The sequence below is a fragment of the Sus scrofa genome, chromosome 15 (assembly GCF_054392235.1).
Source record: "Sus scrofa isolate SSC_HxYL_T2T_F1_AM1 chromosome 15, Sscrofa_HxYL_maternal_Yorkshire_Landrace_v2.0, whole genome shotgun sequence".
Classification (NCBI taxonomy): domain Eukaryota; kingdom Metazoa; phylum Chordata; class Mammalia; order Artiodactyla; family Suidae; genus Sus; species Sus scrofa.
The window spans coordinates 84936939-85377091 of NC_139397.1; the positions used below are offsets into that span (position 1 = coordinate 84936939).

The window sequence follows — 440153 nt, forward strand, 5'->3', positions numbered from 1 at the left end:
TTCGTTAACCACTGCGCCACGACGGGAACTCCAAAACACTTTCTGATGAACAAAATATAATTGCAAACTTTTTTTTCTATTTCCTAAATTGACCTCTTTGTCAAAAAATGTTGCTCATCACTTCATCACTATTCTAGAGTTTCTGAAATTTTCTTAGGAATTCTTTATGTTATTAACACAGCAGAGTTCAGGACAGTATAGCTGGGTCATTCCTGGAATAAGTGAAATCATTAGGTAATTTGTTTGATAAATCAAACAAATACTGTATGGAAGTTATGGACATGGTGCTAAAGGAATAAAATGGGTGAGATGAACTTACAGTGTGATTATGATTATGTTCTGTAAATAATGCACACATCACCAAATAAATATCAATGAAATGCACTCAAAGTGCTTCAGCAATTTGAATGATTCAGAAATCCGTCAGAGTTTCTGGTCAGAGATGTGAGCACATTGAATTAATTTAATTACCACAGCTGATTTTTTTGTTTGTTTCAATTATTAAGCAAATCTACTTTTATAACTGCACTCTAAACCTGAATTAGACAATAAAACTGAAAAACAGACTTCCTATACATGGACAACTGACAAAAGGGGATAGACTTGGAGAGACCAGTCTTCATGACTCTCGGCTCAGAAGCAGCATTATGAAAACCCGAGAGAGACCCCGTGAAAACAGAGTCTGCTTTCAGCAGTATCCCTAGGTGGCTTTGTAAAAATACTCTGGCTCTGAGTTAGTGATCATAGAAAATTGAGATTGTTTTGTGGGATCTGAAGCTGCAATATGAAATGACAGCACATGAAACTTACTTTTAAACTATTTCCAGGCAAGGTTTTCATGTGAGCTTCATGTGTAATATAAACATTTTAAAAGGGCAGTTTAGTAAAACAGGAAATAACCCAAGTTAGGGTGCCTTCAATAGCCAATGAGAATAACCTGCATTCAAAAGCCTCAGGAATTTAGGCTAAGAGAATGCTGCTTGTCACACATTTAAAATGCACAAAACAGTAAAGGAAGTAGAAGGAAATTTAAGAGCTACGGTTTGAAACAACGAAGGTTGTGTTTTATCACAACGAAGGCATAGAATATGAACTGGACTTCTTCAGCCATTGAAATATTAGACAAGACGAGGTCTGGTATCTTTAAATCTGTGAAAGTAGATTTGTTTCAAGAAATGCTGTATTTCAAGACAAATTTAATCAGATGTATTTAACTAGCAGAAATATTTTTACTTCTATTAATGTATTTAGAGATAATAAAATTCAAATTCGAGTTGCATTCTTTTTTTGCTTGGATATTTGCTCTTAATTAAAATACTATGTATCCTTTAATCCCCTATATCCTTTAGTTTTTTGCTGTATATGAAAGTCTAAATCATGCAGAATTAGTGAGACTATAAATTCTTTCATAATGGCTTTATTTTCATATTATTAAAATCTTATTAAAATGTAGAAATATTGTCTGTAAAATGTGATACTACTATTAATTTTGGAGGATTTAATTTTGAAATGGATATTAATTGCTCTAAAGATTAAAGTGTTATTCTTTGGAATGTATTCGTCTCTTGAGAGAATGAATACAGAACACTTTCTTTCCCAGAAATTTTGCAGTTAGAGACAGGAGACATTAATTTACATAGTTGACTTTTTTTTCCATTCTTTTTTTTTAACTCTTAAATTTAAATTTAACATGCTCTGCTACTCCCATGAAATTTCTATGTTTTCATAGAAATATTAAAAATGCTTATTTAGAGAACAAAATTCAAAACATATCTATAATGTACCCACGATATGCTCAACCATGCCTGGAGAATAATTTAGAAAATAAGTTAAGTAAAATGTTCTGCCTCTCGCAGAAAAACAATATCAGCAATCAGAAAATACTCATGAAATAATTGCCAAACTGAGGGATATAGATTAAAAAGTAGGCATACAATGAAGAGAAACTGGAATGTTTGGCAAATTGTGAAGTGAAACTTGAACGAAGGGGAGAACTTAGATATTCCAAAACAGAAGATTCAGCAAAAGTTTTATGAAGAGAGTTTATTTCTAGGATAGTGAGAAGAGGGTCACCTTGTTGGATTGGTAATTTAGAGTCAAATTCTGGAGGACCATAATGGAAACCAAGAGAGGAAAGAAGGAGAAGCTGATTAAAAGGAAAAAAAGTGCCATGTAAAAGTCAAGGAAAATTTGGGCTGAGATGGGGCCACTGAATCAGGCGAACTTCAGAGTGAAGTTTCAAGAGAGCATTAAGAACCGAAGTCACATTATAGAAGTCGAAGAAGAAAAACAGTTATGATAAATGGTGGTAGCAGGAATAGCCCACTCATCTGAGGAAAAGGAAAATTAGGGTCAAGGAAAGTTGTAGAGTTAAGTGTCTCTGTGTGTGTTCAGGATAGATAACACAGTCTATAAGATGTGATCAAATGAAAATCAAACATCTGGCATGAATATATGGAATATGGTATTTCTCAAATATAGTGGAGTAGAATTATATCATTAACAGCATTAGGTAAATTTAATTTTCAATATACTGTGAATCCCTGTCCAGCAGCCTTGTTCAAGGGATTCATTTCTGATAAATGGTAAAATTTAGTCTTTTTTGTTGTTGTTGTTGTTGTTGTTGTTATTGTTGCTATTTCTTGGGCCGCTCCCGCGGCATATGGAAGTTCCCAGGCTAGGGGTTGAATCGGAGCTGTAGCCACCGGCCTACGCCAGAGCCACAGCAACACGGGATCCGAGCCGCGTCTGCAACCTACACCACAGCTCACGGCAACGCCGGATTGTTAACCCACTGAGCAAGGGCAGGGACCGAACCCCAACCTCATGGTTCCTAGTCGGATTCGTTAACCACTGCGCCACGACGGGAACGCCCATAAATGGTAAAATTTGGATTCCTGTTTTCCTACAAGAGATAATTGCCAAAAAAGACAACATGCCACTTATATTATTAGTGCTGGGACAAGTTGGTGTAATTACTACCCTGCTAACCAAAGAGGTCTGTGATAACATCTTTCTGCTCAGGTTCTGTAAGACCAAGGTGTTTGAAAACTCACTTTTCCTATTCCGAGAATGTAGAGTATCTAGTTTGTAATGGATAGTTGTTATTTTCTGTCTGTTTAGAATCTTTTCCTTAGCAGTGGTTATTCAGTAGCCTTTCATATCTGTAAACTCCGCCCACCACCCCCACCGAATATATAAGTTATTATCTGATTCAGGCTTGCCAATCAGATTCCCCAGACACCTGGTCATAGTGAAAGGTAATCTGTCCAGTATAGAGGCATGTTATCAAGTCTGGGTGATCAGTGTATCCCCAAAGCTTTCACTAGAGTCAGCTATAGAAATGAGGCTTTTTTTTTTTTCTTTTTATAGCCACACCTGTGGCATATGGAAATTCTTGGGCCAGGGGTCGAATCAGAGCTGCAGCTGCAACCTGTGCCACAGTTTGTGGCAACATCAGATCCTTAACCCACAGAACAAGGCCAGGGATAGGACCCGCACCCTTACAGAGACTACACTGGGTCCTTATGCTGAGCCACAATGGGAACTTCTGGAGGTATACTTTTTTTTTCTCTGAGGTTGCTAGGCTAAAAGGACAAATACATCTAGAGCTGCCCATTATTTTTGCAATCACATCACAGAAACATTCTTGAGAAGCTCAGAAAAAGCAGACCTGAGAGATAGATGGAACCCTGATGAAATTGGTTTAGGTTCCTGGATCCAGCTGTGGTCATTCTTCTCAGTTACTTGAGCCTGTATAGTCCTTTCTTATCCACAATTGACTGTCATTTGTTATTAGGAAAAAAAAAAAAAAAAAAAAGAGCCTTGCTTAATGCAACTAATTAGAACTGGTCATAATGTAAGAAAAAAAAAAACAAACAGTGTGAGCAAAAAGAGTTGTAACTGTTCCCTCCTCTGAATTCCTAGAACATTCTAATCTTCATTTCTGTAAGAAATGCACAGCTCAATCCCTACCATGTGTTCCAATCATTTATGCACTTATTTTTACTTCCGGTTCTAGAATGTAAGCTTCTTGAGAGCAGGGATGGCTTCTGGGGGTTTTATTGTTGTTGCTGTTGTTCTGACATTCTACTGAGTGGCAGACATTGTAACTGGCTAACCTTCAGTCATCCCAAGCTCTTTTCCCTTATCCATTCTACCTCTGCAGAGACTGGCAAAGGTCGATACTCACTTTCACGGTCTCTCTGCAGGTAGAATTGTTCATGTGATCCAGCTTTCAGTGGAAATATATAAGAGAAATATTTTATTTTCTAATAAAAGAAAATGTGTGTTTCTGATATTATGCTTCTTTCTTTGTGCTTGGAACATGGAAATGCAAAGATGATGTCTTGAGCTACAGCAGCCACACTGTGATAAGGAGGCATGAGCATGAGAGAAACCAAAAGTCAACTTGTTAAAAATGGCAGCTGCACCATGCCTGGAAGTTCCAATTTTATTTTTTTCTGAGTTACATTTATTAAATTTAGAATACATTTGTCCATGTTTATTTGGATCTTACTTACCAAGTAAGTGATTATGTTCCAAAGGTAGAATCTACATGAAATTCAATCTAGATATTAATGTCCACAAATCAGTAATTTTGAGGGTGGGAAAATTTTCTGTTGAAAAATATGTAAGCATTGTAATCAGAGGACTTGGTTTGATTTCTGTTCTGTTCAGATTACTAATTGCATGATATGACCTTATGAAAGTCAATGATTATGGATTTCTGTTTTCTTTTATTATATGTGGGGGCAAATTACACTCCCTAAGTACTTCACAGTTGTAGGATAAATATTAAGTTGGAAAATGTATGTGGATATATTTCATAAAATGTAAGATGCTAAATGCTAATTATTTTGTTCTTTTTTAACTGACTTTTAACTTCTCCATGCAGAATGGAGCTATGTCTTATTCTTACAATGGTAAACAGAGATCTTCTTAGAGAATATTATTACCTATTTTTCATAAATAAACTTGATTTTAAAATAACTACATTTAAGCAAAAATACATTTCACTATAAGAAAATAATGCACTATTTTGTTTGCAAATTATATACTATTGCAATGCCCTGCTATGTTCATCTTCTGTAATGACAAAAAAGCAGAGATCAATGGAAATTATTTGTAAAATCATAAAACTCCAGATTCCATGTGGTTATTCCAACAGAGCATAGTGCTGACATTTTAAACTTATGCACTGAATGATTATAAACCTCACACACTATTTTGATACTGTTACTTAGAAAGGAATATGGGGAGTTCCCATTGTGGCTCAGTGGTTAACAAACTCGACTAGTAACCTTGAGGTTGTGGGTTCAATCCCTGGCCTCACTCAGTGGGCTAAGGATCTGGTGTTGCTCTGAGCTGTGGTGTAGGTCACAGCTGTAGCTCCGATCCTGCGCTGCTGTGGCTGTGGTGTAGGCCAGGAACCTCCATATGCTGAGGGTGTGGCCCTAAAAGAGACAAAAGACAAAAAAAAAAAAAAAAAGTAAAATGGGAGAGTCTTTGACTATGTCTAGAATGATACCAGAAAAATCCAATATTTGTGTAAAATTTTATAGGATCAGCTGTAAACAACAGCTTGATTAAATATCAATACATGTTTTGTAATCATTATAAATTTTACCCTATTATTATCTCATAACAATTTCCAACTGTAAACATATTTTCCTAAAAGCAAAAATTATAGTATAATGTATCCTTGTCCCAAAACATAGGTGTTCTACAAAACATTCCAGGGAAAATAGCAAGCCCCCATCTACCTTGCCCTATGTATCAGACATAAGAAAGTTCGTCTGGCTAGTTTTTAAATAGCTTCATTCCATCAGGCAAGAGAATATGTGTTTTCTTAGTCTCATTCTTTACAACATTAAGCTCTTTTCATTATGCCTTACCTTAAACGAATAACATTACTGTAACAAAATACGAATTCCAAAAGAACATCTTATGATAAATGGTTTTATTCCATTTTAATATTTATACTGTTTTTATATTTCCTTCCTCTATTTTAAACTTTCTTGATTTCTTTAAATGTTGCTATAAATAAAAATCATTTTAATTTTTTGCTTTTTAAAAAACTTTGACTATTTGAATCATAATTATCTACTGCTAGTTACTTAAAGAGGAACAGATGATCAAAATATAGCTGTTTTAGGTTTAGGACATAGTATGGTGGTTTATTTATTTTTATAGCTGTTATTTTTATTTATTTATTTATTTATTTATTTTTGCTTTTTAGGGCCACACCCATGGCATATGGATGTTCCCAGGCAAGGGGGTAGAATCAGAGCTATAGCTGTCAGCCTACACCACAGCTCATGGCAATGCAGGATCCCCTACCCACTGAGTGAGGCTGGGGAATTGCACTTGCATCCCCATGGACACAAGTTGGATTCGTTTCTGCTGCACTGCAACCAGAACTCTGGTAGTTTACTTCTTTATTTAATTTGACTAAGAATAAAAAGACAACTTACAGAATGGGAGAAAATAGTTTCAAATGACAAGGGCCTAATCCCTAAAATATACAAACAACTTATACAACTCAACAGTAAAAAAGCCAACAACCCAACTGAAAAATGGACAAAGGACCTCAATAGACATTTCTCCAAGGAAGACATACAGATGGCCAACAAACACATGAAAAAAATGTTCCACATCCCTAATTATTAGAGAAATGCAAATCAAAACTACCATGAGATACCACCTCACAGCAGTCAGAATGGCCATCATTAATAAGTCCACAAATAACAAATGCTGGAGCGGGTGTGGAGAAAAGGGAACCCTCCTGCACTGTTGGTGGGAATGTAAGCTGGTACAACCACTATGGAGAACAGTATGGAGGTATCTTAGAAAATTATACATAGAACTACCATATGACCCAGCAATCCCACTCTTGGGCATATATCTGGATAAAACTTTCCTTGAAAAATACACATGCACCCGCATGTTCATTGCAGCACTAAACACAATAGCCAAGACATGGAATCAACCCAAATGTCCACTAATAGATGATTGGATTAGGAAGATGTGGTATATATGCACAATGGAATACTACTCAGCCATAAAAAAGAACAAAATAATGCCATTTGCAGCAACATGGATGGAACTAGAGACTCTCATACTGAGTGAAGTAAGTCAGAAAGAGAAAGACAAATGCCATATGATATCACTTATATCTGGAACCTAATATACGGCACAAAGGAACCTTTCCAATGAAAAGAAAATCATGGACTTGCAGAATAGGCTTGTGGTTGCTGAGGGGAAAGGGGAAGGAGTGGGATGGACTAGGAGTTTGGAGTAAATAGATGCAGAATGTAGCCTTCGGGGTGGATTAGCAAGGGGATCCTGCTGTGTAGCACTGGGAACTCTGTCTAGTCACTTATGACGGAACACTTAATGTGAGAAAAAAGAATGTATACATATATGTGTAACTGGGTCACCATGCTGTACAGTAGGAAAAAACAAACAAAAAAAAAGAATAAAAAGATAGCAATTCGAATATATTTAAGATGGTAAGCTTTTCCAAGGTAAAGATTGTGCCTTCTACCCTTTTTTGTAACTTTCTTATAATACTAAAATACTAGTCTGACAATTAGTACTGGGTTAGTACTTGTTTGATTTATCTATATAGCAAAAACACTCAGAAATTGTTAGTACACCTCAAATGAAAATGACTATTAAAAAAGTAAAAATTTACAACAGAAATATTTGTTATTTTTGGTAATTTTTCTCTTTTTTCTTTTCTTACCACGAGAGTGATATCATTTTATAAATATCTATTAGTAATATAAACTCTGAGATTTTATTGTTCAACCCTAATTTAAATAAATAAGTAAATGTGTAAATAGACTTTTTAGGCAGTGGTGAAGGGCTGAGGATGAATTTTGCTCATTATTGATACTAAAATGAAAATCAAGTTTTTTTGCCCACAAAGAAACAAAATTAAATAAATCAATTTAAACACTAAATTGGTGTTTGCCTGCTTTTTTCAGTTCTGAAGAACTGATTTTATTTTATTCATAAGAGAAATTTCTCTTCATAAATTAAACTGTCTTTAAACCCACCCCCACCAACTTCAATCATCCTAATAATAAAAGATATAAAATATAAACCAAACATTTCTATACAAGTTAGTTTTGAGCTACATACACTGTTAAATTCTAGGAGAGAATATGAATGTGCATATTTTAATGTAACATATAAATACATTTTATAAAGTATATATTTTAAAAGTTGATTTAGTGTTTCTGTACCTTTCAGATGCTATTCTGCAACAGATAGCAAAGAAAAAAAAAAAAAAAAGCAGGGAAAAAAAATGAGTGTACTTACCAGACTGCCAAGAATTCTCCTTATGGATCTATGAAATGCCTCTAATTTCTAATGGGTTGCTTTTATAGCTTTTGGAATATTGCCATTGAATTTTCCCTTAATTTATTGTCAGACTGTTTCCAATGGATTTCTCTCAGTGGTTTGCTGAACTCTTCCCTAGCAAGCTACTCTGAAGTCATTTGAGCCTTGCCCAGCAGAGGACTTTTATGACCCACATCCATAGGCTGTTGAGCTCAGCTCAGGGAACTGCTCCATCCTGACACCAAAGCTCTTCCAGGTAAGACCATTCTATATCCAAAGAGTTGCTGGACCTCTTCCAGCACATTGGCAAACTCCGACTGCTGGACTGGTCCCAATGAAACTGGCAGATTATAATCAGTTGGCGGCTGCCAGTGGAAATGCAGCCCACACCACTCAAAGTTGACACATTCTTTCATGAGGCAATTTGGTGATGCAGGGAAAAAAATGTAGTCATGATTATAACAAACTAATGTTTAGTGTCGGGAAAGCAATTGCTCATTATAAACCAAATACAACCACCAAACATTTTCAACTGAGAGCTGAGTTACACATATTCTCACACATATTTCTTCTTCTATCCAGTTTTTTTTTTTTCTCCAGAACATTTATCTCAAATTTTACTCTACTATTCAATCACCAAATTGTATTTTAATCATTTAAGGGATTTTTTTTCCAAATACAGCTCTGTAACAAACAAAGACCTTTACCATCATTCTTTCTACATTTCTATAGATCTATTCATTATGATAATGGAATCTCCACAATTTTATTTTAGTTTGATAAAATAATTTTAACAAGCTTTTAATAAGCATTAGTTGGGCATTTTCTAAAAATCCTGGCGCCAAAATAATTCACTGTTCCCTGGAATTACTACATAAGTTCCCTGAACAAAGCCTAGAACAATTTAATTAAGGAGAATATTTAATAGACATGGCAAGCACATAGATCCCTTATATGTCTATTTTTAGAAGCAAGATTTCAGATACTCCTCAACAACTGCACACTCTCTCTGTTGCTCTTGTGTTTTTACTTGAGAATTAGGAATAAACACTGAGAAGTTCAGAAGAAATTTGAGAGCCTATTACTATTAGCCATAATTAAAAAATTCATCTTTGAATTCAATGCATATATCTCTGTTTCAACCCATAAATATGCTCGATTAAATATACTACTGGTATAAAAATTAAGTTCTTTTTAAAAAACTTTTGATTTTTACATAATTTCAGACTTAGGCAAAAGTTCCAAGAGTAGTTTAAAGAATTTCTTTGACCCTTTACTTAGATTCTCCAAATGATAACTTCTCATTTTTAAAAATAATTTCTTTCTATATCTCTAAAATATATGCCTAGCATTTTTTTTTAACATTTGAGGGTAAGTTGCAGATTTAATGTCTCTTTACCCATAAATCCTTCAGTTTGTTTTCTTTAAAAACAAGGACTCCATCTTCTGGCAAACATCACCGTAGTAATTACTGTAGACCAGAATCATAAGTGGATACTAAATTAGGGAGCGAAAGTCTGATGAGAAACAGGATATTCATGAGACTACACAACCTCATAATAGTTCCCTATAAGATACTTACTAATCAAAAGAAAATTGAGTAATAAAGAATTTTGCCTCAAACCAAAGAAAGGTCTGGTTCCTGGCAGGTAATCGCTAAACTTTTAGAACTTCTTGAACAATAAGAATGTCCTTTTTATTCAAGCTGGGCCCGTGGGTAGTGGGGACTGGCCATAACAAAAAGATGGTTCAGGGTGGGGGCTGATGTTCAGAATAATCAATCATGTGATTAAAAGAGGGAGGAAGGGGACTGAAGATTGAGTTCAACCATGTGGGCAATGATTCAATCAATTGTGCCTCCTGAGTAAAACCCCAGTAAAACTCTAGACCATGAAGCTCCAAAAATCTCTTCTGGTTGGCAGTACTCGGTGTGTTGTCACACTTCAGTCCTGGAAGAGTAACATTTCCCTGCTTTGTGTTTAGACCTTTGCAGACTTTGCCCTCTGCCTCTCTACCTTTGCTGGTTCTATTTTTTTTTTCCTTTGCCTGGAATAAACTATGTGTATTATAGCTTTCAGTGAGTTCAAGGAGTCTTTCTGTTGAACCTCAGGGTGTTCTTGGGAACTCCTAAATCTGTAGGCTTAATGTCAAGACAGTTTTGTGCGGACAGTTCTCTCAGACTTTGCAGTTTGATAAACTCATTGCAGTTGGTGTCAGAAGTCTTGGGCAGACTTGATAGACTGGACAACCAGGACCTTAACCTTGAGTTTGTCTTAACTCCAGGTAAAAACAAAGACTTTTCATTGGAGAAACCTGGCAGACATCACCTTAGCCAAGTGATCAGTGTTAGTATCTCCTACAATGACTAATATTAATATCATGCACTTTTCAATGTGGTACACATCAGGAAGGGCACAATATCACTTGTGTGCTATTCTCAGAAAAAATGCATTAACTTCAATATAATTATGAGAAAACATCTGAGGAGCCCAAAGGAAGGGATAGACTTCAAATTAACTAGCCAGGACTCTTCATATCGAGTTACTGGAGAAGAGACTACAGATACAGAGACATGACTGTTCAATGTAGGTGAGACCTCCGATTGTAATCTGGACTAGAAAAAGCACCTGATAAATTTCGACTGATGTTTATGGATTAATTAGCAGTATTAAATCTATGTTAATTTTCTTGTTTGCAAAATTGTGCTATATTTATGAGGACTTGGGTTTGATCCCTGGCCTTGATCATTGGGTTAAGGATCTAGCATTGCCGTGGGCTGTGATGTAGATCCTGAGTTGCTATGGCTGCGGTGTATGCTGGTAGCTCTGATTCGACGTCTAGCCTGGGAACTTCCATATAGCATGGGAGCAGCCCTAAACAGACAGAAAAAAAAAAAAAAAAAAGAATCCGAAAATGAACATTGACACAATATTTAGTGAATTTATAGACCTTACTCAAAATTTGTCAATTGCCCCACATGTCTTTTAGACTTAAGTCCATTTTGGAAATAGGAAATAGAACTATATAAAGGGTGCTTTTCTTACAATTATGAAACATGAGAAGAGATAAACATTGAAAATTCTGACGCTCAATGATCTTACATTGTGAGGTATAATAAACAATATTTGAGCTAAATATAAATGATGTAGCTCAATACATTGCTTTTGTTAGTGGCATCAAAAGACTTTCTCTGGGGAAAGCTGTCCCCTGCTTCTGCTCCAACTCACCTCCAAAGTTGAGCAATTTTACCTTGAACCTTGAATATAATCATGATGATCTCTAGGATTCAAATAGTTAATCATACCTTACCAATTTGTTTTCTGGCTTCTAATTCTCCATGCTGTGTAACCTTGAGTATGTTTCTTGATAGCTCTGAGTCTCTCTTTTTTTTTTTTTAATCTGGAAAACTGGAAATTTCATACAGATTTTATAAAATTTTATTATGATTAAATAGGATAATGTATTTGAAGCACCTGGTAGTGTCCTAGTCACATCAGGGACTCAACAAATGGATTTTTCTTCTCCCCCCCTCCTTTTTTTTTCTTTTTACAGTTGCAGCTGTAGTATATGGAAGTCCTGAGCTAGGGATTGAATCACAGCTGTGGCTGCCAGCCTACACCACAGCCACAGCAACACCGGATCTGAAACGCATCTGCCATCTACACCACAGCTTATGGCAATGCAAGATCCTTAATCCACTGAGCCAGGCCAGGTATCAAACCTGCATCCTCACAGACACTGTGTTAGGTTCTTAAGCCGCCGAGTCACAATGGGAATTCCTTTTAATTGCCAAAGTGAAAGCCTTGACAGATGATGGACAGTTCCTCTCATGAGCAGAACAGATGATAACAAATGGCAATAAATTGCGACTACTCAAAAGCATTAGCCTTCAAAATGCCTGGATTTCACTGTAATACTCCTCCCATTGTGTGTATGCATTCTATATTTAAAACACTTCTATTAAGACACATGTGTTATCTGAGTGGAGGACTAACATTAACTCATTATCATCTTTTGATTCATGTGATGATCCATCATCTGAGAATGGGGTACAGAAGAAAATCTAAAGAAGGCAGGTCCATGGAGTTCCCGTCGTGGCACAGTGGTTAACGAATCCCACCAGGAACTATGAGGTTGCGGGTTGGGTCCCTGCCCTTGCTCAGTGGGTTAATGATCCGGCATTGCCGTGAGCTGTGGTGTAGGTTGCAGACGCGGCTCGGATCCCGCGTTGCTGTGACTCTTACATAGGCCGGGGGCTACAGCTCTGATTCGACCCCTAGCCTGGGAACCTCCATATGCTGCGGGAGCAGCCCAAGAAATAGCAAAAAGACAAAAAAAAAAAAAAAAAAAAAAAAAAAAGAAGACAGGTCCAGAGGGGACCTCTGGTAATCATCTGAGCAGACAGGTGATCCTCTCAGGTCCTGAGGATCTGCAAGAGAGAATGGTCTCTAAAACCAAGGTAGAGTTGCCAGAAAGGATAAAAAGGAACAAAGATTAGATTTTTAAGAGTTTTTACATCTGTCTAGAAAGACTTGAGCAGGACCCAAGTTATCATCTGCCACCTTTTTATTCTTTTTCTTAAAAAACAAAATTCACCATGCTCCTCAGTGGACCTTGATGCCTCTCTGTAAGTGCTCTAAGCTAGATACTAGGGTGAGGCATAGGGTAGGATGAGATGAGGAAAAAATATGTTAGGGAACTCAGAAAGCACCATCTACTTTTGTCCAAACATTAGGTTATAGGGTATGTCACATGTTGATTTTTATAGCATTTACTGTTCTCATCTACAATTTACCATTGACTTTTCTATTTTTCCAACTAGATTGTAATCCTTTTGAACATAATTATTTGTCTCTATTTTCAGGGCCTAGAATAATATCTGACACTAAAGTGAGGTGTTTGTGATGCTTAATTTTATACACCAACTTGACTGGGCCATGGGGTGCCCAGACATTTGGTCAAACATCATTCTGGATATTTCTATAAGGGTGTTTCAGGATGAAATTAATACTCAGTAAAGCAGATTGACTCCCTAATGTGGATGGGCCTCAGGCAATCAGTTGAAGGCCTAAATAGCACAAAAATGCTGATTGTCAGAGTTCCCTTGTGGTGTAATGGGTTAAGGATCCACTGCTGTCACTGCGGCTGCTCAGGTCATTGCTATTGCTGTGGCATGGGTTCAATCCCAGGCCTGGGTACTTCCACATGTAAAATTTGGGAGTGGAAAAAACAAAAAAAAAACAAAAAAGGCTGACTATTCTCCTTCCACTTGCCTCATTGCCTTGCAACTGGAACATCAGGTTTTTCCTGCCTTTGGACTTGAACTGAAACACCATCTCTTCTTGGGTCTGTAGATTGGAGCTACAGCATTGGTTCTTGAATCTCCATTCAGATGACTCACCCTGCAGATCTTGGAACCTGTCAGCCTCTATCATCACATAAGCCAAATCCTTATAATAAAACTCTCTGTATATCTATCTATCTAGTTATCTATTATCTATCTACAGTCTGTTGGTTCTGTCACTCTGGAGAACATTGCCTAATACAGCAATCATTGATTGTTGTTATTTTTGAATAAATGAATGATTGAAAAAGTAAACTGTTAGGCAAAGTCAGTTCACCTCATGCATACAATGTGGGGTTTGGGCTAACTATGCTCCCTTTCAGTTATAGTATTTTAAGATTCTAAAGCTGTTAGCTTTTTTGCTTATCACAATAATTTTGAAATGACAAGAGGAAAAAACTAGGTAATTTTCCAAATTGGTTGAAGAAAAGAAACAAAAATAAAAACTTGACATCTATAGCAATGTCTATTTGCCACCCACAGGGTAAGCAGATAAGAGTTGCATTTTCTTCTCAGAAGACTGTAAGAAGATACCTATTCTCTTATCTGACACACTTTCTTTAGTTTTATGATATGTGTCTCATTCCAGGTGTTGCATTTCTTAAAAAGTAAAATTTTTGCCATTTATTTTAAAAGAATCCTGGCACTAGGATTTTTATAATCTATACATATATAGTATGTATAACCTAATTTTATAATCGAATCATATACAGCATGCCAGACTGCTTAAAAAAGAGAGCAAACATATAATGGCTCTCTGCCAGATTTGTTTTAAGTACTTTAACATGTATTAATCCATTTAATCCTCATAGCAACTCTAACTATTATCATCATTTTTTAGACAAGGAAACTGAGACACAAAAAGGTGAAATCAATATGCCCGCAGCTATTAAATGACAGAGTTGGGATTTAAATGCAGATAATCAAGGCCCAGAGGCCAAGTGCTTAACCACCGCGAAATGCTACCACTTGGCATGCTTGTTTTGATTCTTACCATATCCTTTGAGGTCTACACTTTACAGATTCGGAAACTGAGTATCAGATTTTTTTGTGTCTCATCAAGATACCTGCAACAGGATGGAGCCGAGGTATAAACATGGATTTTCCTGATTTAAGAATCCATATGCCTCTATACCTCATCCTATGTGTTCTATGATTCTTCTGCTTCCTTCACTAGTATACTTTTTATTTCATGTCTCTCGGTTGCATAACATACCTGGCAGCTTTCCATAGGATTTTCTGTCTTGGGGAATGCTTATATTTTCAATAGAGATTTTCTAGAGATTCAATGAGCTGTCTCAGGAACTGCCAGCCTCTAGTAGTTGTGCTTTGACAGTAAGTATCTTCAATTCAATCACTCATTCATCCCGCCTAATGTTATTAAACACCTGTGATGTGCTCATCTATGTGAAACTGCTCTTGGGACTATGCTAGGCATTGTAGTTACAAGGATAGCTAAAGTTAACTCTAGGTTTTAAGGAGTTCATAGCATAGCAGAGGATCTTTCTGATTTGAGGAAGCCTCTTGCTTAGCTTCTATTTGGGTACAGCAGGTAGAACTGACTCTGTTGTACAACCTTCATCCCCCTACCTTCTTCTTAACTAACCCCAAAACATGATCTATGAATAGCATTTTGCTATTCTCACAGCTACAAGAGAACAAAATCAGAGGAATCCACTAGTGCCCCAAAGTGGCCTTTTGTCACTTAGTACACTCAATATTCTCACTCTTAGTATTTCATTTCTTTCTTTTTTTTTTTTTTTTTTTTTGCCATGCTTGTGGCATGAGGAAGTTCCCTGGGCCAGGGATCAAACCTGCATCACAACATCACAGCATTAACTAGAGCCACAGCAGTAACAATGCCAGACCCCCCACCCCCACCCCCAGCTTTTTGCTGAGCCACCAGGGAATTCCTGTCACTCAGTATTTCTACATCATACTCTAGGAAAGGCAAGCGAGTAAATAACAATAATAATAACAGCAGGAACAATTAATACTTCTTTTTGTTAAGTGCTTTGCACTTCTCTTTTAAGCCGGCTAGGATCTTGTGAAGTAGGCAAATTTATTCTCATTTTCTGAAAAGAGAATCAAAAGCACAGAGAGGTTCAGCAAGTTGCTCAAGGTCAAATGGCCAATGGTGGCACAAGAGGCATTTTAAGCAAGAAAGTCTGAGGCCAGAGCTTAACGTCTTAACCACTAAAGTAAAAGATTTAATATGTAAAGTGCAACCTGTGGTCTCATCTTGCCAGGATCTTAAAATACAGGACCATAGAAATATTAAAAATCCATTTGAGAAACATCATAAAAGGAAGTAAAAATACAGTGCCAACTAATTAAGAGTATCCCTCTGGACCAGGAAGAACCTTTATTGATTACCTGTTAGGGTGCCGGTGCTTTACATTTTTCCCCTAATCCTGCCCCTGCGCCAGCACCTCTGAGAGCTCAGGGGCTATTCTCCCTGAGCCCCCTTCACACTTTCTTATAGTGATCACCTTCAGATTCACAGTCTGTATCCAGTAGGTTGAAACCCCTTGAGGGCAGGCAACATTCAGGTTTCTATCTCTAGTGCCTAGAAGAGAAGTGCAGAATGAATTTGCAGAATGAATACCTGAGTACATTAATTAGATCCTATATCCATTTTGATAGTCGAGGAAATAGTCACAGAAAGCCCCTCTGTGTAACCCCATGTTACATGGCAGGTACCTGAGAGAACAAACCACATCTCACTCACATCTGTTTGCTTCTACATCGTGTGATATTCAGGTAAGTTTAAGGAGATGAAAAAAATGTGAAGGTGGTAGCATGGAAATCTGTGTCAGGGTCAAAAGGAGTGGGTGCTTTAAAAATCATGAAAATTCCTTATTCTAACTGGAAAAAAAGAAAGATTTTTTTGTTTCTAACCCCAGGGACATAAAAAATAAGAAATGGAAATGAGCAGTTTCATGGCAGTAGAGAACAGAGTTTGAATTTACATGCTTGGAGATAAGAGCATCACCACTGCTTGTGTCTTGGCACACATTGCGTTGAAGACTCTGCTGACTTTCCCTGTCATAGGCTTTGTTTAAGGAAAGGAAACAAATACAAAGACTCCCTTCTCCCCACCATGGCTAAGTGAAATTTGTGCCCCACCCTAGGTTCACAAATAACAAAAGGAAATGGGGTTACTTTAATATTTTAATTTGTCCTTGGTGATTGGTTTGGTGTCTGCTTTTCCGTGTTGGATTAATCTAAGGCCCATCAGGTGGGTCCAGTCCTGCACTCTTTTCCATGGCCTCCCAGGCAGCTCTGCCACCCAGTCCAGCATCTCAGGGTGCAAAGTCTCACTCAGCTGACTTGATCTCACTTTCTTCCTCTGAGCAGCTCTGTGGCAATTAAAGAGACAGATAATTGGACAATGGAATTGGGTCCTGTGTGGTGCAAAGTTAAAAAAGAAATTCCTTCAGCATGAACTTGGAAGTGAAATGAAAACCCAACAAACAAAACCCTGTATGTACAACAAACGAAGCCAAAAGGAGGTCTGCTGGACTGCCAGGCTCTGCATGGACTCAACAAGGCCACTGGCCAGGAAGCTCAGAGACAGTACTTTTTTTTTTTTTTTTTTTTTTTTTTTTCGCCTTTTTTAGGGCCACACCTGCAACATAGGGAAGTTCCCAGGCTAGGGGTGGAATTGGAGACACAGAACACAGGATGTGACCTATACCACAGCTCACAGCAAGGCTGGGTCCTTAGCCCACTGAAAGAGGCCAGGGATCAACCATGCATCCTCCTGGATACTAGTCATGCTTGTAATCTGCTGGGCCACAACAGGAACTCCCTCAGAGACAGTACTTCTGATGCAACATTGCTATCAAGGAGTGGTTCAGTTTGAAAATGCAATCTATTGTTTTCCCCACACACTTACTTAGCTGCCTATACATGCTACAAAGTCACATATGAAAAGTGACTGGAGCAAAAAATTCTTTATTAGTTTTTTTAGTGCAATTTTTCCTAATTTTTACAGAAAATAAATCCGGGGAAATCAAAACATTTCTTAAATTTGCTGGAATGACCAGATATATTGCTTAAATTACCAGACAAATTCTTGACCTTCTACCTACTTCTTCCAGGCTACATCACAAACAATACTTAATGCATCTTAAGTCAGCCAAATACAAACAGAAGTCTGGCACACTGAATAGCCATTTATTGTGAATGGATGGATAATGGGATGGGACACTCAATTTTTTAAACTGTATTTACAGAATTTTCCACTCAAATCGAAAAATAATTATTGATTGTACCATGAACAAAGCATTGTGCTAGCCACTGTGGAATATGGAAGATAGAATAGACACAATTTCAGAATATCTAACTCAATAATTCTGAAGATATTTATGTATCGAATTTCTTCTGTTGCTTAAGAAATCCAGTTATTTAAAGGCAAACTAGATCGCAAATTACAAAAAGAGATCAAAACTGTACCTCGATCAGTGATAAAAACTACCAAGTATTTCAGTATGAATTTTATTAGTGAGATATGAACATGCAATTTAACACAGTCATTTTAGTATGTCAATTTAACCACAAATATAAACATTTTAATAGTAAATTTCTTTTGGCGGAAATTATTACCGCATTTTATATATACATTTTCAATATTGACTTCCTTGGTGGCAATACAATGCTTGAAAATACCCTGATATACCCATAATCTGTGGTATGTCCAGACAACACAAAATAGATGTATCTGCCTTAACGTATTACTGTAAGCTTTGTAATTTAAAACAACACCTATTTCTTATCTGTAGGTCAGAAGTCTGACATGGCCTGCATGAACCTAAAAGGAAGTGTTGGCAAGACTGCATTCCTTTCTGGAGGTTCTGGGGGAGAATCCATTTTTTCTTGCTTTTTCCTTCTAGAGGGCTTATAGTCTTGGTTTGTGGCCTCTTTTCTCCATCTTCAAAGCTACAGTGTCATCTCTCTCTCAGGCTCTGTATTGTCACATAGCTCTCTGATCACAGTGTAAAAACCTTCTTAACTTTTAAGGACTCATGCAATTGAGTTGGGCCCACCCAGACAATCCAAGATAAGCTCCTCATTTTAAGATCCCTACCTTTAATCACACTTGCAAAATTAGGATACAGATATTTTTGAAAGAAGTAGTGTTCTACCTATCACAATAGAGATTTTTAATGATAGTACTGTAAATTTTAACTCTTACTCAAGATCCTTAATGGCTTTAACAATTTTTACTCATTCGTTCACTCATATACTGAAGAAACATTTTTAAAAAACAGGTATTTTAATAAAAACCCAATCCAAGCATCAGCCTAGTTAGTCACTATTGCCTCTTCTGACCTTTGAATTCTGACCTTTGATTTCCAACCTCCAGGACTCTCTCTCTTCCTGAGATACCACTTTTGTCTAAGAGAAGTTAAGTTCCTGAGTAAGTTCATCCAGACTCATCTCAAATACTACCTCCTCCATAAAGCTTTCTGACAATTCCAGCTGGAAGCAATTTCATCTCAAATTTTATACCCTGTTTTTACAACTTATTGACATTTTAGCTTGTTTGTTGTTATATGTATATATTCCTTTCCCTTCTTAGAAACCAAAAGTTCTTTTAGATCATGGAGCATTCATATTTGAATGCAGGAGAAACCAATCATGACTTCCAGTATATATTGACTATATATATATGTGTGTATGTGTTATATACATACACACACACACACATTTGTGGACACTTTCTTTGTAATTATGTATTTGCTCATAACTTAAAACAGGAGAAGACATCAAAAAGTTTAGTTTTGTTTTGGTTTTACCATATTTCTCCAGGAAGAAAAATTGTGAGAAAAAGTGCAAAGTAAATTAATTGCAGGTTAAGGCCCTCATAGCAAGAAAATCATGTGATTTGCCAATTTATGAAGCCAAAATGGAGAATTATGGAGAAATTTCCCCGCAGATCTCTTGTTGCTGCCAGAGTCGACAGCCAAAATGAGGTTTATAGTCACTCATATTTTTCAACAATGTGTCTCACATTGCCAATATAGAAATGCCTCCTCTGTGACCTTGAAAACGGCCTCCATCTCTTTATCAGTTTTCCATCTAGTCAAATTAGATTCTTTTCTTTTACAGTAAGTTCTCACCCAAATCTGTAAAATACAATTTTCACTGATGGAAAAAAAAAGTGCATTTTTTTCATTTTCTAAATCAGGAAACTGAAGCAGTAAAGAGTTGGAGGCTATATTTGAGATATGTGCTTATAAACAAATTGTATTTTAAGGATCTCTATGAACATCATCCACATTCATATTTATTCTAACAGTTGCCTCTGTTTTACTTATCTGTTGAAGACTGGTTATGCCACGTGCTCTGTTTTTTTCAACATCATTTTGGGTAGATTATACACTTTTATCCACTTAGGAACACTTGTGTGGGTGTTGATTACAAATTTTTTTGAAATGTATCTCTACATAACAAGTAGATTTAAAAAATTCTGCCTTTAATTTAAAAAAGAAGCCAGTTAATTGTCTGATTTTGACTTATGTTCTCATTCTTGCTTAACTTAAAATTCCTCTTGTTAAATTTTTGCCAAGGCAACATAATTTCCTTTTTATAACAAAAGTAAGAATCTAGAAAAGTATCAGGATGCTGAGCTGTCATGACTGTTTAGAACCATATTTTAAGATCAGTTTTAGAGGCTCAAATCAAAGAGAAATTAACATGGGGACTTTGGTGTCAGACCTACTCTGGACTCAAATGACTCAAATCCTGGCTCTGCCACTAACACTAGATGTGGATCCCTTAGCTCTTTATTCCTCAGTTTCCAGAGCCTGGAAAATGGGTGTATTAATTCTACCTCATAGAGATATGATAAGAAAATTAAATAATATAGGGAAAGTGCACAGATGGTTCCTGACATACAAGGACTAATTAATTCTTAGGTACCACCTCATCCTGATGATAAAATAATTCCTTTGTAAAAACATTTTTGAATGGCAGCGAATTAAAGTGAAAACAGAATCTTTACCAAACTTGAACTATTTTGCTTTTATTACATTTATGGATAAGTTTATTGCAAAACTTTATTTGGATTACTTTTTATTTCAGCCTGGGAGATAATTTTATTTAATACAAAGATATTTTATTTATATAGTAAATAAAAACATTAACCTGGATTCAGAAAAAAATTAATATATAAGCATCTTGATTTTTCATTATAGAAAAAAATACTGGTAAAGAAACTCCCTAGACCTTCGCAAATATTTTAATATTATGATCAGCAATAAATTTAAGAAGGAAAACCAACTTGTTTTATATCACTATGAAGTTGATAAAGTGTCTGGTATTTTGGATAGCTCTCCTATGACTTTTTTTTAAAGTTAATGCAAGGTATTCCTTTTAAAAAGGAAAAAAAAATCTTTTTTGATTTAAAAAAAAAAAGTAAAAAAAGAAAGGAAAACCCAACACCACCAGTTTTTATGTTGTGCCCTATCCAGCTGACACTGTCCTTTTGGAAAGCCAATGACTTGTTAGTACCCCTAGCAGCAGTGTGAACAGATGCGTCCCTGACAGGCGATGGATGGTCAGGGTCCATCTGGCCAGTGCAGCTCGGACAGAAATGATGTATACAGCTTCATCAGCGAATGACTGTCATCAATCGTGGGCCATGGGTAGCGTAAATGACAGCTACACTGCAGCTGAGACCCCAGGTGTGAGGCTGAGCGGGGCTGATTTAAGAATGCTGGGTAATCAGGAATGTATAGGCTCCCGGACTTTAATTTGTATCTTTAACCTCCTATAAATATCCTGCTATACTGTATCAGGTACGTGTTTTTTAGCATCTCATCATGAAATTAGCTTCAAGATGACTGCTGTTCTTTGCTCCCTTTTAACTACTGATGACTTCAGTTCCCTGTCTCCATTACCAAATGCTTGAAGGCTGCTGGATGGTGTGTCCCACAATTTAATTATTACCTCATTGATTTTTCATGTATTTCAATTTTCTCTTCTTTTTAAGTCACGCTGGCTGTCCTGTTGGGAGTGATGTTTGTTTTTCTTTCCAGGATTACCTTATGGAATCATTTGGAGTCAAAGATGTTTTTGTTTGCCTCTTCTCCTCCCCCATCCTGTCTCCACCCCTCCTCTGGAATGTCTAACTACACCAGTCTGGAGGTGGGCCTGTACATGCAGACAATCCAGAAAGGAACCTTCCTGGTTTGTACAAGATCTTAAAAAGGAAACAATATTCCACTGCTTACTTGCCAACAAAAGGTACCTGATTTTTAAATGGTCTCTCTTTAGTATGCATTAAAGATCACGCATAATTTGCATCTATTAGCATTTATTATACCACTGGCACTGGGGAAAGGAAAATGAAAACAATTATAGTATCCTCAGAGGACATTTCTTTACTTATAACTATTTTACAGTAAATCATTTTGCTTTATCAGTTTACTGGATATAGTAAATGTAGAAACACTGGAGACAGAGAGGGTTCTAAAAGCCTGGGAATTTATAAAGCGGCTCCACATGTTTTCACTGTAAGCTCTTCAAATACTTCTAACTCATTAAAATGAATTATGTCAATTACCACCAGTAGATCTGGAAAACATTTGAATCTGAAATAAGAGCACTTTTTTTTTTATCCCCTCCAGTACCACAGAAATTCAGCTCTGCCTGATAGAAACAAGTTAATGCAGCTTAAACAATATCTGTATAAAAAAGGGTGGCCACCCTACAAGAATCCCCTGCTCAAAATGGGAATAAAGTTGGATCTCTAATATTCTGACCATGAATTAGAGAGTCAGAGGTTTAGAGGAGAACTCCAGAGACCATCTGGTCCATTCCACTGCCTATAGGAGAGAGATACTGAAAAAATTCCAGCCCCAAGAAAGGCTATTTTGTTTTTAATATTCTTTGAAGGAGAAGTAGTACAAGAAGTAATGATGCAAACTCTCCAGGCATCCCCTTAACCCCACCATAGGTTTTTAAAAAGCATGGTATTTCTAAAATTCACATTCTTAAAATTTGTCTCCAAAAACATTGCTGCCTAATTCTCACATTTTCTCTGCTTCTGATTCTACATAGCTATATATTTTTGTTTACAGTTCTTAGAATAGGATGTAGTGAGTTCTGCACTGGTAAATAAAATAATACTTAACACATCTTTATAAGAAATGAAATTTAAAAATTGATGGATTCTTTTTTTTTTTTTTTTTCCTGGGCTGTAGGCCTTGGACATTGCTAAGACCATTGGAGAATGTTAGAAATCCATTACATTAGGTTACAAATAGTCATACAAGCATTTCATTGTCCATAAATGTCTATTAAATTATGTTCTCTAAAATCTACATTCATCATCCTGAAATTATACAGGCTGTCTAAATAGCAAGTAAAATCTTAAGCCAAATCAAACAGTTAGAAAATTCATGAAGTCAGGACCTTAAGAGCTTTTGCACAGCAAAGGAAACCATTAAAAAAAATAACAACAAAAAGAAAACCCACAGAATGGGAGAAAAATCTTTGCAAATGAAGCAACCGACAAGGGATTCGTCTCATGCAACTTTATGTATAAAAAACCAAACAAACCACCCAATCAAAAATGGTCAGAAGATCTAGACAGGCATTTCTCCAAAAAAGACAGACATATGGCCAAAAAGCACATGAAAAGATGTTCGATATCACTAATTATGGAGAAATACCAATAAAAACTTCAATGAGGTGTCACCTTACAACCTCATCAAAAAGTCCACAAACAATAAATATTGGAGAGGGTGTGGAGAAAAGGGAACCCTCCTACCTTGTTAATGGGAATGTACAGCCACTATGGAGACCAATATGGAGGTTCCTTAAAAAACTAAACATAGAACTACCAAATGATCCAGCAATCCCATTCCTGGGCTTATATCTGGAGAAAACCATAATTCAAAAAGATACATGCATCCCATTGTTCACTGCAGCACTATTTCCAGCAGCCAAGACATGGAAGCTACCTAAATGTCCATAACAGAGGAATGGATGAATAGAATGCAGTTCATATATATAATGTAATATTGCTCAACTACAAAAAAGAATGAAATAATGCCATTTGTAGCAACATGGATGGACCTTCAAATTATCATACTAAGTGAAATAAGTCAGACAGAGAAAGACAAGTATCATATCACATACGTGGAATCTAATAAAAATGAAACAGAAGAACTAATTTATGAAACGGAAACAGAACCAAACATTTTTAAACAAAACTATGGTTATCAAAGGGGAAATGTTTAAGGGATGGATAAATTAGGAAGTTGGGATTAACATAGACATGCTACTATATATAAAATAGATAAGTAACAAGGGCCTACTGTATACAGCACAGGGAAAGCTACCCAGTACTCTGTAATAACCTATCTAGGAAAAGAATCAAAAGGAATGTAAAGCAAATTCACTTTGCTGTACCTGGAAACTAACACAATATTGTAAATCAATTATACTCTAATAATTTTTTTTAAAAAAAGAACAAATAATAGAATCTTCTAGAAACACAATTTAAACATTTTGCTTTCTCAATAAGTGTTCTATTCTGTGATATTTTCCTCTTTGAATTTTCTTTTTCTTCTGGAATTTCATGAAATTGTTGCTGTCTCAGATGTGATTTTTAAAATCCCTTTTGGAATGGCTTTCCTAATACACATAGTCCTAGTAGCTCTTAGTAGAATCAGCAAGGGTTCAGGGAAAAGGAGACATGAAGGTCATATGAGCCTGTTTCCAGTTCAGGCAGAGGGAATCTTAGTGACACCATGGTCTACTGTAAGTTAAAAAAAAAAACAAAAAACTATCTATCTATATAGATATATCTACACACACACACACACACACACACACACACACACACACACACGGAACAATATAAGGATTTGGGACTAAAACATCACCTAGTAACTTGCCTAGTGTCTCATTTGGGAGCAGGAGGTGGCACGGGATTCCTGTCAGTACTGATGTTTTTATCTTTCTATTTGAAAACAAAGGAGAAACATTCATTTTTCAGAAGGTTTTCAGGATCAAAGAAGAGACTCAAACCCTCCATTGCAGTGGTACCAAGTAGGTTCTTGGTTTGACGTAGCATAAGGACCAGTGAGGACTTTTCCATCTATGTTTAGCTGTATATCTTTCATTTATTTATCTTTAAATTATTACTTGAAATAATTTATGTAAGTACATTTTTGCTCTTAAGGAGCAAAGATGGAAAAAGTCTACAGATCCATTCAAATTAGCGGAGACTTACATGTCAAGTACATGAAAAAAAATAGTGAAAATTAGAAAGTAATACTACAATATGATCTATTTGATCACTTCCTTTAAAGGAAAATTCTGGATAGATTGTGAGGAGAGACACTTTTCTCATTCAGACAGGGACATAGAAATCAGAAGCAGAAACACCTGAGTTGATTATTGGGAATGCAGTTTGAATCAATTTCCAATAAAGAGGTGTACACATTTGAAATTCCTTTAATTCTGTGTTTATAAAAAAATATCATAAAGTAGCCATGTGTAGATCATATACAGATCATAAACAGATGGTTTTTCTTTTCCCTTATTCTCAAATTCAGGGTGCTTATCACAGAATCAAGCACAATATAGGAGCATGATTAATATTAGTTAACAATATGATCAGGTATTTTAAAAAAATCAAGTTACTGACTTTATTACATTAAAAGCTATACAAATTTTATATCATGTAGTTTTGATTCTCTCTGTAAATAGAAAATCTAAGTCTGATATTAAGGGCTCACCCCAGAGTGAGGTGTCTTACTCACCAGTTCACAATCGTTTACTTTGAGTCCTATTCCAAATGGTAGCCAACCTTAAGAAATGAGCAGAGCTGGCGATTAGGTGGCACTGAGCCCCGTTCCCCCCCAAATGGCTGCTATAATGCAAGAAAGATGAGGACTGAGATCTTTACATTGTTTGGGATTTAATGATTTTTAAATAACCTCAAAATGTCTTAATATTATCCAATATCAGAAGAGTTTTGTTTTGTTTTGTTTTAGTGTTGGACTTCAGTGTTTTCTATTGAGCTATTGGATTCATGTCATCCTCTAGTTTCAGAAACTTAAGCAATGGACCAAGAGAATTGGACACATTTAGCAGTTCTTTTTCAAGTCCAGCACCCTTTAGCCAAGCACCAGTGGAGCCCAACATCATGGCACATTTCCCCACAATATACTCACACTCAACCAGCACCTAGGAGGGAAAAGAGTGCGAGGGCTATTGAGCACCGAGAATTTTTCCAATGAATCACAATTATATGAACACCTGTGCTAACTAAGTTTGTGCTGATCTACTGTGAAAATTTGCAAAGTGCTCAACAGCCCTGAGACTTTCTCATTTATTATCTCAGATGGGGTGGTCTGCAACTGCACATTAGGTTGCAGTGTGAAGCATGTAAGGACACGCATTCAAGACCTCATCCAGGACCTTTTCATTCTACCTGCAGGGTGCAGCTGTGCTGCTTAACAGGCCAGAGTTCTACTTCTGAAATTCTGCCCGGAAAAGTTAAGGACAAACATAAGAACCCTTCATCTGCAAGTGAAATGATCATAGAACATGCAATACATTTTAAGGTGAATTTACCATAGGATTGATCTTGGGAAGAACCAAATGATCAATGATATTTTTATGAATCTATAGGCGCATCATGCATTAACAAACTGAAGAAGTGTCAAAATGCTAAAGGATGAGAGAGGACTTTACTTATAAATGTGAATTCTGAAGTACCATTAATTTCTCTTCTTAAGAGAGAAAGATACAATGAAATTGGTCCAGATTCCAAAGAATCTATAGGTTACTTTATTTTTGGAGTCAGTGATTGATGAGAATAGGAAAATAATTTGTGAAGTCATCAAACTAGCTTGTTAAAGGCTAGATGTAAGCAGTGAAATTAAAATCAGTGAATACCCTGGATACTGTTGATTCCACAATAAAGGCTCTACATATACCAGGGACAGGGGCTTTCTTTGAAAAGTATTCTCTCTCAAGTACTATAAACTACATTGTGCTTTCTGAATGTTAATGTGATGTCAAAAATAGACTTTTCTTTGAATTCTGTAAAGAAATCTATATTCTTGTCAAAGATTCTTTAGTGAAAGAGGTATTTGTTACTTTGAAAAATTAAGTATAATAGAAGATGGTAAATTTGAGAATATAAATATAAAGTCTAGGGACTATCCTGGCAGTATCAAGGATGGTTTTTTAAGTGATACACTAGACTTTGGAACTTATATCTAAACAGTACCATGTTCCTAGCAACAAGATAAATACCCATAGTATTCAGTGGCTAGTGCAGTTGTTATTGAAGATGACATTTATGTGTAGGACAATGGAGGAAATTAAGAAAAGGGAAGTGTTGAAGCTATTGAACAGTCCTAGGATAAAAATATCAGTGTGAGATTCTGGGAGAAGCATTGCTGTTTGGTATATCGGCTTAGTGCCAAAGATTCTCCTCATGAAAATTAACTATTTTCCTATATTTGGATTCATGAAACTCATTAGGAATGTGTGAGGTTAGCAAGAGTATGAGCAAGGGAGAAAAGCATCAGCAGGTTCCAACAGGTCCATATATTACATACTTTTGCCTAGAGGTCAGACTTATTGGGTTTTATGAGCACCAGCTAAGCTAAGCACTTGACTCACATTATCTCATTTAATCTTCAGAATAGCATGAAATAGAAATGGGTCTTATCCCATTGCAAGATAAGGAAAGTGAAGCTTAGTGAGGTTAATTCATCCACAGTTACGTAGAATCAAATTCGAACCCTTGACTAGCTGATACCAAAACTCAAGATTTTAACTACTGCACAATACTGCCTCCCAGTGGTTGGAATTTGGTAAGCTTGCAACTAAGATCAGCTGTTGAAGTCATGTGCATTTTAGAGGAAACTGGTCTTAATCCCTCATGTTTAGCTCAATATCTCAAAGCCATGTAGAAAGTAGCCTCACTTATCAGAATTATTGAGATGTTGGTTATCACTTTTTATATAAAAGTGGTTGGTTTGAGCCAAGCCCCAAGTGTGATTGCAAGCAAACAAATAGGTGAGTGTGTTGTTTATGAAGCAAATACTTTTAGTTCATTCCCACACAAATATCAAAGTGCTTGGTGTTTGCCTGAAGCATAATCTGTGCAAACAAAATTCCTCCAAGACAAAAGATTCTGTAGTATCAGCATTTTAAGCTTGTATGAATATTTCCTTCAGTTGCCAAAAAGCATAATATAAAATGTTTAAAAAAAAAAAACTAAACTAAAGGAAAAAAAATACATTTTCGTACAAGGTTTTCAGTTATGTATTACCTCACAGAGTATGTCTTAGAGTGTTAAGGACTTTTTTTTAATTTAAAAGACAAAATAATATGTTTATAAGGAGGGACAAGATTTTGTTGTACACAAAAGGCTCAGGCAAGGGCAAAATCCTAGAGTAGGTATTTTTCAGGTACATGTCTCCAACACACACACACACACACACACACACACACACACACACACACACACACGCAGATGCTCTTTTCTCATTTTCCTTAACTCTTAGTATCCACTCTCCTCAACATCCAAAACACTCACTATTTGACTATTTGGTCCTCCCTCTGATCCACTATTCTTTACGTCAAAATCTCACGGGGCAGCTTCTTGAAATATGGACTTTTCTTCTCATCACCCATAGTAATGTGGCATTGAAGTATTCCATTTTTCCCTTCAAAATATTATTAGGTTACAAGTTAACAACTCATATGAATATATCCCTTCTCAGGTCTTAATGAATAATAAAAGCTTAATGCATTATTTTTCTTAATCATATTTATCTTATATTATGAACTCTTCTAGATTAATTGTCTCAAGTCAAAGGAATTAATTCCAAATGATGGGAATTTCAGATCTTGTGGCAGGTTAGTGGGAAAGAATTTTTGTAAGGCTGTCTTTGCTGTATGTTCCTTGAAATATGCTCCAAATTTGGAAGTTTACTTTACCTGTGTATGGAGGTGACCATAGTGAACAGGTGTATAGAAAGATTATAATCCCTAAAATGAGAGGTCACACTGATAATAGCATTAATGCTGCTGGTTCATACTTCCTATTAAATGATGCCTCAGTATGCAACATGCCACACTTGATGTCTGGCAAATGGATATTAGTGACCTTGAGTCAACAATCTTTGCCTTTTTTAGACATCTGATAGCACTGCAACATTTAAAATGTATGCTTGTGTTTACTTTTAAAATGGAGTTTAAAAGTCTTTAAACTGGATAGGAAGATTGAAATGGAGACACAAGAGAGCCTGTAAATGCTTGGATTGACACCACCTATCACACCAGTTATAACACAGCAGTTAATGCACTGAGATGGCAGAACCATTAGGATATATCACATTAATGCATAATTTGGGGTCTTAAGAATCTATGAGTCATTGACACAATACATGCCCATGTCCTTTACCATCCACCATATCAATGCATTATCTTTATAATATTAATTGAACCTGGAATATAAGCTTTAAAAGTTTCTGGACCAGCTTTTTCTTTTATTATGAAGAAGACATTTTCTGGTAGCTCTAGCCTTTATTTTGTGGGATATGACAGAAGTTCCCTTCCTTTACCTCAACTTCTCATCCCAACCATGGCCAGCATCATCATGGTCTCTCCACATTTACACTGGTCGGAACTGCCAAAGGATGCATTCTTCCATAGGGGTTTGTGAATTACTACAAAGGCTTGCTGTGTTTTTACTGTCTACAGAATTTTAAAATGTGTTTTTAAACCACAATGAAAAATTTTAGTATCAAAATTAACACATCACAAACCAGAAAGGAAAGGATTTTTCTCCTTCATCCACTAAAGGAATGATACAGTGTAGGTGGCCTTGTTCTCTGTTGGACAATGCATCTGTGAACTATGTTATATTCATATTCACAATGGAAGCCTACATAGCAAATGAAATAAATGAACCAATTCACTGTCCATGGATCAACATAATAAATCTTGAAAACATAATGATAAGTGGAAAAGCAAGTATCAGAGTAAAATTTACATTTATGTAAATTTAAAATTATAGAATAATATATTATTTATGGATACACACATATGTAGTAGACATACAAAAACATGGATGTGAAAGTCACAAATCAGTCTTAAGATAGTGGCCTTTATACCGCTGGAAAGGAAGGGAAAATGAGAGTGAAAGGGCTTTATGACAGGAAAGGGTACCAAAGGGGGTTTTCAACTCTCTCTGAAACATTTTATTATGAAAGCAATACTTGATGCAAATAAACTTTTTATAATGCATTGACATTTGTTAAATCTTAGTGAAGGATGAGTGTTTATAATTCCTTATACTTTTTTGTGTGAAATACTTAATAATAATAATGATGATGATGATGAAACTGATAAAGGAAACTGATAAAGGAAAATGATTTTGAAAGCAGTTCAAAGTGGAACTGGCTAGTAATTCTCAATACTGTCTCTTCCAACTTTTCACTAAAATTTCCAACAAAGAAGAGAAAAGATGAAAAGCCACAATTCAAACTAGGGCAAGCCAACAAGCTAACTTTAGAATCTGGGAAGAATTGATTCATGTTAATTATCTAATGGGGCTGGATGAAGAAGAATTTGCCAAGTTTTTAGGTAACAACATGGTCTTCATTGCCTCCTGGGGGAAAAAAGTTATGTAAGTAGAGGTGGGTGTGGATGAAGATCCTCAAAATTAAACTTTAAAAAAATAAAATAAAGCATGCTTCTTGGAATATTTTGGAAAATATAGAAAAGGAAAAAGTAGGAAAGAAGAAGCTGTAATTCTACTGTGTAAAACCAGCCAGTCCTGTTTTTAACCTTAGAGCTACTATGGCTTCTGACAGTGGAGAAGGGAAAGGAGTCATTCAATGACACTGCTTTAATTGATTGTACTATGAGGAAGTAAAGTACATATATATTTGAGATAGCACATTTTCTTTTTCCACATGAAATGTTTTTTCTAAATCTCTTTATTGCCTATTCCTTTCTTAACTTTAGGTCTCTATAGAAACATTCAGTGTCTGGAGAATAAAAAGGAAAGAAAAAAAAGAAGCTTTTTTAAATTAAAAAAAAAAAAAAAAAAAACCAAAAAACTAAAGCATGCCATAGCAGTGTTGGCAAGAATTAAAATTACATTTTGGGCCTCTAACTTTAAATCAAATAACTTTATTTGCATAAAGGAACATGTATGAAGATAAATAGAATAAAAAACTGAATTTCTGGATTTAGAACTTCTTCTCATACTTTTATATTAAGGATTTTTTTATGATCAGATCATATATTCCTAAAAAAAATGGTTTTAAAGGAAACTCTGGTCCACCTTTATCTCTAATGGCCCGGTTGGGAGTTGCTATAATAATCCTTTTGCTTTTATGTGGCCATCTGGAGGCCTATTAAAAGGAGTATCTAAAACAGACTCCCCCAGTGTGCTGAGTTTGTACGTTTTCACCAAGTCACCAAAACAGGAGCATTTTTCCTACTGCAGTAAGAAGTGACCCTTTACAGAGAGGGGTGGGGTTGTAGGGGGGCATGTGGAGAGAGAGAAGAGATACCGAACCAGCAAGAGGCACAACTTGACCTTTCACCCTTGCTATTGTGCAAAAGTAGTAAGAATAGTGGATGATTCTGGTGCATGCGTTTTAAGGGTACAAAGATCTACAACAAGGTTTCTTTACACCTCTGGGGCTCTGTGATGAGATGGAAGAGGTTAGGGAATGTGGGAATGGGAAACATTGAGAATTTAATGAAGCATCATGTTTCAACTGGATAATATTCCGTTTTGATTTGTGTGGAAAGCAAATATGAAATATTGAAATAATATTTCAAGTTCCCAGTTTTGTGGCTCAAACAGATATACAGAATATTCTTGCCTTTCTAAAAACTATACCTTTCATCAAAAGCATAATCCAACAGAGTTTAGGATATGAGGGTAGGTTGTGAAATGGAATTAGATAAAAGTTGGCATTTGTCTTCAGTAGATTATTAAAATCGCCGCCATAAGAAATCTGCTCATAAAGACAGAACAAGTTAGCAGGGGCTGGATATCATTTGTCCAAAATAGAGCCTTATCTCTACACTCATTAACTATCTTGCCTGGTAATGTGGTTGTATCCTATTAAACCTGATACATCAAAAATTTTAAAAAAACTTAGATGCTATCTCAAACTGCACTACAACTCAGATCTAAGACCAAATAAGATGCATTAATTGCTTTGCTGCTTCACCGCAAAGCCACTCTTAAAACATAATTCCTTAATGAAGTCCGTTAATTTGTTCATGGCAGTACACAAGCTGTTCAAAATGACACAGAATTGCACTCTGTTTTCTAACCCCTGCAGTTTCTTCTGTTAGTCACTCTGTCTTGTGTTGTTATCCCATGGATAGTAATTATTTTATAGTGGCTGTAATTAGGAGAGAATTAGGCTTGGTAAACAAAACCTGCCTTCTCCTGTTAATAGCTAAGGATAATAAATTTGGCTCTGACATTCACTATATTTGGACAAGGCTTGGCCTACTTCCAGTTTTCCCAATAAGAACTTTATTATATAATTATGCCTTGGAGGGGCTCATATTACAAGGTAATTTTTTTTTTTTGTAAAGACACATATTGCATGGCTTCCAGCCAGTAAATGATATAGTGTAATATATGCCTCCAATAAATGTTTTAAACAAAATCTCTCTAAGCAATATCCTGCTGGAGCTACACACTGCTCTTCAACATACATTATTTACAGGATTTGTTTGTGGAGTATTTCACAATGTAAATTATTTTCTTTTGCTCACATTGTCCAATATTATGACAAGTTGTGAAAAAAAGCCTACATTATTTCTATCAGCAAATGACATATTTGGATCTTCAACTTCCTGTACTCTGATTCCTGAGGGTAGTATCTATTAGAGGGTACAAAAGAGGGGGTATTTAAGCAACGTTCTATCCTCTTGTAAAGATTGGCTGTAATGTTATCTTTACTCAAAACAATCGATTTTCTTTTCTGTTTTTAACATAAATGAAATAAAATTACTGTGTCCCACTGCAAGCCAGAGCTCTGATGATTCATTTGCCTTTAGTTGAACTCTTACTGAAAGGGTCACTCAAACTTGTATAGATCAACAATAATACATGACATCACAAAATGCTAAAGTGAAGAGAACAACATTGAAAACAGGTTTGAAAACAAAATCATAAAAATAAAACATCTACTTGGAAAAAACATGAGATTAATTTCAGAGCAAGTAAAAAAGTATTAGGTTTTAAGTAAATGTAAAAAAAAGTCCCTAAGATACTGTTTTCTTAGAACTTAAATTCAAAATTAGAGCAATTTTTATTTTTTTTTAATATTTGTCATAGAGAAGTGACAAAGGAGGACAGTAATATTTTAAAAGGTGCTTTGGGATTTTTCCCTAGATTCTCAGGTTATATTAAAACCTACATAAAGTGGAAAATTAAAACAATCCACACATGAAAAAAATCCCACCAAAATGAATCTTAATCACCTGCAAACTAAAGGCAATAATTTTTCACAGGTATTAGCTGGATATCTCAGTTACTCCAGTTCACCTGGCTTGTGTATCAGGGCTTACAAGTCACCCTAAAAGAAGGAGTCACCTGACTTCTGAGATGGTTATTAACCTTGACTAGGGATCCCCTAGTTTAGTCAGTAAGATTTCCAAAGGGCCATGCTGTGGAAGTTCATATGAGTTATGCATAAGCAAAATGTCTTCCTTCAAGTGACATTGGATTCCCATCCCAGCCCTCTCTGTTCCTATTTCTGAAGAAGACAGTAAGTGGCTACATTTATTCTTCTGCTGCAGTATAGCCTTCATTTTCAGCTTCTGGTGGCCTCCTGGAATGAGCAGTTCTACTTGCCCCTTTCTACCCTGGCATTGACCAAGCATGGAGCCCAGAGCTCTCAGTAATTGTTCTCTACTCATTTACACAAAACCCTCCACCTAAAAAGAAATGAATGAGTATTTAATACATTTCTGTTGGCTAAATATCACAGAGTTTTGGCACCCAAAATGCAATGCTTACTTTAGGAAAAATAATTCTAATTATTGTTCTGTTCCAAGAACACCATTCTGTGTGAGGTTGAACTATCAAAAACTATTCTAAACTGACATGACTGCTGGGGAAATTATTAGTAATTCAATTTAATTTAGCTTTTATTGAGTGTCTACTACATCCACTGAAGTACCATGAAAACCGTGAAAATTTTAGGGCAGGGATGATTTTTTTTTTAATTAGTTTAAGTACTTAATGAAAAGATCTTGTTTATCCTCAGGAAGTCCCAGAAGGAGGCACAGGTAGGTCCTGTCTCCCAGACCGGGAGGGGCCATTACTGCAGGTTCTTCCTATTGTCTTTGCTTTTCAGAAGAAACAGAGGCACGGTGAGATTAAGTTGCATACTTTAAAAAAATGCAGTAAAACAGTGGTGAAAGATTGTCCAAGACCACTGATTCACAAGCCATTCCTCTCTTTGTAGCTCCTGTCCTGTTTTGCTCTTTCCCTGTCATACTGGAATTAAGCTGATATAGGCTTTAATTAGAAAAAGTGTTAATTTTACTATTGCTGATCAGTTGGTAGTAAATCTTTTTTCCTTAAAATAACAGTAATCACAAAAACAGGGCAAGAGAATGGGGACGTATTGCAGATCTGCATGTGCCATAATATTTCTTTCCCTGGGATAAAATAACCTGAATGAAACTAACATTATTAAGTGACAGGTTTCAAGTTTTAGCAAGAAAGGAAGTTATGTTTCAGGTTTTGGTATCTTTTAAATAATGAGAACAGCTTTATTAGGATGCAAAAAATTACCATTACCATAGCTCCTAAGTGGCTGAAATAATCATTTTGAGGAGTCTGTAAATAGACTGTCAGAGAGAGATGCTTTGGATTTTGAAGGCACATGTTGGCACTAAAATTAAAGACCTTTTGTCTCCAGAATGAATTTGAAAAGCAAAACACAAAACTAATGAGTCAAAAAAGGTGACAGAATCATAGACACTAGAGTTGAGTAAGACCGATTAAGATATCTCATTTATCCCCCTCTCACATGATTCTCTAGAGGACACCTGGAATTTAACATCATTCTAGAATCTGCCTTTCACTTCTGGGGAGACACTTTCACTGTATCACTTGGAGGAGAGCAAGCTTCAATCTTGATTTGCTACCCTGCCCCAGCTTAGCCTTCTACACAACATACCAGCTAGGTGAAGATCTTTTCTTTTCTTCCATCCGTGACCTATTGTGTCCTTCAAATTTCCTACTCAAAAAAGTCCCTTCTAGCTTCAAAGCGTGTGACAGTCCTATGGAGTTGGGTCATGATTTGGCCACTCTATTAAGTTGTTTTAATCCATTCTCATAAATCAATCCCTCTCGCTCCTTCATCATGGTGGTGGCTGTTTTGTGATATCCTCTCCTTTTTTGACATGACTCTCTTACCAGAATCCCTCAGCAAGCAGCAGGTAATCATAATGTCCCACAAAACTGCAGGAATTAGCATACTGAGGAGTAGCAGGCAAGGGCTCCTGCACCGAAAGAAGTAAACACCTCATCCGTAGTCTTTTGCTGATCCTTTATCCTATATAGTGCGTCACTACAGAAAGCAGCCCCATCCTGCATTACCGACAATAATATACGGTTTGGCTGGGAAAGACCAAAAAAAGTCAGTTTGTATCAGAGCAGTTAACTTGGCTTCCACAATTCCTCCCCTGCTGCTCTCCCAGTCCCAATTCAGCTGTATTTCACTCCATTAACTACAGCAATGGGTATTTGCTCTCAATAAATGTGTGTGGGTGTGCATGTATGTTTGTATTTGAAAAGAGTTTTATGCAGACAACTCCAAATAGCTCCAAAAGTGATTGTACAATTAAAGAAACTATTTCCCTGCTGTTGATGGTTATTTCTTAAAACATCATCTGTCAGCCTAGGCTACTGAGATTGATGTTCTGAATATATTTTTCTTTTTAAACCCTAAGGAAATATCTTCTTCGTGTCTCTGCCCTAACTTCATCACTCTTATCCTCAATCTTTCTTGTAGTCTGATTGAGAGATTAATTCCCAGAGGGCTATCAACATCCACTGTGGATGTTAAAGAAACGGGTTCAGGTTCAGGTCTTGTAAGGTTCTGAACTCTCTGCAGACTCTTCCAAGCACTTTGAACTGAAGTTTTGAATTTTTCTATTAGCTAGTGGAAATGGTAAAATAAGCTCAAACACAGTGACTTCCAACTGTGGTTGAGTTTAGCACAAATCTGATCTGCTTAGATGGGGCAAAGGACAATTTGGGGTTTACCTGGCAAGGTTACTATAATCACAGCATGTTTAGTTTTTGCTGGAAAAAGTGGTATTTTGGACACAGTCTTAATGTTAATAAACTGACACATAAGTTGGATTGAGTCTCTTTTATTCTGACAAATATATGCTGTATCATGGAGGTTCAAAAATTTGCTTGAGAATATCCATGTTCATTACTCAGTAGTTTATCAAATAGAGAAAGATCAATATCTTTGTCAGTTGAAATTTTGGGTAAATATTGAGAAATCCAGCATACTTTCTTAAGCTGGCATTCATATAGAGGGCCAGGGATAGGTTTTATAAAATGTTCCTTAAATAGTATCCTGAAGTGCTCAACTGGAAAAGATGAGCTGTGTATTGAGGCCCAAGCTTAAAAATATGGGGAGACATCTCTTTGACCCACAAATCCATCTTCTTTGTTCAGCAGTTCCCAGAGTGTATTTTATAGGGAATAGGGCTTTGTATATCTACCTTAATGAGGTTTATATTACAAATATATTCAGCAATATTATAGTTTACGCTAAGCTTTGACTGGCTGATTATAATGTACAGGTTTTAATGAGAAAGTACAAAGACCCATAAGAAGTGTGACTAAGGTGGAAAGGAGAGATCTGACATTCTGAGAACAAATGATGTTTTTCCTAATTGCTACTTCTTCAGATCAAGAATTAGGTGACCTTGGGGAAAAAAAATCATTTCCACTCCTTGAACCTCAGTTTCTTTACTGGCAAAATGTAAGGTTAGAAATGACCTGTGCAGTAGCCTTTTATTTTTTTCTTCAATATGAAAAATATGCCTTGTCTATCAGGTTGCTGCCTCTATACCTTTAGATTACAGGATAGAATCTATCCTCACAGGCCCAATCTGGGTCTCTTTCTGGAGAAGCTCAACTCAATCAGAAAAATACAGAAGTAGGAGATAATCAGCTGAGTCTCCAGATGGGGAAACCCAAGGCCCACAGGTCCACAGCTGAAGTCTCCACCCCATTTCTGTCTTTCTGGAAGTTTGTAGCTCAGCAACTCTTCCAGTGTTGTGAACTGTTTCAGTAGTATTCCAAGAGGCTCCCTTGCTGCTCTTTTAACTTAAATCCAATGAGAGTCTATTGCTGATGCCTCCAACCAAAGAACATTAATTGATGCAATCATCTGCTGCAAAATCTCCTGTCTGAATGCAATGAGAGTGACCTTTCCCCTATCCCAGTGGTTCTTTGGCTGCATCAGATTCCTACATGGGGAAAGAAGTGGCAGAAGTCAACAATCTTGGGTTCAAATTCCAGCTATTACCCTTAGTCAAGTCACTTCTGTCTGAACTTTAGTTTTTTTCGTCCATTAAATAGGCACTCTGATATGTACCTTGAAGAGTCAACAGGATTCTTTGCTGAGGAAAGCAGCTCTGTATTAGGCACCTTCTAACTCAGAGCCTGAGAGTAGGCTAGTCCAAAAGAATGCGGTTGGTAAAGAGTCAGACCTGAGTTTCAATTTCAAGTGTAGTTTTTCTATCTCTGTGACCCTCAGCAAGTTTAAAAAACAAACAAACAAAAAAAAACCCAGCCTTCCAATCTGCAGTTTCCACATCTTTTAAAGTGGTAGTAACAGCCTCTCCCTTTTAGTGTTGCTATGAATATTAAACGATATGTAAACATGTAGAGGTTGTTTTTTTTTTTTTTTTTTTTTTTTTTTTTTTTTTTTAAGGGCTGTACCTGCAGCATATGGAGGTTCCCAGGCTAGGGGTCGAATTGGAGCTGTAGCTGCTGCCCTGTGCCACGGCCACAGCAACATGGGATCTGAGCTGTGTCTGTGACTGACAACCACAGCTCACGGCAACGCTGGGTCCTTAACCCAATGAGTGGAGGCAGTGACTGAATCTGTGTCCTCATGGGTATAGTCTGGTTCATAACCCGCTGAGCCACAATGAGAATTCCCTAGAAGCTGATATTCTTACTATTCATACTTACAAATGTTTGTTGAAACAACTAGAAGCTGGACTTTCAATTGAGCATATACTTATTTCAATGTGTCAGAACTGTTCAAAATACAATTTATTTCCATTTCATTGGAAAGACTGTCTCCATTGATATCCCCCTATCCTCCATAAAGTATTGATTGTAAACTTCAAAAGGGCATATGCACACTCCACATGTAGTCCCAAACACCTCCCATACTGGGTTTCTGTCCTTAGGCAACTTAAATTCAATCCTCCTGCTGGGCTTCAGTGCATGCTGATCCCTCTGCCATAAGCTCTTCCTCCAGCTTGTCAAATAACCAACTTCTTTTCTTTATTCAGATTCAGCTTAAATGGCATCTTCAGGATGATCAGCCTTTCCCTGCCACACTCACTTAACCCTAATCATATCTTTGATTATATGTCTCTCTAAAAATATATATATAAAAATATCTATCTCTCTCTCTCTATATATATATATATATAAAATCAGACTGCCTCCACCAAATTATCATATCCATAGACAGTGATTATATTTTCTTCGCCTTAAACAGGCCCTATTGTATAATAGTTCAATAAGATTTTTAATGAATTAATGACTAATGAATTTTTTTATGGCCTCAGATCCACATAGGGAAGTTCCCATGCCAGGGGCTGAATCCAAGCCACATCTGTGACCTACACCACAGCTGCAGCAATGCTGGACCCTTAACCCACTGTGCCAGGCTGAGGATCAAACCCGCACCTCCACAGCAACCCAAGCTGCTACAGTAGGATTCTTAATCCATTATGCCACAGTGGGAACTCCTAATGAATGTATTTTTTGAGATGCTTAGTACTTGGAGACATAATAATAGCCTGGTGCTATGAAATATAGGCTTTTAAATCATAGTCTTTAAATTTCTCTCAGAGAAGAAACAGCATAGATGCCTTTTTTTAACTTGATGTTATCTGAGCAGAACCCAGCAGAAGACACAAGGAGCAAACTGACCCTTGAAGAAAACAAATATAAAGAGTGTGCTAATTAGTTACATCTGCCCTGGTGCCGGCAGGCTCAGCAGAAGGTGAGTCTGCTGATGATCTGAGAAAAAAATGTGGGGTCCCTGGCTTGACAAAAAGCAATCTTAGTTCTCTCTACAATCCCCGTGGGGTTCATTCACTTGGAAGAGTGACATCAGTGCATTCAATTGAAGCTACCAGATTCGGTGAAACGAGCACTAGGCACAAGTGGCAACCACATGTTTCTCCTTAGTGATAGTCTTGGCTGGTGACCAATTCCAGAAAAGTATTATGCAGGCTGGGAATTTGAAAGGCCAGAGCAGCAGCTATCTTTTTCTATGTTTTTCATAACAAATAATAGAACACTGTGAAGAAGCACAAGGGAGAAGGATGCCAAGCAGGGCCCCTGCAAATAAAAGCAAGAATTCCCAAAGATACTGAGGTTAACAAAGGAAAAATGCAGCCGTTGTGAATGCGGTTTGTGTCCGAATCCTCCACCCGGTACATAAGGGGATGCCTTCACTTAGCTATTGCTGTCCCTGAGCTGAGGTGAGAGGGATGCTGGTAATAACAAAGACAGTCCCCGATGATGGCAAGTCTAATTACAGGAGGAAAAAAAAGTGCAGGGAAAGAAAGAGTTTGGTTTTCCCAAGACGTCACTTTATTACCAGCCTGACACGGCAACTTTAAGGGTCATTTCTTTACGGTCACTAAAATACCAAAACAGTCGGAAAAACAGCACAGAGGCCACAGCCAAAGCCCCTGATGCTTCATTTCTGAAAACATTTTCCCACAATGGCAGCTTTTAAAAATTGTTTTTCCCGTTTTAATTAAAGAACCAATTTTGTTCCTCTGGATATCTGTAAATAGTAAACAGGATAAAGAGAAGAGGTAGAGCTGGAGGAGAAAGGTGAAGAAATGAACACACACAGAGACACACTCGAAAGGAGAGCGAGAGAGTGAGAGAATGAGAATGAATAATCCAGGGGTTTAAAGCATTAAGAAAAGAAAAATAATAGAATTTCTTTGGAGAAATTTTTCTGGAAATCAGTAAAATGACTTACCATATACAAATTAGATTTTTCTTGAAGGAGTAATAATCTTTTTAAGTGTCTAGTCTTAATCATTAAATATGCTAAAAATGGAAAGATAATGAATGTTACAAATCTAGAGAAAGTTCTTTTGAAATACTACTATTTTTTCCACAGCATATTCTAGTAAAGGCTATCAATTATAGCTAAACAGTTATAAATGAACATGATGTCACTCTTCTGAATATGAGCCATAGTTATAACTTCTTATTAATTCAGACAGGACTTAACTTCAAGTGGTCTGAACTCATAAGGATTTATCAGGTACAGAGTAAAATGTTTAGAAAGAGGAGAGAAACTATAGGTTAAGCACATGTATTTGGAACTACAAATATCTTCAGAGGGTAAGTATCCACTACAGAGTTGCTTGGACAACAAATTCTGCATATGAAACCCTGCAATTTCATTCCTTGCTTTACAAAATCTGATGTGCTTATACTGAGGAAACGTGGAATCACAGAGCTTTAAAATCATATTTAATGGTAATGCAAACCTTTATTAGTTGCACATAGGATAGCAAAGTGATATTTTTTCTCATGTAATAATAATTATCAACACTAAATTACATAACACAATATGTATTTTAACTTTAAATTCCCGAACCCATGGGTTTGTTTGTTTGGTTTTTTCATTTTTCCTCCATATCTAAATGGTACTAAAAAACGTGGGCATAAAAGTGAAAATTACTAGACCCTTTGCCGTAACAAGCATATCATTTCACTACCTCAGGCAATTGTGGAGAATGGAGCCACTATCAGGAAGTTTTTCTTTTTCCAAGTATCTCAATGAAGTAAGTTCTTCGATTTGCTTTTTTCTCTCTCAGACGTGGATATTTCATTTTACTCCTATAAAATTAGACAATTCATTCCTGCTCTCAAGGTCCCATATGTAAAGAGCACATTATTTCCGTTTGCAGATCTTCTGGAATGACTTTTTACCACCTTTTCCTTTGAGTTTCACTTCAAATCATACCTCCTCAAAGAGACTTTCCCTGGTTAAAATTTTAAAGGGCTTTCTTCAGTTACTGTATCCTCCCCTAATTATTGCCCCCAACTCACTCTTCACAGTCAGTAATTTTCTTGGTTAGTAATGTGTTTGCTTCATATTTTCTGCCTCTTTCAGCCCACCGCTAGAATAAAGCTCCAGGAGAGGAAAAAATCTTGTCTGTTCTGTTGATTTCTGTATCTTCAGAACCAAGCATACGCTTAATATACCATAGATGCTTGATAAGTAAATGAATGAATTTATTGATGATGAGACCTCTTTACAAAATAATTGAACTTCCAAAGATGCAGAGTGATTCCTGATCAGACCCTATAGATAGAGAGATCCGAAAGGGAATTTTTTTTTAATTCATTTTTTTCAAGTATTTATTTATTTAATTAATGGCTGCTCCAGGGCATATGGAGTTCACTGTGGCAGCAGCTGTGGCAATGCCAGATCCCTTAGTCCACTGTGCCAGGGTCAGGGATTGAACTTGAGTCCCAGTGCTCCAGAGATGCCACTGATCCTATTTTGCCACAGGAGGAACTCTGGCATTTTTAAATTTTTACTAAAATGATTTAAAATTCTTTGCCTAACTTATCAAAGCTTTTTGTTTGCCGTGCTTAAATTCTTCGTAACAGAGCTATGTATATCTGTGGTTTTTTTAAATGGTCATATTCTCGACTCCAAAAGCTCAGGGAACTCAGAGAACTGGTGACAGAGCTAATTTTATACTTATCATAATCATTAATGTTATTGCACTATGGATTGATGCTTATCGGATTAGGAAACCAACCCTTTGTGGAGAGTATCACTATGATGTTAAAAAATAACAATTCCAATGTTATTCAGGTATTTCTGGCATCGGCTTTTTATTGAGTGAGAATTTAGAGATAAAATAGAACCAATAATAAATAAATTGAAATTTAAAAATAATGAATGTTTTCACTGCATATATTAAGGTTTTGATGAATTTATTTATACCTTATGGGAATGTTTAAGTGATAGGAGTGCACGTTAACCTAATGAGGTGATTCATACTGAGCCCCCAGATAGCTTCAGAATGGGGACTGGCTATCTGAAAGATTTAACTACCATTTTGTCCTATGTGATTCTTTTTTCAGCTCGTCCTTCGGTTCTATATCCTTTATGATAAAACTGTAATCATAACTACAACACTTTCTTAAATCTTGTGAGCTGTTCTAGTGAATTATTAAACCTGACAGGGTTGAGAAAATCCCCAATTTTTAAGCCACTCAGTCAGAAGTACAGGTGGCCTGGGTTGTCTGGGACCTCCCCCCACAAAGTGAAGCTTGTCTGAAGCTGAGGTAGTCCTGTGGAGAACTGAGCCATAACTTGTGAAGGTTGATGCTAACTCTAGGTGGTCAATGTCAGGGTTGTACTGCAGCACACCTAAATGAGGGTGTACAGAACAGTTAACTATTTCCTTAATATTCTAAAACTAATTTAAATTTCCCTATCTCTTCATTCTTTGTAACTGCAAGAAGGTCAGTGCCCTCTCTAATGTTTCTGATGGCTTGTGCAGAGGTACTTAGGGTTGCTTGACTTTTATCAATTTGAACTTGTCTTCCTTGATCAATTTTTATTCCTTTGTCCGCTCAACAAATTCAACTGCAGACTTAGGACTAGGCACTGTGCTGGACCTTGGGTATTAGGGTATGTCAGTGCATAAGACAGAAATAGTTCCTGTTTTATTGGAGTTCACAGCCTATTGGCACAGACAAAGACACTCCAACGAACAGACACATGTGAGTGATTGTAAATTATGTCTCTTTATTCTTACTTATGCTTTTACCCTTTCCTTAACAATTAGCTCCAAACATAGTTACAACTCTTTCTCTTTTATTTTCTAAGTTACCACTAAAAGAGTGTGTCCACGTCTTACAGATTTTTTCTATTGATTTGGGGATAATGTATGGAAAATATTATATAGAGTTAGAAACAATTTAACCTATCAGACATCATTTTTTCTAAATTCCTAATCCGTCTTACTACAGGAATTCCATTTCTCAAATCCCTACTATGCCACCAAGTTGCTGTGCCTGCTTTCTTCTTTCAGGGAGCCCTCTTTTCTCTCTCCTCCTCAAAAATCCATGCTCATTTATTTTGAAGAGCTCCCTTTGGCTCAGTCTCTCCAATGACCCTAAAATGTGGCTACCTATGCATGATCAACAGAGTATTATGAAATTTTATCGTTAAAATAGCAGTCGCCTTTTTATTGTATTCCAGCCGCCCCCCCCAATCACCAAATGCAAAAAATGTCTTCAGGGTAAAAAAATAACATCATAGTACCAGAAATTTAGTGCAAATGTTAATGCTAAAGTTTTTCTTTTCTTTTTCTTTTGTCTTTTTGTCTTTCTAGGGCCACTCCTGCAGCATATGGAGATTCCCAGGCTAGGGGTCCAATTGGCGCTGTAGCCGCAGGCCTACACCAGAGCCACAGCAACACAAGATCTGAGCCGTGTCTGCAAACTACACTGCAGCTCATGGCAATGCCAGATCCTTAACACACTGAACGAGGCCAGGGATCAAACCCACATCCTCATGGATGCTAGATAGATAGCGGTTAGTGATAGGTTCATTAACTGCTGAGCCATGATGGGAACTCCTTAAAGGATTTCTTAAATATTTTTCCTTTTCTATTGCATTGTTCTCTTTTCTTTTGTTCAGTTTGAGTATCTAAGATTGCTCGGAATATGTTTAGATTAATGTTTAGTATACATATTCACTACTAGAATTGTAATTAATCATATGGGCAAAGATCATGGACTTTATCCTATTTTTCCTTTTATTAATGTAGCCTATTAGGTTATTTAAATACATATATCTATTTATATCTATCTATCTGTCTATTTACATTAGGAGAATATAGGCATCCGTGTTTGTGTATGTGTACATATATGCACATGTACATGTAAATTTATGGATATATACACATACATAACTATATTATGCTATGAAGTCTTGATTTTAGAAAAATAACATTATGCTATAGAAAGCTTAATACTAAACAAAGCAAAAATACAAGGTCTTTAAGCATAGCTTCGTTTCATTTTTTTCTTCAGTTAAGCATTTGTTATTTCTGTATACAAAATCATTTAAAGCATGTTTTCTTAAAATCATCAATCAAATAAATGATTAGAATATTTTTATTTGCAGAAATAAACTGTTACTTCCCTTATTTGACTAATTAATTTTGTGTAATGTAGACAAAGGTATTGCCTTACTATTCCTTCTATCAAGTATACTTCCTATTGAGATGACGTCAAAGGACTTTGTAGTGTGGACAGACCCATAAATCCACCTAGATTCATACTGAGATGAAGATCTCCAAACTCAAATTTGGTATAGGTCATAAGCAGTGCAATGAATCATATTCTCCAAAGGCATTTGATCTGACTGCAAATTATTTCCATGTTTTGCAGAAGCAACAGACTGTATAAGGAAAGCTTTGGCCCTTTTGCCTATAATCCCTGGGAGAACTTGAGCACACATAGCATGTACGTAATACTGGACCCTAACTTCGGTACAATTTCTGGCATTACAGTGAATCCACTTTTATCTGACTACATTTAGCTTTTAAGTATTTTTGAGTGTCTACCATATACCAGACACCTCAATAGGAGAGCTGAGAGGAGAAAACATCATTGGCTCTTTGGTAGCCAGTTGAAAACAACAACAAATACAGAGAAAAAACTCACATTTGGAGATTCTCTTCTCTCTTGTTGGAAATGGCTCATTGCAGTTCCTCCTCAGTGTAATATTCTAACACAGTTGGTTGCCAGACATGGCGTAACTACTATCACACAAAGAAAATGTTCTTTAGAGCTATTAATTTCATATTTTTTAAAGAAACACGGAACATATAGGAGGAGGAGAAAAGATTTGTCATTAGTTAAGGCTTTAATGCCAAAAAAAAAAAAAAGAAATACTAAAGAGGAACAAAATAAACAACTATAAAATCTGCCTGCCGTAATAGAAATTATGTCTGTGGTCTGTAGACATGGAATTAGCCTTTGAATATTTTCTCCTTCATAGACCTCCCCCAAAGCTGCAAACAGCTGTGGAGAAAGCACAGAATGAATCTGATGTTGGGGTCAGATCATCAAATCTTTCCAAAAGAGTTTTGATTTATTAAGGTTAAATTACAGTTATATCTGATTTTCTTGATAATGTACAAATGGGGACAAGATGTCATTTTCCCACTACTCTCTTTCCATTTACATACATTAAATGCACTTTTGGACAGACAATCTCTAAGTGAGAGAGCAAACTTTACTTTGATATGTAATTGTTTACAACCAGTTAAAAGAAAGTACAAAATGGTGGTGAAAAAAATTAGCCCACTATTCCATTTCTATAAAATCAGTTTTTATTTATTTCCAAATCAACCAATTAATGGAAGATAGGTGAATTAGGAAAGGAAATTGTTGATTTGGAGAGCTTTTCTGAAGGCATCCAAAGATGAAGGGGAAATCCCAGCCTGCTTTGGTTTCACACTCTGAGGTGAATATCCCCTGACATTTTGGAACTTAAACGCAATGTACAAAACTAAGGACAATAGGGTTCTAATTCTGTTTGAGCCATTAGCTAGGGGGTCCCCTTCATTAGGTCCTTTTTTTTCACTGTTCATATTTTGATTTTTTTTATTTTATCATTTTGACTTTATTTTTTTAATGAAGTATAACACATACAATATTATATTGGTTTCAGGTTACAACACAGTTGTTCAACATTTATATATTATAAGATGGTCATCATGGTAAGTCTAGTTACCATCTGACAGCATTTAAGGTTATATGATTGACTATATACCCTATTTTGTATGTTACTTTACAATGACATTTATTTTATAACTGAAAGTTTGTGTCTCTTAATCCCCCTCATCTATTTCATCCATTACTCTCACCCTTATCCTCTCCGACAACCACTCATTTGTTCTCTGTATCTATGGATCTATTTCTGTTTTATTTGTTCATTTGTTTTTTACATTCCACATGTAAGTGATAACTAGTATTTATCGTTTTTGTTTTTTTTTTTGTCTGACATTTTCTTTAGCATTATACTTTCTAAGTCCATTCATGCTGTCACAAATGGCAACTTTGTTCTTTTTAATGGCTGAGTAATATTCTATTATATATGAGTGCTACATCTTTATTCATTCATCTACTGACAGCACTTAGATTGCTTCCATATCTTATCATAAATAATGCTGAAATAAACAGATGGGTGCATATATCTTTTTAAATGAGTGTTTTTGTTTTCTTTGTGTAAATACCCAGAAGTGAAAATGCATCATACATTAGTTCTATTTTTAATTTTTTGAGAAATCTCCATGTTGTTTTCCATAGTGGCTGTACCAATTTCAATTTACATTCCCACTAACAGTGAATGAGGGTTGCTTTTTCTCCACATTCTTGCCAACATTTGCTTTTTTTTTTTTTTTTTTTTGTATTTTGATAACAGCTATTCTAACAGGTGTTAAGGTGATATCTGATTATGTGGATCAGATATGCATTTGATGTGCATTTTCCTGATGACTAATGATGTTGAGCACCTTTTCATGTACCTGTTAGTCAAAATGTTTATTTGGGTCTTCCCCCCATTTTTTAAATCAGATTGTTTATTTATTTATTTTTTGAGTAAGTTCTTACACATGTCTGGTTTCAGATTTTATTTGAAAATAAAGGGGATCAGTAAATTGTTTTAAGTTGTGATCTGGGTGATCCAAGGAGCATTTTCATGACGGTTATAGAGCATGCGCTAGCAAGCAGGATCCCCCAGTCCTACCTCAACCAAAGCAGCCCTGCTTCTCTCAGATTCATTTATCTTGTTTTCCAAATAAGATTTTGTTTGGCAAGAACTTTGACACGAAGATCAATTAGAATATCTTTCTCCTCTTAAAATTTATGGCTCTTTCTTTATAATCTCTAGCTCTTTTATCCACTTTGAGCTACCAGTTCCCAAGCAGTTCATCTTTTTCCTTTATGGTAAAGGACTACAGCAGGGTAAAATTAAACTGAGTAGGTGGGTTTCCCTGAAGATACGATCCAGATTTCACTTGTGCAGGAAGTCATGAAAGCTGTCCAACTCTTAGAAAAGAATTGTTAAATGCAATAAGATAGCTTTAGAGATTTTATAGTGGCTTATTTTAGCCTACATTAGTAATTCATTTTTGGCATATCAGCTCCCACTAATGTCAAGTTGTGCTCTGGGACTTTTGCAAAATAGATCACACTTACGCATATTTTCCAGCACTCATAGCAATACAGAACATTTGTGCAGGCTTTTGTCCAGTTCTATACACAGCTGAAAAGATATTTTTTGCTGTCTTAAGTACTATTAACTATCTCTTCATTGCCAAATCCAGGGCTTATTTTTAGCTCCATCTTCTTCCAGTTTTCTAAGACATATGTCAATGATGGCTTTCGTTCATTGGTATAACTCATCTCATGTCATTGTTGGTTCCTGATCTCCTTCATTTCTCATGACTGTTTCTTTTGCTTTCACTATAAATATTAATTGATGCTTTGAATTACTTCCTCTTGCTATGTAAGTCTCTAATTCCTTGCTGGATTTGTCTGTGTACGCGATGCCCACATCTATGCCCTAGCCCTGTCTTTTTTTTTTTGGTCTTTTGCCTTTTTAGGGCCACACCCACCACATAGGGAAGTTCCCAGGCTAGGGGACGAACTAGAGCCTCAGCTGCAGGCCTATACCACAGCCCACAGCAACACCAGATCCAAGCCATGTCTGTGACCAACGCAACAGCTCATGACAATGCCGATCCTTAACCCACTGAGCAAGGCCAGGGATTGAACCCACATCCGCATGGATACTAGTCGGGTTTGTTTACCACTGAGCCACCACAGGAACTCCAGAAGTGCACTCTCTCTGTCCGGGAATCAAACTTGGGCTGCGGCAGTAAAAGCACTGAATCCTAACCACTAGATCAAGGAGGGTACCTGGGCTTCTTACTTTGGGTATGTATGCCTATTACCTTTTGGCTCCATGATATCTTCAATACATGTTACACCAACACCTCAAATTCATCTGCTCTAGCTAAATTCAACTTTCCCTAATCCACAGCCCCATATTGGTTCTTTCCCTCTCACCTCATCTATTAAAATCTATCAGTGACACCATAGGTGTCACCATAGGTTTCCTACATCCTTTATTCCTAGAAAAGCAATTCTTAGATGTTTCTCCCCTAAAGCTATGACATATTTTCTTCACTGCTAGAAGAAACTAATAGAGATGTCAGAGCAATAGCTACAACTGAAGCAATTGTTGGAGGCTCCTTATCTTCTTTTTCCCTTCTTCACTTTTCTCTATATCCTAGGTATTAGAGAAAAGTTTAGAACCTACTGCCTTAAAATTTATAATTGTCTGTTGTTTTCCTTTACTTTTTCGACTCTGTCACTAAGCTTCATTTTTTTTTTTTTTTCCATTACACCCTCTGGAGGTTTCTTTTTAAATCACATTCTCCATTCTTAGCCTGCTAGCTCTCACTTACAGCTCTATTCTCCAGATTCCGCTGCACTTCATTTATGCTATGGGGTTATCATTTACTTGTTTTCAAATTAGATTCTGAATTACTTTTGTCTCCAAGACAATAAGGATTTTAAGGGGTTATCTTTCCATGTACCTATCATCCATCCACCCATCCATCCATCCATCTCTTTGTCTAGAGTATTTAGTAAGTCTATTATATGCCTACTATTGTGTTAAGCACTGCACAGAACTACACAGAAGTACAGTTGATCCTTGAACAATGCAGGGAGTTAGGAACATGGACCCTCTGTGCAGTCAAAAATTCATGTATAATTTAAAGTCTGCCCCCTGTTTCTGCTGTTCCTCCACACGCAGGTTCTGCAGCTGTATGTTCAACCAGTCTTTAGTCAACCATGGATGGCGTAGTACTGTGTTATTACTATTTTAAAAAAAATCTGCCTTTTACTGGACTTGTGCTGTTCAAACCCATGTTATTCAACAATTAATGGTGTAACTGTATTTAAGGCAAATAAGGTTTCTGTCTCAGTGGTGATATTTTGGGTTCCCTAACTGTAAAAAACCTTGTATTTGGAACATAGAAAATGTGTGGTTTAATACTTGCTAGTGAACTGAATAGAAACTGATTAAATATCTGTCTTTCTGATTTTCTAAAATGAGGACTTGTAATTTTCTTTCTGTACATCTATTACGGTTTGTCAAATGGAAGGCAGTGGTTCTTGACAATAGTGGTTTTGCTCTCTCCCTCTTCCCCTTTTCCCTGGGACATTTGGCAATATCTGGGACATCTTTGCTACAACTGAAGCAGGGTAGTGGGTGCTGCTGGCATCTAGTGGGTAGAAGCCAGGGACACTGCTTAACATCCCACAAAGCACAGGACAGCCCCTCACGATAAAGTATTATCCAGCTGAAAATATCAATAGTGCTAAGACTGAGAAACTCCAGTCAAGATATTGAGTTCACATGCATTCACTTTCTTAAGCAAACAGTAAGCTATTTGTTTCATTTATTGGGTGTTAATTTTTAATGAAAAATTATGGAAAAGTTTCTCTTTTAATGCCACACTTGGACATATTTGCTTTGCCATCTAAGCACTGCTCAAATTACCATTCATCAAACAAAAGAAACATGACTTATTAGATACTTTTGGATATAGGGTACTCTGGTTGAAAGTAACACAAAACCTTGACAAAACTGGTCTAAGTAATAAGAAAGTGTATTTTTTCCTTACTTTAAGCCCTAGAATAAAGTGGCTCCACTATTGGAAGGGTTAGTAGTATAATACTGAAATCAAAGGCTTAGGATTCTCCTTGTACTCTTTTACATCCGTCATGATGGCTACGTCCTCAGATGTCCCTCCTCTTGACCAAAATATATGTGCTATGGTCCCAAGCATCCCATGAAGATACAAAAAATATCCAGTGGAAGAAGTGAGACTGTTTCTTTTTCTGCATATGCATTTAAGAGCAAAAACTTTTTCCAAAAGATCTCTTCTCTTGTCACATTGTGTCAAAATGGGTCACATATCCATATCTAACTAATCTTAGGTAAAGGGAATGAAAAAGTTGATTAGCTCAGACTAATCAGAATTTATCCATGAGTCATACGGGAGATGGGTGGACACCACAAAGTTGAGACTCTGCCAACAAAGAAGGAGGGACAAGGCTGTTGGGAAGGAACTTACAAATGTGCATCCATGTGTAGTTGAGGCCCTTACAATTCATTGCCATTGCAAGTTCCATTGTACTTTGCAGAAGAACAAAAATATTAATATTGGAAGTTTGGCTCTATTCCAAACTGCATAAGTGCTTTCTATTTTTAAAGTTTAAGGTATAGAAACTATATCTTTTTTTCCTTCTTAAAATGTGTGGGAACACATTTTTACTTTAGAAGAGCTATCAGAACTGGGTCAAAGGGCAAGGTGAGCAACCAGTTAGGGTGCAAAATTTAAGGAGGTACTTGCTTATGCTTTTGGAGTGTCCCTCTTCGAAATTATCACAACCTTGTAAATCAACTACACTTCAATAAAACTTAACATAAATAAATAAATGTTGTGTCCTAGGTACCTCACTTGTCTCATTCTAGCATATGCCCTGGTGACTATATTATAATGTGGACCATCAAATGCAATAAACAGAGATTTTAAATATTTGAGAGAAGCCTTGAGACAACTGTTGTTCAGCCCAGAATACAGCCTTATTTTTTTTTCCCCTGTAAGACATCTTGAAAAATAATTCTCTGCTCATGGAAAGATAATCTTGGCCATTGGGTCTATACCATAATATGACAATGGTTTTTTTTTTGAGACAATAAAACTTGGTTATAAAATGATTTTAAAAATAGTCTTCTCTTGAAGTCTTGACATGATCAGCACTGGGCGTGACCCAAAGATAGAATGAAGAACACGAACATGGACTGTTTCCTTAGCAACAAGAACCATACTTCCTTTGAAACAAGAAACCAAAAGAAACTGTTCCCCTATTTTTTCTTTCCTCCAGTTTAGTGGTTTAAGCAGTAGTAGCATAAAATTTTAATATTTATTCAATCAATATTTACCAAAGACCTATCATGTGAAATATAATTACATTTTAAAAATTTAAATAGGACTTCTTTTATGTATTATCCATTCAGCTACATTATCAGATGTATAGGCAACATGTAATGCAAACAACCTACTGGAATCTCAGTTCTGGCTGCACATAAGAACTGTCTAAGCAGCTTTTAAAAAGCAAAGGTGTTTGGGCTCCAATAGTACATGATTCAGTTGTGCTCATCCAGCATCAGTATTTTTTATAAGTGTTCCCCAGGTGATTCAAATGTGCAGCTAGGATTGAGAACCACAGCCCTGAGAAAATTTATGACATTGATAAATCAGCTAAACAATTTGAATTACATCAGTTGAAGATTAGAGTTTATAGAAAACTTCAGAGGGTGTAGTTCAAATTCTTCCCTGATTTACTGTTTTTCAGGACAAGGTTTCAACAAGCTAATAAATCATGGTTCCCCAATTAGTCAATCTCTAAGCTTCCCTTGGGTTTTGGGGAAAGAGTTGCTGGGAGGGCTATAGTTGCCGCTGAACCCACCCCAATCTGCTTCCCTCAGCCTCTAGGAACTATGTCTAGGAGAACAATAACCCAAGGCATTTCTGCCTTAGCTGTGTCCAACTGGACATGCAGCCCCAGAGGTCTCTGAGCCTCTACGGCCTGCCTGGAGCCTTCTTGCCAAGGGTGAGGCTCAGGTAACCTGTGGGACCTGCCTGCAATCATATTCCAGGAAGTTTGGGAACGACTTGGTATTCTAGTCCTAATCTAGACTTGGGGCAACATCTTGGATGGACAAGACTCTAATTTGCAAACCTGTTTGTTTTTTGAAAATACCTGTCAGTAATAAAAGGCCCCCCCCCAATCCATTATCTCTTTCAGTTAAGATGCTCAAAAAACTGTTCTTTTTTTTTTTAAGCTGGGGGGCTCTTTAAAATTATTTATCCATCTGTTGTCCAATTCCACAGAGATTCATAGAGTATCTAAGTGTCAGGGCTGTGGTAAATGATGGGGCTGGGAATATGAAGAGTGTATATAGCTTTTACTTGTAAGTACCACAAAATCTAGATAGGGATGCAGACAGGTGCATAGTTTGATATATGTGTGATAGAGGTCAGTCTAGGGGCTATGAGAATTTTTAGAAATAACACATCAACTGAAATTGGAGGCTGGAATTGGAAAATAACTCAGCTAAAGCTACCAAAAAAGTAGTAGGGGAAATAACATCCTAATTTAACCTACTATTAGTAGGTAAGCTACCAAAAAAATAAATAGTTAAGTGAAAAAAAGATGAGTGTTACAAGCCAATGGAGAGCACTTTATATTTAATTGGTCCAGCAAGTATTTATTAAGCTTAAATACTGAGAACCAAGTGGACAAGGGGATGAAACAGCTGACATGGGGGTTTAGTCCCTGTCTTTTAACTTGTGATAGGGTTTAGTAGGAAGGGAAGAAATTAATAATATGATAGTAAAATAATATTGATAAAAATAATTTTTAGGTGATCTAGACACTTCCTACCAAATTGTGGTTCACTGAATAGCAATATTGGCCTCACCAGGGAACTTGTTAGAAATACAAGCTCCATTCCAGACCTACTAAATTCCAATCTTCATTTTAATGGGATCCCCAGAAATGTGTGTCCACTCAATTTTGAAAGGCAGTGATCTATAGCATGCTAAATGCTTTCATAGACTACCCCCTTAAAATCGCACAACCTTATGAAAAGAGGTAGCAATTTGCACCTCCCCTTGATATCTGAAGAACCTGAAGCTTAGGTAGGTAATTTGTCTAAAGTAATACATATAGTAAAATGGCAGAGCTATTTGAATCACAGTAGGTTGACTTTCAAGCCTGTGCGGTATGTTTCATACTTAAAAAAGTAACAAGAGCTAACTCAACAGGTAGCTCAACATCTTGGAAGCTGGTTTGGATGCACTCTGCAACAAATCAGAGGCAAGTCATCTTTTTATTCAACAACCATAACAATTTATCTGCATGATCTCATGAGGAGCTGTATTTAGCATTAAAGGCAGTGGAGACCCATGAACATCACAATGAGCATTGTTAGAGTTAATGGGTCCAGCTGCTTCTACACTAGAGCTTCACCAGGGGTTTTAAGAAGCTGAAGCTCTGCTAAATTATCCCTAGTAATGCAAACCCTATGCAGCACTTTATGGACTACAGGGGTTCTTGGGCACTGGCAGGCCTCTGGGTATCAGATTAATACCCGAAATATACTTTATCTTCTTTCCACAACTTGTTGAGTTAGTCCCAGACAGCAGCATTTGAAATGGCCATTCAAAATTCTATCATCTGCCAGGATAGAGGTGGAGAAAGGAAGAAAGAAACAACCACGTGACAAAAGAAAAAATTTGATTTCTCTTCTAGTTTCATATGCTAAGGAATAAATTCTCCTAGCTAAAAAGCAAAACAAGATAGTTTTCAAAAATGTCTTTTTAGTTAATGGTAGAGTCTTAAAATTTAGTTTTCCTAAGGTCTTTTCAAATTCAAGAGGTGAGATACAGGGAAAATATGTCAAATTCACTTGTTTGCTTTTAAAAAGACAAGGCATCCCTCACCTAGCCTGGATGACAGTTTTCAAGTTCATTTCTAGAAACAACTTAAAGGAAAGATGACTGTAATCAAAAAAGAGATGAGTTGAAATTCTATAATGAAAGAACATGTTTTACCTGTCCTGGGCTTTGAGGAAGTGAAACTGGACAAACTATTGCTTTTGAGGCTGTGCTGTCCAGTTCTACATATGAAATGTATAGAGGAGCTTTTTCCATTATAATCACAATCACCTATTAATGTCTTTCTTTTCTATCTGGGTTTGCTGGTACCATTGACAAGGTTGTAGCTAAAGATTTCCCTTAACAGAGATTCATAAAGATCTGATTTGCAGAAGTATTTCAGTGGTTCCTGATCACATTAAATCATTTTACTTTTTCAGGGGTAAAAGGGACCACTTGAGTTTTTTTTTTTAATACGCTACAATGGGGCAGTCTTGTAGGTGGTTGATGATACAATTACAGGAATCCTTTCTGTGCTTTTAAAGATGCAATTAACATAAAAATGGCAATGGGAGATATCAAGTTTTCAGCAAGTGGTCTGCTGGGAAAATTATGAAAAAGTGCAGAGCTTTAAAATTTGTATTTCTCTCTTGTACAGTAAAATAGAATACGGCAGATATGAAAAAGGACATATTATGGTATATAGCAAGTATGGTAAGCTTGTACCAACCTAAGTAGATTTTATTCAACATATCCAATATATTGGTGATTTCAAGCTATTTCAGAACAATGAGGATAGACAGTATTAGAGCTCAGGGATTATTTAGTGAGCTCTTCTATAGGCAATTGTGATTTGAGGGTGGGGGTAGGGGTGGTTACACACATGCCACATGACTTGTCATCTCTGGCTTGGTGTCTTCTCATAGCACCACTGAATACTTTACATACTTCCCCTTTTCCAAAAAGCTTTTGTGTCATTATCTGTATTATGCGTTTCCCTCTCCCTAAACAAATAAGTCAGGGAGTTTTCATGGCTTAGCAAGAAACGAGCTGATACATCTGAGGAGTGAATGATGATTTAATTCCTTTACTGGGTTTATGCTTAGGAAAGTTTGAAAACACTTGCATATACTATCATTATATATTTATTATAAACCCTAAACTCTGTAATTTTTGGTGGGAAGAAATACAACTAAGTCATTTGGATGATATGATTGAAATAAAATACATATCCCTCATTGCCAGCATCACAGACAATTGTAGCAGAAATTTATTGACCAGGGGTAGAAATTCTCAGCTGATGTGTGGTGGGCACCTTGGTGGCACTGGCAAGAGATTTTAGCTGGTGCATCTGAAGAGTCAAGTCTATATAAATGACCCAAAGGAGAAGAATCAAGGTAAGAGTGCTGGAGGATAGACACAGGGGATGAGGTGAGGTGGGGTGGGGAGGGTGTTGGTGGATAAATCAGAATTCAGGAGTAGGGACACCTTTTCCAAATCCTATGATTCTTCAAAATTTGGATGTCTACCTTTAAGGCATCTAACATCAGTTTCCTTGCCATTTGCTGCCCAACCACCCAGGTAATTCCAAATATTTTCAGTTTTTGTTAGCATCACATGCATTTCAAGATACACCTATCTATAATAACTGTAGTGCTAACTGATGTAACAAATAAACCAGAAAATCTCAGTGAGTTAATTGAAGATTTTTTTTTTCACATAAAGTTCAATTTGGCAATGGAGAGAAGTTACTAATCCCTCTGTCCTCCTTCCACTGTCCTGAATTCAGATACATGGCTACACCTTGTCATAAAGAAGGCTGAAAAACAGTCTAGCTGTGTATTTAGAAGGAAAGGAAATGGGTCTGTGCCTCAAAGGTGTAGCTAGCTCTTCTAACCGGCTGACCAAATACATTAATCCTTGTATGTGTGTTATGTAAATACATTGCATCTTGTCCCAAAAGTTTTATTAATTTAGTTTGTCAGTTTCTTGCTTCATGCTGAACCTTCAGGACTTTATGAGAAACATAGCTATTTTTGTGTAGTTTGTTTTATAAAGCACTCAGTATGATATCATGACAAAAGAGATGGCATGTAATGTAACTTTCATGATGCTGATAATGATTATTTGTTCAATGAGTAGCAATTGTCCAATTCTGCAAATATTTCACAGTATTTTATTTTGTATTTTCATCACTCCTAAAATTGAAGAATCTTATTTTTTTTGTATCGATATTGTGCCCAAAAATTTTACATGTGATGCCTGAGTATCCAAAAAACACCTTCACCACAGTGTGCTTGAGGGACATCAGATCTAGTTAAGAGCAACATAAAGGGCAAGAGGTAGAATCTAATTGAAATCTATTTTGATCTAATTCTTCTTTTCCTTCCCATTTATTCCTTTTTGTCCTTCTATTTCTTCCTCCTCCTATGCCTCCTCCTCCTCCATCATTTTATACCAGAAGTGGATGTTGAGGAAAGCCCAGTTTATTGCCAGCTAGCATAACTTTGGAACATCCTGAGAATGAAATGTAGCAAATCACTGACACTGTGATGAAGATAATTCTTATTTTGATTGAACCACATACATGATGTGACCTGGAATAGTTTGACACATACCAAGCCAAATAGTTTCTTAATTATGCATTCAAATCAGATCTATCCCTCCAGCATATTACGTATGTGCCATGTCCTGGTGGAAGCAAATAGATGGTTTGAGGCATCCCAGGATGGAATTTGTCATGCTCCCCAGGACTCGGAAGACTAAAATATGCTTAAATGATGTAGTAAGTAAAGAACTAGTTAATTACCCTTCTGACTCTTCATCAGTTACAGGAAAAATCAGTTTTGAATTGGTACTACATGGTCAATAGGAATGAGTTCATAAAAATATGTAAATATAACATTTAAAATTTTTGTGAACATATCATTACTTTAGAACATTTATAAAACATTCATTTCCTACCAATTTATTTTGTCATTCCTTGCAATATTTATTCATTGAAAAATAAAAAGTGAATTCTTTTTCAGTTGACGTCTGGCCTATATTCAGTCCCTAGTGTTACTTTAAAAATGACCCTGAACTTTCTAATCTGTAGCCAAAATTTCAGTGAATGTACACTAGAGATTAATAAGATACACTCAGAGACTTGCCTTTTAAAAAATAAAACCATTTTAGTGGTTTTATTCTGAAAAGTAAAACTTAAAACATCTTGTCAAGTACTTCTATGATGGTTATTAAAAGTACATTTGTATTTCAGGATAGATTTAAACCATATGTTCTTATTTGTTCCCATTTAGAGCATTAAACCACTATTTTGCAAGAGACAATCAAAATCCAAAAAGCCACAAGAGCACTTACTTAAAAATAGTTTCATATGTTTCTTCTTTTAGTATGAAATGACACTTTTTTCCCCACCTGCCAGTGCTAAGCACACCTGGAAGGGTTTATATTTAGCTAAAACTTAGACCTCATAGAACCAGAATCATATTAAGACTCGGCAAGTTTTTATTTGTTTGAATGAGGACTGAAAAGTTAGAATGCTGCCTTAAATTTCTTTTGGGCATTTTTGTTTTTTGTTTTTCCATCCATTTAAACAATCAGAAGATTGGATATCAAGCAGCATTTATCTAAGTATTTTAAAACTGTGCCAAAATAAAAGCTAATCATTTTGTAATCATTTTGTAATCAGTATGCATAGAAGAGAAGAAGCAGCAGTAAAGCAGTTGCTGCATGTTTGCTGACAAAATATTTAATCCAAACATTTAATATCAATCTGCCACTGTTCTCAGTCAGTATAATTACTTTAAGCAAATACTATGTGGAAAAAAATGGTCTAAGCCACTGAAATGTAAATAACACAATATAATCATCACCATACTTACTTCATATACTATAATTTATTTGGATCAATTTCATAAACATGGGTGTAATAAATGCTTAAATTATTATAAACATGTGGATCTGGGCTACACTTATAGGAGCTGATTTACTCTTCCTTGTTGGCTACATATACCTAAAGTAAAGTGTTGCTGACGAGACATAAGGGAGGCTAGAAAACTGGTATTTGAGATTTTCAGACTGTACAATTAAGAGAGGGATTGTGAAGCAGATAACACTGGTAAAGAGATGTGCAAAGAGCTCTCATACACACAACCAACAATGGTTTCCAATGGGTCTCAGTAAATGGCACTAACATGGCATCTGTATCAGTTACATTTACACCACAATAATGCTGGGTTAACAAAGAAGCACACAACCTCAGTGGTGTAAAATATACCTTTTTTAGCACAGTAGTGTGGAGTTCAGTTGATCTGAGCTGGGACTTAAATGATGTCCTCTAGTCGCCTTCCTGAGTCTAAGCCTAGGATAGGTTGGCAAGTTGTCTTGGCTGGTCTTGGCTTATGTTGGCTGGGTTGTTAATATGGCTGATAGATTAACTAGGATGGTCTTGGTTGGGATGACTAAGGAGATGGCTCTGTTATTTATCCTATTTCAGCAGGTTAGCATAGACACATTCTTATGACCATACCAAAAAGACAAAAGCAGAAGCAAGGTCATACTAGAATTGTTTTCAGGTCTATGCATATCATATCTGTTAGCTTCTCAATGGTCAGAGCACTACCTAAGTATAAAGATGTCAGGAAAAATTCTATTTTTTTTTTCTGAGAGGAACTACAAAGAAACATGGCAAAGGTTTAATAAATTAAGAAAGATAAGGGGCTTTAAATGCAACTAATCTACCAAACAAAGTCCTGGAAAACTAGATATTCATGGCCAACATGGGCACTTCATTCATCCTTAACTCACTTCCAGAACAAGCAAGATCTGTCAATATTTATTCCTCAATGTCTGTCAAATCTTTCCTCTACTCTCCATTTTCTCAACAGTAATCTAATTCAAGCTCTTAATGAGGAGTCTGTAATAACACCATTTTTTGGGGGGGGCCTTTTAGGGCCACACCCACAGCATAGGGAGGTTCCCAGGCTAAGGGCTGAACCGGAGCTGTAGCTGCTGGCCTATGCCACAGCCACAGCAACTTGGGATCCGAGCCACGTCTGTGACCTACACCACGGCTCACGGCAACGCTGGATCCTTAAACCTCTGAGCAAGGTCAGAGATCGAAACTGCATCCTCATGGATGCTAGTCAGATTCGTTTCCACTGAGCCATGGTGGGAACTCCAGGATTCTGTAATAACATCTTCATTGGGGCCCTTATGCAGTGCCACACAATACCTAGAATGATCTTTCAGAAATGTACATTTGCATGTGTGATATTTCATGACTCAATATTGTTTTCCAAAATAAAAATAGAACTCCCTAATATGGCCTAAAACTTCCAGAAGGTTTTGAACCCTAACACTTAGCTCTTCCATTTTATCTTGGACCACACTCCCCATGTATTAATTCCTGTGTCTTCAGTCCCTTGTACTTTCTCTCTTTCTTCTGTCATAGTTTCTTTGCACATGTTGTTTCTTCTTCCAGGAATATGCTTCCCTCTGCTCTTTGCTTAATTTTTACTCATTCCTTGGATCTCTATTTAAGTGTCACTTTTCAACTAAGTCTTTATTATAACCAATCATACTCATACTGGTTCTCATCCTACTGAAAATGTTTCCTCTGATGAATTGTTAAAATTAAAATTTTATATTAATTTGTGTTTTTTATTCCTTTTTATGGCTGCACCTGAAGCATATGGAATTTTCTGGGCCAGGGGTCATATCTGAGCTGCATCTGAGGCCTATGCCACAGCCACGGCCACACTGAATCTGAGCCACATCTGCAAACTTAGCTGTAGCTTGCAGCAATGCCAGATCTTTAATCCACTGAGCGAGGCTAGTAATCAAACCAGCATCCTCACAGGGATTGTGTAGGTTCTTATCTTGCTGAGCCACAACAGGGACTCCAGTTTCTGTGATTTTTAAATGAACTTTATATTTTGAAATAATCTGAGTGATACAAGGGAGTTGTAAAGATAGCACATGGAGTTCCCATATACTTTTTACCTAGCTTCCTCTAAGACTACCAACTTACATAACCATAGTATGTTAATGAAAACTAAGAAATTAATATTGGTAAGATGCTGATAGCTAAATTATAGACTTTGGGTTCAATTAGTTTTTCCATTTCTTTATTCATTTATGTTTTTAGGACAGGACATCATGTTGTATTTAATTGTTGTATCTCCTTAGTCTCCTCTAATCTATGACATTTTCTCACTCTTTCCTTGTTTTTCAAGGTCTTGTCAATTTTCAAGATTTCTCATCAGGCATATTTTAGCATGTCCCACAATTTAAATTTCCTGTATGTTTCCTCATTATTAGAAATGATTATGGATTTGGGGGAAGTACATCAGAGAGATGAAGTACAGTTTTCATTATGTGATGTCAGAGGGTACATGCTACCAGTGTGATTTACCACTAAGTCCAGCCACACCCAAGTGGAAAGGAGTTAAGATTCATCCCTTGAAGAGAGGATTATCCATAAATTTATAAATACATGTTAAAACAACCACAGTAATTAGCGAATAATTGTGGGAAATGTTCTGTAGTTATGTAAAGATTCTCCCTAAAGTTTTGCCTACTTATTTTATATTTTACTTTATTTTAGTTTATTTTTGGTGCACCAAAAATGTTATTCCCGGGCCAGGGATCAAACCTACACCATGGCAATGACCTGAGCCACAGAAGTGACAACACTGGATTCTTAACCCACTGGGCCACCAAAGAACTTCCTTGCCTACTAATTTTAGCATTCTTTCACAGATACTGTCTGCAGAAATTATTACTGAGAAAATATAATGGTGATTTATAAATTTTCCCTCATTTCTTCTACATTTATTATCTGGTGCTATTCCATCTTGTATAGAAACTTGTTTCTTCTCCTCCATTTATTTATTTATCATATAAATGTAACATGAATATATATGTAATATATATGAATGTGTAGTATATACTCTGAACATATTCATATCATATATATTTATCATATGTACTGTAAATATATAGCAGACCCCTGAACAAAATAGGTTTGAGCTGCATGGGTCTGTGAATACACAGTTTTTTAAAAATAAATATAGTACCTATATTTTTGTTTTACAGAACTTTAAGTAAGCGTGGGGAAAAGTTAGTGTTTTATTAGAGGTTACAATATATTTCAAGTGTCTTCTCTGACTACAATGACATGAAAGTAGAAATCAACCACACGAAAAGAAATGAGAAAAGACTAACTACATGAAGACTAAACAACATGCTACTAAAAAAAAATGTGTTAATGAGGAAATCAAGAAGGAGATTAAAAAATACCTTGAGACAAATGATAATGAAGACACAACTACTCAAAATCTATGGGATGTGACAAAAGCAGTGCTCAGAGGAAAGTTCATAACAACACAGTCCTTCCTCAAAAAAGAAGAATCTCAAATAGACAACTTAACCCACCACCTAAATGAATTAGAAAACAAAGAACAAACAAAACCTAAAGTCAGCAGAACTAAAGAAATTATACAGATCAGAGAGGAAATCAATAAAATATAGATTCAAAAAACAATAGAAAAGACTAATAAAACCAAGAGCTGGTTCTTTGAAAAGGTAAACAAAATTGACAAACCTCTGGCCAGACTTACCAAGAAGAGAAAAAACCCAAATAAACAAAATAAGAAATTAAAAAGGAGAAATTATGATGGGTACTGCAGAAATTCAAAAAACCATAAGTGAATACTATGAACAACTGCATGCCAAAAAATGTGACAACCTGGAAGAAATGGACAACTTTCTAGGGACTTAAAGCCTGCCAAAACTGAATCAAGAAGAAATAGATCACAATCATCAAAACCGTATGGTACTAGCACAAAGACAGAAATATAGATCAGTGGAACAGAATAGAAAGCCCAGAATTAAACCCACGTACCTACAGCCAACTAATCTATGACAAAGGAGGCAAGAATATACAATGGAGAAAGGACAGCTTGTTCAATAAGTGGTGCTGGGAAAACTGGACAGCCACATGGAAAAGAATGAAATTAGAACACTTCTAACACCATCACAAAAATAAACTCCAAATGGATTAAAGACCTAGATATAAGACCAGACACTAAAAAACTCTTAGAGGAAAACATCGGCCAAACACTCTCCCACATAAATGACAGCAACATCTTCTCAGATCCACCTCTTAGAGTAATGACAGTAAAAACAAAAATAAACAAATGGGACCTAATTAAACTTAAAAGTTTCTGCACAGCAAAGAAAACCCTAAAAAACACAAAAAGACAACCCACAGAATGGGAGAAAATCTTTGCAAGTGAATCGATTGACAAGGGATTCATCTCCAAAATTTTTAAACACCTTCTGCAGTTCCATACCAAAAAACAAACAACCCAAGCAAAAAATGGGCAGAAGTCTAAACAGACAATTCTCCAATGAAGACATACAGATAGCCAAAAAAAAAACATGAGGAGTTCCCGTCGTGGTGCAGTGGTTAACGAATCCGACTAGGAACCATGAGGTTGTGGGTTCAGTCCCTGCCCATGCTCAGTGGGTTAACGATCCGGCGTTGCCGTGAGCTGTGGTGTAGGTTGCAGATGCGGCTCAGATCCCGCGTTGCTGTGGCTCTGGCGTAGGCCGGTGGCTACAGCTCCGATTTGGCCCCTAGCCTGGGAACCTCCATATGCCATGGGAGTGACCCAAGAAATAGCAACAATAACAACAACAAAAGACAAAAGACAAAAAAACAAACAAACAAAAACAAACAAACAAAAAACATGAAAAGATGTTCAACATCACTCATTATTAGAGAGATGCAAATCAAAACCACTATGAGGTACCACCTTACACTACCCAGAATGGCCATCATCAAAAAGTCTACAAACAATAAGTGCTGGAGAGGGTGTGGAGAAAAAGGAACCCTAGTACACTGTTTATGGGATTGTAAATTGCTGCAACCACTGTGGAAAACAGGATGGAGATGCCTCAGAAAACTAAAAATAGAACTACCATTTGGCAATCCCACTCCTGGGCATTTATCCAGAGAAAACCATGACTCGCAGAGACACATGTACTCTGATGTTCATTGCAGCACTTTTAGTCAAGACATGGAAACAACCTAAATGTCCATTGACAGAGGAGTGGATCAAGAAGATGTGGTAAATATACACAATGGAATATTACTCAGTCATTAAAAGGAATGAAATACTGGCATTTTTAGCAACATGGATGGATGCAGAAATTATCATGCTAACTGAAGTCAGCCATACAATGAGACACCAACATCAAATGCTTTCACTGACATGTGGAACCTGAAAAAAGGACACAATGAACTTATGTGCAGAACAGATACTGACTCACAGACTTTAAAAACTTATGGTTTCCAAAGGAGACAGTTTGGGGGGTGGTGGATGCACTGGGGTAGTGGGACGGAAATCCTATAAAATTGGATTGTGATGATCATTGTAGAACTACAAATGTAATAAATTCATTGAGTAATAAAAAAAAGAAGAAATAGATCAACTGAACAGACTGATCACTAGAAAGGAAATTGAATACATCATAAAAACACTCCTTACAAATAAAAGTCCAGGACCAGATGGGTTTCCAGGCAAATTCTACCAAACATACAAAGAGGAACTTATGCCCATCCTCCTTAAACTTTTCCAAAAGGTTGAAGAAGAAGGAATACTCCCAAAGACATTCTATGATGCCACCATCACCTTAATACCAAAACGAGACAAAGATACCACCAAAAAAGAAAACTATAGGCCAATATCTTTGATGAATATAGACACAAAAATTCTCAACAAAATTTTAGACAACCAAATCCAAAAACATATAAAAAAGATCATACACCAGGACCATGAGGGATTCATCCCAGGTTCACAAGGATGGTTCAACATATACAAATCAATCAACGTCATACACCACATGAATAAAAGAAAAGTCAAAAACCACATGATCATCTCAATAGATGCAGAAAAAGCATTTGAGAGAGTCCGACATCCATTCATGATAAAAACTCTTACCAAAGTGGGTATAGAGGGAACATACCTTAACATAATCAAAGCCATTTATAACAAACCCACAGCAAATATAATACTCAATGGAGAAAAGCTGAGAGCCTTCCCACTCAAATCTGGAACAAGACAAAGATGCCCACTCTCACCACTGTTATTCAACATAGTACTGGAAGTCCTAGCCACAGCAGTCAGACAAACAAAAGAAATAAAAGGTATCCAAATAGGAAGAGAAGAGGTAAAATTGTCACTGTATGCAGATGACATGAAACCACATATAGAAAACCCTAAGGACTCAACCCAAAAACTACTTGAACTGATCAACAAATTCAGTAAAATAGCAGGATAGAAGATTAACATTCAGAAATTAGTCACGTTTCTTTATACTAAAAATGAAATATTAGAAAAGGAATACAAAAATACAATACCTTTTAAAATTGCTCCCCCCAAAAATCAAATACCTGGGGTTACACTTGATCAAGGAGGTAAAGGACTTATATGCCAAGAAGTATAAAACATTAATCAAGGAAATTAAAGAAGATGTAAAGAAATGGAAAGATATTCCATGCTCCTGGGTTGGAAAAATTAACTTTCTAAAAATGGCCATACTATCCAAAGCAATCTACAGATTCAATGCAATCCCTATCAAATGACCCATGCATGACATTTTTCACAGAACTAGAACAAACAATCCAAAAAGTTATGTGGAACCACAAAAGACCCAGAATTGCCAAAGCAATCCTGAGGAACAAAAACCAAGCAGCAGGCATAACACTCCCAGACGTCAGGCACTATTACAAAGCCACAGTCATCAAGACAGTGTGGTACTAGTACCAAAACAGACACACAGACCAATGGAACAGAATAGAGAACCCAGAAAAAAACCCTGACACCTATGGTCAGTTAATCTTTGACAAAGGAGGCAAGAACATAAAATGGGAAAAAGACAGTCTTTCCAGCAAGCATTGCTGGGAAACCTGGACAGCTGCATGCAAAGCAATGAAACTAGAACACACTCTCACACCATGCACCAAAATAAACTCAACATGGCTTAAAGACTTAAATATAAGACAAGACACCATCAAACTCCCAGAAGAGAACACAGGCAAAACATTCTCTGACATCAACCTTATGAATATTTACTCATGTCAGTCTCCCAAAGCAACAGAAATAAGAGCAAAAATAAACCAATGGGACCTAATCAAACTGACAAGCTTTTGCACAGCAAAGGAAACCATAAAAAAAAAACACAAAACTTACAGAATGGGAGAAAATAGTTTCAAACAATGCAACAGACAAGGGCTTAATCTCTAAAATGTACAAACAACTTATACGACTCAACAGCAAAAAAGCCAACAACCCAAGTGAAAAATGGGCAAAAGACCTGAATAGACATTTCTCCAAAGAAGATATACAGATAGCCAACAAGCACATGAAAACATGCTCAATATCACTGATTATTAGAGAATTGCAAATCAAAATTATTATAAGGTACCACCTCACACAAGCAGAATGGCCATCGTTAGGAAATCTACAAATAACAAATGCTGGAGAGGGTGTGCAGAAAAGGGAATCCTCCGGCACTGTTGCTGCGAAGGTAAGTTGGTGCAACCACTATGGAAAACGGTATGGAGGTACCTTAGAAAACTATACATAGAACTACCATATGACCCAGGAATCCCTCTCCTGGGCATATATCCGGACAAAACTTTCCTTAAAAAAGACACATGCACCCACATCTTCACTGTGGCTCTATTCACAACAGCCGAGACATGAAAACAACCCAAATGTGACTAGACATAGTTGTCAGTGCTAAACAGCAGGATCTCATTACTAATCCATTCCAAAAGTAATAGTTTGCATCCATTAACCCCAAGCTCCCAATCCATCCCACTCCCTCCCCCTCCCCCAGGCAACCACAAGTCTACTCTCCAAGGCCATGATTTTCTTTTCTTTGGAAAGGTTCATTTGTGCTGTATATTAGAATCCAGATATAAGTGATATCAAAACTATACGTAGAACTACCATATGACCCAGCAATCCCATTCTTGGGCATATATCCGGACAAAACTTCCCTTGAAAAAGATATATACACCCGCATGTTCACTGAAGCACTATTCACAACAGCCAAGACATGGAAACAACCTAAATGTCCATTGACAGATGAATGAATTAGGAAGATGTGGTATATATACACAATGGAATACTACTCAGCCATAAAAAAGAACGAAGTAATGCCATTTGCAGCAACATGGATGGAACTAGAGACTCTTTTCCTGAGTGAAGTAAGTTGGAAAGAGAAAGACAAATGCCATATGATATCACTTATATCTGGAACCTAATATATGGCACAAATGAACCTTTCCACAGAAAAGAAAATCATGGACTTGGAGAACAGACTTTAGGTTTCCAAGGGGGAGGGGGAAGGGGAGGGTGGGATGGATTGGTAATTTAGGGTTAATAGATGCAAACTCTTGCCTTTGGAATGGATTAGCAATGAGATCTGCTGTGTAGCACTGGGAACTATGTCTAATCACTTATGATGGAGCATGATAGTGTGAGAAAAAAGAATGTATGCATGTATATGTACCTGGGTCACGTTGCTGCACAGTACAAAATTGACAGAACACTGTAAACCAGCTATAATGGAAAAATAAAAATCATTATAAAATAGAAAAAAAACAATATGTGGAATCAAAAGAACTAGAGTTTGAATAATGATTCTTTTTAAACTGCTTCAGCTTTCTGCCTTGGGTAAGTCATTTATCAGTTCCTTTTGTGTGTGTGTGTCTATTTTATTTTATTATTATTATTACTATTATTTTATTTTATTTTGCTTTTTCTAGGGCTGCTTCCCATGGCATATGGAGGTTCCCAGGCTAGGAGTCGAATCGGAGCTGTAGCCACCAGCCTACACCAGAGCCATAACAATGCGTTATCTGAGCTGCGTCTGCAACCTACACCACAGCTCACAGCAACGCCAGATCCTTAACCCCCTGAGCAATGCCAGAGATTGAACCCGCAACCTCATGGTTCCTAGTTGGATTCGTTAACCACTTTGCCACTACGGGAACTCCTGTGTGTGTGTGTCTATTTTAGGGCAGCACCTATGGCATATGGAAGTTCCCAGGCTGGGGTTGAATTGGAGCTGTAGCGCTGGCCTACATCACAACCAGAGCCATGCCAGATCTGAGCCATGTCTGTGAGCTACACTACAGTTCATGGCAACACCAGATGCTTGACCCATTGAGTGAGGCCAGGGATTTAACCTACGTCTTCTTGGATACTAATCAGATTCATTTCAGCTGAGCCATGACGGGAACTCCCCAATTCCTTTGTTTTTGAGGCAGAGATAGCATTTCATGGATTTGCACCTGCTCAGGGGTTGGAGAGGTGTGGGAGGTTGGGAGGTGTTGGTTGATGTTCAAGAGTCGACTGTGTCAATATTAATATGTAATACGCACATCTATATAAATATATGATATGCAACATGTATCTAGGAATATTTCTTTTATTCCTTTGGTTGCAATCTAATATTTATCTTTTGCTCAAATTGTTCTAGCTCTGGCCTTTGGGAATTCTCCTAGCTAAGCTCCATTGTCCTTTACATATGTCTTCATCACTTTCTCTTTTTACTGTTTCGTATATGTTTTATGTTATATTTTTTATTTTGTCTTTTGAATGGGATACACGATTACATGACATAAAAATTAAAACCATATAACTATAATGTATATGAGGAATATAATACAAATATAATTATATAATACAATAATATATAATATTTTATTATATTATGATAATTTTATTAGAACTTGTGTTCTCTGAAATTAAGATTATGACCTTCGCTATTTTTTTTATGGCATTTGCCTGACATGACTTTATCCATAAGCTTATTTCAACCTTGCTTAATTTCTCTGTTTTAGCGATTGTCTTTGTACACAGTTTCATTTACTTTGCATGCCAATTTGAAAATCTTCTAATGAATGAATGTGGCAGCCATGGAGATATTTACACTCATCAGATCTCTTGTCAAGAAAGAACGTGTTGTCAAATAACAAGTGCTGGAGGGGCTGTGGAGAAAAGGGAACCCTCCTGCACTGTTGGTGGGAATGTAAACTGGTACAGCCACTATGGAGAACAGTTTGGAGATACCTTAGAAATCTATACATAGAACTTCCATATGACCCTGCAATCCCACTCTTGGGCATCTATCCGGACAAAGCTCTACTTAAAAGAGACACATGCACCCGCATGTTCATTGCAGCACTATTCACAATAGCCAGGACATGGAAACAATCCAAATGTCCATCGACAGAGGATTGGATTCGGAAGATGTGGTATATATACACGATGGAATACTACTCAGCCATAAAAAAGGATGACATCATGCCATTTGCAGCAACATGGATGGAACTAGAGAATCTCATACTGAGTGAAATGAGCCAGAAAGACAAAGACAAATACCATATGACATCACTTATAACTGGAATCTAATATCCAGCACAAATGAACATCTCCTAGAAAAGAAAATCATGGACTTGGAGAAGAGACTTGTGGTTGCCTGATGGGAGGGGGAGGGAGTGGGAGGGATCGGGAGCTTGGGCTTATCAGTCACAACGTAGAATAGATTTACAAGGAGATCCCGCTGAATAGCATTGAGAACTATGTCTAGATACTCATGTTGCAACAGAAGAAATGGTGGGGGAAAAACTGTAATTGTAATGTATACATGTAAGGATAACCTGACCCCCTTGCTGTACAGTGGGAAAATAAAATTAAAAAAAAAAAAAAAAAAAAGAAAGAACGTGTTGTGAGGGGTGCAGTTAGCTAAATGGCTCCAGCTGCCCCAGTTTTGAAATACTGCAGCATATATTCCTACATCGCGCTCTGTCCATGCTGCTCCCAGCCAATGGCTAAAACAGACAGAACAATTCTCCTCAATGGGAGACTCTTCTAATGAACAATCTTTGCTGGAATTTTGAATAAACATGGCTAAAACTTTCTCAGAGACTTCAGTCTGAGTCTGAGATGTTTCCTTCCCCGTCCTATTTCCTTGCATAGGCATCCTACCTGGATAATGGACTTTCCTCTTATTCTTGCTTTCTTTTCCCTTTGACTTTCACAAGCATTCCCTCCAGTAAATCTCTTACACTTTTTTTTTTTTTTTTTTTTTTTTTGTCTTTTTGCTATTTCTTTGGGCCGCTCCCGCGGCATATGGAGGTTCCCAGGCTAGGGGTCTAATCGGAGCTGTAGCCACCAGCCTACACCAGAGCCACAGCAACGCAGGATCCGAGCCGCGTCTGCAACCTACACCACAGCTCACGGCAACGCCGGATCGTTAACCCACTGAGCAAGGGCAGGGACCGAACGCGCAACCTCATGGTTCCTAGTCGGATTCGTTAACCACTGCGCCACGACGGGAACTCCCAAATCTCTTACACTTCTAATTCCATCTTGGTATCTGTTTCCTTGAGGATCTCAGCTGACAATACATTTCTTCTTTTTTTTTTGTTTTGGTCTCTTTTTTTTTTTTTCAGGGCTGCACCCATGGCATATGGAGGTTTCCATGTTCCCAGGGATCGAGTAGGAACTGTAGCTGCCAGCCTCTGCCACAGCCACAGCCACAGCCACAGCAGATCCGAGCTGAGTCTGTGACCTACACCCCAGCTCACAGCAATACCGGATCTTTAACCCACTAGCAAGGCGAGGGATCGAACCCATGTCCTCATGGATACTAGTCAGGTTCATTAACTACTGAGCCATGACGGGAACTCCAAAAATACATTTCTTTTTACATTTACCAATATAACAGATATTTTGTTCTATCCTGATATTTTGTTCTTAATTCTCCCTCAGGTATTTCTAGGATTCAACCAGTTTATGCTTTATTTCTTCCTCTTGTCTTAACATCTGTTGCCTGAATTCTTACACTTCTATTTTATGGTTTTCCTTCACAAATCCATTCATTTTAATAAATAACAGAATTTTTGGTCACAAATTTCAACTGCTCCATTCAGTGCTCTTTATCTGCTACGATGCTTTGTTTTTTTATACTTTTTTTTTCTTTTATTTTTTCTTTTGTCCTTTTAGGGCTGCACCTGTGGCATATGGAGGTTCCCAGACTAGGGGTCTAATCAGAGCTGTTGCTGCCAGCCTATGCCAGAGCCACAGCAACACCAGATCCAAACTGTGTCTGCAGCCTACACCACAGCTCACGGCAACGCTGGATCATTGGCCCACCGAGAAAGGCCAGGGATTGAACCCGCAATCTCATGGTTTGGATTCATTTCTGCTGCGCCACAACGGGAACCCCCCATACTTTTTTTTTCCTTATGATATCATTCTATTGCTGCTCTGCTGCTTCATCTTTCATTATTCATTCTCAAATGGGTTTTATTTTTTCCAAGATGAATTCTAGGCAGAAATTGTTTGCATACATGTGAGTCTTCCTGAAGTGCTATTAATACTTATTTTAAAACTGGTTCTAGGAAGGCTCCTGCTAACTCTGCTCTCTCAGTTCTTATAACAGTGTTTCAACCAAAGTACTTCAGAGTACACTCTTTACCCTGAGAAAGCGTAATTTTACTTTATGATTTTGCTTTCTAATATTAACTGCCGTAATACTCTCTGATTCTCTTCTTTTCCCCACTTCTTGTTTCTCTTCTGCCTAATCTCAGTTGCTTTTAAAAACCTTTATACACATTTTGAACCTGCAGATAGCTGTCCTTATCATTACTCTGAAGATGGAATTTGTTAAGTCATTTTGAATTCTCCTTGTTTCTTTTTGTATGTTTTCTAGGAGAAGAATTTGAAAGATGCTGACACAGACAGTCATGTTCACACTGGAAGCCTTTACATGGATGTCAGTCTTTTCCACTAGCAGAGATTCTCAACTGTGGCAGTATTGACAAGTTGAATCAAATGCTTCTTTGTTGTGGGGGCTTGTCTGTGCATTGTAGAATGTTTAGCAGCACTTCTGATCTCTACCCACTAGATGCAAGTAGTAATAATCAAAATTATTTCCATATATTGCCAAATATCCTCTCAGGGGCAAAGTTGCTCCCAGTAGAGAACACCACCACTAGACCAAAAACCCAGTGAGAACTGGGGTGTCTTCTTTATTAAACTTTCTGTTCCCATTACCTAGCATAGCTTAACCCATAGGAAGAATTTGATAGCAATATTTAGGTAGTGTAAATGAGCAAGTAGAAAGAGAATCATTGGGTTTCATTGCCCTTCTTGGGATCCTCATATATTAAAACACAGTACTTTATGATGCAATCATATTTGACCAGCTGTATGCCTTTCCCTAGTGAAAAAATTACATGGAATAGTAATTATGAAAGGACCTTTGAAATGACTCAGTACAAAGCTTTTATTTAACAGATGAACTTGACACCCAGAGAGTTTGTGATTTATTTCTTATTACACAGAGATTTTGTGGTGGAGCTGGGACTAACTCTCCATACATTTGGGTTTTTTTCAAAAATGATGCATTATTTAATCCAACACATGTTTAGTAAATACACATTCCATAGACTGAAAAACAGAACAAAATGAAATAAAACTAATATCTGGATTTAGAATTAGGAGAATGTAAAATAATATCATAGAGAAATGTTCTGATTGATTTATTTAAAAATGCTTCTCTAAACAGGCAAAGTAATAAAGGAGGTATATGCTTCAATAGCAAAAACACAGTAAAAAGTCTGAACTCTTTTGAAGGATCTTGATTATTTGGAAAAAGCATGAGTTTCCTTTTTAATAAAGCATCTAAATTTGGTGTCACCAAAGAAATAAAAAAAATTGGGAAGAAAATATATAGTAGTATATTTTAAATGGTAATGAATTATATCATTAGAAAATGTGTTAAATTAAGAAACTCTGTTTAAGAATGTTTTTAAAACATCAACACCAAAATAGCCTATGGCACTTTCAGAAGTGTTGCTCTCTGTTAGTGATGTGAAATGGGATAAGATTATGCCCAGTTAGGCAGGCTGATTGGCATAGCTATGAACAGGTAATATATAAAGTCCACATAGTTTATGTAATGTATCATTCACACTTTCCTACACTGAATATTTGGGGATGAGGAAAAGAGAGAATCTTCTCAGCAAATATTATCTTCTTTTTCGATCTTTAATTCATGAAGAATGCTTTTCTGTCAACATCTTTTATGGGAACCACTATTTAAACTTAAACCACTGAGTGTAGTTGCTTATTTTCCATTGATTCAGTTGGTTGAAATAGGTAGTTTGAGAAACTTATGAAATCAGTTTTCTACTTAAAGCACTATATAGTAGACATAGAACAATTATTTCCTAACTGATAGACCTAAAAAGTGGCTTATAAGTGATGCAATGCTAAAGAACAGAAGCTGCAATATTTTGTTGAATTTTAATCATAACAAAGTCATTGAAGCCTTATCAAGATATAGAAATTTCTAGGATAAGGGAAAATGTTAATTATATTAAAGATGAAATGAGTAGAAGTAGTGTATACTGTAAAAATATAGAAACAAAACTATGAAATGTTTAAGACGAAAATTATATTCAAAATAAAGATAGCTCTTGCAAAAATAATATAAATTGTTGAAGGGAGGAACTGTATTTAGGGTGCTTTTGTGTATTTGATGATGAATAGATAAATTGCACCTAACAGGTATTGAATTAGTGTTAGTAGAAAGAATTAATGAATATGCAATTAGGTTGTTATAGATTTCCAGTACTACATTGTCAAAGAGAAATACATTCTATAAGCAACCTCATCCTGGAGTTCTTTGACACAAATAATCTACTTTCAGTGTAGAAAAATTAGAGAGTGTGAAAAATGAAATAAAAATTACCCATACCTTTATACATAACTACTACTAACATTAAGAAATACACTTTTCTAGATGTTTTTCTTGTTCAGCAGGCTCTATGAGTTAGAGGAGAAATAAGTTGTCTTGAACACCTACTGTCATTCATTCTCTTGGCGACGGCTGTTTGGTGGGGCTAGTGGTGAAGATTTATTCCAAAGAGAAAACGAAAGTTAAAAGAGAAACCATGCACTTTGCCCCCTCCTGGTTGACTTCTTCAGTGTCCACTGTCAGGACGTAATTTTTTATTGGGGGCAGAATTTAGCCTTACTTGAAACTAATACAAGAAGAAGAGATAAAGATGACAGAGAGATAGAGACAGACATAGCGATAGAGATGGAAGACAAGGACCAAGCATAAGGACTACTACAATATAAATTTCTGATTAAATGTAATATTTTACTGAGAAATAAAATGGCATTCACTTGCATTCAGTGAATATTATTTTATTTCTCAGTAAATCAAACAGAAAATCTTTTAAAACTTACTGACCTCATTAGTTAAATTAAAATTAAACAGATTTTAACAAATTTCTTTGTTTTCTCCTTTCAGCAAAACCATATCTGAAGAAAGCTTGGAATTCACGTCTCACAATGCCAGATATTACAGAGTCAAAAATATGTGAATTAGCACAACCAGAAAATATCAGGCATATGGCATGAAACACATTTTCATTCATTTTCCAAAGGGAGAGAGATACATTTCAACTGAATGCAAAATATTGTGTTCTGGTTTACTTGCCAAATAGAGCAAAGTATGAATTTCATCGAGGAAATCAATGGCTAGTTTAAATTGGGAGAGTTTAGAGTAATTGCTCTATAAGAAAATAATTTGGACAAGTTAGGTGTTTGGGTATGGGAATTTAAGAAAGGACTTCTTAAAGCCTGCCTGATTTTTGTTTTTATGTCTCTGACTGAAAGCTTTTGTCCTGATGAATTTCACTTCTGCAGCAATCCCGGTTTCTGGAGACTAGAAAGCAAGGGAGTCAGTGCTCCATTCATATACCCTGATACTCCTATAGTATCAGAAGACTTATGGACTCTTGTGTGTTCATTGCTTTATAAAGAACCACAGATAAAAGAGATATTAACCTCTTTGTTCATCAGCCTGTTTCCTTTTAAACAGGATCGTGAGCATCCCCAATGTAACTGGCCAAGACTGGCAGACATAAAGTATGAAACAACTCAGCCTGCACAAATCCTCAGAAATAACCAGTTTTAATTAGTTAACTGGAAACCCATCATCCAACAGTAAACAGACCAACTGAATCAAACCTATTTCAAAAGGCTGCTTTGAAGTGAGATTACTTTCAGAATAATTATAACCATAATTCTTATAAGTGAAAGGTGTGATTTGTTTACTTTTTAACCAGACCTGCCAATATGGGTCAAGCACATGTGTCAAAAATGACTACGGCAATGACTACTCTTACTTATCAGATCTGTTTACATGAGTAAACAGAGCTCATCTCTCCTAAAACCCAGCACAGAAGAAAAGACTGCAACTCCAGTAGTGAGCAGGAATAGGAACAAAACCGACTACAGCAGGCATAGTTCTTTATTTATTGCTCCCAGCAGGTGTCAGATGCCATAGTTTCTTTGCAACCATCAACACCCTGGGGCTTTTTAGTTCCACCAAGACGAAGAAGACAGAGGATGGCGACTAACCCCAAGGGATTAGGTACCTGAATCCTATCCCAACTACTAGCAGACTCCAGCTGTGTTTAAATGTCTTTTTTTTGAAGAAGAAGAATTTCTGATGCTCAGAGGTTGCTGATTACTTCCAGATTTTAGTTCTACCCCAGTGGAGATTTGCTACAAAGAGTTTATCTGTTGTTGTTAAAATTGCAATTGCTATGGGAAATGTTTTTTCTTAAGCCAGTTCCCCAAATAGGAACTGTTACAACAGTTAAACAAACAAACAAACAAAGCAAATCCTACCTACTATTCAAAAATGCATCCATCGCATTGCTGGGAGAGTTAATGAGAATGTGTGGGTAAGAGTAGTAGCATTGGTTTGTAATTCTCATCAAACACTCTCAGCACCAAGATGTGATAAAGCTACTACATTAATGCCTGTCAAGGGCTCAAGTATGTGTTCTTTATTCAATTACATCTAAACTGACAGAGCTGATTATTTTTTGAAATCAGAATAATAGCCCAACTATTAAAGGGCATAACTATTCAAACTATATCCTCTGAGTTTATTTAGCATTTTTCCCTCAGTAGCAAAAAAATACTCAAACACTCAGTAGTTAGTTCATAATATTTCATTGAAAATTGAATCATTTAAGGACCGAAACCATTTTCTAAGACAGTGTGTGTGTATAGATGTGCATTTGTGTATAACTTAGAGTGTGTGTGTGTAGATACATGTCTTAGGTACTTAACTAACATTTTTAGATGGTCATGAGATATTAAAACACTCAAATGCAGTAAGTACACTCTTCCATGGTTCAAACTTGTTCTAAATATTGCAATTTACAAATGCTGCTTCTGTTGTTGCTGCTGCTGCTATTTTTAGAATCCTAGGTTACTGCTTCTTGGAAGCTATTCTAACTGAACGTTTTTCTCTAGAAACATTTCCCTATCCTGAAACAGGACTAGCAATTGCCCTTCTGCTGCTGTCCATTTTCTTCTCAACTCCACTGAATAAAGACAACTAAACATGTCCCTCTTTTAAACAATTGGTGAGAAATTTTTTGAGTGGATACAGACTAAACACCAATGACAAAAGTCAATATTTTTCAAATATAAAACCACCTAATTTCCAGAGATGCACACTTTATGTCCTTCCAAAGGCAAGAAAAAAATTCCTCAACTTATCAATGGATATTAAAACTTAAATCACCCCTTTTGTTGGCTTAAACCACTTTTTCTTAGCTATGAAAGAACAGACAGCTTACTAGATCTTGTCTAGCACCTTGCAACATAACTATATCATCTTAGTTACAAAAATACATGGAGATTATGTCCACATCTACAATGTAAAGATGAAAATTGAGGTAATTAAGCTAATGATGGTCACTTTTGCTTTACCCATGCTATGGGACAATCAAGATAACTTAGAGGAAAGTAAGGTCTCCTTTTCTAGATCATTGCCTAGATCAGTGTTCATATGTAGATAAGAATGGAGTTAGTAACAACGTCTTTTCAGATCTTCACTCTACCTTTCTATATATACCCTTAAAGTACATCACAATGTCTACATCTAGATGAGTGTGCTGGACTGTGCCTTCCCTCAGATATCCTGATAGTAATTCTGTCCCTCCCAATCATAGAACCAAGAGGGGACAATGTCCTGTCAGCGCCCCCTGCCCCTGAGTAATAAATTCCTGCACAGTTCAGCCTATGGTTTTCCATGTTACAAGGCTCAAATTGTCCAGAAAAGGATTGAATTTCACAAAAAAAGTATCACAATCTTCTGTACTAGGAAGTACAAATATAGTCTTGCCGTTGCAAGTTGTCACACTTTTCTGTAGTTTATAGTTCACTGAAGTCAATTCTTCTCAGAACATGGGCCTTGTAGTAAATACAACTTGCTAAAAAAATTAGCAAGAGCGGAAATGAGGATGCAGTAGCCATAAGTTGTATAGGATAATCATCACATTAATATGAGAATAATTATGTCCATTATTATATATAGTTCACACCGTATTATACATTGTCTCTAAACATTAAAAGGCAGTGGAATTAATGAACACTTAAGTACACAAACATTTTAATGCTAATTATACTCAAACTGGGTACTTAAATATAACATTAATGATTAGGAGTTAGGCCCTGATTTATAAGGCTCATAGACTGGTGAAGAAGGCAGATAAAGATGGAACTAATTATTATATAAGGCACACTGTAAGGACTTCCAGGTTCAACCTAGCACCAGACTCACAGGGGCATAGATGAGGGGCCAGTCATCCACATAGGAAATTGTAGCTGGTAGCACAGAAGAGGAGCCACTGGAATTGGTTTGCACAGTATGAACATGAAACTGCTAATTGTATGAGCCATCATCTTTGGTAACTAGTGGCATAAATCAAAATCAAACTGACTTTGGTAAGAAAATACTAAAGTGTCACTTCACAATTGAGAACTCTAAGGGTGAATGTGGAGATTAATGCAAAAACATGGTGGATCTCTCTCTCTGCATCTTATATAGCTTTTATTGTATATCAGTTTCATTCTAATGAAACAGCTTCTCTCTGGAGTTGCAACCATGGCCACAAAGCTTGAGCTCACAGTTACCACTTTATGATCAGGAAGAAAGTGGCTTCTCTATCCTTATTTCATTTTGAAAAATCCAAGTTAAAGCTTTTACTAGCTCAACTGGCATCACATACCTAACTTTTAGACCAATTACCAACACAAGGGAGGAAAGGTTTCTGGGGAAGAAAAAAGTAATTGTTTTCTACCACAAAGAATTTGAAGAAAATTGCAAACAATTAGTTTAAAATGCTTGTGTAGCTGAAAAGGAAGAAAAATGGAAAGAATTTGTACAAATAACACAGCAAAGATATTGGGAAGGCAGAAAATGTGGCATATTGAGTATGACTTATAGTGATTAAATATTTTCCTATAGGCCATCAAGAAACATAAAATGTTTGAGGACATGATTAACTCTGTCATAGACTATAGATTTGGGGAGTCACATGGAGAGGAGAGGAGAGCAAAGAGAGGGAGGTCAAGGAGAATATTAGATTAAGGTCAATAAAAATAGTTTCTTGTCTTGATCTGCCATTATTTAGCTAACAGACTTTTGGCAAATTACCTCTCTTGGCATCAGGCTCCACATTTAAAGAATGGAAATCATAATCTTTCTTCCTCTCTCTCTCTCTTTCTTTCTTTCCTTCCTGTCTGTCTGTCTATCTATTTATCACATAATGTTACTAAGAAAGAATGAGCATGATTGCTCTTGAATAAGTTAGAAGTACTAAATAAACACGAGGTGTTGTTAGTTGAAATATCAGTGCCACTCAAAATTTCATTTGATTAAGGAATATAAACCTGGTTTTAAATCTGTCACCATGAATCTTTTCTAAACTGCAAAGTTCTCCAGACAGTACATCAAATGAAATGGAAAAAAAATACAAAGTTTCATTGCAAATTAACACAAACAAATCATGGCAGATCTCAATATTTCATTCTAATTTCTCAAGAAAACAAGCTGTGAAGAAGAAAAAAAAGTCAGTATGATGTAATGAAAAGATCTTGGGCTTTGGCAATAGACTTGTTTGGCGTTTAGTACCTACCCTACACAACACTTTTGTTTCCTTGAAAAACAACTTAATCTCTCTGAGCCATAAACAAATAGGAAATAAATTTATTTCCATGGGTTGTATATTAATGTCTCTGCCACAATATCTCCCAAGAATTAAAATTAGCAAAGAGTCCTAAGAAATTATCTGTTATTAAATAAACATCAGTCCCTCTGTGCCTTAAGTTCATTACATTGACCTAAACTTTCCCGTTGCAGACCCTCACTACAAATATTAACCAAATATGGTGAAATAAAATTGCACATAAAATAAATCCAGAGTTCCTGTGGTAGCTCAGTGGTTAAGGAACCCATCTAGTATCCATGAGGATGCGGGTTCGATCCTCAGTGGGTTAAGGATCCAGCGTTGCCGTGAGCTGTGGTGTAGGTTGCAGATGTGGCTCAGATCTGGTGTTGCTGTGGCTGTGGCATAGTCCAGCAGCTATAACTCTGATTCAACCCCTAGTTTGGGAACCTCCATATGCCATGGGTGCGTCCTTAAAAAGACAAAAGAAGAAAAGAAAAAAAAAATCCATCAAGTTGAGAGCTCTTCAAAGATCTCTCTATAACTTTTCAATCAAATATTATACATATAAAGAGCACTGTTCTCATTGATCTGGATATACTTATTAATAGGAAGTAAAGAATTAATAGCCATTGCAGAAAATAAGATAAATATAACAACCCCCCCAAAAATGTAGGGAGAAATCAGCTTTTCTTGCTTTCCTTTGGAAATTAAAAAAAAATATAATGATGTATTTGAGAAAATAGCTATAAATTTGAAACTGCAAGTTAAGGTTGGGGTTTGACTTATGTATGTATTTTTCTTTCAAAGGAAAATTGCTATTAGAAGTCATTAAAGTATGATCACTTTGTTTTTAGGCATACAAAAAGTCTAGGCATACTATTTATTAGATGGTTTTAGATTGCAGTGATAGGAATGCTAAGAGCTGAGTAAGAAAGTTTGACCTTTTTCTTCTGACCTTTTAACTTTTTGATTCTGGTTTAACCTTACATAGAAAATGACTGTAAAATCTAGTATTTTCCATTGTGTAGGGCACACTTAAATGCTTGTATAGATAGTGCTTATCACAAACTCTGTTGAACTTTTGAACTGTTTTTGTTGTCTGATAAAACTTTGGTGATACTACAGTTTTCTACTTTTGAAAATACTCTTAGAGTTTTAATTGTAACTTGACAGTTTTATGATGCTGAACTCTGGTTGATAAATATTTGCGGTCTCATCATTTTTTAACAAATAGATGAGGGTGGTTTTTACAAACCCTTAGTAACAGACTGTCCATCTTCAAAATATAATCCTCCTAGAATAGCTATATTGACTTCTTTTATGGTATACTATAGCATATCTATATTCACTTCTGTAACACAGCTATTTCTATTAGGTATGTAACTTAAAAAGAAAGAAGGAGAAAAGTATAAGAATAATTATTCCAGATTAACTTTCAATATACTTAACATTGATGATGTTCTTTTATCATTCCATCTGATGTGGTAAGCTAGTACTATGGGCAAGGAAAAGAAAATAAAGAAAAATAGAAAAGAAAAAATCCCAACGAATAGAAATTGTTACACTTCCAGAACCATATCAGCTGGTCTTCAGTAATCAAGTTGAAACTACTGGAAAAGAAAAGGGATTCTTGCCTCTCTTCCTCTCTAATCTCCCAATCTTAAATTTTGGTCACCCTTTAAATAATGAAATTTAGAAAGGGTTAATTTGGGAAGAGAGGAGAGGAGAGATTTTTAATATCTTCTCTTTGTCATCGAATCAATAAGAAAAAAAATAAAATATTCACAGTATGCCAGAATATCATGAAGTTATTTGAATTCATTGTCGAGTAAATTGGGACTCAAAAGGCATATGAACTACTATAGTTTCTAGAGGAGCTATAAGGCAGTTGTAATGAGATGGTTCATGAGTAAATGCTGTTCTACTAGGTCTAGGATTTGAATTTTCTCACTGGGATGAACCTCTTTGATAGTCCCATAATGGGAAAGCAAATTTGAGGAGACAGGTAGGCATGTATTCCAATCTGTCACCAGCAATTTCTGTTCATTTAACATCTCACAAGTTATTAAAATTATTTTGGCTTGCTTCTTTATTTGCTAAATTGGGGGAAAAAGTACTTAACTTACAATATCTTTGTGAGTATTAAGATAAAGTTTATGAAATAACAGTCATGTGATGGGTTTTCAAAAATTGTTTATTACATTCACAGAATTATTCTACCCATACCCACTATGCTGCACTGGACTCAGGTGCACCTACCCAGAGCCAAGTTAAGGCAAGCTCTACAGACAGTTTATCTCTGTTCAGATCCTGGCTCTGCTTACTATACTCATCTTTAAAATAGGGACAGTGAAAGTACCTTCTTCATAGGGACATCCTGAGGAATAAATGAGCCAAGATATACATGTAATGTCTTTGAGGAATTAATTCACATGATTGTGGGGCTAACAAGTTCAAAGGCAGCAGGCTGGAGACTTGGGAAGGAGTTAATGCTGTAGTCTTGAGGCAGAATTTTTTTCTTCTCCAGGAGATCTCAATATTTGCTCTTAAGACCTTCAACTGAATGGAGGAGGCCACCCACATTATCAAGGCTAATCTCCTTTAAGTCAATTGATTGTAAATATGAACATCTACAAAACATGTTCACAGCAACACCTATATTAGTGTTTTATTATAAAATTGAGTACTCTAGCCTAGCAAGGTGATACATAAAACTATCACATAACTCTTAATGGACTCTTTGGCTAGAAAAATATTTTATTCATATTCTGAATGATATGATGGGGCTAGAGTTGATCGAACTCTCTAATATTTTCAGTAGTGATTGAGAAAATGGAGTGAAGTAAGCCCAGTTTACCTAAGGTTAAGTGGATTGTATGATTTAAATAATTTGAGAAAAATGTCTTCAGTGAATAAGCAGTCATCATCCCAACTTTATTACTATTTCATAAACATTATGGGAAAGAACATTGGACCAAATCATCACTGCTTTTCAAAAAAAGTTTTCTCATTTTTTTGAGATAACTTGATATAAAATTTAACTTGATATTTGCAATTTTATGTTGCAGAGAAACAAAAATTAGCCAATGCAGTAAAGTAACACAGAGCAGGAAAATGCCATAGATAAAACTGAAACATAATTTTGGTTATCTCTAAAAGACCTAAGAAAAGAACTTTGATAATGATGACAAAATATTTACCAAATTAAAATTATATATCTTAATTTAAAAAATATAATTAAAGTAGCCTAATACCATTTTGTATATTTGTAGAAGTATAAAAGTACTTGAAATAAATTTATATTTATATAAGTTCAAAAACTGAATTCTCTAGATCAGAAACACAATTTATGAATGAAGAGGCAGAGGGAAAAAAATCTGGAAACTTAAGAAAAAATAGTATCTAATAGAATTAATAAATATTGAAAAGATAATTTTCCTTTAAAAATTTAACAAACCAAATAACCTTCGTGTTCCTTTTACTGCTATTATATATTCAAAAAAGCTTAAAATATTCTGTTTTACAGAATATAAAAATTTTATAGGAAGAGGAAATGTATGGAAATAAAGCAAAATGTAATAGCAGTGATAATTAAGAGAATTAAACCTTTATATTTATTTAAATGCTTTGTGAAGAGTCTAACTACCCCCTATAATAACAGTAAGAATATGGAGAAGAAGGCTGGCATCCAGGGTGGTTTCTTAACCTATCTGTCATCATATTTATTCATTCAGATATTTGTTGATTGTTTACTTTTGTCAAGGTACTAAAAAGTGATTTGAGGGTAACAAAGAATTCCATCTTTGCCTTTTGGAGGGGTGGAAAACTTACTCATGTTAAAAACAACAAGGGAAAGTGATACATGGCATTATACAGGTAAAACAAATTCTAGGAAGTTCTGAGGAATAGGCTGAGAAAATCAGAGAAGGCTTCAGGGAGGAAGAATATGTTACCTAGGCTTTGAAGGATGAGTCCAATTTGGACCTTTGGGAAGGGCCTTTCAGGCACAAAACTAAGGAAACAAGACAATAAATACGTGAAGTTTCTGGAACTTAGTAGGGCTAGAATATGGCCTTTATATTAGAAGCTTAATGCCTCTAAAAGTAAAACTTTAGCCTTTTGTTTCTTACTTTAGTACTTGTTTAATTTACCTAGAAGGACTAGGAAGGCCCCGGCTGGGATACTTCCCATCTCTGCTCCACGTGACTTTCATCTTCCAGTGGGCTAACTCAAGCTGTTCACATGGTAGCTGGGCGGGTTTCAACAGAGCCAGTAGAAGCCAAGGGTCCACACTGGCAGACTAGCACTTCCATCCCATGCTATTGGCCAAAGTAACTCTCAAGGCTAGCCCAGATTCAAGGGGTGAGAAAACAGAATCAGCCATTTGATGGGAGGAGCAGCAAAGTCACATCACAAAAGTTGTGGATACTAGAAAGGATGAAGAATTGGGCGACTTTGTAATCAAGGTACCACACAAGCAGTGAAAAAGAAAAGATAGTCGAAAACATTTTGAAACAGTTTATTTTTCTAAGCTAAATACTAGATTTTAATCTCCATGTTCTCATAAACATATAAACACAAATACAACCAGACCACACTATTATTCTTAGAAAACTGGGTACTGTTTCTGTCTGCTTTATTTTATAGCTAAATTTTTCCCAGTCACTGGCAAAAGCTGTAAAGGCCTGGTCAAAGCATTTTATTTTCCTTGCTCAATTCAGTGTCTTTTAACTTATCAACTGCCATTACAATGAAGGAACATCAATTAATGCTAAATTACAAAGGGATTCTTGTGGGATTGCCTATTACAGCTGCCCTGATGCCAAAACCATTCAAAGTGATAGATGTTTTACACTGAATACCAAATACGCTCATAATTATTTTGCCATTTACTGAAAGTGTTGCCAATCTACCTTTGATGCTAAAGAAACTGCACATCTTTACCCACTCAAAAATAAAATCTTGTGCTCGTGATATCTACACAAAGGCCCTTTTATGTAGGTCAAAAGGATCCTTCCCCCATGCCCATTTAATATGTTTTCTCTGAAGTTCTCTGTGCTGCCCTTAGGGCTGTCCACATCCTGGTGATAAGCATGTAACTTGCATAGCAAACTCTCTCCTTCCCAAACTCACATCACAATATCCAGAGTTCAGTATGTTCCATAATAAAATGATATATTTCTGTATGCTCTACACATACCGCTAAGGTATTGCTTTGTGAATACAGCCCTACAATATAGATACAGTTTACCAGGAACTTAGCATTTAAACGACTTTCATCTTGACAATGACTGACATGTCTCGCTGAGAATATTATATATTTAGAAGAGTTTTTTTGAAGGCTCCATACTTAAGAATCATGTCTCATCATATTCAGTGAACTTCTGAACTAAGTCTTAAATGTTTAAAGAAGGGTCACAAAGCCACTCTGCTACAAAAGTCTGCAACTTGTGCCCAACTCGTATCACAGAAGAAATTCATGCATAGAATAATTTTTCCTAAGTTTTCTTTCCATTTAAAGAAAAAAAAAAAAAAAAGGAAAGCTCTCCTACTTTTAGCTTTGAATATTTATCACTGAGATGAGAACTTGTGCTGGAGTCCAACAAAGTAAAAGACAAACTCTAGGGGATGAAAGTACATCACATTCTTCATAAACTTTGTAGGAATTTCTTCAACACATGCTTCTCCATTTATACAACAGATCAAGGAAGGCTAGAATCCAATTTCAAATCAAATAACCCCCATATCGATGTGCAGGATAGTTGACAGTGCACTCTCATCAACTCTGTGCTTTCTGGTGGGTAATGTGCACAGTGTAACCTAGAGTAGCCATTTGGCAGAAAACCGCTCTAGTCAAATTGAAACAGCCTTAGAGCCTTGGTTAGAATGGAGACCATAATGTATGCTTGTCATTTGATGAAAAATAGTGTGTTTAAATTAAGGAGAAAAAATCCTGTCATCCAGATCCTAGCCTGCACAATGACACAAGTGTCAAGATCTTATTTAAGAGTGTTAAGGTACAGTACTGCTCGGCAGCACAATTTGTAAGGAAACATGGGATCATGTGCCTGGGAAGGAAGATTTGATGCCTGAGATCAGCCACAGGGAGTGATAAAATATGTTTCTTCCAGATAATTACTTGCTGCTCAAGGAAAGTGGCATTTCTAAATTGATATTTCAATGTAGCATAAACAGATTATGCTGCACAGGTAGACAGAGGGCTAGTTTTTGTCAACTAGCGACAGGACTTGGAATCACTCAATGCCATATATGACTAATTTTATTTTATGCTTACAAAGAAATACAACTTCTCCAGAGTTAAGAAAATGTCCACTTATGGGGATATAATGAAAGATTTAAACCTCAGATGGCAAAAGATAAGTTTTTTTTAAAAAATCTGATTGTTTAAAAAAATTCTAAAAATATGCTAGAAAAAGCTCTATAAACATCTTGAAGTGAAGCAATTCCATGGTATATAGAATGTCTCAGTTTGATGAAGGAATAATTTATCTGCAAGGTATCATGCTAAAAGATTTATATATGCATCTAATTTACTTCTTAAAGCAACCCTGTGGATTTGGTAGTATCATTATTCTCATTTTATAGACAATATAACTAAGGTAAAAGAATTTAGGTTACTCATCTATGTTCTCACAGTTGTGAGGCTAGACACCAAACTCAGGCACCTGACTTGAAAACCTGTGTTAATGTAATATGACACACTCAATGCTCACAATTAGAATTATTAAGAAATACATTATAAGCAAAATACATATAACATAAAGCAAAGAATACTAGAAAAGATAACGATTTTTTCCCATTCTCAACCTAGTAAATTATTAAAGTAAAAACTCACTATACATCTATGCTAAGTACGATAAAATCGGGTTTAAAATTTAGTCTTGGGGAGTTCCCGTCGTGGCGCAGTGGTTAACGAATCCGACTAGGAACCATGAGGTTGAGGGTTCGATCTCTGCCCTTGCTCAGTGGGTTAAGGATCCAGCGTTGCCGTGAGCTGTGGTGTAGGTCGCAGACGCGGCTCGGATCCTGCGTTGCTGTGGCTCTGGCGTAGGCCGGTGGCTACAGCTCCGATTCGACTCCTAGCCTGGGAACCTCCATATGCCGCGGGAGCGGCCCAAGAAATAGCAAAACGACAAAAAAAAAAAAAAAAAAAAAAAAAAAAAGAATTTAGTCTTGGCCTTCAGATTCATGGACAACTGCATTGATTTTTTTTTTTTTAATAAATCAGTAAAATTTTTTTACAAAAGACCAAGTAAAACATGTAAGTTCAGCTTTACCAACATGGAGTATAAAGTATGATATTATCTCATTCAGAATTCAGAGGAACACGATTTTGAGCCCCCCTACCATTCCTTTTTCAGTAAGAGTATCTATTCTGAAGTTTCCATGAATGTAAGTTCTTCAGGGTGCAACTTGAGGAGATGTTGAAGCAGCTGCTATAGACTGGGCCCAGAATCACCTCCATTCTTCCAGTTCACTCCAGGCCCTCATGTCACCACTGCCCATCCCCCCAAATATATATATCAGACTCCACTATCCAGGCAACACCATAGCCCATAGTACTTAGTTATAAAAGGCAATCTACACTTCCATTCTAAGAGCTTCCTCTTAAAGTCTGCATTAGTTTGCTCAAACTGCCATAACAAAATACCACAAACTAGGTGGCTTAAAAAACAGATTTTTTTTTTCCTTACATTTCTAAAGGCAAGAAGTCCAAGATCAAAGTCTAACTTTTTTTTTTGAGTCCTCTCTCCCTGGCTTATAGATCTAGTTTTTTTTTTTTCTTTCTTTCTTTCTTTCTATGGCTGTGCCTGCAGCATATGGAGGTTCCTGGGCCAGAGGCTTGCTGCAATGCTGGATCAGATCCTTAACTCGCTGACTGAAGGTAGGGCTCATACCCACATCATCACAGGGACAATGTTGGGTCTTTAATCCACTAAGCCACAACGGGAACTCTGATCTAGTTGTTTGTTTTGTTTTGTTTGAGTTCTCTCTACTTGGCTTGTAGATGGTCACCTTCTCCCCATGTCCTCACATCATCTTTCCTCTCTGTGTCCTAATTTCTCTTCTTGTAAGGACATAGACCAGATTGGATTAGGGTCCACTCTAAGAGCCTCATTTCAACATAACCATATCTTTAAAGGCCCTCTCTCCAAATACAACCTCATTGTGAAGTACTGGGGGCTTCAAGATAAATTCTGTAGGGGGAAACAATTCAGCCCATAACAAAATCTATTCCGACCTTCTTTTAAAAGTTCAGTTTGACTAAAAATAATCCCATTTTAATTACCACACTTATCTAAATGTAACATCTAAACATCTAAAGTAATCTCATTTTAAATGGGTATCTGACTTGTATGTGTGAAAATAAACTGTCTTGATGTGCTTCTTGAAACAAAGAGCATGCCCTGCCCAAATATAAAGATTTATTATCTTTAGATAGCCCCAGCAGCCAGCAACTTGTGATTGTCATTCTCTTGGGGGAAAATAAGGTCTGTGTTCACACCTTCATACCCAATAAAGGAACAAAATTTAGTTATATGATTTCTCTCTCAAGTTTTCCTTGACTTCAATAACCAAACCTATACTGAAACATCTGCTAACATATTTTGAATTCCCAAATTCTCATTTTGTTGGAACTTTCCTGATCATCAGTATCTGTGGATCTTTTATTCTAGGTGACAAATATTTTGATCTCTAACATTGAGTGAAGTGGGTACAAGGTTGGAGTATGCTCAAAATTGCCAATGTTCTTAGATCCAGGTAGAGTTAGGGGTTAATGGTCTCAACATTCAATATGTAGACTGTCAAGTCTCCCCCCTTTTTGGTGCGTTTTCTTGATTTCACTTGCACTGAGTCTTGAAAATCCAATTTTAGGATGATTTGGGAGGTAGAATTAGTCAAAGAGATTGAAAGCTTAAGTTTCCTATAGATGTCTCAAAATCCTATTTTCTTTAATTCCTATCTTATCAGGCCCCTAGTATCTTTAATTTCTAATCATATTCAAGATTCTGCTTTGCAAATTTGCCAGCTTTTTAGCTTCTTGCTTTTCAAGTAGTTAATTTTAGTTTTTCCAAACTGCCAAGTCAGTTATGAGTCATTCACCACTACTCTACTTTCCAAAGCTGTGCGGATGTCTATTACAGACAACAGAACATTCTACTATTTTATTTATCATTTCTTTATCTTTTGTACTAATTTTTAAAAATCAAATCAAACAACCAAACTTTCCCTGAATTTTAGCAAGGTTTTTGGAGGAAACTGAGGTAAACATATATTTAATAAGTGACACTTAATATTAAGTATGCATTTTTCTAAGGGGTTTCTGGAAATGATGTCAAAGATAGCCCGTCACAGACAAAAATATAATAATCAGAAAAAAATTTATGCCTTTAACTTGAATCCATCCCTTTGGCTTTTACTGTCTTATTTAATGAATGATGTATCAAATTGTTAACAAAACAATTTTTATTGACTTTTTCTAAATATTTAAAAATATATTTTCCTCCCTCTTACCTTACTTTTATCCCATTTCTTCAAAAGGTAGTTGACACTCGGTGACTAACTCATTCTTTCAGCTATTAAAACCAGAAGTCAATTTCATGTCATTTTTCTAGTACTCACCAGTTAAAACTGCTCAAACCTCAGGCCTATTTGAGCCATTATTTTATGCCTCCTCTGAACATCAGACACATTTCTGCTGTGACTCTTTAGAAGTCTCTTCTTTTTTTGTTTTCTGTCACATTTCCTAGTTCTCCTGACTGCCTTTCTGTTCTTATTCTGTTCCGCTGTTGACTTTTCCTCTGAGAAAATTAAATGAAGGTCTTTGTTAAGGTTCTGCTCTATGTCTTCTAGTTTCATTTTTATGCTCTTACAATCTAAGTTAGAAACTCTGAATAGGTACCTTCCAAACCCTTTTCCTTATGCCTTGGCTAACCATTCACTTAAGCTCTAGATCATCTTATCTGCTATGCAGTTCCTTACATATGTTTTACCAGAAGCTCAAATTCAATGCAATAAGAACTAAATCCAACCTTGCAAATTTAGCCTGTCTCACTATCTATCATGAAGCTGGTTGTGTAAAGATGATCTCAATATCATGCCTGGTCCTTGGTGCCAACTTTCAGGTGAGCACACTGAGATGACTGGCCATATGTCGCCAGCAGTGTTGCCCAGGCTTGTTCACATAGTGATGCTCATAGGACTCCCAGGAGCTGTAAGAAGGTTTATACTTCAACACATAAACACTGCCTTTCAAAAGCAAGTCTCATGGCCAAACTTAGATTTGATGTCAGGGGAAACTATTCAAGGGTATGCCTACAGGAAGGCACAAGCAAACTGAGGATGATTCTTGCCAATAATCTGTACCACTCTAAGGTGTTTCTTCTTATGCTTAATATCTTTATCATCTTCCTATTCAACCAAATGTGAAACTTCTATATTTCACCATCTTGTAAGCACATTGTAAACTTTCCTACCCTCAGTCTTAATTCATGACATTGGACCCACAGTGGTTCTTTTTAAACATACAGCTTCATGATCCTCACTCAAATTTTTCCATTCATAATTTCCATGGGTAGATCTCAGAATATCCAGTTTTGATTCTATCCATAGAATATTTTTATGCACAGTGAAGTTTGAGTATCTCTGTTCCAGTCTATCCAGAAAAACTTAAAATATAACCCAAGCGTGGGAATTTCAACTAACTCAAGATTCATAGCCTTTTAGAAGGTCTGTAGATGTTCATCAGGAAATATATAAATCTCCTAAGATTGTAAACAATGTAAATGTGGGTTCATGTGAATTTTTCAGTGTCTATAATTTTTATTTGTCCTAGCCTGCTTCATCTGTGATCTCATTCTTTGATTGGCTTCTCATGCTTAATCATCCACCACATCTGATCTTTGTACAAATTTAGAACAGTGCTGTGGAGAACCAATAGTTTTCTTTCACTTAAATTCCCTTCCTCATGTCTTTTCTACTACCCTCCCCCTCTAGTTCTTAATAACAAAACAGTCTTATATTTGTAAAGGAACTGAAGCTGCAAAGTGCTTTCATGCGAATTAACTCATTTGATCCTCACAAACCTCCCTGTAATGAATTAAAGCATTTAAGAACACAGGAAATTGAATTCATCAAGCTTTTATTAATTGTGAAATAGAACTCAGGCCTCCTGACTTTGTTAACACTTGACTGCTGAACCATGGGTTTTACCCGAGTCTCCACAAATTTGGACTTATTACAAAGTTTTCTATTTTTCAAATATGGGGAAACATTGGGGGGAAACTAGAATTATAACACTATCAGATAGCTCTTTGCCCTAAATCTGAAATAGTTCACCTTGAGTAACATACACTGTAATTCATCATTTGCTATAAAGGATAGTTGATAACAGAGGTTTCAAAGCAAAACAACTGCTACACAGGAAAAATGCATCAAAACTTTTGGCATTAGTCCATAAAGTATAGAAAGGGCTGGACGTTTCTGTGGTTTGAAAGTGTTTCTCTTCTTACAGTACTAGTGTTATGTTTATAAAAGGAAGAAAAAATATTCTCCTACAGGTGGAACGTTGCTACACTGCATCTAAGACTATATGGAACATGCTAAGAATTTAAATCAAATATGCAAAAAATTCAAAAGGATAATGTCATACCCAAAGGGCTATCTATACATTGGGCTACAAGTAAAGCTTGTTGCAGCAAGTGGGTTGTTGGTCCCCTCTTAGTACAAGAATACTCATTTTCTTGTCTGGGGGAACCCAGATACATAATCCCATTGGAAATCATATTTCTATAGGTTTTTTTTCAAACTAGACAGACCGACATTTCTTGGGCTTATGACAGCTGGACATTACATACATGATAACTCAAAGATAGGCAATAAGTCATGTAGGAGGATAGCACCTGGTAGCCCTACTCAAACACTCTAGTATCACCTAAAAAGGAAAAAATACACATCGGTGCTAGTTAACAGCTGTTTCAACACTTGCAAATTTGTCTACTGTCCTGAGATTTTAAAATTGTCAAGCTAGAAATACCACTTTTGTCTTACAACAAATATTGTATATTTTTTTGAGAACTCAACAGATGAAGTAGAAATAAGACATGTCTTGCAAGAATTAGGAACAAGGAAATGCTAATATCTTAGACTCTGTTGCAGGGCAGACCACTGTAATAACTACTATAGGCAGAAGATCCTGGCACATAGGCCAGGTCTGAGCTGAAAAGGTGTTTTTACAGTGTTCAGGAGGTTTCCTTTTAAAAATAATGATATATGGCAAGATAGGGTTTATATCTCATTGATGGTGAAGCACAAGTGCCTCACTGCCAGAATTCCCTCCAAACCTGCCTTTCACTTAAGTATGCCAGGTCTCTGTGGCCTATTCAAATTTTATTATTCTCAGTTTAAGATAAACAGAGATCTAAGACCTCTTAGTGATTTCTCTCTCCTCACTCACCTAGTTGGTAAATGACTGCTGCAGAGATCTCTTTGAGAATAAGAGTGTGCATAATGATGCATTATGAAATAATCACTATATTGTTAATTAAAAACAAAAATAAGGCAAAAACTAACAGAAATTGGTTAAATGCATTAGGACCTATCAATAAAATGGAATACTACACAGGCTTACATTGACTTCTCAGAGAAACATTTGTTGACAAGAAAAGGTATTTGTTAAATGCAATTGAGTAAAAGGCTACCATCAGTGTGTGGAGTTTAGTGGTAGGCTGGAGTGACTCATGTTCACCCATAAGACCAACCGTGCATATCTCTTCCCATCTTCTCCTTCAGTGACTTTCCATTGGAAGCATGAAGTCAGCCATAGTGAAAGTAATTTCACTACAGAAATTGGCAAATGCTACTAATCAGGGCTATATTTAATTTTCTGCAGTGTTAGGTGTCAAACATTTAGCATCACCCCACTATTATATAGTTTTAAAATAAAAAGTTGGGAAGATATGTATGAACACAAGAAAATGGGCAGGAGGGAGCTTTTCACCAAGGTATTAGCATCAGGTATATCTTTTTTTTTTTTTTCCCCTCTTTGCTTGACTTTTCCAGATTTTCTCCAACAAATATGTCACTTTTTTAATTTCTTAAAGTAATGCAATTAGGTTTAAATAAAGAGTACTCCCTATATAAAGAACTTACTAAAAGGCAACTTTTTATCCAGCTGCTATTTCTACATTTTATGAAGCTCTCAAATCCCAGTATTTCCTTGAAAACGCCTAGGATTTGGCTAGGAGTTAAAAAAAAATCTCAGATGAATTCACTCTTGCCCATAACCCCCTAAATTTTTCAATAATGCCTAAAGTAGGTTAGATCAGCCATAAGGAGGAGAAGGCTATGGAAGATAAAGAAGAAAGCACTCATCTCTCAACAGTGCTCTGGGATCTCAGAGAGTCTGGTTTTGAAAGAGTCCTGACTTGAATACCTAGAAAAGTTCTGGATATTCAAGAAGCGCTGGGGTTGTCTGACTTAAAGGTTTGTGGCATGTGGGCAGACCAGCAACACTAGGCAGGAAAAGGTATTCAAGACAGGGCCAGCATGGACCACAGAGGTCATTTTTGCTCTAGTTAAGGCCACTCTGCATTTGCTTACTCCTAACATCAGCGTAGAGGTGAAGTCGAGTTTGTCATCCACTAGACAGAGCCTCGACTGACACAGAGCATGTTGAGTATATGCCCAATGGCCCGGAACTAAATATAAATTTGTTTTCTTTACATAATTCCTAAATATAAATATACCCCGTTAAGGAACAGTGATCACAGATGTCCTGAGAGGTATTTACAAATGCTTTTAAGTAATAGACTCTGTGAATAATTTTCAAAAATTTGGGAAGCCAAATTGTGTGTGTGTCCAGTGCTAGAAGTATGTAAAAGTAGAGGGAAATTGGTAGTATTTTAACCAGGGAGAAAAATGACACATCTTTATTTTAAAACAACACTTTAAGACTTTTTTTTCTGGCTGTATAAGAAGTCTTTTTTTTTTTTTTTTTTTTTTTTTTTTTTTTAGATATTGCTTTCACTAATCTAAATTCCACCTTCAGAGAATTACCCTTAAATTTGTTATCCCTGAAATGCTCTCTAGTGGCTGGCATGGGAGTTCACAGTCCTGTGCACTGGTGCTTATTAAATAACCTCAGGGAATTTTTGTTTGTTTGCTTGATTCTTACCTTTTGGCTAAGATTTCTTTTGGAAATTATTTTATATTTCTATATTCCCTATTCAGTTTTCATTGACTGTTACTTTTCGCCTCTTGTCATAATTATCTGTAATGTTGAGTCAATTTTGCAAGTAAGCCCAGATTTGCCCTAGAGGTGGCAGAATTTCTGTGGTGGGTAAGTGAAATGATTGCTCCATATAACTTTATAAAGTGTAAAGACCTCTGAGATGAAAGGAGCTATATAAATGTAAGGCTGTCATTTTAAATTGCCATTACCGTTTGAAATTCTCAGGAGAAGCATTACTGAAATCCGGCGTATGCACCATATTAGATTGCTTAATATCATTAAAGCGTGTGCAGCAAATGAAAATACCAATTTCCTCTTATATGTAGCTCGTGTTTAAGGCTGCGTATCCAAAGCTAGCACGTTTCACAGCTCATTCCGGAATATTAAGACTCACTGAAGGAAGGAGAAGCTAACAAAGTATGCAGACAATGGTGTTTCTCTAGCCTGTTGACTACTTGTTTATACTTGTGAAGACAGAAACCAATCTGAAGAACTAAATGAAATGAGACATATACCAGAGAAGGTTTGATATGACCAAGAGAAGCCTGGACAGAAACATTCATGGTACATTGCTATGTGATGTATGTTTAGCTTCGGTAATAAGTAACCAAGAAATAATGGGTATTTACAATAGCAGAAAAGAATTGCAGGAACAGAAAAACTATCAAAACAGTGAAAATGGCCTGCCCTCCCACATGAGACCACAGCTGTTCTTGTCGCCACTGCTTGCAAGTTTGTTTTGGCAAAAGAGAACGCTTGGTATTATTGGAGCCATGCACAACCCAGCAAAATGGAAATGGCAAGAAATAAGCAAGTGAGAGCGAGGCATCAGTGGCAAATTGGAATCTAAGGCCTTTTGTGCTTGTTAAATGGTGGAATGATTATAATTGGAAAAAGTGATGTGCATTAGTTCTGAGTGAATGTACAAGAAATGACAAGCGTGTAACTTAATGATTACTTCACAACACTCAGGACTGCCTTCTGGTCTCGTACTGAGGAGTTCAGGCCTACAGCGGAGAAAGCCACATGCCTTCCCCTCCTATTCATGAGTATTCTCCACAGGTCACATGGAAATAACCCTGAAGTGATAAGTCTTGGTTTAGGAAGTCCGCTGCTTAAGCTGGTATAAGTCATTGTGACAATGAATGGTGGGGTGTAGTTTTTTCTTTTTCTGGCAAATCACCACAATCATTGGCAAGCAAATGGACAGGATTTTGTTTTAAAGGAAATAGCATATGTTTATTCTCCTGGGGAAAGGGAGGATATGAGAAAGTTTCCTAAAAATAAAATCTAATATTCAAATAAGTGAGAGTGTATGTCACATTTCTCTTCACTGTAAAAATAGACGTCTATAGAGTATGTTGATTTTATAATAGCTTCAAAAATATGCTTAATTTTTCCGAATACCAAGTTTACTGTACATGATTTTACTGTACAAAAAAGTTAAAATTTAAAAAGTGAAAACAAAAGTAACTTTGAAAATATTTCCATATTGAGGAATTTGTAATACATTATATATTTTAAAGGTTGAAGTATAATTAATAATATAATAATATAGTCAATAAATTAACTTATTAACTAGAGTCAATAAACACACATGTAAGTGTCAGGATGCAGCTTCTATTTTGTTTTATCTTAGGAACTGCTTCTAGAATTGCTGTTTAAACCCAGAGCAAGATGCAATAAGGCTTGTCTAGATGACACTCTTAAAAGCCAAGCAAAGTTATAATAAGTTTATAACATGTAGTTACAAACACAGTGTAAAGACTGGCACTAAGGTGAGAAAAATATATTTAAGAGAGGAAGACATCCTATAAGTGAGAGAAATTTATAAAATTACTGCATATCCTGTAAGGTAAAATGTGACAGTTAACCCAGAGATTGTATTTACCAGTACCTCACAAATACTTACACTAAAGTTCCACCAGTTGTCACTAGGTGGTGTGTGTTGCAACATGGCAAATAAGGAATGCTTTATTGAGGACTATTTTGTGATAACAGATGTAGTCTAGTGAGGAATACTAAACAAGAGAGCCACAGAACTACTCCACTCTCCATAATTAAAATTACATTTTTTTCAATGCATATCCTCAACAACATAGGATCCCTAAATGCTTTGCCAATATTTTGAAAGGATGTTTTCCCTTTTATTACTTTAAAAGGCTCAATGATATTTAGTGTAGCAAAATTTTACAAGAAAGTTTTCTCGGCATAAAGGAATGAAAATCCTTTATTATCTCTTTTTCTTAAAAAAAGTAATCTTCCTTTAGATACATGATTTACTGTGGAAGGGTTTAATAAGAGAGCCTTTTTTCTCTTTTAACATCTATTAGTAAGATGAAGTGAAGATAGTTACAATGGAGAATATATTATCAAGACCACCGTGCAGGTAATATCCTGCATATTGAGTCTAATCACCCATTTAAGTTAAAGTAAGAGTTGTTAAGAATATGGAGAATCGCACACTAATGATTAGTGATGAGAATCACCTAGATAATGAAATTAGTATTGAGAAACATATTTTTAGGCAGAATGATTATCCTGGGAGATTGATTAAAAGGATAATTGAAGAACAATGTAACCTTTTTCATAGTTATCAAGTTGAACTTGTTTGAGGCAATTTATCATAATAGTGTAGCTATGCCAAGTCATAAAAAGGACTGGTCACTGCTTAAAAAGATGTTTATTATATATTAATCCAGACATGTTGTCATATCAATGAAATATCCCCAATAAAAACGTGGAGGATGATAAGTATAGTGCAACAATATCTTAAGCTATCTCAATAACTCTTGAGAAGCAGCTTAAAGGAGTTTGCAATGTATAGAAAGAAGGTTGCTGAAAGGAATCAGTTTTTTAAAGGCTTTGTCAGTAACAACAGAGGAAACTATTGCTTCAGTCTACCTGAAATATTAACAAGGATTGAATCTTAATTTCCTTATTTGAAATTAAAACAAAAATCTAATTCTTACTTCCAATCAGTCATGAAAATAGATTGAGAAAGAAATTCATTAGCTAACTGAAACTAGAATATAAAAATGGCAAGATGTCCATTGCAAAAGTCTGCATATTCCTTGTGTCTCTCCTACTGGGACTTCTAACTACTTCCATTTTTAGATAATTGAATTGTTATCCTTTCCATGTCTCTTTATTTTTAAAATTAATATATAGTAACTTAACTTTTATCTTTTAATTAATAGATTTTATATTTTAAAATAGTTTTAGGTTTACAGCAAAATTGAGCAGAAAGTATAGAGAGTTCTCATACACTCTTCATATTCTGCCCCCTCATGGTTTCTTCTCTTATTCCTCGACTATTAATATCCTGCATTAGTATGGTACATTTTTTACAGTTAATGAATTAATATACATTATTATTAACTATTAGGGTTCACTCTCTGTGTTGTACATTTCTATAGGTTTTGCCTGGGATGTCCAGGGGAATGCTAGGTTGAAGTGGTGAGAATGAATATCCTTGCCTTATTCCTAATTTTAGGTGAAAATCTTTAAGTCACCATTAACTATGATGTTAGCTTCTTTGTGGGGGGGCATAGATGCTTATGCTTTTTATTGAGTTGAAGAAATTCTCTTCTATTCCTAGCTTCCTGAGAGGTCGTTTTTTTTTTTTTTTTTGTGATTGATGTTGAATTCTGTCATGCTTTTTCCACATCAAATGATAGGACCATAGGCTTTTCATTTTTAGACTGCTAATATGGGTCATTACATAGATTGATTTTTGAATAATGAACTATCCTTATAATCCTGGGGAAAATTCTACTAGGTCATGATATATCATTCCTCTCATATATTTCTGGATTTTATTTGCTGGTATTTTATTAAGAATTTTTGCATCTATGTTCTAAGTACTGTTAATTGTACACTGTCTTTGCCTAGTGTTTTTTTTTTTTTTTTTTTTTTTTAGTCTTTTTGCCATTTCTTGGGCCGCTCCCGTGGCGTATGGAGGTTCCCAGGCTAGGGGTCGAATCGGAGCTGTAGCCACCGGCCTACACCAGAGCCACAGCAACGCGGGATCCGAGCCGCATCTGCAACCTACACCACAGCTCACGGCAATGCTGGATCCTTAACCCACTGAGCAAGGGCAGGGATGGAACCCACAACCTCATGGTTCCTAGTCAGAATCGTTAACCACTGAGCCACGATGAAAACTCCTGCCTAGTGTTTTAATATCAGGATAATGTTAGCCTAGTTGTGAAGTGTATTATCCTCTTGAAATTTTCTAGAAAAGGTTGTGTAGAATTGATGCTATTTTTTCCTTTAAATATTTGCCAGTGAAATCACCTGGCCATGGGGATTTCTTCTTTTGAAAGGTTTTAAAATATGAATATAATTTATTTAATCATTGTAATTGCTCAAGTTATCAATTACATCTAGAGTGAGTTTTGGTTGGTTGTTGGCTTTGAAGAATGATTTTGTGTTATCCATGTTGTTGAATTTATGGATGAAGAATTATTCATATTCTTGCCTTATTATTTTAAAAGCCTACAAAGTCTGTAGTACTATCTCATCTTTCCTTTTTGATATTTATAATGTCTTTTCTCCTTTTCCTTTATTAAACTGGCTAGAATATTATCAATTGTAACAAGCTTTTTAAAATGTCAGTTTTTTATTTCATGTACTTTCCCTATGGTTCTGCTGTTTTAGATTTCGTTGATTTCTTTTCTTTATACAAACTTCCTTCAGCTTGCTTTGGGGCCAATTTTGCTTCTCATTCTCTAGTTTCTTCTTTATGACAATCTCTTAGAATCTAGATACACAAATAGAGCCATGGATTCAAAGAACGCAAGAGTGAGAAGGAAACTTGAAAACCACCTGGCCTGGTATTTGTCCATGAGGGTGTTCATCAGAATTCCCTGTGGAACCTTATTAAAAGATGCAGCTGAGCTCTACTCTGCAAGACTGATTCAGAGAACTTAGTCGTGGAGTCTAGCAGTATACCTGGGAATATATGGTAGGAAAGCCTCTAGTACATTTTTACACGTATCGCCAACTGAGAGACTCATTCTTCAGTAGTGTAGAGAACCAACAAGAGTTAGGACCAGAAACTTAACCTCCTGATTTTGAAGTTTTTGCCACTCTCCAATCAATGCCACACCCTATTCTTACTTCGATACCTTATGTTAAATATGTACAAAAACGAATTTATGGTCCAAAGACTCCTATTTTAAAATTTTCTTTAGAATCTTTCAATCAGTCAAATTATAGAATTAAAAATCTTTGCAAAACCAGTTACCAGAGCAAGCAGCCAAAGGAAAAAAGAAGGGAACTTGAGAAGCCCAAGCAGAGAATACAAGCTCCTGGCATTAAGATCATGTAGGTGTCTCTTAAGCCCTAGGCTTCTGATCACTTTAAAAGTGGACTTTTTCTTTAGATCCACTTTGGAAACCAATGCCTTGAAATAAAACCTAATTGTAATCATCCTTATTAGTTAACACTCACAATGCCATTCTTATTTTAAGCAGGGAAGGACTAAATATTCATTCTTCCTAAGTGGGTAATTATCCCCTGTGCCTGAGAATGTAAAATGTCTTAAAATATAAAGGACTTTCCATGTTGGACCACATTCCCTTGTCTCTTTTTGGCTTTCAGTTATTCCTTCCTCTGAGAAATACAATACAAAGCAGCTAAGAACTGCTCAGTTCTCTGAAGCCAGAGGTAGAAGCCGTTTGGAAGACATTTTGTTTCATCTCTTTTTAAACTTCTTTAAAAATATTTCTAGAGAGAGTGGCTAATAATAAGATAGGTAGGTGGATGGCAGGGAGTTAACTAAAATGTTCAGAATAGCTCTGAGTACAATCACATTTAAAAATAGAGAACGGGCCAGGAACAAAACCCCACTAACTCAGTCAATCTAGTTCAGATGGAGCTGACGTCCCTATTTAGCATCTTCAAGTTGCTCACACTTTGCTCACCAACCTAAGAACCCTCCACTAGCACTGGAGAGCCTGCCAAGTCCAAGGACATGGGAATGTGAATTTTCAAGCAAGCTGAGGATGAAAGGTGCTGAAATCATCTTTTTAGAATATTGCCAAAAAACAGCTTGAGTTTCTAGGGTGCTAATTGCTGAAATATGTTTTAGCTTCCGAATTTATTCTGAGCTTATGACCCACTAACCAAAAGGTAGGAAAAATGCTGTAAAAGAAAGAGAAGGATGGCAGTGAGAAGGAGCAGGGTAAGGAATTGTTTAGCCCAAGGCCTCCTGGAAAACCACATGATATTAAAGGAAGTGTATTTTATATGTGCCATTTGCTAATACAATTAGACTTGACCACCAAAGTAATTCAGTCCTTTACTGTCTTTTCTGAACTCTAACGGGGGTAGGTTAGCTATAGCCTCGAAAGTAAGTCGATACAGATAGTTACTTTGAATTCACTGTCCTTCTTTTTACTGTATTTCTTATTTAACTTTTCTAAAAAATTATTTGTCTGTTACCACATTTCAGCCTCACAATGATTTGTTAGAGCAAATAAAGTTCTCTGTGTTTTTCCATATGTGAAACTGAGGCACAAAGAGTCAGAATAAGTGAAGTTCAAGTACAGTACCTTGTATGTGAGAACTGCCATAAAATCTAATCTTTTATTGGGGCAGAATCAGGGCTGGATTGGGATCTCTTGCCCACACTGCAGAATATTCTGTTCTGTTCCACTGCCACTAGCCATAAGAGTCCCAGGAATATGTTATAAAAGTAAGTTGCAGGAGCCTGTTTCGATGTTTTTGAGAGAAAGCTTTAGCTAAACAATTTTTTTTTTCTGTAGTAGTTTATTATAAAGCCCTGTAAGAAAGCAGTTGTACCAGGTAAGAGTCCCTTTCAGAATTATGAATTTAATACCATGGATGGGTTTGCAGACTGAATTGTCTAGACTCATTGTAGACACACATAGGCAGTCACTAAATATATGAATTAATGTTCAGTTGTGGGTTTAGCAGATGTGTATTTAAATGCCTCTATTTAAATACACCTAAGTGCCTTTTTTGTTTAAGTTATTGGAGAAGTTACATTTTTATATGTGATATTTCTTCACAACACCTTTTTTTTTTTTTTTTACAACTTTGGAGCATTTCTCACATGTAAGGTATGGTACTTGAACTTCACTTCAAAAAACACTCTTTTCTAAAACAAAACTTTTAGATCTAATTAGTTAAAATTACATACAAAAGGATGGAACCAACTTATTATTACTGATAATTATTGACTTCTATTTTTTAAAGATGTGTAGATAAATTTCATTCCAAAAATGAAAACTCTGATCCAGCTAAAATATGTAGGAAAATATACCTGGCTGAAGTGTCTTTATATATTCACATGTTGATCCACTCTATGTTCCAAATACATAATGGTAACAGGTAAAATACACAAAGATAGAACTAAAATATATATCTGTTCTTAAAAATAAGACAAACATTCTAAGGAGGCAATGGAATAGAAATGCAATTTGGTGAGTGGAATTGAAGCCCAGAGACCTTAGTGAACCAGGAGTTTGACTACCGGAGAATAAAGTGGATTAAAGGTGTTTTGTGTAAGACAGTAAGATAGGAAATGAAATCTGATCTCACCGCTTGAAGTCAGGGGCTTGGGCAGGAAGTCCATTGTTCCACTCATGAAATATCGCTGGGAAAAAAAGGACTGTTGCTACTCACCTTCTGGGGAGCTGGGGAGGTAGGAGGGCACAGATACAGCCCAAGACCAGGAATAAGCAATACTGTGCACTGCCTCCTTGAACTTGTCTGATGCATCTTCAGTATCTCCACATATCAGGAGTATGTAAGCATCATTAAAAGACTTGATTCTGGAGCAGTAACTCAGGGAGCTGCGTGGGGTCAGTTGTAAAACCACTAGAATGGGGTGTTTGTGTGTGTAGGGGGCGGAGTACAAGTTGCTTGAGGGAGAAAACAATCAAAGTTAAAATAGTTTCCAAGCAAAATGAGTCTGAAAACAAACATCCCAAACAGATGAAGGTACCTAAGGCTAATAAAGACAATAAAAATATCAAACAATATATCACAAACTGTAGGACCTTGACCCTCAGACCAGAAGTATCAGCATCACCTAGGAGTTTTTCAGAAATGCAGAATCTCAGCCCTCTTAAATCAAAATTTGTGTCTTACCATAACCATCACCAACTACTATGCTTTAATGTTGGGAAAGTACTGCTTGAAAAGATAATATATTTATACAATTGTCTGACAAGTACTTTAACGTAAATATGAAAAATTGCTCGGAAGAAAAGAACAAAAGAAATTTAATTTTTAAAGAGCAAGAAATAAAGAATTATAAAGAGGCAGACATGATATAGTATATGGTGGATGAGAAAAGAAACCAATTCAAAACCTCAAAAGTAGCCACTGAGGGTGGAGGGGTCAAGTAGGGGAATATCAATAACTAGTATATACTGTGGACACAGATGAATAGAAAATGAGCACATTAAAATATTTTCCTAAGGTATTCATGCAGAACATAGCTTGAGTGAAAGAAAAAGGAGTCATTGAAATATGAGGAATAAACTGAAAAAGCTTCAACTTATAGCCAATTATATCAATGGAGTTCGGAATGAGACTGAAAGAAATGATAAAGTCATATTTTTGAAGCCGTATTTATAGATAACCTTTTAGACTTGAAAAATAAATGTTATTTTCATTTAAATGCCCTTTGAGTACCAAGGAGGATAGATAAAATGAATCCACATTTAGAAATATTGCAGTTAACCTGCAGAACATCAATGATAAAGAGAAAATCTTAAAAACCATCAAGAAGCAAAGAGAGAAAACCCAAATAACAATAAATATAACATGTGTGTCATTAGCAAAAACAGATGATAGAAGACAAAGGAATGTTTCATATGTTAAAGTGAAAAACCTGATACCAGCTGGATAGGATTGTATTATTTTACCAATTATTCATGTTTACCTGTAGCCATGTCCTATGCCATGTAACTTTACAGTTTGCCTCAGTAAACAGAGGGTCATAAAATATTGGTCATTTTAACACTTGTATCTTCTTAAAGGTAAAATTACATTTTGAAATATTAGAATAAGATTGGACTGTTAAGTGTTCATTTGATTAAAAAGGATAAACTTTCTGCTGCATACAGAAGGAAAAGAGACACACAGAATAAATTTTTACTTCTTGAGGAAGGTTAAAGTTAATATGTATTTTAAAATTTAAGGAAAAAAAAAAGACATTCTGTATAATGTTTCCAAGTAGATAGATGAATAAAATAGAGGATTATGAAAATCTATTAATTTGATCAAAGATGTGAAAGAAGAAAAAGAGAATCAGACCAAGAGAATAGTAAATAAAAAACAAAATTACATGATATAAATATGTCCAGAAAACATAAAAACATTAAATTATCATATTAAAAACTCAGATCATTGAATTGTCCACTAACATGTTCAATCTCTTTAGTTAACAGGGTAATGAACATAAATCCACAGAAAAAAATAAACACAGTAAAGCCCCAATAACTACATTGAAAAACACATCTATCATAGGCAAAAATGTTGTATATTTTAATAAAGATAATGAAAATAATACTTACATTTAGTAAGTACTCACTACTTAGAATCACTGTTTAAATTCTAACACCTCTAAAAGGAAAATATTATTATTATTCCCATTCTTTCAATCCTCAACTAATCTGTATTTCTGGTAGCCAGCTTTGTGTGTCTAGAGTGGTCTGAAGTGCCTATCCTAATAAAGTGTTGGGGAGAAAAACCTTCAACTTCTTCATACACACTCTGCCTTTCTCTCTTTTGTCCTCCTATTCTAACATATTTTTTCTTCTTTTACTGAGCAACAGGACCAAAGGAGCTCGGAAAATACTCAGTGAAGCATACATTTTCCCTACAGTATACCAGAGGCCATGATGCTTTAGATGACTTCAGTTACACCCTTAAGCCAAGGGTAGTGCATAGTACAACACAGTATCTTCAGAAAAAGTAGAACCAATTTTGTGTGTGTATATGTGTATGTGGCTGGAGTTTTCTTATTTCAAAGTATAGCTAAAGAATCCTCGTAGGAATTTGACTTTTGACTGAGGCCCAAGAATAGTTGGCACCCACGCCTACATTTCAAAAGGAAGTGCTAGATTCCCAAGGAAAGCTTCCAAAGGTGGTGGTTTTCAGCAAGCATTGCCATTTTTAACTGAACCCCCACATCCGGCTTTTAAATAACATTGGGCCAGTTGGAAGAATTAAACTGGAAACTGGAGAGATGCTTCTTTGAAAAAAGTTGTGGTGCATTTCTTCTAGTTTCCCCAACATGGTGGAAGAGAGGGGACCTCCCATTCACCTTAGCTGTGTTAGAAGGGTTTAAATTCATTCTTCAAGATGCTTAACTAGTGTTTCAGGACCTGCCTGCAAGAAACTTTCCTAAAGCTGAGTGATGGTGGCTGGCTGGATTCATATGCAAGAGCAAAAGAGAAGCAGTTCTTTAGGGAATATCTGAACTATATGGATGATGAGTGTTTCCTGTTGGTTCATCAAGGATGGGCCTGGACTCAACTGAAATGGACATTTCCCAAGTGTGGCACTTGGTGAGAGAGACATTCCATGTAGACTGCACCACAGGAAAATAGGAGCTGGTTGGAGAATACTAAGCTAGATGAATCCACTGCCTAAATTAAAAGAGTGATAGAGCCCTCCAGAATGAAAGGATCCTCCAAAAGTTCATGAATACAGAACAAAGGAATTATAATAAATGATGCACCTTTAACACATCTGCCATTCTAAATGAAACTAACGCCAAATTATTTGGGTTCCAATCGAGGCCAATTTTTCCTCCTCTTCTCCTCCCTCCTTCTACTTTTTACACTGAAGGGGCCAGAGCTGTTCACTGTGGAGGAGAAAGACAAGGGTGGTGTGGTGTGGAGCCAAGCAGAGGTGATGCTCCAGACTTTCTGCTCTCCTTGGACCCCCCAACTGGGCCTGGGGGAAGCTTTAATTTAAAAAGAGCTTCAAAGTATTGACTGGTAAGAGCACAGGGCAATTTAATTTCTGAACTAAGTCTCTTTTGTGATTTGAAGGATGTTTATGCTAGGAAGGGATCATAGCTCTTATAGAATCTTTACTAGATTTTACCCATGGGACAGGGAAGAACAAGTCCATAGAGAAGGTTTGGGGAGCAGAGGGAGTTGGGGGACAGGCATTGGCAATGAGAAGAGTAAAAGGTTTGTTTCCTCATTGCTTCTTGAGTCTTGCCTGTTTAATCAACTGACAGTTGAATCTGGCAGGGTTGTTTAAAAGGAGACATGAGCAAGCTTTTAGGAGCAGTGTAAGTATCTGGGATTGTCTGTGGAGAGGAAGCAGTTGGTTGCAGGAAAGTCTGAGGAATTTTTAAGAGCCGGCATCTAAGATTAGGTGCTATTCATTTCTGGTATTGTACCGTGATGTAACCCCCCTCTAATATACTCAGACATTGAGGAAAACCCTTGCCCTACTGCAGTCTTATTTTCTTTTTTTCTCTCTTTTTTTTTTCCCTTCCTTCCTTCTTTCTTTCCTTCCATCCCCCCTTTTCTTTTTCTTTTTATGGCCACACCCCCCAGGATATGGAAGTTCCTGGGCTAGAGGTCAAATTGGAGCTGCAGCTGCAGACCTACAGTCATGGCCACAGCAACACTGGATCCGAGCTACATCTGTGACTTACACTGCAGCTTATAGCAATGCTGTGTCTTTAATCCACTGAGCGAGGCCAGGGATCAAACTTGCATCCTCACAGAGACAACATCAGGTCCTTAATCCACTGATCCACAATGGGAACTCCATCATTTTCCTAACTGATTTAGGGAATTGCAAAGAGTCCGTGATGCAATTTTGGATGAGCACCAGATAAGGAGAAGAGAACAGCTATGGGAGGTGAGATCCAAGCAACATCTACAGTACAGTAGAAGCAAGAAATTAGAGCAAGAGGTAATTCAAAAATTAAGACTAAGAAAATTTCTGCTTTTTGAATAATGGGGAATAACTACTAGATTACATGCATAGGATGAGAACTTAAGTATTTGTATGATGAACCCAAGAAAAGATTGAACTAAAAAAACTGGACTTAGCATACCCAAGTGACAGCCACCTCTGTTAGATATACGGAAAAATATCTTAGAACAATTACTAGTAGATTAATAGCAGCATGTTTTAATAAATCACTTTCTAAACAAAATGTAGGTTAATTAAAGCTGGCACATATGCCCAACTGACACTTTATGCTATTTAACATTTAATCTACCAGTCAGAAGAAAATGGAAGTGAAATCGTTGAATAATAAGTTGCTTATTTATTTCTTCTTATGCCTTCTATAGTGTTTGACTGCTGTGCAATCTTCCTGAGACTCAGAGATGCTAAGTGAAGCTAGTTTTCAAGTGTCACTCTTGGCAAGTGAGATATTCTTTTTATAAAAATATCTGCTGAGCTTTGACACTTAGACTGAAGTGTGTGTCCACATATCTGCTATAATGTGAATATGTCTTTGTTCATTCTGATTCACAGATCCTTCAGTCAACAAAAGTGCTTTACAGACGAGCAATTCAAGACCGCAAAATCAAAAATGGGATGTAAAGCTGCCTTTCTCCAAGGACCAGCCATCATCTTACCTTGAGAAACTAGTAACCCAGATGCTGCTATTTTGTTTCCAGATCTCTGGCAGAATGTTTATGCCTTGTCATTATCACTCTTATCCTCTGAAGTTTCCTGAAATCCAAAGATAGCACCAAATTAGCCTCACATTTGCTCTACTAGCCACTGATTCATAGGAGAACATCTTTTTCTATCTAATAGAAGTGTCTGTAGAATATTAGGAAACTTTATTTCTTTGGGGGGATTTTATGAAAATCCACATTGTGAGCTGACCGGGACTACTTTGTTATTCATAATGATGTCTGACAGTATATATATATTTTAAACAATAACACCTCCATTTAGGTTCTCATATGATAATGTTTTTCATTTTTAAAAATAAAAGTAATTTCAAATCAGATGTCTATAAAACAGCTCAATAATTTGATATTTATAGTTATGGCCAAGTGGTCACATGTTCGCATATCTGAATTTTTTTTTAATATTTGATAAGACCAAAATAGTATTTGTGAGTATATAAGCTTTTACATTTTTCTCCAATGGCACTTTTCTGGCAGGTCCTAAATCTCAGAAAAATCCAGAAGGTCTGCAAATTGTTAAAACAGGAATGACTCTGGCTGGCAGGCATCTTCCTGAAATATTTTTGTAAATACCACAAAGTCTCCTGAATGAGTTTGAGCTCAGAATTTTGGCTTGGATGTCTAGTCCCCAAGCAACATAGGCCATCAAGGAAACAACCTGCATTTTCAGACATAATAGTAAGGAAGAACTTATACCTGTCGCTGAGTACTCAGTGTCTTGTATTGCATGTCGAAAACTACCTCTCTTCAATTTACAGGAGCCCTAGCCTAATTTAACATGTCAAAGGTCCTAATTTCTAATTTGCTAAGCAATTTATCACATATCACCTACACCCTCTCAAGTCAGATCAAATGCTACCACCAAATCATGGCAATGAATCCAGATGTGAGGAACTTTGTGATTAATTCGCTGGGAGAATTTGTCATTGAATATTAGAAATATTCCTTCAATATGAAACATAAGGTTTGTTTTAACATAGGATTCTATCATGTAATTATTTAAATAATATTTGTGTAAAAATATGAAAAAGGAGCAGAGCAAAATCTAATACATCTTTCCTGAGTTGATTAAAATTAAATTAAAAGTTATTTAGGATTCAGCTTCACATTAGAAACCTCTCAGGTTATGCATACTTTTAGGTTTAAAAGTACTCAGAAATTTTGTACAAATCTTTCCAATGGAAAGATGCTCTGAAATAACAGACCATATGCCTATACTTAAGAGACAGAGATTTCCTCTTTATTTGAACTGAATAAGGGCACAAAAGCAGACAGGAGGAATTATGTTCCAGTTGTTTGCTTAGTGAGAACCACTGACACCTAAAAATCTCAGCCTCTGGGGTCAGACAGCTGGATTCATATCCCTGATATGCCATTTATTAATTACTTAATTTTATAAGCCTCAGAGTCCTTATCAGTACAAGCGGGATAGTACAGAACAGTCACTACCTTATAAATGTGGAGATAGAATGATTACCACAGTAATGATTGTTATTTTTATTATTAAGCCACAACAAGATTCATGGTAAAAAGGATGATGCTCCATAGCTCTACAACAAAGTAATGATAGTCATCAAGTAGAAATGGTGAAAAATCATGAGAAGTTGGCAGCAGAGTATAATAATGTGTGAGTAAGCAAAGAAGGTAAAGTATTAATTAAGACTTCTAACAGTTAAAAATATTTCTATATCTAAGGCTATCTGTTACATAGTATAAAGCCCATAGTGCAGGAGAGAAAAGAGTATTTTAAAAAAAATATTCACTTATTTATCTAGCTAATTTTCTCTCATGTAATTATCTGCCTCATAATTTAAAATTAAAGTAGTAATGATAGAAACTAATTGACTGCTGGAAGTACAAGTTACTCCCTGGATCTCTCTGTGTAATACATTTAGTATAAGTGACACGAGGACAATCTTTGAAAATTGATCTGGATTCAAATTCTGACTTTTCCTATTGTTACTTTGCATAAATTACTTCTGAGTTTTAGTTTTCCATCTATGAAATGGGAAATATAATAACCACTTTCTTGAGCTATTATAAGGATTGGATGAAATATCATATTAAAGCTCAATAGCTCAATATAGTGCCAACTCATGGTAGAAACTCAACAAAAATAGTAGTAGTTATTATTATCCCTATCATTAATATCATAATTATCAATACAAATTACACAAAATAATCTCTCCATCATCAAATATAAAATTCTAAGAATTAAAACTATTTTCACAGGAGTTCCCATTGCAGCTCAGTGAGTGAATAACCTAATGCTGTCTCGGTAAGGATGGATGCAGGTTTGATCCCTGTCTGACTCAGTGAGTTAAGGATCCATCATTGTCGCAAGCTACAGTTTAGGTCACAGATGCAGCTCAAATCTAATGTTGCTGTGGCTTTGGTGTAGGTCTACAATTGCAGCTCCTAACCTGGGAACTTCCATTCCCTACAGATGCTGCAGTAAAAAGAAAAAAAAAACTATTTTCACAAGTTAAGCTTATTTCAGTGGCTGTAGACATCTGTGCATCCATTAAACAAATTTTCTCGAACACATATTATGTGCCAAGCATGTGATAGTAAAAAAAAAAAAAAAAAAAAAAAAAATGGACTTGGTCCATATATTCATGGTGCTTTGAATCTTGTGTAAAGATTAAAATATGCAAAAAAAAACCCCTACAATAAATGGTATTTGGTGTTACCCCTGAAGGAGTAGACATGAATGAAGAATATCTAACCCAGACTTGCAAGGAAAGCTGAGTTTAGATATTGCACTAAGAATTAAAAAAAGAAAGAGAAAGATATAATTTTTCCAGGAACAACACTAAGAAGGCTGAGAAACCACAGAATATTACACATTCAAGTAACAGAGAAAAAGACAAGTGTGTTCAGATTTGAAGAATGTGGAAAAATGAGAGGTAGTAAACTGAGCTAAAGAGATCATTTTAAGCTCAATATTCCAGGGACTTGTAAAACTTCAGGAAGGAGGACTCCTCCTTAAGAGTAATATACAAAGGACAAATTAGAAATAGAACTACCATATTATCCAGTCATCCATATCTGTATATTTGTCCAAAGGAGCTAAAATCAGGATCTCTAAGGGATATTTGCACTTCCATGTTCATTGAAGCACTATTCAGAATAGCCAAGATGTAGAAACAACCTAAATGTCCATCTAACAGATGAATGGATAAAGAAAAGGTTTTGAGTGTGTGTGTGTGTGTGTGTGTGTGTGTACACACACATATACATATAACATATATATGTGATGGAATATTATTCTGTCTTAAAGAAGAAAATGCTGTAACATGCAAAACATGAATGAACTTTGAAGACATTATGCTAAAGGAAATAAGTTAAGTCATAGAAAGGTAAAGACTGTGTGATTGAACCTGTCTGAAGTATATAAAATAGTAAAATCCATAGAACCAGAGTGGAATTGAAGTTGCCAGGGACTTGGGAGAGGAGGAAATGGGGAGTTGCTAATCAATGGGCATAAAGTTTCAGTTAAGCAAGATGAATAAGCTTAAAAGATCTGATGTACAACACTGTACCCACAGTCAACAATACTGCATTGCGCATTTAAAATTTTGTTAATAGGTTAGATCTCATGTCAAGTGTTCTTACCAAAATAACTTTTTTTTAAAGGCAACAAACAGTTTGTTTATTTATTTTGCTTTTTTTAGGGCCACACCCATGGCATATGGAAATTCCTAGTCTAGGGATCAAATCAGAACTACAGCTGTCAGCCTACACCACAGCCATAGCAATGAGGGATCCAAGCCACATGTGCCACCTACACCACAATTCTAGGCAATGTCAGACTCCCAGCCCACTGAATGAGACCAGGGACTGAACCCACATCCTCATGGATACTTGGATTCGTTTTTGCTGCGCCACAACAGGAACTCCAAACAGTTTAATGTTAAATTATATATTTGACAGAGCTTTATCAGAAGCACATTTCATAAATCTAGAAATGCTTATACAGGTTTGAAGTGCTTATATAGGCAGGTTTCAAATTTGCAGCAACGTACAGGCCACCAGAACTTCCAAGCCTTTCAGCTCTTCAGAGTATGATGGTGTTTACTTTGAAAAAAACTTTTTTCATACCGGGGTATGCCATTGGCCTTTCTAATGGGTTAATGGTACCTTTTGTCTCCTCGGATGGAATGTTATCAGAAATAAGATATTTTCTTTTGTGAGCTGGACTACCAGCCGAGCAAGGATAGAACTGTTCAGTTGGAAGCCACTCAAATGGTGACACTAAGCTTGAGCACAAACAAATGCTGACCTCTGTCTTGCTTTTAAAATGCTACTTCTTTCTCCACAGCCAATAAGACCATATTTGTATTTCCTTTAGTAACACACATGATAGACTTCAGTGAGGAAAAAGTAATTCTGCAGCAAATTCTTCAAGCAAGGAATTGAAGAAAATGGGAGGTCCTGTCCATTAGCTCATTTTAAGTCTAGGATAAAAGAAAACTGAAGGTTTAAGAAGAAATAGAAAAACTGGACCAAGCTCATTCGGATTTTAACTTTTAAAAGTTTCACTTTCTGCTGATTCAGTTGAATAAAGCATTTTGCCCTTTGCCTTTCACTCTTTTCAGTTCTTAAAAAAAATTTTGTTTTTTTTACTGTTGTTCTGTTCTGCACACACTGACCACTTATATTCCTTATTTTGAAATCACTGATTGTTACAGGGGAAAAAACTATCAGACACATCATTATTATCTTGAATAACTGTTAAATTAAGAGACTTGAAATTTTACTTTCTGAGATTTTATCTATTTACTGGCCTTAGAGAACTTGTAAACATGAAAGATTCCAAGGAATACAATTCAAGTCTTATCACCTTTGCTAATGCTTGGTATTCATACTAGTTGGCTCATCTAATTATTTTAACTGAAATTTTCTTTTACATCTGTTAGCCCTTTCAGTCTCTTAAAGATTTCCCATAAATTGTTAATACTTCCCTTTAGGTTTTAGGTTCCATTCCAGCCATCATAGATTTGAATTAAATCATGAAAGGCTTTGTTAATTCAGTAAGGGGTATTTCAGTAGAAAATAATGAGAGATCCCTAAAGTACCATAAAAATGTTACATTTAGATTTAACATCAATACCTGTACTGGCCAAACTCTAACTCCACAGATGAATCTTCCCAAAGATATGTTCCCTTGTGTGTTAGGATGATGCCTAGGGAAGAAGGGGGATATGCTGGGGAACAGCATAGGGTCAGCACACCAGAGATTCCTTCTCTCTTAGTAGCTCCTGCTTTGGAGCAGGGTTGACTTAGATTTATGCTAGTGGTCCTCAGACTCCTCAAGGTTCATGGTCCTTAGTAACTTTTATTATCCAGCCAATTATAACACTAAATGCTTCCACTTCTTTTGTGAGTTTCTTTTTGGCTCTACTCTTCAAAAAAAAAAAATGTTTATTGAACTTAATAAATACAACAAATAATTACTGCATCGTTCCTCAAAAATTCATGTGTTGACATAGGTCAACTAAGAAAAGACAAGGATAAAAGTTAAACAATAAACCACAATTCAAACAGATTAGCCTAACAAAACTGTAATGTTGACAAAACTGTAATGCTTAGATCATTAACTTATAGTAGTTGATGGAATTAAGAATTGCTCATAAAGAAACATTTCCAGTAATGTTACAAAACCAAAATAACATCTTAAAATTTTTTCAATGTTTCTTTAAGAACATTTTTCTCCTTCCTTCCCCTACCTGCTGTTGTTCCTTGTGAAATACTGAAAATACGGAGTGGCTTTCTCTCTTTGAATTGATTAGTTATAGGCATTTTTCACTTAAGTTAAATAGCCTTGATGATATTAAGTTCTCAAGACATGTATTGACTTAGGCACACACAAAATAAATAAAAGAAGAGAGGAAAAGAATTAAAGCACCAGGTGTTCCCTTGCTATGGCAGGGAGAAAGAGCTCTGAAAGCAGAATATGAGACAGACACAGATGTGAGAATGCACGGTTGCCACCAGCAACTGCCGTTCAGTAATGTTCATGGAGATAAAGTTTATTATGTACTACACTTCTAAATTATATTCTGACATAACGCTATATAAATGACAGAAGTTTTTAAAATTAGGTTGTAATTTCTTCCTTTTTTAATAAGTGAAGGCTCCATTGTTAGCAAAAAGTGAACAGTTCGTAGCTGCATGAGCATGTTTGTGGTGTTTGGGTTCTTGTGTTCATTTGGTGTGACTTCGCATATATTTGCTAGTTTCTGCTGTCATATTCACACTGTCAGAGATAAATTGAAATTGTCTGTCCCAAAGAAGCTCAAGCAAAACAAAAGGAAAAAAAGGAAAAGGAAGAAAAAGAGCTAGAAATGCTTGCATATGTTTTACTCAGAGTGCTCTAAGTTAGCAGTAATGAAATTATGCTATGCAACACTAGCTTATATTTAAGAAGGGGCTGGATGAAGGTGCTCAAAAGGTATAAACTTCCAGTTATAAGATCAGTAAGTACTAGGTATGTAATGTACAACACAATTGATATAACCAACACTGCCGTACGTTGTATGTGAAGAGAGTAAATCCTCAGAGTTCTCATCAAAAGGAAACATATTTTTTCTTTTTCTTTTATTTTGTATCTATATGAGGTGAATGTTCACTACACCCACTGTGGAAATCTTTTCATGATGTATGTAAGTAGTTATGCAGTACACCTTAAACTTACTCACTGTATGTCAATTATATCTCAATAAAACTGGAAAAAAATAAAGAACTGCTATTTCAAAAATATTAGTATTTTCATTTAGAAAGAGATATCTGTGACATATCACACTTAGAGAATTACTGATCTCTTCATAGTCTGGAACATGAAATAATTATACGAAGATGCTGCCCAAGGTCAGAAGCAAACAAGAAGCCAGATTGAGGGTATGAGGCATGATGATAGCTATAATCCACCAAGAACCTGATCATGTGCTTTCTTTCTACTTTAGGAAGCTATGTTGTCAGATAAATTAATAAGTGTAAAACATTTGTCCCCCTTTGGGGTCTCTAAACTGACTTCAGTTTCTCTAAAATTTTTAGATAAAATATTTCCGAACTTTTCTCCCCAGGTTACTTACAATAAGGCCATCTGCTATAACCTCTATATGTGAAGTGTTAATGCCATCCTCATGTTATCTCAGCACCAGTAATAAGATGCATAACTACCTGACTTTGCATTGCCTATTATTATTATTAACCAGACAGGGTAGAGGAAAGGTTAGGAAGTACACAACAAAATACATAAAAATTAGTGGGACCAGGAAAATAGCTTTGAGTAATATTACTGAGAACACTCCATTTCACCTTTCCAAACCTAATCCACAACCCCTAATCCAAAACCTTTGGATACACTGTATTTCAGAATAAGACTTTCTTTTTTCAATTTTGGAAAGTCACATGGTGCCTTTACTACATATTCCTACTATATTCCTACATATTCCATACTACAGATGCCTACTCGCAGTAGGTCCTAGGACAACATTCTATAATCAAGAACATATTAAAATTGCAACAAAACAGTTGAATAATCTATTCTACAAAGTAGAATAAAGACTACACATAACCACATGGCTGCTCCAGTCAGGTTTTTCTGTCAAATGAGTGAATTTTTTAACTTTCTATGATTTTGTACACCAGGTTGGGGATAATGAATTGTCAACAGTAATTTTTTTTTCTTCTAGATATTTTGAAGTAATTCTTTCATTATAGCTGCAAATGTAAATACATTACTAAAACCACCAAAACTTGTTGGCCTGTGTCCTCAACATTTATTTACTGAAATCATATATCCGAATTGAGTTTTTTTACTCGGAAAGGATAACATTTTTTAAAAATGTTTTTGAGTGTTTTAAAGATTACAATACAGGTGCCAGAATAGCTGTTTTCTACTTCTCCTGAAAACAGGTCCAGTTAAAGTGACATAAGTCTTCAAGAAATTGGACTGAAAGAACATTTGCAAACACACTATGTCTTTTGGAATTGTAAGACATTAAAGGAAAATAGTTATAGATGATTAGAAAATAGTACTTTCCATACATAGAGAAAAAAAATACACACAATTGCCTATTTGGAGCAGTTATATATTCAGCATACCCTTAAGGGGATGAGCCCACTATATTTTTGACGCGATGATAACACTCACCATGTGTTCTGGAGTTCCCATTGTGGCTCAGTGGGTTAAGAACCTGATATAGTCTCCGTGAGGATGCAGGTTTGATCCCTGGCCTTGCTCAGTGGGTTAAGGATCCAGAGTTGCTGAAAGCTGCAGCATAAGTCACAGACATGGCTTAGATCCGGTGTTGCTGCAGCTGTGGCAGAGGCTGGCAGCTGCAGCTCTGATTCGACCCCTGGCCTGGGAACTTCCATATGCCACAGGTCCATCCATATAAAAAGAAAAAGAAAACCATGTATCCTGATGTTGAGAGACCCATCATCGTTATATCATTAATACCATTACTTTGTCTGCTTCCTTACACTAGTCATGCCCACCCTCTAGAACGGATCCATACCATACCATCAGTACAAAATGGTGACTGTGTGTGGCTAGTCTACTATTTTCACTTACAAGTTTCTATATTTATTGGCTTTACATGTGGTTAAAGTGTCTTATTTAAGAAAAATATATTGTTGACAATAACAGAGTAATTACACAGTCATTGCTTCAATCTGGCTATATAAATCATTGTGATTTAACCTACAGTAGTAATAAAAATAAATGATATTGTTTTTGGTTCATTACTGCTGATCTAATAAAATGTAATGAATTAAGAAATTTCCTGAGTGAAACAGACTCATAAAAATAACAATTTACTAATGGTGCTGTAATACTCAATGTGAATGAATAAAGAAAAATAAGTATTTTAATAAAATATATCTTTAAGAAAATGTCTTCCCCATTTCTTTCATCCCCTGACTTCTAGTGAAAATGCCGCCATAGGGATCATTACCAGGAACTAGGATTTCAAAATGATAGCTTGTTTACATGAAAATTTTAATAAAAATTCCAGGAACTTATGAGTTTCTGGGTAGCCTACATGAATTTAAGGAGAACAACATATTCCATCTTCTGGGAATGCTTATGTGCCAAGAACTAACCCTTATTGATAAGCCAGCATTCAGAAAGGGAAAAACTACCCCTTCTCCCTTTGTGGTGTACTATAGAAGGGTCACTCCAAGTTTCTTATTGGGTAGCTGATTGCTGGACTAGGGTCTCCCTCTCTCCCTACTTCCCTTCTCCTTAACTTCCATTCCTGCCCCTTTTGCACATGTACCCACAAATTGTCATAGCAGGCAAACGTGGTCTGCTCCTTCTCTTGCCAAAGGTAAATAACCTATTTGAAATTTATATTTCTATATGTCTTTTACTTCAAAACATAATTACATGAATTTCAGTCAGTGCAGTTTAAGTTCTTGATTGAATTATTACATTCCTTGATAATACATTGCACATTTTATAAAAGTGATGCATGTTAACTGTGGAAGGAGCAACCAGACCTGACTCAAAAGCCCCTGACTTGTAGTAATCACTCTTAATATCTGGCATATTTACACTCTTCATGTAACATATTCAGATGTCCAAAAATCTACTGCTCTTTCTTTTTCTTTTGTCTGTAACTATTCTTTCTTTCTAACTTTGAGTCCCAATTTCACCAGACTGGCAGACAAACAGCTTTTATTCTTCTTCAAATCCCCAATCTCCAAGGTTCCTGGGTCAGACACAGCATTAAGATAACAGAGGTCTACTGCAGTTTTTATTTTTTTAATTTTAATATTTATTTATTTATTTAATGGCCACACCTGTGGCATATGGACGTTCTCAGACTAGGGGTCAAATTGGAGCTGCAGCTGCAGGCCTACACCATAGCCATGGTAACACCAGACCCAAGATGCACTGGAAACCTATGCTGCGGCTTGCAGCAATGCCAGATCTTTAACCCGCTGACTGAGGCCAGGGATCAAGCCTACATCTTCACAGATGCTATGAGAGGTCCTTAACCCACTGAGCCACAGTTGGAACCTCTACTGGAGTTTTTATTAATTTTCTTATTGATTTGTATATACTCTGTTCTATATGGAAGGTATAACTTTTGTCTATAACATTTTTAGAAACATTTTTTCAGATATTTTGATTTTCATTTAATTTTATCTAGTGCTATCATCAATGTTCACAAATATTTTATTATATACATAGCTAAATCCATAAATCTTTCTCTTGGTATGTTTTTTTAAAAAAATCTTAATGTATGTTCCCCCTTTTGAAATAAAAGACACCCATATTTTCTTATAAAGTATTAAATTATTACATATTTAATTTACTAAAATAGCAAGCTAAATATGTTAAATATTGTTTGTTAGTTATTTAATTCTTCAGGATTTTATTTTGCTTTGTTCTAATTATGTCTCCTAATTTTTAAACTACAATTTTTTAAACAATGAATCATGATTCCATTACCATAACAATATACATATACTAACATATGTATATACATGTACATATATACACACACACATATATAGAAATCAGTGCTTGCTAGTACATGCCTTCTATACTGAGTATTTTAAAATCTGCCCCCCTTTTACAATCACTGATAACTTAATCTTTTTATGCCTATATATCTTATTTCTGTTTAATATCTTATAATACAGATAAATATTTCAGAGACAAAGTTGAATAATTAGAACAAAAAGTCTCCAATATAGTTCTAATTATATACTTTTTGTATTGATTAATACAATCATATGATTTTCTTTAAGCTATCTGATGGACTATCTTAAATTTTGAAATTTGAATCAGCCTTATATCTTTGAACTAAATTCTAACTGGTTATGGTGTACAATTCTTTTAACATCTTGCTCAATTCCTTTGCTAGTGTTTCAATAAGAAATTTTGTATCTCTGTTTATGAATAATACTGGACTGTGGATTCTTTTCACCTTTTTTTTGTATTATTTTTGTTTGCTTTTGGTATGAGGATAATAATAATAGCTTCATAAAAGTAAAAGGGAATTTCTCTCCTTTTCTATTTGATGATAGAAATGTTTAGAATTGGTGTTTATTGTTGTTTTAGCATTTGGCAGAATTTTCTAGTGAAACCATCTGGGTCTTTTAGGGGGGAGGTTTTAATTACAAATAAAATCTCCTCAATGGTTACAGGGCTATTCTCAGTATTTCATATTGTGTAAGCTTTGATAGTCGTGTTTTTCAATTGGTACATTTAAATTTTCAAACTTATGTGTGTGTATTTGTTAGTAGTATTATCTTTTTCTTTGGGCTTCAACACCTGTTATGATACCTACAATTTCATTCCTGATATTAATAATTTATATCTCTTCTTAGTTTTTCTTTGTCAACCTTGCTAGATGTTTGTCAATTTTACTGATCTTTTCAAAGAATCAGCTCATTTCCCACCGATTTACTCTTTGGTTTTCCTATTTTCAAATTCATCAAATTTGCTCTTCACATGCTTAACTTGGATTTATTTTTTTCGTCTTTTTCTAGGTTCTTAAGTGGTAGCTTAAATTATTAATTTCATTTTATCTATTCTAATATAAACACTTATTATTATAAATTTTCCTCTCAACAGTTTTATTTGCATCCTACAAATTTTGATACCTTGTGCTTTCAATTTAATTCAATTCTTTTATTTTACCTTCTTTGAGACTTTCTTTGACCCAAAGAGTATTTAGAATTGTTTGGTTTACTTTCCAAATGTTTGGATATTTTCATGTTATCTTTCTATTTTTGAGTTCTTCTATATTCTTAATGTTTTATGTTGAGTTTCTCTTTAATATCTAGAGAGGGATGTTGATGTCTCCAACTAAAATTGTGGATTTATCTAGTTTTTATTCAGTTTTTGCTTCACATACATTGTAACTACTGTTTGATGCATATTTGTGACTGCTATGTATTCTAGTAGACATTTTACAATATCTTTCTTTGTCTCTGGCAGTAACGTATCCCAAAGTCTACTTTATCTGATAATAATATATCCAGCTTTTCTTTGATTTCTATTTGCATGGTACATCTTTTTTCATTCTAGGTAGCTGATCTTTATCCTTTCAGAGTCTTGTTACATTTTTAAAATGTATTATGTAAAGGAATTTTAGTCGTACTTAGTGGGGAACAGAGAGAAAAGTATCTCTATGTCTTCATGGAAGCAGAAATCAAATTCAAGCAGAAAACGAATTTTTCAGTCATAAACTTTCCATTCTTAAAAGCAGCTTTGTTGAAATATAATTTACATCCCACACAATTCCCTAATTTAAAGTGTTCAACATGTCATTTTTAGTATATTCAAAGAGTTGTAGAAAGTCTCCACAATCTAATTATACAATTTTTACATATCACAATCATTACCAGTCAGTTCATTACCACATTAACCACTGCTCCCTTAGCTCTAGACAACTACTAATGTGCTTTTTTTCTATAAATGTTTCTGTTCTGGCTATTTCACAAAAATACATTAATAATATATGCAGTCTATTGAAATTTGCTTTTTCCACATGACAAAATGTTTTCAATGATTATCCATGTTATATAATATGTATCAGTACTTCATTTCTTTTTATTGCCAAATTATATTTCATTGTATAGCCATACCACACTCTATTTATCCATTCACTATTTATTTATCCATTCATCAGATATTTGGGTTGTTTTCTTATTTCGGCTTTTATGAATAATACTGCTATTTCATAAGAAATTTGGTCTCTGGTTTTCCTTTTTTTTTCCTTTCTTTTTTTTAGTTTTGGCTTCAGAGTAATATTAGCTTCATAAAATGAGTTGAGAAGTGTCTCCTCCTCTTCTAGAAGTTTCTTGTTTTGTGGCTGTGCCCCCAACATGCGGAAGTTACCAGGCCAGGGATGGAACCTGTGCCATAGCAGCGACCCGAGCCTCTGCAGTGACAATACTTGATCCTTAATCTGCTGCACCACAAAGTAATTTTTCTTTTGGAAGTTGTCAAGTATTTTTGTCTGATATTAGTATAGCCAATCTAGCTCATTTATAATTGTTTGCATAGTATAACTTTTCCATCCCTTTACTTTAAAACTACTTCTATATTTGAATCTAAAATGTGTCTCATATAGGCAGAATATAGTTAGATCTATTTTTAAATCTAATCTCTCCAAATTGCTTAAACAATACATTCCAATGTCATATTATTTATACAGTTGGATTTAAAGCTGCAATGTCACTTTTGGTTCTCTGTGTCCCATGATTTTTTTTCCTTACTCTTATCTCAGTGTATAGATTTTAATGTGACATTTTAGTTTCTGCAATGATTTTTTAAAATTATACTTTGAGTTATTTTCTTAGTGAGTCCTCTGCAGTTTACACTATACATCCTAAAATATCCTAATGTACTTAAGTTTACACTGACATTCCCAGTGAAATATAGAAATTTTACTACTATATAGCTCCACTTCCTCTCAATTTTTTTTGTGCTGTTACTGTTATTCCTATTATGTCTCTATGTAACAAACTCAGCAGTATATACCCTTTTAAGGAAGCTGAGAGGAAATGAGAGCAAATCTATATTCATAGTTTCTATATTAAGCTTCTTATTTACCCTGATTCTATTTTGCCTGTGAATTCAAGTTACTACGTTTTATTTCTTTACTGGATTACAGCTTTGCTCCCACCCACCTGTTTGTGCTGTTATTGTCAAATATATTATATTTCTGAAATGTTAAATAATACAATTATATTCCTAATGTTATATGCAACTACTTTCTAAATCGGTCAAGTGAAGAAAATATTTTTAAAAATTATACAATTACATCATCATTGTATATTACCTACCTAATTACCTTTGTGCTGCTCTTTCTTTTTTTCTTTTATGTGGCTTCAAATTACTGTCAGGTAACACTTCCTTCATGTTTGAACAACTTTCTTTAATACTTCTTGTCAGGTAGTTCTGCTAATATACAATTCTCTGTACTTGACTTTCTAGGAATGCTGTTATTTCTCCTTAATTTTTGGAAAATAGCTTTGCTGGCAGTGAAACTCTTGGTTGACAGTTTTTTACTTCTAGCACTTTGACTATGTCACCCTAGTCCTATGGCCTACACTGTTTCTGCTAAGAATTCCACTTTTAATCTTATTGATGTTCTCTTATACACTATGAGTCATCTTCTCTTGATACTTTCAAGATTTTTCACTTTGAGTGTGGTTTCAACATTTTGGCTATTGTGTATGTGTGTGTGTTCATCCTACTTGCAGTTTTTTAGTGTCTTGGTACATGGACTAATGTTTTTCACCAAATTTGGGAATTTTTAGCCATCGTGTATTCAACTATTTTTTTTGTTCCTTTGTCTTCTCCTTCTGACACTCACATTGCATGCATATATGTTGGTACACTTAATGAAGTCTCACATTCATTTTAGGCCCTGTTTTATTCTACTTATTTTTCATTCTCCTGTGTTCTTCTGGCACTTGATCTCTCTTTTTCTATCCTCAAAGTTTTTGATTTTTTTTTTTTTTTTGACAACACAAATCTATTGCTGGGAACTTTATTTTTCATTTTTGTTATTTTTCCACTATTGAATTTACATTTAGTTCTTTTTAATAATTTCCATATCTTTACTGACATTTTTAAGTTGAAGAAACTGTCATCATACTTTTTTTCTTTTCTTTTTGGCTGCACTTCCCTGGAAGTTCCTTAGCCAGGGAGTCAAACCTGCACCACAGCAGCAACCAGAGCCACAGCAGTGACAACACCAGATGCTTAACCCACTGCCCCAGAAGAGAACTCCCTTTTTAAAATATGTTATTTTATTTTTAGAGCATGGCATGTGGAAGAAGTTCCCATACTTGTCATCATACTTTTCTTCAGTATTTTTTTTAGTTTTGTGTTTTTATTGTTATTTCCCCAATACAAAATTTTTTTTTCTACTGAATAGCATAGTGACCCAGTTACACATTCTATAGTACTTTAAGCATGGCTGCTTTTAGGTTCTTTGACTATATTTATAGTTGCTACTTTAATGTCTTGCTAAGTCCAATACCTGGGCCTCTCTAAAGGAATTTATATTGCCTGCTTTTCCCCCTATATAGGTCATGCTTTTCTATTTATTTTCGTATTCATATTTGTTTTTTGAAAACTGAACATTTTAGACAATATATTGTAGTGACTGGGTACTGATCCTCTCAGGAATTGTTTTTCTTGTTTGTTTGCTTATTTGTTTGTGACTTGGTGAACTAATTTTACAAAGTTTATTTCCTTTGCAGTGTGTGACTCACAACATCCCCAATCAGAATTTTTTCCTTTAGGTTGATTACCTAGGGGCTGCCTATGGGCCAACATAAGCCACTTAATTGGTCAAAGGTTATACTTAAATCCCCTTAGGCAGTTATATTTTTACCTTTCAGTATTGGACCTGAAAGCTGATATCATAGAGAGTCTACTTTTCTACTCTCCCTCACCCACTGGGTCCTTTCTCAGCCTGAAGCTAGTAGCTTGGAGGCTCTCTGTCTGATCTCTCTTGGAAGGGCACCATCTTGGGTATACACACACTCTTCCAGACTTCTAGGGATAAGTAATTTCATTTTTAAATCTGGATTTCTATGAGTTGCCTCCGGGTCAATACTTTATTACTAATCATATGTGATCAGAGGTTGTATTTAATGCCAGTGCGGCTTCAGCCCTATACTGATGGTTCCATGTGTCCATTGGGGCATGCTATCTCATCTTCCCTGTGTCAGACTGTGGTTATTCCTGAATGGATACAGCTGAGCAAATGAGCACAGACTTTTTACCTACCAGAGTTGTCTATGATCAGAGAAGGGCTCTTTTTGGTTGTCTCTACTGAACTTCTGGTTGTATTTATGCTTCCCTTATATCAGAGTTATCAGCCTTCTATTAATTCTCCACCAGGATACCCATTTTGGTTTCTTTGGAGAATACCCTTAAGTAGGAAGTTCTCCACTCACCAGTGCATATAAATTCAGTGCCTTCAATAAGCGCTGTGAAGATCTTTGTCCTTATGATCTTCCTCTCTCTCCTGCAGCACTCTACCTGAGCTGAGGGCTGTGACCTGCTTCCCTGAGGTTACATGAGTGGCACTGGGGTGTGAGTAGTAACTCCTAGTCTTGTCTTTTTGCTCCTTCTGACATGTAACTACTACCCTATGAGTGAGCTGGGCAGAAGCTCACTAAGTGGTAGAAGAGAGCTCTGTTCTTAGCTGCAGTTGCCTGGATAGAACTTATCCCAGAAAGGGCTTCTGCCAGAAAGGGCTGTAAAGATATGTGGTGGGATGAGAAACCCCAGCAACTTGCCTCTCCATCTGGGAGGTGGTGGAGAAGAAAGACCCATTTCTTTAACTGCACATGGCCAGGGTGGACTTTCTGTAATACAGGGCTGATGGTGTGTAATTAGGATGTCACAGCTCACATGCCACAGACACTTGCTATTCCTACTGAGATTTAGTAGATATTCTCAATGTGTGTTTTTTCACTTGCTGTATGCCCTTAGGGAAATTTCCAAATGCTTTGGGAAATTGTTTGTTAATTTCATTTGTTAATTTATTGTTTTGCTGGGGAGGGTCCCTGTACTCTCACTTCCTCATTCTGGTTACCAGATACCATTTGGTTTTGTGTTATTTCTGCTGAGACTTTTCATTCTTTTCCTGAGATTTTCAGACATTGAAAAGTTTTGTTTTACCTGTTTGAGAATATTTATAATAGGAACTTTAAAATCATTGTTTATTATTTGCAATATCTGTTCCATCTTGGAGTCAGACAATTGCTTTTCTCACTTGAAAAGGTTCCATTTTCTTGGTTCTTCAGGTATAGATTTGGAATTGTATCCTGGACATTTATGTATGCTATGTAGGTTCTGGGTTCTATTAGTTCAATCCAATGAGTATTAGTTCCATATTTTTGGAAGATAACTTTCTGGGTTGAACTTGAACTGCAAACTCTGTTTTCTGTGCAGAGATCCAGTCTGTGTTCAGATCTTCTGTTTTCCTGGGCTGCTTAGTGTTCATTTCTCTAATGCAAAGGTTAGGTATCAGAAGGAGATGTGGGTTAAACAGAGTTTGGGATCCTTTCTCTAGCTCTTTCTCCTTTGGGCATTCATAATTTCTTGGCTTCATCTGTCTATTTTCACAGGCCAGAAATACCATAGTCTTTTCCATGTGTGACCCTGTCTTTGCAAGTTGTTTCCTATACTGTACTTTTAGCCCAGAACAGAAGGGTCGCAGAGTCAGAAACTTGTATAGCAGCTGCCTGTTTTGCCTCTGCCAAGCAAGTGTGAACTCCCTACCTGAATACTTCTGCTTCTGTTTCATCTCAAATACTTTCTAGTTACTTTTTACAATCTGTCCAAGTTTTATAGAGTAGATATTTTCTGCAGTCAGGCTTATCCAGTAGTGTCTTATTCTGTCATACCCAGATATGTAAAATTTAGGAAAAGATTTTTAACCAAAATTCAATCTCTTTGTGGACATAATGGCTTCACAGATGCAATGTTTGATAGTGCCTGCCTTTTTAAAAATTAATCTTAGGATATTATATATTTGTCATACTTTTACTTTTATGCTTTATATTAAAAGTTTATCTAAATTTGTAGACATTATATAATTGACCCTTGTTTTTATCCAGTATAATTGCCTTTGTAGTGTTTAATACAATTATCAATAGAGTTCAATTAAAATCTTGCTATTTGTTTTCAGTTTTTCTAATAAGATGCTTGTTCCTTTTGTTTCTTGCCTTCATTTGCATTAATTTCTTTTATGATTTCATTTTATCTTCATTTTATTACTTATGTTTATTTATACTGAAAGAGTATAAACCTTAAAACTCAACAATTCCATTTCTCTACTTCCAGCCCATACTAGTGTTTTTATACCTTATGCTCTTTCATATTTACAAAGCCCATAATACATTTTTATTATTTTGCTTTGAATAGCTAATTTTCTCTAAAAGTTTTCTTTAATAGGAAAAAATGTCTTATTTGGATATTTTCCCACATTTTTATTTTTCACACATATTTACCATTACTGGCATTATTCCTACATTTGCGTTGAGCCATATTTCCATCTGGCATAATTTTAAATAATTACTTCCTTTAAAGTTCCTTGTGGTGATGGCCTGCTGGTAATAATTATCTCAGGTTTTGCATATCTAAAATTTTGTCCTTACTTTTTAAAAATTATTTTTAAAAAAAATAATTTTTTTTTTTTTTGGCTGTACCCATGGTACTTGGAAGTTCCTGGGACAGGGATTGAATCCGAACTGCTGCTGTGACCTACACCACAGTTGTGGCAATGCCAGATCCTTAATCTACTGTGCCAGGCTAAGGAGTGAACTTGCACCTCTGCAGCAACCTGAGCCACTGCAGTCGGAACCTTAACCTACTGTGCCATGGCAGGAACTCCTACAATGATAATTTTTCTGGGTTCAGTATTTTAGTTGTTCTCCTCCTTCTCCTCCTCCCTCTCCTCCTTCCTCTCCTTCTACCTATGGTTTAATGATATTTCTCCACTGTCTTCTGAAATTTATTTTCTTTGTCACACAAGATAGATTATATTTATTCTTCTAAACCAACATACTCTTTTTTTTTTTTTTTCTGGCTGCCTTTAAGATTTTCCTTTTTATCATTGCTTTTCAGCACTTTGCTTATGGTGTAATTTGGTGTAGTTTTTTTCATGTGTCTTCTTGGGATTTGTTTAGCTCTTTGAATTTGTGGACATGTAACTTTCTTTTTTTTTTTTTTATTTTCCCACTGTACAGCAAGGGGGTCAGGTTATCCTTACATGTATACATTACAATTACATTTTTTCCCCCACCCTTTGTTCTGTTGCAACATGAGTATCTAGACATAGTTCTCAATGCTATTCAGCAGGATATCCTTGTAAATCTATTCTAGGTTGTGTCTGATAAGCCCAAGCTCCCGATCCCTCCCACTCCCTCCCCCTCCCATCAGGCAGCCACAAGTCTCTTCTCCAAGTCCATGATTTTCTTTTCTGAGGAGATGTTCATTTGTGCTGGATATTAGATTCCAGTTATAAGTGATATCATATGGTATTTGTCTTTGTCTTTCTGGCTCATTTCACTCAGGATGAGATTCTCTAGTTCCATCCATGTTGCTACAAATGGCATTATGTCATTCTTTTTTATGGCTGAGTAGTATTCCATTGTGTATATATACACCACATCTTCCGAATCCAATCATCTGTCGATGGACATTTAGGTTGTTTCCATAACTTTCAATGAATGTAAAAGAATTCTGGACATCATTTCCTCAAATATTTTTCCTCTATCCTCCCTCATCTCCATCTGGGACTCTATTTACATATATGTTTAATCTCTTAATGTTGCCAGGAGCTCATTAACATTGTTGATTTTTTTGGTCTTTTTTCTTTTTACATTTATTTTGAACAGTTTCTATTGCCATGTCTTTCTTTCAGTTAACTTTTCTTTCTTCAGTATTAAATCTATTGCTAATCTGGTAATTTTTTCCCCAAAACTGTGCTTCTTATATCCAAAAATTAGAGTTTTGTCTTTTGTATATCTCTACTTTTCTCAATATCACACTTATGTTTTCTTATATCTTCTTGTTTTAACGTCCTTGTCTACTACTTCTATTATCTTCACCATTTCTGAGCCTGTTTCTATTGACTCTTTCATCTTTTGCTACAAGTCCTATTTTTCCTCAGCTCTGGGATTTTGCAGCACAGGTTCCAGACAACTTTGCCTCCCAGCATTTTGAACTTTTTAACTAACCAAGACTGCCCATCTGTTCCATTCCCCCTTCCTGTGCTGTAATAAGGAAACCATCTATGTTTGGTGAATTGGGGTAGTTATAAGGCCCACTTGATTTGTTTCCTTTTTTCTTTTTCTTTTTTTTCCAGAGATTACCTTCCTGTTTTGCTCACTGTCTAATGTCTGAAAATTGTTGTTTTATTTATTTTGTCTAGTTTAGTATTTGTTTAAGGTGTAAGAATATATCAAATTTCTGTTTTACTTCACGGACAGAAGTTAAAGTTTGAGTTTTGTCAGTTTTAATATGATTTTGGTTCTTTGTTTTACTTGCCATGTTTTTGTTGTTTATCTTTGTTTTAGAAAAACTAGATCTTGGACTTGAAAAGTTCCAACTTTTCACTCTTTTTCATTACTCAGTTTCTTTTTTTCACACTCTGTTTTACTTTACTTTAGCGCTAGTTGCCTGAAGGTTTCTCCTAATGGCTTCTTATGTTGCATAATTTATTTGTTCTTAAATAAAAATTTAACTTTTGGAATTTCTCTGTGTGCAAAGTTTTAGCTTAATTTCACAACTTTATACAAATATAGTTTTTTAGAAATTGTTTTATTATTGTTAGTAATTTTTTGTTTGACTAACTTGTTATGTGGTACTGATACTATTTTAAAATTAATTTGGCTACTTTATAATTTTTCCTTTCCAATTTCTAAATTTAATAATGTTTTTAAGTATACTTCGTGAGTTTTTCTTAGTTGACAGGTTACATTAAATATATGTTCTATTTGCATATATATGTGCGAATTTTTGTCTGAATTCCTTACTGGAATATAATACTTGAGATTAGATTAATCTTAAAATTAATTTTAAGATTAGAGACCTAAATTCTGTTTATTGCTCTGTCTTGTTCACTGCTTGCACTGTGTCTGGCAGAGTAAACATTCAATAAACATTTGCTTAACGAAGAATAAATTCCTGCCTGAAACTTAATCATCTATAAATTACAAAATATTGCCATGGCTTAAAAAGAATTCTTTAAGGGTATTTTCCAGTATTACTATCATTTCTTATGATATCCAACTCCCTTTTCATTTCATTTCACTGTGTTTTCATCTTATCCTCTCCTCTCCACTCCTTGGGGATTTTGGCTCCTGTTTTGTAAGGAGTTTTATGATCATTGTTTGGTTAGTTAGTCCTGCCAATGGAGAGCTTTAATACTGATGGAAAGGGGTTTGTCTTTGATCCTGAGGGCAGTAGATGCCATCTCTGACCTTAATTAAAGATGCCAAACAGTTTTGTAAAACTATCTTCTGGGTCTGGCTAAAAAAAAAAAATTAGGAAATTTTCAGGATATTTTTAGGATCAGCTCTGGATCTGCATGGGATGGGACCCTTCCAAGTCCTTTCTTCTTTTCCCTTTTAAACTGTTATTTTCTGTTTATTCATCCTCAATTGAGCAGGGATCTACCTAAATCCAGTGTTTATCATAAGACATTGTGTTGACATATTACCCTTTTCCCCAGGTCTAACAATCTTCAAGTGCTCTCCCATCCTCAGATCTAGACATGGTCAGTACTTTGAAGTGCATGACTTCCATCACAACTTCTACTGTCTGCAATATATTCAGTCAGTGGAGGTTATAGTGACCTGACATGAACCCTTACACTCTTGTTGCCCAACATTCTGTACAGATGGAACACATATTAAATTACAACCCTTAGTATGTATTATGTTTTCAAGGCCCTCTAGCTCTACATTTATTTTTTTTCCCCTTCCTAGTATTTTATTGCAGACTCTATAGCTGCCAGAATACAGTCTACCAGAATTCTAGCTGCTTTAAAAAAATAGCACCTTTATAGTTGTTTTGGTTGGCATTGACCTTGTGTTTCTGAACCAGGAAATAGAGTCTGAGGAGAGAGATGAAAGGTGCTCCTGACAACTTTCAAGAAAGCGGGGATTGCTTCTTTTCTAAAGTATACCAAGAAAGGGCTATCAATTGTTTGTTTTAGTACAGTTTCATCAGCCTTAATGTTATTGGACATTTCATCCAGATTCTGGCAATAACATGACAATCAGCTAGTTTTCAGGATTTTAATGCATTGTTACCTTTTGTTATATCTTCTTAGATACTTTGGTGGGCTAAGTTTAGGCTGTCAGCCAGAAGATCCTATTTAAAATTAAAACTTGCATTTGTCACCTTTTAATCACTCACAGAGTTTATTTTTTCTATATTTGTTTTCATTCTATTTTTCCAAGTTTACTACCTTTCTCAGCAATATTCAAAAGATTAAATGTGTGGTGACACATGCAGAAACTAGAAAGAGATGGGAGAGAGTCACAAAACTTTCAATTTTTGAGAGCATATTATGTGCCAGGAATAGTATGTATGATTTATTTTGTCTTGTTCTCATTCAACCATGGAGTTAGGTGAAATTATCTCTTTATCGTATTGAAGAAATCAAGGCTAAAGGAGATTAGTTAATTTGCTCAAGGCTACATAACTACACACTTGTTCAAGTTTTATCTGGAAATACTATAACAAAGTGGAATAACAAATTATTAAACATCTGTTCATTCCTAGCCCATAGCTCTCACTTTCGGATTTTAAATTAATTGTTTAACAGAAAAAAAATAATTCCCTCTTTCTAATCCATTTACTTTAATTTAGAGAGATTTCTTTATTTTGTGATAGGGACCCATACATAGTATATAATTAGATATGTAAATACAATTCAACAATCCAGACTGAAAAAGGATGTTCACAAAATCTGTGCAACTACATAAGAACACTGCTGTATCCCCAGACTGTAAAATTTGGTCCTCTCATTTCTTACCCTATCAACAAGCTTCCTGGCTATGGATTACATATCTAAATTGTCAATTAATAAAAGGACCTCAGTACTCAAGAAACATACAAATCTAATCACTGCCCCAACCTCATTATAAAGAAAAATACATTAAAAGACTGAAAAAAGGATGCTTTGGAGGAGGCAAGTCTTGTGCTTCATGTGAAAGGAGGGAATCCAATGAAATTGAAAGGTAGGAGGCAGGGGTGTGTATATGGTAAGTCTCAGGAGAAGGACTGGAGGCAGTAGTGAACGTGGGTCTACTCTAGAGAGAATGTCACTGATGGGCTTGAGATTAGAACAGATAAGTAGAGTGAGTCCTGCTAATGGAGAGCTTTGAAGGCAACAGTTAGAAGTTTATCTTTGATCCAGAGGGCAATGGATGCCATCCCTGAACTTAATGAATAGGCTCTTTCCCAGGCAATGCAGTGGCCATGCAGGGCTGTTCTATGACATGTTTACTCCTGGAATGCTGCAGCCAGCAAAGGAGAGAAGAGACAAACAGGCAGCTACTAAATTCAATGAAGAGGGGAAAGTGGTCCATTCTCATCTCATTGATTTCTATAGTTTGTTCACCTGTTTGTTGAGGGTCGTTTCATTTACTTGCTATTCCTTTTTTCCCACTGCTCAGCACTTCTCCCAAGTATTGCTTGCTTATTGACTGAATGTGACACTTTCCGTATAAGTTAGGTGATAGGGGGAGGAGGAGTGCGTAATGAAGGACAGTAGGCACTGTTTAGTCAGTTATTCTACTCGTGCATAAAAAATTCATTGACCAGAAAGGGTTAATGCCCCTCCAAATGGCTTAACTTAATCCCCAAGTGCAATTGGCTCATTTGAAGGATTTGGCCCATTGAGTGCATGTTAGCAGAGAAGCTGAAACAACCTCTTCACTAAGTCTGGTGCAGTGAGGTTAAACCCAAGGGCATATAACAGGTCAGTAGCAGAGTCAAGAATAAAATCTCAGCCTTCTGAACCCCCGAAAGGGCTCTCTTCACTTGACTAAGTTCCTTTCTCTTACAAGGTGAGAAGAAAAATTAAGAAAAGAGAAAAATTAAGGCATCGAATACAAAAGTATTTAGAGTGGTCTTTTTCAGACTCACAGAAAGAAGAGATTTGGAAACAGATGAAACAGAATTCTAGTACAAGTTAAGTGAAAATTTTATAAATGCTTAGAATGCAGCAGAGTGACCACCTCTGTTTGGGGATTGTGCATGGAATGCATTTATGCCCTGCAGCGTGAAAGCAGCCATCTCTTGATTGATCTGCTAACTGGATATTAAGATTAACACTGTTTCTGAATTACATACAGAGCTATGTATTGGAACGGCACATGGAAACAGATGGAAATTTTTAAAAATAAAAATAATGGCTATTCAAAAGAGAACCAAATAAAGAACTGTGCATATGAGTAGTAGAGTGAAGATGCCAAAAAAACTCTTTTCATTGAGAGTCAAAGGCTGGAGTTTGCATTTGTGCTCTGTTCCTTTTAGTAGTGGTAATCAAAGTCATTTATAACCTTTTGGGCCTTAGCTTCCTTATTTGAGAGACTGGAATCAATGATGAAAATCAGCACTTTGTAGTATTCTTTGAGAATTAAATGAAATAGTTATTATAAAGTACTTAGGATAGTGCCTGACATACAGCAGACAATGTGTTAGCTTTTATGTTAGCTTATCTAAGGGCTAAGTTGAGATTGTGGTAGATGAACAAGTGTAGGTTTGGGGAGGTAATTTATAGTTTTCATATATGTTCTCTGTTGCTACCACCAAAGGTGGAGGTAATGTAATGATGAGCATGTTATATCCAGAACAAGGGAAATCTGAATAGGATTTTTTTTTAAAAAAATAGAAAACCAAAGTAGAATATCCAAAGAAACACACCAAAAACTGAGGAAATAAACATAGACAGCACAACATATTCCAAGAACACAGATATCTGTGTTAAAATAGTTTAAGGCACATATTAATTTAATGTTTGTCCTAGTTTTGTTCTCTCTTCTATGCCAAATTTTAAAATTTTATAATTAAAGGGTCAGTTATGTGGTATAAACTAGAAAAAGAGATTTTTAGGATATGTATTTATTTAGACCAGGGCTCTGTCCACAGGCACTATGAGTTGAAGATTCATGAATTTTTTCAAAGACTCATGAATTTTATCAATAAAATATTTAATCAAAAGATAATAGAGGCCAAACATACCCTTTTCTTGAAAAAGATTCCTGAATCCAAATTATCTATACAACTGCCCACAATATCTATTTTGCTGTTACTGCTGCTTTTAGGGCATTATCTCATGTAGTAATTGCAAAGGAGAATTCTTTTGTTCAGTTAGTTACCCTGGCGATCCAGAGTTAGACCGAATAACTTTTGCTTTATCCTGGATCAATGATATGTGAAGACCTACTAAAACTCTAGAAAAGTTTTGTGCATGTATGCATTTCTTTGGGAACAGTTATGTAGCATTCATCACATCTCTGAAGGAGTATATGGCATCAAAAATTTGGAAACCATTAACTATTTGGGTCTTTTTCATTTTTACCAAGCATTTTCTGACCCAAGATTACATTTTGTCTTTAAATGACTTCTGATTCTGGTCACATGACCATGCCTATCCCACAACCTCATCACAGCACACACTTGGTTCTCTTATTCCTAGTTTCTTGTATTATCCCATAACCTTAGCTAGCCAAGCCAGGTGCTGACAGCTCTTTTTTCTTTTCTGTTAGTTTACTGCACAGTGTCTGCAGCTACATGTAAAACTGATATATTTGAATATATGTAATTTACCTAGTCCAGATGAAAAAACCTCTTTTGGAGGAGGACATCAGACTTACAGACTGAGAACAGAAACAAAGCCAGGGTTTCCTTCACCCCAGGGACCAAAAAGATAGATTCCAAAAGGCAAAAGAAGAGTGCTGAATTGCATTGACTCACACCCTATGTGATACTGATATTGAACTTTTTATGGGTGTGTGTCATAATGCCCATATTTTTCACAACAGGGAAGACACAGCTGAGATGATATACTATAGGTACAGTATATAATCCCCCACAATATCAAGAAGAATGCTCTGTACTACACAGGGAACGAGTAAATGTTGGGCAGATTAATCTGGTCATATTCTTCCCTTCCACTTTTATAATTTTCATTTTTTTGCCTTTATCCTCATATGCTAATTATTATTAATAACATTTATATTTCTGTTTTCGATCAGTAGAAATAATGACTTTCCTCTTCTTAGCAAACCTTGACTTTTCTTATAACAATGTCTGAGTTACCATTAGTTAGAATTTATTTTGCACTGTTGCCAGTTTGAAAGGTGCTTTCCTAAGGTTTACTTTTCAAAATAGTCAGGGTATTTAAAACCTAGTGGCCAAATTCACTGAATTGCTAGTTTTCAGTAATGAGGAACACTGACTGCTTTCCCCTCATATTTCTAGGTAAAAGAAGTCCCTGGGCAGGGATTCTTAAGAGCAATTTTTACACTCCCACTACCATCCTGGATATTAGGTAATACCTGGGTGCATTTTGGGTTGTCACAGAAAAGTTGTGCTACTGGTATGTAGTGAGTAGATCCTACAATGCATAGGACACCCCCCAACAACAGAGAATTATCCATTCCAAAATGTCAGCAGTGCTGAAGTTGAGAAACTTTGCCCAAAGGTCTCATTCACTATGACTTATGCTCTCCTTCCCCAGAGAAGGGAGGCAATTTATTTGGTTTCAAGTATGAAGTGGACATGCCTGTCACAGTCTGTCCCTTTGCTTTTCTCTCTAGAATCTCACAGCCTACAGAGAGGGTGGATTTACACCTGCTGTCAGTCATGTGATGAAGTTGGTTGAGCAGGCTACACTCCTACCTCTGAGGACGGCAGGGGTTTTGTTTGTTGTCTGTTTGGTGGAAATGGGAATAGGGGTGACTTCAGTTCAGAGGAACCTTAGCAGGACTATTAGGACTTATCTAAGCTATGTTCTTCAGTATTGCTTTTATCAGTAATAAAGCTGACATTTTGATCTCTAACTGTTTGACTCCTGTATCATTCTCTGTAAATTGGTTCTGATCTCAGGTTGGGAACAGTGGTGTTATTTTTTGACCCCCTAGAACCCAAAATCTGTTACTGTCTGGTGGTTCAGGATCTTAATGGCTTACCTCCAGGATTCCTGAACTTCCTATTAGAGAATCTCACTCAGTAAAGACTGCTGAAATGTAAGGCTAACTAATTAATTTAAGACACACATGTTAGGGCTGAGATGATCAAAATAAGAATACTATATGTTGGTTTCAAGCTTTCTTTTTTGAAAGCATTTTTGCTTTTTCATAGGTAATAAAAAGGAAAATTTATTATGAAAATATACTTATGTTTTTATTTTCCTCCATGAAAATGGCAGTTAATTCCTTACTCAGAAAATCTAAATAAATCCTGTTACAACTGTATGCATTTAATAACCACGCCCATGAATTTTCTTCACTGGTGGCAGATCAGCTGTATTGAACTTTGGGAAATAAGAAGCAAAGTAAAAGAAGGTCACTTAGGGTTTGTAGCTAAAATAAGAGAGAGTAAAGTTATTGAATAGGATACCACATTCCTAATTTGAAATGGATTCTGTGAGGTATTGTCATAAAAAATGAGATGGATTGCCCAAAACCACACACACAAGGTCTAGCTACCTGGTTTGCGTCACGTCGATATGTGAGAATAATATACTGCTCTCATGACACTGCAGAGGGCTGTTGTTCAAAGTGATTTTAAAAAGAAGGATGTTGTATACAACAGTGTCAAACACCCTACAACCTTCCTGAAACAGGCCCTATCAGTCAGGGTGGCATAGCACAACCAAGGTACATTCTGTGATGCTTCACATCCAGTACAGGTCGGCTGGGGTCCTGTGCTCCTTGTAGTCGAGCAGGGACCCAGACTAATGGAGGTTCACCATCCATTGTCTCTTCAACAAAGCTAAGGGAAGATGGGAAATCACCTAGTGGTTTTCAACTCTTTTTCCAAGAAGAGACATATGTAGTTTCCGGTCTAAATGAATCAGTGAGGGCATCTAACTTCAAAGGTGGTGGGTAGTGTTCCTACCACATTGTCTGAAAGGAGAGGAGAACTTAATTGGTGTGACTAGCCCTCCTGACTACCACACAAGTTGTTGCCAGAATTCCAGAGCAAACCAATTACACGTCTCCTCATATATTTAATTATATTTTCCATTGATGACTATAATGATTTACCAAGTACTCAAATTCCTAGAATAATCAGGATATCAAAAACTGCTTTAGTGTTATTAAGATTTTATCATCTTATTTTTTGATGCTGTAGTGTTTAATACTTTGTGTTCCAGAATCTCTGAGGCCTGTACAGCCACAATGATTGCCTGCTCTGCTCACATCAGGCCCTGCATGTGCTAACACATTGTACAGTGCCATTTGGGAAGACCTGCAGTGCCATAACCATGTATTATTACAGGTGCCCAGCTTGAGATGCTGAGCTGTCCCCAAGGCAGTTTCCTAAGACAGTCTTAAAGGCATACACAAAAGTACTTCTTGCTACTTCTTTTACTTATGTCTTCATTTTCAGTGATATAGGTGTAGAATGAATATTATGAAAACAGTAGCTGCTGTACAAAGACTGCAGGGAAATGAAAGATTTTACCTTCTAACTTATTGGAAAGGCCTCTTCCAAATCACATTTCCAAGTCAATTTCAAGAAGAACATTAATACACAAAAAGAACTCTTTGGTAATTTGGGTTCTCTTTTAGATGGTATGCCTTTTGGATATATCTCTCAACCTCTCTGAACCTCATTATTATTCTCATCCATTAAGGGAGGAGGGGAAATCCAAGCTATTCTTGCTTACATTTTTCTTATAAATCTCAAATGTGATGGTGTTTGTGGTGGTATTCTGGCAGAGTAAAAGATGCAGATCGAAAGGATGGATAGGTAGGAGGGGGAGGGGGTGCAGGTGGAAAAGAGGAAGAAGGGGACAAAGAAGGAAGAGGATGAGGAAAAGGAAGAAAATGCAATGGTCATGCGGACCAATGGAAGTTTATGACGCAGCATAAAAACAAATATGAACTCTGGAAGAGGACACAGTAAGAATTCATTCACACTGTCCAATCCTAACAGTAAGGTAAGGAACACAATTTTCAAAATACCCTTTGAGAACAAAAAGTTTTTGATGCTTATAATGTGATGTTCTAAATCATAACTTTTTGCTATTAACCAAATGGTCCAAGATAATGTGATGACTTTATACTGTTCTTGTTTAATCACCTCAATCTGGGCATTCTTGGATATCTTTATATACATGAGGTGCATTACTCTACAAAGCCTTTAGAGATACTGGACACTGAATAGACAAATCCTTGCATTGTTCTTTAACAGTGATAATAGAAGCATTGGAAGCAATGGGATCAGGGGAATTAGAGGAAATGCTCATTAAAACAAATTTAAAAGGTCTAATGATTAAAATATTGATTAATTAGCCAAACATTGATTAGCAGTCACACTTTATCAACTACAAAGTTTCTAATTACTGCGCCATTATTCCATAGATTGACCTGTTCTCTCCTGTCACTTATGATGAGGAACAATTTTTATTAAGTGGGTTTTAGATTTTTGACCTGTAAAATTTTAATAGGGAGTGCAAAGTGGGTGTCGTGTGTGGTTTGGCATTTTATTCACCAAGGGACTAATAGTTACTGTCTCTACTTAACCAGAAGCACAATAGTGCAGGAGGGACAAGAACACTTAGGGAGTAAAATCTTGCTATCTTCCCAATCAAGGGGAAAAAAGCCACGTGTTCATCCAATGAATGAGGAAAGAGGAAAATGTTTGCCCTTCTGAGTTGTTATGCACAGAATGGGTGATAAGGGAGCTCTCAACCAACATGTATCAGTGATATACTGTCCAGAAACATGGAAACACTATATATATAGAATAAAAAAATTGTTATAGAGATTTAATTTTATGTAATCCATTACGAATGGATTAAGTCATCTATGGAAGGCTGTTGCTCCTGCATCTGGTGCTGGGCATTTCATCAGCAGGGCAGACAGCTAAGAATTAATGATGGACCAGAAGTGGGGGAGAGCAAGGACAAATTGAAACTCACGTCTGTCTCTCACTTCCTCCAACTTCAGTGATGCAGGTCACCTACAAGAGAAGGTGGTGCTCTTCAGTACATGAGCTGCCCATGTACATGGTCCAGGATTCACAGATACTGAAAAAGGATATTCTTGTGGGAGGTGAAAGAGCTACCAGCCCAACCACTGCTGCATACTAGCAAGGTGACTCAGTAGATCAGGACAATACATGTGAACTGCCACAGTACCTGCACAGACATTTCAAGTGTAGAAATGGTTGCCCTCTTATTTCTAGCTTCCAAATCTTGCAGGTAATTTTCTCTTGTGGTTCATCCTAACCCACCCTTATTAGGAAAGTCAGTTGAGGGAAACAACATTCCTACATAACTAAGTTGACCCAGTACAAAGCCACCACATAAAACAAAAAGGACTCTAATCTGCAGTACCACAGATATCAACTTCTGAACTGCTGAAGACACATCATACAAGAGATATCATGGTCCAAATGCCACTTTCAAGGAGAATTGCCACCAAACTAACAATACTTTCCCTTTCAGTGAGAATCTTTTTTATTTTATTTTTTAATAGATACCAAGGAGAAAAAAGAAACAAAACTGATTCATGCCAGGCCAATTAAAATAGTCTATTTTTAATATTTCAGCTGGGCCATTTCTGGACATTGTACAAAAGAAGATCATGTTGATCTCGATAACTGTCTATTTAAATCTGCTGAGACAGTGCTTATGCCCTGATTCACCAAAAGAAAAGGCCAACACGCCACACAGGGTTACAATCTCAATATAACTATCTGGAAGTGCTGCTCCAGGTTTACTCCTGATGAGATCAGCTCGAAGGCCAGAAAGCAGATTTACAGCATGAACATAAATGAGCAGGGGGCACACCTTTCTGATCATACATATGCTTGACAGGCAAAATGTGCTTATGACCTTATTGCCAAATAACTAACAGCACATAAGCTCCTTGCAGTCAGTGGAAAATGACATCCTGAAGACAATTCAGAGCAGGGCTTTAGGCTCAGGAGACCAACAGACATAGTCTGGGAAGAGGCAGGATGGAAGAGCTGTGCTCTGTGTCTGGTGGGGGGAGGGACTTCTACAGGCTTAGCTTCTGGGCCCCACTAAGGAGCCATGTTTTAGAAACAGCTAGCTTACTGAAGCAACTGAAAGGGAAACTGTCTTATGCAAAGATAAGAAGTACCATACCTGCCTCTCTGTTTGAAAAGACAAAAAATAAAGGGAATATACTCCAAGGCTGGAAGCCAAGTGAACCAGCCTGAGGCCTGAAGAATTCCTGACATAGCTCCCATTTCTTGTATCTGAATGTACAATAGCGCATAGGAAGGGAGGTCTTTTTGCTATTAGCAGTTTCATTGTTCTCCTGCAATTTAGATGACACATTTTGTTCAGTACTAATCCAAATCTAAAATTACAAAGTGAAAGGAAGTATTTAAGAAATTAACTGAATAATTCAAAGTTATCTGGGCAATTCAAAGTGCTTTCTGATCCCAAATTAAGATTTTCTGCTCCTGACCATTTAGATTTGCATATATGGTCATAATTATGTGAAGTGGGATATGTAGGTAAATGTGTGCTCTTATACTGTATTATACGCTGCAAATCTAAATATTAATTCAAGTCTAAAGATTAATAGATAAGTAGTCACAATACTACCTTAGAGTGAAGGGTCATAGTAGTCTCCCACTTTTCTAGTGAAAATATGGAAACAATGTCAAAGAACATAGATTGCAAGACTTAAGGCTACTCATAACACTGGAGATAAATTAGGAGACAAACAAAACATCCTGGTAACTGTAAACAAAGAAAAATAAATTATTTTATTATTAATCTTTAATGTCTAGTCACTTACGATGGAGCATGATAATGTGAGAAAAAAGGATGTATACAAATATTGGGTTTTATTCTTGTTTATAAATTCAGCAAAATCCCTTGCCTAATAAGACTACTAAACCTTGCTCTGTTATATCTGTCATAACCATTTCTCTGGTTTCTTTGGTAATTTGTTGATGACTTCAAACATACTGACTTTTCCTTTTTTGGTTCTTTTGCATAACTTTTATGTTTAGAAATGAGTCCTATTCAAGAGTCTATCTACTTATAGAAGAAAGAGAGCAAGAGGGAGAAGAAAAGAAGCAGAGAGAGGGGGAATGAATTAACATCTACACGGCAATAGTAATATAGCCTATGGTTTCTCAGACAAGCATTCTAGAAATTCTCAAATGCCTGCCTTTTTTTGAAAATCACCTCAGTTTTTCTCTCATTCTCAAACGTGTAAAGACATTAATAATTATGAAGTCAACAATGAAATACATTAGCCTCTATAGTAATACTATCCTAAGATAGTAATAGAGAATTTTTGAAATTCGAATTTCAAAATTTCTCTATTACTATCTTAGGAATTGTTTTCTTTATATTTCATTTCTGCATTCTTAAACATTTTTATATATAGTGAATCATAATTACATAAGTAAATAGTGTGGGTAACTGTCTACTCCAACGCTGTATTAGATGCTGCAAGTCTATTCTGAAATCAGTTATATATTAAACATATTTATATATATTTATTTATAGATATTTAAATTATTTAAAATACCTCAAAATTTGAATGAGTGAATATCAAAATTGATTTTTTTCTAAACAGTCAATTTTGCTAACATGGCTGTTTATGTCATTCTTTTCACATTGCTTTATGTAAATTACTTCATTGTTGACCTAATATATACATATATATATACAGATACAGATATAGATAGGTGAGATAGCTGTATAGATAGATATATAACTGAATCTATGACCCATATTTTCATCTTTTCTTGACTAATGAAAGAATACCAGCTATAAATCCACTGCGGAGAAGCTTTGTCTTCACCCCATAAATTTTCTTATGTAACATGGTAGACACAGAGGTACTGCCGAGGTCTCTCTTCAAAGAAGTACTTTCTTCCCAGCTGTGAAGAGTATTGTCAGCTTGCTGTCTCTAGCTGTCAACTCCTTTAATGGTCTGTCTCAGCTGTAGAAAGCCCCTTCACTCAAAGGGACCTTACCTGGGACAGCCAGTTTTGAGTTGGAAATGGAAATATCTGGCCAGTTGGGCTCAAATCAGGATACTCCGAAGGGCAATCTCTGCTCCTTATCTCTCTCCTAATTCAGACCAGGCTTTATCAGACATGCATCAGTTAGATTTCCTCTGCCACTAACTTTATCCCTTCCTCTGTAACCCGTGTTGACCCCTAAAAACCATTTTGTATCCTAAATCCTGTTTTCCCTTTGCTTCTGGAGGACCTAACCAGTGGCAGTTCTTTTTGGAGTGGTCTGAGAAAGCACACCATAAGATAGAGTTTGGGACTGGATCTTTACTACACAGCTGGCCATGAGGACCCATCACTGGTGGCAGATGGAGCACAGACAGCCACAAGCACATGTTGTTCCAGTTGTTAAAACTTTCACTGACGAAAGAGGATGCATAAATGTATACAATGTATCACGTCTTTTAGATGTAGGGAGAAAATAGTAGCTATAGGGACAGTGGGATAGGATGGCCCCTGGTAAGCCTGCTGATGCTCTGAAAGACATAAAAACAACTGATAGAGAGTGGTAAGTTGTAAAAGCCAAAGGACCTTGTTTGAACACAAGAAGCTCTCATCACCTCTAATGGGAAGGAGGAAAAGGCAAAACCAAGCTTAGGATATACTACTAGGCTATGTGTCTGAACTTCAAATAGAGTTAATTCCCAACCAAGCCATGTCTGTTATGTCAATATCAGGAAAAACTGTTGAAAACCTGATACTAGAGATTATAATACCCAGGTAGGTTTACCATGATTTTGGATCCCAGACTTCTCTGAAACCTGTTAGTCTGTTTATACAGACTGTTACTGTAAGAGTAGTCTACTGTCCTTGTTAAGAGATAACAGTCCTCCTACACTGGAAGACAAAGAAGAGAACTGTCCCCTGCAAGGTAAAACTGTCCATTTCAGGAGTGACCACCACTTGCCCTTAGATCTATAGGTAAGGTTGAGTCATAGGGAGACACACTGAGTCTGATAAGAGAGGGATGAGACTATAACCTAAAACAGCCACAAGATTTAGCCTACCTAGACAGCATAAATGGGAGAATATGCAAGGGAATGCATTATTTACTTGGAAAATTGTTCACTGGGAAAAAAAGAGAATGCCCAAGAATTTAAGGGATTGCTTGATCCCAATATACAGATAAACTGATTCAAGCGGTACAAGGAATTGTCTGTTGTAGACACAAAGATGCAACTCCCAGATGTCCATTCGAGGAAGAATTGTTACAGGCAGCCTCCAGCTGTTAGATCCTTCAGGGTTGCCCCAGCTGTGTTGCCAACTTCATTCTTTTCCAATGACAACCTATAGCTGGTGACTGAGCAAGACCAAGACACAAAGCCTGATCATTTCAGTCCACAGCAGTAACAATGCTGGATCCTTAACTGCTAGGCTACCAGGGAACTCCCATGAGTCTATTTCTGTTTTTGTTTTGTACTATTTTTTTAAATTCCACATATAAGTGATATATAATATTTGTGTTTCACTCACTTCACTTAGTATGATATTCTCTAGGTACATCCATTTTGCTGCAAATGGCAATACTTCATTCTTTTTATGATTTTTAGTTTTTCCATTATAGTTGATTTACAGTGTTCTGTCAATTTCTACTGTACAGCAAAGTGGCCGAGTCATACATATATACATACATTCTTTTTCTCACATTATCCTCCATCGTGTTCCATCAAGTGACTAAATATAGGTCCCTGTGCCATAACAGCAGATCTCAGTGCTTATACACTCCAAATGCATCTGTTAATCCCAGACTACCAGTCCATCCCACTCCCTCCTCCTCGGCAACCACAACTCTGTCCTCCAAGTCCATGAGTTTATTTTCCGTGGAAAGGTTCATTTGTGCCATATATTAGATTCCAGATACAAGTGATATCATATGGCATTTGTCTTTCACTTTCTGACTTACTTCACTTAGTATGAGAGTCTCTAGTTCCATCCATGTTGCTGCAAAGGTATTATTTTGTTCTGTTTATGGCTGAGTAGTATCCCATTGTGTATATACACCACATCTTCTTAGTCTATTCATTTGCTGATGAACATTTAGGTTGTCCTCTTTGAAGCTCATGGATGTATTTTATTATCAAATCATTTTACTTCCTCCCTCACTGTAACTCTTTATTTACCTACCACTATACCATATGAAAAATGGAGGGCATGGAATATTCTGGGTTCTCCAAAATTAACTGTATCAACAAAAAATTTTTAGACTTTTGAGGCTTACCTTAAAGCTTAAAATTAACATCAACAACAAACAAAACGACATAGCTAAATATAGTTAAAATGGAAAACCACACTTGTCAATTTAACCTCGCCATTTAGACTTGTTCTATATTTAAAATCAAACTCAATATATTACATAAAACATCTGAAAACCTGAAATGAGTTTTGTATTTTTCTAAAATTTAAAAATTCAGGAGTTCCTGTTGTGACTCAGTGGTTAACAAATCCAACTAGGAACTACGAGGTTGTGGGTTTGATCTCTGGCCTTGCTCAGTGGGTTAAGGATCCGGTGTTGCCGTGAGCTGTGGTGTAGGTTGCAGACGCGGCTAGGATCTGGCATTGCTGTGGCTCTGATGTAGGCCGACGGCTATAGCTCCGGTAAGACCCCCAGCCTGGGAACCTCCATGTGCCCTGGGCGTGGCCCTGGAAATGGCGAAAAGACAAAAAAAAAAAAAAATAAAAAAATTCAATTCAACCATTACTTTAAATAAAACAAATTATATGCTTATAATAAAATGATACATTTTTCTATTACCTAAAATTTATTTTATTCTTAGGAAGTACACTCTTATGCATAAACTAGGACTTTGGGTTGCATGTGATTCAAATCAAATCCGTATCTTTATTTAAGAAATATGAGAATGTTATTTTAAGGATACTGTGATCTTCACAAAGCAAGGACAAGATAACAACTGTATCCAGGGATATAAGTAGCATTAGGATTCTGACTTTTTACCTGACTTCCATTCTTCTTTGAAGATCTTGTTTATTCTCTTCTTCTTCTTCCCAGACTAAGTATTGCTACTTTTCTAGTCTTCTGAATAGAGAATATGGTTGTTGACTTCTCATAAATAGTACAGCATCAAATTCCTGGAGAGGAATTATTTTGTGGATACTTTCCTTTTTATAAAATTCAATGAAATAGTCCAATGGGTTCAGCTTGGATAAAGTACCTACTGCTGGACAGTTGTTTGTAGGCAAGGAATGGTACCTAAAGAAGAGACTACAATTCATTAAAAGTCCTTCCCTGAACCTATCAACTGAGACCAAGAGTCATATGCCATCGTACTACAGGGCAGTATCTACTATATTCAGGGGACAGAAGGGGAAATATGGGATAGTTTTTCAAAGGAAAGAAAACACTTTCCTAACAAAACATTGTGTGGACATGCTGAGTCAATAAATCCAATGAGTAGCCTCCATATGCATAAGCACTTAACAAAAGTGTTCTCCTTATGAGCTGGTAAGAAAACACAAAGATGAGTTTTGCTTAACTTTTGAAAAATTACAATCTCATTTTAACTTTTTAAAGTAATCATTAATCAAGCCCATGCTTCCGATAAGAGAGTTATTTGAATGCATAATTGTTGCCTGCAGAAGAAGCAGGTATTACCTCTGTTTTTCTGAAAAGAAAAGTGATGTGACTTTGCCAATCAGTGGATTTTTGGATACCCTTTGGAATGACTCAATTCAAACTAGTTTAAGTAGAAAGGGAATTATGTATAATCTCACTTTTTAACTTTTTAAATGGATATTTACAAGAAAATAGATTATAGATTCAATAAGAATATTATATTTAATGCTTGACAACTGGGAGGTAGCAGTAGATATTGAGTTCACCATCTTGAGCTGAGGAGAGTGACCGTGGGGCCCAGTCACAAATCTGAGTGAAAAAAAAAAGCTATGAGAATATAAAGAAAAGCATAAATATCAGAATCTACACGTGTAGTCCAACTCCTATTGAATTGCTTCATCTCCTTTGTTCCTTTCTAGTTAGATTAAAATTGTGTAGAAATACTCCTTATAGATTTGATTATAACCCTGTATTGGCCCCAGCTTTTAGTCCCTATTACGTCTTTGAGCTAAGGACAGACACAGAAATTAGCATCTAGGGTTCTTTGATATTGCAGATCTATAGACTGAATGACCATAAAATAATGCTGCTCATAGCCTTTACTTTTATAACTCTGTAGAGAGAGGAAGAAAACATGATTAAGAGAATTGAGATGTTGTGACAGAGAACATCTTAGGCTTTCCAAAAAACCCATCAGTCTATAAAAACAGAAATATACATATGTGTTCAGAACAAAACCATTCTTGCCAACATCAATGAAAGGAGTTTTGAAGGTACTGTAACTCAGCATTTAGCTGGATACAATTCAATGATTTCAGGTGCTGATTTGTAAACTAACAACTTAAAAAAAGCTCTTTGTTTCTTTACAAATGTGAAGTGGTGTGATTCCTCTGGGAATTCTGAACAAGCAAATATTTTTGTTAGACATGGCAGTGTTTTACAGAAATGTTATTATCGTTGGTTTTAGTGCAAATCCTGAGAAGATGTTTTTACTTAGCAAGTAAAGGGCTTCTTAGCAAAGCATCCCATCCAGAGTACAGGAATCAGGCCCATTAATATGAGAACTACATACAAATCCTCCAAGGCATGGATGGGAGAATAAACTTCATACCCTGCATATGCAGCAGCTATATTAACATGATATATTTTCAATGCTCTATAGAATCCATTACTGTGTTTTGGGCCAATAGTCCATGAATTTGAAGGATTTATACAATGGACCATAACAGCTCTGTAGGTACAATTATGTCCCATCAGATGAAAAAATGTCTTTTTAAAACCTTCCTATTAACCTGTTTGCTCCATAGACCATAATCCTTTGAAGGTTAAATTATATACATAGCAAAACGGGCCAAATCACCTCATTCTGTGTTTTAAAATGTATTTATGGTGAAAAAGCTCTCCAAAATGGCAGAGTAGAAATTGTACCCAAGAGTACTATCAAATCAAGGTGATTTTTAAATGTGAGCAACAGACACTACTTGCAATTTCAGCTAAGGAGAGAAATCTTGATAACTCAAAGATAACACTTATTCCTTTATGTACCATTTACATTCACAATCATCTAAAAATATATCAAACAATTGAATACAATCTGAGTGGTCAAATAACATGAGATAACAGCTCGCAGAGAATGGCAGGCACAAAGAATCATGATATAGCTTTAAGCTACAAATTAAATGGAAAACCATTGCTAGAATCCTTTACATTATCTATGTCTTATCTATGCTTGGTACTTAGATGAGAAAAAAATAGATCACATGAATTTCGAATTATTGATACAATTTTATTCCTTTCGCACATACTGTTGTAAATTCTAAGTTTAATGCATTTTAATTAATATATCAATGGGGTCTAGGTTATTAATTTAATATCTCTCAGATAATAGGAGTCTTCTGATAACACTGCCTTAAACCCTAAGAGAAACAATGAGTTGCTGGAGACAGGTGCTTCATGATCAAGGTGTTATTCTGCTCCTTCTGGTGAACCACAGGTCATCCTCTCACCCTAACTACCTAGAATCAATTTGATAGAGAGATGCTCTCACTTCAAAGTTAAGTACTGATGGTGCAGATGTGTTTATGATTTGGAGTCTATAGGATCAATTATTCACTTAAAATTTTTGAAAGAATAGTGAATGGGTCAATGCAGAGAAAAGCGGTTTTTTTTGTTTTGTTTTGTTTTGTTTTTTTAAGTTGAGTATTTTGATGAATGACTTTCCACTACTATCCTTACATGCTGTTCTTCTCTTGAGTTCTTATTAGTGACATTCATCACTTTCCTGTAAGTTTTGGAAAAGTACTTTAAAGTTTTGAGAAATGACAATACAACTCTAAAGAGAATAAAAAAAAAAAAAACACTAGAAATCAGAAATCTAAAGAGGAATAGAAAATAAACTCGTGTGAACTTTCCTAAAGCCCTCTTCTCTTTATCAAAAACATAAGCAGAAAGAATGGACAAAACAATAAAAAATAACTAGCAAAATTATACTCTCTAGTTTAAAAAAATATGTTTTATCCTTAAATGTGTAAGTCTTCTCTACCACAGTGAGTCCCGATCAGCAGGCAGTGAAGTTTTATACAACCTTAGTATCTCATGGTGCAGTTCACCTTCGGATAGAGATCTGAGAATGGACTTAATTATAATATGGATCCCTTTTAATCTGTATGCTATGCCAGCTCATTTGTGAGCCTATGCATTATTAAATATGTTGTAATAATTAGGAGGGCAACACTTTTAAAGTGATATTTGCCAAACCTAAATATAAACAACCATTGAAATTGTGTTGTTTTTCTAGATAATTATTTCCCCTCAATAGTAGAGAGGTTAAAATTGAAAAATCCAAATAATTTTTTCCTTCTCTTTTCCATACCTGGCATGAAAGAGGCCTGTTTTCGTTCAGCTCAGCTCTTTCTTATAAAGATATGTGAGAGAGAGAGGGGGTAAATTGCTGTTGGAAAGCCATCCAAGACTGTTGGCTTCCTCTGGGTCTTCATTTTAGGCTGAAGGCCACATATTACAACTAGGTAGGAATATGCTTTCAAACACTCTGCCTCTCTGGGCATTTATGATCTGCTATTAGGAAGTACTCCTGAGATATGGATAGGCAAATCCACATGGGTAAAATGCCTGTGGGTCTATTCTGGTTCCTAAGCTGTAACTGGCATTATGTCGAAACTGAGGGAAGGAGCATGAAGCTTCCCCTAGGAAGCAATGCAACTTCCTTTTTCTTTCTTCTTTTGGAGGCCTATGGGAGTGCCTTCCAAATGGAAAGGGTAAAAAAAAAAAAAAAAAAAAAAAAAAAAAAAACCTACATTGGATATTATTACCCACTGGGGTAATGTTCTCATTTCTTCTATCAAGTGACCACTGTTGTAATTAGACAATAGAGTTTTGTTTTTGTTTTTATTTTTGTATCTAGTGGTGGATCTTTGGCAACAGAAATGCCATGGGCACACATTCAGGAATATGAAATATTATCTTTTGACATTAGGCCTGACATAGCTGGCAATGGGAAAGTTTCTGAGGAAGGGATTTTAACTTATCTTATTCCCTTATAAATCATTAATGGCAAGAATTTTTTAACAGATTAATCTTCTACAAAATGTAATGAGTGTAGGAGTTTTGTGTGCTTCTTGTTACGAAATGTCTGCCATCTTTTAAAACTTGAGTTTATTAAAGGGTAATGATATTGAGATTCTGACCAAAAAAAAAAAAAAAAGCTCTCAACTTTTATATTCTAGGCTTTCATGGTTGTGACCTAATTTGAGCTCTGGACACTAGAGTAGCATATGGGTTGTGCTTAGCACTGCAGAGGACAACATATGAGAGAGAGAGAGAGAGAGAGAGAGAGAGAGAACTAATTTTCCTTCCCCAACTTCTCCCAGGCAAAATTATGCACCGCTCACACTACTGAGCATTAGGTAAACCTAATGTTGCCCTTGATGGGTAAAAGAATATCATATTCATTAATATTGCAAATAATAGAATCAATTGGGAACATAGTGTGTCAACTATGCATTAGAAACATTTGTTTTTAAAACCTCTCCCAGCAATTACCCGATTGGTATTTATAAATTACAATGATACATGGAGATCAAGGAAACTCACCAGAGCAATTACCTATGCATGAATGATTTCACCTTTTAGGACACTAGTAAAAGTAAGACACCAACTAAAACTAGTTTATCTTTCTCTGTAGCTTAGATATTACCAATTTCATGTTGGAAAACTAGCATTAGTGGTCCAGGATAAGGTCATGTGCCAATCCCAGTAATTTGCACAAAAGGAAAAGAAAAGGGATAAAATATAGGATAGAAGAAAAATGGAAAATAGAACGGAAAGAGGACAGTCAACATTGGATTAGCCTAGACAACTTCTAAACAGATACCCAAAGCCTGCCTGCACTCTTCATAAATAAATTGCAGAAATCATTGCTAGCTTAGCCTGCTTGGGAAATACCTTCCAAACCAGTCTGAAGACATGGTGTGTATGTCAAAAAAAGCTATTCCATATAAATACATAACATATAATTCTTCTATTTCATATAACAGGGTTATGCCAACCATCTCCAAGGTTTCAGACAGCTTGGTTCCCGTGAAAGATCAGTTTCCCTCCTTTTCTTCAGGTTATTGGGTGATGAAATCCAGGGAGGAAGGGGGAGAAAGTAGGGGAGAGATACTGAATCTTTTGGAAAAGTACTGATACAAATATCCCATTTGACCCGCCCAAATGCATAATTCAAATTCTTTGGGAAGCCTCTATTGGTATGACTACAAATCACTGTAAAGCATAAATGATTTAAAAATACATGATAATTTTGAAACTGCAAGCCATCCAATAATTACCCCATGCCAAAATTCCCTTGTGGCACAGCGGGTTAAAAATCTGGCACTGCTACAACTGTGCATGGATTTGATTTCTGGCCTGGGAACTTCCATAAGCCATGGGAGAGGCCAAAAAAAAAAAAAAAATTACTCCAGGTAACTGATGCAGCTAGGTGATAATAAATGTTTTGAAAGAGAGATGTCACCACTTAATTGAATTCCCTACAAAGTCCTACATTTACTACATTTTCTACATGTTGTCTATGGCTTGACTTCTAGGGTATGTCTAAGGAGAGGCACAGTCAATCAAAATAGATTATGCGATGAATTAGGCCATGCTAATATGGCTCATGTAGTTTCACACATGAAGTAATTTGTGAGACATTTCTTCTGCTTATTCAACTCTTGTTCCAGCCATATGGGCTTCTTTAAACCTGGGAAGTTCATGACCTCTACTGGCCTTTGTCATTGCTCCTTCTTCTGTCTAACATGCTCCCCTCATATTTCCTCATGGTTCATTCAGATCTCTTACTCAAATTCCACCTCCAGATGATCACTTTCTACTTCTCTGTCCCTCCATTACTCCATCATCTTACTATGCTTTACTTTTCTGCATAGAACTCATCATCCTTTGAATTTATTATGTTCATCTATTTGTACACTAGAATTTAAGTTACATGAAAGCTGGAATTTTGTCTTTTATTCATTGATTTCATCCCCAGGATCAGGCATATAGAAAACATGCAATGTATAAAAGGTGAATGAATGCATTCACTTATTATTCATATATACAAAGAATCTAGCAACTAATTATTGACTCAATGGTTGGCTGTTTTCCGGGTGGTAGTTCTAAAGTCTTAAGACTGCTGCAGATTTGGTGACGTTCTTATTGTAATAAAACTGCAAATACACCTCTCAAATGTGGGCAGCAGGATTTTTAACACTGGATATACAAAATACTTATTTAAAAAAAACAATGAGAGAAATAAAACATTGCACTGGGTAATGTAGTTGGCTGGCTTTGACACACAATAATATCGAAACCCCACCACAACCCTTGATACTTAGAGATGTACCTTCTTCCCAGTCTTACAAAAACTCTTAATATGTTTGTTTATTTGCACAATATCTGAGTTAAAAGGAGTCCCATTTAAAAGTTTTATCAGTTTGTGTCATAACCTTAATGCCACTTAAAGATATACCTTTAGGGGAATCTATTTAAAATTAAAATAATTACTTAAGAATAGGGCCTATATTTTGGAATTTTGGAAATGTAATCAGGGTAGACAGCCACTACTTTGTGTTACAAATCTGAATGTGAAATTTCAGAAATCCTCCCTGCATTAAAAATGAATTAACTGTGTGATTATTAATTGTGCATATTCCAATCCCTTTGTGCTGTACTGCATGTTTCTTGAATCTCATTTGAATCCTTTGGCTAAGTAATGTGTCAAGGGGGGTACGAGCCTGAATGCCTGAGTTATTTAAAAGGCAGGACAGCACTTCCAGATTAGAATACCAATGAGTGGGGTTAAAAAGGCTCTACTGTAGTTGGAGGGCAGCTCTCAGTCTGAGAAGTACCTGAAAAGGACCTCTATGGACTAATTTTCAGAATCACATTGTAATGTGGGCTCATGTCAATCATCAGAACAGACAGCTTCATCCCATGATATAAACTAGTTATACATTCAAGAGCTGCCAGAAGATCTTCATTAAAAAGGGACTTAGCATTAAAGGAAAAAGGTTGTTTTATTATAATACTTCAAACACAGTTTTTTGTTTTATATGTTCTTAGAATTCTTTTTTGTTCTTCGCTACAATATCAAAAAAGTACCACAGAAGAAGGAAAACATTAAATATTCCATTTTTAATAGGAATCAAGGAAGCTTTCTGGTTTAAGGCATTAAAATCATATACATTTTTCCTAAATTTATTCATGGCTTTGAATAACAAAAAGAAATCTCTAGATGTAATAGGAGGATGTTTTTAATCTTTTGTGGGAAGGGATTTGCAGAGCTGACTACTCAAGGTAAAATATCTACTGGCAAAGTATATCAGTGAGAGCTTGATACATATAAATTTGTATAAAACCTCTGGGCTCTTCACAAGCTTCCAGATACCAGTTAGATATTACAATTGATGTCATTAAAATTTAATATAATTGTGTTAGGAGGAAAACAGGAACAATATCCATGTAAGTAAATCATTGACATTGTAATCTAGTATTTAAAGAAAACTTAACAGCAGTTGTTTAATATAACAGATAAATATATATTTTTACCTATATTTGAAAGTGTCATATCAAAATCTTAATTTAAATATATTTATAGAAGGCAGGAAACCTCTTCAAAATAACCAGCATATATGCTTATTCACCTAAACCATCTTATTTCTATCACTAGAAATATCAAAGCAAATGGCCTGGTAAATGGAATTAAAACAATTACAGTCTCTTGCAAGTAAGGTATTTGTCTCAAAGGATGCAATAAGCTCTGTTTTCTGTGCACTTTCAATGAAGAAAATGCTATATTATAAATCATTTTCTATGGTGAAACTGAAATTGCCAATTCCAGAACACATAATCTCAAACTGGTCTCATTATTTAAAAGTGCTCCTGATAGATACAAGTATTTATTTACAAATAACACATAATAAGCCACAATTTACAACTTTTCTTTATGACAGGATCATGCTATATGTTAATTTTTAGTGCTTCCCCTCAGGAGTCTACCTGGAAGTAAAATCATTAAAATTACCAGTGGAAGCCAGGCAATTGTCCTGATGGGGATGTTCTCTCACCTTTAGGAGGAACAGGGCTTAATTAAAGGTCTTCTCATGCTCAGAGAACCAAGTGCTCATAGTAAAGAGCATGTCTAAAGCTTCTGTCTTCACTCTTTCTCCCATGCAATGACTTTTTATGCACACTCACTCATTTTCCCCATCATCTTATATAAACAGGCTCCAAAATTCACAGGATAGAAAGGACTGAGCATCTTTTCAATGCTTTTACTATTCACAGCTTTCAGAGCATTGCGGGTGGTAATTTCATCAGCCAAAATTAGAAATATATTGTAAATCAATTTTTTTTCTCATTCCCACAGTACTATGGAGAGATACCAGATGGAAGGGGAAAGAGAGAAATATAGTGCTTGTACATTTTTCATCTGCAGATATCACCAATCTCTAGGAGGATATAGGTTTATTGCATTGAATAGATTGCTATTTGCTGTTTTATTTATACTCATCTAGCAAGGGATAAGAACTCAAAAATACATTTTACCAAATAAATGAAAATATCAACTAAATGATGCCATGTGGTGTTCAAGTACTATTTTGATAATAAATTAACAAAAAATTGGCTAGAATCATACAAAACAGAGCTGCATGTAAACTGGTCTTGAATTTACTGCTCCTTGTTACTAGAGGCAGGGCAAAGAATTTTGCTGTTTGTTCACAATGTTTCAATGCAAAAAAAAAAATTAAAAAGTTTAAATTCTGTTTTTAAGATAAATGGCTGGGATTCATGGTTAAAACTTATGAGTTGTGAATACCTAATTAAATTAAATTCTATTCAAACTGGTTTAGAATATTATAGAAAATGTCTCCTATTCATATTTAGTGTTCAATTTTCATCCCCATGAAAATATATCTTATGAATTTTTAAATTAATCTTCTCCTTTATAGTTAAGAATATTTTTATGACCAAATATTCAGAGGTCTAAAATAAAATGTTTTCTTAGACTATTATATTTTTGTATTTTAATATATTTAAATAATTTTAACTTAAACAGTTTATTGAAATAATTTTAAAGAAAATTGAGAGGTGAAACACAATGCAGTTTTAACAATTAATGATTCTGTTTTATTTTCTATCATTATATAAGTCCCAAAAAACTCCTTTAATCCTGATACATGGATATAATACCAAGACTTCTGGTTACTAGGCAAGTATACTTCTTGAAGGATACAATAATATTCATCACTAATACATACACTGATCAATATTTTGTATTAAAATATATTTTTAATAAATAGTTTAAGGATCATTGCCTTTAGCATATGAAATGATGAAAAAACTAATAAGTAATGGTAACAAAAAATACCTTAAATATAGAAGTCTTATTTTATAAAGAAGCATTTTACAAAGAAATCTCAATGCATTTTCTTTTCCTCATAGAGCTTCTATTTACTGTTTTTATTCCCTGGCATCTTCCTATTAAACATAATTATTGAATGAAAGCTGTAATAGGAATTGTTCTATTTATTTTATGATTATTTAAATGCGAAAGCCAAAACTTGGCTAAGGGGAAAATAATGTGACTCTGTTTTAGGAATCATTGGAGTGATAACATAAGCCCAATTTTGGTTCTGTTGGGATTTATAAAAGACATTAAGAGATCTGTAGGAGTTATACAAATGTGTTTAAATATGTGATTGGATTAGTAGAGATTAAAATTCTAACTGGGGAGAGTAGAGACCTGAATTCCTTTATTTCACACTATATATATATATACATATATATACGTGTGTGTATATATATATATACACATACAAATTACATATAACATATTTAAAGCACACAACATAATAAATACATATACATCTGTGTATTTTATAGATTTATTTCATATACTCTATGTTTCTTTATCCTTGCTGTCTGGAGAACTTTCTTATAGCGTAAACCTGTTTTTGTTTTTTTTTTTTTGATGTATAGTTGATTTACAATATTGTGTTAGTTTCAGGTGTACTGAAGCACTTTCTTGATATTTAGTAGAGATGAGTTACTAATTTTGAGTGTGAGGGAAGATATATATTTATATATTTATATGCACATGTATATATCCATATATACACATATATTTACACATATATGTAAACACACATATGCATACCTATGTATATGCACATATATTTACTTTAGAGGAAACGTGTATATTTTAAAATATATCTAAGTATTTATATATATCATAAACATATAAATGTTTAAATGAAATAAATATGATATGTTGAATGATGATGGTGGTCAAAAGCAATAATGATTTATATCAGTTAGAATGAAGATTCAAAGCCAAAACATATTCAGGTTTATCAAAATACATCCTGTGAGCCTACCAGAGAAATATTACCAGCAACTTACTGTCACAAAATTTAAAAGGATAAGAAAATTAGGGGACAGAAGTAGGGAGGAAAAGAGAGATGCTGAGGCAGACAAACATAAACATCACTGACACAACCTGGCAATACTTTACTGAGCTTCAGGAAACTTTCAGTAACGGTATTCAAAAAAGGATTCTATGTAACAGCAGTAAAGACACCATCAACAGCCACTTAAGTCAGGTTCAGATAGAGCTTCCTCTGAGGATGGAAAGAAGTGATAAGTGGAATGCTGCTGTAAGCATATGGACTTAGAAGGATTTCTCAACTTTATATATTGATGGCAAAGTTGAAAGAGTGTGCAGCAAGGTGAGAATTTTGCTAGTGAAACAAAAAACCAAGGAAAGGTGGTCAATAAAAAGGTGAGTAGCAGTGCAGTTAGACGATTAGAAACCTTGAAGTTAAATGGCATTTTGCAATTCATTGTAAAAGAAAGAACAAAAACCACTGAGACCGAACAAGAAGAATCTCAAAAGAATTCTCCATTTACAAGTGTGCCTACAGAAAAATAGAATGTATGAAAAGGATCAGGCTTCAGATCTAATTATACTTCATCACAGCCTCCATATAAAGACTGAAAAATTGTTTAATCCTCTATAGATATTTTTGGGCACGTGTGTAAATAATAAAGTTGAAAACAAGTTACTGACTCTTAAAATGGTAAACATCTAGTATGGAGTCAGATTTTCCTTAAGCCAAAAAATAGTATGTAATACTAATAAAGCTTTTTCAAAATTATTGTCTTTACAGATAACTTTTCTAAACCTAGCAAGAGATGAAGAAATGAAGGTAACATTCATGTTTTTCAAATTTCTCTTTTTTGCTCTAAATGATAAACATAATCTCTAGCTTCTTTATTTATATATTTATTTATTTATGGAGATGCATGTATGTGTGTATGCATGTACTTATTTGGAATATGTCAACACAATACAATTTAAAAATATATTTAAGTACCATTTTTTTGGAATAAGTGGCTAAATCTTTCAGTTTTTTTTTTAACCTTTTATAAAGTGGGCAATTTTTTTCTGCTTTGCGTTTTGATTATCTGAGGGGAGATTGTATTACTAATCAATGAAACTGATCACACTAACTAAATATGGACAGAAAGAAACAATATTTCCTTTTTTATTTCCTTGTAGAAACATGGTCAAAATCCACTTCCTCTTAACAGTGAAACACAATAAAACCATATGTCTCAAATATTTAAGTCAATTAGGACAATGCACTCTGAAGTGAAATATTTTTCAAATTATGGCATTATAGTTCCCCATAATTCTACTGGGGCAAGGCTGCTATTTAAAGAAACTCTGGCTTGAGAAATGACGATATGACAAAGAAATGTACACAATCCTGAAGGGAACTAAAAGGACAGATGCTGCAGGCTATCTGAGCTTCTGTTAAATATGAGAACCAAGGGGCATGAACCTAAGCTAGAGAATGGCCTGGCACTAAAAAGTGCTTCCAACTCTTTTGCGATTGCCCTTTGTGGAATAAACAGCCCAGAAAAATATAACAAGCAGCAGACACAACAAGAACGTGGACCGGTCGCTCTGGACAGTGCAATGGCAATTTAATGAGTAGAAATCCTCAGTGTTCTATTTCTAAGTTAAGTATATAAACATATGGATGCTCCTAAAATTGGTGTTTTCTTTATAGTTAAAAATTGTACCAATATTTTTAGGAGTTCAAAATCATATTATTAAAGGCCAAACATCCATCCATTAAATATCTGTAGCTAAAGAAAACCTTTTGTGAATTATTAAGAAATCAAAAATGTTTGTACCTGGGAAAAATTTTTACACACATAAAACTGTGTAATTTTTATAAAGAACTAGTATGTTTTCAGAACCCAAACTTAATCCTGTTAAAAATGAAGTTTAGAGAAAGACAAATACCATATGATATCACTTATATCTGAAATCTAATACACAACACAAATGAACCTTTCCACAGAAAAGAAAATCATGGACTTGGAGAACAGACTTGTGGTTGCCAAGGGAGAGTGGGAGGGAGTGGGATGGATTGGGAATTTGGGGTTAATGGATGCAAAATATTGCCTTTGGAATGGATAAGCAAAGAGATCCTGCTGAATAGCACTGGGAACTATGTCTAGTCATTTATGATGCGGCATGATAATGTGAGAAAAAAGAATGTATACATGTATGTGTAACTGGGTCACTGTGCTGTACAGTAGAAAACTGACAGAACACTGTAAACCAGCTATAATGGAAAAAATAAAAATCATTATATATTAAAAATTTTTAAATAAAAAAATGATATAGATATTCACATATAAAAAGATGAAGTTTATTTCTTTAAGTGATCTGCTATTCCCCTTCTTTCTGTTCCTTTCCTCTTAACAGTATTCACAGCACAGAGAATATTAGAAAGTTAAGCAAAATAGACATTAATCTTCCTCTCTTGAAATACTCAGGAAGGCATCAGGAATCACAATTTTACAGAAATGTTACAGCTGGAAAGGGACTTAGAGTGAGCTCCCTCATCTTGAAGACAAACCAAAAATGTGAAGTGATTTACCTCTAGTTTTGTGATCAGAGCATCCAGACTTTTAATCCATCATTCTTTTTCTTTTATCGAACAGGATGAGGTATATAAAGTGTTTAGCATACTGCCTGGCACAGAGGTAGCTCTTAATAATCACTGATAAAGCTATACAGACAGCAGTAGATAGAGATTAATGCACCCAAAGATGTACATACACAAATGTACACACAATGATGACGGTAAGAAAAGAGGCTGAGCAGAAGTATGAGGTAAGGCTAATAAGTTTTGGGCTGCTTTTCAAAAGTATTTAGACTTCCTTTTAATTCTTCAAGTAAATGCTATTTTCACTAGCTTAACACTAACCCATCTTACAACTAATACTTCCAACTTGATAAGAGGAAAATTTCCTTCAATGCCTTTATTATTATATGGGAGACTAGGTGCTTCTCTGCTGAAGAGACTTTGCCTTTCATCTTTGTATGCCAAGCACCTCTCCTAACAGGCTCTCAATAAATGGTACTCCATATGGATGAATAAAATGATGGCAAATAAACAATGATGGAGTAATAGGAAAATTATAACTCAGAAAACTCAGATGTGAATGGTCAGAATTTGCTTTTCACAAATGAAGAAATGCACATGCTACTGCTCACTCCCTTAATAATGTTTTGCCTACAGAGTTATGGACACTTCTTCATGATTGTTTTGGGAACCAAAACATATCTTCCAATGCAAATGAATATACGTGAGGGCAGATTCTCCCTGGTCTCTCATTAGTTGTCAAGAGTGACCTAAAGGTATTTAACCTTAAGGACAGAGTTTTTCATTTGCATAGTTTTGTCCTGATCTCTGTCCTGACTGACCAACCCAGCTTGCCTGTCTGGGAGTATAGATGAGCAGAGAGAAAAAATCTAATTAAGCTAGTTTATACATTTTAATATGTCTGGAAAATGTTAGAATTAATGGCTGCAAACCATTTTTGATACTTTAGTTAAGGAATCACATTTTTTTTTTTCATTTTTAAAATGTGCCTATGGTAAGGAGGGAAAGGAAGAGGCCCCATGAATTCAGACCCTCATCTCCCTTTGTGGTAGCGGTTAAGCCAGTGCATTAGTAGGAAGGATAAAGGATAATAGGGCTAGTAATTGGCAGGGCTGTCCAACTACAACTCCCCTCTCTCCTACCATTTGGCCCTCCCCAATTTATCTCTTCCATAGCCCCTTGATGCCTCATCTCTTCACCAAACTTTTTAAAAGTTGCCCCCTGTACCTGGCGGCTTGTTATGTAAGGATATTCATCAAAGCTTCAACCTGAATGTTCTTCCACTTGTTAAATCAATATTAAAACAAGAAAGAACTCCTAGTTTAAAGCATCTGCCTTCCCAGTCCCCCAGCTGGATGGCCACTGCCAATGGTAAGTGGTGAGGGAAAAGTATAATTAAAACTTAACTTTCAAACAGATCTCATAGTTTATGCCCAGTAAGAAGCTCTTTTCGCCACGTGAACTTTCAGGTGGCTGTTCTGAACAAAACAGGTGCGGATTCCTTTTATGTGAAACCCTTAAGATAACTTTAACATGGTCTTTTGCAGTTTAATTTATCATAAATTCTGGCACCATTTATCACTAAATGCAAAATGATGAAGAAATGGCTCTATTAAATCTGAATAACTACTGAATTAAAAAGTGTTTAAATGAGTTGAAGCACATAGCACTGTTAACAATATGTGGAAGTGTGTTTGGCTGGAATAAATTACTTTCATAGTCATCATTTAAAAAGTCTACCTTTGGAGAAGTATGTTCAAAATTTCACATCTTGATTCCCTGACTAAATCCACATGCACTGCTAATGTACTTTTAAATTGATTTCACAGAAAACATGAGAAAATGCCTGGTCTGAAATTCTTAGGTATCAAAACAAAATTCCTCTACTCAAAAGGAAAAGGATGCTTTAAAATAGGTGTGTAAAATAAAATAATGGATCCAATTAAGATATATTTTTTATGACTCTTAATCTTTCCAGAAATAACTTTGCAATATTTTCATGTAATCTAGCATACTATTTCAACATCAGCTCTCCCAAGAAAAATACTTTAACATAGCCTATACATAGTGCTTTTAAAAATAATAATACAAGCTCAAACACCTAAAGGATTGATTTTTTTTTACCCTGATAAATTAGTTGGCAATTATAAACAGAAAGGTTGTTCACAGGAATACTCTATTACACAGTCTATATGCATTTATATTCTAAATAGCATTAACAAAAGGCTTAAATAGCAAGACATTTATGAACTTCAGAATATAGTATCTGGATGCTAGACTTTTACAAAGAACAGTCCTAGGTTCTGTGCTGATAGATCACTGCTACCCAACTATGTCTCCCTGCAGTGTTTTAGCAGATAGTGAGAATGTTCTTAATCCTTACCCACATGAGGGCACTTTCTAATGTCTTTAATTATCACCCTGGTATTGTGATTAGAAACAAAGACTTTTCAATAATAGTGTCCTATTGCATGTTTAGAGATATTTCAGTGTGAAATCTTTAATAAAGAGGATTTGTGAATGAACTTAATTAGCCCTGTTAAAAACATCCAGCAGACAGCAATCTCATGTCCGCAGAGAGGACTGTGTCATGGCATGGGGGCAGGTTTCTTAGATTCTTTCTCTGTGAAAAGCAAAGGTGCTTTATTGTTCAAGAAAGCACAAGCTTTTTTATGTGTTTACCAAATACAATATCTGGTTTACAGAAAGCAGTTTATTCAGCCATTCTTAAAGCCAACCAGATTATGTTGTTTTACTGTGCTTACAAAAACATCTATAGACGCAATGCTATTTTACACACACACACACACACATACACGCACGCACACACACACACACATGAATATTCTTGAATTCTAAAGGTATTCCAAAGACATACCTTTGTCTTTATGTTTCTCTTTTTTAAAGGAATCTATATAACTATGTAGAAAAGAAAGCAGATATCAGTAATGTCTATGTATACTGCATTGGGTCCTATCATCTTTTTTTGTTCTTGTGCACCCTACCTCATCCCCATTCTGCCAGCCCATCCACCCCAAAAAGGGAACTTGACAGTCTCTAGGTTGTTATGTGGAGTGGAGCAGAAAAAGAAAAGGAAGTGTACACCAAAGAAGTTAGAAGATTGAGTGGTGAGAGTAGAATACTTACCTTCTGAGTGAAAAGGAGAGTAGATCATTCTCTAACAGCTCTAAGAGACTCTAGCAGTTTTGGTGGCTGTTAGCTTATGGGATACTAGTGATTTAAAATCTGGTACCCACATAATTTTATCCTTTCCAACTTAATTTTCTCTGGGAGTGCCTTCTGTTTTGGGATATGGTCTTTAATTACACAAAGCTCAGGAATCTCAGGAGAAGGCCCAGGGGAAGCTATTGAATTGGCTACTAAGCTTAAACCTCTTTGCTTGCTTGCTTGTTTGTTTTCTTCAATTTCTATTGTAGCTTCCCTGTCTTAGTTTCATAAGAAAAAAAATCAGGTAGAGATTCAGTGGTAGTAATCTATTTGAGATTTACAATTATTCATTTGGCTGGGTCTTGTGCTGTGATGCTGAGTATTTGTGTCTAAGATGAAAAAGGCTTTGACTCTTGGAGGGAAAGCAAGATGGCAAAGTAGAAAGGCCCTATTCTCACCTACTCTCATGAGCACACCAAAATCACAACTGCCTACACAACAATCTTAGATGAAAAAGACTGGAACCTACCAGAAATGACCTTCTACAACTAAAGACATTAAGAAAGAAACACAACAAGGCAGGTGGGAAGGGGCGGACTCACCATATATTCAAATCCCATACCCCCCAGGTGAGCAACTCATAAACTGGAGAATAATTATATAGCAAATTTTCTACCACAGGAGAGAGAATTCTGAGCTCCATGTCAGGCTCCCCAGCTCAGGGTTCTAGCACTGGGAAGGGGCATCCTAGAGCATTTAGCTTTGAAGGCCAGGGAGATTTAATTGCAGGATTCCCACAGGACTAGGGAAAATAGAGAGCTTACTCTTAAAGGGTACACACAAAATCTCATCGCATATACTCTGAGACTAAGGGCAAAAGCCATAATTTGATTGGAACCTGGGCCAGACCAACCTGCTGGTCTTGGAACATCCACTTAAGAGGCGAGGGGCAGCTGCAGCTCACCCCAGGGACACAGACACTGATATCAGACATACTGGGGAACATTCAGGTGTCTAAATAGTCCTGGAGGCTGACATCTGGGATCGAAAGTACCAAGCACAGATATTGAGGAATTTAAAACATATTATCCAGGCAAAACCAACACAATCACATGTGCCCTTAAAAGTAGAAGAGAATGCAGAAGAATCACTCAGAGCCATGAGATAGCATGAAAAGAATCCAATATGTCTGAGATATAGTGGCTATATGGAAAGACCATAGAGAAGGTCTAGGACTCAGGGCCACCCCAGGGTGACAGCCAGCAAAAAAATCACATGGAATTGAATTCAGTGAACAATCTTTATGAGTCTGGAACCAGTTCTTCCCCAAGGCTTCCAGCTCTGCCAACACTTCAGCCTTTGTAAGACTAAAAGCAAAGAACCCAGCTGAGCCCCCTGAACCTAACTGAGCTCCCTGGATTTCTGACACTCATAACAGAGAGATAATAAATGGATGTTGTCTTAACTACCAAACTTCTGATAATTTGTTATGACAGAACTAGCAAAATAATATACTCCTTCATCTACTCTGTCATTAAGTCCCGTCTATTCTATCTCTCAAGTGTCTGAAATCTATCCCTTTCTCTCTGTGCTCACTGTCACTCTCCCATTGAACACTTAGCACGCCTTCCTTGTATTATCAACGTTCCTAAAAGGTTCCCTCTTTATTTTCCTTTATACTCAATCTATCCAGCTTAGTGGAGTAGGGATAATTTTTTTGAAAAACAAATCAATGACTTTTGTATCAAAAGGCTTGATTTGCTGTTCACAATGTTCTTTTCACCCTCCAAGATCCAATTAAGATAATACTATATAAAATTTTAAAGCCACAAGCCCATAATTTATAAAAATAAAATAGGAGGCAAGTCTGAGCAGATAAAAGTTTCCACACATTCTGGAAAGTGGGAAGCAGACAGATGGCTGGCAACTCATAAAGTGGGACAAACAAGATCCCTGCTTAGATCTTGCAGCCAAAGGGACAGAACATAAACCCAGAAAAACTCCAAAGAAACTTGGGATTTGAAAGGGCAAAGTATGGTTGAGGGTGAAAATGAGCAAGGGATTGAAATCATGAGGCCTAATGAAAAGTCAATAAACATAACAATTGAATTCCCACTTCTACTCCCACTTTTCTGCACAAAACTGCAGTAGCCAGATGTTTAATTCCCAGGAAAAAAGCCATAAGAGCAAAACAAATGTTCTACTTAAAGGAAGTGAGCAAACTCCTTGTGAAAATTGGGCAGCTCATGTGGATCTGGAGTATACAGAGCAGAAGCACTTCCTGGGTTGTGGGGGACCCAGTGGCTGACTCACAGACAATTCCCCATACATAGTGAAGTCTGCCAGTGGATAAGCAGGTTTCATCTTCTTTCATTCTTAAATAAGAATATTCTACTAAGTATTACCAGATATTTGATGAAATTCTACAAAATGAAATTTCAGAGAAACAGGAAACTCAAGATTTTGTTTTAAGTTCTAAGTAACATAAACTGGGAGATTTAAAAAGCTATTGTAATCATAAAGATAAAAGCATGATGCTATGAAAAGTTAAGGAATCACAGAGAAAAATGAAGACAATTTAGGGACTAAAAACCTGATTACAAAAATAGAAAATCTTTTAAATGGGTTTAAGGAGAAAAAACAGTGGTCAATTTGAACAAAAAAAAAAAGAAATTATAAATTATAAGAAAACTATTTTGAAGATATAGAAGATCAATCCAGGAATTAAATAATCATGCTATCATCAATTGCAGAAAATAATAGTAGAAATAAGAAGAAATGATTAAATACAATTAGTGGAGAATTTATCATATCCAAAGTGTCTAGCACAACTAATGAAAGAGCCAGAATTGGGCATATCATTATCAAATATAGAAATGCAGACTAAAAAAATATTTGAAACTTCAGAAAGAAAAATAGGTCTCAATGAGAATCAGGGTATCATCAGAGTCATCATCTTCAACAATGGATATTGGAAGAAGGAAAACAAAACTTCAGTGTTCTGTGGGAAACAAATATCAGTTTAGAATTCTATACCCAGCCAAATTATAATTAAAATGTGAAACTAGAAATAACTATATTTTCAGGCGTGAAAGCACAGTTTACCTCCAGCACCCTTTATCTGACATTATTTAAGATTTTCCTACCTAAATAATAAAGGTAAAAATATAAAAAAAAGGATAATCTGGCATTCAGGGAACAATGAGTAAAATTTGGAGAGAAATAAAGAGAAGGCACAGGGTGATGGATATGCCCAGGCCTAGAGAAAATTTAGTCCAGATAGGAGATAAAGGAAAGATTTCTATTGGGAAAGGGAGAGGGAATTTCAGAAATTTTATATTGTACCAATCAACTAGAAGTCCTTAAATATAATTTAAAGAGTCCTTTTTTATTCCAAAAATGCATAAAAAAGGAAGGCATTATGAAACACAAAAAGTTGTTTAATAAAGATGATATATCTGAATAAAATCTATAGATTAATAATATATATTAATGTTAGTTCCTTAGTTTTGATGATTGTACTATGGGCATGCAAGATGTTAATAACAGGGAAAGCTGGGTGAAGCATGTACAGAGATTCTCCATACATTTTTCATAACTTTCTATAAGTCTAAAATTAATTCAAAACAAAAAAAGAATTGAAAAATATAGCTGTATGCTAGTTGAATACAGTGAACAATAATTATATAATCAAGACATAAATAAAGGAAAATAGTGTAGAAACAGCATAAAGCAATTATTCATCTAGTGTGTGGTATACTTTAGTTTTGTCTCATCAAAAGCAGTGTCACCTGAGTGAAATGTTGCTAAAGTAGATGATCGAAATGTCAAATATCAAAATCTTTAACTACAGCAACTACTAGGACTCATCTAGGAATATTGCCTATTGCCTGAAAATGAATTAAGCAAAGGGGTTACTGAAACATTCAGCAACTAGGAGATAGGTATGGGAATGGGTAAGAGTGTGAACAGACAGGATGATATTTACACTGTTTGGAACTGTTGTGGAAAATGGATGACAATCTCTTGGAACTTCTATTGATGATTAGTGCCTGCAAGACTGCTGCAGCCAACTAGGTTGCTGTACTTTTTCCACACTTCCCTTGGGCCTGATAGCATAAGAAAAATAAGAACAAAGCCTCATTTTTGACCAAACTTACTGCAAATATGTTATGATGAGCAGACATGGATCAGACCATCCCTGTGAGACATGTTTCTTAGACTCTGAGCTTGTTGAAAGCCAAGTGAAAAACTTGTATGAAATTATCACAACCTTGGATGTCAACTATACTTCTATAGAACTTTAAAAAATGAAAAAAAAAACTTGTATGTAAAGCCAGCTGTCATAAAGCAGATGAAGAATATGTCTCTGATCTGAAGCAACTATTTTCTGATCTAATGTGCATGGAGCTAAGAGAGTGACCTCCAATGAAGAAGGAAGACCACTTGAATATGGACTTTGCCATGACTGACAAAGATGAGAAGCAGACCAGTGTTGTGGAGTTCACAGAAATAGGAGGAAACATAAAGGATCTATCGACTACCATTGGGGATATCACAGCTGGTAATTGGGATCCTTTGTGTCATGAAACTGATATCCTTTTCTATGATGGAGACACTTGAGTCTAAGGCCCTCCTAACTCATCATCTTTTCTGTTCTAGCCATTTCTTGCATCAACAATATGTGCTTTGATATAGTTATCAGTATTATATCTCTCTGGGTTCTGCCTACAAAGATTAGAGCAAAACCTCAAAACATTAAATTGTTTCCAATAACTACATTCCAGGACCAAGTTCAAGCAAGCTGAAAGGAATATATATGAGATAGTTGGCAGATACTGTGATTTTTATCTTTTTGTGTTACATACATTAAACCAAAAGCTAAAATTTGTATATATATTTTATATAGTTAATAAGTATTTGACTATATATGTCACGTATATTATATACACATATTCATATAGGTATATGTGTTACATATATAAAATACATAAATATATATGTGTATATATGTCACACAAGAGGTAAAAATCCACAGTGTCTGCCATATATCCAATAAAAAATTGTCAGGCATGCAAAGAAGAAAAATACAATATAATAAGCAAAAAAATTGGTAAACCAAAAGTGCCTTTGAAATGTCAGAGTATATAATTAGTAGACAAGGATACTTAAAAAATACTAAATATATATTTCATATATTCAACAAGCTAGAAGACTGAACATTAGATAGATACATGGATTATACAAAAATCAAAGCAAACCTCCAGAAATAGAAATTATAAGGTCTGAAGCTAAAAATGTATTGTTTAATAGTTTCCTTCATATCATCAAGAAAAGAAAATCTTATGAAATACCATTATCGGAAATAACCACAGTTAACACAACAGAACACCCTGTTAGTAATGACATAATACACTTGTATATGTGTACATATGGACAAGTAATCCTACATAAAGGGGTTCATACATTTAAATAGCATCAGACTTAACAATGAAAAAATCTGACCAGATGGCAGAGGTGCAAAAATGTAAGAAGTTAAGAAAATAGGGACAATATGGCAGGTATGCTGATCTGTTGCATGAACACACACACAAGTATAATTATACCATTTAAAATTGTAGTGGAAAATTGTTACCAGAAATAGTGACATATTGCAATTGCTCAAACTCAAAAAAGTGAGGATGTTATAAGTAATCACCCATTATAGCAGGTAGTAATCAATATTATCTTCGGAAGATCAATCAAGAAATAGGAGTTCCACTGTGGTATAGCAAATTAAGGATCTGGCACTGCTGAAGCTGTGGTATAGGCTGCAGCTGCAGCTCAGACTCAATCCCTGACGTGAGAACTTCCATATGCCATGGATGCAACCAAAAAAAAAAAAAAAAGAAAAAAAGAAAAAAGAGAAAGAAATAGATCTATTAATAATAATATATGTAAACACAAAGCAGCTCCAGAAATATGGAAAAAAGAAAGGTTTATAACAAATTCCCTCTAGAGAGTAGACAAAGATGGTACAATTATATTAACCTAAACAAAGGCACTATAATGCTGCCCAAAATCAACTATGCTGATAGTACATAAAAAGTAAAAAAACGTATATTTAAAAAGTTTTCATCTATTTAATAAGTCTATGCGCAATACACTGAAGATTTAATTATGGTTTAAATTTTAGCTATTTTAATGTTTTTGTGTATTAATTAAAAATAATTATGTTGTTACTTCTTTTCCATATCTGTACCTAGAATTTCACCCTCCTGACTAACTTCTTTGAATTATGGTGATAACAAATACAGTTCCTGAGATGAAGAAAAATTGCTACTACTTTATTTATGCATAAGCATGATACTGAGGGTGTGTGTGTGTGTGTGTGTGTGTGTGGTATTAATGAAGATGATGCAATTTTTACAAGGGTTTTTGTCAAGAACAAAGAATTTTATTGTTTATTTGCTTCATAAAAATTATGTAATTGCTGAAAAGATGTATTATAATGTTCTAAATAATCAGCTGAAAAACTGACATTTCCTTGTCTATTAGTCTTTCTGAAGTAGCCAATCAGAAAGCCCTACTTCTGAGAATAGGGACTCGATGTTATATAATGAAGATTAACACCAAGAAGGCATATAATTAAGCTTCAGTTCTTCAAGCAGAGTATTGGCATATTGGACAAGTGACCCAGGAGTGCAAATCTCTAAGTGGTTACAAGTAAGCTTAAAATTAATTTCCCAGTAAGATGAATAGGGATTTTAAACATGACACCTGGGTTAAGGCCATTGTTTTGTAGCACAGCAGACTCAAACAAGAGAGTTGGTAACAACTTTGTCAAAGGAGGTAGCTTATCAATATAATGAAGGTAGACGTATTAACTTCTAAAGAAACATTAGGTTTGCTTTGTTAAAACTGTGAAAAATATTGCAAAATCATTTATTAAAAACCAACACTGCTACTATTATTTGTTTCTTTAAAGAACAATAATATATTTGTCTTACACATTATTTTTGTCTATAATTCCCAACTTTCATAAAGTAATTGAGGAAAAATACTGAAATGACATATTGCTACAGGGTTAATAAAGTCAACAGGGAATTGATGAGAAGGGAAGGAAGAGGAATAAATATACAAATGTATATTAACACTCTAGTTTACATACATTTTAATCCTGAGCTCTCATGAAGCAAGGGCAAAAAAGGGAAATACATTAATAACATATAACCGAGAAGAATGTTAAATTTTTAAGAAAACAATTTTTTTGCATTAAATTCTAAGAGAAACTTCTTATAATGTAGTATCAACAATGACTTATAAAAAATGTAGAAACAATTTTCATTTGGTTCTTTCTTATAAAGAACCCCATAAAACTCAAAGAAAATATTAAACTGGAACTAATGAAAGCGATTTTGTAGATTAAGTTAAAACACAAATTTAGTTAATGTACAAATTCAGTTTTCTAGTAAACTAACTTTATGCAGGAATAGGGTTTAGAATAACTGATGTTCAATGGCAAGTAGACATATTTAATATGTCATTTTGTACTGCATTGATTCTTGTTTTGAAAAATCCCAGAAATGTACCAAAATCATTTAAATTATGAAGGTATCTTCCTCTACAACCATTTTTTTAGTGTCTATGGTATTCAAGGTACCAGTGATGCTAGGGGACATAAAGGTAGAAGATATAATTCATTATGATCAGTCAACATAACACATACCAAAGTGTGTGTGTGGATGTGTGCGTGCACATGCACATATATACACTCCGGGGTTGGACAGATAGGATCAAGTGCATAATGTCCTATGTCTAACGTAATTGACTCTGGCATATTTACTAGTTTACAGTATTAAACTCATCCTTTAGATAAACTTACATAAGATTTTGCCTTTTAACAGAAGGCCTGTTATCATAGGTTATGTTCTATTTGGCACTCAATGAGGTCAATGAACTCATGACTGAAGTAAACTACATACTGAGAAGTTCTGACAAGTGAAAATAAACTCCTAAGAATTAGGGTGTTTTATTTTGTTTTGCTTGTTTGTTTATTTTCTTTGGTCTCATCTATCAGTATACCAGCCTATAGAAACCAAAATTATGCTAATGCTAGCTCCAGTCAAAAGTCAAGTAAACATTTCTAGAATTGTTGCTCTCTAAAACCAAAGGCCACTCTTCCTACCCCATTATAACTTGTACCCATCCTCACAACTTTCCCTACTCTGGGGTGGGTTAAGGAGAGGGCATGTATAATGGTTCTTAAGGCCAGAGAGGTTCAGAGTTTCATCTACTGTTCTCAGGTTTCTACTGTTTCATTCCTCATTGGCTGGAGTACCAGACTGTTTCTAACAGAATTTATCAATGAGTTTTTATTTTCACCTGTTAAGTGATTAGCCTTTTCTCCTAATTAAGTCTTAAAATGAATGTTACACCCTAACTCATGTACTTCCAAATCTTCCTGGGTATGTGCCATCTTCATGTAATAGCTAAATTATCTCACACAATTCCCTGACATTTTTTTTCCTGATCATAGGGATAAAACTAACTGAATTTTGAGAACTCAGAGATGGGGGACTAGAATTTCCGGGTTTTAATGGGAAAAGTTAAAAGAACAGAAGATCAATTTGTAGGGCATGAGGTATAGAGAAAACCTTTATCTTGTGGAGAAAGATACCAAAGGAGGCCAAACTGATGAGGGTTCATGTTGTAATTAACATGTACATTGGGTAGAAAGACATTTATAAAGCTATAGAAGACTAACAAAGGAACGTAGGATATAAAATAGGTCACTCTTCTTCCTTCTAAAACAGGGAAAACTGAATGAGATCACACCTCATTCAGTTAAGTTAATATAAGAGATGCAGTAAACATAAGGGGTTGGCAGTAAGCCTTTATCAGAATTAGAATGAATGTCATCATCTAAGAATTAATTTAGGAAAATATACAAATTGTGAAATAGATCACACACTTATATAAGTAGATCTACTCTAAGCAGTAAGTTTACAAATAGCACAGTGAGGCGGCCAGGGTGTAATCTTGGAAAAATATAACTGTTTGGGCATACAAGGCAATATATATTTTAATACATGTCTTTCTTTTTTGGCAGTATCTGCAGCATGCAGAAATTTCTGGGCTAGGGACTGAACATGAGCCACAGCAGTAGAAACCTGAATTCTTAACTGCTAGGCCACCAGGGAACTCCTTAATTTATGTCTTATTCTTTTAAGGTGTCCTATATTGCTTACAAGTAGACTCTAAACAAATATTTGCTTGCAAGTGTTGTGTTTTGGAAATGTAGGCACTGATGTCAGGAAGTTGGAGAATGAAATAGAGTGGGAAGGCAGTCAATGAATGGAGCATGATGAAAACAAGGAGAAACTGAAGCTTAACCATAAGCGAAAGCCATGGCAAACAATGTAAACACATACACACACATACAAACATCTTAGAGTTATCAAACATGGGAACAGGAGGGCTGCAATATTTATACACTAGTTATATTAGTCATTGGTTGAGGAATCTTAATTCCCTGGTACTTCCAGCCTGCCAAGCCTGGGGTGGGGCATCACAACAAACCATCCAACATATTTATAGCTGGAAGTCAGGAAGATTCCTGAAGAGGTAAGAGACTAGGCACATGAGCAGAGTAAAGATGGCATCTGCAAAGTTGAAGAAAGCATTTTGTAACAGAAGGGTTTGAATAACATGGATTCATGAAAAAATTATCAAGAATATGTCAGCATATCTTCAGAATTATCCAACTTGTGATTATCTTTGATGTGTCATGATTACACAGTGGGATGTGTGCAACTATAGCTTAAGCTGATCCAGCTAAAATCCCCTTCCCTGATTTCATATGTCTCATAACTGATTTGATATTATTTATGGACTTACTGACAGGTTAAGAGGATTCAGTATTCTAGTCAGTCAAATCTTTCTCTTGGTTGTATATGAACATGTAGGCATCCTGGATGATATATACCTCTCTTTGATTTTGTTTAATTCTAGTTAGTTACTCTGAGCCTACACATCTGTGGAACTCTACTAATCCAATATCTGGATCTACTAATCTGATTATAACAACCAAGAACATAAGATTCTAGGGAGGATTTACCACTCTTTCAATAATTTTCTTGACAAAATACAGTCTAGTGAGTACCCATGGAACCTAGCAGTTTCCAATGGTGTGTGTGTACATGTACATGCTCCAGTACTGTGACACCCAAACCCACTGTTTTCCTTAATATTGGAATAGACTTGATCCTTCTTATGAACCTTAATGGCCATTGATTATAGGCTTACATGAAACCACCTGAGGAATTTTGTTTTCACTATCATATGTACATCACCATAAGTAGTATGTGTGGACTATAGAGAATTTACTGTCTACATTACTCAAAAAATAAACATGTTAATGGCATTCTGAAGTAGCTTCATATTTCTCCTTTTGTTTCAATCAATGTAAAGAAAATCCCATGAAGCTTTCAAAAGAATTTATGAGTGCTCTTAGTTCTTTTAATGTTATCTTCAATGTTACAAGGGATATAATATGTACGTAATGAAAGGATGGCTAATAGTTGAATTATCACCAAAATTAATCATCTTCATCTGACTGCCATTACATAAGTTATTTTAATATTAGGAATTTAAAATGTCTAGGATCTTGGTTCCAAATGTTTCTGAATCTCTGATGATGGAATATAAATTATAAAACAAAAACTCCATTCTCTCTTCCTGTCTTCTGGTTTAATTAAAAGGAAGGCTAATATCTAAGGACTTGAAGTGGCATAAACAGAAACAGTATTAAATATTATAGATATTTGAAAAGATAAAAAAAAGAAGTTTTTGAGGCTAAAGAAGAAGGTAGAGGAGTTCCCATCATGGCACAGAGGAAACGAATCCGACTAGCGTTCAATCCCTGGCCTTGCTCAGTGGGTTAAGGATCCAGCGTTGCCATGAGCTGTGGTGTAGGTCGCAGACATGGCTCGGATCAGGCATTGCTGTGGCTGTGGTGTAGGCCAGCAGCAACAGCTCTGATTCGACCCCTAGCCTGGGAACCCCCATATGCCACAGGTGTGGCCCTAAAAAAAAAAAAAAAGGTAGGGTAAGTAATAAAGAGATGAATTTTACTGAACATCCCCCGTCAGATGAAAAAAAAACAGGAGAGCAGAAAATTGCCCATGAGATCTAATTTCTCTTTTTTTTACTAGCTCTGTTACCTTTTTGGGCTTTAGGATCACATCTCTAAAATGGACATGATCATGACTTACCTGAAAGTAGTGGACTCTACTAATTAAAATTTCAGGTCTAGACCAAGGATTCTTTAAAATTCAGAAAAGAGAATTAACAGGCCTCCACTGGTAATTTAAAAATCAATCTTTATTTGAAGTTTTGAAGAGAGAAATATATTAAAAATCTTGAAATGGACTAACAGAAGCAAAGTAGATTGAACACCAAATATATTAAAATTACCATAATTGAATAACCTCCTATTACCACATAGTCATTAAAAATCATGCAGAGCATGTAACTTTTTTATTGGCTTGGAGTTTAGCCATGGCTCTCATTTTTAAATTTTAATGACTGTTTTTTAACCCTTCCTATAAGACCCAGAGAACTCTCATCCTCTTTTCTATAACACCAAAAATATTCTATGAGTAAAATTAAGAGTCACACTTGGTAAATCCATGGTTGAGGAAAAGTTGCCGTCAGATGATATAACCATATCTTGATTTTGGTGTTATAGATGAAATTAAAGAACACAGCTCTTATAGGAATCTACTTGGATTAAATATTATTCTTAAAGTATGTAATAATACTTCCCTATGTATTATAGAGCACATATTATAGAATATAATTTAAAATATATTGTATATAGAAGTGGAAAATTACATATTCTGAGAATCAGAAAAAGTAAGAATGTAGTCAGAAGCAATATGTATTAACTCAAATGCTGAAACTATTCCTAAGCGGTGGTTTATTTATATAGAAATATAGAATAGAAAACATTATAAGGAAACCAGGCATTGATTACAAACATTTATTAAAGCCCTAAATATGCTATAAATTGTGTCAAGTGCTGAAATACAGAGATGAATATGATTCAACCCTTGCCTTCTTGGAACACACAATTTAGCTGGGAGACAGGAAAATAAGAATGATTATAAAATGAGCTAAATGCAATGATAGAGATTTATACCAAACTGTAAGTATATAAGTGTATTTTTTTCTTTTTTCTTTTTTTTTTGCCATTTCTTGGGCCGCTCCCGTGGCATATGAAGGTTCCCAGGCTAGGGGTCCAATTGGAGATGTAGCTGCCTGGCCTACGCCAGAGCCACAGCAACGCGGGATCTGAGCCGCGCGCGTCTGTGACCAACACCACAGTTCACGGCAACACCGGATCCTTAACCCACTGAGCAAGGCCAGGGATCAAACCCGCGATCTCACGGTCAGATTCGTTAACCACTGAGCCACAACGGGAACTCCCTAAGTGTCTTTCTTGGTTCCTTCAAGCATGAGTGCACCCAGATCTTTCATTAAAAAAAAAAAAAAAAAAAAAAAATGGCAGGCTTTCTCTTTTTAAGAGATTCCAGAAAAGGGCAGCCAGGGTGGGGTTGGTCCATGGTCTCCCTTGGAAATGGATTCCTATATTAAACATGCTCTACTGACAGGTTAGTTTTCTTTGTATTCCCTGGTGATCATTCTTTCTCAACAGGGGAGGTGATTCAGTGATCTAATTAATAGTACATTTTCATGTTGGAAACGATAAGTACAATGGTTGCCAACTAAGAGATGTAATTTGGCAGCAATGCACAAGAGATCATGATCTTCGAATTATGTTACTTCTTTGAATTAGTCAGAAGACAATGGCAATAAATGAAGGTCTAAATATAAGGCCTAACTGCCACCTTCAAGAATGCAGAATTAAATGCATAATCTAGGTTGCTATTTTGTCCCATATATATCAGAATTGGGTTAATTGAACAAATTATTCTAAAGTTTTTCTATTATAAATAGGATCCCAAATTAAAGTAATAGTGCAAAACCTAGTAACTTGTTTATAGTAAAATTATCCTTGTAGAGAAATGATTTAAATTCTTGAGAAAACAAATATTTAGAACTATGCATTCTCAGAAACTTTGTACCGGTTATATATAATACTTTTTCCTATTGATGATCTCTTTCTTTTTTCAAGATTCTAACCTGAAACCAGATCTAAATTGTTTATAAATATTCACACAGAATTGAAAATACTTTCCTTCTTTTCTGAATTTCTTCACACTGCCTCAGTGCAAAACAAAATTTCATTTATTGATGTGTCACCCATTTTATGGTGAATGGCCTTGTCTTGGTGTGATATTCTGGGCTGGTGACTTTCATTCAAACATATCATATAGTTTCAGTAAAATGGAACAATCTAAAATTAAATGATATTCTCTACTCTTAATAATAAGTATAAGATGTTGAACTCTCATTCAGCAATATATCAACAAATTTCTAATAATTAACAGTATGTAAGCATACCTCAGAGAACTGAGGATTTGGTTCTAGAGCACTGCAATAAAATGAATATTGTGATATAGTCACCAACTTTTTTCATTACCCCATGCATACAAAAGTTACCTTGACACTATACTGTGGCCTATTAAGGATGTGACAGTATTATATCTAAAAAAATATATACATATTTTAATTTAAAATTTGCTTAACAGCAAGCTTACAGGCCCGCTAGCTAGCTGAAAACTGTGCTTCCCAGTGCATCCCCTCCCCCCACCCCCGCCACGCCCTATGCTCTCACGGACCTGGGGCTGCCTGCCATCTGGGAGGGCTGGCCTCAACAATTGCCTGAAGCCTACCACCGCAGGGGCTGTCCCTCCACAGGCCTGCTTGCCCTTTGGTGGGGCTACACTTCCGCAGAGCAGCACCAAACACCACCAGCCCCCGAGAAAAGGCCTGCAGCCCAGAAAAGCTAGAACAAGCTTAGCCAGGCTGTGAATAGATTGGCCTAATTCTCGGATGGTTTTTCTGAATCGGGTTGCCCCGGGGAGGAGCCTCTTCAGTTTCCAACGGCCCTGCTACCCGCCCAAGCCCCCAGGGGGTGCCCCACTCCCGTGAAATAACTGCTCAGCACCACCAGCCCCCTGGAAGAGCCCCTGCAGCCCAGAAAAGCTGCAACAAGCTTGGCCAGACTGTGAAAAGATCCGCCTACATTCTCAGGCTGTCCTTCTGAGTTGGGCTACCCTAGGGAAGAGCCTCTTAGGTTCTCAGTGACCCAGATAGCTGCTCCAGCCCCCAGGGGGTGATGCACCCCTGAAGAGTAGCTGCCCAACACCGCCAACCCCCTGCAAGAACCCCACAGCCTAAAAACACCAGAGCAAGCTCTGCATGACCAAGTGAAATCTGCTACCATCGTGGGGTGGACCTCCCAGTCCTGTCTGCCCTCAGGAAGTCCTCCTTTGCTTCAAAGAAACACTGTTAGCCCCATCAACACTCCAGAAAAGCCACACTGCCTCAAAAAAGATTGACCAACAACGCCAGCCCTCAGGAAATATTCCACGGCAGTGACAAGGCAAACACTTCCCGATAACGGAGAGTACAACTCCCTCAGGAGAAAGAAAACAACAAGCAAGATGAAGAAGCTGAGAAACCACCCCCAGTCAAACCAACAGGAGAACTCACCTAAAACAGTCAACAATGAAACAGATCTCGGCAGTCAGACAGACCTGGAATTCAAAAGAGAAATAGTGAAAATACTGAAGGAATTAAGAGAAGATATGAACAGTAATGCAGATACCCTCAGAAAGGAACTAGAAAATATAAGGAGGAGCCAAGAAAAACTAGAACATTCATTTGCACAGATGCAAACTGAACTAGGGGCAGTAAAAACCAGAATGAATAATGCAGAAGAACGAATCAGTGATATGGAAGATAGAATAATGGAAATCACTCAATCCAGTCAACAGACAGAAAACCAAATCAAAAAACTGGAAAGCAATATAAGAGACCTATGGGATAATATAAAGCGGGCCAATCTACGCATAATAGGAATTCCAGAAGGAGTAGAAAAAGATAAGGGGATGGAAAATATATTTGAAGAAATTATCGCTGGAAACTTCCCAAATCTAAAGGATACTGGATTCAAGATACAAGAAGCACAGAGGGCCCCAAACAAACTGAACCCAAACAGACCCACACCAAGACACATCATAATAAAAATGGCAAAAGTTAGTGATAAAGAGAGGATCCTAAAGGCAGCAAGAGAAAACCAGAATGTTACCTACAAGGGAACCCCCATAAGAATATCAGCTGATTTCTCTACAGAAACACTACAGGCCAGGAGGGAATGGCAAGAGATATTTAAAGTGCTACAAGGAAAAAATATGCAACCTAGAATACCCTATCCAGCAAGAATATCATTTAAAATAGAAGGGGAAATAAAAATTTTTCCCAATAAACAAAAACTTAAAGAATACAGCAACACAAAACCCAGGTTAAAGGAAATATTGAAAGGGCTTCTCTAAACCAAAAAGAAAGGAAGGAAAGGGAAGAAAAAAGAAAAGAAAAAAAAAAGAAGAAGAAGAAGAAGAGGAAGAACTAGGACTGAGGAAACTGCAATCAGAGAGCAGTCACTCAAATAAGCCAGCATACAGATTTAATCATGAACATGCTTCAAACAAAATAAAATTAAAAAGAAAAAAATAAAAAAGAGTCATCAAAACCATAAAATGTGGGCAAGGGATGTCAGGAGGTAAATAACCCTTTTTGTTTATATGTATGTCTCTCTTCTTAATTTTAATATACTAATGAAGTGTTTGAACTTACAGGACTATCGCTAAAACACACAATTATGGGAAGGGGTTAGCATACTTAAAAAACAGGGCAACCACAAGCCAAAATCAAATATTGCATTTGCAAAAAATGAAAAAAAAAATACACTCAAGCAGATAACAACAGGAGACCATCCAACCAAAAAAAAAAAAAAAAAAGAAAGGAAGAATGGAGAACCATAGAATCAACTGGAACATGAGGTTCAAATGGCAGTAAATAATCACCTAACAATTATCACCTTAAATATCAATGGACTGAATGCCCCAATCAAAAGACACAGAGTGGCTGAGTGGATAAAAAGGCAAAAACCTTCAATATGCTGCCTACAAGAAACTCACCTTAGGACAAAAGATACATATAGATTGAAAGTGAAAGGGTGGGGAAAAATATTTCACGCCAATAGACATGACAGAAAAGCAGGAGTCGCAACACTCATATCAGACAAAATAGACTTTAAAACAAAAGACATAAAGAAAGACAAAGAAGGACACTACGTAATGATTAAGGGATCCATCCAAGGAGAGGATGTTACTATCGTCAACATATATGCCCCAAATATAGGAGCACCCAGATACATACAACAAATATTAACAGACATAAAGGGAGATATTGATGAGAATACAATCATAGTAGGAGACCTAAATACCCCCCTCACATCAATGGACAGATCCTCTAGACAGAAAACCAATAAAGCAACAGAGATCCTAAAGGAAACAATAGAAAAGTTAGACTTAATTGATATCTTCAGGACACTACATCCAAAAAAATCAGAATACACATTCTTCTCAAATGCTCATGGAACATTCTCAAGAATCGACCACATATTGGGACACAAAGCGAATCTCAATAAATTTAGGAGCGTAGAAATTATCTCAAGTATCTTCTCTGACCACAATGCCATGAAATTAGAAATCAACCATGGGAAAAGGAAAGAGAAAAAACCTACTACATGGAGACTCAACAACATGCTACTAAAAAACCAATGGGTCAATGAGGAAATCAAGAAGGAAATTAAAAACTACCTTGAAACAAATGATAATGAAGACACAACCTCTCAAAATCTATGGGATGCTGTGAAAGCAGTGCTCAGAGGGAAATTTATAGCAATCCAGGCCTTTCTCAAAAAAGAAGAAAGATCCCAAATGGACAACTTAACCCTCCACCTAAATGAATTAGAAAAAGAAGAACAAAGAAGTCCTAAAGTCAGCAGAAGGAAGGAAATTATAAAGATCAAAGAAGAAATCAATAAAATAGAGACTCAAAAAACAATAGAGAAAATTAATAAAACCAAGAGCTGGTTCTTTGAAAAGGTGAACAAAACTGACAAACCCCTGGCCAGACTCACTAAAAAGAGGAGAGAAAGAACCCAAATAACCAAAATTATAAATGAAAAAGGAGAAATCACAACGGATACAGCAGAAATACAAAAAACCATAAGAGAATACTATGAAGAACTCTATGGCAACAAGTTTGACAATCTGCAAGAAATGGACAATTTTCTAGAATCTTACAGCCTGCCAAAACTGAATCAAGTATAAACAGACCAACTGAACAGACCAATCACTAGAAATGAAATTGAAGAGGTCATAAAATCACTCCCTACAAATAAAAGTCCAGGACCAGATGGCTTCACAGGTGAATTCTATCAAACATATAAAGAGGAATTGGTGCCCATCCTCCTTAAACTCTTTCAAAAGGTTGAAGAAGAAGGAATACTCCCAAAGACATTCTATGAGGCCACCATCACCCTCATTCCAAAACCAGACAGAGATACCACCAAAAAAGAAAATTATCGCCCAATATCATTGATGAATATAGATGCAAAAATTCTCAACAAAATCTTAGCCAACCGAATCCAACAACATATCAAAAAAATTATACACCATGACCAGGTTGGGTTCATCCCAGGTTCACAAGGATGGTTCAACATACGCAAATCAATCAGCATCATACAACACATTAACAAAAAAAAGGTCAAAAATCATATGATCATCTCAATAGACGCAGAAAAAGCATTTGACAAAGTTCAACATCCATTCATGATCAAGACCCTCGCCAAAGTGGGTATAGAGGGAACATTCCTGAATAAAACCAAAGCCATTTATGATAAACCCACAGCAAATATAATACTCAATGGGGAAAAACTGAAAGCCTTCTCACTCAAATCTGGAACAAGACAGGGATGCCCACTCTCACCACTGCTCTTCAACATAGTTTTGGAAGTCTTAGCCACAGCAATTCGACAAACAAAAGAAATCAAAGGCATCCATATAGGAAGAGAAGAGATCAAACTGTCACTGTATGCAGATGACATGATACTATACCTAGAAAACCTTAAGGACTCAACCCCAAAACTCCTTGAACTGATTAATAAATTCAGCAAAGTGGCAGGATATAAGATTAACATTCAGAAGTCAGTTGCATTTCTGTATACCAGCAATGAAACATTAGAAAAGGAATACAAAAATACGATACCTTTTAAAATTGTACCTCACAAAATCAAATACCTCGGAATACACCTGACCAAAGAGGTAAAGGACCTATATGCCGAGAACTATAAAACCTTAATCAAAGAAATAAAAGAAGATGTAAAGAAATGGAAAGATATTCCATGTTCCTGGATTGGGAAAATCAATATTGTAAAAATGGCCATACTACCCAAAGCAATCTACAGATTCAATGCAATCCCTATCAAATTACCCATGACAGTTTTCACAGAACTAGAACAAACAATCCAAACATTTATATGGAACCACAAAAGACCCAGAATCGCCAAAGCAATCCTGAGAAACAAAAACCAAGCAGGAGGCATAACTCTCCCAGACTTCAAGAAATACTGCAAAGCCACAGTCATCAAAACAGTGTGGTACTGGTACCAAAACAGACAGACAGACCAATGGAACAGAATAGAGAATCCGGAAATAAACCCTGACACCTATGGTCAATTAATCTTTGACAAGGGAGGCAAGAACATAAAATGGGAAAAGGAAAGTCTATTCAGCAAGCATTGCTGGGAAACCTGGACAGCTGCATGCAAAGCAATGAAACTAGAACACACCCTCACACCATGCACAAAAATAAACTCCAAATGGCTGAAAGACTTAAATATACGACAGGACACCATCAAACTCCTAGAAGAAAACATAGGCAGAACACTCTCTGACATAAACATCATGAATATTTTCTCAGGTCAGTCTCCCAAAGCAATCGAAATTAGAGCAAAAATAAACCCATGGGACCTCATCAAACTGAAAAGCTTTTGCACAGCAAAGGAAACCCAAAAGAAAACAAAAAGACAACTTTCAGAATGGGAGAAAATAGTTTCAAATGATGTAACTGACAAGGGCTTAATCTCTAGAATATATAAACAACTTATACAACTCAACAGCAAAAAAACCAATCAATCAATAGAAAAATGGGCAAAAGACCTGAATAGACATTTCTCCAAAGAAGATATACAGATGGCCAACAAACACATGAAAAAATGCTCCACATCGCTGATTATAAGAGAAATGCAAATCAAAACTACCATGAGATACCACCTCACACCAGTCAGAATGGCCATCATTAATATATCCACAAATAACAAGTGCTGGAGGGGCTGTGGAGAAAAGGGAACCCTCCTGCACTGTTGGTGGGAATGTAAACTGGTACAGCCACTATGGAGAACAGTTTGGAGATACCTTAGAAATCTATACATAGAACTTCCATATGACCCTGCAATCCGACTCTTGGGCATCTATCCGGACAAAGCTCTACTCAAAAGAGACACATGCACCCGCATGTTCATTGCAGCACTATTCACAATAGCCAGGACATGGAAACAATCCAAATGTCCATCGACAGAGGACTGGATTCGGAAGAGGTGGTATATATACACAATGGAATACTACTCAGCCATAAAAAAGGATGCCATAATGCCATTTGCAGCAACATGGATGGAACTAGAGAATCTCATCCTGAGTGAAATGAGCCAGAAAGACAAAGACAAATACCATATGATATCACTTATAACTGGAATCTAATATCCAGCACAAATGAACATCTCCTCAGAAAAGAAAATCATGGACTTGGAGATGAGACTTGTGGTTGCCTGATGGGAGGGGGAGGGAGTGGGAGGGATCGGGAGCTTGGGCTTATCAGACACAACCTAGAATAGATTTACAAGGAGATCCTGCTGAATAGCATTGAGAACTATGTCTAGATACTCATGTTGCAACAGAAGAAAGGGTGGGGGGAAGAACTGTAACTGCAATGTATACATGTAAGGATAACTTGATTCCCTTGCTGTACAGTGGGAAAAAAAAAAAAAATTTTGCTTAAAATGCTACCCATCATTTGAGCCTTCAGTTAATCATAATCTTTTTGCCGGTGGAGGATCTTGATGTTGTTGGCTGCTGACTTATCAGGGAGGTAGTTGCTGAAGGTCAGAGTGGCTGTGGAAATTTCTTAAAATTAAGACAACAATAAAGTTTGCTGCATTGATTGACTCTTCCTTTCATGAATGATTTCTTGTTTCCTGAAATGCTGTGTGATAGCATTTTACCCACAATTAAATTTCTTTCAAATTTGTAGTAAATCTTCTCAAATCATGCTGCTGCTTTATCAAATAAGTTCATGTAATATTCTAAAGCCTTTGTTGTCATTTCAACAATCTTCACATCTATACCGGGAGTAGATTTCACTTTCTTTGCTCATCTATAAGAAGCACTCCTGATTCATTAATGTTTCTTTTTTTTTTTTTTTTTTTTTTTTTTTTTTTTTGCTTTTTGGGCTGCACCTGTGGCATATGGAGGTTCCCAGGCTAGGGATCGAATCAGAGCTGTGGCTGCTAGCCTACATCACAGCCACAGCAACACCAGATCCGAGCCATGTCTGCGACCTACTACCACAGCTCAGAGCAATGCCAGATCCTTAACCCACTGATTGAGGCCATGGATCGAACCCGCAACCTCATGGTTCCCAGTCAGATTTGCTTCTGCTGCGCCATGAACTCATGCTAACGAACTCCCTGACTCATTAAAGTTTTATCATGAGATTGCATCAATTCAGCTACACTTAGTTCCCTTTGTAATTCTACCATATCTCCTGCTACTTCATCCACTGGTGTTGAACCCTTGCTCTGGATTAGAGTTAAGGCCTTGCTCTGGATTAGGCTTTGACTTAAGGGAATGTTGTGGCTAATTTGATCTTCTATCCAGACCACTAAAGCTGTCTTATCAGAAACAAACTGTTTGACTTTCTTACCACTTGTGTTTTCACTGCAGTAGCATTTTTAATTTCCTTCAAGAACTTTTCCTTTGCATTCACAACTTGGCTAACTTTTTGGCACCAGAGGTCTGGCTTTCCACCTATGTTGGCCTTTGACATGACTTCCTCTCTAAGCTTAATTGTTTCCAGCTTTTGATTTAAAGTGAGACACATGTGACTCTTCCTTTCAGTTGAACACCTAGAGGCCCTGGTAGGGTTATTAATTGGCCTGACTTCAATATTGTTGTATTTCAGGCAATAGAGAGGCCCCAGGAGAAGGAGAAAGACAAAGGAATAACCAGTCCAGTAGAGCAGTCAGAACATACATAACATTTATCTGTTAAGCCTGTCGTCTTACATGGGTACAGTTCAAGGCACCCCAAAGCAATTACATGATGGCATCAAGGATCACTGATCACACATCAGCATAATAAACATAATAATGATGAAAAAGTTTGAGATATTATGAGAATTACCAAAATGCAATATAGAGACACAAAATGAGCAAATCCTGCTGGAAATACAGCACCAAAGGCTTATTGCCACATACCTTCAATTTGTTAAGAACGCAATATTTGTGAAGTGCAATAAAATAAAGTACAGTAGGAGTTCCCTTCGTGACACAGCGGAAACGAATCCAACTAGGAACCATGAGGTTGTGGGTTCGATCCCTGGCCTCACTCAGTGAGTTAAGGATCTGGCATTGCCGTGAGCTGTGATGTAGGTCACAGACATGGCTCAGATCTGGCGTTGCTGTGGCTGTGGTGTAGGCCAGCAGCAACAGCTCCGATTCGATTCCTAGCCTGGGAACCTCCATATGCCGCAGGTACGGCCCTGAAAAGACAAAAAAGAAAAAAATAAAAAAAAATAAAGTACAATAAAGTGAGGTGTGCCTGTATTTCTTTCCTCAGCCAAGGCAGATGATGTGTTTGTTCCATTTTAACAACTTATATTTCACTTATGATTGCAATTACCTGCATGTCATCAATTGTTATTTAAAATTATTATTTATACAATGAGAGGTCCTATCTCCCTAAATAAGCTCTCTGAAGACAGGAATTATGTGTTAGAATACCAGTCCGTAGCTTACATGTTTACACATGGTTAAAAATAAGTATGGGTTTATTATGAGCAAAAATGGGTCACTAATCTAAAGATTTATTTATTTATTTATTTATTTATTTATTTACATTTGGCCAATCCTGCAGCATATGGAAATTCCAGGGCCAGGGATAAAACCCATGCCACAGCTGTAAAAAGGCACAGCAGTAACAATGCTATATCCTTATCCCACTGAGCCATGAGGAAATTTCCAAATATTTTCTAACTAATAATGTTAAGTTTCTAAACATCATACCAAAGTATAATTATCCATATTAGTAGAGAAGGGAAAGGGATAGATGATAATAATGTGCTGGGCACTACAATAAAATGGAAAACAAGCATCCTGTCTGGAAGAAAATATCTGCATCGTCTATTTTGACCTGCCTCTAAGTATTGGTTGTATGGATAACCCTGATAAGATGACCTTTTTCCAAGATTATCTTTTTCCTTCATAAAAGTGTAGAACATGGATTAAGAGCATGATCTAGTAAGTCCGTCAGATTTACACTCAAAAATCTTGTTCTAATATTTACTAGTTGTAAGACCTGAGTAAATCATTGCAGTTTCTGTACTTCGGTTCCCTCATCTTTAAAATGGGTAAAAAAAGAAATGTGTTCCCACCTCAATAGGTCATTATGAGGATTAAAAGAAATCATGTGAAAAAAAACCCTGGAACATGAAACATGCTCAAGAAATAACAATACAAGCACATCAAATCTGCTTTATTTCTAAAATGTATTTCTATGGTTGAAATTCATCTGTAGGTTGTGTTCGGAGAACATTCTAGGAAACATAAGTCTTCTCCAGAAACCCTGCTTCACCACTGGCACTGGCTAAATAGCAATGACTAATGAAAGGGGGAAAAGTTCTCAATTTCTATGGAGTCCATTTCCTCAACTATTAAGTGATATGCTTAATTCAGACAGCATCTAAGAGCCCGTTTCTGAATATACTTATGTACCCAGAATACTCATGAGTAAAATCTACCACCCTCTTCTCAGCTATCTATTGTTTAGTGTCATTAATATGATTATTAGTCAATATTTATTGAATATTTACTCTACACCAGACACTGATGTAAGTGTTTTACACAGATTCTTATTTAATCCTAATAATTACCTTGTTTCATGGATCAGAAAATAGAGACTTCAGAATGTTAATTAACTTGCCCAAACCTAAACATCTAGGAAGTACATGACAAATTAAAATATCTTTATAACTCTAAAGGCATTGCATTTTATCTCCCTAATAAATTATTTTTCTCAATCAAATGTTTTCTAATTTAACTTCTGACCATCAAATTTACCTTGCCATAATGTTGAGGACATTTCTACTACCTCATATTATCAACTGCTAAATTAAAAAAAAAATTAATATCCTGAATCTATCAAACACATAAAAATCTAGTTCAAATTAACTGTGACACTGAATAGTCCTGGGGTCTAACCAATAAAGCCCATATGCAACCAAAATAGAGGAATAAAAATATTTTAACAACTTGATATAATGAAAGAATTCCAGCTTGTTCTCATTAAATCAGACCCACGGTTATTTTCATTATAGAGAAATTGAGAGACGTGAAAGTATCTTGTACCATTTTTTTCCCCCAAAATTTAAAAATATCTATTCTCCATACTTTGATTTCTTGTGGAATCCAATTTAGGGTTCTTATTTAAGTATTAATCTAAATCTATTTTGAATTTATTTAAAATTTAAGCATGAGGACAATAAATTCCTAAAATTTTCTCCCAACTTATATGTTTACACTTTTAAACAAACATTTTCCAAATTTCTTTATCTTCAGCTTCAAGGGGTATGCTCCTTCCTCTCCTCATTCCATAAATGGGTTTGTAACTTTCAAACACTTTATGGCCTTTATCTGCGCAATGTTTAATATGAACTATGCTGCTTTAGGTGGTTTCCTGACCCATAGCTCAGCAGTTCTCTTCCATTGATGATTTCTGTTACTCTTTTCTATGCATCTTAAGATTCTATTATGTCTGAGGTATAATAACAAAAATTGTAAGTAGTGCCTCAGATGAAAATTATCAGAATCTTGTACAATTGAATTTAATTTGTTTCCAGTGCCCTGCCCTTCTATGTTATAGTCAATATTCTGTTGGAGTTTTTAATACAGTAATATGTTAAATTTTATTTTTAACAGAATCTTAATAACTCTTGAGTATCATTACAAGCCCAGAATCCTATAAATCAACTTGAATTTGCTTACTCTCAAAGTTTTATCTTGCATTTGTACATACTGAAACAATACTTTTATCATCTTACTATTCACTTGGACATTCTTACAAGAATTTCCTAAAATTTGCATCTATTGGCTTACCTGACTGCTATCTACTGAATAAATTCCTCACATCAGATCATATTAAATCATGAAATAAGACTATTTCTAGGTCTTAAATCCAGCAAAATTCTTCACTAACTCCCTAAGAGCTTTAAATTCCCAAACATAAGATGTAGAGGGAAGCAGAGACAATGAGTGTGACACTGGCCAAATTTGCAACCTGCCTGCTTCATTTTAGTTTACATACAAATAGAACTTGGAAACGAGCAGCTCTAGTAACTATCAAATAATTCCCAGATCCAAGCTGTGTCCAAAAGCTTGAGAGCATAATATTATTAAAGGTTTATGAATCAGCTTGGACTTTTCTCCACACTGACCCCTACTTACCCTCTGCCCTTTACTTCTAGGCAAAGATAAATTCTGCTTTTCACATAACATTTTATTATTTGTAATAACAACAATATTGTCACAAAATATTAAATCACAGTAGCTAGGGTTATTTTCAGGTTTGGCCCTACAGCTTATTAGCAGGGAAAAAAAAACAACTTAAGGAAACTAAACACTGAAACTGAAAAATTGATTTGTTAAAAATTATACTTTTTATTTATAAAGCTCTTTAGATTTTACAAAATACTTTCAAAAACATGATCACAGGGTGGTTCAGAAAACAGGCATCCTGGGTTGGAAAGCTGTATATTCATTGTGGCTAAGGATAAGATTTAATATGTTTCAGTTTCCTCATCTGTAAAGTGACTCTAGTGGAAGAGTTCAGACTTCAAAAGACTGTCAAGACTAAAAGGGTTAATGTTTATAAAATGCTTAGTACAAGAGTTGATATGCATTAAGTGCTATTTACTTGTAAAACAACAGCAGCAGCTGCAGTAACTAAAGAAATAATACTCATTTAAACACTTTGAGATAGATGTTATTATTACTTTTCCAGAGCTAAGAATTTGTAGCTCAAAGAGATAAAGGACTGACCCAAGCTCATATGACTACTAAGGATTATAGCTGTGATTCAACTCCAGCTCTTCTGCTCCAAGTCTAGTTTCTGTTTTTCTTCATAGACATAAAATTCTGTGAATTAAATCTTCCAATTATGCATATCTAATCACTTATTTCATTTGTGTATTATGAAGCCAGTAATTATGACACACAGTTTCTGTATAATGAGGTACCTTTTATGCAGCAACCCTCCATAAACATTTGAGTAAGTACAAGAATCACAGACTTTCATTGCATTATAGACTTTAAGTCTGGGTTCTGAACCCACTTCATCAACAACACTTAAAAACTGTTTGTAGACAAGATCTCCTCTAATGAGAGCCTAGAAGACAGTTAAAAGTCAGTATTATTACAGCTGTATCTTTTATGGTCTGGAAAAAAAGAAGACTGGCTACTGAAGGTCATTGCACAATACTTCCAGAATAACCTCCACACATCAACAGTCAGAATCTTATCTGCAGATGTGGTCTTAACAAGCATAGCTGTTTTGGTCTCATTACCAAGCATTTATTTTGACTTGCCATGTGCCAAATGTTGTTTTGGGGCTGAAAAAACAAGAAAAAAAGCAACCTATTCTCAAAATGTTCACAGTCTTGTGATAGACATATAGACATACTTATAGGACTACAATGTAATATGATTTCTTAAGTATTGGAGATATAATCCAAATAGTTTTACAGTTTTTATTCACCAATGAGGACTTATATAGCAGTTAAAGGAAATCTCTGCCTTAAAATTTATATTTATATGTCTTTCTTTTTTGCACTTTAAAAAAAGAGCATGTACTATTTTTGCAATGTAAACATTTTAAGGTGCAAAATGAAAATTAAACTAAGTCTAATACAAAATAAATACCTGCCCAGTGATAAGGAAGGGAATGACTGGAATCTCTTGGAAGGAGTATGTATAAAGAACAGATTTAAGAGTGACGAATAAGTGTTTGACTCATTCTATGTCTTAAAAAGAATATGAAGAGTATTCTGGGAAAGTTTATGATAATGTGATGCTCATGGGTGTATGTTTGTAATAATTTTAGTTGTCTACCAGGCAGATGATATAGGGGAGAAATTTCATGTGCTTTTGGAGAAGAACATACAAAGTTGCAGATGAATGAAGTCATGTGGGACAGACAGAATGATCATAGTTTTCTCTTTAGCAATATCATAAAATGTAATTCAGGAACTAGTAATAAGAAACAAAGCTGCAGAAGTAGGCAGCACCCAAGTCTTTATGGATTCTATACACCTGTAAGAATATTATGTTCTTATATTCTAAAGGATTTTAAGCAGAGAGCTATCATAGCAAGACTTATGTTTTCCACTAATTGCTTTTAGACCACTTCCTAGGTTCCTCAATCATTCAATAAACATCAAATGCCTATGGTAGGCATTGTTCTATATATTAGAGATACAACCAAGAGGAAAATAGACAAAAATCCAGTAGTATGCTGAGGTCAGCCCAGCTTGTACCAATTTTCAAAAGCTTATTTTTACATTTTGAGCAATTTTGAAAGCTGCTCATTAAACCTTGGCAAACACCAAAGAAACTGACTGGCCTATGTTACAAATTGGGATTTTTTCCCCCTAGAGAGCTGATTATTAGGCATTTACCAGCCCACCACTGCAGAGATCCCAAATCTCATTGGGCTTGTATTTAATATAACTGTATAATTATATATATTATATATAGCTTAAATTTTATATAAACGGTGTTATGGAGAAAAAACATAATGGTAAAGTTGATTGAAGTAAAGGTTTGTGGAAGGTGAAGGAGTAAGCTACTTGTACAGGACCCTAGGATGAGAGCAAGCAGTGTGATGTTGGGAGAGTGAGTTGGGGCCAGTAAAACAGAAGCAGAGTGAGTGACGGGAAGCACATTTAGTAGGTAACAGTGGAGGTAGAAGGGCCAGCATGAGACCGGAAACATTCCCTTTCGTCGTGGACACTGCCTTTTAGGCTGCATGGAATGGGAAGTCATTGGAGACTAGCAGAGAAAATGACCTGATCCATCTACACAAACTGCCCTTTGATATTTCTACTAAGCATCCAAACTCTGCATATGGCTTTTATAAATAATAACTGAACATTACAAAGCTTCATCATACCTTTGCCTGAATGTAGCTTTCATTTTATGATATTAACGAACTTGCCCCTAAATATGCTTTATCTCCAGACATAAGCTGATTCTCATCACCCTTGAACAGTGCAACTGGAAATCTGGCCAATGAAGAAAGAGGGTCAACACTACTTAGCAGGCAAACACTGTCCCTTTCTCCAATATTACCAGAGGGATCCAGAGCTCCAGACTGGACAGAGGCACTAGTTCACAAGCGATTGTCCACGATCAAGTCCAATGAAACCTGCCCAGGCTAAATGGAAGAGGAGGCCAGTTATATCTCCCCCTTTCACATTTCACAGTATAAAGCCCATTAATACTAACCCATGATGACAGCACAAAGTCTATATTATAGGTTTTCCCCTTACACATACTCTTACAAATTGCAATGGTATAAGACTCTATTTATGCACATTGATCTTTTAAGCAGTAAATTCAAAGAGGTCAGAATCTGTGTTTCACTGATTTTGAGAACTATGTAAACTTATCATTAGCAGGGAGTTATTTAATAAATATTACAATGCTAATGATGCTAGTGGTGATTAGGCAAGCATCACAAGTAAATAGTGAAAATTATTTTAAGCCTTATTAGCAGATGCCTTTTTTCTTATTCTCAAAAAAGAATGAGCTGAGACAGCATTAGAAATCATGGTGGAAATGAGTCAGAACTGAGAGGTTTGGGGTAGGCTAAGTGCATAGTCAAACCTCAGAACCAAAGAGAAGATAAAGAACACGTAATCGTACAAAGAGTCAGTCTTCCTGAAGTGTGGTGGGCAGCTGGTTCTACCTCTAGCCTTTCAGCCACCGTTCACTATACCTCTGAGCCTGGAAAATGGATAGAACTAAAATGTGCATTATGAAATGGATAAGAGTAAATTAGACAAAATGTTTCCAAGCCCTTGATCACATAGCAATGCTCTGCACAGGCCACATGGTAACATAATAATGTTTCTCAAAGATCTCAACTAGGTAGACACTATATTTAATAGTAAAATAATGAAAAAATGTTCACACTTCCTTCGGTCATAAAAATAATTTTGATAATTATAAGGCAGTTTTATGGGTATCTATTTTTTCACTATATTTCTGATAATGGGTCAGGTGAATAAACTAGAGCCATTTTATTTCAGTCAATAGCATATTCTTTAACAAGCTGAATTCTTATTATCTATAGAATAATAGATAACCCTGTGGCAAGCAGAGACTTCCAGACCAGAGACTGAATTCCTGCCACAGCAGTAACCAGAGCTACAGCAGTGATGATGCTGGATCCTTAAACTACTGAGTCACCAGAAAACTCCTGAATTTTCATTATTTAACACTAAGTTCATGGTCTCTCTGGTCTCAGTGATTAAAATGTAGTTGTCAGAGTTCCCACTGTGGCTCAGCAGTTAGCAAACCTGACTAGCATCTATGAGGATTCGGGTTCCATCCCTGGCCTCACTCAGTGGGTTAAGGATCCTGTGTTGCCGTGAGCTGTGGTGTAGGTTGCAAACGTGGCTCAGATCCTGTGCTGCTGTGGCTCTGGCAAAGGCTGGCAGCTACAGCTCCGATTGGACCCCTAGCCTGGGAACCTCTATATGCAGCAGGTGCGGCCGTAAAAAGACAAAACAAAACAAACAAACAAAAAAATTAGTTGTAGTATATTTCCAAGTGAATTCTGGAACAATTTGATAAATAGATGAAACAGTTAAGAAATGCCATTTTGGGAACTTCTTGAGGTGCAGATTATTGATAACATACAACATCAACAGAATGAATATATGTCACTTTCTCTTCACTCCGTTTCAATTCCTTGATAGGTACAGCAGTGATCAATACAATAAGACTCAGCACTTCTCCATCAAATTTGTATTTGATACAAACATTGAAAAATAATACCTCTTACTTATCTAATACAAACATATTTTACAGTTACTCTGTAGATGCAATATACTTGACGTTTTAAAGTCCCTTTAGAAGACTAATATTTAAAATACAATTGCATTAACTATACTTCCCTGCATTGATAAAACAGGATAATGTCTATTCAAGACTCTTCTAAATTTGTGTACAAATAATAAAGCAAAGTAGAAAAATGAGTAGCTTAATGCCTTTGTAAAATATACTTCCTTAAAATAATTTAGTGGATTCAAGTAGTGACTGAACTGGTTAATTAATACGGTGAAAAAAATAGGAAACTGAAAAAAACTTCACATGAGAGAGAGAGAGACTTTATTTTTTTAAAAATAACTTTTTAAAAGAATTTACAAATTGTCAAATCTCACAAAAAATAACAGAAGCAATTTTTTATAAGAGTTTAACGAAAAAAATCAGCCACTTTTAATCTATGTTTCTTAAGCAGAATTCTTTCTACATCAACGTTTCTTTTCTTTCCAGCAGATTTTCCAGGTGGCAAAAACTGAAATATCTCAAAAATAAACCCAGGATTCAGGTAATTATAAAAACCTATTATTAGCTAGTTACACTTTCTATATCTAAACAGTTATGGCTTTGTAATAGTTAAAATTCCATCCATTTAATATCACTAATTATTTTCCCTCTGCAGCTTTGATGGGTTAGTTATAGCCTGGAATAAAAAACACTGTGGTAAGGACAACTGTACAGCAAGGTTAAGTGCCTTCTTGTCTTCAGTACCAATAATTACCTTTAAACAAAAAAAGGCTGTTTTCAGATTTGACAGTTAATTTACTAATGAGTATGTGGACCCAATTTATAATAAAGTAATATTGACCAGAAATAGTCCTACATTGGTACTCATCTGAATTATTTTATTGTTCACGTCCTCTATTAAATAAATTGGAAAGGATTAATTTTGCAAGATGGGATTGTCAGAGACTGCTGCATAAACTAGATGCATGTCAGCACTAAATTTAATTATTGATCACAATACAATAGTGCTGAGTGTTCCAATCCCCAAACAGCTTCCAGTAACTATCAGCAGATTCCAAATATAGAGACTCAAGTAAAAATTTGATTGCAGATGACTACATTTTTAATAAATAAATATTTCATCAGCACTAAATAAAAATTTAATTTTACAGTACTATTTAGATCATTCATTGAACCATGGAGCAAATGTACGATGAATGAGGGTGACTCCCTTCAAGATATGAATTTTATTTTAATGGTTTAATAGTCTCAGTAGCCATGGGTCTATTTTGCTCCCTTCATTTTGGCAGAGAAATAAAACTTGTAAATAGAAGGGCACTTACAGCATGCCCTTATGTTGTTGAAAAGCATGAAGTGGCAACTGACTGGCTTGGATTCATATCCAGAATCCCGAACCATAATTTCCTTCAAGACATTATAGACTGGTGCAGTATAAGTATCAGTATCAGGATACAACTTTAACTGTGCCAATTTGAAACTAGTTAAAAATTAGAAATTCAGTTTTAATTGGCCATAAAATATGAAATAAATAGTTTTTTTTAATTGAAATTGAATGCATACATGAACTGCTTTTATTGTTGAGCACATTTTACAAGTCACAGCGGACATTTACCTTAACTGAAAAATCATTTTGACACAATGGAAAATATTCCTTAAGCTTAGCAATCAAGCAGATTTGTAGTTGCTCTTCCAACGACTATGGTTAAAGAATCAATGAGTGTGTATTGTGATATAATATATTTATAAGAACTGAATTAAATGACTGGTCCTGCTACCAAAAAAATAGATATGACTGCAGTCTCAGTCAGAGCTGCTCTCTATGAAAACTCAAATATTCAGTGTATTCAAGATTTTATTATATAACCATAAAAATTGTACTTCAAATGAGAAAATAAAGATTATATTAGTATTGCTATTATAGTTTGTATGACTCGGAATATTCATTCTATGGCTGGTGTTCAAATAAAAACATAAAAATATTTAATACCATGTGAAATATATTGTGAGAGTAGAAGTCATTTTATTTTAAATGGAAAAAAGAAGCGAAATTGTCCTACTAAATAAATCTTAAAGGAGAAAAAGATGCCTATAGCTTTTATCAAGAATTTATAGAGTGAAATTCATGCAAATGTTGATTAGATCATTTGACTCATTCAACCTATTTTTAACTTGATATAAAACTTTGGAAATTAATATACTGTTTTAATTTTGATAAGCATTGGTAAAGGAGAAAGTCATCAGTATTCTAATAAATTTTTAACATGTATCTTGACAATTTTTCAATTTCCTCTGACCTTTTGAACAAGAGCTCTACACATAATTTTTTACTCCAAAATTCATCAGTTTAGTTTGAAGTAGAATTTATTCTTCTCTATCTTGAATTTGAATCCAGCTATTCATTTTTTGTATTACTGTAATAAATTAGTAAATTAAAAATAAAAGGTATAGATCTATCTCAGAATTTATTCATTTATGTGATGGCATTGCACATTAAAAAGAGTCCAAGCTTCATGGACAACCAGATGATGGTTCAGAACCCAAAACAGCCATTGAAAACAATGTCATCCAAGCAATTGACATAAATCCTCCTGAGTCTCTATCCATCAAAATTGTTAAACATTACTTTTAGTAAAATAATATTCTAAGTTCGGAATATGTCCTTAAAATGTAAAAGATAGTTTTAAGAAGATTCAGTCTATGTAAGCTCATCATTATTTCACTAGTCACTCTCAACAAAGTAAATGACATCTCATATAGTATCTGCCATAGCAACCAACATACATATTATGTATTTGCTATCACATCATTGAGTTGTTTGGAGAACAACTTTAAAAATATTAAGTACATCAAACACAATAAACACTTGTTTCAGAACTTCACAAGGAAGTAAAACAGGACATTGTTTTGTGAAAAGTAGGACTATATATTACAAGTAACAGAAAATCCAAATTAAACTGGCTTAAACCAAGAAGGCTGTTTTTTGACTTATGTAACTCAGGAGAACAGGAGGAAAGTGGTGTTCAGACAGAGTCAAAGGAAGACTCATCTTGCAAGGCGCGTTTCTGAATATAAGCTTAATATCCATGCTGGGTCCTCTTGTGATTGCAAAATAATTCACTTCCTTTTTCATTTCTAAGAGAATAGGGCAGGGGTCTGCAAATCAGACCTGCAGGAAACGGTTGGCTCACTAGCTGTTTTGTTACGGCCTGCAGTCTAAAAACGGCTTTTACATTTTTAAATGATTGGGGAAAAAATCACAAGAAAAGTAACACTTTGTGGCACATGAAAATTACTCAAAATTCAAATCCTCATTCATTTAATTTTCATATGTGGCTGCTTCTGTTATAACAGCAGGGTAGTTAGAGCAGAGATAGTAGCACATGACCAACGATAGATCATACATCCTGAGTTCAACTTTGAAGGACAACCATAAAATAATCTCATGACAAAAAGAATGCCGCGCATTTGGTTTTCTAATGAATCAATGTGGATTTCTCTCTAAAAACAACCGGTGAGTAAAAGTGAATGGAATTACCCTAATTGGCTTAATTTATCTTTGCTATGCAATGCAGAAGCCACTAGCCACCTGTGCAGGTATGACTGAGGGCTGATTTTTTTTTTTTTTCATTTAAATTAATTTTTATTCATTTTAATTTTATAACACTAAATTGTTAATATTTTAAATGCATTTGGAACAACCTCAGTATGTAAATCTACTTTTTAAACTATAAATTTAAAAAATCTCAACACAGATCAAGAGTTTCAGATGAAAATTTAGCATCCAAGTGAGGTGTGCTGTTAATATATGGAATATATACTAAACTCTGAGGACTTAGTACCAATAAAAGGATGTAAAATATTTCATTAATGTTTTCATATTGGTTACAGTTGAAATGACAAACTTTTGGATTTTCTGGGCTAAATAAAATGTATTAAAAGTATCTGTATCTTTGTACCTTTTCAAATATAAACATATAAACATTAAAAATCATATGTATGGCTTGCACTATATTTCTGCTGGACAGCATTAGCTTCAATTAATTTCTCCTGTAGGTGTTATCTGCTGGTGAAGAGGGCTTCGATGCTGGTATGCAACAACTACATTTCTGCTATAAAAGTAACTGCTGTATTGAGTCAAGAAAGCACTTAAGATGAATATTTTAATGTGATAATGTTAGACATTACCTAAGTTCTTCTCAAAACTGCACAAAAGCACATTTTCTAGTAAAAATCAAAGCTAGTTTACACAATTTAAAATACATTAATAATAAAATAATACATTGTTTTCTGTTTCGCAAATTAGAGTACATACATACATTAGAACACAAAGGAAGGTGCTATAACAAAGAGTCCACCAAATGCATTAGCTTTAAAAAGATAGAAATTGATTTCTTCTAGTAAAACAGTTAAGAAGAAGAGAAATGTTTGAGGATAGGAAGGTAGCTGTGCTCCCTTAGTTAGTCAAGGGATCCAAAATCCTTTTTATAGAGGCCATAGGATATCCTAAAACAAGAAGCATAAGTGACCAACTCCAGCTGTCACTCTTCTGGATCCACCACCACAGAGGCCACACTGATTCCAGGATGTTACCAACCAATGACTGTAAACAAGTGAGCTACCAATGAAAGCCTTTTTCTGCCAAGCACAGGTTTGTCTAACAGGCAACTTTAGACAGAAGGCTCCTTATAACCTTGGCTGAAACTTTCTAGTAACATGTTGCTGCCTCTCGGATGAGAGTCTCACTTTGCCTGGCCAATTCTCCTTCTTTCAGAAGCCCTTTATCCTTCAGCAGTGTTTTCTCCAAAAGATCTCTCACACACCTAAGCCCCTCTTGATATGTGGTTTCAAGAGGGCCTGGACTAACACATCTCCATTCTGCTCCTGTCCCATTTCCTAGGCCCTTGTCTGCATGGTCAAACCTAGCTGACCAGTAATACACCCACACTCCAGCCTACAAGAAGTGGGAAAAAAGATAAAGGTGAGTTCACGCTCAATCAAATTACAAGGAAAGTTGCACGAGTCCCTTCAATTCATTTCTCAGGTAAGAACTTAGTCACATGGTCACACTATTTCAAGGAAGGGGAGAAAAATCTAATCTCTAGTTGGGATGAAATGCCCTACTAAAAATCAAGGGGTTCTATTTCTAAAATGAAAAGGCAAACAGTAAAGCCTAAGGGATGTTTTGAAGTTTCTGCCAAAATATACTGTAAAAGATTTAGATGTTTGGAAGATTGTTTGCTATTTTTCTCCTAGCAATCATAAATAAAGTACATATTACTTCTTTTGTAGACACTGCCGTGCAAGAAATAGAAATTATATTTTATGTGAATCATCTGGAATCTCTTGAAATCATTAACAAAAATTAATGACATTTGGATATTGAATAAAATCAGTTGAAAATGTTGATCCTAAAATTATCGTTTTGACTATCTCAATTTATAAATGATACTCGCAATATCACCCCAGTATCATTTTAAAATAAATATTTCAGCTTTTGAACGAACTGTATTTACACTGTTCCCTCAGCCTGTGGGAGACAACAACTCCCCACTATAGCCCTGGAGACCTCTATACCATGTCCATTTCCTTTATTAACAAATATATTCCACCTACACTCTTATAAATTGTCCTTTCACAAAAAAAGCCAGCTCAAAAATTCCAACTGAATGTGCCATATTATTCCCACAAAGAACTTGACAGATAACAGCAACCCAAACCATATTTACCATTAAAAGATTAAGTATAAAAGCATATAAGGAAGAATCCACAAACTTACTAAAGGACAGATATTGTCCGAGATATTCTCCATCTCTTCACTTGTCTCCTTCCCGGGTTGGCCCCAGGAGGCTCATCTCTGGAGACTGAACCATCCTAGTTCTTTTGCCTTCCGGATTCAACCAATGAGAGGCTCTGGTGAAGAAGAAAAGGATGGTTGGAGAAAACACTCGAAGTATTTCTTATCTCTATTCTCTCTGTCTGGAGGCCTGGAGGTTAGTGGTGGTTGAATTCCTCAACTAAAGGCTGCTGCTTCTATCAGATAGCTCTATTCTATTAGAGATTTCACAGCATTTTGCTTTGTTGCCTCATCTTATCTCTTCAAGCCTAGGGATCTAGGAGTGACAATAGTTTCCTACCATTACAAGGTGCTTCACCATCCCTTCTTGGTTTCCCTTCCATATCTTTGTCAATGGTCCCTTCATCAGAATCTCTTCAATCATCCTTTGGGTGTGCTATCTGTCTCCTACAGTATTTCTACCTGAAACAGACATAAAAGAATTTCTGAATACACAAAGAAAAACCACGGTTCTGAATGTGAAAACAGAGTACTACAAAAACGTTTCTCAGAAGTAATTTATATATTTATAGATAGTTTCAATAAAAAGTTTAGTTTTTATAATTTTTAACATTACAGAATAAAAAGGATACACCCAAGAATATTTTTAACATTTAAGAAAATTCTGAAAAATAATATTCGTGGCAGAGGACTTCTGTTAAAAATTATTAAAACTGGAGTTCCCGTCGTGGCACAGTGGTTAACGAATCTGACTAGGAACCATGGGGTTGCAGGTTCCGTCCCTGGCCTCGCTCAGTAGGTTAAGGATCCGGTGTTGCCGTGAGCTGTGGTGTGGGTTGCAGACGCGGCTTGGATCCTGCATTGCTGTGGCTCTGGCGTAGGCCAGTGGCTACAGCTCCGATTCGACCCCTAGCCTGGGTACCTCCATATGCCACGGGAGTGGCTCAAAGAAATAGCAAAAAGACAAAAAAAAAAAAAAAAAAACTATTAAAACTATGAAGCAATGATAACTAAAAAGTATGGTATTACATAAAGAACTGACAGATGGACAATGGAAAAAATTATCTCTAAACAGCCTGTTATAGAAAATAACAGAATAAAATAAGGATGTCATCAAATATTAGAAAGGGAGGGGAATTAATCATTATAGGATAATTATTTAGTCATTTAGAAATTGAAAAAAACTAGATTCATCTCTGAAGACTTAAACCCAAATAAACTTCAGAAAAGAAAACAGATCAATACAATCATTCAGGAGTTCCCATCGTGTCTCAGTGGTTAATGAACCTGATGAGTATCCATCCATGAGGACATGGGTTGAATCCCTGACCTTGTTCAGTGGGTTAAAGATCCGGCATTGCCATGAGTTGTGGTGGAGGTTGTAGACACGGCTTCGATCCTGCATTGCTATGGCTGTGGCGTAGGCCAGCAGCTACAGCACTGATTCAACCCATAGCCTGGGAGCCTCCATATGCAGTGGGTGTGGCCCTAAAAAGACAAAAAAAAAAAAAGAAAGAAAAGAAAAAAGAGAAAGAAAAAAAGAAAAAAGAAAGAAAATCATTCAAAAGATGAAACAAAAAACAAACTGCAAAAAGTCACCATAAATAAAAAGAACAATAATTTTGACTGCTTCTGAGCCCTAAAAAAGTCCGTAAATAGTAAGAAATTAATAATCTTAATTAATATTTGTTAGTATTTGTTATGAACATATGCATATAAAAGATTAAAAATTCAATATAGAAATCAATAAGGAAAATATAAATACAACTAGCAAAATAAAAAAGGATATGAGTAAAAAAATTCTACAGAAAAAAATGTAAAAAATATATAATCTTGAAAAAAGTAACAATTTCACTAATAATCCAAAAAGTGAACATTAAAGCTATCAAATTGATAATGGAAGAAAATGCTGCTCACTGTCTTTAATATGACAATGAAAGATGCCTCCATGCTTCTAGAGGTAAAATAAACTAACACTTTATTTTCCAATTACAATCAAATATTTTTAAATATTCATTACCTTTAATGTAACATTCAAACAGACTAATCTCTTACAAAACTAATTAGTGATATTTAGATTTGTAAATTTAGGTTCAGATTTATAAATGAGTATATGAACCATAATTTCATTTATAATAATGAAACATGGGGGAATATACTAAATGATATGGAAATGATTAAATAAATTATAAATCATTGGTAAGAAAATAAAACATAGCAACAAAAGCAATAACATAATTCAACAATATTTAGTTGAATATCATGAAAAATACTTAAAGTAAAATTAAGTTAAAAAGAAGGTATTAGCTTTAAATAGTACTATCCTTATTTTATTGGTATACATATACATGAATACATAACACAGAAACCAAACTTTTCTAAACATACATATGATATACTGACTATATGCCAAACCTGATGAATACCTTAATGCTTAAATAGGTATAATTTATTTTTGAGCAATTTGGTTCATAAAAGGACAATTAATTTTAATTTCCGCAAATTTTTCTGTGTTCAGTGGTCTTTAAGAAAACACCTGCATCTTTTTTGTACGTATATGTGTATACTCACACTCATAAACCATATAAAATAGAGATAAATCTAAATGTATGCTTGTTTGGAGGTTCTAGCAGGGGGCCGCAGCTACTTGTATGCTCTTGACTGAAGAATGGTCCCCCTCTATCAGGGATGGTTGTCCTCTTTGACCTAGCATGCAGCTTTGGGAGGGATGCACATGGAGCAATGAGGGAGGAAGGGGACACCTGCCTAGCCAGCCAGATCAGCCGAATCAACCCTGGTGATCAATGGGTGACAGATGTTGCAGCCAGATTGCCCTCACATCCAAGTCCAACATCCATTCATGATAAAAACTCTTACCAAAGTGGGTATGGAGGGAACATACCTTAACATAATCAAAGCCATTTATGACAAACCCACAGCAAATATAATACTCAATGGAGAAAAGCTGAAAGCCTTCCCACTCAAATCTGGAACAAGACAAGGATGCCCACTCTCACCACTGTTATTCAACATAGTACTGGAAGTCCTAGCCACAGCAGTCAGACAAACAAAAGAAATAAAAGGCATCCAAATTGAAAGAGAAGAGGTAAAATTGTCACTGTATGAAGATGACATGATACCACATATAGAAAACCCTAAGGACTCAACCCAAAAACTACTTGAACTGATCAACAAATTCAGTAAAATAGCAGGATAGAAGATTAACATTCAGAAATTAGTCACATTTCTGGAGTTCCCGTCGTGGCGCAGTGGTTGACGGGTCCGACTGGGAACCATGAGGTTGCGGGTTCGGTCCCTGCCCTTGCTCAGTGGGTTGGCGATCCGGCGTTGCCGTGAGCTGTGGTGTGGGTTGCGGACGCGGCTCGGATCCTGCGTTGCTGTGGCTCTGGCGTAGGCCGGTGGCTACAGCTCCGATTGGACCCCTGGCCTGGGAACCTCCATGTGCCGCGGGAGCGGCCCAAGAAATAGCAACAACAACAACAACAAAAAGACAAAAAGACAAAAAAATAAATAAATAAATAAAAATCACCAGAGTTCCCAATTAGGTTAAAAAGACAAAGTGCAATGATTTACTGGTTATGACTGACACATCCAAAATAAAATGACCTCTACAAAAAAAAAAAAAAAAAAAAAAAAAAAGAAATTAGTCACATTTCTGTACACTAATAATGAAATATTAGAAAAGGAATACAAAAATACAATACCTTTTAAAATTGCACCCCCAAAAATCAAATACCTGGGGTTACACCTGACCAAGGAGGAAAAGGACTTCTACACCGAGAACAATAAAACATTAATCAGGGAAATTAAAGAAGATGTAAAGAAATGGAAAGATATTCCATGCTCCTGGGTTGGAAAAATTAACTTTGTAAAAATGGTCATACTATTCAAAGCAATCTACAGATTCAATGCAATCCCTATCAAATGACCCATGACATTTTTCACAGAACTAGAACAAACAATCCAAAAAGTTATGTGGAACCACAAAAGACCCAGAATTGCCAAAGCAATCCTGAGGAACAAAAACCAAGCAGCAGGCAAGCAGGCATAACACTCCCAGACGTCAGGCACTATTACAAAGCCACAGTCATCAAGACAGTGTGGTACTAGTACCAAAACAGACACACAGACCAATGGAACAGAATAGAGAACCCGGAAATAAACCCTGACACCTATGGTCAGTTAATCTTTGACAAAGGAGGCAAGAACATAAAATGGGAAAAAGACAGTCTTTCCAGCAAGCATTGCTGGGAAACCTGGACAGCTGCATGCAAAGCAATGAAACGAGAACACACCCTCACACCATGCACCAAAATAAACTCAACATGGCTTAAAGACTTAAATATAAGACAAGACACCATCAAACTTCCAGAAGAGAACATAGGCAAAACATTCTCTGACATCAACCTTATGAATATTTACTCAAGTCAGTCTCCCAAAGCAACAGAAAGAAGGGCAAAAATAAACCAATGGGACCTAATCAAACTGACAAGCTTTTGCACAGCAAAGGAAACCATAAAGAAAACAAAGAGACAATTTACAGAATAGGGGAAAATAGTTTCAAAAGATGCAACAGACAAGGGCTGAATAAAGGAGATTAAAAAAGAATGTATACATGTTTGTGTAACTGGGTCACCACGATGTACAGTGGAAAAAAAAATTGTATTGGGGAAATAACAACTTTTAAAAAAGGATACGTTCCATAGGAAAACTTTAAAGAAAACACACACAAAAAAAAGAAAAAAGAAAATGTTACCAAAACATACTCAAAACTATGCTGCACAAATATCTTAATATTACATTTCATTTTTTGGATGCTGTTGAGTCAGGCGAAATATTGTAATCCCTATCTCCTGCATAGTAACTAGTTTGGCTATATTAAGTCAAGAGAATCACTAGACTCGTCTTTAATGGCAGAGAAGAGGACTCTTTGTTCTGGCAGTAAAATGTGCAGATGTGAGGCCTAAAATTCCTGGTTGTTTTGTTTTTGTGAGGGAAGCCAGCATAATGGCAAAGTTGACATATGGGGAATGGCAAAAGGGGGAAAATCACAGACAAAGGAAGCAAGGGACCTCATCAACTTTTACTTTGATGACTTGAAGTCTATATGCATAACACTGGAATTGCATTCTGCTGCTAGTAACAGAACTTTCAAAAATTAGAAGTTTAGTTTAAACTGTATGAATGAAATCTGGAGATAGGTAATCCAGGATTGGAACAAAGACTCTCTGATACAATCAATAGCCAATAATTCAGGCTCTTAAAAATCCTTCCATCATTTTGTCCTCAAGATGGCTGCTCGAGTTCCTCTCATCTTCTCTCTTTTTGTGGCAGAAAGAAGGAAATGGGCAAAAGGTAAAAATGAAGGGTACATTTAGCTGAGTCTCTTTAATCTACATATATTGTCTTTCTGAATAAAATCAAGGTTTTGTTAATAGGGAAGACTGGGAAAGACATTTTGGCTAAGTAACCAGCAGTCTCAGCCATCCCACCCTAACCTGGACACTTCAGTTAAGGGTGCCAATAAATTATTTCAATATTAAAACAAAAATCAAGTAAAACAAAATGGAAGAACTCAACATAGCTATTTGTTTTTTGTTGTTTATTTATTTGTTTGGTTGGTTAAGTGGCACTTTGGGGTTTGTTTTTCCTATATAGATTTTTTTCTCCAATACTATAATAGAAGGCCCAAGATATTAAAAGAAAAATCTATCATTTGATGAGATCTTTAATACCTTCTGGTGTGCCAGCATTTAATTAATGACCAGTTTTTTAATGTAATGTATTCTCAACCAATTCAGTTTAAAATACTAAACATTTCTTTATTTGTTTCACCTATTTTATGAGGCCCTTTTTTCCCATGGAATATCTATGAGATTGCATTCCACAAAAAGCAATACTTATGAATTGTAATAAAATTCTCCCATAAATGTATTTATTTTACATTCATGTTATACCTGAAAACAATTACACTCAAGGCTATGAAATGTTTAACATGAGTGTAAGCCAATCTCTCTTTCCCTTAATAGTAAAGAGATTTCAATACTTTGAGCCACTGCTCTAATAAATATGATACATTAGAACTGGTATTACAATAGTTTGTATTGATTCTATTCATTTTATTTAGCTCTGTTTATTTAATTTTAATCATTCATCAACATAAAAATGAATGTTTGCTTCAACTTTCCTTTTAATTCTTTCTATTTAAGAAACTTCTGCTCTTTCCACTATTCCTCATATTTCCAAATGGGACCTATAATAAAACACATTTTCACTTATTTCTCTATTTATTCACTTACATTTGTCCCTAATATATTTCAATGCCACTTCACTAAGTGGTATGTAAACAAAGTTAAATTGCTCTTATTTGGCTCAGTCGTGCTGAGGAGCTATCTATATAAAATTCCAATATGCATCAAGCTTAGTTTCCTGAAAATATTCTTAACTCAAAAAATTCTAGTATTTTAAATGGTAAAACCCATAGAGTAATTCCTGCCTTAACTGGCAATCAGACTTCAGATAACCATAATCAGCTTCAACAAAACCACAAACCTAAAATAAGGCAATAAAGACCCCTGAGCATCAGAGAAAGCAGTTGTCACAAAGATCTTATACTATAGGTTAGGCATGGAATTATCCCTGGGACAGAACAAATTGATTTAGTGTGTGTTTGACTAAAGCAAACAGTAAAGGGTAAATAGTACAAATCCAAAAGAATCTGAGGATAGATTAGAGAAAAACATTTCTCAAGAAGAACCTAGCAAATAATTGGGAGACCCAAAGGCCATTATTCATCCATCCATTGATCCTACATGTACTTACTGAGCATCATTAAATGTTAAGCACTGTTTTAGGTGCTAAAGATATAAAAGAAAATAGCCTCTTGCCTGTTCTCAAAAGGCTTACATTCTATTTGGATGAGGTATGTACAGATAGATGTATGCAAAGTGAACAAAGTAATATGTATACCAGAGTTTTATGGGGATAAATAGAAAGGAATATGTATATACTTTTACTAGGATGGTCAGGGAACAGCACTCTGATAAGGTGACTTTTGTGATCAAGTTAGTGAGAAAGCAATCTATGGGCATATAGGAAAACAAGCATTTGGGTGGAAGAAAAAGCAACAAACATAAAATCTGTACCTAATATATCTGATGAATAGCAAGGAGGCCAGTGTGTCTGTTTCACAGTGGGAGGAAATGAAATAGTAGGAAAACCAAATGGCCAGGTTACACAGCACCTCATGGGCAACGCCAGGGGTTCTTGATGGTTTTTTTTTTTTGTTTGTTTGTTAAACTCAACAAGAAACTATTGGAGAGTGGGGAAAATATGTGCATGACATGACATAGGGTTTCATATATATATATACACACATATACACACACACACACACACACACACACACACACACACACACATATATATATAATTATTTTAATTTTTTTCCATTATACCTGGTTTACAGAGTTTCATTTTTTTTAAAGATCGCTCTGGCTTCTGGAAGGACACAGGGCTCTGGCAGGCAATGAACAGAAGCATGGAGATCAGCTAAGAGGCTATTGCTCTAGTCCAAGAGGTACAGCAATCTGGAACAGGCAGGCAAGGATGAGAGAGCTAGTCAGATTCTGGATATATTTCTAAGTTAGAGCTCAAAGGATTTGCTGAAGATTTGGCTATGAAAGGGTGAGAAAACAAAGGTAATAAACATTTTCTCCAATCTTTTAGGCCAGAGCAACTTGAAAAATGAAGTTGTTATTTCCAGAGATGAGGAAGACAGAAGAGCCATTTTATGAGGGAAAATCGTGTTTGTTCCAAAGCCTATTGTATTGTATTGTATTGTATTGTATTGTATTTTTAGGGCCACACTCACAGCATATGGAAGTTCCCAGCCTAGGGGTCAAATCGGAGCTGTAGCTGCCAGCCTACACCACAGCCACAGTAATGCTGGATCCTTAATCCACAGATCGAGGCCAGGGATGGAACCTGCATCCTCGGGATGCTAGCTGGATTCATGACCGCTAAACCATAAGGGAATTCTGTAGTTTAGAGGTACCTTTTGGGCTTCCAGACAGAGGTGATTAATAAGCAACTGATATTCAGGACTAGAGGCAGGGTTTGAGATACAAATTTGTTACTATCAGCATATAAACAGTCTTTAAACTACAGGGTTGGTTAAACTCACTCTGTGATTCTGTATAAGCAGAGAAGAGATTCGATATAAGAACGCTGACACATTTCAACATTTCAAAATCTGGAAAAGAGTTGGAACCAACAAAGGAGACTTAGTTGCAGCAGTCCTTACAACTGATGGAAAATCAAAACATGAAGTGTGAAAGCCAAGTGAAGGTGTTTCAAAGAAACAGCAGTGATCAACTGCCACATGCTGTGAATAGGTCCAATAATATGAAAAATGAGATTGGACCATTGGATCTAGCAGTTATCTAGGTCACTGTTGACCTCAAAATTAACAGAGTAGGCACTAGGTCACATGGCTTATGGATTTCAGGAAAGCCAAACTAAATGGGAAAGGAGGATGACTAAAGCAGACAGGGAAAATGGTAATTAAGTTGAAGAGATCTAAAGAATTATTATTTACTGTGGTATGTACTGTATCTAACACTAACCTTAGGAGATTAATAAATTGTTTATCCCAAAGAAAATACCTTGTATATAAATTTGAAGGGAACAAAGACTACAGTAGAGTCATGATAAATAATCTGGACTCCAAAGCATGGACACTTTAATACACACACACACACACACACACACACACACACACACACACACACCTGTCTTCCATATCAGCCCAGGAAAGGGATGCCTCATCAATATTTATGAGGGAGGAGAACATCAAACCAAAACTCTCAATGTCTACTGCAACCTATACATATTATTTATATGTGAGATATGTACAATTTTTATTAATTAAATATCTCATATAGCATTTTAAAAGAATTTTTCTCATTCCAGATATTTCCAGGAGTTCTACGAATGGGGAATATGCCAACTGGCAGTATTCTATGAAATCAATTACCTGGGATTAGAATCCATGTAACAAATGTACCAATTCAGGTATTACATGTCTCAAATTAATATTACTGTTTTAACAAATATGGTTATCTTGTTTCCCTAGCAACTGAGAATGACAGTTGACAGAAGAAAAGCAGTAGAGACCAGAAGACCAACAAGAAAAATATAGCAATTTGAGTCCATTAGATTTTAGACACAAACCATTCTGCCTAGTTCAATGGTCCCTAAGGTCTGCATTGTTTTGGTGTAAAGTGTGATTAATGCTTATTATAATGAACCTGAGCCATCATGAAACGGTTAACTCAAGCTTATTCTCTTATCTACAGTATGTAATACAATTTTGAAAAGATGTTTATCAAAAATGGTTAAAACAAAAAGGTTTGAGAGATTAGCTTCAGTTATCTGAAACATTCATTTACCCAAAAAGAGTTTTCTGATACCAGATATAGAAGGCATTAAATAAAGCAGTCAAATAAATAGAAATGGTTAGAATTTATTTTGCTAAATAACGGTGATAATAAATCATTTATACACAAAGTGAACAATTTATTCAACAAAAACTTACTGACTCTGAATTCACTGTTTTCGGCAATGGGAAGAATGATAAGTAAGACCCATTTTCTATCTTTTACAAGCTCATATTCTACGCAGTAAAAAAAGAGTCGATGTCCAAAATTCTCAACAATTTTTCAGCACCATCGGAAAGTAGTTGCTTGCATGGTCATATCAAGATACTGTCGGGGAAATTGGATAAGTGTGGTCTTCTTACTAATGAAATGCTACATGAGAAGTAAGCCTAAAATTTGCATAGGTAATGGGTAGACAATATCTATGATTTTTTCCAAGTGGAGTCTATGAAGTAAATTGTAATATAAAGTTGAGTATTTTGATGGTAGCTGGTACACTGAAATGGTCTTTTCGGCTATAGAAGAGCTAAATGCCAAAAGTATGACATATTCCTATGCAAATAATAATTTGTTATATACTAGTGGGTTTAGAAATTTGTATAATTTGTATTCTATTTGAACTAAAAACCTATGACTATCACAAGACTCTGCCAGATACTCCAAGCTGAACCTCTGCCTATTCAATGTTTCTACTGGATTGTCTTGTCACTGTATTTATTTATTTGGCCACACCCATGGCATATGGAAATTCCCTGGCCAGGGACTGAATCCAAGCTGCTGGAGTCAGATTCTTAACCCATTGCATCATAGTGGCAACTCCTAACTTGCCACTTTAAACCTGAGGCAACTCTGTATGTCAATTTTTCATACATACAGAAGGGCATAAAATGATACTATAATGATACTGTATGTATTTTTTATACATATAGAAGGGCATAAAATGATACATACTATAATGTATGTCAATTTTTTATACATACAGAAGGGCATACAATGATGTTATGCTATTCCTAAGCACAACATACTCAGTGTACCTGAGTCAAAATTCAAACTTCTTTCCCCATTCCAAAAAAAAAAAAAAAAAAAAGTTCTTTGAACCCATTTTCCCCTTTAATGGTACCATGTCTCTCAGTTACACACCACCTGAGATCTAAACTTATGATGAGTTTCCAAGTTTTAAAACCATCAATCCGGTTAATTAGTCCTCCTTTTTCCCCAACGACAGAGCCATAGCTTCCAGATATTACGTGTGTTTGAAGTGATGCTACTTTTAAATTATGATTCATGCTATAGTCAGAATGATATAATACATAATTAATCTAATAATAACATGGCATTACCCCCAATACACCTGGTATCTCCCCATGGTCTACAGACCTTCTTAGCCTGGCATTTTGAAAGACTGAAAATCCTGAATGTTTTTAGAATCTTTAAGCTTATTTAATACCTTCTTCATTTCATTCTGTATGCCCCAGTAGTACCACATTGCTCATAGTTCTATATCTCACCTTGCTCTTTTACGTTTTTCATTCTGGTTTCTACCCAAGATGCCCTTTTAAACTTTCTAAACTGGGCTGGTTTTACGCAGCCTTTAGAGCTTGTCCCAGACATCATTTCCTCCAAGAACATTTCCTTAAAGTATCTATTCTCTGTACTCTCATACTTTAGCTGAGCATATTTCTGTATTCACGGCTCCCATGCTGAATTGAAGTTGTCTTTATCTGCCCATCTCTACCATGATGCTGCACATTTATTGATAATAAAGAATGTATCTTACACAGCATTGTCCCAAGAACATTTTCACTGGGGAGAGTACTTAGGGGGTACATAATAAATATTTACTAGGCTATATTAAATCTGTCCGGGTTCTTTTTACTGTCTAGTTCCTATCTTTATTTTCAATATATTTTCCCTCTCAAACTCCTTCCTCTTCCCAAATGTCCTATTGGTAAATCCTTTAATACCCTTGTACTTTACTTCCTCCAAGGTTTGTTCACCCTTTTGGCTTAGCTCACCCTCATTCCTCTCATTGATTCCATTTTCATGACCCAAGTGAGCACAGTGCAAGCTTAGATGCCTGGGAAAGATGGGTCCCTGGACTTCCAAATTTGGCCTATGACTGCCTTGGGCAAATTATTCACACCCACACTGGCTATCCTGCAATGTTCTACTTTAAATATTACTGTACTCTATTTTAAAATTTACTTTCCGGAGTTCCCGTCGTGGCGCAGTGGTTAATGAATCCGACTAGGAACCATGAGGTTGCGGGTTCGGTCCCTGCCCTTGCTCAGTGGGTTAACGATCCGGCGTTGCCGTGAGCTGTGGTGTAGGTTGCAGACGCGGCTCGGATCCTGCGTTGCTGTGGCTCTGGCGTAGGCCGGTGGCTACAGCTCCGATTCAACCCCTAGCCTGGGAACCTCCATATGCCGTGGGAGCGGCCCAAGAAATAGCAACAATAACAACAACAACAACAAAAAAAAAGACAAAAGACAAAAAAAAAAAAAAAAAATTACTTTCCTTTGGAGTTCCCGTTATGGCGCAGATGCTCGGATCCGGTGTTGCTGTGGCTCTGGTGTAGGCTGGTGGCTATCGCTCCAATTCGACCCCTAGCCTGGGAACCTCCATATGCCGTTGGAGCGGCCCAAGAAATGACAAAAAGACAAAAAAAAAAAAAAAATTACTTTCCTTACTATAGAGTTTAGAAAAAATCTAACATGGCACTACAATACTTTTAGATGTCTTCACATGTCTAGTATGTAGTAACATTTGTCACACCTCTAAGCAAATAAAAGAACCCACACAGAATCACTTTTCATGAAAGACAAAGAGAAAAAAGAATAAGGAGAGAATGAAAATGGGAGCTGGGGTGAGGACCACTGAGAATATAATAACTAAAGGACAGGTTCCTTTATTTATTTATTTATTTATTACCTTTTTTTTTTTTTTTTTTTAGGGCCACAACCACAGCATATGGAAGTTCCCAGGCTAGGGGTTGAATTGGAGCCATAGCCACCCAGCCCACACCAAAGCCACAGTTGAGCTGCCCAGCCTACACCAGAGCCACAGCAACACTGGATCCTTAACCCAATGAGTGGGGCCAGGGATTGAACCTGGGTCCTCATGAATACTAGTCAGGTTTGTTACCCCTGAGCCACAACAGGAACTGATACAAGCCACATCTGCAATTTACACACAGCTCACAGCAACACCGGATCCTTAACCCACTGAGCAGGGCCAGGGATCGAAACTACATCCTCATAGATACTAGTCGGGTTTATTACCCCTGAGCCACAACAGGAACTCCCAGGAAAGTTTCCTTTAAATGCGATGATAAGTCACTATGAATTAGATCAAAAATTATTTTGAGTAGGAGTAAGAAAATGTCTAACCAGCTAAAAAGTCTCTTATGCTTCTGGACTTAGGTTGTCTAACATTTTTTAATTCCAGTAAATTTTGGCAATAGTGAAATCTTTGTGTCCTAATCCTATACTTAAACCAGTGTCAACTATATTGTTATTTCTGCTTTTTTCCCAGCATGCTGAAAAATATTCATTTAATAATAACCAAACCATTCTAAAGTAGAATATATTGTTTTAACAGAAATCCCAAGAGCTATGTGGCCATAGCAATAAAGTTCTAGCGCCTGCAGTAACTCAGCTGATTCTGTGATTGGCAAGTTTCCTATTACTTTTACAATGCACCCAAAACATGACATACTAAGTACTTGACTGTGGCCTTTTGTGATTGCTTCACATGAGATATCTTTTTCCTTTCCAAAAGAAATTTCATTACTATGCCCATTTGTCTACAGGGCCCCCAATGCAGTGATATTCCCTCAAATGACTGCTGATTTCAAGGGAACTAAGGTCTTTTCTGTGAGTGTCCATCAAGCTTCCAGTTCTCAAAGAGCCATAAAAATGGGATCCTTTGAGCTCCTGAGTAACTGGAAATTCTTCACACTATGTTATTGTTTCAGCAGCTAAGCAAGAACTTTTATCCTTTGTCTGCTCCTTATTTCTCAAAGAACAGAAATAGAACTGCCAAAATGCCACAAGAAAAGCTATTCTCATTGTCAGGCCAAACCATAGTCCCATTAATAATGCTAGCGGAAGTAAGAAATATCATACAATTATACCAGTGATTGTTCTTGTTAGAATTTTACTCTCTTGATTTGAAGTAACCTTTTTTTTTTTCCTATTACAAGGGGGTTTTAATTTATTGTTGCTTTTTTCTTATTAAGGGAACTTGGAAATTGTCTGGTATGATTCTAAGATAACTGATTCTTAGAATCATACCAGACTGTCTGGTATGATTCTAAGATAACTGATTTCAATGACAGGTAAATGCATCCTCTAACTAGAAACTAAGTTTTGAGCAATTCATAGGCTCAGTTTAAGGTCTAGTTCATGTTCCCATAAATGTTATTCTTTGAGTTTTAATTCAATAAGATTGTTTCACCCTTACTGTATAGAGAACAAGTGGGAGACCATGTCAAATCTCATGTCCTACAGAAGAGGTTGTCAAACTTTTCTGCAAAAGACAAGAGAGCGAGTATTTTAGACTTTGAGGGATGTACAGTCTCTGCTGCAACTGCATAGATTTTTCACTTTAATGTGAAAGTAGCTATAGATGTAACATAAAGGAAAGGATGTGGTTGTGTTCCAATAAAACTTTATTTAAAAAATAGAATATGGGTTAGACTCTTGTTCTAGAGGAATTACTGTATCAGAGAACACAGTTACTGAGGACTGGAAAAATACTAGGGATAATTATTCAGACAATCAGGACCCCACAAGAGCTCTGTTACCCCCATCTAAATTAGAATTCATCTTACTTTTGGTGACAAGTGTATTTGTACCCAAGTATAGGCTAAGCTTATAAAACAGAGGCCTTGCAAAAGAATGATTTAAATTACATGGAAATGTACTCTTTTCCAAGTGTTATGGATTAAATTGTGTCCTCCAAAAAGATATGCTGAAGTCCTAATCCCCAGTATCTGTGAATGTAATCTTATTTAGATTGACAGTCTTTCCAGATGCAACTAGTTAAAATGAGGTCATACTAACGTAGGGTGGGCTCTTAACCTGGTATGACTTGTGTCCTTATTAAAAATGAGATGATGTGAACACACACACACATAGGGAGGATGTCACCTGAAGAGGAAGGTACACACATTAAAACAAATCTAATCAAAATATTAGAAAAACATTCAAAATATAGCAATATATATTCTTTCTTAAAACATTAAATATCAAGATTAAGTAATTGGTCTAATAACTACTAAAATTTCTTTTTTTGGTTGCATCTGTGGCACATGTAAGTTCCCAAACCAGGGATCGAATCTGAGCTGCAGCTGCAGCCTACACCACAGATGCAGCAATGCCAAATCTTTAACACACTGCCTCGGGCTGGGGATTGAACCTGTGCCTCAGTAGCAACCCAAGCCACTGCAGAGACAATACCGGACCCTTAAGCTGCTATGCCACAGCGGGAACTCTATAACTAACAAAAATTTTAATAGGGGTGAATATACTATTTTGGTGCATCCTCAACTATAACAATATATGAGAATATCTGCTGTTTCTATAGATGAAAAAGGCACAGATACCACTAAGAAATGTTTTTTGCTTATATTCAGAATTGAAAGAAATGCTAATTTTCAATTAGAGGTTAGTAAAAATTAAGATGTAATTGTTCCCTTCCAAGTTCATGCCTCCTCGGATTCTATCCCTAGATCCTTTGGTTCATCAACCTCAGGAGTTAAAAATCCTTCCCAGTATGTTCATATAAGCAAAATTAAAGGTAGTTCTCTATAAATCCTTTGCTCTATCCCAAGCAAAGGGATTTTAGAGATTGTTCTAGGTAAGGGTTTTTGGTTTTTTTTTTGTTTAATTAGGTGCCCAGAGGTTGCATATTCTCATTCTTAGTCATAGAACTACAATTAAAAGGTTGGAAATCAAGAGTTCCCATCATGGCTCAGTGGAAACAAATCTGACTAGCATCCATGAGGATGCAGGTTCGATCCCTTCCTTGCTCAGTGGGTTAAGGATCTGCCATTGCTGTGAGCTGTAGGTTGCAGAGGAGGCTCAGATATGGCATTGCTGTGGCTGTGGTGTAGGCCAGCAGCTACAGCTCTGATTTGACCTCTAGCCTGGGAACTTCCATATGCTGAGGGTGTGGCCCTAAAAGAAAAAAATAAAAAAGCCAGAAATCCAGTCTATCTCTATGTGCTCACATTATATTATGGTATTATGGGGTTAATTTAATATAAGGAAAATAAGGAAAATGAATAACTGGGAATATTAGTACCCATCTCTAATTAAGAAATATATTTTCTGGAGTTCCCATCTTGGCTCAGTGGTTAATGAATCCAACTAGGAACCATGAGGTTGCGGGTTCGATCCCTGGCCTTGCTCAGTGGGTTAAGGATCTGGCGTTGCCATGAGCTGTGGTGTAGGTCGCAGACGCAGCTCAGATCCTGCATTGCTGTGGCTGTGGCGTAGGCAGGTGGCTAAAGCTCTGATTAGACCCCCTAGCCTGGGAACCTCCATATGCCGAGGGAGCGGCCCAAGAAATGGCAAAAAGACCAAAAAAAAAAAAGAAATATATTTTCCTTTTGGATGGGCTTATTTCTAGAAAATTAGGGAAAAAAAGGAACCGAAATAAACTTTAATTTTTTAAATATTTAAATAAACTTTAATTTTTTTAATATTTTAATAAAATTTTATTTTCAAGAAGAACCAAGAGATATACTGTCTGCCTTAGGTTTTGTTTTATACCAAATGTGCTCTTACACAAAGAAAGAATTTTATAGGGTTTAAACACATATCACTGTTGTCCTTATCTGCTTTTCATCAGAAATTTCAGAACTCTATGCAAATATAAGAAGAGCTTATATTTATTCCACCTGGTATGGATGAAACTACCTCTGCTGCCCAGGTTGCAATGATGGGCAACCAAAAAAATCACATCAGTATGACCACAGTAATGGGTTAAGCTATGAATCTTCATAGAATTTGACCTATGATAAAAAACACTCTTGAATATCACAATAAATGAAGGTAATGCGTTCTTGCTATCACATAGAGAGAAACTATCTGGATATAGGCAGAGGTAAGCAGAGCCTGGAGATAAAAATCATAATCCTATTAGCAACATGCAGAGGTCTGGATCTGGCCATGAGGAAGCCAGACACACCCAGTGCCCAGTTCCATAACCAGCTAATTCTCCTTTAGTTTAAATGAATATGGGATATATCTGCATTCAGCATACCTCTGCTGTCTGAATCAGAGTGATGGCTTGTATTGCATTTTAAAACTTTTGGACTGATGCAGATTTTGAAAACTACATGCCATAAGCACCACATGTGTAATCTTATGACACCAGTATGCTTCTCTAGAATGCTTTTCTTCACTTTGATCACTCTTCTTGCTTGATTTTGAGCAAAACTGACAAGTATTCTGAATGATTCTACTCTCTGTAACACACTAGGGATATTGGCTAATATCAATATAGATTTATTCTCAGAACTGTAAAATAGCTTTCTTGAAATTGTAATTTTTTGTTAAGATGTCATCAGCCTATACTGAGGGCTATCATAAGAAACACCCCTATAAAATGGGTTACTCTACTCCCTGTAAGATGTAAATGCAGACCCATGTCCCTGAAGTTAAACAGTGCCTGTTCGATGAAGACCCAGAAGAAGTAGTTTATCTTTGTTATCTGTATATCTTTGTGTTGCCAAGGCAACTAGATTATTTTTAGGTTATGGATACTATGAATTATGTAACTCATAATGTGTTTTTTTTTTCCTAAGAGGTTACTTAGAAGCTTAAAGCCAGTGTGTGACCATCTCTACTAAGATAGAAAACTTATCCTATACTTTGTGTACCACTGTCACCCACAGATTCAATTTTTTTCTTTGTCCTAGCTTACTTAAATTTAAAAGTTCTTTTATATTTTGTTGTAAGGATCTTCATACATGGCTTTAAATTCCTGTTTGGGGAACAGAGTAAAGAGAAATAAACATTTTCTCTTATGATATTATTTTTGCAGTAATAAAATATTAGAATGAATTATGTAAATTAGTGATGTCAATAGCATAACTGGGAGTCATCCTTAATCAGATATAATTGAGGCTTCTATTACTACCTCCAGTTTATTAATCTACAAAGTTTGCTTTATAAATTAATAAAGATACCATAGGTATTAATGGTTTGTTCTTTGAGTTTACTATTCTAGACAAACTGCGTATGTCTCATCATGAGTTTACCATAGCAATAGTGACAGAAAGCAATATAAGTTTGAATATTAAATTTTTATCAGGGATTCAGTACAACTTCGAAAGCTCGGTTACATTGGATGGACACAATGTTTAATACAACACAATGAGTTTTCACTAAACACAGGATGAAGATTTTGAAGACATGGGCATTAGTCATGAAAATTATCTTTAATTGGAAAAGGAAATCACAGGCCACTGTCAAACAGAAGAATGGTGTGGAATATTATAGTACATTTTTCTGAAATTGATATCTAAATTATTAAATATACAAGCTTTCCCCTGACTCCTATTATTTATTTTTTTACTTCTCTAAGTAAGATACATCTGATATAACTGAAAAAAGATATTTTTTTTGCATAGCACTTACATATTCCCTATTATATGTTAAGTAATTTTCCAGTTGGCTTGCAATTTCCCCTGTTCCTGATTGCTCAATTCTAGACCATATTCCACTTACATTGACAGCAGTACTGAAAGCAGCCTAATATTTAAAAGATGCAAATGAGAATAGTAACTCATGCCCTAACTAGAGCTCAGTTAATTAATATTTATTTGGACACACTCGCCATCAGTTTGTTTATATAATATTAAAAATAATACTGATCCAAAATAAGTTAAAACAGACTGGACATACAGACTAGAATATAAAGTCACTGACTGAATTGCTTGCTTTCTCTCTGTTTTCACAAAACTGGTGTCCTCAAGCAGTGGTTTCATGGGAAATACAATTATTCTCTCATTGGAGCATCTTTCCTGGAGTAGAGAAAAGATGTATGATACAACAAAGATGATATAAACAGGAAAATCACTGTAATGCCCCTCCATTCCAATTACTGTTCTTAAGTGCTGCAAAGAAAATATTTTTGATAAACCCACTTAATGGCAGTAATGCTGCAATATACTATTTTGCAGGATCTAGTAACATATACCACAGTGTTTTACACATCCCAGGTACCAATGTATACAAGAACTTTCAGCTTTTGAGATGAAAATCACCCTCCAGAACTTCCGCCTTTTACTGAACCAACAGGAAATAATGAACTATTTTGTATGTGTCAGACATGGGAGATACAGTTATGACATGGCAGATGAGGATCCTGCCACCGTAGGATTGAGATGCTTTGTGACAAAGCAGCAGTGAAAACAGTGTTGAGGTTTGGGCTTTGAAAAAGAAAAGGGATTGTCTTTCTAAGGGCATCTTAGCTAGAGGAAGTACTTGAAGGGGAAGAAAAACTAAATAAAATAACAATGAAACTCAATATCCAAAGGACAATTTATAATAAGAAAATGAGGCAATAATACTGAGAAAATAGCTTGGAAATATGGAAAGTATAAGTATAACCTATCTAGTCTCAGTCAAATTCCTTAATTAATCTTGGATCTTTTGCATTATCAAAAATAATATATAATTATATAATGTCAAGGAAAATACTACATATTTTATGATCATTCAATCAAGATTTATGATGAGAATGTTATGAACAGTTAATAAGTATTAATGGTAAGGAATAATAAATTTATGAGGTGTATTCTTTCTCCATTTTATAAGCTAAATTCATATATGATTTAAATTGAAGTAAATTCCAGATATTTAGAAAAATGCTAAAATGTCTTTCTGCTTCTAATAGTATTCCATTATTTTCCTACAAATCCATAGACATATCCAAAAAATCTAAATAAATGCAAAATACTGTATTGACACACTCAAATTTCCAAACTAATAAGCAGTAGAAAAATGCCAGTCTTGTTCTAGCCAAACCATACTCCCAGCTCTAGAAAGCAGTGACAATTCAATCACTGGGCTACTTAAGCAATGAAATCATTCTACTTCATAATTCAATGATATAATTTATACCAGAAACTTTAAAATAGATTTCACATACTTAAAGATACATTTTTATTTGTATTAAATGTACTTTATATATTACCAGAGGGAAAAGCGAAACAGCTCTGATAGCACTGTAACTGACTAAAAGCCTGAACTCAAGCAAAAAAAAAAAAAGTAAATTTCAAAACTATTTTGTATTTTAATAGGATCAGTTAGCAAGTTTAAATTCCCTCTGCTCACTATGCTTTCAAGTTATAAATGAGATCTGAAACCATAAAGTAAAAGCAGGAAGAAAATTATTTCCAGATTCTCTGATGCTGGAGAAAATATATACAATGGGTTATGTGAAGAAATGACCTTTATCTGCCAAAGTAATCTGAATATATTTCATACACATTTTGAATAGTCTACAAGAAAGCAAATTATATGAGATAAAGTTGTTGAAATAAAAGTTAAATGAGATAAAATGTCATTTGCTTTAAAATGTAATACTATGGAGATAAATTAATACAATGTAACCAGTTATAAACATGCAGAAAGGATCCCTTTTATATTTATCTGTTTTTATGACTAAGAAGCACACAGTGCTGCTTGTTGTACCATAAGATATCCCAGTATCATCATGTACAAGACCTTCAGATTTAACCTGACCTCCTCAGGATGGATAGCCCCACTACAGTAAGTTAGGAGACCTTTTTGATACCACTTTGATAATTCCTTGCAAACCTCCATTAGAAACAGAGAAAGCCACTTCAAGAGTGTGCATGTACAGCTTACTGTTTACCTATACACTCGTAAGATCAAAACCCCTGGTCTTACTGTTTTTGTTAACAAGGAGCAGTAAAAGTCTTCCCACATACTGAGTTTGGGTTTCCATTTTACAATCTGAGATGACAGACGCACAAAAATGATGAGAAAACTGTGGGGAGGCTTCCAGAAGATTGATTCTCTCATCAGCTGATTCTTTTCTAGTTAGTCTTTTATTGACTACAAAGGTATAGCCAATGCAGAAAAGGAAAACCAGACTGCCCTGTTTAATCCTGAGGGCATTGGCAAAAGGTGATCACTTTTTGAGAAAACAGAGGCCTACAAGGAAATCAGCACACTGTATGAGCCGTTAAGCTGATTTAAACACACAAGGGATGCCTGGGGTTGAGCACAAGATCTCTGAGGTGTGAGATGAGAATGAAACCATTCCACAGACTAATATTACTGAGCTTTAGTAGCAGGTGGTACAGTTGATCAGTCAGGAACCTGTCATTTGGAGAGTAGGCCAATATATCCGAGAGACAAGAAATATCCTTTTTTCCCCCTCCTTCTCACCAAGAGTAAAAATATTGCAATTTTGAACATTTGGCAATTATCAACTACAAGTTATCATGATTCAGGCACCCTTAAGAAGTAAAACCGAAGCATAGGTAAATTTTCTGATGTTTGTCTAAGATTGCAAACTATTAAAAACTCACAGTGGCTGAACCAAATATTTAGTTCTGATTGAAGTCTAACTGGAATGAAATCTTTACATGCTATCAGCATAATCTGCAATCCAGACAGCCAGAAAAATCCACATGGGATTTTCATAGCTAGAGAGAGAAAACTAACATTTCCCTTTTTGTTTTGCTGATTTTGCAGCTTGGGTGGTCAGTTTTCTCTGTGGCATCTTACTACTTAAAAAATTGCAGAGAAAATATGCAATTTGACAATTCTCATTTGCTGATTGGAGGTTTAGAAAGAAGGTGAAATGTTGAAGTGTGCTATTAACTTATATTTGTAATGCCATATATGACCCTATCATTCTCCATTTGCTAATTCCTACACGCAATTCAGCACCAATCTGAGACTTTAGTGACAAATTAAATAAAGCATAGTAAATGAAATACATCATGTCTGAAAAGAGCATTTTTACTACAATTAGTTCTATATCTTGAACAGTTAGATTTACCATATAAACTAATAAGAATGTCATTAAGATATTTCATTAAAACTAAGACACCATCAATTTTAAACGCATTTAATTTCAAACATGTAATGTCCTGAATTGAGAACACACAATATTTGATTTTGCTTTTATTTACAATGGATTAACCACAGAATTCCTAGATAGAGCAGTCATTTCTTCAAGGAACATTTTATAACAGTGCATATAATTAATGATTATACCAAAAATTATTTTTAAGTGTCTACCAGATGTCTTATAATTTCCTAAATTCTAGGGGGTAATGTGGTAGTACAGGGTTTTTTTAGTTTGTTTTTGCTTTTGTAGTTTACAGTCAGTAATCAAAAAGTTGAAGGAAATTTGCTTCATCAATTCATTTATTTACTCCTTACTAGAATCTTTTCAGAAACAGAGCCCAAAACAATATACCGAAAAAATGTCAGAAAGACATCTACACCAGCAAGAACTTTGCAGAGGATAAAGTCGTCTTAGAACTTTAACCTATGTTACAGATTTTCAAAAAACAGATTTGCAGTATACTGCCTTCTCATTACTTCTGCTCTTCAGTCTGAACCTTGACATAATGCACTAATGATTACATGCATGAGCTCAAATCATGAAATTATCTGCTCTGAGTACAATCTTCTGTCTTTACACCTCTCTCACCTCCTTACATCTACTGATTTCATACTATCCCTCATCCATTGAAACCTGACTGTTGTAAAAACCAATTAGCTCCCCTTTGCCCTCATTTATCTCTGTTTAGCCATAACCAAGATCTGTCTATCTTCATGCTAGAGATGATGATACCTCTAGACTTTCTGACTGTCAGAACATGGCCAAACAACACAACATAAACACCATAATTACATGGCATATAATTCTGCGGAAGCAAACCCAAGGATCAGGCATTGTGGCAGGTGCTCAGGACCAGCTGCCCCATCCCTACACATTGTGCAGTACACAGAAAACTATCAGGATCAGACCTCAGACTTTCGGTGAGGATCAAAGATCCTCAAATTATGGAACCTTTAAACTGCACGGTAAGGGAAGCATTGCTCCTCCATTGGCATGATCAGGAGTCAGCACACAACAGTAATATGATATGCAAGATACTAACCCCAAATTTAACCCAACAATACTATGCCCTTCCCTGACACAATCATAGGCTTAGGGGACAGCCATGTCTTCAAAGCTGTGTCACGTGACTAGCACGGAGTATCAGCCTTCACAAGAGAGAAAACATGAATCCCCTCACTAGTGCGGTCATGAAGCTAGGGTCCAAGTCTTGAAAAGGAACCTCCATCATGTAGCAAGTGCAATTCATTAGCCTTCAAGACTGATGAAGCACCAGCTCCTTTCCAAGCACTATGTAGGACTGGGATCCAGCACTGGGTCATATCTGGTCTCTATGGAAATTTGCAGTGAGCTAGTGCCTTCTCTGGGTAGCCAGGCTGCAGCAGTTGTCTTAAAACATTAACCTTTACCTCTCAGGGATTAAACAATCAAAATGAAATAGAAGTTCTAATAGTTGATTTTTATACTCTGATTTTTACTTTCTCTGGAGTTCAAGTTTTTTCAACCCTGGGTAAATTTTAACACATCTCAATTCCTGCTCCCTCTTTGCCAGGCATTGCTGAGAAAGAGATTAGATTGTGTTCCATATCAGTTGAGTGCTTAAGTGTCCTTTTAAACAACTCATTTAATTTCTTTAATATCAATTTCCTTCAATAATGATTAGAAAATTTCCTCTCTGTGCATATAACTACAGAATCTTAGGAAATGAACATCTTCAATATTTCTAATCCAACTTGAAAATGTTTTTTCATATTCATTTATTCTTTTGGCTGTTTAACTCTTTTTCTGTATTAGTACACAGTTTTTCTCCTTTAGCTCTATATCCTACTAGCTGTCCATTAGTTATCCATTAGTCATCCTATTAGATACCTCTCATGTCTTCAGTTTCTTATTTATACATTTTCCCTGCACATGTTTCAATGAATCAAAACATAGTTTAATAAAATATCTCTATTTGTCCCCTGGTTATCTTTGCTTCACAGTATTCCTTTCATTGCAAACTTCTTAAAAGTATTTTTGCCTTGATATTTTACCCATTCACTCATCTCTTAATTCCTATTAACCAGGGTTCTACCACCAAAAATGCTTCATCTGAGATCTACAATTATAGCAGTTACTAATTAGAAAGAAATTTGTTAAGGGCTTTGAAAATATGATAGATCATTCTTATCAGATATCCTCAAATTTTCAATTCTATTCTTGTCTCTGATTTCTCCTAGTTTATCAGCTAAACCTCAGATCAGAGAAATTCTTTCATCTTTAAAAATCTTTTTATCTTCTATTTTATCATATTTAGCCTGACCTATATTGAATAAAGTTATTGAAAGAATTAACAAGGATATCAGCAAATTAAAGTGATGAAACCAATGCATTCAATTGCAAAAGTATAAAAATTACTTGTATACATGTATGTCTTTAGTCTCCTGTCACACAGGCTGTGCTTAATATGAATCTGTCAAAAGAAAAATATATATATTTATTTAAAACTATGTATTTAAAAATAAGCTCTGCTCACTGCACATGTCTATTGCTTTGCATTAGGATTAATTAATTCTTTATGGTGTTTTAGGTGTTTTTATAAAATTAAGTTTTGTATGGTTCCTCTCCAGCACTGTAGCAGTTTTTGCTTTCAGCTATCCATATATTATATATGACATGCATATTTAATGTAAATATCTCACACTAGATGAAAAAGTAAGATTGTACAATTTACCATTTACAATCAGGAGTGGGGGTTAAGAGACATTTTATTTTTAAAAGAAATTACTTAGATTAAAGATAGACATATCTTCTCACTACCAAAACAAATTTAATAGTAAAAAAGGAAACTCCTAGAAAATGTAGACATACAATGGAATTGATGAATAAGATAACAGTCTTGTTTATCTATAGTACCAAAAGATATATTTAAATATTTCCTTTGCCAAATAGGGGAAAAAGTAGCAGGAAAGAAAATTTATTTCTCAGTCTCTGAAGATAGAAAGGAAAATTCTGTGTAAGAATACATAAATTGTAAATGACATTTAACAGATATCACATGTGAAAGTGCCTTCAGTGCACTATTTCCAATTTGCTTAGACAACTTGAAAGTAAAACATCAAGATAAGTGCATGTAACTTGCCCCAGAATGGCCAAGCTTTAAAGAGAAACAGCATTTTCTGATTTAACTTATTACTATTGATTCACAAGGGAGAAGTTGCATTCAAATATGTATTTTTCAAAATAGCACATTATATACTAAAAACATAAAAATACATTGGAACAGTGTTTAAATGAAGAAAGAAAAATGAAAATAAAAAAAATAATAATTCACTTGCAAGCAAGCATATCCATTTCAGCTCACCCTGGTAGCCTAAAATATATATAATTTGTTTCCTTTAATATATAATTGTTAAAAATACAGTTAAAGTTAATAGCGAGAAGAAAAGAGAATATAGCAAATATTTATTTTTATGCTATATTCAAGGATTTTTTGTCTCTCATTCCAAGTTATAACCTTCTCCATTAAACAACTCAATTACCTACCATATCACACAAGCATAATTACTGGCTTATGTCATTCGGTTTTGCTTTTCATGGCCCGCCTCAAAGCAGCTGGCACCAAACTATAGTTCTACACAGGGAAAACTACTAGCTGGAAGGACTCTGCCATACATCTTACAGGGGAGTTTTTAATAGAGCCTCTATTTTAAAGTTACACAAGAACTGCTAAGCAGGGGGTTCATAGAAGTCTGCTTTCCCACTCATTTTTGCAAATCTTTACTCCCAAACCTTGGCTATAAACCAGATTAGAGTTTAGTCTCTATAATGAAATTTGGGGCATACTTTGAATAATTCACTGTATGAGCTGCAAACCTAGACTATTAACTATCTCTGTAATATTCTGGTCCTTCTAGTTCTAAGCAGACTATTTTACTTACTTATATACCAAGCTGACTGGATACAATTTTTACAGGATGTTTATATTATTTTTATAAGAAAATATATGAGCTAATTAAAAGGTTTCAGTAACGTAAAAGGCCTGAATAAAGTTTTTTAAAAAAAAAAAAAAAACACTCTAAATCCAAAGCCACACAATGAAAAAGTTTAAATATGAATAAGATGGAAAAATTGTGCCAGACAACTATGAACAAAAATATCTAGATAGAAATCTTCATATCCGATGAAATCAAGCTTAAGGCAAAAATAATATTTTAAAAAAGTGAAAAGATCCTATAAATACTGTATTTTGAAAAAATAAACAACAAAAAATATTGCATTAAATAGAGTTAACTATGTAGTCTCATGATCTATCAAGAAACTTAAAAGAACAGAAACTATTGTAGCTGGTGATATTAACACACTCCAAGCAGGTACAAAGAAAGCAACCAGACAAAATCATATGCAGAGGCATTGAAAATCTGAAAAAAACAATTAATAAACTTGAGTTAACAGATAATATGCAGAACTCTACTCTCGCAAAGAATGAATATTGCTTTTGAAGACATACTGAATATTCACAAAAATAAATCTTATATTCAGTCATGAAGACAGTGGCAATAAATCATGAAAGATGATATAATGCACTTGTTCTCTGTCTTCAGTGTAACAATATTCTAAATTAATAACAGAAAGATAATCTTAGTTTCCTATAATCTGAAAATTAATTAACATACCATTAATTTTTGGTTCAAAAGAAAATGATAAAGAGATTTTAAGGAATATTTTATAACTTCATGACAATGAAAACAGAGGATATCAAAATATGTGCGACAGTTTGAAGTGGTACCTATAGTGAAATTTATAGATTAAATATAATCTGTTTTGTTTTTATGGCCACACCCATGGCATACAGAAGTTCCCAGACCAGGGATTGAATCTGACCCACAGCTGGGGAATGCCAGATGCTTTAATCCACTGTGCTAGGCTAGGGAATGATTTCATGCCTCCATAGCAATCTGAACCACCACAATCAGATTCTTAACCATCTGTGCCAAGGCAGCAAGTCTCAAATTTAGGGTTTAATGAAAGCAATTGTAGAATAATAACACCTAAAGAAACAAAGAAAATAAATAACAAAGGTAAAGGAAGAAATTGATGAAACTGAGAATAAAAATAGAGATAATAAAAATGACTATTCTTTAGAAAGATTGATTAGAATTTAGAAAAAAAAAGATCAAAAAGGAGGAAAGATGTAAATAAACACAATGAAGAACAGAAAGAGGAACTATTTAAGACCCCCAATTTTTTTTACAAATGACAAAAGAGGAGTTCCTGTTATGGCTCAGTAGTTAACGAATCCGATTAGCATCCACGAGGATGTGGGATCAATTCCTGGCCTCACTCAGTGGGTTAAGTGGGACCATTGCCATGAGCTGTGGTGTAGGTCACAGATGCAGCTTGGATCCAGCATTGCTGTGGCTGTGGTGTAGGCTGGCAGCTACAGCTCTGATTCGACCCCTAGCCTGGGAATCTCCATATGCCACATGTGCAGCCCTAAAAAGACAATAAAATAAAATAAAATAAAAATAAAAATGACAAAAGACAAAAGATAAAATAAAGCTCTGAATAGACCACTAAATCTCACAGAAATTTAAATGTTAGCCAATATCTATTTTTTTCCAAAACTCCAAAAAGTGCCTACCTTATTTACGGAGCTACTGTAATACTAAGACAACACAAATTAGCAAAGTCATGGAGCCATTTCACCTATAAATATACAAGCAAAATTCCTAAAGAAAATACTACCTAACTAAAAATCTGAGAAAATAAGTCATATCAAGTAGAGTAATATTATGACATTTCAACATCCAAAATGTGTATTTTGCTACACTATTATTATGAAAAAAAGAAATCTAAATAGGCAAAACAATCTTGAGAAAGAAGAGTGGAACTGGAGGAATCACACTTGGCCTCAGACTACACTACAAAGCTATAGTCATCAAAACAGTATGGTACTGACACAATATCAGCTACATAGATCAAAGGAACAGGATAGAAAGCCCAGAAAGAAGAAAAACAAATTTATGGTCAATTAATACATGACAAAGGATACAAGATATACAATGGAGAAAAGACAATCTCTTCAATAAGTAGTGCTGGGAAAACTGGATAGCTACATGCAAAAGAATAAAATTAGAACATTCTCAAACACCACGCATAAATACAAACATGACATGGATTAAAGACCTAAATGTAAGACCAGATACTGTAAACCTTCTAGAGGAAAACATAGGCAGAACACTCTTTAACATAAATCACAACAATACTTTTTTGGATTTATCTTCTATATTAATGTAAACAAAATTAAAAATAAATAAATGGGACCTAATTAAAATATTTTGCATATAAAAGGAAACTACCAACAAAATATAAAGACAATCTATTGAATGGGAAAAAATATTTGCAAATGATGTGAGCACCAAAGGATTAATTTCCAAATATATATAAACAGTTCATATAGCTCAATATCAGGAAAAAAAAATGGGCAGAAGATCAAAATAGACATCTCTCCAAAGAAGACATACATATGGACAATAGGCACATGAAAAGATGTTTGACATTGCTATATTAGAGAAATGCACATCAAAACCGTGAGGTATCATCTCACACTGGTCAGAATGGTCATCATTAAAATGTCTACAAACAATATATGCTGGAGAGGCTGTGGAGAAAAGGGAACCTGTTTACATTGTTGGTGGGAATATACATTGATAGAGCAACTTTGGATATTTTACTGATTTTTCACTTTGATATTTTTTTATCCTTATTTGATATTTATTTTTTCTTAATTTTCTAGTTACTTAAATTTGAAGCTGAGGTAATTAACTTGAGATCTTAATGCGTTTTAATGCAAGCATTTGGTGCCATAAAATTCCTACTGTGTAAAACTTTAGCACCATCCCATAAATTTTGCTATATTCTCATTTTCATTCATCTCAAAATTCTTCCTAATTTTCCTTTTTATTTCTTCTTCTACTCATGAGTTATTTAAAAGAAAGTTCTTTACTTTCCAAATATTTGGCTACTTTTCAGATAGCTTTCTTTATTGATATCTAAATTAACTCCACTGATGTTAGAGAATATATATCATATGATTTAAATTCCTGCATATTGATTAAGACGTTTTATGGCTCACTGTATATTCTATCTTTATAAATGCTGATGTACTTGAAAAAAAAGTGTGATTTTGTCTTGTTGTACAGTATATTCTATAAATACCAATTACCTCAAACTGGTTGATAGTTTTGTTCAAATCTTTCACACCCTTACTAATTTTTTATCTACTCTTTCCATCAGTTATTGAGAAAGACAGTTAAAACTCCAACTGCAATTATAAATGTATCTATTTCTCCAAAAAATCCTCTCAGTTATGGCCTTATATATTTTGGAGTTCTGCTATTTGAGGTAAATACATTTAGGATTATGTCCTCTTAATAAATGATCCTTTTGCCATTATGAAATAATCTTTATCTCCAGGGATATTTTTGGCTCTGAAATCTAGTTGTCTGATATTAACATAGGCTCTCTGGTTTACTTTGGTCAGTATTAGCATAGTATATTATTTCCCATCCTTTTTCTTTTAAATTATTTTGTTGAATACCTAAAGTCCATTTTGTGTAGGCAGCAGATAGTTATTGCATCTTTGTCCAGTCTGAGAATCTCTGCAATTTAATTGGTATACTCACACCATTCAATCTAATTTATTCATATGGTTAGATATAAGTAAAACATCTTGATAAATGGTTTCCATTTGTCAGTCTTCGCTCCTTTTTTTTTTTTTTTTTCTTTATGCTGCCTTCTCAACACTGGATACAATCACTTGAAAGAGGATTCTGATGAAAAAGTAGATGGATGAGTGAGATTTCTTAAGTATCAAAGTGAATTCCAGTAGAATATGAGTGTGAAGTTCAGGAGAATGGTCTAGGACAGAGATGATGATTTAAGAGTCATTCTGCATATTCTTGGTATTTAAAGACTTAAGACTTTAAATGTAATCACTTGTATTGTTAGTTTGTGGGGTAAGGATAAGGAGATCAAGGAAAAGTTTAAGGTACCCAAATTTTAGAGAAGAGGAAGAGTTAAGGAGTAACCTGCAAATGGAACCCACAAGAAAGTCTGGAGGAAAACCATATTAGTACGTTGTCTTGATATTTAGGTGAAGAAAAGCTTTCAAATAGAGGAATAAGTTGTTTAAAATGTTGCTTTAGGTCAACAGGATAAAGCTGGGAGAGTGACTAAGAATTAGGAATGTAGAAGATCAACTAAATAACAGTTCATTTGTTGGATGAGGTAATGGGAATGATGTAATAGAGAGGAAAAGTTACCAGAAAATAAAGGACGATGTTTCATTGCTCATTTTATTTTATGATGCCAGCATAATCCAAATCCCAAATATGAGAAAACATTATGGAAAAACAACATATAGAATACACCCATCATGAATATAGACAAAAGGTTCATTAAAATACCAGCAAATTGAATGCAGCATATAAAAAGTGATAATTCATTACGACCAAATAAGTATCTTTTATTCCTAAAATGGTAAATTGGTTTGGCCTCCAAATTTTAGTCAATGTAATATACCACATTAACTGAATAAAGGACAAAAATTACATGATTTAACCAAGTTTAATAGTGATTCATTATTAACACTCTCAGAAAAATAGGAATACTAAGGAATTTTCTTAAACTGTAAAAGGTTCCTTGAAAAATGTACTAAATTGTGAAAAACTAAATTGGTTCCCCAGGAGATTGGGAACAAAGTAAGGATACTTACTTTAACCACTTTTATTTATTATCTCACAGAATGTCCTAACCATTGCAATATAGCCAGGAAAGTAATAAAAAAGAATGAGTATCTAAAATGAACAAGCGAAGCTGTTCTTTTTTTTTTTTTGGTCTTTTTGTGATTTCCTGGGCCGCTCTTGCAGCATATGGAGGTTCCCAGGCTAAGGGTCTAATTGGAGCTGTAGCCGCTGGCCTAAGCCACAGCCACAGCAACGTGGGATCCAAGCACGTCTGCAACCCACACCACAGCTCACAGCAATGCCAGATCCTTAACCCACTGAGCAAGGGCAGGGATCGAACCCGCAACCTCATGGTTCCTAGCCGGATTCGTTAACCACTGCTCCACGACGGGAACTCCTGAAACTGTTCATATTAGTAGATTATATAATATTCTGCCAAGTACCAGTAAATGTATAAAATTACTAGTAAAATCAATACAATTTATTAGCAAGTATGACACAAAGTTAATTCTTAAAAATTAATTTCATTCTTATAATAGAAAACTATTGGAAATAAAATTTTAAAATCCCATTTACAGTAGCACCAAAAATCATGAAATACCTAGTAGAACATGTTCAAGACACCTACACTGAATACAACAAAAAAATGCTGAAGGAAATCAAAGAAAACTTTAATAAATGGGAGGATATACAGCAGGTTCCTAAATTTGAAGACTATGTTAAGACGGCAATTGGTCTATAGATTTGAAGCAACTCCAAAAAACTTCCAAGTCTTTTCTTTTTTCCTGGAATTTGAAAAATTGATTCTAAAATTTGTTTGGAAAGGCAAAGGACCTAAATTAACCAAAGTATTTAAAAAAAAAAAAGAAGAAGAAAGTAAGTGAACTTACCTTACTTGATTTTGAGTCTTCTTATAAAGCTAATGACCTTACTTGATATTAAGTCTTACTATATATAAAGCTAAAGTAATCAAGACAATTTAACATTCCAAAACAAAATAAAACAAATGAACAAAAGCATAGAAATTGTGAGTTCCATGGTGGTCTAGTAGTTAGAATTTGGCACTTTCACCACTGTGGCCCATGTTCAATCCCTGGTCTGAGAACTGAGGTCCCACATCAAGCCACTGCATGCCATAGCCAAAAAGAGCAAACGAACAAACAAAAACATACACATTTAGATCAATGTAATAGAATAGTCCAGATGTAGATCTACATGTTTATTTTTCACAACGGTGACAAGGCAATTCAACAGGGAAAAGAAAGACTGCAAAGTTGTTCCAATAACTGGATATCTCTATGGATAAGAGTAAATGCTCACCTCATACCAATCACAAGATTAATTCAAAATGGATCATGGATCTAAACATAAGACCTAAAATAATAAAATACCTAGAAAAAAGGCAAAGTCAAATTTTCTTAAACGGAACATAGAAAGCTTAAGTCAGAAAAGAGAAAATCAATAATTGGACCTCATCAATATAACAAGACTTTTGCTCTTTGAAAAGTGTCATTTACAAAATGAAAAGACAAACAACGGACTGGAAGAAAAGATTTGAGATAACTTGTATTAGTCAAAAACTTATATCTAGAGAATATGAAAAATTCTTACATGCCAATAATAAGAAAACAAACAATCTAATAAAATTAACCCAAAAGAATATATTTGAATACTCAATAAGTGGATGAAAAGATATTCAACATTATTATTCGTAAAAGAAATATTAAATTAAAACTAAAATGAGATACCATTACATAACCATGAGAATTGATCAAAATAAAGTCTTACCATACCAAGTGTTAGTGAGGATGCAGAGGAATTGGAAATCTCATACAATACTGATAAGAAGGTAAAGTGGTATAATCACTTTGGAAAACAGCTTGACAGTTTCTTAACAAAGTTAACACTCATCTATCATGTGACTTAGTCATATTATTTCTCAGTATTGACCACAGAGAATTGAAACATATGTCTGTACAAAAACTTGCCTTTAAGTGTTCACTGAAATTTTATTAACTACGAGGAACTGAAAATATACATCTGCATAGAGACCTGTATATGAATATTCATTGAAATGGAGTTGCAATAGCTCCACACTGGAAACAATTCGTATGCTCATCAACAGCCAGTGAATAAACAATTTGGGATATATTTGCTCAATGGAATACTTCCTACTCATTAAAATTAACTAATGATACATAAAACAACATAAATGAACCTCAAAATCATTATGTTGAAGGATAGGAGCCAGACCAACAAAAAAGTTTGTGCATTAACATAAAGTTCTAGAAAATGCAAACTGAGCTATAACAGAAAACGGTTTACTGATTATTTAAGGATGGGGTGGTGGGAGGGATGGATTATAAAGGGGCACAAGGAAACTTATGCAATTAACAGAAAAGTTTTTTAATTCGATATTGGTAATGATCTCACGTTTGCATATATATACTGAAACTGATCAAATTAAGCATTTTATATATTTTTAGTTTATTTTCTCACATGAAATTCAAAGTTTAAAAGAAGACATAACTTCCATTTAAATTCCTATTAAGTTGTCAAATATAGCTGAAAGTTATAGTCTCAATAGAAAAAGGATGGGTAAAATGAGTGGGGGATTTACAGTTTAAAGACAAAAAACTTTTGTAAAAATATCTTAGCATACACAGGAAAACTTCCAATTTTATTAGGTAAGGCCACTTATAAGCAGCAGATGTCATAAAAGCAATAATTAAATCACCACTACCACCAAACTATCTCTTTTGGATATTTCTACCACTCTGGTATTACAAAAGAATTCTTAGTACCTGCAATGCTCAGGAATAGAAACCAGTAGGAATGATGAGCAATGGGAGTAGGAGAAAAATCTTCCAACTTAAAAAAATACTTTCTGCAATATATAACCAAATATATTATAAAAATCCCAAGTGTATTACTGTCTCTGAAATATACATGATCTGTTCTCTCCCACTCTCCTTTCTCCCTGCCTTTCTCTACTCGTTTCATCTGGCTACAATCAGAGACTTCTCTCTGGGTCTTACTTTCCTTTTCCTTTTTCCAATTTCAAAGCAGTCAAAAGGATATCTTTAAAACATAAATTCTTCATTCCATTACCCTATCTTCGAAATGGACATAATGCCCTAACCTAATAGTGTTTTTAAGGATCAGAGAGATACAGATAGATAAGTAGATAGATAAATAATAAATGCCAGATAATAAATTATAGTATATAATAGACAGATGATGGATAAATAGACAGATGAAAGATATTCATTAAATGATAGCAATTACTCAATTTAAACTATGTGAACAGAGTTTTCATCACACAGGCTTTTGAATGCTCTTTTTCAAGCAGGACATCAGCATATTCATATACATATGAGATCAAAACTATACATTTTTGCCTTTCTATTTAACTGAGACTGCTTTCTCAGTTGCTATATAAAACTATCTTCCCTTTTGAATTCTCTTTTGAATACTCATCAAGGTAGAGAAAGATCTGGAATCAAGTGCTACACACAAAAGCAAGCACTTGTGGAACAGCATAGGACCCATTTCACTAGAAGTGTAGCTGATCTCCTACTGACTAAAACATAATGTCTCTTAAACCACTTTTGCAAGTACTTTTGAGGTGGAAGTCTGCCATGGAAACAGATTTCTGCCAATTAATATGGGCAACAGAAAGGGGGTAAAGAATGGCTTACAAAGGTGCTCAGTTCTGGCACAACTTCTTCTTTTAAGTTAGTTGTAATCACCTGTACAAGGGTTATTTTACATGGGTTCAACCTTTGATAATTAGCTTTTAGTTTTGTCCCACAACTGGATCATGGCTGGTGCTGCTAACTCTATGGTGATACATATTTAAAGTGCATTATTTGCACTTGGCATTTTTCATCCCCCTGGATTTATTTGTCAAGAATATAATTGATTTTTACCACAAATACCAAACCCCAGAGGACATATTACCCACAATGCTCCTTTTGCTATTTCCCACAGGTGCTGTTGTCACTTTCCTACTGACGTTTTATTAGATGAGTATTCAGAAGTTAGCTTTGTTTTCATACACACACACACACACACACACACACACACACACACAGAAAGCTAAATCTCTGCAAAAAACAGGAAAGTTCAAATATAATCAAACCAAGACAAGTGCTTCAGTTTGTAGTTCAATAAAGGAATAAAATACTTTTAAAAAGTCTTTTTTACAAAGTTCATTGTCAAAGATTTCCTAAAATGTAAGCTAAAATAATAAAGCTACCATTGCTATTAATTGCTTTTTCCTATTGTTTCTTTCCTTCAGAGGCAAGAATGTCGTGGCTCTAAACAGTTTCATTTGCTTCATAATAAATCTGATGCTTTAAATTGTCACTTGTTGGAGGAGACCATCTGTGCTTCAATGTTGGCGTTCCTCATTGCAGGCTAATAAATTTGTCATATTAGTTACTATTTCAGCCAATAAAATCATGGATAGAAAATCTGATTATGGGATGTGTCATTAACAAACTGTTACTTTAGATCAAAACAAAAGCACCTGCTACCTAATTTTTAAGATATGTAAGTTCCCCTAAAAATATTTGTGATTCTATTTTGCACTGGAGTCTACATACACACAGTGTTTATTTGCCAAAGACCCTGTCTTTGTAAGGATACTCTGGCTATCTGAAAATGCTATTATCTTATGCTAATGATGTATCACCACAGTAAGCAATAATTAATTATTCAAGAACATATGACTGCTTGGTAAGGCATCCTGTATAATGGGGTCGATACAACTTAGCAGCCAGTGTAAGGCACAGTAATTTTGTGAAACAAACTGTTTATTTTATAATTGAATTTCACTGAGTTTGTGTTATTTTGTTTTGTTTTTGCATGTTATTTGAGCAGAAAACATTTTACCACAATTTTGTCCAATGTAAAAGTTAGAATTTTAGTTATTGAACACTAAATTTAAATTGGATTTGACTTAGTTACTGATTTTAGTGAAGAGATTCTTTCACTTAGATTAAAATATTAAGTAATTCTATTATACAATGCAAAATACAGTCCTTATAACCCCTTTGTTAATTATATCTAGTTCTTTTTTTAGTTGTTGCAATTATTATGTATTTCCCAGTAAAGAATATAAGCATTTAGTCACCTGTCAAACATGACTCACTTCCCAAACATAAAAAAATTGTATATCTCCCAAATTATTTCTATATCTGAAATATATCTGGATCTGCCCATTTCTCAATACTTTTATATCATACTTACAATTAGATTAATATTTAATGCTTAGATTATTAGGATTATGTGAACATTATTCCTAGAAGGACTAAGTACTAGATGGAGATTACATTGGGGGGGTACAACTTTTCCTTTACATTTCAGGTAATATTTATTTTCTTTTTAATTTTTTTGTGTTCTCTTTCCCATTAATTCAGTCCCAAGCTTTCCCCAAGTTGTCTACAATCTCTCTCAATATATTCAAATACCTCATGGGTCCTATCAATTGCCTCATCCTGGAGACAGGTCCTCTGGAGTGTTTGGACATGTTTTCTACTCCGGAGCACAGCTCTCACCCTGACATCCTGGGACTATATCTTTTTCTTGAGTTAGAGCCATTGTTTCCTGGTTCTTGTTATTTCTTCTTTCTTGGATTACCCACTCCTTCACTTCCTGAGAAAGGATATGTCAACAAAAAAATGTTTTGAGAATTCTCATACCTGAAAATATCCTTGTCTATCTCATACACAATTACTTCTGTATAAAATTCTAGGTTGGATGTCTTTTTTGTTTTTTTCAAAATGGGAATGCTTTGCTCCATTGGCTTTTAGTTTCTAGCGTCACAACAGAGAAATCCAAAAACATTTGGACAGCAGATTCTTTGTCCATCACCCCTTTTATTACTTTTTTCTTTTCAACAGGCTTTTGGAATTGTCCCATTTACTTCAGTGTTTTGATATTTCATAATGATATGTTTCATGTAGGCATATTTTTCCCCTTGAACATATTTTTGTTGAACACAATCTTGAATCACTTCTTTGATGATTTTAATCTCTTAATTTTCTATGATCTCTCTAATACATCAGCCATTTAATTTTTGGACTTCCCCATTCAATATTAAAAGTCTTTTTCCTATATGTCCGTTTGGGTCTTTGTCTTTCATGCTGATAATTTTTGGCTATGCGTACTTAGAGATGAAACACCTAAAAGTTGATTGAAGCTCTGCATTGGTGAATGGTCATTGCCAACTGGGAGCCTGTAGGTCAGCTGGCAGGGCTATTTCCTCAGGGAAACTTGAATGTAGATGACTTTAGAGTTCTCTCTTTGACTGCCCGGATTCCCCAAAATGGAATTAGCCTATGTCCTATTTATGGAGAGCATAAACATTACTGTCAGCACTCTGCTTTCCAAGCTAGGGATGAAAATTGAACATTTCAATAATAAGAGAAACAAAAGACAATATATGTCTACTTAATAGGACTTCCTGTTGTGGCACAGCAGAAACGAATATGATTAGTATCCATGAGGATGTGGGTTTGATCCCTGTCTGTGCTCGGTGGGTCGGGGATCCAGCGTTGCCGTGAGCTGTGGTGTAGGTCGCAGATGCGGCTGGGATCCAGCGTTGCTGTGTCTGTGGCATAGGCCAGGAGCTGTAGCTTGATTCGACCCCTATCCTGGGAACTTCCATATGCCTCTGGTGCAGCCCTAAAAAGCAAAATATATATATATATATATATATAAAATGATTGTAATGTCATAAAGAAGATGGTTCAAATAAGTATTATAAATCAATATATTTTTATATACAGCAATAAACATTTAGATCTTTGAAAGTGTATTCATGCTTTGTATTTTAATGAACTTGTTTTAAAATTTTAATTGAAGGAAACAGAAATTTGGCAAAGATTTTTGTATAATGTTACTTAATATTATTTATGATACAAAAACTAAAAAAACCCAAAATGCTCCCATATGGGATCTACTCTATCACAGGAAGGAAGAAAGGAAGAAGGAAAAAAAAAAAAAGGGAGAGAGGAAGAGAGAAAAAAAGGAGAAAATAATCTTTTCTACTTCTTATAATCTTGGCCAGTAAAACAGAAGGCCAGAATTTTGACTTGTCCTGTATTTACTGTCAAAGCTTTTGGCATTTTTATTGGCTTAGTGGCAATCTCTTCATGCTGTAAGTGGCCAAGAATATAGAAGACACTAATGACTAGCTAATCAATTTACATAGACTGGAAAATATTCTAAAGCCCCTTCCCTCTACAGCTAAGGCTGTCCTTTATCAAAATGTTGTAAATGCTGAAGTTCTGAAAATCAGAATCTCAAAACCATAAAAATAATGTAAATTTAGCTACAAGGCCATCTCAATGCCCTTTTCAAGGCTCTGGTCTTTGAATAAGCAGTCCAAGTCAGAAGTGCTCAAGGTTTTTCTATCTTGTAAAAGGCAGTAGTAACCTGGCACAAACCAGAACAGTGCAGTCAGAAATCCTAAGAAGTTTCTTTTGTTACACAGAACAAAGAAATGAGCTACACAGTTTAAAACCCATCAGGGTTTCAGGAATAAGTGGAACTTTTTTTTGTTTGTTTCAGAACTGTTGAAAAAAATGTTATAGTCCAAAGGTTTTACAATCAAAAAAGGCTATGTTCATGGTATCTCAAGCAAAGGAAATAACTTATCTGAAGAAAACTACCTTAAAAGTAAAAAATAATAGTAATCTTACTTATGACCCTTACTGAGCAGTCAATATCATAAAGTATATGTATTATATAATCAAGGTATGCATGGAGAGCTTTTCCAACTTTAAAGGTTAATTTCTTTGGAGGGTTACATGACAAGACATTTACAATGACTAGTGTTCAGTCTTCTCCAAGCTCTGCTAAATAACTCCAAGGAAAAAAATTCTGATTGGAAAAGGAGTGCATTATATATGTTCATTATACAATTTCAGTGATAATTATCATTTTAATTATGTAAACTGTGACCTTCATTCTGTGTATCTTGATTTCTCCAAACAGTTCCTACAAATGTTAAGAGCTTAGAGGACTTGAATTTTACTCCACTGTCTTCCTTCTGGCAAGTAGGTTACAGTCATCATTAATATCTAAATATTAATGAAAACACAAGTAGAACATAAAACTCTTTTTTTAAGGTCCCACAGACCCCTCTATTATATGACTCCAATTTCACTGGAAATTAAAACTACTTTTTCTGAAATTTATTGGTAATGAAAGCCAATCATTAAAGAAATGTGATAAAACTACTAATGAAAGTTTACTGAACACTTCTTTAATAAAGTGTTTACCTATGCAAAGTAACTAGGGAGCTGAAATTAGTACAATATAAGTAGGAGATGGTTTCTTTTTCACCTATTCAGCAACCATTTCTCCTTTTAGTAATAATAATCAGCTCTTTTCAGGGAAACTAGCCTTCCTTATTCTATGTGTCCAGATGATGCTGTCAATACTTGATAAGCAGAACCATTGAATATTGATATGAATAAAAAGACAGACTCATGAAAACATTGAAATTTATGCTATGTCTAATTATTTCTCTCATCCTCAGATGACCTGAAAAAATTACTTAAGTTTGTGAACAATGCTTATGTAAGAAAATCAAATACAGTCATAGCATAAAAAATCTTATAACTATGAAGGCAATTTTTGAAAAGTAAAGAATAAATCATGGTCCCAACAAAGTTACAAAACTGAACATGATGTCATAGATTATTGATGGGAATTTTAAAGTAAAATATCTTAATTACCACCTGAATAGTCCAATTGTCTAAAACAGCAACAACTATAAGACAGAATGGTCAAGAAAGAAATTAATTTAGTAATTTAAAATATAATGAGCCATATAAATTTTAAAAACTTAAATGAAAAATATACTCTGAACTCTACTTGTATTTAGGGTTGTTAAGATTCTTTCTTCTCTGCTCTTGGTGATAAAAGAATAAAAATCACATCAACTGTCATAATAAATGTAAATGAGATAAAATTAAGATTCCAAATTAAAAATCAACCACACTCAGATGGGTTAAAAAAACACACACAGGCCAACCAAATGCTGCTCACAAAAAGGTAGCTTAGCAAAAAGAGGTGAGAAAATATTAAAATATAAGGATGAGCAAAACATAGACATTAGATCTTCTCTCTTCCAAAAAGTGTTAAAAAAAAAAAAAAAAAAGGAAGTGAGGGGGCAGAGGTAATAAAAAAAAAAATAGGTGAAGAAGAAAGGGAAAAGGAAAAAGTAGAAGAAACAAGAAAAATGGGCAAACATCAATACAAAAAAATTTACTCCAGAAAAGGTATTTAACAGGAATAAGAAAACTTTTACTGGTAAAAGTTTATTTCCAAAACAAATGTACAATATTCATGAACATATGAGCTGAACAGCATGGAAACATATAAGGGAAAAACGCCTAGAAATACAGAAAGAAATTGATCAGATGAAAGTCATAAGAGTATTCAATAGAGTAATTTTTGTAGATGAGAGATAAAAATAAGTAATATATAATGTTTATTAACATATTAAATAACATATGTTATTATTTTATAATATATAAACTTTATGGACTAAAAACCAAAAATTCACTTTTCTCATCTGTGAAATATTTATTAAATTAACAAAATTGTTATGTATAAAGATATACATATATGTTAGAGATATGACCAGATGATAGACAACTATATATGGATATTGTGATATAGAATCATTATATTTTCACTTCATACTTCATAAAATTCTGTTCATGTTTCTATTTCATATCTTTTCTCTATTTGATATAATTCCTTTAGTTCCATATACAGCATTTTAATCATGCTTTTCCTTACTTTAGGGACAAGCCATTTTAATTCTTTAGTTTAAGTAGGGAAGGGATGAAGAAAAGAAATTGACTACTTAAATATCCAACATTATCAGAACAATTAAACAGTATATGGTAAAAAAGTAGGAAAATGATACTTAAATACAATATTTGCACATTTTAATGCCATGAAATATGTTCATAAAATAAAATGTTTTAATAAAACAAAATTATACCAAAAAATGAGAAAAACAGTAAATGATCAGTGTTTATTAGGGTTTTAGTGGGGAGAGAGGGATCAGCAGACAGAGGAGAGAGGATACTTCGGGCTAATCTGCAGAACACTATAATGGTAAACACACGTCATCATACAGTTGACAAAACCAATATCAAAAGTGAACCCTAAGTAAACCATGCATTTTGAGCGATAATGATGTGTCAATATTGACTGCTGTTTTGTTACAAATGTACCACTCTGATTCCAGATGGTGATAGTGAGGGAGTCTGTGTATGTGTAGGGATAGGAGTACGGGGGAAATCTCTGTGTTTTCTGCTCAATTTTGTCGTGAAACTAAAACCGCTCTAAAAATAAAGTCTATAAAAAATAAAGTATTATTTATGCTACAAATGTATGTATATATGCACATGTGCATATGTACACTTATACATATATACACACCAGTGGGTATGAGAGAAAAAAACTAATAGTAATTATTTCTAAATCTAGAATTTTCTGTATTTTATAAAATCAGAATATAAATGATAGAAAGTTATTTAAATTTTGTTTTATATAATATGATTAAAAATAGAATGGTAACATAAAAATTTACATTAAATATGAGTTCCCACTATGTTGTAGTGGATTAAGAATCCAACTGCAGTAGCTGGGTCACTATGGAGGCATGGGTTTGATGCCCTGCCTGGTGCAGTGATTTAAAGGATCCAGCATTTGCCACAGCTGCAAGGTAGTTCTCAGCTGCAGCTCAGATTCAATCCCTGGCCTGGGAACTTCCATATGCTGTGGGTGCAGCCATAAAAAGAAAAAATTAAATTAAAATTAAATTAAATTAAATGTTATTTATTGTGAAAATGTGTATGTGTATAAATATGACTAATAATTTAGAAACATGTTACAAATATTTTATAAATAAATACATAATGAAAACAAAAGTGCAATTTATTATGTTTTTGAAAGAATTAGTGACAAATTCATTTTTATTACTTAAACCTAATGTTTTACATTTCCATATATCTTCCATGTGTTTAGAGGTGTTATCTGAGCTGGCAATAGAAATGAATCCAAATCATCTAAATAATACATGAGGTGGGTGATATACAGTCTTCTATTTAAAAAGGCATGTTATTCATAAAATGGGGACTTAAATTTCATGTGGAAACCCTGATTAATATGTGTAAATCATTGTTTGTAATGTCTAAACTTAACAAGCTTTTCTTAGTATTTATAGGGTTCCGTTCATAGAAATCTGCTGATTCAATGCAATCCCTATCAAAATACCAAGGGCATTTTTCACAGAAATAAAACAAAAATTTCAAAAATTGTATGGAAACACAAAAACCCCAAATAGTCAAACCAAACTTAAGAAAGAAAAATGAAACTGAGGATTCAGGCTCCCTGACTTCAGACTATACTAAAAAAATACAGTAATCAAAACAGTATAGTACTGGCACAAAAATAGACACATAGATCAATGGAACAAAACAGAGAGGCCCAGAAGTAAATCCACAAAATATGCTCAATTAATCTATGACAAAGGAAGCAAGAATATACAATGGAGAGAAGACAGTCTCTTCAATAAGTAGTGCTAGGAAAACTGGATGTCTACATGTGAAAAAATGAAATTAGAACTTTCCCTAACACCATATACAAAAATAAACTCAACATGGATTAGAGACCTAAATGTACAAATGGGAACCATAAAACTAGAAGAAAACATAGATGGAACACTTTGACATAAATCATAGCAATATTTTTGGGGGTCTGTCTCTTAAAGCAAGGGAAATGAAAGAAAAATAAAGCAAATAGGACCTAATTAATCTTAAACTTTTGCACAACAAAGGAAACAATCAGCAAAATGAAAAGACAATCTACTGAATGGGAGAAAATATTTACAAATGATATGATCAATAAGGGGTTAATATCCCACATACATAAACAGCTCAGACAACTTGACATCAAAAAAACAAACAACCCAATTAAAAAATGCAGAAGAACTGACCAACATTTTTCCAAAGAGGAAATGCAGCTGGGCAACAGACACATGAAAAGATGCTCAACATCACTAATCATTGGGGAAATGCAAATCAAAACCAGAATGAGCTATCTCCTTACATTTTCAAAATAGCTATCATCAAAAAGAACACAAATAAGAAATATTTGCAAGGATGTAGAAAAAAGGGAACCCTTGTGCACTGTTGGTGGGAATGTAAATTGGTATAGCCACTATGGAAAACAATATGGAGATTTCCCAAAAAACTAAAACTAGAACTACTGTATGACCTAGCAATTCCACTCCTGGGTACATATCTGAAAAAACAAAAACAAAAACAAAAAAAAAAACACTAATTGGTAAAGATACATGGACCCCAAATGTTCATAGCAGCATTATTTAAAGCAACCTGTCAATCAACAAATAAATAGATAAAGAAGATATGGGACATATATACAATGGAATATCACTCAACCATGAAAAGAAAGAAATCCTGCCATGAACAGATTTGGAGGGTATTATACTAAGTGAAGTCAGTCACACAGAGAAAGACAAATACTGTATGATATCACTTACATGTGGGATCTAAAAAAATAAAATAAACTAGTGAATATAATAAAGAAGAAACAGACTCACACGTATAGAGGACAAACCACTGGTTATTAGTGGAGAGAGGGAATGAGGAAGAACAAGATAAGGGTAATGGATTAAGACGTATAAACCACCATGTATAAAATAAACTAAAAAAAAAAAGTCACAACACAAGGAATATAGCCAATATTTTATAATAACTGTATATGGAATGTAACCTTTGAAGATTGTGAATTACTATATTGTACACCCAAAATATATAATATTGTACACACATTATAAAAATCCTATTAAGAAATTTCAAACATCTAGGTCTACTAGACTGGTCTACAGCCTTATTATAAATACTCATTTTAATTTAAATTATTTTTCTTTTGCAGGATTTATGGTTAAATGTTATACAGTTTTGTTATTCTACCTTGTTTCGTCAAAAATTGTGTATTTTACTTGCCTATATGACAAATACACTATAAAATTACAAAGTAAAGTATCAATGATCTGGTTGGTTTAGCAGATTTATTTTCATTCCACTCACAGACTGTTCATGAGTATTGCATTCTAGATTTGTTAATGGAACATAGCCAAATGCATTAATCCTTGAATGCTTAGTTCACCAGGATGATTTGAAAAATGATAATGCATGTGCAACTCCTGAGTACAGTAACTCATAAACGTTAGTTACGTAATGATGTTGACAATGAAAATGATGACTTTACTCTAAATCAATGTTAAATTTAATTGAAAGAAAAAAAATCAATTGAGCACCAATTGAGTTGAAGATGCAAAATTATAACAAAAATCCAAAATCATACCATTCTCAAATATCAGAATCTTGCCATTCAAAAGCAGAGAAACATATGAAATATTAAATGCATAGTTGTATACATAAAAACAATACCATCAGCACAATGGGAAAATAAATAATTATGGAACTGCATTTAATCAGTAAAGTCTAGAATATGGTGGGATGTCATGCAAAATGGCATTCATGAGGAAGACCACAAGTAGTCCAACGGGGGAGGGGTCATTTGTTCTTTCTTTTCTATCATTTAACCAAAAAGTCTATATTTTAATTTTAGAAAATAATAATTGTTTGTGATAGGTCAAGAAGAAATTGATAAATATTTAAGAGAAACTTTAGAAGTTTCTCTACAAATGAGACAAATGCTTTAGAGAAACTGACATTTTTTTAATTTAAAGCTTCTTAAGTACCACCCTACACCAGCCAGAAAGGCCACCATCAAAAAGTCTACAAACAATAAATGCTAGAGAGGGTGTGGAGAAAAGGGAACCCTCTTACACTGTTGGTGGGAATGTAAATCGGTGAAAGCACTATGGAAAAGAGTCTGGAGATTCCTCAAAAAACTAAAAATAAAATTAATGTATGATCGAGCAATCCCACCCCTGGGGATCTATTTGATCAAAACCATGACTCAAAAAGATACATGTGCCCCAACGTTCACTGCAGCACTATATACAATAGCCAAAATATGGAGGCAACCTAAATGCCCATCGACAGAGGAGTGGATAAAGATATGGTACATATATACAATGGAATATTACTCAGTCATAAAAAAAGAATAAAATAATGACATTTGCAGCAACATGGAATGATTTAGAGATTATACTAAATGAAGTTAGGCAGTGAAAGACAAGTATCATATTACATCATTTATATGTGGAATCTAAAAAATGAATACAAATGAACTTATTTGCAGAACAGAAACAGACTCACAAATTTTAAACAAAGGGGACAGAGGAGCAGGGAGGAATGGCCTGGGGATTTGGAATTGGCATAGGCACACTGTGGTATGTGGAATGGTAGCCAACAGGAACCTGTTGTCTAGCACAGGGAACCCTACCCAATATTCTGTGACAATCTATACGGGAAAAGAATCTGAAAAAGAATGGATGTGTGTGTGTGTGTGTGTGTGTGTGTGTGTGTATAACTGTTGTGGAGCAGAAATTATCGCAATATTATAAATCAACTGTGCTTCAATGAAACTTCAAAAAATAAAAAAATAAAGCTTCTTAAGATAATATTAGCACTCTTCCATAAATGGATTTATCTAGGCAGTTTTAAATATGTGTTTGTATGTATGTTCACACACACAATAGTACTACAAAATTCACACACATTCTATTTAATTAAATATGTAAGGGGATAGTTAAAAAAATAGGCCTAAGAGTTAACAAGACATTCTATTTGCCCTAGACATTTCCATTCTTTCTTAACTAAGATAATGAAATTAATTTTGATAGAAAAACTCATGAACGTTTTTTAAAAACTCATGAAAAATATTTAACAGTCAAGTATTTATTATCTTTTTATTAAAAAAAAACTAACAGTCTTAGGTGGATCTCAGACAACTGTGGAAGTTACTAAAATAACAACTTCCATATGCTATTTTATATGAAGTTCTTCCATCATTTTGGCAAGAGTCATTCTCTATATAAGTAGTAAAAATCAACCCCTCTTATAAAGTGTGTTAGGAATTTTCCAGCTCTCAAGTTTATTTATTTATTTATTTATTTGTCTTTTTGCCTTTTCTAGGGCCACTTCCCGCAGCATATGGAGGTTCCCGGGCTAGGAGTTGAATCGGAGCTGTAGCCACCAGTCTACACCAGAGCCATAACAACGCGTTATCTGAGCTGCGTATGCAACCTACACCATGGCTCACAGCAACACCGGATCCTTAACCCACTGAGCAAGGCCAGGGATCGAACCCGCAACCTCATGGTTCCTAGTTGGATTCGTTAGCCACTGAGCCACGATGGGAACTCCCTCTTAAGTTTAATTTTTAAAAATTTAAGAAATGAGAAAAGACAAAAAGCAGGAAGAAGGGAGGGATGGAAGGAGGAAAAGGAAGGAGGGAGGGAGGGAAGGAAAGAAGGAAGGAAGCAAGGAAAGAAAATGGAAACATGCTTATGCAGAGCTAGATCTATGCCCTCAATGATCTGCTTACTGACTATGCCATATGTTAGCCGCTTAAGATGTCTGGAGCCCAGAATTCATTAGAGATAAAGTCAACAGGATAATTACAGGAAATTGAAAATAATGAAACACTGAGTTTTAAGTCCCATTAATTCTTTAAAATGTCCAGCTGCTAGTGGACAAACTCTTGGAGTGGTTAATACCCTATGGTGAGAAATGTTTTCCTTTTTTTTCTTTTTCTTTTTTTTTTTTTTTTAGGGCCACACCACCTGTGGCCTATGGAAATACCTTGGCTAGGGATTGAATCAGAGCTATAACTGCCGGCCGCAGCCACAGCAACGCAGGATCCGATTCGCATCTGTAAACTACACTGCAGCACACAGCAATGCCAGATCCTTAACTCACTGAGTGAGGTCAGGGGTTGAACACAAGTCCTCATGGATACTAGTTGGGTTTGTTAACACTGAGCTAGGACAGGAACTCCCTCCCCCTTTTTTATAAATGACTCAGTTTATGAGAAGGAAATTCTCTCCATTGATAAAAGCATATGAAAATTACATTAACTCTGAATATTCTTTAAATATCAAAAGACAAATTCTTAGTTAAAATAGAAATCAAATATAAAATAAAAAAATTGAACATTTACATTTGTAGAGGCAAACAAAAATTGAGTCACTTACATCAAGGACAAAGCGAAGATGGTCAACGCAAGCACACAAAGGAAATAATCTAAACTTAACAGAATTTTACGGGTCTCATAAGTCAGCAGAGGACACTAGACAATCTCTAAACGCCAAGTCAGTTTATACCATTTCTAGACTTCCTTGTTCCCCTGACTCAGCTACCTTGATCCAATAAGACCAGTAGGCAACAATCAGCTGAAGCCAAGTGATTTCTGCATTTACACCATTAAAACCCCTTAGTCTATAGGCAACTAAGAATTTATTACTCCCATAGCCTTGAGTTTTCTAGTTTACAGATTGAAAGCCTTTCAATGAACTGATCTTTCTGCTTTGTTTTATTCAGTATATAAAGTTTGGTTTCAGACACATTAAATGTGACTAGTTCCCTTGAAATATGTGGTTGCTTAGTTTTTGCCTTACCTATGTGGTAGTAATTATAGCTTGGCAACAGAATTGAACATTTCTAAATGTGAATATTCATGTCCACTATGGATAGTGTTGCCACGGGAGTCATTTCCTTCCTTGTTTCCATAGAAAGGTATAATAACACTTATCTTCCTCACTGGGGTGCTGTAATATTAAATACTAATGGTGGTGATTTCCACAGGCTGAGTTTTATCACAAACCTAATCAAATGATCTTACATATCAAGAAGTAAATCACAAATTTTTCATCTTGCAAAATTTGAAACTAAACTCTCTTATACATTCTGATTGTCAATACTCTTACAATATTATAGTTTTCTTCAAGCTTTTAAAAAAAATCTGTATATGCCAAAAGGCAATAACATCTCTTACAATAAAAAAAGGGTGAAAATAGTATTCTCTGGTTGAAAGGAGCCTTATGCATACTTGTGTTGGATTCTTCAATCTTCAAAGGAGGTCATTCATATAAATTCAGTAAAGACAGTAATGTGTGAATCTGATACTACCCTGACCCCTATCCACCTTAGAAGGCAACTCTAACATTTCAAACAGTAAAATTCAGACCAAAAGCCACCTCTTCTGCTGCCAAACAGATAGATAGCCTATATCTGAACTCAATTTACAAAACAGGGACATCACTATATGTTAGCCACTTTAATAGATTCAAGTTTATTTTCAGAATATACATCTACCTTCAGTAGAGAATAAAGCAATTTGAGACCAAGGGGGAAAAAAGTGCTGACGGGCCAATAAGACAAAGAAAAGAAACCGTCAATTAACCTACAGTGATAGACCCCTTAAAAAAAAAAAAAAAAAGCATGGCAAATCAATTTATTCATCTTCAAATACTGCTTCTGTGATACTATTTCTCCTCTTCCAAAGGTTTCTAGATGCGGTAGACATATTCATGCACAGCATGTTGTAGAAAGCTGTCAGTAGTTCTGATATAGTCACCCCAAGGTCTAATCCTATTATATTAGATGAAAAAAATACAAGGATGCTCACAAGACCAGTCCTTCTTAAGAGACATCAAGAAATACATAAAGTACTTTAGGTGCTTGGCCCCTAAGTGTTGCTAGAACAGTAACAGCCTGCAAACAATCTATGAATCTAGAGACGGCAGTAAACAGGATTGCTTTCAGTTTATGAGCTGTTAAGCCTGTTTCATAAAGTAGTTCATGGTGACTGACAGTTAAAACACTGGGTCATTCACTAGTTCCTGTGTTATGTGCCAAGTGGCACAAGGCCATGAAAAATGATGGTACTAGGAGAAAAATCTTACAACAAATGATCTTTTTGTGCAGCCACCTACAGGGGAGATGAACAAAAAGTACAGAAGTATTTCAAAACTATAAATATCTTCAAAAGCAAAGTCTCAGACTGCTACAACCAAAGTAAATAACCACTTATAAAAAACAATTTCTAGTGACAACCCAACACTGTCAATCTTATAGTATTATTTAGAGCAGTGTGGGTGGAGTTGAACAAGAGGTTGAAACCAACTTTATCATGAATGACCCACACTCAAAATTTTAACAGTCTAAACCAGTTATCTCAGTTAGTGTTTATAAAGATTCACTCTGTGTATTGGTAAATTTGTATCAAATGTACAATGTTTCATGACAACAAGTAGATCCCTACATGCTCTTTGCTATAAGCGTATATATTCTGAATTCCTGGGTTCAGATTGTTGACTAAGCCTGGAGCACACACTCTAATTCCTCCTCCCACTTGAAACTAATTGAAATGTTTGGTAACATATACATAAATTAAGAAAGAGAAATAATTTCCAGGTGCCAGAATCTGAAAGAAAATTCACAGAAGTAATAAGAAATCTCAGTGACTATGGAATATTAGGACTCAGTAGAAACCACATTTCAGGTTTCACTGCAATTTCAGAGAAAGAGCCACAGGCTATTTGCATGTCAGGGAAGCAGGACTGTGGAACACACCTCTGCCTGCCAAGTGGAACAGGAAAATCACTGCTGAAACAAGTCACTAACCATGTCTATGGGGAGAAAAATCCCATAAGCCAGAAATCGAAGTCGGCATTTTGAGGGTGCTGTGGCTCAATTCACAGAGTAGAAAGCTGCTTAAAAGAAAAAATAAGCCCAAAGTACCCAAGAAGAAGCAACAAGCAAAACCTTACCTAGAAAGGCTTCTATATCTCAGGATGAAAAACCTCCCCTTTACAGCAACTCCGAAAGAAAATAAATTTGCAGAAAGCAATTACAGAACGTATGAAGAATGTCACTTCCAAAGAGGAGAATTTATACCTGAATAGATGGCTTCATAGATGCTCTGAACTTTAAAATAATTACAGTAATCCTCAATAGAACTCATGTACCAGGAACAGAAAGTCATGCAAAAAATAAGCAAGGATATAGGAAAAAACAAACAACCAACCAGGAGTTTTAGTAGAGTAAATCATAGCTACTATTAGTAGATGAGATACAACTGAATGAAGAATTAGGAAATTTGAAGAAAAGAACTGAAGAAAATTTTCAGAATATACCTCATAGAGATAAAAAGATACTAAAATATGAGACAGAAATGAGAAACACAGAAATGGCACAGAAGCTCCAGAATCTATGTAATGGCATGGTAGAGATGCAACTTTTAAAAGTATATATATTGAAAGAGAAATAACCAACAATGAAGAAAGCCATAGGTTCTCTAATTGAAAATATACATCAAGTGTTAAGATCAAAGAAGAAAAAAATCATATGCAGACACAGTTTAACATAACTGTGGAACTCAAATATAAGGATAAAATTCTAAAAACCACTGAAGGAAAATTATACATAGCATGTACAAAATAATAGTAATTAATTAATAAAAAGTTTTCTTTGTGGGGTCCCCAAGCCTCCTTCCCATCCTCTCAGGTTCATGACCCACCAGAAACACTCACAGGACTTAACTATATAGTCATATTCATAGCTATGATTTATTACAGCAAAAGATGAAAAGCAAATAAGCAATGGGAAAGGCTCATGAAGCAAAGTCCAGAGGAAACCAGGCTCAAACTTCCCAAAGGGCATCTCATACCCAATAAGCCCCTAAATTTTTATTCCTCTGATTTAAAAACAAAAACTTTATTTCCCTTCACTTCATATCTACCAGTGTCACTGATCACATAATCTGGAAATCTCATATAAAAATCCAATTAAAAAAATCTAAAAAAATTTCCTAGAACTAATGAGTACATTTAGCAAGGTGGTGTTACCTCTTAGTAAGGTCTCAATATACGAGACTACAAAGGTAATCATCTTCCCATATATCAACAACCAACATTTGGAATTTGAAATAAAACATTACCACATAGAATGACAACAACAACAAAAAATAAGCACTAATTAAATATGTGTAGGATTTGGACCTATTTTCAAGACCTACTATAAACCTCCAGGTAAATAAAAACAGTATGATGTTTAAAGAGAACAGAAACATACATCAATGGAACAGAGCAGAGAGCCCAAAAATAAATAGACTCATACTGACAGAATTATCTGATATCTGAGAAAGTATAAAGGTAATACAATGGAGGACGAAAGTCTTGTCTTTTCAACAGGACATGCTGAAACAACTGGGCCTCCATAAATAAAATAAAATAGAATAAAACAAAATGTTGCATACTCGCAACTCATTAAAAATTTAACTCAGCATAAAACTACAGAATTTCTAAAAGAAAACACAGAAGAGTATCTGCATGATCTTGGGTTGGGTTATGAGTTTTCAGATAAAAAAATACCAAGCTTCATGAAAATAACTGATGAATTGAATATTAGCATAATTAGAAATCCATATTTTATTAAGAGAATGAAAAGCCAAGCCATAGACTGGAAAAAAATATTTTCCAAACACATATATTAGATAAAATATTTTTATCTAAAATGTTTTTATACAGAACCCCTAATCAATAATAATTAAACATACATCAAATTAAATGCTGGGGGAAAATTTGAACACAAACAAAAACACTATTACAGTGTGAGAAGTTTTGTGGAATCACTCGCCAATGAAATAAGCATAACGAGAAAACTATTTAAAGAAATAATCATTTACAGTCTCTGAAAATTATCCGAGGGAATACAGCCAATGAAGAAAGGTTCATTTTTAAAAAGCTACTAAAACTTGATAAGAATAGCAAGAGTTTGTGGTATCTGAACCAGGATACATGTCCTCCTTCCACTTTCACCTCAGCATAGCAGAAACTCTACTCTGGGATTGTACATATACAAATGCAGAAGCCCCCACCCTCAGGTCCTAGTCAATGACCTTACTATCTCCTCAGGAGTTACAGACCACCAGCACTTCTCATTCACCCTACATGCTCGAGAGGCTAAATTTAAGACGAATGCAGCCAAGAGGTCAGGAGTTCCCTTCTTCAGTCCAGGTTACACTTGTAGAGTAATGCCTTACTCAGGCATGAGGGGTGGAGAACACTTGGCACCTGATCATTGTCATCCAAGCTCACTCATAGGCTGAAGAATTCACACCGAGAAACCAAGAAAACCAGAGGCTATTGATTCTGCCAGGCTTGTTGGTCATAAAGCGTGAATGTTACACCAAGAGAAGCCTACCTCTGTCCCTGCCCCCTGATATGGAGTGGTTCTGAGATTTTGCCAGAGGGAGAGGCAGGCAATAATAACAGAGAGCTCCAAAGCTCTCCCCTATTGGAAACGGTGTGGGAAAATCAAATTTCAAAAACAATGGATATTTTGGTGGTAAGCAACTAAGAGAAGGTTGCTTCATGAGAGCAACAGGATAAACCAAAGGTCTGTTAATTTCCCAGAGAGAACCAAAGAAAGAGGAAACTAAGAGGGGTTCCCCTAAGGTCAGAACAAACCTCAAAGACTAACCTCAAAAACTATTCCTGAAAAGGTTAGATTTGGATCAGATTATGGAGAAATTTATGTCCTAGGACCTAACTATAAACAATAGGGAAATCAGTAGTAAATTAGTGTAGCTTAACAGCTGGATGTAATACTAACAAACACAAGTGTTCAACTGAATGACTATAAAAAGAAATAGTTGAAGAGAGCCCTGCTAAAAGTACTGTCATCCCAGTACATGCCTAAGGAGTGACATTAGGGGCTTCACAATGTGAGAAAAATAGACGGCACTAAAGTAGACTGGCCCAGTGCAAAAAATTAACTCCAGATCCTTACCTCACATTATGCACAAAAATAAAATGGATTATAGACATAAATGTAAAACTACAAAATATTTAGTAGCGATCATAACATTTATCCCCAAGAAGATATATAAATGGCCAATGAGGACTTGAAAAGATGTTCAACATCATTTGTCATCTGAGAAATGCAAATCAACAAAGTGGCACATTATTTGAAAATAAAAAGAAAGAATTGCTGACATGGACTAAAACATAGATAAACCCTGAAAACATTATGCTGAGTGAAAAAAGCCAGTCACAAAAGACTACGTATTATATGATTTCATTTATATGAAATATCCAGAATAGGCAAATGTATAGAGACAAAAAGTAGATTAGAGGTTGTCTACAGCTGGGCAGTTCAGGAAAAATGGGGTAAAGAGTGACTGCTAAAGGGTATTGAGTTTCTTTTAGGCACTATGACAAGGTCCTAAAATCATATAGGTAGTTTCATAATCCTGGGGATAAACCAAAAACACTAAATATGCATCTTAAATAAGTAGATTTTTTGTTTTATGAATTACATTCCAATAAAGCTAATACCCCTCCAAAAAAAGATGTGAACAATATTTGCCAAAGATACACGGTTAGGAAATAAACATAAAAAAATATTTAGTATCATCTGCCATTTGAAAAATACAAACTAAAACCACAACAAGAGACCTGTTAGGAAGGCAAACAAATATAAACAATATCAAATCTTGGAAAGAATGCAGAAAAACAGTAACTTTTATTCATTGTTGGTAGGAATGCCACATGGTAGAGCCACTTGGCAATTTTTTATAAAGGTAAATATACACTACCATATGGCCCAGCCCCATACTGTCCACACTCCTGGATATTTACCCAAGTGAATGGAAAACTTAAGTCCAAACAAAAATCCAGATGTGAATGTTTATAGGAACTTTATTAATAACCACCAAAAAGTTGATGCTGTGGTCTGAATTTTGTTTCTCCCCCCTAAAAAAAAAAAATCCATATTTTGAAATCCTGATGCCCATTACAATTGTATTAGGAGGTGGGACCTTTGGAGGTAATGAGATCATGAGAGTCGAATTCTCATGAATAGCACTGGTACCCTTATAAGAGAAGCCCTAGCGAGAACACTCACCCTATCCACTATGTGAGGATACAAAAAGAAGTCTGTGACTTCGAAGAAAGCCTTCATCCCATCTTGTTGACTCCCTGATCACAGATGTCCAGCCTCCAGAACTGTAAAAAGTATTCTTTATTCTTATAAGCCACTCAGTCTGTGGTATTTTGTTATAGCAGCTTGAATAGATTAAGTCATGGACATAAAAAAATCTTTCAGTAGGTGACTGGGTTAACAAATTGTATTATATGCATAATACTACTCAGCAATAAAATAAAAGGAACAAAGCTACTGATTCTTGCAACAACATAGATGAGTCTTCAATGCATTATTCTAAATAAAGCCAAGCCCCAAAATTAACATATTGTATAATTCCATTTATATAATATTGTAAAAAAACAATAAAATTATAGAGATGGAAAAAGATCAAAGCTCACTAGCAGTGAGGAGTAGGGGGAGTGCTGAATACAAAGGGACCTCATACTGGAGTTTTTAGTGTGATGGGCTTTTCTGTATTGTACTGCATAGGAAAACACAAGACTACGTATTTGTTAAAACCCATAGAACTGTAACATTACCAGGTGCAAATTTAAATAAAATCAACTAGGATTCTGTGTGCTATCATGACTGAATACAAACTGTACCCGATGAAACTAACTGTATTACAATTTACGAATTAACCTCAGTGAAGAAGATAGAGAAAAAGAGACATTACCTAAGTAACTTTTGGAAAACAGTATTTGACTAAAAACTATATGTGTGAAGACAAAAAGAACTTTACATAAACACTGTATTCTAACTAGCAAATGTGACCTTCATAGAGGTATTGGTTAGCAATTATGAAACTAATTTACATATGTACTAACCTTGGGCAAATTCGTAAATAAACTGTAGATGATGTGAGCCAAGTTTTATCACTGTCGAAGAAAGAAATCATAAATAAGCTAGAAGGTAAGGTTAGAGTGAAATCTATAGTTCTAGATTAATCAGTGATATAAGTGTAAACTTATATGCATTTTAAAATATATAAACACTTATATACATATAGATATATGTATATACCTAAATCAGTACAATATGCTGAGAGGACCTAGAAGCAGTGGACACCTCAGTAGCAATGAGCACTGAAATCTTGGTTTTTAAATCCTATTCTCCAATAAAAAGTAATCAGGTCTTTGGAAAAAACCTGATTATAAGATTGTGGCAATGACAATATAAGATTAGGCTTGAACTTCTTTAGCAAGTGTCAGAAAGAACGAAAGCGTCCTAAAAAAACAAAACAAAACAAAACTATATTTAGCATCATCATGCTTAAATTTTGTGTTTTTAATCCCAACTTTTCACTAATTGCCCCTCCCACACTTGTGTTGATTTTTGGTATTAGGCCTACATGGAAAAGCCAGACTGCATTACCCCTTCTCAGAAAAGCCATCATTAGAATGCATCCTCTTGTTTTCTTTGCTTTAAAGATGCCAGCTTTAAAACAGTCTCAGCTTTCAAAACTAAACAAAATCTCATTTCCCCAAGCAATACTACTAAACACATTTAAATGAAACTTAAATGAATTTTAAAGCAAATCTATGTAATTTTCAGGGGCATCATTTTCCCCAGAAATTAAATATGTGATGTACACCAGTTCCTCTTTAGTTAAAATATATGAATTTCATGTAATCCCAAAGCTAAAAGAGAACTTTGACAGTGAAGCAAAAGTTTTGTTTGGTTTTCCTGATGGTTTTATCCGTGATGTAGTCAATTAAGTATGAATCTTCTGCGTTTATCTCATTGAATCTGTCTCTGTTCATAAAAATGATGCAAGTTCTAAGTCCTGATTTTAGTGTTAGCTAAGCTAAGAGCTATCTGGGCAGCCCTATATAAGCCATAATCTCTTAGGATTCAGCAATCTTACCTGTAAAATTAGGGAATTAGAATATATTCTTACTATCCTTGAAATCTGGAAGGCTGTATTTTTTTTTTTTTATCATTTTTATTGTGTAAGTTAAGGACTTGTAATGTTATCAGGTCTTTGAGTAAGAGTAAATCTGCCTTCTACTTTGGACTTGCAGTTATTACCCTGGCTATGCTTTGTCAATTTTCAAGCCCAGGGTTTTTACCTCAAACTTATCTTAAGGGAATTAATTGTTTGATTACTGAAGAGCATATGCAATTCATTAACTCAAGGTCTGTCAAAAGGCATCTGAAGCAGCTTCATTGGTATATCCACTGAACCTCTATCATCATCACAAGAATTGGTCTCTTCTGATTGTCAAACTGTTGTGATCTATTTTCCTCTATCATTCCAAATTCCATTTATAACTTTGAAAGTGTGCTGAGAGTATTGAGATGAAAGTTGTGAAATGTACAGTATCCTGAACACAGTAATTGTTCATTAGATGATTAGAAAGAGTTCTTTTTAGTGAATTTCATAAATTCTATGAGACTGTTTTGATTCATGATCTTCTATATACCTTATTCATATAGAAAACAGGTGATACCAATGAAATGTGAGAAATATTACCTCTAATACTTCTTTATAGTCACACCCTGTGATCACACATTTGCCTTCCTGAAGATATGCTGGCTTTCTATATTATGAGGTACCTAATTAAAAAACTAAAATTTTGGAGTTTCTGCTGTGATGCAGTGGGTTAAGGATCTGGCATTGCCACAGCTGGGGCATGGGTCACAGTTGAGGCTCAGATTTGATCAGGAACTTACACATTCTGCAAGTGCAGCCAAAAAAGAATTAAAATTTGTCCTTCCACTGGACAAAATTTATAATCTAGCTATTTTTAAACACTGGAAGGTGTATAATTTAGGACTGTGATCCCTGATAAAAGGGAAACAAGGGAAACAAATGAGAACATCTCTACAATTATCAAAACATTCTGCCTAGGAAATGGTGCTGGGAGGGGAAACTCAAACAATCTTAACAAATTGAGAAGGCATATTGGTGTTTGGGGAATCAGAAAACTGCAATTTTCAAGGCAAGGGAACTAAAGAAGAAGAAGTTATTCAAAGGAAGAACTCCAGAAATATTTATAAGATTCCTCATACGTCTTTGGCTAAAGTTGCACATGCATAAGGTAATAATCTGAAAGGTTTCACAAAGATCTTCTAGAAATACTTGGAGCTACAGGCTGAAGAATTCCCAGAGCTAATATAAGACTAGAAGACTTTCAAATTTCAACCAGCCAAAGTGGAAAGACCTTGTTAAACACTCAGGACACATTCACTGGCAACCTGAGCATAGTTAAATCATAGCAGTAGGACTAAAATTTAGTAGTATAGCTCTAGAGTAAATGCTATTTCAGAATTTTTCTAAAGAAACACAGAAACAAGACTCAAAAGAATCAAGCTAATGTGAAGCAATATAACACTTACCAAAACAAAAGTAAATACGCATTAAAGTACCTCAACAAAGTGACTCGAAATGCCCAGCAGCCAATGAAAAATTACTAAATATCCAAAGACGCTCTAAAGTATTCACCCAAAACTAGGGGGTAGGGGTTGCAGTTAAAGAAAGAGATTTATAATAATGTTCAGAATTTTAAAGGAAATCATGAATATCCTGATATACTATGGAGAATATAAAAAAGCAAAGGGATTTCTAGAGCTTGAAAATAAAATATTTGAAGTGAAAGATGCGCTAAATAGAATGAACAGCAGATTAAACACTGCAAAAGAACAGATCCAGGAACTGTAAGCTATAGCAATAGAAATCAAATAGGCTGAGGCACAAAAAGAAAACACTAAGACAAAAAAATGTGAGTAAAGTAACAGTGAGTTGTGGGGAAAAAAAAATCAATCATACTATCATATATATAATTAGAGTCCCAGAAATAGGATGGTAGAAGAATATTTGAATTCATGACAAAGTTCAAACTGGATGAGAATACTAAACTTACCAAGCCTAGTGGCTTAATTCAAAAAAAGTAAACCCAAATAAAACAACAATAATAAAAAATCATAACAAATTGACAACTAAGTATATAGAGAAAAATTACAAAAGAATCCAGAGAAAAAGGTCTGTTATACACAGGAAAACAAATAAAATAATTATAACCAGTTATTTCCTGAATCAAAGCAAGCCAGATGATACTAAAATGACATTTTAACATCTTGAAAGAAAAAATGTCAACAAAATACATTTTTCCATTTATATGAAACTCTTGAAAAAACTAATTTAATGTATATTAATAGAAAACAGAGACATGGTCAATTGAAACCTGGTGGGAGACAATTTAGACTAGAGAGGAGCAAAGGGGAACTTTTTGGAGTAATGGAAATAGTGTATATCTCAATTGTGTCAGTGCATAGATTGTCAAAACTAATTAAACTACAGTTGAAATAGTGCATATTATTAGATTGATAGATAGCAATAAGTTGATTTGAAAACAAAAACTAAAGTTAAATAATATAAAAATGCCTGGCGAAGTCCCTCACTGCATGTAAAAAATGTACTTATAAAAAGTTATATATAAGCCAAATTAAAATAAATAATATTTTAAATGTGCAAAAAATGGTTACTAATTAAATAATCACTTCATAAAACAAAAGTATGCTTTAAAATTTGCATAGTTCTGTGATTAAAATTAATGCACAAGAAGGTTACAGAAAGGCAGAGTAAGGAGCTCAGCACATCCTTTCTCCCGCAAAACAACAACGTAACTGGAGAAAAAAATAAAAACAAACAATAATTTAAAGTCTGAAGATTTGTCCTGAGGGCATATAGCAATGGAGAAACATTCATTTAGGAAAATCTATTAAGCCTCAGTAAGAACATCTGGAGTCTATGGCATTTGAGCCATGATCCATTTCCTTACCCTCACCCAAAATTCTGTGTAGAAGATTTTCCCTAGACATTCCACTCCATGCAGCTTTGGCCAAGAATATAGGAGCCTGCTCTCCCCAAAGCTCCCAGCCTAGGGTTATAGTTTTACCCCAGGAGGGGCTGTCTATGTTTCTCATACCTTTCAGTCCTATATTATAGAAGCTCTATTCCAGGCATATAGAGCTGAGGGGACCAGGACTCCCTTTCTCCATCTAGCTCTCGCTAGGAGGGAAGAAGCTCTATCTCAGGTGCAGTAGGTTGAAAATACTGGGACCCAGATCACCTCCATTCAGCTCACTCACAGGAGAGAATTTCCAAGCTGGGACAGGCAAGCCAAGAGGATCAAGAGTTGCACGTCTTTCTTGGCACCCACTCACAGCTGAGGTATCAACACACACACACACACACACACACACACACACACACACACACACACAAAATGAGTCCTCACACTCAGTTCTGATATAGTGGCACAGGGTTTCTTCTCAGAGGTCAGGCAAGTCTTAAGAATAAAGACTTCTAAAGCTCTGCCAGGAGACACTGACTTTTTATGGAACACAGAGTAAAGAATTCTATGGCTAAAGGCATTGTTGAAAATAATGGAGATCTTGGTGGAGAGCAATTAAGAGAATACTGATAGCTCCATGATACAAGCAAAAAGGCAGAGCAGCCAGAAGTTTAATAGAGAAAACTAAGGAAAGAGAAAACCAAGAAGAATCCTCCTGAGATCACAGTCAACTCTGAGAGATGGGAAAGCTGTGCCCATGCACTAGGGTACCAGCACTCAGAATCAATCAGAGGAGGATGTGGGGCAGATCTGAAAGGACACACACATCAGAGGGCTCATTGGCACAAAGGAGCTTAAACACAACCTCTGACCAACACTTACTGAACAATATACTACTTTAACCCAGAGTGATTCCTGGAAAATTAGGCTTAAAAATGAAATCACATTCAGCCCTAGTATTTTGGACGACTGTGAACATGCCCAAGGCTACACTTTCTCAGGAGAAATCAGAAAGGAAATCTCCATGCTACTAGTCCCAAAAACATGAGAAATAAGAACTTAAACTTCATTCACATGATAGCAATCTCCAAAACACATAAACAATTCAATAGTAATGGGTAAAAATCTAACTGGCTCATGGGGATTAAGTACAAACTTTGACCAATTAATGACTTAACCGCAACTCAGGGAGGAACCTTAAGTAGCCAAGTTAAAAGATAAAAGTAAGGGGAAAATTCTGCACAGGAACATCAGACACTGCACACTATCAGAAGATAAGGAGAAAAATATCAGTAGGGACATTGGAGGATGCACATGGCAGGGAAAATAGACTTTGTAAAATCAGATCAATAAATAACCAAGAGAACAGATGACAATGCAAATAGTAATAACAACAACATTGGGTGAGGAATCAATATTCACAGTTGCTACAATACATTCACTAAAATAGCCAGTTTTCAACAACCAAAAAAAGTGAGGCATGCAAAGAAACACACATACAGGGCAATAGAAATGACAGACATCTTAGACAAAAGTGAGAACAACCCAAATGTCTTAGCCAATGAATAGATAAATAAAATATGCTCTATCCATACAAATGGATGTTATTTAGAATAAAAAGGAGTGAAATTCTAATATATGCTATGACATGGATGAATCTTTAAAATATCATGCTAAAAGAAGACAATTACACAAGGCCACATATGTATGATTCCATTTACACTAAGTGTTCGTATCAGACAGAAAAATTATTAATGTTTGTGTAATTGTGACAGGAGGAAGTGATAGAGAGTGCCTGTACAAGGTTTCTTTTTAGCAGACAAAAATGTTCTAAATTGGAATGTGGTGAAGATTACACAACCCTGAGGACATACCAAAAATTAAATTGTATACATTAAATTGGTGAATTGTATAGTTTATGCATTACATGTCAATAAAGCTGTTAAAAATAATGCACAACTATATCCTAATTTTTCAACTATTTACACATTACCTCTAATAAAAGTGGAATGACTAAAGGCCCACCCCAGCAATGTAATACCGTATAATACCATATATCCAAATATTTAAAAGTTATAAATTGAGTGAACAAAACTGTTAGCTAAAATATGTCCTTTCCTCTTACCTTGACCCATGTACCTCCAAAATAAAAAGTATATTTTAAAATATATAAAGCAATTATTTTTGCATGACTTAAAATCAGTAAAATAAGAAAGATAGCCAAATTAAGTATTATAACTTTTCCTAGACTTTCTGACAGAGAGAGAAACAATGTCTCCATGAGCAATAAAATGAGTGCATATATATAATTCACAAATTTTTACATACTTATAAAATCTAGTTTTTCTTGCTTTCATTTCTACAAACTCATCAATTACATGGTTATAATTAAGATAGTCACATCATTTATGTTCTAGTCACAATAATGATTTAAAGAGTTAAAATGTAATGATATTAAAAATGTACAAAATTTGAATTTATTTTCATTAAAAAATGCAAAGGATTAATGTTATTCATTTGTTTTCAAAAATCATTATTTTTCTTCTTAAATATGCAAAATATTTAAAGATTAAGGCAAAATCCCAAAAGATTATTTATTTTATAATTTCATTTCTAAATTATGAAATTTAGAAATAAGCTGACATTTTAAATAATATTTTGAACATTTACTAAAAATTTATTAAGTATGTTTTAAATAAAACTGAAATTCTAGCATTCAATGTCCATTTCATGATCAATGGGGAGTCATTTAGGGTTACAGTTGCTTTGTGTGAGGGCTAAATCCAAATTCCAAATGATAAGAATTGCTCAAATGTTCTTTAATAAAATTTTTGTATGTGTCCATGATATGCCAATCCCTCTAAAGAACAGTCTCTCTTGACTTTGTCTAAGGGCAATACTAAATGATTAAGTGTAAAGGGTAGTGTATTAGTCTTCAATTGCCACTATAATAAATTATTACAAACCTGATAGCTTAAAACAGCACAGACTTACTATGTGGAAGCTGGCTACAGAGAAGCTAGAAGTCTGACACTGGCAAAATCAAGGTGTTTCCAGAGCTGCATTCCTTTTGGAGGCTCTAAGGGGAAAACTGTTTCTTTGCTTTCTCCACCTACTAGAGACTGCCCACTTTCCTTGGCTCTTGGACCTCTCCTGCATCTTCACAGCTAGCAACAGAGCATTCCTTTGACCCTGCTTCTGTCATTACAGCTCTTTCTCTGATCTTTTTTATTGCTTCCCTCTTGTGTTTTCAAATACTCCTGTAATAAAACTCTACTCTCATAAACCACGATAATCTTCCTATCTTAAGGTCAGCTGATGAATACCTTAACTCCACCTGCAACTTAATTTCCCCTTGCTATTTAATCTAATTTATTTACAGAATCCAGTGTGGAAAGTGTGGTAGAGCCATTATTCTGCCTACCACAGACAGAATAGGTTAAATTATGCTATGATTAACACACAACCAATTAAATAAGCAGAAACTCCAAAATTTTTGTGATTTATAATAATAAAGATGTATTTCCTAATTGTGATGGATGTCCCTTTTAAGTCAGCAGATAATCTCTGTTCATTGTATTTAATGAGAGACTCAGGCTAACAGAGAAGCTGCCATCTTGAACACAGCTAATTAATGTGCCCTACATATAAAGAACCCCAGGGGATCACCCACCAGCAACTCAATGCTTGGCACAAAAAACACCATGAATCCTATCTGCTCAGAATTCACTGTTGAGAATTTGTCCCTTGACTCCACCCAAACACAGAGCATTCAGTCATGATAATTCTATTCTGTGCTTTGAAAGGGAAAATCTGTATTTGGTAAGCAAACCTAATACCCATTATCTTACTTGTCACAGCACATACAAATGTTGGCTAAATAAAATAAGATATAATTGATAGCTGAGTTTACAAAAATGAAAGTAAAATCCTCGGATCCCAGAAATAAAATCCAGAATCATAGGAATGTGAGCTAGTAATGCTACTGCTTTAAAGATGGAAGAGGGGAGTGGGGAATAGTTAATTAGATCCAATAAATCCTAAGGGATTGAAGTTTAATATTCTCACAGGGAATTAGGACAAGGGCACAACCAGAAGGGCAAAAGGAATTGGGATTTCTGCATAAATTCAGATTTCCCTTGGAAAAGAACTATAGGGAAAATTCTATTCAATTGAACAAGAAAAACTGTGTTTATACCCATGCTCTAGAGAGAAAGTAGGTGTGTCCCTAAAGAAATCCAGCCCAGCAGCATGTTAGGTTTTCCTATTCTAACCATGAAGTTCTACTCTAACCGTGGACTTGTTTTTCTCCTTTTTTTTTCTTTTTTCTTTTTTTGCTGTTTTAGGGCCACACCTGTGGCATATGGAGGTTCCCAGCCTAGAGGTCGATCAGAGCTGTGGCCGCTGGCCTATGCCACAGCCACAACAACATGGGATCCTAACTGCATCTGCAACATACACCACAGCTCATGGTAACGCAGATCTTTAACCTACTGGGCAAGGCCAGGGGTCGAACCCACATTCTCATGGATCCTAGCTGGGTTCATTAACCACTGAGCCACGAAGGGAACTCCCATGTTTTCTCTTCTTTTACCTCTATATTTCATATATATTTTTGAGGTCTTATTGTTAGGTACATTCATACAAAAATTACATCACAGTGTTGTATCAAACCTCTCATCATTATGAAATATATCTTTTTATCTCTAGTAATATATTGTCTTAAAGATTGTTTTGTTTGACATTAATATAGCTACACAAGCACCTGAGGTTAGTGTTTATTTAGTACCTCTTTTTCCACACTTTATTTTCTACCTTTCTTTAAACTTATATTTTAATTTTGAATCTTTTAAGCAAAATGTAATTGGCTGTACTTTTAATGCACTTTTTCTTTAGAATATCCAGCAAACACTTGTGTGTGAAAAAGAACACAACTGCTACATTAAAAACCACAAACTACAGGCAAAAAAGTTATTACTGGAACATATACAAGAGGCTACCTATAAGCCCTACAAATCAAACAGAAACAGACAAATAACCTAATGGAAAAATGAGCAAAATACATGAACAAGTTATATATATTGAAGATGTAACTCAAATGGCCTAAGAGCAAAAGTTGAGTAGCTTTAGCAGTAATCAGGGAATTGTGAATTAAACCCACACTGCAATACACTGCACAACTATAAGATTGTCATTTATTTTTTATATTCCATTAGAGTGAATAAGAATGGGGTTCAGTTCTCAAACCAAAGCAATATTAATAGGGTACACATCTGAGAACTTCCAAAAGTATCAACTTCAGAAATTCAGACATATATCTGAAGAAAAATAAAGTTGTTTCTATGCCTAGAAACTTAGACCCAATTTTGTAATAGATTACTAATGAAATAAGTTTTTATTTGATTGGGTTAGCTAGAATTGAATCATAATCATTTTCTATTTCAAATAAGACAGAGAATTGTACTTACTAACTATACATGTTTTCAGTAGTTTCCAGAAGTTGCTGAGATAGCAGAAACCATAGGAGTTTCTGCAGAGTAATCAGGCATATAGGCCAGAAGATTGCGTTCTTTGGGAGTCATCAGGAGACATGGCTTGAACAGCCAGTGCACACTTTCATATACTCAGGAGCATGAACTGTTGTAAAACTTTGTCAGGCAAGTGATCTCAAGTCTCAGGGCACTTGGCCAAATGCAGCAGGATTCTGAATCAGCAACACTATGAGAAAAGTGAACTTTTTTTCTGATTTGGGCTCCAGTGTCAAAGTCTGGACAGTCCTCTAGGATAAGGCCAGCAATTTCAGTGGCATATGTCTAAGCTAATTTTGATCTTTCAAATACCTGTTAAAGTTATGGGGCACTATCAGTAGAAATCTAACCTCTCAAGGACGTATGCATGGGAAAGCAGATGGCTTGCAACAGACTGTTTAATCCCAAATCAAATAACAGAATCAGCACTTCAGGATGACTGCTTATATAGACACTTTTGTCAGATAATGTGGCTGAGAGCTACACTTCCCACACAATAAGCTCCATAAAGAGTTTGTGATACACTGATTGATCAGTGGCAAATTCATTAAGCTTATATAGCAAACAGTGAGCTGTAGAGTGCATAATAAACACTGTCCCAGACTGACATGAATTTACATTAAAAGATAACAAGACATTAAGCTTTTGGTATCTATAGCCTTTTTGTTGTTTATTGTTTTTATTTCTTGATATAGACTGCAGGAAGATGTAAGTAAGTTTAACAGTGAAGCTGGAGATGGAAAATATATTGATTTAACATAATAAAGGAAGATTTCCATGAAGGTAGCAGTGAAAATACTTCCAAATAAGCAACTTTGGTATAAATCATCTATATAAACCTTCCGTCCAGAGGAAATAAACACTAAAAGTGCTGTTCTTCATAGGCAGCTTTCTTTCGGTATCTGGCATGGGAGTTGCAGTTTGCAGGAATCTCTACCTTTTTAAATTAGGGCAATCCCAGACTTTGATCTCATTTTTAAAAGAAAGCTCTGAAATGTAAATAGATGGAAATGATAGCATAAAATGACTTTCTTCAAAATATGCTTTTTATTTATACTGGAGTGATTCTGTGGTCAAGTAAATTTAAGAAATAATGTCTATAAAATGCTAAAAATGATTAACGTTTCCATAGGACTTATAACTTCAAGTAAACTGGTGTGAATGACTCTTTAAAAGAATATATTGTGTGAAGCATTTCCCAAGATTATTTGAGCACAAAAGTGTGTGTGTGTGTGTGTGTGTGCAATATCTCAAGAGACTAAAAGTTCCATGGGATGCACTTTTTGAAATGTTGATGATCGTTTGTACCTTCAACAAACAGTGGCTTCTGCTTTTCAATACGTTCATTTTGAAGTTAAGCCATTTTCTTTCCTCTGGTTCAGAAGTGCCAATAGATACATGGACTTCATAGCAATCTAGTAGTTGAGATGGAAGAAGAAAGATAGAGTAGCAAGAGTGTGGAAGATTGCAATAGTTGAAGCAGAAATAAAAGAAAATAAAAGAAAGTAGATTGGGGTCTTGGTGGTGGAAACCAAAAAGAAGAAACTGGCTTTTCAAACATTATAAAAGAAAGAAATGGCAGGACATAGAAAGGTCCTAGATGCTAGGTAGAAAGAGAGATAATCAAAGATGGACTCAAGGTTGTAACCCTGGGTGATAGGAGAGTTGTCGTGCTGCTAGCAATAATGGAAAGTAGAAGGGAAAAATGATAAGCCTGGACTATTATTATGACATTTTTAACTGAAGGGGCACAATGAAGGAGGCTTTTGTATGGGATGGGAAAAAAATTCAAAATCAAATACGAATTTAGAAAATGTAAAAAACTAAACATTTCCCAAGCAAGTATCAAAAAATATTTCTAAAACAGGATTTTATTTTTAGTTGGTATATGTAGAGCTAATTGAGTCAGTTGTGGCATGTGTTTTTGTTTTCTTCATCAACACTATTCGCTGGCACTTTTTTCTAATAATAATATAAAGACACACATTATGTATTTTATACATATATATATGTATATATATAGAGAGAGATGGCATAATCTTTGCAAAGCCTATGCACAAATGCAAATATATAACTTTTATATACAAAAATTTAATCTGACCATAAATGTAGATTGCCCACGCTGGGAAAGCAAAGGTAGTCTTGAAAAAAAATCTGAAAATTGAACACTGTCAAAGAGTTCTGATTTAATTTGCTAGTCTAATAAAGAGGAGAATGACAAAAAAAAGTCTTTATTTGCTTGAAGAGCCTCTGAGGCTTTTAGTACCATTGAAATGCTATTCTCAACTCAAGTACTTTTCATATATCAGAGAAGTGGCAAATTTAACAAAGCCTGCACTAATGTTTTGTATTTCTGTTCTAAGTAAAATGCTCCAGAAAGTAAACATGAGTATTCAATAATATTGTAACTGAAAACAATGAAAACAGCTCTTGTTTCATAATACATTGATAAGTAAATAATTTTAAGAGAAGCAAACAGTATTGTTGAACACTGAAAGGCTAAACTAGTCATAAAATAGAAGCTGCTTAAATACCATTGTTTATTTTGTGATAATACAAAAAAAGTTGGCATACATATGTTTTGTAAATTGTAGATACATTGTATAGATAATTTAATATTTAAACACATCATGAAGAGCAAATCCAAACTGCTGCTACAGGAGGAATTTTAACACAATCTAGATCAATGAGTCTCCAAATAAGAAAAAGAAAATGAGGCCAGAGTAACAAACTCTCTTTTAAATAAATTCAGAGAGCCTAGAAGACATAAACCAAGAAATTGCATTTCATGCAAAAATTGCATCTTTATCATGTCTTTAATAACCAAAACCTACATGCATAATTTATAATTTGGCTGGATACTGAGAAAATTTCACCTTGCTGTAAAACAGCAGTTAAGAGCAAGTCGAGATTAAGCCGACATTGGTTTAATTTGTTGTTGTATGGCATATTAGCAATGTGTATTTAGGCGCATTCTTTTAGTCACTCTGTGTCCTGATTCCCTAAGTGGGGAAAAAAAAAAAAAAGATGGGAGGGATAATAATGGCATCTTAATAAATGCAAATGTTTTACCCACTGCCTACAACATAGCCAATATTCAATAGATTAGATTTTATCCTAATTATTGTAGTAACTGTTATCACAGAATATCTTCCTATAAATAGCATTGTCTGATTACCCAAGGAACTTCTGGCCACTCCCAGAGCATGTGGAACTTCCCAGGCTAGGGACTGAATTTGTGCCACAGCAGCAACCTGAGCAGCTGCAGTGACAATGCTGGATCCTTACCAACCATGTCACTAGGGATTGCCACAAAAATAATTTTTAAAGCCTGATTTCAACATATAAGTCCTTAAAAACAAGATAAAATTACATATAATAAGTGTTTCAGGCTGACATCTTCACTAAGACTCAATAATAAGTATAGAACATAGAAGGAAAGTATCAGTGATTTTATACACACACACACACACACATATATATATATACCTACACAAACATATACATATACATATATTTACATCTTTATCCATTCATCCACTGATAGACACTTAGGTTGTTTCTATATCTTAGCTATTGTATAATGGTACAGTAATGGTTCAGTGAATATGGGGGTGCATATATCTCTTCAATATCTTATTTTCTTTTCCCTCGGATATATACTCAGAAGAGGGGTTGCTGGATCATTTGGTAGTGCTAGTTTTATTTTTTTTAAGGACCTCTATACTGTTTTCCACAGTGGCTGCACCAACTTACATTCCCACCAACAGTGCACAAGGGTTCTCTTTCTTCACCTCTTCACCAATACTTACCTCTTGCCTTTTTGATGATAGCCCTTCTCACAGGTATGAAGCAGTAGACCTTGAGGGCATTATGCTAAGTGAAATAGGTCAGACAGAGAAAGACAAATACTGTATGTTATCATTTATATGTTAAATCTAAAAAATATAAAACTCAAAGAAATGAAGTAGAATGACGGTTGCCAGGGACTAGAAGAAAAATGGGGAGATGCTGATCAAAGAGTTCAAATTTCCAGTTAGAAGATGAACAAGTTCTGGGGATCTAATGCAAAGCACTGTAACAGATAACAATACTATATTATATACTTGCAAATTGCTAAGAGATTAAGTATTAAATATTCTCACCACAGAAAAATAAATGATAATTATTGTGACATGATGTAGATGTTAGGTAACACTATGGTGGTAATCATATTGCAATATAAAACTATATCAAATCAACACATTCATACACCAGAAACTTATGCAATATCATATGTCAATTATATCTCAGCAAAGCTGGAAAAAAAAAAAGTGGAAAGGGCTTCAACTCTAGCCAAACAGCCAGAGTCTGGTGAGAATGTTATTCTGTCTTCCTTTAGGATGAGGGTAAATGATATTTATTCATTGCCATTATATCAAATCCTTTACATTTATTATCTCATTTCAAGATCTCAGTAACTCAAAAGACTGTATTTTACACAGAATACCAAAACAGTTCTGTTCTTTCAGCTTAAGATCATAGACACTGAACCCAGACTGCTAGTGTCTGAGTACTGGCTCTGACATTGGCCAATTTGGTGATCTAGAGAAACTTATTTAATTTTCTTTGTAAAATATGTAAAATTATAAGCCTGTCCTCATAAATTTTCTTTGTGTGTATATATATGTATGTGTGTGTTCAAACACATGCTGGTGTCTGCGTAAAATGAGTCAATACATAATAAAGCATACAGAACAGTGTGTGGAACTCAGCACCCAGTACATAATCAATGTATAATAATAGCCTACATTTGTAGGGCATTTACTCAAGGTCACTCAGCCAGTAGGTACTGGAGTAGAAGTCCTAGATGAAAATCTTCAACTGTACCGTATCTGACTAATGCTGGGGATCCTCTTAGCTTTGCTACGTCTCATACCTTCAGCTCCTAGGTGACTTAATTACTTTACGTATGAATTGAGGGCATTTTATTATCACATAAATTCGTGGCACTCCCAGTATAAACATGCCTCCTGATACTCTGAACCTCACCAAGAATATTAACACAGATTTAGTCTTAGAGACACTTTGCTGATCTTCCATTGGATCTCAGAATACTTGTCAGCTCTGTCCACTAGGCAGCCACTACCCATGAACTCAACAAATATTTACTAGTGCAAGTCTCTGGTATTCTCTTTCATGCATATGCTTTTTATTTTAGAACAGCTTAAGATTTAAAGAAAAATATCAGATAGTACACACAGTTTCCATGCAATGCAAATCACTATTTCCTCTATTATTAACATAGTACCCTGGTATGACACATTTGTTACAATAAGTGAACAAATATTGATACATTACTATTAACCAAAGTCAATAATTACTCAAAAATCCTTATATTTTGTCCAGTGCCCTTCTCTGTTCTGGGAACTCATTATGAACACTTCAACACTTTTAGAAGTCGTGTCTTAGTTTCCTCTTAGCTGTGAGTGTTTCTCAGACTTTCCTTGTTTATGATGACCTTGACATTTTGAAAAATACTGGTCAAGAATTTTGTAGAATATCCCTAAATTAGGATCTGTCTGATCTTTTCCTCATGCTTACACTGGAGTTTGTGTTTGAGGGAGAAAAACTACAGAAGTAAAGTGCCATTTCCATAATATCATATCAAGAGTACACATTATCAACATGATTTATTGCTGTTGATATTAATCCTGATTACCTGGCTGAGGCAGTGTTTGTCAGGTTTCTCCACTGTAAAATTATTCTCCTTTTCCCCTTTCATATTGTATAAAGTCACCATGCACAGTCTACCTTAAAAAGTATACTTATGCTCCACTTCCTGGAAAGTAGAGTCACTACAAAAATTATTTGCAATTCTCCTGCATAGGAAATTTGGCTATTACCCATTTATTTCTTTATCCAATTATATATATCTATATGATATCTATATAGAAGATATATATAGATATATATGATTATGTACCTGTAGATTTCTATTTTATATCATGGGTTATAATCCATTACTATTTTATTTTTATTGATATTGAACCAAAGTTGCCTCTTGGGTGCTCTTTTAGTTGGTTTTTGTATCCCTTTGATATGCACCCATCATTGTGGTTACTTTGGTATTTCTGAGTCTTCTTTTTTTTTAGCATTTCCTTACTCTTTTTCACTGAAATCTTTTCAAAGGCTTGGTCTTCATATATTATGGACCAGTCCTAGAATCAGTCATTTCTTTTTTTTTTTTTTTTTTTTTTTTAGTCATTTCTTTTAAATCCCAGGGTCCTTATATTGAAGATTTGTATTAGAAACCAAGATCTAGATGCTAGGTGCACTCATTGATACTGAGTCATCCCTATTGTATGTCCCAGAAATACTGTCCCTATTTCTTCTCAGTTAACAGAACAAAAGAATAAATATATGTATCTCCTAACATAGGTATATATACAAACATCCATAAACATATCTATGTGTAACTATCTGTACATATAGTAAATTAAACATTAGTTCATACTGGTATCTCTAACTCTAATCCATTACCATATGGATCATTCATTCTAGCCTCTTCTCATTACCTGTAATCTCCCCTTAAAATGATGAAAACTATCTGCTATCATCTGTTATTCATTTATTTAATTATTCAGTTCCAGAGTATATTTATAGTGGTTTCAGGATTGCTGACTTTACTCCCATAAGAAACAACTTTATCAATTGGAATACAGTGCTTATTTACAGTTGCTTTTGCCTTTAGTCTTAGACTCCATTTATTTCCAAAGTTATATAAGATAGCAACTTTTTACCACATATACTTCAGTAGGAACGTTTCACACATTTGTAAAGTAGCTGAATTACTTTGTCACTTTCTACATTCCATCCTGGGATCCCCTGACCTAAATAATTTTCTTTTAATTTGCATACATTAGGGTTCACTCATGTGCTATATATTTCTATGGGTTTTGACAAATGTGGTATCAAATACCCACCATTATCATTTTATATAAAATAGTTTCACCATCCTAAATAATCCTCTGTGCTTTATAAGTTCAAGCCCTATGCCCCTGGATCCTGGAAACTACTAATCTTTTAACCATCTTTATAGTTTTGTCTTTTGCAGAAAGTCATATATTGGAATTATATGATATGTAGACTTTTAAGACTGTTTTCCTTCACTTAGCAATATGTAGTTAAAATTCATCCAAGGCTTTATATGGCTTGATAATTCATTTCTTTTTATCACTGAATAATATTTCATTGCACAGGCATATGTAGTGAGTATGATTATCCACTCACCTATTGAAGGACATCTCAGGACTTCTAGCTTTTAGGTGATTATGAATAAAGCTACTATAAACATTGGTATTCAGGTTTGCGTGTGGTTGGACATAAATTTTCAAACCAGTTAGATGAACCCCTAGAAGCACAATTTCTGAATTATATGGTAAAATTATGTTTAGATCTGTAAAAAATTGCCAAAATCTGTCCCCAAGTGGCTGTATTATTTTGCATTCTCGCCAGCAATAAATGGGAATTGTTGTTTCATAAGTTCACCAGTAACAAATAGAAAATTTTTAGACTTCAGCTCTTCTAACAGATGTTTAAAAGCATGTTATTGTTTTAATTTTCAAATCCCTAATGACAAATGATGTTAAGCACCTTTCACATAACTATTTTCCATCTATATATCTTCTTCTCCTTCCTTTTTTTTTTTTTTTTTGACAGTTTTTCATGGTAACTTTCTCCACTTCTGCATTTGTTCTGAGGCCTTGTCTATGTAATTTTAAAAAGGACAATTATTCAGGTATATTTCAGTTTATTTTACTTTATTTTTTAATAGACCTTGTTTTTAGAGCAATTTTACATTCATAGCAAAATTAAGCAGAAAGATACAGGGATTACCCATGCACTCCCTGCCCCCACACATGCATAGCCTGACCCATTATCAGCATCCTCCACAGGAGCAGACATTTTTTACAATTGATGAACCTACACTGACTCAGCTTCTTTAGTGAGATTTCTGTTTAGATCTTCTGGCTATTTTTTAATTGAGTTGTTTGTTTTCTTATTGCTGATTTTAAAAGTACTTTGTATGATTTGGGTAAAAGTCCTTTCTCATATGTATGTTTGCAAATGCTTTTTACCAGACTGAAGCTTTGCTTTTCATTCCCTTAACAATATATTTTACAGAGCAGAAGTTTTAAATTTTAAGAAAAGCGAGACATCAAGGTTTGTTTTTGTTTTCCTGGATCACGCTTTTGGTGTTGTAAACCAACATCATATAGATTTTCTCCCAAAGCTTTTCAAATGGTTTTATATTTTTGTATTTTACATTTAATTTTCTTATACATCTTTGAGATGATTTATGTGAAACGTCTTCAGTATACATTTAGGTTAATTTTGTTTGTATATAGACATCAACTCTTCCAGAACTATTCATTAAGAAAGATTATCCTCTTTTCCCATTGAATTGCCTTTACTTCTTTCAAAAAATCAGTTGAGTATAGTTATATAGATCTTCTTTGGGGCTCTGTATTCCATTCCACTGGTCTATGTATTTAATTTTTTACTAATACCATGCTGTTTTGCTTATTGTATCTTTATAGTAAGTACTGAATTTTGGTAGTGTAAATTGTCCAATTTTGTTTTGCTTCATCTTGTTTTATATTGCATTGGCAATTCTAGATATTTTGCCTTTCCACGAAAATTTTAGAATCAGCTTGTTACTATCTAAAATATAGCTTGCTGGAATTCTGATCACATTGAATAGGTTTATATCTTAACAATGTTGAGTCTCTGATAAATGAATACAAACTACCTTTGCTTTTTAGTTCTTTGGTGGTTTTTTTTCTTTAGTTTTTAGTGGCAATGCCAGATCCTTTAACCCACTGCACCTGGCCATTGATCAAATCTGTGCCTCTGCAGTGACCTAAGCTGCTGCAGTTGGATTCTTAATCTACTGTGCCACAGCACAAACTCCTCTCTAGTTTTATTACAACATATTAGAATAATGCTAGTCCAAGAGATTAAGTTAGAATGTGTTCCCTTTGTTTCTACTTTTCTAGAACAGATTGTAAAAAATTGATATAATTTATTTCTTAAGTATTTGCTAGAAATTCCAGTGAAAATGATCTGGTCTTGTTGCTTTCTAATTTTGGAAAAATATAATAATTGATTTATTTTTTAAATTGATATAAGTAGGTATATTTTGATTATTTCATCTTGTGTGATATTTGACATTTTATCCTTAGGAAATTAGTGCATTTCATCTAATTTATCAACTTGGTGAGCAAAGAACTATTCATAATATTCTTTTGTATTCTTTAATATACATAGTATCCACAGTGGAGACATCACTTCCATTTATGATAGTGATAAATTTCGTCTTCTTTCTCTTTTTTCTCAGTTAGGCTGGCTAAAGGTTTATCAATTTTCTTGACAATTTTCTTGATAATTCCAAAGAACCTACCTTTGGTTTTGTTAATTTGTTCTATTACTACTGTGTTTTCAATGTCATTCATTTTGTGTTGGTGGTATAGTGGTGAGCATAGCTGCCTTCCAATGTCATTGATTGCAGGTCTGATTCTATTACTCTTTTCTTTTTAAAATTTCCTTAACTTAAGCTTCAATTACTCTTCTTTCTTTTTTTTAATGTTATTTATTCATTTATTTATTTATTTTTCTGCTGTACAGCATTGGGACCAAGTTGCACATACATGTATATGTACTTTTTCCTCCCATTGTTGTGTTGAGATGTAAGTATCTAGACATAGTTCTCAATGCTTCACAGCAGGATCTCAGTGTAAATCCATTCCAAGAGCAATAGTTTGCATCTGTTAACCCCAAGCCAATCCCTGATTATTAGAGAAATGCAAATCAAAACTACTATGAGATACCACCTCACATCAGTCAGAATGGCCATCATTATTAAGTCCACAAATAACGAGTGCTGGAGGAGGTGTGGAGAAAAGGGAATCCTCCTGCACTGCTGGTGGGGATGTAAACTGGTACAGCCACTATGGAGAACAGTTTGGCGATACCTTAGAAATCTATACATAGAACTACCATATGACCCAGCAATCCCACTCTTGGGCATATATCCAGACAAAACTTTCCTTAAAAAAGACACATGCACCTACATGTTCAGCAGCACTATTCACAGTAGCCAGGACATGGAAACAACCCAAATATCCATCAACAGATGATTGGATTAGGAAGATGTGGTATATATACACAATGAAATACTACTCAGCCATATAAAAGAATGATGTAATGCCCTTTGCAGCAACATGGATGGAAATAGAGACTCTCATACTGAGTGAAATAAGCCAGAAAGAGAAAGATAAATACCATATGATATCACTTATAACTGGAATCTAATATATAGCACAAATGAACATTTCCACAAAAAAGAAAATAATAGACTTGGAGAACAGACTTGTGGCTGCCTGGGGGGAAAGGGAAGGAGTGGGAGGGATCAGGATTATTAGAGAAATGCAAATCAAAACTATTCTTCCTTCTATAAGATGGAAACTTAGGTTGTTGATTTTAGTGTTCTGTACTTTACCAATACAAAGATTTAGCGCTATAAATTCTATAAGCACATCTTTTGTTACTACTCACAAATCTGATGTTATATTCATATATTATAAGTTCAAAATATTTCCTCAATTCCTCTTGCAACTTCTTATTTGACTCATGTGTTATTTGTAAGTATGTTATTTATTGATACTTTGGGGTTTTTTTCCTATTATTTTTCTATTATTAATTTCTGGTTTAACTCCATTGTGGTCTGAGAACATACTTTGAATCATTTCTATTCTTTTAAATTGGTTTAGGTATCTTCTATGGCCCGGGATGTGGTCCATCTTGCTGAATATTTCATGTGAGCCTTAGAAGAATGTATATTCTGCTGTTGCTAAATGGAGTATTCTATAAAAGTCAATTATCAAATTGATTGGTAGTGCTCTTCAGGTCACCAATATCCTTACAGATTAATTATCCACTTGATCTATCAAACATCAGTCTTCCAACTACAATAGTAGATTTGTCTGTTTTTTCTTTCAGTTCTATCAGTTTTTGCCTCCTGTGTTATGATCCTCAGTTGTTAGGAACATACACAGTTAGGATAATCATTCCTTCTTTTTCATTTTGTAATGCTCACTTTTATGCCTAAGAATTTTTGTTCCTTTGAGGACTGCTTTACCCAAAATGAGTACAGCTACTCCAGCTTAAATTTTATTATTATTAGCATGACATATTTTTCTCCATCTCTTTACTTCTAATATTTCTGAGACTTTATATTTAAAGTGGGTTTCTTATAGAAAATATTCAGTTGGGTTTATTTTTTCATTCACTCTGGTAATCTCTATCCTTAATTTGTGTATTTAGATCATTTGCATTAAAGGTGTTTATTGCTGTGTAGTACGTTTAATACCCACATTGTTTGTAACTGTTCTCTTCATTGCATTTCCCCTCTATTTCTTCAATCTCTAGTTTGAGTATTTTATGTGATTTCATATTATCTGGTCTCTTAAAATATCAATTATACTATATTTAGTGATTGCCCGGATATTCCAATATACATTTTGAAATAATTTAAATCTTCTTCAAATAAAACATGCCATTCACCTATATTACAGATACCTTATGACAGAGTATTTCTAATTCCTCTCTCTTATTCTTTATAACATTTCTGTCATTTATCCCACTTATCTCTATGCTATAATCATCCAATATAACTATTAGAGTACTCTAGATAAACAGTTACCTTTTAGTTTAATTAAGAATAAAAATAAAAGATTTTTACTACCATCAGTAATTCCTTAATACTTTCCTTTCTTTATGAAAATCTGAGTTTCTGATCTATACCATTTTTCTTCTGCCTAAAGAGCTATTTAACTTTTCTGGTAGTGTGGGTCTGCCAATGATGAATTTCCTCAGTTTGTTTGGGAATGTCGTATATTTATTTTATTTTGAAGGTTGTCACTAAATATAAAATTTTAGGTTTGTGTGTTTTTTTATTTCAACACTTTAATTGATTAAATTAATTTCAATTTACTGTGTTCTTGTGGCTTGTTTCTGATAAGTTTCCTGTAATTATTCTGGTTCCTCTACTTTTTTTCCTTCCTGTTTTGTCCATATTTTCTGGTTTTGGTTCTCTGCAGTTAAAATGTATTCTCTGAGGTACGTCAATCTCTAATTTGGTGTCTGTCATTAATTTTGGAAAATTCTTGGCCATTATTCCTTCAAATATTTCTTCTGTTTTGTTCTTGCTTTCTTGTCCTAGTATTCCAATTGCATGGATGTATTTACTTTTTGAAACTGTCCCATAATTCTTGGAGATTCTGTTTCTTCCTTTTCTCCTCTTCCTTCTTTCTTCTTTCCCCTTTTCTTTTTTCAGACTTTTTTCTCTTTGCATTTCAGTCTGAGAAGTTTATATTGACCTAACTTTAAGTGAACTAATTCTCTACTGTCTGTGTGCAGTCTACTGATGAGTCCATAAAAGGCATTATTCCTTTCAGTTACAATATTGTTTCTAGCATTACTTTTTTTTTTATCTTTCTTAGAGCTTCCATCTTTGTGCTTTCATGACTTATCTTCTTTTATATGTTGTCTAAATTTTCCATTAGAGACCTTAACATGGTAATCACAGTTATTTAAAATTTTTATATAATTTATTTAATTATTTATGTAGTTATGGATGCCAGAGGTATTAAGTTCTTCTATTATATTTGTTTTTTGTCTCCTCTCTTGATTTGGGGCTTCCCTGAGTACTCTTGTTTATATAAAGTCTGTATTTTACAGCTTTTAAACTATAATACATTTTTATTACACAAGAGATTTGTTAGCATGATGCTAAGGTTTAGAGAAAGGGAGGGTATCCTGTAACATTCTGAAGAAATCTCAGCCTTTTAGTGAATCTGTGTCTTGAGCTGTGACCTACACAAGTGTTTCCCCAGTACTTCTTTTCTGTGACTGTGTCATTCCCTGTTTATTTCCTTAGAGTCTTGGTATCTACTGAATATGTTTGCTTGTTTCATCCAATGAAAAGAAGGTAGGAATGGAATAAAGTGTGAGAAACACTTTTCCCCATCTGTGATAATACTCTGGTAAAGTCGTTTTCCTTGGAGATTAGACCTTTGTTAGGAGGACCCTCAGGATATATTTCATAGTGATTACTCTCCCACTATTCAGTTCTTTCAGCTACAATCCAGTGTTATTATACTAGAGTCCTGTTGGTGAGGTGATAAGATATGGAGAAGGAAAAGTGTTCTATAATCTAATGATTAAATCTCTGTGTTTTAATGGGTCTCTTACCATGACCTTCACCTTCTCCAGAGGAATAGCCCTTTTTCCCCAAATAGATGAGACAGGAAGGCTAGCAGGGACTGGAGAAATATTCTTCCCTCCCTGGAATAAGCTTCTTATAAAGTCATTTTCCCTTGAGAGTAGGCATTCGTTACGAGGAAATCTCAGGTTGAATTTCATAATGATTACAATTCCCTTGCTCCTTCCACAGGGATGAAGAGGTATTTTTCAAATGTTTATCTTCAGAATCTGGTGGGAGTTTTGGAGGTAAAACCCATGAAGCTGAGGAGGTCCCCTAAGACTACAGCCCCAGGGTGTCTCACTCCATGCTAATCTGTACTCATCCTCAAGAAATTTGTCATTTATTCATATCATTTATGTGTTCTTAACAGTTATGACTCAAACATCTCCTTCAAGTAAACTGATCTCATCTGTGACTCTCTGGGTTCACCTGTCTCTCCAGACTTTGAGGTCTTGATTTTCTCTACAAAAATTTTTCCAATAAATCCAAGAAAGTAACTGATTTTCAGTTTGTTCAATTTCAGTTTGTTTAAGCTCCTTATACATGTTGGAGCTGAAGCCAGAAGTTCCTGGTTTTAATTTTTTAAACATAAACAAGATATAATCTCTACATTCATAATTTGTCTAACAAAACAACATAGACAAATTTTAAAATGCACACATTAATGTGTTAATTGAAAATGATGACAATTGCTATAAATGGAATGAATAGAGTACAACAAGGGAGAATAACAGGAGATAATTTAGATTAGTGTATCAGGGAAGGTCTCTCTGAGGGAGGAAAGAAAATTGAGACCCAATGAATTAGTAGAATTTAGGGTATGAAGGAAGAGTGTGTAAGAAAGCTCAGAGATAGGAGAGCTGACTCAATTATTTGCCTAATTTGTGACTGGTGTGGGGGCAGAAATAGCTCTGAATAAGTTTAGAGCAGCTGGCAGCAGTTTTGAGCAGGTATATTAGGCGATGCATGTTAAGGAGTGTTTCTCTAAGTGCCTAAGAGAGCCATTGAAGGGCTTTAAGCAGTGAAGGGAAATGATCTCCTCATGCTAGATTATTCTTACTGCAGTGTGAAAAACTGATTAAAGTGAGGCCAACAGAAGTGGAGGCACCAATTAGGAGGCCACAGTACTAGTTCAGGAAGTAAATGATGGTGGCTGGATCCAATTTCATAAAGTAGAGAATGAAAATAAGTGAACTGATTCAGGATATATTTTTGGACATAAAAATAAGAGTGGTAATTACATTTTTAAAAGGTTAACAAAAACCAGTTTCCAGTTCTGCATGTAAGGAGTTTGGACATTACCATTCCATCCTAACAACAAAAAGTCAAACAGACTGAAAAAAATGATCCACTCATTTTGGATCTGTAAGAGAGGGGGAGACACTGGAAAAATGGCCGCCCCTATGATTCAAGAGACAGATCGGAAAACACAGAAGTCTGGCTTGCTGGAGCAGAGTCCAGAGTAGAAACCTCCACAGAAACCAGCGATGACATGAACTGTAATTGATGAATTGCCAGGACAACTCTGATACTTGAAAAACCCAGGGAGAGCGAATCATAGAAGGAGCCCTCCTACTATTGTGAGATTTACTTTCACAAAGTAGACTTTAAGTAAACACCAGAGAAAACATCAGTAAACATCAGAGAAAATTCCCCTCATGTTTCTGGCACGCGGAGGAAAAATAAAAACATTTTAAAATACAATAGAGCATTCTGGTCTCCCTAACAAGGCTTGCTCTCAGGGGAAACTATTTAACCAGAGCCTAACCTCCTGGGGCATTATTAGAGCCTAACTGACCTGGGAAAAGAAAAAGAAATTCCAACTTCAACCAACTGTAGCCATTTTTTTCCCCATCAACAAAAGGAGGAAAAAACTGGGAAACACTTGTGAAGTTCAGAGTTCAGAAGCATAGATTCACTAAAAGAATGAGAACTAGAGTTCTCACTGGGGCGCAGCAGAAACGACTCTGACTAGGAACCATGAAGTTGTGGGTTCCATGCCTGGTCTCACTCAGTGGGTTAAGAATCTAGCCTTGCCAGGAGCTGTGGTGTAGGTTGCAGACGAGGCTCGGATCTGGCATTGCAGGGCCTATGTAGGCTGGCAGCTAAGGCTTCAATTAGACCCCTAACCTGGGAACCTCCATATGCTGTGGGAGCAGCCCTATAAGTAAATAAATAAATAAACAAACAAACAAAATCAAAGGAATGTAGAATGTCTTCCTTCCCACAATACTTTACCACCACATTACTAAAGGACTATTTAAGTGTTCCTTTCACCAGGTACACCATGTCCAGTTATCAAGAAAAGTTACAAAATTACAAAGCATACCAAAAGGCAAAAAATACAATGTGAAGAGAGGAGAAAGTATCAGAACCAGACGTGGTAGAGATGTTGGCATTACCAGACTGGGAATAAAACAATGATGCTAAAAGGCTCTCATGGATAAAGTAGATGGAAGGCATGTAAGAACAGATGGGCAATGAAAGCAGAGAAATGTAAATCCTAAGAAATCACCAAAAAGAAATACTGGAGATCAGAAACACTGTAGCAGAAATAAAGAATGCCTTTGATAAGCTCACTAGTACACTGAACATGAATGAGGGAAGAATCTCTGAGCTTGAGGATATACAAATAGAAACACTGAGAACTGAAAATCAAAGAGAACAAACACTTTTAAACAAGAATAAAATATCCAAGGACTATGAGACAACTACAAAAAGTGAAACATAATGGGAACACTGGGAGACGAAGAAAGAGAGAAAAGATCAAAAGAAATACTTAAAACAGTAATGACTGAGAAATTCTCCAAATTAATTTCAGATACTACAAATCCAGGAAATTCAGAGAACATCAAATAGAATGAATGGCAATAACAATAATAATAATAATTACACATAGCATATCATTTTCAAACTGTCAAAAATCAAAGACAGAAGATAAAAAATCAAAGAAAAAATTTCCTGAAAAAAGTCAGAGGAAAAAAAACAGCATACTTATAAAGAAACAAAGAATTACATCCAACTTCTCAGAAACCACATGAGCAAGAAGAGTACAGTGAGAGTTAAAATGCTGAGAGAAAACCCCCTACCAATCTAGAATTCTGTACTTGTCAAATATACCATACATACTTATGTATGCTTACATATGTGAAATAAATGATAGCAACAAGGGATGAGATGTAGAAACTAAGGTTACTTTGTTATTATAAAATAGATAATGCCCATGAAGTTAAATAGTGTTATTTGAGAGTGAACTTGCAAATGTATTCACAAACTCTAGGGAAAATCACTAAAAAAAGTTTTTAGAAAAATACAATTTGTATGCTAAGAAAGGAGAGAAAATAGAATCATATAAAATGCTCAAATGAAACCATAAAAGGCAGAAAAAGAATGGAAGATAAAAACAGGAACAAAGACAAGGCCAAAAATAGAAAACAGTAATGAATATGGTAGATACAAAACTAATTATATAAACAGCACTTTGAACATCAATAATTTAAATGCCCTAATTAAAAGAGATTGTCAGAGATGATCAAAAATAAGACCCAAGTATATGTTGTCTATAAGAAACCCACTTTAAATATAAAAACACATGCCAATTAAAGCAAATGATGGAGAAAATACACCATGCTGATGTGCAAAGCTGGTTCAGCATTCAAAAATGAATTACTGTAATATATCACACAAATAAGCTAAAGAATAAAAATCACATGTCAATAGATTTAAAAAAAAGCATTTGACAACATCCAAAATCCATTCATAATAAAAACTAAGGAAACTAGGAATAGAGAGGAGTTTCCTCAACTTGATAAAGAATATCTACTAAAAAGCCTACTGCCAACATCATACTTAGTAATGAGAAACTCAACGCTTTCCTACTAAGATCACTCCTCACTCCTTTTCAACAATGTACTAGAGGTTTCAGTTAATGCAATAAGACAAGGAAAGGAGATAAATGGTATACAGATTTGGAAGGGGGAAAAAAACTGCTTTGCATATAGTATGACTGTTTATGTAGAAAATTTTTAAAAAATCCACAAAAAATTCTTCTCAAGCTATAATAAATTACATCAGTCAGGAAATGACATAACTGTCTAGGCTGAAAATCTAAAAGAATCAACAAAAGGACTCACATAATTAATGAGCAATTATAGCAAGGTTGCAGGTTAGTACACAAAAGTCAACTGATTTCTATTACTATCAATTAAGTGGAACTTGACATTAAGTACATACCATTTACATTAGCACTTTCAAAAGTAAAATAGTTACAAATACAGAAAAATACTTACAAATATATATGAGGAAAACTACAAAACTGATTAACAAAATCGAAGAAGGACTAGATAAATGGAAAGATATACCACGCTCACGGATAAGAGAATAAATACTGTCAAGATGTCAGTTCTTCCCACATTGATCTATAGATTCAATGCAATTCCAGTAAAAATCCCTAAAAATTATTTTGTGGATAGCAAAAAAAAAAAAATTATTCTAAATTTCAAACATAGAGGAAAAAGACCCAGAATTGACAGCACAGTATTGACAAAGTTGGAAGACTGACACTACATGATAGCAAGACATAAAATAAAGCTACAGTAATAAAGATAGTGTAGCTTGGGTGAAAGATTAGACACATAGATTAATGGAAAATATTTGGAAGACCAGAAATAGACTTACATAAGTGTAGGCAACTGATCTTTGGCAAAGGAACAAAGCCAATACAATGGAGAAAAGATTGATTTTTAGCAAATGGTAGTAAAATAGACTTCCACATGCAAAGAACTGAATCTAGACTCAGATTTTACACTCTCTACAAAAACTGACTCAAGATAGATGACAGATCTAAACACAAACACACAGCTATAAAAACCTTGAGGATAATTTAAGAAAAACCTGAATTAATGGGGTACAGTGATGACTGTTTATTTATTTATTGTCTTTTTTTTTAATGGCCTCACCTATGGCATATGGAAGTTCCCAGGCTAGGAGTTAAGTACGAGCTATGTCTGTGACACACAACTCTGGATCCTCAACACACTGAGTGAGGCCAGGGATTGAACTTGTGTCCTCAAGGATTCTAGTCATGTTCGTTAACATTGAGACACAACAGGAACTCTGGTGATGACTTTTTATATACAATACCAGTGGCATGACCCATAAAAGGAAAAACTGAAACATTGGACTTCGTTAAAATTAAAAACTTCTGCTTTGTGAAAGACAATGTCATGAAAATGAGAAAACAGACTGGGAGAAAATATTTGCAAAACATATCTGGTAAATAGCTGTTACCTAAAATATACAAAGAATTCTTAAAAGTCAAAAGGAAAACAAATTACTCAAAAAAACAAATCACTCAAACAAAAAAGTCAAAAAGGAAAACAAATTACTCAAATAAAAAATGACCCAAAGACATTAAGAGACACCCTACCAAAGAAGGTATACAGATGGCAAATAAACATGAAAAGACAGTCCACATTAAATATTATCACAGAAATGCAAACTCCAAAAAATAACAATGAGATACCACTGCACACCTATTAGACTGATCAAAATCTGGAACACAGACAACACCAAATGCTGGTAAGGATTTGAAGCAATAGAACTCTCATTTATTGCCGGAAGGAATGCAAAATAGTACAGCCACTTTGGAAGACAGTTTGGTGGTTTCCTACAAAAGTAAGCATACTCTTACAAATGATTCAGCAGTTGCAGTGGTTGGTATTTACTCAAAGGAGTCGAAAATGTCTATCAGAATACCTGCACAGGGATATTTATAGCAGCTTTATTCATAATTGTCAAAAACTTAGGAGTAATCAAGATTTCTTTCAGTTAAATGAATGGATAAATGAACTGTGATATAATCAGACAATGGAATATTATTCAGTACTCAAAATAAATGAGCTACCAAGCCAATAAAAGACATGGAAACAACCTTAATGTATATTACTAAGTGAACAAAGCCAATCTTAAAATATTACATACTGTGTGGTTCCAAATATAAGACATACAACTGGAAACAGTAAAATTATACAACTATGAAGATAGTAAAACAATCATGGTTGCCCAGGGTTAGGAGTTAGAGAAGGATAAAATCGGCAGTGCAGAGAGGATTCTTAGGGAAGAGACCACTCTGATGCTAAAAGGGTGGATATATTTCATTATACATTTGTCCAAACCCATAAAATACACAAAACCAGAGTGAGTTTCAATGTAAACTATAATCTTTGGGTGATCATGATGTGTCCATGTAGGTTCATCAGTTATAATAATTTTACCACTCTAGTGGGAGATGGTGACAATGGGGCAGTCTATACAATCGTGTGGGCAGACATTTCTGTTTCTTCTTAATTTTGCTGTGAACCTAAAATTGTTATAAAAATAAAAATTTCATAAAAGCAAACAAATAAGAAATAACTTTCTGATCCAGATAAAGATGGCATGGTAGAAACATCCTGAACTTACTTCCTTCTCTAAACATGCTGAGTCTACAGCTACATATGGAAAATTTTCCTCTGAAAAAAACTTAAAGGCTGTCTGAGTGATGTAGAAAGGACTTTCTGATAGCTTGAATATGAAATGTATAGAAGACAGGAAGGTATTAAGGGTGACTTTCATATTTCTAGTTTAAAGCCACAGGGTAAATTCTGATGAATTTACCTGAAATAAACAGGAGAGGAGCATTTATGGAGGTATGACCTCTATGAAAGGGTAGAGGTCAAGAGGTCTTGTTTATACATTAGCTTTAAGATATCAAAGAATAAGCAAAATGAAGATGAGATTGCTGACTTCTAAAACATGTGGTTAATGAATTCCCCTAGCTAGAATGTAAAGTGATTAGGAAATGCAAAGTGAACAGAAAACAGGACCACAACCAGTCAATTATCAAGGCCTCTTGGAAAGAAACTATTTTCCAATTCTGATCTAAAAATACAGAGATTTTCACCCAGATCTAACACTATATATCTGAATCTAAATTGCTATCATAGTTCAGGTGCCAGTTAAAATATTTTTATGTTGTTTCTTTAGCTAGAGAAAATAGCTAATGACTGAGCATCTACTATATTCCAGGAACTGAGCCCATGTTTCAGGAATATCAGATGAATGAGAAAGCAGTTTTTTTAAAAATAAAAGCACAGAAGCAAAAGAGACAGAAGAAAGAAAAAGAAGGAAAGAAAAGGAAAGAAAAGAAAAGAAAAGAAAAGAAAGGAAGGAAGGAAGGAAGGAAGAGAGAAAGAAAGAAGAAAGAAAGAAAGAAAGAAAGAAAGAAAGAAAGAAAGAAAGAAAGAAAGAAAGAAAGAAAAGAAAGAAAGAAAGAAAAAGAAAAAGAAAGAAAGAGAAGGAAGGAAGGAAGGAAGAAAGAAGAAAAGAAAAGAATGGAGGGAGAGGTAGGCAGGGAGAAAGGAAGGAAGAAAGGAAAGGAAGGGGGGAAATGTGGAATGAAAAAGAGAAAGCATGGAATAGGGATGGGGTGATTAGAAATTCATAGATTTATTTAGACCATTTTAGTCAATTGTCAAATCAAATAATTCTATTTATTGTCTTTCCCTAGAGTAGAATAAAATATTCATGTCTGATTTCAATTATTGTCATTATCAATTATCAAATATATAACAAGATGTATAAGTCAAATTTCTGACATTTAAAAGCTTATAATGTATATATAAAATTGACCTTTTCCTTTAAGTAATGCTCCCTGATGTAGGTGCTGAATTAGGTATAAACTTGCCTTTACACAGGCAAAGTCAAGTATGCCGTGAAAGTAATTTTGTAGCCAATTGGTAATAAAAATTGAAAAGAAAAGAAAACCACATCCACATACCGACAAATATTTATAAAAATTATAACAATGATCCTTGCCAATGGATGCTTTTTAAAAGCTGAGTCTTCTATACAAAACATATTTGAAAAAAATATATGGTAATCATTATAGTATACGGGGGAGGAAACATGAATTCTGCTTAAACTCTATGGTCATTACATGGGAAAGGAGGTGTTGTTCCCCTGAATTAGTTAGATATGGTCTCATTCTTCATTTCACTACAAAGGTGCTCAAAGCATTTGACAGTCAAGCAAAGTATAGATACTTGTTAGAGATTTCTCTGAATATATGCCTAGGAGTGGGATTGCTCGATCCTATGGTAAATCTATTTTCAGTTTTTTTTAAGGAACCTCCATTATGTTCTCCATAGTGGTTACACCTATTTATATTCCCACCAACACTGTAAGAGAGTTCCTTTTTCTCCACACCCACCCCAGCATTTACTATTCATAGACTTTTTTTTTTTTTTTTTTTTTTTTTGTCTTTTTTATAGGGCTGCACTCGTGGCAAATGGAAGTTTCCAGGCTAGGGGTTGAATTGGAACTGCAGCTGCTGGCCTACGCCACAGCCACAGCAACACAGGATCTGAGCCACGTCTGTGACCTATACCACAGCTCACGGCAACACCAGATCCTTAATCCATTGAGCAAGGCCAAGGATCAAACCTGTGTCCTCATGGATACTAGCTGGGTTCGTTAACCACTGAGCCATGATGGGAACTCCTATTTGTAGACTTTTTGATGATGACCACTCTGACTTGTGTGAGGTGATGCTTCACTGCAGTTTTGGCTGAATTTCTCTATTAGTGATGCTGAGCATCTTTTCCTGTCTATTGGCCATCTATTTATCTTCTTTGAAGAAATGTCTATTCAGATCTTCTGCCTTTTTTTTTTTTTTTTGATTGAATTTATTTTTAACTGGGCTGTGTGAGCTGTTTATATATTTTAAAGAGTAATCCCTTGTTAGTTGCATCATTTGCAAGTACTTTTTCTCATTCTATAGGTTGTCTTTTCATTTCATTTATGGTTTACTTTGCTGTGTAAAAACGTTAAAAACTTGTTTATTTTTGTTTCATTTCCATTAATCTAGAAGATGGATACAAAAAATATTGTTGCAATCTATATCAAAGAGTGTTCTGCATGTTTCCTTTCAAGAGTTTCATAGTATCTAGTCTTACATTTAGGTCAATTTTGAATTTGTTTTTGAAGACACTATAATGTGAAAAGATACATCTCAATATCTTTTGCACCACCATTTATACGAGCCAAGACATGGAAGTAACCTAAATGTCCATAAACTGGATAAATGGATAAAGAAGAATGGTATATATACACAATGGAATATTATTTAGCAGTGAAAAATAATGGAATAATGTCATTTGCAGCAACATGGATGGCCCTAGAGATTATCATACTAAGTAAAGTGAGACAGAGAAAAACAAATTTATGATATCGCTCATGTGTGGAATCTAAAAAAGTGATACAAATGAACTTATTTTCAAAACAGAAATGGACTCAGACATAGAAAACAAATTTAGGGTTACTGAAGGGGGTGGAGGAGAGAGATAAATTAGGAGTTTGGAGTTAATAGACACACCATACTATGTATAAAATAGGCAACAAATAAGAACTATTGCATACATAGCACAGGGAACTATACTCAATATCTTGTAATAACCTGTAAGGGAAAAGAATGTGTGTGTGTGCGTGTGTGTGTGTGTATTTATACACGAATCACTTTGCAGTATACCGGAAACTAACACAATATTGTAAATCAATGATTTGTCAATAAAAAATATAGACTTAATACAATGTCAGAAGAAATGCAATGAATAGTAGATTAATATACATACCATTGATGCCTATACCCTTTTGTTGAACAAATTAGTTTTGGCTGTGAACTTATCTATGCAATAGTTATTATCATGTAAATCACAATTTCAAGTGAACTATAGGGATTTCAGATATTACAAGTCTCCAACAGCTTTTTCATGACAAGAAATATTTGCCCTGTAAAGTTCTCCATGCTGTCCATTTAAGAGTTCCTTCAGTAAGTCTCTCTGTTGATCCCTGCTGATGACAGAATCTGTTCTGGAGTAGTCTACTAACAGGACATGGGAAGAACTTACTGTCATCTTCTGTTGACCACATAGGAAAGTATTTTTAGTACATAGTTGCAAAGCCTATTCTTATATTCTATAATGATAGGACAGCCTACAGACAGATTATCAAGTGAAAGTGGTGGTCAAATTCACAAATGTGGTCCCAAGTGTCCTAGTAAATTGCTATTACAATAATGTCAATGATGTAAGCACTTCCCAGAGATTTTTTTAAACATAAAATTTAGAAATACAACTCTTGCCTAAGAAATGTTGGGTCTCCCCTTCCCATGGTATTTGAGCAGGGAAAGATGAGAAGGTTTCACCTATATATATCAATAGCCTTGGTCAGGGCTCCTCTTTTCATTGGTTTTCCTGGGGTCCCTGGGAGGATTTTTGTTTTATCGACCTTACCATACCTAGGACTGGTGTCATTATAAGAAGAAAAAGTTTAAACACACAGAAAGACACCAAAGATGCATGTGCATAAAGGAAAGACAATGTGAGGACACAGTAAGAAGACATCCATCTGCAAGCCAAGGAGAGAGGCCACAGAAGAAACCAAATGGGCTGACACCTTGATCTTGGACTTTCAGTCTCAAGAACAGTGAGAAAATAAACTTCTTTTGTTTAAACCACCCAGACTTTGCTATTTTGTTATAACATCCCTGGCTAAATAACACCACCACCTAAGTTCTCCTAGAATAATTTATATCTATAAAATACACATTTCCAGTCTGTATTCCAGTGTCTGAATCTTGGACTTAGTATGCAAGAATCTACATTTCAACAGTTATCCCCAAGAGTCTTCTGAGGTCAAAATTTGAGAACCTCTAATAGCAATCATCTTTATAGATTAAAATTAATAAACATTTAATCTTTTCCATTTTAAAATAAGGTTTTATGATTACATTTAAGAAGTAGCAAGGCTTGAAAAGTAAGATAATAGAAAACTCACCATCTTTCTCTCTTCAGCTCTGTATTAACTGACATTTACAGAATCAGACTATTTTATAATGGTTTCATGTCCTACCTCTTACCTTAGATAGGGGCCCCTGACAAGTAGAGGACAGGGAACTCTTCATTAACACAGATGGCTGATTTCATGTCTAACACTTGCCAACACCTGCAGACTCAACCAAGACTTACTCCTCCTTTGACTAATTTTCTCTTTATTCTTAAAATTTAAAATACCACTAAATTAAAACCCAGTCACTATATATAGAACATATGACATTTTAAAAATATTGTGATACTTGTTAGAAAAATCTTGGGGACAAATCTTGCCCTCAGTCACACAGATTCTTCCCACTAATGTCATATTAGGGCCCTCTCACTATCTTCAACTAATTAAAGACAACAAATCTTACAAAGGTTGAAATGAACGTTCTGATCAATTGTAGGGTAGTTTTTTCTCTGCTCTACAAAAAGAAGAACCCTGTATATACACATATAAAGAAGTATGCAAAGGGGCAATGACAGGGAAAACACTAAAGTTCTGGCAAAATCTTAAAAATAGTCTTACTCATTGCTTTAGCTTACTTTCCTGAAAAGGAAAATTTCACCTACCTGTGGGTGTATGCAAGATTCTACCTGATTTACACAGTCTCTGAAAGCATGTCAAGTTTATTTTTCAGGTTTGCTTTTTGTCAGTTATTTCACTTATACACTCTATTTGATAACAAAACTAACAACTTGAATATTCCTTATCACTTTAACTCAGGTCTGAAGACATTTATTTAATGTCTCCTATATATCAGCCATTGTGCCAAATTCTGCAATGCTCACCTTTCTGACGCTACAGATGTGACATATCTACTTTAATTGAAAATACGGTATTTCCAAACAGTGTACACCATATATGCAGGCACAAAAATACACATGCACAATGCATATTCTCACTTCCTTTCTCCCTTCTCCCCCGCCCCTTCTCTTCCCTCCTCTCCTCTTCTCCCTTCTCATCTCCTCTCTCTCTCATACCAATTACAACCATCTTTGCTAGGACTGTCAGTTTCTACCTGACCAATAAAAAAACTCAGAGCAATTTTTCTAAGTTGCTCTGGAGGAAACAGCATAATTTTTATTCCTGTAATTCAGCCATATATTTCCATTTCCTACTTCAATAACAACAATGATAATAATAAAAAATAATATTTTCTGGTTTCTTATCTCTGTAATAAAAGCTATGTGATGTGATCTACATGGACTATATAGTAACATAATTATCTGTATTGTGTAGATGAGTCTCAGAGTAAATTCTCTTAGGCTGCTGAGCCAGTAGCTAGTAGAACAAGGCATCTAAACTGCCTTTTCTAGCTCTATAATTCATTTGTGTAATGTAACATGCCATTTCTAGTTCTCTTAAAACCAAAAGTTCCAATATGAAATAAAAATGCTTTTATATTTCACTAGGGTCATTACTGGAAACAGCCATCTGAGGGTGGGTTTGCTTTTGAGAATATTATTCATTAAGGTACTTAAAGATAGTCATATTTATTTGTTCCCAAAGCTCCTTCCCATTTTGTTACATCTTATGTTGGCATGCTATTTGGATAACACTTTTTTTTTTAATTTTGTGTGTGTGTGTGTGTGTGTGTGTGTGTGTGTGTGTGTGTGTGTGTGTTTTCTAGGGCCGCACCCATGGCATATGGAGGTTCCCAGGCTAGGGGTTCATTCGGAACTGTAGCCCTGTAGCTGCCAGTCTATGTCAGGGCCACAGCAATGCAGGATCCGCGCCATATCTGCAACCTACACCACAGCTCACAGCAACACCAGACCCTTAACCCACTGAGCGAGACCAAGGATTGAACCTGCAACCTCATGGCTCCTAGTCAGACTCGTTAACCACTGAGCCATGATGGGAACTCTGGATAACACATTTTTGTACTCTTTGTTATTTCTTGGAATTTTGACTACTATATTTCTTTTTATTCTCTCTAGTATTTAATATTTTATTAAATATTGCTTTTGCCTTTTATTATTTCCTCACTTATTAAAGTTTTATGTTTACTTCAGTGTAACTCTTCTTCCTTAGGTGAGGATGATATTATTTATTTTCATTTGTTCTTCTATTTTCAACAAAAACATTTGAAGCTTTCAATTTACATAAAAGTACTATTTTGACCGCATGACACAGGATTAAATGCACATATTGATTTCTTTCGATTTACTCAGTTGTAAATATTTTGTCATTTCCATTATGATTTTTTGAATAATCTATTACTTGTTCAGGAATTTACTATGAAATCTCTTAATAGGAAGAAAATTTCAAATTTTTCCCTGTTGATTTTTAATTTAATTGCATTATTAGAGAATATGGTATGTTTGATATTAGTTATTTAAAACTTCTTTGCAAACTAGTACCTGGTAAATTTTTGTAAATGTTCTAACAGTACTGGCAAAGAACATAAATTTTCCAATTATTGGAACAGATTTCTATTACTACTATCAGCTCAAACGTTTTAGTTTTGTTGTATAAAGTATCTATAAATTTCTTGTGCCCATAATTTTATAGATAATATAAAAATTTATACTTGTGCCTGTTTAATCAATGGGTCTGAGAGAGCTGCATTAAAATTTCCTGCTGTCATTATGGATTTGTGAATCCCACAATATCATTTTGTCACAAGGTTGCTATATACATTTTTGAGCAAGGTTATTAAGTGCACATAAGCTTCTGAATAAAATATCTTTTCGGTGTACTTTTATGATGTGCACATTAGCTTCTGAATAAAATATCTTTTTGGCATACTTTTATTTTTATCACGTATAATGACCCCCTTTATTCTTTTTAATTGTGGGGGATGCCAACATTTTAATTTTGAACAAATTTTGCTAATTTAAATTTTAATATTTTTATTTGCCTATTACAGCACTTAAATTTTATTTTACCTTTTTAATTAATTACTTAAATTGCTTTTTAATGTGCCTAAGGCATTTGGAAGTTCCCTGGCTAGGGGTCTAATCGGAGCTACAGCTGCTGGCCTACACCACAGCCATAGCAACTGCCATATCCAAGCCATGTCTGCAACCTACACAAGAGCTCACAGCAACACCAGATCCTTAACCCACTGAGTGAGGCCAGGGATCAAACTTGTGTCCTCATGGATACTATTCAGGCTCGAGCCATAACAGGAACTTCCAGTATTTTATTTTAAACTATTCTTTGGGAGTTTGTTTATGTATATCACTTGTACATAGAACACAGCTGGTCTTTGAACTTTAAAAGGAAAATTTTAGTAATGAGATCCTGCTGTGTAGCACTGGGAACTATGTCTAGTCACTTATGATGGAACACGATAATGTGAGAAAATAGAATGTGTATATGTATGTGTAACTGGGTTACCATGCTGTACAGTAGAAAAAAAAAAAACTGTATTGGGGAATAACAATTAACAATTAGCAATAACAATTTTTTAATTGTTATTTGTATTGGGGAAATAACAATTAAAAAAATGAAAATAAAAACTGAAAAAAAGGTTAAGTTTAATTTGTGAATATGTATTATGACTAAGAATATATTTAAAATTATTTCCTCCATATCATTTTGTGTTTTCTGCTTACCATTCATAATATTTGTCCTATTTCTTTTCCTTCTTGGTTTTCACATGGGTTAACAAACATTCTACGCTTTTTTTTCATGGCTTATCTTCACAATCTGTTATGTTTTTCATCTTTTAGTGTTTACCTTGATTTTTAATATATTACAAACTTTCTAAAATCTTCATCATTTAGTACTTCTAATTGCATTTTGGCCATGACAAGGTAATATTTTCACTGTTTTTTTAAACGTGTTTTCCCCCAAATCTTATATTTTGTGAACATTTTTAACTGGAAAACTTCTCATCTGTCTTTACAAAATTCACACAATTTTTTTTAATGATGATGTGAACTAAATTAAAACCAGCAATTTTGCTAATGTGTTCACCATTCCATTAGCCACAACTTCTCTACTTTTTTCACTTTTTTCTTCATTGAAAAAAATTTGGGGAGTTCCCATCGTGGCTCAGTGGTTAGCAAATCCGACTGGGAACCATGATGTTGCGGGTTGGATCCCTGGCCTTGCTCAGTGGGTTAAGAATATGGCGTTGCCGTGAGCTGTGGTGTGGGTTGCAGACGCGGCTCAGATCCCGCGTTGCTGTGGCTCTGGTGTAGGCCGGGAGCTACAGCTCCAATTCGACCCCCTAGCCTGGGAACCTCCATATGCCGCGGAAGCGGCCTAAGAAATGGAAAAAGACCAAAAAAAAAAAAAAAAAATTAACAAGTTTTTTGTTTTTTTTAAGATGGTGTTTATAGGTTTATATGTCTTAATATCTGATAATGTTTTAATTTTACTTTTACTCTTGAATGACACTCTGATGGGTCATAAAATTCTAAACTGACAGTAATATAGCTTAACATTTAAAAGTTATTATTTTATGGTTTTCTATCATTTATTATTACCAATGAAAAAGCTTATTATCAGTTACTTTGTATAAAGTCAGTATTAAGTCATAAAAGTTAGGCATTTCGAGTTGCAAAAGATGGTACAAATAAATGGCTATATTTCAAAACCATACAAAAAATACGTAAGTGGCTACTTCACAACAATCATAAAAAGAATACCAGGTGAGTTAAATATTCACATATTAAAAATTTAGAAATAATTAGAAGATGAAGAATTATATTACACCCTAGAATTTACTTTATTTTTGTACCCCTGGACCAAAACACACCATAAACAAAGTTGAAAGACAAAGTAATTTATAGACTAGGAGACAGTCTGTAAAACATGCCAGATGAACTGATATCAAGAATATATAAATAACTATTATCAACTATTATATTATCTTTTCTACTTATGGGTATACACACATATATATGTTATACACACACACACACACACACACACACACACACACACACACAGATATGGGTATATAATTTGTTCCATTTTGACAAAGGTAAAAATAAAACATGTTAAATAGCTTTTGAACTGTTTTCCTATCTCTCAAGTTAAAGTATGAAAAACATACTGTTTCACAAATATACAAATCAGATCCACTGAAGGCGTAAGGTTTTTACTACTCATTTCTAAGCTTCAGTGCAAAAGACAAAGGAGACTAAAGTGAGGGCCTTTATGTAGTTGATGTACTGCTATGTACTTGTGCAATTATAGAAAAGTGACAAGCTATAGTGAAAAAATATATAAACTGTTGAAGGAAAAGAATATGAATTCAGAGGCACTTCTACTCCTTATTAACTGTGTAATCTTGGGCCAACTTCCTAACTTCTCAGAACCTCTGTTCTCTACCTTTAAAGTAAAAATAATAATACCTACTCATATTTTTCTGTATTTAGTAAGTAAATCACATAGCATGCCAGGTACAGAATTTAAGAATTATTATTTTGTTTGTTTTCATCCTATAGTAATTATTTATAAAAACTTTTTTTTTATCTTACTAGGGCCGCACCTGCAGCATATGGAGGTTGGTATACTTTTATTTTTATCATATATAATAACCCCCTTTATTCTTTTTAATTGTGGGGGATGCCAACATTACATCCGAGCTATAGCTACCAGCCTACGCCACAGCCACAGCAATGCCAGATCCAGGCCATGCCTGTGACCTACACCACAGCTCACCACAACTCCAGATCCTTAACCCACTGAGCGAGGCCAGGGATTGAACCCGCAACCTCATAGTTCCTAGTTGGATTTGTTTCTGCTGCACCACGATGGGAACTCCTATAAAAACTTTTTAAAAATAATTTTTAATTTATGATTTTTAAATTATTGTTTTTATGTGTTATTTTTATTCTTTTCCTTCAATTTCATATCTTCTTGATTTGAGACTAGAAAGAATTTGTTTTAATAGTTTTATGGGGATGATTTTCACATAAAGAATAAAAGCTCTACCATTAAAACCTGCTAGTCTTTCCTCATAAAAGGTCATTTAAAATCATGTGTTGTGTCACAGTTATTAAAAAAAAATTTTCCCCAAAACTGGAATGCACAATATTAACCTGGGACCACCAGATATACAACTTCATGCCAGTTGACTAAAGCAGAAAGTATTTCCAAAAGCAATCTCTAAGCTACACGTAGAATAAAACAGATCAAAGAAATAACCACATCTTCATAGAAATAGTTTGGAGGGCTTAAGTTACCACAATAAGCAATAAAAATGAAGTTCTTTTGCAAGCAGAAGAGTCATATGTCTTCTTCACTGATTTTGTCACTTTATTACGCACAACAAATCTATGTCAACAGGAGTGGCAAATCTCAAAGGGAAAAAATGTGCATATCAAGGCCGTGAAAGCAGAAGATACACTTAGGAAATTGTCACTGCAGTAATAATGAAAGGGCTTGTCTTTTAGGATAGGATCCACAATACACTGTATCCAAAGAGGTGTTAAAGATCATTTTTTAGATTTAACATAGTTGTCCCCAGTCAACATGAATCAAAATTTTTTAAAGAAATAGAAAAAACATGACAATGTATGGTCACCTTACTAATTGGGCATCATTTTCATAAGGTGTTATTAGTTTTTTACTGTATCAGTTTGCTAGGACTGCTGTTACAAAGTACCACAAACCGAGTGGCTTAAAGAACAATTATTTATTATCTCATGGTTCTGGAGACTAGAGGTTCAAGACCAAGGTGGCACAGGGGCATGTTCTTTCTGAAGATGCTAGGAAAGTATCAGTTCTGGGCCTCTCTCCTAGCATCTAGTGTGTGTTTCTGTGTCCAAATCTCCCCTTTGTATAAAGACATCAGTCACACTGGATTAGGGGCCCAACCAACTTCAACTTGACCTCATCTTAATTAATTAAATCTGCAATGACCCTGTTTCTAAATCAGGTCATACTGTGAGGCACTTTGGGTTAGAACTTCGACATGTGAATTTGGGGGACCCACATGAACCCTTAACACTTACTAATACGTAGTATTTTTGTTACCCTTAAACATTTATGGGTAATGTAAGAAATCATGCTTTTTTTTTTTTTTTTTTTTTGAGCAACTTTATCTTGTGCAAGACAACAAAGCAAATGTAGACATTGTCTTCTTGCTCAAAGAGCTTGCAAGTTTGGAAGGGAGATACACTGTAGATATGTGAAGAGATGTCCCATAATACAAGACATAAGTGATATAGTCAAATAAATATTACTAAAAGAAGGAATAATGGAATTCTAGAAGGTCTTTACAAGGATGATCCAGCTTTCTAAAAAGAAAGTTATACAGTTAGCAGAATTTTATGTGCAAAAATGTGGAAGTAGTGAGTTGTACCCAACACAGACAAATGCAGGTACACATACTCTCTCACAAACACAAAATCAGGATTCCTAAAAGGGGAAAAGGGGGCAAAAGGCTGAACTCTTCAGGGAGATCCTTAAATGCTAAGCTGAAGAGTTGGATTTTGTCACATAAGCAACGGGAAGATACAGAAGCATTTATGAGTAACATTCTAAAATAATATTTCAGGGAAATTAAGGCAGAATTGAAAAAGACGAAAGGAGAGAAATCATGGAAATAACATCAAATCTCTTCAGAGGATAAATCAAAAGACACTTTCCTTTCACATCTATGAAATCCTTATCCCTCTTTTGAAAGAATTCATTTTACCAATCCTCTTCCTTTCCTGACACTTCATCAATTATGAAGCAATGAAAGCCTGGAAAAGCTGCAGAAGTGGGCTTACTGCTATAATTGATTATGGTATTCTAGATCATCATGAAGCAGAATAAGACAGTAATTTGAAATCCCCAACCTCAAAGAACTAGAGATCACAATTTCCCAATTCTACTAAACACCTACAGTCATAAGATGGGGAGTGAGTTCATATTTCTGAAATATTTTAAATATTACCAGAAGGTAATGATGAAACTTGATAAATGGGGAAAGTCATTGTTATTTTGAATGGCATATGCAAAAACAAAATGTTATGAAACAGAGGAAAAGAGTCCCCTCTTTTTAATTCAGGAGAGACAGAAGCAGGAAATGCATTTAGTTTGGGGATCTCATTATGTGAAAAAGAGAGATATACTGCAGGAAGTTTAGAAGAAATCAACAGGAATAATTAAGGAACCAGAGATATTTACTCTAGAGGAAATATGAAAAGAATAAATAATGTCCATGCACTTGGCTAACGAAGGGGAACATGAGAATTGTCTACAAATACCTAATGTGTATAAACAATGAAAACTGAAAGTCAATATAAAGCCCAGAGGCAAGAAGGTAAAATTAAAAATAAGGCAAAATTAAAAAGAAAATTCTGGCAGAATGCAAGAAAAAGCAAGGAAAATTCTGTACAAATAGTTGGCTTAACTTTTCCCAGAATACTTAAAAATAAACTAGTCAAATAAAAACATGTGTTCTGTGGGGTGCAAGCACCAGGAATATATGTTTTACCTAATAATGTATTACTTTCCTTCCTTAAAAACTGTTTAAAAAATATGTCGTCACTAGTGAATAAAGACATGGGAAAAAATGTTTTGGCTTTACTGGAAAATAAAAGTGCAATTTAGTCATCTAAAACATTTGAAGATAAAATGTTTCTGTACATTAGGAGGTTGCAATCAATGTCCTCTCTTATCTGGAATAAATTCTAGTTAACAGCAAATGGGAGAAATGAACTGAATATTTGTATCGTTTATCTCTTTTCCATTACAACTCTCCCCTTGGAAGAAAGATGAGAGAAAAGGACGTTTTTATGAGGCTATACAGCTAGTGTCCCCTCTCCCCCCAGGCTTCCCTTCTCACCTGGGACTGCTTAACAACCCCATCACCACTAAACCACAGGTCTATAACTTCTTTTTTCAAATACTTACCCACAGCCTCTTACTTGAATCTATCTGATTTGTGGGCTCCTATCAGAACCTCTAGAGCAGAGGAGGAGACCACTGAGGGGAAGTTTTCATCACCAGAAGTATGAAATCCCTGTTCATTACTCCCAGTGCCTAACACAGAGCTGGTTCAAACCTCAGAAAACATGTGTGAATTCAATGAATGTGCTATGCCCCTCAATATCTGGAATGAGGAGGAAATGAGTCTTACCCTCTTTAATACTCTGTAAATGAAAAAAGAGTTTCTGATTATTTCATAATCCTTGTTAGATTTGGTTTTGATTTCAGTTTTTCAGGAGCATGACTACTACTTTCTCACTGATAAAGCTGAAATATTTCATTGAAAATAGTCTTCGTGAAAAACACTGTGCATGTTTCTGTTTTCACACAAGAATCAGATTAGACAGTCACTTTAAAATCAGACTTAACTATGCACAAGGTAGGTTGAATGGAGTGTCCTGGAATTGGGAATGTGCTCTGGGGTTTAAATTTGCTGCATTGTTTTAAGTCAAAGTCTCAGTTTATGTATGTGTAAATAGGAGCTACTCCTGCTGACCTGTGTCATCAGCAATGCTTCACTTTTCTGAAGGAAGTCCGGTTTAGGAAGGCAAACAGAAATGCCTTCAGAGGACCAATGCAAATTGCAGTAACCACAAGATTTATTGACCACTACTGTGTAGAAGGACAGAGCCACGGAAGACTGCCTCCCAACCCATCAACATTCAGAGAGTAGCTTGCAGTAAGTCTCCTTTTAATTTTAATGCAGTTCCTCCTGTTACTCTAGTAGTCTCTCATGTTATACTTTCAAAATAACACCTTTATTTATAATAAAAAAGTGACTTTCACCCTGTCTGAATATCATAAACTTTCTAAATAAAAACATCTTAAAATTCAGCTCATTGCACAAAACCAACTGACAAATTTCCTGCAGTTTTATACTTCAGCCAGCAAAAAGTACTGCCTATTCCCTGACTGATACCAATAAAAAATTAATTCTATTAAAAACTTAAATATAAAAACACATATTCTTATAACAAAGTTTTATTGCTATGTACATTCCTTTCCATTTAAATTTTAAGAAGCAACAGTGAGATCAGTGGGTAGTAAATTGATCACAATCCTATATCTAATGAATGTGAAGACATATGGTGTGACTTGGAGCAGGAGAGCCATGTTCTCTTGGTCTAGCACAGTTCATGAAGTGAAGTGTAAAATTGGACACAAGTGACTTGGGTACAGTCATTTAACATCTGTTCCAGTCATGTTAATTTAGGTTGGACATCATATGAAGGCAGGGCTATACCATGATGCAGAAACACTTAAAAAATTATCAGTTTAATAGCTTGGCAAAGAATGAATGTTTAACCTTTGCAGCCAGGAAACTTGGTTTGTTTAACAGTAAGAGTCTCCCTTCCCCTGAAATCATGAAAACATACCATGAAATAAATGTGCCCTTCCTCTAATAAAGGCAATGATGATCACTATTTATTTATTCATTCCCTCATGCTTTAAAGATCAGCTCAAATATGAGCCCCTTTGTGAAGAGCCATTAACAGTTTTAAAGGGATGTATATTACATAAGAGCAAGTGTGAATGAGTCCCCAGAATCGAAAGTAGGGAATTCAGTATTTAGGGTAATTCCTTACTAGAAAAGCACATAAGACAGTAGGAGGAATAAAAACAAATTATGTGATGTGAGGCGCTTTGATTAAGGGCTTGAAAAATATCACATATTTTAGCCAACTCTTTATTTCCTATACCAGCATGAAGATAATATTCTTACCCACGGTTTTGCTGGATGGGGGAAAGAGACTACAGTTCCTCAACTTTCTGGCATTTATGCTAAGCCTACCCTCATAGTTTCAGTTTTTAAATGTAACAAAATGTAGCCAAAAGAATATCAGTCAATATGCTTTGTTCATTAACAGCAGGGTCCAACGGAAATTCAATAGTTTCATAACAGTTTTAGAGAACAGTTGTTAAATGTGTAAATGAGGACTTTATATCATTTATATTCAAAGCTTGGCAATAGGAAAGCAGAAAGATATAAGGGAAAAGAGGACATTGAACTGGAAGTCAGGAATTGTGGCTTCTGTTCATGAACATTAATAATGGCCAATCAGTCAATCACTATAAGCTTCAGTTTCTGCAATGATAACAGCAGAGTGGGATCAGATGGTCTCCAAGATCCTTCCCATCTTTACAGTCTATTTTAAATTTGTGACATATTATTGTTGCAAAAAAAATTATAAAACTGGGCCTATAGTTCTAAGTTGATGTTACTTAATAAACTTTACTTTGCCCTGAGTTATATATACTGCTAATGAATCTCCACTAGCAATATATCTATTTCCAAAATGGCTTACTGAAAAGTAGCCTAAGGTTAGCAAATAGACTATTTCTGGGAATCATGCTATCGAGATTTTTTTTATAGAATAGACTTACAACTTTGGTCTCTTATTTGTTCAAAAAACCATTTTATTGAGTACCTACTATGTGCTAGGAAATAAACTGGTTATTGGATAATAAAGTGCAAAAATATTTGCAATTACACTTGCTGTTACTACTTCTCATGTCTTATAAAACTTTTCTGGATTTTTTTTTTCTCATGATGATATTTCTAAAGCCTGTTTTCTTTTTCTGAACAGAAAATGTAAAAGTTAGTAAAACGTTCAAATTGCAACATGGAGAGAGAATTTTTAAAACACCTAAAAGATGCTAAGAAATGAAAAATAAGAAAATATAAAATATAATAAATGTACTTACTGTTTTCAAACCAAATAATTACTCACAAGCTATTTCTATATTGGTATATATTAAAGAAAAACTGAAAAATTTCAGCTAAACATTGTTATATAAGGCAACTGGTAACATGTCAAGTTTATCATTTAATTTTTTTCAATACCTTCTAATATGTGACATATAGGCATAAACGAAGTTAGTATGATGGACTTAAGTAATTTCTAGTTGTAAAAAAAGAAAAATAATAAAATGAAGCTATATTAAAATGTAGTAGCTTTACATAGTAAATAATGTAAAAAATTCTTCATGTGTTTGTAACAGTTCAGAAAATGGTCCAAGTAGATTTCCAACTTCATTTTTTATTGCCCATGTCCACAGCCCCTACTCCAACTAAAGGTACACTACCCTTTTTTTTTCTCCACAACCTGGCTCATTAGCCTCTCCTCCTGAACTTTTTCTCAAGCCATTCCCATCTTCAAAAAGTATAATACTGTTCTGAAGCACAATAACATAGTTTACATGATAAGCAGATAATAATCACTTTCATAGATTGTAATACTCTTCCTAATTCTATTGTTCCTAATTTTTCAGGCCATCACCCTGTAAGAGGATCATCTATCCCTGCCAACTAACTTGCAGGGCCTTCCTAGGGGAGGAACTATATCCTTGAAAATACCTTGCACATTTTTTCATACAAAGTTAAGTACTCAGTAACGGTTATTTGAGTAACATGTAAGTTATTGGAGAAAATGAGAATGATGTTATGATATAAAGTAGCAGTGAGAATTATGTCTAGCCACTTATGATGGAGCATGATAATATGAGAAAAAAGAATGTGTACATGTATGTGTAACCGGGTCACCATGCTGTACAGTAGAGAAAAAAAAAATTGTATTGGGGAAGTAAGAATTAAAAAAAATAAAAATAAATTAAAAAATAAACTTACACATGTTTTACAGCAAAAAAAAAAAAAAAAAATCTTCCATAAAAAGGAAGTTAGAGGCTCACAGTTATTTAGAAGACCTTAATTTAAAAACAAAATTTTTTTTTCAGTTTCCTCGGAAATTAGTGATTCTTCTTAAAGATACCAAGTATACTGGAATCTCTGTATAGAACTAAGTATTTCCCTTTTATTTATTTATTTTTTTTGTGTGTGTCTTTTTGCCTTTTCTAGGGCTGCTCCCACGGCATACGGAGGTTCCCAGGCTAGGGGTCGAATCGGAGCTGTAGCCACTGGCCAATGCCACAGCCACAGCAACGTGGGATTCGAGCCGTGTCTGCAACCTCCACCACAGCTCACGGCAATGCCAGATCCTTAACCCACTGAGCAAGGCCAGGGATCGAACCTGCAACCTCATGGTTCCTAGTCAGATTCGTTAACCACTGTGCCACAACAGTATTTCTCATTTAGCTTTCTACACTACAAAATGCACACATGATCAGAATGAATAAATTATGAATTGAAAGAATTAAATATTTCAAATAAAATACTGAAAGATATATTAAGCAAAATTATAGGTACTGGAATTAGTTTATGTTTGGAATTTTAATCATGAATATAAACAAAGCAACTGGAAGATTCTGTAGCAAAAACACAAGCAAACAGCATATCTTGAGTACTATTGACTCAATACTGATGAGGACAATAGCTAACCTATAGTAATTTCTATATGCCAGAAATTGTTCTAAGCCCTTTAGATATATTAACTCATTTAATTTCCTCCAACAACACAATGAGAAAAGTGCTATTATTATACACTTTTACAAATCACGAAACTGAGAATTAGTGAGCCTAAGAAATTACCCCCCCCGCCCCAGCTGCTTACTATATGCCAGAAATTATGCTAAGCTCTATAAACATTACATTATCATATTCAATTGTTGAGGTAGGAATCATTTCATTGAAGAGAAAAACAGGGTTTTCAATGAAGAGAAAACAGAGTTTTCATTTCATTGAAGAGAAAACAGGGTTTACCTCATTTGCCGAAGGTCACAAACTAGTAAGTGCTAGACCCAGAATTTGAACCAGATTTATTTGATTTCAGAGAATGAGCTCTCAGCTACTGCCCCATTCTGATAAAACACATGTATGCATACAACACGCATATATGCATGTCCACATATACAATTAACTTGTGAGTTAAACAAAGCTTGGAGTGATAGAAAATATGTCGAATAATAGAGTTTAGATTCAAAAAGATCCCCACAGATAGGAAAGGATCTAGATTATTATAAGAAGAGGTTGAATAAAAAATAAATGCCATGCCCTGTATTTGAATCCAATGAACCATCATCATAAATGGAATATAAGAAGGTATAACTTCTTAGGAGGAGCATGTATAAAAATAAAAAGGATTAGGGGGAGTCATACTTAATTATTTTAACAGGAGTCAATGTGTAGGGTGATGACTGAATTTCGAATTGATCCAAAATTGCTTCAGTATAAATAACTGACCTCTCTACTCTGTACCAGACCACCTGAAACATCACATTCTCTGATGAAGGTACTGGCAATTTTTAACCTTTAGAATTGAATAAGATATGATAGTTGTCTAGAATATTACTATATCAGGGAGAAAAAGCGTGATTGGCTCAATATGGACCTAAATAGAAGAACAAGGTATGGCAATTACAAGAAGACAGATTTTTGGTTCAATCTAATAGTCAAAGATCTTCAAACATGTACCTGGTTGTCTTGATGAGAACAGCATCATTCAAGATGTGACTGGAGTATAGCATGTTAGAGATACTTTTCAATGGATTCAAGCACCGGCCAATAGGTCATATTTAATGTCTTTTCCAAGCCTCACTTTCTATGACTCCATGGAGTCTCATAAATGTAGAAGAGTAAAATTCAAGCTAACGATGTTAACTAAGGTGGCAAGTCATTTAATAGAGGCACTCAATTCCTCCCGCCAATTCTGGACTAGCTTGACCCACAGGTACATTTCAGAAAGTAAAGGAACATGGAGTCTGGAGTTTTGTGATAAACATGTTTCCCTTATTTTCCCACTGTAATATATTGGAAGCAAACTTTTAAAAATGACTCATATTTCAGCACACTCAAGCTATGCTTCTCTCAAATACACATACATTTTTCCTGGCCCTAAAAAGGAAATTTAACATTATAAGTAAAAATTAATATTCCATTAAATCCCATTTCAAAATAACTTCAAGGATTCAGTGCAGGGAGAAATTCACATATTCTTTTTCTTTCTTATGAGAAGTAGAGTGTATGAAAAACATGAAGAAAATGTATATTGCTTCTTTAGTTAAAGAACATTCCCTGTCAAAAGGTCTCTCCATCCCCCTCCCCACTTGACTGTTGTTTCCAGCATTCTCTGTCTCTCCATTATCCTTTGCTTGCTAAAGTAGCTTAGTCTATAATAAAGGCAACTGAGTGTCGGCTTGAGACTGCCATGAAAACTCACATCCACATAAAGCATTTTTCCACTTTTGTTAAGCTTCTTATCACATACACACAAAAGAAAGAACTCTCTCTCCTTCTCTCTCTAGCCTCTCTCTCTCTCTCTGCCCTTTTTAAATGATCGTTCTAATTTTATTGAGACTCTTTTGCTAGGGTACCACACTACAGTTCACTCACTATAGGAAAGTGAACCCCAAAGAGCCAGCTTGCAACTATGACAAACCATTTCCACTTCTTATGTTAACATTTCATCTCAGAGGACTCTTTTCTCTCTCCGGCAGTTGCAAGGCACCTCTTTGTCTCTATTGCACTTACTGTGTGAAGGTGCGTCATTGACGATAGTGAAGTGAACTCGAAATTGCCAACTTTAAGCTGGCACGCGTTTTAAAAATTTTGTTGAAGTTGATGCCCCCACGGGACTTGTACTGCCCTAAGCGGCAGTTTATACTTTCATGACATTTCCCTTCTGAGACAGCCTTAGGTAAAGCCAACATGTCAACTTCTATATTTGGGGTGTTGGGAGAGTTGGTGATTTGATGGAGCTCTTTTGATCACACCTGCACCCCCTTCCCGTGTTCATCACAGGTGTCCTTTCTCATTGTTCTCTCTTCTCTCTTCTGAACTCACTTGGTTCTTTAAAGTAGAACAAGTTCTAAAATGGTAACTGTGGTGGCCCTCTCAACAGGAGGATTTCCCAGCAAGAGAAAATGCAAGGCATTAAGGCAGTTCACTTGCCAAAGCTATAGGCAAAATTCTCAAAGTTCAGTTCTACATCCTTTGCTAGGACATACTTCATAAAAAATTATGTAGAGAAGCAGCTGCTCTTTCTTTCCAAGGTGATACTAAGCATGCTGAATATCACTTAGACTAATGTTTCTCCAAATGTAGTATGAAGACCAGCAGCATCAGCATCACCTGAGAACATGTCAGAAATGCAAATTCTTGGATCCCACCTCAGGCCTATGGAGTCAGAAACTCAGAGGGTAGAGACCATTCATCTGTTTGAACAAGCCTTCCTTATGTTTCTTATACATGGAAAAGTTTAAACTAACGAAACTAAGCTAATAGCTCAAGTACTATTGCATTTGATGAAAGTTTATAACTGGTGCAGAATCAAATAAGGTCACAATGATAATAGGAAATAAGGAAATAAATGACAGTATATAATTCATGATATAGTAAACTAGATTTTAGCAAATTGAACTCAACAAAATAGGGCCATTTCAAAATTGATATTTTATTTGAAAAATATCCTTAAGAATAGGCATAAAAATAACACCCAAATCAAAGTACTCTATACCAGTATCTGCTAAACTAAATATGAGGATCAGTTATTGAGGCATAAAATAACACCCAAATCAAAGTACTCTTTACCAGTATCTGCTAAACTAAATATGAGGATCAGTTATTGACTAAACAAATACATCTTAAGTACTTGTTTTATGTGTTACCCTGTGTTAGGATCCAGGAAAAGAAACAATAATTCCAACCTCTCATCTCTGAGGGGAACTAGGAAATTCTACAATATGAAAGAGAAAACTTTAACCATTGATTTGGAATGCAAACTGGTTTGTTTCTAGAGGAAATTTTCACATTGAAGCCCTAAAAGTTCTTATGCTATTTGACCAAGTAATTCCACTTTATAAATTTAATCAGAAGGAATAATCAGAAATGTATAAAATGTTTTAAATATAAGAATAATCATTGAAGCAAGGGAGAAAAAAAGATAGAAAAATGAATGTTCAAAAAGCAGACTAAATAAATATGACACATCCATATAGAGAAATATGTGCTGCCACTAACATCACATTGTCAAACAGTATGTATTGACAGGAAAAAAAAACGCCCATAGTATATTTGGTGGAAAAAAAACGTTACAGATGATATATATGTATATGTATCTCTGATATATTTTTAATGTAGTTCTATATATCAGTAAAAAGTACTAAAGAGAAATGAGTTAATAATTTTTCCACAGTTGGTGTTTTCTATTGGGCTATGGATTCTTTTTCTTATATTTCTAGTTTTTATATTTTATAATAAACTCAGAATAAAATTTATCCTTTATCATGGCTCTGGTTTCTACCTTCTTCTGTGAATTCATTTAATATTTCTCCCTCTACCACTTTCTGAAGGCCACGCTGTGCTTTTTTGTTCCTTAGTTATACCAAGTGCAATCTGGTATTAGAGCCTTTGCACTTTCTCTTCCTTCTGCCTGGAACACTCTGTCCCCAGGACACTGAGTGACTGACTCCTTAATATCATTCTATTCAATCACATTCTCAGAGGAGACTGCCAAAACTGAAACCACCTCCCTGCCCCACACATTCTTCCTCTTTTATCATATTATCACCCATCATATCTGAAATTATCTTGTACATATGCTTGCTTACTTGTTATTGCTCTCCTCTCTCAAAAATGCATTGTTCTTGGGATCTCACTTACCTTAAATATTACTGTATCAAAGAACCATATCCAATGCCAGGCATGACCAGAACCCCATTCTACTAGAATGTGTATAAAAACTGAGAACTTAGGTTATCTGGGACTTTCTAGGGATCAAGGGATCAAAATCCTCCTATATCTAGAATCTTCCTTTATTCCAAAACCATTTTCATTCTCTGCATCCCAATCTCTTCCCTTGTCTTTCTGAGCTGTCAGAAATGTCCACAGAAAAATGTAAGCTGCTAAATGATAATATATGTACACTAATACATATCATTGTAAAGATAGGATTATAAAAAAGAAAACCATTAAGCACAAAGTGCACCAAACAAGAGAGACTTCTTGGAAGAGGTGTACCTTGAAGTTACTATTCCATATATATATGCATAGTACTTATGTACACAAAAAGTACACAAAAAAACCTACAATCTCTAAAACTTGAATGTTGTATAATAAAAAATTTGTCTGAGTTCCCACTGTGGTGCAGTGGGTTAAGAATCCGAATGCAGCAGCTTAGCTCACTGTGGAGGTACAGGTTCAATCCCTGGCCCAGGGCAATGAGGCAGTGGGTTAAGGATCCAACATTGCCACAGTTGCAGCATAGACCATAGTTACAGCTCAGATTCAGTCCTTCACCCGGGAACTTCTGTATGCCATGGGCATGGCCAAAAAAAATATAATAACAAGTAAAATAAAATTTTTCAAATGATAGGATGGTCTTTGTCACACATGGAAGGCCTCTCAGAGGACACCTGAGTTTATGCTAATGAGCAGACTCACAAAGTGGGTCCCTAGACAGTTTCAGGTTGGGGACTGGCTGTACCAAAAGGACTAGTTAGAGGGTTGAGACTATGCTGCATGATTATTAGTCCAATCTCAGGGCAGTGACAGGAGGTGGAAACTGAATTCAACTAAGTGACCAATGATTCAATCAAACATGTCTACCTATAAAAATTCCAATAAAAACGCTAGACACTAAAGCTCAGGTGAGCTTCCAATCTAGTGGTATACGTAGATTTACTGGGAGGATGAAGGGTCCTGGGGATACAGAGTCTTCACATTTGAGACCCTCCCAGATATCACCCTATACATCTCTTCATTTGGCTGAGCTGTATAATTTATAATAAAAATATAATCGTAAGTATAGCACTTTCCTGAGTTCTGTGAATTATTCTAGTGAATTTCTAAAGGGTAGTGGGAACCCATTACTATGTAGCCAGTTGTTCAGAAGCAAAGGTAACTTGAGTATCCCAGAGCTTAAGGCAGGTGTCTATAGAGAAGTGAGTCTTGTGGAGGACAGTGCCCTCAACCTGTGAAGTCTATGCTAACTCCAGGTAATTAGCATGAGAATTGCATTGCATTCCATAGAAAAACTTGATTTTCCATGAGCTTAAAGCAATTTTTCTTCCATTTGGCTATAAAAATTTAATATTCCCATTTCTCTGACTGTTAACCAAAACCACATGGTTTCATCACCAACAAGATATTATATTCATAAACTGAAATTTAACCAGAAGTAGATTTAACTTACTTTTTTAATCATTCAGAAGCAGATTAAATAAGTATAATATACTCCTGGGATCTTCCAAATGAAATTCAACAGTGGAAGTTCTAACTCTACAAAGGCTCTACATGGACTGGTGTCTTATTTTATAAAAGCATATATTCTCCTGAAAAGTTATGTCTTCTCAGTAGTGGCAGAAGTTGAAGAATAACATCACCTACATGATTCCTACTTGTACTGAACTACAGATAAGAGAAAAAATTTAAGCCATATGCAATATACTATTGTTGTTTCTTATATTTTAATGTAAAAAAATGTAGTTTATTTGTGTATCTTCTATACTCAAAAAATAATTGTAAGATCATATGTTGGAGAAGAGAGAAGAAAATAAGAAAGGCTTTTAAAAGATCCCAATTAACTATAAAACTTTTTATTCTTTAAGTTGCTTATTTCAGGGAAGTAACTGTAAACATTTCCCTGAGGTAGTAAAATTCAGAAATTGGCCTGAATCTTCTAAAGAGGGAAAGTTTTCATGTTCATATCAAAAAGCTTTTCTTGAAAATGCCACAACTGTACCTTTAAAAAAAGTCAATTTATTTTTTTTGCTTTGTAAAATGCCAAAGTTAAGAAATATGTTGTTCAAAACATAATTATGGAGTTAAACTATAATATGACAAAGTTGGTAGATATGCATGCTAAGATCAAGGCTGAAGTTTTTGATCCTTAGAAGAACCCCTACAGGAAATAAATCAAGTAATATAATCTCCATTTTCCATTTAATGATGTGAAGTGTTTATTTTACATAGAGTAAAAATAGATAGGGAACAAACAAATCTTCAAAACATCCTAAGTTTTCTATAAACTACCATCAGATTTAACTACGGTGATGCAGAGAAACAAAACAATTGGAATTGGGCTGGGGCCCTCTGCAAGAGAACACTATTCTCATTATGGTCAAGGTACAAGGCTGGCTCTGTAGTATAAAAAGGAAACAGAACCAGGACTTTTCCCCTAGCAGTTTCAGTAGCCAGAGAATTATTGCTCCTTTCACTTAATGACTTCTGTGAGTCTTTACAAGTGCAAGCCATGCCCACTGACCCCCAAATCTCAATTATTATGACAAAGACCTTGTTCTATCTCTATATTTCATAACAATAAAAATTAAAACAACTGATATTTATTAAGTGCCAAAAACTGTATGATAAGCATATTCATACCTTATTTTATTTAATCTTAACTATAGCTTATTAGGCAAGTAGCATTAGTCCTATTTCCAACCAAGGTAATTGAGGAAAGATATAAAGTTAGCTGCTCAAGATTGCTTAGGATTAATGATTGAGCAGCTAGCAAGTAGTACAGTAAGGATTTGAACCTAGATCTGTGTGTTTGAAAACCCCAAATCTTATTCACTACAAGACATTGAAAAGAATGGCCTTGTGAGAGAAAAGTAGTGGAAATAGATATTTAGCAATCATTATTTAGAAGTCCTAATAAGCTTTTAGGTACAATTACCTGGCAAACACCACCAAGAAATTTGGTGGCCAAAATGTGATTTTTGAGAAGTCAATATAGATTATACACAATTGTGGACTATGTAAATACACAAAAGTCAAGGGGAGAAACACATAAAAGCAGAATAAATTTTTCTTTAGAGTGTTATCTAGAGACAATTAGAATCTGAATCCTGGAGTTCCCGTCGTGGCGCAGTGGTTAACGGATCTGACTAGGAACCATGAAGTTGCAGGTTCGATCCCTGCTCTTGCTCAGTGGGTTAACGATCCGGCATTGCCGTGAGCTGTGGTGTAGGTTGCAGAGGCGGCTCGGATCCTGCATTGCTGTGGCTCTGGCGTAGACTGGCAGCTACAGCTCCGATTCAACCCCTAGCCTGGGAACCTCCATATGCCGCAGGAGTGGCCCAAGAAATGGCAAAAAAACAAACAAACAAAAAAAAGAATCTGAATCCCAATTCTGGGCATGTTTAGTATTATACGATATCCTCAACCATAAAGTAGAAATGATAGTAATACCTATTTTAATTAGTTTGGAGTGCTATAACAAATAACCATAGACTGGGTGGCTTAAACAACAAACATTTATTTCTCACTGTTCTGGACACTGAAAGTCCATGTTTGAGGTGCCGGCATAGTCAGGCTGGTGAGGGCCTTCTGGGCTGCAGATGTGACAATTTTTCTTGGTATCCTCATATGGTTATAAGAGGGAAAGCTAGCTAATTGGCCTCTTCATTCAAGAAGATTAATATTATTCTTGAGGTCTTCACCTTCGTGACTGAATTACCTCCTAAAAGCCTCACCTCCAAATACCATCACTTTGGGGATTAGCTTTCAACACATGAATTTTCAGGTTCACAAACTTTCAGTCCATAGCAATACCTACCTCACACATTTACCTTAAGGATCAAATAACATGGTACATGTAAAGTACAGTGCCTGAAATACAGTATGGAATCAATAAATATTAGCTATTATCATTATTATTATAATTTAAATCATTGAAAGTACTATACTTTAGCACACAGGAACTCAACAAGATCTTTAGTACTAAAATTAACTCCATACTACTCCTTGGCACTTAGATTAGGCATGCAACAATATGTAATTTGAGCCCAGATCTCACAGCTGGATAGAGGTACTGGCTACCTTAGCCTTCCAGCAACCTTCTTCCAAAAGTTGCCCAGTTTTTAAGAATGAAAAATATTTTGTGACTTTCAGTAAAATACTGCCGAGACCAGCTCAGCAGGATGGGGCTGAAGAACGGGTGCTACGGAATTTAAGGGAAAAAAGTTAACATAAAACAAGACACAGAGACAATTATCTTAAGGAAAGGTGGGACCAAGAGCCCTGCCTCTAGAAACCACACTGCTTTTATTGTGCTCTTGAGGATTACTTCAAGTGAAAAGGGGGTTGTAAGTTTTTTTATTATTTTATAAGTACTTTTATTATTTTAAAAGTCACTTAGCTGGTAGATGGTTAAACTTTTACTCTAAACTTTAGGCATTTAAGAATCATTAGCATTTGAGTTAGCTATCTATGCATAGCATTCCAGAGAATCCTCACTGTGCTTCCGCAGAGGGCATGCCTATTTGTGGCAACCCTGTGTGCCTAGGTTTGCACCTTGGTTCTCTTTTCTAATGCATATTCTGTTAATGACCACCCATAAACCACTTGACCATGAGGTTCCTCTTTCTCTTATTCTTTAGAGGACATATCATGCTTGTGCAAATAGCATGCCAATCTGCACAGGTCCCACCTAGACCATTGTATTATGTCCTCATTCAGCTGACCCCGTGAATAACCCATGCCTGTAGGTCTTTGTTCTTAAGCTTAAGTCATTTACCATTACCGTGACTGTTTCTCAAGCAGGAAGACGGGACAAAGTAAGGAAGGACAAGATGGAGTTTTCAGCAAAGAGGCTAAGAAAATATTATAAAAACATGTCTTGCAACAAAATACCATCCAGGTCTCTCTTCAAAATTAATGAGTCTTCCTAAGTTACATATACCTGGTTCAAATTGAATGATTTGCCTCAGGTCAAAGATAAACCAAAGTGTAGTTTAGAAAAGAGCATCATTATCCTCAATCACTTACTATTTCCTATTAATTTTAATTATAAGACATCGGTCAAAATTTGACAGATGAATAAATTTAAGCAGTCTTTGTCTTTGCACAGATTCTTACCAATAACCAAAGTTACTGATTTGAAAACAAGTATGTACTTTTTTATCCACTGGGACACCATTTGGTATGGCCAAGAGCAACTTACTGAATAGTATAAGGAGAATAGAATAAATAGATAAACAGAGATATTTATAAACAGATAAATATAAAACGGTATGCTAGCAAAAGTTGGGGTGAATCATATTCTACCATGTAAAGTTATAGGAGTCTGCTCCTATTAATATTACTAAATGTGATTTTTTTCCCCCAAGAAGAAGAGAATTATGTTCACTGTTAATCAAAAAAAATTAAATTGGAATGGAGTGATCTGATAAGGGTTAGGCATAGTATTTAGAATCTACTTGTATATTCTTACTAAGAAAAACAATGTGGACAGATGCCCTGAAATGAGAGGAAACTGAGAGTTATTTTCACTGTAACTTTTAATTTTGTCAACATAACCTCAATGTTAAATCAGCTTTAGAAACCAAAGTTACCAGAACTGGACAGCTCTAGGTGGCAAGTTAATGACGGCGCTATGAGACCTATCTTACATCCAAGAACTTTTATAGAGAGAAGAACAAGTAGATTTTAAACAAGAAATCTGTTAAAAAATAATCAGTCAAAATTTAAAATAAGTTGCCCACAGCCTTAAACACATCTTTAGCAAACTGGAAGAGATAGAACTGGATAAGTCAACAAAATTTATTTGGCAATCTTTCAAAGAAATAAAGAAGCATAATATGAACATTTTTTCAGGCCTCAAGAGTATTGGTGAATATTCTACAAACAATGGTATTTCAACATATCACCATTTACAATCACACCAGATGTTATACTTCCAACCCTTATTCCCTGGCTTGTGGTAAAAAGAAAAGGAAAAAAAAAAAATCCTTCTATTTACAGCAATAGGGAAATACAGGTAACTATTTTATAGACTATCAGTTCAAAGATGGTAGGCTGGATAGTTTTGCCTTGAACAGAACTGTATTATAATGGTATATAATGGCAGTATAGATTTATGATATCCTGTTTTCTCAAAACTCAACTAAACTTGAATTTTATTCCATTCACAGTCTTTCAGAGGAAAACTGAAAGAGACATAACCTCTGCAATAGTTAGTGGCAACTTTCTATGAGATTGGAAATGTATTCACTGTGAAAATATTGAGTCACTAAGCCTTCAGACTGCATTCCAAAAGTCTACTAGGGACATTTCAATCAAGGGTGTGAGAATGTGACAGCCAGGCCATTTGGGCTAAAAAGCGCTGTGCAGAATTATGTTGGTGAATCTAGTGCCCTCCAAATGACCTCGTGTGTGGCCATGGTATTAAGTCATGGAGAAACCTATTCATAAGTTGAATATTTTTTTTTTCCAAAAAAAGGAGAAAAAGAAAGAGTCCTGAGTTCCCAGTAAGAATGTTAAATTACCCCAGCTCCCAATGGAATGATTCACTTTCATTTCCAATAGCAGTAAAGCCTATTGACCCCCGTGGTATGATCCTTCTCGCTGCTCATGCAGTACTTTCTTTAATCTTTCGGATCAAAGATTGGTCAATAAAAATCATCTTTTCTTTTGTGGGGAGCAAACAAACCACACTCAGTCCTATGATAATTGTAAGTTTTCACAAAATTCTAGAGAAAGAAATTCCCATGTGTTTTTATTAAATTGGCAAAGGAAAAATACTTGTCTTCTATTTGATAAGCCCATTGAAAATGCACTAGGTTTTCCAAATAAGGGACATATTATTTCTCCTGAGGAGTTTTTGTTCTGGTTCTTTCCCCTTTCTTCCTAAAATTTTAAATGAATTTTGAATCAGTGAAAGATCTCTTATCAATGACCCTGAACACTGAAGTCCAATTTTTCTGTAGAAAAAAAATCACATGGAGGTGTCATTTTGAAAAAAGAACATCAATATAAATGACAGCCTCAATATGAACTGCCCTTTGTAATAAAGGAAACTTGCTTCAATCCCAAACGAAAAGGACAACTTCTTTGGTGAGAGAGTAGACCAGTTGTTTTCTCCATTAAAGTTTTGGTCCACTTTGCTAAGTAGTAGCAAGTTTCAGGAAAAGATAGGAATAATCTCTAATTTTTGTTAGGTCTGTCATAAGTCAGTTGTAATTAGACTCAGTTCATTGACTTATTTCATAATAGGTCATTGATCAATCACTCATGGAATACTCATGGTTCTACTAGATTATTTTGAAGTTGACCAACTGCTAATTATTAAAGTACAATTTGCCATTTCCAATCCCAATAAGCTTTTAAAACTTTATTTCAATTTCATAATTGCTGGTCATAAGGCTATCTATACTGCCTTCTGAACTCTGTTTCTTCCATCCTTGTTTAAATTAAAAAGTGATGGAAAATTAACACTCTGTAGACATGAATTCTATGGGGTGTATTCTGATAACTTTGCCATCAAGAGGAAATAATAATCAATTTCAATTATGTGATATTAAATACCAGTTACAAGAAATGGTTTACTATATATTACTAGGTATTTACATAATGCACTGGGAGAAAATAAGTGACTAAAAATATAAAAATCTGTAGGGACTATGAAATATAAAGAAGGAAAATTGATTGTCAGGGATACAAAACATATTCTAAACTGAGATATATATTTTGACCTATTTTACTCTGCATTAATATGGATATTACTACTGATCTTTTCTGTATACACATGTGTTTAATAGTTTTTTGGTGTCACAGGGAATTTTAAAATTCACCTATTCCATATCTTACAAGGCTCTTATATAGGCAAATGAAAGCATATACTTTAAAATCATTAGCAAAATGAGATTAATTAAATGAATCCAAGAATTATGGTTAGTCACTGCTAATTTGAGAAATTATTCAATGAAACTTTATCACTCTTAAAATCCAGTCATCTTTTTTTTTTGGTCTTTTTAGGGCCACACCTGCAGCATAGGAGGGTTCTCAGGCTAGGGGTCAAATCGGTGCCGTAGCTGCCTGCCTACACCACAGCCACAGCGATGCAGGATCCGAGTCACATCTGTGAGCTACACAACAGCTCACCACAGCAATGCCAGATCCTTAAACCACTGAGGAAGGCCAGGGATCAAACCCATCTCCTCATGGATACCAGTTGGGTTCATTAACCACTGAACCAAAACGGGAACTCCATATCTCTGATTTTTTTAAAAAATAATTAAGAGCATTAGCTTTACAGTTAGAATTAGACTAAAATTCCAGAATCACGACTCATCTTTACAAAGTTCTTATACTTGCTGAGTTTTACTTTCTTCTTTCATAAAATTGGAATTTAAAAAAATATATATTATTGCTTTGTGGTAAGAATTGAATATAAATAGTACATATAAAATGCCTAGTGCCATTCTTGGTTTACTTTAAGGACTCTAAATAGCTAAAGTTTGTTGAGCACTTATTATTGGTGGACTTTGTTCTTAGTACTTTGCTTATATAAACTTATTTAAACTCCAAACTAAACAATAAGGTGAACAGCATGATGACCACATTTTACAGACAAGGACATAGAGAAACGGTAACCTAAGTTCTTGTTGAATGGCAGAGGCAGAATGTGTTTTAATTCAAGAGCTGGATCTTCTGGGTACCAAACTATATTGGCTCTTTAGTTAACAATAACTACTAACTTGTTAGCCATTTATGTTAATGTCTATAGCACTGTCTTGCATTGAAAGTACTTGAGGTTTGCACTCTTTTAATAGGGAAAAGCCTAGCTTTTGGTGCTCAAGGGTAAGCCAACATGGGAAGTCCACTGGATGTCTCTAACTTTCTTCTTCACTATTAGTAAGAAAAACTAACTCTCAGTGCTACAGAGAAGATCACAAAATAAAATGGATATAAATAGGTTAAATACTCAAGATATTTTAGTGGACCATGCTGAACCCCAGGGGAAAAAGTATTCTACCTTAACCTAGTGATCCAAATGCTTGTAAACTCATGCTTTTCAGACTGTTTTTCCCGAATCCAGGCTCCTAGCGACCCTCAGTAAGAGTCAGACAGGAACCCAAACTCCCTCCACTCTACTCCAAACAACCAGAACTGCTTGTGTGAACGTAATTTCATGAATATACTGAATAAAGGATCCCAAAGCTAACAATATTTAAAAATCTCTAAATTCAGCAGTCTGTACTTAGCAGCCAAAATTCAATTACTCTATTAACATTACCACTTATATTACATGCCAAAGAGATTTGGAATTGCTAATTAATTTAAACAGGAATGCTTTTTAAGGATCTACGTATCAAAGAGTATGTTTCCAAATTTTGAGAAAGTTTAAGAGGTTCAAAGTTTTCAAGCAGTACTTTCCCAAACTTTGGTGAGTGTACAAATCACCTGTAGATCTTATTCAAATGCACATTCTGATTAAGTAGGACTAGGCAGGATCTGAAATCCTTCATTTCTCACAAGTTCTCAGGGGATGACAATGTTGCTAGTCTCTCTCTAGTTCCTGTGACTCACCAACGCAGAGGTGAAATGCCCCTAGTCTGCTGGATATAGACAGTGGGCTTCTGAGAGTCAGGGAGTACACTTTCAAAGAAGAAAGAATCCACTTACTTTTCTGTAGGTGATTGAGATTTTTCTGGTTCTTGTTTAAAAATTATCTGCAAGCCACAGATTGATTTTGTGTTTCGATTTGCATTATTTCCTATGTCTCCATAAGCCTGTGAGTACAAAATTAAGAGAAAAGGTATCAGGGACAAGTAACTCTTAAGTATTTAGATCAGAAATTAGATTTAAGTCATCCTTAAGAATTAAAAAATAAAAATAAATGTAATGTGACATAAGTTGTGTCAACAGCCAGCAGTGAAGAAGCTGGAAAGGAGGAACTGCCTGGAAATTTTTAAGAATAATAATTCTCCCACAGGACCAAAAAAAAAAAAAAAAATACCTTTTTTATCTTATTTCTTTCAATGCAAAGTGTTCAAATGATATTAGCAGCCAAAACCCATGGTGCCGACAGGTGAGTGTAGACATATCCTAGGAGATTCCATGCCTGGGGCCAGGCACAGATGGCTGTCAGTGATCCTGTTCGGTATTAGAAACCTCCTGCAGCATGAGAACCAGAGCAGAATATAATTTAGACCACATTGCAAACAAAATCAAGTGGGAGAGAATTTCACTTGTAAATGTTCATTTGCCAAAAACACAAATAAACAAAACCAATCTATCTACACAGCATTGTGTTCCCCTGAGGCAAGTGATTACATCTATGCATTAGCTGGTTTCAGGGAGAGCTTTGTGAGCCAAGATAATTAAGTGCTGTCCTGCCCAGAAGCAGGGGGATGGGTAAAATGACCTCTTGAAGTCCCACTCCTATAATTTAGGAAATGGTTACTGACTCCTTCAATATAACCACAGAAGTGGCGGTAAAAGGGTTAGCAGGCACTGATAGCCAAAAGGCATCACACTTTAACCTTCTGTCAGATATGCCAGAATATTAGCAGGGAAAATGTCTTTGCTTCCAATTCTGGAAAGTTCCAAATTCCTGAGGTCCTTTACTCCTAGTGGAAGTCATCATATAATTTCCTATTGAATCTCCAGGGAATCTCAGAACTTTTATGGGTAACTGCACTGTGTTGGTAAACAAACACAGATTTTTAAAAATTTTTTTAACTTGCGGTTTTTGCAGGAAAGATACAAAATCAAAGGCCTTAAAGCATCGTGAGAGATTATCTTAATGATTCCAGACATATTAATTAAGACTAATTTTGAGTAATACTCAGTTATACAGAACGGCATTGGCTGAGAAATTTTTAATATATGTTGAAACATGAAAAGATGCTCAACATCATTAATTATCAGATAAATACAAATTAAAACTACAATGAGGGAGTTCCCAATGTGGCTCAGCGGTTATGAACCCAACTAGTATCCATGAGGAAGCAGCTTCAATACCTGGCCCTGCTCATTGGTTTAAGGATCCAGCATTGCTATGAGCTGTGGTGTAGCTTACAGATGTGGCTCAGGTCCCAAGTTGCAGTGGCTGTGGTGTAGGCCGTCAGCTGCATTTCCAATTAGACTGCTAGCCTGGGAACTTCCATATGCCTAAAAAGACAAAAACAAAAACAAAAACAAAACACTACAGTGAGATACTACCTCACACTTGTCAGAATGGCTATCATCACAAAGTCCACAATAGCACATGTTGGTGAGGATGTAGAAAAAAGGGAAACCTTGTACACTGTTGGTAGGAATGTAAATTGGTGTAGCCACTGTGGAAAATAGCATGGAGGTTTCTCAAAAAACTAAAACTAGAACTACTACATGACCTAGCAATCTACTCTAGAGTATATACCCAATAAAGCAAAAACACTAAGTTCAAAAGATACATGCACCCCAATGTTCACAGTAGCTTTATTTGCAACTGCCAAGATATGGAAGCAACCTAAGTGTCCATCAACAGATGAATGGGTAAAAAAGATTTGAGACACACACACACACACACACATACACAATATGGAATGCTACTCAACCATTAAAAAGAATGAAATTTTGTTATTTGTAACAACATGAATGGAATTGGAGGGTATTACACTAAGTGAGCTAGGTCAGACAGAGAAAGACAAATACTGTGTGACAGCATTTATATGTGGAAACTAAAAATTAAAACAAAATAGTAAATATGTATAAAAAAAGAAACAGACTCACAGATATAAAGAACAAATTCCCCAGTGGGGAAAGGGGAGGGAGAAGGGGCATGAAAAGGGGAGAGAATTAAAAAATATAAACTACCATGTATAAAATAAATAAGCTATGAGGAAGTTCCCTTGTGATTCAGCAGGTTAGGGATCCAGCATTGTCACTGTTGCAGCTCAGGTTGCTGCTATGGTGCAGGTTCAATCCCTGGCCCAGGAATTTCCACGTGCTGTGGGTATGGTCAAAAAGAAAAAAAAATCATTTGAGGAAATATATTACAACACAGAGGTTATAAGCCAATATTTATAATAGCTCTAAATGGAATATAACCTCTTAAAATTATGAACCACTGTGTTGTACACCTGAAACTTATGTAACATTATACATCAACTATACTTAAATAAAACTTTTTAAAAAAGGGACATACACAATCACACACATATATATGTGTATACATATATATATATATGTCATAAGATTTGATAAATTATACTCTATGTGGATGATCAAATTCCAAAGAATTTAAATACCTGATCCTGAACGCTTCTGCTAACTCTCAATGGTTGTCTTTGTCTTGTGTTAGATAAGAGGGAAATTTGGACAAGAGATTAAATGACTTTGCCAATCTATTACCAACTACTAAAAATAAAATCAATCAAAAAAGCCAAATTCATCTGCCAATGGAGGTTCAAAAGAATTTTCATTGATGAAAGAGGATAAATATTATTATGGGATGTTATGGGTGCTGTGATGTATTTCTATGTGGTTTGGACCAGGCTGTCAATTTCCAGTTTAGAATCTGTAATACAGAAATGCAGCAGCAACCAGGCCTCCCTATGAAATCCTTTCACAGGCTTTTTGGCTTTTCTTTTATGGAATGAAGTTTATGATTTTGTATTCATGGATCAGTTGAATCCTCCTGCCTTTCCCCACTAGACCGTAATTCCATGTTGACAGAGAGGTTTTTGTTCTTTCCCTCTTGAATCCACAGCACTTCCTAATCCTAATACCTTGCACACAGTAGGTCCTAAGTAAGTAGTCACTGAATAAATTTTTTTAAAATTGGATTTTTAATATGTAAAATTTCCTTGTGCTACCAAAGGTTTACTGAACCTTTGATAAAGATACTTTTCTTAGGTAGAGTTCATTTTAATCATGGAAATGGTATATTTAAATATTAATACCTTTCACAGAACTATTGCTTTGTCTGTGGAACTGATTTCTCATTGTCCTTGTATCTTAAGCTAAACAAGTAAATTAGTCCCATGTTATGGATGATAAGAGAGAAGGACAAAGATTCCCGATTAGCAAAATTAATATCCCAGATAAACAGGGAATTAAAAGCCAGATATGTAATCAGGTTCTTAAAATATTCTGTTACCTGTTCAACCACGAAGTACAACTCCCTCCATTACTAATAGAGTTCATCCATTAGCTCAACAATTACATTAATGGAAGCACTATTTAAATCACATGAATACCTAATGACTTATTTTTAAATTACATGTATTTTAAAAGTAAATATGCAGTATAAAAATTCATCTGCATGCAATTAATAAATAACACTTAAGATTCTTGTTTTATTTTTTCATACATTGTAACATACAACATTTTTGCTATAATAGAAGCAACCGATCAGAAAATATCAAGGTTTATTTTTTAAACAAAGCACTCAGATACTAAAAAAACTGAATACTTCATAAAGAAAATAGGTTGCTTTTCCTTAAAATTGCCTCTAATGTTAGCTGAATATTAATAAAATCCATAAACCATTAGTACATTATAGCTGCTTTGTTCTGAATTACACAGACCTTTTATGTTTATTCCTCAGTGAAAATGCATAAAAAAATGAAATCCACTCTAATTGTACTCTCTGAAGATAGCTGGTAAAATCATTTCTAGCAGCTATAAATCAATTGTAGTATTAAAATGACCTGCCAGGTGCATCTTCTGGGTATCAGACTAATTAAGGGAATGTATTAATTGCAACTATTCATCAACACCACCAACGTTGTTAGGTAACCCTTACAATGAATCTTTTTTACCATATTATCTAGCAATAAAACTACAGTTTTATAAAACGTGAAGAAAAAAACAAAGCTGGGAGAAGGGTTTGCGCTTCTGCTTCTACATTTAAAAAAGGTCTTCCACAGTGTTGCAAGATGGCTAGAATAGAATTTTTCCTACACAAAAATCTTTACGTCACCTTTATGCTTGGTGTCTATTATATTTTATATTAGAAAGCACCTTTAATATGTTAATAAGTCAATTCTGGAGTTTAAAACAATTATTTTACTGTTTTATCATTGATGGATATATATGTCATATATATGTATATGTATAAAACAGCATTACATGGTTACATGTTTGTGTATGTGATATATACACATATATATACATATATATGTGTGTGTGCATATATATATATATACTTCTCCAAATTTTAGTCAATTAAACTGTAGTGGTAATTAGTATCAAAAGAATGTCAGAAAAATGTACTTTGATCTTCAGTGGTAAACTAAGTAGGCTTTTGAAATTAATTTCAAATGACTGCCATATCAGTTTTATATTTTTCACTCCTCAACAAAGAAAAATAAAATCTAAAAAAGTGTTACAAAACAAGAAGTGTTTTTTCTTTCTTAATGAGCCAAATACTTAGAGCTTTACATATCTCACTGGTTCTAAAATCAACATTAATTCACTTTGTCATTATAGTAATATTTTTTGAGTTTGGCTCTCTTTAAATATAAACAATACAAATGAAAAAAAAAATGACAAATTCCAAGTGGAAAAGACTGCCATTTTTCATTCTTCTGTGTAAATCACTTGGAGACTCTGAATTGGCTACGAATATCTCTGAAAAACCAGTTGCTTTGGTACAGGTTGCATACTGGTGTTTGGCCATGATGGAACAACCTCAGGTAATGCTGTCCTGTGAGGCTTGTGCTGAGAAAAAGGAACTCCCCTCCTCCTGCATGGCTGGAATTTTAAGGTGGGACAAGAAATGTGTTTACTTATAACAACTGCCCTAAATCTAAGAATAATCTACCAGTCTTCTGCAAGGGGTACATTGGAGATAACTAATTGATAGGCACTGTCTTCAGCTCACCAATGGAAAGGCAAAGTCAGTAGCCCCGTATCAGTGATTAGAACTATAAATTCTCTCTTGTTCTCTGTTTCCCAAGGAGCTAAGATAGAAAAGAACAGGAAAAAAGGACTGAAGTCTAAATGGCCCAAGGCCCCCATGTAAGGGCCAGAGGACTAGGGCCTCAGGCTAGAGAGCCCAACAACTACAACTGACCCTTCACATCCAGAGGTTCCACATCCACAGACATAACAAACCACAGAAATAAAATATATATATATATATTTTTAATTCTATAAAGTTTCAAAAAGTAAAACTTGAATATGTTCTACACTGGCACCTATTTACATAGCATTTACATTGTATTAGGTATTATAAGTAATCTAGAGATGATTTAAAGTACATGGGAGGATGTGTTTAGGTTATATGCCAATACACTACCATTTTATATAAGGAACTTAAGCATCCACAGGAGTCCTGGAAACAATCCCCCAAAGATGCCAAAAGTGTACAGGAAAGCCCTGGCAATAAAAAGAAGTCATTCATTTAAGCAGTTCTGCCCTCAGTGAGCACTGGGCATTTGAGCAGTCAAGACCAGCTTGTAAAGAGCAGAAGAAAAGTGATTTGAGTACATCTCCAGCAGTGTACCAAAAGAGGAGAGTGGAGAAGAAACTATATCCTCTGCCCATGACTACCTGAAGGGTCTCACTTGCTTTTCACTCTGAAAGCTAGGAGTTCCCATTGTGGCTCAGCAGAAACAAACCCAATTAGTATCCACGTGGACAGGGGTTCGATCCCTGGCCCTACTCAGTGGGCTAAAGCATCTGGCATTGCCATGAGCTGTGGTATAGTCACAGATGAAGCTCAGATTCTGCACTACTGTGGCTGTGGTGTAGGCCAGCAGCAGCAGCTCCAATTAGACCCCCAGCCTGGGAACTTCCATATGCCATAGGTGCAGCCCTAAAATGCAAGAAATAAACAAACAAACAAACAAAAAACACAGGAAAAAAAAAACTCTCAAACCTACCTCTAGAGAAAGAACTGTAAAATCTTAACGTTAATACCATTTATTGATTATTCACCCTGTGCTGAGCCTTTTGCAAATATTATCTACATATCCTCATTTCATCCTCATCACCATCCTAGATGAGGGAACTGAGATACAGTGACAATAAAAAAACTCTGCATGAAATTCCATAATTAGAGGGAAATAAGATTTTGGCTCTAGTTCTGCTGAAAGATAATCCCATTCTCTTAATCAGTATACTATACTATTTTTAAATATTCTCATGGAATTCGAATCATCTTGATGTACAAGTTAAAACATGAATTTCTCAGGGTTCTCTTTCAGCACCCTGACTTTTATTTCTCAGCTTAGGTCCACCAAACAATGCCCACTAGGCCTATGTCTTCCAAAGGTCCTATATATATTGGGGAGCACACGTTCAACCTCTGCAATTTTACATTTTGATATCTCTCATGAGGCCAGACTGGAAGACATGCTCACATTAAATGAAAGATATAATCTTTTTGTGCATGTCATATTTCCCCACTGAAAAAAAAAATGCAGATTTTCAGATCTTTGTTTATCCACCTGGGTTTTCACTTTGTGTTATTTCAGGAAGATTTTTTTCTTCCAAGTAAAAGGGGATAAAAAATTGATATATTAATAACTACCCTATGTAGAGCCTAAGAAAGTTTGCACAACACAGAACAGCAAATGTGACATGCTTCTCTTTATTCAAAAGTCAAATTAAACCTAGCAGAGAAGCACGTATCAGGCCACAGCTACGAATCTATACTGTTAGGACCAGAGTCACAATAACTGTGACTGCAGTGACTGACTAAAGATCAGGTATTTTCCATACAATTAAAATAACTGTACCCTGTTTTCATATGTTCTGACTTAAAGAAACAAACAAACAAAAAATATGTTATTTTGAATGTCTCATCTGCAAACAGGGCCAGTTCACTTATTTATACTAATCTAGGAGAGTAGAACAGAATAATCCCAAAGTCACCTCAGGCTCTGAAATAAGTGTGTTTGGATAGTTCCTTTTTGGTACAGGGATGCTGTATGAGGCTTTTTTTATTTTTATTTCTCTACTCTTAAGCTCAAAAAGGAAAAAAAAAAATCAGTTTCATCATCTCTCAGTTTTATCCACTGCAGTGGTTTGTGGACACTGTAAAAGAATGAAATAGACTTAATTCAGAAAATGCTTGTAAGCTATTCAATTTTCCCAGTCAGTCCCATTGGTTGACACCTTCTTGAAATTCTCTCCATGCTGGGAATAATTAACTCCCACTCAAGCTGACATTTTGTATGGCTCTTCATCTTTCTGTGTATATATCAAAGGCATGATTATCTCTGACAACATTCAAGCTTATAAATATAATATCAGATTTTTCATGTTTCTTCTTTTACCTTTGACACAGAGTCCATCATCCACTAATTCTTTCAAATCTATCCACTGTCAGGCCTTTCCTTTACCTGTATGATACACAACAGCATTTTTTTTTTCGAGATATTTCTGCTTTCCCAGTCTCCACTCCATCCTATAGGTAAAGGAATTTCTCTGTCACATTTTGATCTTGTTAGTTCACTCTGCTGGATAGCTCTTGGGCCACAAATCCTCTGAAATTCAAATTACAATTCTAAAGGACAGTGCTGAAGTGTTATCCTTTAGAAGACCTTTCTCAGTTTTCTCAAGAAAGCCAGCTTCTTCTTGCTCATTGCCACCACTGTACCAGTACACAGCTCCATTTTACACCTTCCAATGTGAAGAGTAGTAGTTCATTATTTGATGCCTCATTAAACAGTCAACACCTCAAATGCAGAAATCATGGTTTATATATCTCATAAATCTAGCAGCTAGTATTTTGCTTGGCATAAAGTGGCACTCATTAAGTGTTTGTTGAATAATGAATGAAGACTCTATTAATTATCCCACCACTGCCTTGCTACACATATGCCACTCCTCTCAACCCTGTCCAACGAGTCCTGCTTAAAAGATCCTCTAAAAATTTAAATTAAAATGATCTCACCTCCAAGTTATGGCAGACATTCCCTCTAAACTTGAATGAGCTTTTCCCTTCTCTGTCAATCAGGCCTTTCAAAGTGCTAATCAATATGAACCTTATCCCTTTAAGAAGGATTATTATCACAGCTCACTCTACAAGTCACTCAGCAATTTGATGACGATAAATAACATTAACTAGAAGCCTACTATATTAATTTCTGTATATCAATTATCTCTTTTAATTTACCACATTTTTGAAATGCATGGAATGAATATAACATTATTCCTATTTTACAGACCAGTACCTGAAGCTGAATGCAGAATAAATAACCCTGGTTAGCTCCAACATTTTTGTCATTGACTAGGACAGAGTCTTGTATTAAAGGATGAACAAAGTCTTTGGAGTCTGGGATATCTTCCAAATTCTACCTTGACAATTTATGACCTACAAGACTATTCAAGAAGCCAATCTGTTCTTCAGTTTTCTAATTTACAAAAAGAAGATAAGACATCCAAGAACTGAATTTCTTTTTTTCCTATTCCCAGACAGAATATATTTTACATGCAGCCATCAATAAACAGTATTGATGATGGTGACGTCTACAAAAGTTGATGCCTTTTGCTCTCTACATGCACAATACAAAGAGGGTGGATTTTGTGTTCTTCATCACCCAAAAATACCTATAAAGTTCATTCATATTTAGCAGTGTTCGGAACAAGAATTTTATTAATATTTTTAAAAGTTAATAAACTGTTGGAATTTTTAGTTAATCACACCCCATCTATGTAGACCTACTACTACTACTACTAAAGACAAATAATAGGGGAGTTCCCGTGGCGGCACAGCAGAAATGGATCCAACTAGGAACCATGAGGTTCCGGGTTCAATCCCTGGCCTTGCTCAGTGGGTCAAGGATGCGGTGTTGCCATGAGCTGTGGTGTAGGCCATAGACGTGCCTCAGATCTGGCATTGCTGTGGTGTAGGCCAGCAACTATAATTCTGATTCAACCCCTAGCCTGGGAATCTCCATATGCCATGGCTGCGGCCCCAAAAAGACAAAAGACAAAAGATGAAAGAAAGAAAGAAAGAAAGAAAGAAAGAAAGAAAGAAAGAAAGAAAGAAAGAAAGAAAGAAAGAAAGAAAGAAAGAATAAAAATAATAAACAGAAAAATATAACTATACTGTATTGCAAGATAAGAAACTTTTCTTGTTATAAAAGTGAGAAAAAATAGCTAAGAAATCATAACATTATTTCCATTTCATTAGGGAGACTTTACCAGGGTTAGGGTAACAGCATCTAAAATAGGTTTCTAATGGAATCTTTTAGTACATACCTAGATGATCATTTCTCATCCTTTAAATCACAAGGGGAGATGTGACAACTTCAATTTCTTAATGTAGCTGTTTGAAACACTCTTTTGTGACACTCTCATCATAACACTTAGTTAAAGCCTGCTGCAACCTTAAAATGGGAACCAAATGTCTCCTGTCAAGAAAGAAACTTAGCACATAGTAATATAACCAAATGTTACAATTTATCCTTTGACTGCCCTGGAATTTTCCTGTCAGGGTGCTATTTCTAACTAGTCTCCTCACTTTCCTTGGATTTTGCTTCTGACACAATCAAAAGGGACTCCTGGAAATTATTGATCAGCTGTGGCCCTGCAGTGAGAGTCTGAATGCCATTCAATAATAGTTGCTTGCCAAGAAAGCGCAACGTGCTGCAAGTTGTCGTGAATTCCCATCATGCTGGTTTCCTTTAGGTTCACTGATGCCTCAAAAGGAAGCCTGAAAAGCAGAGACGCGACTGATGTGGATGGCAAGAGAAGGAATCACAGGTGGGATTTAAGGGTAACATCAAGAAAACATTTGTTAAAAAACATAAAACTCTCTCGGGTGCTTGCACGCACCCTCTCTAGCACTGCCGTTTCGACAACACCCGCTCTCTGCAGTCCTTTATTCTCCAGTCTTCTCAAAGGACTACTGAGCCAAGAGCAATAACACAACAGGGAGTACTTATGTCAGCCCGCACACACATTTCTGTGAACTGAAATATGAGGTGTGGCTAAGTAGACCTCACTATTACATATTTTATCTGTGTGTTCACTCCCTAGAATTGCTCTCCTATTACTGCCCTGATTGTAGCTAAAAATAATAAATGAAAATATTGAAAGATGACACTCTAAAGTCATAATGGAAAATACAGGCACATAAAGTAGCACTGAAATACCTGGGTGGCCATTTAACTAGGACTGCAGACGTCCTGACCACATGCAACAGAGCAGCTCACATCTCCCCTTCTCTGTAGCTACAAAATGTACTCTCAGCACATTGGAACACGGAAACTTTGAGAGTTGGTTTTCCTGGTAGCAAATCCCTGGCACCTCTTTAACTCATACACCTAAAGTTATTGGGGCACAAACATAAGTCACAATAAGCTGAGGGGGTTGCCCAAGCTAACATAACATAAATAGCTACATATTTCTTATGTCAAGCCAATACCATCAAATCATACTGGTTGCACTGGGAATGTTGCATACTGTCCAATCTCTGAATAGATTGAAGCTCAGTTATTTCAGAGAATGTTCATGAAAACCTGGTGAAAGAGTGACTATAATATTCTTAAGAAGAAATAGCTCTGTTCTTAAATGTAAGGACCTATATTCTATGAAGAAAATGATACCCTGGTCAATACCTTTGGGAAGTTTTTTACTGCATCCTGGAGATGTACAGTAAAAAAAAAAGTCTTGAGATACCTTTTTCATGAGTGCCATTCTATTTAATATTCCATGAAACACAGTGGAAATCATTGTTTTATATATCTGAGAGAGTAGAAATTTTTGTGCCCCTCTTCTTTTAACTTGAATTCCCCCTACTTCATTTTCATTACTGAACAGACATGTTAGGACCAAACTCAGGTGTGCCAAGCAATATTGAGAAGTATTATGCTTAAGGGTGGCATAAAGTTTATCTATATAGTGTCATCCTTTGAGTTCATTATCTAGACATCAATTTAAAGATTCCTTAGAACTTGACAACTGAAGTCTTTATGCTGGAGGACAAGACAAATCCACCTCACACTAGCTGTTATTTTTATTATGAGACTTATATACCCTTTGGATGGTGAAAAAAAATTTTTTTAATTGTCTGCACTGAACAAGGAATCATGGGGTTAATACTACTATGCAAACTCATGCCCTCCAATTCTGCCCAACCTTCACTAATAACGACACATCTGCTTGGATTATCTGGAGCAAAACAATCATGGATCCAGCAAACTAGTTTTGGTCTAGGAGGAAAGTTCAAACTACCTGTTAATTCATAAAATCTCTTTCACTAAGGTTACTTTTCAGTGTACTACTTTCTAGTTACTCAGATTCAAAACTTTCTTGGTGCCTTTTAACATCAATTGGTGATTTTAAAATGCCTGGAGAGTTTAGTCTCTATCTTGAAACTAAACAAGAAATTCTCTGTTCTTTAACACTCTTGTTGTACTTTCTCCCCCTTCCTTTTGTCCTCTATCTCCTATTTATCCCTTTCACCTTCTCTCCACTTGCCTCATTCTCTTGATCCATCAGACATAGCCCAGCCATCTGATAGCTGTACCTTAAAGTAATTTTGGACAGACGCAAAAGGCCCTGGAATCCTTAGTAAATCTCCTTCAGATCCAGCTACTGAGTGCTGGTTAGGCTCCTGAATAGCCAACAGTCTTTTCAGGCAACTACCTTGGAAATTGAAAACCTGTTAGAGCATCCGTGGAATAAGGTGCGCCCTGAAACAAAATCATACAAATAGAAAAGAAAATGTCCTTTCAGTGTTAAGTTAAGACACTCCTGAAACAATTGAAAGGAAGACAAGCTCTAGGTGATCTCTATTGATGAGCCTCAAAGTGGCTGGTGCTTAGAAGCTGACTGGTTATTTTGCCTGCATTTCAGGTGTCATTAGGCCTCTGCCCTAAATGCCGAGTAGCTTACTCTACTGCACATAGCTTCCTGTCTGAGAGGCAATAGCAAATCTGAGATGAATGCATATTTGAGAGTTACTAACAGGGAGCAATGCTCCATAAGCAATATGCACGGAGCATTCCAGCCAGCAATGCCTGATACTTTGTTCAAGGGAAAAGTAACTGCAAATTTAACTACTGCAGCTGCTTCTGTTTTTTTGCTTTCTGTCCCCAACCTCCACAAATGCGCTCCTCCTCCATTCCTCCTGGGGAAAAACCATCATCCTCTCCCTTGGCCACTTCTTGGACTCACTAGTCCCTAAATTACTTTCCTTCCCCACTCCTCTCACAACTTTACTCTCTTTCCCATTACTGACTAAACTGCATTGAGCCAGAATGTTTGACAAGGATCTACAAATATGTCAAACAAATGTCTCTGCAGAGCCAAATTTAGAGTAACTTTCTCTGCCTGTTGAGATCATCTCTGAAATTATTCCTATGGTTCAACATTTTCACTTCTGCCTAATGCACAGGGTATTTGTAAGCAGGTGATTTTATTTTTGTGTGCCAGACTGCCACTATTAAAAGCGTCTAATGTGCCGAACATAATGCATTTCCAAGAAATTCAAGTCACACCACCCATTGACTTCTCTTAATATACTCCCCTCTCTTCCTGTCTCTGTTCCTCACTTCCCCCTCCCCAGGCCCACTTGTTTTGCCTCTTATTTCTCAAGCTCCCTCCTCCCTTGTTCTCTTCCAGTCTTCCCCAATTAAAACAGATTCTTCATCAGGCCATTTCTGGTCACCCTGATACCCTCCTAACAATGCATACCCATCTTTCCTTTCCCATTTCCACTCTCGTCTTCACCTTGACTCATCCCCTGGTCCCAGGACAACTGAGCTCTGCAAGATTGGGACAAGGATCAGGAGCAGGAAATTTAACAATGGCAGAGCTGTGACAAGTTAATTCAACTCCTGCTGTTAAATTAACCAGCGTTCCAGCCGAGTTAACGCGTCACCCAGTTTCAAAAGGTTAAGCTCCAAGCTTAATCTTATTCATCATTATGAACTCTTCAAATTGGCTGAAATATTTAAAATTCAGTGAAACGCAAGGACTGTAGGAGACATTTAAGAGCCAACTACCCAGTCTTCAAAAAATGGAGAAATAATCTACAAAGATTAGGAAAAGAAGGCTTCAGAATGGGTGGATGGAGACACTCGAGAACCAGGTTAGAGTGAATGATAAAAGGACGTGGAGGACAAGGACATCTTATCTTTCCACCATCATGATAGAGGTTCAGGCGTTAGGAAGAAAGTTAATGGAGCACCCTGGAAATGCCTGTCCTATCTCATCATAAGCAACAGACCAAAACTGAATGCTAATGAAAGGAGCATGTACAATAATACCTCCTAAGCTCTCGGCTTCTCTTTGGACTTCGGACACAGATGGGAGGTGGGCCACAGCGTGCCCACCACTTATTGGAGGGAGATCCCAGTCTCCTGCGTGCTCTCTACGCTGGCTTCTGTGATAGCACACAGCCTATTTGAATTTTGAGAGAGCAACTAACTATGCAGCAGGAAAGAAGACTAGAGGAGCTAAAGCAGCATTTCTTAGCAAAATGTTTAGTAGACAGTGGGACTTAATAAAGGTTAACTCCTTCATTATCAATATTACTTTTATTATATACTTTCAATTATAAACCTCTGTAGACTTTTGAACAGGGTAGCAACTGAGATGGAGGAAAATGATATCCCACACATCCCTTTCCTTTCCTCAATCTCTCACACCAAGTGGAAGTGTATGGACTTGTTTAAGATGTTATTTCACATGTACATGAGCCACTGCTACCAGCCGCAACCCAGGGCGTTTCACACACATAGCCACATTTTTCCCAAGCGGTCCTCAGCCTCAATTTTCTCCCTGCTCCTGTTGGCCACACATACATGCTGTTACAAACTCCTTCATGCTCCACCTTTTCACAGAAAGTTTTGTATTAGGATCATCCACCCTTAATTTTCCAACATAATCATACTTCAACTTCTCACAAGAGGTAGTGTTACAATTTATAATGATACTGCTTTGCTGACTGTATACTTGATCTGTTTGTATATTTTATTGCACCTCAGGTATTTAGAGGGCAAACCAAGCCTGTCTATTTTTAATACACACTCTGTATGACTAATACAGTGTTAACCATCTCTTGAGTTCCTAATAAATAAGACTATGAGCATCTGTGTGCCCTCCATCTTAATTTTGTGCCATATTTAACTTATTCCTCTCTCACACACACATACGCACACACATGCACACACAACCATCCTTTAATTGGTTATACTATCCCTAGTATACTGGTAAAAACCCCAATACAAGGCATATAGGCTAAACTGTTAAGCAGTAGTGAAGATGGTGATTATCTTGCCTTTATGGCTTTAACACATATGCCTCTATAATCTCGCTATTAAATAAGATGCTGTTGTGATTGATTATATTTTCCAGTAATTGTCACAACATTATCTCTGATCTCAAATGCCCATATGCAGTGTGACCTTGCCACTTCCCCATGAAGAGATGAAATTGAATCTCCTCTCCTTGAGTTTGGGTCAGCCTTGGTGATTCAATTGAAACCAATATGATGTGGCAAAAGTGAAGGTGTATGGCATGTGAGCCCAGGTCAAACGAAGCATTCTGACTCTTGGAAAGCTATTTCTCCAGATGCTGTCTCTCAGAACATACTCTCTTACAACCAGCCACCAACCTCTGAGAGCCCAAACTAAATGATGAGAATGTACATAGGCACTCTGATCAAAAGGCAAGAGAGCCCAGCCTTTGAGTCATCTCAACCCAAATGTCAAGGGTGTAAGTGAAAATCCACAAGGTGATTCCAGCCTTTGAGTCATCTCCATCCATCCAAGTCCTCAACTGAGGCCCCAACATCAAGTAACAGAGACAGCGCATCCCCACTGTGACTAGTCAGAATCCTGACCCACAGGGTCTGTGAGCAGAATAAAATGGTTGCTTTACACACCTAATATTGATGCTTATTGCATTAAATGTTTTTATTAGAAATCATTAATTTTTGTGAGAAGAGTTTTGAGCATCTATGAAGATGATCACATTTTTTGTCTTCTTGGATCTTATGCTGAATTATATTGATATAGGTTTCTTAATATAAATCCAGATTTACCTTTATGAATCAAATCTTATTAGTTATGTATTATTTTAAAGGTACTTTTGAAGACTATTTGCTATTAATTTAGAATATTTATATAAATATTCATTGGTTAATATTGGAATTGATTTCTTTTTTTACAGTTTTATATCAGGTATAAGTATCAATGTTGTATTTACTGCACATAAAGAATTTGCAAGTTTTTTTCCTTTCCTATGATCTGGAACAATTTAAGCAGAACTAAGATTATCTTTTCTTTGAAGGTTCTACAAATACATAAGCCTGATGTTTTTCTCTGGAGGGTTCATTGATAAATTATGCATTTCTTTTATATAAATCATTCTTTTAAAACTTCCTATCTATAGTGGGATCAATTTTAATAAATTGTATTTCCTAGAAAATTAGCCATTTACCAAGGCTGTCAATGTGACATGCACAGGATAGGACAACACTATCTCTTTTTAAATATACCTTTTGTCTTAATAGTATTTCGTGGTAATTTTTTTCTTTATTGTGGTAAAATATTTATCATAAGATCTATCCTCTTGATAAATTTTAAGTGTACAGTAAACCAATGTAAACTATATACACAATGGTATACAGCAGATTCTCTAGAACTTAACTAATCATCTTGTATAACTGAAGCTTTATATTGGAGTAAATCCCTATTTCCCCTTTCCTGTAGTCACTGGCAATCATCATTCAACTCAAATAGTGTGACTATTTTATATACATAATGTTAAGTGGCATTATACTATATTCAATTTCCTGTAACTAGTTTATTTCACTTAGCATAATTTCCTCACATGCATCCACGTTTTCACATATGGCAAAATTCATTTTTTAAGGTTATAACATTCCACTGTATGTATACGCCTTTATTCATTTATTCATTTCCTTTATTCATCCATTAATAGACATTTACGTTGTTTCCCATCTTGGTTATTGTGAAGAAAGCCTGCTATGAACATAGAAGTGCAAATATCTCTTTGAGATCCTGTCTACAACGATTTTGGTTAAATATCCAAAAGTCAGTCTTCCATATCATATGGGAGACCCATTTTTAATCTTTTGAGGAGTCTCCATACTGTTTTCCATAGTAGCTGAATAATTTTACAGTCTCACCAACAGTGTACAAGAGTTCCAATTTCTCTGGGTTCTCACCAACACATATACTTTTTGATAATGCCCATCTTAACAGGTGTGAGATGATACTTCATTGAGTTTGGTCTACATTTCCCTGATGTTGAGCATCTTTTCACACACATATTTGCCATATGTGTCTTTTTTAAAATAAATGCTTATTAATGTCCTTTACCCATTTTTAAATAAGGTTATTTGGTTTTTTCTGCTATTGAGTTGGATTTCACATATATTTTACATTTTGGATTCAATTTTGTGAGGGTATAAAGTCTGTGTGTAGATTTGGTTCATTGTATGTGGCTGTCCCACTGTTCTAGCACCATTAGTTGAAAAGATTATCTTTGTTCCATTATGTTGCCTTTGCTCCTTTTTCAAAGATCAGCTGAATCCATTTACATGGATCTCCTTCTGGGCTCTCTGTTCTATACCAGTGATTTATTTGTTCATTCATTCACCTATACCTTACTGTCTTCATTACGGTAACTTTTTTGGTAAGATTTTTATTTTTTCTATTATAGTTGATTTAAAATGTTCTGTCTAGTAAGCCTTCAGGTGTCAGTCTTCTAACTTTGTTCCACTCCTTCAATATTGCATTAGCCTTTCAAGGTCTTTGACTCTTCATGCAAATTTTTTTTTTTTTCCCCCACTGTACAGCAAGGGGGTCAGGTTATCCTTACATGTATACATTACAATTATATTTTTTCCCTCACCCTTTCTTCTGTTGCAACATGAGTATCTAGACATAGTTCTCAATGCTATTCAGCAGGATATCCTTGTAAATCTATTCTAGGTTGTGTCTGATAAGCCCAAGCTCCCGATCCCTCCCACTCCCTCCCCCTCCCATCAGGCAGCCACAAGTCTCTTCTCCAAGTCCATGATTTTCTTTTCTGAGGAGATGTTCATTTGTGCTGGATATTAGATTCCAGTTATAAGTGATATCATATGGTATTTGCCTTTCTCTTTCTGGCTCATTTCACTCAGGATGAGATTCTCTAGTTCCATCCATGTTGCTGCAAATGGCATTATGGCATTTTTTTTGATGGCTGAGTAGTATTCCATTGTGTATATATACCACATCTTCCGAATCCAATCATCTGTGGATGGACATTTGGGTTGTTTCCATGTCCTGGCTATTGTGAATAGGGCTGCAATGAACATGCGGGTGCATGTGTCTCTTTTAAGGAGAGTTTTGTCCGGATAGATGCCCAAGAGTGGGATTGCGGGGTCATATGGAAGTTCTATGTATAGATTTCTAAGGTATGTCCAAACTGTTCTCCATAGTGGCTGTACCAGTTTACATTCCCACCAGCAGTGCAGGAGGGTTCCCTTTTCTCCACAACCCCTCCAGCACTTGTTATTTGTCGATTTATTAATGATGGCCATTCTGACTGGTGTGAGGTGGTATCTCATGGTAGTTTTGATTTGCATTTCTCTTATAATCAGCGATGTGGAGCATTTTTTCATGTGTTTGTTGGCCATCTGTATATCTTCTTTGGAGAAATGTCTATTCAGGTCTTTTGCCCATTTTTCTATTGATTGATTGGTTTTTTTGCTGTTGAGTTGTATAAGTTGTTTATATATTCTAGAGATTAAGCCCTTGTCAGTTACATCATTTGAAACTATTTTCTCCCATTCTGTAAGTTGTCTTTTTGTTTTCTTTTGGGTTTCCTTTGCTGTGCAAAAGCTTTTCAGTTTGATGAGGTCCCATGGGTTTATTTTTGCTCTAATTTCGATTGCTTTGGGAGACTGACCTGAGAAAATATTCATGATGTTGATGTCAGAGAGTGTTCTGCCTATGTTTTCTTCTAGGAGTTTGATGGTGTCCTGTCGTATATTTAAGTCTTTCAGCCATTTGGAGTTTATTTTTGTGCATGGTGTGAGGGTGTGTTCTCGTTTCATTGCTTTGCATGCAGCTGTCCAGGTTTCCCAGCAATGCTTGCTGAATAGACTTTCCTTTTCCCATTTTATGTTATTGCCTCCCTTGTCAAAGATTAATTGACCATAGGTGTCAGGGTTTATTTCCGGATTCTCTATTCTGTTCCATTGGTCTGTCTGTCTGTTTTGGTACCAGTACCACACTGTTTTGATGACTGTGGCTTTGTAGTATTTCTTGAAGTCTGGGAGAGTTATGCCTCCTGCTTGGTTTTTGTTTCTCAGGATTGCTTTGGCAATTCTGGGTCTTTTGTGGTTCCATATAAATGTTTGGATTGTTTGTTCTAGTTCTGTGAAAAATATCATGGGTAATTTGATAGGGATTGCATTGAATCTGTAGACTGCTTTGGGTAGTATGGCCATTTTTACAATATTGATTTTCCCAATCCAGGAACATGGAATATCTTTCCATTTCTTTACATCTTCTTTGATTTCTTTGATTAAAGTTTTATAGTTCTCGGCATATAGGTCCTTTACCTCCTTGGTCAGGTGTATTCCAAGGTATTTGATTTTGTGAGGTGCAATTTTAAAAGGTATCGTATTTTTGTATTCATTTTCTAATATTTCATTGCTGGTATATAGAAATGCAACTGACTTCTGAATGTTAATCTTATATCCTGCCACTTTGCTGAATTTATTAATCAGTTCAAGTAGTTTTGGGGTTGAGTCCTTAAGGTTTTCTAGGTATAGTATCATGTCATCTGCATACAGTGACAGTTTTATCTCTTCTCTTCCTATATGGGTGCCTTTGATTTCTTTTGTTTGTCTAATTGCTGTGGCTAGGACTTCCAAAACGATGTTGAAGAGCAGTGGTGAGAGTGGGCATCCCTGTCTTGTTCCAGATTTGAGTGAGAAGGCTTTCAGTTTTTCCCCATTGAGGATTATATTTGCTGTGGGTTTCTCATAAATGGCTTTGATGATATTCAGGAATGTTCCTTCTATACCCACTTTGGCGAGGGTCTTGATCATGAATGGATGTTGGACTTTGTCAAATGCTTTTTCTGCGTCTATTGAGATGATCATATCTTCATGCAAATTTTAAAATAAGTTGTCAATGTCTACAAAATAATTTGCTGGGATTTTAATTGGGATTGCATTGAATCTTATGAAGTTGGGAAGAACTCCCATCTAGACAATAACTGAGTCTTCCTGAATAAGAATTATATCTGCATTTATTATTTTATGATTTCATTCAACAGTCTTGAAGTTTTCCTCATAGAAAATGCAAAAAGACTAAAAAAAAAAATTGCATGTATTTATTAGATTTAAACATAAGTATTTCATTTCTGTGGGTACTAATATAAGTGGTATTGTGTTTTTAATTTTAAATTTCATCTGTGCATTGCTGATACATAGGATATAGTTGGATTAATAACTACTATTTTTATTACCATTTTCTATTTTTTGCCGTATTCTTTGTTCCTATTTTTATCTTCTATATTTTTATGATCTTTGTGAGTTTTTTTTGGGGGGGGGCACATCCATGACACTTGGAAGCACCCAGGCCAGCCATTGAATCCAAGCTGTAGTTTCTATGGAGGTTTGCACCCATGAGTCTGCTCTGGTAATCCATGACTCCCTGTATTCATCTCTTTCAATCTTGGGGCAGCAGTTGTTCCTGCATCCTCCCCTCTCTTACATATCCAAAAAGAGTTATTGATGTTTTAGTCTATTCAGCTTTTTATTTGCTGTGAGGATAGAGTCCATTTTCAAGCTCCTTATATGCAAATATGGAAGCAGAAGTCCTTTACTTTCATTTTCCTTGACCTAATTATTGAATTCTTCTGATCATTGTTTTAATGGTATTCCAAAGAATCTGTTATGTAGTGTTTCCATTATCATTATTTTTATGTTTCCCCTTTAACCCCAAGTATTGCTTAATAGGAATCTCATAGATTTCTAAATCATAAGTATCTTTTAAAATTTTTGCCATTACATGCCTATTTTTACTGTATTTGACCACAGAATGTTGGTCATATTATTTTTCTTTTGTGGAATTCAGTGAGTTATTGTTTTATTTTGAATGATTGGTGTATATTTAGTCTTGGTATATACTCAAGATTATTGTGCACTTAGAAAATGCTTTCTCATCATGGACTTGGAGAACAGACTTGTGGTTGGCAAGGGGGAAGGGGAGGGAATCGGATGGGCTGGGTATTTAGGGTTAATAGATACAAACTATTGTCTTTAGAATGGATAAGCAATGAGATCCTGCCGTATAGCACTGGGAACTATATCTAGTCACTTATGATTGAGCATGACAATGTGAGAAAAAAGAATGTGTATATGTATGTGTGACTACATCACCTTGCTCTATGGCAGAAAATTGACAGAACACTGTAAACTAGCTATAATGGAAAAAAATAAAAATCATTAATAAAAAAAAAAAGAAAAGAAAATGCTTTCTAAATCTTCAGGTTTTCAGCTTCAACTTACATCCATTAAATTAACTATACTGATTTTCTACTTTGTTTTCTATAGGTCTATATATTTTTTACATTTAAATGAACTGTGAGTGCCACATATAAAGACTGATATTGTTAAAGAGTTTCTCTTTGCATATTCTGTAGGGGATGTGTTATCTGGTACATATATATTCATAATGTTTACATATATATTGTCAATTGTAGCTTCTAGTTTTATCAAAGTCTTTCCATGCCTTATTTAGTAAGTTGAGTCTTGAGCTCAAGCTCGTCAAATATGAAGGTGATTCCTGCTTTGCTTTGCTTTTTGTTGGAATTTGACTCAGATGAAAACCACAACCTGTGGCAAACACTCTCAAAGAACTGAAATAAGGGATGCAGATGATGAAATAAAGAAGGAAATAAAGGCAACACATTATATTGTCTCACCAAATTGGTTGCAGTTGCAGACACCTGATTCTCAACATTGCAGAACTGTCTGTGAAATATATCTCATGCACCTAAGGGATGAAAGGGAGAATCCTTCATCTATAGGTGCCCATTTCCCTTTATTTAAGAGTGGCTCCACAGGTGTTAAGTCCTCTACACACTGGTTTGGTCAAGACTGTTAATCAGGTTACCTTGGTTGGTTATTGCCATGACATCACAGAATTTCTTGTGTTAGAAGTAAGGTAGTGGCATAGGTTCAAACTGAGGCACTATGAAGTACAAAGCCTATTTGCAGCCAATAAGCCAAGGCAGTGTCTGGAATTGGAAAAGGACATAAATAGATAAGAAATGGTGCACAAAAGTATCCAATGCACAAGGTATAGCTTTACCAATATTATTTATTTTTAATCTTTATGGGTCACTTTGTTTCAAGCACATTGCTTACACAGAGCAGAATTGGGTTTTGCTTTGTAAGCCAATTTTTTTAAAAAAAATTTTTCGGTTAAGTGATTAATCCCACCATAAACATTAATATAATTGATATATTTGGTCTCAACTATGTCATATAGATAACTAGGTAGACATATATGTGCAATTAACTGCACTATGATACGTTTATTGTATTTTTCACTACGCTTCCTGTTTTCCTTGCTTTTTTTTACATTATTTTGATAGGAAGATGTGGATTTTTTTTTAGCAATTACTTTTATATTAGTACTTCTGTATAATCTCCTAGACTTTCTTCTCCTTATTTAAGCTTCTCCTACTTGGTTTCTCAGCTTGAAATAACAATTTTGACCCCCAAAATGCTTATTACATGACATTTCAAGGGTTTTTCCTATTTGTTACATTCTCCAGTCTCCTCTCATTTTCTTTTTAGTTGCATCACTTTTATTACATACTATCTTCCATACTTATACCCATCTAAGTGTTTTCAATCTTAACTATCAGCCTATTTGCCAAAAAGTCCCCTACCATTTAGAAGCTGAATAAAATTTCCTCCATGGCAGACTCTTTGAAAAGGGCTTGAGGGCATACTATTTTTTGAGTTTTTACTTTGTTAAACTGTTTAGTTTTAGCTTCTTAGATGACAGCTTGAACTGATATAAAATCCTTGTCATTCTATCCTTGAGTTTCTTGAAAACATTGCCCCACTGTTGTCTTGATTTATATGGTGCTATTGAGAATTCTGAAGCCAAGTTACTTTTCTTTCCTTTGTAAGTGGCTTGCTTTTATATTTATTTTTTAATCTGAGAGCCTGAAGGATTTTTTTTATCTTTAAAGCCCAGGATTTTCACTATAATATATTTCAAAATAATTTTTTCCAGCACATGGAAGGCTTTTTCAATACATATAACCAAGCCTTTTTTTTTTTTTTTTAATTTCAGGAAAGTTTTCATAAATAGTCATTTTTTAACTATTAGTTCTTTTTCACTGTTTTGTTTTTGTTCTTCTTGGGCTCAACCATACCAACTTATTCTGATATTTACCCATCTTTATTATTTTTTATTATTTTGGCTTTAAAAATTCTTATTTGCTGTACCTTTTACTATTATCAAACATATCTACTTTTCCTTGGATATCTTGTTATTAATCTTTATTACGGGCATGGGCATGTCTTTTCCTTCAACTATTTCATTTAGTTTGGTCAGCTCATAGTACAGCATTTTGATATGTATCTATTTTGAATTTCATAATTTTCTTTTATATTTGCAATTAGTCTAATTCATATTGGAGCATTTCCTTGTTTTCATTAGCTCTTTATCATCAAATGATTTTTGTTCTTTTATAACCAAGTTTTAATTGATATATCCCACTTCTACACTGTTGCCCTCATTCTTATATACACTATAGTCCCAAGATTACCACCTCCACTGGTCTCATACACTTTCCAAGCCCCTTCCTTAATCTAATCCACAAGTTAACAGAATTTTTCACAGTACTTCTCCATTGGGAGTGAGACACTCTTCTGCCAAGGTTAAACCCTAGTTGACATGATCTGAAAATTTTTCCCCAATAGGATTCTTTCTCACTCTTCTTTCTTCTCTTCCATTCTTATTTTTTATTTCTTTGAAAGTTTCGGAGCTTGCATCCACTTATGGTGAATGTATATTTACTCACTCTGTGTGAACTATAGTTTCAAGTTATTTCTGTCTCCTAGTTATGACTAGCTATGGGCTAGGTCATGTGAGCTATGGGCAATGTTATTTACTCCCTTGTTTATATGCATGGATTTTGGAGGCTGTGTGCAAAGATCTGACTTCAGGATGCAGCCATTAATTTACAAGAATTATGACATACCAAGTAACATAAATATTGAATGAGTCATTAAAAATCCTTTATTGGAAAAAGAAATTTTGAGTATTAACTGATTTAATTTGGACTATAAGAGGGGGTGGAAAATCTAATATTTGGGGATATTTTAAAAATGTAAGGACCAAATTACCTTAAAATGGTCACCTTTTTTCATAAATCAACAGATAAATTCATAAGTAGAAATATGTGAAATTTGGAAATAATGCCAATACTTTAACTTCCTAAAAACCAATATATTAAAACAGTGCATAGCACTGGTCTCATTCAATGGATTATGCATAGATTCTATTGATACATTTGCCCTGAGGTGTGATACTCAAGGTATACTAAAATTTCCCTAAATTCATATTTTTAAAAAAGATTTATTTGGCTCATATATAAAGAAACCAGAAATTCATTCAACTCTTGAATGCATAAAAAAAGACTCACCTATAAAAAATTCTATTTACCATATAGAAAATTTGATAATTAGTAAATGTATAATCAATTTATTGACTATATATTATACTTAGATAAGATATCTAAATATAACATACACAATATCTAAATATTAACTAAACATATAACTAAATATCTCTAGAGGTAAGAATTCTAAATAAAAAATAAAATAATATCTAAGATATATTAAAGAAAACATACTCCATTTTTTTCATCTTTTCTAAAACACTGACTTAACACTGATGAATTACTAATATTTCCTAATTAACGTTGCTAATTTCTAGCCTCATGATTTGTCACTTTCCCTCTCTCATTCTGCTCACTTATTTCTAAGACCTTATACATGTGATTCCTCCTTCTTTAGAATGTAATTTTATTCTTACCTTCCTGGTAAAGTCTCATTCATTCACATAACTCTGTTTAATTTTTCTTATATGATGTGTTCCATGTCTAATTCCCCACTTTCTACAGTTTTGTTTTTTTACAATACTCTTGAAATTAATTGAAGAATTATAAAATTTTGTTGAATGTACTTACCCACTCACTATATGACTTTACTGAGAATTGCTATTTAGGCAAAATATTATATATAAGCATAACATGTTAAAGTACAATTGATGAATTTATACAAAGTATGTCAAATATAAGTCCTAGAACTGTTTAATAATATTTAATAATTTTTTGTTAAGCAACATTGAGCAAAAAGAAAAACTAATAGAGAAAAATTGATGATTTTGTGGGTATCCATGAGACCCCCCCCTCAAAATTTTTACAAGTCTAAAGTATAGTTTGTGGGAGGTCACAGACATTCCATCAGTGGTTAACTATGAATGTGTAAGGCACCATGTTCCACAGTGATGTAATCAATAATCTATCAACTATTTTAAAATTTTATATGTACAATGGGATAGAAGATATTCTTTAAAGTTCTGGGAGAGAATCACACCCATTCCTTGAGTTAATTGTTTTACCTCCTCCTGCTCCTCTCTCCCTACCTACCAAAAAAGTAAAGGAAACAGTGTAAAGGTTGAAAGGGTTAATCCCAATTTAAGATAATTCTTTTTTTTTTTTTTTTTTTTTGTCTTTTTTTTGCTATTTCTTTGGGCCGCTCTCGCAGCATATATGGAGGTTCCCAGGCTAGGGGTCAAATCGGAGCTGTAGCCACTGGCCTACGGCAGAGCCACAGCAACGTGGGATCCGAGCCACGTCTGAGACCTACACCACAGCTCACGGCAACGCCAGATCGTTAACCCACTGAGCAAGGGCAGGGACCGAACCCGCAACCTCATGGTTCCTAGTCGGATTCGTTAACCACTGCGCCACGACGGGAACTCCGATAATTCTTTTTATGAGAGTTCCATAAAGTTAACATGCTTTCAAACCTCCTCATTCAGTATGTGCCCCATAGACTCTTCTCTTTGTATGCTTTGAGTACCCTCTCATACTTGCTCAAACTTGGATTCTTTACTGAAGTGGTTCTGACCACATCCCTACCAGTTTACACTGGATGTTACGTAAAAATGCAATAAACATAAAGTATGGTAGAAATCCATAGAGGCTAATGAACAAACTTTTCTAGAAATTAGCTACTAAGAGAACTATAGGCACAATGTATCAAAAGACATTTAAAATCCAACTACTCCAAACCAAAAAGGAAATTAATGATCAATGTTCTAAGATCTTAGAACAAGGATGCAGTTCAGGAGAGTTTTCTCCTCTCAAACAGATAAGTATTAGTTAGTTTTCCCAATTTATAGATGTGTTTACTGAAACTCAGAGAGCAAAAAAATGCCCCAAACCCCAGTTATTAGCAGTAGGGGAAAGGAAAAATTGTCCTTCGTCTCTTGTGTTCTATAATACTGTGACCACTTGATCCCAATAGCCATCTTAGTTTAGGAATTAGTTTTGCACCAATAATCTTTTTTTTAAGATTTTTATTTTTTTCCACTCTAGCTGGTTCACAGTGTTCTGTCAGTTTTCTACTGTATAGCATGGTGACCCAGTTACACATACATGTATAATATCCTTTTTTCTCACATTCTTATGCTCCTTCATAAGTAACCAGACATAGTTCCCAGTGCTACACAGCAGGATCTCATTGCTAATCCATTCCAAAGGCAATAGTCTGCATCTATTAGCCCCAAGCACCCCGTCTATCCCCCTCCCTCCCCCTCCCCCTTGGCAAGCACAAGTCTATTCTCCAAGTCCATGATTTTCTTTTCCATGGAAAAGTTCATTTGTGCTGTATATCAGATTCCAGATATAAGTGATATCATGGTATTTATCTTTCTCTTTCTGACCTATTTCACTCGGTATGAGAGTCTCTAGTTCCATCCGTGTTGCTGCAAATGGCATCACTGATTATTAGAAAAATGCAAATCAAAACTACCATGAGATACCACCTCACATCAGTCAGAATGGCCATCATTAATAAGTCCACAAATAACAAATGCTGGAGGAGGTGTGGAGAAAAGGGAACCCTCCTGCACTGTTTCTGGGAAGATAAGCTAGTACTACTATTATGCAAAACAGTATGGAGGTACCTTAGAAAACTATACATAGAACTTCCATATGACCCACCAATCCTACTCTTGGGCATATATCCAGACAAAACTTTCCTTGAAAAAGACACATGCACCCACTTGTTCGTTGCAGCACTATTCACAATAGCCAAGACATGGAAACAACCCAAATGTCCATTGACAGATGATTGGAGTAGGAAGATGTGGTATATATACACAATGGAATACTACTAAGCCATTAAAAAAGGATGAAAAAAATACCAATAATCTTTAAAACAAATTATAAAAGAGTAGCATTAACTCTGCCTTGTGAGTGATGTGATGGGAAAATTAAAATTGAACAAATAGAAGTCACTTTATCAAAATACACTAAAGATATATGGGTCATAATAATGGAAAATTTAAAATAAAAACTGTGTGAAAAAGGGAAAATACCACATAGGAATATGGACTATGAGGGAAAGCAAAGAGTAGACAAAATTCAACAGTATGGACAAAAAAGCAAATACTTGACCTAAATATTATCAAAGTGTATGATAACTAACAACTTTAAAGCCATAACTAATGTAATTAGTGACTAATGTAATAGTGACTGTATTTAAAAGGTAAAGCATTTTAGCTCACAGCATAAATACTTAAAAAACTAAGTTATGACTTTCTTATTTTGAGGCATTCTAAGTCTTCAAGGAAAGACAGGAAACAACGAAGGAAGATCTAAAGGCAGTTGGAAGGTTAGTTCATCAAGTTAAGGCAAATATAATTAGAAAATATTTTGACTTGTAATTATTTATTTATTTATTATTTTTAATAGTTATTTCCCCAATACAATTTTTTTTTCTACTGTACAGTATGGTGACCCAGTTACACATACATGTACACATTCTATTTTCTCTCATTATCATGCTCCATCATAAGTGACTAGACACAGTTCCCAGTACTACACAGCAGGATCTCATTGCTAATACTTGTAATAATTTAAAATTTGCCATTAGCACAAAGTCTTCTATAATTAGCAATAATTCACCTATAATGTTTAAGTTGAATAAGGGAAGGATTATCATTGCAATAACATTTGCTTTACTATCTCAGGACTAAATGTTAAGTGGCATTATGTTTAAAGAATAAAATATATTTAATTCACACTTGAATTCTATCAATTTGAAAAATTTTTTGGATTGTGTTCTTAATGTCAAAGACCACCAGCTGAAATTTTTTAAGTATTATTTTTAAAACTTTTAAAGACTTTGAATTTTTATTTTATCATTTGTGAATAGCTTATATAATAAAAAAATAGTTATATACAAAGTTATTACAGACATAAAATAATCTAAAGACAAGGAAACAGGGAAAAAGAAAAATCTATTTCATTCCCTATAATGTAACCTCTAGAAAATGAAAATAATGCACTATGTCTTCTGACTACTACAATCACATTATATAAGTGATTCTTGAAGTCAGAATTATTGGTAAAGAATTTATCAAAACAAATGACTCTACTGAATACAGCCGTGAAACCAGGCACTGTGAAGTGTTTCTTTAATTATTATTTCATTGGGGAAAAATGCAATGCCATACTTTAAAAAAGAAGAAAAGAGAGTGCTCATAATTTTCATTCTTAATAGAATAGTGCAAACTCACAATTCACAGCATAATTAAGTCTATTATTGACACTACATGCAAGGTTAGCACTTCTTCCATTCAGATTGATGTCACTAAATCAAGCACCACTGATTCTTTGTAATAATAAGTTATAAAATATTCAAGATACAGCAACATAAAAGTCCACCATAGCAGTAGAGGAAATATGAATTAAAATTACATTCCTAAGCATAATCCAAAGGATTAATTAATATAGTATTAAATTAAAAATGACTGAGTGCATCAGATCTTGAAAGGATGGTGCTTATGTTATGACTATTAAATATCATCTTGAAGCAGTTTTTCAGTATCACCTATATGTATATTTCATACTTGAAGATGACAGCATTTCCCAAGCTTCTTTTAATACTACCTCATGAGAGTTCTCCATCCATACACAAACATTAAGCACTCTGACAGACAAGCTCCCTGCTGCAGACTTCAACCTGAGTCTTCCCAAACTGCTAATTCACCCTTTTTCCTGAGTATTCTTTATAAGTACTCATTTCTCTTTAGTGCACATTTGGCAAATTTGACCAAACTTCCTCTCATATTGCATAGTTTCTGAACATAGAGATTGAGACTCCTCTTTTTCATGTGATAAAGCTCTTTACAAATCCAAACCAAGGTCTGATTTTGGACCTATGATTGAAGAGTACAAAATTATAGACAGGAGTTCCTGCTGTGGCATAGTAGGTTAAGAATCCAACCACAGCAGCCTGGGTTGCTGCAGAAGCAGGGTTTCAATCCTTGTCTAGGTACAATGGGTTAAAAGGATCTGGTGTTGTCACAGCTTTGGTGTAGACTGCAGCTGTAGCTCTGATTCAATCCCTGGCCTGAGAACTTCCATATAACCCAGGTGGGACTATAAAGCTAAATTTTTTAAGTTATGTATTAGTCATTACTTTCGTAATGCTTGATTCAGTCAAAAGTGTTGTTAAGAATGATCTGACCTCGTTCCTTAATTTTCCCATAACTGAGTTCTAGCCAGAGTACCTCCAAATCCCACAAGAAAGAAATTTCCAGTCTTTGATGATCAGGTTTCTTTTGGAGAAAACTGGATTTCAGACTTTGTTCATAGCTCTTCTTCCATGTTTCTATGACCCTAGGATTACCAATGATAGTGCTGCTTGAATAATGTTCCTTCTTTCTTTTTTTAAATCAGAATCAAAGCAATACCAGCAACTTACAACTAGATCCAGAGTTAGGCAAGAATTCATGAGAAATAAATCCAGAGTATTGGACATAATATTCTGGTCCTGGTAAATCTGAGTGAATATTGAAATTGTATAAAACTAACTATTCTGAATTTGGGTGTTTTATAATAGTTTTAATTTGTATTGCTAAGTTAAAGATTTTCATTATATTCAAGTAAAATAATTATTTAGTGGGTGATCAGTTTGGAAACTGCCCTGAGATTTATAATTTAAAACCACTGAAGAGCTACTATAATGAATATCAAACTGTACTAACAAGATGAAACATGGACATAAAGGACTTGATATTACACAGACTGAAAAAAGACCAACTAAAAAGATACAAGAAGAGCCGCAATAGCTGGGGAAGGTTACTGTGCAAAGTGATCAGCTTTCTTCAGAATTCCCTCGAAATAGAATTAATAGAAATTGTCTTAAAGGATCTCATGCTAGTTCTACAATTAAAGAAAAGTAGCATACATTTAGCATTGTTCAATACTGAAGGTAATTCAAACATTTAGAAACCATGTTAGAAGTGTCTGAATTGAGGATATAAATAACACTGTCAAATGTATTTAAAGTAATGCCTTGCCTCTATTACACATGCTATAATTTTGAATATTGATATGCATAGCCCTATTTGATCATCAAAAAAACCTTGAGATATATAAGGCAAATGGATCTTTATTTACCCAGCATAGCCCATTTTTTAGCTTTTTTTCCAAGCAGATACTGCCACTTCATTTTCAGTATTTCCCCAAGTGTTCCAATTTAGACCAAATTATATGGATACCATAGATAAAACACCCCTTCCCTCATTTCACAATTGTGAAAATCGAGATACCCTCCTGGAGTGAAAAAACTGTTAAGAGGGAGAAAGGTAGGGATGGAGTAGGTACAGGTAGTTGTAGAAGTTCCAATAAAGGATTATAGATAAAGAGGGAAATCTAGGAGATGTTGGGAGATCACTTTATAAGACAATAAACTGCTAAAAATTTTTTTTAATTAAAAAAACAAACAAACAGCCATCAGAACAAGGCAGGCTTGCTTGACTAGTGGAGGTGCGAGAATTGCCTCAGGTCGTTGGGTGGGGGATGGGATGAGGCCTGCATTCAGATTCAGACCAAGAGCATAAGTTTGAGGACCACCCTTCTGCTGATTTGAATACACATCTTACTGCATACCAAAGAGGAGCTACTACTCCCAGAAATGAAGAGGTGGTCTTTTCTGACCCCACTCCCCTTGGATGATAAAACTGGAGCCCACCAGATCCTTAGGGCAGAGCATCCTTGCCTGCCCTCTTGCATCTCTCACAAGCCTGCTATCTTAGTAAATAAACAGACAACTTAACCTACCAGCTAAATGAATTAGAAAAAGAACAAAAAAAACCTAATGTCAGCAGAAGGACAGAAATCATAAAGATCAGAGAGGAAATCAATAAAATAGAGCTTCAAAAAACAATAGAAAAAAATCAATACAACCAAAAGATGGTTCTTTGAAAAGGTAAACAAAATTGACAAACCTCTGGCCAGACTCACCAAGAAAAGGAGAGGGAAAAACCCAAATAAACAAAATAAGAAATGAAAAAGGAGAAATCACAATGGACACCACAGAAATATAAAAAAATGTAAGAGAATACTATGTTAACAAATTTGACAACCTAGAAGAAATGGATAATTTTCTAGAGACTTACAGCCAATCAAAACTGAATCAAGAAGAAACAGATCAACTGGACAGACCAATCAGTAGAAATTGAACATGTAAAAACAAACAAACAAACAAAAAACACTCCCTACAAATAAAAGTCCAGGACCAGATGGCTTCACAGGCGAATTCTACCAAACATACAAAGAGGAACTTATGCCCATCCTCCTTAAACTTTTCCAAAAGGTTGAAGAAGAAGGAATGCTCCCAAAGACATTCTATGTTGATCTGAGACTTTTTTTCTTTTTTGAGGAAGGCCTGTATGGCTATGAATTTTCCTCTAAGAACTGCATTTGTAGCATTCCACAAATTTGAAATGGTTCTGCCTTCATTATCATTTGTTTTGAGGTATTTTTAAATTTCCTTCTTGATTTCCTCACTGACTCATTGGCATTTCAGTAGCATGTTATTTAGAGAAATGAGATTTTGGAATCTGAGATAGTACTGCAATAGGGCAAGAATTTGTAGGATTTAGAGAAAATGAATTTATTTTCTATGTGGAAGAAATATAAACAATTTTTGGTTAAGGGCAGACCAAGTGAATTTAAGATGACTGCACATTCTTTCAAACTCTTCTCATTAAGATTTGGGCCATCTGAGTTCCCATTATGGCAAAGCAGAAACAAATCCAACTAGGAACCATGAGGTTGCAGGTTCGATCCATGGCCTTGCTCAGTGGGTTAAGGATCCAGCATTGCTGTGAGCTGTGGTGTTGGTCACAGACATGGCTCGGATCTGACATTGCTGTGGCTCTGGCATAGGCCGGCAGCAACACCTCCGATTAGACCCCATGCCTGGGAACCTCCATATGCCAAAGGTGTGGCCCTAAAAAGAGAAAAGACAAAAAAAAAAAAAAAAAAAAAAAAAAAAGATTTGGCCTATCATTCTTCTCTTTAAACTGAGTTCTATTATTGCTTAGATTATATAATTCAACACAAGTAATACCATCCCTAGTCTGACAATAAATTTATTCAAACCAATAAAGAACACTTACAACAGCCTATAGCTAGCACCATACTTAATGGTGAATGACTAAACATTTTGTCCCTAAGACTGAGAACAAGGTAACAATGTCTTGTCTAACGGCTTCTAATCAAACTTAAACCAAAAATTCTAACTAGCACAAAAAGACAAGATAAAAACAACAAAATTTACATAGATTGGAAAGGAAGAAAATGATGACATGATTTACATAGAAACCACACCAAAAAACTTAAAAAAAAACCCTGAAATTAATAAGTATAGCAAATTCATAGGATAATAGGTCAAAATATACAGAATTACATTCTTACATACCAACAACGAACAACTAGAATTTGAGGTTATAACATAGTACCATTTACAATGGCACAAAAAATACAGTACTTAGGTACAAATCAAAAAATTATGTATAGGGTTTGTATATGGAAAACAAAAAACACTGATGTAAGAAATCAAAGATTTTTTTACTTTTTAAAAATTAAAGTACAGTTGATTTACAATGCGTGCCACTTTCTGCTATACAGCAAAGTGACCCAATCATATAGATGATAGATAGACAGATAGATAATAGATATTATATATTTATATATACATTCTTTTTTTTCACATTATCTTCCACCATGTTCTATCCCAAGAGACTGGATGTGTTTTCCTATGCTATACTGTAGGATCTCAATGCTTATCCATTCTAAATGTAAATGGGATGATATTCCATGTTTTTAGATTAGAAAACTCAAAATTGTTAAGATGTCACTTCTTTCTTACCTGATTTATACATTCAACGAAATCTGCATCAAAAGGCCAGGAAGCTATATAGTTAATATCAACAATTGTTTTTTTTGTTTTTTGTTTTTTGTTTTTTGCTTTTTTAGGGCCACACCTGTAGCATATGGGAGTTCCCAAACTAGGGTCAAATCAGAGCTGCAGCTGCTGGCCTATGCCACAGCCACAGCAACATGTGATTCGAACCGCATCTACAACCTACACCACAGCTCCCCACAATGCCAGATCTTTAACCCACTGAGGGAGGCCAGGGATTAAACCTGCATCCTCATGCATACAAGTCGGGTTAATAAACCACTGAGTCACAGTGGAAACTCCCTCAATTAATCGATTTTAAATTTGATATGGAAAGGCAGAAGACATGTAATGGTCAATAAAATACTAAAAAAAACCCAGAAACCTATTTGAAGGCTTAACATAGAGTAATAAACACATCATTGACTGGCAAAAAAAGAGAAAGATATATAGAGTAATATGTCAGCATATAAGACAATAGACCCTCACAAGTATAATTAATTCATTTTTCACAAAGTTTCAAAGGCAATTCTATGAAGAAATGATAGACTTTTAGCAAATGGTGCTGAAAGAATTAGACATCCATAAGCAGATAAGAAAAAATTTAGATGCAGACCTTATACATTATGCTAAATTAAATTAATTCATAACAAATTATAGATTAAGTATAATATGAAAAACTAAAAACAACAACAGCAACAAACTATTAGAAGAAAGCATAGGAGAAAATCTATGGAACCTTGGGTTTGATGATGAATTCATAGATACAGAATTAAAATTATTATCCATTAAAAATTATAAATTAAACTTCATTAAAATTAAAAATTCTTCCCTGAGAAGGACAATGTTAGGAGACAAGACACAGACTGGGAGAAAATATTTGCAAAAATACATATCCCAATAAGGGAATTATATCAAAATAGTCAAAGAACTCATAAAATTCCATAATAAGTAAGCAACCCAATTTAAAAACCAACAACAGATACTCCAGCAAAGAAGATATACAGATGGCAAATAAGCATATGAAAAGACGCTCAATATGATTTGACTTTAGGAAAATGTGAATACCACTACATACCTAATAGAATGGCTAAAATCCAAAAATCTGAAAATGCCAACTGCTGGTTAAGATACATACCAACAAGAACTCTCATTCATTGCTGAGAGAAAGGCAAATGACACAGCCAGATTGGAAAAGAGTCCTACCACATAGTCATACAATATGATTCAGTAATCACACCCTTAGATATTTACCTGACTCATTTGACAACTTATGTCCACATAAAAATACACATGTGAACATTTACACTAGGCTTATTTATAATTATCCCAACTTGGAAACAACCAAGATGACTTCAACAGGTGAATGGATAAACAACTATGCTATATCCATAAAATGGAATAGTATAATAAAAAAAGAATGAACTCTCAAGTTATACAAAGACATAAACGACTCTTAAAGGTATATTGCTAAGTAAAGGAAGCCAGACTGAAAAGGATATATATTGTATGATTCCAACTATATGAAATCTAGTAAATACAAAACTAATAGCACTTGGGAGTTCCTGCCGTGCCTCAGTGGTTAGCAAATCTGACTATGAACCATGAGATTGTGGGTTCGATCCCTGCCCTTGCTCAGTGGGTTAAGGATCCAGTGTTGCCGTGAGCTGTGGTGTAGGTTGCAGATGTGGCTCAGATCCCGCGTTGCTGTGGCTCTGGCATAGGCCGGCGGCTACAGCTCCAATTCAATCCCTAGCCTGGTAACCTCCATATGCCATGGTAGTGGCCCAAGAAATGGCAAAAAGACAAAAAAAAAAAAAAAAAAACTAATAGCACTATTAGAGATAGAAAATTGAATCACTGATCATTTAACTAGGATAGGTTGAAGATCAGATGTTTTTAGGGTAGTGAACCTATTCTGTTTGATACTGTAATAAATGGATACATCTCACAAAGCACTTGTCAAAATCAATAGAGATTTCTAAAATAAAGAGTTAAGCTTAACATATTTAAATAAATGATTTCCCTCTAGGATCAGGATAAAAATAAGAATGTTTCCTCTCACCATTCTATTTCAACAGTATACTAGAAGTTCTAGCTAATGCAATAAAGTAAGAAAAGGAAATAAAAAGTATACAGATTAGGAAGGGAAACTGAAAATTTGTTCACAGACGACATGACTGACTATGCATCAAATTCAAAACAATAGACAAAAAAATTCCTGGAACTAATAAGTGATTAGAGCAAGGGTGCAGAACACAAGACTAACGTATAAAAAAAATAGCCATTCTCTGATATAACAGCAATAAACAAGTGAAATTTGAAATTAAGATCCTATTTTATTGCCAAAATGAAAGAAATAGGTATAAATCTAACAAAATATGTACAAGAACTACATGAGGATACCTACAAAATTCTGATGAAGGAAGTCAAAAAACAACCAAATAAAAGAAGAAATATTTATGGATAGTAAGACTCAACATTGTCAAGACATGTTCCAAATTTATCTAAAAATATGTATACATGTACACAAACTTTACATACTTTGCAAAAATTAATTAAAAATGGATCACAGACCTAAATGTGAAACATAAAACTATAAAATTCCTAGAAGAAAAGATAGGAAAAAAAATATATAGATAGACTTGGGTTTAGTGATTACTTTTTAGATAGGACACTAATAGCCCAATCCATGAAAGACTTGATAAGCTAATTTCATTAAAAATTTCTGCTGTGCAGGAGTTCCCGTCATGGCGCAGTGGTTAACGAATCTGACTAGGAACCATGAGGTTGCGGGTTCGGTCCCTGCCCTTGCTCAGTGGGTTAACGATCCGGCGTTGCCGTGAGCTGTGGTGGAGGTTGCAGACGCGGCTCGGATCCTGCGTTGCTGTGGCTCTGGCGTAGGCCGGTGGCTACAGCTCCGATTCAACCCCTAGCCTGGGAACCTCCATATGCCGCGGGAGCGGCCCAAGAAATAGCAACAACACAAGAAATAGCAACAACACAAGAAATAGCAACAACAACAACAACAAAAGACAAAAGACAAAAAAAAAAAAAAAATTTCTGCTGTGCAAAATACAAGGTCAAGAAAATAAAAATATAAACCCCTGACTCAGAGATATATATGCAAAAGATACATCTGATAAAAGACTGTTACCCAAAATATATAAAGAACTCTTAAAACTTAACAATAAAAAGATAAATAACCCCATGGGAAAATGGACCAAAGAACATAACAGATACTTCACCAAAGGAGATATACAGACGGCAAATAAGAACATGAAAAAAGGGAGAAAAAGATGGAGGTGGAGGAGTAGGACATGAGATTCACCTATTCCCACAAATCCATCAAAAATACATCTAGGGAGTTCCTGTTGTGGCGCAGTGGTTAACGGATCTGACTAGGAACCATGAGGTTGGGGTTCGGTCCCTGCCCTTGCTCAGTGGGTTAACGATCCGGCGTTGCCGTGAGCTGTGGTGGAGGTTGCAGACGCGGCTCTGATCCCGAGTTGCTGTGGCTCTGGCGTAGGCCGGTGGCTACAGCTCCGATTCGACCCCTAGCCTGGGAACCTCCATGTGCCGCGGGAGTGGCCCAAGAAATAGCAAAAAGACCAAAAAAAAAAAAAAAAAAAAAAATCTATATGTGGAAATACAGAAGGCTTACCAAAGAACCCAAGATTCCAATACAGAAAGAAAATCTTCACAAAACTGGATAGGACACAAGAAAGAAGGAAAAAAAAGTGGGGGGAGAGAAAAGGAGAAACAAAACGGGTTGGGACCTGTGCCCCATACCCCTGGGAGGAAGCTAGAAAAGGAAGAAAAACAAACAAACAAAACTCTGCACCCAGAGAAGTCCCCCCACACCAGTGAGGAGACCAGCCCAGACAAAGGAACTTTGGTGTATTGGAGGAATAACACAGCAACAGACTAAAGCAGTTGAAATGGAAATGGTTTTCTACAAATGGTCAGTGTCATCTCCCTGCACCTCCCAACCATAAGTGGGGGTGGACCAGGGCCAGAAACTAAACCTCCAGCTTTGGAGATCAGACGCAGACAGAAAACTGGTGCTGGCAACCTGGGGAAAAACTAGAATTGGTAGCACAGAGACAGCCTGGAGGGACTGGAATCTAGAATAAGCACATCTGAAGTTGTAAATTGAGGAATCCTGATTGGGCTTTGAGGCCAGATGCCATTGTTGTGGGGAACTGGAGAGAAGAGGCAGGATCCACCATCATACTCTAACGCCCCATGAGTGCTCTCAGACTGAAAGATCCCAACAGCCCAGCTCCAGGTTTTACCCTTAAGCAGGGGCTACTTAGCAGCAGCTGTGGAGCAGCCCACAGCCGTTAAGAATACAGAGAAACTGAAGCAAGCAGAGGGAGCCCTTTGAACAGATGGAGGGCACATAGGAATAATGAAGTCCACACAGCCCCAACCAGCAGCCAAGCAGCGGAACACCAAAGTGACTGCTGTAACAACGCAGGAGGCTCAGGGGACCTTGGTATGGGTGGAGAGCCCCATTTACCCTAAGGGAAAGAAAACAGTGTGGAGGGCCTGGAATCCAGCAGAAGTCTCCTGAGCTCCTGGAGACCTCCAAATTCCCTAGGGGGAGAAGAAAGTTACTTCTGAAGCAGAGTAGAGGGGTAGAATTGTACAAGTTCCCTCTGGAGTGAACAGAGAACCATGATCTTCCCACCAGGTTGGAGAAAGTCACTTTGGAAACAGGGAGATCTCCTGGGAGTATACAAGTGCCTTCCAAGTGGGTGCAGACCTACAAATGGCCTAGCACACAGATCATGATTTTGGAAACAGCATGGAGGGCCCAGAATTCAGCAGGAAGTCTCCTGAGCTCCTGGGTGCCTCCAGATTTCGTGGGGGGGGGGTGGTGGAAAAAGTTACTTCTGAAGCAGTATGGAGAGGCGGGATTCCCCAAGTGCCCCCTGGGGAAGGTAGAGAGCTGCAATCTCCCTATTGGGATGGAGAAAGTTAACTTGGAAACAGGGAAAGCTTCTGGGAGTTTATAAGGGGCCTCCTAGGTGGGTGCAGACCCACAATTGGCCTAACACACATATTACGACTTTGGAAACAACAGGGAGGGCCCAGAATTTGGCAGGAGATCTCCCAAGCTGCTGGAGTCCTCCAGTCTCTTAGGGGGCAGAGAAAGCTATTTCTGGAGCAGCACGGAGGATGGAATTCCACAAGTGCCCCCATGGTGAGGGTATAGAGCTGTAACTGCCCTAGTGGGGTGGAGAAGGTTACCTTGGAAAGAGGGAAAGCCCCTGGGGGTTCACAAGGGGCCCCCAGGTGGGTATAGACCCACAATTGGCCTAGCACACAGAACATGATTCTGGAAACAGTGCAGAGGGCCTGGAATTTGGCAAGATGTCTCCTGAGCTGCTGGAGACCTCCAAATTTCCTAGGGAGAGAAGAAAGCTATTTCTGAAACAGTATGGAGTAGTGGGATCCTGCAAGTGCCCTCTGGGGAGGATACAAAGATGCGATATCCAAGCTGGGGTGGAAACAGTTACCTCGGAAACAGAGAAAGCTCCTGGGAGTCCACAAAGGGCCTTCTGGATGAATGCAGAACTGCAACTGGCCTAAGAGACAAAAGGTATTTTTGCAAACAGCACAGACCATCCAGAATTCTGCAGGGGTCCTCCTGAGCCGATGGAACCCCACAGATTTCCTAGGGGGCAAAGAAAGTTATTTCTGAAACAGTGCAGAGGGATGGAACTCCACAAAGGACCTTCAGGAAAGGCACAGAGCTACAATATGCCCAAGGGGCAGAGGGTGATTTGGGAAACAATATGGACTGTCTGGGTTCTGCAAGGGGCCTCTGGGACAGACACAGAGTCATGATTTGCCTAGAGAGTGATGAAAAGTATCTTGGAAGAAGTACAAAGAATCCTGGAAATCTGCAAGAGTCTTCCTAGGTAGGTTGAAAGCTACAGAAAGCCCAATGAACTGGTAAATCTGTTTCAGAAATAATACAAAGGTCCTGAGAATCACACAAGGACTAGCAGGGCAGGCAAAGAGCTACAATCTACATAGGAGATGAAGAAAGAGAATTTGGAAAGAGCACAAAGGACCCTGGGAGTCAAAAGAGCCCAGGTGGGCAGGTGGAAAACCCCAAAAGGCTTAATGAAGGGGCAAAGTGAACCTGGAAACAATGCACATAGCATGGGAGACACAAACAGCCAAGTGGATTGTCAGAGTGATCTCAGGAAAAGCACAAGCACAGGGATCCTGGCCAACATTCAACCAGGGGACCACGGAAGCAGAGTACATTGCATGGCTAGCTAAAGAAGATGAGAGGGGCCCACTGGTGTACATTTCTATAGCTCAACAGCTACAGGGAGCACTCTATCACCAGACTGGTAGAAGGAGGGAATGCCAGAATGGTGCAGGCATTTTGGCTACAGAAAAAGCCTTTTAGTAACAGTTAAGGAGCAGGCCCTGCCCCTGGGGCTACAGAGAACACCCCCTAGACTGGAAAAACAAAGGCTGAGACTACAGAGAGGTGCCTGCCCTCCCAGCTACAGAAAGCAATCCCTAGAACTTCCCTGTCAAGGGGAGGGACAGCAGGATCAACTGCTGACATTGCCAATCACAGGAAACTGTCCTGAGAGCTCCCTGGAAGCAAGCAAAATCACAGAAGCCAGTCCTGACCTCCCCCCATCACCAAGAAAGCAATCCTATGAACCATGAACCACTACCAAGATTCACACGGACTCCATCCATAAGAGCCACCTGGTTTCAGGATAGGTAATGTAATACCACCACTCCCATCATGTCCTCTAGATACACGTGAGCCACTAACACCTTTGTGAACTTCAAGACAAGGCAACAACCACAGCATCTGCATACCTGTCATTAAAGGGGCAATTTATATAGAAAGTTAAACATTATGAGATGACAAAGAAATAACTTTCAGACAAAGGAAAAAGACAAACACACGCACGCGCACACACACACAAAACTAAAGCAGAGGAGATAGATAATCTACCTGAAAAAGATTTCCGAGTGATGATAATAAAGATGATTCAAGACCTTGGAAAAAAGATGGAGACACAGATAGAGAAGTTACCACAAATGTTTAACAAAGAGCTAGGAACTAAAGAACAAGCAAACAAAGATGGATAGCACAGTATCTGAAATGAAGAATACACTAGAAGGAATCAACTGCAGGATAACAGAGGCAGAAGAACAAATAAGTGACATAGAAGATAGAGTGGTGGAGATCACTTCCACTGGAAAGAACTGAGGGGAGCCTAAGAGATCTCTGGGACAACATTAAACATAACAACATTTGCATTACAGGGGTTCCATAAGGAGAAGAGATAGAAAAGGGGCCAGAGGAAATATGTGAATAGATTATAGCTGAAAATTTCTCCAATATGGGAAAGGAAACACTTACTCAAGTTGAGGAAGCACAGAGGACTCCACACAGGATGAACCCAAAGAGAAACACAGCAAGACACATATCAATCAAACTGACAAAAGTTAAACACAAAGAAAAACTATTAAAAGCAACAAGGGAAAAGCAACAAATAACATACAAAGGAACCACCATAAGGCTAACAGCCAATCTTTCAGCAGAGATTCTTCAAGCTAGAAGGGAGTGACAAGATATATTTAAAGTGATGAAGGGAAGGAACCTAGAACCAAGAATACTATAATCAGTGAGGCTCTCATTCAAATTTGAAGGATCGATCAAAAGGTTTTCAGACAAGCAAAAGCTAAAAGAATTCAGCAACTCCAAGCCAGCTCTACAGCAACTACTAAAGGAACTCTTCTAAGCAGAAAGGAAAAAGCCACAACTAGAAACAAAAAATTTCAAAATAGATAAATCAGTGGTAAAGACAAAGATAATATAAAGGTTGAAAATCACTCATCAGCAAAAGTGATATCAAAACTAGCAGACACAAGAAGAGAAGACACAAAAATGCATTTGAAAATAAGAGAACTTCAACCCCAAATAATAAGAACAGACACACACATAAAAAAAGAAAAGCAATCCAAACACGACACTAAAGATAGTCAGCAAAATTACAAGAGAAAACAAATAAAAGAGAAAGGAAAACAGAAAGAAAGACAGACCCAAAGTAACAATTTGAAGCAGTTAACAAAATGGCAATAAACACATACTTAGTCATAATCACACCGAATGTAAATGGATTAAATGCTCTAACCAAAAGACATAGACTGGCTGAATGGATACAAAAAAAGATCCTTATATATGCTGTTTACAAGAGACCCACTTCAGACACAAGGACACTTACAGACTGAATGTGAGAGGAAGGAAGAAGAAATTACTTGAAAATGGAAATCAAAAGAAAGCAGGAAAAGCAATACTCATATCAGACAAAATAGATTTTAAAATAAAGAAAATCACAATGAGATCCTGCTGTGTAGCAGTGAGAACTATGTCCAGATACTTACATCACAACACAACAACAGGAGGCAATAGTATATATACATGTATGTGTAACTTGGTCCCCATGCTATACAATGGAAAAAAAAAAGAGAGAGAAAAAGAAAATCATGAGATACAAAGAAGGACACTACCTAATAATTAAAGGATCAATCCAAGAATAAATAACAATTATAAATATATATGTACCTAAAATAGGAGCACCTCAATACATAAACCAACTGCTTGACAGCCATAAAAGGAGAAATTGACAGCAACACAATAAGCAGAGGACTTTAACACCCCACTTACATCAAGAGACAGATCATCCAGACAGAGAATCAACAAGGAAACACAGGCCTTAAACAATACTCTAGACCAGACAGATTTAATCGATATTTCTAGAACCTTCCATCCCAAGCAACAGAATATACATTCTTCTCAAGTAAATATGGAACATTCTCAGGATAGATCACATTTGGGGCCACAGATCAAGCCTTGGTAAATTTTAAAAAGTTGAAATTATCCTGTGCATTTTCTCCGACCACAATGTTATGAGACTAGAAATGAACTACGAGAAAAAAACAGCAAAAAAACCCCAAACTTTTGCAAGATAAACAATATGCTACTGAACAACCAATGGATCATTGAAGAAATCAAAGAGGAAATCAAAAGAAACTTAGAGACAAATGACAGCAAAGAGAAAACAACCCAATACCTATGGGACACAGCAAAAGCAGTTCTGAGAGGAAAGTTCATAGCAATACAATCCTACCTCAAGAAAGAAGAAAAAGCTCAAATAAACAACCTAACCTTGCATCTAAAACAATTAGAGAAGGAAGAACAGACAAAGCCTAAAATTATCAGAAGAAAAGAAATAATAAATATCAGAGCACAAATAAATGAAATAGAGATGAAGAAAACAATAGAGAAGATCAATGAAACCAAAGCTGGTTCTTTGAAAAGATAAACAAAACTGATAAACCTTTAGCCAGATCCCTCCAGAAAAAAAGGGAGAGGGCTCAAATCAATAAAATTAGAAATGAAAAAGGAGAAATTACAACTGACTCCACAGAAATACAAAGGATCATAAGAGACTACTATATGCAACTATATGCCAATAAAATGGACAACCTAGAATAAATGGAAAGATTCTCACAAAGACCAAACTAGGAAGAAACTGAAAGTATGAACAGACCAATCACAAGTACTGAAATTGAATATGTGATTAAAAAACTTCCAACAAACAAAAGTTCAGGATATGATGGCTTTACAGGTAAATTCTATCAAATATTCAGAGGAGAGTTAATACCTATTCTTCTGAAACTTTTTCAAAAAATATCAGAGGAAGGAACACTCCTAAGCTCATTCTATGAGGCCTCCATCTCCCTGATACCAAAACCAGACAAAGATACCACAAAAAAAGAAAATTACAGGCCAGTTTCACTGATGAACATAGATGCAAAAATCCTCAACAAAACACTAGCAAGCCAAATGCAATAATACATTAAAAGGATCATACACCATGTTCAAGTAGGATTTATCCCTGAGATGCAAGGATTCTTCAATACCCTCAAATCTATCAATGTGATGCACCACATCAACAAACTAAAGAATAAAAACTATATGATCATCTCAATAGATGCAGAAAAGGCTTTTGACAAAATTTCTCATTAAAAACTCTCCAGAGAGTGGGAATAGAGGGAACCTATCTCAAAATAATAAAAAAATATATATGAGAAACCCACAGCTAACATCCCACAATTCATCATCTCAATGATGAAAAACTGAAAACATTCCCACTAAGATCAGGAACAAGACAAGGATGTCCACTGTCGCCACTATTATTCAACATAGTTTTGGAAGTTTTAGCCACAGCAATTAGAGAAGAAAAAGAATCCAAATTGGAAAGGAAGAAGTAAAACTATCACTGTTTGCAGATGACAGGATACTATACACAGAAAATCCTAAAGATGCTACCGGAAACCTGTTAGAACTCATCAATGAATTTGACAAAGTTGCAGGCTACAAAATTAATACAGAGAAATCAACTGCATTTCTATATAATAATGAAAGATCAGGAAGAGAAATAAGAGAAACCATCCCATTTTCAATTACATCAAAATGAATAAAATACCTAGGAATAAACCTAAAGAGACAAAAAACCTATACTCTGAAAACTATAAAACGTTGATGAAAAGAAATCAAAGACAACACAAACAGACAGAAAGATATACTGTGCTCCTGGATTGGAAGAATCAATGTTGTCAAAATGACTGTACTACCCAAGACAATCTACAGATTCAATGCAATCCCTATAAAATTGCCAAAGACATTCTTCACAGAACTAGAACAGAGAATTTTAAAATTTGTATAGAAGCAGAAGAGACCTGAATAGCCAAAGCAATATTGAAAAAGAAAAATGAAAATGGAGAAATCAAGCTTTCTGAATTTAGACACTACTACAAAGCTACAGTCATAAAAACAATATGGTACTGGCCCAAAAACAGAAATATAGACTGATGGAACAGGATAGAAAGTCCAGATATAAATCCAAGTACCTATGGGCAACTAATCTTTGACAAAGGAGGACAGAACATACAGTGAAAGAAAGATAGCCTCTGTAAATGTTGCTGGGAAAACTGGAAAACTACATATAAAAGAATGAAAGTAGAGCACTATCTAACCCATATACAAAAATAAACTCAAAATGGATTAAAGACCTAAATATGAGGCCAGACACTATAAAACTCCTAGAGAAAACCAGGCAGAATGCTCTTTGACATAAATCACAGCAACATTTTGTTTTATCCACCTCCTAGAATAATGACAATAAAGACACAGATAAACTAATGGGACCTAATCAAACTCAAAAGCCTTTGCACAGTAAAGGAAACCATTAAAAAAAATGAAAAGACAACCCAAAGAATGGGAGAAAATCTTTGCTAATGATGCAACAGACAAGGGCCTAATCTCCAAAATATACAAACAACTCATGCAACTCAAAAACAAAAAAGTAAACAACTCAATTGAAAAATGGACAGGAAAGCCAAATAGGCATTTCTCCATAGACATATAGATGGACAAGAGGCATATGAAAAAATGCTCAATTTCACTAATTATTAGAGAAATGCAAATCAAAACTACAATGATGTACCACTTCACACCAGTCAGAATGCCTATCATTAACAAGACAACAAATAATAAATGCCTGGAGAGGGTGTGGAGAAAAAGGTACCCTCCTCCACTGCTGGTGGGTATGTAAATTGGTACAACCACTATGGAAAAAAGTATGGAAGTACCTCAGAAAACTAAATATAGAGCTACCATATGATACAGCAATTCCACTGCTGGGCATATATCCAGACAAAACTTTCAGTGAAAAAGATACATACACCCCTAAGTTCATAGCAGCACTATTCACAATAGCCAAGACATGGAAACAACCTAAATGTCCATCAAGAGATGGATGGATTAAGAAGATATGGTACATATATATAATGGAATATTACTCGGTCATAAAAAGACAAACCAACGCCATTTGCAGCAAACATGGATGGAGCTAGAGATTCTCATACTAAGTGAAGTAAGGCAGAAAGAAAAAGACAAATACCATATGCTATCACTTATTTGTGGAATCTAAAATGTGGAACATATGAACCTATCTAAAAAATAACAATCAAACAAAAAATAGGAACATACCATGGCCAAGAAGGGCACATGTGGGCTTTGGGGAGTGGGAGGGATGAGCCTTTTAGAGGCTTGGGGGATGCAAACTGTTATATCTGGAATGGGTGGGCAATGGGATCCTACTATACGGCACAGGGAAGTGTGTGTGATTGGGTCACTTTGTTGCACAACAGAACTTGACAAAACATTGTAAATCAACTATACTTTAATAATAATAATAAAAGAAGATTAAAGAAAAAAACGAAAAAAAGAACATGAAAAGATGTTCCACATTGTATGTCATCAGGGAAATACAAATTAAAACGAGATACCATTACTTACCTATTATAATAGTCAAAATCCAGAACACTGACAACACCAAATGCTGGTGAAGATGTGGAGCAACAGGAACTCTCACACACTGCTGGTAGGAATGCAAAATGGTACAGCCACTTTGGAAGATGATTTGGTAGTTTCTTACAAAACAAAACATATTCTTATTATATGGTCCAGGAATCACACTCCTCAGTATTTACCCAAAGGAAGAGAAAACTTAAGTCAACCCAAAAACCATGCATACTGGTGTTTACAGCAACTTAATTCATAATTACCAAAACTTGGAAGGAACCAAGATGTCTTTTGGAAAGAAAATGGATAAATAAATTCTGGTTCATCAGGAAAATGGGATTTTATGCATCACTAAAAAGAAATGAGCTATCAAGCCGTGAAAAGAACGTGGAGGAAACTTAAATCCATGCCACAAAGAAAAAGAATTCACCAGGAGTGAACACCAATGTAAACTATAGTCTTCGGGATAAGGATGTAGCAATGTAGATTCTCAGTGATAACAAATGTACAGCTCTGGGTGAGGGATATTGATAATACGGCAGACTATGCATGCATGGGAGCAGAGTGTTATGGGAAACCTCTGAACCTTTTTTCTCAATTTTGCTATGAATCTAAAACTGCTCTTAAAAAAAGACCATTAAAAAAAAGAAATGAAAAAACCTTAGTGAGGAATAAAAGAACCTCAACACTGACTTTACACTTCACACAAAAATTAACTTGAAACAAATCATAGACTAAATATACAAGATTAAATTATTTAAATTATGATATAATACAGAAAAATATTTTACTTAAGTATTTATAGAAATACACATTGATACTGATCTCTTTTTATAGAGAGAAACAGATTTAAAGAGATCAAATTGGGCAGAATGTTAACAGTTGAAGAATCTAAGAGAAGGATATATGAGTGTTCTTTTCACTATTCTTAAAAGTTTTCTGTGGTTTGAAAGTTTTAAATTTGAATTTTCAGGAGAAGATAATAATAGAGTCAAATCAAACTGAAAAGGAAAAACCTGCATTATACTCTAGGACTGCTCCAAATGTCTCAAAATAATTAAATTTGATGTTATTAAATATTCCAGCTTTAGAAACGAAAGGCTTTAAAATAGAACAAAAGGAAGTAGTAATCAATGACAAACACACAAGAGATTAGAGGTAAAGACAGAGATAGAAATTCATTGAAGTTAGAACTTGCAGGACATTGGTGCTTTGTTGAAAGTAGTTTCAATTGGGTAGTGAGAGTGGAAACCAAATTTAAGTAGAGGGGGATTGTAAATAAGTATTAGAGAAATTAAAACAGCTTTATAATTGGCCATTTTGTGAAGATGGAGGGAACCTCTTCCTTTTTAATAGGGAGGAAAGAGAAGGAAATGGGTGCAGAGATTAAAAGGGTAAAAATGCTTAAGTAATTGGAAAGTTAGCTTCCAGAACATCACGATATTGTTTCTGTGCTATAGTGAAAGTCCATTTAAGAATACATTTATAGAGTTCCCTGGTGGCTCTGGGGGTTAAGGGTCTGGCACTGTCAGTGCTATAGACTGGGTCACTGCTATAGCTCAGGGTCCATCCCTGGCCCAGGAACTTCTGTATTCCCAGATGCAACCAAAAAAATAAGAATATGTTTATACTTATCCAGTATTCATAGTTGTACATAAATCATTGTTCACTAGGTAACAGCACTGTCTTCTCTGTATTTATCCAAGAGAAATGAAAACTACGTTCATTCAAAAACCTATATACAGATCATTATAGAAGCTTTATTCCTGATTGCTAAAACTTGGAAATAACTCAGATGTCTTCCAGTTAGTTATTGGATGAGATGTCCATAGAATGGAATACTCCTCAACCAGAAAGAGAAAGAAACAAACTACTGATATACAAACCAACATGAATTTCAGTTGCATTATGCCAAGTTAAGGAAGCCAGACTCAAAAGAATACATAATGGCTAAGTGTGTAGTATTCTGGAAAGATAAAACTATAGGGTACAAAACCAGTAGTTGTTTAGGGTATGGATATGAAAGAGGAATGGATTTTAAAAGGCCCAAGGGAATTTCTTGGGGCAGTGGAACTGTTCTATCCTTTTTTTTCTGTTTTTTTCCATGCCTGTGGCATATGGAAGTTCCCAGGCCAGAGATCAAATCCATGCCACAAAAGCAACCCCAGCTGCTGCAGTAACAATGCCAGATCCTTGATCTGCTGTGCCACAAGGGAACTCCAGAATTTTTCTATTATTAATCGTAATAGTATCTACATGACTGTAGGTATTTGTAAAATCTCATAAAACTATACACTAAAAGGGGAGAATTTTACTGTATGCATATTAAATCTCAATACATTTTTAAAGAAATTAGTTAACAGTTATGTGTGGAGATCTGGACCTCTGATATTGACTGTGGTAAACAATTTCATGATGAAAGTGGTCTTAAAAGTCTCTCAAAGCAGAAATTCCCAACTGGTGTGCCAAGAATAAGTACCAGAATGTTGGTCTCTTAGTTCTGAGGGAAGCTGAGCAGGTTCTGGGCCCCAAAGCTCCTAAACTAGGCATTTCATCTGGAAGCAGCCTTAACTGTTTACCCCACTGGGCTGTACACATATTGCCATTGTCTATGTTTGCCATGATGTGAGCAATCATGGGAAGCTCTGTCTTAGAAGGTGATAGTGCTATAGTTCTGACTGCTTCACTTAGTAGTATAGTAGATTCTAAGACACTAGCAATCAGAATCCTTAGGAAATCTGGTCCAGATAACAGAAGAAAACAGCTGCTATTACAGGCTATACGCAAAATAATAATATGAGAAAAGCTATAGAACAAAACTGAAAGAATGCAATCAAATCTGTGGTTAGAGGGAATTTATAATCCTAAAATGTTCTTATTTATTTAATAAAGAAGTATAAAACTCAATGAACTTAGCATTTAATTCAATAGCTCAGGGTAGGAGGTTTATATTAACAATAAATAAATGAAAGTAATGAAGCAGAATTTTAAAAAAAATTGACATTGAAGATCTTGCACACACAAATGAAGAGTCAAATATAAGAAAAATATTCTAGATATAAGTAAGAAAATAAGTAACTACCGTTATAGCAATAAATATTAAATTTTAAATCAAAAGGATGAGTTCTCAAGAAAATAAAAACCTACTAAAAATCTACCCAAGAACTAGTAATCCTGAATATACTCATAATCCCTCAAGAAATCAGAAAATGTGTCAAAAATTAAACTCAACTTTCTTATACTATCTATAACTTTTCAAATTAAAGAACAATTCTGTCAGGGCCATCTAGTGATAGGCGTTGATTTTCCTCTTTTTCTATATTCCCCAAATATGGCGAACATGCATTACATTTATAATCAAAAATAAAACACTAAATTTATTTTTTGAAGAAATAGCCCTGACCATCCTTCTGTTACTATTACTAATTCCTTTTAGATTTGGCCTTGGCAATCCTGATACCTCTAAATTAAATAAGTTATAAAAAATCATCCTCATTCTTCCAAAGTTTTTTGCGTCTTATCAGATAACATATATTGCAATCTGTCACACAAGTACACCTGCTTGAGAGCAGAAAACTAGTTTAAGTACATTTTAAACTAATCAAACTTCCAGAGGTTTGAATGACCTCATGTGAACATGAATCATAGGAATTCTCAAATGAATCAGTTCAAAAAACTATCCTTCCAAATTCTCCCTCATCACTTAACTGTTACATAAAAAGAAATGTCAGATGACTCGAAATGTTGAAATATAAACTCCCTCTGAAATCTAAATTGTATTTTTGTCAGATTAAAATAGTTCCCAAGTTGCTAACAAAGCAATGGGAAATTTATTTTTTCTCAAAACATAACGAAAGTGTAAGGGAAAAGTACTGAAACATTTGCCCTGTATATGGTGACAGACAAGCCTCTCGTTATCATCAGTGGAGAACATGGGGACACTATGTGACAGAGAAAATACTTCTTAAAGGGTATGTCCAGTGATTGTGAAGGAAGAATGAGTGGGGTAAGAAGCCATTTTCTTAACAGAAGAAAATGTCAGAATGAAAAACACAGTAACATGTTGTAAAACATTCCTTACTTACCTGTTAAAATTTTAATAATTGACAGAAAGATTTCAAAGTTATCTAAGACAACAAATACATTCACTTTAAAAAGGGCTCCAAATATTATTTTCCACTCATCACCATACAGTTGACCCCACAGGAGCTCATTATAGTGTATACAGGAATACAAATAGAATGTTGTACACATAAAACAGATTACAAACCAATATTCAATCAATAATTTTTTTAAAAAGGACTCCAAAGATGCCTATAGGTATCAAAGGAGTGGAGGTGAGAACCACAGTGAAGCAGCTTAGGAGTTCTACCAAGAGAATCCTTATCTCTTTAGCAAATACGAATGAGTAAGGGACATATACTAAGAGAGAAGTGTCAGGGGCAAGAGGGAGTTCGGCTTCCATATACCATTCACTGAATAAGTATTTACCATATGTTCTTTTTACTAGCTAGTTTTTTTTTCCTATGATGGAAAAGTAGTGCCAATGAAAAGGATGTCATCTCATAGATATCCATCTTTCAGACAGCTCTAGAGTTTCTCAGAGTTGGGGTTGGGATTGGGGGAATTAGTAAAGAAAAATATAAAGTCATTATGGGCAAACTGACAAAGATTTGTAGCTATGGAACTTGATTTTTGCCACGTATTCTGTGAAATTATGCATGTATGTGCGCTATACACAGTGCTTTAAAAATTAAAAGGAAAATATGTAATAATAATATGAGGGAAAGGACAAACAACAGAGGGGTAGCCAGCCATCACACACAGGAGAAAACAATTTTTAAATGGGATTAGACTGAGTTTTTAAATAAATTCTATATATGAGATTTAATCATATTCTATTTTAGGATGATGGTAAACAAATGTCATTTTATAACTACAGAGAAATATATGTGAAATCAAAAATGTGTCAAAATAATAGAAATAAAAAGGTTCCTAATTCTTAAATCAGGAGGAGTTCATGGATTAATTTCTCCACCAAGTATTTATTGAGCACATAATATATGTTAGTTCTTATGATAAATATGGCAAATAGAACACAAAGAGAAATATGAGTTCATTCTTTCATGGATTTGACAGCCTAAGATAATAGTCTCTATAGTAAAAGGAAAAAAAGAAATTCACTAGGGTTGGAAATAAAATATTAGAACTGTGCCTTTATATTTTTTTAGCCTATAAATAGGAAGGATACGAAGCTACATTAATACTTAGTATACATATTGGTAAAGCCATCCTCACTAAGCCAAATATGAGACCACTGCATGTGCTGTATTGGTTTATAGAGACATCTTAACGGAACAGTGGGAGTTCAATAAGACGGGTGGCCTTTGCTCACATTTAAATTGTTCCAATCTAAGTGCACCAGTTAAGCAGATTTACAGATTATATTGTCTAGTTTTAATGAGATTCAACCTCACAAAATGAACAAGAAATTCAAGAAGATTCCTGCAAAGGAGCTATGGATCAAAGGCAATTCTATTAACACAAGTACAATTGAACAATTAGAAAAGGCAGTGCTAAGGTTCCTTTTCCCTTTTGGACAAATTTCCTATCAGACATTCATGAGTTAGAAGTCAATGATAACCTCATTGGATCGAATACAAGCATGTTACTATTACTAAAATACTAAAATTATTAATAGTATTGACTATAATGTATTATTAAAATTAAATGAGAAAACTACTCCTGCTAAAAAAGAAAAAAATAAACAATGTTGCATTCAACTTCCTTTATTCTTCTTCTATTCCTATAATTGGCCAACTTTTATAATAGATTTATCACATTTGTATTTGAACATATTTATATTTTAATATAAGAATATAATTTTACAAAAACATATTGGGATACAAATTCATAAAAATATTTTATTATAAAGGACGCCTCTTGGAAGCTATTGATCTGGAAGGTGTAAATTCTATAAGTAGATCTATGAGCTTAATATCAATAATCAGGAACATTTTAAAAGAGATATTTTGGGATCATTAGAAAAGAAATGTTAATATAATAAAAAGCATGTAGTGATCATTAGAAAGCAAAATGACTTTTGTAAAAATAACTTGCACAACTGACTTGATTTGTCTTTTTAATAATGTCACTCTGACATTAAGAGAATGGAGTAAATACTACTATCTTGAGCAAAGCACTTAAAAAAATCAAGATGTGAATAATTTAATAGAATTTAGATGACATATAACAGAAGGAATAATATAATACATAACCAGAATAATCTTTCCAGCTCACTTCCAGCAGTACCACAAGTCTAAAGTCTTTTGATTGCTCTGAGAATGAGATCCATACAATTCATTGTTTCTACCACCTTTCACTGACTCCTCACCCCATGATGCCCTCACTACTCTCTTTAGCCAGTTTAAATTCCATGATTCAGTCATTACAACCATTCTCTTGCATAGGCAACTTAGCTCGCCTTTTTTTAACCAAATATATATATATATATATATATATATATATATATATATATATATATATATATATATATTTTGTCTTTTTTTTTCCCCTTAGCTCTCTTACTCTCCCTGGTTTTCTTGACTGAACTTCTCCCCTCTACATCTAAACCTATGCCTGAACTGAAAGATGACAGCAGCTAAACTAGTCACAGCCATGCTCCTCTTTCCCATTCAGGTAAATGATAACTCCATTCTTTCAGTTGCTCAGACCAAAAGTTCTATATTCCATGACCTTTCATATTCTGCATCCAATTCTTCAGCTAATTCTATGTGCTCTACCTTCAAAATTATCCAAAAGAGAACTGATTTTCACCACTTCCACAGCTTAGAATATCGAAGCCACCAATACCTGCAAAACCAACATCCTTTTCCCTTAAAACAAAACAAAACAACAAAACAAAACCTGTTCTCCTTCCTATTCCCGTGGCCAGCATTGGTCTATTCTCAATCTAGCAGCCAGAATGATCTGTTGCAAGGTAAGTCGCCCATGTCACTCCTCTACTCAAAATCCTCCAGGGGCCTTCCAGAGTAAAAGTTCTTCTAACTTTCTTGCAGTGACATAGAAGGCTCTAGATCTCATGCCAGTCTCCTCTTTGCTAATTCCACTTCAGCCATACTGCTTTCCTCTTGTTTCTTGAACATTCCACATACAATTTCCCTTCAAGAGCTCTCCCATTCCTCTACCTGGAATGATCAGTTCCAAAGAACCAATGACTCACTATTCACGATGAGACACTTGACCACCCTCTCTAAATTTATAACATTTTTTTCTTCTCTCAGATTTCCCATCCCCACTTCCTTTACATTTTTTCCTTAGCATTTCTCTTTATATATATATTACATACATATATACACAATTTACTCATCCTCTTTATCAGAACATCAGCCCACATAAGGGCATGATATGTGCCAATTTTGTTCATTCCTCTCTGCTCTGCACTTACTAGTGCCTAGACCATGAATGATAATCAATATTTATTTATAGAATGGATTAATAAATCATTTGACAAGGCAGAATTTAACAAAAAGATATGCATTACATTTAGATGCAAAAAATATAAATGAACCTTCACATCATGCTAAGTGAAATAAGCTAGTTGCAGATGGACAAATGTGGCATGATTCCACCATTATGAGTTCTCCAAAATAGATAAAGTCACTGAAGCAGAGAGTAGAATGATGGCTGCCAATGGCTGGGGAGAAGGGAACCAGGGGAATCCATTGTTGTTCTATAGGTATAAAATTTCAGTTTCACTGGATGGAAAAAGTTCTAGAGATCTGCTGAACAACAAAGTACCTGTGGTTAACGATGCTGTTACACACTTAAAATATTTAAGAAGGCAGATCTTATGTTAAGTGTTTTTCTACAAAAACAAAAACAGGAAAAAGAAAAAAAAAAAAAAAAAGGACATGAAGAAATCCTTGGAGGTGTTATGTTTATTGCCTTGATTTTTGGAAGTTTTTTCATAGTGAATATATAATGTCCAAAATCATCAAATTTTAAACATTAAATATGTACAGTTTTTTTAAAAGACAATAAATAAATAAATAAATAAATAAAGTTTTGGGTATCAAATATACTTCAATAAATCCTTTAAGAAAATGAATGATAAAAATAAAGGAAAGGTAATCTAATTTGGTCCTTCTCTTGCTATTTCCACACATATTATGTTATCTGGACCTCAGTGCCTTTGGATGTGCTTTTTCTTCTACATTACATCTTATTTCTCACCATTCATCTCAGTTAGTTGCTCAGTGAAGCCTTGCCTGTTGTAAGACACCTCCTTTAAACCTACTAAATCCTCTTCTGAGCTACCTCTAGTATGTTCATTCTTTTATTGTTGCCCCATTACGCTATGTTGTAATTATTTGTTTTGAGTCTCTTTATCAGCAATGAGTTCCTAGATGTTAAAATTCATATCCAAGATTTGCTGTATTTGACACTCCCATGTCTGTTATACAACTGATTTTCAAAGATAATTGAAATTCTATATATCTTTTTTCATCTAGAATTATCTACTTTTCCCAAAGCTTTATGTGAGCTAAAACTGTCATTAGTAGATATCCATTATCCAGATTATGAAAAGTAGATCTCAAATACTATGCCAAAACACAGCCACACAAGAATATGAGCCTCCTATTACTGGGTGCATTGGGACAGAGCCTGGATGACCAATGCTTAAGAACTCTTATAAAAAAGATTCTTAGACCACATGGAAAGTTAGACTAGAAGGGCCCAGAGGAACTGAGAAAATCATTCTCTGATCAGAGAAAATCATTCTCTGACTTTTTGGGTTTTTTTGCAATTTGTGGCAGTCTTCAAGGTTTTAGCATACTATATTTTTTCTGAGTTAATACAATTTGAATATGATTTAGGGATTAAATGCATGGTCAAATATAAATCTATAGTGAATACATTTTCTGAAGTAATCTGAATGATTTCATAGTCAAAAAATACACTTTCAATTTAAAGGTCTCAACCTATTTGTACATACCTTTTATGTTAATAACCTTAGCATTCAAATAACACAAAAAATATTTGGCAATTCTACAATGTTATTAGTAGCAATATTTTAACATTGCTTCTTTTTTTAATTTATTTTTTATTGTTATTTCCCCCGACACACTTTTTTTTCCCACTGTACAGCATGGGGACCCAGTTACACATACATGTATATATAACTTTTTCTCCCATTGTAGTGCTGCACTGTTACATTGTTTCTTAATCACTGTTTTTTCTCCCTCCACCTCACCTTTTATCAAATTTTAAATTAAATAGTTGTTGCATTTAAATAGTTGTTTTGTGTAATTTTAAATGATTTTAAAATGTTTAGAATTTAGAAGGATATACATTTAATACTGAATTTTATTTTTCAGAAAAGGTATATTTAACCACTACAGTGTTAATGTTTCAAGAGTAACAACTTCATTTTGAAATACCTTAGTAACTACGAAAAATAAAAATTATTCTTTTACTGATACTTTTATCATACAACATATTTTAAAGTGGTTATTATATTTTCTCACCTTATCATGAAAACAATACCAAACAGAAACAAGACAGAAATTGTTACCTTTATTCTATAATGAGTGCTCTAGTATAGAAAGGTTTAAATGACTTATCTAAGATCACATAGCGAGTCATGGCAGATTTAGAAGTAGAATGTTCTCCTGATTTTAGTACAGGGCTCAGTACATTTTAAATCTACATATCTAATTTCTACAGTCAACCGATGGAAAAAGAATTTTTTTTAGGATTTCATTTAATTTAAGAAAGAAAACGTCAATTTGCTTCTATTTTCCTAATTAAGCAAACAAAATATATTTCATATCTCAAAATTCAATGTTTTAATTTACTATTTATCCAAAAAGTCAGAATAGATTCTTCAAATAAAGACAATATTTAGCATTTGAATTGCAGTAACCCACTAATATTTTTTTCTTTCAAAACTCTCTCACCCTGACCTTCATCTCCAGAATGCTGTCTTCACATATGAATTCTCATTTGGTAGAAGACCTATTCTGCTCTTGATTTTAAAGAAATCTGATATAATTTAAAATCATTCATATTACAAAAAGTACAAATAGTTTATTGGCTAATTTCTTTCCTTTTCTTTATTATGAAAAACCTTGATGTCTTCTTTTAATGTAAAACAAGTCAAATCACTATTAGCAGGAAATTCACCAAAATGTGGTATGACTCTAACACAATGTCTTTACTGAGGTATCACTTTTGAAGTCCAGAAACCTGCAGCAACTGAGAAAATGCTCCTTCAAAGTAATTCTTATGATTTCAAATTCCTTTTTCTATGCTTATGCTAAATCCATACATTTTCCTACTAAAATATCTGCATGACACGAATAGCAGGGTTTTTGTTGTTGTTGTTGTTAATCTCACAGTAGAAATAAAGATGGTGACAGTGAAAATGAGGATTTTTGAACCTGAAGTTTATATATATTATTCAGTTAATGAAAATCTCCTAAAGTTTATAAATAATTGTTTGAGGAAATCAGTACAGAAAACTTGAAATAACCTTAATAACTTTGCAAGGATATATAGAAGTGATTAGAAAATATATTTTGCTCAAAAAGGCAGATAAATAAACAGCTTGACATACAAACATACATAAATATAATGTACTGTCTAGAACATATATGTGATGTCTCTCAGTTTTTCCTTTGATTTATGTCTACATAATGCCTGAAAAAAAGAAAAACTCTACAGAAGGCAAGTAATAGTTTCCAAGAAAACAAAATGGTAGATGATAACCTACCTAACCAATTGGTAGATATTTTAATCCTGATTATGTTAACCCTTAGTCACTGAGAGATAAAGAAATAGATTTACATCAAAAAATGGGCTCATATTGGGCAACTTCCCTTTTTTTTGGCCATGTTCATGGCATGCAGAATTTCTCAGGCCCCAGGCTAGGAATCACACTCACACCACAGCAGTGACAACACAAAATCCTTAACCTCTAGGCCACCGGACAATCCCTGGGCAACTTTTTTTTTTTTTTTTTTTTTTTTACAGCTGCATGTGCAGCATATGGAAGTTCCTAGGCTAGGGGCAAAATTGGAGCTTCAGCTGAGGCCCACAACACAGCCACAGCAACACCAGATCTGAGTCACATCCATGACCGATGCGGCAGCTTGCAGCAATGCTGGATCCTTAACCCACTGAGCGAGGCCAGGGATTGAACTCACATCCTCATGGAGACTGTTATATTCTTAACCTTCTGAACCACAATGGGAGCTCCAATCCTAGGCAACTTTCTAATAAGATACTCAACATTTCAGTAGCACCCAGTCAGCTTCCTAAGTGGGATACCATCCATGAGACAAGTCAAGTTGGAACATATTGTAGAAATTGCCAAGACATTATCCCAACTGTTCAAAGGCTTCTGACCCCGAACCTGAAGGGGACAGATCAAGAACATACCTACTACTGACCAGCATCTACATGGCTAGAGCTGCTTTAATGATACAAACTACTAAACATTCTATAGCACCTCCAAAAATTATTTTAAGGAAAACTTGCCTTTATCTATTCATCACATGAAGGTGCAAAATCATATTTGAAATAACATCCAATTCATTCTGTGGGCAAGTCACACAAATAGGTCCCGTACATCCAGAAAGGAGGGAAGGTGAGGGGGAAAGAAGGCAGGCAGGATGGAAGAAAGGAAGGTAAGAAGGAAGTGGGGAAGAATATGACTGAAAACAATCTTCTCACACTTCTGAATGCCTGTCTGGAAACATTATACAATTGACCAGAATCCAGCACTAGTATTCCTAAACTGAAATACAATTAACAACAAAATAGAAGGCATTAATTATCTAAGTAAGGTTTTCATACAGAAAATGAAACAAAAAAATTTTTTGCCTATTAAGTTTAAATACATTAAAATATCAATCTTAGAAAAATATATACAATTCTCTCAAAACTTTTTGAAAAATTCAACATGACTTCCCTATTTTTAAAAATAATTAAATAAGAGTCCCAAAATTTTGGATCTTAAAAGCTTTCTCAAAATTTTCACTGAGCACAGAATATGTGTGAAACATGTACAGACTGTGTCCCTGACTTAGCATGGTTTGGCTTAAAATTTTTCAACTTTACCATGGGGGGAAAGAGATATGCATTCAGTAGAAACTGTACTTCAAATTTTGAATTTTAATCTTTTCCCAGGCTAGCCACATGTACAATCTTTCATGATGCTGGGCTAGGCAGAGGGCAGCAGCTCCCAGCCAGCCACGCGTTCATGAGGGTAAACAACCAATACACTTACAAAAGCATTCCGTACCCTTGCAAGCATTCTGTTTTTCACTTTCAGTACAGTAGTCAATAAATTATGTAAGATAGTCAACACTTTTATTATAAAATAGGCTTTGTGTTAGATGATTTTGCTCAACTGTAGGCTAAAGAAAGTGCTCTGAGTACATTTTAGGAAAGCTATCATGTTCAGTAGATTAGGTATATTAAATGCATTTTTGGCTCATGACTTTTTCAACCTATGAATGGTTTATCAGGATGTATGTAACCCCATCTTTTTAAAAAAATTTTTATTAAAGTATAGTTGGTTTATAATGTTATGTCAATTTCTGCTGTACAGCAAAGTGACCAAATTATACATGCATACATATACACTCTTTTTCTCATATTATCTTCTGTGATGTTCTATCACAAGTAATTGGATATAGTCCCCTGTGCTATACAGCAGAGGATGCAACTCCATCTTAAGTTGAGGAAAATCTGTACACGATACAAAGTACACAGAAGTAAGTATATGGCAAATTCATATAATTCATAAAACATAATATGTAGATAATTCATACCCTTCAATTCCTCCAGTGGCTACATCAAAGGAATCTAGTTTACCAAAGTGACATTTACATATTGTCTGTATCTCAATAATGACGATGGAAACTAGGAAAGAAATGGATGTTTAAATCAACCTAAACAGTGTATTCTCGTGGTGCAATGTGGCATGAGTGAGGATACATCCTTAAGCTCCACATATATTTCGCTAATTTCCCTAGGTTCATTACTTTCTGGTTTCTTCTGACACTTCCTCTGCACTCTTGCTCCCTCTCCCTCTCTCTCCCTTTCTCTCTCTCCTAATTAGGCCACTTCTTTCTTCCTATCATTCTTGCTCTAAATATACTTGCTAAGTCTATCGCTGCTATTGCCTCTTTTCCAAGTTATCTTTTTTTAGGCACAATGCCAGTGCCATTTTTCTTATGATTCGTGAGTCTTTCTTTCCTCTGTCCCTGCCCAGGCCTCCTACCCCCTGCCTAAGCTTTTCCTTTTTCCTCTATTATCTACTACGCTTTCTGTTATATTTCTAGCCCTTAAAGTTCACAGGGCTCATGAGAAAAGAAAACTACAGCTGTGGTGAAACAACAGAGGTTTGTCCAAAAACTACCCATGGTTATTTGGATCTAGTTGACAGTGTTGCCTCCAAATAATAGCTTAATTGCAGGAATCTCAGAGAAAGAAAAAAAAAGAAAAAAAAAAAAAAAAAAAAACTCTGCAAAAATCAAGCAAAAGCCTTGGAGAAAGCACTTGTTGTCATCTGCCTGTTCTAAGTCTTAGGGCTCTTCAGTTTGCCTCATCCCCACTTCCATATGATTAAAACAAGTTATACCTACCTTTTTTCCTTACAGGAGAATTGTATCACAAAAGCTTCTGCTCACCCAATTACAATGAACTGAACATACAACAGTTATACAACACAGAATACTTGCCATCTTAAACTGTAAGTGATAAATATTAAAAAATATATTTAATTTGAATAGATGTTTGCAGTCTTATCCAGAACTCCAGGGAAGCCAGTCGAGTACCTGACATTTGTGCTCGTGGTGACACACACAGACTCTCATGGGCTAAGCAAATTTCCAGAGGAGAACTGTGGCATTTAACAGCTAGTTTGGGCTTCTACACTTGAATCACTTCTTTGCTTAGATATGCAATGATTTTTAAAGTCTTTCATTGTATCAGTGTTGTAATATATTTTGATTTCCTATAATATACTGTTATGTTTATTTTTACGTCTAGTTTACTTCCCAAAAATATTGCCCTTCTAAGATGTTAGGTGAATTTGCCTCAATAATGATCAGTACTTACTAATTTTCATTTCACAAGTAAATACTTTTTTTAAAATGCTTTGAAAAAAGAATATATTTAAAGACTTAATAAGGAAATTGATCATTACAAATGTAATTGGATCCCCTGTCTTTATTTTTAACTTCCCACATGCATCTGCAATAAGTCTACTGAGCTGCTGACTTAGAAAAAATACCTTTCTGATTATAACTGGAAACATTTAAAAAACCCTATGTTTGCAAAATCAAAATTATCAAAAATGACAGCACCAGGATAGCAAACTAAGTTCCCTGTAAGCTATAGTCAGAACTTAACAGTATAGAGGAATTGAACTTCTAAACAAACTCCTTTCACAAAATCATATCTGAATTCATCTTAGGAGAAATACGGGGAGTGAAAAATATATGGATCCTAAATAGATCATTAGGATATTAAAGGTGAATGGAATAGACAAAAAAAGAAAGAAGAAAAGCAAAAAGTGGGGATTTTGCTATTTAATTAACACTGATGTATGGCCATGAATACTGTATAGATAGAAATTCATACTCCAAGAATCTTTTAAGAGAAATACTGCTGTGATAAGAGAAAAAGAAGCATTAACAATGACCGACTTTTGAGCAAGTGATATTTTGCCCTATGAAGTTCTGTGAAAACTGCATTGTACCAGTAATATTTAATTGTAGCATAAAAATTAAACACCATTTACTTGATATAAAATAGGGATAGTATGTAAATTAAGTACGTTTCAATTCATGTCTTCTTACTCACATCTGTTGGCAGTTTAAATAGTTTTAGTGTCATTAATTGTTATAAAAGTGCAAGATTTGCTGTATGTTTGCCACTTAGGACCAAAGGCACAAAAGTCTAATTGAACTAAGTAATTAGTAATTTGTCATTTCCTATTGTCAGCAATTACTTTCCATTAGAAATCCTCACTGAAAATTCTAATTTGAAGTGAGGTTTGCATTTTATTGCTGTCCATCCAAATTAGTTTAAAATTGACAGCTACATTTTCATTTAAAATTTTAAAGATATTAAATATGCTTGAAGAAACGGAAGCACACTTGGCTCCACATAAGCGTCTGTGAGCACACACACACTCACAAGAAAAGACAGCTAACATCAAAGGAGGTGCTTTCTATTTTTCCAAAGGAGAGTTGCTGTGCAAGTATCACACCTTGGTTGCTTCTATGAAATTCCAGGTATCTGATTTTTACATTTACACACAGACCCCTGCAGTGATGCTCTCACCTGCACACAGATGGACAAGGGAACAACACACCATTAGACTTATTTTTAGGGTTCTGAGCTCCCTCTGGGATATGGCTGTTGGATGGTTTTTCATTTGTTCTTTCTTCATGCTCCACTAGCCAATCATCACTTTCCCTTGCCTATGTTCTTAGCACAGTATAAAGCTAAATGGGAACTTAGCTCTCAAAAATAATACTAAGGAATTGATTTATAATTAGCATGAGTCCACTGATGTACTTTAACTAAGGGCAACTGGTGAGTCAAACTTATCTTTAGTTTCCTTTGTAAAAGTTTGAGCACCACATGTTATCCCAACTAGATAGATTTTCCTCTTTTAAAACTTAAGTCTGTTTCCCTTAAAGTACAGCTGGAATTCTTTAACAAATAGACTCGGCTTCCAATTGTTAACATTAAAGATACAGGTGCAAAGTTCACATATTTTTCTCTCTACCCCATGATTAAAATTCTGAAACTGTACAACAAATTTTTAACTAAAAGCCTTGAGTTAATATACCTGTACCAGAGACCCCATGTCTTAGATGAGGCCAGTAGAGGTTGCTTGGGGAAAAGAATATCCACATATTTATTATGATAAAGAAGGCAATGTCCACAAAGAACAGATGTGATTTATTAACCTAGAGTTAGAATTACATTAAAGGGCAAGTGACAATAAAATTTCAAAATTACATGTCTAATAATTCAATAACTAATAAGAGTGGTGTTGAATGCATCTCTGTATTAATTGATGTGGTTTATCGGCTTATTTTTCCCTGAATTATGTAAATGCTAAAATTGATCTGTAACATTAGAAATCATAATGAATTTTTCTTACTTTTTAAAGTGACACTCTAATCATTACTCTAAATTCATGTACTTTCGCAGAACAAATTTTCTACTGTTACCCCTTTGGTAACTAACTAGATATATCACACATCTGTAACATTTAAGTGAACATTAATTAGTGCTAATTTACAATCAAATTCCAATGGAGAAGCAAATTATGCTTTCTTGAACATCAAAAGTCTTTATCATGACCATTATTATGAAGAATGCCAGAACATCTTAATTATTTCTGCTTATAAATAATGTTTCCCACAAATCTTCAAAATGTACAAGAATGCTCTAGAAAGCAAAAGAAAAAATGCTAGTCTCATTATAATTTGGTTTTAACTTAGAAATAATGCAGTTCATTTCTATGAATATCTTGCTCTCTTCATTGTGATAGAAAAGAGACCGCCTGAAAATTCAAGAGCAAATTTTTCCATTGTGTGCACTGTTTAAGAGCTATCAAAATAGATTTAAAATTTTTTACTACACTGACACAGAATTTTGCTAGATAACTCCAGGATTATCTATAATAACTCAGTTTTATATGAACCAAAAATTATATAAACTGTAAAATATTTGCCTCCTTACATGAATCACATTGTTCTAAAGCAATATGCTTCACAGAAGAGAAATAAGCAACAGACACTGACAAAGTCCTATTCAACTCTTTCTAAAATTGTGTATAATTGCCATTAAGGCACTGAAGAAAAGAGAGAATTAAATTAAAAATTCAATACACATTGATCAATATGCTTGTAAATGCCAAGTCTATAAAATGATCTCTTTAAATGTAGTTATACCACAGGTATATGTCCTATATTTTGGAATTCAGGTGATTGTTCTTAAATCTAGTTAAATTTGTTTCAAATGGAAACAAGACAGACATCTAAGAAGACCACCATAGAAGATAATAAAAAAAGAAGGAACAAATGAAGGAAAGAAAGGGAGAGAGAGAAGGGAGGGAGGAAGGGGGGAAGGGAAGAAAGAAAGAAGAAAATAAAGGAAGAAAACAGCAGCACAGATTGTGAAATTCTTGCTGTCTTCTGCTTTAGCATTAGCTCACAATCAGCTGAATAAAGAAGTCATCTCTGTCTAAGATGTAAATAAATCACAAGCCTCAGTTACTTTACCACTAGCTGTTTGTCATTCAGGAAAATAATGGTTAATCAATGTCTAATCAATGAAGATGTGTAACATATTAGTTTGCAGTCCTTCATCATCCTATTTTCTTCAATTGCCTGGGGGTTTGTGTTCAGTACTTACAGAATCGATTACAATTGAGAGTGATCATTCAGCTCATGTTGAGAGCTGTCAGCTGTGCTTTCCACGAGGCAGTTTCACTCTTGTGTTTAATATGAGATGCTAATATTTAGCTACATCTGACAAACTAGGTTCCAGGGTGGAACATTTTATGAGAAGTGCTTAAGTAACTAATTGTATCACTACATGTCACTTGATAAAACTAAACTTTTCCTGACTTCACAATAATCATAAGCATTACTGGCTTGCTGTGGAAAATTAAAGGGAAATAGCTGCCTGTTTGAGTCTGGCCATGCCTTCAGGGAAGATGTAAGAAAGGCAACTACCAATGACACCCTTATAAATAACTACTTGGGGAGGTGGAGGAGGTAATTCTTCAATTTTCATATAAAGCAACATTTTTCTTTAAAAATAAGGACAATGCATCCTCACATGTAAACTTCCTCGAATGCCCGTAATTTCTCACAAACACGAGGAGAAAAGTTGGACCCGCAGCCTCCTCCTGACACATTTCGTTTAAGAAACAATCTTTTGTGGCTACGCATCTTTAAAGTCCAGAGAAAATGTTAATTGCCCGACAAGCCCATTTTTCTTGCCATTTATAAAAACGTATCACTAATCTCTATGTATCCTGAAGAAAAACTGGGGGAGCATTAGAAATGTGGGAGAGGCGAATCTTGATTTCCTTTCAACAGCCACAAATAATTGTCAGGTTATGGAGATCTTTGCATTAATTACCGCCTTGTGATTTGTTTTGGAAGTTACACTGATGACATTCACAAAACCCAATGTTAAAAACTAATAATGATATAGTATTTCATGAGAAACATTTTTGGATCTTGATAGTATTGATATTGAAAGCACAAGTTCAAGTGTCTCATGGTTAGTATCAGTTCCAACAGCACCCTCTAGTGCCCACTGCCCTGAAGCACCATGTGGAAGGCAGAAAAGCCTTTTGCATGCAGTTCAAGCTCACTGACACTTGCTTTACAGCCAATATTATGAAACTTTTAAAAGTATATTCATCATCACAAGTGACCTAAATGTGCTCTTAAACTTAAAAATGTTTCAATACCACTCTGTGATCAAGCATACCTGAGAAATGTATAATGATCTAAGATTTTTAAAGTTAAAATGGCACATTAACTTTATTAGACTACTGCTTTGGTGATATGTTGTCATATTTTATGGATATTTCAGGATTTGTTTTAATTGTTTAAATTGCTGGGACATATGAGAAAAACTTGACTAATGACAACACCTTAAAGAGAAAGATTGTTTCATGCTCAATGCCACGACATACAAGGAAAATATTGAACTTACATTGTTTCCACTAACAGTGGTGAAAAAAATAAATCTTTACCTCTAAATTCAAAATTTTGATGACTCTGAATTGTTTTTAAAAATAACTAATTTAGGAGTTCCCGCTGTGGCTCAGAGGTAGTGAACCCGACTAGTATCCAGGAGGTCACGGGTTTGATCCCTGGCCCTGCTCAGTGGGTTAAGCATCTGGCGTTGCCATGACCTATGGTATAGGTCACAGAAGTGGCACGGATCTAGTGTTACTGTGGCTGTGGTGTAGGCTGGAAGCTTCAGCTCCAATTCGACCTCTAGCCTGGCAACTTCCCCGAGGCTGTGGGTGCAGCCCTAAAAAAAGAAAAGAAAAGAAAAAGAATTTAAAGGTGAATAATAAAGATTCTATTAAATAATTAAATGTTATTCTTGTTTTCTCTTAGTTTTAGCTTTCATTTCACAGATAAATCCCATTATACTCATGAGTACATTGAACCAAATTGGGCCTGCTGGAAAGATGAAAGAATATCTGCAAAACACTGGTTTTAGTTATTTTTTGAAATGGAATTTCATGGTCAGAAAGAACAGCTACATAGAAGATGTGTAATGGAACTATAACAGATAATGGATATATCTTTCTGGGTTGATGAGATGAATATGTAGTGAAAGAATTACAAATCATGAATTCATAGTAGTATTTTATGCAGGCATAAACTACATCCTATATACAAGTTACTTAGCTAACCTGACCTAAAAAAAGAGACACACAAAAATTTCATCCTATAAATGAATCAAAACTAGTGGTGTATGTGTATGCTTAAAGATATGACAAGCAGAAACTAAGGACAGAATTACTCAAGACACGCAACCCAGAAAGATTCCCAACCACAAAAATACTAGAATGTTATCAAAATACACAAGAGGGTCTTCTTCTCCTTTACATCAAACTTATTGACAAACAATTTATACATTTACAACCTAGGGTACTTCAAACTTTACAAGATTATTTTTTATATATGTTTCTAGTGGCAAATAGAATATTTGAAGAGGGAAAAAAAACTAACATTTATGAAGTGCCTAATATATATTAGTCTCTGGGCTGGGCATAAATATCTGTGCCATCTCACATAGAATCACATCAAGCTCTGCAATAAACTTGGTCAACATTTTCTAGAAGTTACTCTTTCCCCCATTATTCATGTTACTTAGAATATGAGAAACCTTGTTAGCTGGATGTCTTAGAAACTGGGCTTACATTCCTGAGCAAATATTTGTAGCCTTCTTAAATTACATTTTGGCCATCAGCAGTTCCCAAATTGAGCACACACACACTATAAAAGGCAAACCAACAAAGAAGTATGTAAAAGATCTTCATGTCTCTGCACAGCTACCAGGGAGGTGAGCTAGCCCCACGAATGTCTGTACTTTGATACAAGAGCTGTGATAATGATGAAAAGTTAATGGATTTTTATCTATATCAACCTGATGATCACAGACCCTGTTATTTTTATTATTTTTTTTTTAAGAAGGGAATTGGTGCTGCATGAATAGGAAGGCATATATTCACAGCATTTCTTAGATTTACAGGTACAGGGGCTACAAAGCCTTCTTTCCTTTCTAGGCAGATAAATTGAGTTCCATGCAGTTTACTATGTAGGGGTCTTTCAAATGAGACCACAAAATCTTAAATCCTACTCTCCTGTGTGGACATTAAAGATCCCATAGCACTTTTCATAAGGGTAGGGGCTTGTCACCATGCCACTAGGCAAATTCCTGGGACTTACCTTAAAGTCCAACAGCCAGCTTCTCTCCACAGGAGATCACAGTGTATTAGGTACCCTGGAAAAGTTCAGTATATTTATTTAATTTATTAAAAATGTTAACCTAATGGTTCTGAAAATATCTTTTCTTTTTTAGTAAAAAGGAATCAAAGGTCTCCTTAGGCAGAGTTACTGTAATGTTTGTTGCATGAAATCAAACTTCCTTCCCAAAATATTTGATTAGTCCCTTTTGAACACAAATGCCTACAGTATTAATTTTATTTAAAAAAACAAAAACAATCCGATATATAATAAAAAAAATCTTATAATCCATGATCCATGCTTTCTGATACAGGTAATGTAAAACAAATGATATAATCTACAAAACAATGACAAATGAAAGACTTGGAAAAGGTTATGGTTTGACAAGGTAACATTTTTGAAATCTGGACACCAATCAAATTGATGTAACTATTGGTGATGCAACACTCTTTGACACTAAAGTCTTTACCACTGTCTAAAACACAGAGAAGAGCCCATTGTGATTGTTTAATGTCAGCTTTTGTTCATAAGCTCTTTCATAAAACTGAAACGGGGAAAATGATTTAAAGCAGTTCAATTTGTCTATTTACCTTAATCTTTAACTATTCCCATATGTCTGGCTACATGATGTATGACTCTTCGTAAACCAATTTTTCAAAGATATACACGACAGAAAAAAGTCAGGCTCCTAACCTTTTATGCGTTGAACTTTTATAGAGCTCTAGAAAACAAAATGCTTTTAGGTTTCAGAAAAGGAAAAAAAAGGGCAAAAGTTTATTTTCTTTCTCTCTCCTCTTAGTAAATATTTGCGTCAGTGACAGTAGAGCACTAATTTCTAGGTGTAGGAAAAATCCTTTCAAAGGTCCCATCCACAGACATTGATGATGCAGGTTTTTATTTTTTTTTAATTACTTTGAAAAGGATGAACCATAACTTAAGATCATTAAGCTCTTATAGTTCCAGCAGTTGAGGTAGGAATATTGTGCTAGGTATAATACCATTCAGCAGGGTGAACAAAAAATAAGAAATGCCTAATCTGCATTTAGTATAAAGATCTTTAGTATAAAGAGTTTGGATTATTATCACAGTGGAACCGCTTTAGCATAAATCTTATGGAAAATAATAAATGGAGAAATTAATAGGTATTGAAATAGAAAATTCTAATTTTTTTTTAAATCACAAGATTACTATATCAATTTTAATTAATTTACATGATTTTATGAGGATGGAAATAAAAAAAAGTTGTAGCTTTTTGTTCAGGTAACCAATATTTAGTGAGTATCTACTGTGTGCTTGGAGCTGGATAAACAACTGTGAACAGGATTAGTACACATCCCTGCCTTCTTGGAGCCTATAATTTAGCTTTAAACTAGAAAACCAGATTCAGGATTATTACTCTCAAGTTATAATTATGAGTCAAGGTAAAAGTAAGGTTTTTCTGGTACTTTTTGTTCTTAACCCTCATGTAAATTTTGTACTACTGTCTGTGTTATTTTCAAGGGACACTATAATTTCCCAGCTAGTTGCCCAACTACAAAACTTAGTCTTATCTCATAAAAAGGCACAAAACAATAGAGATATTGTGATGAATAGAGAATGCAGAGTTGGTGTTTGCTACCTATCTAACCATGTGCCTAACCCAGTTCCAGGCACTTTGCATATTTAACCACATTCACATCTTTCATAAGCATATTAAGATCAGTCAAATTATCTTATAGACCAGAATAGCCTTTATCTTAAAATAGAAGAAAGTCAAATAGGAAAAATAAATAAATAAATCATTAATATTAACTCATTTCAGCACATGAAATAATTAACTCATCTTACACCACTATTTCAATATCTATAATTAGATAAATAGCACTTTTCTTACCCAGATTTTGTAAAGGGATCTTAATGAACTACTATATCAATTGATAAGCTATACTATTAAGGCAGCTTCCTAAAGTAGCTTACATGCTTAAAAAGGTAAACCAGTCAATGTGGGGAAAAAAAATTACATTCTAAATATTATTATCATCAAGAACTGTTGAAATCTAACATATGAAATCTGCATGACAAAAGTCAACAGAATGCTGCCTAGAGTTTAACAAAGAATTTTATTCTCAGCAACATCACAAGATGATTCTATGATTTCTCCATGCCATTTGGCCAAATAACCATAAATGTCAAGCTTAGTACCAGCTTCTAAAGTACATGGAATTTATGTCTCACTTATGTATTTTCTATCCTCCACACAAAATACTGAAAGTACATGTATAATCACATATACGCTTATACACAGATATTATCTACCTGTATGTAGTATGTACTATTACGTACATAGGTATACTTTAAATGTAGCTATCCTTGTAATTGTGAAAATGAAAAAGAAGCATAAGCTTATAAAATATGTGCTAGGATTTATCTGATGTGATATTATTTTAATGTATATCCTCAATTTATTAAAACTCTGAAAAGGAACCCCGTAAACGTAAGAAGACGACGAGAAACGTTTATATTCCCAAATTAAGCATATTCCAAAATAATTATTTTTTTCTATTTAGTAGGAATTCTAATTTCTAATCTTATTCCAATTTCAGAACTAAAAATTGTCATTTTAAAGCAATCTGAAAGACCTACACAAATGAAAACCCACTAATAATTAGTGGATGTATAAGTTGATAAGTATTTTAATGAAAATAAACTAGCAATTCTCAGGATGAAAGAAAAGCAAACACATCTGTATATTTGATAATTGACTCTAATCTGTTTTGTTGAAATCTTGCCACTTATCTTGTTCCTAATCCACTACTAAAATAAAGAAAAAAAAAAATAGAAATCAGACAGATATCACACTGTATGTGCTCATATACGGCTATTGTTTGATCATCAGATTTTAGGAAAATGGAAAAGATGAGCATTTAACTATACTTACAGCCATAGAAATATTAGAACATAACTTTAAAATTTTAAGTTATTTTTAAAACTTTAAAAAATTATATTAAACTATTTTTAAATAAAATCATTTTGGACACATTTATCAAATGATTAGATTTTGCTATTTAGCTCATTTGAACAAATACATTTCAAATCAACTATTCACAAAAAACCAACTCATTTAAAATAGATTTTTTTTAAGTTCCAGTTTTTTTTAATGGTTCTTTTTAAAACTTCAAGTATGCTTGAGAAACTGACTGTGGATCATGTATACAATGTAGGGTCAATGCTGTATTGAATTTCCAGACCATTTTCAGACTACCTTCTGGCAATGGAAGCATTTTGACCACTGACACTCCCTTTGGGTATATCTGACTATCCTGGTACAATGCACCATTCCCCATTATTGAATCTACAACAAACTGCTGTAGGTTATTCATTGATTGAGTGTTTAAGTATATTCTTTAGGAGCAAACAGAGAACTAATCTGTAAGCAATCACATAAAATAAAAAATCAGCAGAATTGCTGCTTCAAAGATGCTTTGAGCTTGAGCACTTAATTACGTGCATTCTTTGATTATATTGTGTCACATTCAATGAAGATATATAGGAATTCTATTTCTTTATAACACTGTAGATTCTTCCCAATGCTTCACTGTACCATGCAAGGAAATTAAGAAAGTACCTTCCAAACCAACCATGCCAAGTTAAAGTACATCTGCTCCCTTTATATCCTAATGTTTTTTTCATGGCTCAATCACAATATTCACCAGAGTGTTTATTTAACCAATGAAGATGCTAGCAGTGATTCTATAATTTTCTAATATGCATCACCTAAGTATCAGGTAAACTGTTTCCAGCCTCAAGATATACGTGGATACAGGCATAAGAGTCTGCATTAATCTTAACGGGATTGTATTTTAAGAATAAGCTTGAGGACTCCTTGCACAGTCTTCTTAAACAATTCAAAACCTGAGAGTGTGCGTGGTGGCATGAGTGAGAGAGCAGACAGCTCTGCGTCCATTCTCATGGCCCTTCTGTCAGTGTATATTTAGGACAGCTTTCTAACATGAAATCAGCTCAGGTGCAGAGTCGATTTCAGAGCCTTCTGATAGAGAGACAGGGGAGAGAGAATATTTCAACTCCTAAAATGTATTTCACATTATTCTTCTCTGAAAATCTGAATGTGTTTTCTTGTTTCTCAGGGAAATGACTTTTTGAGGCTATACCTATCACATCAAACTGATTTTGTTTGAATTAGCTTGGTAAGCTTCTAATGACTTGACAAATACATAGAAATGTTTAAGAATAAGAAAATTAAAGACATTTGCTTTCAGAAAAAAATATATAGAAATATGTACACTTTAACATCTGGCTTTTTAAAAATGTGATGAGAAAATGAGGTGGAAATATTTTGTTATAGGCACATATCATGTGTAAAGTTTTTATTTTATTCTTTTGTAAAATATTTTTGGTTGGTTAGGTTCTGTGTTTTTTGTTCCGTTCTATTGCTAGCAAAGCTTTCAATGAAGCCGCCATCTGCATAACAGAGGGAAGAGATGTACAAAGTATTAATATCAATAAACAAAAGTATCAGAATTTCATCTAAATTCCTTTTCTAAAATGCAACAGCAGCTCTGCTTTGATGCTCATGCTTTTATTTACTCAACTATTTTCACTTTTAGGCAGCAGAGAGGAAAGCCTGTGGAAGAAGCTATCACTTTGTTGCCTTGCTAATATAAGAGTTCAATACAATCTAGAGTTTATTCCATCTACTACTACATATGAAAGCAGTTTATTTTAACAAAACATTTTAGTAATAGTGCTTTCAGGTAGGAAATAACCAGGGACTAGAAAAAAACTTTAAAATACAAGCAAACAAATAACAAAAAAGGAAAATGTCTATCTCTATGGCCAAAGTCACATTATTACTTCTCTGATCAAGTTTATAGAGTTCTTCAAATACTTGTTAATAACAATTAACAATCCAGGTCAATTAATCTATGCGATTATGCTGTGGGGACCTGTATATGTGAGACAATGTGGCCCATTCACAAAAGGACTTTGCACTACGAAACAAGGGCATAGAAACAGAAGTTGGTTGACTATAATAAAGTGGAAAAAATATACTGATAATGTGAGATATTAAAAAAAAAAGATTTCTCTAGAGATAGTTCCCCTAAGTTATGATCAATTTCAAAAGACTTTTTTTTTTAAAGTGGGGAGAAAATGCAGTGCAATTTTTTTTATAATCTTTTTACAATATCATGTGAAGTCTTATTTTATTCTTTTATAAATCATACTTTTGGTGGGTTAGGTTTTTCTAATGATCATACTTTCCAACTTGAGGTGAAACTTATTACTTTTATATGTAATACTTTTATTGCATGGCATTTATCAACTACGTGCTTATATTCTTGAAAATGAATATACTTAACAAAGATACCCAGAGGGCATTGGGGAAATTTTCCATAATTTTTAATAGATTCTTCATTTTGATTCTTCCAGGAAGAGAATGTCTTTTTTTCAATTTAAGAAAGATGCTTGCTACTACTAAAGGTTGACTGATGAAAGCCCATATCAAACAAATAAAAAACTTACTTAAGCCACTAATGAATCCCAGCTAACATCGTCCTACTGCTATCTCTTTTATTAACACTGTACTTAGACACTTACCACACAGAATTGTTTTTGTGGGTTTTTTTTTTTTTTTTGTATGTACATAGTCCTTATTAAACTATGAAGTATTTAAAAACTTGAGTCATATATCATTTAGAGTCTAATTCATGTAGCAAATTTACTATCAGTATCTGTGGAAGAAGAGAATAGAAGGAAAGGAAGAGAGGGAGTGAGGGAGGGAAGGAAGGAAGAAAGAAAGAAATAAAGGAAGGATGGAAGAAAAGGAAAAAGGAAGGAAGGAGAGGGAAAGAAAGGAGAAAAGAAAAGAGGGACAGGCTTGACTAAGAAAGCTAAATAATAAGAAAACTCAAAGAAAAGGAATGATATAAAATATGTAACAATATTAAGTTAAACAGCCCTTGCTATCAGACAGGGAAAAGCATTTATCTCTAATTAAGTCATACAGATACAAATTACTGGTCTTTCTATTTATCTATTCTTTGAGAATTTCAACAATGTTGGGGTTTTTTTTAATTATCTGAGCTCACCCTACTTCATTAAAATTCTCCAACGGCACATCTGGTGAAGGTAAGTTTGTTTGTTTTTTTTCAAATAAAGAGAAACTATTCCACACATTGCTGCCTACTTTCTAAGCCACACTGTCATAACAAAGCTTCCCTCTGTGAAAGCCACACAAGAACACCCAAGGGTGCTCTTATGAACCATCAACAAATGGTCCCCTTAAGAGTAAGTGGACAATGGCAGCAGCCAACAGCACACCTAAGTTGAGAGTTCTGCTATCTGGGAAGCCTCTACTAGCAAGAGTCTCAGACTGACCTCAAGTCTAAGGCAGGATGGCAAACATGGTCAGTTTCTAGGAACAAAGACTACAGCATTCACCCCAAGAACAATCTTCACATGTATACGTTACAGAAAGGATTACTCTTGGTTGCTTTAGGGAATACAGTCTTTCTTGTACATTCATTTTTGAACTTCAAAGAATGGCAAGGTCTTCCTAAAGTACAACTGAACTTTCAAAACTTAAATTTTATTGTCAGAAATTGAAATTTTATATGCTGCTCTTTTCTGGTAATAAGCAAGACATTTCCTTCTCACAGCTAATACAGGTTTCAATTCTACTAACTACAGGACAAGGTTTCACCACGGTCTAGAGCAATCATATTTCATTTGGCACATGGGCCTGAACACATTCCCTAAAACTGCATGTTACATCTGTCTGTAGCCTTAAGAATTAACAAAAATAAATTCTAGTGTCCTATTATATAGGCGATCTACTATTACAGTAAAAAGTGAAGATGCTACAAATATCAAAATATATTAAAGGTTTGGAAAACAATTTTGGAATAATCTTACTCGAGAAGGAAGAAAATATACAGAACACGTTTAATGCTAGGAAAGAAAAGCAGAGTTAAATTGTATGTCTAAAAAGAGAACAAGGAATGTTATTTAATTTCTTTTCAGTCTGCCTACTTATAGCCATTTCTAGACAGATTAGATAATTTGTAAAATGAAATAATTTATTAAATTCTACAATTTATGTAGGTCAATTACATGTGACTTGTGAACTGAGCATATCTTTTTTCTTTTTCAGTATCAGAGCTTAATGCCATGCAGACACCATATGTCTTGTTGAATTTGTTGAGTTTATTTGAACTGAATGGGGCTTTGCATAGCTTTCATCTAGTTCAATGACAATGATAATGCAAGCTAAAAATAGTGAACAATATTTTGAGAATTTGTTGTGAAGAGAGAGGGAGAAATTGAGAGGAAATGATTAGCCAGATAAGCTTTAAGCTTAACTGAGAAAACCTCACTAAAAGATTTCATAAAGGCTTATTTTGTATTGACATATACATGTAGTTCCCCTCTCAGCTGGAATGACTCCAAAAGGGCTGTCATGGTTGGTTGAGTAAATAATACATGCTTTAAAAACAATTATAAATCTGTATTCACCTGATGGACTTTGTATTCATTCCAGTCAATTGGGCATATAATACTCGTTTAAAAAATAAGTACATATAATGCATTAAAAACTGCTTAAACGCCCATTTAACCGGAGGGGCCAAAACAGCTCTAAAATGGAGCATGTGATTAACACTAATGGAAGTCATGCATATGTAATGTAAAGGAGAACCCCAAACCCCTTTTAAAAGGGCCTTGACAGGAGAATGACAGCTGGAAAACACTAAGATTTAAGGCTTCTCTTGCTTTCGAAAGCTTGCTCTGCCCACAAAGCTGCCAGTAATTCCCAGTGTGGTGAATCTTGGTGTCCAATGCGCTGATAGTTATGGTAAGATAATGCTAAAGGAAATGGTAGAAAAGGTTGATGATAAGTAATGCAGTGCTGTAACTGGGTTGCCTCTCTGTACTTAAACAGCTATTAACTGCTGACGGCTCCAACATCACGTAAAGATCTCCCCTGGGACTGCTTCTTTACAATGTCAAACACAAGAAAGACCTATATTTTAGGTCTTTTTATGAGCATAATGTGGAAACAATCTCATAATATTTTAGGTTCACAGTGGTTTCTTCTTTCTAAAAAGAATGTGGGACATATGCAACAGTTGGTGGAGAAACAGAAATGATTCTGACGTATTTTTTGTTTGGTTGGGCTTTTAAGAGAGTATTTACCAATTAGCCAGATAGATGGTGAGATCTGGGAAACAATTAAAGTTTGTCTGTTGTCCAAATTGCTTCCTTACTATCCTGAAAAAAAAAAAGTTTTGAAATTATCCACAGAGGTGCTTTGAAGTTAGGGAGTTAAGATGAGGGAAACGCCTTGCTGAAATAAAACAATACTGGATGTAATATGAATTAATCCATAGCATTCCCTAGACCATAAATTAACTTCACAGATAAGCTTTTCATGACCTAGGGAAATGGAGTGGTTCTGTATGGCAATGGGACACGGGTAAGAGCAGTCTGATGGGAGAAAATGTATAAGCTAACAGACTGAATGTTCACATCTGTTACTTTGCTGATCACTTTCAATGTAATATCATAGCAGGAACTACTAGAATTCTACTCCAATGTCAGCCTTTTCCCCACCTCCCAGTTGTGTGAATAGTGCTGGAATGTGAATATCTTGAGTACAGGGATGTTTATGTGTATAGTATCTAGGTATTATTACTAGTACCAAAAAGAGTGCAAAAAATGTGGAAGGCACTCAGTGATTATCTGCTGAACAAAGTAACTGAATGAATAAATGAGTAAAAACAGTAATGCTTGCAGAGGCACAGAATTAAAAATTAACTTCAAAGTCAAATGATGAGCTGGCTTCCTTTTTGGTCTTTTCTTCCAAGGTATAATGAAGATAATTTCAGCTATGAATAGATGTTTTGACTAGATTAAAGCTTTGACATAGATAAAAGGACATACAGAGTAGAAAATGCATAAAACAGCTAGCAGCAGAGAAGAAGAGAAGACAAAAAGAAAAGAAAGAAAAGAAAAAACAACCAAAAACAATCTTAAGGATGTTTTGGAGGGCCATTAACAGGAGAATGCAAAAATAAAAATACATAAAATGGAAGTCCCTTACAGATTCATGAATCTAGTTCTAGTCTCTGCAAAGGCCAACACGTTATGTTTCCTGTTCTTTATTCCCATGGGATAAATGCTGCCTTCCTCACTGCCAGGTGTAGTCTCACAATAAATCCCTATAACCTGAGCCTGGCAAATTTAAGGTCCCAGTCCTCTGAGAGTCACAAAATACTAGGCCCCGTGCAAGAGGGCACAAAGTCTCCTTTCAAACTCTTTATCACCTAAATACAGCACAGTCCTGAAGAGTCTCACCACTGCTGCCCCCCTCTATAGTTGTCTAAATCCAGTTCCAGGGATGTGAGTTGCCAGCAGGTTGGAAAAGTGACTCCATTTTGTTTCCCAACCTCTTCTATTCTTCCTACATAAGGCATATATAACTTCATCTCGACCAGGGAGAAAATAAATCTCCCAAATGAAAGGAAATAAAGAAGTCTTAAGGAAGTAGATGCGGAAGGGAAATCCAAAGATCTAAAATAAGAATAGCCTGCCAAAAAGCCCTATAATTCAATTCTCACCAGGTCCTCATCTTTACGAGGTGGAAACTGAGGCTAACGTGAGAAAATAAGTAACTTGCCCAAGAAGGTATCTAGAACCCATAAGGCATTAGCATTAGAAGCCCTGAGCTCAGCCAGAAGACATGGTCATTTCCTTCATGGAACATACTGAGTAAAGGAGATTAAAAAAGAATGTACACATCTATGTGTGACTGGGTCACCATGTTGTACAGTAGAAAAAAAATTGTATTGGGGAAATAACAATAAAAAAATTTTTTTAAAAAGCCAATATGAAATTAAATACATTGTGATAAGTGCTACAGAAGCACCTAGGAAAGCTTCTAACTCACACGACGAATCAGAGAAAGGGGTAGATACCTTGAACACTAAAAAATGAATTGGATTCAGCAAAACAAAGAGGTAGTGAAGACAGCCCATTTGGAAGATATATTTGAAAGACGAGAGACAAGATGAGAAAAATTGCAAAGATGTAAATTACCAAAGAAGGATGCTAAAGAAATCAATAGAGACTAGCTCACATAGGACCTTATAGGTCATGGAAAGGAATTCAGACATTATCATGAGGATGATGGAAACCCACTGAAGGGGGCTAACAAGGATGAAATACGATTATATTTGTATTTTTGAAATATTCCTCTTACTGTAATGTGAAACAAATAGATTAGGAAAAAAGAAAAAAAATATTTACCTTGAAATACTCAAATTGTGCATATATGAATATTTCTGTCTAACAAAAACATTTTTGTCTAACAAAAACCAACTTCATAGGCTTCAGCCTACTGGATGGGCAGCTGTTACTTGTGCTAAAGCAATGATAGAGAAAACAGAAATATGTAAATGCTTTCCATATCTTCTGTAGCTATTTTTGAGAAGACATAGATAGCACTTGAAGAGTGACTGGATATGATAAAGAGAAAGAAAATGAGGCATCAAGAGGGACCCTCCCCCAAAGTTTCCAAATATAGCACCTGGATAGTTAGTGACAGCACCCATCTATGTAGGAAAACAAGTGAAACAGGAAGAAAGAAACAAAGAAATAGATTGATTGGAAGAGGTTACTTATTCCCAAAACTCACTATAACAAGAGTATAGGAAATGGCTTAAAATAAAAATTATAATTTAACAAAATAAAAGTGATGGGATTTTCTTAAATAGATGATACTATGAGTAGATCTTACAGATACTTATATTTAAAAAATAAAATTCTTAAGCTAGATTGCCAATCCCTATCTTTCTGTAAAATAGATATTGCTCTCAACCCATTTAAAAAATAGGCTCTTATTTTTGCATAGATTCATAATCTGACCTTCTCCCTGTTGCCAAAGCCTAAGAAATAGCTTCAAGACTATAGATTAACCTTTATAGGGTGTACTTGACATGAATTTTTAAGAGATATAGTGTCTTCAAATAAATGATCCCAACACAAATTTAAGATTCAATCAGCATTAATGGTGGTATTAGAAATGATAACTTCAATTATAAGCATAATGCATTTTCCTTTGGGAGATTAATTTATGTAGAGTAGGTACTTGGAGTTTGCCCTGGTACAGTCATACTTCAAACCTGCTTGTGACCAAGAAAAGGCATTTGTGCTAGTTTGATCTTAGATAATAGCAAATGTTTTAAAAAATTAATGCGATGGAACTCATTTTCCAGAAGGTTCTTTTTTTCCAGTCATCTAAGAAGAGATATGGGTTGAAATTAAAATAGATAAGATACGAAATTAATCAAAGAAATCTACAATTTTTCCCTCATGTGAATTTTGTATTCAACCTATGTCTCAAAAGAAATAACTATAAAATGTTGTGCTACATAAGAATAAACAATTTATCTCAGTATTATTTTTCATCACTTCACTGAAAGAAAAAGGTAGTTCTTCGAGGAGATATCTGACTAAAACTATAAAGTAATTTTTTTTTCTTTTTTTCTTTTTTTTTTTTTTTTTGTCCTTTTCTAGGGCCACACCCACGGCATATGGAGATTCCCAGGCTAGGGGTCGAATCAAAGCTGTTGCCACTGACCTACGACAGAGCCACAGCAACACGGAATCCGAGCCGCAGGTCTGCGACCTACATACACCATAGCTCACAGCAATGCCGGATCCTTAACCCACTGAGCAAGGCCAGGGATCAAACCCGAAACCTCATAGTTCCTAGTTGGATTTGTTAACCACTGAGCCACAACAGAAACGCCATAAAGTAATTTTTAAAGATGCTGGTAGCTATTTTTAAAATGAAAATCTGGAGAGTTCTGAAAATGAAATCGTAAGTCTCTATAATATCAAAATTACCTAAACAGAAAATTCACAAAAAGAATTCTTTTTTCTAATTTGAGAAAAAAAATTTTTTTAAAGAAATTTTCTTGGGGGACATTGACAAAGCAGAATATAAAGATATACATTTCTTAGAGTATACTATAAAATATATGGATTCAAATCCATATTCAGTATCTATAAAATACATTGGATTAGTATTATTAAAATTTTCAGTTAAACTGTAAAGCCCTTGAGTGTTAATAATTATAGGTAACATTTATGAACAGCCTTTTTGTTTGTTTTTGGCTGTGGCCATGGCATGTGGAACTTCCCAGGCCAGGGAACTGAACCCTAGGCACAACAGTGACAACACTAAATCCTTGACCACCAGGCCACCAGTGAACTCCCACTAACAGCTCTTCATATGCTACACAAAATATATCAGATGTTTCAGGGACTTTGAGGTTAAGTACAATTATTAGTCCCATTTTGCAGATAAGTAAACAATGCATAAAGTTACTTATCTGAATACTGCAGGCTAAGTGGCAAAGCCAGCCTTTGATCTCCAATCTGTGTGCCTCTCAAGCATGAGCTTAACCCCAGCATTCTCTTTATTGCCCCTCCAGCAAAGTATAAGGTAATCAGATATCTTTATATTTATTATAGATCAGTGTATCTTGTCATTGGTGTTATTTAACTAATGGAGGAGGTAGTACTAAGTGGTGAAAACTGGAGGTTTTGAGTGGAAGTACCCAGTTACTTCTCTGGACTGATCATTGAGTTTTTAACCAAGTGAGTCATTCATTTATGCAGTTTTTCCAATTGCATATTGAGAATTAGATTAGACTGTACTACTGCACCATTTTGATCACATGATATTTCTGATATTGTCTTTTATTATAAAAACTTCATAAAAACTCAATTTAAAATAGTACAACATAATATTCATTAATTCATCCAACATATACTTGTTATATACTTTGAGAAAAAAAAGTCTAAGATATTCTTTGCTTTCCATGATATATCAATCTACTTGGAATGGTACAAAACACATGCAACCAACATAAAATTGCTAAGCAAAATAATATAGCAAAAAAAAAATTCACCTAAGTAATGAGGAGATAGGGAATAAATGCATTATCAGTGTACACAGGTACAGCTAGAAAAGAGATTAAAAGAATGGGTTTTGACCCAGAACATCAAGGAAGTGATGAAGATGGACATTCAAAGGAAAAAGGTAGGAAAGCATGATAATGTATATTTGGGGATAATAAAGTTGTAGAGGAAACAAGAACTGGGAGGTTGAGGTGAGGCCCCTGACAACCTCAAAGCTCAAATACGATTTAAATGAAAAAAAAAAAAAAAAACTTGTTTCGATTTGCTTCTTCAAAGTGCTTTTGCAATTTGGAAGACAAAAATTCTAATACACTATTGGCCCAAAGGATTTGCCTAAAGTATCTATCAAATCAGTGTTCCATAAGTTACTCTGTAAGTTTCATTCTAAACATATTAAATGAGAGAACCAAACCCAAATATTTTCAATGCACACTGAAAGATGGTTCTTCTTGCCCAAAGTTTTCCTTTAGAAAAATACATGTTTATATACTTTATACTTTCTTCCTCCCCACTGTTGTCTTAATGACAGTTGTATCTTTTAATTTAATTTCACTTTTGTAACTTTTAATGCTTTCTATAAATCTCAATGGTTCAATCTGGAGCTAAAGAATTAACATCTTGATGACTCAAAGAGTTTAAGATTAATGCAGGAAAAAAATAAGATTAATGCAGGAAGAAATTGCCTTGGTTAGTCATGCCTATTCTTATCAACAGCCTGATGTTTGCTTTTGCTGCAGAGGTGGTAGGATTCGATGTGAAGCCAAGGCATGGTGGATCATGCTGTATGGTTTGTTCTTAATCACTGAATTCAAGGAGAAGCTAGAATTGCATTTTGAATGATTATATTATTGTACATGCAATCAAAGAATAACCAACAAGATCAGACATTAATGTGCAGGATAAACAGAAATTAAGTGTCTTATTTCCTCTTTAGATTATGTTAACAAAACAAGTAAATATTCTATAGTTCTAAAGCAATATAAATGGAAGCCCACATATAACTGTCATGAATGTCTTTCCAAATAAGAATATCGTGGGCAGCTACTCAACATCAAGACATGTATTACATAGGGAAATTTGTAATTGTTCTCTCAAAATATGCTAGGACACTGCACTGTTTAATCAGTTAATCATGCAGCTACTGTTCTCCAAACTGTCTACCAAGTAAGCTGTGAGTGTATCTGCATAGTGTACATGAACTAAGAATATGAACACAGGAAAAAAAATTCTTTTTTAAACCTGCTTTTCCTTTTTCAAAATAAAAGACATAAGGGCCAGTTGAAACTCAAGACAAAGAACATTTACATATGGCTGGATAGTGAATGGTTTCCCCTAATAACTGTTATTATTTAATATTTAATAAAAATACCACTCACATTTTTATCAATTGGTAAAAATAAAATCTAACATATATTGAGAAATACTATATGCCAGATACCATGCCAAGTGCTTTGCAGAGAGCCTCATTTTTCCCACTATTACACTATTGCAGTGGTTCTCAACTGGGACCATTTTTACCCCCTTGGGGACATTTTGCAATGTCTGGAGTCATTTTTTGGTTGCCAGAACACAGAGTGGAGGGGTTGTGCTATTGGAATATAAAGGGTAGAGGCCAGAGATGCTGCTAAACATCCTTCAATGTACATGACAGCTTTTGCAACAAAGAGTTATCCAGTCCAACATGCCAATGGTGCAAAGGTTGAGAAATCTTGCACTACTTTTATCTTCATTTAACAGGCAATTGATTATATTAGGCTTAAAGAGGTTAAATAAACTTCTCAAGGTCACAGAGCTAATAAGTGGTGGAGGTGAGACTCAAACTCCATGTTGTTTAACTTCAAAGCCAACACCCTCTCCACCACATCATACTCCTGCTGCCTTGAACTTCATGGAAAATCATTTGCCTCACTGCATACAATCTCATAATGTCCAAACCTAGTGGTTTTATCAGAGGTCCTAGGATTTGGTGTAAGGAAGGTTGCTCTCTACCTGTTTGATCTTCAAGTCTCATCAGTAATCTGGGGGCCTATAGCTAGAGTTTTAATTAAATGTTTCTCCTAACTTTCTATGACTCCAGACCTGAGCCTTCTAGCAGGGTTACCTGATTGTCTCTCCATCGCTCCTCTGGGTGTTAGAGTAGACCTCCCTCAGGCTTTGACCTTATTCTGTTCCCTGCTTCTCAGGAAGCAGTAGAGGATTCCCTGGAGTGGCCTCCTGCCAACTCTGCCATCTTCTCTGTGGAACAGAATTCTACCCTCAGTGATGTCATGGATGACTTTTTCTACTTTTGGAGAACAACCAAAACACCACTGAGGAGGTAAGAGGGGCTTGGCACTGCCCCTTCCCGCCAATTGTCTATGGAGTATCAGTTATTCCTTAGAGAATCCACTAAGAGTTAACTCTCTCCCACTTTGAAGTAGTAAAGACTCCTAGGGGAAGGAATCCATGGCCTGACTTCCAAACCAAACAGCTGAGGACCCAATGTATGTACCTCAGTTACCTGTATGCACCCCAGGGACCAATCTAAAACTTCCCACACAAAGCTAGAAGACAACATGAAGCTAGATTCTCCATGCCCTGAGACACCTTATTTTTACACCCATTAAGTAACACACAACATGTCTTCAAAACAGCAACTCACTAACCCAGAACATCAGGAGTTGTAATTTTCTCTAAATACAGATTTTAAATAAAAGAAATAATCCTTCCTATTATGCACCCTTTGGAAAAATCAGATTTTTTTTTCTGTAGAAAAATGGGATATGGAAGAACACACAAGAATGCACTAAGATATCAAGGAGAACTTAACCTACCAACGAGGATTTCATTCCATAGTATTTACAGATGTGACTGCCAGAAGAATTTCTGGTTCTTGAAACCTGCCTGTGTTATACAGTGGTGATAGGTTTTTCTGCCCCTGTTAAAACATATACATGTCATTTCAAAGAGGACGCATGGAGCTATGAAACCAGGAGCTCTTAACCCTATGAATAAAGCTTGAAATTCTTCAGAGGATGCCATAGTCACTTAATAGTGCTGAGCTTCTAGGAGGAGAAATAAGATGTACCTACTCATAACCATGATAGTTCACTTGTAATAATCAATGATTGGTGATCTGGAAAGTATATAAATGTCTAAAGTTTAAAAAAAAATCATTCTTACACCCAGTTACACATAGTAATAGTAGATAGGTAAAACACGGAATAGTCATCATAACTAGATAATTGGAATTTAAAGCTCTAAAACCTTAACTTCGACAAATAGTTTCTTCTTCTCCTAAGTCTCATCTTCTCAGACGTGCTAACAAAGACCAAAATTATCCAGTGTGGATTGTTTTTCCCTATTGAAGGAGGTCATAAAGAGGACATGACCATAGGCTGACCCAAGAACTGGTCCCCATCAAGTGAAACGGCTCCTTACCCTCTCCCCTGTCCTGGAATGCACATTCAGCCTACCATCCCTGCACTTGGAGCCACTTCAAGGATGCAGCCTTAGAAAAGTGTTAATTGAAACCATCTGGACTGTGTACCTGACTGAATCACATTAAAGCCTCTACATAAACTCTTAGGATTCTGGTGGGTGGATGCAGAGACCTACTCATCTTGCAGCCACCCAAGACAAGCCTAGTACAAAGTTCCCTATTAAAACTGCCATCTGCCAGTCTGGGGTGGTGAGCCTTTTTATTCAATGCACTGGGGCCGGTTTCAAATTTTACCCAGGGAACTTCCTAAATTGAGAATCAACATTCTCTCATCTCCACCAAAACAGCTTCTCTTCCTCCTTCTCCAGATTCTAACAATGACTAAAGTCCAAGAGGTAGAATGAGAGAGAAATAGGAACTTTCCAATATCCAGAAACCTGAAGCTTCCTGTGAACCAGTGCTAAAGGGCTACATCTTTATTATCAGTGCCATGAAATCACTCTTACCTACTCCCAGTCATACCTGATTTGGCAGAGTTTCTGCTTTAATTCTTCCAAGGGAAGCATGGGACTGCTCCCTGGAAAGGCCAGTGCAGTTCAGAAACACAAGCACATTCCCCATCAGAAAAACCATCAAGGTGGTAAGAATATCAACTCTGGCCTGGTTGCTTACGGCACTTGTGGTAGTCAAGTTCCTTCAATTCCACAATATAAGACCACTGGTTAGATTCAAAATGGCCTTTCCACTGCCTGAAAGCTAATCAAATGCCTTGGAAATAAAGCACAATACCTTTCTAATCTTTGAGCTTCAGATATTGCAAAAATGGAATCAACTGCTTCTAATGGAGACCTAAGCTAATTGGATTCTAAAGAATTCACTGTTTTCTGGCCATGTCATTACTGTGCCCCGACACTTATCCGGTCTACTACCTGAAAACACACACACACACACACACACACACACACACACACACACACTCTTTTTTTTTAATCCCATGTATTTCCAAATATTCAAGTGGGATAAAAGTGAGCTGGCTAAACCAGGCTAGAGCTGGGACAGCCGAAGCTGTCACGGAGCCATTTCGCCCTGACATATAAGTCGGCCAAATTGTCACAGTCAAGTAGCAGTCATTTATCTTTTCCCTCCTCTTCTCAGAGCAGAGGCTGATGCTCAGGGTGGTTTTAGAATATGGACAGGGGTCTCCACAGCCAGGAAAATACATCTGATGCCTTCCTTTCCCCTCCCCCAAACTGTACTGAGCAGTTGTGACTCCTCTAAGGCTTGCATGTGGGTCTCCAGAGGTGAAAGAAGCATGGATTAGCCCACTGTGCTGCCTTGCCCACAGCATAGTATAATATTAATTAGTCACCTTCCTTATTATTCAGTCAAAATATGCCAGACTGAAATAAATTACATTCTTAGCACATATTTCACACCCCTGGATCAAGTCTTGCAAGGGTTTTCTTTTATTATTTATAAGATCATGTGCTGTCTTCCTGCAGAAAATGAGATGGTCTGCATGAAGAAAAAGGTAAAAGAAATGCAGAGAAATGAAACAATCAGATATTCCCTAATGATATTTAAAAATAGAAAATTTGCTACTGTTACATACAGCATGTTCCATCTTTTGAGATTTAATGGCTCTCTTGTGGTTTAATGGAGAATTACTTTCAGTAATTGATTATTAAAATTTAAAATTGCTAACCATCTTCATTATTAGATGAGCGAACATGTTATCCTTGTAATTAAAAAAGCCCGAGACTCACTTTCATCCTGTTGACAGAGCGGGCAGACCGTCTCTGCACTCAGACTTGATGGTTTCAGGCTTCTTGTTTGACAAAAATAACCAGCCAGTCATTTGATGATGAAAATGCAGAACATCCACAGAGACTGAGCAGAAAATATAATGAACAAAAAAATAAAATAATAAAAAGCCCTACAAGCTAATTAAAGTTTTCAGTCCCGACTCATTAAATTCTATGCATCACTCATGTGATATTTCAATGTGCTGGGCTCAGGTAACACAGGCACTGCCACATTAGTCCAGCCTCCCTCAACATGCCTTCAAAAAGCATCACAACCTTTCCTCCTCCACCTGTACCAGCACCTGCCCTTTCACATTTTACCTCAAGGTGCTACCACTACAAATCGTTGGCTTCAGCAATATATTATACCAAGGGATACTGGAAAAATACAGTGTGATTTCCTACTGTCTGGATGTATTTAGGATATGTCCAGACTGGCATGGGGAGCTCCAAGGCTTAAGTGCCCTGTTGAGTCCACACAGTGGTACCTCTAAATCTCTTGTGAAGTCCCACATCCTGAGAGAAAAAGTGTTACTAGTCAGGTATCCACACATTGTGGGTGGGGAATCTACCTTGATAGGAGCTTGCATTTCCTTCATCATATTAAATTAGAGTGTACCTTCTATGAAGGCAGCACTCAGTGATTTCCAGAAGGAAATTTTGTAATTGTCAATGAAAAGAGCCTATCAAAGGGGACAATTTTCCCAACTCAAGCATTAGACAAATGTCAGCCTTGGGGAGAGAAAAATCCAGCAGACTTGAGAAGCACAAATATGAGTGAAGCAAAGATTTTCGTACATGACCATATATTCTGAAAATCAAGGAAACCCATCTGAGCATCAGCATTCCTGTAAAGTCTCAATTGCTTAGCTCCTAAAATCCCCACTCAAATGTCAAATTTTAAAAACTGACTAATCAATGATTTGAATATTTTCTTAAGATTCAGACCCTCCAGGATGTCATCTATGCTTCGACCGAGCCAACTTTGATTATTCTTTAATGCAAATCACCACCCTACCCTTGCCCGCACTCAGACTATGACATCACTGGGCAATATTTAGAGGGTTCTATAAAGTTACTCTCATTTACTTGTCCTTGTATTTATTCTCCCAATTAGATCATACAATTGTCAAGAGTGAGAGAAATTTCTTTTATTTCTTTTGCTATTTTCACTTACCACATAGCTTCATACCTGATGTCAAACTCAGCCAGACATCAGGTCTACCACCCATCTTATTTGCTTTCTGGGCTAGATATAAAAGTTTGACAAGAAGCTGAGATATTCTGTACTAATTAAATATAACCTTGAATTTAGGACCCATGCAGACTAGATCAGACTTTTCAACCACAGAGCAATTTTCTCAATTCTCTGAAGGATGGTTTATGTCTAGTTGCATTCTAGATGCGTATGAGATAAATAAATAAATTACATGAATGAGCATTAGGGCTTAATTCTCAAAACTTCTTGAAGGAAGGCTGATCTAGATTGTTCTTTCAGATTACCTTCAACAAAATCACAAAGTCATTAATAAATTAAAAAAAAAAAAACTTTTCTCTCTTCCATACTTCCGGCTTTAGTGATGTAACAACTCCCCTGCTGGAATATAAAGTACCAACCAATTTATAAGGTTATTTCACATGTTACCCTCTCATAATCACTTTTGTGTACCCAAACACCATGGTACCTTACCATGCTAATGACACACATTTTAACACTCTATCAAGTACCACTATTAAACTAAATGCATGCTGATAGCATAATTCACATTTGAACACTTTTCTTTGTCTCCCAGCACCTAGTATCTTGCTTTAAATGTGTAAGAGAGTACAGCACATATTAACTGAAAAAATGAATGAACCAGTTAAATCCAGAGAATGGGCTAGTCTTGGATTTTTTTTCCAATTTCTCAATCCCCTTTCTTAAATTTAAATGTGAAGGAAAACAGTTCCTCAATACAAGCGTACTGATTGTTTATAACAATTCTTTCTCAGATGGGGATCAAAAACTAATACCCACAAATGCCTGATCTTCCCATCTCAGTTGATGAAAATTCCATAGCTTCAGTATCTCAGGTCATAATCTCTGAATCATGTTGGACTTGTCTCTTTCTCTCATCCCTCTTATCCTATCCACCAACAGATTATGTCAGCTCTCTATCAAAATAGATCCAGACCATTTTTCATCACCTCAGCTAAAACCAGCATGTTCCAGATTACCATCATCCACCCCCTAGATTATTCTAATTGCCTCCTAAGGTCCCTCTCTCTTTACTGCCAGAAATATTCCATCACAACATCACACATCACTTGGTTCAAGTCATTCCTCTGCCCAAATCCTCCAATGCTTCCTGATTTCATTACAATGGCCCATAAAGCCCTACAAGATCTTCCTGCCCTTTCTCATCTTTCACGTCATTCTCTGCCACCCCACCTCTCCCTCCTGTCACCAAGCATTCTAACCTCTTTGCTCCTCCTCCAACCAGGCTTTATTCTGCCTCAAGAAATGCCTCCAGACCTTTACACTCTCTTCCCTCAGCTTGGATTGCTCTTCGCCAACCTGAATGGGAGGTTTGTTCCCTCCCTTTCTTCAGATCACTGTTCAAATACACTTTACTGGTAAGACTTTAGAGATGTCTAAATCTGTTTTTTCTACAACGAGTTTAATCCAGCTAAATTATCCAGGCAATTTAAGATGGAGAAACAAGAAGAGTTGTAAATTGTTTACAGAATATCACCATATGAAAGGAAAATCCAAACAGTGACATTGTTTAGGGGTCTAATATGGACACACAGTGTAGAAGAGCTCTGGCTTCCCAGAAGCAGACTGCTAAAAATGCATTTCCCACTCTAGTTTCTTCCTGTCACATTCCTTTCAACTCCTACAAATGGTGAGGATGCCTGAAAAGCATTCTCAGAAGGCTTTTGACAACTAGAAATGGTTTCTACCACTCCAAATTAGCTTCGAACATTGATTCTATGGATCCCATTTTTCTATAAGGAATAAGGCTCTGGAAGGACGGTAGGAAGGGAAAGGAAAAATTTAAAGAAAGAAAAAATTGTATTTACTTCTGCTTTATACTCAAACAAATGAGACTTCACTGAGCAGCAAAAGATTTCCCTCCAAGCTTTTACTGTTGTTTGTGTTCTTATTTTACACTGGTTCTTCCCACACATCATAGTGTCCTAGCGGCAATACAACTGATAAGTCTTTTGGTTTTCAAATGATTTCTAGGAAACATCAAGTTTTGTTAAATTTTTACAACCTATCATGTTATGGAACCTGGATGAAAAGTGATTGTTGTGGTTGAAGACTTTATAGTAGCAATTTTCCCTGATTAGCTTCATATATTTAAAAAGAAAGTTTTTCCCAAAGATCTCTGAAATTTTGACCTGGATGGTCTCATTTTAAAGATAAGACCAATGACTTAGTGATTAAGTGATTTAGTGATTAAGTGATTTGTCCAAGGAATGAGATTTCTTTCTTTTTGTTTTTGCTTTTTAGGGCCACACCCACAACATATGGAAGTTCCCAAGCTAGGGGTTGAATTGGAGCTATAGCTTCTGACCTATGCCACAGCGACAGCAAAGCCAGATCTGAGCTGTGACCTACACCACAGCTCACCGCAATGCCAGATCCTTAACCTGCTGAGCAAGGACAGGGATCAAACCCACAACCTCATGGTTCTTAGCTGGATTCATTTCCACTGAGCCATAACGGGAACTCCAAGGCATGAGGTTTTTTTTTTTTACCAGAGAGAGCTAGAGATAAAACTCAAGCTCTTTGGCATTCCCTCTGCTTCACTGTGTTTCAGACTTTTTCATGATTGTGCCATTCTGGCACTCAGGGAAAATCCAACTACTTAGCCCTATTGCCTAGGAAGTTGTAATCCAAAACTTGAGACCAAATGGATAACATGAAAATCATCCTAGTAGTAATTATGATAAAATATTTTTATTTTTAAATTTGTTATTAAAGTATAGTTGATTTACAATGTGGCAATTTCTGCTATACAGCAAAGTGACCCAGCCATACATTCTTTTTCTCATATTATTTTCAACTTAAAATTCATAATCTTCAAAATGTTTTCAAATCTATTACCTCATTTTATCTTCAAAACATGCTCTAAAAGTTATGTAATAGAAAATATTGCATAAATATCAATAGTTAACATTTAAATGCTCCAGTGTGCTCTCTGGGATATGGTAAGGAAAGGAAAGCCACTGTGGTTTCTCACATGTAGGAAGAAGATGCTCTCACCACATACGCTGAATGACACTAAATTGGTTTTATGAGCAACCTTTTATATATGTGTGCGTATACATACCATATATATGTATGTGCGTATTGTAATTTTATATGTGTACTTGTATACATACACATATATATGTAGGTAGGTAGGCATGTATATTTTTATATATACATATATATATATAAATTTCTGTTCTTTATCCTCATAATCATATTTGGAATCCACTAATGCTCTTTGCTATATTCCATGTGTCAGCACAGACTAAAGCCATCTCAGGGCTCTGGAAATGGCAGAGAGTGAATAATTAAGATCAGGCATCAAGACATTGACATGTCATTCACTGGTAACACGGAGGGACGGGATGCCAATAGTACTTTCTAAATATGCCACCAAGGGAGGGATTTCCTAGATCCATAATAAAATTGGTCCCCATACATAATGGATACTACCAGCCAGTATCTGCTTTCTACTGCATAGCTTATGTCAAAATTATGAAGGGAAAAAAGAAGAAAAGGATATTGTCCATTTGATTATGGGGTAGACAACTGTCTATTTTGTGAAATTTGAATGGAATGAGGCAGGGCCTCTGGCCAAAAGTATATCCCTCAATACCTGTCATACTGCCTGAAATCCCACCATTATTGACTCAGTCCTTTGTGTCTTGAATCTTTTTCAGGCCTTAAGCAAACCCATTAAAATGCATATACTCTAAAAAGGGACACAATTTTCTCACAAATTAGGCCCTTAATTAATTGAACCCAAGATAAACCAGGAATGAGGACAGTGATAGTAGAGGAGTGTTTTTAAAATAATACAACACAAATGTACTTCCAGATATGGAAAAATTGCCTGGGGGCATTATCCATATCAGAATGTTGAGTGGGGCTTTTCTACTTGGGCATGAGGGTCCACAGCTGAAAATAGGCCAAAAAAATGCTCAAATTATAAAAGGAATCACCAGCAATTGGGGCCTGGCAGCCTGATTCCAAGACTGCAGGAGTTTGGTATCTTTAACAAATAACTGGAACCTGGCTTTGGGAAGGGGACTCAGCAGATCCTGTATAAAATTTTAAGCCTGTTATACTTGTTGGTGGGGGAAAGGTCCTAATTTTTTTGTTTTTAACATAGCTGAGTCCTAATCTGAGATCCTGCATGCCTATCAAAAAGTCTTAGAAGCTGGTAACACAGGAATTCCTGTTGTGGCTCAGCGGGTTAAGAACCCAACTAGTATCCATGAGGATACAGGTTCGATCCCTGGCCTCACTCAGTGGATTAAGAATCTGGCATTGCTGTGAGCTGCAGTGTAGATTGCAGATGTGGCTTGGATCTGGCATTGTTGCGGCATAGGCCAGTCGCTGCAGCTCTGAATTGAAAGAAAGAAAGAAAGAAAGAAAGAAAGAAAGAAAGAAAGAAAGAAAGAAAGAAAGAAAGAAAGAAAGAAAGAAAGAAAGAAAAAGCAAGAAAAGAAGAGAGCTGGTTGCATAATGATGTATACTCCTTATTGTTTTTCTCATAAAAGCCAAATGTCATGATAGGCTTCCCATCCAGGAAGACCTCATTATAATTGACCCAATTATCATCAATGCTCAGATTCCTAAAATCTATGAGGTTGAACTAACATGTGAGAGATTAGCTAATGGACAATTAAATCACTTCATGTGAGATGAAGAAGGTAAGGTGGGAAAAATACCATGAAGACTCCTTGAGGAGGAACTGGCACTAATGTGATCCTGAGAACATCTATGAGCACCAGCCATCCCTCACCCCCCTGTATGCCAGTAGCCCACTGTGCACACCCAGGCAAGCCAGGACCGAGTGCCTCCACCTTTTATTGAAACTGTTCATTTGACCAATGGTAAATCAGGAGGGAAAGGTCACCCAGCTCCTCTACAGGAAATTCTAGTTATGAGTGGATAAAACCCTGACTGAGTTTGAGAAAACCTCACAAGAGAAAGAAGGAGGGAGTAAAGAAAACCAAAAATGCAACAGAATCTAATGTATACTCTTTCTGGCAAAACCCCTCAGACAGACCAAACTGTGACATGTCCTGGGAAGCAGCAGCTCATTTGAAGAAAAGATGTTCTATGATCCCCAAGAGGACAGTACAGCCACCAGGGATAGATTCTCCAAACCTAGATAGACAGGGTAGGGAAAGGCTCTATTCACTCACTGGAATTTCCCAGCACATCCATAAATGTCAATAAACACTAGTCTAAGGGGTACATGATGTTCCCATATATTTTGGTATAAAAGCTGTAACTAGGAGAGTCTTAAAATAAAAGTCCTGAATAGAAATGTGTGAGTTGGTTGCAGAAAGTGAGACCATTCTTAAAGCTAGCATCTAACTGCATGGGGGGCTTGAATCCCCCCAAACCAATCATATAATCTGCTTCACTGATACAATTATTAAATCATTTATTAGTGGTCTGAGTTGTCTTTATTACAGGTGAAATGTAGCCACTGCCAGCTGCTTCTGTGGCAAGGTCTATAGCTAGAGAAAAGCTGGCATTGTGCCCAGATGTAGCCTGGGAGCCCCACTGCTTCAAAGTGTTTTTTCTTCCCCCCCTGGCAAGTGCTTCCCCAGGTCATTACATGGTTTCCCTGTGCTCTCATCATTACAACAACAGAATCATAAAACCAAACACAGAAACAAAGGGATAACTTATGGCAACTAATGAAACACAGAAAGATTGTTCATGCGGTGTAATGCAAAAGGCTTTTAACCAGTTTAAATGAACCACTTGTATTCCATCTCCCCACGGTTAACACAGGCATGCAGACAAGTGTCTCAGCTTCATAAAAAATTACGATCTTTGCCTTAAAGGTCTGTTCTACCTCTCAAACTCTTTTTGGAGTGCTGGTTTTCTTTCTGTAAATTTGTCCAAAGTCTACCCGTTTGTTAAGGTTGGCTTATCTACCACCTTACTAAGAAACTATCCCTGAACATGCAGACTCTGCTGAGCTTTCTTTTCACTCCTTCACTAATTTAGGTTGTGTCATTCATTTGGCCAAGTATGGGAATTTCAAGAATCCATGCTGTATCACAAATAGATCAAGGTACTTTCCTCTGATCCCAGACGCACACTGAGAAGCTTTCTCAATCAACACTCCAGTTAACTCCATCACTTACTCAGCACTGGTAGATGAGATGAAACCTGTTTGCTGTGTCTGGTACTTAGGAAATAGGACAAGCCTTGACATCTTATGAACCAGGATTCAAAACCCAGATGAAAAGTTTATTGGACGTGCAACCATAGATTTTTGTTCCCTTTTTTAATCCCCTGAGAGTCAGTGTCATAATCTATAGAATGAAAAAAACGTATGATGTTTTACACAGCATGTGTTATGCCCAGTACCTGGAACACATTAAGCATCTAAAGTATGAACATACCCCCACCAAGGACACTCATTATCATGCACTACTAATCAGGTTTTCTCTCTCCAAACAGACTGTAAGTTCCTTGAGGACAGGGCAACAGAGGTTCTCTGTGCTAAGGCTAAAACTTTATACACAAGCTAAACTTTGTGGCCTTTTTCCTAAAATAGTAGGAATAGACTAGAAGAAATTTAGGTTATTTTAATGTCTTGGCTGCACCCAAATATACGAAAATTCCCTGGGCCAGGGACTGAACCCATGCCATAGCATCAACCCAAGCCACTGCAGTGACAATACAGAAACCCTTAACCTGCTGAGCCACAGGAGAACTCCCTAGGTGATTTTATGAATGGAAGTAGGAGATTAATGAACTAACACTTTTAAGTAGTTGATTTCAGCATTATGATCATTCTCTATAGCTCCTATGATATGAAAACACTATAAAATAAAGTCCTTCCCATTTGGGGGCAAGATATATACAACAACTTTACTACTATGCTTGTAGATTCCTGTCTGAGAGTATTCTGACATATTCTTTTAATGTCTCCATAGGCTCAAGGCGGGAGGGGAGCATACTAGTTTGGTAGAGCACAACTTTGACAAATGGAAAGTAAAGAACACATCCATCTACCTGTAAGCTTGATGCATGCTGCCAAGCTGTGTTTGGGAACCATTTTGAAAGAAGAATGGAGTTAACACAGATAGCATGTTACTCTTCTTCGGAGAAGAACTCACCTGTCATGAATTTGAAATTGCACCTTTAACCAGGACTAGAAGGATTTTTTTAATATTTCCATGTCCTACCCCCACAATATATCACTGACTAGGCAGGTTACTACATATGGTTCAATATATATTAGAGACCAATTTCTTTAACTCAAACACCTCCATTCCTTCTCTCTTTTGAAATACAGCCTAGGATGGAAATAAAATTCAAATTTTCCAAGTTAAAAGTCGCCTTTGTTTCTACACATAGTAAATGCAAAACCTCCAGTCACTGAGAAATAGATTAAGTAACCATTGAATCGTAGCATTTTCAGCACTGGAAGAGACGTCAGAGATCATCTAGTCCAACCCCCTCATTTTAACAGATGAGGAGACTGATGTCAGTGGAGGATTACAGCCTCTGGGGTAAAACAGTTCATTAGCTCATCCTAGAAAAGACCTGTTTTTGTTGTTAGAAAAAATGATTAAATGATTCCAATTTCATGCCATCTCCTTTATTCAGAAAGTTTACTGTTCGCCTTCTCCTTTTGTCCGTGTAACCATGACAATTGCTGGGAATAATATAGCTATCAGTATAAAAATAGCCTCATTAGCATCAACAAGGAGCTCACCAATCAGCTTGGACCTATTAAGGGGCTGATAACAACCTTCACTGCCTTAGAGTTTGCAACATACACTCTCCTGACTCCTCCCTTAGACTGGCTCTTCCCTCTTTAGAGACTGTCCATCACAGTTTGACAGCTGGGATTTGCAAGCGGAATCCTACCTGAGAAAGCCCTGTTCTCAAGCAGGCTCAATTGGATCTTGTCCTGGGATTTCTGACCTGCCTCTGCTTTTGAGAATATCTGAAGCAAAAGTGAACATGCTTCTTCTGTGTATATGGCACAGGACCAAGAAAAAACTGGACATAATTTAGGAATAGACACATTCATTAGCAGGGATGATTTAGAAAGGGTTTGGTGTTTAGGTTCTTCATTTGATTTTTTAACTGCCACTCTCTATTGTATGCAATAGAAAACAATTTGTCAAAGTATTATCATCACACACACACACAAACCCCAAAAAAGCACAAACCAAATAAAAAAGGAAAAATGAGAAACAAAAATATCAAAGGGTAGAAGAAACTTTTAATTCATTTTAAATCATTGGCTAAATTCACCTTAGCTTAACTTCACTAAAAGAGAAAATTAAACTGAACTGTCTAGTTGAAATACAGAGAAGGAGAAGACTGATGGAATGGTACTCAGCAAACTGTTTTGAGAAGTAAAAGGTTACAAAATATAACCTTAAAAATAGATAAATGGATCAAGGGACCAAGACAGAGAATACAGAAATTGATCCATGCATATATGATCAATTGATTTTTACAAAGGTGCAAAGGCAATTCAGTGCAGAAAGAGTAGTGTTCTCAACAAAAGAAACTGGGACAATTGACTACTTACATTCATAAAGATGAACACTGATCTGCATCTTTCACCATATAAACATTCTTACTCAAAATAGACCTAAGTGCAAAACTTAAATCCATAAAATTTCTAGAAGAAAGCAAAGGAAAAATTTTGTAACCTTGACTCAGGCAAAGATACATAGAAGATAAAATTGATAAATTGGACTTCATCAAAATTAAAAATGCCCCTTCAAAGACACCACAAAGGGAATAAAAAGATAGCCACAGACAGGGAGAAAATATTTGCAAAGCACATTTCTGTTACAAGATTTGTATTTAAAATATACAAATAAGTCTCAAAATGCAATAATTAGAAAACAATCCAATATAAGTTCAAGCAAAATATTTGAATAGTCACTTCACCAAAGAGGATATAAGGATGTTAAAGAAGCACATAATAGTCATTAGGTAAATTAAAATCACAATAAGATGCCACTATATCACTCTTTAAGTGACCAAAATTAAAAAGATCAAACTTACTTAATGTTGGTGAAGGTATGGAACTACTAGAATTCTACACTGACAGAGAGAATACAAAATTGCACAATCACTTTGGAAAAGTTTGACAATTACTTTAAAAGTTAAACACAAACTTAGTGTATGATCTAGTCATTCCACTCCCAGATATTTCCCAGAGAGAAATGAAAGCATGTTATCTATAGACAGACTTGTATTTGACTCATAGCAAATTTATTTATAATAGCTAAAACTTGGAAACAATCCAAATGTTCATCAACTATCAATGGGTAAATGTTATGTCTATAACATGAAATACTATTCAGCAAGAAAAAAGGAATAAATTGTCAACATACACAACAACTTGGATGTTGCTTAGATAGAAAAGGTGCCTTCCCTGAGGTCAAAATAAATAAATCTGCTGTGAAAATAAAATTCACCATAATTATGCTGAGTGAAAAAAAGCCAGATTAAAACAACACCAAAAAAAGATTCTATTTATATAAAATTAGCATATCAATGGTTGCTTGGGAATGGGAAAGGAATTTTGCAGGGCTGAGGATGGGAGGGTAAAGGGAAGGTCTACAAAAATGCACAAAGAAACTTTGGTGGGGGTGAAAGATATGTTTACTATTTTGATTGTGTGGTGAAAGCTTCACAAGTATAAATATAGGCCAAAATTTATCCAATTTTACAGTTATTTTAAATTGGAGGGGTAATAAAAATAAATATAACATGGACAAATTTATTGATATGATTGCCTTTGAGGATTATAGAATGCCACTTTTGAGGACATGGGTCAAGGAGAAGTAAAGTATGAGGTAATCATGACTAAAGGATATTTAGGAAAAGAGTCATGCAATACCCCCAGTTTAGGTACCCGAGTGCCCCTATTTCAGCTTAAGTTGGGAATCATTTTCTAGAAGAGTACAGCTTCTGAAAACAGCAGTATCTCCAATTGTTTCTTTTTTAAATTTATCCTCAGCACTTCAAACATTACTCTCTACTAAAAAACAAAACAAAAAAAATACCTCACATCACCCTGTACTGAGCACTTACTCTATACTTAGCTAGCATCTTACCAAGCACTTTATATGCATTTCCCCATTTAATGCTCCTAGCAGGTACTATTGTACCCATTTTACAGATGAGAAAACTAGGTCTACAAGGGTTAACATATTCAAAGTCATATAACCAGTAAACTAGTCAGATGGAACAAGGATTCACAAAGAAATCTGACTGTAAAAACCCCAAGTCCTAAATTGTTGCTACTTATTCAGCAGAGAGAAGGAAAATGCTGGGTGTATAAATAACACCAAGTGCTTTTTTTTTTTTTTTTTTTTTGGCTTTTTAGGGCTAAACCCAAGGCATATGGAAGTTCCCAGACTAGGGTTCAAATTGGAACTGTAGTTACCTGACTATGTCACAACCACAGCAACATGGGATCCACATCTGCAACCTACACCACAGCTCATGGTAACACCGGATCTTTAACCCACTGAGCAAGGCCAGGGATCAAACCCGAATCTCCACATCTCATGGATCCTAGTCTAATTGCTACTGCTGAGTCACAACGGCACTCCCACACCAGGTGCTTTTGAACTAATTAATCTATCCCCTTGCAAGGGCTTCCCTGCTCAAGTACATGATCTCCTTCCTGCAGTTCAACAAAATGCATCCTACTCCATAATCCTGAGCAGATTTTGCTCTTCGAAGGATGGGTTGACTAGGGGAAAGCCTCTTTCTCTCTAACAATAGAATTTAAAGACATGAAATCCTGGATGAAGATAAGTAAATACAAATAGGTAAAGTGCAGAGATAAGACAATAGATCCACTAAAGGATGTCATATACCTCTCTGCAATCTGTTCACTGTACAAGTGCCTGTGCCTGAAGGGGCAAGTGGAGCTTTATACCCTGACTTCACCCACCAAGCTTGGGCTTGTATCCTCCCTCAGGGCTTCAATGACAGAAGAAAGGGCACTTAAAAAAAATTTGCACAAAGCTATGAGCCAGCAGTGGCCGTGATGAAGAGATTTCCTTTGTTTGTCTTTTGTTCTTTTACTATCTTCCAAACTCATGGCATTACATTAACACTCTGGATTTTGCATTATTCATGTCAAACAATTTTCTAAATATTATGTCCTAGAAGGCACTATCCAAGCCAAGATAACTCACATAAAAAAAAAGAAAAAATAATGGCATAAATGATAAATGAAATAAAGATTTTTAAAGAAATTTTATGGTATTTAATTAATCTACCAGTTTTACTAAGTTGCTTTCAAGTAAAATGGCTCTTTACCAGTGCCTTTTGAAAAGGTTAGAAGTGAATTCCCTGAGCTACAATCATTAGCATATAGATGTCTCTAAGTGTTAATTTCTGTTTTCACTGAATGAATGTAATTTAAAATGAGGCCCTTTCAAATCAGTTAACTTCGGCCATTTGAGAAAGATAAGAAAAATGGACTCAAGCATGAACCCCCAGCAGAACCTGCTTCTTCAGGATAAGTACTATATGCCACAGCCACGCACTACTTTGGGAAATTACAGATCTGCTCAGAAAGAGAAAGAGGGTTTGAGGTGAGCAGGTTAAAAGGACCCCAAACATTTGCTTTCGATTTAGCTAATCATGAAAAGGAAATTGAAAATGAATGAAGAAATCAATTTAGAAAAATATGGCAGTGGTGTCCCTATAGAAAAACCCAGTAACATTGTTGGTGAAATCCTGCAGCATCAACTTATTTCTGCACATTGCTTGGCACATGGAGGTTACGCTTCAACACACTCCTACTAGTTGTGTTATCATAAATACAAATACAGGTATAAGAGTGATCTCAAAGACTGTCGAGTCCTTTATTTTACTCATGCTCCCTTTACAACTTCTTTTTACAGCAATAACCCTTTAAAATTATAAATCAGATTCTGTCAATCCTGTACTTTCAACACTTCAATGACTTTAGAATCAAATTCAAATTCTTATGCACATAAGTCCATACATGATCTATCTTTGTGACCCCCCTCCTCATCCCCACTAGGCCCAGCGACACTGGTTTCCCTCAGTCTTTCACACATACAGCCCTGTCCTACCTCAAGGGTCTTAATTCTGCCCCACTGTGAATGGAAGGCTCTTCATCCAAGCTCTCCTATGGGCAGCTCCTGGCCATCCCTCAAACCTCAGGTCAAATGTCACATGCTTAGGGAGGGCTCTCCTCATCAGCCTACTTAAGATGACCTACCTTCAGCCCCTCAGTGGTTCTGCATCTCATCGCTCTCCTTCTATCATCATACTTTTCAAAATCTGACATTATAGCTCCTCTTTAACGTCTCTCTTTCTCGCACAAACATATGGGCATCATGAGAGCAAGGAGCTAGTCTCTCTTATTCACAGCAATATCCCTGGTGCCAAGCACACTAGGCACAATGCCTGTTCCTTTGTAGGAGATCAAAGAGTATTTTCTGACTTAATAAGAGAATGGCAGACAGATAGCCAGAATGGCAGACCCATCCCATTCTAGATTTTTCTAATAGCATGTAGACCTAAAGGTGCATAAAGCCCATGGCTTATACGGAACAGTTTAAATTGGAAAGACTACATAGAATTACTGCTTTCAGAGTGCTAGTTTAAAAATCCAAGTATATACCCCCATAGTTCTTAGAACACAGCAGCACAACTGCATTTAACACATGGTACTGACCTGTCTCCCACACTCACACCAGACGTCTATTTAGAGGAACACTACCATACCCTAAATAGTAACATGTGAAAGGAAATCACCTCTCCTTCAACCTGGCATCTCCCAGAGTGCTTAATCTAACAAACACCCATTAGCTATTCGATTGGTCCACACCCTCACCAGAATTCAGACATACTGCCATTTGGAGTCCTTGTCTAAACTGGCTTCAGGCACTCATCATTGTGCCACAGCAAGGAGAAAATGAGAAAAAGACTTGTTTAAATTGACAGACCCTCAGAAATGTATGAAGCCATTGGCCTGGAACTCCAATTCATGTGACTGATTCATCTAACATCTCTAGGAGACTAGACCAGAACAACTGATTCAATCATTCACTCATTCTTCACTCAGCAAATGCTACTGAACATCAACCTACATATCATGTTCCAGTAAGTCAAGGATTGGCTATATAGTGATAAACAAGGCAGATTAAAGTCCCTCTTGGAGGTTACAGTCTAATGGAGAAGAAACACCATGCACAAGTTTAAACAAACTAACAAAACCCCATAATTCATATTATGAAGTCTTTTATGAAGATATGAATAGGGCTAATGATACAGAATAGGCTGTAGAGGGGTAAAGTGGCTGAGGAAAAGCCTCTCTGAGACGCCCTTTTAAAGGATATCTTGGGAACAAATCTGACTCATATCCATGAGGACAGGTTCCACCCCTGGCCTCGCTCAGTGTGTTAAGGGTCTGGTGTTGCCATGAGCTGTGGTGTAAGTTACAGACACGGCTCAGATCCCGTGTTGCTGTGGCTGTGGGGTAGGCTGGCAGCTGTAGCTCTGATTCAACCCCTAGTCTGGGAACTTCCATATGCCACGGATGCAGTCCTAAAAAGACTAAATAAATAAATACATAAATAAATAGAACGTTATCTTAAAGAGGAGAGGGAACAGCATGTATTGCAACCTGATGTGGGAAAAGGCTGGGTGCTGAGGGACTCAAAGAGGCCCCCGGGTCTGGAAGCCTGCTTAGAAAAGGGGTGGATGACACTGCAAAGGGAAGCACAGTCTGGATCACAGAGGACCTTGTAGGTGGTAGCATAACTTTCTAGGATATCAAGAAAAAAATGGAAAGCCACCGAAAAGGTTTAACAGAGGCATGATAGTTTATACCCCCATTTTAGATTCTTTCAGGGTATATGTGGAGAATGCAGTAGTTCCCTTTTGCCACAAGGGATATGTTCCAAGACCTCCAGTGCATGCCTGAAACTGCAGATTGTACCAAACCCTATATATACTGTGTTGTTTCCTATACATGCATACCTACGATAAAGCTTATTTTATAAATTAGGCACAGTAAGAGATTAACAACAGTAAAAAGCTAGGAGGACAATTATAACAATATAATGTAATTAAATTATGTGAATGTGGTCTCTCAACACATTGCACAAATGCAATGCTGTTTTCAAACTTAACTAAGCACTCCTCACACACTGTGGCCGTACCTTTTGCAGTTTAAGGTGCAAGAGTAAACCTAGCACAAATTTCTTTTCCCTTCTTCACAATTTCATGGACAAAAGATTCATTCTTACCATAGGCCTTAGCAAGCTCCTCATACAATTTTTTCTCTCCGTATTAAGCCGAGAACTTGTCCCTTTTCACTTAAAGGAGGCACTTTACAGCTTCTCTTCAGTGTATCAGAATTGCCAGCGTCACTACTCACGCTTTGGGCCCTTATTAAGTAAAATAACACCACTGTCCATCCACACTCCCCACTGGGTCACTAAAACCGCCGGGATACCGCTGAATCTACGGGAGATTCACGTCCAGGGCGAGACCTAGCGGGAACATCGCGAGATTTCCTCTTGCGAGCGACTCAGAACAGTGCTCAGTTTAAAACTCATGAATTGTTTAAATTTTCCATTTAATGTTTTTGCGCGGGGGTTGGTTGTGGAAACTGAAACCTCAGACAGCGAAACCATGGGTAACGGGAGACTACCGTAAATCGGTAGATCGGTCGTGAAGATTTGCAAAGTGTCGCTCCTTCACAAACTAATATTATTTTATATCTAAAGAAATCTATTCCACACTGATGGGACCTCATGCAGTAAACTCAGAAAACACCACTGGGGATCCCCCACTTTTCTGGGTTTCTGATCACACCATCATATTCATCACAGTGGATACAGGTGAAACCCCTCTGCTTTGACACTGGATTCCTAAATGAGTTTTCTCTTTAACAGCTTCATTCTTTTGAGAGGAGTTCATTCCTTTTTGGCTTGCTTTCTCACATGTTTGTTTACATATGTTCCAGTTTTATCACTCAAAGTTCATATTTTTAAAAGCAAAAACTTCAGAACTATGACTCTTACCACCCACTACAGTGCTAAGCCAGCTCTTCCAAATCTTATTGACAAAGGTGATGCCTAGCCACATCTCAGGACACACAGACACACACACAGTCACACTAGGGGCGGAAGATGAAGGGAACCAAAAGTTTTGTAGTTTTGTTTTCCTTTTTTCTAGGGCAAAAGTAGAATAATACCTTGAAGGTCATGTAGCAACTTGGTGGCTCAGATCAGCACTCTACAATAGATCCTGTCCCCTACTTCAAGGAGCTATTTAAAGGACTCAATTCTCTCAGTGTCCAGCCTTCCTTCAGTTAAGAAAACATCAGTGCCTTAAAAATCATATCCATCCTTTATGACCTAAATAATATCCTAGATAGCCTGAGTTGACATGTCAACCAAGATGACAAATGCATTACCAGGAGAACCCTAAACTGAAGATTACATAACTAAGGGAGTGATGTAACTTCCCATAGCTAACTTCTCTATACAAGGTTAAGCCCCAAGGTTCATGAAACAAAGGTATCATACCTCTAAATTCAGAATGCAATCTGGTTCACCTGTGCCCCCTCGTAGCCCTATTTATGCAACAAATATGTATCACAATTATGATAATAAAAAACATAAGATACAGATAATAATTATTTTAACAGCTAATCTGTATTGAGCAACCATGTGCTTAATGCACTTAATCCTCCTAATATAATGTTGTGATGAAGCAACTATTATTATCCCCAATTTATAGATGAGAAAAACGGAGCTCCAATAGGTTAAATAATTTGTTATGTTTACATTTTGAGTGATAGACCTCCTGGGATCCAAATCCAGGTCTGGTCGACCCCAGGTCCAAACTTTTAACACTATAGTGTGCTGCTTATTGCAGGCAGAATCCAATAGGAAAGCCAAAACAAAACCTACTAATATGTCCCTTGGAAGAAGCTATATAGTGGTCCCTGTGGAAACTCAGAAAAGGAATTCCCTGGGTCAGAAAAGAGTTTCAGGAGCAAGTGAAGTAGGAGTTGATTCTGTGGTACGCATGTAACATATAGGTCATAATATCCTACTGTGGAGGCATATTGCCTGAGTTTAATCTGGTAATCTGACTTTGGGTTCCTGTTCAAGTTATTTAAATTTTAAGTATATCAGTTTTCCCATCTGTCAAATGTAGATGGTAATATTACAGCATCAAGTCAATACAAGTCTGTAATCAGTGAAGTCATATCCTGGGGTTAGAACTTTGTTTGGCATAGAGTAAGCATGTTACAAAGTTACTAATTCTTGTTGCTATGGAAGTAAAAGTAGGAGGTTATCAAAAAGAATTGGTGGTGGAGGAAATGGCATTCTAAACCAAAGAACTATCTGCAAAAGCCTGTAAGCAGGAGAGTGCAACAGAATCAAAGCATTCTGAGGCATTCTGTAGGTTGAAGTTGAGGGCCTCCATGTGTACAGGCAGGAGGTGTAACTACATGACAGGAGAGTTAAGCATGCACCATAACGTTAAAATGATCTTGCATGAAACTTCTGAATTAGGGAAGAATTTGTACTTTGTGTTTACATCAGTAAATTGGAAGAATTTAACAAAATGATAATGTAACACTTTGCAGCTCTCATTATTACCATAGTCTATAATTCTTACAATATCCATTGTAAATTCTTGTGGAATTTATTCTTGGGTCTTTTTAATCTAGCTAGCCACTTGGCATTCTTATTACAGAATCCTTTATTAACCGAGATGAATTCTTTACTTACATTTAATGTCATCAGTTTTAGTAGGGACCCTATCCCTGTAAATAGAAAATTCTAAAATTTTGGTAACTTTCATAATTTGGTCAAATTTTTAACAGTTAAACTTTTCTCACCCCAATATTGTGAATCTTGTCATAGCATCATTTTTTTAACAAGTCTGTGAAAAAAGATAAATATCTTTCAGATATAATAATAAAGAGAAATGCTAGGGACATAAAGTACTAACAATAGTTAACACCTCATGGTAATGTTTATCTAATAAATATGTGTGGTGTGCTTGACATTTTCCCTGGTATCAATTTATTTTATTTCATTTTTTTCCTTTGACAGTAGCACAAGTGCACTTAAATAGTAAATTTGCTCTGTGCCTAAAATGTTCATATTCATAAGAACATACACATCTTGTTTTAATATTTTGTCAACACCTATATTAAAGATGGATCCAGAGCCCAATATCCATCCAAAAGTCTGCTTTAAGGAAATCATTTGTTTCCAGCCAGTCCAGTTGCTGTGAAAATAGGAGTTGTGCTGTAGATCACAGCATTGTTATTTATAAAGTGCTGCTGTGGAACAGAGTAGTGTCATCCATCAGTATCCAATCAGCAATGAGGCTGGCAGAGGGAAGTAGGGTGTACAAGAATGCATTGGCACAGACCATTTAAACTGGCAGATTCTAGAGCTTGAACTTGGCAGTGGTTTTTGAAACTAATTTATTTGTTATTTGCGGGAAATGGTTACCACTTTGAAACACATTCGAAAAGTTTCCAATTTCAGGACATTGAAGAGTCAAACAGTGCAAGACTAGCATTCTCCTGTGACTCCCTCCCAGTATCCCCTTGGCCTCATCCACTTACCTGATAAGATGTCATTTCATTCCCTGCCATGGCTACATTTTTTTGCTCATTCCCTATTTCTGTTTTTAAAATTGAATCCAATCCAAATTCTTTTCCGTTTTTAAACACCACCTGCTCTTCTTTCTAAAGTACCGTCAACACAGGTTCACATCTCTTTAGAGTTCCATTAGGTTTGGAAGTGATGTATACATGCTATTTGTGGCTTGGAATTAAAGGTTGGAGAACATAGTGATTCTTTATTCAAATATGTTAGTATTATGTAGACAAAATCAAATTTTCATGGGTATTATAAATATAATGAAATTTCGATTGACAGCACAATAGAATATTTCATATACCTTGACAAACCGATTCTTAAATCCACATAGGGAAATAAAGCTCTAAAATTACCTAATATGTTAGGGGAAAAAAAACAGAAAGAGGTCTTGTTCCACCAGAAATAAAAATTTTTATATAAATTCTATGGTAATGAATACAATGTGGTTATAGAGTAGAAAAAAAATACTTTAATCAATGGAACTGAATAGGAATCCCAGAAACAGAAGTGTGCTATAGATGAGCTTAGTAAAATGAGTATTGAGAACACATTATCAAAGAACAAACTATTCCAAAAATAGCATTTGGAAATCAGCTTCACATATTAAACAATAATAAAAATAAAATCAGACCCTTAACCAAACAAATACACACAGATGTTAAAACTTAACTATAAAAAATAAAAATAGGAAATACTTGTAGCCTTAGGATAAACAATTAAGAGCTATAAAGGAATAGATGAATTAATTTGTCCATATCAAAATTTAAATCTCTGTGCACTAAAGAGATCTAAACAAAGTATAAGGACAAGCATACAACTGGGAAAGACATTTGAAATACATATCACAAGGAAATTGAATCAATAAAATTTAAAAAACTCTTCTATGTGATAAAAACACAACATAGTAAAATAGGCTAAAGATTTGAACAAATACCAGAAAACTTGAATTAATTGTCAGTTAACACAATCTTGTGGAAAGATATTCACATATATAAATATTTTCAAAATACTATTTCACACCAATCAGACTAGCGAAAAATTGTAACACTAAGTGTTGGTGAGGATTAGGTAACTTTGGTTCATTGCTGGTAGGGGTATAAAGCATTAGAACCAATTATGAAATCATTTGGCAGTACCTTGTTTATTAAAAATGTACAAAATCTGCATCCAGCAATTCAATCCCTAGGTATATACTGTAACAAGAAAATAAAAAAACACAAAAAAAACTCTCATAAGAAAACGTAATTTAGAATATTTTTGAAGCATTATTTTTAATAATGAAAACTTTGAAATAATTCTCCGCAAATAATATATATGGAAATAGATAAATTTTGGTATAATCTTTAAAAAGCAGCAAAAATGAAATATGTACACACAGCTAGATAGAATGATAGGATAATAAGTAGATAGGCCAACACAAATAGATATTAAAATATGTTTATTTCCTTTTTAAAAGCCAGTTATAAAACACCATGTATAGGGTGATAGTATTATGTAGTTTTTCAAACACACAGGTAGAAAATATATTTTGTTTATAGATAGTTACATACAGTGTAAAAATAACATAAAATGTGTGCATGTGATTACCTTTGGGGAGAACAAAGGGGGAGCTATAATGTTTCATTTCTTTAAAAAATAGCATGGAGCAAATATAACAAAATGTTATTTATTAATTTCAGGGGAGGGGGGATGGGATGTTGTCTGCCATGGAAATTAAAGCCGCAGGGAAGGTTATGAAATATTTCTGCTTCTTATATACTCAAGGAGTTAATGTCATATCTCATTTCTCACAAGCTTTACCTTCTTGAACTTGAGTTATGGTTATTTTTCACATTAATACTTGAAGAAGTTTTACTTTAAACAACTTAAAAGTACCTACCATTTCAGAAGCAACTGACTCCCGAGTTTACACTGACACAAACTGGTGTGGAAGATTGTGGTATCCAGAAAGCACTAGCATTCTTATTAGAACCCCAGGAAGAACTAAGGAAAAGCCCTCCCTCTAAATTATCCTCTCCTACTAGTCAGTCTTAGAGCTCTGATGTTCTATCAACAGTTATTTCCTTGGGTAACAGTTTTGGGACATACGATCACCCTTGTCTTCTTTCCTACCTGTGTTACCTCACTACCTTCCTTCTTACCATCAAGGCGTAGCTATAGCTATTATTTTTTCATACATGAAATTTCTTAACCCCTTTCTAATCTAATGAAACAACCAGCTAAGATGAAGAAAGTTTTTTTAATTTGATGAATTTTATTATATTTATAGCTGTGTAACCATCATCACAACCTAATTTTAGAACTTTTCTATCCCAAACCCCAGTCCATCCCTACCCCCTCAAGTTGTCTCCTTTGGTAACCATAAATTTGTCAAAGTCTGAGTCTGTTTCTGTTCTGCAAAAAAAAAAACTAATTGTATCCTTTTTTTAGATTTCACATAGAAGTGACAGCATATGATGTTTATGTCTCACTGTCTAACTTCCCTTATTATGATAATTTCAAGGTCTATCAATGTTGCTGCAAATGCCATTACTTCATTCTTTGTATGGCTGAGTAATATTCTGTTGTATATATGTACCACATAAGATGAAGAAAGTTTTGATAGGAAGAATAGGTATGGGAAATAACCTCTGTCAGAGCAATTAGGTTGAGCTAAGCTTGGCTTAGTAGAGAACAACTCCAAAACTCTAGTTGTTAACTCTAGTTAACATAAAAATGTTTCTTTCTTTCTTTTTCAATGTTTCTTTCTTATTTGTTCTATATGTGCAAAACAGATTAGTGGAGACCTCATTTTCACCAAAGAACCCAAGAGGTAGAAGCTTTACCATGTCATAACTGAGGTGTCTGGATCGTGTCACCTTCCCAGTACCATTCATGGGTCAAGGCAAGGGAGAAAGGCACACAAGTTCTTCACCTTCACATAATCTTTTGGTCAGAAAAAGTTAGAGGGTCCACTCACTCCAGAAGTTGGTCTTCCATGTGCCTGGAAGGGGAGAATATTGAAAATATCTGGCTTCTAGCTACGTATGTCACCAAAATGCAGGCCTGGGTTGGAGGTGGGTAGCTAGAGAGGACATCAGGACTGGACAGCTAGTGAAAGGCTAAGCAAGTAAACAAGAAGCAGACTTCCAATCCCTCCCTACAAGTATCCCTCAGGTTCAAATATTTGCCTGACATACAGAAACTTGGGAGGAGGAGGAGTTTCAGCCCATTGCTTTTAGCATAGAACTTCAATGTTATATTTACAAGATCCTCTGAATCAGAACAACATCACAGGCATTTTCAAGAATTTTTTTCAGACAATTCAAGGCAGATATCTTTTATTTTGCCAAGGACTATTGTTGGAAAGTAGATGCTAGGTCTTCCATAATTTAATATGTTTATGGGAAAACACAAAAATCAAAGAAGGGAGAGTTCCCATCATGGCTCAGTGGAAATGAATCCCACTAGTATCCATGAGGATGCAGGTTTGATCCCTGGCCTTGCTCAGTGAGTTAAGGATCTGGCATGGTTGTGAGCTGTGGTGTAGTTCACAGAGGCAGCTTGGATCCCATGTTGCTGTGGCTGTGGTGTAGGCCAGCAACTGTGGCTCTGATTCAGCCCCTAGCCTGGGAACTTCCATGTGCCACAGGTGCAGCCCTTAAAAAAAAAAAAAAAAAAAAAAAAAAAAGAGAGAGAAAAAAAAAAGAAAAAGAAGGGTCATTCATTCTTATTCTTTCACTTCTGCTTATGAGACCTAGCACAAGAAAACAAAAATTTGTTGGAGTCTCAGAAACACTTTGTGCAGATTTTTTTTCAAAAATCTTTTAAGGGGATTATGTTTCTTCAATGATGTTAAGGTTCATGGCAATTATGCCTAAAAGTAATCTCATTTGGATGAGTCTCTTCACCAAATTCGTTTATTATATGGTAGCTTCTGCAATATATATTTGATTCTCTTCTGGCTGTAGCATCTACGCTGGCAGTTTTCTATGTGAAGTTGCATACTTGGTATTTTTATGTCTAAGGCAATTTAATGCCAAAATGAATCCATGTTCTATAACAAGAGATTCTAAACAAATCTAACAGATTGTCTGCTTCCTTCATCTTTTGTAAAAACTATTGGTAGTTGCAAAAATAAAAGCATAGCATTTAATTATTGGCTCATAATTTTATTAATTTCAATGCAGCAACTGTAATGAGTTTGTGTTCAATTCTGCATTCAGAATCAAGATCTGGGGATTAAGTAATCTTCTTATATTCCTATTCATAACTAAAATCCAAAAGCATTATATCAATTTGATAAGATGTAAAACCTCAAGGAAATTGCTATGGTCAACTAGATCTGTAGTCCTAGTTTTGATAGCAGAGATAATCTGATAACTTCTTTAGGAATTTTTTTGCTTAGATTTCTTTTAAACCTACTGCATTTCTTTGCAGGCATGTCTCTGACAGCAAACCCAGATTTTTTCCCCCTTCATTTCTCTCTTTTTGACAAAGAAAGAAAACAAAGTCAAGGAGTAATCCTTTTCTTAGAATAAGAACCAGCAGAGCCTTTTAAAGGATCTTCATTATTTTATGTGGTAAATGTTCACAGCTCTCAAATTTATTGGCATAGCTGTCAACATGTATATTCAGTTTGATAATAATGTTCCAGCTTAACGAGGCCTCTTGGAATTATTTATTATTAAATTTCATTACTTTCTGAAAATGTTCATGCTGATTAAGCCCACCCTTTCAGGGCTACCACACTTAGACCAATCACAGTATGACGTGACAAGATGGTGAAATTTAAGTTAACGTGCTTTCCGCAGGACCTGTCTTGTCAAATCTTTAAATATAATTTAATGAAATGTCTGTTGACGTAACTATGGAAAGTGGAAAACTCATTTATAAAATCAACCAACCATACCTGAAGAACATTTTCACTTTCTGACATGACAAGAATTACTTAAACATTTTAGACTGCCTTTGTGTGGAAAGAATTGCCACACATGGTATTTGCTAAATATTCTTCCCATTATACTCTGCTAAAGAGCAAGGCTCAGATCTCCATAAAAATTCCTTGAAAACTATCAAGTGATATAGAAATATGCCATTATCTTTATAGATGTTGATAGAATAGATCTTGTCGAAATTCTTGATGATTTTGTAATGTAATAGAAGAATAGGAATACATTATATGTTATCACTATTGCTGTAAGAGGAAATTTCATGTATAGAATGGAGAGTTCCTGTGAATAGGAGAGGTTAGGTAAGTAGATAGATAGATAGGTAGATAGATAGATAGATAGATAGATAGATAATTTCCAACATGAAATATGAAAGTGTTAAGATTTTATGGAGTCAGTTCAATAGGAAAAGTAACTGTGGTGATAAGAGAAAAGGTATGGGCCCACTGAATCAAAATTATCACAAGCGATCTGTGAGATATAGAATATCCCAAGAATATGCCGAAAGAATGGCAGCCAAAAACATGTTGAATTTGTCCAACTGGGATGCTCCCATGATACTTCTGAGTTTTTTAACTGCACCAGCCATATTTTGATACTGGGTATGTCCTCATTTTTCATGAGTTCTTTGGGGACAGAGACTTTGGGGTTGTTTTGGTTTTTTTTTTTTTTTGGTTCATTTCTTTAGCATCTAGAGCAGTATCTAAGGAGGTGATGAATAAACATTAAATAGATTAATTGGAGGTAGAGAAAATAATCATAGCCAAAAAACAATTAGGAAAATTTCCTTACATACAAATGGACTTAAAAATTATTTTCATATTTCTCAAAAAGAGGGAATAAAAGAAGTACTGGTAAAAGTGGAAGGAGAGGAGAAAATGCCAAATATTTTTCTAAAATTCTCAAGAGTATTCACTTTATACACTTTCTTTCTGATGGGCTTTGGTTGGAAATGCATCTGCTATTCAAATCAGCAAATATTTGAGTGCCTCCTTTGAGGACCCGGGCAGCATCAAGAACATAGTTAGAAATACATGCAGTGCATTCTCTACCCATGAGGACCATGGGTCTGTTTCAATACATGCTAATTTTATAAAGCCCACCTCAACATGTCCTCACAAACATAAAATTTTGAAAGAACTGGGTGCAGTGTGAATCTAATATTTTTCTCTTGGAAGTTCACATTGAAAAAGTACATGTCAAGTTGTGCTTTGAAATACAGCAAGATTGTGAATAAGTGAAAGAAGCCTTGGGTGAGGAAAAAAAAGTCTACTTTTAGGAGAGTATATATGAAAAGGAGGGCATGAGAGCCTACCAGAAACAAATGCAGCAGTCGGCAGAAGTAGAACCCAGAGAGATCCTGGAGACAACAAGCTCACAGTTAAAACAATTGGAAGGTAGGCATTGAAAGATTATGATACGGCTGGAAATAGTAATAAGCTGGTTTAAAGTTATTCATACAGTTGCGGTCATTTATTATTTTAACCAAAATTTGTTGAATAATTACTATGTTCACTAGAGAAAGGAGAAAGGAAAGGATTCTTAAGATAGCACTTATGGAGTTATTTTATGCCCAGGCCTCAGGCCTCATTTTTACATATATTATCTCAATCCTTATGGCAACTCCTTTTATAAAGGAAAGTGAAGTACATAGAAATTAGGTGTGCCAAAGTCACAGAGCTGTTAAGTGGACTTGAGCCTCATCTTTCTGTAAATAAAGCACACAGTCTCTTCATTCCCCATCCTTTGCACCCCATGTACCTTACTTAGTCCCATAGGTGCCTTCCAATTAAAACATCCAGTGATGGAGGCTTCTACACAACGGCCTTGTAATTTGGTTTTAAAAAAGTAAAAGAGGAATTCCCGTCGTGGCGCAGTGGTTAACGAATCCGACTAGGAACCATAAGGTTGCGGGTTCGGTCCCTGCCCTTGCTCAGTGGGTTAACGATCCGGCGTTGCCGTGAGCTGTGGTGTAGATCGCAGACGTGGCTCGGATCCCGCGTTGCTGTGGCTCTGGTGTAGGCCGGTGGCTACAGCTCCGATTGGACCCCTAGCCTGGGAATCTCCATATGCCGCAGGAGCGGCCCAAGAAATAGCAAAAAGACAAAAAAAAAAAAAAAAAAAAGAAAAAGTAAAAGATGAGATATATACATAGCCAGATAACTAAAGAGAGACAGAAATTTGACCATTAAATAGCAATAGAAATGCAACACATATAAGCAACTGTAAAATAAAGTAGTTTTATCAAAAATATTGAACAAACTCTGAAGTATGAAGAAATAGAAAATAAATTGTACCACCAACATCCTTAAATGTACATACATACTTCTATAAATCCAGAAGCATAGTTTTTTTATCACTTAACCTACTTTAAATCATTTTACAATTGCTATTTTATTCACCCATAATATTTATCCACAGATATAATTGTACCATGCTGAGTTCGAGGTAATGTTAGAGCACTTAGTTAACCTAATGAAAACTGGAGTTACAAAAGCAGTCTTCAGAAAAATGTCTTCATAATCAGCCTCAAACAGGTGGTGTCCAGAGTCCAACTTGAGAAGAATTGGCCAAACCCAGAGTTAAATCCAGACTCTTGAAATGGCTGTGAGGCTATTGTCATATTCACCATGGTTTTTCCATCTATAAATTAAGATTGAAGATCTCTTCTTCAGTTTCCTGTCATTTACAATAGGGCACCAAACTTAAACAATAAACATTCATGTCCTACAATGGCTCTGACTCCACAGTCTCTAAAGCGTAAGTAACTAGATTCAATCCTATGGGAGTGCACAGACAGAGTGTCCCTTCAAAGGGCACTGAGAGAGTGTCGGCAGATCCTATCTGTCAGGGAGCATTATACTTTGACAGCTTTGCCACTCACACTGCCAGTGCCTTAGCCAACCCATGGAATATACTCAGTGCATTGCCTGGGCAATACCTGGGCCTTAGGAAGCTTAGCAACAGCATTATCTTAGAAAAGAGAGAATTCTTTTGAAAAAGATCTTCAGTCTTTGAGTCAGGCACTCATGATTTGAAAGCAAGCTATAATACTTTACTTCTCTGTTTTCTCTTTCATGACATCAGAATAGCAAAACATCCCATCTGGGTTTTTTGTTTTTTTTTGTTTTTTTTTTTTTGAATGATTAAATGAGGCAAACCACATAAAGAGCCTATGATAGTGCCTGAAACTTAGCAGAGCTCCTAAATAATGCTTATTCCTGGTATTGCTTGGTCAGCCCCATAACACAGCAAAGAAAACAGAAGTACAGAGTTTAAATGTCTTTTCTGCTATCACATAATAGAATGACCTGGACTAACTCTAACTTTATGTTCAAAGCAAAGAAGAATCCATGATCTGGAGAATAATGTGTTTTAAAACCATATTTAGAGGTCAGAGTTGCTAGGGCAATTTCATAATTTTATAATTAACTAAAAATAGCTTTATTATAGGCCAAAGGATCCCAACAGCAGTCCCAATTTGATCTGGACATCTACGCTTCACTGCTTATACTTCACAACAAACCTTCAAATTGAAAAATTCACTGGAGTAATTAAGATTTTTAATTGGAAGAAAAAGTATACAATTTGCAAAATTGTATTTAATTAGCCCTCAGACCACTCACTGATCCAACACATAATTTCCAAAACAGTTGTACAATTCAATACATAGTCTTTGCTAAAAAGGAAACCATATTTTTAAAACAAAACAGCTAAATCTAACTTACAGGGTAAATGTGTCCTGATCAAATTGTATCCTTACTTCTTGGCATTTAACCCGATTCCCTTTAATCTCTCACTTCTTTTTTTAATGCTTTCAAACTTGTTTTTTTATTAATTATACAAATCATTAGTATTAAAAGGCAATATAATTGTTTCAAGAAGTGGCTTCACAGACTATCTGCATATTTAATCAACTGCCTCTAAATTTTTAATCATTTGAGTCCAGGTTCTTGTCTTGAAGCTTAACGTAATAACAAACCTACCAACTGGTAGAACTAATTGGTACAGAATTAGTTAATAATTTATAAGTTAAAAAAAATTCTGGATGTTATGAAGGTGTAAGACTACCAGACAGTTATTTCTGAGAGGTAGCAGCAAAAAAGGTCCTTGCTTCTACAAGTCTATGGCGCACTGGTGACATCCACTGGCAGTTCCTCAGCATTGTTCAGATTCTTTGGATTTTTAGTGTAAGATTTGTTAAAACAAAATCAGTGGGTTTTACATGTTTAATGTTAACATTAGTTGGATTAACGTATACATCAATTACATTCAGTGAATTGTTTATCCAATTTTTAAAAGCTTGAAATTCAATAACATATAGGACCCATACTGTGTATTCAGTTAGAGTGATTCCAGTGAAGCACGTGACCACTGTGAGTTTGACAACAAGATATAATGAAAAGAAAAAACATTTTCACTGTATGATCAGTGAAAATCCATACTGTCATTTTATACCAATGGGAATTTGGTGAGATGCCTTGCTGCTTTTTTTGAAAACAGTGAAGCATTTGGCAAAGACTACCACTGGGCAGCAATGCACTAAGATAGTGGCTCTCAAAGTTTAGTAAGCATCAGAACCACATGGTTTGCTTATTACAGATGAAGATTTTGGGCTCCATGGCAGAGCTATATCAGAATATTTGAGAAAAATTTCTAATACAGTTGTTTCTGAAGCTACACTTTGAGGAATACTGCCATAAGAATAAATTTTTTTTATCCTCAATGCTCCAAACATGGAATTACATACAGAATGCAGAATAGATAGCATTTTGGCCCTGTTAAGGGCACCATGCAGGCAAGGTTCAACTTGACCAGTGGAACAAATGAATTCTTTTGTGTTGTATGATTTCCAATAATTTGATCATCAAGTCATTCAAAAATTATTTTTTGAAACATTTTTTCAAATCTTCTAGGCAGTGCATATATGAGAAATAATATACAATTGTTTATAAATAGAAATCAGATGTCCAGAAAAAAAATGAGATTAAATGGGTGGAAATTGATGAGTGTGAAACACTCAAAGGCAATACATAATTTATACTCACTATACATATCAATATGTTAGTATTGTGTTAAGGCTGTAGGTGGTAAAATCAGAGGTGAATTTTTTTTGCTACTTTTGTCTCATTTTGTTGCAATGAAGATGTACTGTTATGCTATTTTTTAAAAACATACCCTTTGTTTTAGCTAAACAGACCCTACAGATTCTGGAGAAAATGTGATTGTGCAGAGAGGACCCAGTGGTTGCATTCAGTAGTCTTGACAATATTTAACTAGTCATCATCATCATCCCCCTAAATCTCACAACTAAGCCTTCAATGAGCCAGAACTTCATGGATGCCTTTAAGAATTGAGTTAGTGCAAAAAGAGTTTGGGTACTTATTTGGAAACTATGATTTAAGAACTTTAAAGTAATAATTGTGACTTGGAGTAAAGGTCAATTTTAAGAAGAAATAACAAGGTAAGAAGCATAAGGGCAAGAAAGCACAAAGGCTAAGCTACTCTCTATGAGAAACCAAAGAAAAGGTATTATAGAAATGGGGTTATAAAATGGTAAAGACAGGAGGGACCACATCTATAACTTGGGGAAAAACTAAACAGTTTTCAGTTTTTTGGAGGGACTAAAAATTAACCAGCCCAAGTAAATTATTGCCTTTTATTGTAATAAAATGTCATAATTACAAAGAACAGTAACAAAAAATAATGTCCTTTCAGAGAACATGCTCAAACTACCTTTAGGCTTCAAAGACCTGTGTAGGATTCCTGTGTGTCTGGGTTAATGCTTATGGAAGACCACTGGGGATTTTGATGCTGAAGCCATTTTGTACTCTTTACTAGTCTTTCAGAATAAAAGCTGGAAGCTAGCCTAGCCTCAGAAGATAAAAAAAATATTTTAATGAAAATTCTCTAGTTCCTTTGAGTTAACAAAACAACAGCCTGGGAAGAAAGCCTAAATTTAGACTTTTCTCTTTCCTTAAGCATCTGCCAAAATGTGTGTTTATTGTCCATTGAAAATTAATGGGAAATAACGAATCCATATGTTTTGGCAGAAGAGTGCCATGCTCAGGTTGATGGAGACTACAACTGATAATCTACATGTATATTTTACTAGACAAGAATGCCAGTTCACATTAAGAAATGACAAAAAAGGATGGGATTAAGATGGTGGAATAGAAGGACTGGAGCTCAACTTTTCTCATAAAAAACAACAAAATTACAACCAAATGCTGAGCAACCTTCAACTGAATGTACTGGAAACTTTCAAAAAGATATCCTATTCCAGAAGACAAAGAGGAGGCCACGTCAAGAGGTGGGGGGAGTTCCCGTCGTGCCGCAGTGGTTAACGAATCCGACTAGGAATCATGAGGTTGCGGGTTCGGTCCCTGCCCTTGCTCAGTGGGTTAACGATCCGGCGTTGCCGTGAGCTGTGGTGTAGGTTGCAGACTCGGCTCGGATCCCGCGTTGCTGTGGCTCTGGCGTAGGCCGGTGGCTACAGCTCCGATTCAACCCCTAGCCTGGGAACCTCCATATGCCGTGGGAGCGGCCCAAGAAATAGCAACAACAACAACAACAACAAAAAAAGACAAAAGACAAAAAAAAAGAAAAAAAAAAAAAAAGAGGTGGGGGGGCGATTACGTGATATAACCAACCCCATACCTCCTGGGTGGGAAGCCCCACAGACTGGAAAGTAACTACCACAGAGACTCACCTGTAGGAGTGAGAGTTCTGGGGCCCATGTCAAATCTGGCACTCAGAGAAAGAACCCCTGGAGCATCTGGCATTAAAGGCCAGTAGGGCTTGTGCACAGGAGCTCCACAGGAATGGGGGAAATGGAGACCCCATTCTTGAAAGGTGCACACAGATTTTCACATGTGCTGGGTCCCAGGGCAAAGCAAAGTCTCCATAGGAATCTGAATCAGACATGACTGCAGTTCTTGGTGGATCTTCTGGGAAAACAGGGGGCGACTGTGGCTTGTTGTGAGGGAAGGGCATTGGAGGCAAAGCTCTTGGGACTGTTCATCAGTGTGTATTTCTCTGGAGGTGGACATTTAGGGAAAATCTGGCCCCACCCATCAGCCATATGAAACCCCAGGCCAAACAATGATCCAGGTGGGATCACAGGCCCACCTCTCAGTAGACTGCCAAAAGACCCCCCAGGCACACAGCCACCTCTAATCTCACCCCACCTACCAGTGGGCAGGCACCAGTTCCTCACACCATGAAGCCTACAAAGCCCCACCTACCAATGGGCAGGCACCAGTCCCTCACACCATGAAGCCTACAGTAAGACCCCATATCAAATTCAGCTACAACAGGGCAGACACCAGAAGTAAGAGAGGCTACAACTCTACTGTCTTCAAAAAGGTCACCACACCAAAAACCTATAAAAATGAAAAGACAGAGAACTATAACTCAGATGAGGGAGAAAGAAAAGTCCCCAGAAAAACAGCTAAGTGATCTGGAGATTCTCAGCCTCCAGAAAAAAGACAGTTGATGCTGAAGATGATGCAAGACATTGGAAATAAACTAGAGGCAAAGATGGATAATTTATAGGAAAAACTGAGCAAAGAAATACAATATATAAAACTTATGCAAGAAGAGATGAAAAATACAATAACAAATAAAAAATTCATTAGAAGCAGCCAACAGCAGAATACAGGAGGCAGAAGAACGAATTAGCAAGGTGGGGGACAGACTGGTGGAAATCAGAGATGAGGAATAGAAAAGAGGAAAAAAATAGAAAACAAATGAAGAGGGTCTCAGAGAACTCTGGGACAACATTAAATGCACCAACATCCCTATTATAGAAAGGGATAGAAAAAATATTCTAAGAAATAATAACCGAAAACTTCCCTAACATGGGAAAGGAACCTCTCACTCAAATCCAGGAAGCACAATGAGTACCATATAAAATAAACCCAAGGAGGAATACCCTGAGACACATATTAATCAAACTAACCAAAACTAAGGACAAAGAGAAAATATTGCAAGCATCTAGGGAAAAGAAACAAATAACATACAAGGGAACTTTGATAAGGTTATTGGTAGATTTTTCAGCAGAAACTCTGCAGGCCAGAATGGAATGGCATGATATCACTTTAAGTATAAGTGAAGAAAGGAAAAAACCTCCAACCAAGATTACTTTACCCAGCAAGGCTCTCATTCAGATTTGAAGGAGAAATCAAAAGCTTCACAGATAAACAAAAGCTAAGAGAATTCAGCAACGCTAAACCACCTTTACAACAAATACTAAAGGAACTTCTCTAGACAGAAACGAAAAGGCCGCAACCAGAAGCAAAAATACCACAAATGACAAGGTTCACCAGTAAAGGCATATATACAGTACAGATAGGAATCATCCACGCACGATTATGCTACCAAAATCAGAAATTGTGAGAAAAGGAGGCTACAAATGCAGGACACTTGAGATGCACTTGCAATTAAGAGAACAACAACAAAAAACAATCTCATATATATAGACTCCTATATCAAAACTTCAGGGCAACTGCAAACCAAAAATCTACAATTGATACACAAACAAATAAGAAAAATCAACTCAAATACAACACTAAAGATAGTCATCAAACCACAAGAGGATAGAACAAGAGAAGAAGGGGAGAAAAAAGAGCAACAAAAAACAAATCCAAAACAATTAATAAAATGACAATAAGAACATACATATCAATAACTACCTTAAATGTTAGTGGACTAAATGCCCAAACCAAAAGACATAGAATGGCTGAATGGGTACAAAAACAAGACCCATATATATGCTGTCTTCAAGAGACCCATTTCACTTCTAAGGACACATACAAATTGAAAGTGAGAGGATGGAAGAAAATATTTCATGCAAACAGGAATCAAAAGAAACCTGGAGTAATAATACTCATCAGACAAAATAGACCTTAAAATGAATATTTTAAGAGACAAGGAAGGACACGACATAATGATCAAAGGATCAATCCAAGAAGAAGATATAACTTTTAAATATCTACGCACCCAACACAGGATCACCACAATATATAAGGAAACTGCTAATAACCTTCAAAGGAGAAATCAATAACTCAATCATAGTGGGGGACTTTAACATACAATTTACAGCAATGGACAGATCATCCAGAGAGAAAATCAATAAGGAAACACAGGCCCTGAATGAAGCATTTGACCAGATGGACTTAATAGATATTTATAGGACATTCCACCCAAAAGCAACAGAATACACATTCTTCTCAAGTGCACATGGAACATTCTCTAAGATTGATCACATCCTTGGAAACAAATCAAACCTTGATAACTTTAAGAAAATTGAAATCATGTCAAGCATCTTTTCCGACCACAACACTATACAACTGGAAATCAACAAGAAAAAAACTGCAGAAAACACAAACACATGGAGACTAAACAACATGCTACTAAGTAACCAATGGATCACTGAAGAAATCACACAGGAAATTAAAAAAACACTAGAAGCAAATGACAACAAAGACACAACACTCCAAATCCTATGGGATGCAGCAAAAGCAGTTCTAAGAGGAAAGTTTATAGCAATACAAGCCCACCTCAGGAAACAAGAAAAACCTCAAATAAACAACATAACTTTACTTCTAAAGCAGCTCAAGAGAGAAGAACAGACAAGACCTAAACTTAGTAGGAGGAAAGATACCATAAAAATCAAAGCAGAAATCAATGAAATAGAAACAAAGAAAACCATAGAAAAGATCAATGAAATGAAAAGCTGGTTCTTTGAAAAGATCAACAAAATCGATAAACCCTTAGCCAGACTTATCAAGCAAAAAAAGAGAGAGGACTCAAATCAATAAAATTAGAAACGAAAAAGAACTTATAACTGACATCACAAATATACAAAGAATCATAAGAGATTACAATTTGCAACTATATGCCAATAAAACAGAAAACCTAGAAGAAATGGATGAATTCTTAGAAAAGTACAATCTTCCAAGACTAAACCAAGATGAAATAGAAAAGATGAATGGACCAATCACAAGAACTGAAATTGAAATTGTGATTAAAACACTTCCGGAGTTCCCGTCATGGCACAGTGGTTAATGAATCTGACTAGGAAACATGAGGTTGCGGGTTTGGTCCCTGCCCTTGCTCAGTGGGTTAATGATCTGGCGTTGCCGTGAGCTGTTGGTGTAGGTTGCAGACGTGGCTCAGATCCCGTGTTGCTGTGGCTCTGGCATAGGCCAGTGGCTACAGCTCCGATTCGACCCCTAGCCTGGGAACCTCCATATGCCGCCGGAGCGGCCCAAAGAAATAGCAAAAAGACAAAAAACAAAAAAAAAAAAACCAAAAAAAAAAAACACTTCCAACAAACAAAAGTCCAGGACCAGATGGCTTCACATGCAAATTCTATCAAACATTTAGAGAAGAGCTAGCACATATCCTTCTGAAACTATTCCAAAAAATTTCAGAGAAAGGGACACTCCCAAACTCATTCTATGAGACTACCATCACCTGATACCAAAACCAAAGATACCACAAAAAAAGAAAATTACAGGACAATTTCACTGATGAAAATCAATGCAAAAATCCTCAACAAAATACTAGCAAACTGAATCCAACAATACATTAAAAGGATTGATCAAGTGGGATTTATCACAGAGACGCAATAATTCTTCAATGTCCACAAATCAATCAGTGTGATACACCACATTAACAGACTGAAGAATAAAAATCATATGATCCACTGCATAGATGCAGAAAAAGCCTTTGACAAAATCCAACACCCATTTCTGGTAAACATCCTTGAGAAAGTGGGCATAGAGGGAACCTACCTCAACATAATAAAGGCCATATATGACAAGCCCACAGCTAACATCATTCTCAATGGTGAAAAGCTAAAAGAATTCCCACTGAGGTCAGGAATAAGACAAGGATGTCTGCTCTCACTACTATTATTCAACATAGTTTTGGAAGTTTTAGCTACAGCAGTTGGAGAAGAAAAGAAATAAAAGAATCCAAATTGGAAAAAAAGAAGTAAAACTATCACTATTTGCAGATGACATGATACTATACCTAGAGAATCCTAAAGACTCTACCAGAAAACTGTTAGGGCTCATCCATGAATTTGGCAAAGTCACAGGATACTGGTATTTCTATATACTAACAATGAAAGATCAGAAAGAGAAATTAGGGAAGGAATCCCATTTACCATTGCATCCAAAAGAATAAAAGACTTAGGAATAAACCCTACCTAAAGAGACAAAAGACCTGCACTCTGAAAATGATAAGATGCTGATGAAAGAAATCAAAGATGACAAAAACAGATGGAAAGACATACCATACTCTTGGATTGGAAGAGTCAATATTATCAAAATGACTATACTACCCAAGACAATCTACAGATTCATGCAATCCCTATCAAATTACCAAGGACATTTTTTGCAGAACTTGAGCAAAATATTTTAAAGTTTGTTTGGAAGCAAAAAAGACCCAGAATAGCCAAAGACATCCTGAAAAAGAAAAATGGAGCTGGAGGAATCAGGCTCCTGGAATTCAGACTATACTACAAACAACAGTCATCAAAATCACATGGCACTGGCACAAAGACAGAAATATAGATCAGTGGAACAGGATAGAAAGCCCAGAATTAAACCCAAGCACCTACAGCCAACTAATCTATGACAAAGGAGGCAAAGATATCCAATGGAGAAAAGACAGCCTGTTCAATGAGTGGTGCTGGGAAAACTGGACAGCCACATGTAAAGGAATGAAATTAGAACACTCCCTAACACCATCCACAAAAATAAACTCCAAATGGATTAAAGACCTAGATATAAGACCAGATACTATATAACTCTTAGAGGAAAACAGGCCAAACACTCTCTGACATAAACAACAGCAGCATCTTCTCAGATCCACCTCTTAGAGTAATGACAGTAAAAACAAAAATAAACAAATGGGACCTAATCAAACTTAAAAGTTTCTGCACAGCAAAGGAAACCCTAACCAAAATGAAAAGACAACCCACAGAATGTGAGAAAAATCTTTGCAAGTGAATTGACTGACAAGGGATTAATTTCCAAAATCTATAAACACATCCTATAGCTCAATACCAAAAAAAATCAAACAACCTCATAAAAAATGCACAGAAGATCTAAAAAGACAATTCTCCAAAGAAGACATACAGAAGGCCAAAACACACATGAAAATGTGTTCAACATCACTAATTATTAGAGAAATACAAATCAAAACCACTCTGAGGTACCACCTTACACCAGCCAGAATAGCCATCATCAAAAAGTCTACAAACAATAAATGCTGGAGAGGCTGTGGAGAAAAGGCAACCCTATTACATTGTTGATGGGAATGTATATTGGTGCAATCACTGTGGAAAACGGTATGGAGATGCCTCAGAAAACTAAACATAGAACTACCATTTGATCTAGCAATCCCACTCCTGGGCATCTATCCAGAGGAAACTTCGACTCAAAAAGACACACGTACTCCAATATTCATTGATAGCACTATATGCAATAGCCAAGACATGGAAACAACCTAAATGTCCATCAACAGAGGAGTGGATCAAGAAGATGTGATACATATACACAAGGAATATTACTCAGCCATTAAAAGGAAAGAAATAACGGCATTTGCACTGACATGGATGGACCTAGAAATTGTCGTGCTAAGTGAAGTCAGTCAGACAATTAGACACCAACATCAAATGCTGTCACTTACATGTGGAATCTGAGAAAAGGACACAATGAACGTCTTTGCAGAACAGATACTGACTCACAGACTTTGAAAAACTTACAGTTTCCAAATGAGACAGGGTGGGGGGTGGGGGAATGCACTGAGGTTTGGGATGGAAATACTGTAAAATTTGGTTGGTATGTGTACACATATAAATGCAATAAAATTCATTAAGTAATTTTAAAAAATGTACATACCTTAATTAAAAAATAATTTATTGCTAAAAAAGCTAACCATCATCTGAGCTTTCAGCGTCATAATCACTTTGCAATATTAACATTCAAAGATCCTAGATCACCAGAACAAACATAATAATAATGAAAAATTTGAAATATTGTGAGAATTACCAAAATGTGACACAACGTCTTGAAGTGAGGAAATGCTATTGGAAAAATGGTGCCATTAGACTTTGTTGACTTGGGGTTTCCACTAACCTTCAATTTGTCAAATATGCAATATCCGTGGAGCACAATAAAGCAATGTGCAATAAAAAAAAGACATGACAAACAAATGGCATTATTTTGTTCTTTTTTATGGCTGAGTAGTATTCCATTGTGTATATATACCACATCTTCCTAATCCAATCACCTGTTGATGGACATTTAGGTTGTTTCCATGGAATGGAAAAGCAATGAGATCCTGCTGTGTAGCACTGGGAACTATACCTAGTCACTTATGATGGAGCAAGATAATGTGAGAAAAAAGAATCTATACATGTATGAGTAACTGGGTCACGATGCTATAAGGTAGAAAATTGACAGAACACTGTAAACCAGCTATAATGAAGAAAAATAAAAAAAACATTATATAAAAAAAGAAGTGACAAAAAATTGAAATAGGCGGACTTCAAAAAGTAGAGTATAAAATGACTTAAAATTTTTTCCCTTGTGTGGATTAGTGTCTTTTTTTTCTCTAAAATGAAAAAATGATTTATTTTTCTGGCATAAAAGTATACCCATTCATAAAAAGCAATAAATAAAAAATATAAAGCCAAATATAAAGTCACCCAAGAATACCATGGATTTTATATCATAGGCAGATCAAGTCAACAAATTCTACTCTCATTTTTGTGAACATCCTTCTAGCATATGCACACACTTACACATATATTTTTTCTCCAAACTTGTGGATATTTTCCCCATTGATGAATTTAGATATATAACCATCCATTATGATGATTATGGCCAAATCCCTAGGTGATTTCCATTTCCATTTTTTACCATTGTAAATGATGCTGCAGTAAATATCTACTCTTGCCCACTTCCAATTCATTATTCACAAAGCTTCAAGAGTGATCTTGTTCAAATATAAATCCTATTTTATCATTTTTTTGTTTATTTGTTTAAAAGCCATCAGTAGCCTTCCATTAGTCTTAGTATAAAACCTAAACTCCTCTCCATGGCCTAAAAGAGCCTATATGATCTGAATATTACCTGCCTCTTTTATCATCTGTACTACCTACTCCTTACACACCATTCTGTTCCTCAAGTATGTAATGTTATTCTTTGCCTTCAGCTTTTGCATGTGTTCTTTTCACTGATTGGAAAGTCCTTCATCCATAGGACTCTTGCACAGCTGTCTTTTCTTTGTCTCCCCTTAAATGACACTTCCCCAGAGAGGAAGTGTCTCTGGCCATCTTGTCTTATGTACATTATCCATGATTCTCTTACTCTCGTTAGTAGTTCCTTACAAATAATTTTAATCCATTTTTATTTTCTTTGTCTTGTCTGTATCCTAAATCAGAATATAAGCTCCTAAACCAGAATATAAGCTCCACAAGATCAGGGATTGCGTCTTTTATGTGAATCATTTTTTCATAGTCAAGCGTAAGGTGGGCACTAACAAAATATCTGTTGTGTGAATGAAAAAGTAAACAAATGAATTGAGAAGTGCATTCTTAACAAACTATTTGATTAATTTTCTCCTTTGAATAAATTTCCAGAAATAGATTTTCTAGATAAAGTGTAATTCACATTTTCTATTTTATGTAAATATTGCGAAATATTATTCAGCCATAAAAAATAAGGAAATACTGCCTTCTATATAACGCATATGGTCCTTGAGGTCATTATGGTAAGCAAAATAATATAGACAGAGACAGATACTTTTTGTCTGACAGACAAATAAGTGATCTCATTTATATGTGGAATCTGAAAAAAACTGATCTCATAAATACAGAGAACAGATTCGTGGTTGCCAGAGGTTGGGTGTGGTAGGGTGGGTGAAATGGGTGAAGGTAATCAAAAGGTACAAACTTTCAGTTTTAGGATAAATAAGTCCTGGGGATGTAAGGCATAGCATGGTGACTATAGTTTACAATATTGTATTATATACTTAGAAGTTGATAGAAGAGATCTTACAAGTCTCTTCATAAGAAAAAAATTATAGCATTGTGTTATGATGGATGTTAACTGAGTTTATTACGGTAACAATTGGGTAATATATACATATATCAAATCATATTGTGTATTTGAGTACACTTAAAACTAATATAATGTTAAATGTCACTTATATCTTAATTTTTTGAATTGTTAAACAAAATATTGCCTAGCTAGTCTATCAAAAGTGTGGATAACTTGATATCCCACCAATAAAATGTGGGGGTGTTTAATCCCCTCCCCCACATCCTTAACAATACTTGATACCAATCTACCAGGAAAAAAAATAACTGATCAAAATTTAAATTTTAGTGGCTGAAAGACTTAAATATACGACAAGACACCATCAAACTCCTAGAAGAAAACATGGGCAAAACACTCTCTGACATCAACATCATGAATATTTTCTCAGGGCAGTCTCCCAAAGCAATAGAAATTAGAGCAAAAATAAACCCATGGGACCTCATCAAACTGACAAGCTTTTGCACAGCAAAGGAAACCCAAAAGAAAACAAAAAGACAACTTACAGAATGGGAGAAAACAGTTTCAAATGATGCAACTGACAAGGGCTTAATCTCTAGAATATATAAGCAACTTATACAACCCAACAGCAAAAAAACCAATCAATCAATGGAAAAATGGGCAAAAGACCTGAACAGACATTTCTCCAAAGAAGATATACAGATGGCCAACAAACACATGAAAAAATGCTCCACATCGCTGATTATAAGAGAAATGCAAATCAAAACTACCATGAGATACCACCTCACACCAGTCATAATGGCCATCATTAATAAATCGACAAATAACAAGTGCTGGAGGGGCTGTGGAGAAAAGGGAACCCTCCTGCACTGCTGGTGGGAATGTAAACTGGTACAGCCACTATGGAGAACAGTTTGGACATACCTTAGAAATCTATCCATAGAACTTCCATATGACCCCGCAATCCCACTCTTGGGCATCTATCCGGACAAAACTCTACTTAAAAGAGACACACGCACCCGCATGTTCATTGCAGCCCTATTCACAATAGCCAGGACATGGAAACAACCCAAATGTCCATCGACAGATGATTGGATTTGGAAGAGGTGGTATATATACACAATGGAATACTACTCAGCCATAAAAAAGGATGACATAATGCCATTTGCAGCAACATGGATGGAACTAGAGAATCTCATCCTGAGTGAAATGAGCCAGAAAGACAAAGACGAATACCATATGATATCACTTCTAACTGGAATCTAATACCCAGCACAAATGAACATCTCCTCAGAAAAGAAAATCATGGACTTGGAGAAGAGACTTGTGGCTGCCTGATGGGAGGGGGAGGGAGTGGGAGGGATCGGGAGCTTGGGCTTATCAGACACAACCTAGAATAGATTTACAAGGATATCCTGCTGAATAGCATTGAGAACTATGTCTAGATACTCATGTTGCAACAGAAGAAAGGGTGGGGGAAAACCTGTAATTGCAATGTATACATGTAAGGATAACCTGACCCCCTTGCTGTACAGTGGGAAAATTAAAAAAAAAAAAAAAAAAAAAAAAGCTAAGTGATAATGACAATAAAAAAAAAATTTAAATTTTAGTATATGAATGCTAATAAGGCTGGATTTTTTTATATGTATATTAGCTATTTTTTTAATTGTCAGTTCATTTTTTTGCCTTTCTTGTAATGCATGTCTTGCTTATTGATCTATAAAGGCATTTGCACAATAGGAATATTAATTTTATTTTTTGTTAATAATGTTAGGAATATTTTGTCAAATTTTTCTATTGTTGTTAAGCCATATTTATGGTGTAGTTCTCTTTTCTGTACAGATTTTAACTTTGTATGTTTCAGCACTTCTTTTATTCCTGGCTGTAATATCATCATTAAATACAATCGCAGTTTTAGAGAAATATTCCTCCATAATTTTTCCAGTTCTATATGACTTCATATTTTATGTTTAGTTTTTTGAACTATGTGAAATTTATTATGGCATAAAGAGTAAAGTAGGGAAATATGAAATGTGAGTTGTTTCATCAAACACAAAAAGTGAACTCTTTCCTCATTGATTTGTAATTCCATGCATATTCTTTATTCTTTTTCTGGATTCTCTTGTTTTCCAATAAAGACGAATTTTTGTAATTACATTTGAGTGTAATAAACTTCACCTCTGAAATCCAAGGCATGGTCCCAGCCTACAAATGCTGTAGTTTGATCTTCCTCTTTGGAGATTAGCACTGTTTGATCCTTTTGCTAAAACATGTTGCTGTCATGTGAGTCTTCTGTCATCAGGTTACCCTTGGTGCTCCAGGAAGTCTACTTTTTTTGACTACAGGTTCTGCTGCAGAAGCCCTTGTCTCTGCTCTCAAAAATAAAACACTTAAAGCCTAGTCTCCCAAACACTTTTCAATTATCCACTCATCAACAGAGCTGGGGATAAGAGGGACATAGATTTCTGCTCCTTAAGGAAAACCCCCAAACAACCATCTGCTTCTCAATTTCGGCTAAACTATATTTATCTCTCCTTTGGTTAATCCATTTCCACTTCCTGCAACATAAAAATCCCTTGTCTCCTCTTTGGATAATCCAGCTTTTACTACTCTTCAATACTTCTAAAAGACAAGGTTTTATCTCCTCTTTCACATGTGAGGATAGCTCAGATGTTTATAATCACAATGTGGGTCTCTGTTTTCTGAAGTAAGGGTAGGAAAAGTAGTAGCTTTCTTCTCTGATGAGTCCTCAGCAACCATAACCCAAAACAGGTTAGCTCAATTACCCTATAATCACATCAGTCTGTTTACAAATTATCTTAATCACTCTTACTTTACATATGTTTAATATGTTGCAATAGCACCTTACCATTTTATAAGTATTCTTGGCTATTCTTATGTGTCTATTCTTCTGAACAAAGTTAGAATCATTACATCATGGGAAAAAATGCAGTAGCATCTTATTGAAGGTTGTATTGAATTTATAGTTTGTTGACTACTGAGCCTTCAGAAATTTTAAAAAGCAAATTAGGAGAGACCATGTTTTCTCCCAGAAAAATAGGATGAGATTTCTGAATGTTTTCAACTTCAGCTGAATTCAATGTGAAAGCAATTTTATAAGTACAATTTTTTTTTTTTGTCTTTTATCTTTTTAGAGCTGCACATGCAGCACATGGAGGTTCCCAGGCTAGGGGTCTAATCGGAGCTGTAGGTGCCAGTCTACACCACAGCCACGGCAACTCCAGATCCAAGCCATGTCTGCAACCTACACCACAGCTCACGGCAGCGCTGGATCCTTAACCCACTGAGTGAGGCCAGGGATCAAACCTGCAACCTCATGGTTCCTGGTCAGATTTGTTTCCGCTTCGCCATGACGGGAACTCCATAAGTATAAATTTTCAATGAAGAAAAATAAAATAAGGCTGGAAGGAAACCATCACTATAGTTATCATGATTAGGTGAATGATCACAGGGTATATTTTACTTTTTTTTTATTTTTTATTTTTTTATTTTTGTCTTTTTGCTATTTCTTGGGTCGCTCCCGCGGCATATGGAGGTTCCCAGGCTAGGGGTTGAATCAGAGCTGTAGCCACCGGCCTACGCCAGAGCCACAGCAACGCGGGATCCGAGCCGCGTCTGCAACCTACACCACAACTCACGGCAACGCCGGATCGTTAACCCACTGAGCAAGGGCAGGGACCGAACCCGCAACCTCATGGTGCCTAGTCGGATTCGTTAACCACTGCGCCACGACGGGAACTCCTACTTTTTGCTTTTATCTCACAGCATCTGAAACCACTTCATCATGTATGTCCACAGGAACTCCAGATTTAGGAGTTTCAAAACTGACCTCATTTCTGTTCCTCCTCCTCATTTCATTGATTCATTCAACAAATCTCTATTGAGCACTTAATATCAGCACTGGACAGTATATTAAGTTCTGAGGCTACAACCATGAACAGAGTCCTTTACTACTAGGAATTTAGACTTAATAGAAAAAGTGGAAATTAATGACTAATTCAATAGAGTGTGATGAGCATTATAACAGAAAAGTGGGACAAATACATTGTTGGGTAACCTAATCTAATCTATAGTCAAGAAAATTGTTCTAATATGAAAGTAATATGTTCCATAAGCCCTAAAAGTGAAACAGGGTTACCTGGATTGGAGAGAATAGTAAAGGAATGTGTTCAAGATGAAGGGAATTGTATGTGCAAGGGCCAAAATTAAAGAAAACATGTTAGAATATAGTCTGTTCCAGGGAATAGGCTAGCTGGAAAATAGCATTCAAGGAAGAATGGCTAAAGCTGGAAATACAAAGGCCAAATCATGAAAGCCTTATAGCCCTATTTAAAAGGCTTTATCCAAAGGCAATAGGAAGCCACTGAAGTTTTTAAGTAGTGGAGTGGTATGATAAAATATTTTTGAGAGATCACTCTAACTATGGAGCATAGAATGAATTTGGGGAGGGAGGGTAGGTATAGAGAAAAGACATCCGAGAGTCTGAAATAATAGACTAGGAAAGTGGCCCGTATTTGTGTAATGGAAGTGGAAAGAAGTACACAGATATAGCCAACATCTGCAGCACTTGATACTTTCTAGGTTGCTCTTTGGGAAGTTGGTGGTAGCATGTTTACCAAGCTATGAAGCTCTGGAGGAGAACAGGACTTGAGGAATATAGAGAGATCCATGGAAATGTGGAGTTTTACATAACTACAAAATATACAAATGGAGATGTTGAACAAGTAGCTGAAGAAGTAGACCTAAAGTTCAAAAAGGAGGCACAGTTTTAAAGTCATTTAGACAGTATGTGAAGCCATGAAAATACAGAGTCTACAGGGATGGAGTAAAATACGGTTGGGGTTGAGGGGGGATTAATCCTAGGCCTAGCTAAACATAGCAAGATTTAAGGGATGAACAAAAAGAGAAACAAATTTGTAAAAGTATCCAGAAGGATAGGAAGAATACAAGGATATTGTTGACATGGAAACAAAGGAAGGGAATGGTTCAAGGAGAGAGTAGTTAGTCATCAGAACCAAATTTGCTGAAAGAGCATGTAAGAAAGGTCTGAAAACTTTCCTTTTATGTGGTCTCACAGTTTCAGTGACATCGGGGATGTCAACAATCATGAGTAATAACAAGTGAAGAAATGGTGGTGTATATAAGAAGATACATTATAAAGGAGGAGGGCAAGGAGTGAGTTACGGTTTTGGGGAAGGCAACTGAGGGTGAATTTCTCTCTTTCTGTCTGTCTGTCTGTCTGTCTGCCTGTCTTCTTAGGGCCGCACCCACGGCACATGGAGGTTCCCAGGTTAGGGGTTGAATTGATGCTGTAGCTGCTGGCATATGCCACAGTCACAGCAATGCCAGATCCAAGCTACGTCTATGACCTATACCACAGCTCACAGCAATGCAGGATCCTTAACCCACTGAGCAAACCAGGGACTGAACCTGCATCCTCTTGGATGCTAGTCAGATTCGTTTTTGCTGAGCCATGATGGGAACTCCCTGAATTTCTTTTTAAATTATTATAAAAAGTGAATATCATATCTTAACTGAGGGCAGCTTGCTTTTTCGGTTTTGAAAAACAAATTACATCTACTTGGAAGGCCAATGCCCAACTCGAAATTTATGGCATTTGGTCCTGTAGCTTGAATTTCCTATTCTTGTTGAAATTTTAGTTGCTTACGTTCCACCTAAACCTTACTGTGAAGCATAATTGTTCTCTGGACTTTCTATCACAGCACTCTTCCAAGTCATTTGTATGTGTGGAGACTTCCTGTCAGGTTTGGGAAGATGAAAAGTTGTTAAAGATTATAGAATGACACGGAAAACATCCTAAAAAATATATCTTCAATATCCATGTTCTGCAGAGTCTCTTTTACCACTTGGTCTCTGCGCTTTCCCAATGACCGTCTTTTTCCCAACTTTCAGCTTCTCATCCTCTCATTAGGCCCTGATTCATTCCCTCACTGCCTCCCCTCTCCACTTCCATGCCCATGTTCTTATCTTCCTATACAAAATGAACTTCTCCATACTTAACTATTTTTTCAGCATCAAGCCTTCAGGCCTACCTTCTTCTAGAAAGAGGTTCTAAATATAGATAATTATTTCTCTAAGAATTATAATGACATGTTAAAATTGTAACTTTTTCACCATCATAATTATCACCATCTTCATAGTTTTGTTGGCCCTAAACTAATAATTTTTGACTCCTCCTTTTGCTTCTCCCTCATCCCTCTCATCCAGAGTATGATAATAACATCAATGAATCTCCCTCCATAAAATAACTTTTTCATGCCCATGGCTCTGGAGCAGGATCTCCTGATTATTGCAATGGCTTCCTGATGGTTTATCCTCTTTGGTCCCCTCCCCCTCCTTTGTTATCTTATACAGATCTGCCCTCTAATCCAGCCATCATCAAAGATAAAAAGGCAAATAAAACCCATTCCTGCTTTCAACCTGGTAAAAATGAAATGGGGTGACACATTGAAGTACCTGATTATGGCTCTCCTTTAAAGTGTAAACCTCTTTGCGAAGCTTGTCTTTCTAGTCCTATTAGCCATGGTCTCCCCTCTGTCACATGCCCTGTCTACTTTAGTTACAATGAAGCTATCATTTGCTGATAACTCTTAAATTCAATCTGTGCCCTTTCCACACTGCCTGGCATTGCCACCCCCACTTTGACGACACTGTTGGCTCTTTCTCCAAGGTTTTGTGAATGTAAATTCTACAGGCCTTCCAGGAAGGAAGCACCTTGTTCTTCCCATCTTACAGCAAGTGTAACCAATGTCTCTCTCCCATTGTAATTATGACACTTATCCAGCTTGGCTTCTGGGACATATATTTGTATTGCTATACTCTAATATTCAATTTTATATCTTGAAAAGTGTCTTTCACATAACAGGCACTCAATACATGCTGAAGGAAAATTAACAAGCACACAAGATGACAGCATTACTTTCAGCTCCTAACCAGATTGTTAACCTTACAAGAGCTTCTGAGGGGAGCAGAATCCACTCTGAGCATACAACCAGAGACACATTCATTTGGCAAAAGTTTATTAATTTCCCAGAGATGCACCATGACCTAGTAGTCCTTTTATCTTCCTCCACTCTGCTATGCGTTACCCAAATTCCTGTGTTGTCTAGGTTTGGGGGGTCTCTGGAGCAGGTTTTCAATCTTCTATCTTTCCTACCCTAACAGTCCCTTTTATCTGAGAGAAAGGTGATGGAAGGTATGAGATTCTCAAATCTCAGTTTACATTTATTAGTCAAGAAGAAAGCATGGGAGTCTGTAGGATCTGGTGCAGGTATGGACAGCTGTCCACCTAGTGCCTACGGGTAGGCTGGGCACCCCCAACTGTACTGTAACCATGGCTACTTCCATAAAGCACTCTTATAGGAAGGACTGAAACCAAAACAGAGGTACAATATATGATGTATATTTTGTTCTTGGCAGAAAGGGCAAAACAAATGGTGGCATAGCAAAGATACTCAGTGGTAGAAAGGACATATCCTAGGGAGGTAAAGTACCTAAATCTATAATCACTAATATAATAATAAAAAAACTATATTAAGATTCCTGACCATGTACAAAGTGATTTATATGAATGATTTCATTTAACCACCCCAACTGAAGAAGCGGTGATGGTGACGATGATGGTGATGGTGATTCCCTCTACAGAAATGAAGAAATTGTGACTAGACCAAGGCTACAAAGCTCCTTTGTGATGGTCAAGAATCCAAATTCACAAAGTATGACCTCAGAGCTATAATCTACTCTAAACTAGAAACTATAGTTTCTAATGCCTTGTGTATCATGTGGGGTTGAATTGGGAAGTAGTGAATTTTTTTATAATTACAAAGTGAAGCAGCATAGTGGGGGACTAGTCACCTAATACCCCGACTTGTAGATACAAGTATTTATGCTCATTAAAAATTCACTTTACCTTTTTCAAGTTGGAGGATCTCTGCAAAGACGTTGTAGATAAGCATAGCTATGTGCTCAGCCAAAAGGCTGGCACTTCTCTTGGCCACATCTGTAATTTCTGGCCCGAGAGGTATGCAATTAGAGACATTACAAGCAGTGCCTGGTTATGAGCATGCCTAATTGTCACAGGTGGTAAGATCTGGGAGCTAGGGCTTGCAGGAGGTGATACATCCCACAAGAGGTAGGTACGAAGGTTTTGTTTAGTGTTCAATAAGTGTTATAAGAACCCTGCACATCAAGCAAACTACTGTGCCCCACTGGTGTGGGTAACACTGAGAATCACCCAGTGTATTCCCTAGAGAACAAGAGACAGAAAACTGGAGGACCTACATGGGCAACAGTCAACACAGCCAGGAGACACAGCAGGTTATACTACAGCAAGGTTTCTACCTGCCTTCCATCTACATATACATTATATACTTATGTCTCTGTAATTACTTTGCTTTAAAATTCTATATGTTTTACTTTATGCACTTAAAGACATTCTGTGAAGGGGGTCCATAAATTTCACCAGGTGGCTAGATAGATCCAAGGCACAGAAAAGTTTAAGAATACCTGGCAAGAGAGAGAAGAGATTTCTAAATGGTGAAACCAGCTTGAAACACCGAGTTGTAGCCATTACCAATGATAACCTTTCTTCTTCGGAGAAATCATAATCTAGGTGAGAGTCTGACATCACTACTGTAGATATGTACCATATGTAGAGTTGGGACTGTGATCAGAAGCCAGAGACCACGTGCAGTTCTGATTAACTGATGTAGACCACCTTAAAACAGAGCTAAACAAAAATCTCCAACTAGTAATCTCAGATTAGTCAGGTTTTATACCATTATACATGTGAAAGTAGCAATTATTCTCCATTGAAACACTCCTAGTAATTTTATCTTGTTTGAGTAGATTTCCTGAATGATTCAAATTAAATATTCGACTCTTCCATATAAAAAAAATTAAAAAGAACAATGTGGACCAGACCTGCTGAGTTCGTTTCTTTCTAGGAAAGAAAAGTATACTAACTTCAACATATGAAAAGAAGAAAAGAGGAAAAGACAGCTAATCTGTCCTAGTCCCAATCTGAAATGGTGCAAGACAGGACAACTTGGCTTAGTCAAAGTGAAAAATAATCCAAAGGTAGTTCACATTTTTCTTGGAAATCCATTTTAATACTGCACTAACTCTGTTGTCTAACACTCAGATTTAGTTCCATATAAGATTTCATACATACACACACGTTCATTATGAGGGTCTAGTATTTAAAATATTACCTTTTCCTATATTGCCAATTTGACTGGTGCAAAATAAGAAAATGCAATTCAATTCAAAACACAAAGTATTGGAGTTCCCATTGTGGCTCAGTTGGTTAAGTACCTGACTAGTATCCATGAAAATGTGGGTTCCATCCCTGGCCTTGCTCACTGGGTTAAGAATCCAGCTTTGCTTGGTGTAGGTCATGGATACGGCTTGATCTGGCATTGCTGTGGCTGTGATGTTGGCCAGCAGCTACAGCTCTCATTTGACCCTTAGCCCAGGAATTTCCGTATGCTGCAGATGCAGCCCTAAAAAAACAAAACAAAACAAAAAAACTCACAAAGTATTTTTATAAATTGGAAATATGTCAGAAATACTTAGGGATACTCCAAAAGGTTGAAAGGGCGAAGTGTGTGTACCTCTTGCTTCTCTGTTTAGAGTTCCTATGTATCTTCCAGGCCTTGGTAGACACTAGATCAGTATTTTACAACATAATATTTATGTTCTAAGTTTCAATTTTTTAAGAATTAGGTTTGCATTGGTTGGAAGTAAATTGAACATTTAAGAAATTCTGCCAATAATTATTTTTCGGTAATAATTGATGTCATTAATATTTTATGGATATTTTCAGATGCTCTCTTACCAAAAATGTATAACTTCTATTTAAAACTAGAATATGCACTTTTGAAACATTGTTCTAAAAAATGTGAACTTTCCCAAAATGTTGTTACAAGGCTCAAAAAGAGATGGGCAATATTTGTATGACTAATGTTTACTTAGTATTTTGATTCTCATCTTTTTTTAGAACAATGAATATCATTCTTACAAAAAGTAAGAAAAATAGAGTTACTGAATCCTAGCAGAAGTTTTCTGGGTGGTCTCAGTGGAGTGATAAGGGAAATTTATACCTCAGGTTTCCAAAATC

General features: G+C 35.5%; 2 long non-coding RNA genes across 5 annotated transcripts in view; both read right to left on the minus strand.

The window, feature by feature from the left end:
- The window catches only part of LOC146395955 (uncharacterized), a 50839-nt gene extending 6036 nt beyond the window's left edge, over positions 1 to 44803 (minus strand). The window contains exon 1 of the long non-coding RNA XR_014829458.1: positions 44754 to 44803. This is a non-coding gene — a long non-coding RNA (uncharacterized LOC146395955). The remainder of the gene's footprint in view (positions 1 to 44753) is intronic.
- Positions 44804 to 99068: 54265 nt separating this feature from the next.
- Positions 99069 to 406803, minus strand: LOC102163767 (uncharacterized). 4 transcript variants are annotated; one of them, XR_014829460.1, is made up of 9 exons: positions 406585 to 406786; positions 372832 to 372886; positions 328451 to 328574; positions 307366 to 307523; positions 307032 to 307138; positions 246119 to 246169; positions 192349 to 192470; positions 191991 to 192124; positions 103993 to 104721 (listed from the first exon to the last, which is right to left on the minus strand). It is a non-coding gene; the product is annotated as an uncharacterized LOC102163767 (long non-coding RNA). The 4 variants fall into 4 exon arrangements; XR_014829461.1 differs by lacking the exons at positions 246119 to 246169; positions 328451 to 328574 and having other exon boundaries at positions 99069 to 104721; positions 406585 to 406803; XR_014829462.1 differs by lacking the exons at positions 103993 to 104721; positions 191991 to 192124; positions 192349 to 192470 and adding an exon at positions 227802 to 227985 and having other exon boundaries at positions 406585 to 406797.
- Between the last annotated feature and the right edge of the window lie 33350 nt (positions 406804 to 440153).